The sequence below is a fragment of the Pelodiscus sinensis genome, chromosome 1 (genome assembly GCF_052426305.1).
Source record: "Pelodiscus sinensis isolate ZL-2025 chromosome 1, ASM5242630v1, whole genome shotgun sequence".
In the NCBI taxonomy this organism is placed as follows: domain Eukaryota; kingdom Metazoa; phylum Chordata; order Testudines; family Trionychidae; genus Pelodiscus; species Pelodiscus sinensis.
Window position 1 is genome coordinate 156360639 of NC_143052.1, and position 576716 is coordinate 156937354.

The 576716-nt window shown below is 45.6% G+C and overlaps 11 protein-coding genes and 1 long non-coding RNA gene across 28 annotated transcripts; 7 read left to right on the forward strand and 5 right to left on the reverse strand.

The window, feature by feature from the left end:
- The first annotated feature begins 977 nt into the window (after window positions 1-977).
- LOC112547035 (uncharacterized) lies at window positions 978-65058 on the forward strand. The gene is made up of 4 exons (XR_003090779.3): window positions 978-1145; window positions 21643-21716; window positions 63396-63540; window positions 64923-65058. It is a non-coding gene; the product is annotated as an uncharacterized LOC112547035 (long non-coding RNA).
- IMPG2 (interphotoreceptor matrix proteoglycan 2) lies at window positions 64031-148575 on the reverse strand. The gene is made up of 20 exons (XM_075907641.2): window positions 148006-148575; window positions 145687-145947; window positions 126773-126939; window positions 111436-111467; window positions 111323-111346; window positions 105027-105076; window positions 104431-104522; window positions 99899-100060; window positions 95827-95885; window positions 93524-93541; window positions 89850-90094; window positions 88941-89026; window positions 81731-82049; window positions 79540-81266; window positions 77524-77743; window positions 75648-75858; window positions 73460-73648; window positions 71948-72146; window positions 69360-69439; window positions 64031-66979 (listed from the first exon to the last, which is right to left on the reverse strand). The coding sequence occupies exons 1-20, from the start codon at window positions 148094-148096 to the stop codon at window positions 66967-66969; spliced, it is 4245 nt and encodes a 1414-aa protein (XP_075763756.2). The 5' UTR covers window positions 148097-148575; the 3' UTR covers window positions 64031-66966.
- Window positions 148576-155342: 6767 nt separating this feature from the next.
- SENP7 (SUMO specific peptidase 7) lies at window positions 155343-244223 on the reverse strand. 6 transcript variants are annotated; one of them, XR_012897467.2, is made up of 25 exons: window positions 243147-243281; window positions 240848-240900; window positions 237241-237348; window positions 234436-234533; window positions 223837-224034; window positions 222194-222388; window positions 213638-213756; window positions 211665-211834; window positions 208365-208686; window positions 205025-205197; window positions 188826-188972; window positions 186948-186981; window positions 185892-186074; window positions 180059-180321; window positions 178162-178295; window positions 175547-175663; window positions 171232-171351; window positions 167854-167946; window positions 165379-165596; window positions 164806-164855; window positions 162103-162143; window positions 161795-161863; window positions 158621-158771; window positions 156263-157584; window positions 155343-156169 (listed from the first exon to the last, which is right to left on the reverse strand). XR_012897467.2 is itself a non-coding variant. In XM_075907664.2 (24 exons), exons 2-24 carry the CDS (start codon window positions 240887-240889, stop codon window positions 157447-157449), a joined length of 3183 nt encoding a protein of 1060 aa, XP_075763779.2. In that variant the 5' UTR covers window positions 240890-240900; window positions 244127-244223; the 3' UTR covers window positions 155343-157446. The 6 variants fall into 6 exon arrangements, 5 of the variants coding, with proteins under 5 accessions (XP_075763779.2, XP_075763766.2, XP_006130775.3 ...); XM_075907664.2 differs by lacking the exon at window positions 243147-243281 and adding an exon at window positions 244127-244223 and having other exon boundaries at window positions 155343-157584; XM_075907651.2 differs by having other exon boundaries at window positions 155343-157584.
- A 39-nt stretch (window positions 244224-244262) lies between these two features.
- On the forward strand, window positions 244263-249382 carry LOC102450897 (putative protein ARB2BP). Of its 2 annotated transcripts, none has more exons than XM_014577303.4 (3): window positions 244263-244863; window positions 245453-245518; window positions 247786-249382. In XM_014577303.4, the coding sequence occupies exons 1-3, from the start codon at window positions 244858-244860 to the stop codon at window positions 248842-248844; spliced, it is 1131 nt and encodes a 376-aa protein (XP_014432789.2). In that variant the 5' UTR covers window positions 244263-244857; the 3' UTR covers window positions 248845-249382. The 2 variants fall into 2 exon arrangements, with proteins under 2 accessions (XP_014432789.2, XP_089629052.1); XM_089772926.1 differs by lacking the exon at window positions 244263-244863 and adding an exon at window positions 245250-245292 and having other exon boundaries at window positions 247786-249375.
- A 661-nt stretch (window positions 249383-250043) lies between these two features.
- TXNL4B (thioredoxin like 4B) lies at window positions 250044-253043 on the reverse strand. 5 transcript variants are annotated; one of them, XM_006130719.5, is made up of 4 exons: window positions 252926-253043; window positions 251554-251722; window positions 250924-251075; window positions 250044-250436 (listed from the first exon to the last, which is right to left on the reverse strand). In XM_006130719.5, exons 2-4 carry the CDS (start codon window positions 251683-251685, stop codon window positions 250271-250273), a joined length of 450 nt encoding a protein of 149 aa, XP_006130781.1. In that variant the 5' UTR covers window positions 251686-251722; window positions 252926-253043; the 3' UTR covers window positions 250044-250270. The 5 variants fall into 5 exon arrangements, with proteins under 5 accessions (XP_006130781.1, XP_006130780.1, XP_006130783.1 ...); XM_006130718.5 differs by having other exon boundaries at window positions 252816-252952; XM_006130721.5 differs by lacking the exon at window positions 252926-253043 and adding an exon at window positions 252314-252757.
- A 10-nt stretch (window positions 253044-253053) lies between these two features.
- On the forward strand, window positions 253054-257727 carry TRMT10C (tRNA methyltransferase 10C, mitochondrial RNase P subunit). Its single transcript, XM_006130723.5, is given in 3 exon segments — window positions 253054-253196; window positions 254888-256192; window positions 256194-257727. Coding segments are annotated over 3 exon segments (1332 nt in total). The 5' UTR covers window positions 253054-253193; the 3' UTR covers window positions 256218-257727.
- A 3928-nt stretch (window positions 257728-261655) lies between these two features.
- On the forward strand, window positions 261656-275540 carry PCNP (PEST proteolytic signal containing nuclear protein). Of its 2 annotated transcripts, none has more exons than XM_075907785.2 (5): window positions 261656-261815; window positions 267261-267481; window positions 270527-270601; window positions 273904-273959; window positions 275170-275540. In XM_075907785.2, exons 1-5 carry the CDS (start codon window positions 261761-261763, stop codon window positions 275294-275296), a joined length of 534 nt encoding a protein of 177 aa, XP_075763900.2. In that variant the 5' UTR covers window positions 261656-261760; the 3' UTR covers window positions 275297-275540. The 2 variants fall into 2 exon arrangements, with proteins under 2 accessions (XP_075763900.2, XP_075763909.2); XM_075907794.2 differs by lacking the exon at window positions 261656-261815 and adding an exon at window positions 267182-267237 and having other exon boundaries at window positions 267313-267481.
- Window positions 275541-275855: 315 nt separating this feature from the next.
- Window positions 275856-305303, reverse strand: ZBTB11 (zinc finger and BTB domain containing 11). The gene is made up of 11 exons (XM_075907696.2): window positions 304246-305303; window positions 300310-300545; window positions 299583-299814; window positions 297637-298451; window positions 296638-296814; window positions 295990-296226; window positions 294637-294781; window positions 292373-292490; window positions 289722-289880; window positions 285887-286062; window positions 275856-284531 (listed from the first exon to the last, which is right to left on the reverse strand). The coding sequence occupies exons 1-11, from the start codon at window positions 304553-304555 to the stop codon at window positions 284014-284016; spliced, it is 3123 nt and encodes a 1040-aa protein (XP_075763811.2). The 5' UTR covers window positions 304556-305303; the 3' UTR covers window positions 275856-284013.
- A 2738-nt stretch (window positions 305304-308041) lies between these two features.
- RPL24 (ribosomal protein L24) lies at window positions 308042-314403 on the reverse strand. Its single transcript, XM_075907873.2, has 6 exons — window positions 314262-314403; window positions 314062-314137; window positions 312684-312794; window positions 309618-309754; window positions 309093-309156; window positions 308042-308171 (listed from the first exon to the last, which is right to left on the reverse strand). The coding sequence occupies exons 1-6, from the start codon at window positions 314264-314266 to the stop codon at window positions 308091-308093; spliced, it is 474 nt and encodes a 157-aa protein (XP_075763988.1). The 5' UTR covers window positions 314267-314403; the 3' UTR covers window positions 308042-308090.
- A 116-nt stretch (window positions 314404-314519) lies between these two features.
- CEP97 (centrosomal protein 97) lies at window positions 314520-338412 on the forward strand. 3 transcript variants are annotated; one of them, XM_075907845.2, is made up of 11 exons: window positions 314520-314659; window positions 318847-318989; window positions 322992-323150; window positions 323603-323704; window positions 324275-324388; window positions 325735-325901; window positions 326367-326531; window positions 326806-326939; window positions 328989-329766; window positions 332106-332181; window positions 333001-338412. In XM_075907845.2, the coding sequence occupies exons 1-11, from the start codon at window positions 314596-314598 to the stop codon at window positions 333724-333726; spliced, it is 2628 nt and encodes an 875-aa protein (XP_075763960.2). In that variant the 5' UTR covers window positions 314520-314595; the 3' UTR covers window positions 333727-338412. The 3 variants fall into 3 exon arrangements, with proteins under 3 accessions (XP_075763960.2, XP_006130794.3, XP_075763966.2); XM_006130732.5 differs by lacking the exon at window positions 314520-314659 and adding an exon at window positions 320328-320383 and having other exon boundaries at window positions 318852-318989; XM_075907851.2 differs by lacking the exon at window positions 314520-314659 and adding an exon at window positions 320328-320365 and having other exon boundaries at window positions 318852-318989.
- A 95706-nt stretch (window positions 338413-434118) lies between these two features.
- NXPE3 (neurexophilin and PC-esterase domain family member 3) lies at window positions 434119-466569 on the forward strand. Of its 2 annotated transcripts, XM_075907893.2 has the most exons (7): window positions 434310-434567; window positions 437140-437268; window positions 440282-440502; window positions 453861-454621; window positions 454936-455009; window positions 459456-459662; window positions 460664-466569. In XM_075907893.2, exons 3-7 carry the CDS (start codon window positions 440410-440412, stop codon window positions 461212-461214), a joined length of 1686 nt encoding a protein of 561 aa, XP_075764008.1. In that variant the 5' UTR covers window positions 434310-434567; window positions 437140-437268; window positions 440282-440409; the 3' UTR covers window positions 461215-466569. The 2 variants fall into 2 exon arrangements, with proteins under 2 accessions (XP_075763999.2, XP_075764008.1); XM_075907884.2 differs by lacking the exons at window positions 437140-437268; window positions 440282-440502 and having other exon boundaries at window positions 434119-434567.
- A 12473-nt stretch (window positions 466570-479042) lies between these two features.
- NFKBIZ (NFKB inhibitor zeta) lies at window positions 479043-505276 on the forward strand. 3 transcript variants are annotated; one of them, XM_006116792.5, is made up of 12 exons: window positions 479043-479263; window positions 496999-497138; window positions 498172-498205; window positions 498327-498430; window positions 498537-499300; window positions 499608-499713; window positions 500010-500156; window positions 500520-500583; window positions 501195-501364; window positions 502337-502447; window positions 502567-502734; window positions 503822-505276. In XM_006116792.5, the coding sequence occupies exons 2-12, from the start codon at window positions 497010-497012 to the stop codon at window positions 503873-503875; spliced, it is 1851 nt and encodes a 616-aa protein (XP_006116854.2). In that variant the 5' UTR covers window positions 479043-479263; window positions 496999-497009; the 3' UTR covers window positions 503876-505276. The 3 variants fall into 3 exon arrangements, with proteins under 3 accessions (XP_006116854.2, XP_025037314.3, XP_006116852.3); XM_025181529.3 differs by lacking the exon at window positions 479043-479263 and adding an exon at window positions 493865-494501 and having other exon boundaries at window positions 496999-497048; XM_006116790.5 differs by lacking the exon at window positions 479043-479263 and adding an exon at window positions 493869-494501.
- Window positions 505277-576716: the final 71440 nt, after the last annotated feature.

Genomic DNA, 576716 nt, shown 5'->3' on the forward strand with positions numbered 1-576716 from the left:
CTCAGGCTGCTCAGAGCCACAGGCACGTGAGGGGGGGAGGGGAGAGAGATTTTGCACATGCCTCAACCAAACTTTCTTGCTCCCCACCCTGGTCATCTGGGGCCTAGAGGGAATTGCCAGCCATTTAAAACAGCCTCAAGGGTCTCAGCCCACCCCTTTTCTAGACGGTTCCTGCCCTCCCCCTTGCCATCAGATCCAACCTCTCTTCATGTTCTTCTCCACGCCCACACTCAGATGACAGCTCTGGCTGCTTCATTTCCCCATGAACGCTCCCCCCAGCAAGCAGACAGTGCTAAACTCCACACTGAGAAAACACCTCTCAACTGCTGCTGCAAACTCCCCACCCCCAGACTCTTGCCTGCATGAAAGAGGGGCTGGGCTGCCTCTGCTTGGAGTCCAAAACCAGTCCTTCTTCTCCATGTCCACAATCTCCCCCCTTGCTGTCCCTCATTAGAAGCTTTTCCTTTAGGCCTTTATATAATCCCCAAAATGTTGGGTCCCTTTAGAGCCTTCTTTTTAAAAGAAAGGCAACACAGACGTCTAACACACAGGAGCTATAGCAGAGTGCAGGAGCTAGTCCTGTATTTCCAGAAACTGAAAATAACTAAATTCAATGCATAGCCCTGCATTGCCTAGGACATGAAGGCACCACTCCAGTAGCACCTCCTTTGCCAAACAGGGTGTTCCAGTGGGTTATATTAGCACCCTGGACATTCCCAGACCAAGCCCTCATGCAGCTTTGTTACTGAATAGTCTGCTGAAAAACTGCTTTAACAAACGAACCAAAAAAACCCACATTAGAAATATATGTATGTTACAGTAATTCAGCATTTCCACCCCTCTCTTTGTGAGCTACTCAGTGCACACATTAAAGGTGAACATATATAATTCCCTCCAAGAACGAGAAAAGAACTAGTAACAAACCCAAAAGGTGTAGAACACTCACCAGCAGGCTAGAGAACAAGCACTTACAACATGGCTGCTGTAGGATTGCAGCTGTATGCTGGTTCTAACCGATTAAAGGAGCCAGCTGCAGAAAGGCATGTAGGGGGAACAATATGTTTTGAGGAAACAGTAGCACCTAGGTAGTAAGGAGAACTGGTAGTTTTTACCAGGAAAGTGTTGCTGAAGTTTGTGGTAACTTAGTAAGTAACTTCTGTTGTTCTATTTGCCCTGAAGTATTTTTTAATATTTATATGCCTTGTACAGTCCTGGGGTGAAGTGAAATTCACCTAAGGTGGTGATGATCTGCTTTTGTACCTTGTATGGCAGAAATGGGAGATAAGGAAAATAACTTTTTTTCCCTTCTCCTTTTATACTGGGGATTGGAAAATTGCTAAGGGACGTGTTATAATATATTTTAAGCCTACATGGAAAATAAGAAAGATGTTAGCAATGTTGCCAGTTTTTGTGCTTTATTGCTTCTTAAGATTTCTTGATTCATGTATTCAAACTTTTGGATTTTCTCTTATGCACACTGGCTGCCATTTCCAGGGTACGGAAGCTAAATGATTGCTCTTTTCTGTAGTCTTGCCTACCCCTACTGAACATAACTGCAAACTCCCATTATTTACATTGTGATTGAAGCCAGGTGGTAGTTGAGCTGTTGTTTATTGCTTAGTGTCTAATGGGCTGGACAGGAGCCTGTGAGTGTGGGGAAAACAGAACAGTATTGAAAGTAAGTAGTAGAAGGAAGTGGGTGCATGAGCAAACATAATATAGGACAGTGTTTCCCAACCAGTGGTACGAGTACCCTTAGGGGTACTTGAGAGAAGTCGGGGGGGGGGGGGAATGCCAACACAACTGAAATTTGGAGAAAACTGAATTTTTGTTTTAAATTTTACAGCGCTTTATTATTTTTGTACTTTTTACACCCAAAACTTTAATTGCCCACCTGGCTATGATTAAGTTGTTTAAACAAATGAGTTGCAATGGTAGGAAAAAAATTGTCTCTGTTGCATAAATTGCTGGTTTCGTCCCCTTGGAGGCTAGTCTGATTTACCCCAAGAAGAGAGTCACACTTTCAGGCTGGGTCCAACTCAAGTTTATTGGTTGCAACCAAGGTACGGCTAAGGAACTCAATGTTCAAAGCAGAGCCGACCCCCAACATCTCATAGGCAGGGGTTTTTATAGGGTTAACATCCTTCCTGGTTTAGGTGCCTTAACATGATAGGTTACTTCATCTTTGACATTTAGCATTCCTATAGGTCAGGTTAATTTTCCAAATGAGGTTAAATACAGTGCCTACTTGCTGACTTTGCGGTTACAACTGTGTTACATTCATTCACTTTTGCTGAACAATGGGCAAGCCATACTTCCCTTTTTCCTTTCCTGCTTGAGCCGGTCACAAGTTTAAAGGATGTGGAATCTATCCATATCTCCACTTAACAGAAGACTGGTTTCACTTCCCCTCGTCTCCTTATTATAAGTTATTACCTGTGACAGGCCTTGACCTTTGTCATGTCTTACTCCTATACAAATAGCAAATATATCTAAGCATTAGCAATGTATGTATATTGTACGTGCCCCTCATAGGGGAATCAATAGCTCCGGGGGATTTGACTTCCCTTTTACACATCATCTCTGAAAACTGTAGGTACTAGGGGTACTTAGTTTTTTTTTTTTTTTTTTAAAGGGTTACTTATTAAAAAAGGTTGAGGAAAAACTGGTATTGGATACTGGGGAAAGGCGAAAAAATGGTGAATGTTTTTCAAAAGGAAATGAGTTAGAAGAAGAATTTAGAAGTAGACTAGGAAGAGAAATAAGAAAGCAAAGGGGGATAGTGATAGATGGGGAGCTTTCACAGAACAGGATAAGAGGAGTGTCTTTCTGAGTACCTAGTAGGGATGGGAAGCCTCTGTTTTGCCTGTGCATTTCAAGTTTCATTTTGAGCCTCAAATGCTCTTGTACAAGTCAAGATTTGTCAGCTTCTAACCCTAAAACGCTAATATACCTAGCTCAAATGTGTTTTAATTATGTTAAAATGGAGATACGCCCTAAAAGAGTCACTGAAAATAGATGACCCAATATATAAATGGTGCTGTCTATTTATTTAGTAGATTGTAACCGCTCCTACTAGAAGGGAAACAAACTCATTAGATACATAAAACTGGACTTTTAAAAATCAAACTAAAAGACTTACCTGGTATGGCTCAGGTCATTCAGGGCAGGGGGTTGGAAGTGTGAGGGGGCAAGAGTTAAGGTCGCAGGGGTGAGGAGAGGCTTGGGGTGAGGACAGGGGTTGGGAGGTGTAGGGGAGGCTTGGATAAGGCAGTGGAGGGTTTAGAGGATGGGGAGAAGCAGCCACCAGTTTCTGCCTGGGGTGGGGGAGAGTGTCAGCATATTGGCCCTCCACCAGCTTCTCCCCGGGGATGGGACCCTCACAGGCCACCTACCAGAGTCTCAGAAGGGAGTGGGGGTGGGGCTCAAGCAGGCCACTCTCTAGCTTCTCCCTGAGGGCAGGGAGCCATCTGGCACATTTGGTGGCTGCTTCCTGGAGGTAGCCCCAGTGTGGTGTGGGACTGTCACCTGGGTACAGCAAAGAGGGGTGGGGGATGCGCAGTGGCCAACAGCTGCTACCTGAAGCAGGTTGCAGTGGCAAGGACCATTCTGCCAGCCAGCGGCTGCTCCCAGGGTTGGGGTGCTTGCTGTCCTCCTGTGGTCATTTGCGAGTATGATTGTCCCTGCTATCACACCCTTCCCTTTTGACGTGAAACAATTGAATTCCATGCATGTGCCATTCTCCTGGCACAACCAAAACCTTATCTTGCTTTAAATTATGATAAGAAGAAGATACATATCAAGTATGGTGGTCCTAGATCTTACTGTTTAGGAGGAGTTCTTGAACAAATGGACTCTCACATAGATACACAAATTTCTAAAATATGTACAGGTTGAACCTCCCAAATCCGGGACTCTCAGGTCCAGCAACATCCATGGTCTGGCAGGGCCATGGATGGTGCTGGATCAAAGAGACCCGAGGTGGGAGCAGAAGCCAGATGAGAGAACATGGAGGAAGGGGGGAGAGAGCTGCAACTGGGACAGCAGTAGCTGGGTCAGGGGGCAGCTCCCAGTATCAATGAGGCTAGGCAGGGACCAAGAACCCACTGCCCTAGTCAGGGAACCCCCAGGTGTAATGGGATTGCTGGCTGCAGGCAGCCTGGCTGGAGGCAGCAAGGCTGGCAGTGGCTGGATGGCCATGGCTGGGAACTCCAGAAAAGCCCAGTGGCAGTGAGGCCAGGGTGACTGGGCAGCCCCAGTGGGGAATCCCCCTTCTGAAATTGGGGATGGCAATGGTGGGCATCCCCATCAGGGGAAACTCAGGGAATCTCCAGCAGCAGCAGGGCTGGCCCTAGCAGCAGGGCAGAGTGGCCACGTGGCCCCTACCAGGAAACCCCCAGAGGCAGCAGGGCCAACAGCAGCCAAGCAGTCCTGGCCAGGCACCTTGGGGCAGTGTGCTGGCATCAGGGTGGGGAGCCCATGCTGGGTCAGCATTAGTGGGGCCTGCAGGAGGGCAAGGAGCCCCAAGAGAGCAGCCCAGGAGCAGGGCAGACAAGGGAGCATTGACCTCCTCTGGTCTGGCAAACTCCCTGGTTTGGGACAGCTCAGGTCCTGAGGGTGCTGGTCCAGGGAGGTTCAACCTGGAGTAAGATTATTCCGAATAATACATATGCTGTGGGAAAAGTAAGTGCCACAACACAGTAAATTATGTTGTGCATTGTATATTTCAAAGGGTATGTATTTATTTTAAAACCTTCCTCTCTAAAAATTAGTTTGGTGTAATTTCCTTTGTGAGGAAAAATCTTTTCTTCTTTCCAATAAAATTATTGTTACTAGGCAAAAGATTTAAAAAAAAAAAGGCAAGGAAATTAAAATATTGCTGTAACCAATCTTGTGGTCCTGTCAAGGCTTTACTTGGCTGCTGAGGAGGGAAGATAAAAGTCTTGTATTTCTCTGCAGCAATTCGTGTTTGCAATTTATAAACTCCACTGACAGTCTGTGAAGATAGCCCAGTACAGTTGTTAACTTAAAGTTACAAGCTGCAGTACAAACCAAGGGCCTCTTAAGATAAAGCTATAAATAGTTGTAATGGTGAAGGTTGGCAAGCCAAGTGGTCTTCCTTCTCGGAATAATCTCATTGGGAATTATTTTTGTCAGAACAAATGCAGACACAAATTAGGGGCCCTCTTCTATGTTGATGAGATATTTAAAAGGCCTCGGATCAGTGGGTTCAGCTTTTGTACAGAAAGCCTTGGATTATCTGGTATAAAACTGAAATGCTGAATTTCCTGGCTTTTGTCGTAACCTTACTGTAATGTAATCTTCAAAAAGGAATGCATGTGAAAGTTGCCATGCTGAAGAGATTAATGCTGGAGTTGGGAAGAATTTCAACCAGTATTCTTGGGAAATGTCCATTCTCTTCAAGAAATCTAAGTAAAGTTAACACTTCTTCTCCATTAAAAGGTGTTGTTGGAATTTTAAGAATAGTAATTGAAATCTCTCCGTTGTTTCTCTGAAAATGTGTTCAGAATTTAACTTCTTTTGTGCCTGCTCCTCTTTCACTTTCCCTAGCAGTGGTCTATATTTAGCACTGCATCATCATTATAGTTGTCTTTGTACAAACCATTTGGAAGAGTGGCACTCAGTTTCATAAGCTGTCTTCAGGGGTGGCATAAAACAACTTACTTGAAGAGGGCTAGGATTTGCTTTGCCTACCAAACATTTTCACTTTTGACATGGATACACATAGCAGCAGCAAAGAACTATTTTTCCTAGGACTGTTTTTTTGTTTTTTTGTTTTTATCGTGAAAAATGTAAAAAACAACTAATAGTCTAGTAGCACCTTAAATACTAATAAAACATGTAGCTGGTATCATGAGCTTTCATGGGCACAAGGAGAACGCGCGGGGGGGCTGGCAGGTGGGGGCAGGGCCCACTCTAGGCAGAGCCGGGGGAGAAACCCAGCTCCAAATATTGCTGGAGCAGGACCCCGACTCTAAATAGTAACTCATCGCCCATGGCACCCGGCACACTTCTGGGTTCAGGGCGCGGGGAATCGGTCGAATCGGCCTAAAGCCGGCCCTGGGCGCAACCCCCTTCTTCAGATGACAGGTGTATTAGAAGTCCAGATCCAAGAATAAATAAGGGGAGGAGAGAAAAAAGGCAGGGGGGGAAGGAGGGGAAAAAATAGAGAGAGTGAGTAGATGGTTCAAATAGTTGCAAGAGGATGATAACAATTAGCACCTCCATTGTTTGGTTGATAGTTTAAGTCATAGGGTGTGGAAGGTAGTGTGAAGCAAAATGCAGGACAATGTAGCACTTTAGCCAACTGATGTCCTTGTTCATACTATTTGCATAAGAATTAAACTTGTAAATGAAGTAAGTTCCAGTCCTTCTCTGTGTATTTGCCTTGTGGATTTGGCCTGAAACAAACCGGTGACTTGTTTTTATCATGTTATAGCAGAGAGACTGCTGTCAGAGGAGATCTGCATAGAGTAGCCTTTTTGATACCAGTTGTTTTGGTGATACCTTGAAACCTAAGTTTTAGTGGAGGCTACAGAGTTGCCTTCAGTCTGCCAATTCTCATTATAGAATTTAAGGAGTGGCAATACTAAAAACACACACAAATCTACAAACTGCAAATAATTCATTCCACCCATGCATAGTGAATAAACTATCAAATGTTACAGCTAATAAAGTCAATATTGTGGTTTTGTACATCAGTGAATAGCTAGCATCTGTAGCACAGCTGGACATACTTGATCTGTTACACTTTTGATTTACAGTTTTAAGAAAAGCTATGTGCAGTAATGTCTTTTACTTGCAAATACACACCTAGGGAACAGATTAATTATATGCACAAATGGCCAGCTTTGTGTCTGCCCATTTTTTAATCTACTTCTGCCTGCACAAAACCAACTGGATGCCCAAATGTGTGCACATAGTTCTAAAAACCATACCAAAATATAATAAGGTAGATTTAACTATTCTAAGAACACAGCAAGATACCAAGTGAACTCTGCTAAAATTTCATGTTTGATCAAGCTAACAGATTCAGACCAGTTTTTGTGTGGCTTAATACCTTGCATAAATGGCATACGCTTTCAGACACAAAGTACCTAACCAAATGTCATTTTACAGCTGCATTTTGATAAATTATTTTTCCATCTTGAGGGCAAAAGCACCAGAGAAGGCAGTGGGAGACCTGGGTTTTTGTGTCACCTTTCTATGGTTTTGGGCCAGGTCCACCAACGGTAGGGATGTAAAATCATGTTTAATTGGTTTACTGGTTTAATTGGTTTACTGGTTTAATTGATTAACCAATTAAAGGGTGAGCAAGCTGGAGAGGAGGAGAAGCCCCCCCCCCCCCCAAAGTAGTCTCTGCCTGAGGCCAGTGGGGAGCTGCTCTATCACCCACCATTTAACCAGTTAATCTTTAATATCCCTCGCTGATGAGGGAGGGCAAATAGGGCAATTGACCTAGAAATTCAAAGGGACCTCGAGCTCCCTTGTGGGCCCTTTTGAATTGCTGTGGGAATGCTGCTCTGTGCAGCTCTGAGGGCTGCAGGGATCACGCCGCAGTCTGGGTGATGTTAAGGGCTGACTGCCCTTGGCCTAGACCCTTCTGGGGGTATGGTGTGAAGGAGCCCACACACACCTTGCCCCAGGGCCCACAGTGGCTGTCAGCCACGCTGTTTTGTGCATGTAATTTGTACTTGCTGTTCCTCAGTTCTTCCATCTGTATGTAAAATGTGAATATTAATACTATATACCTTGTAAAAATGATTTAATAACTTACTACTAAATAAATGTTATGGTTCGTCCCCTGTTTCATTATGGCAGCTACACTACTGGACTTCATCTTAGTTTCTGAAATGTGTGCTTCATGCTATATTTAAAGTTCTACATGGAGTAAAGCTTATTCCTCCCAACACATTACATTTTAAGGTGACCCCAGTAGTTCAGGTGGCTGCTTAAATGTGCACACTTTGGTTTTCATCAGGGCTGTACTACTGAACAGTAAAATACTGTAGTTGATTTGAGAGATACTGAAATTTTGGATTGAAGTAATTACAGCATTTGACCACCTTTCCATTTATTAAAGCCATCAAGGATTCCCATCAAATGCCTTAGGAAAAATTTGCCCCTCTCATAACATTTTACAACCATTTTTCTATTATCCACATGGGGATAAAGTATTTGAAGAAAGTAAAAAAAAATCATATATGTTTGAATTATATTCTGAGATATTTTATTAGATCCCTTCTTGTAATCTAGGAGGCAGGCTCAGCTGTACTAACCAGAGATGGGCATTCCTGTGACAGGTGAAACCTCTCAAAATTAGAACTCTGTGGTCTGGTAAGATCAGTGGCCCAGCAAGACCACAGATGTTCCCGGACCAGAGAACTCTAGCAATCAGGTGGCAAGAGGGACAGGAGCTGGGAGCCCTGCCAGGCTGGCAACAATAGAGCTGGCAGCCCTGGCCAGGAGTCCAACTAAGTTGGGTGGCAGAGGGGCCCCCAATGACCTTCCTGGTCTAGCAAACACTCTCATTTGGGGCCGGTGAAGTCCCGAGTATGCCATGCCAGTGAAGTCCAACCGGTACTCAGATCATCATAATAGTACAGCGGTTCTCAAACTGTGGGTGGTGACCCTGTTTAGATGAGGTCACCAGGGCTGGCTTAGACTTCCTGGGCAATGTTCGCTCTAAGTTGCATGACAGCACAGTCCTGCAACAGCTTAATGAACCCTGCTCAGCCAGGGCATTCCTACTCATTGGGAGAGACTCGTTGCTCTGCCCTCAGCAGGGAGTTACTGCTGTAGCTTAGGGAGAAGTGCCCTTTCTCCATCCAGGCAGCTCCATGTGTTGCAACCCTGAGCCCAAGGACTGGGCTCATTAAGCATCTGTGGGGCCATGTTACCATCCAGCTTAGAGGGAACCTGGGTCCCAGGGACAAAGCCAAGACAATTCAGCCCTGGGCAGTGAGGCTTGAGTTGAACTTCAGGTTAGGTGTCCCTGCATAATGTGGTGGGTCTCAGTCTTTGGTTTTGGCCTCACCACCTGGGGCAGCAGGACCATGGCAGTCTTAGGCTTTGGTCCCACCCCTCCTAGTGTCGTAATTTGTATTGTCAAAAGGTGGTCATTGTGCAATGAAGTTTGAGAACCTCTGCTCTAGACATTTGCTTACTGTACCATATCGTGTCTTTACCTTTCAAAAGGAAAATGTTTTGGTGGCCTCAGTACATTTACTGGGCAGTGGAGCTGGAAGCCAAGGCCCTATGTAAAATGTGGAGGTGTTGCAACACCCCTTGTTCCCCAGTTAAACATTTAACCAGTGGAATTTTAATCAGTTACATGGCTAGGCTATTAACGTCCCTAATTTATATCATTTGTATTCAATAACATCATACAACATAACTTCCAATTAAGTCCATGGAAAATACATGGATGTAATGAAGCAGAATGTGGCCCATTTGCTTAAACTCAATCACCATATAATTAATTTGTCTACTATCCTCAGCATAATGCTATTCATTTAATAGCTTCCTTTTCACGTGATCAGTTCAATGGAACAATGCAGTATTCCCAGCATAATGTTATATTATTGTCAGAGGTCTTAAAGCTTCATCAGATCTAGAGTACAAAACAGAAAGATGAAGGCTACTTGAAGAGTTGTAAGGTTTGTCTTTCTTTCTTCCCCACCCCCTCTCCTTAACTTCTTGACTGCATGTGTCTGGAGGCAGTTGGGATCTGAGAAGAAAGAAAGACTTACTTAAAGACTTTTGAGTCCAGCCTGTATCCCAAAACCTACTTGGCCAGAAACTCTCAAACATAGATTCTAAGATCTATTATAAAACACAGGATGGTTAAAAATCTTTCATTCATCCATTATCACCAAGATGTTTCTCACTGTTCTTTGAATTTCTGTCCCTTAGCCGGAATAAAGACTAGAGGATTATTTTTAAATGATTTGATTAAGCAATATAGTATGTAAAACCTAACAAAATGAAGATAGCTAAATGATCATGTTTGCAATGTTTAATAGAATTAATTCAACATTGGAGGTTCCATTTCATCAAGAGACATTACTTTAATTCGGGCAAAACAAAAGCAGTGGCTATGACAAACATGGCTTAAAAATTGTATTTCATCAGGGGTTTTTTTTTTAATGAAATAGGGTTGTAGCACTGTACACATGAGCCAATATGTGATACTATTTTGTATGTCATCAGCATTGCAAATGTTTAGATCAAGAGTGGAGAACCTTTTTTGGCATAGGGCGGGCCACTGAGTCGGGTGCCACACGCAAGAAACAAAAAGCAAAAGCCCTCATGAATGTGACACCTGTCTAATAAGCAGAGAGGGGAAAAGAGACACTCACCTCACTTATGCAATTTGGGGTGCCAGGCTTCTTCTCGCACTCTAGCCCTGTGTGGGGGGCATCAAGGCTTAGGGCTGGATTAATTTTTCTGGGTGCCCAGGGTAATAGATTTTCTTGCTGGGGGGAGGCTCTGGGTGGGGCCAAAAATGTGGGATTCAGTGTGTTGGAAGGAGGGGCTGGGTGTGAGAGTGCAGGCTTTGGGCAGGAGGGGGAGGTGCAGGAACAGGCAGAGGGTGGTGTCTGGGCAGGAGGGGGCAGTGGAGAGAGGGTGCCTATCTGGTGCAGCTCCTGGTGGGATCCAAGTGGCTCTGCATGGGTAGGCACCGCCCCCTGCCTCTTCCATTGTCTGGGATTCCCAGCCAATGGGAGCAAGGGGGTGGAGCATGCAAGCAGTGCAGGAGACAGAGCTTCCCTGCACTGTCATTCTGAGTGCAGAGTTGCTTCCTCCCCCTACCAAGCAGAGCCTGCAGCTAAGATGCCAACCATAACTTGTAAAAAAATCATGTCAGTGCATTGGGTAAATCAACAAATTAATTACTGTTCCTCAGTACCTATTGCATTCAACGTATGCCTTTTCCAAGTACAGTGAAGTCTTGGTTATCCAACCTAAATGGGACCGGAGGATGGTCGGATAATCGGAAATGTCAAATAATAGGGACAGCAGCAGCAGCTGGGGGGGAACCTCCCAAGTGGGCTACGCTCTTTGTCTCGGGGGCAGTTGGTGCATGCGCTGCCCCCTCCCCGGCGGATTCCAGATGCCACGTCCTCCCCCTTCTTCTTCCTCCCTCCTCCCCTGGGCCGCCCGGACATACCCAAGGCCCTGGCGCTCCTGCCTCCCCTCACGACACACCCCCCTCCCCTCCCCTCCCCTTCCCGCCTCTGCCCAGACTCCCTGCTTGCTCCAGCCAGGAGCCGGGCTTGCTCCACGGGGGGGCAGCTCCTTCCCTCCCCCCTCCCTCCAGGCTCCCTCTTCCTCTTCCTCCCCCAGGCCGCCCGGATGAGCCCAAGGCCCCGGAGCTCCTGCCTCCCCTCACCAGCCCCCCCTTCCTGTCTCGGCCCGGACTCCCTGCTTGCTCCAGCCAGTTCCAGGCCCGCTCCTAAAAGCGGAGCTGCTAATGCGGCGGGACGGCCAGGATTGGGCCCCGAGCGGGACACGGGCCCAGCATACCTGAGCGCCAGGTGAATCCACAGCACGGGCGTGAGCTGCCCCAGGCGTGGGGTGGGGAGGTAGGGTTGCCGAGCCCGCGCTGCATGCCATTGTGGTATGAAGTGTCTCTGGAGTCCCGTGCCGTCACATGACAGGCTGCACCGTCGGATAAAACGGAAGGTCAGATATTGAAAGTCGGATAACCGAGACTTTACTGTAAGTCAGGCACTGAAAGTGGGAACAATAGAACAACCTGTGTGGACAATTTAATCATTCCTGCACAAAACTATATTTGTAGTTGCCAAACACTACTGGAAAATCCTGATGGAACCCACTCAATTGTTGTCATCTGTATGTGGCTTGGGAATGTATATCTTCTGAGCAGGAGACTAATGGCAGGTAAGTGGGAAGGGAGAGAATTGGCAGGAAAAGAACTCCCGTCTGGGTAGTAGAGAATAGAGAGCTCTGTGGCACATAAATTTTTATTAAGAAACTATCCAACACATGGCTTCTGCACACAGAAATGTGCTCTTGGTTGCTGTAGTAGTGTAAGTAATAAAACAACATTTTTGTGGGTTTGGTTATGACAGCTTCAACTGGAGAGTGAAGGTGACACATTCAAGCAACGTCGTGCTATTTCAGGATACCGGAGGTATCCCAAAATAGCTAGTCTCCATTTTTTGAGCTCACCTGTTATTTCGAAATATAACAGGCTTACTAGTCTGATGTCCCTGTAAACATGATTGTTTCTTCTTAAGTGGAAAACTTTATATTTGTCCTTACTGAATTTAATCCTATTCACGTTAGACCATTTCTCCTGATAGTCAAGATCATGTTGACATTTAATCTTATCATCCAAAGCACTTTCAAATCCTCCAGCTTGGTATCATATGCAAATTTTATAAGTGTACTCTCTTTATCGTTATCTAAATCATTGTTGAAAATATGGAACAGAACTTTGACACTATTTGTTCTTGACAAATTCATGCTGATGGTTACTTATCACCTTATTATATTACAGATGTTTATAAACTGATTGCTTAATTACATGCTCCATTATCTTTTCTGGTAGAAAAGTTGTTGATTAGTTTGTAATACCATGGGTTGTTCTTTCCCTTTTTATAGATAGGACAAATATAGTACCATTCTCAGACTTCTGGACTCTCTCCCATCTTCCATGACATTTTAGAGAGATTAATATAATAAACAACAAATAGTCCTACAGCACCTTAGAGACTAACAAAAAATGTAGATGACTATCCCTCTGAAACATGTCTACCCCTCTGATACTAATATAATTAGCTCAGATTATTTCCTCAGTCAGCTCTTTGAGTATTCTAAAATACATTTCATTAGGCCCTGGTAACTTGAAGACATTTAATTTGTCAAGTAATTTGTAACTTCTTAGCTTAGCCTCTGATCCTACCTCAGAAGTCATTAAACACTTTTACCATTTCCACATTTTCTGTTAGCATTTTTTTTCCTCTTCATTGAGTAATGGTTCTACCCCATCCTTTGTCTTCCTCCTTCTTCTGTATTTGGAGAATATTTTCTTTGTTAACCTTTGTCTTTAGCAAGTTTGACCTCATTTTGTGCCTGGGCTTTTCTAATTTTGCCCCTATATACTTGTGTTATTTGTTTATATTCGTCTCTAGGATGGCTGTCTTAGTCCTGGGCCCCAGACCTGTGCTACACCTGTAAATAAATGCCCAGTGGTCCCCTTTAAGCCCCTGTCCTGGAGTACAGGATGGGCCCAGCAAATAAATAATAGTTCAACAGCTGGTAAGCCTAGGCCCTGGTTCAGGGCAGGACAGCACACCAAACGCAGTTCCCTAGGCAAAAGAGGGGAGGGGGCAGACTGCTACCTGGCATGTGGGGTGGCAGGGGAGACACAGGCCCTCCATACTTCACCACGTCCCATCCCAGGCCCTAGCAGTGGCAGCCCTGGCTGCCACTGGGGTCAGCGGGGATCTGGCTTGCAACATGCTGACACACTCTAAAGTTTTATAAGATCATCCTGACAGTTGTTGGCTTCCTGTGGGCCACTTCCTGAGTCCCGCTTGGCATCTACCTGGCCTCACATGGGCGGCCGGTTCTCAGGGTCGTTGTAGTCTGCACCCTCTGGCAGGGTAAAGAAGGTCTCCTCTTTAGAGGAGGAGACCAGCGGTGTGGGCCAGTCCTCAGCCTCTGTACAGTCCTCAGGGCCCTTCTGGCTTGGGAGTTCAGGGCAGGCCTCCACTTGCTCCTGTGGCTGAGGCCTTACTGAGCTCCTGGGCTGGGTTTTTCTCCTAGCTGACCTGCCCCTTGGCTTCTGAGGAGTTAAAGGGGCAGGACCCAGCTCAGCCCACCTGGGCTCAGAGAGGACCCCTCGGGGGTCAGTGAGCGGCCACCCCTGCTCACTACATCATTCTTTGTAATTTGACCTGGTTTCTACTTTTTGAAGGACTCACTTTTGATTTTTAGATCTCCTAGTTAAGACAGGGTGGTCCTTTACCATATTCACTATCTTTCCTATGCAGTCAGATCATTTTCCTTTTGTGCCCATAATAGTGTCTCTCTGAAAAACTGCCATCTCTCTTGAAGTATTTTCCCCTTAGGCTTGCTTCCTATCGGATGTTACCTTCCAGCTCCCTGCGTTTCCTAAAGTCTGCCTTCTTGAAAGCAAAATAAAGACAATAGATGTTCTTCCTCCCACCATTCCTTAGAATCATAAACTGTTATCATTTAATGATCACTTTAACCCAAGCCGCTCTCCACTTTCAAATTCTCAACCCGTTTCTCCCTATTTGTCAAAATCAAATCTAGAACAGCTTTCCCCCAGTAGCTTTCTTCACCTTCTGAAATAAAAGTTGGTCTCTAGTATATGCCAAGAATTTGTTGGATAATCTGTGCCCTACTGTATTATTTTCCCAAATGTCTGGGTAGCTGAAGTCCCCTCCCCCCCATCACCACCAAATCTTGTCTTTGGGATGATTTTGTTAGCCTGATCCACTTCAACTTCCTGATAGGGGTCTATTACTGGCCCCCCAATCAGAAGAATTCTGGCGATGTGGTCTTCAAGTTCAAGAAAAGCGAGTTAACTGTCTCATCTGTTTATAATTTTTGTTTTGTGTAAATTGTGATTCTATTGGATTCCTGCGTAGCAGCATTCTAGGGTTCTTGCTTTTATATATACCACAGTCATCTACAAGACTGAATAAGATTTGCTCAAAAACTTAGCTCTCCCACTAGTGACTGACGTACAGATTTATAACTAATAAATATTGTAGGTTGGCTCCAGCAGCAGAAACTTGGTCATGAACCTGAAGGATTTTAGTGCGAGTCTCCATTCTGCTTTACTTGAAACTTAATAGACTGTGTTAATATGCGTGTGTATGGAGGTCACAGATCAATTATAGGATGCCAGTCTGATGCCTTGTGAGTAAACCTGCAAATGTTCATTTGACTTAATAGCGTTGGTTCATTTTTGTACAGTGACCCAAACCTTGGCAAAGGATTGCATGTACTTTGCAAGTAGTTGAGTAAAAGACTTGAGAAATATTTTGGGTCTACAAAGCATGGAATTCTCACCCTGTATAAATGTTTAACAGGATAATTATAATATTTCTAATGGACAAGTGCACATTCATAGAATGTTGAACTCTATAGTACCTAGATCTGTAATTCTCTACAATGACACATAATTAGTTTCTCAGGAAATGAAAGCTGAACTAAATGCCCTGCAGCCAGTTGATGAATTTCCCCATGTCTGTATTCCAAAAATGGTTTAGCAATCAACGGCTTGTATAAAATTGGACTATAAAGCATTTATAAATAAGAGAGGAAAATTGGCCATCCCAATACTATTTGGAAAACTGTTTTACAGTAAATGAACATCCCAGCTGGTATGATACTAAACAAAAGCAGCACATTGTGGTGTCCCCCCACTTAATTGTAGTTCTTGATACTAAATGTCAGGCAAAACAAACAATCAAAACAAATGAGCTCTAGTGAAGGTTTGCAGTTATGCAGTACTTTTGGGGTGCAAAATATGATGGATTTATTCTACTATCAGGAATGCCATTGTAGATTCAGAAACTTATATGATCCTGTTGCTGTTCCTCCACTTTTTTCCTCCCATTACATTATATTCTGTATCAGAAACTTATATTTGAATAATACAGTACCCAGATATAGGAGCATGGTAGCTTTAACTCTCTCATAAGTGGCTGTGAATATTTAAACCAGTAAACCTTATACAATGGTAACTCTTTAAAGCTTTCTTTGAAAGCCATCTGAAGTTGGTAACAGATAAGACCTTTCTTGGAGACTAGCAGGCTCCAGGCCCTTTAAATTGTGGGTGGCTAGAAATGGAGTGCACTGAGGGCTGTCAGGAGGAGGCGCAGCACAATCCAAAGAGCACTCTAACCCCGCTCCTTCTGCTGGAAGCCCTGCTCCTTTTGGAAGGTCCCAAGCCAAACCCCCACCAAATTACCCGGACCTGGTGAAGTCTGCCACAAGCTCCATTAAACATTCATTGTATATAATGCTGTAAAGTATTGTCAACAATTTGCAGAGACCTCAAACGTTCAAATCTATATTTGAAGTCTGGAGAATTTGTAAATATGTATGGAATGCTAGGGATGTCAACATGTAGCTAACTAAATGATTAACCGATAAGCCTAGGCTTATCGGTTAATCCTATTGCCTGCATGTATTTCCCCCTCCCGCCTCCCCCTGCTGCCTCTGATACAGAAGCAGCAAGGGGGAGGGCACCAGATCCTGCAAAGCTGCCTGCCCCCACTCCCTGCCCTGCTGCCTCTGATACAGAGGCAGCAGCATGGAGGGTGAGGAGGGCAGGTGGGAGCATGTACACATGAGAAGCCAGCTTTAAAGCTGGCTGCCTAAATGTATCAACTCCAGTGGAGCTGGTTCTCACCCGCCCTCCCCCCTCCCGCCACACACCACTGCTGCCTCTTTATCAGAGGCACTAGTGGGGGGAACAGGTGAGAGCTGATATGCATGATGGCTCCATAGAGCCACCTGCCCCTCCCCCCAACTAATACAGAGGGAGCAGCGCAGGGTGGGGGACAGGAGAGGCTGACACAGAACAGCTTTTCTCCACAGTGGGCCCAGGCTTGCCGCAGACAAATACTGCTCTGTGGGTTGCCGGACAGCCTCTGTCCACAGGGAGCTGGAGCCCCCTGTCAACAGGGGCTACTGCCACCCAGCGCTGTGGCAGTAACCTCTGTCAGAGGCAGCTGTGTGGGGTGGCTGGCAAGATCCAGTCCGCAAGGGGAAGCAATTTAAAAACCATCTCCCTGAGCAGACCGACTCCTGCCTGCTGCCTCTGTATCAAAGGCAGAAGGGAGGAGTGACGGGGGGCTCCCTGGGAATGGGGCTGGGAGTGCTAAAATTTTATACAGTTTCACCATTATTCAATTAATCAACATCTAATATCCCTATGGAATTCAGTATCAAGCGCAGGTGTAATTTTCTAAACAAATAATAGGTCCCTGTGGGGGCTTCAGAGCATATGCTTGCTTGTGCTGTTAAAAGATGATTGTGCATGGTTGTCAGGAAATGTCAGCGCAAACGCACATCTGTGAGTGCACAGACTTATTAGAATGGCCTTCAATTACATCGTAAAATATTTTTCAAGATTGTCATCTTGTAACTTTTTTCCCCCGTTTTTGTATGCATGGGAGTACAGTCTGCTTTAGTCAGCCATCATGTCTTGAGTTGTCTCTTAGCTGAAAACAGGATACATGGCAGTTAACTATACAGCTAATTTATAGTAGCTGCAACTACATGCCGTAAACTTTCACTGTTACTTTTTTATGCAGCAATATTGTAGCCATGTTGGTCCCAGGATATTAGAGAATCTAGGCGGGGAAGGTAATATCTTTTATTGGACTTTTTGTGTGTGTGTGTGTGTGTATGTGTGTGTGTGTGAGAGAGAGAGAGAGAGAGAGAGAGAGAGAGAATGTGTGAGAGACATTTGCCAGACACTAAAAATAATGAACTGAATATAGAGGCATTGCTTTCATGGCTCATTACAACAATCTGCAGCCTGCTAACATCTTCTCCACAGCTGATCCCACCTCACCCGCCGTTTCTTTCCTCTCTCTCATTGACTGGAGAGGTGCCAACAGGCCATTTCACCTTCAATGGTCTTTTTAAATATGTCTTAGCTGCTTCTGCTAAACAGTCTATTCATATCTTGTATTTAGTAGTGACACTTTGAGCACCTTTCCCTGCCCTGAAGAAGAGTCAAGCAGTGAGTGGCAATCTAAGCTGAGTGGTTTTTACCCAGGAAAGCTTATGCCCAAATAAATCTGTGTCTTTAAGGTGCTACAGGACTCCTCTTTCTCTCTCTTTTTTTTTTTTAAAGGTACAGATGGACGTCATACCCAATGGCCTGAGGGTGAAAAATCCATTACAGTCAACATACTACGCAAACTGTAGTGAGAGATTGTGCCATATTCTCCAAGAAACTAAGGAACCACCTAATCAGTATCCTGTATAGCAAATAGGACATCAAGAATGAGCTCTCAAAAATTGAGACTTTTTTCATAAAAAAAAATAACCTTCCACGCAAACTTCCACATGACTGGACTTTACAAAATAAGACAAGCCATTTACAATGCATACTGTACTACCATGCAGAAGGGAAGAAAGGACAACAAACTATCACGCCAAGCATCTGACGAAGTGCTTTTTACCCATGAAAGCCTATGCCCAAATAAATCTGTTATTCTTTTAAGATGGCACAAGACTCGTTTTAACCTTACCTGAGCCATTTTGGATAAAGCACATAACATATTTGTATCATAAGCACATTTTCATAAAGTATATGGAATGCTCCATCACGGGTTTCATGCCTTCTCCTTTCTCAGGGAGGAATCATGTGATTTCTCCCACTCTTAGCCAGAGTCCTAGCCAGGTTCTGTCCTTCATCCTTTTCGGGAGCTGGTGAGCAGAAATTGATCCAGGAATGCCAAAATCTCAATGTGGAAGTGGAGGGGGGCTGCTGGTGCTAGGACCATGAGTCCACCCCCAGCTCCTATTCTTCCCCTAAGGCCCCATCCCCTCTCCAGGCCAGAAACCAAAACCAGGCAGTGGCAGGAGCTGCCAAAGGATCCCACCTGGGCCACTGAGAAGAGCCCCAGACCCTCCAACTACCCTGGGCTGTGTATCTCAGGGAGGCAAGGACATGGGCTGGGGAATGCTCTCGGGCACTGTGGCCCTCTACCCAGGGCAGGTGGAGGTTCAGAGGTCCAGGCTCCCTGAAGGCTTTTACTGTGGCCTGGATCCAGCTCCCATTCTGGCCAGAAGATGGGGTCTCAGGAGGTGAAGAGGAGGATCAGAGGCAGGGCCCCATGGTGAGGAAGGATCAAGGGGCCCACCTCAGTCCAACACTGGGAAGCTTCCCAGCAAGAGAGCCAATCACATTATCACCTCCCCTGCCACAAAGCACAGTGCCTGCTGCACCTCTCCACGGCTTCTATGCTTATGTTAAACATTTTGGAGGAAGGGGGTGACCCCTTTGCTATTTTCTGCTTTTGGTACCCCTGCAGTGACCAAGCAGCCTTCTCAAATCAAAGTATACTTTTAATCTTACCAGTAAGAGCAACGCAAACTATACACAAAAGGGTTTGTTTTTTAAATGCCCTTTTGTTTAACCTAAATACTTCCACACTTGAGGGCGTAGGAAGAGGGAGTAGGAGGCTGCCTAGCTTCCTCTGACACATCAGAGGGTATCTATAAGTGTTGGACTCCTGCTTCCTCTGAACAGTTCCCCAACATCTGCCTGCCTCCGAGGGAGAGTGTATTTCAAATGTAATCAAACATGTTTCCCCTGTAATTTCTTACATGTGCCCAGTTCTGCTTATGCTGTTAACATTATCAAAACGGATTGTTAAAATTCACAGCAGACTTCTGTCAGGCCTAAATATGCCTTTTCTCCCAATAGTATCCAAGACCAAACTCCTTACTTCTACATCACAATCTTTGAGAGAATTAATTAAAAAAAAAAAACCCTACTGGATTTGGAGCAAGGTGCTCCAAAAGAGTACTCACGCCTATTGAGACATATTTCAGTGTTCTAGGAAAATACTGTATCATCTCTCTTTCCCTGCCGTGCTTCAGATTTCTACCCCAGAAGTGGACCTGTTTGAAGAAAGGTCTCAGAGGGGCAGCCGTGTTAGCCTATACCTGTGAAAAGGAGGAGTCTGTGGCAATTTAAGAGATTTATTTGAGCATGAGCATTCATGGGTAAAAATCATTTTGTAAAGGTGCCTCTTTACCGCCACAGCAGGGATGGGGCTGAGGCTGGGAAAGAGAGCTGTCTCTCCCTGCCAGCTGGAGCAGTTCTCCCCCCCCCCTTCCCCCACCTGTTCTTCTGGACCCAGTGCCCTCTAGCTGCCATCTCATCTTACATGTACATTTTCTCCAAGGTCCAGGCACCTGTTAAATGGAGCCAGGCCTATGAGCCACTAATTTGGTGGTGAGCACTTCATTCTCTAATGTGCAGCTGCTCAGGTGTGCACCGTAGAGGGAACTATCCACAGACAACCTGAATAGAGCTGCTGGATTGCTAGTGGTCCACAAACCACAGTGTAAGAACCTGTATTCTAATCAGAAAGAGCCTTCAACCAGTGGGGACTGCTGGGGAGGAAAGAGGAGATAGCGGGACCTGCCATGTGACCCTCACCCTACATGACTCCTCCCTGCTCCACCCCTAGCCCAGTCTTGTCTCCCCCCCTCATACTCCACCCACCCCTGCAAGTCCCCCCCTCTGCTCTGAGCCCTCCCCTGAGCAACACAGCATGGGGAATTAGTTGGGGGTCTGGGGCTGGCAGCAGGGGTCAAGCTCCCCCACACTCACTGGTGGTGCGGGAAGCGGAGTGACCCAGACCCAGCATCCTCCACTCTGCCAGCTCCCAGCCATGTCGCTCCATTTCCCACTGTTGGTGAATGCGGGCTGGTTCCATCCCTTTCCCCAAGCAGAGTGGGCTGGGGCTGGGTCACGCTGCTTCCTGTCAGCAGTGAGTGCAGGCAGGTGGGCCTGACCCCTTCTGCACGTGCCATGTTCCCCAGTCTGCCCTGGGCGCTGCAGGGCCTCCCCAAACTGCAGAGCCCAGGACAGTTGCCTTGAATTGTATGTGGTTCCTGGCCTCTCACTTCTCTCTCTTTCCTCGCCCTCCCTCCCCCCATGGCATTGGGGGGCATATGACCCTTTGTGTCCCCTAGGGTTACCAGATGATTTCAAAAAAATAGCGGACACACGCAATTTCAGATGGGGGTGGGGAACGGCTGAGAGGGGAGCATGGTTGGCCAGGGGAGTTTGGGTGGGACGGGGGGAGGGAGGGATGGCTGGCAGGAAGCAGGGCTGGCCAGGAGGGGATTGAGGGGATCGGGGCTGGTCGTGGGGGAAACGGCCAGAAGAGCGGGGCTGGCTGGGAGAGGGTCGGGGGGGAGTGGGGCTGGCCAGAGGAGATCAGGGGAGGGGGGAAGAACCAGATGGCAGGAAGCAGGGTTGGCCACCAGGGGGTCGGGAGGAGTAGGGGGGAACCAGCTGGTGGGAAGCTGATGCCGGGGTCCTGCCTGTCCTGTGCACGGTCCTGACAGAGTCCAGCCCTGAGGATTCCATGGGCGAGTCCAGCCCTGAGGATTCCATCCCAGCCCCCTTCTTTCTACTGCATAGACATACGCAACTACTTACTGATATTCATGATAATAATAAAACTTACTTAATTAGAAAATACCAGACATTTATATGTCCAGTATTTTCTAAATATGTTTCCCGGCCAGAAAGCTCAAATAGTGGACTGTTCGGTTCAAAACTGGACACCTGGCAACCTTAGTATTCCCACACACGTCACTCCTGCCTTCAACCATGCTTGTTGCTGTGTCCATCACTTTACGTTCATCCAGCAGATATTCTAGACTTCAGAGTGACACAGAGAGGATGGACATTCTGGAATCTTATATAGATTACAAATATTGATGCTGACACACAGTCGGTAAACATGTTGGAATCTTTGTTACACGGGCACAGTTATACATTGTAGATAGTAAAATTGTAATAATTGTCTTATGGCTAACATTTTGGATTTTCATTTCTTTCAGATGCAGACTTCTAATGGCCAATGTTATCTAATGTTAAACAAAGAAGACTGGTCCCTGACAAGCTATCTGAAAAGGTAACTCATTGCATATTTACCAGTGTTCTTTATGAGCTGATAAGGACTCAACCTTTTAAAATTTACAAAATGTGTAGGATATACTCTAGTACTAGATTTAAATAGCATATGCATAATAGTAGAATACATTTGGATTGCTTTTGCTGTGGTAGCTGATGTCTGTGTTCTTGAAAATACTAAAAGTAAGGCAAATTTTTCTATGTCTGACCACAGTCACTCAAACTCTACAATATTCACATACAAAAGCTTAGAAGCTACATTCACAGTCAGTGTCATGTAGAAAAATGCTCCTCTATGAGCCCATAAAAAAGTCCAAAATTATCCTAATTTCTCTAACACAGTGGTTCTCGAACACCCTAGGGGTGCGAGACATGCCAGATTTTTATAATATATCTTAGATTTAAAGAACTGACCTACTTCAACGATTTTTAATAAGGGGTGTGAGAACATATTTTGAGAATCAAAGGGGAGCAGGCTGCAGTAAGGTTAAGAACCACTGCTCTAACAGTTCCGTAATAAGTATTTTGGCAAGGCTGGTGGTAATAAGCACTAGCAGGGAGTTCAGTCAAACATGAGGCCTTCTTTAGTGAGAATTGTCAGATGCCCATCTCTGTTAACAGGGATACTAATGTTAGCAGCAACTGCCAGGCTATTGACTCTAAGGGTACATCTAGACTACATTCTTCTTTCAAAAGGAAATATGCAAATTTGGTACTAATTTGTATATTTTCTTCTGATTGCTTTTTCAAAGCAGTTTTTTCAAAAAAGAAAACAGCTTAGATGTGGTTCTTTTGAAAAAAAAAACCACCCTTTTTTGAAAGAACCCTGCACACTTCATTTTTTATCTTGTCCGGTTCATAACCGAATACCTGGCAACCCTAGTCACACTGAGAGAGGAAATTTGTTTTTTAATTTCCTCTGAGATTATGATTTTACTCTTCTGGATAACTATATGATGAATTCAACTCAGATTTTACTTTTCAATGGACATTTAGAATTTAGATAAAACCTGAAGGCAGACAGGCAAATTACAAGTCCAAAATACTGAACCTGAATGTTCTAAGCAAATATTGTTTTCAAAACAATAGAATACTTTATATTATCTTCCCATTTTGATTCATTGTCTTGATCGGATTTCTGTAGACAACTGCTCCACTACTTGTTGGGTCTGAAAGAATCTTTATTAAAATTTGCAGATTTAGCAGTGGTAGAAAGTGTTGGCGTTATAGCAGGGAAGACTGAATTGCATGTGCTACAAAATAGAGCGGTGACAATGCAACCGGACTTATATTGCTCAGTTAGTGACTACAGTCTTAACTGAACTGGTTTTTTTTCATTTCTACAACTGGTACCTCTGTCTCTATGCCTATGCTTTCCTCTGCCACCGTGAAAGAGTTTCAGAAGGGGCAATTCGTGTTAGCAATTTCTGAAGTGAATCACTGCCTGCTTAGGTCTGCTGTAAAAAGAAACTGTAGGGTCTCAGATAAGGGACTGAATAGCCAATATAACAACCTGGTTGCTGTTAATCTGGATCAGTGGTGCTCTGTATTGCAACCCCCAAATCCATATGTTATCTAGTTTCTGCTTCTGAAAGTTTTAATAGATTAGTTCATTTTCTGATTGATACAATCTTACTGTCTGAGGTACATGGATACAGTGAAATGGCAACAGAATGAAACAGTCCATTTCTGTGGTGGTGATCCTGTGCATTAGGGAAATAGAAGTGATTGATTTGTTAGTCAGAGCTGAAACCTTCTGGGAACTTCTGGAAAACATTCTGCTTTTTCTCTCTTCTTTGTCATTAAGTTCTGTGAAATGTGAGGGTTTTGTGTTAAAATACTTAGCAACGCCCTGGGATTTACTGCATTCCCCCTCTTGATGGTTTTTGTAATAAACTAGATCCGTTTACAAGTTGGGGTGTTTTTATTAAGCCAGCCTCTGAATATTACAGCCTAGAACCTTGAAAATCAATCTCTGTTTCTTCTGGCTCTCACACAGTGATTGTTTAAGCTTCAGTTGCGAAATTGTCATCTGTTGGGGTTTTTTTATGATTAATCAAAGGTTGGAATAAAATCAATCCCCAGAAACTGTAATCTGTGCTATCAGAAGTTACTTAGGGAATGAACAAGGCTTTGCCATGCCTGCCTACCATGTTTCCCAGAATGGCTACCTCGTTGTCTTTAAGTAACTGTTGCATTACAAGGATAGATTGTTGGCCTATCACTCAAACCCCCGGCTCAGAGCATCAGAAGCATGAGCGGTGGGTGAAGTTCCAGCTGGGGAAGGCAAGCCCCAGCCAAGTCCCTTCCCCCCACCCCTCCAAAAAAATTTCCTCCCCACATGGAGCCAAGCCCCTCCCATCCCAAGCTCGATCCTTCCTGGCCACCCAGAGGGTCGGGGTGACTGCACCATAGCCCCAGCTCTGTCCAGCAGCCCGGATGTATAGACAGTGCCTTCCCTTGCTACATTATCTGCTGCCCTCTTCAGCTTTGGGTGGCCCTATTAATATAGCTCACAGGGGTCACTGGAAGGCACACCCAGTCCATCAAATGGAAGAGCAGTCTACAAAGCAACAGTAAATGTATTGGCAAATAGTAATCGGAAACTTTATTTTTGTCAATTTAGTAAACATAAAACCAAGGCAGACAGGGTTTTTAAGATAATGTACGTACCTTCATGGAAAGTTGTGCCAAAATGGGTGTTTGTAGGCATATGTTAGCTGAGTGTGACTGAACAGATCATACATGCACGTGAACAATTAGCATTAATTAATAAATCTTGCACATGCAGATTTGTGCATAGTTATGTAACCCACTTTCAGATATGTTTATAAGTCTCCTTCTGTGCCTTGTAAAGGGAAGAATAAAGGTCTGGTACAGCCCAGCTATGGAGCCTTGGCTCTCGCTCAACCCATAGCAAATCACATTATGTCTCCAGTTCAGCCAACAGCTGTGTAGTCCAAGATGATGGCCATCACAGTTACATGCACTGCCTTTTTGTGAAGCACACTGTTGGTTACATGGATTACTTTTAAGATGCCTTTGTAAAAATGTAAAAATATGGATAACTGACAACAGCTTGACTTTGAACTACAGCTTAAGTCTTTCTATTGCATATATACAGGCAATTCCCATTCCTACCAGCCAATGGCAAAATACCAGAACTGGTAAGGCATCCAGTATTTGAGCAGAATTTTGTCCTGTTCCTGAATCCTCATCTTGTTTTTTAGGAAATCTTATTCTTTATTTTTAGACAGCCTTGTTGGGAGTTCACAGAGAGATGATGATTAAGTAGCAAGAGGAGCTCAGATCTTAAAAAATAAAGATCCTTTCCCCATCTAAATGTTCTGAGCAATAAAAAATGGAAAGGGGTCTATAGGAGTTGTAGAATAAACAGTGCAGATATGTGTTTAACTTTTCATTACTATAAAGTGAGACAAACTGTCACACACCCCTTCCCATGCTTTATGAAAATTGGCTTCTGGATATAAATGTGAATAACTTGAAGTTACAGTCTGCTGAATCTGTATAATTTATTTTTGTGCATGTATCATTCCGGTATCTAAAGTTAGAAATATGAAGTGCACATATGATTATAGTTCTAAAGTTGCTCTGGTGCTCCAGTACTTAATGACTCAGTACTAAAACCAATGATTTGTAAATGGCCATGCTTATAAGCCCAAACTATGGTTGGTCCTAGAACAGGAGTGGTCAACCTGCGGCTTGTGAAGAAAAAAATTGCAGCTCTTGATGGAACACGGAACCACTCAAGTCAGCCGCTCTCACAGCTGGGCCGCTGTGAGCCACATGTGCGCTCACGGCCCATGCCATTCCACTCACAGCCCCCAGTGCACTATGTCCTATCTGGGACCTGGGCATAAGATTAGTGGGGGAGGGGGATTGGGTTAGAGCGGGAAGGGGAGGTATCTGGCTCTGGGGGAGGGGAGGGGAGGAGGTTGGGGTGGGCATGCGCATGGCATGCCAGCCACTCAGCGCAAGCACCCCAGAGCCTGGAGGGAGATGCATGTGGCTGTTGTGGGCCTCCAGAATCCGAGAATTAGGTTAAAGCAGAGCGGGGGTGGGGATTAGTATAGAGAGGGGGCTGGTGCCTGGCTCGGGGGGGGGAGGGAATTGGGTTGTGAGTGTGTGCCTGGCTCTGGGGAAGGGAAAGGGGATTGGGTTAAAGCAGAAGGGGTACCTGGGGGTGGGGAGGTGAAGAGCAGCCAGCACACTTCCTGAGACCCGGGATCCCCAGGTACCGGCCCCAGCTGTCTCTGTTCCCTCCTCCTGGCCAGACCCTCCCCCCCCATGAGTACCCTGCCCCAGCACCCACCAACACCCTGCCCCAGCACCCTGTCCCCTGCCCCCACCAGCACAGTTGGGGCCACATTAGTGAGACTTGGGGGTTTTAGAGCAGTTGTGTTTTTGCATCTTACTTGTGTGGCCCCGATTGACTTTTTTGTGGGTCAGTGACCCCTGACCCCAACCCTCTCATAAATAAAGACAACGCTGAAACATTTTGTGCTTGACATAATGTTTTATTTACAAATGAATTCTGGCCAACAAGCCCTCAATTGGGGCCAAGCCCCCATCTGGCCGCAGCATCATAACACTCCTGCACACACCCCGCAGACCCAACACTCTCTAGCCTGGAGCCTCCTTCCTGAGCCAGCATCGTCTTCTCTACTTCCTCCTGCACCCAAATTCCCTCCCAGAGCTTGCACCTCTCACCCCTTCCAAGTGCTTTTTTTGTGAGCCACAGTAGCAGTGGAGACCCTGTGAAGAGCTCGAGCCCCCCCCCCCCCCCAAAAAAAGGGCAGGGCTACAAATACCAAGGGAAAAGTTGTTAAGAAAAAAAGAGAAAAAAGGCGCTTTTTTTTCTTCTCAACAGCTTTGCTGTCTCCACTGCTGTTGTGGCTCTTCATCTGAAATGGGGTGGCCACCCTTGTCCTAGAAAGTCATGTGACCATGCCACTTGGTACTAGAATGCATCTTGAAACTGGTATTTTTCCATGGGGATTAGGGATGCCACACAAAGGGTTCCTTCCCTGAGCGAAAGTCTATTTAAGCAATGAGAAGCCATCAGTCTTTTGTCTTCAGCTGGCTTTTGAAACTGCCTGTAACACCCTAAGAAGGTACTTGAAGAATTCTGAAAAGCTATAGACCCAAGTAAGAGTAAAAGATCAACTCTGACTTGAAGCTTGGGTAAGAATTTGCATGTAACAAGTTTCTTAGTGGATTAGAAATAGTTAAGTGTGTTTTGTTCATTTTAGTTTACTAACTTTGATCTGACTATTTTCACTTTAACCACTTAAATCATTTTATATGTAATAAAAACACTTTTGATAATCATCAAGCCCAATGTAAATAATTGTTAGTTGGTGGAGAGCAACCATTGTGCATCTCTCTCTCTCTCTCTCTCTCTCTCTCTCTGATAAAGTGGGCCGACCTTATAAGCTTTCTCTGTGTAAAACTTTGAGCTCTATGGTAAATTCAGATTTAGATTTTACCTTTGCACTTTGGTGGTATTTCTGTATGTTCAAACTAGAATGAACACAGATGTGTCTAGGTTCAGGCCTTGAACCCTGTCTTCTGGAGCCTACTATGATGGCATCAGAATCAAGACTTTATTATTTTTTTAAGTATTTTTTAGGTGTCATAGCTACAAACTAACGCTTGAAAACATGACTCAAGTGCAACTGATTCAAATTTGTGTTTTAAGCTGTCTGTGGAATCAGACTCAGTCACCCTGGGAGGTGTACAATGTCTCATGTTAGTGGGTTAATGCTGAAATGTGATTCTCAGAAGGGTGTTGCTAATACGGTCCCAGCAGGGAACTGTTTGTGGAAGTTCTTGCTGCCATCATTTCATCAGAGCTCTGCTGTCTGGGTGTTGAAAGGTACTACACAGAAAGGGGCAGATCTTAAGCCACTTGAAAACCAGAAACCATTGTCTGTGGAAAAAGGGTGGAGGTGTCCCAGTCTGTCAAAAAAGTGAAGGGATTGGCCATCAGCTCAGCAAGTGATTATTTTGAAGTTGGCTCCTGTGTCTGCCCTTAATGCTCATGAGGAGGCAAGGGAGGGTTCCCCATTTGGAAGTGTGCCTATGAAGCTGAGTTGCCATAGTCCTTGAAAGATAAAGATAGCAATGAACTACAATACAGCTAGTTCCAAGAAATAACATCTGTACTACACGAAGGCAAGTGTGAAATACACTCTGGTTACAGAATCCAATCTTTTATCCTTGTGTCTCAGTACTTCAGAACATAAACACACAACATTGTTTTAGTCTTTTTTTCCTTCATAATCTGTCACATAAATTAAGCAAACATGAATTTACAATAGTATCATCTTTTCAACTGTTTCTTTAGAACACGCATATTTAGATTACGTGGGAGCGATGACATATTGAGCTGCTGTTAATACTTTTTTGGAATTGCCTTTGTAAAATGTATTATAAAGTGCCACCTGTTTAAAAAGGAAACAAAACTTGTTTACACTTCACACCAGTGTGTGTTTTTCTCAGGGTATAAAACCTAACATGAGAATACCAAAGAAAAAAAACAGTACTGGTAAATTCAGGAGTAATGCCATTTTTGGTAATCAATGTCTGGATCATTCATTACTTAGCATGTAGCATTAAATCCACGTTCATACTTACATATAGGCCAATATTGACACTGTGGGGTTTGTTTGTTTGTTTGTTTTTTTGAAAGGGCACTAGGTGGAATGTAGAATTGCATATCACTCAGTCACGCCCCCAAGTATTGGCTTTTCTTTTGCCAGTCCCATGCTTCTATTAACTCGCTCTCTCTACAAAGAATTAACCTGATGCCTATTCACTGTCATTCTGAATTTGGTACATCTTCCCTCCCCTCCCCACTATTTTATCTATTAGGGTCTGCCCTGAAGAGTTTACAGTCTCCCCCCATATTTTTTTACAGTGCCTAGTACAGTTGGGCCTGGTATCTGATTTTGGTGCTTTATGCATACAAGAACATTTTTTAAATGCAAAACATAGCATTTGTGACATTTTAGTTTGTCCATAGGTATGTCTATAGCTTAAAGGACATATTCTTAATCTGATGATCAAAGTGCTATTTAATAAGCAAAGAGTATTTAAATCCTATTCAGAGAGGTTTGGGACTACCTTAAGTTTTTCTTATTGAGCAGGTTTAACCAAAAAGACATTAGCATCTTTTGTTATCTGCCAGTATTGCGTGTGGGGGAGGTTGTTTTTATTTTTGAACTTTTTAGATTCCCAATATGTTTGTGCACTTAATCTTATAAATGATATTCGGGAATGATTACAGACTATTATTACATTTTTTCCTTTTGTACTTTTAGGCCCATTACACTGTGAACAGAATGCAAAAGTATACCACTTTTGATTGAGAAATTTCCTATCATTTCATTCCTCTGCTTCTAAACTCCTCTGTCCTGATTTATTGCATGGGAACAAATAGATTTTTATCTCCCATGCTTTTTCCTTCCTTATCACAATTTGTTTTCCTGAGCTCACCTTCTAATATGTCAATACTTCAGTTTAAATGCCTGTGATGAAAAAACATAATTTAACCAGACTTGGTTGAATTAAGGAATAAGTGGCTTATCTAAATTCCAGTTAGGGCTGATCAGTAATCTTAAATCAAAACTGGTTTTTGGTGGAAAATTGGGTTTTCATCTAACAATTTTTTTTCCTGCTGTCCATGGAAAAATTACTTTTGTTTTAAAAAAATCATATTTCCAACCCAAATCTTTTCATTTAGAAACTTCAGACTAATGGGTATGTATTTGTGCTTGCACAGAATCTATAATTGTAAACTATCAATACTTTAAGTATTAAGCTTGAAATAGGGACCACCCCTGAATAGGAATGTACTGACTACATGGTAGACACTACTAGGAAGGAGGGAATAGCATTTATTCATTCTAGTACTGTTGGATTTCTTAAGGACAACAACTTAAGTCCTGATGAAAATATTTATTTCTATTGCAGTAGCACTTAGGAACTTCCATCGTGGACCTGAACTGAATTGTGCTGGGCACTGTACAAATATATGTACGCTTTTGTCTACGGGATAGGTGTATAGTTATGCTGGTTTAGCTATGGGCATGTCTACATCTAAAACCGTATAGCTGCACTACTTCAGTATAGATACTATCTATGGTGACGGGAGGGATTCATCTGTCAATGTAGGTAACCTACCTCTCTGAGAGATAATAGCTTGTTTGATGGATGAATGCTTCTGCACAAGGACTTAAGTATTTTTGACAATACTGCTCAGGGGAGTGAATTTTTCACACACTTGAGCAAAATAGTGCAGCTGGGATCTGAAGGAGTTTTTCCCTGACAGCTGGCTGGGTGAGGGGGAGACTTCAGGAGCAAACTTTATTTACAGGAGCACACCTCATCAACCAAGATATATTCGGAAATAGAGTGATGTTGCTTAAAGTGATCACATTTGGCTGGTGTTGAATTACAAATCATATTAACATTGAAGGCAGAGGTAGTGAAATGCTGTTGTCTTTACTGTATGCATAAAGGGGGGCAGAACTCTGCTTAACCTGTCCCAAATGAGGGGGTTACCCTCAATGAAAGGACCTCATTAAGCCAGGGGCTCAAATAACAGACCCCTCTGAAAGTGAGAGGTGTGAGGACTGTGAGTGTCCCAGCCAGGAGCTAGGGACTCTTCTTAAGGGTCCCCCGTCTGGGTTAAGCAGTTCCTCCCCACTATTCAAAGAGAAAACTAAATAAGCTTCATTAGAAGCCTTTTGTTATTTTAAAGACTGCATAAGAGATGAAATCGTGTGTGGTGGGGCAGTGTTTCTGCCCACCCTGCAGAAAGCTAAAAATCACTAAGAGGTGACCTACAGAGGTCACAGCAGACAGGCAGGTAGCAGCGGAACATATCTGATGGGTGTCAGGTGGGGTGGTTAGGCAGTGGGGAACCACAGATAACTAGGAAGGGGGCCAGAGCAAATTCTCCGATAACAGAGCAAACAAGCTGCTACCATCCCCTCACAATTGCACCTCTGAACTCTGGCTCCTCACTGACTAGGACAGCCACTTTGAGGGCGGTCTGATGAGAAAACAGAGGGAGCACAGTAATTTTTGGTTGTAGAACTCACAAACATGAAGCTGAGGAGCCCTCCCCTTGCACTCTGGGGTGGGTGTCCTTTATGTTTATGAATCCTGCTTGTGGCATTTTCCCTAATGAATGTTGGGTGGATTTTTTTCTCCTTTCTTTAAAAGTTTCTTTTTCTACATTCAGACTGTGTGATTGCGAGAGGGGAAGCATTGCCTCTGAAAAGTGCACCGGGGTGGTGCGTAATTTCCCCAGGTTACTGGGTAGAGGCTCAAACCAGTTCTGAAACAGAGCTGCTGTATATTGAAACCAGCCTTTGTTGCAGCTGGCTCCACCTGCCAGATGGGTTACAGTAATTATGCCAGCCTCGTTTTCTAATGTGTAGACTAGGTCTACACATAGAGCCCCCGCACGCCGCAGTGAAAGTAACTTAAAATTTCTTATATAGCTCCCTGCTGGCTCTTGTCAGAGCCGTGCGCCAGGGCACACTTGCTTACATTCATCTCTGCCAGCACAGATACAAAATCTGTATCCACATCTATGTGCAAAAATGAACCGCGAATATCTGCAACCTTGTCCGCAGATGCGGGTATCTATGGATATAAAGCAGACATCCATGGCTTTGCAGGGCTCTACCTAGACTAGCAAAATGAGGTTTTGTGGAAGCAGTTTGATGTCCATATAAGTTCTTATCTTGGTGCAAGCAAGATGAGAACATAGTTATAGCAGTATATGGTAGAGCTTCGAATGGCATAGCTACCTGAGTAAAAATCACATCCCTTAGTGATACAGCTTTTAATTGTCAGTCAGGCCCAATACAGGAGACGATAAGTAGGTTTGGGCAGACAGGGAGCATAAGGAAGAAAACTGGATGCAGTTGGTCAACATGACAAACAGGGATCACAGGATGCTAGCTGCCTAACTTCAGGTGTGTAGTATGGGCAAAGGCTTCATAGCAAAGAACTTCAGAAGGCGTGTTGGTTTCTTAGCAACCTTAAATACTAGCCATATCATAAATATTTGTGTAGGTATTGTTGCAGGAATAAATATTTTCTAAAAAAAAAAAACCCTTCCTAGATGTTGGTTTTTATGTTGTCGATATTGAAAACGGGCTTGATATTTTTTATATGAGCTTACTGTATTTATGAGCTTGATCTGAAATTGCAGACATCTGAACAGGATTGGACACATTCCTTATTGGAACAGCAACACTAGCAGATGTTTTCCCTTGTGTAATTTCCAAAGACAACCCTGCTGTTTGACACTTGCAAATAATATAAACAAAACCATTGATGCTGAGACATTGGACATGAGATAGTGTTAAACATGCATTTTCCTGGCATCCTTTTATTTTTTAAACTGAACCCTTGTGGTAACTAATGGCAAATCAATAAAGTGATAAGCAGCATTGGTGCAATAATGTTTATTTTTCAGACATATTATCTGATGTAAATGGAGAAGTTTCTTCTAGTTAGCCATTTATACTTTATTTTCCTGAAAAAAATGCAGTAGAGTTTTATTATACGGCACGGTGACCTCACCCTTAGAGAGCAGTGAATTTGAATTAAGATAAACTTTTCCTTATCGTTTATTTTCAGTGAGGTGATAGTACCCCAGAGACAGAGTTGCCAGTGATCTAAATGTTTTTCCTCCTTTTTTTTTCTAAAGATTAAGAGCCAAATTCTTCTTACATGTGCTGTGAGCTGATGATCCCATATCTGCCTAATTGGAGTTTCTTACATCTTTCTCTTAAGCATCTGGAGTAGGCCACTCTCAAACAAGAGACTGGACAGATGTACCATGGGTCTGATCGTGTGTGTGTGTGTGTGTGTGTGTGTGTGTGTGTGCACGCGCGTGCGCAGGCAAAATTTGATCACATATTTTTCTCTTTGGTAGTGAGTTGCTGTAGCTCTAATGTTGCCAACTAAAGTCACCACCTCAAGAATTTTCATGTGAATTAAATTCCAGTTTACACCTTTCTACATTTACAAAAGTGATTTCCTACCTAGAGAGGGAAATACAGGCCACTAAATGCCAATGCCAGAGATTTCAATCTTATCCCAGTTCTCAATACAGACACTTTGTTATTTGTATCCCAGGACCACTGAAACTTAATTTGAGGCGCAGTATACAGAATGAGATTTGCAGGGAATGTGATATGTACCTCATAGAACATCAGAGTTCTGCTGGATTGCACCACATTCAGACTGAGACTAAGGAAATCTCTCTGCAGTAGCTTTCTCGTTGTCTGGGGTAGGAGAATGGGTTAGGAAGCAGTGCGTCCAAATGGCATATGCCAGGGAGGAGTGTAATATCAGCGTTTCTCCTTTTTTGCTTTTAAAGCTTGTCTGCTAAATAGCATTCAGATCCTTCTGCAATGGGTGTAGTATAAGTTAGCTAGACTGTTCTTTTTTAAATAAGTTTAGATAAAATATACAATGTCCTGATTTGACCTTTCCAAATATATACAAACACTACCCTATTGCACAAGAGCAAAAATCAGACTCACCAGATAGAGACTTGGCAACTTCATGAGCTTCACAAATTCTAGTCATAAAGGAAAAGGTTGACCTAAAATACTTAAAGCAGTTTCATCTTTTATGACAGTGACGGATATGTGGGCTGATTGAAACAGCAGGTACACAACACAAAACTAAAATTCACTATCCACCATCTGGCAGCAAATAGGCCCTTAATCTGAATTAGTATTTTTCAATCTTCCTAGTCTAAGTAAGATGGATGGATAATAAAAGCTTACACAATACCTGTACCAAATACAATTGTGGATTTTTGCTAGTTGTTATAGTCAGATGAGACTTATCATCTAGACTTGCTAACGATTCTTCTGAGATTACCAAGAAATATTTCTTGTTTGACACTGACTAAATCTTTTCACCTTTATTTCCATTTGCCAATAATTGGTATTGTTTTATGCCTGAGTTTTTTAGAGCTCTGTATGGTCTGTATTCCTGCAGCAAAGACATTTTAATATTTGATACTGAGGTTTTTTTTCTTCCTCATTATAATGGTATAATTTAAATTGATACGCCTCCATCCCTACCAAACCCAGGTGTGGATGCAGTTATTCTCTTATAGAGTACCTTTATACCAGTATAACTTATTTCTGTATGGGAAGAGGAATAAGAGTGGAAGGCATCTGTCAAAAGGTGACTGACCTCTGTAAGGGGAGATGGGCCCAGCCCCACCTGAGACGATGTTGCTTCCCAGGTGTGGCTCTGAAGTTAAGGGTCAAGCGATAGTCTGTAGAGCACTTAAATTGACTTTCTGTGGTAGCATAGACATAATCTAAGGTATGCAATTTCAGCTTTGTGAATAACGTAGCTGAAGTTAACGTATCTTAGGTTGAGATACCGGGGAGGGTCAAGAAGAGAAACTCTCCTGTCAACATCCGTTATTCTTCTTGTCTGGGGTAGAGTAACAGGGTTGACTGGAGAGTGATATGCAGTTGATTTGTCAGGTCTTTACTCAGGATGTTAAAGACTAGTCGACTAGCCGATAAGCATTTGCTTATCAGATATTCTTTTGACTAGTTGATATTCCCCTCCCCCCTTTCTGCCTCTGAGCTAGAGGCAGCAAAGTGGGGGGGGGGGGGAAAGGGGTACTTCAAAGTGGCAGCGTCTCAGTGACGCTGTCACTTTGAAACCCCAAGGCAGCCACTGCACAGCTGATTCGCGGATCAGCTGTGCAGTGGGCTGCCCCTGTAAAATGCCGCTACTGTGATATTTAAAGGGGCAGCCACAGAGCCAGGGGGCAGCTGATCCCAGCTCCTAGCGGCATGCAGCATGGCATGGAGTCCAGAGTCAGCGGGGCACTGTGAGTCCCCCACTGACCCCAGGCTCCATGGCTTTGAAATGCACAAGAACCCCCGCTGGGGACTCTTATGCATTTCAAAGCAGGCACCCGTGTGTGGTCCGGAGTCAGTGGGACTTCCCGCTGGCCCCGGGCTATACGAGGAACTTCCGCATTCCTCCTTTGAAATGAACAAGAGCCCCAACTGTGCCTATCAACTAGTCTACGGAAATTCCATTGACTCCAGTAGTCAGTTAACCACATTTTAACATCCTTAGTCTTCACTAGACCCACTAAATCAACCACTGGTTGAGCCATCTCCCACTCTCCCAATTTCCCTGCAGTTGTGTAGATGTAGCCTTAGTCTGAATAAAGGCCAACAAGAACTCACTTGGAACTAGAGAAGAGTAGGGTGGCACCTGACAGTTAATTGGCTAAAAGATAGGAAACAAAGGCTCGATTTAAAACAAACAAAACAAAATGCACAGTCAACCTTTGGAGCTCCTTGCCAAAGGATGTTCTGAAGGTCAACATTATAACAGAGTTCAAAAAAGAGCTAGATAAATTCATGGGAGATATTTCCATCAATGGCTATTAGCCAGGATGGGTAGGAATGGTGTCCCTAGACTGTGTTAGTCAGCAGCTGGGAATGGGTGGGATCACTGAATGATGACTTGTTCTGCTCATTTCCTCTGACGCACTTGGCAGTGGCCACTGCAAGAAGACCGAATACTGAGCTAAATAAACCTTTGCTCTGACCCAGTATGGCCATTCTTATGTTCTTCAGGAACCCCTGGGTCAGGGTAAGGACCAGGAGAGTCAGAGAGGAGAAAAGCCTCTGGGAAGTCCAATCTGCTTTGGTCAGAATCAGAACTTAGTTTTTATTATTTAATTAGTTTATGCAGTTAGTTGTGCCCTGAAACAGTCTCTGGCATGGCATTGCTCCCTCCTGGTTTGGTGAAATACTTCAGCCCTTCTCAGCACCTTCCTGCTGGTATAAATGTGCCCATGCTAGGAATGGTACCAATATATTTATCATCAGGGTATGGGGGGTTTGTTTATAAACTAACTAAAATAGCTAAGCCAAAACAAAATCTCTGTGCTGGCCGACCCTTAGAGAACATAGGGAGAAGAAAGAACAGAAGTACAATATGGAAGATTCTGTTGGAACCTTCATTGGTTCCTCAAGTCAACCCAAAAATGCTGTCCAGTCTGGATAACACTGCTTCCCTCGCCTATGTTCTGTTATTGCTCTCTCCTTCTAAAAAAATAATTTGAAGAGCTGGATTCAGTTTCTGGTGCTGCTGCAGGATTGGGCTGTATGACATTAAGAAAATAGAGACACTGAGGATAAATGAGATGCCCGATTTTAAATGGGGTGCTGTTGCCACTTGTTGCAAGGTCTTAGCTGAAAGGAGCCTTAAAGTGTATAATTTTTCTCACAGCAGTTTAAGTTAACATCCTGGGCAGCAATTAGACATGTCAGGGGTTAGTAATATATAGATAGGTGAAATGCAGTATGTTAAAGTGAATTCTGGAGCAATTAAGTTTTATCTTTTGCTCTTAGATTGTATGCAACTGATGACATTAAAGTGTTTACATCTGAAGTTTAACTGTATGGACAGTAGTGAAGTTGAGATGTTCCATTGTGTACAATATGCCAGCCAAATTCCAACTGCCTGTCAGGTTGTTCTACAAATACACTGCTTTAATTAGCTCTTAAACACCCTTGTTCATTGCTTAAACATCCAACTTTGTGAAAGTTAGTCAGCCACAGCTGCCTCTGGGTAGTTTCTTCAGTGGTTATGTATCAGCTTAACAGCTGTTTTGTGAGAAGGGTTTTCTATAAATCTTCCTTAAAATCATGCACGATCTACTAATAAAATATGTACTGTTATCTGTGATCCTTTCGAAGACTGTCAGCATTAGAATCCAGTTCAGCTGAAATGTAACATCTGGCAGTCTTTTGTAACCTTAATATATGTTCTTAATAAAAAAAATCAGTATGGTTTGTTACTATTCTGTCATAGGGTGCAGTGCTTTTCATTCCCGGGTTGCAATGCATAACGTGTGGGCTAGTGTGTGCATACAGCTGCTTTCTGCTGGATATAATATCAAACCTTCAAGAGTCTGCTGCCTTCTAAGGCCAGAATTCTCAAAACAGCTCAGTACCTTGGGTGTGGAAAGCACTTGAAAGTCTAGCCCCACAGTGCTGATTTGCTCCACTGCCCAACTGGACAATGAAGTGAGAGAAACCTCTGGCTTGGAAGCTAACAGTCTGCAAAGCCAGGGGTATGTGGTTCAGTGACCCCATCGTTAAACCTTTTGTTGTTAGGTTTTTTTTTAACCTGATTTGTTATTAATCTGCTGTGTTTTGACTTGTTCCTCTTTAAACTAGGGATGTGAAGGACTAGTCAACGATCCGATAAGCATTTGCTTATCAGATAGTTGACTAGTCGCTTTCCCATCCCCCCTTGCTGCCTCTATAAGATAGAGGCAGTAAAGGAGGGGGAAGGAGAGAGGGGTATTTCAAAGTGGCAGCTGCTCCTCGTGGCATTTCAAAGCGGCAGGACTGCGGGGAGCCCGGGGTCAGCTGGGGGCTCCCACACTGATCCCGGGCTCTGTGCAGCACTGCCACTTTGAAATGCCACGGTTCATTTGACGCTTTGGCGCTTACGCATTTGAAGTGCTCTGGGCTTTTGCCACACTTCAACTATCAACTAATCGAAAAGCCAATGCAAAAATGCATTGACTATTCGATTGGTCAATTACCTGATACTTAACATCTTTACTTTAAACTTACAAAAGGAATTTCAATACTGCCTGTAATCTCTCCCTATAGAGAGCTTTGCTAATAAAAGAATGACTATCTTAAATATTAAACTTAGATTACAAAGTGGTACCTATGAAACTAACAAAATGCAGCCTTACTTTATTCATTCTTACTGCTACCCATTCCTTGTTTCAGGTATCTTCTATTTAGAGGGCATGTAGAGAGGAATGATTGGTTTCACACATACAAAATGGGAAGGAACTGTCTAGGAAGGAATACCGCAGAAAGGGATCTAGGGGTCATAGCGAACCACAAGTTAAATATGAGTGATACTATTGCAAAAAAAATCAAACATGATTCTGGGATGCATTAACAGGAGTGTTGTGAGCAAGACACGAGAAGTCATTCTTCTGCTCTACTCTGTGCTGATTAGGCCTCAGCTGGTGTATTGTGTCCATTCTGGGCACCGTATTTCAGGAAGGATGTGGAGAAATTGGAGAAGGTGCAGAGAAGAGCAATAAAAATGATTAAAGGTCTAGAAAACATGACCCTTGAGGAAAGACTGAAAGAAAATTGGGTTCATTTATATTGGAAAAGAGGAGACTGAGAAGGGGACTTGATAGCAGTTTTCAAGTACCTAAAAGGGTGATACAAGGAGGAAGGAGAAAAATTGTTCTCCTTAACCTCTGATGATAGGACAAGAAGCAGTGGGCTTAACTTGCAGCAAGGGAAGTTTAGATTGGACATAAGGGAAAAACTGCCTGTCACGGTGGTTAAGCTCTGGAATAAATTGCTTACGGAGGTTGTGGAATCTCCATCATTGAAGATATTTAAGAGCAGGTTAGATAAACACATGTCTGGGATGCTCAGATAGTACTTGGTCCTTCTGTGAGGGCAAGGGACTGGACTTGATGACTTCTGGATGTCCCTTCCAGTTCTAGTATTCTACGTTCTACGATTTTTACTAACTGCACAATATCCTTTGAGGCAGACAAATTATCTTCATATCACAAAGGATAAACAGAGGCACAGGAGTTTTTTAAATTGCTGAGTGTCATACCACAGCTTGGGGTTGAGAATACAACTGTGATGTTCCAATTCTAAGTTACCGTCAAAGATTCCTGCTTACCATGGCTTAGAGGGCAAAGAGACAGCAGCAGAACTTAGTTTCTTATACACGCTATTTCTACATAGTGTCACTCACCACTACAAAACAGTTCGGTTAACTGGGAAGCTTATTGGTTAACTGGTTAACTTTTTTATGTCCCTAATGCGAGGTTACTCGTGTTTAGCTACTAATATTAAGTTTGGCTTGGCCTTATGCTTTGATTTGGCTAAACTGTTCTCTTAACCTGCTAGTGTAGACATAGCTTATTTTGAAATAATAATTTCCAAAATAATTATTTCAAAATAATCTTATTCTTCTTCATAAGCAGGAGTTATTTCAAAATAACAGGCTTGATAGTGTGGATGCTCCCATGTATAGACATGCCCTTATAGACTAGAGGTCTTTCAGCTCACTGTGTTACTACGTTCGATTATACCTTATGCCATGGGTTCCCAACTGGGGGGCATGAAGAAATTCCGGGGGGGGGGGGTGCATGAGGCGACCCAGCCTTCCCCCCACCGCACAATCAAGTTTTTCTGCCCTGTTCAGTTGCCTTTCCCACCCCCCTCCTCAAGTTTTGCTGTTATTTGGGGGGGGAGCAGTGAGGGTTTTTCAAAAATCAAAATGGGGGTGTGATGCCAAAAAGTTTGGTAACTAGTGCCCTATGCATCCCTAGCAAATACAAGTAGGTTCAAGAAAAAGACAGAATATGCAATGGGCTAGCTCAGTAGGACCCTGCCAACTCCAGTGCAGATTTAGGGTGGATTGGATTAACAACTGGCCTGGCTCTCTGGTGGCAAATGTAAGCAGATTTGATGGTTTGTCCGTTTCCCAACAAACACGTCATGCAACAATAGTAAATCATTAACTCTTTGTTCAGTGTTAGAAGTGAGTTAAATAAGAAAAGTGGGATCCTTAAAGTCATAAGTCATTCTCTCTCCCTGTTGTACTACAAAAGGAAAAACTATGCAGCACTTTAAAGACCAACAAGATGGCTTAATAGATGATGAGCTTTCGTGGGCCAGACCCACTTCCTCAGATTATATTGGAAGTAGATCTGGCCCACGAAAGCTCATCACCTATTAAACCATCTTGTTAGTCTTTAAAGTGCTACATAGTTTTTCCTTTTGTTTTAGCAAGATCAGACTAACACGGCTACACCTCTCTTACTGTTGTACTACAGTGACATTACCTATGGCTTTCTTTGGCCACCTCCTGCTTTTTCTGCTATAGTTTTAAACGGGCCCTATACATTCTTACTAGATATAAATATAGTCACAACTGCCACTCTTAACCCTCTTGAAGGATGGAGATTGATTTTATATCGTCATTCCTCAGGGCCAAGACAATAGGTCTGGGAGAAGAGCCAGAATGACAGGAGAAAAAGGGAAGCCAGTCAATGCAGAAAGTGGAATACTCATGAAACACCTCTATTCAGCATTCAGCAGTGGAGAGGAGAATGACCTTTGCCAAACTTCTGAAAGCTGAGTTCTCTCCACATCCCCTTCAGGAAAATGAGAACCAGTTGCAAGCTTGACATGGGTCTTAAATGCTTACTTATTTTACCTTATCTCCTTTCTGTGTTCTGCCCTAGCTGGCTTCAAAGACTGTAGAAATGCATAAAGAGGAATGAAAAGTTATTGGAAGTATGGAAAATCTCCATATGAAGAATGTGGGGGCATTAAGCCTGTTTTAAAAGAAAACAAAATAAGATAGGATGAGGTAGAAGTATGCACAATTAATGAGCAGTAGAAAGAAGGATAAGAAGTGGGCCTGCCTGACCCTATATGTGCAAGTTAAAGCCCTTTCAGTCCAACATAGTCAGAAAGTTTTAAAACTGTGTGTTGTTTTTTTACCCACCCCCCGCTAACCTATGGAACTCACTGCTAACATTAAGGCCAAAAGCTTAATGGAATTCTTAGAAGAATTGAAGTCATGCATGCATAGGTACGTCTAGTTAACTAGAAAGGAAAGATTGAAATCTTTAGGCTTTGGCCAGCTTCTAACTGAGGTTAGGACAAACCCTCCTTCCCTATGGAATATATTACTGTTCACTGTAGGGTTTCTTGAACCTTCCTCTCAAATGGATAGCACTTGCCATTGTCAAATGGGATACAGAGTTCTATGGCTCACTGGTGTAATATGGGCAATGGCAGCACAAACTTCAATAGGAATTGCCATACCAACCCTGTAACATACAAAAAGTACTAATGCTAAGCACATGGATGGTAGCTTTAGAATTCAGAATAAAGTAGTGACGTTAGTTGCTGGGCAAGCACTCCAGTTGATCTATTTCATTCATTCTCTTTAAGTTTGATGATCATAGTATTTAATTTTCTGACTGCCTGTCTGTTGAGGAAGTTCTACAAAATACCTAGCAGTTGTGAACCTCTGCTGCTCTCTGGTGGTATAAGGCATAGATAGGTCACAGAAACATAAGTGCTCAAAGTGTACAAAATTTTGATTTGTGTTGTGAACATGCCCATACTCAGTCATCTTAGGCTGTGTCAAGACTGTAAATCTCTATCAAAAGAGGCTTTTTCGAAAGAGACTTTCAAAAAAGCCTCTTTTGAAAAAGAGCGTCTAGACTACAACTAGTACTTTCGAAAAAGCAAGCCGCTTTTTCGAAAGAGAGCACTCAGGCAGTCTGGATGCTCTCTTTTGAAAAAGCACAGTTTGCATTATAAACCTCCTTTTTTCAAAAGAGCACTTTCAAAAAAAGGCGTTATTCCTGTTTTCTGCGGTCAAAAAAACTGCCGCGTTCTTTCAATTTACTTTCAAAAGAATGCAGCAGCAGTGTAAATGCACAGGAAGTTTTTTTTTTTTAAAGGCCACTTTTTTTTTTTTTTTTCCGAAAAAACCCTGTAGTCTAGACACACCCTTGGTGGTGTGGACACTCCACTTATTATTTTGAAATAAGGGGGGGAGCCTTTATTTTGAAATAACTCCCTAGTGTGGACCAGGGCTCAGGTATTCACAGACTTACAGAAGACTTATTCAGCCAAAAAGAGTGGGCAGAGAGTGCAAATCATAACCCCACTAGTGTGATATGCTGCTATCAAGACATATGTGTGCTAAAGGCAGCTGCAGAAAGCTTGAATACATACTGCAACTCTGCACTCTGAGGGACCTGACCACCTTGGACTACTTCTGCGTATCACATAGAGTAGCTCATATTCCTATTTCTTAGATGTGTATTTTAAGCTGAATTAAATATCTATAGTAAAACACACAAGATGTGCAGTTTTGAGTGGGGAGGTTGAGGCGTGAGGAAGAAGACTATTGCGAGAGACATTTTATGGTAGGTTTGAGGCAAAATGTTTCATAACCTATCAAAAAACCTGAGGTTGGCCAGCAGTGAGTGCATTGCTAAAAGCTAAGGGAACACGAGATATCATGCTAGAGGACATGATAAAACTATTCTAAAACAGTGAAGTGATCGAGAAGAACAAGGATTGAGTAAAGACTAAGAAATAGGTGCAGGAAAATTGTTAGCCCTGGGTGACAGCAGGTTGAGTGTGGCCTGTTCATGCAGTGAACTTGCCGATAAAAAGGGAAGTGGGACTGAGTCTGACTTCTGGGTATGTGGAGATGTGATTGCGTTGTAATGTGAGGAGAGCGATTAGGTAGGCGGAGCTGTGGAGGGCAAGTGAGAAAATAAAATCACTAGAGCAGGTAGAAGGATTGGGATTGAGGATGAGTTTCCTTGCTTGTTGGGCATCCCTCCTTCATCCAAAAATACAGATTTTTTTTTTCAAAAGCATTTGTTCTTAATTCCTTATGTTATCTAGTAAAATAGCTGGAATTGCACCCGTGCTCAGTTGGGTTCCATCTTTGAAGAGATGGAATGTAGGAGATCACCAAACTGGATTAGACATGTGGTGGTTCTAGTCCAGTGTCATGTCTCTGATACCAGTACCACATGCTTCAAACAAAGATGGAAGTAGCCCACAGGGTGCAGAAAGGGGAGGAGAGCATAATCTGCTCTCCCTCCAAAGGCTGCATTCTAATCCCTGGTAGGTGGGGATTGAGTTAAAGCAAGACCATGAGGTTTTTCTCCTTTTCCCCCCATCAACAACCTGTTGACTCTGAATGTCTTTTTTCCATATAAATGCCAGATCCTCTTTGACTCTTGCCAAATTCCTGGACTTAGTGATAATTTTGTGATATGGAGTTCTACTGTCTAATTAGTCATTTATCAGTTTTTAATTTGCTGCTGTTTAAATTTCATCAGATGCTCCCTGTTTTGTGTCGCAATGTGAGAACAACAGCTCTCAATCTGCCTTCTCCAGACTATTCATTATTTTATACATTATGATGTCTTCTGTTAATAATTTCCTTTGTAAAATAAACAATCACACTCTTCATGTGAGGGTTTTTCCATAGCCCCAATCGTTCTCTGACCCTTCTCTAAGCCTGCAATGTCTTTTTTGAAATGGGGTGACCCAGTACTTCGTATACTACTCTAGATCAGGGTTTATTATTATTGATTTATTCAACACCCTTTATAGCTGTTATGCATTTATTGTAGCTAAATGACAGGCTCTAGTATAGTTTTGTATAACTGTTCTACAATCCTGAAAACTGGATTCAGTAAGTTTTGAATATCAATCCAGTTTAACTCTTTTGCTGCTGTGAGGCTATGGTATGTTTAAAGTGGGTTATAACATATTCAGTGTAGGCAAGGCTAGGTAAAGCCCTCTCCTTTGTCTCCACCTGGTAATGTAGTCTGATTAAGCTCCCTCTTTTCCCCACTTCACTCACACTGGTCTGGATATGAGTGCCCCAAAGCCTATTAGTGCTGCTCAAACAGTTGCTCAGAAGGTAGAATGAGGTTACTCAAAAGCATTGTGAGCTGCTCTTCCCCTTGCTATTGCGGCTGGGCGTTCTCTTAGCAGCTCATTCATCCCTCTCCTAGCCCAGCCTGGTAGGACTTTTAAGACCCAAATTCTGATCCCAGCATTGCATTGCCAATTGGGCTTTCCCTGTGGAGCTCTTATAACCAGCAGCAGTATCGGTGGCCCTTGAGATCAATAGCAGCTGTATTTCAGCTTTACTTTTTTCCCTCTACCTAAAATGGGTCTTATGTTCCACAGTTGTCTGGCCAGGACTAGGCTACATGTTCATTTGAGCCTCATCAGCACAGATATAGTAATCTAGTTTGATTGCATGCAACTCCACAAATAGGATCAGCAGGTCCTTATTGTGCTTAATAGGAGGAGTAACATATGGACAAACAACAGGTCTCAGGCTAGTGGGAAGTATGTACTACAGATGCCCTAAACTGTTGTTCTTCCTAACACATGTGAATTACGGCATCAGACTGGGAAGCTGGCAGTTCGTGTTTTCACTTTGTCATCTTTCATCGACAGATCCGGTTTTTTTTTATTTGTACACGTTTGTCATTACGAGCAGCAAAATTGATATTTCAGAGGGAAATGAAAAAAAGTCTCCTAAATAGTGTTGAAAATCCCAGTTAACAAAATGCCTGTTAAGCAGTTCATTGTCCACACAATTTTAAAAGTAAAGTGCATCCTTCACCTTGATGCTTAAAACCTGAGTTTCAGGTTTTATGTTTACTCTGTGCGATTTGATAGTGTCACTGTCATGTAAAGCAGGTCTGGGAATGCATTGTCATAAATTGTGCCTCTGCAGCTTTCTGCAAGGGGTTGTTGCAGCATCAGAGATTTAGTCCATTCCATAGGCCAGTTCCTAACGGGGAGGATATGCTGGTTAATTTACAACACAAGTACCTTTCTATAGGGTAGCAAAGAGGAAATGTAAAGTAGTGCAGCTCCTCTCCAGGACAAAATGGAAAACAATTCCATTTCCCCACTACAAGAAGCTGAAGACTCACCTGGTGCCTCTCAGTCCAATCCAAGGTCCTCTTATCTGGTACTTTGGTGAAAAAGCAACTTCCCAAAACCTCACAGTGGTTATTCCTTTCAGCAGCTACTGTTACCTGGAGTCTGCCATCCCTTCAGAGACTGTAGTAAAGGACTGAGGCAGACACCTGGGGACTTTCCCTTGTCTCTGAAGAGGGATTTGACTTTCACCTCCCACTGTAGGGAGGGGCCTAAACTTTGTTGCACTCTTGCAGAATGGCTGCATAGTCTATACTTTGACAAAGAACACTCCGTTTGGAGTCCTAGTGCCAGAGTGTTCTCCCATTAGCAGTGGAATTACTTCCAATTTACTTTCATACGGGATGAAAATCTGTCCCTTAATGTACCAGTTTTGGTAAATTACTGATAGAAGAAAGAGAATACATTCCTAGTAATTTTGAATTGTTTGGGATGTCTGGAGGAGCTACAGCTGTAACTAGCTTTGATGCTTCTGCTCTATATCTCCACATGCACTGGACTTTATATGAAACTAGGGTGGTTCTCAGTAGCCAGCTCTTGCTGATGTCATCAATCTAGCATAAGTAGAGGAAGGGTGCTAGGAAGCAGGAGCTGAGGGAATGTTCTAGGTCAGCCATAAAGATTTGGCATATTGTGGGGCCATGCGAGTGCCTGTAACTGTGCCGCTGACTTGAAGGTACAAATTGTCCCCAAATTGGAAATAGTTGTGGGTGAGGACAAAGTCACAGAGCTCAGCCACCAGGTGTGCTGTGATATGATCAAGGATAGTGTTCCCGACAACTTGTCCTTCCTCGTTTGTCATGTTGGTGTAAAGAGTTTCTACATTCAGGATGGCCAGAAAGGTGTTTTCAGGAAATCTGCAGTTTTCCTCAGGAAATCTGTGGTGTCTTGAAGATCGCTAGAAGTGCTGGTAGTGGAGGGTCTGAGGAGAGTGTCAACATAGTTGGATAATCCTACTGTAAGGGTGCCAACACCTGAGATGATGGGATGTCTAGTATTTCCGAGTTTATAGATCATGGGTAGCAGATAGAATACACTGCATTCCCCTTTATGAGGATTTCTGTAACAGGTTCAGTGCTTACAGTAAAAGCAACAATAAAAAACTCTTGTGTCCATTTAAAAGGTAGGGTGAGTGGGACCACAGAGGAAGCATGGAAGGCAGGAGGGAGCCTTGGGGTTTAGCTTGGGCAGTGTTGTGCCTGGATGTTTGGGGAAGGGTCTGCAATATCCACTACTCATGTACCTAATGTGCATGTGTTTTGTCTGCCCACTCAGTCTGGGTTGTATCTACTGATTGCCCGCTTTCCTCTTCCGTGAGCACTGTGTTCCTGATGTTAAACTGGTGATCCTCTCTAGGAAAGGAACTTACCTTCAGTGATGCAAATATCTGCCTTGACACATTTGTGATAATTGGCGAGGGCCTGTCTGCCAAAGATAGGCTTACAGGATGTGTGGGGCTTGTGTCAATGTTTTGGGAGTAAAAAAAAAAAGAAATTTTAAATTTTTCAATAAAGTCAGAAGTGTGTGAAAAATGGGGGCAAGTTAGTTTAAAAATATTTCCTTGACAGAAGGGATATTTGTAGTATCAGTGGAGTTTTTCTTGTTGTTGCTGTTGTTTTTCAAGGAGCCGAGGTAAAGACAAATCTCCCATTTATTTTCTATGCTGTTGAAAGTATACTCCCATCTCTTCTTCAGCAGTGTCCTGCTGAAAAGTCACCAGGTGATTAACTGACATTGAGATCAGTCCTTTCTGGCACATGTCTCTCTGTCTCACGCTTGCTTTGTCAGATGGCTGCTTCCCCTCAGATTGTCTATATTTAACAAAGGCTTGTCTGCCAAATGGGATCAAGAGGCTGATCTGACGGGAAAGCTTAAACTTTTCCAGGGCTTTTGGAGAAGTGTTCCTGTAAGAAGGGGGAACCTTGCAAAAGTCTATTTCTCGATCACAAGGCAGAGACGTGGAGTAGAAATAAGGCTCTTAGATTAATGGATTAGTTTTGTCTACTCAGCAGTTATATGGGAATGTCACATCATACCATCTGTTCTGCTGTCTGTCTTTAGAGTACATGAAAACTGAAGTGAGGATTGGCCAGTTTTGTCATGTATCCCATCTAGCTCCACTCATTTGCTAGCACTGGATAGTAGATGCATGTGTAGGTGGAGCTTCAGGTTTAAACCAAAGATCATTATTGACCCTCCTCTCCAGGACACTAAGCGCTGAGATCACAGCTAAGAAGGTAGAATTACAAGGTTAAATGTCTGGGCAGAAGAGAGAACAGCAAAGGTGAAAAGCATGCACTATAGTGTTTTTCTAAGCAATGTAGCATAAGAGTAAATAACATACGTATTCTGGGACTGACAAGATTTTTCATATATTCCCTGCCTCTTCACATTTTAATACATGCATCTGACGAAGTGGGTCTTTGCCCACGAAAGCTTATGCTCCTACACTTCAGTTAGTCTATAAGGTGCCACAGGACTCCTCGCCGCTAATACTTTAGAGTATCATATTGACTCATTATATTTTATATATAGTCATTTTACAGCACTTGTGTAAGCGCCTCTCAAATTTTAATTCCTTTTCAATAGTTATTCTCATCCCCATACTATAGATGGAGCAGTTGAAGAACGCAGAGGGTAAATCTGCTTTTTCAAGAATGTTGAGTATTTATAGTTCCCAGTCATTTTAATTTGGAATTGCACATACTAGGGCTGTTGAAAGTGTAACCATGCACTTGGTTAACTGATGAGCCTGGGCTCATTGGTCAAACTTACAGATACACATGAGCTCCCAGTACGTGCGGGGAATGGGCTTAAAAGCTAGCTCCTTGCATGCACCAGATCCCATGGAGCCAACTCCCGCCCTCCCTTGCTGCATTTTAACATCCCTAGCACCCACTCAGAATTCCAAAAAATCAGGAACCAATTAACTTGTGCAGGATAACACAAGAAACCTGTGGCAAAACTGGAAATAGAGTCGGGATCTTTTGAATCACAATCTGATTCCTTAACTTCAAGCATGCCCTTTATTCCCTATTTTGAAGAACAAGGATTTAAACTGGGTGGCAAAACAATTTGTACAACACCAAGATCAACTTCAAAAATATGCTAAAATGAGGAATCGTTGTATTTCTCAGTACTTTATCATGGGAAAGTTTTAAAAATTTATTTCCATTCCTTCCCTACCACCTCTGCCTGCATTTCTCTAGAGCTGGCAAATTTAATCTGGATAAATTGGCGAGATGGTCTGTAGTGAATAGATGAAATTCAATAAGAACAAATGCAAAGTACTCCATTTAGGAAGGAACGCTGACACAATGGGAAATGTCTTTCTAGGAAGGAGTATTTCGGAAGGAGATCTGAGGGTCATAACGAACCATAAGCTAAATATGACTCAACGGTGTAATACTGTTGCCTCAAAAAAAAAAAAAAGAAGAAGAAGAGAGAGAGAGAGAGAGCGCAAACATCCTCCCAGGATATATTAGCAGGCATGACTGAAGAGTATTGTGTATTAATGAATTGGCAGTCACTGAAGTTCTTGTGGAGAGGTGAGAAAAGTCCACATGGGCAACACTGAAAGAGATGAGGTAACAACCATAGGGTATATCTAGACTACAGGCTTTTGTTGACAGAGGCTGTGTTGACAGATACTGTCGACAAAGCTTTTGTCAACAAAGAGAATCTAGACTACATCCAGTTCTGTCGACAAAGCAAGCCACTTTGTCAACATAACAGTGTAGACACAAAGGACAGTGTAGATGCAATAACACCTTCTGTCAACAGAACTCTGTCAACAAAAGGCATTATTCCTTGTAGAATGAGGTTTACCGCTGTTGACGAAACTGCTGTGTTCTGTCGACATTATGTCAACAGAACTCGTCAGAAGTGTAGACGCAGGTATAGTTTGGTTGACAAAAGGCCACTTTTGTCGATAAAACCCCTGTAGTCTAGACACACCCATAGAGTGGGAGATCTGCAATTGAAGTATCAGAGGAGAGATCAGGATAGATGAGGCTGAGTGAGTGACCATCGTGGTAAGTGGGAAATATGTGATCTGGAACTCCAAGGTCAAACAAAGATGTTAGGGAAAGAACGGAGGGTGCATGAAGGTGACTGACATGGAAATTGATGTCCCCAAAAAGATGAGGGAAGGGACTCAAAGAAAGAGGAAACCGAGTGAATCAACCCCATATAGCTTCTTAGTCCTCACTGAGCCCTACTGATTTCATTGGGAAATATGTATATTTCCTAATATAACTCCTAATAAACTGTATTGCACTAAAGCCACCAAATTTTCTTCCTCTAAAGTGTCCATCCAATTAAGCCATGTTTGTGTGTTTTTTAGATAAAGATGTGGTTCTGTGACTTAGTTATCATCCCCTTCGCTACCAGACTAGACTCACTTATTCCAGGTCTGGCTTTTTGGTGCTCATATCAGATATGAGCCATTGTTGCACACACACGGGATAATAAGAAAAAACTGAAATATAATGATAAAAACACATTGGAGACAAACTATTTAAGGGAGTTTTATATGTCAGAAAAACAGATGGCGGAAAGGCTATGACCTCTTTAATTTTATAACTGAAGTGACAGTTATTTAAACTGATTATCCAAAATGATGTTAAGTTTGGCTTGACTTACTTTACAGTTCTCTGTCACCCCAATCAAAGAATGCTGGGAATATTTAAAATTAAAAACAACAACCCTGGATTCCCAACACCTGGTATCCATCTGCTTTCAGTCTTGGAAATCAGCTTTTGAGTAGAACCCAAACATCTTTCCAGTAAGGCTGAGATCCTCGTTAGTGTTAATTATCTTACCGATTTATGTTTGATAGTCTGTTTAAGAATGGATTAAGAATTGCAACCATAAGTAATTAGAGCAGTTTTCAGAGCTTCTCACTCCAAGCAGTTTGGGAAGAAAGGTGGGTTTGGTAGCTGTTTTAGTTTTTCTAACGAGTAATGTCTTAGCATAGGTGATGAACTGGGATGTGTACAGAGGTTGGGAGGCTGTCTGAAATGCTTTTTCATGAGCATGACTATTCCAGCACAGGGCATGGATACTTGGAGGTCACATACAGTTGCCAAGACCAAATAGCTCCCCAGGGTGCTGTTCAGACTATCTTTCAAAACTCAGTAGCTCAGAAATGGAGTAGCAATGGCTAGTGCATATGGAAATACGTTTCAAAACTATGAAACTAGCTCTAGGCCCTGCTGCCACTGAAGGGCAGCTATGGGATGATTAATGCATTATCTTCATTCTTATTCAGGCAAGGAGTTCCAATGGGAAAAGGGAAAAGTGAAATACAGTTGGGAGGGAAAACCGTCATGTTGTCCCTTGGAGGGCGGGAGATGAGGGCGGGGACTAAACTTGAGCCTTGTGCAGATCACGCTGCCCCTTTTGATGGAGTCACAATGAGGACTACTATGTAAGTCAAAGGTGAGGAACCTTTTTTGGGCCGGGTGCTGCTGACCCACAGAAAAATCAGTCGGGGGGCGCACACAAGGAGACAGACACTCCCCACATTCTCCTTGCATACCAGAGCCTAGGGGCTCCTAGGCTAGTAGAGTTTGTGTGCTCTAGCCCTGTGGTGGAGTGGCTGGGGGGAGGGCTGGAGCACCAGCATGGGTTCCCCAATGCTGGGGGGAGGGTCCTGAGCCTTGGGGCTTGGATCCAGGCAAGTTGAGGGCCACATCTGGCCCCTGGGCCTGCGATTCCCTGTCCCTGATGTAAGAGTTCATTAAGTGCCAATCAGAAGCCAGTACTATGGTCTTTTCAACTGCTAGGCCCTTGTTGTGTATGCACCCTGTGGGGACTCGGTAAGCTTGTGGCACTAAAGGGGATCTCCAACAGGCCGTTGGAAGGGATTTAAATATGTTGTGTACAATGTCTTTGTTCTCTATATAACTTAATTTATTTTTTCATGTGTGACCCGCCCCTTTTCTGGGGCGGATAGAGTCAAGTCTGGAAGTTTTTATGCAGCTACTCTGGAGTCATTAGTAAGCAAAACTATTAGTGAGCAAAACTGTATGCTCTTTTGAGTTAAAATGTCTTTCTCTAGCAACTAAATAACTGAGTGAATTATCCTCCCCACTATATGGGCAGTTTGAAACAAAGCATAGAAAAGTTTGAGACAAAGCATAGAAAATTGACTCTTTTTCCCTTTCCCCCTTTCAAAGTGAGAAGTAGAGCTGGGAAGCTGCTTTCCTTGAAAATTGTAGCAAAAGCATTTACTAGAAGGATTTAATTACCAGAGCCAGATGGTTCTAATTGACTATCACAAAACAAGACTGCGAACCTGTAAGGTTAAGTGTTCCTACCAGAAAGCTGATCCTTAGCTAGTCTTCAAGGAAAAAAACATATAGGCTGAAGGACCATACAGGGCTTGTTTAAAGTCTGGAAAAGAGAAGACTGAGAGGGGACATGATAGCGATTTTCAGGTATCTAAAAGATAGGACAAGAAGCAACGGGCTTAAACTGCAGAAAGGGAGGTTTAGGTTGGACATTAGGAAAAACCTCCTAACTGTCAGGGTGGTTAAACACTGGAATAAATAAGTTGTCTACGGAGGTTGTGGAATCTCCATCACTGAAGATATTTAAAAGCAGGTGAGACAGACATCTATCAGGGATGGTCTAGATGGTATTGGGTCCTGCCATGAGGGCAGGGGACTGGACTTGATGATCTCTTGAGGTCCTTTCCAGTTCTCATGTTCTATGATTCTATGTAATGTCCGAAACACCATGGGATTACAAACCATGTACACTTGGAACAGCTTGTGGAAGGCCAGGTTCTGCTACACTTACATAGGCTGAAGTGTATTTTAGTCCATGACCAGTCCCATAGAAATATATATGACTGCAGAGTACCTCATTGCAAAAAGAATGTGAATTAGGGGGGAAGAATTTCTTTCAGGGAATCTACAGACTAAGAATGACTTATAGAAATTGACTAAAACAAAACAAAAAAATTCTCCCCCACATGCTGACAGGGGAGCCTACTCCATGCTACCGGAAGGGGTAGGCCCTCGGATGGAAGGGGCAAGGCTGGGGCAGTACAATGTCACCCCAGCCCTCAGAGCTGCACAGAGTATGTCACACACTGCTCTGAATCGCCAGATCCCAGGGCAACTGCCCCTTTTCCTCCCTCCCTTTCAACATTTGAGCATTTTGAACAGTAAGCAAATATGGCAAGAAGTTAAATGAAATAATGAATGATTTTTCCAACTTTTATTTGTCTCTTAGTTGTATTTTATAAGGGGATTATAATGGAAGCCCGAGTATAACCTTAATTAAAGCTTTCACAATAGCAAAAGCGATTATAAATATTGTTGTGCTTTTATAAAATACAACTTACTTTTCCATTTGTTCTATGGTACAGAGGTAGGGCCATTTCCCTCAGGGACTGTTTACATTGCAGAGGTAACTTGGGTGATTTGGTGCCTGCGTGTGTGTGAACAGCCACAGAACTCAGGTAGGACTTGGCAATGGATCCTCAATGGGTATGTCTACGATGCAGCAGGGAGCCTCCTCATGTGGGTAGATAGCTTTGTGCCAGCTGCGCTCAGGCTAGCACTCTAAAAATAGAAGTTGGGATGTTACTGGGTGGGGAACTCCACAGTCACTTGAGGGGCCATCTGAGTCTTACCTCAGGAGGTTAGCTGAAGTCTTCTCCAGAGCCACAGTGACCACACTGCTAATTTAGGGCATTCGCTTGAGCCCTGCCCACGTGAATTTGCTGACCAGGCTGAAAGGCGTGCTTAGTTCCAGCCGCAGTGCAGACACAGCTGCACTGCCCTGCATACTATCACTTTGGAAGACGTATCACACGGTACTTTGTGCTGCAGTAAACTGAGACACACTGATTCCTTCCCAGTGACTTGTGAGAGAATTTCTGTCCTCTTAGGCACATGGGGGAATTGTGAGCGCATTGAACATCTATCAGCAGTTGAGTTGTTTAGCTGTGCCCTCACTGTAGAGTGGATGGATTGTCAGCTCAAGTAAAAGCCTCGTTTGGGCTTTAGTCTATAGTTCTAGATGAGTCAACTCATCTGCATTGAAAGCTTCACTTAACTGTATTTGTGTGGGAGAGGGGTAGACATAGCCCCAGACTGAGGCTAATTATAAAAATATATAGAGATAGATAGTATGAACTTTTGTGAGCACAACCCACTTTTTCTGAAGTGGGTTGTGCCCACGGAAGTTCATGATACTATCTATATATAATTTTTTTGTTAGTCTCTAAGGTGGTACAGCACAATTGGTTGTTTTGTAAGGTGGTTTTTTTTTTAAGTTGCAGACTAATATGGCCACCCTTCTGAGACTTTTAAGCATGGGTACTGGGATGCCAAGTTCATTTTTTTTCTCTCATTTCTGATGTAGAGAGACTAGTTAGGGATGCAACAGAGGCAGGATTTCAGCATATGGGGCTCATTTGGTCCTTGACCTCTACTGAGAGTGCCAACAAAATTTCCAACTATGATGATTTGTTATGGGTAGTTTTTGTGATGTGAACAGGTGTTCACAATAAATTGGACTGTGGCTACTGATTTATTCCATATTAACTAGTAAATCACCAGATGGCAAAGACTTTCAGTCATGCTGCTCAAGCTGGATTTGAACCAGTAATCAGGAGGTGAAAGGCACCATATGCTAATAATCCTCTGAAGCATTCAGTACCCCTTAAAATAATTAAGCTTGTGGATAGGAGTCCACCAACAAATTGTACCTTGATTGGCAATTTCAGCGCAGAGAAAAAACAATGAGTAGGCATAGTGGTCCAGAAGTGATGCTTCCAGAAAAGAACTGAGTTGTGTTAGAGCGACAGTGTAAGGGAAGCTTCAGGAGGTAGCCGAGTTAGTCTGTTACAGAAAAAAACAACAAATGGTCTGGAAGGTTACATTGAAGCTGCCTGTGTTGTATTTGTTCTTGTGTGACTCTTAGTACTGATTCAGTGGTGCTGGATGAAGTCTTCCATTTATCTGTAGAAATAATTGTTCTTTTAAAAAAAAACCAGTCTGTCATCAAAAGACTGCTCCAGAAGAAAAGCAGATAGATGTATTTGTATCTCCAAAACATTTCTGTGACTGTCCTTCTCTTGGAAGGATGCCAAAATTATAGTCAGCGTCCAAGTTTCAGGTTTTCAAATAAGCAGTCAAAGAAAATTCTTTAGAATAAAAGCAAGAAATGTGTAATCTATGGAAAAACTTCCCAAGCCCATACTGATGAATAGGAGGCATTTATAATCATGACCATATGTTGTTTTGTGTGAAATATTTTTCTTTTGAATGAGGAAAAGATCATATGAGCTGTAAACATCTTATGAAGTTGGCTCAGGCTCTGGAACTAGAGAAAATGCTTTAAGAGAACTATTTTCTAATGAGAAAGAGACATTAAACAGAGCATTCGTTTGGTCTTTCTCACTGAATTTGGCTGTAAGGGGGTGCCCACATGAGGGACACATTTCACAGCATTGCAAAGACTGGTTCTGCCCTTGGGAGACCTACAGTATGCAACCCACCACAGCCACCACTGTTCTGAGCATCATCACAGAGCTGCTGCAAGCAGGTGCTCCAAGTAGCAGCTCGTCTATGCTAGGGCACCCAAGCTCAACACTGATGGAGCTGAACCAATGTTAACAACAAGGTGGGAAAGTACAGCACAGAGTCCCTTTGAACTCTGCAGTCTTACCCGTCACTTATCTATTTAACAGGTGCCTCCGTCAGGAGTTTGCCATTTTTTGCAATGTGGAAGCTAAAACACACTGCAACGTAAGGCGCTTAAGGCAGATGTGCACACATGCATTAGAAAATTCTGCCTGCCCTAGATTAAGAACTATGATAGCTCCTTATATGTAGCCTACAATACACTGCCCCTGAACCTGAAGTCTACCCCAAGACCAGTGAGAGCTATACCAGAATAAGGACTCAATCACTTAGCTCATGTTCAGAATTTCAGTGTGTGGAACCTGGGAAGAACGTCAGATATGTATACCTTGGCGCTAATTGCCTGGATTGGGGGATTTTTCTAATAGGATACAATGACCAAGTGGCATGAATCCAAACCACATTGATAGTGACAGGCATTTACTTTTGCCTTTTATTTCTGGCCTATGTAAAATAAATTGGTCTTGCTCCATTCTAAACTGGAAGGGCATCTGTCTCACTGGATGCCATTACAGTTGGTTCTGAGTAGAAACAAGGAGTGACTGAGCCTAGACATTGAACCTGACTCACAGAGGTGGGTCCCTTCAAAACACAGTTGAACCATGTAAGGTGCAATGTCACTGCCTTGTGCTGCATCTGCAGATAAGCACATCAATTAGCTCAAAGACAATCAATATAAAAGTACAGGAGGCTCATTAGTTTAATGAGAAATGTATTCATTCCCCCCTCCAACAAAGACCTCCCTCTGTACTCATCTGTTTTCTAAAATCCTATCAAAATGATTAGGAGAACAATCCTATATTGTCGAGATACTTAACTGTGCTTCTGATACAATGCAGCTTTGAACAAAGCTCTCCAAACAAGCTCTCGTAATATTTTATGAAAGGAAAAATAGATAAGATGATTAGACAGATGAGAGGGAGACAGCTATTTTCTCAGTCTTTGAGTAAAGGAAGGGTAGAGACAGAGCAATAGCAGGAAGATTTCTCACGACAAAGGACTGGTCAGGATGACTTGATTTTGTGTTTCTATTTCAAGAGATAGAGTTTTACATACCAGTACAGTGGCATAGTCTTGTATAGTCTTGTCTGTGGGTGTATAGTCTTGTCTGTGGGTGGTGCCAATAAATAGAAAGGCTTACTTAGGAGAGGGAGTTAAGAAGGTGGAGACAACTAAGATTATTAAACTGAAGAAATTTATGCTATTTATTTATTTATTTTTTTAGTAGCAAAAAGCCCAAATGGTGGGAGGGAAAAGACTTTCCAAAGTGTTAAATTTTGAAATCAATATGAACCTGAATTCCTCCTTTTCTCTTTCCAATGAAGCCCTAAGTTCTGACTCTACGCTGGTTCGACTCTTCATAGAGAGATTTGGTTTTAACGTCTTCTCTATTACAATGAATTGTGCACAGAATAGTAGAACAGATGTTTTTAATGCAAAGGTTTGCTCATATGGATCTGAAATACTATGGACCAATTTGGTCTTAAAATACTACGGACCAATTTGTAATTATACAGCCAGCTCTGGGACAGCCCTGAATTAGACACAATGTTCACTAATGGAGGAAAGCAGTATTCCTCGCAGCTTTTGCGATGACACGCACACTGCTCAGCTGTGCTGTCTGACACGTTCCATGAATGGATAGCAAAATCCCCCTCTGGGTTTACTGAACTTCCAAAATGGATAATTGTATAATGTTAAAAGCAAGAGTGCAATGGCAGTCAACGTGAAACACTAACATAATATTTAACACTGTAATGTTTAGCCAAAGAAAATTCCCATCATAAAATAATTTGCATTTACACATCCTCTTTCACATTGAATTTTCACAACTTCTGATAAATAATAAGTAATCAATTAACTACGCCTCACAACACTGTTGAGGTAGGCATGCAGACTACCCATTGTGCAGATAGGTAAACAAAGGCACAGAAGACTTATCCAGTCATACAGTAAGTATCTCAGGCAAAGATAGAACTCAAGAGTCCTGTTTACCTCTTGAGTTTTCAATATGGGAGTGGATTGTTGCCTTCCTGGAAAATATGTAAACCCCTCTAAAGAAATAGAGTTAGTACGCAAGCAATGCTTGCTTTTACTTTTCAAGAGGATTGCTTCAGTTCTTAGACTTTCTTCCCACCTTACTAGGGTCACTTAGGAGGCACATGGCATCAGTTCATCTGCATTAGGACTTATCTCATAACCCCACCACTTTGAACTTTCTCCCCTCTTATTAGGGAAACTATATTAAGAGGGGTTTAACTTTAAAGCCCCTAATGTAGAACTCAATTCAATTTAAAAAAGGCTCATCCCTCTCTGCTGGCAGTCATACAAGCAGAGATAGGAGGGGGCTAACTGGTCTGGATCAACAACAGATACAGCGTCTGTCCCACTTTGATAAAAAGCTCTGTACAAGGGGAAATGACATCAGCCAGAAACTTGGCTGGAGTTTGTGTCTGTGATGGCAACCAGGAACTTAGTATTGGGTTAGGCCGGAAGCCACTGTTCCCAGAAACTGAGTTGTCCATTTCAGAACAGACAGAGCCTAGATCAGTTTGCTGCCCTAAATTCAGCACTATTTTCTCAGTCCTTGCTGAGTGAAAGTCAAAAGGCGTATGTGTCCATGAACCAGAAACACTGGACCCCATACTCCTCTGAACTTTAAGGGGAGTTCAGCTCCATATCTAACTTGCATGACAGATCATCAAATCCAAATCATTTATCTAGAACCCTATACATTTGCAGATATCTGCTTTATATCTGCTGGTATCCACACCCGCAGATGTTAGTGTGGATATCCGGAACTCATTTTTTCATCTGCAGGCATGGAGACAGATTTTGTGTCCGCTCAGGCTTTATGGATCGGTGACACCCGATAAAGGGTATTGTATCTAGACCATCCTGCTCACTCAAGGCACATTTCTCATTATGGTATAACATTTGTAACTCACTCGCGAGTTACAAACAGGATCCTAGGGAAGCTCTGGGTATAGGCTGAAACACATAGGCTATGTCTAGACTGGCATGATTTTCCGGAAATGCTTTTAACGGAGAAGTTTTCCGTTAAAAGCATTTTCAGAAAAGTGCGTCTAGATTGGCAGGACGCTTTTGCGCAAAAGCGTCCGTGGCCAATCTAGACGCGCTTTTCCGCAAAAAAGCCCAGATCGCCATTTTCGCGATCGGGGCTTTTTTGCGGAAAAACGAATCTCTGCTGTGCACACTGGCCCTTTTGTGCAAAAGTTTTTCGGAAAAAGACTTTTGCCCGAACGGGAGCAGCATAGTATTTCCGCAAAAGCACTGACAATCTTACATGAGATTGTCATTGCTTTTGCGGAAATTCAAGCGGCCAGTGTAGACAGCTGGCAAGTTTTTCCGGAAAAAGTGGCCAGTCTAGACACAGCCATAGACTGCTGGTGGAACTGAAATTACCTGCTGGCTGTACACTCATCTGGTTGTGTGTACTAAGTATTAAATTTAGTGTCTTTCCATTAACTACTTCCACTTGTGATGTAAGTACACCAGAACAGAATCTCTAAAGGCCAAACTTTACCTTTAGATTACAAACATGATTATGCTGGGGGGAGGTGAGAAAGTATGGGTGATAATCAAATTGTTCTTTGTGCCAGTATTCATAAGGTGAAAGAGCTCTATAGGAACCCCATAATCTATTGTTCCGCAGCAGGTACTCATGGCAAACTTCTTAAAGGTACACACAGAAGATGAAGTCAAAAAAACGAATAAGCTGCAGCTATGTTCTGCTGAACTTTTAAGGAACCTTAATCAACCCCCAACCAGTCCTTTGTCTCTCTACAGCAGTTTTAAAAAATAGAGTGCTGCTTTCGGGATGGCTTTTTTTTGAAGCTACAGCAAACATTCCCGTTAATCGTAAACTTCTTATCTTTATGTCTCTCTTCCCTTCGACAGGAATAGAAGTAAATAATGAAGCTGCTCACTTTCTGAACAAACTATTAGAAACGTTAAACAATACTTCACAACTAAGGAACTCATTCATTAGCCCTTTGCAAGGCTTGAGCCCCTTCCTTTCCTGTGAGAGGCCATTAATCTGCTGCAATATGCTTTCCAGTAATCCTCTTTAAGCAAAGCTGTGTATGTTTCCTTGTAGCTGCTTCTGCAGGTTTGCACAGAGAGAGAGATGTCCCTTTGACTGGATGCGACATATGTTCTTTGCTGAGGCCTCCCTTTTCCTTTATCCTCTCTTTTTTACCTATCCTTGTCCTTACCTCTCTGCTTCATCTTTTCATTATTGTTTAAATGCTGGACCTGATTTTCAATGTGTTGATATTCCTTCCACTGGTGCTTCAGTGGAAAACTGTCGACCTTCACAAAGGGACAGTGTTTTCCCCTTGTGTGCTTGGGGTAACCAGCTGCTGCTGTTTAAAGATGAAAATTAAAGTCAGTTTATTTAACTGAAGAGAAGGGGCCCTGTTTTAAATAGCTAGTGGCTATTGTGGCCTGCAAGCATCATAACCAGCTGCTGGAAGATTTACCTGTGTGGATCATTGCCATTATTCTAGAGACAGGCTGGCCCTGGACCATGGAGAAAGAACACTGTTGCTCAGGCTGTTAACCACACAGAGTAAAGCAGGGGGACCCCATCTCAAAAAAGTTGTATTGGAATACGAAAAGGTGTCAAAAGGACAAACTGTTAGGGTATGGAACAGTTTCCATATGAGGAGAGATTAAGAAGACTTGGGCTTTTCAGTTGGAAAAAGAAATGACTAAGATGAAATATGATGGAGGTCTATAAAATCATGGCTGGTGTGGAGAAAGTAAATGGGGAAGTTTTATTTACTCCTTCCCCTAACACAAGAATTAGGGGTCACCAAATGAAATTAATAGTTTGCAGGTTTAAAACAAATACAAGGAAGTATTTCTTCACACAGCACACAGTCAACCTGGGGAACTCTGTCCGAGGATGTTGTGAAGGCATAATAGGGTTCAGAAAAGAACTAGATGCATTCATGGACAGGGCTCGACAAACTATAGAATCTATTTGCCCGTGGCGAGTAGATTTCAGCTGCGCGCCCCGTTTACTGGCAGCGCGCGCATGTGCAATGGAGCTCTGGCGCATGCACAGTGCGGGGCTGGCGAGTGGCTTTCGCCGCCGTTTGTCAAGCCCTGTTCATGGAGGATAGGTCCCTCAATTGTTTTTGGCTAGGATGGGGTCTCTAGCTCCTATTTGCCAGAAACTGCAAGTGGACGACAGATCATTTGATCACCTGTTCTTTTCATTGCTTCTGGGGCACTGGCCACTGTTGCAGGACAGTAGACGGCCATTTGGTCTGACTCAGTATGGCCGTTCTTATGCAATGTTTAGTAGGGCGCTGTTTGGATTCTACAAAATGCAGCTATGGCTTTTTAGAATGTCTATTTTCCCTTTAAACTTGGCAGTAAGCAAGGTCCTTTTGCCTTAGAGGCTAAAAGCATCTGGAAGGAAATAGCTCTTAACTAGGAAGGGCAAATGGTTGGTGTAGAATCCCAATGTGAGTGCAGGAGGTCCGTTTTTGACTGAGGGTGGAGAGGAGGGGGAATCTGGTCTGGATTCCTTGGGGTTGAGGGGAATGGACTAGTACTTAGGGACACACTTTGCAGCGTGGCTAGGAAGTGCTTTTTCAGATGGCCACCTGTGATAACCATCATAGCAACATTAGGGTTGCCAAGAGTATTGAAAAATGGTGGCATGTGTAATCCACCATTTTGTAATCCCTGAGAGCAATCCTCTTTAGTTCATGTTTAATGCAAGTTATTTGGATTAAAAACTTCATTCATCATCTGGTAAAGCCTCTGACTTGGCTTTTATAAAGCAGGCCTAGCTATGTAGCACTGCAGGACAGGTTTTACTGTGACCTCAATGCAACATGAAACAAAGGAACATTGCAATCGTTTATGGCTGTTTTTTCACAGTAGAGCTGGTCAAGCATTGGAAAATCTCAATATACCTTTGTCCAAAATCATCACACAAAAGTATTTCAACTTTTTGTTTGGCTGAATGAAAAATTTTTTGGAAACTTTGTTTTGGCTCAGTCTAATGTTAAACTGTGTCTGCATGAACTCCTACAGTGCCTCAGGGTCGCTTGTGTCTTGTACTTCACTCTCTTCTATGGGCTTAAGGCCCCACCAGGCTAAATCTCTCATGGTGCACTGAATCATTTCACTCAGAGGGGAGACTGGGTTTTGAAGGATATAATCTGGCCAGGGAGTCCAACCTATGGAGGAGAACAAAGATGTAAGGGACTCAAACGACAGCTCCCATCAGGTATCAAAGTATCACTGGCTAAGGCAAATTAATGTTGAATGCACTTAAATTAATTTTGCTTTGACAAACAAGGATGTTTTATTTGGGGCTAATCCAATGTAAAAAAAATACTTTATTTAGATTTTTGCAGTGGAAAAGTTTGATTTTTGAAGATGGAGCATTTTCTATTGAAAAAAATAACAGAAAATTCCTCATTAATATGAGACTTACATATTATTTAAATGTACATATTCCCTGTTTTAAAACTAGGTCAGATAGCATAATCCACTAGATAAGTACATTTTAACTAATAAGTCATCATAGGAGCCTCCAATTGTTATAGGTACTAGACAAACAGTTTCTATCCTAAAAGGTGGGGCTATGGTCTCACCACAGTCATAAATTTGTGTTACTTCCCCAAGTATATATCTTGATGCAATCCCAAGGTGATATCTGAAATTTTTAGAGTTGGAGGAATAGGAGGGTCTATTTGAATATGCATGCACAGCTGTGATGGTTTAGTGTTCATAGAATCTCAACCAAGGGGCAGGAGTAGCTCAGTGGTTTGAGCATTGCCCTGCTAAATTCTGGGTTGTGAGTTCAATGCCTGAACACTAAACCATTACTGTGAGATGTAATACTGGGGATCTAGTGAGGCCACTGCTGATCCCAAACTAAGGTCCCATTGAACTTAACTTACACCCTTCAGTTTGTTGTGTCTGTACTTCCGTTACATAGTTCTTTGGGTATATCTATCGGGGGGGAACTGGTGCCTGGGAGAAGCTGTCTTCTGTCAGAGATGCAGCAGCATGGTGCGTCCCAAGAATAGGAACAGCAGCACACTGGATGCCAGTCCTTGGGGGCCTATCAAATAGTCATGTAATTGCTAAGATTTAGTGCGGTTACATGACTCTTCAGTTTCACAATATCTAACATCCCTAATCTGTTGTGCTAGCTCAATTAGCACTAACGGTATGGCTGCATGAGCTAGATGCGGTAACCCAGGACCCCTACTCAAACTAGCTTTGATCTATCTATTTAAGTGTCACAGGCTGCAGTGTGGACCTACCACCTGTCTTTTTAAATTTCTATTAGTCTGATGGTTGCAGAAAAAATTGACATTTTGTAAGACAGAATTGTATAGTGAAGCGCACACTTTCTTTAATGGACAACCTGATTCTGATCTGACTTATGAGTGTAAGTCAGGAGAAACTCCACAGAAGTATCTGGAATCGTAAGTACATAAAAGTAACTCTTAATTTACACTATTGTGAGAACAGAATGAGGCCCAGACAGCTGCTTTTTTTGTAGTGTCTGTGTTAAATTAAATCTCAGAGGATTAGCTGTTAGCTTGTAATTTTAAAAATGAGTAGTCTTGTGGCACCTTACAGATTTTTTTATTTATTTATATACACACACACACACGAGTTTTCATGGGTTTTGCCTACAAAAGCTCATGATATATAGTGTATTTGTTAATGTCTAGGGCGATGTTGACTGCCAAATTTCAAAATAAGCTACGCAATTTACGGAGCACAAATTGTGTAGCTTATTTCAAGGTAAGAGGGCTGTGTAGACGCATCCTAAGAGGCCACAGAACTACTCATTGGCTACGTCTAGACTGGCATGATTTTCCAGAAATGCTATTAACTGAAAAGTTTTCCGTTAAAAGCATTTTCGGAACAGAGCGTCTAGATTGGCACGGCCGCTTTTCCTCAGAAAGTGCTTTTGCAGAAACGCGTCTGTACCAATCTAGATGCTCTCTTCCGCAAAAAAGCCCTGATTGCCATTTTCGCGATCGGGGCTTTTTTGCGGAAAACAAATCTGAGCTGTCTACACTAACCCTTTTGCGCAAAAGCTTTGCACAAAAAGGACTTTTGCCTGAACGGGAGCAGAACAGTATTTCCGCAAGAAGCACTGATTTCTTACAGTAGGAAGTCAGTGCTTTTGTGGAAATTCAAGAGGCCAGTGTAGACAGCAGGCAAGCTTTTCTGGAAAAGCGGCTGATTTTCCGGAAAAACTGGCCAGTCTAGACACAGCCATTGTGTTTGAACTAAAATAGTCATGCAGACTTGGAAAAAAACTAGTGTGTGTGTGTGAAACACAATACAGCAGTTAGATTTCTAAAAGTGAATTGAGGCCTGGGCTTTGGGGCTTTAGTAAACAAACAATATTTTGCTACTAAATTTGTACATTGTTGCATACTCCTCTCTACTGGTTAACATGGAGAATGGTTTTCTAGTAAGCCAGGGTATTTTTTGACTGGGTTTCAGAGTCACAACTGCAGAACTTTGAACCCTGCCTCCTAGCCTTTTCTTTGACAGCCAATTAATGATTGCATTAAAAAAGAGGCATAAACTACTTACGTTAAGTGAACTTTCTGCCGATGAAGCTACAATAGAAGCACTGGAAATTTTTTAATGCAAGAGTTTTGTCAGAAAGTGAGTTTGTCAAAACTGAATTGTCTGTGAAACCAGGTTGGGTTTTGATGAACTTACATTAAATCACAAAGGGTTCAGAGGGAAATCTGTCTGGCAGGCTGCTAGCACACCTTTACAAGCTCAGGTTTTCAGGCTCCATAGGCAGCAATGCCAACATTCCTGTTTGAGCCAGGGCTCTTGGGGATACAGGCTCCTTGCTGCTGAGCCAGGAAATGAAGGTAGTCAACTGGGAGCATGAATATCCTGAGATGAGCTTGTAGGCTGCATGGCTTGGGGACAGGCCTATCATATGTATTGCTGTGAGTATGAACTTCAGAGCTTCCATGCATCTGGGCCAACTGGCAGTGCCTGACTTCTGAAAAGGGGAGCCTGAAGTCCCCATGGAGGGGCTACCCCAGAGATTCAGACCTTAACAGCTCTGGCTCCTGCTGCTGAATGGAATGGAATAGCTGTGTGGAATCGATGAGCAGGTTAATTGCAGTCAGCCCCTGCCTGTCTTGGCCACATATTTTCTCACAGAATCACTAGGCATGGGTATTGCTCAGAGAAACTCTTTTGGGGATTTCTGGTCAGAGGCATTTCAACAATGTTTCAATCTGACTAATTTTGAAATTTCTCATGTATTGGAAATAGTGAGTCTCAGTTGTGCTGACTTGTTTTCTCCCTTCCCCCATCAAGCTGCTCACAGCTGCAGGCGCAACAGGGGCATAAGCAGCTTTCTATGGCTGGATTAAAGATCTTGTCTACACACCCTCTCCTCATGTTTGCACAGAGGAGTAGGAGGCTGAAGAGCAGACTCTGAACTCCCTGCAGACTGAAATCGGTGAGTTTTTATTTCATAGCAACACGTTATAATGGTGTCTGACACCTGTAAATGATAGGATAAATAAAAGCTAGTGAGGCTATTCATTATGCCTTTTTTTACAAGCTGGCAAATGGTATGAATTCATCTGACTTATTTTAATGACTCACGGTCACCTAAGAAACACTTTTGCCCTGATTTCTCACAAATCAGAAATCCCTAAAGGGTTTTGTTTGCTATTCTTCTGGTTCAAAGAACAAAATCGGAAAGAACTGTACACTTCCCAGATGTCAGGCTAATATAGTGCCACAAATCACTGTGAACTATACTTGGCATTTTTATTAACAAATGAGTTTAACAGTTCAACTAGATTTATTAAAAACCTGTTCCAAGTAGTGCAAATGTTCAGTTACATCTTCATAATATTAAATGTCCTTGCCATTCCATCCCATTATGTCATCTTAGTCTCCACATCAATTTTAAAAACTAGTCAAGATTGTGATGGGGGGGAGAGAAATAAACAGACACCTTCTTGAAACAAAAACATTTATTGCAGTGAAAATAAGACACGATTACATACAAAAAGAAAAATATACCCTGTATGTACAATGAAATGGCTCTTCTAGGCTAGGGCAAAATAGGACGAGATAGGACTACTAGGCAGCTTTAACTAAAGATGGGCTTTGACTGCAAGATTCAGTTCCTAATCTCAACCCCTAACGATGCAATTTTGTTTCAGATGGCTATATGACAGGGATTTTCCACCACGACATTTAGATCCAGCTTTAGGTTCAAATTTCAAAAACACGCCCGCCTCCCATTGAATACTTTTTAATACTGAACAGATCTGGACTTGACAGCAATCTCTTATTTTACCTGAAGCATAGATTGTCAGTACAGCACACAGGAAGGCATGAAGCCCTGAGGTTGAGGGGAGTGGTTTATTCTCAGAGCACCATATTGAAAATGCACTTTATATCAGAATAATTTTGGAGTCATATTCTTCTTTATAACCCAAGGGCAGGGTACTATGCCAAGGTAATGTAAAAATTTAACTTTGTAGACAGCTGACTCTACTGTTCTCCTCAACTAGACTGGATTACAAGGGCCCAAAACAGAAGATGAAGATTGGTGTAACATAAGGGCATCCCAGCTGTGCCCCCTTGGCCTGCTTCACCAATTGCAGGGGCAGGGGGAATCTTCCCACTGTTTCTACAGTGCCAAAGAATCATGTTTGCAATAGGTCCATGCAAGTTATCTTTGAGAGGCTGATTGCACAGACAGGGCAGTACTCAATGATCACACTACTTCATAAGATCTGGTTTGTTGATTATAGCATTTTGAAGCCGCACCCAATTATTGATCATTGGCTCATAAGAGTTGATTTCCTGCTTGACACTTAGGCCATGAATCTTTACCCCTGGTATTGAAATGGAGAAGAATAACCCACCAACCTGGTGAAGTATCCTCCCAGACCAGCTGAGGATTGCTGAAAGAACATGTGGAAGAAGCGTTTTTCTTTCATAGGAATCTCTCCCATCTTAGACAGCTGGACTGAACAAATTTGGGAAGTAAGTAGTCTTGCCTTGATTAAATCAATGTGCATTGGAAAAGTGGTGATGAGAGGTTTGTTGGCACTAGTTGACCATCTTGGTTAAATTAGCTTCATTGCTCAGGCGGAAAAAATGTTCCTGATCAGCATTAAATATAAAAGATCTAAACATCTCGGGCTATGTCTAGACTATAGGACTTTATCACAAAAAGGTACACAAATTGTGCTCTGCAATTTGCGTACCTTTTCCCAATATTTTTTTCAGAAGTGGCTTTTCCAAAATTTGGCCTGTTTATACTGAACCAAATGTTGGAAAAAAACCCTCTTTCATGGGAGGAGTAAGACAGGGCTTCTGAAAGAGCGCATTTGCTCTTCCACTTTTTTTTTTTTTTGGCAGAAGAGCAGACACGTTCCCCTAGACCCCATAGTTTAGACATGCCTCCAACTCAGAGCCTTACAGATCTAGATACAAATTTCATGCTGGCTCCCTTGATTTGAATAGACCATGCCAAACCTGCACAAGCTTTGACAGTTCAAAATACAGGTCCAAATCTGCATCGGAAGCACATCTTTTCACATACTTGTTCTTATTAACAATTTTTTTATTTCTAAGTAATTAAATCTGGAAAGTAGGTAAAAATCTTAACATTTGGTTTCCACTAAGCCAGAAGTGGGGTTCCCTTTTTCCCCATTAGAGATTGCAGAGATCAGAAACTGGGTAAGCAAAATGAGGACAGGTAAATGGTATACTATCTTACTCAAATAGGGAGGTAAAGGGGGCCTGATTTGGAAATAGAGCTTGTGGTTGACTAGTACATTATTCAAGTGATAGTATTCTAATATGTCAGCTGGATTTTATCTGATGGGGGCATACAATGCTAAGAAGAGAAAATCAGTGCTGAAGGAATAAACAATGGTGTGAAATTAAGTACAATAAGTAGTACAATTAAGCCCTTATGAAAATAACCAAACATAGGGAATACAATAACTGTACAGTAAATAACACATTCATTATTCTACAGAAGCACAAATAAAAAGTAACTATATTTAAAATGTTAAGAGGATAAAAATAGCTGCTGTTCTATAAAAATTTGAGGGTAGGGGTTAGCCTTTGTTTGTCCCAGATTACCAGTTGTACAGGAGAACACACACTCATTCTAATATTTCTTGTGTTAGCAACCCCTAAGCCCTGCACCATCTCCCTCAAGGATTGCCTTGCAAAGAGACATGAGCTTTGCCATGAGAGCTGCAAGCTGAACATTATGCTGTATGTGACTGCTTATTTATTTTAATCAATAAGCAACAAAAAGGGGTAAGTCATCCAGCCATACATAACGAACTTCTCTATCTAGATAACAAAACATTTTCTCTGGGATCATTATTGGGCCATATCAAAATAATGCTGCTATCACTTGAGCAGAGCCAGTCTCGTCCTACAAACCTCTCACCAGGAACCCAAATATTCTCCCCTCCTCCACTAATACTTTACTTTTGAAACCTCTAAACAGTGGGGAGGGGGGAGGGGAGAGAAATACCAGAGTAACATTAAAAATCTGTATTTTATTTCTTTGTATACCGAGCAAAAAAATCTTCATGCAATGAGAAAATACATGCACAAACTTTCAAAGTCCAGGGCAGGAAATGCTTTTTCCCTTATTAAAAGTAAGTGAACTTTCATGACCTCTGGTCACTCTCATAACTGCATTGAGAAAAGCCAAAGATAGTAAGAAACATTCCTACAGTTAACCATTCATTTAGAAAATATCCAACCAGCAACGTTTTAAGATCCATATAGTGTAAATACTGTAAGTAATTGCAGTTATGTCTGTGCCCTGTTTACTTGAGCAACAAGGTCATCTTCCTCTTCTTCCATAAAACTGGTTTCAGATTTTTTTTTAAAGCAGTTTCCTGAAATGAGAAAAATAGGCAGGTAGAGACTACATTCTTCTGTGGGCTTTGTTTTAAAGCTTGTAAAAAGGGTTGCCCAATTACTTTCCAGTTGAGGGAAATTTAAGATGTTCATTTTAAATAAGTGCCACCGTTATTCTCATTTAAACAAATTACTGCATTTGAAATGCCTGACTTGTTAAGTCTCACAACATTTTACAGTGGACAGATCTTTAATCTATTCCCCTGAAACATTTTATTCCAATCTTCTTGAATAACAAGCAGCTATAGAAATTCCTAGGAGTATAACTGCTTAAATAATTTTTCATTATAAGCCCACTTATGTGTTTAACTACACAAATTAGAAATCTGTTGTAGATTAAGGATTTCTGGACATGTATTGCAGGTGAAAAATTCATGTAGAACTAAGTTCCATTGCAAGTTTAAGGGTAGTAGTAGATTATCAGTGTATCACTTGTCCTCCTAGAATTTCCACAGTTGTAGCATGTGTTACCTACTAGGGGTATTAAATTTAGTTTAATCAAGTAGTCAATGTGTTTTCCAGATGATTCCTGTCTCCCCTTCCGCCTCCAGAGGCAGTACTGGGGGGAACCAGCTTTTAAGCCAGCTCCCCTCCGTGCCAGCGCCTGTTCCCCCACTTGCTGCTGCCGATAGAGGCAGCAAGTGGTGGGGGAGCAACTAGTTGAGGGACTAGTGGACTAATTGCTTACATCCCTATTATCTACTAGTTTTTGTTATGGGCAGAAATATTATTTAGAACACCATTTATAAAAACTTTAAAATACATTTAGCATGAGTTAAAGATAGGAATCGGGAGGCTGTTTGCTTTCAGCTGATTCTAGCAAATAGAATTTCCACAGGCAAGCTTTGATGGATGCTTTGAGTCTTATGTCTGGGAAGCTGTAGCAACTGAGCTTATCCATTAATATGGCAGGCTTGTAATTTTATTGCACCCACAATTATAGATAACACTCTTTGCCAGTGACTATTGGCTTGGTTCATTACAGTGTTGAATGTGAAGAATTCAAAGAGGACAAACTGGTAAGATTTGCTTGTCTGACAGTTTTCAAATACCAATTTTGAAGAGAAACCTACTGAATATTAACAAATTTTGAACAGATACTGAAAAGGCTCTGTTAACCTGTGTTTTATGAAACAGGCTATTTCATGTCCAATACCTCTCTGCTAACAATTCACTTCTGTTGTTTGATCTACCTTTTTTCCCCCCCGAGGTGACTAAAGCTTTTGGGTGCCGTGCTCCCAAAATCACTACCCAAACTAAAAAAATTTGACTTTGTGCAGTTACAGGCAAGAAGTTTTGACTTTGCCATTCCCTTTCCATGAAGAATTTCTGCCTCCAACAGTTGTTTTTCTAGGAGTCTCAACCTTTGACATCTCAGGAAATTGCTGTTCAAAGTATGCTGCTGAACTATAAGGAAATTCTTTCCTGATCCACATACACAGATCAAATCACTGTTGTACAGTTGCTGCAAACCAGTTCAACGGGTATTATGCATAATGTGATCTGTAGTGTAGGTCAATAATTAGTATTTTACCCTGAAACAGCAAGTATATTGTTAATCTCATCATTTCTTCTTAGGAATAAAAACAAACTTTTGAAGCTATTTGTTTGTCGAGGACTATTCCCCGACAGAGTACACTATATTCATTACTTTAGACACAAGGTTTCACATACTCTGTTGACCCATTCCCCCCCACAAGTAGCCATGGTTAACAAATCAATAAAGCATGCTCTATTCATAAATAATAAATTGCTGGTTACTGAAAGATGCTTCGGTGAAACATTATGAACATAGAAAAGAACTAGTTGTGCCTAATTTAAAGATGGCTTTTGAATTACAGTATTAGTATCACTTTTAGTGTCATCTATTTGTACCTTATAAGATGATTGATTAGAGTAATTCAAGTAGATACTAGCAAAACATTACAATAGTTCAATGCCAATACTTATTTACTAAATCTAAGAAAAATAAAATAGGAACACTTAGTCCTTTTGTACAGTGTTAACATGTTTAATAGCATGTATGGACATTAAATCTTCATCTTGCCAACCTTATTCAGGCAAGATTCTCACTGCAATCAATGGGAATGTAGCTTGAAAAGGGAGAGTGGGTCAAGTGTAACGAGCTACACCACTTGGAGGTGAATGGATCTTCATCATCATCCCCAGCTTTGAGAAGAGGAAACTGGGCCACGTGTGTAGTGACATGTCTAAAGTCCCCAGGAAACCAAACTAATTCCCATTTCTCTACCCCACTGAGCAGCCTGCCTTGCTTTAAAAGGAGACAGTCACAGGAAATATAACAAAAAACACATGGAAACCTGCTAAGATGTTACTGCGAGAACACATTTTACTTACATTTGATGTTGTCTGACAAACTCTGCAAATTGCCGATCTTTGGCGTAAAGCTCTATAATCCGTATTCTGTCCTGGATTTCCTGTAATACAAAATATGCAATAATAGTAGAAGAACCAAAATAAATACTGTGAAGTATTATACAGAAAACTGAGTTTTACTCCACCTTACAAGTGGCTGAGCACATTTTTATAAATTGAGCATGTGTAGAATTCAGTATAATTTGCAGAACACTGTAAAAAGGAGTCTAGTAATTCTTGTTATCATTGGACCAACTCTTCAAAATTAGTGCATGTTTGCTAATATGTACAGAAGCTATCCATACAGTTTTAGTAAAATCAAGAGATTATGAATGGACAAAATGACATAGCAAAATCTTTTATCCTCAAAAGAGGGCACCTGTATATGTTCACACAAAGAAAATGTCCAATAATTGGGATCTGAGTCTAATCTTTACCTCAAGCTGAACCTCTCTAGTATCGGACCCTCACCCTCTGCAGAGAATTTCCTGATCCATGGGTGGTCAATATTGTCTATCAACATTATCAACACTTCCACTACTTACTTGGCTCTTAGAGAACATTTAGGAGTAAATTAGAGCTAAATAACAGCATGGAACACGGAAGACTTAGTGGCTATAAACAAACTTTTTGGGACTGCAGAAAACTTGGCCACACCTATGATAAGTGGACATCTGGCTAACTGAAATCATACCAGACCAGAGAGGTTCAATCTGTAAAACAATGTAGATTTCAGTGTAGTGACAGTGAGAGAACAATCATGTCCTACAGTGATAGAGACTACAGGAATGACAACTATAGTTTATACAAAGCACTGAGGTACTATTAAAAATACAGCTAAAAAAACCTTCACGACTATTGGTCACTGAAAGAATATTCCATTAGATATGCTACTTTAGACAAGACACAAACAGCTCTTTTTGTGGTATATATTTGCTTATAGTTGGTCAACACAACTGGTAAGCCAAGATGATGCTAAAAATGGCTGTAGCATTATAATTTAAGTCATCTATAGATTTAAAAACTGGTGGAAATTAACATTAATTTTACTCATTTAAACATTGAATAGCTAAAGGCCTCAACCATGACATAGGCCTCCAGAATAACATCCTTCCTGGGGCCTGCTCTCTCCCACATTTAAGATCTATTACTGTTCTGGAGCACCTTTTGAGATGAACATTTGACACAGGGGAGTCAGTATCATTTCCATCTTAGACCTCATTTCCTGATCTGTACAATAGCAACAGTGTGGTTTGCTCAAGGCTTCATCACTAGATTGTTGACACAAATTAGACTAAAAGCCTCATTTGCAGACCCCCAGACTAGCATCCTAGCTGTGGGATACATTTTGCCGTCTACACACTGATGTGGAAATAGGACAATGCTCCCAAACTCGGCAGCAGATTCTAGTAAGAAATAAAGATTTAGAAGAATGTGTGTACCCTTGGAGGAGATATTCTAGCTATACAAATATAATATATGGAGATATACCTATCTCATAGAGATGGAAGGGACCTTGCGAGATCATTCAGTCAAGTCCCCTGCCCTCATGGCAGGACCAAGTACCATCCTTATCAGATTTGCCCTAGATCCCTAAATGGCCCCCTCAAGGATTGAGCGCTCAACCCTGGGTTTAGCAGGCCAATGCTCAAACCACTGAGCTATCCCTCCCCCTATAGGACAACTCTTAAAAGGGGCACTGCTTCCTCCAGGGATAAAAACAAATGGCTTTTTGGGAGGACACCAACTTGCAGAGCTGTCCTGTTCACAGGACAGTTTGGGGTGACTGCCACAAGTGCTGCATTCTGGGGGGCCCTGTGGCAGCTGCCTCAAATGTCCTATGAATGGGGTCCTGTGTGGTCCGGGGGATCACCTGGGGGCCTGGTGTGGGGAAGCATAGGGGTGGCCCCTCTCCCACGCTCACTGAGGTGGTAGGAGCCTGAGCAACTTGGCAGACTTCTCCACCATCTCCTTCCAGCCTTCTGAGCTCTGTTTCAACCTGGCAGCAGGAAGCAGAGCACGGCAGGCTGCTGGGCCACTCCCGCCACTCCAGTGAGTGCAGGGGGGCAGGGGCAACCCCTGCTGCTCCCTCACGCTGGCCCTTCTAGTAATTCCCCTGCTCATGTTGCTCAGAGAGAGGGGATTTGGGACAAGGGGCAAAGAAGAGGTAGGACAAGGGGCAGGGCTTAGGGGAAGGAGTGGAGCAGAGGTGGGGAAGGGCCTGCAGCAGGGGGCTGCCCTAGGGCCTGTGCCCCCCGAGGGACAGCCCTGTCAACTTGACAATTTTTTTTTAAGTTGTGTGCCTCTGGTAGGACAGGAGTATCTTTAGCTGTAAAAATACCCAAATATGTAAACATGCAGCTTCTTAACCATGTGAAATCTAGCTGTCTGTCTGTCTGTAGGCAAGAAGTCATCTCCTACATCCAGACAGGGTGCAGCCACAAGCCCCATACTTGTATTTTGAACACAAGTGCTCAGGGAGTTTTACGACACCCAACAGGGTTTGGTTTTAGTCCCATGCCTGTGCTCACTACCTGGCACTGTGGGGAGCAAACTTCAAAGTCACCCACCTCCTTTGTGAGCTCACTATGCTCATAAATGTGCCTGATCTCTTCACTGCTGTAGTCCGTGGACGTCTCTGCACTGGTAGAGCTGTAGGAGGTGAGCTGTGGGTATCTCCGATAGTAGTGGCTGTATCCGGTAGTATCACTCTCATACATTGGGTTGTACTTCACTGCATTCTCAATGGAGGAGAGGCTATCCCCCTGCCTGTGAAAGAGGAAAACAAAGTACAGGTCAAGTATTGCAGTCTTTCAGTGCGCTCTTCAAAACCTGGATCAATAGATCGTCAGAGTATTTTAGGCAACAGCAGTAGAGTTCCATTCACGTTCCTCAGGATTATTGAGGCCAGAGGGGAAGTGAGCTTGTTGTCTTTGTAAACTACCAGTGCCTCCTTTTGGGGTAGACTGCTAGCTATGCTTAAAGCCATTGTATGGCCTCTGCTCACAAAAGAACGTTCTGACAGTCTGTTAGCTCATGACCAACATTCAGTTTCCAATTGTGAAGGGAACTTCAAAAAACTGTGATGAAGCAATTTTGAAGTCCTGGGATTTCTTTGACCATGTTCAATCTAGCTTCAGCCCTGAAAGTCAAAAAATCTAGGCAGGAGGTGATGATTGTTTCTCATATTGTTTCATGCAGTCTTGTATGCTGTTGGCACGTGCACTCCCTGGCAGGACAGAGTGTCTTGAGTGTTTCCATTACCTTCTCTAGAAGAAATCCCACAAAGTAGCTTTTGAGTAGTTGCTCACATGATCTTTGCTCATACAGATTCAGGGCAAACCCACCTCTCTTGTGCAGATGAAGCACTTAGTGAGGCAATATGGACTTGTGTCTCCGCACTATACTGATGACGTTCAGCACCATAGCCTCTGCTGCATCTGATCTGACTGGTGCGTTGGACATACTGACCCAGTGTTTTCCAACAAACTGGGCTTGGAGGAAAGCTAGCAGGATGAAGTTAAATCCTCACTTGTTAGCAGGTTAGAAATAGGGATGTAAAATTCCATGTAATTGGTTAATTGGTTAAACATTATATTTAACCAGTTAACCAATTAAAAAGGAGGGGAGGGTGCTGTGACCAGGCTGGAACAGTCTTCCCTGCCCCATCTTGCTGAGGACAAGGGCTGCACCAGCCAGCCGGTTAGAGCAGCCCCTGTTGTAACATGCTGCTTTGGCCAGGCCCATCATGGAAAAGGGCTTCTCCAGCCAACCAGTGGCAGCAGACCCTGCCTGCAGTGGTGTGAGGCAGGGCTGAGCCTGCTACTGACAGGGTCTGCCCTGGTCGGCCTGTTGGAACAGCTTTCTGCCTGCTGTGGGCCCCGCAGGGTTTGAGCAAGTGGGGAGCTGCTGCAGTCCCTACATCCCGAATTAGAAAATCAATTGGAAGAAGTGGTGGAGATTATACCTTCAATCCTTGAGGGCATTCACCTTTTGTTACTCAAGTTTGTAATTTGGGAGTCATATTAGAGCCGTAGGCGGTGGGGTCAATAGTGCTCTAGAATATTAGATGGTCTACATACCCTAATGAGTCCTCAGAATCACTTTTGGAGTACTGGTCTCGCAGGGTCCTGGCCAGGAAGAAAATTACAGCAGATGCCACAAGAAGGAAGCCAGCCACTGAAGCAATTGCAATACCCACAACCAATGGCTCTGAGACATACTCTTCACAGTGCTCTCCTCTGTACCACCAGTTCTCACCTACACGACATCTGTAATCCCACATACCCGGGGAAAAAACCCACCAAGGAAACCGTTAAATACTAATACCAAGAGATTAATGGAAAAATAAGACATCTTTCTTCAGTATTTACTAAGCATTATACTTTTTGTTTCTCACATACCAGTTAAGGTTGTTTAAGAATTTTAATAGACCACAATTTAGCTAATATATTGGGATATCTTTTGTAGGAATTTTTAAATGCTGTTTATTATTGACAAAAGTGTGTGTTACAGATGATCTTACCTACACTTAAATTAAATTAAATGTGTAATGCAAATCTATGATTGAAAGATTAAGAACTGTTAATTTATAAGACATCTTTAAAATATATTTTAAATATTTTAAAGCTATAAGGGGGATATTTAATTTCTCTAATGTTGTTGGCTATTGTAACTCTTATTTGAGTAAAGCATGGATCCTAATTGCTGAGACCAAAATGCCTATTTGAAGGAGATTTTTTTTCTAGCTTAATTATTAGTGTGTTAATTTCCTTTTTCTTTCTTCTGCTACCCAATCCCTTTTGTTGAAATTCATGGCTTGTTTTTTAAAATACTGTAGTGGTTCCCCCAAAGACAATTAAATATTTTGAATATGTAGCTAATACAGAGCAACCCCACTAAAATAGTTAAGAGTTATACCAGTGTGAGATCAGAATCAGGCCTCAAGCCTCTGGTACCAAAAATGTATTAAATGTCCAGCCTTCATTGTCCTATTATTCATTTTGCTAGTCATTCTCAGTTCCCTGTATAATGGTGTAGGGTATCATGCCAGAATAGACTGCCTCTCAAAATAGACCAGTGTCTTTCAAAAATTGAAAAAAGAGCTGTTTATATTCTAGTATGTCTTTGTTTTGGTCTTTCATAATTTGGACCATTTTGATATTTGTTCATATTGGTTTCCTTTAAATTGGGAGTACCATTTTTAACTCTAGTATATTTAATCTGCCTTACAAATTAAGGATGTAAAGGACTTGTCGACTATCACATAAGCAAATGCTTATCGGATAGTCAGTCAATTCATCGACTCCCCCCCCCACCAACTTGCTGCCTCTATCATATGGAAGCAGCAAAGAGGGGAAGGGGAAGAGAGGGTACTTCAAAGCGGCAGTACCGCCCAGCTGAGCCAGGAATCAGCTGTGCAGTGCTGCCCCTTTAAAACCTCCTAGGCATTTCAAAAGGGCAGCCACCGTACAGCCAAGCCCCAGATCAGCTGTGTGGTGCTACCCCTTTAAAACACTGCTTCGGTGTTTCAGAGAGGCAGCGCCGCACAGCTGAACCCCGGATCAGCTATATACGCTGCCCCTTTGAAACGCAGAATTGAAATTCAAAGGGAAGTGCCGTGGAGCCTGGGGTCAGCTGGGGACTCCCAGCTCACCCTGGGTACCGCGCGGCATTTCCGCAGAACCCGGGGTCAGCTGGGCTCTGCACGACATGCAGCACAGCATGCAACCCTGGGTCAGCAAGGGACTCTGAGTCCCCTGCTGACCCCGGGCTCCATGAGGGCGCTGTGGCTTTGAAATGCACAAGAGCTCCTGCTGGGGACTCTTGTACATTTCAAAGCTGGCCCCTGTGCAGCCCGACTCAGCAGGACTTCCCCCTGGCTGCAAGCGGAGTTCCACATTCCTCCTTTGAAATGTACAAGAGCCCCCACTGGGGCTCTTAGGCACTTCCACATTCCTCCTTTGAAATGTACATCAACTACTCGACTAGTCAATTAACCGCAATTTAACATCCTTATTACAAATCTGAAGTTTGTAAAAGAATCAAGGAACTGAACTTTCTTGATAATGTGTTTTACCACATGAATACATCAAATAATGTCTTGAGTGTTATTATTAGGAACCTCTATCATTACACTCAACACAATGCCTTGTGGGTGTAGAGTTTTGTTTCTTGTTTTGGGATTTTTGGGGAAGGGGCTATAGAATAGGTAAAGCAAAAGTTTGTACTTCCTGTTTGTGAAAGATACGAAGACAAAGGATAACATACCTACATATGGCCCCTTGTCCTGGGATTATGTCGCACTTCCCATCATTTTGGCAAAAATCTGGTTGTAGGTCACATATGCTATTACAAGGCAATCCTTCAATGCTTAGATAGCCAGGATAACACACACACTCAGCCTCACCACTCCAGCGATTTACTAAGCATTCAGAGAACTCATTGCAGGCCTGGAACTTGCAAGGATCGGCTTGATCTCCTGACAACAGAGACATGCAGAGAGTGGAGGTAAGAGAGTGAATAGTTTTAGCTACCTGCTCTGCTCTAGGTCAATGCGCATTACCACCTACCGTGGTGAAAACTAACCCAGGAGATCATTTAAGACTCCCAGTCATTGTTAGTACAACTATAGCTCTTCTAATGCATAGATTTCTAAGAGCTCTGCAAAAGAAAGTCAGTGGTGTCAACCTCTTTGTACCCTATTTTCCCATCTGTACTACAGGGATAATAAGTGACTTACTTAAGGCCATACAGTCAATCAGTGGGACAGCAGAGCATAGAATGTAGGTCTCCTGTCCCTTATTTTTGGTTCTCTACCCACAGGCCTATGCTGCTTCTTTCATGCTTTCTATCATTAAAACTTTTGCCATTTCTCCAAGTTACTTTTTATTTAAAATATGGCTGATCTCCAGCCCTATCCACAATAGAAGAGCCACACTACAGGCCCTGAGGAGAGCACAGTGAGGTTTGCCTGCATTCATGCAGTACACACAGTGTGCTAGCTAATGTGTGCACACAGATGTAAAATGACATGATTTAATTTGGTTAGAAAACTTCAGTATTGATTTTTAAACTGCCCTTTTCTAATCATCTCTCCCACTTTCTGTTGGAGGACAAGCTACATCAACGCAGGAGTCACCATTTGCCAACACATCTCACAGTTATTTCCTGTTTTTTTAAGTATAAGGAAAATATTTCTCAGTTGCCAATCTATGCTAATTGTTGGCAAATGCTGCCTCTTTAATTGCAAGGGGGGATCTTGTTTTCCTACAAATCTCTCTGGAAATGGAGGAATAGAAAAATACAAAACAGATTCCTCTCCTCCCTTCCTTAACCAGAGGAATTAATTACAGAAAGGTCTCTTCCATGATTACTGAGATCAGAACTGGAATTCTAGAGTAAAGATGCATCCTCTTTTGGGCATTAAAGACTCAAGAATGACCAGAACATAAGAGTCCAGTTTGGAGTCCGTTTTTAGCTTATGTAATATTAGGTGACCTAAGGAGTCAGGCTAATTAACACGTTTGGTACAGTGAACTTGGAGCAGCTGCCAGGATATTAACCCTAGCTATACTGAGCACTTAGCAGTAAGTTGTTCCCATGACTCAACATCATATTCTAACATGAAGCAATTTCCCAGTATACTTATGTCCTTAAATGGGTTGTTTCTGGGAGGAAGGATTTTCCTGTCAACAAAGAGCTGCATGGAAGAGTCCAGCCAAATGGGGGAGCCAGGAACATGAGTATGCTGGAGCGGGTGAGGGAGTAGAGAGACAGTCAGGGTGGGAAGGTATCTGGGAAAACAAGAGCCAAATTCTATGTTCTAACCTTCCCTCTGTCTGCAACCCAGTGTGAAGTTGGTGGAGTTACACAGGATGTAGGTCAGCACCAAACGTGACCCCAAATTTCTCTAGGAGGCTGTAAAGTTTTGGTGAATCTTGGTTCCAACTTTGCCTTAATCTGCCCCTCTAAACAGATTGGTTTTCCCAGTTTTTAAAAAACTCTTAAGATGGAGCAGAATGGTGGGTGCACTTCTCTAAGGATCTGAGACACTGAGAAAGTCAGCTCAGTTTCTCAACCCTGAGCTTATTTGATATGGCAGGTGCTACTTAATGAACTGGCAGCATCCTCATAGTGTCATTACCTGATTCCACATCCAGGGAGTACTTGTCAATGGCCAAGTTCATGGTCTGGTAGGCAGTGTTGCAGAAGTCTTCCAGAATTATATAGACAGCATTAGTGACATTGCGAGGCACAGGTTTTTGAAACTTCATTCGGCTGTTTACCACAATGCTGCCATTCCTGAAGTTCAGGATTTCAAGATTCTGGAAACCTGTTAGATTGGACTGGAGGTAGGGAACCAGCTGCAGTGTGGGAAACACAATGATATCTGTGCTGAGAGATAAATCCAGTGATGGAAGATCTATTGCTGAATTGACGGTCCAGGTCAACTCTGCAGCTATTACATCAAACTGACTAGCTATTTTGTACAAATTAAATTTTAAAAAGGTGTCAAAACTGTATCCGGCTGAAGCCCATACAGCCCATATGCAGCTTGTCTGAGAGATTCACATAATTTCCATAAAAGAGAGCAAATCACAGCAGGCTTCTTGTTCTAAAACAGAAGCATAGCCCACTGGATGCAGTGTTCTATCTTAATGCAAGCAAGGCGCATACTGAAAGAGCAGGACTTATCTCATTGAATGTCAGCTTTTATACATTTGGCTACTCCAGCCAAACTAATTGATGTAATATACAAAGGAAGATGTTTCAGCTTAAAATCTGATCATTACTCTGGCGGCCTTCTGCCACCCATAGGCTATTTAAGAGATAAGTAGATCTAGAGGCAATTTAACTCACTCAACTAGAGATTTAATAGAGTAGACATTTTCAGAATAAAATATTTTAAAACAGGTGAGATCATTCAGTAACATATCACTCTACACTCCAAATTACATTCCCAATTATTTTACCTTTCACCTATGGACAGAGCAAATAAAGACTCTGTTCAGAAATTAACACAAGAATCCCATGGAGCCAATTAAACTACAGCCAATTAAACTCTCTGGTCCAGCAACATCCATGGAACGGAGCAAATTTAGTTAGCCAGGTGTCCACTTATCATGGATGTGACCAAGTTTCCCACAGTTCCATAAAGTTTGTTTTCAGCCACCAGTCCTGGCTCTCAATGATCTGTGCTGTTTTTTTAACCTTAATTGACCCCTAATGTCTTCTAAGAGCCCAGTAAGCAGTGGAAATGTTGTTAATGCTTCTAGACAATATTGACCTCCCATGGTTTGACAAATTCTATGGTTCGGCACCCGTCATGTCCCCAGGGTACTGGACTAAAGAAGTTCAACCTATATATGATCTATAGCGGCCAACTATCTGTCCCAGTATTATTAAATATTTAAGGAGGGTATGTCTACACTAGCCCCCTAGTTTGAACTAGGGAGGCTAATGTAGGCATTCGAAGTTGCAAATGAAGCCCGGAATTTAAATATCCCGCGCTTGATTTGCATGTTCCCGTCCGGTCGCCATTTTTTAATTCCACTAGTCTGAAGTAACTGCCCGCGACTACACGCGGTAGTGAAAAGGTAATTCGAACCAAGTCCTCATGGAATGAGGTGTAAACTGTTACACCTCATTCCATGAGGACTTGGTTCGAATTACCGTTTCACTGCCGCATGTAGTCGCGGGCAGTTACTTCAGACTAGTGGAATTTAAAAATGGCAACCGGATGGGAACATGCAAATAAAGCCCAGGATATTTAAATCCCGGGCTTCATTTGCAACGTTGAATGCCTACATTAGCTTCCCTAGTTCGAACTAGGGGGCTAGTGTAGACATACCCTAAGAAACTTACTTTTGCCTTGGTAGATCTGTCCCACACCAATTAAATGTCAAAATTTAACATCCTAATATTAAAATAAAAGCTTTACATTTTTCAACCAAATTCTCTTACTACAAAATAAAAGTAACATCTACTAACATCAATGAGTTATTCTCAACCTGTGGGATCCACTAGGCCAATATAGTTTATTTGCAAACAAAATCTCTCTCTCTCTCCCTCCCTCTTTGCTCATATGCATTATAGGAAATGTTTTTAATTTAGGGCTTATGGTAGATGCTAGTAATATTTATCATAAAGTGACTCTTACCAGTTCTAAGAATCGTTGCTCCAGTGCCTTATATTCAGGGGAATTTTTATTGAATAGGTCCTCTGAGAACAGCATGTTGGTAACACGGAGACTAAAGAATACCACTAAAGCTCGTGAGGACACGGTAGTATTGCGATTTGCGTGCGTTGGCCAAGCTATGCTGGCCATCTCTGTGGAGTGGGCATTAGTCGATAGCTCCATGCGACTCTCTGTCATACTTCTTTCTTCCAGGTTCATTTCAGGAGGATAAAACATTGTGCCTGTGTGATCCAGCTCCACTGAAGTATCCTGTACTTCTGTTGTCGTGTCCTGCCCCAATTTTGTTGAGCTAACAGTAGTCTGAGATACTGTATAATGTAGAGTAGGTGAACTGGACAGAGGACCAATAGCACTTTTTGTTATAGTCACTGTTGCAAAAGAATCCACTGCCATATTTAAGTTATCCAGGGTACTAATGTCATGGTCTGTACTAGACTGTCCAGTGAAATCTTCTGGATCAGTGGCCAGCTCCAAGATATAAGGACCTATGGTTGAAACATCAACCATATTTGGTGCTTCAGATTGCAGGTATTGATCAGTAGGTTTCTCAGATGCCCTTTCTGTGTTGTGAGTTGGCCGACTGTTCAAGGGTTTCACAGCAATTGATCCAGCAATGTCTTCAGTTATCAAATGCAAATCTGGAGTTTGCTGCTCCTCTATGAAAATACCTGTGACTGCTGAGTCTATTGTAGGAGTCGCTGTAAGCGCTATTTCTGGCTTGAGGAGCCCAGTCCATGAAGAATCCATGTCTTGGTGCCCTATTGTAGTAGCTACATCTGATTGGCTTATTGTGGACAGTACTTCTGGCTTTGCCTCTTCCTCATTTTGGGTTCCTGCTTCTTCATATATGATTTGATAATCCTCACTGGACACCTCAGCTTGTTTAATGCTGTATGTCCCTATAGATGTAAAGAGATGACGTTCTGTAAAGAGATCGTTTTCATGTGGCGAGGTGGTGGTCTGTTCTGTCATATCTAAAGGAGGATAGTCCACTGCGGGCTCATATGAAAAGGATGAAGAATAACCATACATGCCTGATGCCTCTGCTGTTTGCATGGATAGTTCCATATTCAAGTTTTCTTGTGTCCACACCACAGATACTTGCTGCGTTGTGGCTTCTGAAAGTCCAGGTCCATGTGACTGAAGGTCATCAGGGAATTCCCTTCTTGTGTTGGTCACATCACCATCCTCAGGATTATCATTTAATTTCTCTATAGAATCAATGATATAATCTAGGATCTGTTCCTCAGGAATATCCTGTTCTCTGATCAACAGAGACTCATTTTTATCATTCAGTCCATTTTCAGGAAGAGGATGGAAAACTGGCTCTAATGTCACTATGCCCCATGGCCATGCCTCTTGTCCTGAAGCATCAAATCCTGAGCCAGATCCATCTTCAGATATAATTTCTCCTCCTGGATATAGATCAGGCTTCACAGGGTTCACCTCTAGATACAAGTCTGCTTCCTCCAGACTGTTGTGAAATTTGGAGTCAATGTCAATGAGCATGGTGTCTCCTGCAGTCTCTGTAGAGATCTTTCCATTATTAGGTTCTGATACTGAGGTAGAGGCTTTTGTTGTCATAGAAGTCATAGGAACCACAGAAGTAGCTATGGATGGCATTTCTTTTGGTACAATATGAGGGCGTAGACTATAAGGCAGAAGAAAGCCTTCTGACACTCCTCCATCTGCAAACACAGTCAACATTTTTCATTTAGTTATAGTTTATAATTGTAATTTTAGCTTGTCAGATTCTATTTCTCTTTTCTCCCCAAGAACCAGTAACTGTGTTTTTCTCTATTAAGTACCGTGATCTCCTTACGTGCCAAAGTTAAAAGCGACTGTCGTGGATTTATCTATCATCATATCTAACAAACTACTTGGCACAGTTTTTGTAAACTGGAATGGGCAAGGGGAGATGTGTATATACCATTAATCTTTTCAGAGCGAACAGGCCTTATTTGTTGCTATAATCATTTAGATTCAGAAGTTGGTTTTTCTACTCTGAAAGTGAAACTGACTAAATACATAGGTATTGGATAGAACTTCTAGGATTTTCTAAAAAGTTCTTTGAGGGGGCCCGGACTCTTGAGCACAAGGTATACATTGCTATCCAGACTTTAACTTTAGTAAATGAAGTGAAGTAACTTACCATCTTCTAAAGAAGCAGGGATAGACAGCCATTCCTGAGAATCCACAGGAGAGCCCCTGTCTAGCTGTGGTGTGGTGACAGAATGAAGAGTCTGGCTCCCTTCCTTTAGATTCATCCCAGCAGGGGAAGAAGTGAGGACAGCCTCCGGTGTTCCATTAAAGTTGTTCTCCGAATCCAGATTCTCTGACCTTAACCAGAACTCATTGCCATTGGCTTGTTCTCTATCCAAAGTGAAACCTGGTTTGGTGAAATCAAGTGGCAAGATATTGCTTGCAGTTGTTGCGTCTGCGGAGGGCCGCTCAGCTAAAAGGGCATTATCCTGAGAGACAAACCCATAACAATCTATTATTGGGTGACTTGTGTCTGCATAGGGACTGCACACATTATGCTAAGTGGTACAGTAACTGTGAACTAGCATCAGGTTCTGCTTGGTGGGCTTCTGTTTCCCTGGTTGAGGGTAAAATGCAATAGCAAGGGACTCTGAACTAGGAGCATTAGCAATGGGTGCTGATGGTTAAGTTACAGGGGCAGGACTGCATGTACCTGATCATGCCTGTGACCTACATTTTAAGTCAGCCCATGTTCATTCCAAAAGGATAGGGTCCAATAAAGATTCTTTAGAGAACAGCAGCATTCCTTTGAAAATACTATTCCACAGCAGTGGGATACTGTGGATGGGAATATGACCCACCTATGCACAGCTGTTTTCCTTCAACCAACTGAAAGAATTTACTGGTGCATTGTAAATAAGATTAAGACTGTGTCCAAGTTATTTTTAGTGAAGTCAGGAACAGTTCACGGGCACTAAATGAAAATCCACAGAAGCCTGTGACCTCTCCCTGACTTTTACTAAAAATAACTAACCAAATGGGCCTGAGGTGGGATGAGAGCCTGAGCCCTACAGCGAGAAGGGTGAGGGCCCAGCTTCACCTGCAGCAGCTGGGATCTCTAGCCTCTGCACCCCAGGGCTGAAGTGGAAAATGTCACAGACGTCTCTGGAAGTCACAGAATCAGTGACTTCCATGACACATTTTTATACTTCGTTATACACCAGTACTATTCAATTTCATGTTTTCACAGGCTGGATAAGGCACCCTGCGTATCTTGGCAGGCTAAAAAGCTCTCTCTAGGGCAGAAGTGGGCAATAATTTTTGATGGGGGGTCACTCCAAGAATTTAGAAAGTGGTCAAGGGCCACGCTCTTCCATATAAATGGAGGTGGTGTGGAGTCTGGGATGGAGATTGGGTGCAGAAGGGAGCTTGCAGTAAGGGATTAGAGTGCAGGAGTGAGTGTGGGGCCGGGAGGCAGTTTGGGTGAAGGAAGCAGCTGTAACCTGGTACTAGGGTGTAGAGGTCTGGATTGTGACCTGGGGAAGAGGAGTAGGGTTTAGGAGAGGGAGAAGAGGTTTGGGTTGGGGCCTAGGGCAGGACAGGTTGTGACTTGGGGCAGGGGACTGGAGTGCAGGATCTGTCAGGGAACATGGGTGTAGGAGGGGGGCAGAGGGTTTGAGGTATGTGGGGTGGAGGGCAGAGGGTTGGAGTGCCAGAGGTAGTCTCTGGCCCAGAGACTTACCTGCTTGATTCCCAGCCAACAGCCTTGTCAAACAGACTCCCTGTCTGCCCCGTTCCACCTCCACACTGGCTGCAAGGGCCATGTGGTTTTTGAACAGCTGTGGGCCTGAGGGGAGGGGAGAAGCTGTCTGCTAACAACAAGCAGCACCCATTGACCAAAAACCAGCCAATAAGATTGTGCTGGGGACGGGAGCAGCACATGAAGCCTCTCCTCCCTCAGCCTCCGCCTCACAGCTGTTCAAACAGACTCCCGCAGCAGCTTTTCTCAGCAGTATGTGGGGGTGGGAGAGGCAGGGAGTCAGCCTGAGGCTCCCTGCTGTGTCCATGAGCCAGATCTGGTGGCTTAGTGGGCAGAATCCAGCCCACGAAGGGTGTTTTGCCCAGGCCTGCTCTAGCGTAACAGGGCTCTCCAGATGTTTACTCTCTAAGGAGCCTGCCAGGGATCACAAGCGGTGTGCTGGATTGCATTTACTAATCTTGCGTGACAGTGACAATACTCAATGAAATCTTGTAAACACATAGTTTTACAAATGCACCGCAATGCTATTAGAACAGCATACTATTCATATTAATTCTATTAAAACTATGACATTTAAACAGGAAATTAAACTCATAAGAAACTAAATGATTGGACATCTAATTTCCTTTTTTATAAGCCTGATATTTTGACTGTTGCTTTTTGGGCTTTTTCTTTTATTGAAAAACTACTGTGCGGGACACAATCACATGAACTGCTAAAAGCACGTCAATTACTGAATGCTTTACATTGCATAAGCACCCGATTAAAGGCCTATCACTAAGTCAAAATTTATCAACACAATCTAGCTCTAGTGTGTTTAAATATACATTAAAAGTTTAGAAGTTAAATACATGGCATGATGAGAGAGGGAAAATAAATGCAAGTGCATATGCCCAGTCCCCATCAGTGTTCTCCTCCAGTTCCCCCAATCTGCTCAGAACCCCTCCCCCATTAGTTCTTGCCTCTAGCCCATCCTGCTCCCAAGCCCCTGCATCATTCCCACACTCATCTCTGCTCTTATGGGAATTCTTCAACCAATTCTTCCAGCCTAGGGTGGAGGGAAGCTACAGCAGAGTCCCCCTTCCTGCCTTTCAGGGTATAGGGGCTAGGCTCCTTCACCTCTCTCCCCTTTCTCAGATGGGATGTTACAGGGAGAGAACAAGGAGTGAAGCCACTCTGAACTGAATTACACTTTTGGCTCTCTCCTTCCCCTGCCCCTGCTGGGAGGGTTCCTCTGCTCCCCCCTTCCTACAGGAATAGGTTCGACTCGGGAAGAGGAAGAAATCTGTACTGCTGTTTCCCAAGCAGGCATGAAGGAGCAGCTGATGCTCAGTGGTGGGCCAAATGGGGGAGACTCATGGGTTGGATGTGGCCCAAAGGCAGCCAAGTAAAGAACAAGTTTATGATCTACCCACTAGCTGCAAGTCCATCTGGCTACTACAGAAACCCATCCATCTCCTTACAGTTCATAAGCATATTTGGGTAACACCACACAGTTTCTATAAAGCCTGTTAAGACAGTGGAAACTATAGTAAGAGGCAGAACACTTAGAACTTACATAGGGCTTTTCATCTCCATGCTGAGGGAAATGCAGAAAGTAAACAAACAGCATACATGGTGAAAAGCACATTTGATTTCAAAACTATTCTCTGTTCTTTCCTACACTATGCTAGGATGTGGACATCTTAATAGTCATAATGCTTAGCACTTTTCATCTTCAAATGTTAATCTATTCACACAGTACCTCTGGGAAGTAGGGGTAGGTACTGCCCCCTTTTTGAACACTGAGGAAAGATCAAGTAACTTAACCAAGACCAAAGAGGGGTCAGTATGTCATAACGGATTAGAATGGAAGAGCCTGGCTTCCAGTCTTCGGCACAGAAAGCTAGAGCAATGTCCACCCCAGTGCGTCTTTCTCAGACTGAGGGAATAAGGTGAGAAAAGTGGGGGCATGAAAAAAATGTCAACAATTTAAGAAAAAGAATAATTTTTGTAACAGTTAATCAATTCCTGATGGTGACCAATGCAGCTAAGTGAACAGTGGGCATTTTTTTTAAAGTAAATATTCATTTTAATTCCAAAACAAATATTGATTTAACCATTTCTTCTTTCACTTGGCCTCAACCATTTGCTTTACTAGCATGAATATCTGTCAAAAACTCATTTAAGATCAACTTGTCAATTTCAGATGGCATCTTTGGTTGTAAAACTTGCAATCTGTGCTGTGTAAGGTCTCTATCCTGCAGTGAGATTTAGTAATGTAGACACCTGGCTCCACCCAAGACAGGGGTCCATGCTAGTGAATCATACTGCAAGACAAGTTAGATACATACCGTATATACTCGAACATAAACCCATTTGTTCATAAGCTGACCCCCCCCAAGTTACAGGAAAAAAAAGTAAAAAAAAAATCAATGACCTGTTTATAAACGAACTCTATATCTGTATCTACATGTTTTGTTAGTCTATGTGCTACCAGACCATTTGTTGTTTTTTAAGTTTATCCTGTACAGACTAACTCAGCTACCCCCTGAAGCTTCTATATCAGTGGTTTACAAACTTCTGGTCCCACCTCGTCAGCGTAAGCTGTCGGAATGTTTTGTTTATCTGAAGCATCTGCAGACTCCCAGAGTCTGTGATTCACTGTTTCTGGCCAACACAAGTGGCAAGAAGTGGCAGCCAGCACGTCCCAGGCAATGGAAGCTGCGCGAAGCAGCACAGGCTGAGGGACATAACTGGCTGTAGGCATGGAGCCTCTCAGCTCCCACTGGCTGCCATTTGCCGTTCCCAGCCAATGGGAACTGAGGGAAGCAGCGTGAGCCAAGGAACCTGCTGGATGCCACTTCCTGCTGCTCCCATTGACCTGGAATGGCAAACTGTTCTAAGAACATAAAACGTTCCAGCACACCAGCATTTTGTCCTACTGGGCTGGGAACTGATGATTGCCAACTCCTCACCAGCAGAAAAAAAATGTGAAGCACAATGACCTGATCATAAGCCCCCACTCTTTACCATGTGCTTTAAAAAACATCGGCTTATGATCGAGTATACACGGTAATTCATCCAATAAGGGAGTAGAAAAATATTGTATTTATGTAATGAATCTGTAAAAGCAAGAATTGTGAACACTCGCAATGGATTCTTCAAAGTCTACATCTAAGAATTATTCTCAAGTAACTTGAAAATTATTTTGAATACATAATTAAATTATCTGATTTATTCATGTGAACAATTTGTGAATAAGAAAAAATGTGAATTTCACACAAAATAAGCTGTTTTCTTGTGAATTATTTGTTCTGCTCTATTTAGCAAGTATTTGAGTAGCTGTTATTGCACTCCTGATATCTTTGTAGATGGTTTTAATTTTACCAATTGCAAGTTATTATATTTTAATATTATAATATTTATAATAAAATAAAAAATAATACATAGCAGTTTTATGCTTCAGAAACGATCTTAAGGAAAAAAAAATCACCAGCGTGGTGTAAAACTCTCTTTTTTGCAAGATTAGTGAAATAAGTATTAAAAAAAAATTAAAACTCGTGTCAATAACTTTTCAATGAAAATGTTTTAGATGTTAGCATGCAGGTGCCAAGAATTGCACTTCATCATTTATTTAATGTGTATTGGTGTTCCTATGACAACTAATACATTTCAAAGATTATTGTTATAGTATAATGTTATATTAACAAGTTTAATATTATAGTGGCATGATCTGTTTTTTGCCAATATCATTTGAACAATTTACTAATATGAAATATCACTGTAAAAACCAAAAAACCCCACAATTTTCCAGGGCTTGCTGCCCGAAAGACATCACATTCAATAACCCAGGCTCTTAAAATAATAAAGTCTGGTTTAAATCCTATCTCTGGGATTTGAGCAAGCTACCATGATTATGATGTGAGTGGTGGCTCTAGAGTTAATTGATCACTGATATCTCATCAGTTTGTGAAATTAGGATAGTCCCACACAAATATTACGACATTAAAATAGTGTCCTAAAATTTAAACTATTACTATAAAATAAAGGTATTTTCTCTTACTGGTGCTATTATTACCTACTTAGCTGTAAAGTATTGATATTGCCTATAAGGAATTTTAAAAGTTCAGCCTGTTTGTAAACTGTCCATAAGCAATTTGATTTTCTTATTTAAATTGTTTCCCAAATAATTTCTGCATTGTTGATTGCACAGGGCAGCTTGCTGCAAGTATTGAAGATCTAAAATTGAAGCTCTTAGTTGGAAAAGTAGGCCATATGCTATTGTTTCTATTCCTTGACTAGATAAACAGAACTACTAGAATCAGGTTTCTGTTGCACATAATTGCTTTTACATGTTCATAATTCACTTCCAGAAAATATTTTTAAAAATCCAGTTAAAATGTATTATTATTGCAAACTTTCATTTGCTAAAATATCTGCAGCAAGTGAACATAGAAGCAATATACGAACAGCTAAAATTATTTATTAATGCATGTGTAGAAACTATTAAGAATTCACTCAACTCTCAAATATACAATATAGAAAACCAATCTCTACAAATTAGTCAATATATTCATGCTGTTCACCACAATCAACTCCATGCAAATTTCTAGATTGCACAGGTTTATTTCCGAAGCTTTTCATCAGCCAAAGATTCCCACTGAAGTTATTGATACTACACATATTAATTACTATAGCGTACGTTAATATAGCGTATACATCACAACATACTCATATGAAGTCAATGGAATTTACTTAATGAAGACTTCGAAGATTTGAACTGAAATTAAGTGTGTCCAGGGTCACAAAACTATCTGCATAATAGGCCTGATCAAACTTTAGACTGGATCACCACCAAATCTAAGGATGTTCAGAAGCTGGGTCTCAATGTTGTGGCTTAATTGAGTTTATCACTAGAGCTATATAGACAAAGGTTGCCTTAAATGCTTTCAACTTTGGAGAAAACATGGACATAAAAAAAAGGATACTTCTTGTACTGGCCAAGACTTTTCTAGATTTCCTTTGCTGTTATGGAGATGAACGGTTGGGGGGGGGGGGGTTGTTTATTTGTTTTGTTTTTGTAAGAACTGAGCACTACACTTCTCAGTAAGAACAATGCTGTTGCAAAATTCTTTTTTAATCCAGTCTCTTCCATGGGCAAAATTTCCTCTCACATCTACGACTACTGTTCCAAGCAAAGGCCCTAATGATACTCTTCAGTTGTGAGGACCACCATTTCCCCATGAAGCCATATATACTCACAACATTGCAAGAAACCAAAAGGGAATCCTACAATGAAGGCTCAGCTAGATAAGTTGTAAGTAGTACACAGTATTGGCTTATACTGAAAAGAACAGGTCAGGCTCTGTTGTAGAAGGTGTGCCACTAACTCAAAGACCAAATATTTCACAAAAGGAGGAACTTTCAAAACGGAGTTCTTTCATGAGACTGTGTATCTCTATATTGTGTGTTTCTGAGCATTTGTTCTGTATTTCAAACATGGACGGGAGCTGCGTTTCTGGATTCTGACTAGACTTCCACCTTGTAGAATTAAACTATTCAGATGTGTTGGTAAGTAGGAGACTGGAGGACAAATCAGAGTTACTAGAATCAGAATGCAGTTAAAAAATGTACTTACATCATCAACTTCTGGAGATACAAGAACAATTGGATTTTCAGTAATCCTAGATGTATCTTCAGGTATGGGGGAGAGAACTTCTTTTACTGGAGAAATAAAAGAAATGTTGCTAAATCACAGTTCATACACAATGTTTATTGTAGTTTATTGGATGCCAAGTGTGGTTTTTTAAATGCTGTCACAGCTGAGGAGTGCGTGAAAATAATTAAAAGCACAGGATAAGTAAACATTCAGCATTTGAATTGGTCTACGGCCCAATTTATCACTCAATATGCATTTAGAGAATGCAAGGAAGCTGATTGTACAAGTATCAGGGTACTGTGGACTAAAACCCTCCTTCATTTTCCCTCTCCCATCTTATATTTCCTTCCAGGATCTTCTCAAAGTGCTCACCAGAATGATTCTGAATCTGGAATTCCCTTTGTCAGTCACATTTGAAACAAAGAGAGAGCAAGTTTAACAACTGTAGACAGATCATTTCCATTGGCAACAAGAAGGTTGGAAAAGCCAGCACTTATCAGGCTTTAGTCTGTGTTGCCATGGTCCAATTCAGTGCTACTAGGGTGAAATTCACACAATATCATACAAAGTATACATTTTGGGTAGAAATTATATTTCAGTTGCTGATACATGATTTAAACAATCAATGCATACCTTAAAAGTTAAACATCGCAGTATTAAAGTCATGTAAGAGAGGCTAATAGAGTGGTTCAGTGATGGGTTCCTACCACTAGTGCTTCACATTGAATTTGATAAAACCAGGAGAAAAAAAGAGCCCTATGCACCATATTAGTGCAAATAACTTTCTCCTTTTCAGAGAACTTTCCTAATCCACTGCACCACATCCTTCCTCTTCTCTAAACACAAGTTCTAATATCCATAGCACAGCATTTTTTAAGGACTACACACCATTAATGAGCTGGAGAGAGTCAGGGTCCAAGGTCAAAGAAACATTTTCAAGGAAAGAGTTCTTCTGAAGGATTTCAGCAATGTAAGTTCTGAAGTCACTGACTGTGTAGACAACAGTTGGGTTATCCTCAAGTTCCATAAAGGAGTTGTCCTCCACTTTGTTGGAATGAAGGTTAATAAGGTCCCAGGTGGCATTGCTGAGGGCTTCCCCAACAAACGTGACAGAATAGTGAACCTCCACGCCACTGTGGTTTTATAAAGAAAAAACAACAACTATAGATCAGAGCTAAACAGTTTGCAACTCTAGCAGACAATCTAGTTGTTTGAGAGCCAGGTCTCACGCTTGGAAAAGATGCAATAGTTGAAAAGGGTGTTTGATAAAATGTATTTAATTGTTTTCATGTTTGTCTATGCCTTTTTCCCATCTCTGCAAAATATTTCATTGTTGTAGCAAAAGTTTCAGACCACGCTACCCACACTCAAAATCTCAAAATCTGTCTTTATGTCATAGTGATAGAAATGTAGCCGTGTTAGTCTGGGGTAGCTGAAGCAAAATGCAGGACAATGTAGCACTTTAAAGACTAACAAGATGGTTTATTAGATGATGAGCTTTTGTGGGCCAGACCCACTTCCTCAGATCAAATAGTGGAAGAAAATGGTTGTGACTATTTTCTTCCACTATTTGATCTGAGAAAGTGGGTCTGGCCCATGAAAGCTCATCATCTAATAAACCATCTTGTTAGTCTTTAAAGTGCTACATTGTCTTTATGTCATAGTGATTAATAAGGCCAACCTACATCCAGAAGTGGGAGTGGAAACATTATAAGCAAGGAGAGCAGGTTTTTACTAGATCTTGTCAACCCCACGAATGGCTGAGATATTAAATCAGACTGGGAAAATGTAAACAAACACAAATATAAACTTTTGAGAGTCCTTGATCATTCATAGTAGACAGGTTACACAATTTAAGTCTTCTTTATATGGTTCTCTTGATAGATCTGAAGATGTATTCATATTATCTCTAAGGCCTGGAAAAGTACCTATTTATAAGAATATAGTTTCATTAATTTTTATTAAAAGTTTGTTTTGTAAATTTGTACATCTGAATTATTTGTACTAATCCTACTCTGTTTTCTGAATTTTCTTCTCATGAGCACACATGGAATTATTTTCCCACAAGACAGTGTGCTAATCAGATTTACCACACAGACCATGGGCACTAGGGTGCTTTAGATACTGGTTCACACTTTGGTGCTACAACATACACAGTGAGAAAATAGGGTTGTCTATGAAGTACCAGGAAACCCTGCTCTAAATATAGGTTTTCCTCTCGCCATAAAGCTGGCATGCATTGCTAAGTAATGTCTGGGCTTAAGAGTCCGGCAGGGCTAAACTCAGTTCAGCTGTAAGCAGCAAATGCAGCTGCACTAAACTCACAACTCTGCTGCAGTTTCACGGTTGCCGCCTTCATTGAATTTCATCTATTGTAGACACATTGCAGACACTATGTATGGCTATGGGGAATGGAAACAGAGCACAACAATGAAATAGTAGGCCAAAAAATCAGAACCCAATATGCTGGATGAGAATAATACCTGGATTTAATAAAGACATGCTGTCACTTGTGGTTAACTGCAATTAAAAACTATTCTGTCATCCACCTGAAACCAGTCCAAACATCTGCTCCTTGGAGCAGTGTTTCTCTGACTAGAGTCTTGGGCATCCTTTCTTGCAGAAGCACATGGTAACAAGGGGATGGCTTTAATACTCTACTTTAAAAAAAAAACCAGAAATTTGTTTCTTTCAATCCATTCTTCAAAGATCAAATGCTGCTTTTCTATTGGATTTGTTTATGGAAACCAATTTTTATGTTAAGATGTAAACTAGATGGAATTTATATTTGACCTTTAATGTATTAGGAACCCACAGTTCATTGACTTTTTTGTCAAGTAAGTTCCTAAAAAAGGAATCAAAGAAGCTTGTATTAACTGGAAATTACTTCAAAATTATTTAACGGAATAGGGGCTTCAAAGAGTTCTCTCTCTGATTGCATTTTAGAAAATCTCTAACAAAAAGTCAATAAACTGTGGGTTCCTAATCCATTAAAGTTCAAGTATTAATTCCCTGTAATATGCATGCATAATTTTTTTATATACAGGCAGTACCTGGATTAAGTACAAGATAGGGACTGTAGGTTTGTTCTTAAGTTGAATCTGTATGTAAGTCGGAACTGGCGTCAGCCACTGCTGAAACTGATCAGTTTCAACAGCGGCTGAATCTGGACGCCAGTTCTGACTTACATACGGATTCAACTTAAGAAACCCAGGCGTCCCCAAGTCAGCCGCTGCTGAAACTGATCAGCGGCTGATTACAGGAAGCCCGGGGCAGAGCAACTCTGCCTCGGGCTTCCTGTAGTCAGCGCTGGTCAGTTTCAGCAGCGGCTGACTTGGGGACGCCTGGGGCAGAGCAGCTGGGGTGCTGCTGGGTTGGTACAGTAGCGCTGAGGAGCGGCGCTGCGGGACCAACCTGGCAGTGCCCCAGCTGCTTTACCCCAGGCGTAGGCAAGAAAAGCCTGGTCTGCTGGGGGGGGGGGGCACTAGCTGCACCCCCCCGCCCCCCCAGCAGACCAGGGAGACGCGGGTGGCAGGACCGCCTGCATCCTCCACGGCTTTGCTCTGTCTCCCTGGTCTGCAGGGAGACAGGGAGCAAAGCCTTGGAGCACGCCCGCAGCGGGACAGCCCAGGCGCGCCCGTGCTGTCCCGCTGCGGGCGTGCTCCGCGGCTTTACTTCCAGTCTCCCTGGTCTGCTGGGGGGGGGGGGAGCCCCCCCCCCCAGCAGACCAGGGAGACGTGGAGCAGCTTTTCTCGCCCCGGAGGACGGGGGCGGCAGGACTGCAGCGCATCTGGGCATCCCGCCGCTCCAGTCCTCTGGGGCGAGAAAAGGACTTGCCTGTATACACACACACACAAAATACTATCTATAAGGATACATAGAGTATACACACATACACACGTCCCTTTCCCTAAACAGGTCCATGCTGATCCCCCCTTCCATCAAAGAAGGGTGATTACAACTTCTATGGGGAGTTTTCAACCACACTAGCCTTAAAACAACTAAATAGGGTTTGTAGGGATATACCATTTTCCCTGTTATACCATCCCACGAGGCATACCGGGGAGGTCGACAAATGCCTTTGATGTCGACTGCGGACCGTCCAGACTACAGCGCTCAGCTGACAAACAGCTGATCAGCACAGTGCAGCAGCCATTTTAATTTAAATGAAGTGGCGATTATTTAAATCGCGGCTTCATCTGGCGACAGAGCCACGTAGTCTAGACACACCCTATGATCTCTCGAGGTCCCTTCCAGTTCTAGTGTTCCATGATTCCTACAAAAATCATAGCTCACCTCACTGATTCACGTTTAGGCAGAGTTTCCTACTTAACTCTGTTACCAGTTAAACAAGAAAATTAGATTTAGACAATTGGTAGCATAAAACAGATCGGCTCCTTGTAGTTTTAAGTTAGTCTACAACAAGGGATATCATTTTACTGGAGATACTCTTAATTCTGGAGACATACACACACAGTCAGAACAATTAATAGTCTCCTGCAACTAGCAGATAGGTCTCAATCTACACTATATGACGATACATATGCAAATGTTGCCTTTACCTGTCGTCGTCAGGAGACCTAAACATTAAAAAAAGAAATAAATACGTTAGATGAGAATGTTGTCATTCAATTCTTCTAGTTTATGCCTTACTGGGGCAGCTCTGACATGCAACAGATGTGGCAAATTTGGAAATAAATTCAAACAACATACAAAAAAAATGTTATTCTGCTATCCAAGGGGTCAAATTCTAGTTTCACTCAATTTAATTAGAAATTCACTACGGGCTTCCATGGGACCAAGAAGCATTCTAGTAAGTCAGTGCAGTTGTGCTACCATAAATCAGAAAAAAAAAAACCACAGGCACAATAATGTTACTCAGGGCAAGTTCACAAACATGTTTACTTATCAGAATTTCTTAACGCAGGAATACAGTAGAGCATCCTTTCTGGAATATTCCACCAGACCCAACAGTCTTGTCACAGCCTTGTCCACAGGCTCAGCGACATGCAGCATACACGTAGCTACATGTCACGGTGAAAGACAGGCTGTGTCTACAGTGCAGTGGTTAGCTGCATGCGGCAGTGAATGTCTCCAAAAAGGGAAAGGCCCTGGCAGACCCAAGCTTTTCTCTGCTGCCTCCCCACTGCCAGAGCCTTTCACTCTGATGGGGAAAGGCTCCAACTACAAGGAGGCAGAGGAACAGTATAGACAAGCACTGTTTGGGCATGAAGACAAGCAGCTGTGTAGGTGGGGTATATAATCTAAGCTTCTGGCATGTCTTTACATGCCTAAGGAATACCTCACCATCTACATTGCTTGTTGTACCTGTGCTAGGGGTATATGCAGTGTACCTAATCTACATGCTGCTGGAGCTGATAGGAAGTATTTCAATGGCATTGATGGAGATTTATACACAGAACTAGTATTACATATGCTGGGACCATGTAGGCTTTTCAACGCTGCCACATCCAGGTGCTTGAATTCTGACTTCTGCTAAAAGTGAGAACTGAAAGGCTAGACCTGTTCCCATGCTCCTGCAATGTTTGGTTTTCCTTGGAGAGACTGAAAACAAGGATAAATATTAGAGAGAATGTGATGTGACCAGTTAACTATGAACCATGCAACGAGACCACCACTTCATTTTACACACCTAAAGAGCAACTAATAGTTGCCAATTGCACAATGAGCTAAATTTGAATTTGTTATTATACAAAATGGGCAAATCTTAGCCAAAATAGGCCCACAAATAACCTTTTGAATGTTTTATTATTTCATTCTGCATCAGCTTGTCTATGGCACTCAGAGCCATGGCCTCTGAACACCATCACAATCCCTCCGTAAAGCAAAGAAGTATTATCCTTGTAAATGTGGAGAACAGGTGCACCGAGAGGCTGAGTGACACGGCTCAAGATAATCAGAGCAAGTCTGTGGCAGTGCTGAGAATTGAACCCAGATTTCCTAACTCCCAATCTGGTGCCCCGACCACAAAAGCATCTTTCTTCCCTTGCCATTTTTGCTTCCACTGACAATTGTAGCAACAGAGTTTACTGGCGGGAATACTCAGAAAAATAAAATAGTGCAAAATTTCATATTCAGCCTCCCGAGTATTCACATCAGAAACCTAATCCTAAAAGTTATACTAAATCTAAATCAGTAAACAGAAACATATCATGTGGTGTGTGTAGCCAAAAAGCAGCTCACGTCTCAATTTCAAGTACTTTGCTAAAAAGCACTTGAAAACCATCTTTACAAAAATGATTTAGTGAATAATTTTGAAAAATAAATTGGAGAAACTCAGTCTTTTCACAGACTATTTACGTGCCAAAAGACAAGCAAGATACATAAAATAAACAACTTGTTAAAAATTATTCATCTTGTTCTCTTTGTGACTTAGAGGTGAAAGGTTATAGATTTCATCATTAACCTACTGAGTCAGTCTTCCCTAGTAGACTGGATAATAAGTTAAATACTCTCTCAGTTTTCCCAAGAGTGTTTGTGTTCACTGCATTTAACACTAAGCTGGGTCAAATTATGAACATTTGAGAACCTTGGACAATAATCAAATACATAACTTAAATGGCAGAAGAAACATTTTTATTGAATTTAAATCCCTAGAACAAAGAATCTTGAAACTATCCAGGGTCTAGAAACAGGCTCAGACACATCATGAAACCATAAGAATAGCCATAGTGGGTCACACCAAAGATCCATCTAGCCCAGTATTCTGTGGTCTGACAGTGCTCAGTGCTAGGTGCTTCAGAGAGAATGGAACAGATTGGTTTCGGCTGACTTCAGTGGCAGAAGAAAGAAAATTAATTACTCGAGCACTAGCGTTAGGATTTTATGCCTTAAATCTATTTACCTGAATTCTAGCACATGGATATTACTGTATCCAGGTAATTCTTCAAAGGCATTTTTTACCTATTTGGGAAATAGAGAGAGATAAATGTGATTTATGAAAAATAATACAATTGATGTTTCCTATTGATTTATAGCATTAAGTGGAAATGGAAAAAATAGGCAATATCTACAGTATTGCATAAAAAGAAGAGTTATTTATAATAGAAAAGGACATAGACCTAATATATGGGAGGGCATCCCTTTGCTACCAAAACAGAAGGAAATAGACTACACATAGCACTTATCAGAGATCTACAGACATTTGACTGTACACAGAGAAGGGATCTATAAATCTGAATGATCACAACAGAGCTCTTTGCCAACTTAATTCAGTAGAGGCCTTTCAACACATATTGCCTGACATTAAAACACAATCAGATTCCATCTGAGTCCATTTAACTGAAGTTATCCCTGTCTCAACATGACGTACACTATTTCCCTGCTCATCCACCCAAACCCCTTTTCCCCCCAAAGGCTATGACTAACTCTAATTTTTCGGATTAAATGTAGAACAGATTAAGACAAAAGCTTTAGAATCTAGGCAACATAACAGCAGAATGCAAAGCACAGAGATGCATCAGAGGACCAGGTGCTAGAGAGGAACAGCCCATTGCTGCTTAAGTAGCAAGGTTGCTTTAAGTGGGTGGAATTCCGAAGGGTTCAGGGGTGAGAGAACAATCCATTGCAGGAGGGTGCAGATAGGAGAGAAAATCTGCGGGTGGTAAAGTGCTGATGTATCCAGGCCTAATTAAATAGGGGCTTGTGCTGCAACAGCAGGCCACAAATAGGAAACATCATCGGTAATTGTTTGCAGGCTGGAAGAGAAAAATCCCTGTGATCTGTCATCCCAAGATTTTTCTGCTCCTCAGATTCCACCCCCACCCCCCAGCCTGTTTTTATATGGTGTCTGGTGTGACCCAAATGCTGCTGATTTTCAAGGGCTTCTTTGTCCAAGCACGGAAAGAACTAGGCAGGGGATCAAAGAAATGGAATATCCAGATGCCAGGTGGCCCCCTCCCATCTGACATTTCTTCCACACACACTATGGCACTACTACTGTATTTGGCCACACAGCTAGGAAAATTAAGTTGTCTGACGTAAACTGGCCATATGAGGGAGTTGTGGACACACCCTTTGGCTTAAGGATAGAGTACATCTATTTCCCACCTAATTCATAATCTGGCATACAGTTAGCCCCCCATATAATGGATTCAGCAGACTTTGCCAAGAAGAGCTCCAACTAATAAGACTGAGATGGGAATAAAGCTAGAGAAAATAATGTAATTATTGTTTGTTATTTTACAGCACCCAAAGTCATGCTGGAGGTCTTACCTAATACAAAAGGAAGACATGGTCTGTGCTCCAAAGAGCTTATGGTCCAAATGTGGACGTGTCATTGAGTATGGGGGGAAGGGAAAGGTCCAGAGTTACAACAATATGGTCACACAAATGCTCAGTTGCGGTGCACACACATGTATAAGTGGCCCAATAACTATTTTTTCCTTTTTTTAAAAAATGGATAAAAATACAGCAAATATTATGGACTCACTAGTTCTGGGACCTGTAGAAGTGGTTCATTTTCAGGAGGAGTCCAGGCCCTGAGTCAGCAGCCTTTCCTTATTCAGCAGAACACTTTTGTGCTTAATTTCCATTTACTTCAATGACAGTTAGGCATGTGCTTGAGTATGTCCATGAATAGGGATGAATTTAAGCAGGTTGTTAAATGCTCTGCTGAGCTAAAGCCTGAAAGAGCAGTGAGAATGGGCTGGGTGGCCAGCCTACGTTATGGATGGCGTATTGCATGTAAGGGGCGGCCACTCATTCAGAAAATGTTGCTGCCTACAGATGGTACTCGCTTGGTTTTGTGATCTTCATAAACTTGTCTTCTGTCTCTTCAGGAGGATTCACTCTACTGAAGCTAGTTGCTGTTAGTCATCTGCAGGTTTATTCCGCTCATTAAAATTGAAACAATTCAGCTGGGAACTCTTTTTGTTTTGGCAGTTGGGGACTCAGCGTTGTCCTCACTGGGACTTAAAATGGCCTAGGTTGCACAAGAACACAAATCTGGCCAGTCACGAATAAGGAAACACTAACATTTTGAACAGCCTTTGAAGCTCTGAAGTTTTATTTACATCAAATGGAATTCCATTCTGAGAAATGGGAAACTTGACACTTCTTAAAGCCCAGCATCAACAGCCCTATGAGTGACTCATGGAAATATTCAGGAAGAATAGGGCAAAATTTAATCCTGGGATAAGCAGGTGTGTAAAACTGGCAGAATAAGGCAACAGAACAAAATACAGATGCTATCAGCCAAGTCCTTTCCTCCCAGCAATGATGTTATCTACTATATATTTGAGAGCCTCTGTTTCAAGAACTCCTCCTAAACAGTAAGAGCTAGGACCATCAAATTCAGTATACTGCTTCCTCTTATCCTAACTTAAAGCAAGGTCAGGTTTGGATGTGCCTGGAATGGGATTGCTTCTCATAAAACCACACAGAAAAGAGACAGGATCACCAGCCAGGTGAAAGGGACTGGCTGGGGGCACACACCTTTACCCCCATCTGGGACTGGCCCAAGCCTCCCACCCCTCAGGCGCCCTTTAGGGAAGGTGGCACAGGGCTGAAGCTCCCCTTCCCCCATCACTGGTACGGGAACATTGCTGGACATTCCTCTCCATCAGAAAGTGAAGGGAAAATGCACAGTTCACTATATTCCTCACTCTGGCTGGCAGGGAGGAGCCACAGGGTGCAAATGTTACAGAGGCAGCAGCCTGTCCCAGCTGGGGAACATGCATCCCTCCCCTGACATGACCCCAAGCTGCTGTGGTGAGAGGGGGCTGGTGTAGTCCTCTCTCCCCAGGGCAGCCTTCACACTGATCTCCTCCCCTCCTCACCCCCCCGCCCCTGGGCAATGATTTAAATGAAGCACGTACATTTTCAGTTTATTTTCCAAAAACTAAAAATTAATTAAGGACCCAAGCAACACCTGGTAAATCTTCTAGTAATAAATAAAGCAAAATACATTTGTATAAACAGAAAAGGAAACCGAGAACTTCCCAACTAAGGGTTCAACTGAGTCCCTTTGCACCTAGTTTTGGAGCCCAACCTTCCCAAATGTACTCTCCCATGTCTACCTGCAGAAGAACCAAATGAACAAGGACATGGATAGAATCCTGTGCTAGGGATGTTAGATGCTGATTAACTGGATAGTCGATTAACCTCATGAATTCTTATCACTTTACTTAACTATTCTGTAGTCCCTGGGTGTGGGGCTGGCATCCAGTGTGCTCTGGCTCCACTCCTAAGGAACTGCCTGCCACTCTGTGCTGCTGTCTCTGGATCAGAGGCAGCAGGACAGGGGGCCAGGCAGACGCTGGTTCGCAAGAGGAGTCAGTTTAAAAACCAGCTCCCCACGTGGATCGGCTGATACAGAGGCAGCAGTATGAGGTAGCAGCAGACCCTCCCGGGGGGTGAGGGCTGAGCCGAGTGCAAGCTGGAACTGAGCTGGGCTGCCTGGCTCCTAATACACTTTAAATGCAGAGCTGCAGTGGGGATAAGTCCTGGACCTGATGCGAGCCAGGACTGAGCCAGGCTGCTAAAAAATGTACTGGCGGCGGAGGGGGGGGGGGGGAAGGGGAAATGTGTGTAGTCTATAACGTTAATCAATAAGCTTTTACTTATCAGTAAATCGGTTTATCGGCTACACTATTAAATCCCTACCCTGTATGTATACAAAATTTGATTCCGCATCTGCAAAAATGACCTGTGAATATCCACATCTGATATAAAGCAGATATCCACAAATTTGCAGAGTTCTAAATATCAAATTTGAATCTGCATCCGCATCCGTATTTACAAAAATGACCCACAGATATCCACATCCACGGATGCAAGTATCCCCAGATTTGCAGGACTCCAGAGGTGGAGAAGCTCAGCTAGATAAAGACAGCGAGGTGATGGGCATTTTCCAGCATGCCTCAGACAGTGAAATCCCTAGCTAGCTGAGGAGAACCACAGAGAAGGTAAAATACCTGGGAAATAAACTGTTCTGCAAGGAGCTGATGCTGCATGGTGGATGGGTCATTCAATTCCTCCGTGTACTTCTCTCCCAAAACAAGGATGCTGAACTCAACCATTTGGTCAGGCACAGGTTTCACCAGCTTCTCATCCTCTTTCTTTATCTCATTGTTAATCTATGGGAAAAGAAAAGAGTGACATTTAGTGACCTATATGCTTTGCCCTTTGGTTATCTTTTATATGGAGGAACAATGCTTGGGCTATTTTATAACTAATGGGTTCAATCCACATACCAAGCAAGAAACGCACAAGTTTCCTATTTGGAGGTTTTCGTTTATTGTGCCATTTTGGAGGCAAGTATCTCCCCACCTTTTCCCTCAGAGAAATAGGATGGGGTTCAGCTTGTGTAACCAAAGGATCTCATGAGACATACATGAGACCTGAAGTGGCCTCTGTAGAACTACCCAGCTGGATCCCTGGCAGTCTGATTTCTGAAGCAACCCTGGAGCCAACGACTGATACCCCCCCCCAAAGCTGTGCTGGAGGAGAACTTGTGAGCATTACTGCTGATTCAGGCAGTAAGCAACAGCCAACCAAGCTTCCACCTAAAATATCTAAGAGCAGCAGGGCTGCGTATCAGGAAGAGAAATTGCTGCTTAGCTCTGCCTCACTGTGATCCTACCTACCAGCCCCAGCAAACACATTTTTGGTGTTCTTACATTAGACGTCCCACAGAGCCCCCGGGGAACATGCCACACAATCAGCGTGCCCTCCATTTGAAGTTCCCTGGCCAAGGTCAACATAGACTTTAAAACCAGAAGGGGCCATCACGATCATCTAGTTTGCTCTCCTGCACGTTGCAAGCCACAGAACCCTCACCCACCCACACCTGTAATGGACTCCTAACCTCTGGCTGAGTTACTAAAATCCTCAAATCATGATGGAAAGATGACAAGTTGCAGAGAATCCACCGCTCATTCTGGTTTAAACCAGCAAGTGACCTGTGCCCCGTGCTGCGGAGGAAGGTGCAAATTCCCCAGGGTCTCTGCCAATTTGACCCAGGGGAAAATTCCTCCCTGACCCCAACTATAATGATCAGACAGACATTAGAACGTAGACAAGACACCTGGAAAAGAATTCTCTGTAGAAAGGGGAAGACTCTGAGTTTCTACAGAGAATTCTTTTCCGGGTGTCTTGTCTACGTTCTAATGTCTGTCTGATCATTATAGTTGGGGTCAGGGAGGAATTTTCACTGCTGGCAGTGAAAGATCAACAACATGGTAGGGATGTTAGATATAGTGTAATTGAATAGTCATGTAACAGCATGAAATCTTAGTGGTTACACAACTAAGTTATTTATTAGTTCCCATAATAGAAGGACTAGAGGACACCAAATGAAATTAATGGGTAGCAGGTTTAAAACTAATAAAAGAAAAGTTCTTCTTCACACAGCGCGTAGTCAACCTGTGGAACTCCTTGCCAGAGGAGGTTGTGAAGGCTAGGACTATAATAGAGTTTAAAGAGAAGCTAGATAATTTCATGGAGGTTAGGTCCATAAAAGGCTATTAGCCAGGGGATAGAAATGGTGTCCCTGGCCTCTGTTTGTCAGAGGCTGGAGAGGGATGGCAGGAGACAAATCGCTTGATCATTGTCTTCGGTCCACCCCCTCTGGGGCACCTGGTGCTGGCCACTGTAGACCTTTGGTCTGACCCAGTATGGCCGTTCTTATGTTCTTATTCTCTAGTCCCTAAGGCTGGGGTCAGCAGTCATTAAACTCCCAGTCCCACTCCCAGGGAGCCCCCTGTTACCGCGTAGTGCTGCCTTTGTCTATCAGGAGGCAGCAGTGCTGAGTGGCAGGCGGGAACCAGTCCACAAGGGGAGCCAGTTTTAAAACCAGCTCCCCACACAGAGACAGCAGCATAGGGTGCTGGCAACAGCCTGTGTCCATGGGGGGTCCGAGCTCCCCATGGACAGAGGCTGCTGTGGAGAGAGGAGGAAGGAACAGTCTCCCCCACCCCTCCCACACTGCTGCCTCTATTGAAGTGGGAGCAGGTACCATCACAGAGCTGGTGCTGGGGGGAACTGGCTTTTAAGCTAGCTCCCACCAGCACTGGTTCCTACCTGCTCCTCCTCATTGCCTCTGTAGGAAGCAGCAAGGAATGAGGGAGCAGGCGGGTCTGCAGAGCCGGTATGAGCAGGGAGCCTGCTTGAAATCCAGCTCCCCCCGCCTATCAGTTCCGGCCTCCTCCCCTGCAACGCTGCTGCCTCTTTATCTAATACAGAGGCAGCAAAGCATACACGTTGACATCCCTATTACATGCCATTGTAGACAGTCTCATCATCTGCACTTGAAAGGGAATCCTCTGAACTGTCATTCATGTTAAAATTCGACACTTACCACCAGGGACTTAACAAGTCTTTGAACTTTCTCACCCATTATCAAGACAGTTTCCCCAATTATCACCTGTAATACCATTAACTCACAAACATCCCACTCTCCCTACCTTTAATATCAGCAATTCACAGACACTTACCTTCCTTCCTCCCCCTTCCCACCCCCCCGCATCCTCCTTCTGTTCTGCAATGTGATTTGTCCTTTTCATATTTGTTCATTTTTTTAAATTGTATCCTTTGGTATATATGGTTGTGACTACTTTCTTCCACTATTTGATCTGAGGAAGTGGGTCTGGCCCACGAAAGCTCATCATCTAATAAACCATCTTGTTAGTCTTTAAAGTGCTACATTGTCCTGCATTTTGCTTCAACTACCCCAGACTAACACGGCTACATTTCTATCACTATTCATCATACCAGTCACTCTATGAATGTATCAAGTTCAGTCTTGAAGCCAGGTCAATTTTTTGCCCCCACTGCTCATCTTAGAAGGTGGTTCCAGAACTTCTTCACTCCTTTGCTGGTTAGAAACTTTCCTCTAATTTCAAGCCTAAACTTGCTAGTAACCAATTTATATCCATTTGTTCCTGTGTCCACAATGGTGTTCAATTTAAATAACTCCTCTTCCTCTCTGGTATTTATCCCTTTGATGTATTTATAGAGAGCAATCCTACCTCCACTCAGCCTTTGTTTGGTTAGGCTAACCAAGTCAGGCTCTTTGAGTCTACTCTCAAAGGTAGATTTTACATTCTTCTGATTCGCCAAAGAATCAATGCACACAAAACAGACATAAGACTCTCTCACAGAGAGAAAGCTATTGCCTGCCATTTCAGCCAGACTGATCATTCACTTAATGACCTTAAAACATGCATATTGTTTCAAAGAGACTTTAACTCCAGACTTCAACAAGAAGCTTCAGAATTGTCATTCATGCTTAAATTTGACACTTTATGTATGGGTTTAAACAAAGACTCTAATTATCTCACCCATTACAAAGATAGCTTCCCTAATTATCACCCCAATGTCATTACCTCACAGAAACTTACCTTTCCCCCTCACCCTCACTCTGTTCTAAAATTTGATCTGTCAATTTCACATGCGTTCCTTTTTTTTTTTAATTGTATCACTTTGGTATATATGGTTGTGCCGATTTGCTTCCACATATTGATCTGAGGAAGTGGGTCTGACCCACGAAAGCTCATCACCTAATAAACCATCTTGTTAGTCTTTAAAGTGCTACATAGTTCTGTCTTTTGTGTCAGCTACACCAGACTAACACAGCTGCATCTCTATCACTACAGTTATATAGTTACTCCAGAGGAAACTCTGCACCAAAAAAGTTAAAAAATTTTAGAATTCCACATGTGTTGACAAGAAAACAATATAATCACACCATTTTCAACTATTTGCTCACAACAATTTTGAAATAAATTATCAAAATAATTGAAAATTGTGTGTTTACATTGTTACTGTGTTATTTTGACAAATAAAGTACAGCCTCTTCCCGACTTACGAACTTGCTGGGTGCAGGGGAAATCTGGGTGCAGGGGAAACATAACTTCAGGAATGCAAGTTTGGAGAGTTTTCCCTCAGCTAGATACCAAGATGATGGATGCTTATACTTTAAATGAAATCCCTCTATATAGAGAGGGGGTAGGATTTTCCTAATTATCAGAGTGACTTTGGAGCACAAGTCATATTGCCTTCCAATAGGAACTGTGCTCCTAAGTCATACAGATACTTTTGGAAAATCTCACCCATTGTCTAATCCTGCAGTACTATCAAAACACACACTGACTTGTGGGCTGAGCCCATGTTTAAGGAAGCTTTGCTATGAACCCTCTGTGACTGAGAGAACTAACTCTGTAGAGAACTAATTAAACACTTAGCATAAAACTCTTCCCATCACTTAAGCTGCTCCTCTCATCAAGGTAGTGCTTTATCAACTCCCTCCAGTAAATTCCTTAAATCCTGCTGACCTTCAGGAATTACTGTATTTTTGTTTGAAACTATTAAAAAGCCTATGGCAGGATCAGAAAAAAAAAGAGGAGAAAGCAAGAGACAGGCTAGATTAAAAAGCAATGCAAATCAAGGTAGAAGACAGCAGTTAAGAAGGCGAAAACAATACCAGATCCAATGAAGCACTACTTACACTAGCATCTGAGTCTTCATTCATGTTGAAGGTATTATCTGAGGGACTCTCAATGGAGATCTCATGAGGAGGTGGAACATTCGCAGCTGCATCTAAGAAAGAAACACATTTTTTTTAAATAATACAAACACCAGAGCATGCTTCCTGGTAGACCGTTCAACCAACATCAAATTATTCCCGATCCCAGCATCCCGAGGAGAACAAAGTACATAAGGCATTGATCAGGTAGAGAGAAAATAAATGACATCTATTATTTAGGAGTACACAAAAATTTCATCTGCCAAACAAGGGTGTAATACTTTTGAGAGTATAAATCCAAGATATGAAAAAGTGCCCCAAGATCATTTTAAAATTAGGATCTTTCAAGCTGCATGCAACTGTGCCTTAGACACTGACAGCATTACTTTCTGTATGACAGCAGCATCTACAGGACAAAATCAGGATCAGCAGTGAGCTAAAGACTGAATGATCCCTGTCTAATGACTAATCCCAAGCCATCAAGTTTCCCACAGGTGAATGTTGCAATACATTTAAAACAGCAGTTTATAGTAACACTGAGATGGATAAAGACAAATATAAGCAGATGAAAACAAGACCTCTGAATGTGGCAGTATCACCAGCTGGAGCAGGTGTTGGAATTCCAGAGCTGAAAAATAAAAAGAGAAACTGAATTAAATATGAAATTAAGAATGAGATAAGGTGAGAGTTTTTTAATCCAGTTAAGGTTCTAATACCCAATGCTACCTGGGTGTCTACTATGAAATCAAAAGGCATACAGGCAGTCCCCGAGTTACGCGGATCCGACTTATGTCGGATCCGCAGTTACGAACGGGGCCGTTCCTCTCCCTGGTCTCCAGCAGACCAGGGAGAGGAAGCAAAGTGGCGGAACACGTGGGCAGCGGACAGGGCTGTCCGCTGCCCAAGCGCTCCGCGGTTTGGCTCTGCTTTGCTCTGCTTTGCCCCCTTCTCCCCCTGGTCTGCAGACCAGGGGGACGGGGAGCAAAGCAGAGCAAAGCCACGGAGCCCGAGGGCAGCAGGACAGCCCCCGTGCTCCGTGGCTTTGCTCCGGACACCTGTGGTACAGCAGCTGGGGCGCTGCCAGTTGGTCCCGTAGCGCCGCTCTGGGCGCTACTGGACCAACCGGGCAGCACACCAGCTGTTCTGCCCCAGGCGTCCTGATTCAGCTACTGCTGGTCAGATTCATCAGCGGCTGAATCAGGACGCCTGGGGCAGAGCAGCTTGGGTGCTGCTGGGTTGGTCCAGTAGCGCCGAGGAGCGGCGGCGCTACTGGACCAACCCAGCAGCACCCCAGCTGCTCTGCCCCAGGCGTCCCCAAGTCAGCCGCTGCTGAAACTGACCAGTGGCTGACTACAGGAAGCCCCTGCCCCGGGCTTCCTGGAATCAGCCGCTGATCAGTTTCAGCAGCAGCTGACTTGGGGATGCCTGGGGTTCTTAAGTTGAATCTGTATGTAAGTCGGAACTGGCGTCCAGATTCAGCCGCTGTTGAAGCTGATCAGTTTCAACAGCGGCTGAATCTGGACGCCAGTTCCGACTTACATACAGATTCAACTTAAGAACAAACCTACAGTCCCTATCTTGTACGTAACCCGGGGACTGCCTGTATTTGCAAAATAAATGCACCATATATTACTTTTACTAACAACTTCATAAAAAGCAGATTTTACCTATTATAATTAATAGCAGCAATTTGATAATGAATCAGTTGCATCTTCCCAATCACATCTTAGATGGCTTTCCACTATAAACCTCGCTTTATACTGTGGGCTAATCCTCTTTGCCTTACTCAAAGTCTTGTTGGGTATATTTACTCTGCACCTAGGAGCAGTGAGTCCCAACACTTGAGATAGTGTGCTAGAGATAGCAGAAAAGACATTTTAACTAGACCTGCTAAATCGAATGCTAGAAGATTGATATCTGACACACTAAGTCCAGATGTAGCCTTAGCATGTAAGGTCCAAGCTTGAAAGGTGCAGCACTTCATTGATGTCAGTGGGATTTCAGGTATAGGCATTAGAGCCCAAAAAGAGGCCAAAACCCAAGAGGTGCTGAGCATATGCTACCCCCACTAAAAGTCAATGGGAACAAGAACAAGCCACATAGCACCTCTCCGGTTTGCTCTATTTCATAAATCCATAAGCATAAGAGTCACAGAAGATCAAACTGTAGACAATTCCTGGCAGCTGGGGAGCTAGTATGGTGAGGGTCTGATTTACTTAATCAACAGGTAAGTTAGGCAATTCAGCCAAAGACAGGAATTCTGCTGGAGAGACTACATTTAATTTAACACACACTAAAGATTATAACAGATATTTTTTACACACACACACACACACACACACACACACACACACACACACACACACACGATTATAAGAAATATTTTACACACACGATTATAACAGATATTTTTTACACACACACACACACACACTACATGTAATTGTGAGGTTCAAAAAGTGTAAGCAAGTTTTTGATCATTCTAGTAAGATTTGCTGATTTAAACAGCAAACAAGCTGAACAAACTACTAAAAATAAAAATACTTGAGCATAAAAAAGAAGACAAACGTGTCTGAAAAGAAGAACAAAAGTTCTCCCTTCTGAGTTTCAGTTTGGAAGGGTTGTATATTTTTGTAACAGTGCATGGGGTTTTACCATGGGACTCCCCATTAATAAATGTAGGAGTCATGCAGCCAGCCACAGGGAAACAGCAAAGTTGGTGAGTTCGTTTAGAAAGGACATGAGTATTTTTACCTTCTCAGAGAAGGATTATATATGATAAGGTGGGAAAATACTCAAGTTCTATTTATTCTACAGTCTTAACCATTGCTACTGCCACTGACTGTTAATCTTACATGACAGCAAGCCGTAGTTTTCTGGAACATAATTGTGAGAAATACCAGACTGCAAGCTATTCCTGGAAATCAGTTATGCAACCATAAATCATCTTTTCTGTTGGCTCCACTACCCAAGCACTTAATTTGCTGAAACTAGCTTTTTTTTCCACCCATAAACACTCGCTTTTTTTGTGTTTACATGAGATTATACAAGCTGTCTTAAGAAATGCAGTCTACTTCAATTTTACAACTTTGTTTAAAATTTTCTATGAAAGTGCACCTGTGTGTGTTTTATTATTGAACACATTTGTAGTTAAACTGATAGAAAACATCACTGTTGTATTAACAAGGTCCTGATTTTAGCTCTAGTTTTTCCCCTGAAACAAATATGAATGTAATGCCAAAAACCACAATAGCTGTTGTATTCAATTCATGATTTAAAAACTTTAAGTTGTAGAGAATTCACCGCTTATATTCATTTAAACCTGTAAACGGTAGCTTCCCAGCAGAGGGAAGACTTGTCAAAATTCACAAAAATAAAGCACTGTTTTAATTTCTTGTCCCTAAAACAATGCTTTGGAAATTGCACTCTGAAGAATGGAAACCAGTAGAAAACCTCCTTGCATTCTTCATCATGAGTAAAAAAGACCAGACTGCAAAATCGATGTAGTATCAGGTCTCTCAACTTGTGTTAAGTGACAATATATGACCGAAACAAAGAACAATGGCCCAGTGATTAGAGCACTGACACAGGATTCAAAAGACCCAGGTTCAATTCCCTACTCTGCTTCAGATTACACCTGTGAACACAGGCAACCTGCTTAGTGTCTCATCTTTCCATCTACAAAATAAAATTAATAGTATTTCCAAAGCTCAGACAGGTGGTCTGAGTATAAATACTGCAAGGCGATGTGCTACAACAGTAAGAAACACCATTAAAGTATCAAGACAGATAGATCTGGGGTCCGAAAGGAATGTTCCCCCTAGGTCAGATTAGCATAGACCACATGGGGAGTGGGGAGATTCACCTTCCTCTGCAGCATGGGGGCATTAGTGACTTCAGGGTTAAACTTAATATAAAAACAGTGGATTCTCTACAACTTGAAGTCTTTCAATCATTAATTGAGGACAACGGTAACTCAGTTAGGGGTCTGTTACATGTAGGGATATAAAATGCTGTTTAATTGGTTAACTGATTCAAGGGGGCTTGGGTCCAGCCAGATTGTTGTTAGGATTGAAAATTTGATCCTTTTTATATTTGTATTTTTAGGTTTAATAATGTAGCCATGTAAGGTAACACATTATTGCATTTAAATTAAGCCCTTTAGTAAGATATATATTTTAAAGTTTAGTAAGTAAAGAGACATGATCTCATATTGTGTCTATGTCAATGAGATTAGAGGAATGTTGAAGGCCCGAGCCTTCAGTGTGAATTGTTTTAATTACAAAATTTAGTAAGGCAATTTACAATGCTGTTTGCTTTTGTTTAATATAAAACTTTGCTGTTTGTAACTCTGTGAAAAACTTTATGAATGAGATATGGTGTGAAGGTCATCATTAGAGCCAGATGGTCAAGAGAGAAGGGGAAGAATGCGGGGTGAAAAACTGTAAAAGACAGACTGCAAAGAGACATATCGGCGTCAGAAGAACCATCAGTGCGTACCCACGGTCAAGAATTGATCAGATTGGCAGATTGATGGCTGTAAAGGTGAAGGCATCCCTAAAAACAACTGATTAACAATCCAATACAGGATGAGCCTGTGACGGCACGTTGGGGGTTCCCCGTCTCCTGCACCCCGAAATGGCACAAACAGACTGTACCAGCCAGTGGAATTGAGGGTGGTTTATTGCTCCTCCAGCACAGCGCAGCACAGATGTAATCTGGTTACAGGAACTGGGCTAGGATGCCTCAGGCCCCCTTGAGATGGGGGAGACTGGGCCCCTAAACTCCAGCTCCTCTCCCTAGGCTGTCTCATCCATCCTCACAGACAGCCACCAACCGAACAACCCCCTTCCAGCCCTGCCCCCCAGCCAGGGCAGCATTCACCTTCCTTTGTTCCTCTCCATGGGGGGTGTCTGGCCACTGGTTCAACAAGTTTGGCATTACCTTGGCCTAGTGAGGTTTTCCCTGCTGGGTCTTGCTCCAGACAGCAGAGGTCACCACATCCCAGCAAGTACCCCCACTACGTCACAGAGCCTCTTGGAGATGTTTTGGGAATGATTAACATCAACAAGATAACAGTAACTGGTCACAGACTGACACAGTAAAATCCATAGACTTCAACGGAGAAAAGGATTATAAAAAGCAGGGTGCCTTGCTATGGAACTTTGGGTTCATCTTGCCACTAACTCCAGGAACATCAGATCGATCGACCGACAGAGCCCGGCTCCTCCTTTGTGATCAATCTGGCTGGCCACTAGATTGATACAGACTCTGGACTGGTAACTATGACATCATCTGGCAGGACTGTGTATGCATGGTGTTTGTGTGTGTGTGTGTGATTGAAAAGCATATGCAACTGTTGTATTCTCAATAAATGCGGTGTACTGCCTTTTCTCCCATAAAAGATCATGTCTACTTCATTTAAGCATAACATTGGAGCATCCCTGCAGTGGGCAAGGAACTTTTCCAGCCCCCACCGATTAAGTGGAACTGGTAAAACTCACCCATTAAGGGTGAGGCTTACAGGTCAAGCATTCACATGCCTAGTTATAGGGTGGGTGAAGTTCTGTGGCCTGAAACATGAACGAGATCAGACTAGGTGACCTTGATGGTCCCTTCTGGTCTTTAAAAACTATGAGAACCTGAAGAAAATTGAGCCACGCACACTGGACTGTTTATTAAAACACAGGATACTTGCTACTTGATAGTTCTTCCACCTACATTACCCAAAGCCTGGTCCTGTACCAAAGATGACATACACGCGGATAGAGGAAACATACAGGTTACAAAGGATGTCAGCCTGTCTGCTAGCCTTCCCTGCCCTCAACCGAGAACAAAGCCCTAACTGTCAAAATATATAGGGAAAATACTACCACTTATTTTTCTAATAGAGAGGCAGCAGCGTGGAAGGCAGGTGGTTCTGCTGGAGCCGTATGCACAGCAAGCAGGCTTGAAAGCCGGCTTCCCGCACGTACCGGCTCTCACCTGTCCCCCTATGCCTCATGCTGTTGCCTCTCTAGGAGAGGCAGCAATGCAGGGGGCAGGCAACTTCACAGGAGCCAGTGCTTGGGGGCTAAAAAGCTGGCTCCCCCTGAGCACTGGCTCCCAACTTTCTTCCCCTGTACTGCTGCCTCTGTGGGAGGGCGAGGGGAAAGAGAGGGGACTTACAAGCTGGCTCCCCATGGGCACCAGTTAATGCCTTTCCTCCTCTCCCTTGCTGCCACTGATAAGAGGCAGCAAAGGGGTGGGGTACATGTAACTGTTAGGATTAACCGATAAGCTTGGACTTATCGGTTAATGGCATGAACAATTGCACATTAACATCCCTAGTGCACATCCCCCGCAATATTCTCTTCACCTCTCGGGTAAAGACTGTATTTTTGCATGGCTGGCCACAACTAAGCATTGTGCTGAGATGCTCTGAGCAGGCCAAACATTCTAGGACACTCTGCCCTGTATCTTGCACAAGCGCTCTCCATCCCACTGAAGTCTCTCTGAGCCCACCCCACCTTCCTCCCGTCAGGATGTCCTTTATCCTGTGTTGGTGGTCTGGTCACTCCCACGGTGGGCAGAGAGGGGCAAGACTCAAACTGCCACCCTGCGCTCCCAAGGTGAATTCCCTATTCCCTAAGCCACTCCAGAACCCACCCCTCCCTACCTTCAGAGGATCCCTTATCCTGTGTTGGCTGTTTGTTCGCTCCCAGGATAGGTGAGGAGGGAGGACTTGAGCTACCAAGGGAGTGGGTGGGACTCGAATTTCAGCACTAGGGTCAATTTCAATCTTTATCACTTCAGACTAACAGCAAAATCTGCAACATGTAAACTAAATTAAGTAGGGACTTGCCACAAGCTTTAAAAAGTAAAAATGACTTACCCACAGGACCAGTCGCTGCAGGCACTGAGGGAAACCAGAACAAGAGAAAGATTTACAAAACACCTCGATTCAGCTTCATCGCTCTTACCGGGCAGGGCAATATAAATACTCACCCATCCATTGCTTCTTTTGTATAGGAGAGTTTCTGAAAAAATAAGAACAAATATTCCAAGTAAGTTTTGGAGCAGAGGGGAATATCCAAAATTTCTCACACAGAAATATTTTAATGTTTATAACATAGATAGCAAGCTGTATATTTATTATTTAAGCAACTGATTAAAATAAACTGGCCAACATTTTCAAGAGGGAATAGTGATTTTCGGGGCCCAACTTGAAACTCCTTACTGGGCACTAGTTTTTAAATAGACATTCAGCACTTTCTGAAAATCAAGACCTTTTAAGGTCTCTCAGGGCCTGAAAATTGTTAAGCACTTGTAAAAATCTTGACTGGTATCTCTTCTGCAATGGTGTAGAGATTTGATAGGTGAATACATAGATAAACATACACACAAATGCACAAAGAACATGACAGAAGTGAACCCCCAAAAGCACACATTAAATTCAATCTCCGCTATCCTACAGAGTCCATGCTAGTGATCAGATGAGGATTTTCCTTTTCACTCTCACATTTCAGAAAATAAATGTTAATTCTGCTGTGTTTGTGAATTCAGAAGCACAGCAGGTGTCTTAAATACAATTTAAAAATTTAGATTGCCTTGGTACTGATTCAATTGCAATTCTTGGCTGGTTTGTATGAGTGACTGATGGGAGAAGAAATCTTCAACTTGTATCATAGTTGTGACAAGGGAGTATCTGCACCCCACCAGCAGCCCTCCTGAGGATTTCTCAGTTTTTTTGAGTGAAAAATCCACATGGCACTAGCAACGTTAGCTTCTACTATGAAGTCACAGGATTTTCTTCAAAGAATTCTGCAGGTTTGTAGAAAAAGAGAGCACGCCATTCTGCTAGCATGGAAGGATTCTCACACAGAAGTTCAAACAAGCAACATCAGGCAGCAGTTTCAGAACAATGTTGTAACCCAGTGGACCTGCGTGGTATGGGAGTTAGGTGGGCAGATTATAGTATAATTACCTAGAAGAGCATCACTTGGAAACATGAAGTTTCTTCTTTCACAATCAGTGTAAATACAATTATACTTTTCAATTAAAAAGTTATCACATTAATTCTTTGTTGTCAAATTAAAACATATTTAATGTGGTCCAAAAACTACATGTGCACAAAATCCATTCTGTTTAATAACCTAATGTCCAAGTATCCCCTGGAGGTCAAATCTTTTTAAAATGGGAATGAAAGGACATAACGCAAGGCATGTGACCCAGGAGCCATAAGTGTGTCCATAAGGTAGTTAAACATGTCTTGGGGCAAATGAGAGCTCTGCCACCAACAGCTTTATTTTTGACCACTGGAAATAAGTGGCCACTATAGAGATAGGGTCAAAACAGATGGCGTGGCACTGAAGAGCTAGCTAAATCGGATGCCCAATTCATTTTTGTATATTGGTTCTTCAATTAGTCTTAGTTACTGATTCCAGTTAAATACATGCTCTTATATACTTTCCTGTGAAGTTTTAGGATAGCAGGAGACTTGTTAAGCAACCATCCTAGAGACAAGCAAAAATAGATTGCCTAGTACAAATGGACCTAATTTAAGATAAAAAATGTACTGGGAACCATAGAGATTCTTTAAGATTGGTTCATAAGAGAAAGAGGTGGCAGTCAGTGTAAGTTACATTATTCAGCGTACTAAGATGTGCAGGAGTTTCTGAGGTTGATTGTACTTAAATTGTGAGTACCTAGAAATTTTATATTACAAAAATAGTTCATTTTAGTATTAAAATGTATTAGCAAACATAGTCATGGTAGTAGTTGGCCGTATTACTTAGTGTGCGGCCCATTGTCTGTTTATTTTGTACGGCGGGGGGACTATCTTCTCTCATACTTAGAAATGTCTAACAGCTAGTGAATACAGCTGAAACCAAATACACCAATAACAATGATGTTCTATTGATTTTGGTGTTGTATTAATAAACAGCAGCACCATCGGAAGAGTAATGGAAAGCCAGCAAAGTGTTAAAACATAATGCACAATAAAGCACATTTATGATACATAATGATACTGGAATTCATACAAAATACTGTACTCCTTCCACAAAACGAGAGAGGTTTCCTGACACCACATTTAGTATGACTTCACCAATGCTGTAGCATGACTACATAGCTCTAACCAGTTCATCTAATCTTAGCTTTAGTGCAAATAAGCAGAACTTAACATGGTGGATACCAGAAATAATATTTTCTAGGTCTTCACTTCACATTTGCAGGATATTTTTACTCAATTACTCATTAAAATATTAGGCAGACCAAATCCTTTCTGGTCTCTCTCACTTAGTTTTACCATCTTAGCCATTTTTTGTATTACAATGTGTTTATGGCATGTTTTAAAATATCTTTCCAATCTTATACCATGCAAACATGGACATCAATAGTATTTTAAATGTATAGAGAGCACTTTAAAGATTCAAAATTTGCTATTCTGCAGTGCCTGAACCTTGTGCAAAGAAAATTCAATTTTTACTAATATCACTATGTACTGATCCAGTACATTTGTTTAATTCTTTTTTTTCCCCAAAAAACCTGGCTCCTCTTATAGTTCAGCCACACAGAGAAGAGAAAGCTCTAGAAACAGATAAGTTTGAGAAGGGTTACCTAGCTGTTTAAAAAGTCAAGTTGCATGAGACCTTTGGGACTATTTTGTTCTTGACTCCCATCTTGCCCTCTATTTCTTCCTAGTCTTCAGAAGTGCTTGAGTGACATGTACATTTTTTGATCTCGTGCAGAGGAAGAATCAGGATCACAGCTCCCAGCTTCTCTTCCTGTACCCTTTGCAGCACTATGGAATCCCAAGTATATACTGAGAAAGTAGTGCATGGAAGAAGCACAGCAGCTGCTAGCAAGGACACTTGATACACATCCTTCCCCATCACACCTACATAACTCTCATGCCAACTTCCCATTCCTATGTGGACCGTTTGTACACAGTGTGATGTGGGGAGATGGTCTGACATCAGATAACTTAACACAATCATATTTCATAAATTCACAAATAATTTTCAATAGCCTATTAATAATGCCTCTTCCCATCCCCCAATTTAATAGTTTAGTCCAGTGTGACACATGAATGCTGCATCACAAAAATGTACATTACCAAAATGTTTCTCTTTAGGTCACTTGAACAGCTGACCCAATCTAGGCCAGCAGGGCTTAAAGTAACACCTACTAGCAATATTTTTATTTGAAGGCACATGACCTATATGCTCTTGCTCTAGATATAGCAGCTTATGCTCTCTCTGGGATACATGACTATGAGCTTTCACAACCTGTTCTAAAACATATGTTGAATCAAAAACCACCCCTTTTTTGGTTTTGGGGTATTTCTTTAAGAATAAAGAAATTAGGAATAAGATAATGAAGTTCAATGCAAGCCCTCTCCCCAGAATGTAGCTGTTTAGAGCAATGGTTTTCAACCAGGGTCATAAGAACATAAGAACGGCCGTATTGGGTCACACCAAAGCTCCATCTAGCCCAGTATCCTGTCTGCCGACAGTGGCCAATACCAGATGCCCCACAGGGAGGGATCACAACAGGTGATCCTCACGTGATCCCTCCCCTGTCACCCACCTCCAGAGTAACAGAGGCTGGGGACACCATTCCTACCCATCCTGGCTAATTGCCATTGATGGACCTAACCTCCATGAATCTATCTAGCTCTTTTTTGAACCCTGTTCAAGTTCTAGCCTCTGTGGACCATGCCTAAGGGGTCTGCAAAAGCTTATTACCATAGAATAGTGGCTTTCAATCTGTGGTTCAGAGACTATGTCTAAGATCTCCAAAAGGGTCCACATGTCCATTTGAAATGTTTTAGAGGTCCACAAGTGAAAAAAGGTTGAAAGCCTGTAGTGTAAAGAGTTACTAGTATAAAAATACCCAGCCCACAACTTATTCTCTTGCTCTTTTAATTTCCTCATGAAAACTTCTCTCACTCCCCCCTTTTATCCAGGTGGGGGAAAAAATCCACCTGTCTCAGTGAGTCAACGGAACCCTCTTAACTCTTTCCCAGCAAGATTAACAGGTGCTTTAAAAAAAAAAGCACAATGCATTTCAGGAAACCACTACCAGCATAGTCAACATCCATTCCAATTGTACAGCTAACACATTGTTGTCTAAGATGCTCAGTTCCTCAGTTTAGAACACCAAATAACTGCAGCATGTCAAATACCACCGTGCTGTAAATACTGGCAAATGCTGACTTTTTAAATAGTAACCTCTCAGTAATATTCCTGGGCTTGCCATTAAAAAAAGTTTTTTCCCTTACAAAATATAATCATCTTCAAAACCTAAAATCAGAAGCATACCATACCCTGCATTATATTTTAAAATGCAGTTTAAAGCCATAAACCTCTCTCTCAATTTTGCAGAAAACTTGTGGTGCCTAATACTGCATGATTGGCTTTAAACTGGAGTCTCAGCATGGAGCAGATGGATTATCCCTTAATCCACACTTGGTTAGAAGACCCACAGTAATGCATACTGGAGTATCTGCATCTCATTACAAAGATATGTACATATACACATTTTTATTATGGAAAACATGCATTAAAGGATTATTTAGGATCTGATCTTACAGTCATTATTCGGGAAAACCTTCTATTAGCAACCACTCCAGCATTCCCCCTTCCCCAGACCCTAAATCTGAGCCTATCATACACTGGAATCCCTGCCCTGAGCCCCTCACATACCCCAACCCAAATTCCTGCACCCTTACATCCACAAGCCTGTGGCTTGCTTAGTACCCCAACACTGCCCAGCCTGAAGCCCCCTCCCCGAGCCAGTATCCCCTTCACGTCCTCCTGCATCCAGATTTCCTCCCAGAGCTTGCACCTCTCATCCCTTCCCACACCCATATCCCTCATTCCCACCCCAGAGACTACACATCCTATCTCAATCCAGCAAGGTTCCGGCTAGACTGCAGGAGTTTTTCAGGATTCTGGAGATATCCCAGAAAAACTCTTCTGCATCCAAGGTTGCGTTTGTTCTTCTGCTTTTTTTAGTGGAAAAGCAAACAGGCTCTTTTGGTCACCCCTGTATTCCTCTTTCCACAAGGAATTGGTGGTTTGTTGGCCAGGCTTCATTTTTAAATAAAATACTATGTTAAACACAAAAAGTTTCTGCATTGTCTTTATTTATGAGAATGGCAGGAAACCTGCCTTGAGTCAGGGGTCACTGACCCATAGAAAAGTCATCCGGGAGCAGGGGACACAGTACTGGGGAGGGGTGCTAGTGGGTTCTGGGCCAGGGAACAGGGTGCCAGTGGGGGCAGGGGAGAGGGAACAGGGGACAGGGTGCTGGGTGGGACAGGTTTCTGTAGTGGAGAAGGTAGGGGGACAGGTTTCTGCAGTAGGGGACAGGGTGACAGAGGGAACCGGTTTTTGCAGGGGGGGCAAGGTGCCAGGGGGCAGGTTTCTGCAGAAGGGGGGCAGGTTTCTGCAGTGGGGCGGGAGGGGCAAGGGAGAGGGAACAGAGGGGCAGGAGGGCGGGCGACAGGTTTGGGGTAGGGGAGAGGGAACAAGGTTCGGGAGCAGGAAGTCCCCTACACCAGCCACGGAGGGAAGCCTCCATCCCATGCTCCCTCTGGGCTGAGCGCAGGGCAGCCGGGCTGGAGTGAAGAGAAGCAGCTTCTCTTCGCTCCTGCCCAGCTGCCCTGCGCTCAACCCAGGGAGGCTGCGCCTAGCTCCAGCTGTGCTGGAGCAAGCTTCCCAGGCTGAGCACAGGGCAGCCGGGCGGGAGCAAAGAGAAGTAGCTGCCCGGCCAGCTGGCCATGGAGCTCAGCCAGGGTGCCCCACGCTCCACGTGGGCAGGCACAGAGGAGAAGCTGCCCGATTAGCTGGAGCGCGGGGGCAGCCTCTTTCAGCTGAAAGCCACAGCCAGCTGGCCGGGGTGTTTCAGCCCTCGTGACCTCCCAGCTCCCACCATTCTGTGCAGCTACTCACCTGTGTTGTTGTTCGGTGAGTAGCTGCTCCTCAAATGAGGAAATCAAATGTAAATGTACTGCGCGGTCCCGCCCGCATCCTCCCCAGCTTTGCTCTGTGTCTTCTTGGTCTGCTGGGGGGGTCTCCAGGAAGACAAGGAGCAAAGCCACAGAGGGGCTCGGGCAGCGGGGCAGCCCAGGTGCTTCTGGGCTGTCCCGCTGCCGGCTTCCGCCGAGGCTCTGCAAAGCCGCGGAGGGGCTCGGGCAGCCGGGCAGCCCAGGTGCGCCTGGGCTGCCCCGCAGGCCCAGCCCCTCCGCGGCTTTGCAAAGCCTTGGGGGAAGCTGGCAGCGGGACAGCCCAGAAGCACCTGGGCTGCCCCGCTGCCCGAGCCCCTCTGCGGCTTTGCTCCTCGTCTTCCTGGTCTGCAGACCAGGGAGACGCGGAGCAGCTTTTCTCGCCCCAGAGTACACGGGCGGCGGGACTGCGAGGTCCCGCAGTCCGTGTCCTCCGGGGCGAGAAAAGCCCTGTTCGTAACTGCGGATCCGAAGTAAGTCGGATCCGCATAAGTCAGGGACTGCCTGTACTATCAGTGGGTGTGATCAAAAGCCCATTGGAAGGTTTTAAACATTGACCCCAATCCTAGAACAGGCTCTCTCTACTGAGATGGTGACAGCTCAGATGACAATCTGAAAAATTAGGACTCTCTCAGTTAGGGTTTAAAATGAACAAGTCTTAAGTACTAACCAGAACTTAATACTTAGTCCCACCACAGTGCAAGGAACTGGACAAGATTGCAATTCAAAGTCCCTTCCAATCCTACACTTCTGTGGTGCTATGGCTGCTGAATCAAATGTTCTGAAGTACACGATGCAATTTTCCTGACCCCTTGAAGTCTATGGGATGACCATAAACATGCTATGACAGCCTGTGCTGTACTACTTTAAAATTCCTGTCAGCTACCCATTAGGTGGCAATTAACAGAGTGTACTGTTTATTTATTTTTAATTGCACATTAGCACATTCCTAAATTGTTGTTCATCATTAGCAGAGGCTCCACACAGATGTGAGTACAGTGAAGTGTTAGGCTCTGCACTTGCTGAAAATCAGACTCGCGCCTCCTATCCCTCCATGTTTCTTATCTTGAAAAGATCAGGGCCAGGCATAGACAGTTAATGATCGTAGCTGAGAAGTCAAGGTCTTAAGAGAGCCTTAGTATGCTACTGAGGCATACCCTGTCCAACTATTCTATCCCATTCTCCTTGTCTCCCTTGCAAATCTCATCTTGCAAATATCCCTTTTGGCCTGCTTTCTGCCCCAGGGCAGCAGTATTTTAGCAGCTGCACAGTAGTATTCATTAATGCAGGATCAATCTCCCCCATGCTCTGTGTCCTGCTCATCAGTCTGCTTTATCCTAGGTTTATACGTGCAACTCTCCACAGCTGTGCTTGTTGCATCAAACCTATTGTGCGTAACTGCATGTCTGGCTGGGCGGGCAGGGTTGGGCGATGAATTACAGATGAGAGAGGTAAGAGAGAGACAGACTGGTTACCTGATCAAAGTGTACACACAACAAAATCCACGCCTCACGATCCAAATGCCATTTCCAATTTCTGATAAATGAATATCCTCTGGATGTTACAGGAACAAGTCTGGTGCACATTTCATTATTCCTGCATTTATCCACAGTAGTCACACATCTACCCCTTCCATACTTGCCATGAGACAATGTTGGACCAATGAAAAAACAGCAACAACAAAGATTACTTACTGGTCACTGGAGTTCTCAGAGATGCATTCTACATATTCACATTCTCAATCCACCTCCCTGTCTTTTACAGGATCGAAACAGAGATACACTAGACTCCGCATTAGCGGTGGAAGGACTTGAGGCAGCAACCAGCATTTTACAGACTCTCGACTTTTACAGACACCCCTCCAGCACATGCTTGAATGAGGGATGTTAAATATCAGTTAACTGAATATTCGAGTAACCTCGTGAATTATCGGTTACTCAACTATTCTATATTCCCCAGAGGTGAGGCTAAGCAGCCAGTGTGCTCCAGCCCCATTCCTGAGGAGCCCCCTGCCACCTTTCGCTGCTGCTTCTGTATCAGAGGCAGCAGCTCAGGGTGTCAGGCGGGAGCTGGTCCACGATGGGAGCCAGTTTAAAAACCAGCTCCCGTCATGGACTGGCTGCGTGTTGCCTCACACTGCTGCCTCCGATACAGAGGCAGCAGTGCAGGGTGGCAGCAGCTTCTTTCTGGGGAGGGGTCTGAGCTTCCGGTGCAAATCAGAACTGAGCTGGACTGCTTGCCGGCCCAGCTCCTAATATACTTTAAATGCAAAGCTGCAGCAAGGATAGGCCCTGGACCCAGTGCAAGCCGGGACTGAGCCAGGCTGCTGGCCAGCCTATTAAAAAATTTACTCGGGGAAAAGGGGGAATACTCAAAACCCTATCCATATTGCTTATCTGAACCTCTCCACATCTTTTAAATAAGCCAACGTTGGTTAGATATCTGGCCTATGTTGCAGTATTTCCAGTTCCAACTATCTCTGGAGCCTGGAAAAACAGAGGCTTCATGAAGCTAAAAATAAGAGGATAATAGTTAACAGGATATTTCAGAACCTTCAAAAGAAGTTGTCCTTAAAGCTGGTGGGAGATGAGACATTTGGAAAGAAGAAAATGACAGAAAGAAAATAAGAGGAAGCTAGAACATGGGAACTGCCACATTGAATCAGACCACTGACTGGTTCACCTAGTCCAGTGGTTCTCAGCCAGTGGTCCTAGGGGGCTACAATCAAGTTGCAGGGGGTCCTCCGAGCATGGACAGGACCCGCTGGGGCCCTGGACAGAAACCCTAAGGCCTGCAGCATGTAACCCTGGGCTGAAGACAAAGTCTAAGCAAGTTAGCATTGGGCCCCCAAGCAAGTGCCCTGCTTGCTACCTCCTAACACCAGCCCTAGATTTTACCTGCAGAAAACCAGATGTGGGCTATGGCAAGAGTTCCCAAACTTTTTGACACAGGGACCAGTAAATCCATGCACAAACCTTTGGAGGACTGGTAACGTTCATTTGCATATTCATTCATCAAATGATGAATATTCAAATAAGTTGTTTCTGGGTCCTCCCCAAACCCCCAGTGCCAGCTTTAGCAAAGCTTTTGATATGGTCACCCACAATATACTTGCCAGCAAGTTAAGGAATATGGTTGGATAAATGGACTGTAAGACCAACAGAAAGCTGGTTAGACCAGGGTTTCCCAAACTTTTTACTCAAGTTGGAACCCTTTTTTTTCAGTACTGTTTTTTTCAGCCCAAAAATATAAACACACAAAAAACAAACTGAGAAAATACCAGACATATAGCATGTCTGGTATTCTCTCATTAGGTAAGTTGTATTATTACTAGATGTATCAGTTTGTTGTTTCGAACTGCCTGGCTGGTAAATGTGCTCAGGCTGCATGAGTGTGTCTACCTGCCAGACAGTTCGCAAATACTTGAGGGTGTGTGTGGGCGGGGAACAATAGAATCCCCAGGCTGGACTAACTTTTGCTTTGCGGGGACGGGAGGAAGCAGGGCAGCGCCCCGAGATCTGCATATGGCCAGGTCAGTCCCGCTCCCCGCCGGCCAATTCACTCCTCCCTTCTGCTCCCCCCCCCCCCCCACTGCGCCTCTGGCCAGCCCCACTTCCCCCAACCCCCTCCTGGACAGCCAGTTCCTCCCCCGCTTCTCCTCCCAATCTCCCTTGGCCAGCCCTGCTGCCCGCATCCAGCCCTGCTTCCAACGGCCGCTTCTCTCCTCCCTCCCCCCCGCATCTTCCCCAGCCAGCTCCCTGCCCCCGACCTCGTGCCTCCCGGCAGCCCTGCTTCCACTGGCCCCCCAATCTCTCCAGCCCGCCCCGCCCCGCCCCGATTCCCCCGTCCAGTGCTGCTTCCAGTGGCCAGCTCTCCCTGCCTCCTCTCCCCGCCTCCCTCCCCTAGCTAGAACTCTGCCGGGAGCCGGAACATCCGGCTGCAGACTCCGCCCAGGCCGGCGGAGGGCTTGGGGGACCCAGTGCCACACAGGCACTCTGGGAGCGCAGAACACCCCGGCAACTACGCTGAGTCCCGGTGATTTTCTCCTGAGGCCCAGTACCGGGCCGCAGCCCATAGTTTGGGAAACGCTGGGCTATGGAATTTTCATAGCAGGTTTGGGAGAACCTCAGAAAGAGAAAGGTTGAGAACTCTGATCTAGTCCACTTTCTCTTCTCTGTCAATAACTGCCAGTGGCTTCAGAGGAAGGAGCAAGATTTTCAATCAAGGACATTTACTGTAACTAGTCCACAATCGAAGTGCCTTCCTAACTTTTAGCCAGTACTGTCAAACCTCAAAGTTACAAACACCAGAGTTAGGAAGTGACGGATCAAACAGACGTCATTTGGAACTGGAAGTACGCAATCAGGCAGCAGCAGAGACATCAGGAGCAACAAGCAGGACAGTTCTGTATTAAATGTAAACTACTAATAAAGATTTTTTTTAAAGATCTAACAAGTTAAGGAAACTGGTTTTCTGTTTGTATCAGTTAAATTAAGATGGTTAAAAGCAGCATTTTTCAAAGACTTGTTAAGTCAACATTCAGCTGTAAAGTAACCACAATGTTTTGTTCAGAGTTACCAGCATTTCTAAGTTATTAACAAACACCATTACTAAGGTGTTTGTTACTCTGAGGTCCTACTGTAATTAGCTTCTGGCCTGAAACATGGGGATTTCTAGGTCCTATAAATGTTTTATAACACAAGCAAGGAGAGAAGGAGAGGGAAGTATGTCATTTTTTCTGACCCAGCTCATTCAATCCTATACTTATACAATAACTAATGCTGTGAATCTTATAAGTGTTGAGTGGCATCAATGCAACTAGGGCTTTGAACAGTCCTTTATTACAAAGGACATTCCTTGTTTTTTCACCTCTGTACAAGATCAGGAGCTGCTGAGTGCTGCAAAAAAGCATGAGATACTAGCCTACGATAATCCAGGATATTTAAACAAACAACATTTAGTATTATGGATAAATGGAATGGGGAAGGATGAAGGCTATTAATAAATAAAATAGTAATCACCATAATATCAGGAGGAGGAATGGGTCAAGGGTGCTAAAATCCAGTCCTTTATTTTTTAAATACAGTGCTGACAACTCTAATCTAGAACCTAAATAGAAGCTAGTTCCAAATCAGACCGTGTATCTTCTATCTCCTAGCTGCATGCCTTATAAGCATGCTCCAACAGTTAAAAGGAGAAACTAGCAATTAGCTCATCTCTAATCTTCTTAGTATAGAACTAGACTAGAAAGAAATCTGATGCTAATTCAGACATCCAGTTTCTTTTGGATATGCTTAGCAAATTATAGAGAACTGAGGAATAAATGTAGAAGAGACACCACATTATCTTTTTAGAATAAAAAGCAATGCTCTGAAGATTCCACATTGCAGAGTTATGTGGAATAAGAAATGTCACTTTTAATGAAGAAAAAAAATGATCCAGAAAGTGATGAATGATCACAAACAAATGGCTAAACTAACAGTTCATGCTTTGTTGCTTTGGCCATTTAAATAGCTAAAACAAGAGTCCAGAGTAGTGTCAACTGCATAGTTACAACAGAAATCACAAAAAGTTTAAGCAATTAACTTTAAAGGTACAGTTGGACAGCAACAAAGACAATTCTGGCTTATTATCAGTGGTGGAATGTTGTTGTAAAAGTGTAATCCTTCTGTGGAAAATTTAGGTGACCTAAGTTATATTTCTTCTCTCTGATTCACTGCAGAAATGATTTGGCAAGAGTGTCAAAAGTGCAATGAACACATGTAGTGGCAAATTCTGGCAATCCAGGAGCTCTAGGCCTCTCTACTTTAAAATCAGTATTTAAAATAAGAGCTTGTGGGGATATGGAGTGGTGTATAGAGAGTGCAATGCAATTCAACTCGGAAAGGCTGCAAGGACATAACAGCAGGTAATTTATTTGGAACACAGTGTAGCTGGAATAGAGTTTTAGAAATTATATTGTAGGAAACTCTTGCTTTGGCAGAGGTACAGACTAGATGAAATCTATTCCATTTCCAGTGTTTGTAATTCTATGAAAATTTGGAGGATGAAAGGAAAGACATTTAACATTTTGCAGGCTCTGTAAGTGGGAACTCTAGAGAAAACAAATTTGATTGGAATCCACGTAGTTCAATTAGTCTTGTCCTTTTGGTAAACTGAGACCATTGCAGCCAAACTGAACTTGACATTAACAAAAAGAAAGGAAAAATATCAGACACACTGCTAAGAGGATCTGAGATCACATTGGCTGATGTGTGTCAAGGTTGTCAAACAGCACAATTCCATATAATAAATATCAGTGCTGGAACACACACTGCAACATTTGTGGGTGAACGTGCAATATGTAAAAGGACACCTAGACGTTAGATGAAAGGGTAAGAAATAAAACCAGGACAGAAGAATATTCAAGTAGCAAATAATTTTGCAGGACTGCTCAAAACAGGAGCTAACACCAGGGAAAATTGGTATAAACTGCATCAGGAACAGTCTCAGAGGGGTAGCTGTGTTAGTCTGTATCTGCAAAAACAAGGAGCCCTGTGGTACTTTAGAAACTAACACATTTATTAGGGCATAAGCTTTCATGGGTAAAACCCACTTCATCAGATGAATTGTAGTGGAAACTACAGAGGCAGGGATATATATAAAAGTACAACAAAAGAAAAGTTATTTATCAAGAGTAGGACCAGTGTTAATGAGGCTACACAAGTCAGGGTGGATGTGGCTCATTCACAGCAGCTAATGGGGAGATGGGAATATCAAGAGAGGGGAAATTGCTTTTGTACTGTGTTAACCAGTTTAATTCTTTATTCAGGCATAATTTGATTGAATTGAATTTGCAAATGAATTGGAGGTCAGCTGTTTCCCTTTGTAATTGGATTTTGAAGGTTGTTTTTTTTTTTTTAAATGGCATTTTGCTAAACTGTAATTAGTTGAAAACAAATCCCAGATCTTTATTGGTCTGATTTACAGAGCTGTTGAGGACCAAAAGTTCCCTCTAGTTTTTAAGGGTAGTTGCTAGTCCTCAACAATTTGAAAATTGGATCATATGGCCACACACTATAGTGGATATGAAGAGCCAATCTTAATCAGAACTATTTGCTGTGAAGGAACAGTACAAAAAGCACTTTAAAGTGCATTAGGAGAATGGTACCCCAGTGGTAGCAAATGCTGGAGAGACTACGCAAAAATAACGTGTGATTCAGAGACATTTAACTAGAGGTCAAGCACAAATTCACACTATAGAGCTTAACCCTGGCTGACTCAAATAGACTGATGATCAGATTGAAGTCAGAAAGGAATGTTATTTAATTAGTGAGGACCTTCCAAATTCAACATCTATTATGGCTGATTTTACAGCGTACGATTTGAAAATTGGTAAATTTCACATTTTCAGATGTTTAAACCTCATATTCTATGGTACTGTAACCATAGGATCCTGATCCAAAAGGATATGGGGGGGGGGGGGTAAATCGCAAACTTCATGGGATTGCCACCCTTACTTCTATGCTGCCTTCAGAGCTTGACTCTGAAGGCAGCAAGTCCCAAGAAGTAGAAGAGGCAATCCCATCCCATCCCATCCCACCACCTGAGCAGTTTTCAGGGGAGGGACAGATCTTGTTCTTTCCCTGCTCAGTCGGGGGTAGGACACCCCCTTTAATGGGGCCCTTCCAGCAGCACAGGAAAGATAGGATCCAAATCCACAAGTCTCTTCCAGGTGCAGGAACCACAGGCTTCTGCTCAGTCTCAGACAGTGCCCAGCAGCAGGTGGAGGCAGGGAGAGGGGGGTCTGGCCTAGTCCCCCACTCCCACCACCAGAGCAGTTTGCAGAAGAGGGACAAGGTGAGGGGTGGGGGAATGGAAAACAATTAAATCTAAATAAATCACTGGATTTAAAGCACTTCATTTTTTTAACGATTTCACATAGAATATTAAATGCTTCAGTCAAAACATTGAGACAACAGTGGGCACTAATATCCCTGCCTTTATATTGATGGCTAGAAGATGATAACCTTCAGTGCTACACCACCACAATATTTCAGGTAGCTCAACTACACAGTGATAATGTGCATAAAAAACTAACTCCCTTAAACTTCATTTACCAACACATAATCACAGGCAGAAGCACCATTAGCTGTAGAGGTGTTCAGACTTATAGCCTCTGTGGGCCGGTCACTAATAAGTGACCATGACAAATAGCTGAGCTGGTTTTATATTCCGAGGAACATGTACATATTAGCCAGTACATTGCACTTCCTGTAGGCTTATGTTCCTAAGATTCCTCAAACGTTCACCCAACCATTAACTTACTCACTAGCACACAAAAATCTCCAGTTTTCAATAGTAAAGGAGATTTTTGGTTGTAAAATGATCGTAGAATCCACAATTCTTCTTAGCACGATTCTTCTGAAAAATTGCTCTGTATCAAAGAAAAATGGCCAATCACACTCCTCTATCAAATCCTCTCAAAGAATAAATATGTACCTGGACTGCAAAACAAATATTGCAAGAGAGGGATGATGTACGTGCACAAACTTGTAATGGTTTAACTAAGCCAGTGCAAACCCCTGGGATGACATGCCAATTTGGTTTAGGAGAGGCTTATTTCAGTGTAGTTTAAAGCTATGCCAAATTGATTTAAGTTAATATACGCCTGCTTTAAACAAAATACTACGAGTCTTCACACAGGGGTTTAGCTAAGTGGCTTACATTCATACCCTTGTGTAAATTCTCCCTGCAGACAAGGACACGGACTTTCTTGGCAGGATATTGAGTTTAAGGTCTACAGACAAACAAGCATACATGTGTGTCTGTGTAGCAAATATGTAATGGCCCAAATGTCAGGACTGTCATTGTGCTGTTTCAGTTGGTAAGAGCAAGAATTCAACTGAGGCTCCTGTTTTGAAGTCTCACGTGCCAACCATGTGAGCTGAAAGTAAACCTCTATTATTTGTAGACAGCCTATGATAGATAGCTGATCAAGTCTGATTCCACCCAGTAGAAGGCAATGGACCCAAATATATGCTAGCCAGTTCATTGTGGTTAATGGCACTGGGGTACTCATTAAAGCAACATCCTCTGCATCACCACATTTTGCTCTCCCTCAAGTTAGCATAGTGCCTTATTTTTATAACATGTTATCCCAAAATTAATAATCCAGACACTAGAAAAATCATGTACTTTTTGCAAAATAAATAAATAAAACAAAATAAAATAAAATAAAAATCCATTTTCTTCATTGTCATTCAAAGTTGCACATTGGATGAAGCATAACATTCCATGCTGGTTTCCTGAAAATTATTTGGGCTTCTTACCCCCTCCTGCTACACTTACCTTCTTAATCAGTCTCTGATGTTCTTCAGACTGACTGAAGTTTGTGCCCATTTCAAAGATGCTCATAGTTCCTTCCTCACACAAATTCATCCAGTAGTGATATTCTTCACGCCCTGGAAGTCTATCCCAGAATGTCTTGAAGACCTCCCAAACTGCTTCCTGGCACACTGGAGAAGCAGAAACATAAGTACAAGGTGGAGGGTTTTTGTGGGCACAGGCAGCTATAATTCTGTTTTCAGAATATTGCACTCTTTAATATATATGAAGTTTGCCTCTGTAAGTGGGCAATGCTTTGAGGGGGATTCGGAACGGAAGATCTTACATATTAGAAAACATGCATTGTTGCCTTCTGGCTCCTTAATCTAAACTAAAAATCACATTGAAAAGCTGGATCCTGGAAAATGTAACATCTCCAGTACTGCCAAATCCAAGTATTCAAAAATCAAGAGTTAAAACCCATGTAACTGACTTAAAAATAATTTATTTGCCTTATGGCTTGAAACGGAAATGTTCACATTTGCAAGCATTCACCGCAACTAGAAACTTTAAGGTAAGATTTGCACGTATTCAGGTGACTCCAGGAGCAGGAATTTTGAAAAAAACCATTAAGTAGTACAGTAATTCCTTATTTTACACGTGCCCACTTAACACGTTTTCACGATAGCACGATTTTTTTTTAGGGAATGTTTTTTGAATTACACAATCATCTCCAGAATAACACAATTTCCCCAGCCAGCCCATTGCCGGCAGCTGCGCGGGGCTTCCCCCACCCCTCCCTGCAAAGTGGCGGAGGGTTCGCCGCTCGCTGTGCCGTACCCCGCTGACTCCCCCCTCACCGGACGCCTTGCCCTCTCTTCTCTACTCCTGCTTGCAGGCCAGCAGCTGGGTTTCCCCAGCTGGCCTGTTGCCAGTGGCTGCAAAGAGGCGGAGGGTTCGCCACTCACCACGACATTCCCTGGAAACCTCCCCTCGCTGGACACAGTGATGGTCCCAGCAGACCCGTCACAGGGGCATACTCCGAACCCAATCCCCCTCTCCTCTCCTCCCCTTCCGTTCTCCAGAGCCAAATACCTCCCCTCCCTGCTGTAACCCAGTGCCCTTTCTCCCCCAACCTTATGTTCCGGTCCCGACAGACACCACTGCTTGAAACGCAACCTCCACCCCCACCTTTTCCATTATTTTCAATGGGAAAATTGACCCCACATAACACGTTTTCACTTAACACGATCATTTTCTGAAACATATCGATAGTGTTAAATGAGGAATTACTGCACAGGAATAGGCAACACAATCTCACAAGCTTCAAGGCTCCTTTGGTAAAGAGGCAGAAAGTGAAATATTCCCAAAATACGCACAGCCAGTCACTCCCATGATGTGGTTTCCTCTCCAAGGGTTCAAAAAGAATACTTTTTCCGAAAAGTTGATGGACATTTCCCTCTGAAAACAAACCTACCAAAAACACAGTTTCACACAAAAAAAATGCCCATATTTTATTTAAAAAAAAAAAAGAATAAGTCAAATTAACGATGAAAAAGTTAGCTTGGTAAATTATTTTGCATTTTTGCCTTTCAGCATTTGCAATAGCAATTATGATGAATAGTTTAGTGCTGTGGCAGGATTTTCCCAAAAAACTTTGAAATTACAATAACAATTGCAAATTTCAAAATGGAAAAAAAAACTTTCTATAGAAAAAATTCTGCAGAAAATTAAAACGTGGTCCATTTGTAAATAGAACCAGCAGGCATGGTGTCAGGGAGTGACTTTTTTTTGTCGGAGGCAATGCATACTGGTATGAGATGGGAAGGAGAATGATCCAGTGGTTGGGTGCTAATTTGGAACTCAGGGAACCCAGACTCAATTCCTTGGTCTCAACAGACTCCCTGTTTGACTTGGGCAAGTTACTCTCTGTCCCCCTGTGAAATGGACATAATGGCACTTCTCTACTTCAGAGGTGCTGTGAGTCTCATACATTAGAGATGTGAAGCTCTCAGACACTATGGTAATATTGGCCATCTAAGTACTTATTTCAAGAATATGTTAACCCATGTATCCTACCCAAACTCCAACTGGGATAATTATTATAATCTTTCTTTGGCTACGTCTACATTGCAGAGCTTTTCCGGGACACCAGAGGTATCCCAGAAAAGCTATGCTGCATCCAAAGAACACGTCCGTTTTTTCGGAACTGTTTCTGAAAAAGTGTACATGTTCCTTCAGCATCCCTGTATTCCTCATTGTATGAGGAAGAAGGGATGTTCCGCAGGAGGAGGTTTTTCTGAAATTTGGCCCTGTGTAGATGGGCCAAATTTCAGAAAAGCCTCTTTAAAAAAAGGCAGAAAAAGATACGCAAATTGCAATTTGCGTATCTTTTTCCAACTTTTCTTTGCAGTCTAGACATTGCCTTTGTCTTTCCCCCTTGAAATTTCATTTGATATAATCAATCTGCAGTTACACTCCCTTAAACTATTCTTCTGCCTAACAGCTGCCATGTCGCGCCCCAGAAGTAGCTCTATTTCAACTATTGGTGAAGTTATCCTTTGTACACTGAACGCTAAATTTGAAAAAAGTGGGCACCTACACAGGACATATGCATTAACCTCAGTATTGTGGTACCAAAGCTAAGGTGCAGCCAGCATTTAAATTTACTACTACAGAATGAACCTCTCTAGTCCAGCAACATCCGTGGTCTGGCATTTCAGTTAGCCAGATGTCCATCTTTCATTGGTGTGGCCTAGTTTCCTGAGGTTCCATAAAGTTTTATAGCCACCAGTTCTGGCTCTTGGTGTTCTGTGCTGCTATTTAGCTCTAATTTACCCCTAAATGTCTTTGAAGAACCCAGTAAGCAGTGGAAGTGTTGGTAATGCTGTGAGGCAATATTAACCTCTTATGATCCCGGAATGGTCAGGTCCCAAGGGTGCCAGACTAGAAAGGTTCAGCCTGTATTTCAGTTTCCACTGAAAAAGCTTTCAGAGGTTCAATCCTCAATACAATTCCTTTGAAGTCAACTGTGTGACAACTTAAAATAGTATGTGAATATTCTGAAAAGCAGGGCTAGAATCATGGAATGAAAATTCAATGTACTTTTTTTTTCTTTTTTAAAGAGCTAATCTAACATTACTGTATATATGTATTTCCAAAGCGCTGACTGAGCAGTAAACTGAGAAGATTTGTGACTGCAAGGTTAAACTCTCTCTTCCTGTACCATACGTGCTCTAATCTCTGCTGGCAGTCAGAGCAGTTGGTCACATAATGCTCATGCAAGAACCTTTCTTTGACCTAGGATAAATGGAGGAGAGAGATTTATGGGATTTTCCTCTATTAGTTATATACAGTAGTTTGGCAGAGGAATGCTTTGGTTTCAGGAAAAGTCTGACATCCTCAGCCAGACCCTATAGGGAACTGACCTTGAATCTTTCTTAGGAAAGTCTTTTCTTCAGGCGGATTTATAAAAAACAAATACACACACACACACACCTCAAGGCTGCCAAAATCCAGAACTTGATTACAATCTAGGCATCAGATACTTTTTAGGTTAAACACTTGCGCTGGCTTAACTAAGAATTTAAGAGGGCTGACATCTTTCAGAGATTTTGTTCTGAAATATTTATATGCATGCTATGTCTCTCCATATGTGCAAGGAACAGGCATTTCCTGGATGTAAAGGACTTATAAGCTTACGAAATGGTTTTACAATGCAGTGGTGCTTTTAGACATCTACTGATCTTGGAAACCCAGATGACATTGGTAGACAAAAGAACCTTTTTCTATTGTTGTCTGTAAGGCATTTTATAATATTTCTCTCTGTTATGGATCTGGTCAGTTATCCACATCTTCGTGACTTCCTCATGGGATTGTTGCAATATACTCTGCAGAGGAGTGGTTTTAAAGATGACTCAAACTACAGCGGGTGCAAAATGCAGTACTGTATATACTTTGTTAGTTGCACAAAGTATAGACCAGTTTTCTGGTAGTGGCACTAAAATCTTCTCCAAATTTTTTTAGATTACTTTGGTCCATATAGCACTATAAAAAGTGGGTAATAACTACTGAAGACTATTTCATATTTGTTGTGGTGCCTATGCAAAAAAAATCAGACAATTTTTGCTATGCTGAAAGGCAAATTGAGATGAGGCACTTAATTCAGTCTATTTGTAAGTAAAAATGGCAAATGCACACACAAATATTTTGAAAAACGTATATATTTAATTTTGTGTATCACTTGCCTTCTTAGATAAATTCTTTGGTGGGCAAAGATCATATCTCTGAATGTTTTTGACATAACTACCACAATGGGACCTGGATACTGACTCAGACCTCTAGGCACTAACATAGCTTAAACCATCACCATTAGCCTCCTTCATGTTTCCTTACATCCTCCCGCAGATGGGTGAGTTTAGATCAGCCTCAGAAACCAGAACCCTATGCTAACACTAGAGGATAGAAGTAACTCTTGTTGCTTTCACAGAAAGTTGTTTCTCTCATGGGGTGGAACGGAGGGCCTTCCCAGGTACCCAGTGCTGTGTAGTATCTATCCTACATTGATTCCAAACTACTTAGATGAGTTTTCAAACAGGCTGCGATTGTGACACAACACAAATTCAAGTTACAGTCCAATGACAAATTTTTGCAGAGGCTCTGTCTGCCCCCACAAGATTTTCAAACAGCACCAGACCAGAGACTGCTGCCAACATGAAACTAATAGCAAGCAGTAAGGAACCCAGGCACTTTTCTTTAACCGTCTTAAATATGTTTAATCTCATTTTTAAAATTAATTTGATCAACAGCATTTCCCTAAGCACAAGCTGCTGCTGTATGCACATTTGCTCCCCGTCAGCCCGTTAGATTAGGGATTTGTTGTGTGTCCTTTCAATTAGAATTAGTCACACCCGCCACCGTGAATCCCAATCTCACAGTTGTTGTGCCATCTGTGGGTTCTGATGCCATTAACCAAACTTAGCTGGAAAAATATGGTCACATTTTTGCAGGAGAGAAAGGCCTGGGGAGTCAAATTCTGCCCTCAAATACACCTAGTAACCACCAGTGAAATCAATGATACATGGAGGTAACTGTGTGGGAAGGAATTTAACTTCTTCTTTAAAAACACTATTGTATATCTTGATTTTTTTTTATACATTAACTAATACTCAGCTAACAAAATGGAGAGGAGCCTTGCTTTCCTGATAATATTTAGAAGCCAGAGGCCTGTTGACAAAAAATTATTTCTGGCTCTTAAATAGTCTGGTGAGAATTAACTTGCGAGCCTAAGGATTTGGGTAGGAATAAAAGTCTTGGACAAATTTGAATTGAGATTTCTATTGTTGGTCACTCCAACACTACTAGCATTCACCTAGAGACTGCCCCATGAAGAACAGCATGTGCTGACTGCCAACCTAAGCAAACTACTAACTCTATCACCGTTGTTCCCACTCAATCATACCTTATTCTGAAAAGTACCTTACTTATTTCAATGAGTCACCTTGCCACACACACACACACACACACACACACACCCCATCTCTTCTCCTATGGCCCTGTCCTTATCACTTGCCCCTCTCTTTCCCTGTCACTTGATAGACCATTTCTAGAAGCCTGCCTGCTAGCATGGTTTAATGACCTGGGGCACTTCAGCTTTTGATTCAGGTGCCATGTATATTTGCTAGGTCCCCAAAAATCAGGTACCTGGCAAACCAAAATGGCACTCAGACCCTAGCAGGGGGAGTTTTAACTTATGAGAGGGGGAGTAGCAATTTATATGAAAAAATAAATGTACAATCGAAGTAAAAATCTTAAATGAATCACACAGTTCCATAGAATCTCTATGGACAGTAATTCCATGCTCTAACAATAGCAGAAGGGATATTTTACTAGCCTCCTGTAGTAATAGTGATAGTGACTGTGAAATGCTCAGGGAAATTAGAGAGGCTATAAATTTTTTTAAGTATAATTATCTTTCAGTTTTGCCTTTTCTTCACCCCATCCTCACTACATATAGCTAGGTATTCTATATGCTGTACAACTTAATAAATTAAAATATAATAAAAACTTAAAAAAAACCCTCTTTGCAGTCAAAGGAGACAAAAGCAAATTACGTAGGCGGACCAAAAGAAGGAAAGCAGGGTTCTAGGGAAAAGATAAAGATATGGCCTGACCAACAGTCTTCCTGATGAATAACCCACCTTTAAAAGAAAACACTTGATGTTTTCCTAGACATGTGGAAAATGGACAACACGATAAGACAAACATTAAGGGTGCATAGTAAACCAACAAGAACCAGATAGTTCAGAATTAAAACTGAAGCTCCATCTTTATTCTGCCACATTGTGCTGAAATATTTCAGGGGTTGGAAACAGGAGATTATTTTGCGTACCAAATGCTTGGCTATTTGCTACTTAGGCAAGCACCACATGCAGCTTAAGGACATACTGTAGATCTTTGCATGGTGTTTTTTATGCCTTTTGACTCCAACTCAGACCATCCATGCCAGCATGGGCAAATGATAGTGACCATTGGGGGTGGGGGGAGGGGACAGAAAAAAATGGATTTTCTTCTTGTGCTCAGTCTGCCCCATGGAACTTCACTTTGGGGTTCTTTTAATGGTACTGAATGCATTGGGCAAGGATTGGTTTTTTTTTCAGGGATGAATTGAAAAAATGGTTAATATTTTGGCAAAAAATATAGACCTATCACTCAACAGTCATATGTGGGAGTGTAAACCAGGCCCTTGTTATTTTACACAGTTGTTAATGCATATGGCTTATTTTCATAGACTAAAAGGAAATCAGAACCTTTTTAGGAGTGTATGCAAGATGATGGCATGAGCGAGTCACAAGCTTTTAGAGGCTTTACATGCTGTTAGACCAGCCCATGCCTTTTTCTGAGGAAGACAGCTTCTGGTTCCAAAGGCAGCATTGACTCCGCAGAGGCATTCTAGCTAATACCTGGGGCTATGGGAGGAGAATACACCAGGACACCAATACTTCCATCCTTATTTGTAGCCCATGCTGGAGGGAGGGCAGAGAGGCTCTTCTCTCACCTTCTTTTGGGTAGGTTAATTCTCCACCTCAGCTGTGACTGGCCCCCCTGCATAGGGATGTATGACAGAGGCTCCTTGTTCCTCGTTATTCTTGTGCTTGGTCCGACCCCTGGGACTCCACCTTGGGGTCCTTCAAAGTGATCAAGACAAAAGTCATCCTGAGCTACATTTTCAAAGCCCCACACAGCAATTCCTTTCCACCACTAGTAACATAATGCCATGCTATTCAGCGTTCAGCCACAAGGTGGCCTTGAAGACACACACCTTAGTCAACAAGCACCATACCAGCAGTTCCCCGACTTCATCTTGCTTCCTGAGCCTCGTGGTCCCTTAAGTGTGCTACCAAATTCCTATCAAACCATTTAACTCACTTAAGCCATCTCTACACTAGGGACCTTACAGTGGCACAGCTGTACTAATGTAGCTGTGCCGCTGCAAGGTCACCCTGTAGTCACTCTATGCCAATGGAAGATAACTCTCCTGCTGGCATGGTAGCTGTGTTGGCAGGAGAGCATCTCCCATTGACATAGTGCTGGCCATACCTGTGCTTCTGTTGGTATAACTTATGACAATCGGGAGTGTGTTTTTTCACATCCTAACCACCACAAGTTTTACTGACAAAGCCCTTCCAAAGGTTGTTTCACTTATCGCTCTCTACCAAAGGCCACATTGTGCCCTCATGCACACTCCACTTCAGATGGCTTCCATGTGAGTTGCCCATGCAAAACCTAGGGAAGACTATGGCACAAAGTTAATAGGGGGAGCGATCAAGTAACTGAATTAATTCAGAGTTTCGCCAGGGAGGTGTTAACTGCCACTCATTAAACTGTTACCTGAACAGAGGAACATAATGAAAGAAGACAAGCGCAGTCAGTGTCTCATTCTTTTTGATACTAGAGATCAGCTTGCTGAACTGTGTCAGGGTATGTCTACTCTACAGCACTAATTCGAACTAACTTAATTCGAACTAAGCTAATTCGAACTAGTGCATCTAGACCTTAAAACTAGTTCGAATTAGCATTTTGCTAATTCGAACTAGCATGTCCACATTGAGTGGACCCTGAACCGAGGTTAAGGCTGGCCGGAAGCAGTGCTGGCAGGGCATCAGGTTAGGACTTAGAGTGTGGCGCTGCTGCCTCAGGCTAGCCGAGGGCTGTGCTTAAAGGGACCCGACCCCCACCCCGGACAGACAGTTCTCAGGGGTTCCCCACTCGCATGTCTAACTCGATGAGGGACAGCAAAGCAGTCCTGGCTTGCAGTGCCCTGAATGCCCACACTTGGCACATCATAGCACTCGGCCATCAGCCCGGCTGCACTTGTTGCAGGCTGCCATCCGGGGGGGGGGGGGTCAATTGGGGGGCTGCAGGAGAGCTTCCACCCCGAGGAGCCTGCAGAGCCACCCCAGTCCTCCCCATCGGGGGTTCGTACCCCATTCCTCCCTTACCTCCTTCCACTTACTCCTCCCTAGCCCCCCTTCCTGATGTACAAAATAAAGGTCACGTGTGTTCAAAAATAGAAACTCTCTTTATTGAACAAAACTCGGGGAGACTGGGAAAAGGAGGTGGGAGAGGGGAAGGCAATTAAAATGATCAGGGGTTTGGAACAGGTCCCATATGAAGAGAGGCTAAAGAGACTGGGACTTTTCAGCTTGGAAAAGAGGAGACTGAGGGGGGATATGATAGAGGTCTATAAAAGCATGAGTGGTGTGGAGAGGGTGCATAAAGAAAAGTTCATTAGTTCCCATAATAGAAGGACTAGAGGACACCAAATGAAATGAATGGGTAGCAGGCTTCAAACTAATAACAGAAAGTTCTTCTTCACAAAGCAAATAGTCAACCTGTGGAACTCCTTGCTGCAGGAGGCTGTGAAGGCTAGAACTATAATAGAATTTAAAGAGAAGTTAGATCAATTCATGGAGGTTGGGTCCATGGAGTGGTATTAGCCAGGAGGTAGAAATGGTGTCCCTGGCCTCTGGAGATGGATGGCACAAGACAAATGGCTTGGTCATTGTCTTCAATCCATTCCCTTCAGGGTACCTAGTGTGGGCCGCTGTCGGCAGACAGGCTACTGGGCTAGATGGATCTTTGGTCTGACCCAGTACGGCCGTTCTTATGTTTTTATGTTCTAAGCTCAGGGCTCAGGGTCGGGGGTCTCACTGGACCACCTTGATTTTCATGCAAACCTGCTCCTGGGTGGCCAGACTGGCAGCTCTCCTGCCCAAGATGGCCACTTTTCTGTACCTAGTGCGGAGGTCATGGACGTTGGAGGCTTCCCCCCAAACCTGGATGAGGTCCCCGATCTCCGCACTAGACCAAGCGGGCGCCCGCCTCCTGCAGCCCCGGGCAGGCTCCTGGGAGCCGCCAGCCTGGTCCCAGGAAGAGGCAGAGGGCTGGGGGGCAGCGTGTGTCTGGCTCATCCCATGCCAGGTGTAGGGTCTGCTGGCTGGGTGCTGGCAGGCTTGCACCTGGCATGGGCACCGTAGCCAGCCTGTGCCCCTTTAAGGGCTCTGGGGCCGGGAGGGGGGCAGACGAGTTTCTCTGGTGTTGGCCAGAGTGGCCACCAGGGCAAGCTGGGGAGGGCTAGCCTCCCACTAGTTCGAATTAAGTGGCTACACAGCCCTTAATTCGAATTAGTTAATTCGAACTAGGCTTAGTCCTCGTATAATGAGGTTTACCTAGTTCGAATTAAGCGCTCCGCTAGTTGAACTAACGTCTGTTAGTTCGAATTAACTTTGTAGTGTAGACATACCCTCAGGGTGATATCTAGGATGGGCACCTGCCCATAGATCAGGGCCTCCCTGCTGGCTGGATCTGGCCTGCCAGGTGAGTTGATGCAGCCCACAGAGGCCCTGCCATGTTTCCCCCACCCCCAGGCCAATCAGGGCCTCGGGGTGACGGGAAGCACACAAAGTCTCCTCCAACCTGCCCCTGCCCTGCAAAGAGAGCATGGTGTTGAGAAGTGCCACATACTCTTGCCAGGACAGGAGGAGACTTCATGCGCTCCCATGGCCCCAAGCCCTAATTGGCCGGGGGAAGCACGTGGAGCATCTACGTGCCACGCACTCCTTGCAGGGTGGGGGCACGCTGGAGGAGACTCCGTGCGCTACCTCCACCCCCAGGCCAATCAGCGCTTGGGGGCGGAGGGACCATGCGAAGTCTCCTCCCACCCTACCAGGGGCTCGGTACTTAAAGTCAACTGCCAGCTGCTGCTCAGCTGGTGGTTGATTCAAAGCATGGTGCTCCTTTGCAGGGCAGGGAGCGAGCAACTTCACATGCTTCACCCCTCCCCCCCCAGGTCCTGACTGACCTGAGGGTAGCAGGGGGAAAACACGTGACGTCTCCTCCCACTGCCAGAAGCATGGGTCCCTGGAGGGAACCGCCAGCTGTTCAGGGCTGGTGGGTGGGTGGGCGGGAGTGGGGAAGTATGTTAGTGATCTGGCTCCACCCCTTCCAGAGCAGCCCGGGGCACTTAAAAGATGTCTGAAGTGGCCTGTTACGGGGTCCGTGAGCCCACCCCGTCCTGGGCAGTCACACTCCCACGGTTGCCGCCCCGGAAGGTCCCAGTCTCGGTGCCGCGGCGCCGGGTCGGCCCTCCCGGTGGTTGCCCCGAGGATCCCGCGAGCGAGGAGGTGAGGGGGGTCCGGGCCCTCCCTCTCTCCAGACCCCAGCCCAGGGCCCTAAGGCGGGGGAGATGTTCTTCTCTCCCCCGACCTGGCTGATGGGGCACAGAGCCGCAACGCATCAACCCTCGGGCTCCAGTACACCCGCCCTGGGCTGCTTCCTCACGCCCTCGCTCGTCCGCTCACCAGCTGGCTGGTCTCGCTGCCTCCTCGGTGTCTCTCAGTCTCTGCCTCCAGCGTCCTCCTTCTCCTCCTTCCCCCTGCTTCTGCCTCTCCTGACTTTATACCTGGGGAAGGTGCCGCCCCGCCCCTCCAGAGCACTCACACCTGTGCTCATCCACGGCTCCAGCTTCTCCTCCCCAGCTGTTTCCCCTCACCCCCAGCGTTCTCTCCCTCTCCTGCAGCTGTGGGGCATAGGGCCGGCTGGGGCGCCCGCGGGGCTGCCCGCCCCGAGGCTGGTGGGGTGCCGTCCCTGCCCGGTTGTCCCCACTAACCTTGCCGGGGGGGGGTTCTTCCCCCGCGCTGTCTCGGGCTGCGTCCCTGGAGCCGCCAGCCTGGCGGCATGTCCCGGCTGCCCTGCTGCCTGCGTCCCCGGCGGCAGCAGGTCCCGCCGTGGCGTCTCTTCCTGCCCCGCTGGGGGGGCCCTCCTCGGTGCGGGGTTGCCTCACCCCGTCACCGCCCTCCCCTGTGTTGCTCGGGGTCCCGCCCGCTCGCCCGCCTGCCGAGCGGCGCGTCCCGGTTACCCCACCGGACGCGTCCTCGGCGGCGGCGAGACAAGCCGCGCCGCTTTCCCCTGCCTCGCTGGGGGGGCCCTTCTAGTGCGGGGTTGCCTCACCCCGTCACATGGCCCCTTGTCAAAAATTATTGCCCACCCACATGGGTAGAAAAATTATCAACCTAGTGCACAATAGCAGAACATTCTGTTTTAATTTCTTTACATTTACCACAGGGCTTTGGACACTGCATAGCCCATGCAAATCTTGAACTGAACCCTGACAAGTGTCATGCATCTTCAAATTCCCAGGGCTCTCAATGGAAGCACCTTTCAGAATTTAATCCTTTTTAAAAAACAGTCACTGTGCATGCATTGCAACCATTCTGCAAAATGCCACATCAGAGCCATTTGATATTGCCCTCTGCCTGTACCTTCCATTTAACTAAGATACTGTGTGGCCTACATTATCACATTACCTGAGCATCTCACATACGTATTTATCCTCACAGCACCACTGTGACATAGCAAACTGCTATCATCCCCATTTTACAGAAGGGCAACTATGGCCCAGAGAGATTTAGTGGCTTGCCCAAGGTCCCACATGAAGTCTGTGGCAGAGCTAGGTACTGAATGGCCTGCCAAGTCCCCATCCTGTGCCTAAGCCCTAAAATTCCTCCCTTCCATCCATATTCTCAATTCCTACCGATGTAAATGGGACCCTTCTGCATGGATCTAGAGCTATGTCGACCCACAAGACTTTCTGGGACAGTGCTATGCCACCATTCATTTCAGAGTTCATTACTGAAATCAAAGCCTTTTTAGAAATTAGAATGCAAAAAGCAGCTCGAATAGTTAAAATGTGAAGAAGGAAAGAGCAGCCTGCTCATACTCCCTGGCAGTGGATGAAAAGCTTAGTCAGGAACGAAGTTCTGCAGACAAGTTGTAAATCCCTGAAAAAACCACGGCATCACAACAGAAATGCTGACACAGCTTCTGGCAGCATCACTGTATCTGAAGACATTCAAGTTCACGTGCTAGCCCATCAACATAAATGCAAAAGCTCATCTGTCTGGCTAGATCCTGCAGTCTGTCCTTGCTCTGGAAAAAATATTCACAGGGCCTTGTGTAGGGCTAGTCACAGTAGTTAGCTTTATGCCTGGTGGTGTTTGCCAGACTGGTCCCTAGGGCAGACAGGATTTCTAATCAACCCCCCTTAATCCCTAGCAGATGATACTGATTAAAAACCATCCCTAAATCAAGATCAGTTTACCAAGGCAGTTAAAAAAAAGAGACTAGAGGTTGCATGTGGCTGGAAAGAAAAGCTTCTACTAGAAATGGTTTCCATCCACACCAGGTGGTGATAATTCAGAACTCAAGACACAAAAATGTTATTATAATAATACTTTACACTTCTATTGAACCTTTCATCCAAATAACTCAAAGCACTTTACAAACCGTAACGACTAAAGCCTTATAGCACTTCTGCTAATGAAATATTGGTCTCCCTATTTTATAGATGGGTAAATTGAGACACTAAGAGGTTGTATGATTCTGGTAAATCAAATAGCAAAATCAGTGGCAGAGCCAGGAATGGAAATCAGGTATCCTGTCCCAGACTCTCCCTGAAAACGGAGGTCTTATGTTTCTATACCATCTTTCATTTAGAAGGTGTGCTTCAGAATCATTTAATGCACCACTGAACTGCAGCCCAGCTAGAAGGGGAACATAGCATAGCCAGCAAAAGCAGGAATTTTTCCTCAGGATATTGGGGCAAACTCACACTCTTATGAAAGGTCCTGCTACAATGGCAAGGGACTGGACTTGATGACCTCCTAAGGTCCCTTCCAGTTCTAGGATTCTATGAAAAAAGGTTCTGTGGGCTCTTAATGTCCATGCAGAGTTAACAGGGCCTTGGTTTTAAAGCTAGGCTCTGTAAGCCCGATACACAATACAGCCACGTGAAACTCAATTGATCTATTGTCGGAGGAAGAAGCTGAAACTGCCAGGATTCTAACCTGGGGTGAAGAAGTCCAGGTGTTTCAAACCTCATGCTAACACCAGTGTGGTAAGTGAATAATACTTAGCATTTTTAGAGCATTTCCCCTGTAGAATTCAAAGCCCCTAACAAAGACAGTTAAATCTTGTTTCCAGTTCAGAGAAAACCATGGCACATAATGATGTGGTATGTCAGTGGTAGAACCAGAAAGCCTGAGTTTCAGCCACCGCCCTAGTCATCAAAACAGATTACATGTTAGTCCACTAGACTGCATTACTGTCAAGCAGTATCCACAAGAAAAAGATATTTACAACAAATAAAGAGGAAACCACTTCCTAATCTTCCTCCCTTCAGTTTCTCTGATGAAAAAGAATATTTTTCCAGAGACGTTTTACATCCAGTTGCACACACATACCCCTTTCAGAGGGGAAAAAAAGTCTTTGTTTACAATTCTCTTCCCTGAAGATTGACACTGTTCTTTTGAACATAACCATCGAAAACTTCCATGTGAGGCTGTCTGAAATCCTATGTTAAAACTTTGCCCATAACATGCCCCTCACCCATCCATATGGGATGCACTAATTCCCCAAGGAACTGTGTCTTTGCTTTTAGCATTTATCTTTCTGAAGAGAAAGAGTCACTTAGCCTATTACATCTCACTTGATATGCAGGGATTTGTGAGGTTAACAGGAGGGACAACATGACAGTATGTTGGACACCTAGTAGGGGGTGGGGCAGCTTGCTGGTCATTTGTGTAAGTGGGCAGTGCTGAAGTTTTATCCCCGTTTAATCCCATTAGTGCTTCTTAAGAGTTGAATTGTGCTAGGGTGGCTAGGAGTACTGAATAAGTAGGAGAGTCTATTCTAAAGCAACAGGATGACAATATCTTCTCTTGTTGCTTCCGCGAAACTGCATGGGTCAGAGTGTAATATGATGAGACTCAGGATCACAGTAGTAAAAAGAATGACTGACACTTCTAAAGTACTTCTCATCCAAAGGTTTCATTAACCTTTGCCAAAGTATAATATAAATGCATATACACACAGATCCCACCCTCTGCTGTTGAAATGCATGTGGGGTTGAACACAACAACCTTTAAATAGCACACAGCAACAATTACAAACAATACCAGCAGCTCTAAGTCTTTAAACAGCACACATCACTTCCGTACAGACAGAGCAATCTCCCTGTAGGAAAAATGGAGCTTTATAGCTGCACACGCCTAACACCTTACAATCTCAGATAAAGAAGAGGGTAAACTCGTGCTTCCATCACAAACCCCAGAACATGTTGTCCCTGTATTAAATCTGGCATGAAAATGTGCTTGGTTGGAAACAATGAAGAAAAGGGCCATACAGAGAATGAATGATGCACTGATTTACTACATTAGCCCCTTTATTTAATTAAAATGCCTGCATTTTTCAGTCCATTTTTTCAGGTGGATTTGTGTGGTTTTGTTTTTAAAGCTACTTCTTGTATACCTTTACCTAAGGTTACCCATCAAATTCCAACTTCAGTTTTTCTGTTAGGATGCCTCGATCAAAATCATTTTATATTCCTGTGATTCAATAATTATTACTGAAATCATATAATTAAAATCCTTTTTTTTTTTTAAATGGGAGAGAGTCATGAACCAAAACTTCCTCATTCCAAACTTTGAGGGGAGGAAGATTTTTCAAAATCCAAACTGTGATCCAAATTTTATAACACGAATCCCTAATACCTTTGGGTCAGAACCAACTCAAATTTAGGAAGAAGAGAGGCATAATCTTGATCCCCATCTAAATGTTGATGGCTCAGTCCTACCTCTGGAATAACCAAAGCCATTGGATAAAATATAGATAAATATGAATTTAAAAACCCATGATTCATTCCCTTAAGAAACACTTTTCTTAAGTACAGCATTGAAAATCACCTCTTTTTTCTTCATTAACTCTTGTGCACAAAATATTCACTAATTCCTTCTTCTGTAATTAGTATTTTCAAGTTTCATTGTGTATTTTTAGCACATCTTCTGTTATTCACTATGTGAATTACAGGAATCTAACATCAGGACCACATCATGCATTCGATTTCCATGTACAATATTCCCACAAAAGAAAGACTCTCATTGAATTTGATGGGCTTTAGATCAGGATCCAGGTCTCTCTAAAAATCAAGGTCTTGTCTTTAGTTGATTTTTGAGTATCATAGAATACTATTACTGGAAGGGACCTCAAGAGATCAAGTCCAGTCCCCTGCCCTCATGACAGGACCAAGCACCATCTCTAGACCATTTTTAATAGATGTCTGACTATCTAATCTGCTCTTAAATATCTCCAGAGATGAAGATTCCACAACCTCCCTAGGAAATTTATTCCCATGTTTAACCACCCTGACAGGAAGTTTTTCCTAATGACCAACCTAGACCTCCCTTGCTGCAGTTTAAGCCCATTGCTTTTTATCCTATCCTCAGAGGCCAAGGGGAACAATTTGTCTCCCTCCTCCTTATGACACCCTTTTAGATAACTGAAAACCTCTACCTTGTCCCCTCTCAGTCTTCTCCTTTTCAAACCAAACAAGCTCAATTCTCTCTCATAGCTCATGTTCTCTAGACCTTGAATCATTCTTGTTGCTCTTCTCTGAACTTTCTCCAATTTTTCCTCATTTTTCATGAAATGTGGTGCCCATAACTGGACACAATACTCCAATTGAGGCTTAATCAGCGCAGAGTAGAGCGGAAGAATGACTTCTCGTGGCTTGCTCACAACACTCCTGTTAATGCATCCTAGAATCATGTTTACTTTTTTTGCAACAGCGTCACATTGACTCCTCATATTTAGCCTGTGATCCACTATGACCCCTAGATCCTTTTCTGCAGTATTCCTTCCTAGACAGTCACTTCACATTTTGTATGTGTGAAACTGATAGTTCCTTCCTAAGTGGAGTACTTTGCATTTGTCCTTATTAAACTTCATCCCTATTTACCTCAGACAATTTCTCCAGTTTGTCCAGATCATTTTGAATTATGACCCTATCCTCCAAAGCAGTTGCAGCTTTGTATCATCTGCAAATGTAATAAGCATATGCTCTATGTCAATATCTAAATAGGCTGAACAGAACTAGTCCCAAAACATCCCTGCGGAACCCCACTTATGCGCTTCCAGCATGATTGTGAACCGTTAACTCCTCTCTTGAGAACAGTTATCCAGCCAGTTATGCATCCACCTTATAGTAGCCCCATCTAAGTTGTATTTGACTAGTTTATTGTTAAGAAGGTCATGCAAAACTGTATTAAATGACTTATCAAAGTTAGGTATACCTCATTCACCATTTATCCCTTATCTACAAGACTTGTTATCCTACCAAAGAAAGCTATCAGATTGGTTTGACATTATTTGTTCTTTACAAATTAATGCTGGCTGTTACCTATCACCCTATTATCTACCAGGTGCTTGCAGATGATTTCCTTAATTACTTGCTCCATTATCTTTCCTGGTACAGAAATTAAACTGACTAATCTGTAGTTTCCTGGGTTGTTCTTATTTCCCTTTTTATAGATGGGCACTATATTTACCCTTTTCCAGGCTTCTGGAATCTCTCGTCTTCCATGATTTTTCCCAAAGATGATAGCTAAAGGCTCAGATACCTCTTCTATCAGCTGCCTGAGTATTCTAGGATGCATGTCATCAAGCCTTGGTGACTTGCAGACATCTAACTTTTCTAAGTAATTGTTAACTTGTTCTTTTTTTATATTTTATCTTCTAAACCTGCCCTATTCTTACTAGCATTCACTATGTTAGGCATTCCTTCATCATCAGACTTCTTGGTGAAGACCATAACAAAGAAGTCATTTAGCATCTGTGCCATTTCCAAGTTCCCTGTTATTGTTTCTCCCTCCCCACTGAGAAATGGGCCCATCTTGTCCTTGGTCTTCCTCTTATTTTAATATATTTATAGAACGTCTTCTTGTTACCCTTTATGTCTGTAAGCTAGTTTGAACTCATTTTGTGCCTTTGCTTTTCTAATCTTGCCACTGCATATCTGTATTTGCTTATATTCATCCTTTGTAATTTTGTCCTAGTTTCCACTTTTTATATGACTCCTTTCTGAGCTCTTGTTGGGCTCAGATGAACTTAGCTATAAAAGAAAATGTGAAGAACCCAGTGGCTATGGCATAAGTGAACTGATGATGAACTATTAAGTTTCCCAGCTGCATACATAGCAACTGAATAGAGAATGCTGTGCACACAGAAAATCAAGGTATCAGATGGCAGCAATGCAAGAGTAGAGGGAGCTAGAGTGAAAAGAGAATTTCCTAGAGAGCCTTCATATACCTCCCAATGGTACCTTCTTAAAGGAGGACAACAATAATTTTAGACCTAGATTTAAACAACAGGAACGGGACAAGATCCAACTTAATTTATTTAAGTTGGCAATGCTGTATCATGAAGAAGAATGGGTAGAGTATTTCATTTGTGCTGCAGGAGTCATCCCATCATTATTCAGTGCTTCCAATGCTATTTTAGCACCTCCTATGCTGGACGTTTGACACACATCAAGGCCTTGGGAATTTTATTATGAAAGTGTTTATGTTACATACCAGCACTGCCTACTGACTCTTTGTGAGATTCTGATTCAAACAGGTCTACGCTATAGAAATCCCTCACCTAGCTACTATTTCAGAAGTTGAGAGGGAGAGGCATGTGAGACTCCTGAGCATAGAAAAAAGAATGGTCTGGTGGTTAGGGAGCAAAGGCTGGGACTGGGAAATTCCAAGGTTCCAATGCCTCTCTGGCCACAGACTGTGCATGACTCAGCCACATAGTTTAGCATAGAAACAGTGATGTGCAGCTATGCAGCATTTTAAGTCAAGACACTATCTACACAGACAGAAGGCCAGTCAGCCTGAGTACTCCACTTCCTGAGAGGCAATAGCTAGGTTGATGGGAGAATTCTCCCATGGATCTAGCACAGTCCACACTGGAGATCAGGTCCATTTAACTGAGTCGATTAAAGGAATGGATTTTTCACACCCTGAGTGACAGAGAGATATACTAACCTAATTTTCCGGAGTGTTGACCATGTCTGTGTAACTTAGGAACCTAACTTTCCTTACATGGGAAAGTTATGCCAGTTATAACTTCACATATGAATCCTTATCCAGAAAAAGGGTTTTGCTTTCTTCCCAGTTAAGTTTAAACCCCTTACAAAGCAAGACATATTTAATTCATAAAGCCCCTCATATTCTGGAATAAGGATGTTCCCATAGGAAGTCATATTGGTACAGTAGTATTGGTTATTGGGTAGGAGCTTGATCACAGGGACTGAGACATATCTAGGACACAAGTGGCTACTAGGGATTGTTAGCTCATATGTAATTATTATGTGATACCAAGAAACAAAAGCAAAATTTCTTAGGCCTTATTTCACCTAAGGCCTCTTTGCATGATCAGTATTAATGTTTGTAACTTTTAAAAATGAATTTTTAACATCCATTAAGCATTCAATGGTTGTGTCCCTACTTACCAAAACACTGCTAGAGCCTACAGAGCCTACTGCACCTACTTACCTCTGAGTTTGAAGAATTTCAGATGGTTGGCCAGAGCTTGCTCACTAGTCTCATCTGGGCAAATTTTAACTCCACTAGAGAACAGGATAGATCTCTTTCTTCGAAGCAACACACGCCGGTTGTGTTGTGCCTTTTCCATGAATTCAGTACGTTGTGTGGATTCAGGAGACAGGGAAGGGTTTACTAATCGCCAACCATTGGGTTGAGTTGTTGGTGTAGTATCTTTAGCCTTGATTTCTTCTGCAGCTGAGTAAGGTTCTGCTGTAAAATCAAACCACACAAAAGTCTCAGATGATGCAGTTACATCATTCTCTGTACCCCAACACTACTGCCCTGGCTCTCTGGGCAGTACAGTGATAGTTGACAACCTGCAGTCCTTGAGTTGGACAAACTTTGAATTGACTTCAGTGGGAGTTTTAACTAAGAACCATAGAATTTGACCAAAAGGGATTAGGTTTTTCATTACTGTCATTTTAAAAGGGCCCAGTTCTTCTCTCAGATGCACTGGTGCAAGTGGGCAGGGTAGCAAAGATCTATTTATCATAAGAAAGGTGTTGGGATTTCCCCTGCTCCTCTGAATTTACCTTACTGTGTGTTATCAAGGGAATGTATGCCTTCCAGCTACATTTTCATTGGTCTGGTTCATCATGCAATTATTTTCACATGATCACTTGGCTAAAGTTTAAATCAATGAGCTCAATGGTTTTACCTCCAGAGGGAGTGGACTCAAAAAAAATAGCTTATGAATTTGTATTTAAATGTGACCAAGTACTCCATTTATACACAATACAAGCAGCAGCGTAAGTCCATAGCAGCTAAAAGTTCCCCCGCATTGCTGCTCCAACATACCTCAATCCTCACCTGGAGAGACCACTTCTAGAGATATGGAGGGAGTTTTGTCTTTACGGCCCATTCAGGGCTTTGGCCTCTTTTATGTCATTGCCAGTTAAGGTCTACATCTAGTTCCAAATAGGTAGGTATCCTTTAAAAAGCTACCACTAGAGTTGGCAAGCTTTTTGTGCTGCGTGGTTTTCTAACATGCTGCAAGTCATCTACCCCCAAAATTCTGTCCTGGTGACGGCTGATTGAATCAGTCTTTATTTTACATAATTTTAACTTCCTTACAAAATCCTGATAATGAACTATCAGCATTATCGCCCTGATCCTGCAAACATCATGTACATGTTTAACCTTATCTGAGTTAGCCCGACGAAGTCAGCAGAATGATCCCAAGACAACTGACATGCACGTAAGGACTTGCTGAATCAGGACCTAAATAAGGGAAGAGTACAATTAAGGTAAGGGATGGAGATGTTCCCTGTATTGCATGCTTCCTTTCTAAGCAACTCTTGTTTCATTTTCATTTCTCTGAACTGAATTGTGAAGTCTGCCAACAATCAGCTATTATATCGCCTTCCCTTAAGTAGTCCGCCAGCACATGGCACAGTAAAGAAAGAAAAAGATGATTCTAAAGGCATTAACTTGTTTTATTTTTATCTTCAATTAGTCCCCCACACACTCCATCAAAAATACCACAACTTCCTGCATGCTGGGAGAGACCCATCTAGCAGTAAACATAGTCAGCATAGTCAGTCTCTGTCATACAGTCAGATAACCCCAAAACATCAAATTCTATCATTTCAAGGGAATATCATTAGCAAACAAAATGAGATGGAGGAAGAATAGTACGGGATCAGAAGTATTCACCACAGCAACAGTGGTGATAGAGATACAGAACCTTTCATGCCCAAGTGCAGTGAACTCTGCCCCATTGAAATGAACAGGAACGTTGTTTAATTCAATGAACCTAGGTGTAAACCCTATGTACTGTACATACCTACCAAAATTCAGCCTCCTCTGGGGTGGAAACCAAAAGCCAGATTGTGCACAACCATCAGAAGAAAAATAAAATGTTGGCTAGCTTTCCTGGGTAAACCCCTATTCTTTCTAAAGTACAATCTCTTATAATTCATACAATGCTGCAGGATCTCTGATATTAAGACTTTTCACTGTTAAGTAATCAAGAAAAAGCAACATAAAAAATGCTTTTATTGGTATTGCATTCTGGTCAAAACTTGGAAAGGGTCACATATCAAAATTCAACAACCTGTAACTATATCTACTTAACTTACCACAATGTAAATCTAGAGTAACTGCATGGAAACCAGTGAAATTACTTCTGATTTACCCAAGTATTACAGAGCAGACCTGGTCAATATTATAGTACTTCCATTCATCTTACTTAAACTAAAGTTCATATAGTGTTATCATTAAGGCATTAAAACAAGGACATGAGAAAGAAGATAAGAGTTGCATTACCTGTAAATACTTGAAGATCACCTTCAATCAACACAAAAATGAAGATACCCAGATGGATTTTCCAGGGAAAATTCAGCATATTTATTATCATTAAAAAACAAAGACAAGGGGGCGAAAAAATCCCTTTTTAGCAGTCAGTTGCTTTAAATGTGTTACTGAAACACCCAAGAGCATTCCCTTCTCAAAAATGTACTGACGTCACAGGTAATTGTCTTTGATAAAAGGATTAGTATTATTAAACCGCAATAGAAATCAGTCAAAATGTCTCAGATGATTTTCTTTCCAAAGCTAGTGTAGTATTCCACTTCATTGCAGAAATAACAAACTGTGTTGAAAGCAAGCTCCTTGGAGTTAGCAGATGGATTGAGGAGACAATTTTTTAGTTTTAATCTGGCCAGCTAAGCTCTTTACCGGAGCTCGTCATGTGGTTAGCAAGGACAGTACCTTTCACACTTAATTAAGCACATTTTTCATTGGCTCTTCAATTTCCTTTTTTTTTTTCCCCACATGCTAGCCAAACATCATCCATTCATATTAAGATCAGTTCCTCAGTGGAAGGTCTTCATCATCAACACCTTTGCTCCTTTGCCATATGTATTAGTTACAAATATTTGGGAAGATTTAAAAGAACGTGCTGATTGACTTAGATCTTGACTCTTCCCCCTTCCCATAGGTAGCAATGTCTCTACTCACTTGTTTCTTCAGGTGACAGAGCTGGCAAAGTACTGCTACATCAGATAATCACAATGTACAGACCTTACTCTATAATACCCCTGTCCTTAGCATAACAGAAAGGCTGCTCACTCCCAGATTATCCCATCCATTTTTAAATATTAACAAATGCATACTATAAACAAGGCATCGTACTGACACCAATTCTTAACAACTCTTTGCTTAAAAAGTAAGCAACTTTAAAATGTAACAAGGAGAGAGTACAGTAAACTGGAGTGCTGTTGCAGCATGCTGTGATGGGAGAGGAGTCCTGCAACAGAAGCCACCTTATTTTCTGGGAGAAATTTGTCATGGAGTGTGAGGACTTACTAAATGGGCAAGACATCATCACCAATCCAAGTGTCCTGACCACAACATCAATTATTCCTAACACATAAGCTCTCAATCTGTGGTCTGTGGAGCACTTGCTCATGGTCCAGAGAGAATTGGCTGGTCCCACTGTGCTGATTTTCCTTGTTTACAGCATCTCACCTGCATTCAAGACACTAAAAAGACATTACACGGGTTCCAAATGTTATTTTTTCATATAAGGAAATGGCTGCGATTTGTCACAAGGATGTTACACAATCCTGAATGGAAGATCATCTGCATAATCACAAATGGGAAGAGAATTGGCCATAAGAGAATCTCACTGATATGACAGTCCACATTATGACCAAATTTTGAGAAACTATATCCTAAAACCATATTATAAAAGGCAAAAAGGGCCCAAGAACCTGCATATGGGGAGGGGAAAAATCAATAATTTAAGGGTTTGACCACCAAAGAAAATCAGTGACAAAGATGTTTAGAAAAGTAAGTTTATGAGGGGAAAAAATTCCACACCCTAAACATGTACTGGTGGACCAAATAACTGAATAACAGCAGGATGCTGGTTTCCCTCCTATGAGTATTTATGTACAGGCAATCCCCGGGTTACATGGATCCGACTTACATCGGATCCCTACTTACAAACGGGGTGAGGCAATCCCGCACTAGCTGCTTCCCCCCAGCAGACCAGGGAGACGCGAAGCTAGCGCTCCTCCCCCCCCCAGCAGACCAGGGGGACGCGGAGCGGCTTTTCTCAGCAGACACCTCAGCTTGAGAATAAAGGACTGAGGGAAGTGAGGTGTGGGAGAATAAAACTGAGCTCTGGAGAAATGTTTAGCTAGAGTTTCCCCTACAATATGTACCAGTTCCGACTTACATACAAATTCAACTTAAGAACAAACCTACAGTCCCTATCTTGTACGTAAACCAGGGACTGCCTGTACTTCAAGAAAAAGGAACAATTGCTTTGAGCAGTAGAAGGAGTTATTTCTAGAAGCAATAGGGTTAAAATCAAGTGAAGGAAAATGTAGGCTAAACATAAGAAACATTTCCCAATACAGAGATTTGTTCAGCTGTGGAACGGTCTTCCAAAGACCTGGAAACCCTGGACAAAAATGAGATGGGACAGAGTATCTGGTACAGGCCATTGTCAAGAATATAGCAGACTAAATGGACCGTTGATCTGACTGGGTATGTCAATCTTAGGTTCTGTGATAGCTTCTTGCACAGTTGCCAATTTAGCTGAACTGAGGACAGAGATCTGTATTTCCCAAAAATTACTTTCCGTTCCAACATTTCTTGGGCTTCCACTAGCATTGGTGTGGTTATTAAACTTGGCCAAAGATGGGGAGACATTACCACACTGGGTTAATTAAATGGTGCCTACTAGGGATATGTTATTTTTAATCAGCATAGAGTGATTTTTGACCCATGTGAAAGTTAGGCTATTGTACAGTGAGTTCTTATAGGTCAAAACATCACTTTTGCTTTTAAGTAGGCTGTGCACATGAAAGCTCATGATACCATCTACATGTTTTGTTAGTCTATAAAGTGCTACCAGACCATTTATTGTTTTGTTCTACTAAGTAACAAATATCATGATATTACAAAGCAGTGATTTTCTTTGAATCTTCCTTTAAAATCTCATTGATTTGAAAATTTCCAACTATAGATTCTTGAGGATTTTAGACATTTTGTCTTTTCTGACAACACTGCTGTTTGTTGGCGCCCATAAAAATCTCATCTATATAAAAAATGTTCCCACTATCTACCATTGTGCAGTTGGCCCTAGACTACAAATGCTAACAGACACAGGCTCAGGTATTTATCGCCACAAAACCTTGTCCGAACACATTTTTACGACAACAGAAAAATGTGCCCACATTAGAGCTTGCACTCTTGCTGGAAAACAAGTACAATATTTTCTAGCAGAAATACAACAGTGAAGACTAATCCTGAGTGATGTTGAGCAGGTACTCGGGAGTTGGATAGTATGAAGCTTGACTACCTTTTGCTATCACCTACCTTCACATTTCTGATGGCCATTTCTGTGTCTACGCTACAGAGAAGTCAGGAAAAGATATGCAAATTGCAATTTTTTCCCCCATGAAAGAGGCTTTTCCAAAATTTGGCCCGTCTACACAAATTTTGGAAAAAAATCCTCCTCTTTCGGAACATCTCTTATTCCTCTCACTGAGAGGAATACAGGGATGCCGAAAGAACATGTCTGCTTTTTCGGAAACTGTTCCGAAAAAGTGGACTCATTCCTTGGATACAGCAGATATCTCCGGTAACCTGGAAAAACTGCAGTCTAGACATAGCCACTTTTCTAATGTGGGCAGTATAGACATAGCCACTTTTCTAACGTGGGCACAAAAGCCTTTCAAACATGACTATCGTAACACTAGCTCATGTCAGCAACTTCATCAGGGATACGTTGAGGATTTGCCCTTAAGCAGTTATGACAGTAAAATGCACTATTTAGAATGTACTGTACCATACATCGTTTTAAAATATCTTAAAAAATGCAAACCAACTAAAAAGTTGTCAAAAAACTCTTGTGATAAAAAAACTTGCCGTCTCTTGATTCAAATGAACACATGCCTCCAGTACCTACAACTTAAAGTAAATTTCTGCATTTTAAAACAAGCTACAGGCAGTCCCCGGGTTACGTACAAGATAGGGACTGTAGGTTTGTTCTTAAGTTGAATCTGTATGTAAGTCGGAACTGGCGTCCAGATTCAGCCGCTGCTGAAACTGACCGCCAGTTCTGACTTACATACAGATTCAACTTAAGAACCCCAAGCTTCCCCAAGTCAGCTGCTGCTGAAACTGATCAGCACTGATTCCAGGAAGCCTGGGGCAGAGCAACTCTGCCTCGGGCTTCCTGTAGTCAGCGCTGGTCAGTTTCAGCAGCGGCTGACTTGGGGACGCCTGGGGCAGAGCAGCTGGGGTGCTGCTGGGTTGCTCCAGTAGCACCGCTCCTCGGCGCTACTGGACCAACCCAGCAGCACCCCAGCTGCTCTGCCCAGGCGTCCTGATTCAGCCACTGCTGAAACTGACCAGCAGCGGCTGAATCAGGACCTGGGGCAGAGCAGCTGGGGTGCTGCCGGGTTGGTCCAGTAGTGCCCAGAGCGGGCGCTGCAGGACCAATCCGCAGCGCCCCAGCTGCTCTGCTCCAGGGTCCAAAACAAAAGCCTGGTCTGCTGGGGGGGGCACACTAGCTGCGCGCCCCCCCCCAGCAGACCAGGGACACGGGGAGCAGAGCCGCAGAGGCAGCGGGGTGCCGCGCCTCTGAAGCTTTGCTCTGGCAAAGTCTCAGAGGCGCGGGACCCCCCCGCGGCTGCGGCTTGAGTCCCGGTGCCTGTGGTCTGCTGGGGACGGTCCCCAGCAGACCACAGGCACCGGGACTCAAGCGGCAGCAGCGGGCAGGTTCCCACGCTTCTGAGGCTTTGCCAGTAAGTCGGATCCGCGTAAGTCGGGGACTGCCTGTACTTTAGAACTCTGATGGCTAAACCAAATATTTTTACATTTGATCCTAAAAATTCATACTTGCTGAAAAACACATATGCCAAATTTAAGACCAAAAGAAATTAGAAGCCAAGATTCAGGTGGCACTTCAAATAAAAAAATCTTGATTATCATTACATTTCTCATGTGTATCAGCAAATATATCTATCACCTTGATAGCTCTAACACTTAGTTTTGCTTTTAATTGTCTTTGAGTGACTGCTAAGACGCAAGTATATTATTTTTGTTACAATTTTCCTGTAGTGAAACTGAAACCTGTTGAATGCATAATACTGTGCAGAGTTTTAAAATAATTTCTTTATTGCTATTTGTTGTTCATGAAGAAAACAAATATATTTTTCAAATTAACACATCACAAAAATATAGAAATGTTTCAACTACAATTTCTGCTGAGCATGAAAAGGAAGATGCTTTATCAGAAAATAAACACTGTGAATTAAAGATATGGCCAAGGGAACATGTCACTGATTAACATGTCTAAGACAGACTTAGGTCTCTGTAGAATCCTCCTTTTCCCCCTCTTTCATGGTTCAAGTACTGAACTTCTGAACTGTCTCATGTGATTGGATTCCTAGGAATCTGATTACGCTTTAATCAATATCTGAATCATACTCCAACCTCCTCAGAAACATATTGTGTGTTATCTGAGTAAACAGCAGCAACTTAGATTAATTTAGTAAACTATTTCATTTCTAACACTTCTACATTTAATCTGCCCTTTAAACGTTTAAGTCTTCGGGTGTGTTTAGATGACAGGGTTTCGTCAAAACTATACCTGCATCTACACTGCCGCTGAGTTCTGTGGACATGTCGACAGAATTCAGCAGTTTTGTCGACGGCGGTAAACCTCATTCTACGAGGAATAACTCCTTTTGTCGACAGAAGGCGTTATTGCGTCTACACTGTCACATCGACAAAGCGGCTTGCTTTGTCGACAGAACTGGATGTAGTCTAGACGCTCTTTGTCGACAGAAGCATGTCGACAGTATCTGTCGACAAAACTTCTGTCGACAAAAGTCTGTAGTCTAGACGCACCCTATGTCTTTCTCCTCTTTGGAGCTGATGATCTGGACCACACATTTCACCTTGCTCAGTAATTTGAATGAAATCATGGCAGACTGCCTGCACTTACCTTGTCACAATATTTTTAGCACCAATATGGCTATTTTCTGTAAGAAAATTTTTTCAGTCCCTGCGAAGCCTTTTCTTTCTGACTAGTTTGCTGATCTTAAATCTGCAAACAGAGGCCCAGACCTGCTGACAGGAGTGGGGTGGGGAAGTAAAGGGGTCAACTGATCTAGGGCCCCGGGATTCAAAAAAACCTGGTGGCAGCTGCTGGAGCTCCAGAACCTTTAGAATTGCCTCCAAAGTGCCATACAGTATGCTGAGGGCCAGCTGGGGTGAGGGGGGAGGAGAAAAGGGGGCATGCTGCAACGTCTGGGCAGCACTGGGGGCTGGTTGAACCCCACCTATTCTGAGGCCCCATCCCTTTTGGGAGCCCGGAGCTGCCACCCCCCCCCCCCCCACACACACACATTGCTCATGTGTCTGACGATCCTTTTGGCTCCCCTGCAGATGCCTAATGCAGTACAGCCCTCTCTGCCACTATCAAGGTAAGAGTGCTGTCTGTGATTTTTCCCCATTTTTTTCACTTGTGGGGTATAACAAGGATCTGCTAAAAAAGTTAATTTCAGAGTTTAGATCTAGAACTTCGGTCTTAGGTAAGATGGGTGATTTACAAGAGGTCTATGCCTTCCATTCCAATGGACAAATCCAGCAACCCACAAACACTTTTTAAAAACACACACCTGAGGTATGACTACCTCAGACCTTTGATGCTTGCTGATGATTAGTTATTTACACATTTTAACCAAGGATTTATTTCTTGAAGCTTCATATCTTCACCTGTTTCTGCTGGGTTACTCTTGTGGTGATTTGCTGGACGTGACTTGATGCCAAAGCTTTTCCCATCTTCTGAAACCCGCTTTCACTGCTGGTGTGGCACTCCAGAATCTGCTGACCTTCCATTTAAATAGACCAATATTTTGTAAACTATAGGTTTTTAAAAAGAGAAAAGCATGCTAGTGCCAAAGTTAGATATGCAGAATACAGATATTTGCTATGAACTGTAGTTTTTTTAACTTGTATCCCCTGGATCTACTATACTGTGCTTGACACAAGACCTGGAGGGGTAAGGAATATGTGGGCTAAGGTGGTTGCGTTAGTTCAGTCCCTGATGCAAGTCACAGCAGAGTGGTTCTAATTAATGTTATCTTCAATGGTTCCCAAAATGCCACTGGATAATCAGGGATCTCTAGAGCTCAATGCTATCAGCCACGCTCCCTCTCACTCACAGCACATCCGTTATGCGAGCAAGACTGAGAGGGGGAGGCAGTATGGCTGGCTGAACCAGAGGACTCCTAGCTGACTACATATAAATAGGTTTGAGGCTTCACTCCATTACAGGGGTGGCAGAAAACTGACCTGTTGGGTCAACAATCTGAACAAAAATAATCCAATGTTTTTCACTAAAGTTGTGAATTATCAAAACATCCTCTTAATAGCTCAATAGCAACAACTCGAATAGCCATGCCCAAAATTAGAGATGTCAAATTAAAAAAAAAAAAACCAAAACCACCAAACCCCAAGGCAAACCAAAAAACACCACATGAGCTAACAGATATGGTAGTAGGTGACAAACTGTTAGATAACCAGTGAGTTAATATAAGCTTGGGTATTTAAAAAAGAGAACAATCAAGTCCAACAACATTTAAAGATTTTTATTATCAAACACTGGCATTCTCAAAACACATTTCCATCAATTCGAAATGAAGATTTTAATGTCATAAAAATTATTTTAAAAGACTGTTCCTTTTATTTTAAAAAATGTACGAACAAGCCCATTTAGAAGAGCACTAGTACTATTTTATGATGAAAAGCAATTTTACTGAAGTAAAAAAAACCCCAATTTATTATACTACTTTAACAGGCTCACAAGAAAAAAGTACCCATCAACTGAAAAAGTTTAATGAGAGCATATATACTTACTTACTCTTTTATCCATGTTTACAATAAATACAAAAATGTAAAAGTTTTTAATCATTCTGATGCTGTGGTTAAGGTAAGGAAAACCACATTTGTTCACAGAAACTAAGACTCGTGCTCTTAACCCATACAAATCAGAAATGACATTTAAGTTCGAAGGGGCTAGTGAAAACTAAAATGGAAATGAAGTTAAGCCCGCTCACTGCTCTTACGAAGATGGCTGAAAACAGGCAAAGATAATGGCACTCAAAGAAACATGGTTTAAAAATATTTTTCCTCAGTCCATAAAATCCATCTTGTACTTCCTGGTTTGAGGCAGAATGCATTTCTCAGCTGAATTCACTCCAACAATGAAGACCAGATCTTCTCAGTGACATACATTAAGTCGATGGAATTGCAGTGCTTTATACCAGCTGAGGATCTGGCCCTGAACATTGGTTTTAGGGGAATTCAACACGCTTCTGGGCTTTCCTCCATCTTCATTTTAGCTCTGGAGTTCACTCTCAGCTTTGAAGGCTCCAACTTTTTCTGGCTCTTAGCTGCAATGCTGCTTTAATACACAGGTAGGGGAGGTGGTGTTGGTGATTAATTGAAATACAATTTTTTTTCAAATGCAGCTCTGAAACATGCACTGACTTACCACAGAGAACAGAAGAAAGCTCCTTCTCATCACAGCTACCTAACTCCTATTAGTGACCATGGGAGAAATACACATATATTACAAGCTCATTAAACCTTTCTTTGATGTACTACTACTTGAAAAACTGGCTACATAGATATACTAATACTTGTTCTAGCTTATCAAATAAAGGTCCAGTTCAAACACAAACATCTAAGGGCCTTACTTAGTAGGATTCAATAGGACTAACTCCCATCAGTAAAGTTGCAGGAGTGGACCCTGAATACGTATGCAGTCACATTAAAGCCATTCAAATAAACAAACATTGTGGGCCAAACCTTGCTTGTCTTAGTCACATGTAAGTCATCCTGTCAGAGTCAATAGGACAACCCACAAGTGCAAGGTGAGAAAGATTTAATTTAGTGTCCTTGCAACCAGCATGTATTTATATTTTAAAATCAAGGCCATGTTATACAATTCTGGTTAAAGAAAAAAAAGGATCTAAAAATATAGAGGAAAGTCTACTTTTCAGCTTGCAAGTCTTCTAGCTTCATCCTGGAACATATGTTTTCAACTCCTTTGAAAGTCAGTTTTATGATGGAAACACTTAAACATCAATTTCAACTCAACAGGCTGGTCTGTTGGATGCAGGTTACTCCTGACTCAGTTTATTAAAAAGTACAGTATACCACAAAATGCATCTCTAAAGAGATTCAGTACTGTATTCTCAAACTAAAAAATACATAGTATTCATACTATACACGAGAATTGCAAAGTAGGAAAAGTTACAATACAGGTCTGAGATCATCACATTAAACAAGGAGGCATCACAAATGACACCTATACGCTCACTCAGTTCCCAGAGTTACATGAATGTAACAAACGGAGAAGAACTCACTCCTTAGAATTAAAATATTTTCAAATCTTTGCAGCACATACCTGTATGCTGCTTGCAGATTCCAAGTGAAAATTCAGTTAGCCAACAAATATTAACTTTAAATTACATATTTACTTTTTATCTACACCCTGCCCCCAGCCCCATATGATTCAAAAATAAAGCCTCAGAATAAACTTACAACAACCAACCAAATAAAAATACTATGTGGCATTTTTTTCCGGTCTCACGAGGGAGAGTCTAAATGCTTCTAAGCAGCTTTCCAGTATTTTATTCAGTAATGTTTGCCAGGTTTGGCTGAACAGATTCATTAGCTGCTGCTGCCACTTTGCTGTTGCAAGTGCAGTTGCAAGATGAGGTCTCGAATTTCTTCCCGTTTGCTCCTCACCACACGACGAGGGAACCACCGCTCCAAGTGCATCGGCAGCTCAAAATTAACAACAGGATCCTGGTGGCAAAAGACTTAGCTTTAAAAGGTATCTTTGCACTACCAGCTTTTTCACTAGAATTCCATGCACAGTACTGCTGAGGCAGGACAGTGTTATCATAGCTTACTTGCCTTACAGTGTTAAGATTTGAAACATATAATAAGGCATAATAAACTACTCAACATAGCAGCCATTTGCCTCGGGAAACTGTGTAAGAGTATTTAAAGTGCCAGTTTTGGGAGATATATTATGACATAGCTTGTGCCCAGCATTCACATAGGCAAGAAACAGAAGACACCCTACCTGAAAGGAGAGCATCAGCAGTACTATGGCCCTTTGGGAATGTATCATAGTGAGGGAGCAATTAATATTAATTAACATTAACATTCTGCAGTTAGCAAAGAGGGGGAAGATGGCAGGATAGGAGAGAAAAAAAGGTGGCAGTAGGGTAGAGGGAAGAGGGACAGCACATATGCACACACATTATGCCCACTAACTAGCTAGTCACACATGGTCCTGAAAATTATGTTGCAGGATGACATTTGCTAACAGTCCCTCATGTCTCCCCTGCCAGATTATTTGCTGGTGAAGAAATGACAAGCCAAAGAATTCCTCTGTAGGGTTCAGCAGGACACCAGAGTGGAAGCCAATAAGATGGCTGGGAGAGAGTACTTGCTCTGGCACTAGGATCACTATTCTACATTGAACAGGTGGAGAAGGCTAATGGATGTGGGGGCAGAGAATGTACTTGTCCTAACTAAACCAGATGCTTAGATGCCACAAATTAGCTTCCATAAAAGCCCAGCCTGTGGGTAGATACAATATTCAAGAAGGGCAGCCATGTTAGTCTGGAACTTGTATATTAAATAATAATAATAATAAAACACACACACACACACCCACCCATCCCTGAAGCCCTGCCTCCAGGCTAAGAGTAGATCTCTCCCCCTCCTCCAGTGGAACAACATATTATGCCCCACCATTGGGCACTCAGAAGAATTTGAGGATTTCATTTAGAAGGAGGATATAAACTGACATAATATGTCTACACGCTACCTGGAAGAAGGTTTCCACATACTGCAGTAAGTACACCCCACAATCACTGCTGTTATCCTGTTTCGGGACTCTGGGACAGAAATCCAGCATCGTTGATTTGCTGAATTCCCGGTGTGTTTTTCGTTTAGCTTCCCACTCTATTTCCAAGTACCTGAAAGAGAGTAAGTTAAACACTCACATGGTGGATACCTAAATTCTGACCTTTTTGGGACACTGCCTGTTCTAAACAGTTTGGAGTAAATGCCACAATTTTCTAACCAGCTTCCTTATGCAACCTGTCAAAAACTCACTTGAAAGAGTACAGATAATTCCATGGTTCAGCATCATGTTATATTTACATGTGTCCGTACCAAATCATGAATATCATGCAGGAGATAGCCATAGTATAGTTTAATGGGAAAGTAATTGTGGCCATCTCTCTGTGTAGTGTTTCCTCAAGTCATTAGAAAGACATAACATTTCTTAAACTTGAAGGAAATCATCATACAGATTATAAAGTGTTCAAATCACACACACACACGCATCTTGTTTGCGCTAAGCAAATCATAAAACTAATGTCATAATTTAAATGAGGAACAAGTTAAATGTCAGCAATTTGAACTCTCCAGCATACCCTATCCATGTTAAAGACTAAATGAGTGTCTTCAGGAACCACCTTTATAACATGAGGATGCCAGACATTCATTGGACTTCAGACTATTCTTACCATTCACTGCAATTCACAGCTGTTCCATTAACCACCAGAAGGCTCCCCTATTGCCCTCTGACTGCAACAACTACATATTGAGCCAAATGTTCAAAATTGCCCACTAATTTTGGATTCCTTGGGACATGTTGGATCTGATTTTCAGAAGTACTACCCGCCCCGCCTTCTACTAACTTCAGCTAGAGCTACAAGCATCTAGCGCTTCTGAGGCCTCTCAGAAATGAGCACCCTAAAGTCACCCCATTCCTGAAAATATGGGCCACTGAGAAATGCAACGTACACACCAGATTGAATGTAAGGGTTTCAGAGTTCAATCAAAGATCTGTGTGCTTATTTCATAGAGTTTAGAGTTAATTTACCATGGGCCCGACTGCTCTCTCCTACAGAAAACCCACAGAAACGTGTATGGAGAGGGGGGAAATCTGTAGAAAGAAGGATCCCCACACTGGGTATGGATGCTTTGCCTCCCCTAACTAGAAACAGCTTGGGAGCTGCATCCATAGCCTCACAGATGCCGCAATTTCCATTCCCTGATCCCCCGCAGTCCTCCTTTGGCTTACTATCGCTATGCTCCAGCAGACTCATACTTAAAGATCTGTCCATTCAGGAGCAAGTAACCCTTAATGTCCGTGACCGGAAAAATTCCACGCACAGAGGGAATTATACTGCTGGGCTTATTCCTTAGCAGGACTCTGACAGAGTTGTGGGAGGATGTGTGCTGCATCCCTTCTCCCTCCACGCACCCACAAATCCTTGAACTGAGGCAGAACTCTTTGTGGAGCCCTCTACAAGTCCTACCTAGGATGTGGAGAAGACAAAGAAGATCATCCTGCAGACTTTACTGAGCCTGGGCTGCTCCCAATTCACTGGGAGACTGAAGACACATTTATACATGGAAGAGATCCTCTCTCTGTTATTCACAGATTTGTATATTCTGAGGCTGGAAGGACCATTGTGATCATCTAGTCTGACCTCCTATGTAAGGCAAGCTATGGAAATACCCCCAAAGTAATGTCTAAAGCAGATCTTAGAAAACATCTCATCTTGATTTATAAAGAGTCAGTGATGAAGAATGGACCACAACTCTTTGCAAATTGTTGCAATGGTTAATTACAGTACTCTGTTTTGAACCACGGTAACAATCTACCAAGGGTCATGGTGGAGACTCCATCACTGACCATTTTTATTAGGTCTTTCACATTTTGCTCTTTTCATTATATACAACAAACAATAAGAACTACATTTCAGTTCAGTCCTAAGTACCTAATACTGTCAATAGGGTACTGATTCAAAACAGACTTTTTTGTATGCTACGTTAAAGTCATTTGCTCTGTACAGAACTACTGAAAGAATGACGTTCCAATGCTTGGCGTTCAAAGTGTAACACAAAATACTTCCTATCAACTCCCCTTCCACACATGTACTTAAAATAGCGCTTTTGTTCTAATTTAGCCCAAGTTACTACTCCAACTCAAGACATTAACTTCAGGATACGATCGTTTTAAAAATATATACATTTATATTTCCCCTAACTACTTTTATGTTAGGACACAGATTGCAGACATTTCAGGTCTGTTCTTATTCTTCCCTTTCAAGACAGCTACTAATATTTTAATCTGACTAAAGCAGCATGACCAAATTTTTAGCCACTTTCAAACAGGTATCATGTTTTATTTGTGTGCAAAAATGCAGTAACTGCACACAACATTGAACTGCTGCGATTGTACACTCAGAAAACTAAGGGCTCCTCCAAAAATTGGTAATTTAAAAACAACACATTAGGTTTAAAAGAATTACATAACATTCTTGACCTGTATTATCATAACACCTTGGATTATTGAAATGGAGATATATTTTAAAAATTCTAATGTGCTTCTCTCGCTCTTCCTTTAAGGCACTATATTTACCTAGGATAATTAAGTGGGATTCTAATTATAGTCAACCCTACAAAAAGATGTTTACAAACAAACAACAGAAATTGGTATTGTAGGCTGTTGCTTAAACTTCTCTATTGTTCCTAGGTTTTATACTAGGGATGTTAAATTGTGTTTAATCAGCTAATCGAGTAGTCAATGGAATTTCCATCGACTACTCGATTGCTGATAACGGGAAACTGCAGAGCCGCAGTGCTGGGAGCTAACCCCATTGCGGCTCTGCATTTTAAACGTATTGAGAGCCCCACTAGCCTCTGCTTCCCCGCAGAGATGGTGCAGGGGGAAACCGGCTTTTAAGCTGTCGCACCCTGGCACCAACTCCTGCTCCCCTACCCTTCTTGCTTCCTCTCTCTGATAGAGGCAGTGGTGGGTGGGAGGAAGCGACTAGTCGAGTCGCTACTCAACTAGTTGCTTACATACCGATTTTGTACAACTTTTTAAAAGAATATAACTCATACATTTTGGGTTTAAAATCTGCCATGATAATGTACCTTTCTATTCCTTGAGAATAAAACCAAAGCTGCTGTTACTTACTCTCTCAAGATCTGAACTGTGTTCTGCACAGAACTTGCTTTCAAGGAATCCAAGATGAGTATACACGGCCTGTTGACAGCAAAACCAAAAATTAGTTTAATCTTTTGTTAGGCTGATTAGTTGAGTGGAAAAAGTGTTTTTTATTTAAGTGGAAATGAGTAGAAAGGTCAAGTAATTAACCAGGAAACCTGAACATAGCATCTTTAAAGATATATTATAGGTCAAGCTGAATTAAGTGGTCAGTGTCACTGCCACATTACTGAATACTGACACTTCAATTTTGTTACATTATAAAAGTATAAACTTACCTTCTACAAACTTTCTTTAAAATGGAATTATTTAAAGTGCTCTGAAAAACACAAAATAATTGTAAAATTGTACAAACTGTATCCCGAAAAAGCACAAAAATCACATCATATTTTTATATCTTTAGTATAACATGTAACAAAATGATCAAGAAACTGAAATACCTATTGTATATTCAAAACAACCAAACACGACTATTTTACTGAAAGCTAAAGCATGTTGGACTTCAACATGAATTCTGAAATTATAAAATTCTAACAGAAGACTCATTAAATAGTATTTTTTTGTTTTTAAAAATCCTTTAAAAACAGCCAATGGATTTGTTGTTCGCATGTTAAAGTTTATAGTTATCATTTTAAAAAGACAGAAACTGACTAAAGAGGTATACAGGGAAATCAATAGAAACCACACAAAGTACTATCAAATGCGCAAAGTAAACACTGATTAAAATAGAGAAATGTTCCCCCCATAACATCTTTCAGTTCTACTAATTTTAAGTGCTATAATAAAAACTTTTTTCATATAAGTGAGATTTTCCTGTAACTGGAGAGTCTTGGAAATGTGTGGTCCCTAACTATATTCTACACCCGTGGTCCCCAACACGGTGCCCGCGGGTGCCATGGCGCCCGCAGGGGCATTTGCATGCGCCCGCCAGGTGCTCGGGGCTGGTCTGGCCCCGGACACATGGCGCGGTGCTTGCGGGGGGGAAGCACCGGGCGCGCGGTGCTTGCGGGGGAGGGGGGGAGCGCCGGCCCCCCGGGCACGTGGCTGCGGGGGGGGGGGGGGACGCCCGGTGGGCGCGCAAGTGTCCCCACCCCCTGGCGCCCGGCGGGCGAACGGCCACGCCCCCTGGCGCCCGACAACCTCAAAAGGTTGGGGACCACTGTTCTACACAATGAAATGCATGCATTCTGTGCAACTGCCTCTGGAAACTTTTAATAAGTGTTGGCCTTCAGTCTGCACTTATGCAGGCAAACTGGGGGCATAAAGGGCAGTGTGGACTGATGACACTCAAACTCCTTTTCTTACCTTGAATCTAGAGATGATCTGCAGCAGTAGGGATGGAGGGCAGTAATGGAATACAGATAGGAACCACACAACTCAAAGAACCTTCAACAATAGGTAGCTACCTCCATAAACAGCACATTCATTCTTCCCCAGTTGAGGGAGGGAAAGAGAGGCAGATGCTGCATCGGTGGTGACATGATGCAGAGCTATTGGCTGTACATAGGGGAGACAATTCTTGAATGCAGAAAGTCTTGGCATAGTCCCTCTTTGGAGGAACAAGCTGCCTGAATTCTGAGTCAAGCCATGCAGTAGTAAGAAGGAATGGGAGCTGCATCAGTCCTTCTGCCCTTGGTTCGGAGCATGAGGAATTCCACTGCATGCGTGCAGACTAATAGACATCGCTTACTAAAAATGTCCAGTCTCAGGCACATGGTACACATGGACACTCACATGTGGAATACACACAGGGACCATAAAGAAGTACTGAGGGCCAGATGGAGAGTTTTGTTCTCAAAGAGGGAGCAAATAGCCCAGAAGCATCTGTGGAAAGGAACTGTGACTCAGACGTGCATCTCTGGGTCATGATTTCTCCACAGCTCCTGTTTCAGATTAGGGAAATATACTCCATCATATGCCCCTTTCTTTGCGGCCCACACTTCTAATGACTGGTGCCTGGGGGAGGAGCACAAATATGACTTACTCATATCGCCTTCTCATACTCATACTTTCATCGAGGGAGTATGAGGCACTCAGCCTCTATTTTCCATCTTTTGCCCAAACTCTAGTTCTGACCAGTCACATGGAGATTGAGTGGGAGGAGCTCACACCTTTTTAATCCTTTCTGTAGCTGCATTAGATTGAGTTACAATCTATCCCATACCTAAAAATCAAACAAACATCTGCCTGTTTGCATTTTTCCTCCCTCAGTGTTTGCTCTCCTTGCCAGTCATAAAGGAAATTTCTGCAGAACCCAACCATCCTAAAAACCACTTCTGTTTGATAAAGAAACTCGTCTTCTATTATCACTCCATTAAAAAAAACCCAAGCAGATATCATCAGCTCAAGATTAGGGTCAAAAGATGCAGGATCAAGAAGCTATAGTGAAATGTGTCTCAGATACTATGACAATAACTCAGCCTAAAAACAATACTGGTTAAGATACAGATAGTAAACTTTGCAGAACAGTCATGCAAATTTATGAGCCCAGATATAAAAAATACTCACCTGTTCTTCACTAGACATTAATAATGAAATAAATCATACTTTATTTAATTTTTAAAAAACTTGCTCGGAGTGCAATTTTACAAGTTTGAGCTGTTAAAAACAGTAATACAAATTACTACCTTCCCTCATTAGATTTAATTTTCTTTTCTTGGAAGTCAACCTATTTTGCTAATCAAGAGCCTGATGACAAATATCAAGTGTGATCACATGGGTCAAGTCAATTTTACAACAGTGTAATTTTATTTTGAAGTAATGACATTCAAGTAATCTAGTTATGACAAGCTAAAATAAAAACCAACCATGTGCTTATCTAATACAGTCAAATATACACTGCTACTTGTCATTGTTTACCTAAAAGGGACATCAGTAGATAGTTTAGTCCTAGAGTTTATTTTTAAAATGCAATATGACAGTGTCAGATGGTCACTAAATACTTCACTGTTTTTCCTTTGTCCGTACAGAAAAATACTTACTGCAAAATCCTCTGACTCCAAGTTTGGAGATGAAGTATGGCAATCTTTACCTAGTGTAAGACAGTAAATTGAAAATAAATATGATTATTTTCTTTTTTGGCTGAAACATTTGCATTTCTTGGCAAATGACTCTATCCCCATTGGAAAGAAGATGGCATGAGCATAAACTAGCCTTACTTTCCCACCTTTGGTAAAAGCATGTCTCAATTGCTGAATATTGTTGAAAGACCTCACTAGGGTCCTGATCCAATTTCCACTGAAACCAATGTGAGATATTTCATTGACTTTAATGGGAGTTCAACTAGCTTCCTAGTACAGAAATCTAATTTAGGATCTAATATTATGCCCTGGATTTGCATATGCAACTTCATGTCTAACAAGCTGCATGAGGAGATCAAGAACACAATATGCCCCTAATATATCAGGACATTTTACTATATATAGTAATCTGCAAAATCCACTATACACGTCTTGAAAAGAGCTGAGTTTCCTTTGATAAGTGTTTCATTAAAGCATTCTGGAATTACTGAAGCAAATAGTTTTTCATCATTTTCTCTTAAAGTCACTCACTACCTTCTGAATGACAACTACTCTTTACATCCAGTTCTTCTTCATCCTTCCAATTATCATTGAAGACCAGCACTGTGTTGGTTCTAACAGTTTCTCTCTTTTTTTCAGACTGAAGAAAGGATTGCTGAGTCTGAGACTTCAGTGAACCCTGATCTGGAAAGTCCTCATATACTGCTTCTTCTAACCAAGGAAAGCAGATAACTGCAATGTACCAATGAGACCTGCCATGGGGACGGGAGGAGAAGGGGGGGGGGGGGGGGGGGAAGAGAGGAAAAAAATAAAAAGGTTAGCATTCAATATTCAAATCCTTTGAAAGCTGTGGTACGCCTTTGGTACTAACGAGTTAAGGGAGCTAATGCCTTGTTACTCCACTGTCAGTTCTAACCTTTTGCACGCTCATTTAGAAGAGCACAATGATACATATATCCTTCTATTCAATTTCACCTCTACAGCATGATAATGTTGCAAAGATAAATCTCGCCTTACTGTTTCTCAAGTACTTCTCCTACTTGGTTCTCAACACACACTTCCTGAAAATGAACAAAACACATGCCTCAAGACATCCTAATCACATGACCTGTGCCAGCTATGAAACTATGGGTATAGTACACTATATATTCCACTGACCTCAACACATTTACACGATCTCACTCGGCAGCAGCTCTTTTGTATAGACAACTTCCATTGAAGTTACTTACCAATTTTAATGGGACTTCAACATGTGATGCAATGTAGAATAAAACCCATATATTGATACTGCTACTGCAGTACTATATATTGTTCTACAGGAAACTGCTTATAGGAAAATATCCAAGCTCACAAGAGAATATAATGACAGCTAACTTCCTGCCCTTCTCCCCAAATAAAACCATTTCTGCAGTAGAGACTCACAAAACTAAGCTTACTGGAAGTCTTCAAACCAGGCCCATATGAAATGCAAAATTTGAATGAGCTGTAAATCAGTATATCTGTCACACAATGAATACGATTTTTCTTTATTTCCCTTTTAATTCAGAGTCTAGGAAATTATTTTCTTGGTGACCAGAAATAGAATGTGGAAAAGATGAATAGTGGAGTGTTTGTACTGATCAACCAATGGGAGTGTTTCTAAACCTGGTATATAATGCGAACACATCCTGGAAAAATAGAGGCAGTCCCCGACTTACGCCGGATCTGTACTTACGAACGGGGCTTTCTCGCCCCGGAGGTCGAGGTGGCGGATTGCTACCTGCGAGCTCCGGGGCGAGAAAGCCACGTTGTAAGCTGCTCCAGTGCCCCTGGTCTGCTGGAGACCGTCTCCAGCAGACCAGGGGCACCGGGAGGGTTCCCGCGCTTCTGAGGCTTTGCCAGAGCAAAGCCTCAGAAGCGCGGGAACCCGCCGCGGCTGCGGCTTCAGTCCCGGTGCCTGTGGTCTGCTGGGGACGGTCCCCAGCAGACCACAGGCACCGGGACTGAAGCGGCAGCCGCGGCGGGTCCCGCACCTCTGAGACTTTGCCAGAGCAAAGCCTCAGAGGCGTGGCACCCCGCTGCCGCTGCTGCTCTGCTCCCCGTGTCCCTGGTCTGCTGGGGAGGGGCGCGCAGCTAGTGTGCCCCCCCCCCCCAGCAGACCAGGCTTTTGTTTTGGACCCTGGGGCAGAGCAGCTGGGGCGCTGCCGATTGGTCCTGCAGCGCCGCTCTGGGCACTACTGGACCAACCCGGCAGCACCCCAGCTGCTCTGCCCCAGGTCCTGATTCAGCCGCTGCTGGTCAGTTTCAGCAGCAGCTGAATCAGGACGCCTGGGGCAGAGCAGATGGGGTACTGCTGGGTTGGTCCAGTAGCACCAAGGAGCGGCGCTACTGGAGCAACCCAGCAGCACCCCAGCTGCTCTGCCCCAGGCGTCCCCGAGTCAGCTTCTGCTGAAACTGACCAGCGCTGACTACAGGAAGCCCGAGGCAGAGTTGCTCTGCCCCGGGCTTCCTGGAATCAGCTGCTGATCAGTTTCAGCAGCAGCTGACTTGGGGACCCTGGGGTTCTTAAGTTGATTCTGTATGTAAGTCAGAACTGGCGGTCAGTTTCAGCAGCCGCTGAATCTGGATGCCAGTTCCGACTTCCATACAGATTCAACTTAAGAACAAACCTACAGTCCCTATCTTGTACGTAACCCGGGGACTGCCTGTAACTATTTAGTTTTAATTCCCCACTTCATATCTGGCATTTTAATCAAGCTCCCAAATTGCTAGAATTAGAGACTAATCTGATTCACAACTGGAATCAAAGGCTCTTCATCCAAATCAATAGGATGGTATTTAGTGCTTTAAAACTAGAAACAGGAATAGTCTTCAAGTGGCACTTATTTCTATTACCAATGAATCGTAAAAAAATTTAGCCATAGATATTTCACTGGTTCCTTCAAAAGTAAATTTCAAATCTATAAAATTTAAAATTTAAGAAAATGGTGCCATAAAATACTGTTGGAAAAGTGAGTGTGTCATACTTACTCCTCATTAACAGGCACAAAGATGTAATCTTTATTAAAGATGTTTATATGCCGAGTCCATGTCCTTACTCTTTTGTGCCTTCTTTGTGCCACACTGGGAACACAAAAGCAACAATCACAGTTGTGGGAGGAAAGAGGGATTGGGAGGAGAGAAGAGATGATGTTGCCGAAGGACCATGTCAGTGTTCCCAACACAGGAACAATTCACTATTGGACACATGGTGTTTCTCTTCAAGCCACAGCCACAGGAATCATGCAATTATACAAGACTCTAAGTTGACATTGGAAAAAGGTTCCCAGACATCCCTGTTGTAAAGACATTTTTGAACATGAGACACTCTCCAGATTTCCCTTCTCGCCTCCCCCTGTTTGTTGAAGGTAAAAAAAATAAAAAATAAAATAAAAAAACAAACACACCAGAAGATAAATAAAATGAACTTGTAATATATTATAAGTGTCAAAATAAGATATCGGGGTCCAGCCTCCTGATTTTTGAACACTTAGGGCTGGCAATACAGCTGTATTAAAACTTAAAAACAAATCAAAGCAAATATTTTGGCATTTCTTTTCTGTGCCCAAAAAGAAAGGTTTTGCTAATTTAAACATCTTTAAAAGGAATGTATTTAAATACACTGAATATTTGCATGCTCATGAAAGTGGCAGGCAGGAAATTAGCTCCCCAATAACTACTGCTTCCTACCCCAAATAAATCCTTTAAAAAAATACAACAGTTAGAAAGGAAAGATGCAGAAGCTGGCAAAACACCTAAGAGTCTATGAAGTCACTTACTGAATAGGTTCCCTGATCAGTGTACTGAATAATTTTCTGAGTCTTTTCAGTTAAACTTTTTTGGGATGGGTTATCTATAGATTGTACGGCCAGAAAAGATCATTGTCATCTTCTTATCTGATCTCCTGCATAACACAGGCAATAGAACTTCATCTGCTAATACCTGAACCAAGAAACTGACCATGAAAGATTGTGCTACTATGGGTTTCTGTAACAATTTCAAGCCAAGGATCTTTAATGATTTAATAACATTCACGAACTAAATCATACAAAACCTCTTTTGAAGACTAGTATTGTTAATTAAACCCATTTTATAGATGCAAAAATCTAAGGAACAAAATTTAAGTGCCTTAGCCCAAGATGACACATTGTATCAGAGCCAAGAACAGAACACAGTTTTCTCCTGGTTCTGTGCTTGAACTACCTGACCAAGCTTCCTCTCCAATTTACAAAGATGTATCATTCCATGTGAAAAAATTTTCAGGAATTCTAAACTTATTTTTCAGGTTTTCTAATTTAGCACAGGATGTTGTGAAAACTACTGAATGATTTATGAGGTTCTACATTTCTGTCAACTTTGGGTAAAACTCATCCTGTTCCAGAAGCCATCTGCTTTACCTACAATCTGATTTATGGCAGTGCCTATGCAAAGGTATGGACGAAGTGCTGCAGAAAGGGATGGAACAACTCTCCAGTCCTGGCATGTTGCTGTTTTGGCTCTGCAAAGACCAAAATAAAGAGAAGTTGTGGGGTGAGATCTACTACTTGTAGCTCAAACCGACCATAATCAGTGTGTAGCAGAAGGGGGTCTTATTCAAATTCATAGGCAGAAACAGTACCTGTGAAGGGACTACACTCCAGCCTTCAGTTCAGTTCCTAGATCTGAGATCTACACACCAAAACACTAAGATGCTGTGTGTTAGGAGAGGTTACTTTCACCCTCAATGAGCCAAAGGAAAAATTTCTCAGCCAAGCCAAACAAATTGCATACAACTTGACTTTTTGGGAAAGAATCTGCCTCCATATCAGATAACTGCCCTCACACAATATGAAATTGTGACTACATGTAAACATAATACAGACAGTCCCCGGGTTACGTACAAGATAGGGACTGTAGGTTTGTTCTTAAGTTGAATCTGTATGTAAGTCGGAACTGGCGTCCAGATTCAGCCGCTGCTGAAACTGACCGCCAGTTCTGACTTACATACAGATTGAACTTAAGAACCCCAAGCTTCCCCAAGTCAGCTGCTGCTGAAACTGATCAGCAGCTGATTCCAGGAAGCCTGGGGCAGAGCAACTCTGCCTCGGGCTTCCTGTAGTCAGCGCTGGTCAGTTTCAGCAGCGGCTGACTTGGGGACGCCTGGGGCAGAGCAGCTGGGGTGCTGCTGGGTTGCTCCAGTAGCACCGCTCCTCGGCGCTACTGGACCAACCCAGAAGCACCCCAGCTGCTCTGTCCCAGGCGTCCTGATTTAGCCACTGCTGAAACTGACCGGCAGCGGCTGAATCAGGACCTGGGGCAGAGCAGCTGCGGTGCTGCCGGGTTGGTCCAGTAGTGCCCAGAGCGGGCGCTGCAGGACCAATCCGCAGCGCCCCAGCTGCTCTGCTCCAGGGTCCAAAACAAAAGCCTGGTCTGCTGGGGGGCGGGGGGGCACACTACCCACGCCCCCTCCCCCCCAGCAGACCAGGGACATGGGGAGCAGAGCCGCAGCGGCAGCGGGGTGCAGCGCCTCTGAGGCTTTGCTCTGGCAGAGTCTCAGAGGCGCGGGACCCCCCCGCGGCTGCGGCTTAAGTCCCGGTACCTGTGGTCTGCTGGGGACGGTCCCCAGCAGACCACAGGCACCGGAACTCAAGCGGCAGCAGCGGGCTGGTTCCCGCGCTTCTGAGGCTTTGCCAGAGCAAAGCCTCAGAAGCGCGGGAACCCGCCCGGTGCCTCTGGTCTGCTGGAACCCGCCCGGTGCCTCTGGTCTGCTGGAGACGGTCTCCAGCAGACCAGGGGCACCGGAGCAGCTTACGAACGGGGCTTTCTTGCCCCGGAGCTCGCAGGTAGCAATCCGCTACCTCGACCTCTGGGGCGAGAAAGCCCCGTTCGTAAGTGCGGATCCAACATAAGTCGGATCCGCGTAAGTCGGGGACTGCCTGTACATAAAGGGAGTAGCAATATGTGCTCAGCTTAAAAAGAAAAAACTGGTCCTTCCAGCAAAATTGTATGAAACTTCACAGAGGTAATCAAACTAAGTGAAGAAATTTTACATTCTAGACTAAGAAAAAGAATCTGGAGAAAAGCAAAAAACACTGTTTGTATTTATAATCAAATACTCATCACAAACTTTAATAAAATCCACCATTACCATCCTATGACTGCCAACCTTAACAGTGAGTTGCAGCATATCTAGAAGGCCTGAGAACAATCAGAATGCTACATGACAAAGTAGACTTTACTGAAGAACCTGAGTGATCCATGAAGAACATTCATCACTGGAGAACATTGCATATTACTAATTTCTTTTTTCTTGCTTCATGACAATCAGTACTTGTCTGTTAAAATAACAAATCCTTTAGTTCTAAATATGGCCTCTGGAAGTGGACTTACGAAAGTTTGGGATCTTCTTCAGAGTTTTTTTCTGTCCTGGTCAGGCACTTATAGAAGAAGCTGCTAAAAACGTGTGACCGCTCTGCAAGCTGCTTTGGTGCTTTCTCCAACAGAAGATATCTACCAAAAAGATACAATTGCATCTTTTTACTACTTATGTGGAAATTAGCTTCCTCTTCAACGTAATTTCCATTAAAATATTAAGATATATCAAGGTTATTTTATATTTTGCAATCACTTATTTTCACAGCTCCTATCCAGGCCAAATTTTTTAACTTATTTTAATTGAGTATATATGGTTAATCGCTTTACTATCAAGTGAGAAACACAGTTATTTATGGCACAACCCAATTGAATCTACCCTCTACCAGAGATTTGTCCTCCAAAATCAAAGCTTTTGTACTTAAATAGTTGTGTCTAGCCTCTACTTCTAAAAGAAGCTTGAAAACAGGAACCATCAACAAAACAAGCCTGCAAAAAGTATAACAAAGCAAGTTACAGGTGTTTTTGTTTCATTCATTACAATTGTATTATTCAATGTCATAGTTTATTCATGAAATAAAACCCTTCCATTTTTAAATCTGAACTGCTTCAGAATCCAAGTACCCTACTGCAAGTTTTATTTTCAGTTCATCACAGAACACTACTCTACAGCAAAGCCCTATGTATCAAAATATTTAAGTGGATGCACCACTTTGTTTCCCTCTAGGTTTCAAGTTTTTGCTTGCTATGCTCTGAAGCTGACCAGGAGGAGGGAGAGCAGTGCCAGTAATATGGAGACTGACATTGATCTCAGAGGGTACATCTAGACTACATGCCTCTGGCGACAGAGACATGTAGATTAGACTACCAGGCATAGGAAAATGAAGCGGCGATTTAAATAATCGTCGCTTCATTTACATTTACATGGCTGCCGCACTGAGCCGATCAGCTGTTTGTCGGCTCAACGCGGTAGTCTGGATGCGCGGGGGTCGACATCAAAAGCATTTGTCGACCACCCAGGTATGCCTCATCCCAGGAGGCATCCCAGGAGGCATACCTGGGTGGTCGACAAATGCCTTTGATGTCGACCCCCGCGCATCCAGACTACCGCGTTGAGCCGACAAACAGCTGATCGGCTCAGCGCGGCAGCCATGTAAATGTAAATGAAGCGACGATTATTTAAATCGCCGCTTCATTTTCCTATGCCTGGTAGTCTAATCTACATGCCTCTGTCGCCAGAGGCATGTAGTCTAGACATACGCAAAGTGAACTGTGCCTGATCGCAGTGCTGGTGAGCCCTAGGGGATCTGTGTTGCCGTGATGGGAAGCACAATTTCATTTCAGAAGATCATGAGCACGCCAATGTCACTCCAGAAGTCAGAGTGGCTTGCTTGTCCTCATAGGGAACCTTTGCTTTATCCTGCTGTCCTGCTAAGACGACGGAGGCCTCTACTCTCTGTGCACCAGGGAAGCCTACACAGGTGACAGCATCTATAGGAACTTGGGTCCCATACATCTCCCCTGAGTCAGTGGGACAAACCTTCCAAGGGGCTCAAAGTTCCAACCAAAGAGGTGCACACACACTGCTCCAGTGCAGCTGAACTAGGTCCCTTGCCCAAATGCACTTCAGCATTTTTGCCTGGTGCTGGGGAGCTGTACTTTCAAGTCTTCTTAGGCGCCAGGAATTGATGCCGATTCTTGGCAGGAGGGCTCAGATGCCAGGTGAAAGGCTAACTTCATGAGGAAAGTTTGCAGTTTGATATCCTGCTCCTTCTGAGTTTGTGGACATAGGTTCTGTCAAATGTGGCACTTCTTGATGGGTGATTCACCCAAGCACTTGAAACAACTGCCATGGGGATTGCTAACATGAATAGACCTGTTACACTCTGTGCAAGATTTGAACCCAGTGGACTGGGGCAAAGTCCCACTGGGGACTATTATCTAATGACAACTATTTAACTATAAACAATAAACTATTTACACAAAGCCCTAAGACTGAAAGCAATAAAAACCGCTTGCAAAGCCACAGAACTAGGTGCTCCAACTAACCACTAAGATGGTAAAAAGGAACTGAGAGGGCATAGGGCCGGCAGTACCAGATATAACATGATGGGAACATGGCACTCCACAGGACACCAGAGCTGACCTTAGGCATGCACACACCTACCTACAAGGGAATCAACATGAGCAAGCACAAAGCAGAGATGAACTATCAGTACAAACTTTCTACTTGTTAAACTGATCACTTGCAATTGTGACAGGCTGAAAGATCCCAGAGTGCTGTACCTGTAAGTTTCTTAAGGCATAAAGGGGAGTTAGATGACTTAACTTTCTACTGCCTTTCAATGGGATCTGTTTACTTTAATTCCCCTCTGTGACTCTGAAGAATCTTACTCACCAGTCATCTTCCTTATTTGCACAACACCGAGAGCTCTGAGCTCAATAAATATCCAGATATCACTTCACTCTAGGGTTGCCAACTTCATAATATTTTAAAAACCAACACTCCAGCTGGAGTCCTGGAACCTCACCCCACTCACTCCTCCTTGCTGAGGTCCTGCCCTGACCCAAAACCCCACCTCCCATTTGATTCTCTTCCCCCATCTCTGCCTACCTTGATTGGAAAGGACTCATTTACAGAGCTGAGGCTGGGAGGAGGGAAAGACCTGGCATCTCGCTTGCCCACAGGAACTAGACTTTGGGTGTCCAGTCAGTAGATCGACTGGATACTGACAGGTCCCCTTTTCAACTGGATTTTCTGGTAGAAATCAGGCACCTGGCAACCCTACTTCACTCAAATGAATTTCTGCAGTAGAACATAAGAACGGCCATGCAGGGTCAGACCAAAGGTCCATCTAAACCAGGATACTGTCTTCTGAAAGTAGCCAATGCCAGATGCCCCAGGGGGAGTGAGCAGAACAGGGAATCATCAAGTAATCACTCTTCTGTCATCCATTTCCAGTCTCTGACAAAAGCTAGGAACACCATTCCTACCCATCCTGGCTAACTGATGGACCTCACCTCCATGAATTTATCTAGTTGTTTCTTGAACCCTGTTCATGTCCTGGTCTTCACAACCTCCTCTGGCAAGGAGTTCTACAGGCTGACCATGTGATGTGTGAAGAAAAACTTCCTTTTTTATTTTAAACCTCCTGCCTATTAATTTCTTTGGTGACCCCTAGTTCTTATGTTATGGGAACAAGTAAATAACATTACCTTATTCTTTTCCACACCAGTCATGATTTTATATACCTCAATCATATCCCTCCTTTAATCACCTCTCTTCTAAAATGAAGAGTCCCAGTCTTTTTAATCTCTCTTCATGAGACCCGTTCCAAACCCCTAATCATTTGTGTTGTCCTTTTCTGAACCTTTTCCAATGCCAATATATCTTTTTTGAGATGAGGCAACCACATCTGTATGCAGTATTCAAGATGTGGGCCTACCATGTTTTTATAGAGAGAGAATAAGCATGAATGCCATCTAGTCCTGGTGACTTGTTACTGTTAAATTTATCAATTTGTACCAAAACCTCCTCTAATGAAACCTCAATCTGAGACAATTCCTCAGATGTGTCACCTAAAAAGAATGGCTCAGGTTTGGGAACCTCCTTAATATCCTCAGCCGTGAAGACTGAAGCAAAGAATTCATTTAGTTTCTTCACAATGACCTTATCATTTCTGAGTGCTCCTTTGGCATCTCGATCATCCAAGGGCCCCACAAGTTGCTTAGCCGGCTTCCTGCTTCTGATGTACTTAAACATTTTGCTATTACTTTTTGAGTTTTTGGCTAGCTGTTCTTCAAACTCCTTTTTAGCTTTTCTTATTATATTTTTACACTTAGTTTGACAGTTTATGTTCCTATTTTTCTCACTAAGATTTAACTTTCACTTTTTAAATGATGCCTTTTTATCTCTTGCTGCCCCCAAACCTTCCTTTTACTTGGTTAAGCCAGGGAGGCACTTTTTTGTTTCTCTTACTGTGTTTTTTAATTTGGCGTATACATTTAAGTTGGGCCTCTATTACGGAATCTTTGAAAAGTTTCCAAGCAGCTTGCAGGGATTTTAATTTTGTTACTGTACATTACAGCTGGGCTGCTCTACCTAGAGTATGCAGCAATACCTTTGGCGAGATGTGAAGAATGAAATCCAACCATCTGAAGCTGTAAGGGATTATAGATAACTTAAAAACAACAGCCAAAATTGGAACTATACCAAATTTTTGCTGTACTGTAATCAGAATGTTTGGAGATGACTGTTTGGAGATGACTATTTTAGACTTCATTCAAAAAAGATTAACATCAACATGACACTCACTCTCTTTTTATTACTTACTTAAGATAGAAGTCGATGATGACATCATTGAGGAATTCTCCATACTCTAAACACTCTAGATCTTCTCTTGTTACACCCAGTCCTCCTTTTGTAGGTGGGGGAGGATAAACTATCAAGCTAGAGCAAAAGTGATATTAAAACAAATTGAGCAATAGTTTAACTAGCCAATTACAAAAAAAAAATCCTAATGCCCATTATCTAGGAGAAAATCAGACTGAAAGGAACCTTGAGAGGTCATCAAGTCCAGTCCCCTGAAGTCATAGCGCTAGATCAACCACCAATCTTTATAGACTGTATTTTATGCTAGTTCAAGCAGACGTATTGACATGCTCCTAAGATATAAACAATTCTATATCTCTAGTTATCCTCAATCCCATCTCTTCACACAGCTACCATGAAGTTCCCACTTCATGAAGACCTGAAAAACCACCAGCTTTTCTTTACAGTTTGAGCAGATACATTAACCATTGTAGCTACAGATTCTCATATATATACATCCAAGATTTTTGAGATCAATACAAAGTATGCAACATTTGACAGTAAATTACAAAGAAGTTAAACTAATACATATCTTGAAAAGGAATGTTGAAATAATAGGAACAGGAAACGTGATTAGAATGACCACATCCATGTAAATTTTCTAAAAACGAGAGCACTTTTTCTCATTCTATGTATTTTCACAGCGACTCTAAACACATATCAGTACTCAACTAACATTATAATGTGTGTGTAAAACTGAGTTTTTGCACTACTATGGTAATATTGCAAATAACGTAACACTGCAAAACCCAAGTCAATAATTCATTAAAATGACAAACTGACAGTTTCCAAAATTGGGGAGGAGGGCTGTAACTATCAGTAATCTGGTTTTGTATGCAACTAACGCCATATCTAAAAATCTTGTCTCTTATTTATCCTATGTAAAAACATATGTCAGGCAGACATGTGTCTCAGATTTCAGCAGCTTTCTATAAAAACTATTGACAGAGTGGCTTTCTAAACTCTTCACACCAGATGTACAATTTATGGGAAGTAACTTAGCATAGCTCTGAACTTGAAACATTTTGCCATTATTCTTTAAAAGAATAATAGTTAGAGGATCTGGATTTCTTCCAAATATGAACATGGCACACGGAGTCTAAGGAAGTTATTTTTAAATAAATATTCTGCCCCCACCCATTTTTTGACTATGTTAAGCAGATAGACGAGATTCTCAGAAGATGTAATCAGCACTAGTTTCATTTACACCATCATTTATACCATCATTTACACCATCATTTATGAAGGTTTATCTTTGCAGTTAACATTTGCAATGTAAAAACATCGAGGCCAATATTCATGCTAGCTGATTTGAACCGTGAATTGAGCATTTCCACTTCTAATCTCTCATACACAAAATAGCATTAAACTTTCAGCTAAAATGGATTTTAAGTAGGAATACATGGCCACGTTAAATGCTGGTGAACTATGGTTTTAAATTTAATTGGGATATTAGCACGAATCAGACGCTGAAAGCATGTGAATACAAAAGATGAAATCCATAAAAGAAGAGCAGATGTGTTAAGACTAATAGTGACCCTTTGAAATACCAGTGTTATTTTATTTAAGGCTTGGAATAAAGAAATCAAAATAAAAAATAAAATATTAACTTGGTACCATATGCTGCAAATCGAGTATGTAAGAAACACCTGCATGTGACCTTACCTAAGGTCCAATAATTGCCAGTGACATCACTTATTACCTAAGGGTACAAACAAACTCTTCAAGGTTCATTGATAATACCTGCCTGACCTAAGAGGACCTAACCATTATGGGTTAAGCACTCCGAGTTTAGCCCACGTTAAAGTATTTCAGTTAAACTCTTGTAAATGTTTTGTTACTGCTCGAATGTAATAAACTGCTTACTATTTAGGGTTTTTTAGGCATGTTTAAAGAAAATGTATAAATACTATTTGACCTTTGGATTTAATAACAATATTTATGGTTGAATTAGTGTCATAGCAATAATCTGCATAAATAATAATTTCAACAGTGTGTAAAACATAAAGCCTTAAACACAATTAACAAGACCTGCCATGTAGTATGAGAACAGATTAGATATAGCAGGAGCTTGGTGCTAGTTATATTATATACATTGCTACATATTGTTGTAGAATTGCTGTATTAACTGACAAAAACAAGCTTGTGACAAATAATGTGGGTTAAGAAACAGAACTCAGAGAGCTAAATGGCACAAACATGACAGAAAGAAAAACACTTTACTGTGATGCAGAACATTATTTGGAGCCAAATCTTGGCTGCATTGAAATCATTGGGCGTTTTACTGGGAAAGGATTCAGCCCTTACTTCAAGTATTTTTTAATTTTTAGTGAGATGATCTTAACATTAATACATTGAGCTTAAGCCCCCTTTTTGCCCATTGACAATGAGAACTGAGACACTAAAGCAAAGTGCAGAGCTTAGAGTAGAAACATGTTCACATGTAACATAGCACCATTCACCCAAAAAACTGAAAGTAATTTACGAACATTAAGTCATTACTTTATTCTAGCTATTTACTTATGCAATTTACATCCATGTGCTTTTTCTTGCTCATTTAAATAAAGCATACATACTTCTGAACTGGTCCTGTTTCTTTTATTTCTTTCCATTCATCGTCTGATTTAGATGAGAGCGAAATGGAATAGCTACCACGATTTTGCTTCTGCAACAGAGCATAACTCGGCCTGGTGACATTTACTTTTGGTTCCTGATGGCAGAGAGAAAAAAATTCTAACCAAAAAAATCATCTTTATTCATAAGTGAACACACAGCAGACTGGAAGTAAAAAAAAAAAACCCATAAGTACATTTTGCAGTCTACAATAACTCTTCATTTAATATTCAATTCATCCATTATACCTTCATATTTTGTTCTTCTCCTTTTGCCAAAAACAGAATATAACACTAGCATGCAACATACGCATTTCAGTGATAAATGCACCTTTGAGCCAAAGCGCGCACACACCAAAGGCAGAAGTTGCCACCTATAAAGCAGCTCTCTCTTCAAAATGGTTTACAAACATTAGTCAGCCATGTGAGTTGGGCAGTACTATCCCCTCTTTTTTGAAAAGGTAACAGAAGCAAAAAAGATACGGCTAGAACAGTACTCCCAAACTTTTCAATGCCCAAGATCACTTTATTAATTTAAAAGCGACCCAAGATCTACCCTGCCCCTTACCTGAAGTGCTGCCCCTTCCCCAAAGCCCTGCACTGCCCACTTCATTCCCCCGCTCTTCACAACTTGCTCCCCCACACACGCTTTAACCAGCCTAGGGCAGGGGCTGGAGTGCAGCCTCGGTGAGTGTGGGAGCAAGGTCAGTGCTAGGACAGTTGTGCAGGAGACATGGGGATGCCAACTTAGAGTGGGCTCAAAGCTGGGGTGCTGGCTATAGGAAGGGGCTGTACACTGGTGTACAGCCTCTCACCAGGTGGGCATGTGCCACCGGCAGTTCATGACTGATGGTGCAGCGAGGCTGGGGCAGGCTCCCTGCTGGTGTCCCGCACCACTCCAGAAGAGGGGACAATGTGGTTCTGTGGCCCCAGGGATGAGGGGCTTGAGGCATGTGTTGCCCCTTTTTCCCCAACAGCTCCCACTCACCACAGTTCCCTGTTTCTGGCCAACGGGAGCTTAAGGGGATTATGCTTGCAGGCAGGAGCAGTGTGCCAAGACTTCTACACTCCCCCCTCCACATGAGGCCACAAAGACATACTCTGTGTCCACTCCTGGGAATGGTTCAGTGGCATGGAGCAAGCGGGGAGCATACTGATCACAACAGACTGGGAGACTCTCCAGGATCAAGCAGCCAATCACAATTACTGGCGACCACTGGGCTAAAATGTCAGCGGTGCTGAGTATCCCGCAGGCTTCAATGGGAGCAGCAGTCACTGGACCCATCAAGACTAAGTCACCAAAGGCTACCGAGCCATCACAAAAGCAAAGAGCAAAACAGATGAATTCTAGGCTTCTAGTTTTGTACTCAAACCAACCTACCCTTCCTTTATCCCTATTGCTACTGTATAGAATGTGTCTATTAGGGAACTGACCAAGCCCCAAATGTCAAAAATTTCAACTTCAAAATTTTCCCTCAAAGAGATGCATATTAGGGCCAGACTCCCCAATAAATAGTGGCCTACAATGGCTTGCATACCTAGAAGCAGAAGGCAGGAATGGGATCTTTGTATTTACTTCTCTGAATGCAAGAACCATGATTCTGATTAGCTCTTGCATAGGTTTTGTATCACGGGAGAAAGCCCCTTGAATTCTCCTCCTCTGCACCCTAATGGGACAATCTATCAATTATGTAGACTGTAAATATTGCCTTATTATGAAGTATAAATTAACAAATGTTATCAATTCTTAAGTATGCATACAGATATTTTTATCTTCTGTGTGTAACTGAAAATGGCTTGATTTCTCTAATGGCACTAGGTGACTTCACTTCAATAAATCATTTGAGAATCATGTATATACCTGAGGTAGGGGGTCCATGAGAACCGAAATGCTGTCCTTCTGCAGCTGCTGCTGAAACGAAGCCTGGCAACAATTCATAAAGGAGCTCTCTTCAGGCGACAAGTCCTTAAACAAAGGTAATGCATGCTTCCAAGACAAGAAGTCAGACAGATCTGGTGACCTGTTTTTCCTGCTCACTTCCGCAATCACCTCATTCAGCTTAATCTGTTCTCTTTCCGTGAGCGGTTGGAAGAGTTCAAGGAAAATGAATTCATTAGATTTGGCTGTAAGAAGAAAAAACATTAACTGATCATTAACTGAGACTGACAAGACATGGCAGAAGTTAACAACAATTTCACAGAATATAACTGTCAGACCTGAGCGCTCATTTGCTGAAACAAGTTAGTATTTACATTTCAAAAATTTTAAATTACCAAATACAGTAAAAACTTTTATTCAATCCTGTACTAACTGGAAAGCTCTATAAACTGGTATTTGTAATCTTCATATAAGATTATTGTGAGGTTGGCATGGCGCTGGCAGGCTCCCTATCTGGCTCTGTGTAACTTCCCAGAGGTGGTGACATGTTCCTCCACCTAGAAGCAACAGGAATTGCCACAATGAGTGCCAAGTGCAGGAGGGAGTGCGGGGGGTAGGCTCTGAAAGGAAGGTTAGGTATGTGACGGGTTTTGGGGTGCTGGATCCTGGAGACACTGACCTTGGGCAGCTCCCTGCAAGCAACAGCCAGTCCCTGCTTCTCCTAGGCAGAGGTGTGGCCTGGCAACTCTATGCGCTGCTCCACCCACGGGCGCTATCTCTGCACTTTCTACCAGAGGCAGTTACCAGCTGATAGGAGCTGCAGAGTAAGTACTTGTGGCAGAGCAGGGGCAGCACACCTAGGAGCAAGCTTCAAAGGTCGCTACTTGCAAGGAGCTGCCCAAAATGAGCACCCCTCAGATGCAGCACCCCCCAACTCTCCTGCACCTAAACTCCCTCCCAGAGCACATGAAACAAACTCCCTTCCTCACTTCAATTCTCTCCCTCTTAATTAAGCAGATTTTTTCCACTTACCAGCACCTCCCATTTCCCCAATATGCCAGATAAAAAAAGCTTTTACTGCAAATATACTTTAAATAGATACAAAACAGCCAAGCATAAAAAAAAATCTTAATAGTTCCTCCTTAAGGCTTCTTGTTAAATGATAATGCCTCACAATAATCCAGGCTGATATTCATAACTGCCTACTGGCTTCTTAAACTTACAATTACCATTAGTTTCAATGCATATAAATTCCCTAAGCAATTTAGCCTTAATTACTAAGTCTGGTCATCACTAATGCCTAGCTCAATGGAACCCATTCAGGGTATCATTAAGCAATTACAACCTGTACTTGAAGGGGACTGCATCCTAAAAGAAATCCTTCCCGAGTCCCCTTTTCTGGCCTTCAAACAATCCTCCACCCTTATCATAAGAATTAAGCATGCCGCCGAACAGACACACCAACTCCAAGTAGCACCAGACCATGCCAGAACAAGAAAAGCAAAACATGTAGGCATATCTACACAGAAACAACGATCCACATCCTCCACAACACATCTTTCAAGATCAGTGGGTCTTAAACACACCTATTACAACATATGGCATACACCTCATCCAGTGCACTAAATGTTCCAACAACACTTATGTGGGTGAAACCAGACAATCTCTATGCTCTGAAATGAACTCACATAGGAAAATGATACAGACAAAAATACCATATCACCTGCTAGTAAGCAATCACTCTATATCTGAGACCTCTCAATCTTCAATCTCAAAGGAAACCTGCACACTACTTTCTGAAGAAGAACCTGAGAGCATAAGCTCACATTTGTGCTGGACAGTAAAAATCATGAACGGAAGGGAGACAATGGATTTATTGTTTATTACAGCAATTTATCCCACTAACAACCTGTACCTACCCATGCTGCTTTTCTCCCCCTTTCCCTTCCCCCTTCCCATTACAGGATGAATGTTATCAAGGGATTCACCTTGAATGGCCCCTTCAAATATGCGTTAATGATTTACACTAAACAATCTGTTCCACCTTTTATTAGCTGTGAAACTGTGTTTCCTGGAAAAGCTCTGTGTAGCTCAAAAGCTGGTTTCTCATCGAGACATTGGTCCAGTGAAAGACACTACCTCACCCACCTTGTCCCTGTCTATACTGTGATTAAAAACCTGTCACTGGCTTGGGCCAACTGATTCTGGCTCAGAGTGCTTGGGCAGCAGAGCTGTTTTAACTGTAGTGTAGGCATCCAGAATTGGGCTGGAACCTGAACTCTGGGACACTTCCCCCTTGTAGGTCCAAGAAGTCCTCTGGGTACCTCTCTATACATCAACTACTATAGCAACACAATGGCACCGCTCCAGCTGCGCTGCTGTAGCACTTGAGTGAACGTCTCCCATCAGCGTAAGTAATACATCTCCCTAAGGTCAACAGGCGAATTCCAATGCTGTCAAGGGCAGTGGTTAGGTCAGTTTAAAAAATACATCTCTCACAAGTATGGATCTCTCTCTCCCTCACACCTCCCCCCCCAAACCAGATAGCTAAACAGACCGAATTTCCTGATGGGGAGGCGTCACTCAGTCTCTAACTTTACAAAATTACTATTCCAAGCACAAAAGCTAATGCTTACTCTAAATTCTCTTTCTATGTAGAAGGAAAAACATTTATGGATTAGAAGTATTACCAAAATTCAGGGAACACTTATACACTACAGTTTCAACAATGATCACACAGGAGCAGGGTAAATTTGATTTAAATCACTTGTCAGGAAGACTATTTAGTCATGGTTTTCTACATAAGAGTGCATTTTTGTTGATGGTCATAACTTTAATCCATATTCTTCACAACTCAAAGATAGATGGAGGTTTCATTTTTAGAAGGTACACACTATACATTTTTAAACAGTGATTTATTTTGAAAAAACTTTTCACATTAGTTATGCAACTACATCATAAAGTGAATGATTGTTTGGTTATTTCATTTACCAAAGATAACTGAAGCAGATATTTATGAAGTCACGGGAAGGTGAACTATCTCCAAATCAACGGGTTAATCATTAATATTTGGAGGATCTTCTTGCTATGCCTTAGTAAGAGGAGAACATCACCATTCAGACATTTAAATTGCTTTAACTAAAACAACATAGTTATGTATTCTGGATTTTTTTTTCTTCAACAGCAAACAAAATATATTAACAAAACAAGCATATGAATTTTTGGGGAGAATCCAAACATTCACGTTTTTTAAAATCAAGTTTGTTTTTATTAAAATTGTTTTTAACTAAATAGCTATATGACTTTTTAAAAAAACAAAAATTAAATTGATGTATCAGCCAGGTCAACGTAAGAAATGTAAAGTATTAACTTGTATTCATTGAACTGACTGAAACTGCACTTTTAGAGAGAGGTAAGGGCTTGACTCTGTGTACACAAATATGCAGAAGGTCAATAGGGCTGCAGTCTGTTATTTCTCATCTCTACATATTATTCATTTCTTTATAAACATTTTTGCTGTTAACAAGCATGTTCTCTCTGGAGACACAAATTCATAGTATGAGGACTGAAAAACTAGGCATTTCTAACGGTATCTCCTAAACTAAGCATTGAGTCCCATTGGGTAGATAAAAAGATTAACCTAAACAATCTATACTGATGCTTCTGCAACCCCATAACTTTGGATCCCTAATCCAAGTACTATTGGAACTCATTTAAAAGACTTCTAAACATTACAAGAATTAGAATTTATAATTCCTATTCCATGATAAGGTATCTTTGAGCTGTGACGTATCTTAATTAAAATGGTCTTTATATATGTTTGTCCATCACAAAGCATTTTATCCACAAAAAAAAAAGGGAGGGGGGATTTCTTTTAAAAACATTGATTTTTATCCACCCTGGTCAGTAGCTTGTTGTTTATGAGTCAAAATATTGTGGATTTGGACCAGACTTGAAAGATTAGCTGTGTCACTTCAGCTATTGACTTTTACCCTATTTCCTTTCTTGTAGCAAAGAGCGATATGGTTCATCATCTCCAAGGCAGGAGTTGATAAATGAAACAAATTATTCTCTCATTCCTGCATTATAAACTCTCTGAATATATGAAGGAGAATTATATTCCCACATTACCTCTTACATAGCATTATAGAGGTGTTCTATAACAAAGACAATCCCAGCCCAAAAGATCATTTAAACAAGTGAAGTCATCTATGTGCATTTGACCTCGTCAGATTTTTCTCTTTTTGTCCAGCAAGATTGCACCACAGTGTTACATCATCATTAGAAGAATCAATATAGCTCCCGCTATCTTCCAAGATATTCTTCTTACACATTCACCACCAGAAGACAGAATCCCTAGAGAACACCATACCTACTCTCAGGGTACGTCTAGACTACCGCGTTTTGTCGACGGAAGTTTTGTCAACAGATACTGTCAACAAAACTTCCGTCGACAATTTGCGTCCAGACACATGGAGTTCTGTCGACAAAGCAAGTCGCTTTGTCGACAGAACTCCGTAGTCTGGATGCAGTGTTACAGGCAATAACACCTTCTGTCGACAGAGTTCTGTCGACAGAAAGTGTTATGCCTCGTAAAATGAGGTATACCAGCGTCGACAAATCCGCGGAGTTCTGTCGACATTATGTCGACAGAACTCCGCGGTAGTGTAGACGCTGGTATTGTTTTGTCGACAAAAGTCCACTTTTGTCGACAAAACTAGGTAGTCTAGACACACCCTCACAGAGATACTTATGATAGTCAGCATGACTCAAAGCCATCTGTGATGGAGCAGAGAAACCTCCAGCAGAAAAGGGATTAAAAAGAGAGTTTATGGGTCCAACTAGCCCTGCCCTGCTATACCTACAGCGAACGACAGGCCTGCAGCAGGAAGGAGAGACACACTCAGTCTCAGTTTAGAGCTGACCAGCAAAGAGAGGCAGGAGGTAGCTCTACCTCTCTACATGAGGGGTGATTCAATACAAGCTTAGCAAGCGCAACAATCATTGGGAGAGAAACCACATGTCCCTGAGCAAGAAAGAATGTTGAAAAGACTGGGGAGCATCCAGCAGTGAGTGAAATGTGATAATTTGACTGTAAAAGACACTGAAGAGCTGGGACATTCCAGCCTTACGTCTTCACCCAGACAGAGGAGCCTGAGTTTGTGGCATGATGCCACAAAAGTTCCACTAAGGGGTGATACTACAGATGAACCACAGCAAATTATTTGGACTACTGGAGCAAGTCCCAAACTGAAGGGACATAAGTAAGAAGTATCTTAGAACAGCAGACTTGGACCCTGCCAAAGTTGCTTTACATACAGCCCAAGACCCCCTACTACACTCCCTTACAAGCTGAGACCCAGATGCAAGTGGAGGACAGACATTTTGCAGCCTAAAATGAGAACCAGGCACTTCTGCTGCCTGCTCAGAGAGCAAAGGGACCAGAAGAAGTTGGATTGCTAACCAGTTGGTTGTTAGGCATTCTGAGCACACTATCACACCATCCATATGCAGAATACAATGTTGCACAGTTCAAAGATTTATTTCTGTATTTTTACATGATTTTTCACTAATTCCAATGAGCTTGGTCTATCCCATTAATTTGTTGAAAATTTTCATTATGTTTACTTCCCCTTTTAAGGAAAGCTAACTAAACAAAATTTTGAGAAAGCAAAACTGACCATTTTTTCCCTTTAAATAATTAATCATCTCCTGTTTCTCAGACATTTAAATCTGAAATAGCCACCTGATTGCTTATACATAGCAATTTTTTTCATCATGTCTTCAAGGGGCCAGTTAATCCCATCATACTCACATGGTTTGCTTAAAACTGACTTTTCTAATTGGGCTTCGATCTTTTTTACGTAGTCTGCAGACAGCCAAAGGAAAATGAAAGTGTTACTCCTTGAAGAGTGACAGTCTTCATTACTCCTCCACAGGCCAAACTTTCTTAGGTGTACAGTATCCACTGACAACTCTATATTCTTATTAAGAGCCACTGTAGGAAACAGGATTTAAGAGAAGCAGATCTTACCATGGAGATACATGCACAAATACATTACATATTAAAATGTACAAAACAGAAGTCAAGTGCCATCGTATCAAACTTGTGCAGCATGAGTAGTATGTGAAGACACCTACTTTTCCAAGACCTGCACCCTAAACAGAAGGTTACAGAGATTACAAAGGTTACACAAAGTTAATACAAAGGCACAAATATAGAAAAGTGAGATTGTTTATAGAAGTTCTAACATTTTCCCTAAAAAAAGGTCTAGTTATATTAATTCTCTAGCTATTACATTTCAATTCCATTGTATCAGAAACTCCATTCTCCTATTTTCAGTCATTGTATCTGTCAATTAAGAATGGCACAGTAACATATCCTACAAACAATTATTATACCTGCCACATCATAACACTCTGAACAATCGACTTAACATTAAAATACTGGTTTATACTATTCTATCTTTAGTTGATTAAATAATTTCCTTTAACTTAATATGTAACATTTCTCGGGCTGCAAAAAGTTTGCCTCTGCTTAACTTCGTACCATTTACTTGAATGAATCTACTTGCGTTTAAAATTAAGCATATGCTGCTTAAGTCTCTGAAAGATCAAGACTCAAGACAGAATGATGATGGACACGTTATAAATATCACAGATGTTACTGAAATAGTTGAAAGCTACTAAGCTATTATTTACTGTATCATAAAAACTCTCTCACTTTGGTCTAAATGTTATATTACAAATAATGAAAGAGGGAAAGTGCTTGGCAGAATAGGAAGTTATTCAAAATGTTTTCACAGAAATGTGTTAGTATTTTGCAAATGGTTTTGTTAAGAAGAGACCATGACACAATACAGTATCTTACCTTCAAATGGGATATTAATATATCTTGTAGTAAACTAAAAAGAAAAAAGAAAACAAAAAATAGTTTATTTTTCAACATTTTTCCTTACAATTAAAATATTTTTATTTCTGTACATTCCTCTTTCTGCTTAGCTGAATAAGCTAAAAGAATAAATGTTTGATTTAAGAATATTTAAGAACTTCTTGTCAAAAACATTTTGCCTGGTGTCTAGGATTAGTCTGGGGGGCAGTCTAGGGTTAGACTCTGAAAACCGTACTAAGGAATCTAAACACCAGTAAACCCATATTCAGATATCTCAGCATCTCAAATCTCTATGGAGTAAATGGTAGCAAGCAAGGTGGCCAACTCTCCTAAGAACCTGGTCACTTTTAAGTACATGCCTAAATATGAATATTGGAGCCTAATCCTAGCACTAAAACATAACGTTTTTTGTAGTTGTCTTATACAAGTAATTTTAGAACTTTTGTATTACCAATCACATGGTGATACAGTTCTGCAAGTTACACATCTTAAGACTTTTTCCCCTAAATCTACTCAGAATATGTAGAAGCTCGATAGATTGCCATACTGTAATGTATTGTAGAAGTCTAATGAAATAAAGCCTTGCCACAAAAATCTGAACCATAATTTGTGACTTTCCCTAGAAACAGTATACATAGCCAGAATTTAACATTTGTATCTTAACAGTTTAATTCTTAGCATTTAGATTGGGAAGGAGAAGAAAACTGAGGGGTAAGTTTATAGGATAAGAGTATTATTATTTCAACAAGATTTTTTTAATCTGCTTCACAGGGCACTTTAGCAATGGGAACAGATGAAATTATTACTAAGGAATGCCCTGCATTTATAACCGGAATTGAAAACTGAGATGTTTTTAAAATTGCAGTATATACACTGAATCTGGTCTTGGAGTTGCAGAAATCCAACTATCTTGTAACATGCCTGGGGTATGGATTAATCTGTTTCTTGGTTTATACTTTCTATAACATTATAACCCTTTCTCTCGCTCTATTAAGATGTGGGTGCTGTTTTAATGCTCTGTGCTTTGAAACTACCTTTTAAAGAGATGCACTCTATATCTTAAGTTTTAGAGCACATGGTCTATCTGGGATACAAACATTAAGAGTTCATGTGTTGTAAGATCTGCAGTATTCCAGGAAAACACGATCGCTTTTGGTTTCAATAGACACTATGGCTACATCTACACTGCCGGTTTTGCAGGCAGAGTATGCAAATGAGATCAGTGCAGATTAGCATATTGCTGCACCTCATTTGCATAATTTATGTACACCATTTTGCTGAAAAAAAGAAGGTTGGACTTTTTGTTTTTGTGCAAAAACCCTGTTTTCCGCAAGATTCTTATGCCTTTCCACACTACTATTTTTTTGGCGCAAAAATGGTGTGAATAAATTATGCAAATGGAGTATGGTGATATGCTAATCTATGCCTCATTTGCATAGTCACTGCTGGCAAAACTGGCAGTGTAGACAAAACCTGTGTGTGACCAGGTCAGTTTTTGCTTTCCTGCTATGATTTTAAAAAACTGTCTCGGCCTGATTTGTAATAGAATGCAAGTACTTTGTCTATTCATATGCGTCTTGCTGTCTGAAAACTTCAGAGCATGGATTCCTTGGAAAACATTAATAGTGCTCCAGTTCACTGAATGGAACACATCAGTACAACAGATAGGAAGCAATAAGTTACACGGATATCTCTTGATCAAAACCACTGGTTGGAGAGAAAGGTAGGTCTAATTTCAGAATTACCAGTCATCTTTATGGATCTTTCATCCTCTGAAGTCCATTCATAATATGCAGAACTTGACAGGTTTTATTTTTAAAGCCAAAGACTCATTACAGTAATAAGATGACAACTTACCGTAACATAACCTGTTGATGTTCCTTTTATATTTCCTATATACAGTGTAGCAAGCTTAATATCTAATGCTGGCCCTATCTGTTTACTGCATGCGTCACAGGAAGGTAAGTCTGTGGAAGAGTCATCTTCAAGTGGTACAGCTGGAACCTATACAATAAGAAATATTTTAATATAATGCTTGAAATGTGTTCTTAGCCCTAACCTCAAGGTATTATCCCCCTGCAGATGAGAGAGTTGTTTATACGAGTTATGTATCTTGTAATAAGGAAAAGCTGTATGGAAAAATAAGTTATTATAAGGAACCAGTTCTGGAGTTTATGTTCTCAATGGGTGAGAGGCAGCTTACTTTTCCTAGTTTGTGCCACTTTGTCAATATGTAGTAGTGCTCTTTCAACGCCATCTCTTTATAAACTAATCTAACCCAAAATAAGACCCGTAAATCACAGTAATAGCTAATATCCCTTTTTCCACATCAAACCCACAGAATCCATCTTAAGGCCGACATTCAAGACATGATGCAATTAGGGCACTTGCACAATTTAAAAAATCAATCACTATTAATTTCACTATTAAACAACAGAATACCATTAATTTAATTTTTTGGTATCTTCTACATTTTCAAATATATTGATTTCTAATAAAATACAGATTAAAGTGTAAAGTGATCACTTTATTTTTATTACAAATATTTGCACTATAAAAAATGCGAAATATTTTCAATTCACCTAATGTAAGTACTGCAGTGCAATCTCTTTATCATGAAAGAACCATGTACAAACATTTGAGTGCAATGTAAAACAAAGCCTACAAGTCCATTTGTTCCTACTTTTTCGTTCAGCCAATTGCTCATACAACTGTGTTTACATTTCCAGGGTACAATTCTGCCTGGTTCTTGATTACAGTGTTTACACCAGAAAGGGAGAACAAGAATTTGTGTGGCACTGTTGTAGCTAGGGACTAGGGATGCAATGCTTACCAGTTATAGTTAACCAGCAGCCACATGGGCAGGGGACTGCTCCACTCTGACTGAGCTGGACCTCTTGTGCCGCATGCGGGGGGCACTCCAGTCCTACCAGACTGGAGCAGCTCTCTGCCCACCCACGGTGTGGCATGGTAGGCATGGCTGGGCTGGATCACCCCCTGGCTGCAGTGGGGGCGGGAGGGGCCACTCCAGTCCAGCCAGCCTACCAAGCCATGCCACAGGTGGGGGGGGCACTCTAGCCCAGCTGGAGCTGTCCCTACCCCCACCTGTCCCCATTTAAGCAGTTAACCGGTTAAACATTATGTTACAGGTTACCTCATTACATGGGATTTTACATCCTTACTGGGGACACAAGATATTTACATATCAGATGTGTTAAGATTCACGTGTCCCTTCATGCTTCAACCTGCATTCCAGAGGACATGCATCCATGCTGATGATGGGTTCGGTTAGATAACAATCCAAAGCAGGGCACTCTGATGTGTGTTTATTTTCATCATCTGAGTCAGATGCCACCAGAGTGAAAATGATTCTCTTTTTTGGTGCTGTAGTTTCCATATTGGAGTGTTGCTTTTTAGATTTCAAATAGCATGCTCCACACCTCAACCCCCTCAGATTTTGGAGGATTGGGCCACTAGAAATCTCATGAGATTCAACAAAGACAAGTGTAGAGTCCTGCACTTGGGACTGAAGAATCCCAAGCATAGTTACAGGCTGGGGACCAACCAGTTAAGTAGTAGTTCTGCAGAAAAGGACCTGGGGATTACAGTAGATGAGAAGCTAGATATGAGTCAACAGTGTGCCCTTGTAGCCAAGAAGGCTAATGGCATATTAGGATGCATTAAGAGAAGCATTGCCAGCAGATCCAGAGATGTCATTATTCCCCTTTATTCGGCTTTGGTGAGGCCACATCTGGAGTATTGTGTCCAGTTCTGGGCCCCCCACTACAAAAAGGATGTGGACGCATTGGAGAGGGTCCAGCGGAGGGCAACCAAAATGATTAGGGGGCTGGAGCATATGACCTACAAGGAGAGGCTGAGGGACTTGGGTCTGTTTAGTCTTCAGAAGTGAAGAGTGAGGGGGGATTTGATAGCAGCCTTCAACTTCCTGAAGGGAGGTTCCAAAGAGGATGGAGAGAGGCTGTTCTCAGTAGTGACAGATGGCAGAACAAGGAGCAATGGTCTCAAGTTGTGGTGGGAGAGGTCCAGATTGGATATTAGGAAAAACTATTTTACTAGAAGGGTAGTGAAGCATTGGAATGGGTTACCTAGGGAAGTAGTGGAGTCTCCATCCCTAGAGGTATTTAAGTCTCGGCTTGACATAGCCCTGGCCGGGTTGATTTAGATGGGATTGGTCCTTCCTAGAGCGGGGGGCTGGACTTGATGACCTTCTGGGGTCTCTTCCAGTTCTATGATTATATGATAAGGGGATGGTTGGATGAAATAACATGATCTTGGTAACTAATTGACCATTCATTATCAGTTGGAAATAGGTCAATGGAGGGATGATAGGAGTTGCTATAGGGAACTTTCTGGGTGTCTGGCTGGTGAGTCTTGCCCACATGCTCAGGGTTTAGCTGATCGCCATATTTGGGGTCGGGAAGGAATTTTCCTCCAGGGTAGATTGGCAGAGGCCCTGGAGGTTTTTCGCCTTCCTCTGTAGCATGGGGTACAGATCACAGCTGAAGGACTCTCTGCATGTTGGGTCCTTCAAAGTATTTGAATGCTTCAATATCTTTGATATAGGTGAGAGGATTATTCTAAGAGGGGTGGTTGAGATTCTGTGGCCTGCACTGTGCAGGGGGTCAGACTAGATGATCATAATGGTCCCTTCTGACCTTAAAGTCTATGAATCTTAAACCTGGGGTAAAGTGCTGAAGTTTTCTTTGAGACAGAATACAGGTAAAACAGAGCAGGAGACATACAGTCACAAATTTAATTAACACTTTGTATTTTTTAATGCGCATCATCAGCATGGAACCATGTTCTCTGGAATGGGGGCCGAAGGGGACATATGAAAGTTTAGCATATCTGTCATGTAAATACCTTGCAATGCTGGCTACAAAAATGCCATACGAAGAGGAAGTTACCTTGGTGCAGTAACGACAGTTCTTCGAGAAGTGTGTCTCCATGGGTGCTCCACTGTTGGTGTTGGGTCGTTCCGGTGCTGCAAATCTGAGTTTTCATGAGCAGCAGTCAGTTGGACCGCATGTGTCTTTTGATGTCTTTCATGGTCTGGCTCCCTCCAGTTCCTCAAGTGCACCCCAGTATCTGTAAAATATAGTTAAGAGACTCCAAAGCTGGGAGGACGACGGGTAGTGGAGTACCCACAGGGACACACATCTCGAAGAACCATTGTTACTGCACCAAGGTGAGTAACTTCCTCCTCTTCGAGTGACGTCACAGTGGGTTTTCCACTGATGGTGACTGTGTAGCAGCAGTACCCGAGTATAAGACAGGTAACAGAGTCACTGATTACTCACAGTCGAGAGCACTGCAGACGCTACCGCAGAGTCAGCAGATCACTTATGAGAAAATGCATAATGTTTCATAAAGGTATTGTTGGTGGACCATGTGGCCGCTCAACAAATATCTTTAAGACGAACTCCATGAAGGAAGGCTGTAGAGGTTGCCAAAGCTCTCGTAGAATAAGTTCTCAGTTTCTTTGGCAGTGGTGTATACCGTATAGCATAGCACTTTTTAATGCAAGTAACAATAATGTTTGAGATTTGTTGTGATGAAAGGAATTAGCCTCTACAGCATTCTGCTACTGAAATTATTAGGCTGTCTGTTTTGGAAAGGTTCAAATTGTCTAAACAGAAGGCAAGTGATCTACGCAAGTCTAGGGAATGAAGCAGGGCCTTTCGACCACTCACATGTGGCTTGGAATAGAAAGGTGGAAGTACAATTGGCTCGTTTATATGGAAATCTGAGCAAGCCTTTCAGATAAAGGATGGGTGTGGATGCAGTGTGATTTTTGTCCTTGATGAAGATGGTGTTTGGTGGCACTGCCATTAGGGCTGCTATTTCTCCAACTCTGCGGGCAGAGGTGATAGCTAGTAGAAATGTAACTGAGTATCATCATTGTAAGTGGAGCAGTTGCCATTGGCTTGAAGGGAGCACAAGTAAGAGTGTCAAGAACCAGCCCTGAGTTCCACACAGGTTGTGGTAGTCTACCTGGAAAATATAGATTGGAGAGGCCTTTGAGGAACCTCCTGGTGGTACGATGGGCAAACACAGAAGAAACATCAACTGAGCTGTGGAATGCAGTGATTGCTGCTAGATGTACTTTCAAGGATGGTAGGGCTAACCCTGTTTCTTTTCATTGAAGGATATAGTCTAAAATGAGGTGTAAAGGTGCCGTATGTGGATCCAGTTTCTTAGCAGTGCACCAAGATAGGAATCTGCACCACTTTTGAAGGTAAGTACATCAAGTGGTTTGTTTCCTACTATGCAATACAATCTCTCTCACTTTGCCCGAACAGTGGAGTTCATCTTCTTGGAACCAACAATGAGCCAGGCTGTCAACTGCAGCGTATGGGGTTGAGGATGAATTAAGAGTCTCGTTGTTCTGGGTTAGGAGATTGGGATATATGGGAAGGTGATAAAGTGGTTGAGGAGACATCTGAAGATAGGGAAACCACGTTTGTTGTGCCCATAATGGGGTTATGAGAATCACTGTTGCACCCTGTCTGTTGATTTTCTCAAGAACTCTTGGTATGAGTGGTGTGGGACAAAAGGCATATAGGAGAGGGCCCCTCCAATGGAGAAGAAAGGCATCCCCTAGAGATCCATGTCCTATGCTGGCTCTGGAACAGTATTGCTGGCATTTTGTATTCTCGTGTGAGGCGAAGAGGTCTATCTGTGGATGACCCCCAGTGACTGCAAATGGGCTGGAAAATGTGCCAGTGAAGCTCTTATACGTGGTCTGGGGCAAAATGTCTGCTGAAGGAATCTGCTAACTCACTGTTAACCCCCGGTAAGTAGGAGGCTGTCAGTGTAACTGCATTGCGGATGCACCAGTTCCATAACCGGATTGCCTTGGCGCACAAGGAGTGAGAACGAACACCACCCTGTCGATTTATGTAATACATTGTGGAAACATTGTCGGTAAGTATCTTCACTGTGGTTCCTCGGATGTGCGGCAGAAAATGCCTGAATGCATTTGCAATTGCCCTAAGTTCCAATAAGTTGATGTGCAAAGTAGGTTCCTTGGTCATCCATAGACCTTGGATGGACATGTCTCCCATATGAGATCCTTATCCTATGAGGGAGGCATCAGTAGTAGGTAGGGTGTGTGGTAGGTTGATCCCAAATGAAATGAGATTCCTGCAAGTAAGTTGTGTTGCTCAGTCCATCACTTCAGAGATGCTATAATGTTGGTAGTTACGGACACTTGTCTGAGTACATCTCGCTTCCAGTGGGTGTAAACGGAAGCAAGCCAGAGTTGAAGACAGCGAAAGTGAAAACTTGTATGAGCAACCACGTAAGTTATAGCTGCCATATGACCCATGAGCTGAAGACAGGGTAAGTATTGTGATAGAAATGTAGCCGAGTTAGTCTGGGGTAGTTGAAGCAAAATGCAGGACAATGTAGCACTTTAAAGACTAACAAGATGGTTTATTAGATGATGAGCTTTCGTGGGCCAGACCCACTTCCTCAGATCAAATAGTGGAAGTGGTAAGTATTGACGCTCTAGGGCTGTTTGTGAGAGTAAATATGAGGTCTTGGATTGCTCAGAATCATCACTGTGGTAGGTACACTCTTGCCATGGTGGAGTCCAGGTGGGCTCCAATGAACTCTAAGGTTTGTGTAGGTAGAAGCTACAAAAAGGTCCCTGACGAGGAAAGGGAACGGTGGGGAGTAGTGCTACAAAGGGCATGGTGTAGTCTGATGACACCATCTCTTGGACCCAGCAATCTGATGTGATGGCAGCCCAGCAGTGGTAAAATGGCCTCAGCTGATGATGGAAGGTTGGGGTAGATTGATTGTGGAGACTCAGTAAGGGGAGGTCTTGCAAGCCCTCGACCTGGAATTCAAGCCTGCTGTTTGCTTGTCTGCTGGCCCTAGTTACAGTTGTTCTGAGGTTGTTGCCTCAGTCTGGGTTGATCAGACCCCTGTTGTTGGTATCTAGGGTATGAGAAGTCTCAGTTCCACTGGTATGGCACATATTGCCTATATCGGCACGGTGGGCTGTACACACCCAAGGTACGAATGGTGTTTTTTGAATCCTTGCTGGAATGTAAGACCTCGTCTGTCTTCCCTGAAAATAATTTTTCTTTATCAAAGAGGAGGTCTTTCACTTTTGTTTGCAGTTCTCGAGGAACTGCAGGGGTCTGAAGCCAGAAGGGCCACAGAGGCTGCCGTGGCCCGAGCTGCTGTGTCGGCTATATCCAAGGCTATCTGGTGAGAGGTTCTTGACGAAGCATACCCTTCTTGCACAAATGAATTCAGTATAGCTCTTTGAGTCAAGTAAACGCTCAATAAAGGAAGTAAGTTTAATATAGTTATCAAAATTATGGTTAGAAAGCAATGCCACATAATTAGCCATTCTAAGGAGAAGGGTTGATGACAAGTACATCTTATGGCCAAAGATGTCAAGGCACTTGCTCTCCTTATCCACAGAATTATTCTTGTATTGCATGAGTTTTGATCTCAACTGTGCTGCATCCACCACTAAAGAATTAGGCTGCAGGTGGGGAAAAAAAAAGAAATTCTGCGCCTTTGGGCAGGACAAAGTACTTTTTATCCACCCGCTTGTTATTTGGGGTTTTGGTGCCGGAGTCTGCCAAGTCTTGTCAGCGGCCTCCATAATAGCCTCTCTATAGGATAGCTATATTTGCGTGCTGAGATGGTTGGAGATTTTTAAGGAGTCTGTGCTGTTTCTCTTGGCTAGTAGCCACTCTATTAAAAAGGTCCTGAGACTGTTTCAGGTCGTCAACTGGTGATTGGTCACTGGGAATAACAGCCTCATCAGGAGATGAGGATGACTGATCTGCTGGTGAGACATCAGGCTGCTGCTACTCTGTCTCAGAAATCTGCCCCTCCTTGGGCTCAGAGTGCTGGTGTATTGGTTTGGGGTTCAAAGAGGACGTTGTAGGCTCCGGTCCATGCAGTGCGGGAGAAGGTGAATAACTGCATGTATACAGTTGTTCCAAGCAGCAGGATGGATATTGATATCGTGGCGACCAATGAGAGGAGTAGTCATAGCAATATGAATGTCTGTGTTGTCAGTATTCCCATCTGTTGGGAGAGTGGTACTGTGGTGATCAGACTCTCAATCCGCGTTCATGATGGTATATATGAGGAGAAAGAGTTGGAGAGTGAAATGATCTGAGAGAACCCCTTGAGGATGGAGGGACAAGGAACTGTATCTCTGGTACGGTTGTTGTGGCATAGGAGAGAGATTGCTTGTTGGTCTGTAATGCACCTAAGACTGGATTTTGGCATCAACAGTGAATGTAGTGAAGGTGACAATGAGGATAGATCAGGTGAAAAAGTAAGCAGCTCCAGGCTAGGATCCCGTGTTCTGTGGGATGAAGAAGTTATTCACCTTCATGCAGTAACGATGGTTCTTCAAGGTGTGTCCCTGTAGGTGCGCCATGTCTGGTGTCGGGCTCGCCCCGGTGCCATGAATCGGAGGCTTCCCAAAGCTGTGTTCGGACGGACCGTGCGTGCGCGAGCGCTCAAGGCCGTTTGCACCTTTCCTCTCTGAGATCGGTCCGGCCCCCGCCTCAGTTCCTCTCACCGCCTCATCTGAAACGAGAGAAACAGACGAGATTCTTTAGCAGGGAGGAGGGCGGGTGGTGGAGCACCCACGGGGACACACCTTGAAGAACCATCATTACTACATGAAGGTGAGTAACTTCTTCTTCTTCAGGTAGTACCCGTGGGTGCTCCACATGTGGTGACTCCAGAGCAGTGGTCCGAGCTAAGGTTGCGCTATGGAATCCGTGTTGCGGCAGCGTTGGAGTACTGCTGAGGCTACAGCGGAGTCTGAGGTGGAGTGTTGCAGAATTGCGTAATGTTTCATGAAAGTGACATTTGACGACCAAGTAGCTGCCCGGCAGATGTCACGCATAGGGACTCCTTTCAGGAAGGCCATCGAGGTAGCTACTGCACAGGTGGAGTGTGCTCTAGGTTGTGATGGGAGCGACTTGTTACACAAATAACAGGTGGTAATGCAAGCGACAATCAACTTCGAAATGTGCTGCGTAGAGAGTGGACGACATCTAAATTGGTTTGCAACGGATATAAAAAGATGGTCTGTCTTTCAGATATCACGAGTTCTATCAATATAAAATGCGAGGGCTCGGCGAGCGTCCAGCGTATGCAAAAGAGCCTCTTAAGGAGAAGTATGAGGTTTAGGACAGAAAGAAGGCAAGACAATTTAATGTGGAAGTCCGAGCAGACTTTTGGCAGAAAGGCTGGGTGCGACCTCAATATCACTGAGTTCTTATTAAAGATTGTATATGGGGGAGATGCCATAAGGGCTGCAATCTCACTCACCCTGCGTGCCGATGTTATAGCAATAAGAAAAAGAACCTTGGTCATAAGTAGTTGGAGAGACGTAGTAGTGAATGGCTCAAATGATGGCCGTGTCAACGCATCTAGCACGAGGTCGAGATTCCACGCAGGAGGTGGAGGTCTACGTGGAGGGTTGAGATTAACGAGGCTCTTGAGAAACCTCTTCGTAATGGGGTGAGCAAAAACCGACCAGCCATCGATTGGGCGGTGGAATGCCGTGATCGCTGCTAGATTAACTTTAAGTGATGGCATGGAGATACCTGACGTGTGCAGGTGCAAAACATAATCCAGGACAGCATGCAACGGTGAGGCGGAGGGGTTTAACCTTTTAGAGTCACACCATTGCATAAACCGAGACCACTTCGCGAGATATGTTTTCCTCGTGGAATCTTTTCTACTATTGAGCAGAACACGCCTCTCTTGATGTGAGCAAAGGGTCTCCGACGTGTTGAACCATCTAACATCTACACAGTCAGCTGGAGGGTGAGTAATTTCGGACGGTGAAGGGACCCGTTCTGCTGTGTTAAGAGGTCCGGGAGAAGAGGGAGCCGGTAAGGCGTTCGAATTGACAGCTGTAGGAGCATAGAGTACCAGACCTGCCGGGGCCAGGCCAGTGCTATTAGCAAGATTTGGGCTCTGTCCAGGACAATTTTCTCCAGTACTATTGGAATTAGAGCCACAGGGGGAAACGCATACAGTAGTATCATACCCCAATGCAAAAGGAACGCGTCCCCCAGGGAGTGGGTGGCAATCCCTGCTCTGGAACAATAAACCTTGCATTTCGCGTTGGCAGAAGTAGCGAAGAGATCTATGGCAGGTCGACCCCAGCAGTGGAAGATAGATAGGAGTACGGCCGTGCGGATCTCCCATTCGTGGTCGTGTGGGAAGTATCTGCTCAGGGAGTCCGCGAAGGAATTGCTCACTCCTGGCAGGTACGACACTACGATAGTAATGTCGTTGCGGTTGCACCAGGACCACAGGCGAACTGCCTCTGCACAGAGGGAGCGGGATCTGGCACCGCCCTCCCTGTTGACATAGTACTTTGCAGCGATGTTGTCCGTAAAGACCCTAGTGACCGCGCCTTGTATGTGAGGTTTGAAGTGCCTGCAGGCGTGAAAAATTGCCCTGAGCTCCAGTAAGTTGATGCGGAGCATCATTTCTGTATCGGACCATCGACCCTGGATAGTATACATGCCCATGTGCGCACCCCAGCCAGTAAGTGAGGCATCTGTTATCTGCCTCGAAGGCTGAGGTTGGTGAAAGGGAATGCCCACCAACATGTTGGATTTCAAACATGGATAGGCAACGCCACACGCTTTTGGATGCTGTGTTTGGTGGGTACACCAAGGTCAGCCACTGTTAGAGACATCAGAAATGTAATCGTGCGTGACGGACCACCATCATGGTGGCTGCCATATGACCCAACAACTGAAGGTGAGTACGTATGGGGAGTGTCGGAGAGAGCGATACTGTGTGAACTAGATCGCATATGACTTGGAAGCGGTCTTCAGATAAGTAGACTCAAGCTGACCGTGAGTCGAGGCGAGCTCCTATAAATTTGAGAGTCTGGGTTGGCTCTAGATGTGATTTTTCCGTATTTACAATTAAGCCGAGGGAGCTGAAGAGATTTCTTGTTACTGTGAGCATGTTGAGAGCTTCTGACTGAGTGCAGCCTTTGAGTAAGCATTCGTCTAGGTAGGGGAAGATGGAGACCCCTATTTTGCAAAGCTGTGCAGGAACTACTGCCAGGGTTTTGGAGAAAGCTCTGGGAGCCGAGCTGAGGCCAAAAGGCAGCACTCTGTTTTGATAGTGCTCCTGCCCGACTATGAAACAGAGGAAGCGCCTGTGTGCTATGTGTATGGTGATATGAAAATACGCGTCCTGCAAATCGAGGACTCCGAACCAATTTTCCTTGCTCAGTGACAGTATAATTTTGCTTAGCGTGACCATTTTGAAACATTGCTTCTTGATGTATCGGTTTAAGCGCCTCAGATCGAGAATAGGTCTCCACCCCCCGGATTTTTTGGGAACGAGGAAGTATCGAGAGTAAAACCCTCTGCCCCTGAATCTTGTGGGAACTACTTCTATGGCTCCTATAGCAAGAAGATGACATACCTCTTGCTGGAGCTGAGTCTTATGTGATGGGTCTCTGAAGAGGGACGGGGTGGGTGGAGTAGTGGGAGGTATGGAGACGAAAGGTATCGTGAGACCTGAATTTATTACTTCCAAGACCCAGTGGTCCGAGGTGATGTCGCGCCACTGGTGATAATATGGCTTGATGCGGTGGTGGAAGAGAAGGGTGGTGGTGGGTTCTTCTACCGTGAGCACTGAAGATGTGTTCTTGTCCTCGACACACGAGTTAAATTTGCTGTTTGGCGTTCGCCCGGGCTGGCGCATGATTGGACTGCTGGCGCTTGCGCTGCGGACGCTGTCAGAATCGAGATTGGTCAGGAGCACGCTGCTGACGTTTCTGGAATGGATAGTCATATCTCCTTTGGAATGGATAGTAGCGCCTACGCTTAAAGGGGAGGAGGGTAAATACATCCCCAGCGTCCGCAGAGTGGTGCGTGAGTCCTTATCGGAATGTAGGACGTTGTCAGTTGAAGTAGCAAACAATTTCTTACGAACAAATGGGAGATCTTCAACTTTGTTTTGGAGCTCCTTAGGTGCTCCTGCTGCCATCAACCAAGAGGCTCTGCGCGTGGCGATACCCGTTGCCATGGCCCAAATTGCCGTATCTGTGACATCGAGGGCGATTTGGAGCGATGTCCTACATGCAGAATATCCCTCTTGGACAATTGCCTTCAGCAGTGGTCTCTTAGTCTCGGGAAGGTGCTGCATCAGCTCCGGTAATTTGGCATAATTATCGAAATTGTGGTTCGAGAGAAGGGCAGCGTAATTTGCGATCCTGAGCATTAGGGTCGATGGTGAATAAATCTTGCGTCCAAACAAGTCAAGCTTTTTTGTGTCCTTATTTGGGAGCAAGATTCTGAACTGAGAGGCCTTGTTCTTATGGTGGACTGCATCCACTATTAAGGAGTTGGGCTGAGGATGATTGAAGAGAAAATCCATGTCTTTAGATGGGACAAAATACCTCGTCTGCTCTTTTGCTAGTAGGCGGGATCGTTGTGGGAGTCTGCTAGATCTTGAGCGCCACATCCAAAATTGCCTCATCGATTGGGAGTGTGATCTTGCATCGTTGCTGGGGATGCAGATTTTTTGGTAGCTTATGCTGCTTCACCTGTGGTTCAGACAGCTGAACCTCCTGGTCTTGTGCCACCTGCTTAAAAAGGTCCTGGAATTCCTTGAGGTCATCAGGTGGCGAGATGAAGAGCGCACATTCGCAGACATGTCTGTTTCTGCATCCGAAATCTGTCCCTCCTCAGGGTGCGAATGGTCTTGCTGCAGATCCGGACTTCTTGGAGGGGGTGGTACATGAGCTGGTGTTCGCGGCCTTGACTCATCATGATGAGAAGGCGGACTGAGTGACAGGAGAACGGTGACCTCCGATGGGAGCGGGAGTGGCTGTGACGAGTTAACACATAGTACAGTAAAACTCCATTGGTCCGGTATCCAATGCTCCGGCACTCCTGATGGCCCGGCACCATCGGGAACCCGGAAGTGCTCCAGGCAGCCAGACAATTGGAGCTGCTCTGTGCCTGGCTTCGTCGATTCAGCCACTGCTGAAACTGACCAGCAGCTGAATCGGGAAAGCTGGGGGCAGAGCAGCTGGGGTGCTGCCAGGTTGGTCCCATAGCGCTGCCCCTCGGGGCTGCGGGACCAACCCGGCAGCATCCCAGCTGCTCTTGGGGACGCCTGGGGCAGAGCAGCTGGAGTGCTGCCGGGTTGGTCCTGCAGCGCCGAGGGGCAGTGCTACGGGACCAACCCGGCAGCACCCCAGTTGCTCTGCCGCAGACGTCCCGATTCAGCTGCTGCTGAAACTGACCAGCTGCGGCTGAATCAGGGACACCTGGGACAGAGCCAGACTATCGGAAGGAGAGGCTAAGAGGGGCCAGAAGTGGCACCCCCCCACCCCAGACCTCTCATAGCCCCGCCCTCCGATAGTCTGGCATATTTGATAATCCGGCACCCCCTGGGTCCTAAAGGTAATAGGGTCTGTCATAATGCATATAGTGACGGTCCAAGTACCCCTGGGACGAGTGTCATGAAGAAATGACACTAGCGTGCCTAACATAATATGCATGGCGTGGCGAGTGCACAGGAGAGCGTGGGTATTGCGAAGGAGACCGTGATCAAGAATCCCTGATGTAGGTAACGGGCTCCCTGTGATGGTTATAATAGGGCAACAGACTTGTGCAGACTGGAGTGCCTTGATCTCTGGTGGAGTGAGGTGCAAGAGAACGGTGCTGCAGAGATGGTCCGGGTGAAGTTGTAGGAGAAGGTAGAGGAGAAGGCGCATGCCTGTGGGATTTTGAGGTTGCCTTCCTCGGTACCGGAGCAGACAGCTCTGAACACGCTGAAGGGACAGCAGCCTGCTGAAGGGACAGCAGCCTGCAGACCAGGGGGAACTGCTGAGTTAGGCTGAAGATCTGCCAGTGCCGAAGCAGTGGACAGCTCCTGAGGTGGGAGGGGAGGAAGCTGCAGCTGAGCGCGGTGAGGACAGCAGTACAGCTGTCGGTGTTGGCAGGGCAGAGTCTTTCAAATGGCGTTCTGGTGCGGTGCCGGTCGGCTTCTTAGAGCCAGAGACCGGTGCAGAGCCTGTAGAGGAGCCGGACTTGCCCGGCTTGTGTCCTGCGCTTATCCGCTTCTGCGGAACAACAGGCAGGGACCCGACTGGCAAAGGTTTCTCCCTCAGAGGAGAGGTACTTTCAGGGGAGGGAGCCCGCCTCCTCCCTGCATCAGCAGTGGGATTAGTGGTGCCGGCATTCTGAGGCACAAGCGCCTTGTCAAAGAGTATCATTTTCAGGCGTCTCTTGTGATTCTTACGGGTTCTCGAGGTTAGGTTGGCACAGTGGGTACACTGTTGTGGCAAGTGTGCCTCCCCAGGCACCTAATACAGGAGGCATGGGTGTCAGAAACCGGCATAGTCTCATGACAGAGCGAGCACTTTTAAAAACTGGGAGAACTTGGCATTTTGTCGCTTGAGTGCTCTTGCCCCGCATACCACTCAAGTTTGTGGTATATGTGCTCCTTTCTGTTCGTTGGTATCTTTATTTCTTGTATTGCCTTATTTCGCTTATCCTTTTCTCTTATTCTTTGTTTGGTTTCTTTCTTTCTTTCTTGAGAGAGAGGTGGCTATGCGCCAACTGAGAACAACAGGAATGATAGAGACGGAGATAATAACTATTAAAGCATCTCTATTTCTACTTTTTTTTTTTTTTTTACTTTAGAGTGGAGATAAGGAAAGGAAGGCAGATAAGATCAAAGAGTAAATTTAACTATTAACAGGATGCTGAGGTACTCTGAGGAGAGGGGAGAGAGCTCCGTCCCTCCATGGCCAGAGGCAGTTGAGAGGAACTGAGGCAGGGGCCGGACCACAGTCGGAGAGGAAAGGTGCAAACGGCCTTGAGCGCTCACGCACGCGCGGTCTGGCCGAACACAGCTTTGGGAAGCCCCCGATTCACAGCACTGGGGCAAGCCCGACACCAGACGTGGAGCACCCATGGGGACTACCCGAAGAAGAATTATGAGTTGCCTTCTTCGGTGCTGGGGGGGCTAATAGCCTCTTCTGGTGCCAGGTGTTCTGTGGCATGCCTCAGTGCCAGTGCCTGCACCGTTTGGGCCAGTGCCATTGGATTTGCTATATGCAGCACCAGTGTTGTCGATGAAGATAGTGCTTCAACTCGCGGTGTCAAGGTTGGTGGTGCTGAGCGCCTTGCCGGTGCCATAGCTACCGGTACCGCAGATGTTCCATGTCGAATCTTTGGTTCTGAGGCCGTTTTGAGCCACAGTTTCACGGCATCATGTTCCTGGCTTCTTCCCACTATTTATTCTACTTGTGGAGGCCAGTGGAAAAGAACACGCTGGTGAAAAGCTCTTTTATGGGCAGAAGCCACTGTAGGAGAAGCAGCTCTCCGTTTTTCTTCTCAGCAAGTCTGATTCTGAGGGCTGCAGGGCTTTATCAAATAAAAACATCCTGAGCCTCCTCTCTATCATGCCTTGCTCTCACTGCGAGTTTTGCACAGTGCATGCACTTTTGAGGCACGTGGGATTCACCCAAACATTTTATGCCATCTGCGTGGCCATCGGAAACTGGCATGGGTTCCTGACACGTGACGCACTTCTTAAACCCCGGCGAACCCGGCATGACTAAAGGGCCTGTCGCAGTGCTGATAAACAGATAAACAGTCTCTGACTTACTTTCCTTCTGTTCTCTTTGCTTTTTCTCTCTCTTTCCTGTTGTTATTGTTATTTTCTTCTCTCTCTCTTTTTTTGTTGTCGGATGGGGAAAAAAGTTTAACAGAGAACCCCAGCCCCTTTTTTTTAAATGAAGCAACTACAACTATACAGCCACTCCCCGACTTACAACAACACTGACTTATGACCATCTGTACTTACGGCCAACCTCCCATTAACTCCATTATAATATTTTCGAGTTAAGAACCATGTACGTCAAGTTTTTTGAACAGCGCAGGCAGTGTGTTTAAGGGTATTTCCGACTTCTGACCAAATCGAGTGACGACTGGGTGTTCGGAACATAACCCATTCGTAAGTCAGGGACTGCCTGTATGATGAACAATTGAAAAACTGACTGTACTGTGAAGAAAAAACTTATCGTAAAACAAAATTCCTTCTCTGACTAGAGCTGTTGAGGAGAGAGGTCTCGCTCCATCTGTGACCTGGGGCGGCGAAGAAGGAACAGGCAAGAGCTGGACCGCACAAGAGATCAAAACGTGTGGATGGCAGCTGACCACTGCTCATGAAAACTCAGCTCTGTGGCGCCACGATGACCCAACACCAACAGTGGAGCACCCACAGGGACATCACTGGAAGAAGAATGCCTGTTCTCACTTTCAGGCGACAATGTAAATAAGCAACAGGCAGCATTATCTCCTGTAAATATAAACAAACTTGTTTGTCTTAGCAACTGGTTGAATAAGTAGTAGTACTGAATGGACTTATAGGCGCTAAAGTTTTACATTATTTTGTATTGGAGATATGTAAAAACAAAATACATATATGAAAATTGCACTTTCACAAAAAGCAGCTGCACTACAGGACTTGTATGAGAAACTGAAAAAATATCATTGTCATATTTGCAGTGCAAATATGTTTAAAAAAGAAAGCACTGTACATTTTTGTATTGTGTTGTAACTGGTATCAATATATTTGAAAATGCAGAAAAAATAAAAATATTTAATACATTTCAATTAGTATTCTGTTTAACAGTGTTATTGCATCAACAATTATTGTGATGAATTTTTATTGAAATTAATTTTTTGAATTAGTGTGAGTTAACTGGTCAATCAACAGCCCTATTTGCAATACTTCATCTATAGGAAATGACACCAATGCGACTTCTAACTCAGAACGGGACTAAATGCAGTAAGCTCCTGAGTTAGGCTGAATACACAAAGTCCAAAGGTACAAGATTGAGTGAGTTTTAGGTTCAAACCCCATTTTTAAGCACAAGGGAAATGAGCAGTTTTAACCTGTTATTATTGCTGTGTTGGTCCTAGGGTAATATCTTTTATTAAACCATTTTGTGCTGGTGAGAGACACAAACTTACACAAGGCTGTTCTTCATCTTCGATTTCATCTTGCAATAGCTCTTCTGCCAAAGGTAACTTAGGCTCTTGCTCTATTTTTTTATTGTCAGATGTGCCATCATGCACATGCTGCAGATCCAGCTCTTCTGGGTGTTTTGGTTCAGAAGATCCTTCATCATCACTGGAAAGAACAACTAAAGAGGAAAATACATTTTTTTTATAAACTCAGATTTAAGAATAAATTGCAACTCCTAACAAATTATAGATTTCTGGTAAGAAAAAAAAATTGACTTTGGGGTTTCCACACCTTTTAATAGAACCATTAAACAGGTGTTATGTGGACTTTATAGAGGTAGAGTTAAACTATGCACTACCATGTAAGCGATTCAAGTTACATATATTCATACACACAAACTTATTTATGTATCTGTCTCTCTCATGGGTTTGGCAGGGGCAGAGAAGGCTATGAAGAAATACTATAATGCAGAGGGACCTCCACTGCTCTGCACGACCCATTCTGGTTAATTTAAGAGAGAGCCATTTACAGGATCCTATGAGTTCCACCAAGTCTTCAGCTAAAAAGATGTTAAAGTACAGCTGTAGAGATACTATGGAGGCAGGACAGGGAAACACCTAAATGGACACTAAATAAAACAAGCTTAGGTTTAAAGTACCATTATGGTTTTGACTTAAATGATCATAAAATGAGGGAAGATTCAAAATGAGGGTTGACACTATATCCTTTACTCACACCCATATGATGTTTATATATTATTTCTACAAGATTACTGGCCCTAGTAGATGGGAGAAAACTGCAGGTGAGAGATCTTCATTTTAGTAAGTAAGGTTTCTGATACGGTTTCACATGACACTCTCATAAGCTGATGAAATGTGATTGAAAGTAACCTACGGTGGGTGCATAACTACTCTGAGCATGGTTTTTCAACCAGTTATTAATGGGTCACTGTCAAGATGATATTGGAAATTTTTTTTGAAACTAAAAGGGTAGTTAAGCATTAGAAGAGACTTTCAAGGGGCACTGAGGAATATTCATCATTGGAGGTTTAAGTTTAGACAAACACCTGCCAGGTCTGGTCTAAATATATTTGATCTCACGTCTGCACAGGGTGCTAGACTAGATGATCTCTCAATGTCCTTTTCAGCCCTATATTTATATGATTTTATATAGAATCTTTTACCCAAGGACCTCAAAACACTTTTCAGGCAATAATGAAGTAAACCACAACACACCTCCCTAAATTAGGTAAATATTTCTCTCATTTTAAAGATCAGAAACAAGGAGAGTAACTTGCCTAAGGTCACACAATGAGTCAGATGCAGAACAAGGAACAGAACCCAGAACTTCTGTCTTCCCAATGCTGTTCCAGTGTGTAGTAGGGTGGACTGGCTGCCCACTGAGCCGGAGGCAGAGGATCCCCTCCAGGAGCCAGTTTGGGCACAGTCTAGAACCTCCCTATCACCGGACCGGAAGTCAGTGGGCGGGGCTGGGACTATAAAGAGCCCCAAGGACTCACCTGAGACCTGGCTTGGGCCTTCCACAGCCTCAGAGGCTGAGGCTAACACTGACCTCTCTAACTCAGAGGCTTAGGCCTGGCTCGGGCTTCCAACAACCTCTGACCCAGAGGCCTACCCCCAACTCCCTGACTGGGATCCAGAGACCTGGCCGAGCCTGCCCTCCGACCCAAGGCCTGCCCAGTGCTTCCGGTGACTGGCCCCAAGGACCCACCTGAGCTCCAGCGCCCCCCTGTACCCCGGGTCCGTGAGCGCCTGCCGACCCGGCAGGCCCCATTGGCTGTACCCGGGAACCTAGTTGACCTGAGGGACCTGCCTGAACCCTGGTGCCAGCCTATACCCTGGGACCTGGATACCCTGCCAGTGCTGCTGGACGAGCCAGACCCCGAGGACCAGCCCAGCCACCACTGCCCGCTGCAACCTGCTTACCAGCTAGAGCCTGAGGACCTGGAAGCTGCTGAGGCCTGGATCGGGCCCCCGGGACTCCTTCCCGAGGAGACTCTCCTCAACTCCCCGAGGGACCTGTGACAGACTCAGGTACCTGCTGAGGGGGAGAAAGGTAGTGGCCCAGGTATAGCTTGGGCTGCTAAAAGCCCTAGGCCAGCTCATTTCAGGCTGGAGCCCCCACTGTACCAGCAGCAGCGGCTCTACTGCCTCTAGGGTCCTGGGCCGGGGCACAGTGGAGTGGGTGGGCCTGCGCCCCCCTGCCACCCACCTATTGGGTGGCAGCCTCCTCCCTCACCACCACTGCAGGTGAACTACCTGCCCTCATCCTGAACAAGGAGCTTCCCCAAACTTGTGTGGTTGCGGCCACGCCCTGAACCAGGGCCTGGCCCCCTCTTTGAACTGCTACTGTGTTTGCTGTTGCCCAGCCTGGGACTAAAACTGCGTTTGGTGCCCCGCCCCAGGGCCAGGGCTCATTTACTGTGGTGGTTGCCCCCGCCTGTGACAGGCCTGGGGACTCTGAACTCACTTACGGTGTTTGGTTATTGCCCAGCCTGGAACCAGGACTGGGCCTCTTAAAGGGGCAGGACTATTGCTGTTGCCCTGCGTGGAACGGGGCTAGGGCCCTATTAAAAGGGCCTTACGGCCCCGATCTGACGGAAGGTCGGGAATTGAACTGTGGGCCTAGAGACTTGGGACTATATTGAACTTCTTCCCCAGTGCCCCGGACCTGAAGCAAGGCCAGGCTATGGACCGTTAGTTTGAGAACTATTTTAAAAGGTTGTACAGTGGGGCGAATAGGCCGCCCACTGAGCTGGAGGAACCCCTCCGGGAGGCTGACCAGCCTATACAGTGCTGTTCCTTAACTATAAGATGACCCATTCCAATAGTATATCTCATACACTGTTCTGAGGTGCATGCAATGCTTTTAGTGATATTGTGATCTTTGATCCCTAATTTCTACGGTGGATGTAAAAGATTAACCAGTTATCTGGTAAGCATGAGGCTTACCAGAATGATTACTGGGTAATTGGTTGGACCGCCAACTCTGCCAAGCTGGAGCAGCCCCATCTGCGTCGGGCCAGCTGGCTGGACCCCAGTCATGTCGCAGAAGCAGGCAGGGCTGTGTCCAGTTTGGGGTGGCAGGATCCCCTGGCCCTGCATCAGGATGGCAGGTGAGACCCCAGGCCCAGTGGGGCCCAGGCCCTGGTTGCGCCACAGCAGCTCACCAGAAGTTAACTGGTATAATTTTAGTTATTTAACCAGTTAACTATTTAACAGATATTTACATCCCTATCCTCTACCTCAAGTATTTACACCAGTACGCCATGCCTGCCTCTAAGTTTCTACATGTAAATATTGCCTACACAGATACGTTACATACTTGGCTCAGCTGAAACAAATGACTGACTGTCATCGCGAACTCTGCTGCGCAACTTGCTCAGATATTCTGACATGTCCATCTTCTTTTTACCAGAAGTGCCAACTAGAGGGGAAATCCTGACATCCTCACTGGTGGCAGAATACTGCTTCTGCAACAAACTCCTGGGAGCAGCCTCTAGGCAGTGTTCCTTTGCACAGCTGAGAGCTGGTTCCAACTGGTCATGGATGGATGATTCTTTACATTCTGCCTCTACAACCAGGGAAATATTTTTCTGAATCAGGTTAGATCTGCAGACCTGAGTTGAAACTATCCTTTCTTCTTTCTGGAAAAGAAAACCCAAAGATTTAATCTTTTCGGGATTCAAAATATACATCTATATCCTGGCCTTGCTGAGATGACTGAGTTCTGTGACCACTGACTTACCCGACTAGCAAGGTAAAAGAGACATTGCTTAATATTTTACATGGAGCTAAGTTTAGGACTCAGCCTGGTGTTACTTCTTCCCCAATTGTATGACAATGCAGTATGTTTACTTGACACACAGTAAGCAGAGAACAACATTTCTAACCACAACTATTTTCAAACTGAACAAAAAAAAGGGGGGGGGGTAATCTTGTGGCAACTACCCCATGGACTGCAACAGATAGCACTTCTAACTCCCAAAAAGGCAGAGTTGGGGATACTGAACAGCTCTTTGATTCAGCCGATTGGGAACTCCTAGCCTGATCCAAAGACCTCTATTCATTGACTGTAGGGGCTTTGGGCTAAGTGCTTACAGGGCACCTGTTATTGGAGCATTCAGGTGCTTGAACACCGATGCCTTGTACCGGACTCTGCTGTTACTTTCCACAAGCTAAATTTTTCAAAGTCCCTTTACCTCTTTTTACCATTGCTTAACAATTGATCAGAATAAACTATTTCTCTCCAGGATGCCAATAACTGACAGTTCATAATTTTAAAATACTTAAAAGTTATGGTCAATTCTGAAATGAGCAGAAAAGTAATTTTGTAAATGAAATACACAGTGAAAGAGAAAAATAGCACACCTACATTCTGATACTTAGGCACCAATCCTGGAAAAACTTATAGAAGTAACTCTGCATACCTCAGTAGTCCCACAAGTTCAAAATGTACTGTAAGGCGATGGAATTTTAATGTACATACTAAGAGTACTGGCCCACCATGAGACAAAAAATGGGGGAAATTAATAATAATGCAGAAAAAGCAAAAGTATTCAATAAATATTTCTGCCCTGTCTTTAGGAAAAAACAGATGATGTAATCACATCATAACACTCTTTTCATTTCACCAATATCTAGTTAAACATAGGCTCCTAAAACTTAAGATTACTATGGATAAGTCGCATCTAAGAATTTTAAAAGAGATGGCTGAAGAGCTCACTGAAAGATTTATGCTGATTTTCAATTCATCTTGAACATGAGGGAAGTCTGAGTGGAACAGAAAAAAAAAACTAAGATTGTGCCAATGTTGAAAAAAACAAGATCTAGGTAATTACTGGCCTGCCAATGAGACACTGATCCTACACAAAATAATGGAATGACTGATACAGGACTCAATTAATAAAGAATTCAGGGTAATATAATTAATACCAATCACATGGATTATGGAACACAGACCCTGTCAAAACAACTTGATAGCTCTGACTGAGAAAGATAGTAATACTGATATAATATATTTGGATTCCAATAAGATATTTGACTTAGTACCATGACGCTGATTAAAACACTAGAATAATATAAAATCAACATGGCCCAGAAAGGGCTAATTAGCCTACCCAATTGCATGTCTCAGGGGGTCCAGGGATTTATAAAAAGTCCTTGATGAAGCTCAGTGGAGAAGCTGGGAAAGACTCATTTAGACAATAAGTTTGTGATAGCAGGAAGACTGCAGGAAGATAGTCTGTAATTATGCTCCAGCAGCAGAGAGGTAAAGAAGAGGAAATCCATGGTGGAGAATAAAGTACAGCCTGTGCAAAAACTGGGGGAGTGGTAAACAATAAAAAGGACAGGTCGCTGATAGAGTGATCTGAATCGCTTGGTAAGCTGGGTTCAAGCAAACAACATGCATATTAGTAAAGCTAAATGTCAATTCATACATGATGAGACCAACAATACAGGCCAAAAATACAGGATGAGTGACTATCCTGGAAAGCAGATGTGTGTGTCCTAGATAATCAACTACGTGAGCTCCCAGTGCAACAATGTGGCAAAAAGAGCTCATGAAATCCTTGTATGCATAAACAGGTGAGTCAAGTAGGGGAACAAAGATAACTGTACCACTGTATATGGCACAGGCGCAACCTTTGCTGGAATACTGTGTCCTGTATTGTGGCATTCATGCTTCGAGACAGATATGGATGAATTGGAGAGTTCAGAGAAGAGCAACCAGAATGATGAAAAGACTGGAAAGCATATCTTATAGCAATAGAAAAAAAATCTATCTTTTTAGTTAAACAAATAGAACATTAAGGGGGACTTGATCACTGTTCATTAATATCTGCACAGGGAACAAATATTTGGTAGTGGTAGTCAATCTAGCAGACAAAGTTATAATACAATCCAATGAGTCAGGCTCAGACTGGCAATAAGGCATACATTTTTAACAGTGAGAGAAATTAATCATTGAACCTATTTAGAAAGGGTTGTGATAAATTCTTCATCAGCACTTTTTAAATCAAGAGAGGATTTTTTTAAAGACATGCTCTAAGAATTTTTGTGGAGGAAATTGTATGGCCTGTGCTTACAGAAAATCAGATTATATAACCCCAATTGTTCCTGGCAGTCCTAAAATCTACTTACATATAGAGACTTACTCATATAAATGTTGCAGGGTCAAAGTCTTAGGATAGGTCTACACTGCACGAGTATTTTGGGATCGTCTTAACAAGCAGTCCATTATCTTGAAATATTTTTCGAAATAATGGGCATGCTATTTCGGCATCTCAGTAACCCTCGTTCCATGAGCGTTAAGAGATGTATTATTTCGAAATTTCGAAATTAGCCTATTTTGAAATGCAATCAAAATAAGATACACAATTTGCACTATGCAAATTGTGTATCTTATTTCAAGTTTAGGGTGCTTTGTATACTCACCCTTAGTGTATTGCTATCTGGGAACAGAAGGAAAGATTTCAAGATTTGATACATCAATACTTACCCAACAGATGATAAACATAATGTCTTTTAAAAAAAATGTACTAGCTACCATTACAATGTTGGGGTTTAGTTGCTGCTATTTAAGTGAGAGAATACTATGCATATGGATGAAATTGTTACTTACATAAGATGATGGTAATTTTCCTGGGGAACATGCATTACTCTCATCAGAAAAATAGCCACTAAGTCTTCTTTTCCTCTTCTCGGAATTCAGACAACTTGGTTCTCTCAAACCAAGAGAGGTATAGTTCGAGATTTTGGTTTCCTTATCTTGCGGATCACTTTCCTTATTTTCTATAGCAAATAATTTAATAAAAGCAAAAACAAAAAGACAGAAAGGCTTAATAGGGCATAACACAGTAACATTTCTACAAAAATTGATGGTAGTCATCCTTAAACATCTTAAGCGTTCTTAAATTGCGGTCACAGTGACAAAAATTTAAAAAGTGTATTGACTACCATATTTGCATCCACACGTGATTTTTCTCTGTCTTTCTTGTATGTGTTTACTAGATAATTCCCCGCTCCCCAGGTAAAATGGAGATACACAATAAAAAAATATTTTAAATTCAAAACAATTTGAACTTTGAACAAATTTGAAAACTACAGGAACAAGAAAAGAATGCAACTGAATTTATAGCGCAACTCAAAGTAGGAGTGTTGTCCTCAGTGCCTAAGCCAATTCTAGTTTGCGTGATTAACATTCTGCCTTCCCAAGTTCCTCCTGCACTTTCAGCTTTCTATACTATTCTGCCTCTCTTTGGCATATATTGTTAAGTGATGTTAAAATCTTGCGCATTCCACACATACTTGTCTGTCTTGCAGTAGTCAGCAAAATCATTGTATAACATTTGTACATCAGTTAAATTCATGTAACATTTTAATATTCAAGACAAAAGGCCTTTTATAAAGATGATATCAGCATTTTCGATGAAACAGTTAACTTATTTGATTAACAAAGACAAATGAATTAGGAACTAGTTTTTAAAAATAGTTGCAATTAATTGCAGTTTTAATCGTACCATTAAACTATAGAATACCAATTCACATTTATTGTAAATATTTGTGTAAGTTTTTCTTCATTTTCAAATATATTGATGTATTTTACAATATAAAATAGAAAATATATAGTGCTCACTTGATAGTTTATTACAAATATGTGCACTGTAAAAATAATAAACTTTTTTCAATTTGCCTCATACAAAGCCACTTAGTTCAACATCTTGATCAGCCAATTGCTATGACATTTACAGGAGATAATGCTTCCCACTTCTTATTTACAATTTTACCTGAAAGTCGAAACATGCTTTCGCCTGGCACTATTGTAACTGGAGTTGCAAAGTATTTACATGCAAGATATGCTACATGTTCATATGCCCCTTCACACTTCCACCTGTGGGCTCTAAAGTTTCACACTGTTTTGTTTTTGAGGGCAGTTATGGAACAAACAAACAAACAAAACTTCTACATTTGTAAACTGCATTTTCACAATAAAGAAACTGCACTACAGCACTTGTATGAAGTAAACTGAAAAATACAATTTCTATTATCTTTTTTACAGTGCAAATATTTGCAATCAAAATAATAAAAAACACTGTATGCTTTCTGTTCTGTTTTGTAACTGACATCAATGTATTTGAAAAGGTAAAAAATCCAAAATAATTATAATAAATTTAAATTGGTATTCTATAAACAGTTCAATTAGAACTGTGATTGTGACTTTTTGCTCTCACAATTAACTGTAATTTTTAATTGACAGGTCTAATTAAAACCAAAGTGTCCAACTAGTTCTGAAGCAGTAGCCATTATAGTGGCTAGTATGTTGGACATCATGGCACTGAAAGAAGAGACTGAAGTTTCTCTCTCAATTTTCTTCTGTTTATGGGCTTAAATTATTACCTTAACAATATTTAGCTTTGTATATTTGATAGTGTACGGATATTTTATCCCACAGTTTTGCATACATATTGTTTACAAAGCAAAACCTTTGTATTACCTTCTTTTTTCTACACTCTCCTGGTAAATCTAAGGCAAATATCCAGTTATTGTAAAATCCAAATATTTAAATGTAAAACGGAACTGCTCATCATCACCAACCTTTCTTCTGCTGGTTATATCTTCTTACAGTAAAGAGAGCATTATTGCTTTCTGCTTCTTTAGAAGGTTCAGCCAATTTCATAAGACTGTCATCTGTCTTCTTCCTGTGCCATTCATACCTATAAAAATGAGTATTACTTCTCATTAATCCTGCAAAAGTACCAACGAATCCTCTCTCCATGTATATCAGGGTAGGCTCAGACTACAGAAACCTGTTTCACTGATAAATGCTGTGAAGCAAAACAAAATTTGCAGACTAATTCAGTTAAGGCAATACACTGTTAAGGCTCATGGACGCTAGCAGCGTAGATTGCTAGTGAAAAGAATGCTTCTAAGAAGGTGCACAACATGAGAATCTGACTCACTGGTAAGGGTTAGTCATTTAAATATTGTTCTGTCAGTGCAATCTGTAAAGTACTGCTGAGACATGGATCAGCAGCACAGACTGCAAAAAGAAAAGCCACAGTCAATTGAACACCTCCTTCCCTCTGTCATTAACATCGCATATAGGGGGCAAAATACTACATTTCCAATTATTTGAGACTTTAAATGGGAACAAGATTCTAAAGTATGAGTTGGTCCAAAGAGAAGGTTTTGAACAGAGAATTCCAGCTACAAGGATCTTGAAAAGGACATGCTTTGCACATATGGGGACCTGAAAAGAGACCTTTTCTTTTAAAAGCATTTTAGAGCAGTGGCTTGAAATTTGGCAGAAAGAGTTGCTTTTGGGTCAGGTAAATGCCTTGTGCTGTCCTTATGAAAATCCATCCAAAATCTAGCCAATTTATAATCCCATGAAGAATTATAGTTGGTGCATGCTCAGAAGACATATTAGATTCTAGCAGCTGAATTCCTCAAATTCCCTCTGTACTGAGCATGCTGCAGTCTAAGGCTGAGCAGGCCTGCCCCTGCAATTACAGCCCTGGGGACTAGAAACCTGAACTGAGACCAAGGAAGCCATCTTGCTGGATACATCTACACTGCACAACACTGGCAACGATGTGTAGGGTATGTGTAAGTACATGCTGGACTGTGCCCACTGCAAGGATCAGATAAAAGTATCAGATCCAGCAAGGGGAAGACAACAGGAAAACTCTTTGGCAATGGGGAACTGCCAGTGACTTTTCCTCCTGCCTCCTTGCTACTAAAGTTTTCCTCTGTGGCAAGAAAAGGCATAAATCAGCAAGGAGCTGCTGAACACTTTCCTCACTGCCTCCTCTCTGCCAGAACTTTTCCCTACATTGGAGAAATGCTCTGACAGTAGGACATGACACTGCTAAAAACAGCACGGTAGACAGAGGCAGGATTGAATGGGTGTGCAGAAAGCTCCATAGGGTACATATTCCCCCTTTTAGGCATGTCTTTAATCACTTAAGCAGTGCCTCACTGCCAACACTTCTATTTATACCTGTGCACGGAGGAAAGCAGTATATGGTCTCTACATGCTGCTATAAGAAGCGAGCAGTGTAGTCACACCATCTCTGCTCTTAGAGACCTTCCTGCTGGAATGCAGCATCGAGAAGGATGCTCCAATATGAATGTAGAAAGGATATAATGTAGACACAAAAACAGGGCAACGCATTGGATGAAGAACTGAAGGGTACTGGAGAATTGGGCATTGCTGAAGAGACTGGAATAAGAAGTCAGGGGAGAAACTGGATGGTGAGCCGAGAGAGGGTGACCGGGCCTGGGAGCCAGTGAAAACAAGAAACAACAAAGACACAGGGGGAGGGAGTCATGACTAGAGCAAAAGGAGAAAGCAGCATGGGATGAGGAGCCATGAAAGTGGAGAGAACTGGTTTTGGGAATCCAGAGAAGCAGGATGTACTTGCTGGGCAAGAAGACTGAATCTGACAAACTGAGTAGAACAGATCTTGATCAAAGAGTCAGGGTGAGGATCAGACAGGACTAGTACAAGGATATGTTGAAGGAGATGGGGCAAGAGAGTCACTTCTGTGGAATGGGTACAAGAATCTATGCTCAATGAAAAACACTGACTTTCAAAGCCTAGAATGGAACCCCAGATTCCTGAGCCTGACCAATCCTCTTCTATGAGCAAATACCTGATACCCACAGGCAAAGTGTGTCTCACCCTCTCTAGTGCTATGCTGCAAAGAGGGTAACAATTTTCTACTGCTATTAGTTATTCCATCAGCTCAAGTGGCAGAGGTATGCATGGTAGATCTAATGGTTCTGCCCTGCTGATGAACCATGCCGGTGTCAACAGGACATCCTGGGAGAATTTTTGTCTTTTCAGTTGACTAAAGATCTTCGGGTCTGATTTGCAGAACTGCTGACACAACTGCAACAAAAGTCAACGGGAGCTGTGCTTCAAACATATAAATTGCTCTATCATGCTAAGTACTCTAAAAAAAATGTTTCATCCCAATTGTCTCAAACTGGGCACCAGAATTAGTGAATACTTTTGACCTTAATCTCCCTATGCCTCTTCCCCATCTGTAAAATGGGGATACCACACCCTCATCTCACATAGGGATGTTAGTTTAATCAACTAGTCAGTGGATTTTCGATCAATCAATAGGTTGGTTCTTAATACATTTAAAAAGCAAAGCTGCAGCAGGGTTAACCTGTCGGCAGCAAGTACTCAGTGCAAGCCAGGACAGCTGGTTCTGATTAAGAGCCAGTAGGCTCTTCATATATTTAAAATATATTTAAAAAGCAGAGGCGCAGCATCTGGGACTGGGTGCAAGTTGGGAATCAGCTGATTCCCGGCTTGCACCCAGTCCCTACTACTCCCCTGCAGAGACAGTTCTGGGGAAACTGGTTTTTAAGCTGTCTCCTGCTCTCCACACTTACTGCCTGTGATAGACATAGGAAGGGGGGGGGGGGGGTAGGGGAAAGGAGAACAGCACTTTCATCCCTAATCTCAGAGGTGTGTTGTGAAGACAAAGTAATGTTTGTGAGGCATTTGCACATTATATCAATGACTGCCATAAAAATCCCATGGAGAAAATAATTCTGTCTTCAGAACAGAATAGGAATAGCATACAGTAAGGCAGACATGTGAGGACTATACATTGAACTACCAGATAAAAACAAATTATTGAATTGCTATTTACTAAGTACTATAAATTGAATGAAGCCCAGGGCCTGTGGGAAAAAATAGTATATGATCATACAATTAAAAACTATCATAATGCATACACACAAAGGGGCCAAATTAAAGTTGCACAGGCAACTTTAATTCTGGCATTTTCTAACTTTTGAGTGCTTGACTTTCACACCTTTAATAATGTTAATTTGATCTCTGTGTGTAGGTGTAATCTGTCAGTTTGTCAACCATATAGTTTCCCCATTTTAAGAAACCTAACAGAAGTCAGCATGAGTTTCTGACATTTAGTATCACTAATTAATCCTTTCCATTCATTCAACACACACCATAAATGAAACAGTTCTTCATGAATATGTCAACAAATGTATATCTGAACACAAACATATTTCCCCTAAACACACAAAGAAACTCAGCTCATGTTGTTTTCACCCTCTAGTACAGATGGTGAATTTTACTTTAAAAGATGACATGCATGTGGATATATGAATAATCAAACTGCTGAAAAAACATGCTGAATCTTTCAAATAGCCAGGGAGCTGGTCTCCAACACACACAACTTACTTTCCCCAGGTTCCCATACAGCTATGATCTACCCACAATCACCATGGTGATGTGTCACCTCTGGAGATTGTTTCAAGGTGTATGGTAATTCAAAGGGGAGGATTCGTGGCTTTGTTTTTTTAATACACTGCAAACTAGAGTATGTAAAATCCTGTTTAATTAGTTAACTCATTAAATGTTAAGTTTAACCAGTTAACTGATTAAATAGGACAGCAGGGGAGCCATTTCAGTCCACTAGAGTCAGCAGCTTCACACAAGGGGTCTGTGAGTGGGAGTATTGACAGCTCTCAGCCCAGCAGTCAGCAGGCTTGCACTAGGAGGAAGTGGCAGGGAGGGAGGATTGCCATTAAGCTCTACTGTACTCGCACTGACTGATTAAAGCTAGCTTGGTTGGGTATGTATTCAGAAGCTGCAATCACAACTCTGACTGCAGTCTAGACGTACTCTGAAGCAATGAAAAAGGCTCAACATCTAGTGCTATTTTACTCATGTTTTCGTCCTCTAATCTCATGTTACAACATTTAAAATCCCAACCAAGTTTTTTAGCTTACTGAAATGGGAATAAGACAAAAACAAACTGCTGAGACCAGCCGGTGATTAAATAAAACTGGTTTTTATGGAATGATGGGCATGTCTATGTAATACTATTGTAGACTAGTTTTAAATTCAGGTATTGTAAAATACAAGTTTTGAATTATTTCCTTTTACATTTTCATCTGCATCTTCCTGCTGCGGTTACCTGCACATTTATAAACAGTTTATTTTGTTACTGTAAATATTCTATGAATAAATTTCCCATTCTGCATAAGCATGTCAAATCTGTTTTTAGAATGGCGAGATGCATGTGTTAATATCTACAGCAATGACACACTGACTGATAAAAATTCTGACATGCATTTTAGTAATGAAGCACCGTACTGATATGAAAAGATTCCACGTGGAACCTTAAAGAGAGAGGAAGACCATCCATTGTGGTGGGCAAATAGGTCAAATCAGAAAAATCCAATTAAAAATACAGTACTGTATCATGAATGTAAATAGACACACAAGAAAGAATGGGGGTGGGGGGATTCTGTATTCAAATTTACTCCAAAATGTTCCTTGTTATATTCATGCAGAGTCACAATACATCTATTTAGAGATCTTTTTTCTATTTTAAAACTTCACACATGCACACCCCCAATGTGTTCTGCTAATAAGCCACTCTGGGTTTGCTCGTCACCATGCAATAAAATTTCCACATGGGAACAGGCCACTGAAGCCGTGTGCTGGGAGTAGGTATAGAGGTTGTTGTGGGGAGCTCTGCCTAATGCTCTCATCTCTCTTCACAGAAAGACTATCCACTCAGAAGGATTCCTAAGAGCAGAGCAAACCACTGATTCCATCTCTCAAAAATGGGTTGAGACACTATTTTTATCACGGATAGTATTACGAACCAAACCTAAGCTCCCCTATAATGTACACACACACACAGTTCAGTTACCTATGCAGTATACTGTACATACAATTGAAAAGAAGCTGCAGTTTAAACTACGTCCAAACTGGAGTGAAAAGCAGCACTAATCTGAGCACCAAAACCACTACACTACAAAGCTACTATACACACTGGAATTAATTCTACATTGCTTTGTACCTTAATACCAGTTCAGGGTGAATGTTTTAAGACAACTAAGTTAGTTATATAGTATCAGTATGGGAAAATCTGTTTATTCAGAAGGTAAGAAATGTCAGAGGAGTACCTCGGTTTCTGCTTTTCTCCCCTCCTTGCTACCAACAGTTCTCTAATCCCAACCATTTGGAAAAAGTACTGATACATTTTTCATCAAATGGGGTATGATCCTGCATCACTTAGTCACATGAGAAATCCCATTAACTTCTCATGGGGTGCAGGATCAGGCTCTAGCACCATATGCATTGGACAACTATAGCCTTTCTACCTTTAATGGACTAAAACACACTAAAAATTACTTTTCCCTGCTGCAGACATTGAGGCCAGATTTTCAGGAAATGGTATCAATTTCTACACCCACAATTTTAAGTCATCTGGACAAGTATATGCCAAATTATACTCACCAATCAGTTATTTACATGTTCAAGTAAATTAAATGGCAGGCATAAATAACTGACTGCCCTGTGGAGAAGCAAGATTGAAAAAGTCCAGCTAAGACTTCCAACATGTATTATTTCTATTATCAGCTTACTATATATTTTAGAAATGTGAGTTTGTCTGAGTCCCTTTGTTCCAGGACTCTTCTTACATGATAAGAACTAAGACCACCAATTTGATATGCAGCTTCCTCTTATCATAACTTAAAGCAATGTCAGGGTTTAGTTGTGCCAGGGCAATGAGATGTGCCTGGAATGTAGCTGTTTCTCATAAAATGGAAAGGGAAGGACAGTTGTACTGTAAAATGACCACAGAGAAGCAGTAAGGGGACAGAGATGGGGGCCCAGACAGCTCTAACCCCATTGGGCCAGCAGGGAGCAGGAATGAAGAAAGGGACTTACTATTTCAGAGAGTGAGTTTGTGTGTCTATCTGTCCCACACCCCAGCTGTGCCCGCTGCTGCTGCAGTGGTCAGGGACAGGTGCTCTCACCTGGCCTCAAGCTACTGCAATGAGGATGGCTGGGATTGTTCTCTCCCCCTGGGGCAGCCTTCATACTGAACTCCTCATTCCCACACCTACTCATTAACAATAATTTAAATGAAGAAAAACAAGACTTATTTGAGTTAAGGACCTTAGCAACACCGAGTAAATCTTCTAGTGTATTATAAATTAAAATATATATTCATCCACAGTACAAAACGGGATACTTTTTCTATACCAAAGGCATGATTTTCATTTATACCGAGGCCCTTATTCACTGCTCTGTTCATTCCAAGGGACCTTAACGTGGATATACATATATTTGAACTCACTATAAAGGCCTTGCTATTCTGCCAGATCCAGAGCTGGCCTTACCATGAGGCAAACTGAGGCAGCCATCTCAGGAGCCAGACTGTGTGTGGGGGGAAGAGGGGAGTAAGGGAGGGCACCACTAGGACCCAGAGTATAGAAAATTGTGTCTGCTGCTGGTGCAGCGAGGGGACATGGGGGCGTCATTTGAGCTCCCCGCCTCAGATGTCAAAATGTTGTGGGTCAGCCCTGGCAAAATGGGCCTTTGTGTAAAGGAAAATCAGGTCCCAAAGGTATCCTATACAAAACTAAGGAAGAGTTTGAAGACAAGAATCAAACTGAATGTGTCTATAATAGTCAGTTCACTACAGTTTGAACCTCTCTGGTCTGGGACTCTCTGGTCTGCCAACGCTCAGGGACCAGCAGGACTGTGGATGTTGTTGGAGCAGAAAGCTATTGGACTAGAGAGCCCAGTGACTGGAAGCAGAAGCCATCCGGGAGTCCTGTTGTAGAGCGGACAGTGGCTAGGAATACAGATGGAAGTAGAGCCAGTCCAGTGGCCAAGGCACCAGCGGTCTAGAACCCAGCCAGGGGGCCAGGAGCAGAGCCACTCCAGCAACAGGGGGCAGGAAGCAAGGCCAGAGTAAGCGCAGCAGGGTCAGTGGCTCTGAGGAGTAGCTTGGTCAGGTGCCCGGCAGCCCCTGAGGAGAGCCCAGATGCTGGCAGCAGAGGGACTGGAATTGACCATCCCTGGTCCGGCACACTCCCTTGCTTGGGACTGGTCAGGTCCCAAGGAATCCAGACTAGGGAGGTCCAACCTGTAGTAAGATGTGTAAGCAGTCCTGTCTGCACTTACTTATCATTAAAAGTAATATAAATATGAGAAATGAATTCCTCAAACAAAGAAACCTTGCTACAAGAAGCAATCAGAGAAACAGTTTGTAACTGGAGAAGATACAGAAAAACATGTTCATACTTGACTTGAATAAACTTATTTTTAACATACAGCTACCTCCATTCTCCTCTAAAAACTTGTTCTGAAGTTCTTTCATCTCAGTTTAATACACTTCACCTGTCATTTTGCATTGCCTTTACAAAGCATCAACTTGTTTATGCTAATTGTGACTGATACGACAAAATTCCTGCTCAATCCTATGAAAACCTTATAAATTTAAGTATCTTGGAGTCTAATCCATTAAAAATGCACATATGATACTGATGGCTAATCTGAGCTGCCATCGTCATGTTGCTATTTTCAGACACTAACTTTTGCATAACTAATGGATCTAGGTCTATCTGAGCTGGGAATCATACCTCCCAGCTGCTGTGTAGTTATAACCTTTATCTATTTCTCTCTCTTCTTCCCCCACCACTTTGTTCCTGACACTGTTTTACTTTTACAGCAGAGACATCAACATACAGGGGGAGAGACCAAGTAATTCACTTCGCAAATTCAGAATGAAACTTACATTATGTAATCCTTGTCAGCTTTATTTCTACAGCTAATTCTACACACAAAGCATTTTTGTACTTCTAAAGTCTATGTAAACATGAAAATAAGAAGAATAAAGATGTAAAGCAATGAGAGAGGTAGTCATGAGATTGCTACAAGCTGGTGAAGGGGTTGAAACCAGATGTGGATTTAGGAAGAGCAATAGGACATGCATATACAAGTGCTTTGAGCAACTGGTCAAAGAAAACCTAGAACCAAGCAAGCACATCACAGGAAAGTTCAAACCAATATAATCATATTAGAAACTTGTAATCATATCTACAAACAGAACATTGTTCTATTTCAAATCTAACTTCTTAGCCACAAAAGGTGTCCAATTAATGTCAGATGCAGAAAGAATCAGTGTAATTTAATGTTAAAAATGATGGGTTGTTGAAAGTATGTTTGCACTGAGGTAATTCAACCATTGCTTCACGTCAGATTCTCATGAAAACAGTTTCACAGAAGTTATTTTTCCATGTCATGTTGTTTCAGAAAGAACAAGGCTAACAAATCAATACTGAAGAACATACCTTTTAGATATAAAAGGGCTTTGATGAGGAGGACTTAATATATGACATGTCTGCAGGTTGGCAATAGATGAAGTTGGTTGACCTGATAGCAACTTGTCAGCATCAGATAAATTAGCATCTGTTATAAGCTGTTTCTTTATGTATTTTCTTCCAATTTTCGTCCTCAGGACATTCTTCAAAATAACTTTGGGTTGCCTGCCATACATATAACAATAAATGGTAAATGCTGCACTGAAATCTAGATAAGAAATTTTTGGCTGAATTCATGTAACTAAGTAAGTGACTTGGTAAACCAAATCATTACCAATAACTGTTCATGGTCTTTTACAGACATAAGTTCTCTCCATCAAGACTCTTAAAATTTAGGTCAGGTAGCTAACACAAAGAACAATGACAACAGACCACGGGTGGAAAGTTGGGTAGTCAAGAGGAGACAAGGGTGAAAACGATGTAACTTTAGTTCAGCTACAGTATATTAGCATATTGTTTCATGTAGCCTGTCTTTGCCATCTCAGAGGATTTAACATTTTCTATTCACATGAAATTTATCCCAGAATAACTTCCATGCAAAATTTCAGTACCAATAGAATTACAGAATGATCTTAAAAATTCTCCTAGAATTAGGATGTCTGCAATAAAACAAATCTTATTGTCAATCAGTGTCGTTCACTTACACCTCTAGCCATGACTATACGTTTAAGCATGTAATGAACTATGTAATTAATTCTGATCCTTCATCACAACTCCCAGGCATTACTCTGTCACAGATCAGGTGATTGTAAGACTGAGAAGAACATGTGTCAGGAGAGATGAGCACCAAAATTAAGTCAATCAAAAACATCAAGAGATGACAACATACATTTTACCAATGGTTCAAATGTACAAGACTATCCAGGTACTTAACATGTGCAATCAGTCAATTTGTTGTCTTGCATGGCTAATGGCTTCTTCCCTCAAACTCTGATGAGCACACGCCACAGTTCCCATTTCTTTCAGATGATGTACAGCCACAACCTTTTCTGAATTAGGTATAAATGATGCTGTATTCTACATAAGCCTTGAAAGCATCTCCCTCTGTCTTATTGAATTGAATCATATTAGTCACTTTCCAGCATAGCATATGGTGTCTGATGTCTTTCTTTCTCCTTTGTTATGCTGAGAGGTACAAAGTTCTTTCAAGGGAGCCTTTCTGTTTGCAGAGCAGTTATCAAGTTGCCCAAGTTAGCCCATGAGTAATCTGCGATGAGTATAACTTGGAAGAGTGTCAAAAATCCAATAAAGAACAGTAGATTTCTTTTTCTAGAGGGACAGTTAGACGTCAATGTATTTCACAGGGGTGATGAAAAACATCCATCTAAGAGAGCCCAATAAGCTGGACCAGAATTAATCATGCTTGTCCATTCAGGACCAGTTAAACACCAGCTCATTAGAAATCCAAGACAGCGGTTGGTACAGGCACTCAAGCAATATGATCCAAAGTGACAGTCACAAGAAAAAGGCTTGTGATCAAGACAACAAGTAACACCTATAATGTAACAAGAAATACTTCCACAAAAAACAATTAAAAATAAATTATTATTAGTTTTAGTCACATGAAGCTAAGGTCCAGGATGTTAAGACTTAATTAGAATTGAACAACATACCTTTTGGATATAAAAAGGCTTTGGAGAGGAGGACTTAATATTTGCAATATCTCTAGGCTGGCAACGGATGATGAGGTTGGTCGATCTGTTTGCAACTTGTCAACAGCAGATAAATTAGCATCAGTTTTAAGCAGGCTCTGTGTATATTTTCTTCCTATTTCTGTCCTCAGGATATTCGTCAACATAACTTTGGGTTGCCTGCCATTCAGATGATAAGACATAATAAATATAACGCTGAAGTCTAGAGAAGGTACATGAACTCAACGAAGTTTCTTTAAGGACTTGGCAGTCCCTGAAATAGAACTTTTCATCTTGGCTAGAGGTATATCTGCTCAGCTGATAACTTGCAAAGCTTCTCTTTGTATCGATGGAGAGTCAAGACTGGTTCTCTTTGATCAATGCATCCTTTTCAGGATTTTTCATTCCGGCATTAGTGACTAGTATTATATATGGATGGAAAGGGGTAAATTTTCAGTGCAGCAAAATCACTACACATGCTGTATTGCCCCTTCACAGAACTGGTGCTACCAGACCCTCAAACTGCACTGAATCTGTAAGCTATGAGCATCAAGATAGGCAATACCAAAGAATGAAAGCAGGGGGTCATGGTATGGCAACACTTTAAGGACAATAAAGCATTTAGTGACTCGTGCACAAATTCAAATTGAGAAATTGCTAGAAAATTATGCTATTATAATAACCAAATGTTTTGTCAGATTTTCATCTTGATTTTTATGTCCCAATATTAAAAACATGTCACCTATGTTTGAAAAATTACATGTAATTATAAATTACAAGGACAGCTCAAGTTACAGTAAAAGTTGCTTACATGAGTTGGGCTACATGACAGTTTCTTGACATCATAAATTACTTTCTTGGAGTAGCTAGTGCTGGAAACCACAAGAGAAGAGGCAATTCTTGATTTTGTCCTAAGTGGAGCACAAGATCTGAATATGGATGAATATAGCTGACCATTTTATAAGAGCAACCATAACATAATTGAATTTAAGTATCTTGTTGGGGGGAGAGGGGATGGAGAGAAACACCACAGCAGCCCACCTCAGTAGCATTTAATTTAAACAAGGGGAACTATACAAAAGTGTGGAAGCTAGCTGAACAGAAATTTAAAAAGGTACAGACCCAAAAGTGAAATGCCTACAAGCTACATGGAAAAATACCCTAATAGAAGCTCAAAATTAAATGTATGTCCCAAATCAAAATACATACTGTAGTAAGAGGACTAAAAAGTGCCACCATGGCTATACAAATTAAAAGAAGCTGTCCGAGACCAAAAGCATCCTTTAAAAACCGGAGATTAAATGCTATTGAGGAAAACAGCAAGCTACATAAACTTTGGCAAAAGTCAAGCGTAAAAGATATAATTAGACAGCCCAAAAAAGAATCTGAAAAGCAACAAGCTATAAAGACTCAAAAAGTAACAGACATTTTTTTTTTTTTGAAAAATGCATTCAGAAGCAGAAAGACCCCAAAACCACCGGGGGAGGGGCGGGGGCACTGGATTTTAGCACTGAATGCTAAAGAAGCACTCAAGGTATCACAGAGAAATTACATTCATTCTTTGGATAAGCCTTCACTGCAGAGAGATTCCCAAACCTGAGCCATTCTTTTTAGGTGACAAATCTGAGGAACTGTCCCAGATTGAGGTGTCATTAGAGGTGGTTTTGGAACAAACAAATACATTTAACAATAAGTCTCCAGGAACAGATGGTTTTCATCTCAGAGTTCTGAAGCAACTGAAATATGAATTTACAGAGATAACAACTGAGGTATGTAACCTATTATTTAATCAACTACTGACAGATGATTAGCCAACACCTAATGCCACACCAAGGTTTTTTTTTAAAAAAAAAAGGCTCCAGAAGAAATCATGACAATTACAGGCCAGTGAGACTAAATTCAGTACTAGGCAAACTGGTGGAGACTAAAGAAAGGGATCATCCAGACACATAGATGAACATGATATGTTGGGGAAAAGTGTCAAGATGGCTTTTGTAAAGGGAAATCATGCCTCACCAATCTACTAGACCAGGGGTGGCCAACCCATTTAACAAAGACAGCCAAAACAGCAGTGGAAAAAATGCGAAGAGTTGCACCAGAATTGTCAAGCTTTAAAAAACAACAACAATCCCCTTCTCCCCAGAAGAGAACTGTTGAGCAAAACCAAAAAAAGTTAAATATATATATATATATATATATATATATATTTTATTTTGAAAGGAGGCTGTCCCTTTAAGATGGCCTCCATCTTGGGCACCATTTTTAAAACCCCGCAGCTCCAAACTGGTAAGCACAGGGAAGCCAGGGGATAGGGGAGAGCCAGCAGGGGGCGGGACACGCAGGAGTGGCTTTGCGAGCCTCACTTTTGGGGGGCAAGAGCCACATGCAGCGTGCAAGCCACGAGTTGGCCACGGCTGTCTAGACTCTTTGAGGAAAGCCAAGAAACAAATGGACAAGGGTGATCTAGTGACACTGTAACTCAGAGAGTCTACGACAACATCCCTAACATCATGAGATAACAGGGAAATTTCATGGATCAGTAACTGTTTAAATGATAGGAAACAAAGAACAGGAAAAAGTAGGAATAAAAATGGACAGCTTCCACAAGAGAGAGAAGTAAATAGTGGTGTCCTCTTAGGGTCTGTATTTGGATCATTACTGTTCAACATATTCATAAATGATCTGGAAAAAGGGGTAAACAATGAAGTGGCAAAATTTGCAGATGGCAAAATGACTCAAGATAATTAAATTCAAAGCAGACTGCAAAGAGTTACAAATGAGATTTCACAAAACAGTGCAACTGAGCAACAAAATGGCAGATGAAATTCAATGCTGATAAATGCAACATAATGCATGTTGGAAAACATAATCCAAACAATACATACAAAATGATGGAGTCTAAATTACCTGTTATCTCTCAAGAAAGATCTTGGAGTCATTGTGGACAGTTCCACTCAATGTGCAGCAGCAGTGAAAAAGCTAACAATGTTAGGTGCCATTAGAAAAGGGATAAGAGAAAATACCATATTGCCTCTATATAAATCTATGGTATGCTCACATCTGGAATACTGCCGATTCAATAGCTCCAGTTTCCATGAAAACAGTGGGACTGAGTGCTCCTTGACAAATGAAGCCAAAGACTGAGCACACAATTATAGGCAGGTGCAGTACCCTTTTTGTCAGGCTCCCCTTATTAACTGTGGGCTTTGGAGCAAAAATCTTTAGTTACCCAATAAGTTATACAAGCTTAAAAACACTGCTCCAATATGCAAGTCTCTGAGAAAACAATTAAAACCAGATTGCTGACTTGTCGGAAGGCAGAATGACAGCTACGTCAAAGGTAAGTCCATGAGACAGACAATAAGGAAGCTGTGAGAGAGTAAGTCTGTAGACTTCTTAGGAAAGGAAAGCCAAGTCCAAACATTTTTTGTTACAACCCCAAAGCTCCTTAGCATCTTGCTACCATCCCAAAAAACAGACGTCCCCATTTACAAAAGAAAATAACCCAGAATAAACCAAAGGTGATGACTAGTTCCACAGCGTAAACCAACAAATGACATAAGAATAATATATCACCATTTGCCCAAGAATCTCAAAATTCTTTACAAATACAGAGTAGGATTATTTCTACTTTATAGAGGATGGGACTCAAAAGAGAAGTGACTGTTAGCTCTTTTGTATGACCACGAGCAAGACTCCTGATCCCGATTTTACTACTTAAATCATTAGTCAAAGTTGCTTCCCCAAAAACTACACCCACTGGTATCTCTACAGTTCCTGCCTCAGGAGCCAATTCTCCTCTCACTTATACTATTTATATACATTATTGTCAAAATCATTGAACTGAGTATGTTCTCATTTACATTGGTGTAAACATCATCAGAATCAGCCCAAAGTTTTACCAGAAAGTATAGCTCTACCACTAGCTCCTTCAAGTCCACCCTCCTGGCAGTAAACCAAACTTCTGTACAAGATACACAGGATGCAAAGTCCAGGATTTCCATGCCCCTGCAATGCCATATTAGAGAACAGAATAGCTATCAATTACAGCAGCACTTCAGAGAAAAGAGTCACCAGCCAGTTTTCTTATCTCCTGTGCTCTTCAACATGATGCAAGGTCAGACAGCCCCTTGCATCCTTAAGATGAAAGGACTGAGACTTAATGTACTTTTCATAATTAATGGGAAACCCACTGGCCATGTAAAATGTGAGCACTGCTGATATAAAAAGAACCTATGTATTTCCTCCCCCCGCTCCAAGATAGATGCCCTATAACATCAGTTGAGGTTACAGATAACCAAGACTGCATTCTTAAACTTTATCAGAAAACAAGTATCCACTCATATCTTGCAGAGCAGGTGCAAGGAACCATTTCCAAAATAAGCTTGTTAGCAACAGATAGTAAGGGTTACATCTTTACGATAGCAGTGTTACTATTTCACCCAACCCTGACTAATATGTCAGTGAATGCTCACAATATCAGGCTAACAAAAAACATTGACACCTTTTTCAAGAAATCCAGGTGTTTTGACAAAATTTTCTCCAAAAGGAAAAACTACGCAGACAAGAATCAAAAGCTTAAACAATAAATGTTCCTTTCCTATGTACTCTACAGCAAGTGCTGGTAATTAGATGCCAATAAGGCATAGTCCCAGGTTCCAATAGCTGCCACTGAAAGAGCTGTATCTCTTCCATTAAAAACATTAAAAACCTCGTGTGTGTGTGTATACACACACACACACACACACACACACACACACACAAAATTAAAGTTCATTGATCAGATATATAAATAGTATAGTGTATTTTACAGCATAGGTAGTAACAATAAGCTGCTATTTCATCATAGGAACTTTAAGTGGTTTATGGCCATTAATAAATAAAGAGTGGTAAGTGATTTGAAAATAGGTTTAGAAATCAAAACTCTCTCTGTGGCCTTTGGCAAGTTTTTTCACCACACTAAGTCTTATTCTACCCCTAAGTAAAATGGGAAAACAATGTACTTGCTTCACTGGGGTATTGTGAAGATTTCTTAGTAGTTGTAGTGCATTCTAAATACTAAACCACAGCACTCTTATTAAGTAGTTATTACCCCATTTTATAAATGAATAAATTGAGGTACAGGGAGGTTAAGTGAATTACTGAAGATCACACACCTTTACTGGGAAGAAAAGCTAGGCATCTTTGTTCCATCCTGTTGCTCACACCTCTAAACCACAGTCCTTTCTGAATAATGTGAATGCAACAATACTAATAACAATACTCAAAACCAAATATATGTCTCAACAATTCAACAGCAAAATCTTATGTTGAATAAATTAAAATCAAATTCTCAAGTTTCAGTTGAAGATTATACATCCCTAAAATAAAACAACAAATTACCTCCCCTCAAAAGCCGTGTTTTAAGATTTTTCATTTGTCTAATAAAAGTCAGACATTCACAGTTGGGAGGGAGGGAGGGAAAGGGAAATGTTCATATCAGAAAGATGCACAACACTGCATTTTGTATTTTTAGTCTCTACTACTAGCTCTCAGACTGCTGATTAAAAATGTACCATCTCTTTCAGAGTTCATGTGCCCCTCCATTTGATTCTGCAATAAAGTTATAACGCTGATCAGATCCATTGAAAGAAAGTTAGTATTCTACAGGAATATTTGTTTCCAGTAAACCTGCTCTAATGAGTGTAATGGATATTCTAGGAAAGGGCAGAATTAGTTTTTTCACCTACATCAGTGATTCTCAACTAGGGGTACATGTAGCCCTGGGGCTACCTAGAGGTTTTCCTGGGTGTACATCAATTCATCAAGGTATTTGTCTAGTTATGCAAAAGGCTACATAAAAATCACTAATAAAGTCAGTAAAAACTAAAATTTCATGACTTGTTTATACCCCTCTACAAACCATACAATTAAATGAAAGTACAATATTTACATTCCAGTAGATTTTATAATTATATGGCCTAAATAATGTCAGCCATTTTTCAGTAAGAGTGTGCTGTGACTCTTCTGTATCTGATTTTGTAATCAAATAGTTTTTAAATGAGGTGAAACACGGGGTATACAAGACAAATAAGACTTCTGGAAAGGGTACAGTAATCTGGAAAAGTTGAGAGCCACGGATTTATACGATATAATTCCAAGATTGTCACTCTCTGGCTATATCTACACTATGAGCTAGGAGCATCAGAGAACTAGCACAAGTATAAATGCACCACAGGCAGCAGCGACATGGCTGCGCCATGCCACATACATACCCACTGGTTTCAGCTGAGTTTGTACTCAGCACAGCTAAACCATGCTTCCCGAAAATAGACAGGATATATGTCCCATAAGCCCATGGTAATTGGTGTTAATTATATTACCATCTTGAATTCTTTATTAATGGAGTCCCATATCAACTTTCCATTATTTTGTCTTGGATTGATGGCAGGCTGATAAGCCTATAATTACCCAAGTCAACCCGCTTACTCTTTTTAAACACTGGTACAATAGTAGCTTTCTTCCAGGCTACTGGAATTCTCTCACTGTTCTAAGGCTTATTGAAAAAAAAAAACCAACATTAACAGCCCCAAAAGCTCCTTAGTCAGCTTTTAAAAACTTTGGGTGCAAGATATTTGGATCAGATGATTTTAAAATGTCTTACATAAATAGCTACTATTTAACATCCTTCTGAGTTATCACTAGAACAGAAAGCATAAGACAGGACACCGTTTTCTGTCCCCCCCAAATCCAATACAGAAATATTTATTGCACACTTCTGCCTTTTCCACATTATTACAATTCTGTCATTTCCATTTAACAATTGACTATACCATGGTTTTCTGCACATAACATACTTTTAAACTGCTTTCTGTTTTCCACTCTGCTAGACAGAGCTTTCTTCCTGTGTCTTGTTGCCTCCCTTAGCAAATTTCTACATGGCTAGCTTCCAATTAATATTCACTTCTATAAACTTTCCCTTTCTTCCATTTGTTTTATATAAAAACGGCTTTGATTTTCTGTTATGGATTGTACCTCAAGGGCTCACCTGTGAAGAGAGGAAGGGCACCTCTCTCATCCCAGACATCCTTCTCTGGCTATAGATATTATTGTAGCACCAGTCTGGAGTGACAGATGCATTCTGTCAGCTGTAAGAGTTAGTGAGATAGCTCCCCACCTTCTGGGCACAACCACAGTCCAAAACAAAAGGAAAGCCAAACAAAATAATCTTGCAACCTACACAACAGTCTGGGATTACCCTACTGTTCCTTGCAGGGAAAAAGGCAAATAGTCTATATGAAGGCAGCCAGGTTCCCAACTCCTTTGAGTATCTGAGGAGCCCAGGCTTAGCTTCCCAGGCTCAAATGAAAAGAAAAGCAAGATTAAGTCTTTACCTCTCCAGAGTATCCAAGCAGCAGAGGATTATCAACAGCTTTCTGGGTAAGCAGTTCTTACTCTATGGGGCTAGGGAAAGCTATTCTTTAGCTCCACTTCTTCTTGAGTGCCACACTCGACTGGGGCTGGATCCTTCCTTTTAAGGAGCCACTAGTCTCCATGTGCAGCAGGTTGGGGGCTGACTAAGCCCAGAGAAGCTCTTTATCCCCTTTTAAACAGAATTGGAACACGTCCCACCAAACTTCTCCTGTAAGCTGGGGGGATGGTTGTGGTTTTGTTTATACCCTTTTCACTCAGTTATGGCATTTTGGACAGCTGGTAAAATACTCTTATACAGTTCCCAATTGACATTTATGACTTTATTTACTTTCTCCAGCTGATTTGGCCCATAATTATTATTAGGTTTGTGAAACTAGCCCTTTAAAGAACACCAGACTTTATTCTGTTTGTACATCAGTGTAATTAAGTCATAAATCACTTGCATCACTAAGCAACCAACAATTTACAGTTCTGTGATCAATGTCTGTCTATCAAGATGAAATATAATACCCATTTTCCCTGGGTTGGAGCAACTTATGAACTTAGGAAATGGTCCTCTATCATTTTTTTAAAACATCAATTATGTTTTAGTATTGCCAGCATGCTGAAGGTCTGATGTGTCACTCAGACTCAAGTCCACCGTGATATTTTTTTCAGCAGTTCTGAAACTGTGGGTTAGGACCCCAAAGTGGGCAAAGATCCAATTTTAATGGGGTCTCCAGGGCTGGCACTAGACTTGCTGGGGCCTATGGCTGGCTGATCCAAAGACTGAGGCACATAGCCCAGGGATGAAGCCCTAAAGCTTTGGCAGGATAAGCAGGGTTTTGGGCCCAGTGTCTGAAGTGGTGTGATTGGGCTTCAATCTCCCTTCCCAGAGTTGTGTAGCAATTTTGATTGTCAGAAGGGGGTTGGAGTGAAATAAATTCAGATTTCTCAAACGTTATTGTATCTCTTGTACATTAATTACAGGTGTTTAAGGAGATGGTCCTGTTCTCTATTTTGTGGCCTATAGCAGATAAACCATAACATGGGCCATTGTTTATTTCCATTAAGATGTTGACCCATAAATGTTCAAGTTGATTTACGTTCAAGCTGTCAGTGACATGAAAACAGATCATGACTTTTTTTTTTATACCATGGAGTACTATTTCGCCTGCATTTTTGCCCACTTCATTCTTCCTAAATGCCATTTATTATTTCAATTATATTATCTTTCCAACAGGTTTCAATAATACCAACTAAATCAAGGTAATACTCAAATAAGCAGTAATTCCTCTCATTTATTACCCAGCCTCTTAACCCTGGTAAATATGCAATTAAAGAATTATTTATCATCATATCCCTCGATTAATTTTGTTCTCAACATCTCATTTATCTGTACAAACCCTTCTTTAAAAAAAGATTCTGGAAAAAAACAAATTAACATCTGAAAAATTGCTGCCTAACTATATTACCCATTGTTTTTTACTAGTGTGTCTCCAATGAGTTATTTAACCCTATGACTATGCACCTCTCTCAAATATCAAGTGAAAGTAATTTGTGTAATAGATTCCAAAAGTATCTGTTTTAAGTGTCCTAAAGTTATAAATGGCAGTTGAAGGTCTACTTCAGCACCCCAAGAATGCTATTTGGCGTCACAGAGAGAAACAAGCAGCCCCCACTAGAATACGATGTCACAACACAAGGGTTCCAATAACTCCAATTTTTAAGTTGGATAGAGTGGAACAGAAAAGCTTCATTGTTTGCAGCTAATGTTAGAAAGCCAGAGCAGACAGTTGTGCCTTTGAAGAAGCAGGAAAATTAGAATTTCTGTTAAACAGATCTGTTAAACAGAGTCTGGGTGCACTTTAAAGACTAACAAATGTATTAGGGTATATTAAGTAGCTCCTTAAACTGAGCTGCTTCTTCAAAAATGTGCACTTCTAGATTCTTTTTGTTTCAATAAACCACTCTATAAATGCATTTATTTAAAATACTAGCCCTAAGACAGAATTATCCTGATTCTGTAATTCACAAACTAGAAACATCTGGAATAATCTAATTGTTTAAATTATGTAGATGCAATCCTACCATTAAATCAAAATACTTAACTTCTGTCACTAAGATTGACTCTAAGAACTCTAACATTTTGTTTAGTCAAATACTAATTCCTTTCCTTCTGCATGTTGACTTCCCAAATATGTTCTTTAACATATATAACCATCTGACTGCTGTGGAGTACATCTTCTATGTAATTCACAATTAACATCAAGTGCAAATCACAATAAGCCTGTGCCAAAAAAAGGTCATTAATAAAAATGATTCACCACTTCAAACCACCTCAGTTAGAGATCCTGCTTGTTTCTAATTTTGCAGTTCTTACTGCTAATCATGTTGGTTGGCTTTGTTTTCCTCTGACAGCTGACAAAGCCAACTTATTTATTATCTGTCCGAGATCTCATAGTGATGTGCGTATTCAAAAGTGATCTGAAGATGGATTTGGAAAAACCCCCACAAGAGCAGCAGCTGCTGGAAAAATAATCTGTGCCTCAAGAGTAACCGTCTTTATCTAAGAATCTTAAAGATTTTAACTGGCATAGATTACAAAAACTTGAAAAAACCTCTGTGATCCGCTCATCGAACCTCTTATATAACACAGAACATCCAAATTCCTGACTTAACTACAGCTTCTCTCCAACTTACAAACTGGTTATGGACCAAGCAATTGGTCGTAACTCGGTTTGTTCGTGGACCCCATTGAGTTACACGTGACCACGCTGTTCGTAAGCGCGGATCGCGTTCGTAACTCAGCGTCTGCCATTTACGACAGTTTTGATCATAACTGTGAACAGTCGTAAGTCGACCATTCGCAACTCGGGGACCCACTGTACCTGTTAGATTTGTATTCTTAGTTTGATGCTGCCATCCAACCTTATGAGAAATCTTACAACAAAATAAAGCTTGCAATCAATTTGTAAATTTATACTAGCATATGATTACTAAATAAATATATCTCTAGCCATTAATCTCAATTTGGGCTTTCTATACTGCTATGAAAGTAGCATTTGTATGACCCTAATAAATTGTGTGGCAGTTAAAGATACCTGTTCTCAAGAAAGGTTTAAAACACCCAGAATATGTAAAACACTATAATGTAAAATGAGCTAGTTTTGATGCGAGACATCTTACCCAATTGTTGATCCTTCACCAATGAAGCGGGGTCTATCGAAGTCCCTTTGTCTTTTCCATTTTAGAGAAGACTCTTGATTCCGTGTCCTTAATTTCCACTGGAATTAAAAAAAAGTGTAATAATGAAGAAGTTTTTAGACATAATTTATTATTAATCTATCAGGAAGAAGTAAGGATAGGCGGAGGAGTGAGAAGGACAGAACATAAAACAACTGCTCATGTAAAACAGGTGATGAGCAGCAAAGAAAGCTAAACATTTGGCTCAAAGATAAAATATTGAAATCAGTATGATTTTCATCACCTCTATCCATGCCACAATCTTGTCTTGAAGAAAACCTGCCCTATATCTAAGAAATTTGACTTTGTCCAAGATAAGTAAAAATTCACAATCTGTTTTAAGACAAGAATGCTCAAACCATGTGCTTGTGTAGTGGGTTTGTTCAATATTAATCATGAAACAGTAAGGCACCTGCCTACATTAATTCCCTTAACAAATTACTTAATTTGAGCTAAGTCATAGACACAGACTATGGGGCCTGGAGCTGCAAGTGGCTTTTTAATCCATCTCCTGCTGCTCTTTGCTACACATTGTATGGAGCCTTTTTACAAGCCTTTTTACAAACATGTCTTTGTTTCTATCTGTAGAATGGGGTTGTATTTACCCATCTTTGTAAAACATTTTGAAGTAATCTTGTGCGTTACACTTCCTTAAGATTAAACAGCATTATTATTAAAAGGAACATAAACTGAGGTGACTGCGAGGCCCAGAATGAAGCTCTCAGATGTATAGGCTGAAAAGAGCATGGGGAAGCTGCAGAAAGCTAAAAGCTGTCCATAATAGAAGCCGAAGTGTTTCTTAAAGGTGGACCAAGATGAACAACCAGGAGGAGATAATCCTACACCTGAATTGCAATGAGACAACAAGTCCTGCTACAACTACTTTCCAGAATAACTGTGAGAGTTCATTGAGAAGTGAAGCCTTGAAAGGAGGAAGTAGTTGGTGAGACTCATATGCCTTATTCCTAACTTTTGGGCAATTCTGAATCTCTTCTGAAAGTACAGAACACTGGTATGCACAGGGTAGCAAAGATGTTAAAACCTAGGAGCAACTGAATGCAGAAACTGTGCTTGCAGCAAAGCCAAAGATAACAGAGATACAGAAACTGTAAATACACACAAGAACAAGAAACTAACAGATCAGTGATGTTTAAAAATAAGAACAGCCCTTGAGAAGTCTGTAAGTGCAACTTCAGACTTGGTAGCATGCAAAGTTACATGGCAAGTATAGAGAGCCAGGAGCCAAGGACACTGACAAGTCTATGCATATGACCTTTATATCCACAGATATGAGTACAGATATTCACAACTCAGTTTTGTGGATGCAGATACAAATTTTGTATTAAAAACTCTGCAAATGTGCTGATATTAGCTTTATATGTGCAGGTATCTGCAATCACAGATGCGGATGAAGATATCCATGGCTCAGTTTTTCAGATACAAATTTTTGTATCCCTGCAAGGCTCTAGAGTATACCAAAGAATGACAAGGCAGTTAACTAGTGAGAATTCTGTTGCTTCCAAGCACTCTGATACTAGTTACCTGCAGGAACACAGACCAAAAAGGGAGGAGAGGCTCTCAGAGTTTTATTTTTAACTACCTAGATAAGTATGTTAGCAATAAAGCGGTGGCTAGTTTTAGTATTCCCTGCTTTACATATTCAGTAACTGGGCTAAGAAATATCCTTATGAATCTGGTCCACAGGTCACCAGCCACTTGATAGACATCTCTCTCCTGAATATACTTTTTTATAAGCTTCATGTCAGCAAAGTAAGCCACTGGTTCTACAAGATTGTGAGTCACTTGAAGACAATCAGTATGTTTTACCAATCAAAAAACCCACACCACTTTGTTAGGAAATAGACAATCAACACATGACCACCTAAACAGCATGTTCCCCTGTGCCTTCCCCTATATGTGTTATGGTAAAAGCATATCAAGGACAGTTTTAAAAGCACCTACAGATCTAGGAGCCAAGACTTTCAAAGGGACTTGTACTCAAAGGTCCTTTATGTTCATCTGAAAGCTCCACAACTAAGCTATTTGGGGCAGGGCCTGTACCATTGTTTCTATTTGCACAGTGGCTAGCATGCTGTGGGCATTATCAGAAATAAAAGTTTCAGTGCTGAGTTTAAATTCTACTTAATAGCACTGTAATCCCCACATAATAGAGTATCTTTATATCTCATTTAATGGCTTCTGAAAGTAAATTACTTGGTAATTATTTGTTTCTATAAATGAATGAGAAGATTAAGACAGATTTTCTTTAAGTCCCATCTCTCAGACTCCAGGATCACAGTTTTAATTTTTTTTTAAAGTTTCTACCACAAATGATTCCAGAGAAAAGCTTGACCACGTGACATAATATAACCTGAAAACTCAAATCAGAACACAAAATTAATCGCAAAAGTAGTTTTAAATCATTATTTTAAATATAACCTCATGAGAAGTATTTTGGATTTGGGTGGTTTTTTGTTTTTGGAGACTAAGCTCATGGTTTTCAAACAGCTGGCCTGCCAATACTACAATCAGGCTCTGATACTGTAATCAACCATATGTATGTGCATAGACCTGAGCCTCTGTTAAGTCAGTAACAGCCCCACCCACATTCCTGCAATTGAGACTTTTTTTCTCTATATGAAAGATAATACTCAATTTCAGAACAAACAAGTAATATATAATGTGTTCCTAATACATCTCATTTTAAAAAGTTTCAAATAGAACAGACTGTAAGAAGCTTCTATTTACCTCTTGTAAAGGGCAATCCCATTGGTGGGAGTCTGTCAGCCTTGACAAAGGGGACTGAAGATGGACATCCTCTGACTTCGAGTTAGGTTTCTTCTTTGGTATGCGAAACTGGGAAATAGAGCATGTTACTTTCATATTCATTATGTATACAGGTCAAACCTGTCTAGTCTGGAACCCTTGGGACTGGACCAGTTCCAAATAAGAGAATTATCTGGTCCACAGTAGGTCAATATTGTAAGCAACATTACTAACACATTCACTGCTAACTGTACTGTTAGAGGACATTTGGGGGTAAATTAGAGTTAAGTAACAGCACAGAACACTGAGAGCTAGGACTGGTGGCTATAAACAAACTTTATGGGACCCACAGAAAACTTGGCCACACCCATAAAAAGTCAACATCTGGCTAACTAAAAATCATTCTGGACGACAGATGTTTCTGGATGAGAATGTTCTGGATTAGAGAAGTTCAACCTGTATTAAAATCAAATGATTCAACTCTCTACTGGTGCTGTGAATTCATGCATTCACACCCTTCAAGCCAAATTAAGAACATGGTGAGAAATACTGACTAACTTGAATTCGAACATAGTACTCTTTATGGTCCTCTATTCCTGGTTTATCCTTCTAATCACATTGGGCACTGGAAACTTGGTTTTAAATCTCAATAGACTAGAGAATGCGGAGCATAGGAATAAAGGAACTCCTGAATTAAGTTTATTAACTACTCCATGAATGTGCCTTTAGGACAGGGGTCTCCAAACTACGGCCCGCGAGGCCCTCTCATCCGGCCCGTGGAGACCTTTTTGTCTGGCCCCGCCTTCCGCATGCCGGTGTGACGAGGCGACCCCCGCCCGTCCCTGGGGCGCCGCCGAACGGGCCCTTCTTGCCGCGGGGGGGGGCCCTGTCAGGGGTGTGCGGCGTGTACTCACGCCGCGCCAGGGCAGGAGAAGCGGGCCGCTCCGCTGACAAGCAGCCGCGCGGCGGCAAACGGCGCAGGGGGCGGGGGTTAGCACGGGCGGCGTTCCCCCGCCCAGACTGACAGGGCAGCCGGCCAATCAGGGGGCAGGATGGGCGGTGGTGGTAACGCCCGCCCGGCGACATGCGGGGGAACGTGAACCCCGGCAGGAACTTTAAAAAGGTGACCCCTTCCGCCCGGGGGGGGGGGGGGAAGGAGTGAGCGGTGGCAAGCAGGAGGGGAGGACAGCGTGCAGAGGAAGGGGAGAGCAGGGGGAAAAGCCCCCCCCTTCTCAGGAGTCCAGACCCGACGGCCACCCAGACGGCAGGACCAGCCCCGGCGGGAGGGGTGGGCGTCTGGATATACGACCGTCAGCCTGACGGACGAATCAAAGGTGACCGCCCCACGGTGGGGGGAGGTAGAGGGTCACACGAGGAGGGAAAGGAAGCAGCCCAGGGCAGAACTCGTTAGAGTTGGCGGGCTGACGAGTGACGGCAGGAGCCCGGTCAGCCGGACCGGAGCCAGCTGGTTCCGTGTCCTTAGGGCCCTGGGCTGGGGCCCGTGAGTGAGGGTGGGCCCGGGCCCCCCTTTCTCTCCCCTTCAGCACTGGAGGGAGTGCATGGTCAGAGTACCGGCCGCGCTGCGACAGAGGGCGCAATAGGCAACTGAAATTCCCTGTCGTGAAAGCGGCCCCCGAACTGCTGTTTGATAGTTAATGCGGCCCTCGGGCTGAAAAGTTTGGAGACCCCTGCTTTAGGATAAAAACAGATGCACTCTCCACTTATAATTTCCTTAGGTCCTTTCTGATTCACTGACATCCAATTTCATCTTTCCATTAAGCTGGCATGCTAGGATTAACAGAAAGAAAACTACAATCTTCTAAGAAATCAACCTACATTCTCTAAAAAGAAAGGTTTAAAAACCCCCTCAAGAACAATTAAATCCCAAAACAATATTTCCGAGTTGACAATCAACATCTACATATCAAAAAGTACTCAGATAATACATGCTGGCATGTATTAACATTCTCAGCTTTAACAGAATGAAAACATCCTCTCACACATTAAAAAAAAATGCATGAGCTCCAAACATTCACAATTAAGCTTCTAAGATGAACATGAAAAAGGAAAATGAGCAAAGTTTAAAATCATCCATTATTTAACAAAAATGAAATTCAAAGTCCCATATCAGCTTCCTACTGAAATAAGCTTTTTGGACCTTGATATGCATGGTAAAATACTCATTTTAGATTTGTCTCCATTAGCCTAAAATTTGCCACTTATGGCAGCAATGGTGGAAACATTAGTGTAATCAAGTGGTGGCAGGAGCTATATTTTTAATCACTGTACTACCTAGCCCAGCTCTACACAGGGTTAGACAAAGTAGTTAAAAAGCTGAGTGCTATGGGTTCTTTGTCTCCAGCAGTGTATCCAGTGTTGCTGTCAGTAGTTGACTTGTGCTAGTGGGGGTAATACAGAAAAATTAAGGAGTAATAAAGGTTAACAGACAATTTCTGGTGTATTTTTGTGGACCATTACTCTGAATATAGATCTGTTCTTTGGCATAACAAGAATGTTCTTCTTTAGGACAAGAAGCAATGGACTTAAATTACAGCAAGGGAGGTTTAGGTTGGACATTAAGAAAAACTTCCTAACTGCCAGGGTGGTAAAACACTGGAATAAATTTCCTAGGGAGGTTGTGGAATCTCCATCACTGGAGATATTTAAAAGCAAGTTGCACATCTATCAGGGATGATCTAGAGCAGAGCTACTCCACTTTTGAAGTCCCCGAGGCCACAATGATACTCACAGCACATGTTGAGGGCCACAACTTAAGTGCAAATATATAAATGCAAATATATATGCAAATATATGAAAATAGCTTCTTTTACACCAACCAGCATGAATACAAAGCATTTCCCACAATACCCTGGCACTCTTGGCACCTCCTCCCTGAGGGCTAGAAATGCCGACACACTATACCAGTCTGTTCCATACAGCCCATCTGCTTGTGTCTTTCAGTGCTCACCCCAGCTGGGAGACGCCTCGCCATTGTGGAGCATGTTCCCAGTGGAGGCCATGTTGAAAGGATCCTACGCGTACGCCACATATTGAGCCCCGCGTAAACTCAAACTGCACCACCAGCTGCAAAAAAATGCAGCCCGGGTGTTGAGTAGCCCTGATATAGATGGTGCTTGGTCCTGCCCTGAAGGCAAGGGACTGGACTGGATGGCCTCTTGAGGTCTCTTCCAGTTCTCGTATTCTATTATTCTATAATAGTTGCAGAATCCAGCCCTAAAAAGAAGCCATGTGTAGTCTCAATGCCTTACAAAAGAGTGTATTGAATACAAAATAAAAAGTACTTTAATCTGTACTTAATTATTGTGTCTATATACTAACGTCTATATTAGCCTTGCACTTTGAATTTACCACTTCGCTATACATCACCTCTCCCTACCCAAATATGCCTCCATCGAGTAACGTATATTTATGCACATGAACATGCATAAATGAAGACTTAAATTGGCTCTCTGGGGATGGCAACCCAATAAAATGAACCTTGCAGGATTCATGATTGCAGTTTCTGGAATTTTTGCAAGAACATAATGCCAGGGATGAAGAATTTTCTTATAAACAATACAAAACTTACATTCAGATGACCTGACGTAGGAGTTTTTCCATTTCCTTCCATAACTGTCACTTCTGTAAATGGATATGGATACAAAATCAATTTAGTAATTTGTACTTCATTTGTTCAGAGTTTACAAACATTAGCCAATTAATTTTCTCAATACTCTTGGGACAGTTGGAGGTAAGCATCCCCAGGACTTAAAATAATTTACTTGCCTCTAACAAGGACAAAGCTTTTCCTGACCAATAGGGTTGGGTGGGGAGGTGGGAGACAAGACAATATTAACTACCCCAGAAGCTGAGTTTTCATTAAATAAAAGCTTTAGTCCAGAAAGGGCAAACTACAGCTGACCATCTATATCTAACTCATCAGACTCTTCAGTCTGGATCCTGAGCTCCCAGTAGGGAGTAGGGTCAGGATAGTTTTGTAGGAGGAGCCAATCAAACTTGTGAGCAGCACATCAAGCAGAGATTGCTAGTCCTTGGGCCTGTCCCCCTCCACTTCTCCTCCACTGTCCAGGAACCTAATCTCTCCCAGCTCCCTGGACGGCACAGTAAGTGCACTGCAAGCCACAATGCTCCAGGCGATGCAGCAGCAATTCTGGCCAAGCAGCTCCGCTGCAGCGTCGCTAACCCAGGCGCTCTAGATGGCACAGTCAGAGGGTAGCGAAGGTTCCTGGGAGGAAGGGAGCAGGGAGGTAGGATAAGAGGTGGGAATTTCCAGAAGGGGTGGTTATAGGCCAGGGCAGAGAAGGTTGGAGAGGGGGCAGCGGCCAGGCCACATCTGGCTGTTCGGGGAGACACAACTTCCCCTAGCCTTCCCTACCAGGCCCTCCATACAAGTTCCCTATCAGATGTGGCCCTCAGTCCTGAAGAATTCTTCCATCAACCCAGTGCTGTCTACACAAAGGGTTAAATCGGCTTGTCTAAGATGCTCAGCATAGTGGATTTTTCACATCCCTGAAAAATGTAGATGGGCCAACCTTTTTAGACGACCTTTTCACAGAGCCAGAGATAGAATCCAGTTTCCTAAGGCAGCATCCAATGGCCTTTAACATTAAATCATTGGGAACCAGCAACCTCCTAGTGCCAACTGTCTGATAAGAACCGAATATCTTCTTACTCATTTGTCAAGGTTTGTCACATAAGGTCTCTACTGACAGCCAGTGTCATTCTGGTCATCATAATCCTTGCAAAATGTATGTATGGATAATATGTAAGGAATTATTTATATATATTGAAAATTATGTTCTTGAGAATTGACTTGTCACCAGATAAACAAGTTTGTCTGCCTGGCTACATGTAAACTGAATACTGTATGAATTGGAAAGGATGTCTGACAATTTCATTTTCCAGTCCTCAAGTTTGTAGTTTCAGTGAAAGTTTCCTTGAACAGCCCAGCCCAGCCCAGTCCAGCCTCCTTTCCTGTCTCATCTGTCTCTCTCCCTCCCCTCTGCCCATCATGCTCTCCCACCCTACAGAGTCCCAATCCCAAGACTTGGTCTAGTCTTACTGCTGCCCCTGAGCCAGCTCTTTGTCCCAGTCTCTTGCCCAAACACTCCAAGTTCTTGCCCTGCACCATGGCTCCTCGTCAGATGTCTTACCTTCCTTTTCCTGCTACCCTTACTGGTTCCCCAGTCCCAGCTGTCAAATGGGGATAATACAATTTCCACTTCTCATCGGGGCATCGCACGGATTAATTCACACATGTACCAGGCACTCCGACTGGAGGGCAGCACCACAGGAAAGCTTGCACCAGACGGGAGCCCTGGCTCCAAGTGGTTCCGTGAGTCTCTAAGGCTTGGCTTTTGCCTCTCAGAGGCGCGATCTGTTTCTCAACTGGCTCGCCTCTCTCAGCGCCACCCTTCACCCGGACGGGACGCAGTTATCCCGGGATAGGCTTAGGCACCTTATACCAGAACCGCTCGCCCCTGCCGCCGGCACGCTGCTGCGTCCACACTGGCCAGGCGGGCTACCTCCCTGGCCCGACAGCAGACCCCCACCCCGCCGCGGCACAGGAAAGCCCGAGTCCCGGGGGGGGGGGTCGCCTCCAGCCCCGAACAGCCTGTGGAGGCTGCAGGGGACAGAGAGGGTCTCACAGGGCCCCTGCGCCACGGCCCTGCCGACGCCCCGCTCCCCTCCCGGGGCCGCGTCTCTGCCCCAGAGCCCGTGCACTGGCGCCAGGCTCCTCAGCGCAGGAGCCCCGGCGGGGCGCGGGCGCAGGGGGCCAATGGCCGGGGCCGGGCTGCACCCGCCGAGACCGGCACCGGGCCCCGCGCTGCTGCCTCCCGAGTGTCTCCCCCCCGCCGCTCGCTCACCCGGCCCGGCCCCGCCACCTCCTAGCTCCGCTCGCCGCCGCCGCCGCCGCCGCTCGCCCGGGTCCCCTGCCGGCCGCCAGCGCCTGCGCAGCTTCCCCGGCTACATCCGGGCCGGGCCCGGGCACCACCCCCAACAGCCCGGGACTTGCCGCGGCTGCCCCCTCCCGTCTCGGGGAGCGCAGAGTCCGCACAGAGACCTGCCCCCCCCCCCCCAGCCCCACAAGCACTGGCCCCAGCTACCTACCCCATAGCATAACCCCCCCTTCCCGCCCAAGCCTCCTCCCACTCCTAGCTAGCCCCACCGAACACCAGCCTCTTGCTCTTCACACCCCCCACCCCAAAGCGCCAGCGCATACCGCCCCCTCCCCGCTCCCATATAGCTCCAAAATGCTGGGTCTCACAGTGTGCCATAGCGTCACTGGCCCCACCAGATCTGGCCCCCCAAAGCCTCTCACACCACCCACGAGCTCTGCTGAATACCATCTTCTCACACTACCCCGCCTGCTCCCACCAGTTCCTGAGTTTACCCCCCTCAAAACTGGGTTTACTCATATCTTGCTGCTCTTTCTTTCAGTGTCACACGAATGCCCACATACTGTGTTCCTGTCCCCTTCAACAATTAAATACCCTACTTCCCTCAGAATGTAACCATCTTTTAATTTTAACTCTCATTATTGCAACACAGAGAAGAAATAAATTCTTGTTTTGCCTGGATTTCTAGTAAATCACCCCAAAGACACAGCACTCATAACTTAAGGAAACAGAGCAAATTAAAGGATGAGAGTTGGGCCTGCAACTTAAATACAAGTTCCCTAAAAAGCAATCTATCATTTAATTTTACTGAAATGTGGACCTAAGAAGCACATGGCATCAATAACAAGTCCTTCCCTATAGGAATTGAAACTCCTTGGGGAATTGATCAAGAAAACACACTCCAAATATATAACTGCTATCAAAAGTTCTCATATCTTGTCACTTACAATCAAGATCAAGAGAGAATATAAAGAGGCTGGAATTCAACCTTAACTGTACTTGAATTCATGAAGCTTTATTTTTCTGGGCCTCCTGTAGGGTCAGAAACTGCAAGTATCTTCTTCTGAATGTAGATCTATTGAAGTCACTGGGACACAGGTGTCCCTCCTTATGGCTCAGTGTCCATGGCTGGGATCTAATAAATTGCATTTCTGATTATAGCTTTCAGCAATTACTCACCCTATGAACTTTATGTTAGTACAGATGAGATATAAATGTTTTCAATGTTGTTTCTGAAAGCAAAATTACACACAGCCTTTGATGTGGTATTGAAAACAATATTTTCCTTCCTTCAGTAGAACTTAAACCATTTTTGTTTCAGGTCAGGGAAAGTACTTGCTGAAAACCAGTGCTGGCAACTGTTCAACTCAATATTGTACAAAAGGTTTTAATTTTTAGGCTAGCAGGGGGTCCATTCAAAGTCTTAGAATGATATTTTAGATCATAAATTGCAGACCTTTAACCCCCAGATATGTGACCTAACAGAACAGTTTTTGATACCTTTTACAGGCCCCAGTGGAAGTACATAACAAATAAGTGAAGTTAAAAGATTGAAATAACATAGGCGTCTGTTCTTTAAAAGAATTAAGTTTTCTCCAACCTCAGACTCAAGGTTTTGCTTTTCTAGTGACAACGAAATTTACAAGAAAAAGTGGTGAGACAAGTGGGGTTTGCTGAGATGGAGGTAAACTTGCATTTTAAACCTTGTAAAGGACAGTGTTGTTTATTTTGTTTTGCAGTAGTGCTCCAAACATGCTAGGTGCTGTACATAATATCACCAGAGATCTTACAGCTGACACTTATGTACTTTTGGGGGAAAGTGTAATTTTTCATTTGAATATATATCTTGACATCATTTAGTGTTTGTAAAAGATACATATTGACAGCACTGAATACTGCACTCCTATTTGTTTATATCCACAAAACATTGAAGCACAGACTGGAGCCCTTCATCACTATAAAGTTTTATTCTAGCACGCAGTGGTTATTGTAGTGAGACTACATTGATAGCCATCTAAAGTCACTGTTTTTTAAATCTATAGATGTTACAACAAAATCTTTTTTTCCAACTAACAGGTTTATAATTTTCAATTTGTTTTTCATCAAAGAAGTTGTAAGTATAAATGACTGTAAATTGCTTCAAAACTTTATAGTTAGCATCCTGGCTGCATTTTGGGGGGAAGCGAGTTGGGGAGGGCTGTGGAGAAATGTCACCACCGCCACCACAACAACAAAAAAAGACTCATTAATATGTTATCATTTCATAAAAACAGAATCCCAACACAGAGCTGAATGAAATCACCGGTAGCACTTCCCAGTGCCCTAAAGTAAATGTGGATGTAAGTATATGTTTCAAGTTACAGTTACAGGATTTAATGTGGTATCCTATAAATCTCTTTTTTGGAGGGGGGGTTGAAATTTAAAGAATAATAATGTAGTCTGGAATAGGGGAGGGGGAAGTGCTGTGTACCACTAGGCTTTGATCCTGGGGTTATTTTGGATAGATGGCAGTCTGCTAGCTAGCAGTTAGGGCTGGCACTAGGGGGCTTAGGGAGCCAGGATGTACCCTGGCCCCAGTCTCCATAGCCACTGTGAACAACTGAAACAGCCGCCTGCCACATAGTGACTGCTGGAGCTGAAGCCAGATATTTGTGGAGGCCTGGTAATATTATATTTACATATTCATTATCTGCATAATAAATATTCAAATATGCAGATAAAATGTTGCTACTCCACCAAAAGTTTGTGAATGAGTTTTCTGGTCTGCGATATAAAAAAGGTTGGGAACCACTGTGCTAGGGAACAGTTTTCTCCTAGTTCGAGACTCTGCCATCACTTTATTCTGTGTAGTCTCTTACCCTGACACCTACCTTCAACTACCTCCCACTGTATCCTGTTAAGGAACAGACATCCATGTATTCAGCTCCTCCTATAGAAAACTTAGGGCTTGTCTCCATTTATGCTGTGGAGATCGATCTCTCGGGGTTTGATTTAGCAAGTCTAGTAAGGGCCCACTAAACTGCCTGGCCCTGCACTTCAGAAGGATGTGCAGTTTAGGGCAGCTTGGAAGAGTAGCTAGAGGACTAACACCAGCAGCAGTGAGTGACCCAGCCCGCCCCATTTGGCCTTTCCCCTCTGGTGTCATGCAAGGGATGGGGCAGAACCTGGAAAGAGGTTGGGTGGACCTGGGATTTGGTGGGGGAGGAGGTAAAATGGGGGCAGAGCAGGGATAGAAATAAGTACAGCAGGTGCAGAGTCTTGTAAGAAGCGGTGAAGTACAGGTGCATTGGGGATGGGTCACTAACTGCTCCCAGTGCCAGGCCCCCTGGTAATCCATAGACTCCTCAGAACCCCACATTCCCCTGAAGTGCGGGGCTGGGCGGTTGCCTGGTCTGTCCTATGGACAGGATGGCTCTGAAAATATAAACCAAGCACTGATGGAGCTTGGCCCATGTTCCTGAATATTGGTGGAGCACAGGCACCACAGGCCCATATAATTAGTCTCCTGTGCTCAGTGGTGCAGGAGCCAAATTAGCAATCAGCATCACCCAAAAGTGCCACAGTAGTGTAACTTCATTGTTTCATTTACTATTTTTATAGGTGTATATATTAGTCACACAGAACATATTATTATTTTACCAACTACAACTGATTAATAATATATTAAAAGCATCCTGACTGATTAATGACTTAAGACTGGTTAATAATTAAATTGCAGAGTGTTTTAATACTATATGCTGCAAAGAGCTGCAGGGGAGACATTAAAGAGCCACTTGTAGCCACTCTGGCTACATCTACATTGGCATGATCTTGCGCAAATACTCTTTAACGCAAGAGGGGACTGGACAAGATGACCTCTCGAGGTCCCTTCCAGTCCTAGTATCTTATGATTCTGACCTAGGCCATTTTGACAGGCTCTTGTCTAACCTGTTCTTTAAAACTTCTCACTTGTATTTAAATCAGTTCTCCGTGCACAGTTTTATTCAAATCATTTATCAAAGTTAAAATTAGTGTACAGAGACAGAAAACAAAAAAAGAAATTGTTTAATGGCCATGGAAGTTCTGGGTCAGCAGCTCTTTTTGCTGCTAGCACAGAATTGTCAAAGTACTATTGCAGCTGTATTGAAGGGCTAGATTGCACTCATCCACTTATACAAAAGGGAGGAGACAGACAGAAAAATGGAAAACAGTATAGAGCTTAAAAACATTAAGCTGTACACAAAGCCTAAAAGTACATCAAACTCTTTATGTTGCAATTGAGTCATTACTGTAAAAGGCAATAAAAAGTACACTACCTAAAAAAGAGGTTCTCAATTTTTTTTCAGTCTTAAAATAGATTTTCTTGTGGACTTTCTCCCATTCCATTAATGACTTGTGTATTACTTTGTCTATTCTTGATCCAGTAAACTCTTTTTGGCAATTATCACAATTGTCTGTGGCAAAATAGATAATGTGATTTAGAAACTAGAAGTCAGGGAGTAGCCAGTTCATTGAAAACTAGCAAATGACCTGTGTGTAGTACATCTGCCACAATTTGAGTATCAGTGGCCTAAGAAATTATGTTTAAAAAATAAAGTCTAGTTGATTTCATCTGTTTTATTTGTAGAAATTGCAAATGGAGCAGGAGTTAAGCTTCAGGAAGCTAGTAGAGAGTTCAGAGTGTCCAGAGCAACTGAAATATGACTTCAACAAAAATGGGGAACTGAAGCATCTAGATACCAATGAACCCTTTGTCTTTAATTATTATAAAAATGCACATGAGCGAAATCATAAACGCTATCAAATTCTGGGGCATCTCATTACACGGTATGTTTATGAACTCCTGGAAAGAGTCTGCAAGCTGCAGAAAGTCAACATCCCAACCGATGCTTCAGAAGATGAACCTAGAAGTTTTTTTTTCATGAGCGAAAAAGCATTAACTAATTCCACGAGCCTAATTGTGCTCCTACAAGACCGTGGAGTCTTTCGGGCTGGTCAGTGGGGGCAGAAGACCATAATCCATGAGGGCCTGGACCAAGGAACTCAACTACCATTCATTAAAGTGGCCCTTCAGTGCTATGGAGGAGTTATTGTTTTAAATCCCAATGACAATTTCATTGATCTGAAGATAGAAGAGGAGTGGTTAAGCTTATCCATCAAGGAAGAATCTTCCTCTGTAAAGTCCTCCTGGTGGATCCCGAAGAGGTGCAGCAGTAGCCCCGAAGAGCACACCATTTACGTTTGGGATCATTTTATTTCAAAGAGTGCAGCCAAGAATGTGGCCTTTATTGCCCATGGATATGGAGGCTTGGTTTTCATCAACCTGCTCATGCAAAGAACATGGGAAGTGATGAGTAAAGTGTATTCTGTAGCATTTATTGACTCCATGCACCACACATTACACCAGGCAAGAGATAATCCACAAGTGCAAGAATGGATACAGAAACATTGCCGTGAATGGATAACAAACAGTAAACCTCTAGATAGGCCCACAGGTTGCCTTGTAAAAGTGGACTGTCCTACAGTCTCTGCTGGGACTGAAAAATACATTTTAGCACCATCCTCTGCCTTACAGGCCATTTTCAAGTACCTGAAGAGCATGCTGAAAGCTAAGAATGCAATAGCTTTTTCTCGTTCTCCTATTATAACAAGAAGCAGCACAAATAAGAAGAATGGCAATACATAAAAATGCTGAAGTATTTTTTAGGACTGTTTTCCCTCTTCAAAACCACTACCTGGAAGCTTGAAACTGAAGCAGCTATGTTATTTTCCTTGCATTGCTCAATTATTTATGGCCATAAGGCTGGTTTTGGGTTTCCAATTTTTATTGCTGTTGACAAACCAATCAGGAGAACACAAAGTTATCACTAAACATTAGAAAAGTTTTCATTTTGAAAGCTAATTCTTGCAGTTTAAAAAAAACGCATGTGAGCTTTAAAACTGAGCTCATGTTATTCCTGCAGTTTAAAATGGTACATAGTCAAAGTGTTAAGTCACAAATTACAATCTATGCTAGGGATGTAAATGAGTAGTTGAGTATACGATTAACCAATAAGTCTACACTTATCAGTTAATCTTCTTAATTACTTGCATTTCTCCCACTCCCTGCTGTATCAGAGGCAGCAAGTGGGGGGGAGGGGAGCAGGAGTCAGTGCTCCCCCCAGCACCAGCTATGTGGTGTCACCTCCCCTTCATCTCCCCCCCACCCACCCCTGAGACACCAGCGCAGGAGGGGGTACCAAGGGAGGCTCCCATAAAGTATGTGCTTCGCAGCAGCAGCAGCAGCCGCCCCTATCCATGGGAGTGCAAGGTTGGACGTGCCATGGACAGAGGCTGGGGTCCCTAGCAGCGGTCCATGGCCAGGCCGGATTGCTGCAGGCAGAGACTGCTTTGAGGCAGCCTTCTCCTGCTCTCCTCCCCTGTGCAGCAGCCTCTGTCCATGGCAAGCTCAGGCAGCCTGAGAACAGGAGTTGCTGCCATTGTATCAGAAGCAGCAGTGCAGGATGGAAGGGGACTTCCTGGGAGTGGGGCTGGGTTGAACTGGCTGTGGGCCCTGTACCTGGGGACTTCAGAATTGTCAAGAAACAGCCAAGATTTCATGCCATTACTCAACTATACAGTTGCTTGATAGGATAAATTTGATCCTCTGTATTATACATAGACTAGAAATGTTACCTAAGTGTCACTTCATTGAAACCAGAGAGACTATTCTAGTAATTAATTTGGCCTTATTTAACAACTTTTCAGACTGAATGATTGCTGTGAAAATAGTGTGGTGTAGTTACCTCAATTAACTCAAATTTTAAAAAAACAACACTTTACCTAGAAAGCAAACTGATCAATTGTTTGCATTCTGTTCCTATTAAGAATAATATTAAGTGATCAGAAAGCAGAACACATCCATGCTTTAATGTAATTTGTTCAGTCACCAATGCCACTTGGAAAGCACCATATTATAACCATCAGGTATACTGTGCATTTCAAAAATCACTTGTGTTGAATACAAATAAATGTTCTATTTACAAGAACATGACAAAATGTCTGTCTTCTAAGGATGACCAATATGATCTTAAAGATGAATTCACTAGTTTTGCTCATATCAAATCAATATTTTAAATTCCTTGGTAGAGAAGGTCGTATTTGGGAACATTCTTGGGATCAATAGGACTTCGTACTATGAGCTTTCCACGCATTGCTCCACGGTAAAGCACTTCAATCAAATCTATGAAGTCTTGCTTTGTTTTAAAGCTTCCCACAAATTTAGTGTGATCTGGAGACCTATGTAATAGATAAAGACAGTATTACTGTAAATGCTCATTAAACTTTTTAAAGACACAAATCTTATACAACACAAAGAAGATTTTGATTTACTCCTTATTGCAAGAACCACTTTGGTATGGTATATGAAAAGTCAAAAGAAAAGGCAATATAGGAGTTACTGAGACCAGGCCCCTAAAACCTAGAAAAATGCTATGTGACCAAAAATTTAACATGGAGAACAGATTCTAGCATGACATTATACTGCATATAATCTGTGAAATGTATCAAACAGGTTTTTTTACACAGTACAAAATGAGAGGGTATTTCAAAATGAAAGGCACAGTTCAGCATCTTGACTCATTTATTACTTGGTATTCTCTCTTTTAATATTCATGCAATCACTGGCAAAGGAAAATATAATTTTCTCAAGCCAGCTCATAAGTATACACAGGTAGAGACTATGCTAATGATGGCAAACAAGAGAATGTCAGGTAAAGTCACGTACCCATAATCCACTTTCATGTGTTGTCCATTGAAGAAAAAGACAGTTGATGGAATATAACTGATGTCAAAATACTGGGTGTACACTGGCACCTTGTTCACATCCACCAAGTAAATGGCTGCCATTTTACTTAGGTCATGAGATGTCTTTGCAAGCTTTAGAAATTAAGAAAAACATGATAAATCAGATTTTAACATGAGTAGGAAAAATATGCCAAGTATAAAAGCACAGCTGTAATTGCTAACCTTTTTTTTAATTAAGGGAAGAGTCAGAATTAGTGAAAGACAGATCTTTATCTTTAAATTTTTTATTTTATAACTAATTCATAATTGGGTTACTGCTTTTATTTTTTTCCCCAATATCCTGTTTTGGTCACTGAAAGGAAGCAAAGACCTCTGTCATGGCAATTAATTATCAGTTGGAAAAATGCTTGTCATGCAAAAACATCATGGATATTTTAACATTACTGAGTTTTAAATATAATTATTAGTCCATCTTTTTTCAAATGTAAGCAGCATTGACTACTGTTCTTAACATGAGACCTACTGTATATGTAATTTAATTCTATGGCACCAAATGTGTATGTAAAGAATAGCATAGCATCAATGAAAGGTTTTTAAAAATTGCTCTTACAATATCATCCAGTTGCAGGCAAACAGGATCATCATTTTTCCCGAATCGAAGAACCAAAACTTTCTCAGCTACATTTTTTATTGCCTGATCCACTTCCTTTTTACTGGTTAGACTGGGCAGCAGGAAGCTCATCTTGATAGAAAATGACTCCAGACATCAAAAACTGTATCTAATTATTAAAAGAAATACTGTCAATATTGGTAAATCTGCCCCCATACCACACATGCAAAAAATAGTTGATTTGATAATGACCCCCAACTGTTTGTTTAAGCCAATCTAATCTACTAGGATATCTTTTTGTAAGGGCCAATGGAGAAACATACCACTCCAAAATACTAAAACTTAAATTTTAATACACAGCGCAGCTTTCTGCAAAAGAGAACAGCTTACTTACATACGTGTCTACTACTATATCATGGGCCTAGAGAATTGCACATAGTCTTAAAGATAATCAATTTTTAAAATATCATAAAAAGTTGTATGCACTAACATGCAACTGTTTGAGATTTAAGACCTATTAGATCAGTCAGTACAGCTCCTTACCAACGAAGAAGTGCCTTCTTCAGCACATTTTCTAGCTCTTTGTCTAGCCTAAAATAACTTATGTACAGGAGTAGCAATCATTTCCTTTACAGTACATCTTACTCAGAAAAAAAGTTATTTCCCCCGATAATCAGCCTGAAGGGTCTTTTTCCTTAATCTCATTATTATATCCCCATGTACACCACGTACATAATCTCTCTACTTCACTGAAGCTTACACCAGTCAATATTTCTTGACTCTTCTCTAACGACCTCTCCCACTAGCCAGGCTTTGCTGTTCTGCTCCTTTAAATGCTTCCTCATGTCAGGCTTTCCAGATAATTTCTGCATCTGACGAAGTGGGTCTTTGCCCACGAAAGCTTATGCTCCTACACTTCAGTTAGTCTACAAGGTGCCGCAGGACTCCTCGCTGCTTTTGCAGATTCAGACTAACACGGCTCCACCCTCTGACAGATAATTTCTGTTGCTCTGCTCAGAAGGCCTCCCAAGCTGCCTGTGCGGATCTGGTGCCCAACAAAGGGAGGAATGAGATTCCGGCTGCAAGCACCGCAGAGAAAGGGGGTTTCACTGTCCCGTGGGCTTGAAGCCTTTTCAGGAGGGGTAGGAGGGATATTGACACCTGCTTCTTCCCCACTTGAGCCCCTGCACCAGCAGCCTCCCTCCACCACGACCCACTGCTGCCACCCCGGCACCTGCCCCGACCCCCAGCAGCCTCCTTGCCTTGCGGCAGAAGCTCGGACTCGGGCAGCGCTGTGGGACCCGGGGGAAGGTAGGAACCTAGATGTGCAGCCGCAGAACCCTGAGGAGCTGGACGGGAAAACACCGCGCACCTGGTGGAGAAACGGACGCATCCGACGCTTCCAGGATGGAACCGCGCACGCGCAAATCCCACCCTCTGATTGGCCACAAGCCGCGGCGCGTCATAGCGGCGAGAAATCAGGCGCGGCCGCTTGGATGAGTTTTTTTTAATCTTTTCCGCGTGAGCTGGCGGTGCGGCCGACACGGAGAATCCTCCGGCTGGAAGCGGAAGCGCGGCGCGTCGGCGGGTTCTCGAGGTGGGACTAGGACGGAGGAAAGGGCGCGAGGGACGTTTGACGCATGGTGCGTAGAGCCCAGCAGAACCGACGAGAGGCTCCCCCAGGGCCTGCAGCGACGTTGGGCTCGCGGGGCGGGGGGTGGGGCAGACACCGAACCGGCCGCTCGTTTGCTTTCTGAGTGGGGGGAGGGGAGCGTATAAAGCGGCTGCGGCCTAGTCCTGAGACCGACCCTGGGGGCTTTAGGGGAAATCATCTGCACTGAGGAATTTCCGGCAATGCCAGAGACGTGCTGTGAGATGTAAGGGTTCTATGTAATGGCTAAGCGTGGTGGGTTAAAAAGCATTTTTCCTGCGTTTTTCCAGGAGAATGGACAGTAAGTTGTTCATTTCAAACGGTCACTTTATTGCAGAGCTGCCTACAACTTGAGTTTCTGTACCTGTGTTAAACACGACATTCCGGAATTATTTGTACAAGTAAGACAGTTTTGCTTCTGAGAGACCTAGCACTGTTGAAAAGTGGTGGGTGTTTCCCGTCTTTTAAAAATAATAAAAATAATGTTTCTGTGTTCTTTAACGAGGCTCTTCTAAAAGGATTTGTGGAGCTTTCAGCAAAAGCGAGCCAGTAGCAGATACGCACAATATTGAACAAGCATAGAGGTAATGTGTCTTTCTTGGGGGGAAAAACGTGGGTCAAATCTTTGCTTGATTTAAATCACTGGAGCCATGTCACATTAGATTACTTGAAGCTGGGTCCCATATATTTTTTCTTAATGTATGTTCTCTCTTGTGCATTTTGAATTTTTGTACCTTAATGTCATATTTAACATATATAACTTGTTAAAGTCTCAGTTGGTTTTTTAATGTTCTGTGAATGAAATCTTTTTATTTTACTGTTCTGTAAACTGGCTTATGTCCTTTGCTTCAGTGTTATAAAATATTAACAGATTTATTGTGAGTTGTCCAACTTCCTCCTCTCTGTCTTTTTATAAACTTGAACTTCTGCTGCAGTCAGTCACAATATCTCAGAACAATGGCACATTTACAGAATATTTTGTTTTGTTAATTTGTTGCCTGTTTGGGTTGGTACTTTTGTTGTTTTGAGAAACTAGGTTTAATTTTGTTTCTTTTCAGATAGGGTCACGTAAATTCCAGGTAGTATAGTAAATAAAGATTATAGCAAGTTTGGTTTTTTTTAGTGTGTAACTTATTTTGGTTTGTAATTTGTTCAATTATTTTACATTTAACTCTGTAATATGTTAATTGGGTTTACTTAAGAGAGTGGTCATGGGGAAAAAAGATAAAAAGAGCTTAGTTTTTGCTTCCCTGATTTTGTTATATTTTAAAATTATAAGCATTAGTGATATCAGATTTCTAGAAAGACTACTAAAAAAGCAGAATGTGTTGTGCTTCTGTGCATGTATCTGTAAAAGCATCATGTGTGGTGACTTGCATGCTTCCATCACAAAGCTTCCTAGTTATTAATTGCATATAAGAAGGATTGCAGTAAGAGGATTAGAACATATTTAAGTAGTTTAACATGGAATTATACATACCGCTGATTTACTACTGTTTCCTCTAGTAGCAACATCAACTTTATTTTCCTTTAGAGACATCAAAATTCTGATTTGATTTTTACTATCATATAAAGTTCTAAGAGGTAACTTCATGTTAGTCTAAAGATAAAAGATGGGAAGCATTTTGAGTTTCTCACATCTGTGCCTAATGATTTTGTTTTGTCTTGTTACCATTTTTGCAGATAACTGTTTGGACACACCACCTGAAGATGATGTTTTTTAATATGCTTCTGAGAAACATTGTGAGACATTCTGTTTTTCCGGTTGCTATGCAGAAGGGGACAAAAAAAGATTTGTTTTTAACAACTCCTCAGAAGCCTTTTCCGTGTAGAACACTGATTTTATCTCCTACCCCAAAGAAGCAGTTTTCATCCAACCCCACTGAGAAGCTAGATTTGGATGGGTGGAAAAATGTCATGAAATCTGGAATGCAAGAGGAAGTTAGTGAGACATCTGAGAGTGAGAAGGATTCCACTTTAGCTGCTACAAGGGAACTTGTGGAGATGTGGAGGCTAGCTGGAGTATTTGTTCCAGAAAATATCAGTGAAGAGGAGTTAAAGACCCTTATGGAATGTTCCACTAAATCATCCAAAAAGAAGTATTTAAAATTCTTAGCTTGCAAAGAAAAACTGAAGAAAGCTAGTAAAGCAAAGCAGGAAAAGCGAAGGGAAGCAAAGATGGAAAGGCTGGAAAAGGCTAAAGAAAATGGTACTAGTGAGATGAAGAATACTTTCTTATTGAAGTTTTGGTCCAGGAGTTTTGATAAGGTATATAACTGGAGGACTGCTCAGGCTATGATCTTTGGCCAGCCTTTAGTATTTGATATGGCTTATGAAAATTATATGTCACGTAGAGAAATGGAGAACACAGTAAATCAGCTAATGGAGACTGAAGGGTGGAATCGAAGAGCTGTAGATCCATTCCATTTACATTACTGTAATCTCAAAGTAGATAGCCCGTATCATAAAGAATTTGTCAAGAGGTATGGAGAGGCATGGGACAATCTACTTGTGACTGTTACAGAACAGTCCCACACAGATGTCTTTCCAAGAGACAAGCTCATCTACTTAACTGCTGACTCGCCTAATGTAATGAAGACATTTGAACATGATAAAATTTATATAGTTGGATCAATGGTTGACAGGAGTATACAGACTGGACTCTCTCTTGCCCATGCAAAACGCTTGAAATTAACAACTCAACGTCTTCCACTCGAGAGGTACTTGCAGTGGGAAATGGGTGCCAAAAATCTCACAATAGATCAAATGATTCGTATTTTATTAACTTTGAAAGACACTGGAGATTGGATGGAGGCTCTGAAATTTGTTCCAAAAAGAAAATACAAAGCTTTTTCAGATGAATCTGTATATTCAAAGTATAAAACTAACACACAGAGTAGAACAAAGATTTTTGAATTTAACGGTAGTCAGGAAAGGGTAAAGAATCCCTTTGCATCCTCCAGGAATTCTCTGCAAAGGCAGAAAAAATTGGTGGGTAACTGAAGAATCTTAAGGGAAAATTATGCTGCTAATAGACTGAAGCTTCCATTGACTTAAGTGCAAATTAGATGTGTAACTGAAGAGCAGAAGAGTAACTAGAAAGAACTGCTACCTGATAAAAGCTTTTGATGACCTTGGTATTGTAGCTATTTAAACAGAGGCTTAAAAAGACTGAGGGGGGAAGTGGAAATCCATGTAAGGAAAATCTATGATACTTAAATCTACAAATTGCACCATCAGAAAGTGTAATTAAATTTAATACTGTGGTGGTGGATACAACTTATTTTAAAGCCTTACTTGTTCAACACCAAATGCTGTAGTGTGCTTCATTAGTGGCAATGACTGTTAAAGCTACAGATTAACATATTTCCCACCTTTAAAAAGTCTTTAAATATTGAAGTTCTAGTTATCCATTGCCCGAGAGCAGTGAGAATGGGACAAACTTCCTACCTTGCCTACAACTGTTTAAACAGAAGTGTTATGACTTGAATGAGGGGACGAGTATACTTTTTACACTGCAATGAGGTCAAAAGTTAAATGTGAGGCCTGTTTACCTCCATATTTTAAACTGGATATCTTGATAGATGTGACTGAAGAAGATAATACTGATCAAAAGAATATAACTGTCTTATTGGTTCCTGCATCTTTAAAAATACAAATTAGAATCTATCTTAAAAAGCTACTGAGAGTAGAATCTATGAAGGACTATAAATGTTGGAATAATGAACATCATTGTCCCTATTTTAGGGTAAATCTGTACTGTGGAGCTATTTTGGGATACTGGAAGTAGCTATTTTGATGTAGCCTGTTATTTTGAAATAGATTTCAAAATAATGGACAGCTTATTCTGACATCCCGGTAACCCTCATTTCATGAGGGTTAAGGGGAATTTCGGAATAGAGAGTAATTTCAAAATTTGGCACTGTGTACACAATGCAAAATTACAAAATAAGCTATTTCAAAATGATCTCAAAATAAACTATGGAATTTGCATAGTGCAAATTGTGTAGCTTATTTTGAACTAAGGATGCTGTGTAGATGCACCCTTAGAGACTTAGAAAATCATGAGCAACACTGTAATTCCCAAAGCTATATGATGCACCTAAGAGAGATAAGGAGAGCAAGACCTAAAACAAACCTTCAGCAGGGTAAGGAAGAGCCACCTAATCCAGCCAAGAGTTGCTGACTAAACTAGTATATGATAAGCCCCACTCCTGTCTCCGAGAGATGCCTGGGTCAATTGAGCAATCCATAAACCAGGAGCTCAGATGGGGGAGAGGGCTGGAGGTGTAGTGATCCTGTAGTTAGATCACTCAGTTGAGATGGGAGGGAAATTAACTTAGGTTCCACACATTTCCTCCCCCCCTCGCAAGGAGAAAGTACTTGTACAGGAATGTACTCTAACCCAGGGGTTCTCAAACTTTTTGATACCGTGACTCCCTAAAATGCTCATTGAATTTTTGTGACTCCCCCCTCCACCAAAGTCATTAAGAAAAAAAAGGGGGGGGAGCCAAAGTTAAGCCCCCCCCCCCAAAAAATCCCCACTCACGATTGACTCACCCCTCCTGCAGTCACTGTGCTGCAGGAAAACTGCCGGTGCCACGCTCTGCAGCTGTGGGAGGGAAGTGCACTTCTGTAATTACTGGAAGTGGCATGAAGAACACCAGGAAAGCCGGCAGCTGCAACCCCCTGTAAGTTGGTCGCAACCCCCACTTTGAGAAACACTGCTCTAACCATTGAGCTGTAGGATAATCATATATGGGGTGCCCTCAATCTTCTGTACTCTGTATTAGGGATGTGAATGAGTAATTGGTTACACATAATCATCACCCTTACTGGATGATGCTTACCAGTAACCAGTTACCCAGTGCTCCGTGGCTATTCCAGCCCTGCCCCCAGGCATCCCCACGAGCAGGCAGGCATGGGGACTGAACTGAGCATGTCCCTCGGTGTGGCAAACACTGTGCTACAGAGACAGTTCTATTTTTCTCAGACCCAAAAATTATTCAATTATTTATCCACTGCAGAACAGTTAGAGGGCCAGAGAGCAGTGGGACATCATTTTCAAATCTTATCGAAACTATTGCTGCTTCAGACCTGTGTGTAAGCTTTGAAATCTTGCCTCTTTTTCATCAAGAAGCTGGTCCAATGAAAGAGCTCACCCTTCTTGTCTTTAATGTTGTCACCAACACAGGTACAATATCGCAACAGTCAACTTAAATGTACTTGTATATTTTTATAAGTAATGTAAAATTATTTGATCTTTTTCAGTTAGTGGATCTCTGGTTTTCAGAGATTTTTACTGTGTTCAGGAGAGCATATGATGTACAATCAATGTCACCATTACTGTATCTGTTCCCTTATCTTTTACCTGGTAGAGGAAAGAGACACTTATCAACTGACTGACTATCAACATCAGTTTAATCAGTTTTAAGAAATTTGTGGTTCTACAATTAGCTTAATTATCCACTGGTGTTTATGGTTTTAAATAATGTTTTCTTACTTCTAATATTTAAAACTGACTAGATTTGATGTTGATGGTCCTTTTTGTTTTACTCTGTATTTAAAAAAATGAAAAAGAATAGAATACAGGCAGTCCCCGAGTTACGTGGATCCGACTTATGTCCTCCCGGGGCGAGAAAAGCTGCTCTGCGTCTCCCTGGTCTGCTGGGGGGGGGGGGGGGGTGTGCAGCTAGTGCCCCCTCCCCCCCCAGCAGACCAGGCTTTTCTGCACACGACGCCTGGGGTAGAGCAGCTGGGGCGCTGCTCCTCGGCACTACTGGACCAACCCGGCAGCACCCCCGCTGCTCTGCCCCAGGCGTCCCCAAGTCAGCCGCTGGTCAGCTTCAGCAGCGGCTGACTACAGGAAGCCTGAGGCAGAGTTGCTCTGCCCCCGGCTTCCTGGAATCAGCCGCTGATCAGTTTCAGCAGCAGCTGACTTGGGGATGCCTGGGATTCTTAAGTTGAATCTGTATGTAAGTCAGAACTGGCATCCAGATTCAGCCGCTGTTGAAACTGATCAGTTTCAGCAGCGGCTGAATCTGGACGCCAGTTCCGACTTACATACAGATTCAACTTAAGAACAAACCTACAGTCCCTATCTTGTACGTAATCCGGGGACTGCCTGTATATGCAAGCAGAAATGCTTCACCTGGTAAAAGAACAGGAGCAGGGATCAAACTGAGGCCTTTTACATCAGATCTGGCCTGCCTAACACTTCCATCCATTGCATGGACTGCATCTGGCCATTTTCTATTTGTCCTGCTGCCTATGCCATCAAATTTTTAGGTAGTGAGTCAGGTAGCAGGTAATATGAAGACTGTCTCTGTAATATCCTGATACCATTGTAGCTACAACATTCAATGATAGTTCAGGACCTGTGTGCCATCCCTTGTAACAGCATGCTTCTGGCTCTGTTGTTAATAGGGTTGCCCGGTATCCGGTATTCAACTGGACAGTCTGTTTTTTGTGCCCCCTGTCCAGTAAAAAATAAATAAATCAGAAAATATTGGAAATGTGCAATGTCTGGTATTTTCTGCTTTTCTGGCTGGGTGCCTGATGGAAGCCTGGCAACAGCGGTGGAGGGAGTGGCTGGGGAGGCAGGGCCATGAGCGGTGCTGGGAGCCCTCAGCTCATCTAGTTGTGTGAGGAAGCCTGGTGGGGGTGGGGGCAGTGCTCCTATTCTTTAACACAACTTAAGCCTAGCTCTCCTGCCCATTATTGTATTCACCTTCTGCTCTGTGGCATTCAGTAGGGAAATTATTTATTTTATTCTGATGAAAAGAATAAACCCAAATAGCTTTTTGGACAAATTTAATTACTAGATTTGAGAGTAGATATAATCTACATCAAATTAAACAATTTCATGGCCTTTAACATTTGGTTTGGAAGTTTCAAGACAACTGCAGCACTTATTTTTCAGCAAACCTGAGAGCATTTTAAAAGCACTTAAAATGGTAAGAGTATTCCCTAAAGAAACACCAGCTCAAAGTATAATTATGCATAAAAAGAAAGGTGATAAGGTTTTAGCTTATGAACATGAGGGAGAGTTTTAATGTTGACCCAGCTATAGAAGGAAAAATAATGATCAATATTAATCCAACAACAACTGTTATAACTATATTTTACAGTGTACAAATAGGGTTGCCAGCTGTCTGGTTTTCGCTTGGACAGTTCAGTATTTTGGCCTTCCGTCTGGTTTAAAAAAAAACCCCAGAACACGGGACATGTACAATGTACGTTATTTTCTGTTTTCCTTGGATGAATGGCCAATTTTTTTTTTCAACCAATTTTTTCCTGTCTGGCATTTTTTGTGAAGGTATCTGGTAACCCTCGTCATTAATAAGGAGGAATTCAATTTGGACACTTTCATTTTAAAGCTGTGAGCCATTTCTGACTGTCTAGCTCAGTGTTTCTCAACTAGTGGTAGGAGTACCCTTAGGGATACTCTTGAGAGAAGTCTGGGGTGTGTGTCAACACAACTGAAAGCTGGAAAAAACAATTTTTGTTTTAAGTTTACAGGGCTTTATTTTTGTACTCTTCACACCCAAAAATTTCATTGCTTGGCTATGATTAAATTGTTTAAACAAAAGTGTTGCTACGGAAGAAAAAAAAGTCTGAAAACTGTAGGTAGTGGGGGTACTTACACTTTTTTTAAAGCGATGTTACAAAAAAAAAAAAAAAGTTGACAAACAGTGGTCTTGCTAAAGGATTCCTCTCCTTTGGGGCTCAGAGCTTCATCAGCAGATAATGAGTGTCTTCTCAAATCCATGGTCTGTCCGGGGACCTGCTCAGCTTTTGGGTCAGTTGGCTCTGTAGTAGTGTCTGGCCAAGCCTGGCTCGTCTGGGCTCATTGCTGGCTGCCTTGTGGTTTCAGAACCCAACTCCTGGGCTGCCTTAGGATTTGTAAGCTTCAGGGGGTAGCTGAGTTAGTCCGTAGAGGATAAACTTAAAAAACAACAAATGGTCTGGTAGCACTGGACAGTCTAACAAAACATGTAGCTGGTAGCAGGAGCTCTTGTGGGCACAGCCCCCTTCTTCAGAGGAGCGGGGTTGGCTTAATTGTGTGTAACGCACAAGGGGCAAGGGAGGCTAGCTGGGACAGTGCAGCAGGCTCTCCCGTCTGCTGCCAGGAGCGGGAGGCACCGCGTGTGTCGCTCTGGCTGTCTCCCCCTTACGAGCCGAGCGTGGCACAAAAACCTGTGCGGTACTCTACCGCCTGTAGGACTGGCCCTTTACATGTCCAGGGCCAAGCACCTTTCCCAAGTGGAACTCTGATTGGTTAGGAGGCGGCCATTCCTCGTAACCAATCAGGGAGCTGATTATTACACTCCTTGGCCCTCAGCAGCAGCGTGGCGCACACCGGAAGTCAGTTTGCCCTGAGTTTAGACGCACCGGGGTGTGTAATCAGAAGCGCCGCTGCCCTGAGACACGTGACGCGCTGACCGCTTCCGCCTTGGGCACGCGCCGCTGCAGGGGCACGTTCTGCCTAGCGGGAGGAAGCGGCAGGCCTAAAGGAGGTTACTGCGCAGGCTCGGGGGGAGGCGGCGGGGGAAAATGGCGGACAGCAAAGCGGGAGAGGAGGCGCTGAAGCAGCCGCAGGCGGAAGGAGGTGAACACACAGCGCCGCTCGCCCCGTCCCACCCCCTCCCCCGCGGGGGGGGGAGACCCCAGATCGGGCAGGGGAGGGGGCCGAGTGGGGGCAGGGGAGGGTGGAGGCCGCGGTCTTGGGCTGCTCAGAGCCCGGCCTGCTGCTCCGCTCTCGGGCGCGCAGCCAGGGAGCAGCGTCGGGCTCCCGGTAGCGGCCCGCGCGTGACCGGCCGCGTGGGGTGAGTCACGGACCGGCCCTGGCTGGCGGGTTTTTTCCCCTAGCGAGGGAGGCGCGCGGGGGCCGGGGCGTGGCAGGTCCTTGGGCTGCGGCAGCGGCGTGGGGGTGTCACCTGCGCTGATTGGGACCGACCCGCTGGGGCCCGGGACTGTCTGGCTGGGGAGGGACAGCAGGGGCTGGGTCATCCGCCTTTGATGCGGTAAGGCCGCTAGGCCACCTGATCTCAATTAATGTAGTACCCGCATCTTCGAAATGATGTCTCGTGGCGTACCTCGTCATAGGCTTTTGGTTTTATTTTGCTACTCGAATTGAGGGAAAATGGCCCCTGTGTGCTCTGCTCATACTGGATTGCACCTGGTAGTTAAACTTCATCTTTAAAGTCAGTGGATCTGCTCCTCCATTACTTAACTAGGTAAAGTTTCTGTCCTTCAGTGGGAATCTTGCCTGGATGAATATGGCAGGATTTGGTTTAGTAGTGTCAAGGAATGTCAGTATTTGTCACGTTTCCTGACGCTTTAAGTTTTACATAAAGTGTCCCGTAGATTAACTTGCGTAAACAAACACGCATAATTTTTAACCAAACTGCCTGATGAGCCTCTGTAACGTATATTGAGAGAAATCGTGTATATTGAAATTCCAAAGGCTCTATAATACCTCTAGCTCTTAAGGATCAGGTGGTTTTTTGGTTTTTTTTTTTAATATTTTGATAGTACCTCTACAGTTCTTGGTAAACTAACATATTCCTTACATGCTGCTTCAGATGTTATACTTCTTTTTTGGTAGCAGCTTGTAAAATTTCAGATAGGCACATAAGCATTGTGATTTTAGTCCTTTTTACAGATTATCTGTACACAAACATTTGTTTTTGGGTAGTTCCTTAAACCTCAGTGATTTAGGAAACAGTAAATTAGATGCTAGTAATTCAGTGACTAACTAGTTTTGTAGATATGTAGTTTTCAATGGGCCACATGTAACCAGGGTCAGAAGAATATTATTTTAATTAGAAATGAAAAGTTGGCCAACACTCTGGAGTTATTCCTTATTCCTTACTCTTTGGAAACTGATATGAAATCCTTTTTTCCCCTGAGTTACTGAAAGCCTCCCAAAATGAACTTAGGTGGGAAGTGCTTTTGTAAAAATTTGACTCTTAATAGTCCTACACTGAAGTCCAGAATTCACAACTTTGCCCACAAATTGCTCATTTACATGTCCTTGTCGACTTGCAATTGAGTTTTCTTCTTCAACACTCCTCTAGCTAGCTATGACCTAAAAACCAAGCACAGGTCTGAGAAACTATCAAAATACAGTAAAACTCCAATTGTCCGGCATCCAGTGGTCCTGCACTCCTGTTTAAAGTAGCCCAGTGGAGGTTTCCCTCCAGTACTTTATTTCTGTAGGTAACAAATAAGAAAGCCAGAAGCTAGTCTTCTCATTGCAAAGCTTTTCTGGGTGTCCTCAAGTGAAATTTTTTAGCTTCTCTAAATTTCACTATACATTCGAGTTTTTGTGCTGTCATTTTTTCTAATATAATTCTACCTCTCTTTCTACCTCCCACAATGATCACAGCTACAGTAAACTTCTGATAATCAAGCACCTTTAGGACCCAGGGGGTGCTGGATTATCAGATATGCCTGCGTACCAGAAGGGGGGCTATGAGGGGTCTGGGGTGGGGTCGGTGGGGAACTGCGCAGACAGAGAGAGGGCAACCCTTGCATACAGCTGAAGTTGATTTCAGCTTCAGGTTATCAGTATTCCAGGTTGGCCATTAATTTAATAATTTTTAAATATAATGATTTAGTTGTTCTGGGCAGAGCTTCTTTTTTGCCCTTTCTGAATGAGTAAGCTGTTCTCCTTTGTAAAAAATCACACTCTTGAAAGGCAAAACGGACATGTTTTATGATACATGCTCCTACTAGTGTTTTCCCCCGTATCTATACTATGCTTTCTTATAGTGTTTGGGGCCCTAGAAGGGTTTAAATAACGTTAAAATACATAGTTTGGCTTTCTGTGGCTTTATAGGAAGGTGCTCAGAGGTCCTTACAAAAAGACTTAAAGTGGGGGGGGGGGGTTAGGGTTGAGAGAATAGGAGAATGTGTAGGGGACACACAGGAGGTTTTAGAGACCAGAAAATCATCATCATACACCTTTTCCTATTCTGTACTAATGTTGTCCCATGTATAATGGTATTGTGGTTCTAAGATCTGGCGGCACCAAAATTCTATATGTAGTGACAATGAAGGGCTCTATCTTGTTGCAGTGATATTCAGTGCATATTGCTGCATTTTTATTTTTATTTTTTTTTAGAAAACTGATTGGCATGATTATGCAAGCCCATCTGCTGATTTCTGCAAGATTTTTCAGTAGAATCAAGTCCTACATTCTTAAGAGGGAGATGCACACAATTTCAGAACAGGACCTAAGTACTTGCCATATTTATCAGTTACCTGAAATATTACATATGGGCACTTGCAAGAAGATCTCTTGAAATAGCTAAGATTCAAATGCAATTGTAATTTTCTTGTTTGTGAAAAAGATGTACTTTTTCATGAATAAATTCAGAGAAGACTCATCAATTTTGGTTAAACTTCCAATTCAGGTAACTTCTGCCAATCCTGAAATACTAATAAAACTATAATCCAACCTCAGCCAACACTGAAACACTGCATAGTCAACTTGCCAGACTTGAATTCTTGAATAAGTGCCATTAAAATGGCAATTTCTTGAATAATTGCCAGAAATTGAATTCTCAAACAGAGTTCAGGCATGTTGTAATCACTGATGAATAATTGCATGCTTTTTTTCTTAGTTGTGTCAGATCTGAATAATCATTTTTCAGTTATTCCTCATAGACTCTTACAGGAATACACATCACTTTGTTTTGCTCTTGTAAACAACATTTACATGTTGCTTGTCAGCAATAAACCCACTGCCTTAGCTTCTATTCCTTCCGATAAAGCAAGAAAAATTCCAGAATGAGGAATGAAAGAGAAGAGAATAACACAATAAAGAGAATTAGCCTGCCAGACTGTTGACTGAGAAAATGCTTTTTTAAAAAAGCAATAATATAAAATCCTGCTGGCTCTTCATCCTTCCTTCCTTTTGTTTGTGATCCATAGCCTGCAAACCAGCAAGGGTTTTCTCCCCAGAGTAATCCTATATTTGAGTTTGTTGTGAGATTCCCGGGTCTTCCTTTCCTTCCAGTTAATTTGGACAGCTGAGTGTAGTAGCTAAAACTGACTTCTGCCTTCCACGCTTTACTGATTTGGACTTCAGCTTAATTATCTGGACATTGGCTGTCTATAGTAAGCTTTGTGACAGTGTTAGAGACCAATATTTCTTTCAGCATTTTTAGAAAGTCTTTTATGGTCTATTGGCAAGACAGTGTATTCCAAGTGCAGTGGTGTTTTTGTGACTGAAAGATTTTTAGTTAATATAGCGTTCTATATCCCAAGCTATCATTTTCTGAATTTTAGAAATGAAAACTTTGGTTAATTACACAAAAAACTTCTTTGCACATAGGGCTGCTTTAAGGCACACTTGGAAAAATTATCCCGTAATGTATATTTAAAAATGTCAAATGGAATAGCATTAGAACTCTGAACATTGCTATTCTTAAGTAATTTTTTCATTGTCTCCTCCTGGATTCTGTGTGTCTTGTCTGTAAGTTTATCCTTTTCTTCCCCCCTCCCTTCCCCCTTGCTTTTACTTCTCTCTTCCTAGGTGGAGTTGAGTAGCAGCACAGGCTAGTATTACTCATGCATAGTGAAACTAATTAGCATTGAGCTCCTAGTCAGTTTCACTATTATCGTCTCAAGGGTAAATAACTATTGTTAGCATCTGGTTATTGTTTTGCTGAGTGATACAGTGAGATAAAGATATGTCTTGCTGCCCAGGCAAGAAATATGATGGATGTGCAGTTTGTATGACTTGGGAAGCATGGCAGGGAAATTTATACATAGATGAAGGATACGGATGGGCAACATGCATCAGCATTTAAGAAAAATAGTAGGGCTGTATTGTGGAAGTATCATGTTTAAGATCTAAGATGAATGTCATTTAAAGACTTCTTTTATGCTAGAACAGCATGATGTCCCCTTTTGTAGATTTCTCTGTTTCTTTATTCCCTCTGTTTCTCTGGATTTTTGTTTCTTTCCCCTGAGTCTGCAACCTTGGAATCACCCCTAGTTTTGAACTGCTGTTTTTTTCCACATGGTTGCTGATAATTGTAGTGAGCAGTGTAAGGCAATCCCTTCGCTCGGGGTCTGAATTTGATGCCTGTGTGGTGCTCCCATCACCTGCTTTCCTTTGTGGCAAGGGACCTAGTTCAGTACCAACTTGGTTATATAGTTCTCCGGCCACTAATGTGAAATGCCTTTTCTGTTCATTCTTCATCAATTGTTCTCTTCCTCCTGCTCTTGCGGCAGGTAACAGGCTGTGCCCTTGTGTGTACTGTTTCACCAGCTCCAGGAGCACAGTAAAATTTCCAAAGACCATTGGTGTAGTGGAGAGAGTTCTGTATATGAGCACAAGTGTGATGTCCGTTCTTTGCTTCATGGGTCACTTATGCAGGAAAAGGGCATTTCCTATGACTTGGTGCAAACCCAGGGATAATATAAACTTTTCAAAAGCACTTCACTTCAATTAGCTCTTCTGGTGCTGATTCCCCTTCTCAGATGGACTTCCCAGTTGTATGGAATTGAGGGAGGTGGACTAATAGTGATTAGAAATAATTAGGTTGAAGCTTCAAGTCTCAGATACTTGTATGCTTTTAATGATCTGCTAAAGGATCCTGTAGACAGATGTGGGCATCCTTATGTAAAGAAATCTAATATATTATCTAAAATTAAATTGTGTATACTAGATTTGAAACTGGAACCTCCAGATGTGAAATGTTAACTTGTGCAACTGCAACCTAGACCTCAGATGATTGTTTATAAAATTAAATGCAGCTCTCTAGATAATCTTTCAGACCCATATTAATTATGAGCTGATGCTTTGTTGCTTTTTCAGACTTGTGTAATGTAGAGATTTTTTTGTACTGCTTTAGTTAAGTGCTTGCAGTTTCTTTCACTGTTTGTATTTATGTGCTGTCTGCTGTATATGCAGCAGTGGAAGAGACTGCTGGCACTGTAATAACCCTCCCCATAACAATGCTTTATGAGGTTGCTGCACCCAACAATCTGCTCAGCAAAAATAGCTCATCTTGGTAAGTTGTTTCGACTTCACCAGGACCTGAAGAAGAGGCAGAAAAACCTGTGAAAACTAAGACTGTTTCTTCCAGTAATGGAGGGGAAAGTTCGAGTCGCAGCGCAGAGAAACGGGTAGCTGATGAAGAAGCTGAAGATTTCACCACAAAGCCCGCTCCTGCCAAAATGTCCAAATTTGGATTTGCCATAGGCAGTCAGACAGCAAAGAAGGCACCTGCAATATCCATCAAACTTGGAGCAAATGTAAGATGTTTGATTTATTTTTAAGTGAAACGTAAGACCATGGGAGTATGTTTGAGGGACTGACTTTTAGAGAAAGCTAATGAAATATCATGCAGTGAGATTAACTAAAAATATTGATGTTGACATATGGGGAAGAATTGTAGAGCCTATCCTTTTGTTCTAGTAAGTGTTTGAAGGGTGTAATGCCAACAAGAATTGTGTAGAATTGTCTGAGAGCAAGAATAATTGGAGAAAATGAACCCTTGATTGTCCGTGAATATCTGACATAATGGTCTAACAATATCCAAGCCTAGAATAGTTTCCCATGGGCAGTGTAGAAACTTCAGTGCTCAGGACACTTATAACTAGACTGGACTAAGCGCTACATCTTTCACTGACACCTGTGAGAGGACTGGTAATTCTTTGCCATCTTTAACTTCAAGGATATTATTTTTGCTTTGGAAAAAATATTTTCTCTCTTGCTGCTTCTTTCATAAGTCCAGTTAGTTTAACTTATACAAATGCCTCTTTGGCGGATTGATTTAAAGATCCTGGAATGTTGTCATTGCTGCTGAGATCAGTATCCACATGTACAGGAAGAGGGACTCATTACCATACCGCATTTCAAAGAATCCTAATCTTCCTGCTGTCCACGACAGATTTGATAATTCTTGCCTGTTTATATGGACATATTAAATTAAATTGAAGAAGTTTCCAGTTGCCAATCAAATGGATATTTACTTTCCTCATTGACTAATGTGCTTCACTGTTCACTATTCTGGGACAGGCAAGCATTGGCGTCTTTACTTTTTTTTATACAGTTCTCTGATATCATAATGAAGTGTACGTTGTAGGTTAAGTTCAATCTCTCTCCTCAAGACTTCTATAATTGTCTGCATTTTACAAACCAGCAGAAGGTAAAAGATTGCTCAGTAGTATGTTTTTCCAAAGGCATGTTGCTTTCAAATCAGAAAAACGAAACAAAATTTTAGAACATACACAATAAAGTAAACCCAGTCCTTGAGAAATTGACACAGATGCCTTTTGAGTAAACTAAGCAAGTTCAAAAGGCTCATAATATTTCCAGCTGGCTTATTTTAGTGACTAAGGGCTTGTCTTCACTTCTGGAAGATCAGAACTCTCGAGAGTGATCTTCCAGTGTTCGATTTAATGGGTCTAGTAAGGATCCACTAAATTGAATGCTCAGGGTGTACCTGTCGACCCTGGAACTCCTTGCAGTTACAAGGATTAACAGAAGTTGACTGTTTCTCCTGTCAACCTTCCATTCTGGCACCACCTCAGAAAATCAATGCAAGGTATGTTGACTCCAGCTACGCAGCTCTTGTAACTAGAGTTGCATATCTTGCATCAGTTTTCTCCATCTGTGTCGACCTGGCCTCAGCGTACTAAGGCTTGCAACTATATTTGCATCTGTATTTGATCCCTGGCTTTTCCTACTGGTCTGTGCTGATAGCTCTGGGCAAGGTAAACTTTTTAGAGTAATTGTTCTTTCCAGGCAAGATAATGCATAGATGTGGATGCATCTACATACTGAACCTAATCCTGTCGCTCCCCAATACCTAATATTATATGTAACCAGTGTTAATGTATGTTGAATTTCACCATCAGACTACAGAAGTGGGGAAACATTGTACCCTAAAGCAGGATGGTGCTATATAAATCAGTAATGATCAGCAGTTTAACTTTTTCATCTTATTTTCCTTTGGAGTCATAAATTGTGATTCCTCTTGCATTATAGAGTTCATCAACTTAGGTTTTGATGGCTTCATATACTTTGAATAGAGGAAGTGTGTCTGCTGGGAAGCATAATCATCTTTATATTAAAACTGAGCTTTTTGTCAACAAAGACCTCCTGTGTGAAACAGTCTGTTGCTACCTTATGCTTTTGAATTGGAAATGTTAGTTAAAAAGCACTTGATTATTCAATCAATAAAAATATTAAGAGCTATTAAAGTACAAAGACAAACATACTCGACCTCCCAGTGTTACCACACAGGAGTATTTTCATCTGTCATCGGGAATAAAGAACACATGTCACATGGTCAAATCTTGTGTTCTTTTACATACAGGCAGTCCCCGGGTTACATACAAGATAGGGACTATAGGTTTGTTCTTATGTTGAATTTGTATGTAAGTCGGAACTGGCTCCAGATTCAGCCGCTGCTGCTGAAACTGACCAGGGGCTGACTACAGGAAGCTGGAGGCAGAATTGCTCTGCCCCCAGCTTCCTGGAATCAGCCACTGATCAGTTTCAACAGCGGCTGAATCTCGAGCCTGGGACAGAACAGCTGGGCTGCCAGGTAGGTCCGTGCAGGACCAACCCAGCAGCACCCCAGCTGCTCTACCCCAGGGTCCACAACAAAAGCCTGGTCTGCTGGGGGGGGGGGGGCGCACTAGCTGCGCCCCAGCAGACCAGGGACACGGGGAGTAAAGCCGCAGCGGCGGCAGGGTGCCGCACCTCTGAGGCTTTGCCAGAGCAAAGCCTCAGAGGCACGGGACCCCTCCTCCTCCCCGGCTTTGCTCCAGGTGTCCCTGGTCTGCTGGAGACGGTCCCCAGCAGACTAGGGGAACCCGGAGCAGCTTTTCTCGCCCCGGAGGTTGAGGTGGCGGGACTGCTGCGCTCTGGGCGGTCCCGCTGCCTGCGAGCTCCGGGGCGAGAGAGCCCCGTTCGTAAGTGCGGATCCGACATAAGTCGGATCCGCGTAACTCGGGGACTGCCTGTAGTTGCCATAAACTGCTGAAATGTGGATTTAATTTCCCATTTTGTGCATAAGTGTCTAGGTGCATTATTGCATTATGTTTGCAAAAAACTATGCTCCCTTGAATCTTCTATTAGAAAACTGCTTTCTGCCAGATTTAAAGAATTGTCTTGACTTTTAGCTTATCCAGTTAGAAATCAATGTATGAATGTGTTTAAAAATTACTTCAGTTTCAGTGAAGATCTTTAATGAATTCCATTTTTAAAAGTCTTTTGAAAGGTTAAATGGATGCTAGTCAAGTAAACAGACTTGTCTGATTTTATTTGGTGTATTTTCTATCTTTTAGAAACCTAAAGAGCCTGCTCCTACCCTTGCTCCAAAAACACTTTCTGTAGCAGCAGTGTTCAATGAAGATGATGATGTAAGTAAATGCCACATGATGGCTTCATTCACTAAAGAGGGAAGTTGAGCAGTATGAGTAAAGTACTCTGTAAGCTTCTCCACAAAAAAGGCCAATGTACTACAGTTTAGAACTGATCCAGTGTTTCCCTTAAACAGATGGTTGGAATTTATTATTTCATTATTTAATAGTAATAACAAAAACAAAACCAATTCAACCATAAATTTCTTTATTAAATCTAAAGGTTGAATGATACTTATAGGGACTCTTCCAAATGTGCCTTAAATGCCTAAACAATCATCGCACCCAGATAGTAATGCACAGTTATAAGCACTGTTCAGATGATTACAACAGGACTATACCTGGGGTGCTCAAACCTACAGTGGCTGGCTCCAACACTGGACAGCAGGTACTAGCAATGAACTTAAGAGTTTATCCTTTTAATGATCAGAACCTATATGACTTCAGCCACTGCTTTAAGCTATTCTTGATCATTAGTGTTCTGATAATTCCAGTTAGCGCCATTCCTGATAATTATGGTCTTTTTTTTTTTTTTTTTCAAAGACGACTTTTAGAAGTTACCTTCCAGAACTGTTCTTTCCAGTTAAACCACATTCGTTCAAGGCTTTGTCACAGCTACTAAGCACCCATACTTTACACTAATTGCAGAGCTTAGATATAAAAATAAATGGTCAGTTAACTGACAGGTCAGTATGTGTGATGACTAGAAATGTTAATAAAATTTCACTAGAAAAAGAGGCTAGTAATGTCATTTTCACTTACGGAATTTGAGCCCAGATCTTCAAAATGACCTGCAGGAAACCAGTTCAAAGTCTCAATGCTGCTTTTTATAAAAACTGGTATCTAATTATTTTCCAGTGAGTTAGTACAGAAGCTGATGTAAATGATAGGTTCCTAACAACAGTTAGTAGTTCTGTTACCACTTAAAGAGATCTTGGTGTCATTGTGGGAAATTCTCTGGAAACATCCACCAGTATGAAGCAGCACTCAAAAAAGCAAACAGTGTTTGGAAGTGTTAAGAAAAGAATAAAGTATAAGACAGAAAACATCTTTTTTGCCCCCTCTAAATCCATGGCATGCCCACATCTTAAATACTGCATGCAGATGTGGAATCCTCAAAAAATATGCATTTGAATTGGAAAGCGTTCAGAAGAGGGCAACAAAAAGGATTAGGGATGTGAAGGAGTATTTATAAGACTAAGACTTTTGAGCTTGGAAAAGGGGAGTCGTAGCGGAGATCTGATTAGTGTGAAGAAAGAAAATAAGGAAGTGTGTTATAATAAGGAATATATAACAAGAACTAAGGCTCACCAAATGAAATTGATAAGCAGCAGGTTTAAAACAATCTAAAGGAAGTATTTTTTTCACAACACATGGTAGCTGTTGTGAAGGCCAAGACTAGAACAGGATTTCTAAAGAGAACTAGATGAGTTCATGGAGAATAGCTCTGTCAGTGGCTGTTAGCTGGGATGGGCAGGTATGGTGCCCCCTAGCCTCTGTTTGCCAGAAGCTGCGAATGAACAACACCGGGTAAGGGTTTTAAAATGTGATTATCTGATAGGCAGCAAGGGAGGGTGGGGGAAGCAACTAGTCACGTCTCTACTAAAGATGTTAAATATTGGTTAATTGACTAGTTGATAGGCACTTCTGCATTCCTCCTTTGAAATGAACAAGAGCCTCCACTGGGGACTCTTGTACATTTCAAAGGAGGAATGCGGAACTCCTTGTGCGGCCTGGGGTCAGCAGGAAGTCCCGCTGACTTTGGGCTGCACGCGGGCACGCCAGTCTTTAAATGTACAAGAGTCCCCAGCAGGGGCTCTGGTGCATTTCAAAGCCGCAACGCAGCATGGAGCCTGGGGTCAGCGAAGGATTCAGTCCTCCACTGACCCCGGGGCTCCATGCTGCGCTGCCAATTTGAAATGCCACACGGAGCTGGGGTCAACAGGGGACTCCCCAGCTGACCCCAGGTTCCATGTGGTATTTCCCCCAGAACCTGCGGTCAGCTGGGGATTCCCAGCTGATCCTGGGCTCCAAAGGGTCATTTTGAAATGCCACCTTGGAGTTTCAAATGAGCAACGCCACACAGCTGCGCCTAGGCTCAGCTGTGCAGAGCTGCCTCTTTGAAACACGGAAGGGAAGTTAGATAGTTGACTAGTCCTTAAAATCCTTAGTCACTACTTGACTGTCAGATAAGCATTTGCTTATTGGATAGTCGGCTAGTTGCTTACATCCCTAATGGAGTGGATCACTTATGCACATATTGCAAAAGTGCTTTTCAGTTGTCAGTCCATTTCCCATCTGGCCCTCTTTCTTGTGAAATGCTATATTATCTGTTTTAGGGATGTTAAAGACTAGTCAACAATCCGATAAGCATTACTTTGAAACCCCAAGGCAGCTGCTGCACAGCTGATAGGTGGATCTGCTGTGCAGTCGCTGCTTCTTTAAAATGCAGCCTCTGTGCGATTCAAAGGGGCAGCTGCAATGGAGCCAGGGATCAATTGGGAACTCCCCAGCTGATTCCAGGCTCCCTGTGGCACTACTCCTGGAATCCAGGGTCAGCTGGGGAGTCCGCGCTTTTCAAAGGGGCAGCTGCTATGGAGCCCAGGTTCCAGGGGAGTGCCATGTGGACTCCCCAGCTGACCCCAGGTTCCATGTGGTATTTCCCCCAGAACCTGTGGTCAGCTGGGGACTCCCCAGTTGACTCTGTGTCCCACTGCCCCTTTGAAATGTGTGGAGGTGGCAGTTTCAAAGGGGCAGCTGCCACACAGCTGATCCATGTACATAGGAAAAGAAAAGAAAATTGATAGGTGGATAGAAGAGGAGATGCAGGAAAGAAATCTTTTAAGGGTGACATCAGTGTTATTCCTCTTCTAAGATTTTCCTGATGTTTGAGTGTCATTGCCACTTCTTGGACCCTATGATTACAGAATGTTAAATGGTCATGAGAGCACTTTCAGGTGTTTACATGGTGGTGATATAACATATGCTAATTTAATGGGCATATTTGCTCTGGGGACAAATGGTGAAAGGTGATAACTAACAAAATGTAGCTGTTGATAAGAGTTGTACTGCATATTTGGCATCTTATTGGATATGAATAAGCGTCCTTCATAGTATGAATCAACTTATCAGAGGCAACCTCCTTCATTGCTGTTCATGACTTTACAGACTAGAGCCACTGTGTTTTAACACATTTTTCTGATGGGTAGTTAGCTCCGTTTCATGCTAGGCTTCTGAATGTTCAACATTGAAGAATAAAAATTGAAAATATGCCCTAACATTCATGCTCTTTTTGTAACTAGAGTGAACCAGAAGAAATGCCTCCAGAAGCAAAGATGCGCATGAAGAATATTGGAAGGTAGATCAGCTTTAACCTCATTTTTCCAAAGAAGGTGGGAGACGAGTTGATTGTGTGGGGAAGGATAGTCCTACATATGGTTCAGAAATGTATGGAGGGCGAACAAATTAGTGTAGCTGTAGTGTCAGTTTTTGCAGAAATGAGACAGTGTAAACTTGAATTCCTTTTATGTTTCACTTGTGGCTAAATGCTGGCCTGCAGTTATGCACCCATTTAAATACCATCTTAGGTTTGCTAGAATGAAATGAGAGAGATCCTACCTCTTCCTCCCACAGGATAGAAATTTGGATGCAGCTAATTTGAAATCTGGGTTGTTACTAAAACAAGAAGCAAATTACATCTGTTCTTCCTCATTTTTTTGTCTAACTATTTAACTCAGATTTTTCCTAGCCCCAGTCTGGTTTTACCCTTCACAATATAAATATTCCCAGACTAGGGTAGTCTGTTCAGAACTTGAACTCCCTCTACATACGGAAAAAGGGGCTTGGGTTGAACCTGAAGGTGTTTTAAGGATTTAACCTCATAAGAATTAGTTTGGTATGACTCCACCGTAACACACTCTCCTTATGGGGATTTAACTCTTACAGATAATAATTTGAGTATAGGTTACATTCTTTATACCTATATGTATTTTTCTGTATTTACTGCATCGTTCAGAGTCAGTCAGGGCCAAATTAGGCTCTGATGTAAGCAGGACATCTTGAAAGGCATTGCACCCACAGATGAGGGCTGAGTTTGGGCCTCACAACCTAAGTCATTTAACATTTTATTTTTTAAAAATTCCTTTCTGGAAGCTTACTATTGAAAGATGCAAAATTGACAGGCCCATCCTGTGTGGTTTTTTTTTTTTTTTTTTTTAAATCCATAGAGCTGGTATTTCACAGGCAGCAACAGTGCAGCTTGCCTCTCGTGTTGTCCCCCTCTTTTCTCTGCCATGAGTCTCAGGCTGATTTTGGAGGGATAAGTTCTGGGGACAGCTGACAACACTGCTACTTGTGGTGACTTGACAGACACCTGTTCACTGGACACCAACTGAGGGAACTAAACTCATTTCACTTAAGAAGCCCCCGAAAAGACTTATCAACAGTTGTAATTTTTGGTCACTCCTGAAAAGCTGGCTGTGAAACAGCAAAGTGAAGCTGAAATGCCTGAATCACATATCCAGTTCTCCCAACTATTAAACTAATTTCCACATCTCACTTTTTTTCAGAGATACACCAACCTCAGCAGGACCAAATTCTTTCAACAAAGGAAAACATGGATTTTCTGATAACCAGAAGCTATGGGAACGGAACATAAAATCTCATCTTGGAAATGTCCCTGAGGAGGATGACTAAATATCTGTTGATATATTGGTGGAGGGGGGAGGGCAGGGTGTGACATTAAAGGAACAGTTTCCTTTTTTAAGAATGGTCTGAGATTTACATTTGGAACCACTTTTTCTAAGGAATGAGTGGTACAATAACTGAGTTTGAAATTAGAGGTAATTTATGTTTTGTATACAGATTTCAAGGCATTTGCTAATTTTGTAGTTATGTGATTAGTTTCAAAAGGTTACAAATAAAGAAATTGGAAGTGGTACTTTTTAAATTTTTTGTGGGTCATAGCAACTAATATGGTAAGATGGACAAAAAAGGTTACTGTCTCTTTAAGATTGTTGTTGGATGCTACTGCACTCTGGCTTCTAGCTCCCTCTTTCATCAGATAAATATGTGGATCCTAAGATGGCTGTTAGAGAGGGAGCAGTGCCTTGTGCTAGAAGTATTACTGGGGTATTAATTTGAGCATAAATTTAGACAGAGTAGAAATCTTAATTCCTCCCAGTCACTTTTTGTTCTTCACAACCTAGGGATGGTGTTGCTCTGACTAGCCATGGTAGCGGCATTAGCTCTAATCTTCCTTTGAAACCTTATGTAAAGTGTGTAATAGTCTCTGTGGTCTAGTTCATCCTAAGGAAGGCATCTTAGCAGTATACTAGGTCCAGTCTCTAAAGAATATTCACTACAAAGGTAAATCAGTAGTTTCAGTGTGCTCCTCAGTTAGTAGTATAAATAGTGCTTGTTAGCATTTCCTTCTGAATTAGATAAGTAGCTACTAAAGCAATTATCAATATAGAAAAGCCGCCACCACCAAAAACATATGTAACTTATTTGGATTAAATAGCTTCCTTATGCCCAAAGGGAATAAAAGCCACACCAAAAAATTCAATAACTTTGTTTTTGTACTTTTATGCAGTAAGAAGCCCTTCCGTTAAACACTCTTCTAGATGCTAAAATAGGTTTGTGGCTTCAAAGGATAGTATCAGATTTAAGATATTTGTTACTGAATTACTAGTATCTTTAACAGTTCTTAAACTTTCAGTAGGCTGTTAATTTTTGCACCTGGTTTGAACAATGACAGTCATGGGTGAGCTTCATTTTTAGGATCTCTCACTAGTAGTACTGTGCTCTGTTAGGATTTCAAACCCTGAGGGCTGTCTAAATTCTGTTAAGCTATTTTCATTTAGATTTAAAAAATTGAGTCTGTGTGTTTAAAAAAAAAAAAATCTAACTACATGTGTTTTTTAGAGCCCAAGGTACCTGATACTGTCTGCTAGTACAGTCATCCTTCAAGTTTGCAATTGCTTGTAAAACGTACTTGTTCTTGAATATTCATGAACAGAATCCATCTTAACTGCTTCCTCCTCCCCTTAATTTCTTTCCATATGTTAAGTTGAGTATAAGTGGAGGAGAGACGAAAGTGCATTTTTATAGGATTAGAAAAGCACTGATTACTTGGACTCTTGAGTTTGTAAGTTCTAAAATTTTTGTATTGTGTAGTCTTTTCATTTGAAGTCTTATGCAATTGAATACATGTATCTATTTTCTTTAAAAGCTTTGTTATAAATGTAACATAAAATATACTTTTTTCATAGCAAATTGTTTTATAAAACTCTTTGAAGGCTGAATGTAAAGACTTCAAACAAAAAAACCCCACCCAAACCTGTGCTTCTAAACTACTCCTGTCTCATACCCCTCATTGAAGCTAGTGACAAATGCTTGTTGACTATAATGGAGACTGAGTGGGACACTAATTAAACCCACCTACTTTATCCTTTAATGCAGTTACACTTGTCTAAAGTAATGCCCCTGCTAAAGCAATGGAAATGTATGTAGAATTGCTACTTGACCTAACTGATTAGCCAGTAGTTGGGGGTCTTTGTGTGGTGCCTGTTAGGAGAAAATGGAGTCAGCTTTTTGGTACAATCCTTTGTATACAAAGACTGTACATAAACAAGGGGGTGTGCACTTCATAGCTTCTGCTTATTGCACACATCAGGATTTTGTTGCATCCCTCTATTCCCCTCTTCTTCCTGGCAAAAGCTTCTTCCCACCATGTGCCTTCTGTCTGTTTCATTCACTCTGTTTTATTTGCCTGCCCCACAGTGCCTTTCTGCCCTTGAGCTCTAATTTGAAAGGTTGGATGGCTAGTGCCCTATCTTTCCCCAGCTAGACCAGAATTTGAGGAAGTAGGACATTAGACAGGAAGGAAACAATCTTTTTGCTCCTCCACTCCCAGCAAGAAAATAGTTTTTTCTTCTTTGATTTAAGGTATCCACTAGCTGACTACCCCATAAGCAGAAACTTACTGGATAGTCAGTCGAGTAGTCACTTGATCAGTTGCCCCCAGAGCTGTCTCCATGAGGGGCAGGGGAGTTCATACTGCGGCTCTTTGAAACATACAGGAGCTACCCCCAGCTCTCATACATTGCTATGGGAGCGGTGCAATGGTATGAGTGCCCCTCCCTTGACTAATTGAAATTGAACATCCTTAGTATCAATATCTTGCACAGTGTTAATAGGTGCCATCAGCAGATGACATGTGATCTCCATTTGTTCCCCATTTATAGCTTGAGGGTGCAGTTGTCCCCAAAAATCAACAGGGTTATGATCACAAACATAGTACATTTTAGAACATTAGAATTAATGAGATGATGGTAAAATTTGTTAAACAGAAAACTAGCATAGAATAGAAGGGTAGGCTTTGCAAGAACTAAAAACATTTAAAGAAAATAGGCTGGCCCTAGCCTGCAGATTTTCATTGGAGTCAGCTGACTTGAGGGACAACCCTTCAATAAAAGGGTTACTAGTGAATATACCACCTCTAGTACTGAATCCCATCTTTTCTGCCAAATAGCTTCCTCCGCTTGTGTAATATCTTAGCTTCCATCCTAAAGAAAACTGATGTTATGCTAACTTAGTTGGAAGTCTGGACTTAATTATGGAGTTTCATCCTCCTACTGGAGCTTGAATTGTTGCTTAACAAATCTTCTATGGAGATTATACAATCTCACTCCAGAAAAGGGTCAAAAGTTAAACACTTGTTTTGTTAGGTAAGAGATCCATGTTGAAATATAGCAGATAAGCAGAGTCCAATGCAAAATTTTATTAAAGGAAAATTAGTTGGTTAGTAACATCATGTTGGGTACAACAGGTGATCTTCCCTTAAACTAAATGTGGAGAGAATGGAGCTCTTTCATGGACATACTAGCTGTTCCTATTTCAGTCACTCCAAAGAGAGAAAGTGATGAGGTGCACCTTTATAACATGCCAGAGGCACTTGGCTAAAATTTTTCCTCTTCAAGCAATCCACAAAGCCTCTCAGATTCAGAAAGATGTTGATATCCACCAGAAGGGAAACAGTGAGATTAGAGTGCAGTAGCACCTAAAAGACTAACAGATGTATTTGGGCATTAACTTTCATGGCCTGGACTCTGTCAGATGTATGCATCCAGCCCATGGAAGCTTATACCCAAATAAACTTGTTAGTCTTGCTGTTTCTGCTGAACCAAATTAAGATGATTGTCCCTTTGAAATGTGACATTAAGATTTTTAAAGTGTTATGACTTTGTACCAAAATGGACCATAATTTGGTAGTTACAACCCTTCTCCAACTAGGAACAAAATTATCTAATGCAGGGGTTCAACTTTTGAGTTATATCACCTAGGTTTTTTTTTTTAAAGCCTGACCTCTCTGTTTAAAGTAGTGTCAAATTGCAATGCCACTTTCACTCAAATTTGGCCTGGTTTGTACTGCCTTCCTAGGAAGACTCCCTGTTGAGAGTCCCTCGTCTAGCAGATTTCCTCACACAGTAGTTAGCCAACCATGAATGAAGAACTCTATTCTCCTGCCTAAATTCTGCAGATGGGTTACCCCATGATGCATGTGTCCATTAATTCTTTCCCATAGAGACTGTCCAGTTTGGCCAATATACATGGGTATTCTGTTAATGAGCCATTGATGTGGTTGGGGCCAATGATGAAATCACTATTGTAGATGGGTGGGTAGAGTGCAGGCTTGATTATGATAGATGTGTTGCATGGTTACAGGAAAGAATGTTTCAAGTTAGGGGGCTAGCTGTAGGCAAAGATTGGCCTTTATATAATTTTTAAAATTTATTTTGGGTGGATTTGCTTATGAAATAAGCAGCTAAATTGATAAGGGAAAAGAGGGGATTTTGCAAAAAAGCCTCTATCTTTTGGGCAGAACATGTCTTGAATAGGAACTTAATATCCACATGGTTAATTCCACTATAGAAAAAGTCTATTGGCATCCTACTGCTAAGGTAATTGTAAAACTAGCAACTATGGTGGACTGACGTAATGTGTAATTCCATAATCTGTTAACTAAAACTATGCATTGATTTCTAAACACTACTGCAGTATGTTAATGGGCAAAACATGAAAGAACAAGTCTATTGCAATGCTGAATGCAAAGATTAGCAAAATATGAATGGCATAAACTGATTCAGCAGTGTCAGAGTGCAGGAAAACAAATACTGCAAGTGAAAAATTGAATCTCACCTGTGTTTTCTGTAAATGAGTGCTCTGGCAGCCACCCAGAAGAGTCACAGCCAGCAACATATTTCTACCAGGGGTGCACAGCCACCCATTTATTCCTCGCATGCATAGAAAAAAGTTAAGGGAATAGTGGATCTTACTGAAGTGTCAATTTTAACAAAAGGATACGATTATTCACAATTGTTGAACATACTGGTACATAGGGATGAGATAGTGTGTAGCTAATTGGCTTTAACATTTAGCAGGCTAGGGCACAAAAGATTCAAACCCCCATTTACTATTGCTCACTCCCTGCCTATTCCAAATCAGAAGTAATTTCTACTGCTGTCTAAAAATTGCTACTCTCCTCCTCACAACCAAATCCCTGAGTGCTTGTTGATAGGAAAATTCACTGCCCTTACTGTGTCTTTTCTGGGGAACTAGAGTTTCAGTTACCGGTCAAAACAAAAATTTGCAACATATTGAACATTTTAGTGTGAAGCGCACTGAATACATCTCAATTGGGTGAGACAGAACAGGCAGTAGAGTCCTACCTCAAATTATATAGCAGAAAGCCTGGGAATTAGAAAAAACTTCCTGTCAGGAAGGTTAAGCACAGGAATAAATAGTCTAGGGGGCTTGTACAACCTTCATCACTGAAGATTAAGAGCAGGTTAAACAAAGACCTGTCAGGGATCATTTAGATGGCGCTTGGCCTGCCATGAGTGCTGGGGAACTGGATTCAGGTTTTGAATATAAAGCAGTTCCCCTACTCTCCTTTCATTTGAAAGGAACCAGCACATCATAGTAAAAAGCTAGTGACCTCAAGGTTTCATGAGACTTTAATAAAAATGTGTAAAATTGCTATAATTCATTTTATTCACATCTAACTCCTAGAAGGAGTTCATCTGGTCATCCAAAATCATCCACTGTACAACTGGAGCTGTTCACTGCAATCCAGTAACTGAGTCCCTTCAGTAGTTTGCAATTAAACATGATTCAGGAATTCCCTCTTTCTGAAAAGAAAGTTGCTTAAAAGTATTAATGGCAAAGATCAGTTTATTTAATGACAGAAATAACTTTATACATCTAATACCATACAAAACAACAATGTACAAACCAAAGATATTGAATTTACTATGTTCAGGAATTTACTATGTTCAAGAATACCTCAGACATTGACTGAGTTTCTCTCAAGTTTTTATAAACAAAAAATCTAGCTTCAGCAATCTTAAATGCTCATGGTTGTGGCCTGACTTCACAAATTGTGGTAACTTAGTAACCTCTCAAAACGAGTAATTTAAGGGGTTATTTAAAAAAAAAATACAGGCAACCTCACAAATCCAGGAACTGCAAGTCTAAATGATACTCTATTTACCATATGCCATTCTGAAAAAAATTAAGGCACAACTGTACATGTTAAGGAAAAGGTACCATAGCCTCTAACTTGAATATTCCTAGCTTGATTTTTTGTTTGTTACAACCTTCTTTGTAATTTTATTGAGTGGCAGGTCATAAAGCCAATTAAAACACTTTTGTTCTTACAAAAAGCATTATCCTTTTTACCCCCTTCTAAATTCAGACTCCTTTGTTTCCAGCGAGATGGATAAATACAGTTATTCAAGAATTAAAGTGCTAACAAATATTGTGTTGTAAGGTAGCACGCTGAATATAAAATTGATGTTCTAAACAGTATTTACAAATAGGTGTCTGGAACATGTTTCCTCACAACATTACCAATATATACTTATGCATAAATTACTAGTACTGAAAATTTACCTATTAAAATCATTTCACCTTATAATGGCTATAAGAACTGTTACACTTACCTCAGTTTTTCATTTATATTATGATGGACAACTCTCTCCAGGGTGCTTGTCTATGGCATTTTTGAGTATACAGGTGTTAGGGAAATACAACTAGCAGTATTTTTTCAAGTGTAGGCTTTGTGCAATTTTACACCATTGCAATATTTAGGAAATAGCACAATTATAAGAGGTTGCAAGGTGTAGGTGAATATTATGACATCGTCATCATGTCTGGTTCTGCCAGAAGACATCTTAGAAATACAGTAAACCTACAGCATAGCTCAGACTCAAGGCAGAAATTCAATGTAATTACATAAGTTATTGCTCTTAAAAAGGTAATGATTTTTAACAGTAGCTTAGCTACATGCACGCAAAACACACAACAAGTCTGTTTTAGAGTCTACTAAATTGAGATCTTTTAACTAAGTGATGATACATTTACAAAAATATTAACTCAAATGATTTAGATGCCTTGTCAGGGATTTTGCCCCATATTTTGTTAATGTGTATGAGGCAAGCCAGTTTCAAAGACTGCACAAGAAAACTGTAATATAACCATTTTTGTTGGGTTTATCTAGCAGGAACCAGTGATCTAACCCCGTCAAATACTTTTGCAGTGCAACATTTTATGCTATGTCATTTCAGAACATGAACTTAAACTACATCTACATGTTGTGTTTTAGTTCTTAAATTAAACACTCAATGCATATTACAGAATGAGAATAGATTATATCATCACACAGGCTGAAATTAATGTAAGAATACTAGCTCTAAAATGGGCTCAGCTATCCTCATGTACTTTAAGTAATTTGTTTTCCTCCTGTTGTGCATATTGGATTAGAGGACACTGGTTCTCACTTATTGCTTTAGTTCAATTCATTTCGAGCTAGAGCTGAATCTTACCAAAAGATAATTTCAAATATACCAAATATATATGTTTCTTTAATACACATTAGCAGGACTTCAGTTCACACAGAACAATATGGCCATAATGCAATGATTTTATCAAGTATGAGAGCTTGTGGCAGAGTTGGGAGAAGAGATAGGGCTTCTGCTTCTATCAAAAGCAAGGGATACATTCACAGGGTTAAAAGATGCTAGCAACTTCATTGCATAGATTTTCTTTAATAAATTAGGGCAAATATTTCCACTTTATTTTATTTTAACAACCTACAGAAACAGATTTTTTCCAACAAAGAGGAGGATTAATAGCCTGCCTTCAATGTGTTTTCGTGTAGTTGTCATGTAATACGCCTTTGGAGATTTCCAGCATGTTTGTCACTAACCTAGTTTTTAACATGATACTATGACATTCATATTATTCAATGCTACTGTCTGTCTCACTTTGAAATTACTAACTCCCACCATATCACCCCTTCTCCCAATTACAATTCTCCGTGATTCAGTAGATTGGAAAACCAGATGATTTCTATAGTATCTCATTCCCAAAGAACTGCATCCTATTACAACTTATCTTTTTTCATGTGGAAATTTCCACAAATTTAATACAAAATTAGAAAAGTTCTACATCATTTGTTTTCCTGCCTTGGGTAAATACAACGAAGCAGTGTAAATCTTTTGTTTACACAACTGAACAATTAGCAAAATAAATTAAACAGCATTGCACACACATGGTCAGACTTAACCCCTTTGTTTATACTGAAGAGCAGACACTTATATGAGTAGCCCTGTTGATCCCGTTGAACTATGCAAGTAGCTTCTCACCAGTGACAGATTTTTTTCCCAAACTCCAACAGACCTCACTGAGTAAATCTGGTTATAGTTACATGGTTATCCAAGTCATTGTATAATGATTATATTTACTGACCTGCCACACAGTCCTGAGGAGTTAATTTTGCAAATTTCCTGGAGCACACTTTGAAGATTTATACACAGCTAGCGAGTCTACTTAAAAGCAAAAGATCTCATACCACAGGTTTGCAACCCCTCACAAGGCAACACACTCCACAGCGGTCCATTCCCCGATTTGGGGAGCAAAAGAAAAGAGGACAGAACCCATCACTTGAATTTCATTCACTGACCCTGATAATATACATATTAAAACAAAGGCAAAATGCTGCTGAAACAGCTGTACAATTATAGCACAACTTCCTTGTAAAAGTCCATAAAAATTTACAACATGACACTTACTGCCATTACACAGGAAATATTTTATTTTAGACCTTTCTCTACTAATTGATTATGACTGGTGCAGAAATCAGTCTTCCAACTCTTACTCTGCACTGAAGTATCTGAAATTTTACATTTTTCTCTCAGTGCATTGTGCGATATTCTGCGACCAAGAAACTCAATGTATAAGAGATTCAGTATCTCAAAGTCAGTATTACTGTAAGCCTCAAATACTCACAGTTAGTACTTAGCTTGACTTGTACTTAACACTGCACCCTTCTTGCTCTGTCAGGATATTCACTCAGTTTCTGAAATATGGGCCACTTCTACTTTTACAGTTTCAATAGCTTGTGTAACTTCAGCTATTTTCTGTCCTTGCTGTTGTGCCAATACGTAATTCACCACCTGCATGATGCTTTGGTCAGAAAGAGTGGATACTGATGTACATTCCTCAGTAGCTGCAAGAGCTTCAATTGTTTCTCCAGTCACTACCACAGTCTCAATCTCTTCACTGCCAATGCTAATCTCAGTTTCTTGTTCTTGCATGTCTGCTGTTAAAATACTGATGGCATGTTCCACCTGTGTCCCCTGGTTATGAAACTGAAGTGTGTCCTTTTCAAGCATAATTTTGCAAGGTACATAATCCCTGTGGAACTTGGTCATATGCTTCCGTAGTGTCCGGGCATCTATGTAAGCTTCATTGCATACTGGACAGACATATGGTCGTTCTCCAGTATGTGTCCTCACATGACGCTTCAAGGAACGTGCATCAGCCCAGGCTACTCCACAAGTTAGACATTCAAAAGGCTTAACACCTGATTATCAAAATAAGAGAATGAAGATTATTTTTCATAAATCTGTGTAAATGAAAATGAGAAATTCCGTGCAGGAAAGACAACATTCTAATACAGTGGTTTTCAAACCACCTTCCGCAGACTATGTCTAGTTAACATGGATCTGTGAGGGCACAGAAGAAGCCCTGGAACTTTATATTGCCACTTATATACTCTGTGTGTGGCCTTAGGAGTGCTGACACACACAGTATCACTGATACATCCATGTGTCTCATTCTGCCTTTCTGTTGGATACCATTTCTCTTCCAAATGTATTGCCTGGCACCTTATTACACCAAATCCTACTCCACTGATTTTTGTTAATTTCTGCAAACCTGTGTGTCCATCTTCTACTGTGCCTGAAATCCCTAGTTTGATATTGGCCACAAATTATTTCCTCTAGACAGCATATTTCAAAATTATGTTTAGTGTAGGCAGATCACTGTTTGCATTGTTCCTTACCCATTCTGTTGTACATCAATCTCAACACTAACTTCCTATATCACTCAGCTACAGATTTATGGTACACAATTATGGGATATTATAAGGGCTTCTTTTTTTAATATAAGCAAATATGTAAATGTCTACCCCCGCGGTGAATGAGATTTTAGACTTACTATCACCAGTCCTTTATGGGTAAGATGTTTAAGAAAAGGTAGTTTTTGCCATAATATAGCAATTTATATGTAGAAGTACATAGACTATTCAATTATTCAAAGTAAGGAGCTAATCTTACTTATGAAATGCTTATGCATACATTTAGCACACTGCAAATTTGCAGCTATCCATTTTATATTCACAGGTATCCTCATCCGCAGATGTCTGTTTTTCTGGATATAGATGTAGATCCAGATACAAATTTTGTTATCTGCTCAGGGGTCTACATATACTGGCAACTTTTTAATTACAACTGTTCTGTTATTGTCCCCAAAATGCTTAAAGATCTGTCTCTACTGTAAACTACTGTACTAACAAATTTGCATGACCAGTGCTGTAAGGATTCAGAAGGATTCTAATGGCAAGTTTTGGAAGTCATGTTAAACAATGGGATGAATGCTTCAGAGCGGTAGCCAAGTTAGTCTGTAACAGGAAAAACTTAAACAACAAATAGACTAGTAGCACCTTAAAGACTAACAAAACATGTATGGTATCATGAGCTTTCATGGGCAAAACCAATGACTGTAGGAAAGTAGGATGAATGTGAACCTACTTTCCATTGACTAGATAATCTAGCATAGTTTCCTCATGGCTCACCACTCATGGGGACCCTAAACATATTATTTCTTAGAATACTAATATTTTTACAGAAAGGACAAAATAATATATATTCTGTGTACCCTCGTGATTGTTCATGTGTCGTCTATATTCTCGCAGCTGGGTGAATTTCCTCCCACAGTGCTCACACACACGTTCCAGATTTTGCTTTGCTCTCCCTTTCTTCCCATGAGTGGCTTTCTTTACATGTCTTCTATACAAAGCTTTCTCATAGAATTCTTTGCCACACACATTACATCTAAAATATAAAAAGAATACCTGTTAGATACAGAAAACTTGCTTCAAGCCGTTATCCCATGCCTACGTTATCTTATGGTTTTAAAATGCCCTTTAATTTTTAAATAGGGAAAGTTTAAAGGAATGCCATTTTTATGTTTAAAGGTGTTAGATTTTGATGCGCCCATGTAAGAAAAAAGGTTTCAGATTTTAAAATATTATTGTGCCATGAGACTTCAATCACAGGTTTTCTTAATCATGGACACAAGCTTCCACTCACCATTCCACCAAAGCAAAACCACGCAGATTAACAACCAAAAATTTCTAACTTTGACCAACATATACTTAAGCCCCCCTTCAGTTTCACATGCATTACTACTGATAGTTCATTTTGTTATCTTTGAGATGCATACTATTTAGGCATGGGTGGAGGTGTGCAGTCGGAATGTAAAAGTGTAACCGTTTAAACAATTAGCTGATATGAGCCTTAGCTTATCCGTTTCAGTTATGGTTACCTGCCAGTTCCCTGGGATCAGGGCCAGCAGGGACCCCGCTTCGCGGTATCCAGCTCCCCCGAGTGGGGCCTCACTCCAGGGGAGCCAGCTGCCACTCCATGACCTGCAATGACTTTTAAAAGTTACACTACAGAACCTGCAGTGGCATGAAACCACTAGGATTTTTGGCTCTAACACAGTTACATTTTACACGACTTCTTACAACTCTAGTGTTAGCAGAAGTACGGTACCCCACATAACTATGTTTGCTGTATTACCCATCTTCCCCTCACACATCTTTCACCTATAAAATCCTCCCAATGCCATTTTCTACATTATATTTGAATTTGGAAGTATTGGCTAAGTAAAATGGTTTTATTTGTACATTGTTAATATATATATATATATATATAAAGGAAATGTTTTGACAGAATAGCATTTCTTTGCTGTACTAATAAAGTTGCTTCTGGTCTCAGTGACTTAGACTGTGCTATTTGCATGTTAATAGAAAAAATGTTTTAAGAAATACAAGTATTCAACCAATTAATGTAACTAACTCCTCCAAGTACAATTATTAATCTGTCACCTACAGGAAAGGCCTCATGGACAAAGACTAAATTGCTAACCACGTGTTGGATCTTTTATAAAACCTAAACAAGGTTGACTCATGAACAGATGGGACTCAAAATCCTGAAGTGTATGCTAATGATGCCCAGTAATTGTGATATATCCACACTTTTTCCTGGAAGCATTCCATGGGGAGCTTTATCAGCCTTCAGTTTTCCCTGGATTTATTGAAAGGAACTACATATAGTGTCAGAGCCATCTGGGCCAGTGATCCAGCCTTTTACTTACCTCTCTCTGAATTTCTGTTTGCAAACACATCAGCTCAATGATGATTTGCCATTTACAATTGCATTTTTAAATGTTAGCACATTTAATGTGCCATGTTAATTTTGTATAGTTCTAGTTTCTTAATCAAAATGTTGTGCAGCAATGTGCCAAATTCCTTACAAAAGTTTAAATAGATTGTATCAACATTAGTATCTTCATAAATCAAAACTCACAGGAATAAAGAGGTTATTTTACCCCTGGATTTAGCACTGTTGTGACCACCGCTAGAATACTATGTCCAGTTCTGTTGTCCACAGTTTAAAAAGAAAGTTGATAAATTGGAAAGGGATTGGGAGAGCCATGAGAATGATTCGACAGTATGGTTTAAAGCAGGCCTTCTCAACTTGGGAAGCCCAATGATACTCACAGCATATGCAGAGGGCTGCAACTTAAGTGTGGTTGCATATACATACAAATATATATGCATATAGCTTCTTTCACACTGATGGGCATGAATACAAAGCACTCCCACAATGCTCCAGTGCTCCCAGCACCTCCTCTCTGTACGTGTGTTCCAGCCAGTCTGTCCGCTTTCATCTTTCAGTGCTCACCCCACTTGGGAGATGCCTCACCATTGTGGTTCGTGTTCCCAATGGAGGCCATGTTCATAGGATCCCACCCGCAGGCCGCATGTTGAGCCTCACGTAAACTCAAACCACACCGCGGGCCGCAAACAAACAGGCCACAGGCTGCATGTTGAGTAGCTCTGATTTAAAGCGACAGTCTATGTTTACCCTACAAGGGCAATAGTAGAACAGCTACAGACACTTCTCCACTGACAGAAGGGGAATTTCCATCAATCTAAGAGGTGAAAGCTAGGTTGACAATTCTTCCATCTACCTAGCTGAATCTGCAGTGGGGATTAAGTCAACCCAACTACTGTGCTCAGGCAACAAACTTTTTCAACAGCACTGGGCAACATAGCTTTATTGATCTAACCTTTTCACAGACTTGATAAGCTTGCTCTATTAACTTACAGTGATGGTTGAGAGGTGACTTGATCACAGCCTGCAAGTTCTTAACATGGGAATAAATATTTGATAACGAGCTCTTATCTAGCAGAGAAAGGAACAACAAAGGTCCAACGGTTGGAAGTTTAAGCTAGGCAATTTCTGATGAGATATAAGGCATTCATTTTTACCAATTAGGGTTATCAACAATTGGAACAATTTGGCAAAGACTGTGGTGGATTTCTAAATCAAAAATGGATTTTTTTCAAGAAGAGATGCTTTAGTTCAAACATGAATTTATGGCCTGTGTTATGCAGGCGGTCAAGGTAGATGATCACAGTGGTCTCCTCTGGCCTTAGAATCTAATCCTATCAGGAAAAAAAGGATGTTATTTTGACCATATCTATTTTCTATAAATCCCACCTGATAAGTCTAGTCACTTACATCGCTACATTTGTTGTATGCAAATAGAATAAAATTCAAGCACTCAAGTGTACTTTAAAGGAGACATTTTCACAAAGCTGAAAACAGTAAATCAAATCATCTGGGGAAAGTTATTCTGTCCAAAAAGCAACAATCCCATAACAGAAAGAAAGCTAGCTTTCCTACGAGAGACCATGCACACACAGGCTGCTTACGCTTACCTACTAAGGCACAATAGGTTTTTCGAAACACACACAGCTATTTCCCTGGACTCCGGAATTGCTGCTTTGGGGACAAAAACTCTGTTTTCTGAATGCACTGAATTATCATTTTCAGGTTTGAGAAATTAAAGCAGAATGAGTGTGTGTATGTGTGTGTTTGTATGTAAATATGACTGGGTTGGACTTCATTCTACAGTATTTGCACACAACAAATGTAATCAAGTCACGATCACTTAGCAACCACGAACTTTCAGTTTTGTGATCAGTACCGTTATTTGTCAAGATGAGATCTAATACAGAATTCCACCCATGTTAGAAGCTACACTTATTGCATTGAGAAGTTGTCCTTGACCAGTTTTAGAAATTCCAAGGACATCTTAGGACTGGCAGCATGGGAGCTCCAGCATGTCACTCAGATTGAAGCCCCCACCCCTCACAGATCACACACAACTTTCCCTCCCACAACTATCCTTTACTCTAGTGTAATTTGATGGTCTAAATATTCAAGATCCTTTTCTTTAATTGAGATGCTCATATGAAGTTATTCTTTTATATCTGTTGCTGAAAGCTACATACCTGTAACTATGGATAGCTCTTGGAAATGTCACTCAGAAGCAAATCCACACTGGTCTAATTAGAGTTGTGGGTCTACAACACCTTAGTGTGCTCAGTTTACATCAGTTGCAAACTATCACTCACCTATAAGGATCTGTGACAGAATGGGACTTCACATGAGAATACCAATCTTTCTTCCAACTGTAACACTTCCCACAGAACTCACATTGGAACGGCTTCACACCAAGATGCTTGTTCATATGCTGCCGGAGATCCCGAGCTTCATAGAAACTTTTTTCACACCTGAAACAATACAATTTTCAGACTCCCACATAAGACAAGATCATAATGAAATGAAAATAACTATGAAGGTAAAATGTTAAAACAGGAGGACCCTTTGGACTTAGATGACAGAAAACCACTGTTCTTTATCATTTACATGTTGCCTAAAGCCCAATATATATTAGTAATTTTAAAAGACTGGTAGATTTCATGAAGTAGACAGGGTTTACAGTATCAACAACTGTATTAACATTGTAATCCTCTTCTACAGTAAGAAAGATTAATAGGAGTAACAGCTAATTTCAAGATTTGCAATGTTTCTTATGAGTGTCATATATTTTCCCTTTATCTGCTATGGAAAGCTGATTTCCTTTAATTGCTCTAATATAGGAGAAAAAAAAAGCGTAAAAACTCCTATCCAGTAACAAAGAGCTTCAGGAGGTAGCCAAGTTAGTATAACTAGAAAAACTTAAACAACTAATAGTCTTGTAGTTCCTTAGAGACTAACAAAACATGTAGATGGTGATATGCGCTTTCGTGGGCACAACCCACTTGAATGGAGTCCATCTAAAGAAGTGGCTTGTGCCCACGAAAGCTCATGATACCAACATGCTTTGTTAGTCTTGCAGCACCTTAGAGACTATTTGTTGTTTTTTAAGTTTTTCCAGTAACCAAGAGTTAGGGAGAGCTAGGACATCACATATTATGGTACGCAAAGTGGTGTTCTATAAACTACAAGATCTATGCTTATGAAGGAACTGGAATCAAATTCTGGAACTATCGAGGATTAACTAGTAAAGCAGACAAAATTGCTTTGTTGTTCAGCTTGCCCAAGCACATTCAACACAACCTCTAGCTCTGCTTTTCAAAGCGACTCCCTAGGCAATCCCTCACCCCAAACTGTCCCCCACCCCCAACAGTTCCACAGGAAGCCAAAGTTCACCAGCTCCTGTTTAGCCAGCCACAAGAAAATGTATGATCAAGAAGATGCTCCAGACACAAGGCGGGTGAAGTAGTATCTTTCACAGGACTAATGGTCTGTTGGCAAGAGACACAAGCTTTGGGGATTACACATCTCTTAGTCACCGCCATCTTTACAAAGTACAATGATTATCCACACTCCAATTATGGGGGGGGGAGGGGAAGAAGGAGCAATGACAAATCACACAGCAACCGGAAGACTTAATGGAAAGACCACTGGCCTAGGACTATTTTTTACTCTGCCATGGGTAAGTAACTTCACTCTGGGTCAGTTTTCTCTCTATAAAATGGGGATATTGATGTAAAAGTTACTTGAAATCAACTGATGAAAAGCACTATTATACAAGCTAGGTCTTTAGATTATTTTCTTACTACAATCAGTATATCAAGTCTACTGAGAACTAGAACAATTTAAATAATCACTAACTCCTAAGTAACATTCATCTTTGTTTAAAAACCTTGCTAATTAAATGGCAAAGAACTGCTAACACAGAGTTATGGTTGCCCACTGATAGTTTGTGTCCTGCCAGAACACTGAGCTCAGTAAAATGGAAACTTCTGAAACCCCAGGAAATACAGGGTATGACACATTGCCAAAAAGGGTCAAGCAAGCAGCTTGCAGGATAAATGACCCAAATTCAACCATTAGGGACATTTGGTAGATAATGCTTGTGTCTTTAGTAGTTCACCTCTATTGTTAGAGGTTAGCAATGTAACCGAAGGGTTCCTGTGTATTAGGGTTGTGAAAGATTATCCAGTATCACCCTTAATGGGTGACTGTTACCAGTTCCAGTTAACCATCAATTGATGGAGGCTGCAGCAGCTCCCTGCCGGCCATGGCAGGACCTCATGGCAGGACTAAGTATTATCTAGGTCACCCTCGCAGGCATGTGTCTAACCTGCTCTTAAAAAGTCTTCAAAAAAGGAGATCCCACTATCTCTTTATGCACTGTATTTCAATGCTTAATCACCCTGAAATTTTTCCTTATGTCCAACCTAAACTGTCCTTGCAGCAATTTAAGCTCTTTGCTCTCTCCTCCTTGTAACTTTTGTCGGCAAATTGAATATTTCTTCCTAAAAGGAGTACTTTGCATTTGTCCTTATGCCAACTGCACAAGTGCATTTTCTTAATCTACCGCAGTGCTTAACGTATTGTATTCTGAAGCTTCAGGGAGTAGCCAAGTTAGTCTCTACAGGAAAAAACAATGAATGGTCTGGTAGCACTTTACAGACTAACAAAACATGTAGATGGGATCATGAGCTTTCATGGGAACAGCCCATTTCTTCAGATGACCAAAGTTTTGAGATTAGGATGTGCAGACTTCAGGTGCTTACTGATTTCCAGCTCTGCCTTCCTGTTTTTCCCTTTGATTTTTCCATACCCTCTGCTCCATGTCTCCCCGCCCCCTTCCTTCTTCCCCTCCCCCCGCTCCTATTATTCTAACCATTTTATGTGACGAACAACAACATGAAAGGCAAGTAAAACTGTCTTAAATAATCCAAGGGACTTAAAAGGTCAATTTAATACTCACTGAGTACACTGATATCCACGAATTTCAGGTTTTGGCTGGTGTTTCTTTATGTGCTTACTAAGTCCTGAGGCTCTGTGAAAAGACTTCCCACAAATGGAGCAAAGATACTTGGATTCTCCTGTAAACAAAACAACAACACTTTAGAAGGTCTTATCTCCCATTTGAGCCCCAACTCCCTGCAGTGTTTTAAAAGGAGTATATAATTTGTACAGAATTCATCTGAAGTTCTCAGAGCTTTATTACTGAAATAAGAGGGAAGTTTGATTTTATATACCCTAACACTTGGAATCTAGTTGGTATTTTCAAGAATATTCTTTACATCAGATATAATCTTGGATAATATTGCTATACATATTTGACGAAGCTGAGTCACTACTTTAAACTACTGTATAAATTACTTTAAAAGGTTTACACAACAATCTCAAAGCCTTTAATTACAATTTGTTTTTAACTCTCAACAATTTTAAATAAAAAAAAATTTACTGCTGAAGAAACAGACTGCAGTCAGAGCACAGCATCTGCAACAATTTTAGTAGTAATTTAGCATACATGAATGGGGGCGGTGGGAAGAGAAATCAGACCCTGAATTTATCAGAGACCACCTTATGAAATTTCCACATCCTTTCAAGCTGATCTTGAATATTAGACAACCAAAAGGATATTTGTAAGAGTACAGTAAAACTCCATTGGTCCGGCATCCAATGCTCCGGCACTCCTGATGGTCTGGCACCATCAGGAACCCGGAAGTGCTCCAGGCAGCCAGACAATTGGAGTTGCTCTGCCCCAGGCTTCCCGGAATCAGCCGCTGGTCAGTTTCAGCAGCAGCTGAATCGGGGATGCCTAGGGCAGAGCAGCTGGGGTGCTGCCAGGTTGGTCCCATAGCGCCATCCCTCAACCCGGCAGCACCCCAGCTGCTCTGCCGCAGGCGTCCCCGATTTAGCCTCTGCTGAAACTGACCAGCAGCAGCTGAATCGGGGACGCCTGGGGTAGAACCAGACTATCAGAAGGGGGGGGCTATGAAGGGTCTGGAGTGGCATTCCGCCACCCCACCTAGACCCCTCATAGCCCCCCCTTCCAATAGTCTGGCATATCTGATAATCCAGCATCCCCTGGGTCCTAAAGGTGCCGGATTATCGGAAGTTTACTGTACATAGAAATCCTTCTATTTTCTGGACCATAAAACTGCATTGTCAAGGAAAATAATCTATTGTATCCCATTATTGATATACCACACTCCAGGAAATAAAAATTCACAGTACTTCAATATACAAAGTACCTTAAAATGCCTAAAGTTCACACTAACCTATTACATTGTCATATATCATTCTCTTCTCACCCTCAAGCTTCCTACCAGTTTCTAATATCTGAGAACTTATTAATTTCACAAGATACATTATTATACAAGTCCAGTATACATCAGTTAAGGAGATGACTATTGCAAGGTGATGGCTCCCTGGGGATTGAGACTGGAAAAAACATTTAAATTGGGGCAAAGGTCTCAGAACTCCAGTGGAATGAAAATGGCTTTTTCTGAAAAGCCACACAAGTCCCAGATCATAAGCATAAAGCCACATGCAGACTGACACACAGAACCCTTGGCAAACTAGTGTACATCACAACAAGAGTGATGTGCTAGAAAGTAATGAGTATTTCACTTAAGCAACTGAATCACATCAAATGGATGAATATAAGAAAAACAAAATACCTTCCTAAACAAATACAAAGCTAGCTAGTGCTATTTATCTTAGCGTTTTACAATTTATTTTAATGCAACAAATTTAAGAAAATATTAATTCTAGGAGGATGCTTGAAATCCAAGAGGCAGGAGATTCAACTTAAGTTTTCTCCCTCAAAAGGAAAAATAGTGAAAAACCTCTTCCATCTTCTTCCCTGGGATTTCCAGAAACTTCCCATTTTTGATATGCAAATGCTACAGATATAAATAAAAAAAGGGTATTGTCTCTCTATATTGAGATGTAGAATTTAAGGCAAGGACTTGTTTTATTCTATGAAGAGCCTAACATATTTAGGGCATAAATAATAAAACAAATCTGAAAATTTAATATTCTGTCTTAAAGTGCAAATAGAAATTTAAAATTAATTAATCTTTCTTGAATGGGTGTCCAATGAAAATAAAAACATTTCTACAAATTTCTTAGATCCTATCTACAGAAGTCCACAGTTAATGAGTTAACTTTTATATTCTCCAAAGTATTTATTAATATACCATGGTTCATACTACTTGTATTCTTGACCTCTTTTACCTGTGTGAATGCTCATATGTTCCTGAAGACTCCGTTTTGTGACAAAAGACTTTTCACATAAGTCACATTTGAACTGCTTCTGCGTTTCATGGAGAGCCAGATGCATTTTTAATCCATGTTTGTAAGTAAATGCCTTTCCACAGACCTATGAAGAAAAAACTCAATGTGCTAACGTATACAAGATAAACTCAACCAAAAAATTTTAAGACAGTATTGTATCTCATCAATTTTTTTCAGAGCGTAAATATTAACTCTCTCTTCAAATGTAATATAAAAGTAGTACACTACCTAGCTGATCATGTTTGGGCTTCTTGTCAGCTTAAAACCACTGAACAAACTGCAAAACTTACTCTGTCCTTAACATTGTGGTTATTTTTACTTTATTTCTTGTTGCAGAGGTAGCAACAGACTTATTTGGACAACGGACACTTTTCCAGATAATTATGTAACACTGATTTTCAAACCACCATCAAACCATCTGACATGTTTGTAACCATGGGCACTGTTCCATCTAAGCCAGGAGTGGGCAAGAGGCTGCCAAGCAGGCCGCATCCAGCCCATGGCTGCCTCCCTGGGACCTTTAAGCAGCGCAGCTGCTGCCGCATTAAATATGGCTGCTCTATGCTGGGGAGCGACGAGGGAGGCTTTGTGCTCTGTCCGGCCCCTCAGCAAAATCTCTCAGTTTCCATTGGCCAGTTTCTGTCCAATAGGAGCTGAGAATTTTTGCTGGAGGCAGAGGCAGCCAATGAAGCCTCCTCCCTTCCTGCCTCTCCACCCACACAGGAACAGAGCCACCCTGAAGTAGCTTACCATTGCAGCTCAGGTCCCTGCAAGGCTGCTGGCTGGAAGCCACCTAGGTAAGTGCCTCCCAGCCAGAGCCTTTACCACCCAAACCCTCTGTACTCCTTTCCCCCAGGTCACAACTCCCTCCCAGACCCTGAACCCCTCCTACACCTCTCTCCCAGGCCAAAATCTTTTCCTGCACCCATACCCCTCCCTGATCCCGCACTTCATTCTCCTGCTCCAAGTCACCACACAAACCCTTTACACCCCATCATAAACACAGAAATTTTGACAGTAATAAAAAAAAACCCCAAGACATCTTCTTATGAGAAGGGGCATTAATTCTAGTGATCTGCCCCAGTTCAACCTTAGGAAATTACATTCCCTCTAATTCCTCTTCAATCTCAAATTATATTTAAAGCTAAATTCTTACATTAGCTACTGTTCACACAAGCACTATGAAGTAATTGAGATTAACCTAAATTGTTAAATGAAGGGTAGTTACTAACTAGTGTGTCAACAAGTCAGTACAAACTTCTAAGAAATCAGGAAAGGATGTACATTCTTTACCTTGCATGCATGAGGCTTTACACCTGTATGTTTGAGCATGTGTATTCTGAGAGCGTACAGCTTGGGTAGAGTTCTTCCACATATATCACATATAAACTCCCGCTTAGTTCTGCCTTTCACTGCTGATGCTCCCGTCTCTTCTATACTAGCAGTTGCAGAACTCACTTCATTTTTTCGAGTATGTCGAACAAGGTGGGCACGTAGCGAGGCACCATACTGGAACTCTTTTTTACATAGCTAGGAAAGAAAATACACTGTGCTCTAATGTGTATTTTCTGAAATTATTTCAAAACTGTTGAATTATCTTGTTTCAAGAAACCTTTGCACAAAAACTTCACATTTGTAAACAAACATGATATCATGGTAATATGATTAGCTAGTCTATAAATCCAGTTACTAAAACTATAAATATGCATTACATCTCAGTGTACTTTCAATGTAAGGCTCCTTATTAGCTGTAAATATTAAAATAGTGGCAGAGGCAATTGTTGTCAGAAGCAGCTTTATACTGGTTCAGTTCCCAATAACATTCACTTCCAAACTTTTCTAAATCTGTAAGACAAAAATAAATGCACGTGCTAACAGCAACATTAAGAGCAATTACCAACCAAGAGGAATTTTTGAAAAATGTAAATAAGACAAACTTACTGGGCATTTGTAATCTTTAGCTCTTTCATGTTTCAGTGTATGCATTATAAGCGAATAACGCCTCTGAAAAACCATCCCACATTCATTGCATTTGATCTGAGCTTCTGCCTCATTCTCTGCAGTATCTCTTTTGGGTTGCTTCATCTTCTTCCCTCTTTGCACTAATTTCATGGCAACCTAATTTGGGAAAAAAACCTTTGAATGATAGTTTTTAATAAAAAGTACTATATTCTGTCTTATGCTTGGTTTTAAGCATCAACCTTCATTACTATATCACTTTTAATATTAATATAATATGTAGCTCTTGTATAGTATCAGCAATGACTGTAATGTTAACAAATTTCACTAAATTTATAGTAACTGTTTAAAAGAAAAATGAACCCACAATGATACTGCAGATCATATGTTTAAAACGCTGTTTTACCATGAAGTGGGTAGTATCTTAGTAGAATCGAGATTGGCTGGTCTTTAGCCCCACTGAAGCTGCCCGCCCTCCCCATGGCTCCAGGAAAAGCTGGGGCCACCTGCCACTCACCCTCTTACCCCACGCTGGGGAATGCTGGAGCCACCTTCCATTTACCCGCCCTCTCTCCCCCATGCTCCTGGGGAAGGCTGGGAGCTGTGCACAGCCTGCCCTCCCCCCCCCCCAATATGATGAAGGAAGGGTCAAAACCTGGAGGCCACCCACCTCCTAGTGAGGAAGGGGTGTTCTGCTCCTACAGTGGGGGGGGGGGGGAGGGGGGGCCTTGGATAGCAGGGGAAAGGCCTCAGGCAGAAGGCCAGGCTTGGGACTAGCCTCACCCAACTCAAGGTTCACCCCCTGCCTATGCGAAAAATACCTATCACCTGTATAAGCAATTATGTTGTATTAACATTCATATTTCTATCCAAGGCATTGCTTAGTAGTGAAATGATGTGTTTTTACTCTACTTTGAAAACAAATGATATTTTCTTCCACTGAAAACTAGACTTTGATACTAAATAGTATATTTCTTATACCTGCTGTATTGCTGATTTTGGGTTTGTCTTCCTGTTCTGTAGCTTTTTCTCTATTCCTCTGTGCAATCTGATATATCCACCCTCACTAACAGAACGTTGACGAAGTTTGCTTTTATAAGTATCATCTTGGCTGCTCACGATGCTCTCAGATGGTGATACCAGAGTGCTGTCTGCCTTACATGGCCTGCTACATTTTTGCTTGAGTGCTTCTAAAGACTCTTCTGAAGTGATTTCTACATTTTCTGTGCTGCTCTCATTTTGATCAGCCTCAGTGTCTTCTGTTGGAGAGCATGTTTCCATGTCCTCTGTCACTGGAGGCTCAGACTGTATGACAGAAACAATGTTATTTGCAATGCTCTGTACCATTTCTATTTTTATTTCATTTCCACTTGTTTCAGTATAAACAGACTGTACTGTAGGCTCTGTTATAGCCTCTGAAGTCTGAGAGTCAGACTGTGGTGCTGTTGTCTCCTCTTGTCCAGTGCTGGGAGATGCTCCATTCACAGTTGCCACTACTTCACTGTTTACCACTTCTGTAGGCAGAGGCTGTTCAACACTATCCACAGGCTGCGTCTCAACTGCATTCTGCTCTGGCAAACTCTGTGTTGACTCTACAGTGTGAATATCTCCCTTTTGGTAGACTGTAATTTGTTTGTCTTCCATCTGTTTGTGCACATTTTCACAGATTTCCAAAACCTCTGACATGAAGAGATGCCTGGCTAGCATGGCAACTTCTGCCATGCTACAGAAGTCAAAAGTTAACACTGAGGTATAAGCAAATTCCAGTAAAGGGAGGAAACTTGTCTTGCAAAAACCTGCATGGAATATACAAGAAGTGTGAGATTATAGAAAACACAGTGATCACCAAATTGTTTCAAGCTAATCCATAATGAACATCCCTTAATTTGGATGGGCTTTTGTGTTAGAGTAATGTCTATAATCTAGCTGTTTCAGCAACTATATATTATTTCAGTTAGCATCTCATTCGTGAGCAGAAGTGTTCTCCCAGCATGGACGCCTGCCTAAGTCAAACACACTAGGATCACAATATTAAATACAACTGAAGCAGTTTTGAATTTTTTAACTGCTTCTAAATAAAGTATGGTACTGCTCCCCTCTCTGAAATAGAAATCCTGGCCCTATTTGTATCTTCTTGCACCTTTTGCATTAAGGATAAAGTGCAGGAGGATAAGATAAAAAATGACATGGTGGAGGAAAAAGATACAAAAGAGAAAAAGTGACAACAGTTCAAGAAATGTATATGAAATCACTTTTAAAATACATATCTTCCACCCACAATTATGAGAACCACTGAAACTTACCTTTGAGCAGCTTCTGGACTGTCATGCTAAAAGTCAATTTGTTCATCCATCTTAACTACAGGAGGATAGGAATTGGGAGAGGAAACAAGAAGAAAGGCCAGTACTAGGCCAACATACCAAGCATTCACCCATGTGCTATGTATAGTAACTTCTGTCACGAAAGTACAGTTTTTGAAGCTTTATTAATATCTTCTTGACTTCAAGAGACTTGAATGGTCAATTTTTTGTGCTGCCTGTGTCTGTATAACATTACCACTTGACCAAAAGTGTTTGCTCTGGCAAAAAAAACTCTTCAAGAAGATAATGAACAGTCCTTTATATATTCAGGCATTGGCCTGCTTCTAAACTCAATGAACTAATATGAAGCACAAACACAACTAAGCCAATTATAAACAGTTATTCAAAGGCTACATAAGAATTACTGGGTGATAGTCTATGGTCTGTGTTATGCATGAGGCAAGATTATATGATGGTTTCTTCCAACATAAAATCCAAAAAACTCACAATATTTCTAAATCAAGAAGTAAGCTCATTTCTTAAATATTCAGGTGCCATTATGCCACATTTATTAAACTTTACTTAACATTTTCTGCTTAAATTCTTTTGAAGTTACAGCTTATTTACCTGAAAGATCCACTACCGCTTCATGACTGGAGACAGCTCCCTTTTCGATGAAAAGCTCCCGGAAGTACTCACTGTTAGCTGCCAAGACAGATTTGTGTGCTTTGTACTCTTCTCCTTCAATCAACAGAGTAACATCACAGAACTGATTGGAAAGTCTCTGTTGGTTCAGTTGGTTTAAAACTGACAGAGAATGTTTTGAAGAAGACTGCTTCACAAGGCCTTTACTATCAACCTACCAAAAACAAATCCATTACAAAAAGGTGCTTTACATTTATCTTTTTCAGCTTTCATACTGAGCACTATACATTTCTTCTTTTCTAGAAAAAAAAATCAGCACATCTTATTAAAAGCAGGGATTTTAATTAATTGTTTCAATTTCTAATACTCTCCCTTTTAGGCATTTATTTAAACTTATATTTGCACAATATAAAAACAGACAAAACAATAGAAAAAATTATAAAATCTGTGAAACTTAAAAATATCCTATACACAAGCAGTCATTTGAGAAAAAAAAAATTAAGAGAAGGATGACCAAAAAAATAGATACTGGTGACCCATTTGATCCAGTTTCTCAACACTGCAATACACTCGGTGTTAGTTGAACATTCAGTGCACTTTAATATCAAATCACATGGTAAGAATGACAGCTATGATAAATATTAATTTGTCTAAGACACTAAAATTTAACATTTTTGTAATTTTACAAATATATAAAATGGCTACTTACAAATACAAGCTCATGTTTTGCTATTGGCTTCTTTTTCACAGATTTCGGTGATGCAGCTGGGACAGATGCAGTGTTACTTAATTCATCATCTGTTTCATTACTATCTTCGTGAGATCTTGTGTCCAGTCCTAGTTCCTCTAGCATTTCAGAAGGATCTGACAGAGATCTAGAACGATCTAGCTTTTCTTGGCATTTACTACATTCTTTAATGTAATCTTTAACTTGTTTAAGAATACCTAAAGAAAAGCATCAACAAAAGCCTCATGAGTTTATGTTAATCATCTATTTTACATTATGTGCACGAGAAAAGGAAATCTGTCATGTTACTGATATATTATATCTATACGCTTGTGTATTTATTGGGAGAAATAAGGCAAATTGTTTTTCTATGCTTTCGTTCTCTGGCTCCCATGTGTTCTTAAGAATACAGGACAACCATTACTGTATCCCAGCTGTTATCAGGAGATTGAGATGTACAACGTCCTACAGATTGCCTGTATTACTAGCTACTCAATAGATGAATAATTTTAAAAATATACCTCATCGCCATATTTAATCTCCTCTTCACAAAGCTAAATTCCATTAAACTAGGAAGATGAAAAAATCACCAAGGTCATTCCCAAACTAGAGATATTAGCAATAACATATATCGGTTAATCTTTTAAACAGCTAAGCCTAGGATTATCAATTAATCCAAACTACTACATGGAACTCCTGCCCCTTACTACTTCTGTATCAGAGGCAGCAAAGGGGGGGCAGGTGGGAGCCAGTGCTAGGGGTCAGGGGAACTTGCTTAAAAGCTGTGTGATGCTGGAGCAGCCTCTGTCTGCAGGGAGTTTGGGCCCCTCGAAGGGCTGCTCCAGCACATGGTTTCTGTAAAGGGAAATCAGCCTCTCTAATCTGCTAGAGTTCTTTGACGGGGTCAACAAATATGTGAACAAGGGGGATCCAACGGATGTAGTATACTTAGATTTCCAGAAAGCCTGTGACAAGGTCCCTCACCAAATGCTCTTGAGTAAAGTAAATTGTCATGGGATAAGAGAGAAAGTCCTTTCGTGGATTAATAACTCGTTAAACGACAGGAAACAAATGGCAGGAATAAATGGAAAGCTTTCCAAGTGGAGAGGAGTAACTCGTGGTGCCCCGCAAGGATCTGTCCTGGGACCCATCCTATTCAACTTATTTATAAATGATCTAGACTAGAGAAACGGGTAAACAGTGAGGTGGCAAAAATTGCAGATACCAAACTGCTCAAGACAGTTAAGACCAAACCAGACTGTGAAGAGTTTCAAAAAGATCTCACCAAACTAAGTGATTGGGCAACAAAATGGCAAATGAAATTTAATGTTGATAAAGCACATCAGAAAACATAATCCCAACTACACATACAATATGATGGGAACTAATTTGGCTACAACTATTCAAGAGAGAGATCTTGGAGTCATTGTGAATAGTTCTCTGAAAACTTCCACTCAGTGTGCAGCAGCAGTGAAAAAAGCAAATAGAATGTTAGGTGTCATTAAAAAAGGAATATAAAAAATAAGACAGAAAATATTTTCTTGACTCTATATAAAACCATGGTACACCCACATCTTGAATACGGCATTTAAATGTGATCACCTTATCTCAAAAAAGATATACTGGTATCAGAAAAGGGCAGCAAAAATGATTAGGGGTTTAGAACAGGTCCCATATGAAGAGAAATTAAAAAGACTTGGCATTTTCAGCTTAGAAAAGAGAAGACTAAGGGGGTATACGATAGAGGTCTATAAAATCATGACTCATGGAAAAAGCGAATAAGGAAAAGTTATTTACTTATTCCCACAATATAAGAACTAGGGGTCACCAAAGGAAATTAACAGGCAGCAGGTTTAAAACAAACAAAAGGAAGTTTTTCTTCACGCAGAGCAGAGTCTACCTGTGCAACTCCTTGCCAGAGGATGCAGTGCAGGCTAACACTTTAACAGGGTTCAAAAAAGAGCTAGATAGATTCATGGATGTTAGGTCCATCAATGGCTATTAGCCAGGATGGGTAGGAATGGTCTCCCTAGTCTCTGTTTCTCTGGAAGTGGGAGACAAGGGAGGCATCATGTGAGGATCACCTGTTGTGATCCCTCCCTGTGGGGCATCTGGTATCGGCCACTGTTGGCAGACAGGATATTGGGCTAGATGGACCTTTGATCTGACCCAGTATGGCCATTCTTATGATCATACCACCAGGCTAGTTCAACCCACAATTTGTAAAGCCATAAACAGAGTAATTAAAAAAAACCAATTATCTTGGTCATCTACAAGTCATTAAAGGAAATCTTTCATCAAGTGAAAATATTTAAATCTAACCTAAAAATTGAAAGAGGTGGGGATGAAGATTCATGAGCATTTTGTCAATTTTTGGTTGCCATTTTTATATCAGAATTGAAACTGCAAAATTTCAGTTAGCTCTAGAAATACGTCACAAACTGTGTGTCACGTTTATTCCTTACCTTACATAGTTTTTGTTAAGACAAGAACAGTCTTAGACACTTCTTCAGAACTCTAGCTTTTGTAGCCTTTATATCAGATTAATTCAAAGAAAGAATGCCCGTTGCTTAGAACTAGGGATGTGAAGCTATAACCACATACACGGTTAACCAATGAACCTGGGCTCATCAGTTAACCTTCTCTGTTACATGCAGGTCCCTGGTACATGGCTTAAGGGAGGCATCAGGTAGCCGCCTACCATCCCACACTTCTACCGCTGTATCACAGGCAACATCGGGGAAGGGTGGGCGGGGACAAGCTGGTACACAGGGGGAGCCAGCTTTTAAGCTGGTTGTCTATGTGCACTAGTTCCAAGGGAGCCGTCTGCCTCCCACATAAAACCCTTCAAATTTTCAGCGGTTACATGGTTACTCAAATGCATTTAACATCCCTAGTTTGAACTAAGGATGTTAAAGACTAGTCTTTTGACTAGTTGATATCCCCCTCCCTTGCTGTCTCTATGAAATAGAGGCAGCAAAGGGGGATATCAACTAGTCAAAAGACTAGTCAAAAGACCAGGAAGCCCGGAATCTTTTGACTCTTCCCTAGCATAGCACATTAGATGTGTGTCTGATAATTCTATTCCTTCTTATAGTGTCAACCAACTAGCCTTGAAGTTGAGGTTCAGCTTACTGGATAGTAATGTCCAAGATCACTTTTAGAACATTTAAAAAAATTGGTTCCATTAACTAGTTTCTGGCCATCTGGTACAGAGGCTAATTTAACTAACAGTTTATATACCACAATTCATTTTTCTGCAATTTCATGTGTGAATTTCTTCAGAGGCCTTCGCTAAATCCAATTCAGGCCCTTTTACTAATTTGTTTTAAAACTTTCTGTGTTGATTCCTCAATGTAGATTACTTCCTCTGATAAGTCACCTAAAAAGAATGTCTGAGCCTGAGAATCACCCTCACAGCCTCAGGAGAGGCTAGATCCAATGCAAAGAGGGCATTTCTCAGCAATGACCTTATCTTCCTTCCTGGATAATCCAGTGGTCCTACTGACTGACAAGCATCCTGCTTCTAATATTCTTCAGGTATCAGCAATTGGTAAACTGTAGCCCCCGACTGACACGCGCCCCAGACTCTGACACACACAGTGCACCAGACCTCTCCGCTAACGGGGCTCGGGAAAGCCACTGAGGTCCGTACAGCCTCCAGGAGGGTGTGGCCGGAACCCCGCCCACACACGCTGGCTGCCGCATGTGGCGTCCCACCTACCCCACCGGGGCTCCATGTGCAGCGGCCGCTAGAGCCGCTCAGGACAATCCCCCGGCGCTCTTCTCCCCTCCCTGTTTTGCCCGAGCGGGCACAGCGCGCTGCTGCGAGACCGGCCCCGCCGTGGTGCCTCCCGTCCGGCCGCGTGGGGCTGAGCCACGCCGCGCACCCTCTCCCGGCCTCGGTCCCCGCCTCACCTCTCCACCAGTAGCGCTGCGAGAGCCCCTGCCAGGTCTGCAGGCGGGTGCGATGGGCGCCCTCGGGGCCGAGGTGGGCGGCGCGGATGAGGCGGGCGCGGCGCTCGGCCTGCAGCACCACCTCGAGCTCGGCGAAGCGCTGCTGGTCCCGCTGCCGCCGCTGGTAGTAGAGGGTCCCGTCGCGCACCACGTAGCAGGCGGCCGCCTTGCGGATCTTGCGCTTGGCGTTGCCCTCGGTGCCGGGCGCGTAGGGCTCCCGCTCGTTGGTCAGGTAGCGCAGGATGGCCAGGTAGCTCTCCTCGCTGGACATGGCGCCGCCGGGCTGGGCCCGCTCCTGCCCCGGCTGCCTCCCGCGGGGCGTCTCGGCCGCTGCCCGCCTAGGGGCCGCCCTCAGCCCCGAGGGAGCGTCTCAGGCCCTCGGCCTAGGGGAGGCCCCTGGGGCGTCTCCCCAAGAGCGCGGTGGGGGCCCCTTAGGCGGGGGGGGGGGGGCGCCGGGGTGTCCGCGCGGCCCGGGGCCCGGCAGAGCATGCGCCGCTGGGGGGCGGGAGGGGAGCCGCCGAGCCGCGGGTACGAGGGAGCCTGAGCAGCCCTGGGGCAGAAGGAGGGAGGCTGAAGGCAGCGGCCCCCCGGGCAGCGGGTCCGGAGGGAGCCGGGCCCGGGGGGGGAACTGGAGTTTCCCAGCCAGCGGCGGCGGGAGGGAGAAGCTCGGGCAGCAGCAACGGAAAGACAAAATGGCTGCTGCACAAGCGGAAGTGAGGTCAGAAGCCCCAGCACAGGGGAGGGGCTCCGGGAGTAGCAGAAGAGGGGGGGGAGCAGCATCGAGAGCGCAACGTGTATGGCCGGGGGGCGCTCTCTTGGAAACGGACGAAAGCGTAAAAGGGCTGAGGTCGGAACGACGCCATCTTAGAACCGGGCACGGAGTGCGCCCGAGCGCTGTCTTGGCACATGGCCAAAAGCGCGGAAGTGAGGTCAGCTCACCTCACCTCCATCTTTAATTGGGGTAAGACGTCCCTTAGCGAGCTTCACATAAAGGCAGCAGCCATGTTGAAATAGGGCAAAGCTTGCGCCAAAACAATGACACGCCCTTTGTAGACTTGAGTCCATCACTGACTTCTAGCGGGGAAGGGAGGGGAGGAGAGAGGGTGGATGCACTTCGCGGGTGGCTGCCTGCTAGTTTCAGAGCAGTTGAAATCATATCGCCTGGCAATATTTTGGAAGATGCACCGTCCCTGTAGGATTCATTTTGCCTTTCCAGGAAATAAAGATTAATCTTTAATTAAGCGTTGTCATGTAATGAACTCTGCAACCAGAATTGGTAACCCTAATATAAAAGCACTCTCCTTTCCATTCAAGCAGCATGAGCATATGGAAATCAAATCAATGTTGCCGTTGCCAACCCCAAGCATGAGTTAGGCCCCAAAATCATGAAAATGACAAATTATGAGAATTTTGAAAATGTGGGATTCTCCACATTCATTTTTTGGTTGTTGAGCCTTTGTAATCGCAAGGGCTAAATTTTTTTTCAAAAGGAAAGCTACAGTTTTGTGCAGTCTCAATTCCACAAGAAGAGTAAGAGTCGTTAAGAAAGCACCATATATAAAGTTACATTAGACAATAAGATAAAAGAAATTGCATATACCACCCTAACACATCAGTATGTCCTGCTGCCCATTATACCAGACCCTTCCCTCCCTCCTCCTTCTTGTGAAAGTGATTTTAGGATTGGTAACTATCCCACATAAGAGCAGATGTTAGCTGTAGGATCCTGTTAGTATCTACACCAGGAATTAAAGGCAGAGGGGTAGTCCTTGATCAGAGTGAAGGGTTTTATATTATCAAATTATATAACAAAACTAGTTTTTGTGATGCAGGGATGAGGAACCTTTTTTCTATTGGGGGCCATTCACACATACACACAAAAAAGGCACAAGCCGCACACAGCCCCATGGGGGAGCATGGAGGCTCAGGGCTTCCCACATGCTTCAGTGTGGGACCAAAAATGAGGGGTTCAGGGTACAGGAGAGGATTCTGAATTACAGGAGCAGGCTATTGGGTGGGTCACAGGGGTGAAGGTGCAGCCTCTGGGAGGGAGTTACAGTGCAGTAGGGGGTTTTGACCTTGGGCAGGGTTTTGGGGTGAAACTGTGGGGAACTTAGGGGTGGTGTGTGTGGGGCTAGGGTTGAGTTGAGTCAGTACTGTTTCAGTCCTGCAGGGGGCACCATGGCACTCAGGCAAGTCTCAGTGCCATGGGTCCGCTCCAGTTAAGGAAGGGGCAGAGGTTCCCTGCTCCTATTGTAGTGCAATTATAGTAGATTCCATTACTTGTCTATGGGTTTTTGTTGATTTCACCTGGATAACTAGTACCTGCAGCAAGGGACGAACTAATCTTGCTTTTTTCCAAACCAATTTTCAGAAGTCAGAACCAAATTTTAACTGGATTTACTTATCTGAAGTTACCCATTCTGTGTCTAGAAATTAAAACGGGAGAGAAGTGCCCAGTTTCTTAAAATCATTTGTATTGATCAAATGCAAAATATACAGCCAACATATAAGGTCCTATCTTTCAATTGGATCTGCATGAATTGACCTTTGCTGCAATCCACACAAACTAAAGGATCAGGACCTTTGTAAGCAACTTATTAAGTTAATATATTTTAATAAGTCTAAATCCTTTCAAGTGTTCCCAGCACTGGATATGAAAGAGAAGTTATTTGCTGAGTGCAAGTTACAATCAAACTATTATCTGCATTCTGAAACAAGAAGAGCCTCAATCCCCAGCCAGTACTGCCTTCAAGTGCACTGGTGGGGTGGTCCTCTTGTAATGCCTTAGCTCTGGGTTCACATTTCCCCCATATGGAGTTAAATAGGATGCTTGAAGGAGATACATCAGAGTGCCCACTATATTACCTTTTTAGATCCAAAAGCCTCGATCAGTGTGCTTGCACTGGGAACCTACCAACTGTGGCAGCTAAATGATTTTCTCAAAGGTCCACTTGTGTCCTATGGGAGAAGGAAAATTCTAGCTAGCTGTTTAGTTGACCAAAACTTAGGTTTTGCTGCAAGAAGGGGAGAGGGGGGGAGCCCTAACCAGCCACTGCCAATCTGAGGGCATAAGAAAAAAATTACATCCTAGCCTCATAGTGGGAAGTAACATAACCTGCTGCAACCTATATAGGGAAGGGTGTGGTTGGTTGACTGGTAGTAAATAGCACTGTGCATCTAAGCACAGCTCTACATAGCAATTAAACGGCCCTTGAGCCCAAGCTCTATTAAGAAAGAGGCAGCAAAGGGGCAGGGGAGAGGGTGCTTCAAAGCAGCAGCACCCTGTTGTTGGGGACTCCCCCGCTGACTCTAGGCAGCGCTGCTGCTTTGAAACATGGGAGGAGAAGCTTGGAGCTAGGAGAGCACTTTCCTGCAGCACTTCTACCTTTGAAGTGTAGCAACAGCCCTGTACCTGTTGCTATACTTCAAAGACAGAAGCACCCTTATCAATTAAACAGTCAATGCAAATTCTATGGACTATTCAATTAGCCAGTTAAATCAATCTAATCTAATCCTGACAGCACCTTACTGGAATCCTGTATGTTTAACAATTTACAGTCTGAACTAAGCTAGTTACTACTGTATGTAATTGGCTACATTTCATTCTATTGCTCTCCAATAGTTAAGGTAAATTTTGGTACAAATACACGATTTGTTTCATTATCCACATTAGTCAGATAAAGCAGTCTTCAACAGTGTTTAAATAAGCCTTTAGCCTGTAGATTTAAACCTAATAAAAAAAACTCAGCACAAGTTATGAAAGTCAGATGTTTATTTATCACAACCAACTACTGTCTGATAGGTTAGCGCTTTCCACCAACACGAGGAGCAGAAACTTTCACTGGCTTCACAATCTTTTGTTTAGGTGCAGCCTTTGTGGGAGCCTGTAAAGAGACATTAAACATGATTTGAGAGGTATGGAATTTAGCTCTCCAAACAAATGTTTTCATTTTTGCCTTTACGCAATTTGACCAAGTTTTTCATTTAGAACATTCATGTCAAATCTACTACAGATAAGACACCAAAAAATTGACGCAACATAAGACTGCAAACAGTTATACTTGTGCTGCATTACCTTTACTCACTTCAGCATGACATCATCATAGTTTAAGTTCAAATAGTCACGTAATACAGAGACTATAACGCTGCTCGTTACATGGAGGACAAAGTAGATGCCATTACATCCCAAAACAGGCATAAAATCAATACATTACTATAGCTTCACTTATGGGGCTATTGCACTAATTGATCGGTGTTTCTCAACCACTGATCAATTACGAGTACCCTTGGGGTACTCAAGAGAAGTCGGGGGAGAGGGGTACTGCAACACCTGAAATTTGGAGAAAACTGAATTTGTTTTAAGTTTTATAGCATTTTATGATTTTTGTACTTTTTACACCCAAAAATTTCACCACTCACCCAGCTACGATTAAGTTGTTTAAACATGTGTTGCAACAGTAGAAAAAAATGATGTGACTGAAAATTGTAAGTACTGGGGGTACTTACACAATTTTTTTTTAAAGGGGTGCTTTATAAAAAAAAGACTGAGAAACACTGAGCTAGTCAGTCTTCTCAAAAGAGTCAGTTCACAAATAACACACTTCTGATGAAAGAGACTAATCTCATGCTAAAATACTGTTCTTTCAGATACTGTTCACCCTGGATAACTTGTGCTATGTAATCTCCATATCAGAGAATGCTAAAGCTGAAATTTTTGCTAAAGGAAATCACAAGTTTCCAGTTAAAATGTTTTGCTCTACAGTATTTCAGGATGCATTCAAAAAGCATCTACATATTACCATTACCTTTGTTGTAGAAGGAGTAGTCTTCTTGGTTGCCTGTTTAGCCTTCTTGGCTTCCTTGGCAGCCCTGTTAATTATATTTATAGGAAGAACTATAATCAACAAATTAACAGCTATTATTTTCCCCCTTTAATACTGGTTATTCCCTTCCAAAAGGGAAACAAGCTCTATTAAAAAAAGATAAATAAAAAGTTCCCATTAAACTAAAACTGTACTGTAGTTCCTCAGTATTTCAGGAAGACCCAATAAAAATATGACCTCACCCACCTTATGTCTCAATATTAAAATTTGTGAGGAAATGTAAAATAAAATGGCAAGTCTCTTGAGATATCCTGACATCATACTGTACACATTGTACTGGGACAATGCTAATGCTCAAGAAATATTAACACAATTTTATATGATTTAGCATTTTACAGTCTCTTTTCAAAAGACTGCAACATGCAAAGCACAGAGCTCTCCCATAGTTTAGGGACTTAAGAAAATCATAATCCTTAATTCTGGAAATAGTAAGGAGATTGCTCTCACCTAATGGCTTGTTCCCGCTGAGCCTTTCGCACTTCAGGCTTCTGATTTCTCTTGGCCATTATTTCAGCCAAAGATGCACCAGTAATAGCCCTCTGGAACTTGACAGCACGGCGTGTGCGCTTCTTTTGTATTTCTTCCTAAAATAGGAGAGCTTTAAAATCAATTAGTGCTACCAAAACCAAAAACTACTACTCTACCCCCTGCAAAAAACCCACAAAGGATAATTAGGAAAGTGGTTACTGTGAAGTCAAAATTTATCTGCAGTTATCAAACAGTAGTATACAGAATTGCTGTTGGATCTTAAAAAATTACTCTATCTTGGAAAATGCTGATTAATGGCAACTCCCATATCCACTTTTTGTGCAGACATATGAATCCAACAGCTTAATAGTGGCTGATTTCACAAGCCATTATAAATGTATGGAAAAGAGCTAAAAACTGCAAAAACTTTTTAATCAATCAGAAATTCCTTAGGACTGACTAGGAACAGAATGCCAGTATCAAGCTATTATTTGTTCCAATGGCCATGGAATTACCTTCCAGGAACATTAGACGAATCAAGAGTTCTCTCAACATTAGGAACACTACAAAACCTCTCTGACCAAAAACAAAACCAACCCCACACCCACCCACCCACCCACCATAACCAGCGTATCAGCATCACTTCTCTCCAGACCCCTTTCCAAAAGCACTACATTTAAGAACAGCTTTCTAGAACCACAAAAGAGAAGAATCAGAGGCTGCTTGGATTCTACAAGGGGTTTCAACACTACCAGCATTTTGGAAGTGGCAGATTCTTGGTTATCATACTAAAGAGTAGCTGTACAAAATCATAAAACTGTTTTCTTTTCCCTACCTGACAATCAGTTTTAAAAAAAACTGAAATCAAAGTGTGTCTTGTTACATCTCAATTTTTGTAACACGTTTAATTAGCAATCCTGCAAGCAGGTTTCAAAGGGTCTATCAAGTAAGGATGTCAAGGACTAGTAGACTAGCAAATGCGTCTCGGTCATCTGAAGAAGTGGGCAGTGCCCACAAAAGCTCACAATATCATCGACTTGTTTTGTTAGTCTATAAAGTGCTACCAGACCTTTTGTTGTTTTTTAAGTTTTTCCTGTACAGACTAACTTGGCTACCCCCTGAAGCTTCTCAGATAGTGAGTTGACTACAGGCAGTCCCCGGGTTACATGGATCCGACTTACATCGGATCCCTACTTACAAATGGGGTGAGGCAACCCCGCACTAGCTGCTTCCCCCCAGCAGACCAGGGAGACGTGAAGCTAGTGCTGCCCCCCCCCCCAGCAGACCAGGGAGACGCGGAGCAGCTTTTCTCAGCAGACACCTAAGCTTGAGAATAAAGGACTGAGGGAAGTGAGGTGTGGGAGAATAAAACTGAGCTCTGGAGAAATGTTTGGCTAGAGTTTCCCCTACAATATGTACCAGTTCCAACTTACATACAAATTCAACTTAAGAACAAACCTACAGTACCTATCTTGTACGTAACCCGGGGAATGCCTGTAGTCGATTTCTCCCCTCCCATCCCACCTCCCCGCGCCTCTATCACACAGAGGCAGCAAAGAGTATGCATGAAGAGGGGGTATTCCAAAGCAGCAGCACCACCGCACAGCTGTTCCCAGGCTCAGCTGTGTGGCGCTGCCGCTTTGAAACAGAGGCGGCGTTTCAAGGTGGCAGCGCTGCTGCTTTCCCCCAGGTTCTGGGGAAACGCCACACAGAATCCAGTCAGCTGGGGAGCCCCCCGCTGACAACAGGCTCCATGCTTCACTTCTGCTTAGAAATGCACAAGAGTCCCCACTGGTGACTCTTGTGCACTTCAAAGCTGGCACACCCGCATGCAGCCTGGAGTCAACGCAATTTCCCGCTGGCCCTTAGCTGCAAGCAGAGTTCCGCATGCCTCCTTTAAAATGTACAAGAGCCCCAGCGGGAAGTTCTACAGAACTCAATGGTTTAGGCTTCTTAGGCTATACAGAGAAACCTTACCATTATATGACAAAGACTTTTAAAAGAACATGTACTTTAATGCCTCTGGATACGTATACAGAAGGAATTCCATATGTGCCCCTGATGAAAACACATTTCTATCTCCAAAGATTTCAACTTCACAGCCAAAATTTTCAGACAGATGGGAGCATTTTTTTTATACCAGCTGTTTGCAAAGTTACATTCTAAAACTGTTTTATCAAACCAACACAAACAGTGCATTTAGAAAATCTCAGTTTAGAAAAAATAATCCCAGTTACTACCTGTGGATTAAGAAGCACTTTTTTCATTTACAGATCAATTTTTTAAATCAGGAACTCTGAATCTGTGTATTCAGTCTCAAGCGCAGAATGGCCTTGTTTGAGATCTCATATTGAAATACACAATTATAATTTGTGTTTAACAAATGACCACCTTTCAAATGTAAACCAACAAAATACCATCTTCACAAACCTGCAGCTGTGGGGAGAGATTAACCAGATTGTCTTTCAACAAGCTCTTGATTGGCAAAGCCATGATATTCACATGTGAGAAAGTCTTCACAATCACGAAGAGGGCTTGGAAAAAAAGCCTCTTTACAAACATAAAGATTTACATTCTACAGCAGTGGTTCTCAACTGCTGGGCCACGGACCAGTGTCAGGCCCATAAATTGCAGGCTGCAGTGGCTGAGAGTCAGGGCTAGAGTACGCCCTGGCCTGGCCTCATGAGCTGCTGCACAGCAGCCGGCTTCAGCTCCAGCAGCCACTACCGAAGCTGAGGCCATTCACCGTAGCCCCTCTAACATTTTATTTGCATATCTGTGCATTCATTATTTGCATAATAAGTATGTAAATAAAATATTACCAGTCCACCAAAAGTTTGTGAAGGAGTTTGCTGATCCGCAATACAAAAAAGATTGAGAACCACTGTCCTACAGAACTCGATGGTTTAGGCTTCTTAGGCTATCCAGAGAAACCTTTCATTTCCCTGATAGTCAGAGACAGCTAGAATTGTTCTGATACACCCAGGAAACCATTCTTCATTTGAAAATTTAAAGCAGTATTTATCACATGTGAAGTATACTTACAGACTGTCCTTTTTTGTGTTTGCGCCTATACAGAACAGTCCAGTTGATCTGACGGGGGTTTCTCTTGGAAAGAAATGCAGATTCGCATTTTGCATTCAAGAACTGGAAAACCTAGGGAAGCAAATTTATTTTAAGGCAACACTGTTATGTTTTCTGTAAGGTATCCAGGCCTGTATGTAAGAATTTCTGTGTGTGTAGGGTGTGTGCGCTCTTTTTTTTGTAAATGTGGACCTCAAGGGTGGAGACTGTGGAAAGATGCTTTCGCACCCCCTGCATATGGGTCTGATAATCTTTTGATCTCACTAATGCATTTAAGTGACATCTGTAGCTTTTTTATTTTTAAATATGGCCTCAGCTAAAACTTCAACTTGCATCCCTGCTTTCCATCTAATCTTCTGAATGGCCAATGAAAGCATAAACATTAAATACAAATTTCAAGACCATGTTGGTTATGGGGTGTGTCAGGTTAAATATATGTCCGACTCCTCAGCTATGTACAATGATTTTCCTGTACAGAAGAACTGGGAAGCAAGTAGTTCTTTCATAAACTTCATGATTCATGCTTTAAAATCCATCCCTGACATAGCAACAAGGAATGCTTAACATAAAAATGTCACCAAAATGTTTCCCCTCATAACATTCATTATGTAAAGGAGATGTGGAGAACCATTTTTGTTTCAGCACCATGGGGAGACCCACCCCGCGCAAGCCTGAGGGGCCAGATCCAGGCAAGCCAGGGGTCGCATGGAGCCTCTGTGCCTGAGGTTCCTCACCCAGATGTAAAGCTACACTCTCAAAGAGTAGACAAACCACTTAGGTTGTACTACACAACTGATGCTATGTCCTAAAAAAGCCATCTCCACCTCGGAAGATGAAAACCATCAGTTGTATCTTTTAGGCTAGTATTTGCAGTGAAACTCATTTAGCACTACTCCAGGAGGAAGTGGAGGGAGGGGTTAAATTTTATCATCACAGAGGGAACAGGAGAGCGGCTATCTGCAAACAATGAGCATATCTGAAGTGTCATGTTAACAATCTGGACCCCGCAAACGCCTTCCCACTCAGCATACTATCCTTGTCAGCACAAACCGGTGAATCAACCTAACCGGGATTGAAAACTTTCTTGGTTTCAGACCCCATTCTTAAAACCACCGCTTCCCAAACCACGAGTCCCCTAAGACTATTCTTTGCCCGGGACACCTAAGTACAGATGCTACCTGCTCCCGCAGCGCGCAAGCTTTTATACACGACAGACCCCCCCCCCCCCTCGCCAGGGCCTCCAGGGCGAGCCCGTGGCTTCCATTCAGCAGCCAGGAGGGCGCCACTCAGAAACTGCCGCCATTTGGCCCCGACCCGTAGGCTCCGCGCCGGGCCTCACCTTGCCGTCCGTGCGGGCGTAGCGGCGGCCGTGGCCCGGGTAGATCTTGTAGCCGCTGAAGCTGCATAGCTCGACCCTGCGGGGAGGGGGGGCAAGAGGAAGCAGAGCGGGTTAGAGGGGCGGGGCGGGCGGGCCCCGAGGGGCGCTCGGCTCGGAGGATGGAGCCGGATGGTGGAGCCGGTCGGGCCGGCGACACTTACTTCATGATGGCGGCGGCAGCTCCAACTCTAGCGAGCCCGGCAGCCAAGAGGAAGAGAGGATCATGGGAAACCGCCTTCTAGACGCGGCGCGGGGCACCATGGGAAACGCGCACCGCGCAGAGCATCACGGGAGGAAGCGCCCCCGTTTCCACCCTGAGGGATTTCTTCCCCCGTCTCTCAAATTCGCTTTAAAATGGCCGCTGGCGACGCCGCGGGGCCCCTCGTCAGGGGGTTGCGCAGCTAAAACGCCCAGAAATTATTTTTTCTCCGCGCATTAAAGCAGCCAATCAGCGCGCGGCGCCTCGTTGCCTGGCGTCGTTAGCAAGCGGGAAGTATGGCGGCGGCGGCGGCGGCGGCGCGGAGCGAGGCGCCCACGTTGGCTCTGGGAGCCAGCGAAGGTAACGGGGCGGCGGGGACCGGACCGGGTCGGCTATGGGCTTGCTGGGGGACTCTCGGTGGCAGGACGGCGGGGCCTATTGATTTATCTTCGGGCCCAACGTTTGTTAGGCTGCTCGCGCGGTGCATCGTGGGATTTGTAGTCCACCCGCAACATAGTCTGGCCGTGAGCTCGGGGAGTGGACGACAAATCCCAGAGGGCTTTGCGCTCTCACAACACCGCTCCTGGTGAATAGGTGCCGAGGCAGCATCTGCTAATTGGAAGGGGAACGGTCCGCTAGCGGCCACGCCTGGAGCCTGCTGCTCCCAGCCCGTTAACGGGGCGGCAGCAGCAGGCGTGTAAGGGCAGGCTGGGCGAATCGGTCCCTTGCCCACTCGTGGCATGTCGGTGTATTTGTGCGGGTCTTCTCTCTCCTTTTCCCCATTCCCCCAGCATGTGGGGGGGGGGGGTACTAATGGGGGTCTGACAAAGCAGTGAGACCACGAGACAATATCACTAGTGTCATCCACTTTCCTGCTGCCCGGGCAGCCCTTGCCCAGTGGTGCTGAAATTAGGGCTGTTAGTGTGTAGCTCTTACATGATTAACTGATAAGCCTAGGCTCTCCAGTTAATTCTAAAGTTTACACACTCCCCACCCCCTGCTGCCTCTGTATCAGAGGTAGCAAGGGTGAGGGGAGGGTTTTTTTTTTAAACCAGCGTCCTGCTCCTGCACAGCTGCCTCCAATGGAGGCAGCTGGCAGGAACCAGTGCTTGAGAGGAGCTGGGTCCCTTTGAACACCAGCTCCTGTCTTCCCCCCACCTCCCTCCCATGTGTAAACATGTATCTGGTAATAAATCCAGTGGTTACATATTTACACAAACATCCCTAGCTTAAACTGCCTGCTGCAATTGGTTGGGTTTAGGATGTAAGGGAGGTGCTGTTGTGAGACGGCAGCTAACATCCGGTCCTATAAATGATACAATTATTTGCTCTTGTGAATGGCTGTGCAATGCACAACTTGCAGATGCTTGAGTGCCACCTATCATCTTTCGGGCAAGTGTGGATGCTCCTCTGAAGATAGCAGTTCTTCTCAATGTGTAGTTCTCCGATCCCTGTCGTCATCGATAGAAAATGAGTATGTAATAATGAAGTAGCTGCAAAGATCTAACTCCCAGTATGCACTGTCTTCATTTACATTGTGAGCTCTTCAAGGCAAGAACCTTGTCTTATATCTGTAAAGTGCCATTCATATTTATAGATGAACAATAAACATTTCCTAACATACACTGTTCACTGATGAAAGGGAGCTTTCCTTTGTGAGTGGAAGAGGTTAGGCAGAGAGAATCTTATAAATAAGAAATATCCTGTACTGTCTCCCTGAATTTCCAGACAGCTTCCATGTCTCCATTGCTGATTATAACTTTTCTAAGTAGTTTTAGCACAGCTGCTTTTCAGAATTCTGTGGAGAACAGTGAGCTCAACAAGTAATGTGTGTTTAACATTGATTCTTTTGGGAAAGTAAATAGCAGACATACTTGCTAGTTTTGTAGTTATCCAATCAGTTCAGTGATTGAAGACTGTTCTTTGCCAATAGTGTCTCTTTTTAACTTTACCATGGGTACAGCAATAGTATAAGAATATAGTCATATAAAACCCATATTGATAGAGCCCTGCAAATCTGTGACTATCCATGGCTCATTTTGATGGATGCAGATAGAAAAAATTGTATCTAGAATCCTGCAAATTTACAGATAGCTCAGCCGAGCCACCACAGAGGGAGGGGAATGGGGTGAGGCGGTGATGTACACAGCCAGGGGGCGGGGCTGTGTACGTCACCGCCCCCTTCCCCTTCGGCTGTGGCACTTGGCTGAGTGCTGCGCCCCTCAGCCGGGCCGCCGGAGGAGCCAGCAGTGCAAGGGGCTGTTTGGACTCCCCTGGGGTAGGAGGGGAAGGTAGGGCAGTGATAAAATAAAATAAAAAAATATAATGGAGATTACCTATCTCCTAGAACTGGAAGGGACCTTGAAAGGTAATCGAGTCCAGTCCCCTGCCTTCACAGTAGGACCAAGTACCACCCCTGACAAATTTTTGCCCCAAATGGCCTCTGCAAGGATTGAACTCATAACCCTGGGTTTAGTAGGCCAATGCTCAAACCACTGAGCTATCCCTCCCACATGGCCCTGGTCCCAGTCGCATAAGTCACTGCCCCCCCCCCCCCTCGTGGCAGCCCAGCTGAGCAGGCAGCACTCAGCCAAGGGCCACGGCGGGAGGGAAGGGGAAAGGGGGGCGGGGAGAGAGAGGCAGGAGGAGGACGAGAAGAGAAAGGGAGAGTGAGAGGCAGGAGGGGGAGGATAGCTGGGGGGGCGGGGGGAGGCAGTAGGAAGAGAGAGAGAGAGAGACAGAGCAAGAGAGCTCAGGAGAGAAGACCTGAAAATCCCGTCTTATGACGGGCTAATTAGCTAGTAGTAGATAAGAATGGGAGAGTGGTTTAAGTCTGCTGTATATACAGTATCTCCTAAACTGAGCTAATGTCTGAAAGAGATAATTGGAAACCATAGATCCTGAAAATCATTAGTGATCTAAATTTCACTTATCTTGGAAACTGCATCGTTTCTCAGCTCTGTTATAATGACTGCCTTTGGCTGGAATGTGTTCACTTTGTCCAAAGAGTTAAATGGTGGTCTCAACTTCAGAATTTTGTCTTGTCCAAAACATATTTGGACTCAAGTGTTGAATACTTTTAGCGTGTACTATCAAATGCATCTATTTGCTCAGGCTTTCCACTAGAGGCACTGCTGGAATTTAGAACATTGCATATTCCATCACTTAGAATTTTCCCATTTTTGGTCCTTATGGGAAAGTTAGTTTGATGCTGTAGAGCTGTTCATACATTAAAGTTAGCTGGAGAACAACTGTTCTCTTATGCAACAACTTTTCAGGTTTTGAAATTTGCTTTTGTTTCACATTGGAATGAAAAAATGAGCATTTTTTGGACATTTTTGTGAAACAGAATTATGTCTAAAAATTAGGTTTCCACCAGAAAGTCCACTCTAACGCTCAGAAATCTTCCCATCAGAAACTTTGTTGAAACCTGTGCCTCCTCAAAACATTTCAACTTTGAAGAAACAACATTTTTCAAAAACAACAATAAAAAAATTGTCAAAAAAATTCCAACCAGTCTAATATAAATGCTCCCAATTTTGGAATTTAATATATAGGAAATGGGAAAAATTTTCTGTATTGGGAGGTAAGCCATTTAAAAGAAAAAACTCCTTCCCCTTAAGCAGGTGTAAATTGACAAAATTCCAAATAAAATAACAATGCATAACATTGTCCTGAATGTTTGGACAGTGTCAGTACTTCTGCTTCTTGTAGCTTTCCCAAGCAACAGCAGAATTAAATTAATAAGACTCTGGTCTGTTACATTAATGCTATTCAGAGTAGTGTCATGAATCTCGTCGACATCCTATAAATGGGATTGCTCACGGAGAAAATTTTTGGTTGCTTCTATTCCCACTAAATAGTGATCTCTTTTTCTAGTATTTCTCTTATGACTACTACAACAAAGGTGACAAACTTTTTTGAAAAGTGAGGGATATATTACACTTTTCATTACCAGTATCATGGTAAAAAACGAGTAAAAATTTTTAAGAGCATTTTTTCAAGCCTAAAGCGTTGTAATATTGTTTATAAAACTATTTTATCTGCCTGTCAGTGTGAGGTACTTTTGTGGCACCCATTACTTTATTATCACAATCTTTAATGGTTTACCTCCCCCTACACATCGATGAGGTAAAGAATTATTGCTGTTTTAGAAGGCACACTGAGAAACAGAGTACCTGGCAAGCAGTGAAGCTTTTCTGTTCCACCCTATCCAACTTAAAAATTGGTGTTATGGGAATCTTTGTGTTGTGGCTTTATATTCCAGTGGGGAATACTTGCTTCTCTCTATGATACCGAAGATCACACAGGAAAGTCTGTGGTAGAATATGGACGGTCAAGTTTAACACATCTTAAGCTAATGTCATAAGCACTGGGTCATCGTTCCTCTCATTTATTTGGTCTGAGATATTCATTTGACATAGTCTCAGAGATGCAAATGATGGAATTCAGTTATTTCTATCTAGGTGTGAATTCAAGTCTGTTAGTATTGTCTGCGACTTGGCAGTAAAAGTGCTCATAATTTATCTTTTTCTCCCTTCACCAAGGTTCCATAGTAAATTGGTCAGGCCAGGGGTTGCAAAAGTTGGGTCCAACATTACCCTGTGATGCTGACATTCATACTCTAATTCTGGATAAAAACCAAATCATTAAACTGGAACACCTGGAGAAATGCAGGAACTTAACACAGGTCAGTTTTACATGATTCGAGTTGGCCATAAAGGCCATTTGTTAATATTTCTGCCACAGCAATTAATTGTTAAAAATTTCCTTGTTAATAGTAAATTAACTGTGGAACTTCCTATTTTTATGAATGGGAGAGGTAACATCTAAAAAATAAAGACTAGTTTTCAGTTGAGTCCAGTGCAGGTCTACAGCTGACAGGACAATTTTTTCTACCTGATTACCTATATAATATAGAGAACATTTACTTCATTATTTAAAAAAAAAAGTTGGTGGCTAGTACTGTGAGGTATTAATTGAACTCAGTTTCTAAAGAAATGAAAAAAATCTTAATTCTGTTGTTTGCATACTTTTGGGTGCTTGAGTCTTTAACCATAATGACATTCGTTTAACACAGTGTTTCCTTCTATTACAGTAAGTGTGTATATAGCACTTTGCAAACATCTCCGAAATCTGAGGTTGGAAAGAGAGTACAGGCAGTCCCCGGGTTACGTACAAGATAGGGACTGTACGTTTGTTCTTAAGTTGAATTTGTATGTAAGTCGGAACTGGCGTCCAGATTCAGCCTCTGCTGAAGCTGACCAGCGGCTGACTACAGGAAGCCAGAGGCAGAGTTGCTTTGTCCTGGGCTTACTGGAATCAGCTGCTGATCAGTTTCAACAGCGGCTGAATTTGGACGCCTGGGACAGAGCAGCTGGGGCACTGCCGGGTAGATCCCTGCAGCGCCGCACCTCAGCGCTGCGGGGACCAACCCGGCAGCACCCCAGCTGCTCTACCCCAGGTCTCCCCAAGTAGGTGTCCTGTAGTCAGCCGCTGGTCAGTTTCAGCAGTGGCTGACTTGGGGACGCCTGGGGCAGAGCAGCTGGGGTGCTGCCGGGTTGGTCCAGTAGCGCCGAGGAGCGGCGCTGTGGGACCAACCTGGCAGCGCCCCAGCTGCTCTACCCCAGGCGTAGTCGGCGAGAAAAGCCTGGTCTGCTGGAGGGGCGGGGGCGCACGTAAGTCGGATCCGCGTAACTTGGGGACTGCCTGTATATTATTATCAATATTTTACATGTGGTAAAAGTGAAGTCATAAGAGAGTGACTCAAAAGGTCTTACTCAGTGGCACGACCAGATAAATATGCCTGTTGCATAAGTGGTAGTGCTATGTACTCTATCGCTGGACCAAACTGTCCTCGTTTTATTTGCACCCTCTTAAGTGGGCTCCTTTTCAATTTGACCCGTAGTTCATCTTTGTTATACCATTTTGTCAAATAACTTTTTATTGGTGCTTAAATAGAAGATTACTTTGCAATAATTTATTTTCATGTCTCTATAATTAACACAAATTCCAATATCACTTTCAGGGCAGTCCATCCAGTAACAGTGCCTGTGAACATAAAATGTAAGGCCATAGTCAGAAGTGAGTCCTGTACTAATGTATGTCAATTTGCAAGTTACAAAATATACAGTTGCTAAAATGAAATGAACTCCTGGCATATGGTATAAAATACTAACATAAATAGAGATAAAGAAAAAATGTAAAACAGGGTGTGACAGTTCATACCCCTCCCGTGCTTTATGAAATTGACTTATAGGCACAAGTATGCATAATTGGAAGATGCTTTGGACAAAATATCTCATGTAATCTTATCAATTTTAATGTCACAGTCTGCTGGATCTGTGTCTTATTTTGGTGTATGTATCTCTCTTGTATATAAAGTTAGAGAGATAGATTATGGAATGGTTTATGGTTTTAAATGTGCAAATGAAAACCACCACGGATGTTTCTCCTGTAAACAGCATCCTTTATCCGTTAAATCTAAGCTGTGGTTGGTCTTAGGAAGTCATGTAACACCACCTCCCTTCAACTGGTAGGGTCTGACCAGGTACTTTTCCAAGGAAGGGTGAAATATAGAGACAAAAAATACCCACCCAAAAAGGAGGCTATTTTGGGATGCAAAGTTTTCAGGCCCTTAGTGTTTGGCTGGCATGTCACTCCCAAGAGAATGAACCAGAGACCCCAGGGGAGAAAAGATCAAATTACAATTAAATGAATGGAGATGCCCATCTCCTAGAACTGGACAGAACCTTGAAAGGTCATTGAGTCCAGGCCCCTGCCTTTGCAGCAGGACCAAGTACCATCCCTGACCTATTTTGCCCCAGATCTCTAAATGGTCTCCTCAAGGATTGAGCTCGCAACCCTGGATTTAGCAGACCAATGCTCAAACCACTGAGCTATCCTTCTTCCCTGGCTTTGAGGGTTAGCTGAAATAAGAGCAGTTTTAGGGAAAGTTTGTAATGAACTTTCAGTGTGAGGACTAGCTATGTATTTTCTGTTACTTTAAATTGGTAATCTGCTTTGCTTTACCAGTTCATACTTGCAACCACTTAAATCGTACTGTTTGTACTGAATAAAATCACTTTATTTACACTGGGCTTAATAGTAAATAAATTGTTACCTGGGGGAGCAATCAATGTGTACATCCTCCTTTCATTGTTAAAGGAGGCTGACCTGAATGATTTATATGGAGTTCTGATGCCATTTGGGGGTTGGGTTCCTGGAAACTGGGTGCAAAACTACTTTTTCCTCAGACCTGAAAAGATTCAGTATCGGTGTTGCTTTTTGGCGGTGGGGCGGGTAGACGGTAATTTCAGCCCTGTGCCTTGGCTGGGGGAAACCAGGACATCTGGCCCAGCGTATAGGGTGCTGGATCAAAAGACTTGGTAGGCTGGATTCAGTCTGTGGGCCAGATTTTGCCCATCCCTGCCATAAATACTAGTAGCCATGCTTAACTTTAGTACCAATAATAGTCCATTGAAATGAATTGGGCTGTTCATGGTAGTAAAGTTAAGCACATGTATGTATGTTTGTAAGATCGTAGGGTGTGGGCTCTGGAGAGAGTTTGGGTACAGGAGGGAGTTTGATGGTAGGTAGTTGGGGTATGGGAGAGGATTTTAGGGTGCTAAATCTGGGAGGCACTCCCTTGGTAGGTTCCCTGCAAATGGCAACCTGTCCCTGCCTCTCCAGCAGAGATGTGACCATTCTTAAGCACTGGTTCTGCAGCTTCTATAGGATGAGGACAGTGGTCAATGGGAGCTGTGGGGGGTAGCACCTGCAGGCAGAGGCAGTGTGCAGAGCTGGCTAGCTGCACCTCCACCAGGAGCAGCAGGAGCATAGTGCCACTTGTGGGGAGCTGCCCAAAGTGAATTCAACCCAGTACCCTGCCATGAGTCCTTTCTTGCACCCCATCCCAGAGCCTGTGCTCTGCATCTCCTGTACCCCAACCCTACACTCCCCCTCCACACTCTGAACTCCTTGTGGCTGTTCCTCTACTTAGGAGTACCAGAGACATATCACCACCTCCTGGAAGCTGCGTGGAGTCAGGTTAGGAGCCTGCCAGACTTGATAGCTTACCATAGTATAAATCATATTTTCTATGAATATTATAAATGCTGGTTTATAGAGCTCTCTGGTTGGTATAGGGCTGACTAACACAGCTTTTACTGTATATGAAAGGAGTCTTTCAAGTCCAATACTCGTACTATTGGCTTAAGACGATTGTTTTAATTTGTGCTTTGTGTTCCAAAAGCCCATATGTTACATTTGGGATGGACTTTAATAAATACATATTTTTTTTATTATATTTCATATTTTTATCAGGTTGTGGTTACTTGAAGGCATCTAACTTGTCTAAGTCATTTTAACTTGTTTTTCCCCTTTTTTCATCTTCATTACCAGTTGCTAAATTCATTCCAGGTTTCAAATGCTTTGGTTTCTGCAGGTAGCAGCCCAGGTGAATTTGTCCTAGTTTGTTGTATAAGATTTTAAAAGAGTTTGATGAAGAATCCGTATGATCCTGCAGTGTGTCTTGTCCATGTTATCTTTCATGTGAAAATGGAAAATATATATTGGTGTTTTTGTTAGATTGGCTATTTAACTGTTAAATCAGATCATGATTTCTGAGTTGTTCGTACACATTAGTAGTAAAAACAAAAAAATTCTTATATTTCTTATATTTATTCTACAGCTGTCAGTAGCCAACAATCGACTTGTAAGGATGATGGGTGTAGCAAAACTGACTCAACTCCGGGTACTAAACTTGCCTCACAACAGTATTGGTTATATGGAAGGCCTTAAGGATTTGGTGCACTTGGAATGGCTAAACCTGGCAGGAAATAACCTTAAGGTGAACTATTTATTCTTTTTAAATTTTCTGAAACCTGGAGTTCAGAATGTGGTGGGTAAATTGGAAAACACTGAAAACAACATCCATACATAGTCTAATTCAGTTTCCATTAAAATGAATGGGAATTTAATGGGAACAAAAATGGATTATTTGTATCTTTCTAGTCTCTGAATTGAAGAAAGGCAGTATTTATGTAAGGGATATCTTAGGAACACTGACATAAATAATTGAATCCCAAAATATAAAGGGATTTGGATACTCTTGTGAAATGCAGGCCATATGCAAAACTTAAGGATTTTGTTTTTATAGCTATATTAATGCTATAGATTTGAAATGATAGTTTGTCTGATCTTTTTAGCTTCATAAAAGATTGTAGAATGTTATCAACTTTATTTTTCCATCATTAAATAAAAGTCTTGGAGTAACTATTACAATTATTTCCATTGCTGTAGACGATGGATCAGCTCAATACCTGCACTTCTCTTCAACACCTTGATTTGTCAGACAACAATATACCTCAAATAGGTGATCTTTCCATGCTTTTATGTCTAAAGGTAAATGGATCTTTACCTTCCTGTCTTTGGAATATTCATTGAAAAAAATCAGTTGTGATAACTTGAAGCAAATAGCACTTTTCATTATCCAATTACTTGTAAAAACATTTTAATTAATCACTGTACTACAGAGGTACATAAGAATTTATTATCTCCATTTTAAAGAGGAGGAGATGAATCACAAATTCTCTGCCTCAATCTGTAATTTTGTCCTAGGTCACATAGTGAATTGATAGAGTAGTGAGGAGAATGTAAATTGTTGGCTCCTAGTTCTTTTCTCAGAATAAATTTCTCCTTCTCTTAAGTACTGGATCAGGACAAAGCAAATTCCACTACCTGTTTTGCACTGGATTATTGGCATAGGAAAAAGATGTTTCAAAATGAACTTTTAAAAGATCAGCAATTTGAAACTTTAAAACCCTACATTTTATAAAGAGAAATTTTGCTTTTAAGTGTGAGATTATTTCAGGGTAAACCAATCCGTTTACAAAGACTGGCAAATCTTGGTATTTTAATTTTTCTGTGAGTGTGTGTGTTGATACATTTCATAGCAATATTTTTGTTTCATAGACTCTGCTGCTGCATGGAAATATTATAACCTCACTACGCGTGGCACCTGTTTGCCTACCTCAAAGTCTGACTATTCTTTCCTTGGCAGAAAATGAAATCAGAGACTTAAATGAGGTATGAAATGTGGAATATGTATCCTCAAAATCTCTTACAGTTAAAAAAAAAAAAAAAAAAAAAAAGATATTTGAGTAGTTTTGTGAACGAATTGTCAAAAATGTAAGTAAAACCAACTTTGCTTTCTCCAAACATGCTAGACTACTAAGGTTTGTACTAATTTGTTTCTGTAGCAAAGAATTATACAGTTAATAACTACACAAACCAGTTGATGTTCTGATTTGGACATTTGCCGTAAAACCAAAAAGAAATGCGTTGGGGTGGAAGTTTTAATGTTTAGCTGTCAATTTCCCCCTCCCTTGTTTAATTGCTTAGAGATGCTCAAAGTCCAGTCCAAGAGTCAGATGTTGCCTGTATATTGATATATTTCTCATGGCTTTTTTCCTGTATCTATAGAGTGAGAATAAATGTGATTAGTTGATGGCTTTGATGGTTAAGGAATCCAATAAACAACTTCTGTTCTCAAAATATAAGTATGAAGTGCTCACTATGGACCAAACTTGCCTAAAGTTTGCATTCATAGTTTTGGTTTGGGCCTATTCTGTTTGGTTCTGTTCCTTTACCGAGAAACAGAGAGCAGATATTCTGGAGATAAAAAAATATTTATTTATTTACAATTTACATAAATGAATAGTTGCTCCTACCAAATTGTCAGTGTAGCCTTCATGTTGGCTGGACCCCTTAATTGGATCAGATGTACCTCCTTTTCCTTAGAATCACATGGTCATAGTCCATCTTTTCTACTGATTGTCTTACCATTGTCAAGCTATTCTTCTCTCCTGTGCTGATGTAGAATAATACAAGCATCTAAGGCCACGTCTAGACTACAGATAAGATCAAAACAGCCACAGTCAATCATCTACAGTTTGAATTAGTGAGTCTAGTGCTTCCGGGGATACTGATAGTCCTGCTCCTATAAGGAGTAAGGGAAGTTGAAGGGAAAGTGTGCTCCTGTCGACCTCCCACAGTGTGGACAGTACCAAAATGTATTTAAGATACTTTCACTCCAACTATGCAATTAACATAGCTGGAGTTGCGTATCTTAATTTAAATTTATCCCCTAGCGTAGACCTAGCTTAATAGTTCTATACATACCCAGGCATTGAAATAAGGTGATTCTTTCCTAAGGCCATAGGGGCTACTGTGTTAAAGGAAGGTGGATGGTTAGACTGCTGTAGTCTTCACAGTATTGTTCATACTTTTTTTTTTTGTAGTGTATGTGTTGCAAGCAAAAGTTAATACATTTATAATGCTATTACTCTGTCCAAATGTCTAACCAATGGAAATATATTATATTTTGTAAACATAGGTAGTTCTACTGTTAACAAAGACATCTTTCGTTACAGATTTCTTTCTTGGCTTCCTTTTCTGAGTTGGAGCAGTTGTCAGTTATGAACAATCCTTGTGTGATGGCCACACCTTCTATTCCTGGATTTGACTATCGGCCATATATTGTCAGCTGGTGCTTGAATCTTAAAGTTCTGGATGGTTATGTGATTTCTCAGAAAGAGAGGTGAAATAATTTTTAAATTTGTTAATATGTTTGGATAAAGAGAAGTAGAATTTTATTTTCATTTGAGTAGAAACGAATAAGTCCAGTTGATCTGGAAATACAGTAGCAAACAAAGACAGAATGTATGTTTCAGTGTAGAGAAAAAACTACTCAAGTCTCTGCTTTATAATCCATTTAATTGTGATTAGAGAGTGCTCAAAATGAGCTGTTCTGGACATATGTATCTTCTCGGTATATTACTGCTCTTTGACTGGATGAACATAACTCTTAGGAGGTTTACAGTGTGAATATTCTGAAATATTTGCTAAAACTTTGTTTTAATGAATCTTCCAGCTAATAAACTCATTCATCCAAATGACTATAGAATACAAAAAAGTTACAAAGAGTTCAGAAATGAGAAAATCATTTGTATAAAACTATGATTTTATGCCAAGACAACAATTGTTCGTTTTCTGTTCCTCCCAGTTTGAAAGCAGAATGGCTTTATAGTCAAGGTAAAGGACGATCATATCGACTTGGCCAGCATGTTCAGTTAGTCCAGTATCTGGCCACTGTTTGTCCTCTTACCTCTTCATTTGATCTCCTGACTGAAGAGGATGCCAAACTGGAAAAAATACTCAGTAAGCAGAGGTGAGAACTTTTTAGCTTTAACTAAGCTATTTAATAAGTACTATTCAGTTTAAGGATAAACTGATGAATGTTGACAGTTTAGGATCAGGTCCTGCAAGCCCAAACTGTAAGGTAGTTTGAGTGACATTTCGTGTGTGTGTGGATTTGCAGTCAGCCCCCTTGTTTTAGAATTTTTTCCCCCACAGAATAATTGGTAATTATAGTTCTCTTGCACACCAATATTTTTATTTTCAAAATGAGATATTAAAATTACTTGGATTTTGTGTGTGTTTAGGCTCCACCAGAAGCAGCTGATGTACCAAAGCCAAAATGAAGGGCCACCGACATCTTCTACTCCCAAAAAAATGGTACTGGTTACATATGAGCACAACAGCTCAACCCAGGGGCCCGAGATAATTCTTCAAAGTGGTAAGATCCAAATCTCTCACTGTGATGTAGTCTGAGGTTGGTGAAGGTAGTTCACTGTGGAAATGATTGTGAAGGGAAAATTAACAATTAAAGTACTACTCTGGAACAGATCCTTACGATCTTTATTGTATTTGTTAGGATTGTTTTAAATGTAAGGAATATAATACAGGGATGTCAAAGTGCAGTCAAGTACATGATCAACTGATAATCTTATCAACTACACATGTTCCCTCCCTCCCTCCTTTGCTGCTTCTGTATCAAAGGTGGCAAGGGAGGTGCAGGAGCTGGCTTTTAAGTTGGCTTCCCACAAGCATCGGATCCATTTAGCCATGTGCCACCCCACCCCAGCACTGCTGCCTCTGATAGAGAGGCAGCTGTGCAAAGGTTGAGTGGGGGCAGGCAGGAGCCAATATACATGAGAAATGATTTCAATCCAGCTCCCTGCAAGTATCGGCTCCCATGGAGCCGCTTCCCCACCACTACCACTGTGCTGCTGCCTCTCTTAGAGACAGCAGCGGTGGGGTTTGGGACACCAGGGAGATGATATGCGCGGCTCTCCTCGTGTGCTGACTCCATGGACCTGTCTGCTGCCCCTCCCCTCCCCCATACACACACTGCCTTATCAGGCAGCAGCATGGGGAGGGACGGGGACAGGGGAGACTCCATGGAATGCAATTGCAGCCTCTGTATCAAAGGCAGCAGCGCGGGGCAGCAGGTGGGAACTGGTCTGCACAGGGAACTAGTTTTTAAACTGGCTCCCCTCACAGACTGGCTCCTGCCTGTCACGCTGTGCTGCTGATACTGAGGCAGCAGCGCAGGGTGTTCCCTGGGAGTGGAACCAGGAGTGCAGTTGCTGCCAGCCCTGCTTTGGGGACTGTCTAATAGTTGTATAACTGATAATATTTTGTGAGGTTACATGACTATTCAATTAGTTGCTACCTAACACCCCTAATATAATACAGGTATCATTCTCCTTAATTTTCTAACACTACTTTCATCACTTATTCAGATCTTGAAAACAGGAACTAATGAGAATAATAATACAGATGGAACCTCTTAAAGCCAGGGCTCTCTGGTTCGGCAACATTCATGGGCCTGCCGGATCAGAGAGCCCTAGTAGAGTGCAAGCTGGTCAGGAGTCCAGCAGTGGGGAACCCCACTATTGGGACTCGTGAGCCCCGGCCAAATGGAGCAGCAGCAGCACTGGCAAGCCCTGTCCCCAGGTAACCCCAACCCAGGTGGAGCAGCCATCGGACGAGTGAGCCCTGTCCCTGGGAGTCTTGGCCAGGCAGGACAGCGTTGAGACTGGGGAGCCCTGTTGCTGGGGAGTTCTGGAGCCAGGCAGGGCAGCAGCAAGGTCAGCAAGCCCAGTCCCGGGGAGCCCCAATGGGGGCATGTCAGAAGCAGAACAGCTGGGGAGGCCCACCCGGGAGAGGCAGAAGCAGGGCTGCCACGGAGTCCTGTCCCCAGGAACCAAAAGCAGGCAGGACAGAGCAGCAGTGGGGCAGCGGGGGAGACCTGTCCCTAGGAAACCCCAGCTGGACGAGGCAGAAACAGGGCCAAAGTGGCTGGGAGCTCCATCCATGGAGAGCCCTAGCCAGCTGAAACCCAACCCCTGTAGCACCAGGGCTGAGGCCCAATGGCACTGGGGTTGGAGTAGAGCCAGCCAGATGGAGGAGGAGAGACCTGGGAAGCCAGTGGCAGGGGATTTCCCATGATCCAGCAAATTCCCTCATTTGGGACGATCCGGTCCTGATTGTGCCAGACCAGGGAAGTCCAACTGTACCTTCTTAATAATATATTCCATTAGCACATTACTGGTATGTGCCTACAACTGTCTGTTTAGTCTGTACAGTATACAGCAGCCTTCTGTATAATAGGGATTCCTGGGGGCCACTGCAGTATCTATATTCAATAATCGTATGATTGCTGTTGTTGGCATTTCAGATCCTATTACTACTCAGCAAGTACAGTAATTGGGTTGATTTAAATAAACAAATAATTTATTTAACTACTGTGTTGTCTAAATTTGGTTTTCTGCTCATCTAGAACCCGTTCTCCATAAGAATTCTTGGGTTGGGCTAAGCTCCATTGATGACCATTCCTATGCAGTTAAGAATGTCTTTCCAGCTGCAGTACAAGCTGAAAGAAACTGTCCCAAGGAGCTGTACCTGGAGGATATACAGACTGATGAGGAGGACAAACTGAACTGCAGCCTTCTGTCCTCAGAGTCTACTTTTATGCCAGTTGCTTTAGGACTGTCTCCAGTATCTCCCACTACAGAATTAAGGCTACATGGAATCAATTTGAAGCTAGAAGATTATGATGATAATACAGTTATTGAATTTGTGAAAGAGATCCATCAAGATGATAACAATCAGGAAAAGACTTCTTGGGTTACAAAAGATTGTTCCTTCAAAGCAGTAGAAACTGTGGAAACTCAAGAGGAAGATGATGATGGAATATTGCCTTCATCAAGTACAGCAACAGTCACAGCTAACCCAATTGCTAGTATTAATGACTATCTAGCATTTTCTGTTGACCAAGTTCTGCGCAGCCACCTCAAGCCACCATTAACTGATGATGGACCATTAATTACAACTCTTTATAATGACCAAACTATGGAAAGAGATTCTATTGTTACATCAGTTGCTGTTGACCAACATGCTGAACTTCAAAGAATGAACAAAGCAGCCACCAAGCTTCAGGCCTGCTGGAGGGGATTCCACACAAGAAACTACCATCCCAAAGCCAAGGAAGTGCGTTACGAAATTCGGCTACGCAGAATGCAAGAGCATATTGTTTGTTTAACTGATGAAGTACAAAAGTAAGTTGGAAGTCTCATTTTTTGTTCTTATTTTTTTAAACTGAATTAATGTAATCAGAACAGAAAAAAGAAATTTGTTGTAATGTATTTCAGAATGTATAAATACTTATCTTGACTTATGGAACTATTTCTATGATTATGACTCTGTGCACGGTAACTCGTGATATGCTAACAACTATTCTGATCACAGCAGGAGACCATCTTCTCTTCTATTTCCCTTATCACATGTATGTAACTCCCCTTTCTTCACTATAGCTCTGTCTACATGTTTGGTTAAAGGGAAAATTTTTCTCCTTTTCATCTTCCCATGCACAAGACAATAGACTAATAAATAAGCAAAATGAGGAAGCAAAAATTAACAGTAATTTATGGCATTCATCTAGAGTTCAGCAAGAGCATGACCCTGATCTACTAATGTCAGAATCCTTTCTGAAATCACAGTAAATCAGAGTGTTGGGTTGAGGCTTCTCATTTTTAATATGAGCTTTTAACAGGGCATCATAAGATTTCACATGTATGATTTCATCTCAAAGTTGCTCAGTTTACAAGATGGATTTTTTTGTCAGCCATGTAAACTCAAGCTGGGATTTGAGTTGAGAGTGGAACTTCAATCATTCCTTCTCAGCACATGTGATAAAGGTTCTGAGTCAAATTAGTTATTCAGTGACTCAGTCTCTCACTCCACCCCTGCTGCCACTTCTGGTTCCACACAAGGCTGCCAACTCCCAGCCCAGTGGAGGGTTAGAAGCTGCCAGGCTGGAGAGGCCCCTGTATGCAGGCAGAGAACACTCCAGCCCAGCTGTGGTGGGCAGGTTGGGGTGGGAAGGTTAATTAATCAACTGGTTAATTAATTTAAAAACTGGAATTTTACATTCCCAGTTTAAACAGGTGTGGCATAATTTGGCATGCAGAACCTTTATTACTGATACTGATGGATGAGAAGGGAAACATCTCAGCTTGGCTCTTGGAGCTCAGTTTGAGTTGCGCAGCTAGAGGTTACAAAAGTATTGGATAAAGTGAGCAAATTATAATACAAACCCAGTGAGACAATACAGTAGGAAAGAGGGAGGGGGGAATCTTTTTTATGAGTCAGGGGCCACTGATGCACAGAAAAATCAGCCAGAGGCCACATGCAAGTGAGAACCACACTGATGTGGCTCCTGACTGAGAAGGGGAAAGACACTCTCCACATTCCCCTCCAACACCAGAGCTTGGGGGCCCAGCCTAGGGATGTAACTGACTAGTCCCCAAGGAGGGGGAGCAAGAGCCAGTGCTGCAGGGAGCTGTCTTAAAAGCTGGTTCCCTCCAGCACTGTCTCCACTGTAGGCAGAGGAGGCAGGGAGATAGCGGGGACTGGGTATGAGCCAGGAATCATCTGATTCCTGGCTTGTGCTTAGTCCCAGATGTGCCTCTGCTTTTTAAATGTATTAAGAGCCCACAGGCTCTTAATACATTTAAAAGGCTAAAGCGCAGCAGGGAAGATCCAGTGTGAGCCGGGACAGCTGATTCCTGGCTTGCGCAGAGCCCCCTGCTACGCTCCAGCCTTTTAAATGGATTAAGAGCCTCTTGCATCCAAGCAAAACAGGGTTCGCATCAAGTCTTTGGGCCTTAAGTTCCCCACCCTTGCAATAGAAACTAATCATGCCACTTCCACAGTGTTACTTTATGGACTTCACAGTCGTATAAAAGTCTGAGGGATAGTCATGTTAGTCTGTAACTTTAAAAACAGTAAGTAATCCTCTGGCACCTTAAATACTAACATACACTCTCTCTCTCAGGCAAAACCTACCTCTTCACATGAGATGATTTTGCCCAGGAAAGTTCAGTCCTATGTTTGTACTTACCCACATCTTAAAGCTGATATGACTGCCCAGGTCACTGTGAGCAGGAGCTGCTGGACCCAGAGTAATCCAGGACTCAACAGTCCTGGTTCGCATCAGTCTGGCATGCTGCACTTCTGCATTTTAAATGTAATAAGAGTCTGACAGATGCCAGGCTCTTACTACATTTAAAATGCAGCACCACAGCTGTCCAGAGTTGACACAGCTCCTGCTGCAGCTCTGTAGAGGGTCCCCTTGTTAACTAATCATGTAGTATCAACTAGGTGATTAGCCAGATAATCACAATTTAACATCCTTAAAGTGACCCAGTGCCTGACATTCCACTGACATCCCAGTACTAGGTTACCACCCATAGTTTGAAAACCACTGCTCTGTAGTACCTTTCAAAAATAGCTTCATATAAAAATGTGCTTACATACAAATGAACTGATGTTATCAACCAAAAAACCACTGCTTTATATTTCAATATTTAAAATGAAGTATTTTGGGTGTCTGTAGATTAAGAAAAGAAAGAGAAGAAGAGAGGATTCAGAAACTTGTACAGGAGGAGGCTGTCAGATATCTTTGGGATCAGGTAAGCCTCTCTCTCTCTCTCTCATTTTCCTATTTACAGATGACCTAAAAAGCATGCTTCCAAATATATATTCTTAAGTATGCAAAGTGTAGCTCATCTTTGCATGCAAGGTCAGTTTTGCTAGACATATTACTAGAAGATTATCTACTAATTGGCTATACTGCCTGCCACTGGCACTCTAGAAAATCTATATAGAATTGCTTGCAAAATAAGAAACTTAAATATTAATAACTAAAAATAAAATTTAATTTGGTCTAGAGTTAAGGAGGCAATACAGAAGAAGGTAAATGAGTCAAATGGAAGCAAGTGGGAAGCAACTGATTTTGTATGGTGGATCCCTTACTAGAAATTTGTTATTGGCTATATTGTCTGCCACCAGCAATTTGAAAATGTTTGTAGAAACCTACAGTGGGTTTAGTGAAAGAATAACTGGCTATTGCCACAGTATTCTGAGTGACTTGAGAAGACTATGTAACCATACTAATTCTAGAAATGACACATTCTTTAACTAAATTCTAATTGATGCTACAATTTAGATGGACTTCTTTCAGAGTTTGATATTTCTGTAGTTGTAGTAACAAAATAGTGAAACCTTGATATTCTTAAAATCTTCCTTAGTTGTTTGGATTCTTTTTCTCACCTTCTCTCCATTTCCCTCTTCTATTTAACAGTGGGAAGTACACATTTCCCCTGCCTTATTTTTTTTAAGTCCTTGTATCTTACATTGTATATTACTGTCAATTTACAAAAAATTCCTACGAAACAAATTGCCTTTATTTTCCATACTTCATCATGAAATCTTTTTTCTATTATTTACAGGTTAGATCCCTTCAGCAGTGGCAACTTTCGGTGAACCAAAACCTTAGTATTTGGCAACATGCTGTTTCTGAATCGAGTACTTTATGTCCACCCAAAGTATCTGGTCAGTCATCTGAGCTCAATCAAGAAACCTCTCCTGTTGGTAGTTTCACCAGGTTGGTTTCAGCTGATGAAGCTCTTCATGAGAGAACTTTACCTGAGTTTCCAGACTCTGGCTTTCACTCCTCCATTACTGACCAAACTAATGTTTATGACTCTCATAGCTCTGTAAAGAGTTCCACAGAAGAAAGTGAGAGCTCTCTGATGGGAAATTCTATAGAAACAGTTAAACACTACGGAGACTCTATCTCAGAATGTATTTCAGATATGGAGGATGTCCAGGCAGCCCATGAGGAGTGGAGTAAAGAGAGTTCAAATAGTGAGGAGGACAGTAGTCTTTTCCAGCAATACTTGAAGTCAGTTCAGCAGCTAGAAGAGGCTGATGACAGGACAAGTTGCAGTAATGGGACAGAAGGGAGTAGGCCACAGACAGCTGCATCAGCAGAAAAGCAGGATTCTTTGTCTGAAGCTGTTTCTATAAATGTCTCTCAAGACATACCTTCCCCTGCACAAAATGAAATTAATCAGTCACCAGAAAGTTGCAAATTGAATTCAGTAGTGGAAGGAGGGAAGCAAACAGAATGTGATCCTTCATTTCAGGTGCTGCATGTTGGCATAACTGTCTAGTAAGCTTAGCTCCATGGAAAATTAGGGAATACAAGTTTAACTTTTTTGCCATTTATAAAGAGTTTGTATTTTTTTCATGTGTTCTGTTCTGGATTCCTAGCCCACTGTTACTGGAAAGGCTTAACTTTTAATAGCATCTTGCTAATAATCTAATTGAATGTTGATGCTAATTATACTAAACTGAAATGAGTAAACTTCTCTGTGGTGGACATTATGCACTTTATTTTGTAACGACTCTTGTTTCTTAACTGGTTTTTATAAAACAGTATTCAATTGATTTTTTCCAGTTGGCTCAATTTAGCCAAAGTAGATAAGCTTTAGTAAGTTTTTATTTTTCCCAAAAGTCAGAGCTTGAGTTCATGCTGTGTTAAAATAAAGAAACAGCACGTGGAAAGACAGAAATAGAGGAAGAATGAAGACTGTGCATGTATAGGTATAAACTGATAAAAAAAGGACAATAGAAATCACTTAATAGAGTTTCTGGAGACCCAAACTTAGGTGTCTGTCAAATTCTTGCTATAAAACTGGAATCCCAAGTCACTGACAGGACAAGTTGCAAGTGATGGGGCAGTCGACACAGACAGCTCCATCAGTAGAAAAACAGGATTTTTTTTTAAGACAGTTGAAGGTGCTGAGTGCTCTGCATCTTTACAAATAGGCCTTTTATTTAGAAGCCTACATATGAACTTAGAATCAAACTTTGAGGATACATTTTTAAAACAAGTCTTTATCCATGTCTCCCATATGTCCCAATCATGCTGTTCTCTCTCAGGTAAGACTCATGCTAGAGTCCAATGGCAGAGTCCAACAGGACCTAGTGACAGAGGCATATGCAGCATTCCTCTTCTCCAAGTGAACCATAACATGCATGGTAGGAACAAGATGAAAGCCTAGCTTTGGAGGGAGCCATGTTGGTATGGTTAAAATTGGGAGGCTGGATGACCTGTGTAAAAGTATTGTGCCTCTACAAGTATAGCCCTGTTATCGGCTGGTATCTCAAGTGTAAACATTACCAAGAAAGTCTTTGAGTTAAAACTTTTTCCTGCCCTTTGTTGTGTTTCTCATGTAAAGGAACATTAAACATTTAACAGTAATTGGTTTTGAATATTAATTTTAAAACTGTATGTCTCTGAAAGTACTGATTTAGTTTTGCTACACTTTACTATTAAAACTGAGGAAGCAGTGGCAGCAGATAAATAAGAAGTGGCAATTAGGCATAATGCAGATGCTAGTTTTTCCTACTATGCCTACTGTTCCATACTGAAGATTAATTTGATAAAAGTAGCAATAAAAATTGCCACGTAATTGGGAAAAGTCATCAATAAAATGAAAAAATCAGCAAACCCACTAATTGTATGTACAAAGGGCTTGAAAAACTGGGCTTTTTTTTTTTTTAAATCTGAGATTTAACTTTTGGTACTAGCTTTCATGGGGTCAGCTATTTCCTCTTTACATTTAAAGTGATTTTTCCAAATATGTCACAGTTAAATTATGGGGATTATCATCTTTTAAAAGCCATGATTCCTGTGTACTATTAGGTCCTACAGATGGATTTCACCCCTTGCAGACAGCTGGCAGAAGGCTATTGAATGAACCACTTGAGTACCCAAAATAGAGCTGAAGTGAAACTTAAATAATGTATGGGCCTTTTATCACGGCTGCAGACAATTGTGAAGTTCACCCTGAAAGAATGAAGCTTATGTATTGTATACTGTGCAACCTTCTTTATTTTCCCCAAAAAGTCATGGTTAATATAGGTATTGGTTAATCCAGGAATTCTTGTAATTAAGAAGCTAGGGCACTTGACTCTGTTTTGAATGAGAATATTTAGATGTATAATTAACATACTACAGCCTTATTTATCTTACCACCTTGTTAGTTCAAACATAGCTGTAGTGTAATTGGGTTAACATTTAGATTATCTAAAAAAGAGGTGTGGTCTCTACTTCCTTTGAAGTCAATAGGGGTTGGGGATCTCTGCATCTCGCAGGATTGAGCCCTTAAGGGGTTGGTGACTTTTTTTTTTAAACAATCTAGTATGGAACTCATACTTCTTTAAAGACATTTGGAACGTACCATTAACAGTGAGAAGATTTCTCGACAATACACAAAACACTTGCCAAATCTTGAAAGGAATCATGTGGTGATTTGATAGAAGATACAACTTCTCTCTCTAATGACAATGTCAGTTTAATAGACCAGAAGTTGAAAAGTAGTTAGAGCTTTCTTAATTTCTTTGGGAAAAACAGTATATCATACTGAAGACTTTAATTTTGGTATTTTATATAAAAATGCCTCATTTGCTGCCAGGAATTAAACTGAGAAGAGTCAACATATGTTGTGTAGATGCCAAAAACGTAATACCTCCATCAAAAACTAATTTTCCATGGAAGCTCTATAAATTGTATTCCCTGTTGTAGTGGCACTTGCAAACACAAATGCATAAAGACTTATTTTATCCAATACTGCATCAGCATTTCTGTGTAACCTGTACATCCCGCTCTCTATAGAACATCCAAACATTTTTCATTTTATGAATACAGCAAAATATGCACCAATTTGTAATTCAGCTGTATCTTGTTACTTTTTCAAAAGCTTTGAAGCACAAAATCTCTCTTTATTGTGCAGTGATCTTGCATGAGTAGAAAATATATTGCTTAAATTTAGCATATATATTATAGAGATACAGAGATTTGGATTAATAGCTTTGCAGGGTTTAAAGTAATTAGTTGTATATAAGCAAAAAAGTATTGTTTTGAGCAGCATGAAATAAAAAGCTAAAGATGATAAATATGGTAAGAAAAATGATTAAGAATAAAGATGAAAAATAGCAAATAATGATATGTACTAAACAGGCTTCTGGAAACAGACTATAAAATTAGTGATTTTTGTAGTGTAGATGTTTGTCATACTTTAATTTATGGCTTAATTACTTTTTCTTGGAGGGAATAATACTCTGAGTAACGAAGTGAATTCGGGGACGTGTATACTGGTCCTAATTGTGGTCCATGGTTTGGTTTCCTTTAAATATTTCTACATTTTTGACTGAAGAATTCAGTTTATTTTAATTTCCATTCCATGTAATAAGTGATAAACAATGTTCACAGGGCAGTGTTTGGAGAAAGGGAATTGAAAGAATCTTAAAGTGCAGACTACTTAACATCTATTTAAAGAATAATGGATCCCATGTATTAATCTTTAGTTCTTTTGAAAGAAAAGTTGGGAAATCCCCTCTTGGAGAAGACAGATGAATCATCATTTGTTTTCTTGTAAGACAACTATGTGATAACTAATGTATTTGTCATGTATCTAGAATTGTCATTGAAGTCAAGGGGGAGTTCTGAGTACATAAGGAATTTTGAATCTATTGCTCTAGATACACAAGTGATAACTAATTCTCTTGACGCTTCCTTACACTGAAGAACACATTTTGTTTGGCAACACGGAGACCTTTTCAAAAACATGAAGTGGTCTAACGCTGTTCTCATTCACTTTAGAGGAAACAGAGTTAAACTTCTAGGGTGAACAGCATTCACAAAGTCTATCATCTTTATAGAAATGCTTTTTCCATCATGAAGGGAAAACACTGTTACAAGTTTGTTGATCATTCTAAAACAAGTATCATTGAACAAATAGCTTTGTAAGCGCTTGACAATTTACATAGTGCATGGATAGCAACCTTTATAGATTTGTCAGACCCATATAACACATGCTACAGCTAGAAAGAAAATGTAATTATCAGCCCATCTATATCTATTTATGTAAATAAGCTAGTTTTTCTAAAGTAGGAGGCCATGGAGCTTCCAAATTGTTTTTGATTATATTTTAAAACTATTGACATTGACTTTTTTGTACAGCATATCTATAGAACTCTGTCTTATTTCCACTTGTGGCGAATTGTTTGGGGAACTGGCAGATTCAAGAAAGGGAAGATGTATTCCTGTTTATTTTAGTTCATTTTATTTGTGTCTAATTTGAAATGGAGATGCCTTGACTAAAAATGCAGTATAAAGCTGCTAAGTTCCTCTGCTTTTAGCTAGTGCAAAGACTACATTTTTCTATTTTCAGGTTTTTTTCCCCTTCAGAATTGTGCTACTCAATTATGTAAACTTTAAAGTAGGGTGAAGCCTTGCAAAAAGTTTACCAGACCATTTTCCTACTGTAACTTTCTAGGGAGTGTTTCGCACACAGCATTTTCTTTCTGGGCCCATGCTTTGCCTTGATGACCAAGACTTGTGCTATCTTAAATCTTCATGTCTCTTGAACAAAAAGTAAAACTCAAGACACTTAACTTTTTTATAAAGTATAATAGTATTTACAAGGAGAGGTGCTTTAACTGTGACCAAGTGCTATGCCAAATCTTAACCTACAGGACTAATAGTGATATAGGAGACCACTTTGACTTCTTCACACTATAAATACAGTGGGCTAAATTCACCTTAAGTATAACTTCACTGAAGCTAATTTTAAGTTTGAATCTTTCAGTGTAATATTCTACTGCTAAACTACAGTCTTCAACAATTATGCTTTGATTTGTCTATTTTTTGCTATTTTCTGAGAAGAATTTTGAGTAGTTAAACTAGTACAAGTCATCTTTTCTATGATGGTTAAGACTTATGAATGTATTGGTTCTCAGTTTGTACCTTTTGAGTTCTGATTTTTAAATAAATTTGTATACTGATTGGATGTTTGTTTGAGGCTGGTGCTAAGTGTATAGAAATGTGTTGCTGTCAGTTAAGTTTTTAGTGTCTTAATCTGAAACTAAGTAATATACAAGTATGAAAATTTTAAAAATCATAATAGTAAGGAAGGTATTGGTTTGTTTGGATGCCAAGAGATGAGGAGGCTAAGGGCCCACCTTACCACTGGTGACAATTAAGTGACTTTCCTGAAGTTGTCAGATTGCTAAGAATCATTATTTTGCAAATGCTAACGCCCAGTCCCCTACTTCAAACTTTTTGCTTTTTAGATTAGAAGGGTTGGGCACAAAACCATGATTGCTACTCCACTTTTAGAACTTCTTTTGCCTCACACATTGTTGGATGTCCCTGCACAGTCCTCTTTCCTTACAAAGGAGTAAAGCAATGGATGACACATGGAGCAGAGAAGAGGTATGCAAAAAGTTTCAACAGCTGAAGCAAATATTGGTTAAAGTAATTTAGGGCAGAGAACCAAAAAAAAAAAAAAAAAGCAACATAAAGCTTTGAAAAAAGCAAAGTGAATATAGAGCATGAAAGAGCCATTGCACAGAGGGAAGGAACCATCTTTGAGGGGGAAATCTCGCTGCCCTGGGGTACAGAGCCCCCAGAAGGGTCCGAGGCCGGAGGTCAAATCAGTGAGGCAGGAGAGAAACCTAGAAGGGAAAACTTTGATGCATGCATGCAGGCTGTCACTTCCAAGAGTGAAGCAGCAGCCCTGACAGACAGATTCAGGTATCCTATATACAGAATGCTTAGACAGTTCAGTTGTGGATTGTTCTTCTTTAACATATCAAAGTCTCAGCAGAAGTACTCTGAGACTTCTGTTCCCCCCAGGAGTGCTAGAAGTAAGTTTTACAGAACAAAGCCATATGAGAATGTGGAGTGGAGAAGTCTACAAGGCAAACTGACAAAGATAAGGGTTTACATGACAAATTTGTGACAGACTAGGAGTATCCATGAATTTGAGATAGTCATTTGTAAGGGTCTTTGATTAGAGTTAATTTGATTTCACTCTGATACAGGGAGAGAGATCTGGAAAACTTTAACCCTTACAGCAGTTTTCTTTCAGAGAGTTTTGATTTCTGCACAGTCCCCCCTTCAGACACAATTGGAGTTATTTGATTTTTCTCCCACATCTTCCAACAATGCTGTACTGGGGGCACATGAGCATTAACAGAGAAGTGGTTCTTGCTTCACTACTGTTGCCTTTAATGATCCAGTCCTTTCAGAGCAGTGGACTGAAATCCCCTGGAACTAGGCAACACAAGGTCCAGGAATGAGAATCCTGCCAGGAAATTAAGACATACAGAATTACTAAATAAAGGAATCCCTCTTCTAATACTGTAAAGCTGACAGGTGCTGCCATGCAATTAGAAAAAAAATCTAAAGGTTATTGGGATTTCACTCAACCAGCCAACCTACCTCCTGCAAAAGATTCTAGCACCTGAGGACTGTGAAGAACCATATAGAATTGCAGGAGGTTATAAAACCTAAGACAAAAAATTATTAAAATATTTGTGAAAACGCAGTTTGTTTTGTTTGCAAATGTGGGGGGAAATGGAAAAATAGTTCAGTCCTAACATCTTAGCCTTTTTCTTAGGGCATAAGAGCCATACAGTGAAATGGATTAGAAACTAAAAGTTACACCTGGTTGGTTTAATTTGTTTCTTGGTCAGCCCGAGATGTACAAAATAAAGAGCATTTAGTGATAAACATTTAGATCTTTGGATTAGAGAGAGAATTTAACATTTTGTAAGGAAATTAGTTTATTTTTAAAATAAGATTATGTAGAAAGCATTCCAACAAAAGTATTGGGGGATGTGTATCAGAGGAATTAGGCCAGATCTTTATCCAATGTAATCAGGCACAGATGTTTGAAGCCCATTATGAATTGCAGAGTTTTTAAACAGTGGACCTTTGCTGACTTACACCAGCCAACCAGCTGGCTAGCCCTTTTCTCAATCCTTATACTGAAAAATGATTATTACTGAAGCCTTTGCTGGGGGTTCTGTTGGTTCTTCTCATGTATGAGCTGAGTTTGAAAGCAATCTCTAATACAGGCAATGCTGTGGCTTTAATAATGCAGGTGCTCAGTTACAAGATCCATCATGTCCATATTTTGACTTTCATATGTATTCAAGTGTATGGCATTGAAACTTAAGACAATGATGCTTACATTTTCCTGCCATTTCAGACAGTCTATAACACAAGAAAATAACTACTATAATCTTCATGGATAGCAATTATCTCTTCAGACTCACTAAGAGCAGTAGATTGAGACTATGAAGAAAAAACCTTTTAGAACAAAGGAAAGATCAGGTAAATCTGTATTCAATAAGAGAGGTTGCTGATTTCCTTGTAGGCCTTCCGTTGAAGGAAAACTCACAGTAGTGTTATCTAAACAGCTCTAACTACTTGTGCACAGCTCTAATGTCCTTAGTATTTTATTTGTTCCTTTATTTTAGTAATGTTACTTTTCTGAAGATACTAGAGATCTGCAAACTGCAGCTACATAAATTTATGTACAGCAGCCATTAGGGCTCTGAATTACTTTCATATAAGGACACTACACCTTTTGTTCTGCCTTTGACTTTCTACTGTGCAGACAGCACCAAATACCAAATTAAGCAACTGACAGTGAAAATTACTTAGCTTAGCTCAATTTTAGCCTTCCTGTGTAGACATTCTGGTTGTAGTTATAGAGCAGTTTTATTGTTGAAAGGAAAAACCCTGGATCTACCAAAAAAACCCAGAGAACTTGATTAATAAAACAGTGAGTTGTGATGTTCTAATAATGGAAGATACTTTTTTCGACCTTACATTCAGACACACACCTGCATGGTGATATGGAGTTACATTGTCTTATAACTGGTGTTTAGTGTTGTCCTAGATTGCATTACAGGACACATTACAGAATGCAGAGGTGAAGTATCTCCATCCACCCACCCACATGTCCCATACCCCCCCGCATGTGAACTAAGGAGTATAAAGGAGTATAAATAGGACCCATTCTGACAACTGAGGAGAACTTGAGACCCAAGGCAAATGAATACTTTGCTTTCATCTTCACAGCTGACAATGGCATCAGGGAGATTACCCAACCCCGAGCAATTCTTTGTAGCTGACAAAGCTGAGGAATCGTCCCAGACTGAGGTGTCCCTAGAGGAGGTTTGGGAGCAAAGCGAGAAAACTTCACAGTACCAAGTCAGCGGGACCGGACGCCATTCGCCAGCCAAGAGTTCTCAAAGAAGTCAGATGTGAAACTGCGCAAGTAATAAACTGGGTTTCGTAACCTAGCCTTTAAATCAAGCTTCCCTAGCTAGTGACCGGAAAGACAGCAAAGGGGACGCCAAGATTTTTCAAAAGGGCTCTAGAGGCCATCCTCCCTCCTGGCAATTACAGACCGGTAAGTCCAACGGCAGCACCGGCCAAGTTACTTGGAACGATGGTCAAGCCTAAAATTGTCCGACACACAGATGAACATAATTTGTTGGGTGTGGGGGAAGCCAACAAACATGGCTTCTCTAAAGGGAAGTCACGTCTTACTGCTAGGGAGTTCTGTGACGGGGACAACAGACATGCATGCGGCCAAGGGGGGAGCCAGTGGCTACAGCGTACTTAGATTTCCAGAAAGACTTTGACAAGCTCCCTCACCAAAGGCTCTCACGTCAAGTACGTTGTCGTCAAGGGAGAAGAGGGAAGGAGGAGAAGAGAGAACTGGCTAGAGAGAGACGGGAAACTAAGGGTAGGAATACATGGTCAGTTTTCAGAACGGACAGAGGGGCCACCCCAAAGGGTCCGTCCTGGGACCCATCCTATTCATAAGTCATCTGGAGAAAGGGGGAAAACCGTCAGGTGGCAAAATGTGCAGGTGACGCTCGAGATGGTCTGCTTTGTTCTTAACTGCGAAGCCCTTCCAAGAGATCTCACAAAACTAAGCCAGTGGGCAACAAAATGGCAAACGAAAGCGAACGATGTCGATGAATGGAAAGGAACGTACGTGGGAACGGGGGGGGGGGGAGAAGAGGGGAGAAAAATCATCCCCGACTCTACATACTAAACGATGGGGACTAATTTAAGCTCTAACCACTCAGGAGAGAGATCTTGGAGGCCCTGGGGAGCGTTCCCTGAAAACATCCACTCAATGTGCAGCAGCAGCAGCAGCAGCCGCCAAAAAAGCGCGCATAACGTCAAGAATCCTTTAAAAACGGGACAGAGGAGAAGACAGAGAATCTCTCATCACCTCTATAAAGCCGCGGTACATCCACCTCTTGCCTCCGCGCCAGAGAGACTAACTGGCTTTGGAAGAGCTTCAGAAGAGGGCAGCAGAAACGATGAGGGGTTTGGAGCCGGTCCCATAGGAAGAGAGATTAAAAAGACTGGGACTTTTCAAGCTTAGAAAAAAAAAAGAGGAGACTCAGGGGCGATAGGATAGAGGTCTATAAAATCATGACTGGGGTGGAAAAGGCGAACAAGGAAACAAAAAGTTATTTACACGTTCCCTTAAGAACTACTAAGGGCCGCCACATGAAATGAACAGGTAGCAGGCTGAACACAAAAAGGCAGTTTCTCCTTCACGCAGCGTGCACTCAACCCGCGGAACTCCTTGCTACAGGAGGCTGAGAAGACCAAGACTCTACATGGGTTCAAAAACAGAACTAGATACATTCACGGAGGTCAGGGCCATCAGCGGCGTCCCTAGCCTCTGGTTTGTCAGTCAGAGCCTGGAAACGGACGACAGGAGAGGGATCGCTCGAGTCCCGTCTGTTGGCTCCCTCTGGGGCATCAGGCACCGGCCGCTGCGGGAAGACGGGAGACTGGGCTAGATGGACCCATGGCCGTTCTTACAATCTTAACACAGCCCCCCCCAAAAGCCACGCTTACCCGATCTCCACTTGGACGTTTCCCAGGGCAAGTCCCCTGTTGGCTGCTCACTCAGTTCGCTCTGGCTGCCTCCGGGAGAAGGCTGCTGGCTCCAAGCGCCTTGCTTCCAACCCAGTCAGCCCCTGAAGGCCCCCACCTGCATCAAAGCCCTCTCGACGGCCAAACACACGGTCTCTCAGTCCCCGCAACTAGCACCAGTCAGACAAATCCTCAGACAGACACACACTTGGACGCACAGCCCCCTCACCCCAACACCACCTCCCCCCCACAAAGAGCCACACTTACCCGAGAGCTCCTCTCGGACGTTTCCCAGGCGAACGCCAAAACGCTTCCAGTTCCACGTGCAGGGCCAGGTAAGCAGGCAGCCCTTCAGAGTCTCCATGCACGGAGGACACGATGGAGGGGAGAGGAGGGATTTAAGCTGTGAAAGCAACTGGGGGAAACTTTAGAGGAAGGGGGAGCCTGTACGGGAAGGATGGGCTCCGCCTAAACCAAAAAGGGAACCCGGCTGCCGGCACTTAGCATTAAAAAGGGCAGAGAGCAGTTTTTAAACTGGAGGCTAAAGGAAAGCCGACGGAAAGGGTGCGGAGGGGCACCTGCATCGGACAGAGACATCTCTTAGGGGACATCTCTATTAAGGGAGAGGCTGGGTACGAGCAGACGAGAAACAGTCACATGAAAAAGGGTCTAACACGGCTGGAAACGGCAGACGGACAAAGAGGGACATTTTGCAAGGGCTTCTAGACAAACGCTAGACCTCTAAATATTAAGTGGGTGAACCAGAACGCCTCGTATCAAAGGAGGCTACCGATACAATAGGCACCACGGAAACTTGGCCGAAGGAGGACGACCCATGGGACAGCGTCATGCCAGGGTACTGTCAAAGTCAGACACACAGGACTCAGATTTCTCACAGCGGTGCACGGTGCAACACACAAAAGAAGGCCACAGGCTACTGCGTCAATCGCCCTTGCGTTCGCTCCAAGGATTTTATCCAAGGCGCGGTGCGGCTGCGATTGGGCAGATTCCAGTCACACAGGCCGCGGGGACTCGAGCCCCTTGGTCAGCCAGTCCCCAGACAGCGACGGCTCCCATACTCTCACGGCACAGGAAAGACGGATACACACGGAGACAAGAGAGTCCGAGAGGAAGGAGGCCTCTAGAAGGAGAACGACCAATGGGACAGTGTCTTACCAGGGTACGTCTCGGAAGGACACAACAGGTAGTGCTGGTGGGGGAGCGGCGGCACTAGCCGCGAAAGAAAATGCAGAGTCAAGTGAAGTTTAAAAAAAAAAAAAAAGGAATCTTAAACGAACCAAAAGGTTCCCCAGAATCTCAGTGGGGGGGAGAGGAGTGGGAGCGGGCAGGGTAGTAAATCCATGCAAGAAGAAGAAGAAAAACCGTAGGGAACTATTACCGACCACCTGACCAGGACAGCGATAGTGACTATGAAATGCTAAGGGAGATTAGCGAGGCCATCAAAATTAAAGCCTCAGTAATAATAGCGGGGGATTTCAACTATCCCCATATTGACTGGGTAACACCTCACCTCAGGACGGGACGCACAGGTAACATTTCTTGAGACTTTAAAATGATTGCTTCTTGGAGCAAGGGGTTCTGGAACCCGCAACGGGAGAGGCAATTCTTGACTTAGTCCTAAGCCGAGCACAGGATCTGGTGGTCCGAGAGATAAATACAACCGGAGCGCTGGGAAACGGCGACCATAAGGCCATAACATTTAACATTTCCCTGTGGTGGGAAAAGGCGCCTCAGCCGCCCAACGCTGTGGCACTCACTCCCAATTTCAGAAAGGGGAACTAGACAAAAAAGCGAGGAGGTTGGTCAAAAAGGTACAGGGCCAAAAGGAAAATCCCTGCCAGCTGCATGGACTCTTTTCCAAGACACCGTAAGACAGGCCCAACTGAAATGTAGGCCCCCAAATTCTCTCTCACACACACACACACAGTGAGAGAACCCCCAAGTAACCGAAGCAGCGAGACAGAGAGAAGAGAGGCGCACCGTTTAAAAAGAAGTGGAAGTTTAATCCTAGTGAGGAAGACAGAAAGGAGCAGAAACGGTCCAATTCCGTGTAAAAATAGAAGCAGCAGCCACCGCCGCCAAAAGGAGTTTGAAGAACAACTAGCCAAACAGTCAAAAAAGTAATAAAAAAAGCCATTCGGCTAAGTACATCAGAAGCAGGAAGCCCGCTAAACCACCAGCGGGGCCGCTTGACCATCGAAATGCTAAAGGAGCACTCCAAGGCGATTAGGTCGTTGTTGCACAAACCACATGAATTCTTTGCTTTCGTCTTCACGGCTGACGATGGCGTTCGGGAGATTCCCAAACCCGAGCAATTCTTTGTAGCTGACAAAGCTGAGGAATCGTCCCAGACTGAGGTGTCCCTAGAGGAGGTTTGGGAGCAAAGCGAGAAAACTTCACAGTACCAAGTCAGCGGGACCGGACGCCATTCGCCAGCCAAGAGTTCTCAAAGAAGTCAGATGTGAAACTGCGCAAGTAATAAACTGGGTTTCGTAACCTGGCCTTTAAATCAAGCTTCCCTAGCTAGTGACCGGAAAGACAGCTAACGGGACGCCAAGATTTTTCAAAAGGGCTCTAGAGGCCATCCTCCCTCCTGGCAATTACAGACCGGTAAGTCCAACGGCAGCACCGGCCAAGTTACTTGGAACGATGGTCAAGCCTAAAATTGTCCGACACACAGATGAACATAATTTGTTGGGTGTGGGGGAAGCCAACAAACATGGCTTCTCTAAAGGGAAGTCACGTCTTACTGCTAGAGAGTTCTGACACGGGGACAACAGACATGCATGCGGCCAAGGGGGGAGCCAGTGGCTACAGCGTACTTAGATTTCCAGAAAGACTTTGACAAGCTCCCTCACCAAAGGCTCTCACGTCAAGTACGTTGTCGTCAAGGGAGAAGAGGGAAGGAGGAGAAGAGAGAACTGGCTAGAGAGAGACGGGAAACTAAGGGTAGGAATACATGGTCAGTTTTCAGAACGGACAGAGGGGCCACCCCAAAGGGTCCGTCCTGGGACCCATCCTATTCATAAGTCATCTGGAGAAAGGGGGAAAACAGTCAGGTGGCAAAATGTGCAGGTGACGCTCGAGATGGTCTGCTTTGTTCTTAACTGCGAAGCCCTTCCAAGAGATCTCACAAAACTAAGCCAGTGGGCAACAAAATGGCAAACGAAAGCGAACGATGTCGATGAATGGAAAGGAACGTACGTGGGAACGGGGGGGGGAGAGAAGAGGGGAGAAAAATCATCCCCGACTCTACATACTAAACGATGGGGACTAATTTAAGCTCTAACCACTCAGGAGAGAGATCTTGGAGGCCCTGGGGAGCGTTCCCTGAAAACATCCACTCAATGTGCAGCAGCAGCAGCCGCCAAAAAAGCGCGCATAATGTCAAGAATCCTTTAAAAACGGGACAGAGGAGAAGAGAGAGAATCTCTCATCACCTCTATAAAGCCGCGGTACATCCACCTCTTGCCTCCGCGCCAGAGAGACTAACTGGCTTTGGAAGAGCTTCAGAAGAGGGCAGCAGAAACGATGAGGGGTTTGGAGCGGGTCCCATAGGAAGAGAGATTAAAAAGACTGGGACTTTTCAAGCTTAGAAAAAAAAAAAAAAGAGGAGACTCAGGGGCGATAGGCTAGACGTCTATAAAATCATGACTGGGGTGGAAAAGGCGAACAAGGAAACAAAAAGTTATTTACACGTTCCCTTAAGAACTACTAAGGGCCGCCACATGAAATGAACAGGTAGCAGGCTGAACACAAAAAGGCAGTTTCTCCTTCACGCAGCGTGCACTCAACCCGCGGAACTCCTTGCTACAGGAGGCTGAGAAGACCAAGACTCTACATGGGTTCAAAAACAGAACTAGATACATTCACGGAGGTCAGGGCCATCAGCGGCGTCCCTAGCCTCTGGTTTGTCAGTCAGAGCCTGGAAACGGACGACAGGAGAGGGATCGCTCGAGTCCCGTCTGTTGGCTCCCTCTGGGGCATCAGGCACCGGCCGCTGCGGGAAGACGGGAGACTGGGCTAGATGGACCCATGGCCGTTCTTACAATCTTAACACAGCCCCCCCCAAAAGCCACGCTTACCCGATCTCCACTTGGACGTTTCCCAGGGCAAGTCCCCTGTTGGCTGCTCACTCAGTTCGCTCTGGCTGCCTCCGGGAGAAGGCTGCTGGCTCCAAGCGCCTTGCTTCCAACCCAGTCAGCCCCTGAAGGCCCCCACCTGCATCAAAGCCCTCTCGACGGCCAAACACACGGTCTCTCAGTCCCCGCAACTAGCACCAGTCAGACAAATCCTCAGACAGACACACACTTGGACGCACAGCCCCCTCACCCCAACACCACCTCCCCCCCACAAAGAGCCACACTTACCCGAGAGCTCCTCTCGGACGTTTCCCAGGCGAACGCCAAAACGCTTCCAGTTCCACGTGCAGGGCCAGGTAAGCAGGCAGCCCTTCAGAGTCTCCATGCACGGAGGACACGATGGAGGGGAGAGGAGGGATTTAAGCTGTGAAAGCAACTGGGGGAAACTTTAGAGGAAGGGGGAGCCTGTACGGGAAGGATGGGCTCCGCCTAAACCAAAAAGGGAACCCGGCTGCCGGCACTTAGCATTAAAAAGGGCAGAGAGCAGTTTTTAAACTGGAGGCTAAAGGAAAGCCGACGGAAAGGGTGCGGAGGGGCACCTGCATCGGACAGAGACATCTCTTAGGGGACATCTCTATTAAGGGAGAGGCTGGGTACGAGCAGACGAGAAACAGTCACATGAAAAAGGGTCTAACACGGCTGGAAACGGCAGACGGACAAAGAGGGACATTTTGCAAGGGCTTCTAGACAAACGCTAGACCTCTAAATATTAAGTGGGTGAACCAGAACGCCTCGTATCAAAGGAGGCTACCGATACAATAGGCACCACGGAAACTTGGCCGAAGGAGGACGACCCATGGGACAGCGTCATGCCAGGGTACTGTCAAAGTCAGACACACAGGACTCAGATTTCTCACAGCGGTGCACGGTGCAACACACAAAAGAAGGCCACAGGCTACTGCGTCAATCGCCCTTGCGTTCGCTCCAAGGATTTTATCCAAGGCGCGGTGCGGCTGCGATTGGGCAGATTCCAGTCACACAGGCCGCGGGGACTCGAGCCCCTTGGTCAGCCAGTCCCCAGACAGCGACGGCTCCCATACTCTCACGGCACAGGAAAGACGGATACACACGGAGACAAGAGAGTCCGAGAGGAAGGAGGCCTCTAGAAGGAGAACGACCAATGGGACAGTGTCTTACCAGGGTACGTCTCGGAAGGACACAACAGGTAGTGCTGGTGGGGGAGCGGCGGCACTAGCCGCGAAAGAAAATGCAGAGTCAAGTGAAGTTTAAAAAAAAAAAAAAAGGAATCTTAAACGAACCAAAAGGTTCCCCAGAATCTCAGTGGGGGGGAGAGGAGTGGGAGCGGGCAGGGTAGTAAATCCATGCAAGAAGAAGAAGAAAAACCGTAGGGAACTATTACCGACCACCTGACCAGGACAGCGATAGTGACTATGAAATGCTAAGGGAGATTAGCGAGGCCATCAAAATTAAAGCCTCAGTAATAATAGCGGGGGATTTCAACTATCCCCATATTGACTGGGTAACACCTCACCTCAGGACGGGACGCACAGGTAACATTTCTTGAGACTTTAAAATGATTGCTTCTTGGAGCAAGGGGTTCTGGAACCCGCAACGGGAGAGGCAATTCTTGACTTAGTCCTAAGCCGAGCACAGGATCTGGTGGTCCGAGAGATAAATACAACCGGAGCGCTGGGAAACGGCGACCATAAGGCCATAACATTTAACATTTCCCTGTGGTGGGAAAAGGCGCCTCAGCCGCCCAACGCTGTGGCACTCACTCCCAATTTCAGAAAGGGGAACTAGACAAAAAAGCGAGGAGGTTGGTCAAAAAGGTACAGGGCCAAAAGGAAAATCCCTGCCAGCTGCATGGACTCTTTTCCAAGACACCGTAAGACAGGCCCAACTGAAATGTAGGCCCCCAAATTCTCTCACACACACACACACAGTGAGAGAACCCCCAAGTAACCGAAGCAGCGAGACAGAGAGAAGAGAGGCGCACCGTTTAAAAAGAAGTGGAAGTTTAATCCTAGTGAGGAAGACAGAAAGGAGCAGAAACGGTCCAATTCCGTGTAAAAATAGAAGCAGCAGCCACCGCCGCCAAAAGGAGTTTGAAGAACAACTAGCCAAACAGTCAAAAAAGTAATAAAAAAAGCCATTCGGCTAAGTACATCAGAAGCAGGAAGCCCGCTAAACCACCAGCGGGGCCGCTTGACCATCGAAATGCTAAAGGAGCACTCCAAGGCGATTAGGTCGTTGTTGCACAAACCACATGAATTCTTTGCTTTCGTCTTCACGGCTGACGATGGCGTTCGGGAGATTCCCAAACCCGAGCAATTCTTTGTAGCTGACAAAGCTGAGGAATCGTCCCAGACTGAGGTGTCCCTAGAGGAGGTTTGGGAGCAAAGCGAGAAAACTTCACAGTACCAAGTCAGCGGGACCGGACGCCATTCGCCAGCCAAGAGTTCTCAAAGAAGTCAGATGTGAAACTGCGCAAGTAATAAACTGGGTTTCGTAACCTGGCCTTTAAATCAAGCTTCCCTAGCTAGTGACCGGAAAGACAGCTAACGGGACGCCAAGATTTTTCAAAAGGGCTCTAGAGGCCATCCTCCCTCCTGGCAATTACAGACCGGTAAGTCCAACGGCAGCACCGGCCAAGTTACTTGGAACGATGGTCAAGCCTAAAATTGTCCGACACACAGATGAACATAATTTGTTGGGTGTGGGGGAAGCCAACAAACATGGCTTCTCTAAAGGGAAGTCACGTCTTACTGCTAGAGAGTTCTGACACGGGGACAACAGACATGCATGCGGCCAAGGGGGGAGCCAGTGGCTACAGCGTACTTAGATTTCCAGAAAGACTTTGACAAGCTCCCTCACCAAAGGCTCTCACGTCAAGTACGTTGTCGTCAAGGGAGAAGAGGGAAGGAGGAGAAGAGAGAACTGGCTAGAGAGAGACGGGAAACTAAGGGTAGGAATACATGGTCAGTTTTCAGAACGGACAGAGGGGCCACCCCAAAGGGTCCGTCCTGGGACCCATCCTATTCATAAGTCATCTGGAGAAAGGGGGAAAACAGTCAGGTGGCAAAATGTGCAGGTGACGCTCGAGATGGTCTGCTTTGTTCTTAACTGCGAAGCCCTTCCAAGAGATCTCACAAAACTAAGCCAGTGGGCAACAAAATGGCAAACGAAAGCGAACGATGTCGATGAATGGAAAGGAACGTACGTGGGAACGGGGGGGGGAGAGAAGAGGGGAGAAAAATCATCCCCGACTCTACATACTAAACGATGGGGACTAATTTAAGCTCTAACCACTCAGGAGAGAGATCTTGGAGGCCCTGGGGAGCGTTCCCTGAAAACATCCACTCAATGTGCAGCAGCAGCAGCCGCCAAAAAAGCGCGCATAATGTCAAGAATCCTTTAAAAACGGGACAGAGGAGAAGAGAGAGAATCTCTCATCACCTCTATAAAGCCGCGGTACATCCACCTCTTGCCTCCGCGCCAGAGAGACTAACTGGCTTTGGAAGAGCTTCAGAAGAGGGCAGCAGAAACGATGAGGGGTTTGGAGCGGGTCCCATAGGAAGAGAGATTAAAAAGACTGGGACTTTTCAAGCTTAGAAAAAAAAAAAAAAAAGAGGAGACTCAGGGGCGATAGGCTAGACGTCTATAAAATCATGACTGGGGTGGAAAAGGCGAACAAGGAAACAAAAAGTTATTTACACGTTCCCTTAAGAACTACTAAGGGCCGCCACATGAAATGAACAGGTAGCAGGCTGAACACAAAAAGGCAGTTTCTCCTTCACGCAGCGTGCACTCAACCCGCGGAACTCCTTGCTACAGGAGGCTGAGAAGACCAAGACTCTACATGGGTTCAAAAACAGAACTAGATACATTCACGGAGGTCAGGGCCATCAGCGGCGTCCCTAGCCTCTGGTTTGTCAGTCAGAGCCTGGAAACGGACGACAGGAGAGGGATCGCTCGAGTCCCGTCTGTTGGCTCCCTCTGGGGCATCAGGCACCGGCCGCTGCGGGAAGACGGGAGACTGGGCTAGATGGACCCATGGCCGTTCTTACAATCTTAACACAGCCCCCCCCAAAAGCCACGCTTACCCGATCTCCACTTGGACGTTTCCCAGGGCAAGTCCCCTGTTGGCTGCTCACTCAGTTCGCTCTGGCTGCCTCCGGGAGAAGGCTGCTGGCTCCAAGCGCCTTGCTTCCAACCCAGTCAGCCCCTGAAGGCCCCCACCTGCATCAAAGCCCTCTCGACGGCCAAACACACGGTCTCTCAGTCCCCGCAACTAGCACCAGTCAGACAAATCCTCAGACAGACACACACTTGGACGCACAGCCCCCTCACCCCAACACCACCTCCCCCCCACAAAGAGCCACACTTACCCGAGAGCTCCTCTCGGACGTTTCCCAGGCGAACGCCAAAACGCTTCCAGTTCCACGTGCAGGGCCAGGTAAGCAGGCAGCCCTTCAGAGTCTCCATGCACGGAGGACACGATGGAGGGGAGAGGAGGGATTTAAGCTGTGAAAGCAACTGGGGGAAACTTTAGAGGAAGGGGGAGCCTGTACGGGAAGGATGGGCTCCGCCTAAACCAAAAAGGGAACCCGGCTGCCGGCACTTAGCATTAAAAAGGGCAGAGAGCAGTTTTTAAACTGGAGGCTAAAGGAAAGCCGACGGAAAGGGTGCGGAGGGGCACCTGCATCGGACAGAGACATCTCTTAGGGGACATCTCTATTAAGGGAGAGGCTGGGTACGAGCAGACGAGAAACAGTCACATGAAAAAGGGTCTAACACGGCTGGAAACGGCAGACGGACAAAGAGGGACATTTTGCAAGGGCTTCTAGACAAACGCTAGACCTCTAAATATTAAGTGGGTGAACCAGAACGCCTCGTATCAAAGGAGGCTACCGATACAATAGGCACCACGGAAACTTGGCCGAAGGAGGACGACCCATGGGACAGCGTCATGCCAGGGTACTGTCAAAGTCAGACACACAGGACTCAGATTTCTCACAGCGGTGCACGGTGCAACACACAAAAGAAGGCCACAGGCTACTGCGTCAATCGCCCTTGCGTTCGCTCCAAGGATTTTATCCAAGGCGTGGTGCGGCTGCGATTGGGCAGATTCCAGTCACACAGGCCGCGGGGACTCGAGCCCCTTGGTCAGCCAGTCCCCAGACAGCGACGGCTCCCATACTCTCACGGCACAGGAAAGACGGATACACACGGAGACAAGAGAGTCCGAGAGGAAGGAGGCCTCTAGAAGGAGAACGACCAATGGGACAGTGTCTTACCAGGGTACGTCTCGGAAGGACACAACAGGTAGTGCTGGTGGGGGAGCGGCGGCACTAGCCGCGAAAGAAAATGCAGAGTCAAGTGAAGTTTAAAAAAAAAAAAAAAGGAATCTTAAACGAACCAAAAGGTTCCCCAGAATCTCAGTGGGGGGGAGAGGAGTGGGAGCGGGCAGGGTAGTAAATCCATGCAAGAAGAAGAAGAAAAACCGTAGGGAACTATTACCGACCACCTGACCAGGACAGCGATAGTGACTATGAAATGCTAAGGGAGATTAGCGAGGCCATCAAAATTAAAGCCTCAGTAATAATAGCGGGGGATTTCAACTATCCCCATATTGACTGGGTAACACCTCACCTCAGGACGGGACGCACAGGTAACATTTCTTGAGACTTTAAAATGATTGCTTCTTGGAGCAAGGGGTTCTGGAACCCGCAACGGGAGAGGCAATTCTTGACTTAGTCCTAAGCCGAGCACAGGATCTGGTGGTCCGAGAGATAAATACAACCGGAGCGCTGGGAAACGGCGACCATAAGGCCATAACATTTAACATTTCCCTGTGGTGGGAAAAGGCGCCTCAGCCGCCCAACGCTGTGGCACTCACTCCCAATTTCAGAAAGGGGAACTAGACAAAAAAGCGAGGAGGTTGGTCAAAAAGGTACAGGGCCAAAAGGAAAATCCCTGCCAGCTGCATGGACTCTTTTCCAAGACACCGTAAGACAGGCCCAACTGAAATGTAGGCCCCCAAATTCACACACACACACACACACACACACACACACACACCCCGCCCCCCCCCCCCCCCCCGCAGGCGTGGTGCGGCTGCGATTGGGCAGATTCCAGTCAGACAGGCTGCGGGGACACGAGCCCCTTGGTCAGCCAGTCCCGAGAGGGATGGCTCCCATACTCACTCACGCCACAGGGAAGACTGATACACACTGCGACAAGCCAGTGCTCAGTCCCAAGAAAACAGAAATAATTACCCAACCAGAGTCCTGATTTTATGTACCGTGATATCTACCAGAACAGAGCGGGAATTAACAGGTTTGATGGCGTAGAGTTCGCTGTTGTCAAAACAGAAGGCGCACGGAGGACCGCTCGGGCTGTATCGTCAGGTGCTGGCTGCCACCGTCCTCCTGCAAGACCGTCAGGTATCATACAGCCTCAACCAAGACCGTTGCCATCTCAGTGGGACCTCCCCCTTGTCATTGTCAGACACACAAGCCTCACAGATTTGTCAGACTGCTCTGCAGTCAACTCAGAGAATGTGAGTACCATATAAGGCTCAAACCCCTTAGATTTGTACCGTAAAAAGAAAACCAAATTAACAAGGTTAAAAGGTAGCGAAACTTCACATGGTTAGTATGAGACTAGTCAATTATCTTCATTTCCACATCAAGCACGCAGTAATCTCCTTCGTATAATTCATCTCACAACATAATTCTACTTTCACAGTAGGTATCCGAAGGACAGACCAGGTTGTGATGCAGGGGGAAGGAAGATATTACTACAGAAACTTAGTGTAATGAGGACCATCAACCAGAAAGCATTCTTGCAACCAGCACCAGTGAACGAAGTTAGACAGACTCTTGCATGCTTACCCATGCCATCTCAACATTGGCACCTCTTCTTGTCCAGAAGCAAAGACTTACCCAGGTCTTCGGAGACCTTTCGAAGGAAGCTCCCTCAGTTTGCCTTCTGGGAAGCTTTCAGGGAAGCCTGGTGGCTCTAGGAAGGAGGCCCAGCTCAGAGCCTTGCCTCCCACCCTAGGGCTCCTTGAAGACACACCTGTAACAAAGCAATCTCAGGACACACAATTCCAACTGCTATGCACATGGGAAAACTGTCCCTGTAACCAGCACCAGTGAAACCAATCACCATACACAGAGACTGTGGGATACTCACACCCAGCTGGCTCAGGGCACAGCCTCCCCCACCAAAGGCAACACTTACCCAGGTCCTAGTGGAGCTCTCCTCAGGGCTGCTCCTCAGTTTCCCCTCTGCTAGGCTGCAGTGTAAGGCGGCCGGGCTCTAGGAAGGAGGCCCAGCTCAGAGCCTTGCCTCCCACCCTAGAGCTCTTTTAAGACACACCTGTAACAAAGCAATCTCAGAACACACAATTCCAACTGCTATGCACATGGGAAAACCGTCCCTGTAACCAGCACTAGTGAAACCAACCAGCACCAGTTAAAGGGAACACTTACCCCAGCTCCTAGTGGACCTTTCCAAGACAAGCTCTGCTAAGGGCTGCGCCTCAGTTTCCCCTTTGCCAGACTGTGGTGTAAGGCGGCTGTGCTCTAGGAAGTGGGCCCAGCTCAGAGCCTTGCCTTCCACCCTAGAGCTCCTCGAAGACACCTGTAACAAAGCAATCTCAGGACACACAATTCCAACTGCTATGCACACGGGAAAACCGTCCCTGTAACCAGCACCAGTGAAGGAAACCACCACGCACAGACTGTGGGATACTCACACCCAGCTGGCTCAGGGCACAGCCTCCCCCACCAAAGGCAACACTTACCCAGCTCCTAGTGGAGCTCTCCTCAGGGCCAATCACGAAACACAGACTGTGGGATACCCACACCCAGCTGGCTCAGGGCACAGCCTCCCCCCCAAAGGCAACACTTACCCCAGCTCCTAGTGGACTTTTCCAAGACAAGCTCTGCTAAGGGCTGCTCCTCAGTTTCCCCTTTGCCAGGCTGCAGTTTAAGGCCACCGGGCTCTAGGAAGGAGGCCCAGCTCAGAGCCTTGCCTCCAACCCTAGAGCTCTTTTAAGACACACCTGTAACAAAGAAATCTCAGGACACACAATTGCAACTGCTATGCACATGGGAAAACCGTCCCTGTAACCAGCACCAGTGAAACCAATCACCATACACAGAGACTGTGGGATACTCACACCCAGCTGGCTCAGGGTACAGCTTCCCCGACCAAAGGCAACACTTACCTAGGTCCTAGTGGAGCTCTCCTCAGGGCTGCTCCTCAGTTTCCCCTCTGCTAGGCTACAGTGTAAGGCTGACAGGCTCTAGGACAGAGGCCCAGCTCAGAGCCTTGCCTCCAACCGTAGAGCTCCTCCAAGAAACCTGTAACAAAGCAATCTCAGGACACACAATTCCAACTGCTATGCACATGGGAAAACGGTCCCTGTAACCAGCACCAGTGAAACCAACCGGCACCAATGAAACCAATCACCACGCACAGAGACTGTGGGATACTCACACCTGGCTGGCTCAGGGCACAGCCTCCCCCCCAAAGGCAACACTTACCCAGGTCCTAGTGGAGCTTTCCATGGCAAGCTCTGCTAAGGGCTGCTCCTCAGTTTCCCCTCTGCCAGGCTGTGGCGTAAAGCGGCTGTGCTCTAGGAAGGGGGCCCAGCTCAGAGCCTTGCCTCCAACCCTAGAGCTCCTCGAAGACACCTGTAACGAAGCAAACTCAGGACACACAATTCCAACTGCTATGCACATGGGAAAACCGTCCCTGTAACCAGCACCAGTGAAACCAACCAATACCAGTTAAAGGCAACACTTACCCCAGCTCCTAGTGAACCTTTCCAAGACAAGCTCTGCTAAGGGCTGCTCCTCAGTTTCCCCTTTGCCAGACTGTGGTGTAAGGCGGCTGTGCTCTAGGAAGGAGGCCCAACTCAGAGCCTTGCCTCCCACCCTAGAGCTCTTTTAAGACACACCTGTAACAAAGCAAACTCAGGACACACAATACAAACTGCTACGCACATGGGAAAACCGTCCCTGTAACCAGCACCAGTGAAACCAACCAACACCAGTGAAACCAACCAACACACAGAAACCAACCAACACACAGCCTCCCCCCCCAAAGGCAACACTTACCCCAGCTCCTAGTGGAGCTTTCCAAGGAAAGCTCTGCTAAGGGCTGCTCCTCAGTTTCCCCTCTGCCAGCCTGCAGTGTAAGGCTGCCAGGCTCTAGGACAGAGGCCCAGCTCAGAGCCTTGCCTTCCATCCTAGGGCTCCTTGAAGACACACCTGTAACAAAGCAATCTCAGGACACACAATTCCAACTGCTATGTACATGGGAAAACCGTAACTGTAACCAGCACCAGTGAAACCGACCAGCACCAATGAAACCAATCACCACGCACAGAGACTGTGGGATACTCACACCTGGCTGGCTCAGGGCACAGCCTCCCCCCCAAAGGCAACACTTACCCAGGTCCTAGTGGAGCTTTCCAAGGCAAGCTCTGCTAAGGGCTGCTCCTCAGTTTCCCCTCTGCCAGGCTGCAGTGTAAGGCCACCGGGGTCTAGGAAGGAGGCCCAGCTCAGAGCCTTGCCTCCAACCCTAGAGCTCTTTTCAGACACACCTGTAACAAAGCAATCTCAGGACACACAATTCCAACTGCTATGCACACGGGAAAACCGTCCCTGTAACCAGCACCAGTGAAACCAACCAATACCAGTGAAACCAATCACACAGAGACTGTGGGATACTCACACCTAGCTGGCTCAGGGCATAGCCTCTCCCAGCAAAGGCAACACTTACCCCAGCTCCTAGTGGAGCTTTCCAAGACAAGCTCTGCCAGGCTGTAGTGTAAGGGCCACCAGGCTCTAGGAAGGAGGCCCAGCTCAGAGCCTTGCCTTCCACCCTAGAGCTCTATTAAGACACACCTGTAACAAAGAAATCTCAGGACACACAATTGCAACTGCTAGGCACATGGGAAAACCGTCCCTGTAACCAGCACCAGTGAAACCAATCACGAAACACAGAGACTGTGGGATACCCACACCCAGCTGGCTCAGGGCACAGCCTCCCCCCCAAAGGCAACACTTACCCCAGCTCCTAGTGGAGCTTTCCAAGGCAAGCTCTGCTAAGGGCTGCTCCTCAGTTTCCCCTTTGCAGTGTAAGGCTACCGGGGTCTAGGAAGGGGGCCCAGCTCAGAGCCTTGCCTCCAACCCTAGAGCTCTTTTCAGACACACCTGTAACAAAGCAAACTCAGGACACACAATTCCAACTGCTATGCACACGGGAAAACCGTCCCTGTAACCAGCACCAGTGAAACCAACCAATACCAGTGAAACCAATCACACAGAGACTGTGGGATACTCACACCTAGCTGGCTCAGGGCATAGCCTCTCCCAGCAAAGGCAACGCTTACCCCAGCTCCTAGTGGAGCTTTCCAAGACAAGCTCTGCCAGGCTGTAGTGTAAGGCCACCGGGCTCTAGGAAGGAGGCCCAGCTCAGAGCCTTGCCTTCCACCCTAGAGCTCTATTAAGACACCTGTAACAAAGAAATCTCAGGACACACAATTTCAACTGCTAGGCACATGGGAAAACCGTCCCTGTAACCAGCACCAGTGAAACCAATCACGAAACACAGAGACTGTGGGATACCCACACCCAGCTGGCTCAGGGCACAGCCTCCCCCCCCAAAGGCAACACTTACCCCAGCTCCTAGTGGAGCTTTCCAAGGAAAGCTCTGCTAAGGGCTGCTCCTCAGTTTCCCCTCTGCCAGCCTGCAGTGTAAGGCTGCCAGGCTCTAGGACAGAGGCCCAGCTCAGAGCCTTGCCTTCCATCCTAGGGCTCCTTGAAGACACACCTGTAACAAAGCAATCTCAGGACACACAATTCCAACTGCTATGTACATGGGAAAACCGTAACTGTAACCAGCACCAGTGAAACCGACCAGCACCAATGAAACCAATCACCACGCACAGAGACTGTGGGATACTCACACCTGGCTGGCTCAGGGCACAGCCTCCCCCCCAAAGGCAACACTTACCCAGGTCCTAGTGGAGCTTTCCAAGGCAAGCTCTGCTAAGGGCTGCTCCTCAGTTTCCCCTCTGCCAGGCTGTGGCGTAAAGCAGCTGTGCTCTAGGAAGGGGGCCCAGCTCAGAGCCTTGCCTCCAACCCTAGAGCTCCTCGAAGACACCTGTAACAAAGCAAACTCAGGACACACAATTCCAACTGCTATGCACACGGGAAAACCGTCCCTGTAACCAACACCAGTGAAACCAACCAACACACAGAGACTGTGGGATACTCACACCTGGCTGGCTCAGGGCACAGCCTCTCCCAGCAAAGGCAACACTTACCCCAGCTCCTAGTGGAGCTTTCCAAGACAAGCTCTGCCAGGCTGTAGTGTAAGGCCACCGGGCTCTAGGAAGGGGGCCCAGCTCAGAGCCTTGCCTTCCACCCTAGAGCTCTATTAAGACACACCTGTAACAAAGAAATCTCAGGACACACAATTGCAACTGCTAGGCACATGGGAAAACCGTCCCTGTAACCAGCACCAGTGAAACCAATCACGAAACACAGAGACTGTGGGATACTCACACCCAGCTGGCTCAGGGCACAGCCTCCCCCCCCCAAAGGCAACACTTACCCAGGTCCTAGTGGAGCTTTCCAGGACAAGCCCTGCTAAGGGCTGCGCCTCAGTTTCCCCTCTGCCAGAGCACTGTGTAAGGCGGCCGGGCTCTAGGACAGATGCCCAGCTCAGAGCCTTGCCTCCCACCTGTAAGGCAGCTCTCCCCCGGGGCGCGGGGCTCCTTCCCCCGCTCCCGGCTGCGGGCTCAGGGCTCCTGCAGCGGAGCAGCCCCCATGGCCGGGCTGGCCCCGCGTCTCGGAGCCTGCCCAGGGGCGCTCGCGGGGGGGGGGGGGGCGCTGCTGCTGCTGCTGCTGCGGGCGCGGGGCGGCTCCGACACTCCCCTCGCCCGGCCGCTCCCGGGAGGAGGCTCCGAGGCGTCTCCTGGCTCCGCGCCGCCGCTGCACGAGTCCGCTGGAGAAACGCTCCCCCGGCCGGCGAGGGGGCGTGGCCGAGTAGGAGTGAAAGGGGTGTGGCCAAAAGAGGCCTTTTTATACCCTCCGGACTGGGCGATACCATGTGCCTGCAAGGTGGAGCGGGGGGGGGAACGCGCTGGGCCCCTCCGCTTTTTTGGTTCCGTCCACTTTTGGCGGGAAAATCGGCGCCTGCGCAGTCCGTGAACGCTATTGTGCGTCGCAAGGCGGGCGTTGGATTGTGGGCGGGGCAAAGGTGTAGGGGGCGGGGCGAGGGGATCCGAGGCCAAGGCGGTTCGGGGACAGGGGGCGGCACCAGTGTCTGTGGGGCTCGTGCTGCGGCTGCAGGAACTGGGCCGCGCTAACCCCGCCCCTCCCAGGGGGAGTCCCCAGCCCGCCGCTTGCGGTTGCCTCCGTCTGGCGCTGCCCTCGGCACGTGCGGGGAAGAGCCTCAGCCAATAGCGGAGCCGCGGCAGTGAGGCGGGGTCGGGTCTGCGCCCCTGAATGGAAACGCGAACGGGGGCTCGGCCTGGGCTGCTTAGCTCGGCTGGTTAGCGCGCGGTGTTCGAGACACCAAGGTCGCGGGTTCGAGCCCCGCGCTGCCCCGGCTCCTTTCGCTCTGACCCGCGGCATGTGCCCTTTCAGTGCGAAGCGCAGGGAACCAAACGGACCCTCCGTAAAGTCTCCGGTGCTAAGCTCCTATTAACAGACGTTTAACGTTTCCTTTCTATTTAAAAATACTGTCGGGTTGTGTTCTGAAAATGGCCTGGTCACTTGTTCTTCCATAAGCTCCATTAGCATGTTGCTGGCTGGCTACTCTATGAAATTGCCCAAACCAATCTGACCCTGCTCTTGGCCCAGGACCACTAACTCCTGACAGGCATGCAATCCACAGATGGCAAAGGTTTCCTAAAACCAGACCACCGCTCTTCTGCCTTTCCTTCCCTGAGGCAGCCAGGGCCCCTTCAAATCCAGCAATGGCAAGGAGCCACTAAACTCAAGGGGTATGTCTACACTCGCGGCTTCTTGCACAAGAACATCTTGCGCGAGGGTTCTTGTGCAAGAAGTCTTGCTCAAGAAAATGTCCACGCGGCCATGTGCGCACCATGCTTTTGCGCAAGAGCTCCCATGGCAGCGTGGACGCTCTCTAGAGCAAGAAAGCGCCGACGGCCATTTTAGCCATAGGGCTTTCTTACGCAAGAAATCCCTGCCGAGCGTCCACGATGCCCTCTTGCGCAAGAGGACTTACACCTGTTAAAAAAGAGCGTAGCTCTTGTGCCAGAAGACCTCTCTTACCACGCCGTACTGTAAATTTCCTTGCGCAAGAGCAGGCGGGCAGTGTAGACGCTCTGCAGATTCTTGCGCAAGAACGGCCATACTTGCACAAGAAGCCGCGAGTGTAGACATAGCCAAGGTATCTTCTTACACTGAGCCATCGATCGAGGGATCTCATCTTCTTTGAAGCTGTTGATGAGCGACTAAACCAATTCTTGATCCGCAGAGCCGATTACATGTCACATAAAACCCGCCAACTGCAGGCATTGTACATTCTTTTCAGATCCAACACTTTTCCTGTAATGTCTGCATTGCTTTCTTTCCCTCTCTATTCATGGACAAGGTCGGCTCCTGGACTAATGCGCTAAGTGACGCAAGATGGGATGAAGATGGACAGCCCTTGGTGGGTAAAGAACAGGTTAGGAGCTATTTAGAAAAGCTAAACGTACACAAATCTATACATCCGGACTTAATGCATCCGAGGATACTGAGGGAGTTAGCAAATGTCATTGAGGAGCCTTTGGCCGTTATCTTTGGAAAGTTCTGGAGATCGGGAGAGATCCTGAATGATTGGAAAAAGGCAAATATAGGAAGAAGGACGATCCAAAGAACTATAGGTCGGTCACTCTTACCTCAGTTCCTAGAAAAATCATGGAAGGGATCCTCAAGGAATCCATTTTGAGGCACGTGGAAAAGAGGAAAGTGATCAGGAATAGTCAGCATGGCTTCACACAGACCAAGTCATGCCTCACCAATCTGATTAGCTTCTATAATGAGGTAACTGACTCTGTGGACATGTGAAAGTCAGTGGATGTGCTATACCTTGACTTTAACAAGGCTTTTGACACGGTCTTCCACAATATACTTGCCAGCAACTAAAGGGACTGTGGATTGGACATATGGACGGTAAGATGGATAGAAAGCTAGCTTGAAGGCCGGGCCCAGAGGGTAGGGATCAAACGCTTGAGTCCAGGATTGCGGGGAAGATACTGTACAGCTATGTGGCGTGGCACAAAGCGTCAAAGCAAAAGTCCCACTGCCTTTCCTTGTTAATATAGTAGTCAGTATCCCCTCCTGTCACATGGGAGACCGGAGGTCAATTCCCTACACAGGGGAGTGCTGGCGGTGGTGGTGAGGAGCTGCAGCCCCGCCCGAGGAAGGGCTTGGAACGGCAAGGGCTCCCGTGGCCGAGTGTGGGACGGCGTGAGTTTGAGGAGCGTGGGATGTGAGGAAGGGGGAGGGCAGAAAGCAAGGCTTGGGCGAGGAGGAGGAAGGTGCTGATGAGGCTTGGCGGGAGGAGCGGAGTCCCCCTCGAATGGCCTTCCCCACAGAGCGAGCGTGCGAGAAGACGGAGAGGGCTATTGGTGCGTGCAGCCAAGGTGTTTTGGAAGTCAAAGTGAAGAAGCGCTGGTGTTGCCCAGCGCGGCCGGTGCTGTGGGCGGCTGTGACGGACCGGGCCGTGTCTGGGCACAGCTGAGGGCGTCCGCTCAGGGCGAATTGCTCAAATCCGGGGCTCCTTACAGTCCCCCTGACTGGCGACCTCTCCAAACAGGCCACAAACCAGTCTCACAGAGCGCTTCAGCAGCCTGCCTGAAGCCTCCCGAGCAAAACCCCTCCGAAACCCCATCAATATCCGTGCCCCAGATGGCCCCGGGCCTATACACAGGTGGGGGGGTCCTAGCACCCAATCCCACCTACCCCGAACAAGTTCTGTCCGGTTCCAAGAAACCAGCCACAGATCCCTGGTCAATTTACCCTCTGGACCTTACCCACAAATCACGCTGGGCCAATCCTTTAGAATCTATATCTAAAGGTTTATTATTACAAGAAAGAAAAGCCTGAGAGTAAGGTTATTAAAGTACAGTACGTTACATGCACCGAATCTCCCAGTTCTCGATGCAGACTCTAGCAGAGGTGTTGCAGCTGCTGGTTTAAAAGTTCTTATTGCACATCCTACGATCAGGATGGGTTCACAGGTCTTCCGGGCTCTTCAATCCCTGCAGTGCTGCCTCTGGGATGAAGTGCTGAGCTGAGAACAAAATGGCCTCTTTATACTCCTTCCTGGCCTCTTCTAGTATGTAGCAGGTCACCTGGTCCTCAGCCTCTCTCTGCTGGCAGCTCTTGGGTCTCCTCCCTCCTGCTTTAGGTGTGTCTTTGGGCCATCAAGGGCCATTGTTCCACAGGGCTTCACTACTCAGGCTGTCCATAGCAATGCTCAACCACATTCACAGAAATATTCAGCTTCCACACAGATTACAGATTCCTACCTACACACGTAGACATTATACACTCACATAAATAGCGTACATAAGATCAACAAACAATAATCTCCCATTCAATACCCCACATGGCTCCCCCCATACCAATTTCTGGGGCCAACACCCCCACCTAGGGGTGCAGCAGCGATCTGGCTGCTTCCCTCCAATTCAGCAACGTGACAGCGGTGGGGCGGGGCGGGGCGGAGTGGCGGGTAGAGAGTAGATATCTGGTGTGAGGGAAGACGCCGGAGCAGGAGGCCCTGTTCCTTTCCTCGTTAGTATAGTGGTGAGTATCCCCGCCTGTCATGCAGGAGACCGGGGTTCAATTCCCTGACAGGGAGGCTGCTGCTGGTGGTGGTGCCGTCAGCCTTTTGCAGGGAGAGAGACAGCAATGCAACCTGCCTGGCAAGCAGACTCTGGCCTGGGCCCTTCTCCTCCCAGTACGGCAAGCAGCACTCCCGCCCCGGCCGGGTAATTACTACCGTCAGAGACGAGCACCCTGCAAAGGAACCGGCTCCGGATCGCCCTCGGGAAAGCCTCACTGCGAGACCTGGCGGTGAAGGGCAGAGGGAAAGACTCTGGCCCAGGGCATGAGGACAACGGCCCAGCCGAAGGGGGTGGCGAGGGAGAGAGATACGCGGAGCGGCAGCAGGCCGGCCTCCGCTCTTTTTTCCTTTGAGAATGATGTTGAGGGGGAGCGTCACGGGAAGGCCTGCGAACTCTTCCCCCGGGCTGGGTGAGGGAGGCGGCCTTTGTGTGAGCGCAGAGCTGAGGCTCTCTCGCTCAGCTGCCGGGGGGGTGCGCAGGCGAGGGCCGTGATGGTACGCCGGTTAGTACTTTGCGCTGTGGCCGCGGCTGGACTGCGAGTCACGGCAGGGGCTTTTTTGGCGAGGGATCGTGAGTGCGGCGGGCCCCGGCTCGGCCTGCTGGCCCCGGTGTGCACGGCGAGCCAGCAGCTGTCCCTGTCTCGGGCGTGGGAAGGGACAGGGAGTGGAGTAGATCCTCGGGAAGGAGAGCCAGGGGCCTTCTGGCTGTTGCCAGAGTCCGTGAGCAGCTCCTTCCCTCCCGGAAAGCGCTGTGCTTGGACTGGGCGTCCAGCGGGCGCGGCAGGGAAGGCCGTGCGGGCCTGAGGGGCTGCAGCCCCGCCCGAGGAAGGGTTTGGAACGGCAAGGGCTCCCGTGGCCGAGTGTGGGACGGCGTGAGTTTGAGGAGCGTGGGATGTGAGGAAGGGGGAGGGCAGAAAGCAGGGCTTGGGCGAGGAGGAGGAAGGTGCCGATGAGGCTTGGCGGGAGGAGCGGAGTCCCCCTCGAATGGCCTTCCCCACAGAGCGAGCGTGCGAGAAGACGGAGAGGGCTATTGGTGCGTGCAGCCAAGGTGTTTTGGAAGTCAAAGTGAAGAAGCGCTGGTGTTGCCCAGCGCGGCCGGTGCTGTGGGCGGCGGGGCGGGGCGGAGTGGCGGGTAGAGAGTAGATATCTGGTGTGAGGGAAGAGGCCGGAGCAGGAGGCCCCGTTCCTTTCCTTGTTAGTATAGTGGTGAGTATCCCCGCCTGTCACGCGGGAGACCGGGGTTCAATTCCCCGACGGGGAGGCCGCTGCTGGTGGTGGTGCCGCCGTCAGCCTTTTGCAGGGAGAGAGACAGCAATGCAACCGGCCTGGCAAGCAGACTCTGGCCTGGGCCCTTCTCCTCCCAGTACGGCAAGCAGCACTCCCGCCCCGGCCGGGTGATTTCTACCGTCAGAGAGACGAGCACCCTGCAAAGGCACCGGCTCCGGCTTGCCCTCGGGAAAGCCTCACTGCGAGACCTGGCGGTGAAGCGCAGAGGGAAAGACTCTGGCCCAGGGCATGAGGACAACGGCCCAGCCGAAGGGGGTGGCGAGGGAGAGAGAAACGCGGAGCGGCAGCAGGCCGGCCTCCGCTCTTTTTTCCTTTGAGAATGATGTTGAGGGGGAGCGTCACGGGAAGGCCTGCGAACTCTTCCCCCGGGCTGGGTGAGGGAGGCGGCCTTTGTGTGAGCGCAGAGCTGAGGCTCTCTCGCTCAGCTGCCGGGGGGGTGCGCAGGCGAGGGCCGTGATGGTACGCCGGTTAGTACTTTGCGCTGTGGCCGCGGCTGGACTGCGAGTCACGGCAGGGGCTTTTTTGGCGAGGGATCTTGAGTGCGGCGGGCCCCGGCTCGGCCTGCTGGCCCCGGTGTGCACGGCGAGCCAGCAGCTGTCCCTGTCTCGGGCGTGGGAAGGGACAGGGAGTGGAGTAGATCCTCGGGAAGGAGAGCCAGGGGCCTTCTGGCTGTTGCCAGAGTCCGTGAGCAGCTCCTTCCCTCCCGGAAAGCGCTGTGCTTGGACTGGGCGTCCAGCGGGCGCGGCAGGGAAGGCCGTGCGGGCCTGAGGGGCTGCAGCCCCGCCCGAGGAAGGGCTTGGAACGGCAAGGGCTCCCATGGCCGAGTGTGGGACGGCGTGAGTTTGAGGAGCGTGGGATGTGAGGAAGGGGGAGGGCAGAAAGCAGGGCTTGGGCGTGGAGGAGGAAGGTGCCGATGAGGCTTGGCGGGAGGAGCGGAGTCCCCCTCGAATGGCCTTCCCCACAGAGCGAGCGTGCGAGAAGACGGAGAGGGCTATTGGTGCGTGCAGCCAAGGTGTTTTGGAAGTCAAAGTGAAGCAGCGCTGGTGTTGCCCAGCGCGGCCGGTGCTGTGGGCGGCGGGGCGGGGCGGGGCGGGGCGGAGTGGCGGGTAGAGAGTAGATATCTGGTGTGAGGGAAGAGGCCGGAGCAGGAGGCCCCGTTCGTTTCCTCGTTAGTGTAGTGGTGAGTATCCCCGCCTGTCACGCGGGAGACCGGGGTTCAATTCCCCGACGGGGAGGCCGCTGCTGGTGGTGGTGCCGCCGTCAGCCTTTTGCAGGGAGAGAGACAGCAATGCAACCGGCCTGGCAAGCAGACTCTGGCCTGGGCCCTTCTCCTCCCAGTACGGCAAGCAGCACTCCCGCCCCGGCCGGGTGATTTCTACCGTCAGAGAGACGAGCACCCTGCAAAGGCACCGGCTCCGGCTTGCCCTCGGGAAAGCCTCACTGCGAGACCTGGCGGTGAAGCGCAGAGGGAAAGACTCTGGCCCAGGGCATGAGGACAACGGCCCAGCCGAAGGGGGTGGCGAGGGAGAGAGAAACGCGGAGCGGCAGCAGGCCGGCCTCCGCTCTTTTTTCCTTTGAGAATGATGTTGAGGGGGAGCGTCACGGGAAGGCCTGCGAACTCTTCCCCCGGGCTGGGTGAGGGAGGCGGCCTTTGTGTGAGCGCAGAGCTGAGGCTCTCTCGCTCAGCTGCCGGGGGGGTGCGCAGGCGAGGGCCGTGATGGTACGCCGGTTAGTACTTTGCGCTGTGGCCGCGGCTGGACTGCGAGTCACGGCAGGGGCTTTTTTGGCGAGGGATCTTGAGTGCGGCGGGCCCCGGCTCGGCCTGCTGGCCCCGGTGTGCACGGCGAGCCAGCAGCTGTCCCTGTCTCGGGCGTGGGAAGGGACAGGGAGTGGAGTAGATCCTCGGGAAGGAGAGCCAGGGGCCTTCTGGCTGTTGCCAGAGTCCGTGAGCAGCTCCTTCCCTCCCGGAAAGCGCTGTGCTTGGACTGGGCGTCCAGCGGGCGCGGCAGGGAAGGCCGTGCGGGCCTGAGGGGCTGCAGCCCCGCCCGAGGAAGGGCTTGGAACGGCAAGGGCTCCCGTGGCCGAGTGTGGGACGGCGTGAGTTTGAGGAGCGTGGGATGTGAGGAAGGGGGAGGGCAGAAAGCAGGGCTTGGGCGAGGAGGAGGAAGGTGCCGATGAGGCTTGGCGGGAGGAGCGGAGTCCCCCTCGAATGGCCTTCCCCACAGAGCGAGCGTGCGAGAAGACGGAGAGGGCTATTGGTGCGTGCAGCCAAGGTGTTTTGGAAGTCAAAGTGAAGAAGCGCTGGTGTTGCCCAGCGTGGCCGGTGCTGTGGGCGGCGGGGCGGGGCGGGGCGGGGCGGAGTGGCGGGTAGAGAGTAGATATCTGGTGTGAGGGAAGAGGCCGGAGCAGGAGGCCCCGTTCCTTTCCTCGTTAGTATAGTGGTGAGTATCCCCGCCTGTCACGCGGGAGACCGGGGTTCAATTCCCCGACGGGGAGGCCGCTGCTGGTGGTGGTGGTGCCGCCGTCAGCCTTTTGCAGGGAGAGAGACAGCAATGCAACCGGCCTGGCAAGCAGACTCTGGCCTGGGCCCTTCTCCTCCCAGTACGGCAAGCAGCACTCCCGCCCCGGCCGGGTGATTTCTACCGTCAGAGAGACGAGCACCCTGCAAAGGCACCGGCTCCGGCTTGCCCTCGGGAAAGCCTCACTGCGAGACCTGGCGGTGAAGCGCAGAGGGAAAGACTCTGGCCCAGGGCATGAGGACAACGGCCCAGCCGAAGGGGGTGGCGAGGGAGAGAGAAACGCGGAGCGGCAGCAGGCCGGCCTCCGCTCTTTCTTCCTTTGAGAATGATGTTGAGGGGGAGCGTCACGGGAAGGCCTGCGAACTCTTCCCCCGGGCTGGGTGAGGGAGGCGGCCTTTGTGTGAGCGCAGAGCTGAGGCTCTCTCGCTCAGCTGCCGGGGGGGTGCGCAGGCGAGGGCCGTGATGGTACGCCGGTTAGTACTTTGCGCTGTGGCCGCGGCTGGACTGCGAGTCACGGCAGGGGCTTTTTTGGCGAGGGATCTTGAGTGCGGCGGGCCCCGGCTCGGCCTGCTGGCCCCGGTGTGCACGGCGAGCCAGCAGCTGTCCCTGTCTCGGGCGTGGGAAGGGACAGGGAGTGGAGTAGATCCTCGGGAAGGAGAGCCAGGGGCCTTCTGGCTGTTGCCAGAGTCCGTGAGCAGCTCCTTCCCTCCCGGAAAGCGCTGTGCTTGGACTGGGCGTCCAGCGGGCGCGGCAGGGAAGGCCGTGCGGGCCTGAGGGGCTGCAGCCCCGCCCGAGGAAGGGCTTGGAACGGCAAGGGCTCCCGTGGCCGAGTGTGGGACGGCGTGAGTTTGAGGAGCGTGGGATGTGAGGAAGGGGGAGGGCAGAAAGCAGGGCTTGGGCGAGGAGGAGGAAGGTGCCGATGAGGCTTGGCGGGAGGAGCGGAGTCCCCCTCGAATGGCCTTCCCCACAGAGCGAGCGTGCGAGAAGACGGAGAGGGCTATTGGTGCGTGCAGCCAAGGTGTTTTGGAAGTCAAAGTGAAGAAGCGCTGGTGTTGCCCAGCGCGGCCGGTGCTGTGGGCGGCGGGGCGGGGCGGGGCGGGGCGGAGTGGCGGGTAGAGAGTAGATATCTGGTGTGAGGGAAGAGGCCGGAGCAGGAGGCCCCGTTCCTTTCCTCGTTAGTATAGTGGTGAGTATCCCCGCCTGTCACGCGGGAGACCGGGGTTCAATTCCCCGACGGGGAGGCCGCTGCTGGTGGTGGTGGTGCCGCCGTCAGCCTTTTGCAGGGAGAGAGACAGCAATGCAACCGGCCTGGCAAGCAGACTCTGGCCTGGGCCCTTCTCCTCCCAGTACGGCAAGCAGCACTCCCGCCCCGGCCGGGTGATTTCTACCGTCAGAGAGACGAGCACCCTGCAAAGGCACCGGCTCCGGCTTGCCCTCGGGAAAGCCTCACTGCGAGACCTGGCGGTGAAGCGCAGAGGGAAAGACTCTGGCCCAGGGCATGAGGACAACGGCCCAGCCGAAGGGGGTGGCGAGGGAGAGAGAAACGCGGAGCGGCAGCAGGCCGGCCTCCGCTCTTTTTTCCTTTGAGAATGATGTTGAGGGGGAGCGTCACGGGAAGGCCTGCGAACTCTTCCCCCGGGCTGGGTGAGGGAGGCGGCCTTTGTGTGAGCGCAGAGCTGAGGCTCTCTCGCTCAGCTGCCGGGGGGGTGCGCAGGCGAGGGCCGTGATGGTACGCCGGTTAGTACTTTGCGCTGTGGCCGCGGCTGGACTGCGAGTCACGGCAGGGGCTTTTTTGGCGAGGGATCTTGAGTGCGGCGGGCCCCGGCTCGGCCTGCTGGCCCCGGTGTGCACGGCGAGCCAGCAGCTGTCCCTGTCTCGGGCGTGGGAAGGGACAGGGAGTGGAGTAGATCCTCGGGAAGGAGAGCCAGGGGCCTTCTGGCTGTTGCCAGAGTCCGTGAGCAGCTCCTTCCCTCCCGGAAAGCGCTGTGCTTGGACTGGGCGTCCAGCGGGCGCGGCAGGGAAGGCCGTGCGGGCCTGAGGGGCTGCAGCCCCGCCCGAGGAAGGGCTTGGAACGGCAAGGGCTCCCGTGGCCGAGTGTGGGACGGCGTGAGTTTGAGGAGCGTGGGATGTGAGGAAGGGGGAGGGCAGAAAGCAGGGCTTGGGCGAGGAGGAGGAAGGTGCCGATGAGGCTTGGCGGGAGGAGCGGAGTCCCCCTCGAATGGCCTTCCCCACAGAGCGAGCGTGCGAGAAGACGGAGAGGGCTATTGGTGCGTGCAGCCAAGGTGTTTTGGAAGTCAAAGTGAAGAAGCGCTGGTGTTGCCCAGCGCGGCCGGTGCTGTGGGCGGCGGGGCGGGGCGGGGCGGAGTGGCGGGTAGAGAGTAGATATCTGGTGTGAGGGAAGAGGCCGGAGCAGGAGGCCCCGTTCCTTTCCTCGTTAGTATAGTGGTGAGTATCCCCGCCTGTCACGCGGGAGACCGGGGTTCAATTCCCCGACGGGGAGGCCGCTGCTGGTGGTGGTGGTGCCGCCGTCAGCCTTTTGCAGGGAGAGAGACAGCAATGCAACCGGCCTGGCAAGCAGACTCTGGCCTGGGCCCTTCTCCTCCCAGTACGGCAAGCAGCACTCCCGCCCCGGCCGGGTGATTTCTACCGTCAGAGAGACGAGCACCCTGCAAAGGCACCGGCTCCGGCTTGCCCTCGGGAAAGCCTCACTGCGAGACCTGGCGGTGAAGCGCAGAGGGAAAGACTCTGGCCCAGGGCATGAGGACAACGGCCCAGCCGAAGGGGGTGGCGAGGGAGAGAGAAACGCGGAGCGGCAGCAGGCCGGCCTCCGCTCTTTTTTCCTTTGAGAATGATGTTGAGGGGGAGCGTCACGGGAAGGCCTGCGAACTCTTCCCCCGGGCTGGGTGAGGGAGGCGGCCTTTGTGTGAGCGCAGAGCTGAGGCTCTCTCGCTCAGCTGCCGGGGGGGTGCGCAGGCGAGGGCCGTGATGGTACGCCGGTTAGTACTTTGCGCTGTGGCCGCGGCTGGACTGCGAGTCACGGCAGGGGCTTTTTTGGCGAGGGATCTTGAGTGCGGCGGGCCCCGGCTCGGCCTGCTGGCCCCGGTGTGCACGGCGAGCCAGCAGCTGTCCCTGTCTCGGGCGTGGGAAGGGACAGGGAGTGGAGTAGATCCTCGGGAAGGAGAGCCAGGGGCCTTCTGGCTGTTGCCAGAGTCCGTGAGCAGCTCCTTCCCTCCCGGAAAGCGCTGTGCTTGGACTGGGCGTCCAGCGGGCGCGGCAGGGAAGGCCGTGCGGGCCTGAGGGGCTGCAGCCCCGCCCGAGGAAGGGCTTGGAACGGCAAGGGCTCCCGTGGCCGAGTGTGGGACGGCGTGAGTTTGAGGAGCGTGGGATGTGAGGAAGGGGGAGGGCAGAAAGCAGGGCTTGGGCGAGGAGGAGGAAGGTGCCGATGAGGCTTGGCGGGAGGAGCGGAGTCCCCCTCGAATGGCCTTCCCCACAGAGCGAGCGTGCGAGAAGACGGAGAGGGCTATTGGTGCGTGCAGCCAAGGTGTTTTGGAAGTCAAAGTGAAGAAGCGCTGGTGTTGCCCAGCGCGGCCGGTGCTGTGGGCGGCGGGGCGGGGCGGGGCGGAGTGGCGGGTAGAGAGTAGATATCTGGTGTGAGGGAAGAGGCCGGAGCAGGAGGCCCCGTTCCTTTCCTCGTTAGTATAGTGGTGAGTATCCCCGCCTGTCACGCGGGAGACCGGGGTTCAATTCCCCGACGGGGAGGCCGCTGCTGGTGGTGGTGGTGCCGCCGTCAGCCTTTTGCAGGGAGAGAGACAGCAATGCAACCGGCCTGGCAAGCAGACTCTGGCCTGGGCCCTTCTCCTCCCAGTACGGCAAGCAGCACTCCCGCCCCGGCCGGGTGATTTCTACCGTCAGAGAGACGAGCACCCTGCAAAGGCACCGGCTCCGGCTTGCCCTCGGGAAAGCCTCACTGCGAGACCTGGCGGTGAAGCGCAGAGGGAAAGACTCTGGCCCAGGGCATGAGGACAACGGCCCAGCCGAAGGGGGTGGCGAGGGAGAGAGAAACGCGGAGCGGCAGCAGGCCGGCCTCCGCTCTTTCTTCCTTTGAGAATGATGTTGAGGGGGAGCGTCACGGGAAGGCCTGCGAACTCTTCCCCCGGGCTGGGTGAGGGAGGCGGCCTTTGTGTGAGCGCAGAGCTGAGGCTCTCTCGCTCAGCTGCCGGGGGGGTGCGCAGGCGAGGGCCGTGATGGTACGCCGGTTAGTACTTTGCGCTGTGGCCGCGGCTGGACTGCGAGTCACGGCAGGGGCTTTTTTGGCGAGGGATCTTGAGTGCGGCGGGCCCCGGCTCGGCCTGCTGGCCCCGGTGTGCACGGCGAGCCAGCAGCTGTCCCTGTCTCGGGCGTGGGAAGGGACAGGGAGTGGAGTAGATCCTCGGGAAGGAGAGCCAGGGGCCTTCTGGCTGTTGCCAGAGTCCGTGAGCAGCTCCTTCCCTCCCGGAAAGCGCTGTGCTTGGACTGGGCGTCCAGCGGGCGCGGCAGGGAAGGCCGTGCGGGCCTGAGGGGCTGCAGCCCCGCCCGAGGAAGGGCTTGGAACGGCAAGGGCTCCCGTGGCCGAGTGTGGGACGGCGTGAGTTTGAGGAGCGTGGGATGTGAGGAAGGGGGAGGGCAGAAAGCAGGGCTTGGGCGAGGAGGAGGAAGGTGCCGATGAGGCTTGGCGGGAGGAGCGGAGTCCCCCTCGAATGGCCTTCCCCACAGAGCGAGCGTGCGAGAAGACGGAGAGGGCTATTGGTGCGTGCAGCCAAGGTGTTTTGGAAGTCAAAGTGAAGAAGCGCTGGTGTTGCCCAGCGCGGCCGGTGCTGTGGGCGGCGGGGCGGGGCGGGGCGGAGTGGCGGGTAGAGAGTAGATATCTGGTGTGAGGGAAGAGGCCGGAGCAGGAGGCCCCGTTCCTTTCCTCGTTAGTATAGTGGTGAGTATCCCCGCCTGTCACGCGGGAGACCGGGGTTCAATTCCCCGACGGGGAGGCCGCTGCTGGTGGTGGTGGTGGTGCCGCCGTCAGCCTTTTGCAGGGAGAGAGACAGCAATGCAACCGGCCTGGCAAGCAGACTCTGGCCTGGGCCCTTCTCCTCCCAGTACGGCAAGCAGCACTCCCGCCCCGGCCGGGTGATTTCTACCGTCAGAGAGACGAGCACCCTGCAAAGGCACCGGCTCCGGCTTGCCCTCGGGAAAGCCTCACTGCGAGACCTGGCGGTGAAGCGCAGAGGGAAAGACTCTGGCCCAGGGCATGAGGACAACGGCCCAGCCGAAGGGGGTGGCGAGGGAGAGAGAAACGCGGAGCGGCAGCAGGCCGGCCTCCGCTCTTTTTTCCTTTGAGAATGATGTTGAGGGGGAGCGTCACGGGAAGGCCTGCGAACTCTTCCCCCGGGCTGGGTGAGGGAGGCGGCCTTTGTGTGAGCGCAGAGCTGAGGCTCTCTCGCTCAGCTGCCGGGGGGGTGCGCAGGCGAGGGCCATGATGGTACGCCGGTTAGTACTTTGCGCTGTGGCCGCGGCTGGACTGCGAGTCACAGCAGGGGCTTTTTTGGCGAGGGATCTTGAGTGCGGCGGGCCCCGGCTCGGCCTGCTGGCCCCGGTGTGCACGGCGAGCCAGCAGCTGTCCCTGTCTCGGGCGTGGGAAGGGACAGGGAGTGGAGTAGATCCTCGGGAAGGAGAGCCAGGGGCCTTCTGGCTGTTGCCAGAGTCCGTGAGCAGCTCCTTCCCTCCCGGAAAGCGCTGTGCTTGGACTGGGCGTCCAGCGGGCGCGGCAGGGAAGGCCGTGCGGGCCTGAGGGGCTGCAGCCCCGCCCGAGGAAGGGCTTGGAACGGCAAGGGCTCCCGTGGCCGAGTGTGGGACGGCGTGAGTTTGAGGAGCGTGGGATGTGAGGAAGGGGGAGGGCAGAAAGCAGGGCTTGGGCGAGGAGGAGGAAGGTGCCGATGAGGCTTGGCGGGAGGAGCGGAGTCCCCCTCGAATGGCCTTCCCCACAGAGCGAGCGTGCGAGAAGACGGAGAGGGCTATTGGTGCGTGCAGCCAAGGTGTTTTGGAAGTCAAAGTGAAGAAGCGCTGGTGTTGCCCAGCGCGGCCGGTGCTGTGGGCGGCGGGGCGGGGCGGGGCGGAGTGGCGGGTAGAGAGTAGATATCTGGTGTGAGGGAAGAGGCCGGAGCAGGAGGCCCCATTCCTTTCCTCGTTAGTATAGTGGTGAGTATCCCCGCCTGTCACGCGGGAGACCGGGGTTCAATTCCCCGACGGGGAGGCCGCTGCTGGTGGTGGTGGTGCCGCCGTCAGCCTTTTGCAGGGAGAGAGACAGCAATGCAACCGGCCTGGCAAGCAGACTCTGGCCTGGGCCCTTCTCCTCCCAGTACGGCAAGCAGCACTCCCGCCCCGGCCGGGTGATTTCTACCGTCAGAGAGACGAGCACCCTGCAAAGGCACCGGCTCCGGCTTGCCCTCGGGAAAGCCTCACTGCGAGACCTGGCGGTGAAGCGCAGAGGGAAAGACTCTGGCCCAGGGCATGAGGACAACGGCCCAGCCGAAGGGGGTGGCGAGGGAGAGAGAAACGCGGAGCGGCAGCAGGCCGGCCTCCGCTCTTTCTTCCTTTGAGAATGATGTTGAGGGGGAGCGTCACGGGAAGGCCTGCGAACTCTTCCCCCGGGCTGGGTGAGGGAGGCGGCCTTTGTGTGAGCGCAGAGCTGAGGCTCTCTCGCTCAGCTGCCGGGGGGGTGCGCAGGCGAGGGCCGTGATGGTACGCCGGTTAGTACTTTGCGCTGTGGCCGCGGCTGGACTGCGAGTCACGGCAGGGGCTTTTTTGGCGAGGGATCTTGAGTGCGGCGGGCCCCGGCTCGGCCTGCTGGCCCCGGTGTGCACGGCGAGCCAGCAGCTGTCCCTGTCTCGGGCGTGGGAAGGGACAGGGAGTGGAGTAGATCCTCGGGAAGGAGAGCCAGGGGCCTTCTGGCTGTTGCCAGAGTCCGTGAGCAGCTCCTTCCCTCCCGGAAAGCGCTGTGCTTGGACTGGGCGTCCAGCGGGCGCGGCAGGGAAGGCCGTGCGGGCCTGAGGGGCTGCAGCCCCGCCCGAGGAAGGGCTTGGAACGGCAAGGGCTCCCGTGGCCGAGTGTGGGACGGCGTGAGTTTGAGGAGCGTGGGATGTGAGGAAGGGGGAGGGCAGAAAGCAGGGCTTGGGCGAGGAGGAGGAAGGTGCCGATGAGGCTTGGCGGGAGGAGCGGAGTCCCCCTCGAATGGCCTTCCCCACAGAGCGAGCGTGCGAGAAGACGGAGAGGGCTATTGGTGCGTGCAGCCAAGGTGTTTTGGAAGTCAAAGTGAAGAAGCGCTGGTGTTGCCCAGCGCGGCCGGTGCTGTGGGCGGCGGGGCGGGGCGGGGCGGAGTGGCGGGTAGAGAGTAGATATCTGGTGTGAGGGAAGAGGCCGGAGCAGGAGGCCCCGTTCCTTTCCTCGTTAGTATAGTGGTGAGTATCCCCGCCTGTCACGCGGGAGACCGGGGTTCAATTCCCCGACGGGGAGGCCGCTGCTGGTGGTGGTGGTGCCGCCGTCAGCCTTTTGCAGGGAGAGAGACAGCAATGCAACCGGCCTGGCAAGCAGACTCTGGCCTGGGCCCTTCTCCTCCCAGTACGGCAAGCAGCACTCCCGCCCCGGCCGGGTGATTTCTACCGTCAGAGAGACGAGCACCCTGCAAAGGCACCGGCTCCGGCTTGCCCTCGGGAAAGCCTCACTGCGAGACCTGGCGGTGAAGCGCAGAGGGAAAGACTCTGGCCCAGGGCATGAGGACAACGGCCCAGCCGAAGGGGGTGGCGAGGGAGAGAGAAACGCGGAGCGGCAGCAGGCCGGCCTCCGCTCTTTTTTCCTTTGAGAATGATGTTGAGGGGGAGCGTCACGGGAAGGCCTGCGAACTCTTCCCCCGGGCTGGGTGAGGGAGGCGGCCTTTGTGTGAGCGCAGAGCTGAGGCTCTCTCGCTCAGCTGCCGGGGGGGTGCGCAGGCGAGGGCCGTGATGGTACGCCGGTTAGTACTTTGCGCTGTGGCCGCGGCTGGACTGCGAGTCACGGCAGGGGCTTTTTTGGCGAGGGATCTTGAGTGCGGCGGGCCCCGGCTCGGCCTGCTGGCCCCGGTGTGCACGGCGAGCCAGCAGCTGTCCCTGTCTCGGGCGTGGGAAGGGACAGGGAGTGGAGTAGATCCTCGGGAAGGAGAGCCAGGGGCCTTCTGGCTGTTGCCAGAGTCCGTGAGCAGCTCCTTCCCTCCCGGAAAGCGCTGTGCTTGGACTGGGCGTCCAGCGGGCGCGGCAGGGAAGGCCGTGCGGGCCTGAGGGGCTGCAGCCCCGCCCGAGGAAGGGCTTGGAACGGCAAGGGCTCCCGTGGCCGAGTGTGGGACGGCGTGAGTTTGAGGAGCGTGGGATGTGAGGAAGGGGGAGGGCAGAAAGCAGGGCTTGGGCGAGGAGGAGGAAGGTGCCGATGAGGCTTGGCGGGAGGAGCGGAGTCCCCCTCGAATGGCCTTCCCCACAGAGCGAGCGTGCGAGAAGACGGAGAGGGCTATTGGTGCGTGCAGCCAAGGTGTTTTGGAAGTCAAAGTGAAGAAGCGCTGGTGTTGCCCAGCGCGGCCGGTGCTGTGGGCGGCGGGGCGGGGCGGGGCGGAGTGGCGGGTAGAGAGTAGATATCTGGTGTGAGGGAAGAGGCCGGAGCAGGAGGCCCCGTTCCTTTCCTCGTTAGTATAGTGGTGAGTATCCCCGCCTGTCACGCGGGAGACCGGGGTTCAATTCCCCGACGGGGAGGCCGCTGCTGGTGGTGGTGGTGCCGCCGTCAGCCTTTTGCAGGGAGAGAGACAGCAATGCAACCGGCCTGGCAAGCAGACTCTGGCCTGGGCCCTTCTCCTCCCAGTACGGCAAGCAGCACTCCCGCCCCGGCCGGGTGATTTCTACCGTCAGAGAGACGAGCACCCTGCAAAGGCACCGGCTCCGGCTTGCCCTCGGGAAAGCCTCACTGCGAGACCTGGCGGTGAAGCGCAGAGGGAAAGACTCTGGCCCAGGGCATGAGGACAACGGCCCAGCCGAAGGGGGTGGCGAGGGAGAGAGAAACGCGGAGCGGCAGCAGGCCGGCCTCCGCTCTTTTTTCCTTTGAGAATGATGTTGAGGGGGAGCGTCACGGGAAGGCCTGCGAACTCTTCCCCCGGGCTGGGTGAGGGAGGCGGCCTTTGTGTGAGCGCAGAGCTGAGGCTCTCTCGCTCAGCTGCCGGGGGGGTGCGCAGGCGAGGGCCGTGATGGTACGCCGGTTAGTACTTTGCGCTGTGGCCGCGGCTGGACTGCGAGTCACGGCAGGGGCTTTTTTGGCGAGGGATCTTGAGTGCGGCGGGCCCCGGCTCGGCCTGCTGGCCCCGGTGTGCACGGCGAGCCAGCAGCTGTCCCTGTCTCGGGCGTGGGAAGGGACAGGGAGTGGAGTAGATCCTCGGGAAGGAGAGCCAGGGGCCTTCTGGCTGTTGCCAGAGTCCGTGAGCAGCTCCTTCCCTCCCGGAAAGCGCTGTGCTTGGACTGGGCGTCCAGCGGGCGCGGCAGGGAAGGCCGTGCGGGCCTGAGGGGCTGCAGCCCCGCCCGAGGAAGGGCTTGGAACGGCAAGGGCTCCCGTGGCCGAGTGTGGGACGGCGTGAGTTTGAGGAGCGTGGGATGTGAGGAAGGGGGAGGGCAGAAAGCAGGGCTTGGGCGAGGAGGAGGAAGGTGCCGATGAGGCTTGGCGGGAGGAGCGGAGTCCCCCTCGAATGGCCTTCCCCACAGAGCGAGCGTGCGAGAAGACGGAGAGGGCTATTGGTGCGTGCAGCCAAGGTGTTTTGGAAGTCAAAGTGAAGAAGCGCTGGTGTTGCCCAGCGCGGCCGGTGCTGTGGGCGGCGGGGCGGGGCGGGGCGGAGTGGCGGGTAGAGAGTAGATATCTGGTGTGAGGGAAGAGGCCGGAGCAGGAGGCCCCGTTCCTTTCCTCGTTAGTATAGTGGTGAGTATCCCCGCCTGTCACGCGGGAGACCGGGGTTCAATTCCCCGACGGGGAGGCCGCTGCTGGTGGTGGTGGTGCCGCCGTCAGCCTTTTGCAGGGAGAGAGACAGCAATGCAACCGGCCTGGCAAGCAGACTCTGGCCTGGGCCCTTCTCCTCCCAGTACGGCAAGCAGCACTCCCGCCCCGGCCGGGTGATTTCTACCGTCAGAGAGACGAGCACCCTGCAAAGGCACCGGCTCCGGCTTGCCCTCGGGAAAGCCTCACTGCGAGACCTGGCGGTGAAGCGCAGAGGGAAAGACTCTGGCCCAGGGCATGAGGACAACGGCCCAGCCGAAGGGGGTGGCGAGGGAGAGAGAAACGCGGAGCGGCAGCAGGCCGGCCTCCGCTCTTTTTTCCTTTGAGAATGATGTTGAGGGGGAGCGTCACGGGAAGGCCTGCGAACTCTTCCCCCGGGCTGGGTGAGGGAGGCGGCCTTTGTGTGAGCGCAGAGCTGAGGCTCTCTCGCTCAGCTGCCGGGGGGGTGCGCAGGCGAGGGCCGTGATGGTACGCCGGTTAGTACTTTGCGCTGTGGCCGCGGCTGGACTGCGAGTCACGGCAGGGGCTTTTTTGGCGAGGGATCTTGAGTGCGGCGGGCCCCGGCTCGGCCTGCTGGCCCCGGTGTGCACGGCGAGCCAGCAGCTGTCCCTGTCTCGGGCGTGGGAAGGGACAGGGAGTGGAGTAGATCCTCGGGAAGGAGAGCCAGGGGCCTTCTGGCTGTTGCCAGAGTCCGTGAGCAGCTCCTTCCCTCCCGGAAAGCGCTGTGCTTGGACTGGGCGTCCAGCGGGCGCGGCAGGGAAGGCCGTGCGGGCCTGAGGGGCTGCAGCCCCGCCCGAGGAAGGGCTTGGAACGGCAAGGGCTCCCGTGGCCGAGTGTGGGACGGCGTGAGTTTGAGGAGCGTGGGATGTGAGGAAGGGGGAGGGCAGAAAGCAGGGCTTGGGCGAGGAGGAGGAAGGTGCCGATGAGGCTTGGCGGGAGGAGCGGAGTCCCCCTCGAATGGCCTTCCCCACAGAGCGAGCGTGCGAGAAGACGGAGAGGGCTATTGGTGCGTGCAGCCAAGGTGTTTTGGAAGTCAAAGTGAAGAAGCGCTGGTGTTGCCCAGCGCGGCCGGTGCTGTGGGCGGCGGGGCGGGGCGGGGCGGAGTGGCGGGTAGAGAGTAGATATCTGGTGTGAGGGAAGAGGCCGGAGCAGGAGGCCCCGTTCCTTTCCTCGTTAGTATAGTGGTGAGTATCCCCGCCTGTCACGCGGGAGACCGGGGTTCAATTCCCCGACGGGGAGGCCGCTGCTGGTGGTGGTGGTGCCGCCGTCAGCCTTTTGCAGGGAGAGAGACAGCAATGCAACCGGCCTGGCAAGCAGACTCTGGCCTGGGCCCTTCTCCTCCCAGTACGGCAAGCAGCACTCCCGCCCCGGCCGGGTGATTTCTACCGTCAGAGAGACGAGCACCCTGCAAAGGCACCGGCTCCGGCTTGCCCTCGGGAAAGCCTCACTGCGAGACCTGGCGGTGAAGCGCAGAGGGAAAGACTCTGGCCCAGGGCATGAGGACAACGGCCCAGCCGAAGGGGGTGGCGAGGGAGAGAGAAACGCGGAGCGGCAGCAGGCCGGCCTCCGCTCTTTTTTCCTTTGAGAATGATGTTGAGGGGGAGCGTCACGGGAAGGCCTGCGAACTCTTCCCCCGGGCTGGGTGAGGGAGGCGGCCTTTGTGTGAGCGCAGAGCTGAGGCTCTCTCGCTCAGCTGCCGGGGGGGTGCGCAGGCGAGGGCCGTGATGGTACGCCGGTTAGTACTTTGCGCTGTGGCCGCGGCTGGACTGCGAGTCACGGCAGGGGCTTTTTTGGCGAGGGATCTTGAGTGCGGCGGGCCCCGGCTCGGCCTGCTGGCCCCGGTGTGCACGGCGAGCCAGCAGCTGTCCCTGTCTCGGGCGTGGGAAGGGACAGGGAGTGGAGTAGATCCTCGGGAAGGAGAGCCAGGGGCCTTCTGGCTGTTGCCAGAGTCCGTGAGCAGCTCCTTCCCTCCCGGAAAGCGCTGTGCTTGGACTGGGCGTCCAGCGGGCGCGGCAGGGAAGGCCGTGCGGGCCTGAGGGGCTGCAGCCCCGCCCGAGGAAGGGCTTGGAACGGCAAGGGCTCCCGTGGCCGAGTGTGGGACGGCGTGAGTTTGAGGAGCGTGGGATGTGAGGAAGGGGGAGGGCAGAAAGCAGGGCTTGGGCGAGGAGGAGGAAGGTGCCGATGAGGCTTGGCGGGAGGAGCGGAGTCCCCCTCGAATGGCCTTCCCCACAGAGCGAGCGTGCGAGAAGACGGAGAGGGCTATTGGTGCGTGCAGCCAAGGTGTTTTGGAAGTCAAAGTGAAGAAGCGCTGGTGTTGCCCAGCGCGGCCGGTGCTGTGGGCGGCGGGGCGGGGCGGGGCGGAGTGGCGGGTAGAGAGTAGATATCTGGTGTGAGGGAAGAGGCCGGAGCAGGAGGCCCCGTTCCTTTCCTCGTTAGTATAGTGGTGAGTATCCCCGCCTGTCACGCGGGAGACCGGGGTTCAATTCCCCGACGGGGAGGCCGCTGCTGGTGGTGGTGGTGCCGCCGTCAGCCTTTTGCAGGGAGAGAGACAGCAATGCAACCGGCCTGGCAAGCAGACTCTGGCCTGGGCCCTTCTCCTCCCAGTACGGCAAGCAGCACTCCCGCCCCGGCCGGGTGATTTCTACCGTCAGAGAGACGAGCACCCTGCAAAGGCACCGGCTCCGGCTTGCCCTCGGGAAAGCCTCACTGCGAGACCTGGCGGTGAAGCGCAGAGGGAAAGACTCTGGCCCAGGGCATGAGGACAACGGCCCAGCCGAAGGGGGTGGCGAGGGAGAGAGAAACGCGGAGCGGCAGCAGGCCGGCCTCCGCTCTTTTTTCCTTTGAGAATGATGTTGAGGGGGAGCGTCACGGGAAGGCCTGCGAACTCTTCCCCCGGGCTGGGTGAGGGAGGCGGCCTTTGTGTGAGCGCAGAGCTGAGGCTCTCTCGCTCAGCTGCCGGGGGGGTGCGCAGGCGAGGGCCGTGATGGTACGCCGGTTAGTACTTTGCGCTGTGGCCGCGGCTGGACTGCGAGTCACGGCAGGGGCTTTTTTGGCGAGGGATCTTGAGTGCGGCGGGCCCCGGCTCGGCCTGCTGGCCCCGGTGTGCACGGCGAGCCAGCAGCTGTCCCTGTCTCGGGCGTGGGAAGGGACAGGGAGTGGAGTAGATCCTCGGGAAGGAGAGCCAGGGGCCTTCTGGCTGTTGCCAGAGTCCGTGAGCAGCTCCTTCCCTCCCGGAAAGCGCTGTGCTTGGACTGGGCGTCCAGCGGGCGCGGCAGGGAAGGCCGTGCGGGCCTGAGGGGCTGCAGCCCCGCCCGAGGAAGGGCTTGGAACGGCAAGGGCTCCCGTGGCCGAGTGTGGGACGGCGTGAGTTTGAGGAGCGTGGGATGTGAGGAAGGGGGAGGGCAGAAAGCAGGGCTTGGGCGAGGAGGAGGAAGGTGCCGATGAGGCTTGGCGGGAGGAGCGGAGTCCCCCTCGAATGGCCTTCCCCACAGAGCGAGCGTGCGAGAAGACGGAGAGGGCTATTGGTGCGTGCAGCCAAGGTGTTTTGGAAGTCAAAGTGAAGAAGCGCTGGTGTTGCCCAGCGTGGCCGGTGCTGTGGGCGGCGGGGCGGGGCGGGGCGGGGCGGAGTGGCGGGTAGAGAGTAGATATCTGGTGTGAGGGAAGAGGCCGGAGCAGGAGGCCCCGTTCCTTTCCTCGTTAGTATAGTGGTGAGTATCCCCGCCTGTCACGCGGGAGACCGGGGTTCAATTCCCCGACGGGGAGGCCGCTGCTGGTGGTGGTGGTGCCGCCGTCAGCCTTTTGCAGGGAGAGAGACAGCAATGCAACCGGCCTGGCAAGCAGACTCTGGCCTGGGCCCTTCTCCTCCCAGTACGGCAAGCAGCACTCCCGCCCCGGCCGGGTGATTTCTACCGTCAGAGAGACGAGCACCCTGCAAAGGCACCGGCTCCGGCTTGCCCTCGGGAAAGCCTCACTGCGAGACCTGGCGGTGAAGCGCAGAGGGAAAGACTCTGGCCCAGGGCATGAGGACAACGGCCCAGCCGAAGGGGGTGGCGAGGGAGAGAGAAACGCGGAGCGGCAGCAGGCCGGCCTCCGCTCTTTTTTCCTTTGAGAATGATGTTGAGGGGGAGCGTCACGGGAAGGCCTGCGAACTCTTCCCCCGGGCTGGGTGAGGGAGGCGGCCTTTGTGTGAGCGCAGAGCTGAGGCTCTCTCGCTCAGCTGCCGGGGGGGTGCGCAGGCGAGGGCCGTGATGGTACGCCGGTTAGTACTTTGCGCTGTGGCCGCGGCTGGACTGCGAGTCACGGCAGGGGCTTTTTTGGCGAGGGATCTTGAGTGCGGCGGGCCCCGGCTCGGCCTGCTGGCCCCGGTGTGCACGGCGAGCCAGCAGCTGTCCCTGTCTCGGGCGTGGGAAGGGACAGGGAGTGGAGTAGATCCTCGGGAAGGAGAGCCAGGGGCCTTCTGGCTGTTGCCAGAGTCCGTGAGCAGCTCCTTCCCTCCCGGAAAGCGCTGTGCTTGGACTGGGCGTCCAGCGGGCGCGGCAGGGAAGGCCGTGCGGGCCTGAGGGGCTGCAGCCCCGCCCGAGGAAGGGCTTGGAACGGCAAGGGCTCCCGTGGCCGAGTGTGGGACGGCGTGAGTTTGAGGAGCGTGGGATGTGAGGAAGGGGGAGGGCAGAAAGCAGGGCTTGGGCGAGGAGGAGGAAGGTGCCGATGAGGCTTGGCGGGAGGAGCGGAGTCCCCCTCGAATGGCCTTCCCCACAGAGCGAGCGTGCGAGAAGACGGAGAGGGCTATTGGTGCGTGCAGCCAAGGTGTTTTGGAAGTCAAAGTGAAGAAGCGCTGGTGTTGCCCAGCGCGGCCGGTGCTGTGGGCGGCGGGGCGGGGCGGGGCGGAGTGGCGGGTAGAGAGTAGATATCTGGTGTGAGGGAAGAGGCCGGAGCAGGAGGCCCCGTTCCTTTCCTCGTTAGTATAGTGGTGAGTATCCCCGCCTGTCACGCGGGAGACCGGGGTTCAATTCCCCGACGGGGAGGCCGCTGCTGGTGGTGGTGGTGCCGCCGTCAGCCTTTTGCAGGGAGAGAGACAGCAATGCAACCGGCCTGGCAAGCAGACTCTGGCCTGGGCCCTTCTCCTCCCAGTACGGCAAGCAGCACTCCCGCCCCGGCCGGGTGATTTCTACCGTCAGAGAGACGAGCACCCTGCAAAGGCACCGGCTCCGGCTTGCCCTCGGGAAAGCCTCACTGCGAGACCTGGCGGTGAAGCGCAGAGGGAAAGACTCTGGCCCAGGGCATGAGGACAACGGCCCAGCCGAAGGGGGTGGCGAGGGAGAGAGAAACGCGGAGCGGCAGCAGGCCGGCCTCCGCTCTTTTTTCCTTTGAGAATGATGTTGAGGGGGAGCGTCACGGGAAGGCCTGCGAACTCTTCCCCCGGGCTGGGTGAGGGAGGCGGCCTTTGTGTGAGCGCAGAGCTGAGGCTCTCTCGCTCAGCTGCCGGGGGGGTGCGCAGGCGAGGGCCGTGATGGTACGCCGGTTAGTACTTTGCGCTGTGGCCGCGGCTGGACTGCGAGTCACGGCAGGGGCTTTTTTGGCGAGGGATCTTGAGTGCGGCGGGCCCCGGCTCGGCCTGCTGGCCCCGGTGTGCACGGCGAGCCAGCAGCTGTCCCTGTCTCGGGCGTGGGAAGGGACAGGGAGTGGAGTAGATCCTCGGGAAGGAGAGCCAGGGGCCTTCTGGCTGTTGCCAGAGTCCGTGAGCAGCTCCTTCCCTCCCGGAAAGCGCTGTGCTTGGACTGGGCGTCCAGCGGGCGCGGCAGGGAAGGCCGTGCGGGCCTGAGGGGCTGCAGCCCCGCCCGAGGAAGGGCTTGGAACGGCAAGGGCTCCCGTGGCCGAGTGTGGGACGGCGTGAGTTTGAGGAGCGTGGGATGTGAGGAAGGGGGAGGGCAGAAAGCAGGGCTTGGGCGAGGAGGAGGAAGGTGCCGATGAGGCTTGGCGGGAGGAGCGGAGTCCCCCTCGAATGGCCTTCCCCACAGAGCGAGCGTGCGAGAAGACGGAGAGGGCTATTGGTGCGTGCAGCCAAGGTGTTTTGGAAGTCAAAGTGAAGAAGCGCTGGTGTTGCCCAGCGTGGCCGGTGCTGTGGGCGGCGGGGCGGGGCGGGGCGGGGCGGAGTGGCGGGTAGAGAGTAGATATCTGGTGTGAGGGAAGAGGCCGGAGCAGGAGGCCCCGTTCCTTTCCTCGTTAGTATAGTGGTGAGTATCCCCGCCTGTCACGCGGGAGACCGGGGTTCAATTCCCCGACGGGGAGGCCGCTGCTGGTGGTGGTGGTGCCGCCGTCAGCCTTTTGCAGGGAGAGAGACAGCAATGCAACCGGCCTGGCAAGCAGACTCTGGCCTGGGCCCTTCTCCTCCCAGTACGGCAAGCAGCACTCCCGCCCCGGCCGGGTGATTTCTACCGTCAGAGAGACGAGCACCCTGCAAAGGCACCGGCTCCGGCTTGCCCTCGGGAAAGCCTCACTGCGAGACCTGGCGGTGAAGCGCAGAGGGAAAGACTCTGGCCCAGGGCATGAGGACAACGGCCCAGCCGAAGGGGGTGGCGAGGGAGAGAGAAACGCGGAGCGGCAGCAGGCCGGCCTCCGCTCTTTCTTCCTTTGAGAATGATGTTGAGGGGGAGCGTCACGGGAAGGCCTGCGAACTCTTCCCCCGGGCTGGGTGAGGGAGGCGGCCTTTGTGTGAGCGCAGAGCTGAGGCTCTCTCGCTCAGCTGCCGGGGGGGTGCGCAGGCGAGGGCCGTGATGGTACGCCGGTTAGTACTTTGCGCTGTGGCCGCGGCTGGACTGCGAGTCACGGCAGGGGCTTTTTTGGCGAGGGATCTTGAGTGCGGCGGGCCCCGGCTCGGCCTGCTGGCCCCGGTGTGCACGGCGAGCCAGCAGCTGTCCCTGTCTCGGGCGTGGGAAGGGACAGGGAGTGGAGTAGATCCTCGGGAAGGAGAGCCAGGGGCCTTCTGGCTGTTGCCAGAGTCCGTGAGCAGCTCCTTCCCTCCCGGAAAGCGCTGTGCTTGGACTGGGCGTCCAGCGGGCGCGGCAGGGAAGGCCGTGCGGGCCTGAGGGGCTGCAGCCCCGCCCGAGGAAGGGCTTGGAACGGCAAGGGCTCCCGTGGCCGAGTGTGGGACGGCGTGAGTTTGAGGAGCGTGGGATGTGAGGAAGGGGGAGGGCAGAAAGCAGGGCTTGGGCGAGGAGGAGGAAGGTGCCGATGAGGCTTGGCGGGAGGAGCGGAGTCCCCCTCGAATGGCCTTCCCCACAGAGCGAGCGTGCGAGAAGACGGAGAGGGCTATTGGTGCGTGCAGCCAAGGTGTTTTGGAAGTCAAAGTGAAGAAGCGCTGGTGTTGCCCAGCGCGGCCGGTGCTGTGGGCGGCGGGGCGGGGCGGGGCGGAGTGGCGGGTAGAGAGTAGATATCTGGTGTGAGGGAAGAGGCCGGAGCAGGAGGCCCCGTTCCTTTCCTCGTTAGTATAGTGGTGAGTATCCCCGCCTGTCACGCGGGAGACCGGGGTTCAATTCCCCGACGGGGAGGCCGCTGCTGGTGGTGGTGGTGGTGCTGCCGTCAGCCTTTTGCAGGGAGAGAGACAGCAATGCAACCGGCCTGGCAAGCAGACTCTGGCCTGGGCCCTTCTCCTCCCAGTACGGCAAGCAGCACTCCCGCCCCGGCCGGGTGATTTCTACCGTCAGAGAGACGAGCACCCTGCAAAGGCACCGGCTCCGGCTTGCCCTCGGGAAAGCCTCACTGCGAGACCTGGCGGTGAAGCGCAGAGGGAAAGACTCTGGCCCAGGGCATGAGGACAACGGCCCAGCCGAAGGGGGTGGCGAGGGAGAGAGAAACGCGGAGCGGCAGCAGGCCGGCCTCCGCTCTTTTTTCCTTTGAGAATGATGTTGAGGGGGAGCGTCACGGGAAGGCCTGCGAACTCTTCCCCCGGGCTGGGTGAGGGAGGCGGCCTTTGTGTGAGCGCAGAGCTGAGGCTCTCTCGCTCAGCTGCCGGGGGGGTGCGCAGGCGAGGGCCGTGATGGTACGCCGGTTAGTACTTTGCGCTGTGGCCGCGGCTGGACTGCGAGTCACGGCAGGGGCTTTTTTGGCGAGGGATCTTGAGTGCGGCGGGCCCCGGCTCGGCCTGCTGGCCCCGGTGTGCACGGCGAGCCAGCAGCTGTCCCTGTCTCGGGCGTGGGAAGGGACAGGGAGTGGAGTAGATCCTCGGGAAGGAGAGCCAGGGGCCTTCTGGCTGTTGCCAGAGTCCGTGAGCAGCTCCTTCCCTCCCGGAAAGCGCTGTGCTTGGACTGGGCGTCCAGCGGGCGCGGCAGGGAAGGCCGTGCGGGCCTGAGGGGCTGCAGCCCCGCCCGAGGAAGGGCTTGGAACGGCAAGGGCTCCCGTGGCCGAGTGTGGGACGGCGTGAGTTTGAGGAGCGTGGGATGTGAGGAAGGGGGAGGGCAGAAAGCAGGGCTTGGGCGAGGAGGAGGAAGGTGCCGATGAGGCTTGGCGGGAGGAGCGGAGTCCCCCTCGAATGGCCTTCCCCACAGAGCGAGCGTGCGAGAAGACGGAGAGGGCTATTGGTGCGTGCAGCCAAGGTGTTTTGGAAGTCAAAGTGAAGAAGCGCTGGTGTTGCCCAGCGCGGCCGGTGCTGTGGGCGGCGGGGCGGGGCGGGGCGGAGTGGCGGGTAGAGAGTAGATATCTGGTGTGAGGGAAGAGGCCGGAGCAGGAGGCCCCGTTCCTTTCCTCGTTAGTATAGTGGTGAGTATCCCCGCCTGTCACGCGGGAGACCGGGGTTCAATTCCCCGACGGGGAGGCCGCTGCTGGTGGTGGTGGTGCCGCCGTCAGCCTTTTGCAGGGAGAGAGACAGCAATGCAACCGGCCTGGCAAGCAGACTCTGGCCTGGGCCCTTCTCCTCCCAGTACGGCAAGCAGCACTCCCGCCCCGGCCGGGTGATTTCTACCGTCAGAGAGACGAGCACCCTGCAAAGGCACCGGCTCCGGCTTGCCCTCGGGAAAGCCTCACTGCGAGACCTGGCGGTGAAGCGCAGAGGGAAAGACTCTGGCCCAGGGCATGAGGACAACGGCCCAGCCGAAGGGGGTGGCGAGGGAGAGAGAAACGCGGAGCGGCAGCAGGCCGGCCTCCGCTCTTTTTTCCTTTGAGAATGATGTTGAGGGGAAGCGTCACGGGAAGGCCTGCGAACTCTTCCCCCGGGCTGGGTGAGGGAGGCGGCCTTTGTGTGAGCGCAGAGCTGAGGCTCTCTCGCTCAGCTGCCGGGGGGGTGCGCAGGCGAGGGCCGTGATGGTACGCCGGTTAGTACTTTGCGCTGTGGCCGCGGCTGGACTGCGAGTCACGGCAGGGGCTTTTTTGGCGAGGGATCTTGAGTGCGGCGGGCCCCGGCTCGGCCTGCTGGCCCCGGTGTGCACGGCGAGCCAGCAGCTGTCCCTGTCTCGGGCGTGGGAAGGGACAGGGAGTGGAGTAGATCCTCGGGAAGGAGAGCCAGGGGCCTTCTGGCTGTTGCCAGAGTCCGTGAGCAGCTCCTTCCCTCCCGGAAAGCGCTGTGCTTGGACTGGGCGTCCAGCGGGCGCGGCAGGGAAGGCCGTGCGGGCCTGAGGGGCTGCAGCCCCGCCCGAGGAAGGGCTTGGAACGGCAAGGGCTCCCGTGGCCGAGTGTGGGACGGCGTGAGTTTGAGGAGCGTGGGATGTGAGGAAGGGGGAGGGCAGAAAGCAGGGCTTGGGCGAGGAGGAGGAAGGTGCCGATGAGGCTTGGCGGGAGGAGCGGAGTCCCCCTCGAATGGCCTTCCCCACAGAGCGAGCGTGCGAGAAGACGGAGAGGGCTATTGGTGCGTGCAGCCAAGGTGTTTTGGAAGTCAAAGTGAAGAAGCGCTGGTGTTGCCCAGCGCGGCCGGTGCTGTGGGCGGCGGGGCAGGGCGGAGTGGCGGGTAGAGAGTAGATATCTGGTGTGAGGGAAGAGGCCGGAGCAGGAGGCCCCGTTCCTTTCCTCGTTAGTATAGTGGTGAGTATCCCCGCCTGTCACACGGGAGACCGGGGTTCAATTCCCCGACGGGGAGGCCGCTGCTGGTGGTGGTGCCGCCGTCAGCCTTTTGCAGGGAGAGAGACAGCAATGCAACCGGCCTGGCAAGCAGACTCTGGCCTGGGCCCTTCTCCTCCCAGTACGGCAAGCAGCACTCCCGCCCCGGCCGGGTGATTTCTACCGTCAGAGAGACGAGCACCCTGCAAAGGCTCCGGCTTGCCCTCGGGAAAGCCTCACTGCGAGACCTGGCGGTGAAGCGCAGAGGGAAAGACTCTGGCCCAGGGCATGAGGACAACGGCCCAGCCGAAGGGGGTGGCGAGGGAGAGAGAAACGCGGAGCGGCAGCAGGCCGGCCTCCGCTCTTTTTTCCTTTGAGAATGATGTTGAGGGGGAGCGTCACGGGAAGGCCTGCGAACTCTTCCCCCGGGCTGGGTGAGGGAGGCGGCCTTTGTGTGAGCGCAGAGCTGAGGCTCTCTCGCTCAGCTGCCGGGGGGGTGCGCAGGCGAGGGCCGTGATGGTACGCCGGTTAGTACTTTGCGCTGTGGCCGCGGCTGGACTGCGAGTCACGGCAGGGGCTTTTTTGGCGAGGGATCTTGAGTGCGGCGGGCCCCGGCTCGGCCTGCTGGCCCCGGTGTGCACGGCGAGCCAGCAGCTGTCCCTGTCTCGGGCGTGGGAAGGGACAGGGAGTGGAGTAGATCCTCGGGAAGGAGAGCCAGGGGCCTTCTGGCTGTTGCCAGAGTCCGTGAGCAGCTCCTTCCCTCCCGGAAAGCGCTGTGCTTGGACTGGGCGTCCAGCGGGCGCGGCAGGGAAGGCCGTGCGGGCCTGAGGGGCTGCAGCCCCGCCCGAGGAAGGGCTTGGAACGGCAAGGGCTCCCGTGGCCGAGTGTGGGACGGCGTGAGTTTGAGGAGCGTGGGATGTGAGGAAGGGGGAGGGCAGAAAGCAGGGCTTGGGCGAGGAGGAGGAAGGTGCCGATGAGGCTTGGCGGGAGGAGCGGAGTCCCCCTCGAATGGCCTTCCCCACAGAGCGAGCGTGCGAGAAGACGGAGAGGGCTATTGGTGCGTGCAGCCAAGGTGTTTTGGAAGTCAAAGTGAAGAAGCGCTGGTGTTGCCCAGCGCGGCCGGTGCTGTGGGCGGCGGGGCGGGGCGGGGCGGAGTGGCGGGTAGAGAGTAGATATCTGGTGTGAGGGAAGAGGCCGGAGCAGGAGGCCCCGTTCCTTTCCTCGTTAGTATAGTGGTGAGTATCCCCGCCTGTCACGCGGGAGACCGGGGTTCAATTCCCCGACGGGGAGGCCGCTGCTGGTGGTGGTGGTGGTGGTGCCGCCGTCAGCCTTTTGCAGGGAGAGAGACAGCAATGCAACCGGCCTGGCAAGCAGACTCTGGCCTGGGCCCTTCTCCTCCCAGTACGGCAAGCAGCACTCCCGCCCCGGCCGGGTGATTTCTACCGTCAGAGAGACGAGCACCCTGCAAAGGCACCGGCTCCGGCTTGCCCTCGGGAAAGCCTCACTGCGAGACCTGGCGGTGAAGCGCAGAGGGAAAGACTCTGGCCCAGGGCATGAGGACAACGGCCCAGCCGAAGGGGGTGGCGAGGGAGAGAGAAACGCGGAGCGGCAGCAGGCCGGCCTCCGCTCTTTTTTCCTTTGAGAATGATGTTGAGGGGGAGCGTCACGGGAAGGCCTGCGAACTCTTCCCCCGGGCTGGGTGAGGGAGGCGGCCTTTGTGTGAGCGCAGAGCTGAGGCTCTCTCGCTCAGCTGCCGGGGGGGTGCGCAGGCGAGGGCCGTGATGGTACGCCGGTTAGTACTTTGCGCTGTGGCCGCGGCTGGACTGCGAGTCACGGCAGGGGCTTTTTTGGCGAGGGATCTTGAGTGCGGCGGGCCCCGGCTCGGCCTGCTGGCCCCGGTGTGCACGGCGAGCCAGCAGCTGTCCCTGTCTCGGGCGTGGGAAGGGACAGGGAGTGGAGTAGATCCTCGGGAAGGAGAGCCAGGGGCCTTCTGGCTGTTGCCAGAGTCCGTGAGCAGCTCCTTCCCTCCCGGAAAGCGCTGTGCTTGGACTGGGCGTCCAGCGGGCGCGGCAGGGAAGGCCGTGCGGGCCTGAGGGGCTGCAGCCCCGCCCGAGGAAGGGCTTGGAACGGCAAGGGCTCCCGTGGCCGAGTGTGGGACGGCGTGAGTTTGAGGAGCGTGGGATGTGAGGAAGGGGGAGGGCAGAAAGCAGGGCTTGGGCGAGGAGGAGGAAGGTGCCGATGAGGCTTGGCGGGAGGAGCGGAGTCCCCCTCGAATGGCCTTCCCCACAGAGCGAGCGTGCGAGAAGACGGAGAGGGCTATTGGTGCGTGCAGCCAAGGTGTTTTGGAAGTCAAAGTGAAGAAGCGCTGGTGTTGCCCAGCGCGGCCGGTGCTGTGGGCGGCGGGGCGGGGCGGGGCGGAGTGGCGGGTAGAGAGTAGATATCTGGTGTGAGGGAAGAGGCCGGAGCAGGAGGCCCCGTTCCTTTCCTCGTTAGTATAGTGGTGAGTATCCCCGCCTGTCACGCGGGAGACCGGGGTTCAATTCCCCGACGGGGAGGCCGCTGCTGGTGGTGGTGGTGCCGCCGTCAGCCTTTTGCAGGGAGAGAGACAGCAATGCAACCGGCCTGGCAAGCAGACTCTGGCCTGGGCCCTTCTCCTCCCAGTACGGCAAGCAGCACTCCCGCCCCGGCCGGGTGATTTCTACCGTCAGAGAGACGAGCACCCTGCAAAGGCACCGGCTCCGGCTTGCCCTCGGGAAAGCCTCACTGCGAGACCTGGCGGTGAAGCGCAGAGGGAAAGACTCTGGCCCAGGGCATGAGGACAACGGCCCAGCCGAAGGGGGTGGCGAGGGAGAGAGAAACGCGGAGCGGCAGCAGGCCGGCCTCCGCTCTTTTTTCCTTTGAGAATGATGTTGAGGGGGAGCGTCACGGGAAGGCCTGCGAACTCTTCCCCCGGGCTGGGTGAGGGAGGCGGCCTTTGTGTGAGCGCAGAGCTGAGGCTCTCTCGCTCAGCTGCCGGGGGGGTGCGCAGGCGAGGGCCGTGATGGTACGCCGGTTAGTACTTTGCGCTGTGGCCGCGGCTGGACTGCGAGTCACGGCAGGGGCTTTTTTGGCGAGGGATCTTGAGTGCGGCGGGCCCCGGCTCGGCCTGCTGGCCCCGGTGTGCACGGCGAGCCAGCAGCTGTCCCTGTCTCGGGCGTGGGAAGGGACAGGGAGTGGAGTAGATCCTCGGGAAGGAGAGCCAGGGGCCTTCTGGCTGTTGCCAGAGTCCGTGAGCAGCTCCTTCCCTCCCGGAAAGCGCTGTGCTTGGACTGGGCGTCCAGCGGGCGCGGCAGGGAAGGCCGTGCGGGCCTGAGGGGCTGCAGCCCCGCCCGAGGAAGGGCTTGGAACGGCAAGGGCTCCCGTGGCCGAGTGTGGGACGGCGTGAGTTTGAGGAGCGTGGGATGTGAGGAAGGGGGAGGGCAGAAAGCAGGGCTTGGGCGAGGAGGAGGAAGGTGCCGATGAGGCTTGGCGGGAGGAGCGGAGTCCCCCTCGAATGGCCTTCCCCACAGAGCGAGCGTGCGAGAAGACGGAGAGGGCTATTGGTGCGTGCAGCCAAGGTGTTTTGGAAGTCAAAGTGAAGAAGCGCTGGTGTTGCCCAGCGCGGCCGGTGCTGTGGGCGGCGGGGCGGGGCGGGGCGGAGTGGCGGGTAGAGAGTAGATATCTGGTGTGAGGGAAGAGGCCGGAGCAGGAGGCCCCGTTCCTTTCCTCGTTAGTATAGTGGTGAGTATCCCCGCCTGTCACGCGGGAGACCGGGGTTCAATTCCCCGACGGGGAGGCCGCTGCTGGTGGTGGTGGTGCCGCCGTCAGCCTTTTGCAGGGAGAGAGACAGCAATGCAACCGGCCTGGCAAGCAGACTCTGGCCTGGGCCCTTCTCCTCCCAGTACGGCAAGCAGCACTCCCGCCCCGGCCGGGTGATTTCTACCGTCAGAGAGACGAGCACCCTGCAAAGGCACCGGCTCCGGCTTGCCCTCGGGAAAGCCTCACTGCGAGACCTGGCGGTGAAGCGCAGAGGGAAAGACTCTGGCCCAGGGCATGAGGACAACGGCCCAGCCGAAGGGGGTGGCGAGGGAGAGAGAAACGCGGAGCGGCAGCAGGCCGGCCTCCGCTCTTTTTTCCTTTGAGAATGATGTTGAGGGGGAGCGTCACGGGAAGGCCTGCGAACTCTTCCCCCGGGCTGGGTGAGGGAGGCGGCCTTTGTGTGAGCGCAGAGCTGAGGCTCTCTCGCTCAGCTGCCGGGGGGGTGCGCAGGCGAGGGCCGTGATGGTACGCCGGTTAGTACTTTGCGCTGTGGCCGCGGCTGGACTGCGAGTCACGGCAGGGGCTTTTTTGGCGAGGGATCTTGAGTGCGGCGGGCCCCGGCTCGGCCTGCTGGCCCCGGTGTGCACGGCGAGCCAGCAGCTGTCCCTGTCTCGGGCGTGGGAAGGGACAGGGAGTGGAGTAGATCCTCGGGAAGGAGAGCCAGGGGCCTTCTGGCTGTTGCCAGAGTCCGTGAGCAGCTCCTTCCCTCCCGGAAAGCGCTGTGCTTGGACTGGGCGTCCAGCGGGCGCGGCAGGGAAGGCCGTGCGGGCCTGAGGGGCTGCAGCCCCGCCCGAGGAAGGGCTTGGAACGGCAAGGGCTCCCGTGGCCGAGTGTGGGACGGCGTGAGTTTGAGGAGCGTGGGATGTGAGGAAGGGGGAGGGCAGAAAGCAGGGCTTGGGCGAGGAGGAGGAAGGTGCCGATGAGGCTTGGCGGGAGGAGCGGAGTCCCCCTCGAATGGCCTTCCCCACAGAGCGAGCGTGCGAGAAGACGGAGAGGGCTATTGGTGCGTGCAGCCAAGGTGTTTTGGAAGTCAAAGTGAAGAAGCGCTGGTGTTGCCCAGCGTGGCCGGTGCTGTGGGCGGCGGGGCGGGGCGGGGCGGGGCGGAGTGGCGGGTAGAGAGTAGATATCTGGTGTGAGGGAAGAGGCCGGAGCAGGAGGCCCCGTTCCTTTCCTCGTTAGTATAGTGGTGAGTATCCCCGCCTGTCACGCGGGAGACCGGGGTTCAATTCCCCGACGGGGAGGCCGCTGCTGGTGGTGGTGGTGCCGCCGTCAGCCTTTTGCAGGGAGAGAGACAGCAATGCAACCGGCCTGGCAAGCAGACTCTGGCCTGGGCCCTTCTCCTCCCAGTACGGCAAGCAGCACTCCCGCCCCGGCCGGGTGATTTCTACCGTCAGAGAGACGAGCACCCTGCAAAGGCACCGGCTCCGGCTTGCCCTCGGGAAAGCCTCACTGCGAGACCTGGCGGTGAAGCGCAGAGGGAAAGACTCTGGCCCAGGGCATGAGGACAACGGCCCAGCCGAAGGGGGTGGCGAGGGAGAGAGAAACGCGGAGCGGCAGCAGGCCGGCCTCCGCTCTTTTTTCCTTTGAGAATGATGTTGAGGGGGAGCGTCACGGGAAGGCCTGCGAACTCTTCCCCCGGGCTGGGTGAGGGAGGCGGCCTTTGTGTGAGCGCAGAGCTGAGGCTCTCTCGCTCAGCTGCCGGGGGGGTGCGCAGGCGAGGGCCGTGATGGTACGCCGGTTAGTACTTTGCGCTGTGGCCGCGGCTGGACTGCGAGTCACGGCAGGGGCTTTTTTGGCGAGGGATCTTGAGTGCGGCGGGCCCCGGCTCGGCCTGCTGGCCCCGGTGTGCACGGCGAGCCAGCAGCTGTCCCTGTCTCGGGCGTGGGAAGGGACAGGGAGTGGAGTAGATCCTCGGGAAGGAGAGCCAGGGGCCTTCTGGCTGTTGCCAGAGTCCGTGAGCAGCTCCTTCCCTCCCGGAAAGCGCTGTGCTTGGACTGGGCGTCCAGCGGGCGCGGCAGGGAAGGCCGTGCGGGCCTGAGGGGCTGCAGCCCCGCCCGAGGAAGGGCTTGGAACGGCAAGGGCTCCCGTGGCCGAGTGTGGGACGGCGTGAGTTTGAGGAGCGTGGGATGTGAGGAAGGGGGAGGGCAGAAAGCAGGGCTTGGGCGAGGAGGAGGAAGGTGCCGATGAGGCTTGGCGGGAGGAGCGGAGTCCCCCTCGAATGGCCTTCCCCACAGAGCGAGCGTGCGAGAAGACGGAGAGGGCTATTGGTGCGTGCAGCCAAGGTGTTTTGGAAGTCAAAGTGAAGAAGCGCTGGTGTTGCCCAGCGCGGCCGGTGCTGTGGGCGGCGGGGCGGGGCGGGGCGGAGTGGCGGGTAGAGAGTAGATATCTGGTGTGAGGGAAGAGGCCGGAGCAGGAGGCCCCGTTCCTTTCCTCGTTAGTATAGTGGTGAGTATCCCCGCCTGTCACGCGGGAGACCGGGGTTCAATTCCCCGACGGGGAGGCCGCTGCTGGTGGTGGTGGTGCCGCCGTCAGCCTTTTGCAGGGAGAGAGACAGCAATGCAACCGGCCTGGCAAGCAGACTCTGGCCTGGGCCCTTCTCCTCCCAGTACGGCAAGCAGCACTCCCGCCCCGGCCGGGTGATTTCTACCGTCAGAGAGACGAGCACCCTGCAAAGGCACCGGCTCCGGCTTGCCCTCGGGAAAGCCTCACTGCGAGACCTGGCGGTGAAGCGCAGAGGGAAAGACTCTGGCCCAGGGCATGAGGACAACGGCCCAGCCGAAGGGGGTGGCGAGGGAGAGAGAAACGCGGAGCGGCAGCAGGCCGGCCTCCGCTCTTTTTTCCTTTGAGAATGATGTTGAGGGGGAGCGTCACGGGAAGGCCTGCGAACTCTTCCCCCGGGCTGGGTGAGGGAGGCGGCCTTTGTGTGAGCGCAGAGCTGAGGCTCTCTCGCTCAGCTGCCGGGGGGGTGCGCAGGCGAGGGCCGTGATGGTACGCCGGTTAGTACTTTGCGCTGTGGCCGCGGCTGGACTGCGAGTCACGGCAGGGGCTTTTTTGGCGAGGGATCTTGAGTGCGGCGGGCCCCGGCTCGGCCTGCTGGCCCCGGTGTGCACGGCGAGCCAGCAGCTGTCCCTGTCTCGGGCGTGGGAAGGGACAGGGAGTGGAGTAGATCCTCGGGAAGGAGAGCCAGGGGCCTTCTGGCTGTTGCCAGAGTCCGTGAGCAGCTCCTTCCCTCCCGGAAAGCGCTGTGCTTGGACTGGGCGTCCAGCGGGCGCGGCAGGGAAGGCCGTGCGGGCCTGAGGGGCTGCAGCCCCGCCCGAGGAAGGGCTTGGAACGGCAAGGGCTCCCGTGGCCGAGTGTGGGACGGCGTGAGTTTGAGGAGCGTGGGATGTGAGGAAGGGGGAGGGCAGAAAGCAGGGCTTGGGCGAGGAGGAGGAAGGTGCCGATGAGGCTTGGCGGGAGGAGCGGAGTCCCCCTCGAATGGCCTTCCCCACAGAGCGAGCGTGCGAGAAGACGGAGAGGGCTATTGGTGCGTGCAGCCAAGGTGTTTTGGAAGTCAAAGTGAAGAAGCGCTGGTGTTGCCCAGCGTGGCCGGTGCTGTGGGCGGCGGGGCGGGGCGGGGCGGGGCGGAGTGGCGGGTAGAGAGTAGATATCTGGTGTGAGGGAAGAGGCCGGAGCAGGAGGCCCCGTTCCTTTCCTCGTTAGTATAGTGGTGAGTATCCCCGCCTGTCACGCGGGAGACCGGGGTTCAATTCCCCGACGGGGAGGCCGCTGCTGGTGGTGGTGGTGCCGCCGTCAGCCTTTTGCAGGGAGAGAGACAGCAATGCAACCGGCCTGGCAAGCAGACTCTGGCCTGGGCCCTTCTCCTCCCAGTACGGCAAGCAGCACTCCCGCCCCGGCCGGGTGATTTCTACCGTCAGAGAGACGAGCACCCTGCAAAGGCACCGGCTCCGGCTTGCCCTCGGGAAAGCCTCACTGCGAGACCTGGCGGTGAAGCGCAGAGGGAAAGACTCTGGCCCAGGGCATGAGGACAACGGCCCAGCCGAAGGGGGTGGCGAGGGAGAGAGAAACGCGGAGCGGCAGCAGGCCGGCCTCCGCTCTTTCTTCCTTTGAGAATGATGTTGAGGGGGAGCGTCACGGGAAGGCCTGCGAACTCTTCCCCCGGGCTGGGTGAGGGAGGCGGCCTTTGTGTGAGCGCAGAGCTGAGGCTCTCTCGCTCAGCTGCCGGGGGGGTGCGCAGGCGAGGGCCGTGATGGTACGCCGGTTAGTACTTTGCGCTGTGGCCGCGGCTGGACTGCGAGTCACGGCAGGGGCTTTTTTGGCGAGGGATCTTGAGTGCGGCGGGCCCCGGCTCGGCCTGCTGGCCCCGGTGTGCACGGCGAGCCAGCAGCTGTCCCTGTCTCGGGCGTGGGAAGGGACAGGGAGTGGAGTAGATCCTCGGGAAGGAGAGCCAGGGGCCTTCTGGCTGTTGCCAGAGTCCGTGAGCAGCTCCTTCCCTCCCGGAAAGCGCTGTGCTTGGACTGGGCGTCCAGCGGGCGCGGCAGGGAAGGCCGTGCGGGCCTGAGGGGCTGCAGCCCCGCCCGAGGAAGGGCTTGGAACGGCAAGGGCTCCCGTGGCCGAGTGTGGGACGGCGTGAGTTTGAGGAGCGTGGGATGTGAGGAAGGGGGAGGGCAGAAAGCAGGGCTTGGGCGAGGAGGAGGAAGGTGCCGATGAGGCTTGGCGGGAGGAGCGGAGTCCCCCTCGAATGGCCTTCCCCACAGAGCGAGCGTGCGAGAAGACGGAGAGGGCTATTGGTGCGTGCAGCCAAGGTGTTTTGGAAGTCAAAGTGAAGAAGCGCTGGTGTTGCCCAGCGCGGCCGGTGCTGTGGGCGGCGGGGCGGGGCGGGGCGGAGTGGCGGGTAGAGAGTAGATATCTGGTGTGAGGGAAGAGGCCGGAGCAGGAGGCCCCGTTCCTTTCCTCGTTAGTATAGTGGTGAGTATCCCCGCCTGTCACGCGGGAGACCGGGGTTCAATTCCCCGACGGGGAGGCCGCTGCTGGTGGTGGTGGTGGTGCTGCCGTCAGCCTTTTGCAGGGAGAGAGACAGCAATGCAACCGGCCTGGCAAGCAGACTCTGGCCTGGGCCCTTCTCCTCCCAGTACGGCAAGCAGCACTCCCGCCCCGGCCGGGTGATTTCTACCGTCAGAGAGACGAGCACCCTGCAAAGGCACCGGCTCCGGCTTGCCCTCGGGAAAGCCTCACTGCGAGACCTGGCGGTGAAGCGCAGAGGGAAAGACTCTGGCCCAGGGCATGAGGACAACGGCCCAGCCGAAGGGGGTGGCGAGGGAGAGAGAAACGCGGAGCGGCAGCAGGCCGGCCTCCGCTCTTTTTTCCTTTGAGAATGATGTTGAGGGGGAGCGTCACGGGAAGGCCTGCGAACTCTTCCCCCGGGCTGGGTGAGGGAGGCGGCCTTTGTGTGAGCGCAGAGCTGAGGCTCTCTCGCTCAGCTGCCGGGGGGGTGCGCAGGCGAGGGCCGTGATGGTACGCCGGTTAGTACTTTGCGCTGTGGCCGCGGCTGGACTGCGAGTCACGGCAGGGGCTTTTTTGGCGAGGGATCTTGAGTGCGGCGGGCCCCGGCTCGGCCTGCTGGCCCCGGTGTGCACGGCGAGCCAGCAGCTGTCCCTGTCTCGGGCGTGGGAAGGGACAGGGAGTGGAGTAGATCCTCGGGAAGGAGAGCCAGGGGCCTTCTGGCTGTTGCCAGAGTCCGTGAGCAGCTCCTTCCCTCCCGGAAAGCGCTGTGCTTGGACTGGGCGTCCAGCGGGCGCGGCAGGGAAGGCCGTGCGGGCCTGAGGGGCTGCAGCCCCGCCCGAGGAAGGGCTTGGAACGGCAAGGGCTCCCGTGGCCGAGTGTGGGACGGCGTGAGTTTGAGGAGCGTGGGATGTGAGGAAGGGGGAGGGCAGAAAGCAGGGCTTGGGCGAGGAGGAGGAAGGTGCCGATGAGGCTTGGCGGGAGGAGCGGAGTCCCCCTCGAATGGCCTTCCCCACAGAGCGAGCGTGCGAGAAGACGGAGAGGGCTATTGGTGCGTGCAGCCAAGGTGTTTTGGAAGTCAAAGTGAAGAAGCGCTGGTGTTGCCCAGCGCGGCCGGTGCTGTGGGCGGCGGGGCGGGGCGGGGCGGGGCGGGGCGGGGCGGAGTGGCGGGTAGAGAGTAGATATCTGGTGTGAGGGAAGAGGCCGGAGCAGGAGGCCCTGTTCCTTTCCTCGTTAGTATAGTGGTGAGTATCCCCGCCTGTCACGCGGGAGACCGGGGTTCAATTCCCCGACGGGGAGGCCGCTGCTGGTGGTGGTGGTGCCGCCGTCAGCCTTTTGCAGGGAGAGAGACAGCAATGCAACCGGCCTGGCAAGCAGACTCTGGCCTGGGCCCTTCTCCTCCCAGTACGGCAAGCAGCACTCCCGCCCCGGCCGGGTGATTTCTACCGTCAGAGAGACGAGCACCCTGCAAAGGCACCGGCTCCGGCTTGCCCTCGGGAAAGCCTCACTGCGAGACCTGGCGGTGAAGCGCAGAGGGAAAGACTCTGGCCCAGGGCATGAGGACAACGGCCCAGCCGAAGGGGGTGGCGAGGGAGAGAGAAACGCGGAGCGGCAGCAGGCCGGCCTCCGCTCTTTTTTCCTTTGAGAATGATGTTGAGGGGGAGCGTCACGGGAAGGCCTGCGAACTCTTCCCCCGGGCTGGGTGAGGGAGGCGGCCTTTGTGTGAGCGCAGAGCTGAGGCTCTCTCGCTCAGCTGCCGGGGGGGTGCGCAGGCGAGGGCCGTGATGGTACGCCGGTTAGTACTTTGCGCTGTGGCCGCGGCTGGACTGCGAGTCACGGCAGGGGCTTTTTTGGCGAGGGATCTTGAGTGCGGCGGGCCCCGGCTCGGCCTGCTGGCCCCGGTGTGCACGGCGAGCCAGCAGCTGTCCCTGTCTCGGGCGTGGGAAGGGACAGGGAGTGGAGTAGATCCTCGGGAAGGAGAGCCAGGGGCCTTCTGGCTGTTGCCAGAGTCCGTGAGCAGCTCCTTCCCTCCCGGAAAGCGCTGTGCTTGGACTGGGCGTCCAGCGGGCGCGGCAGGGAAGGCCGTGCGGGCCTGAGGGGCTGCAGCCCCGCCCGAGGAAGGGCTTGGAACGGCAAGGGCTCCCGTGGCCGAGTGTGGGACGGCGTGAGTTTGAGGAGCGTGGGATGTGAGGAAGGGGGAGGGCAGAAAGCAGGGCTTGGGCGAGGAGGAGGAAGGTGCCGATGAGGCTTGGCGGGAGGAGCGGAGTCCCCCTCGAATGGCCTTCCCCACAGAGCGAGCGTGCGAGAAGACGGAGAGGGCTATTGGTGCGTACAGCCAAGGTGTTTTGGAAGTCAAAGTGAAGAAGCGCTGGTGTTGCCCAGCGCGGCCGGTGCTGTGGGCGGCGGGGCGGGGCGGGGCGGAGTGGCGGGTAGAGAGTAGATATCTGGTGTGAGGGAAGAGGCCGGAGCAGGAGGCCCCGTTCCTTTCCTCGTTAGTATAGTGGTGAGTATCCCCGCCTGTCACGCGGGAGACCGGGGTTCAATTCCCCGACGGGGAGGCCGCTGCTGGTGGTGGTGGTGCCGCCGTCAGCCTTTTGCAGGGAGAGAGACAGCAATGCAACCGGCCTGGCAAGCAGACTCTGGCCTGGGCCCTTCTCCTCCCAGTACGGCAAGCAGCACTCCCGCCCCGGCCGGGTGATTTCTACCGTCAGAGAGACGAGCACCCTGCAAAGGCACCGGCTCCGGCTTGCCCTCGGGAAAGCCTCACTGCGAGACCTGGCGGTGAAGCGCAGAGGGAAAGACTCTGGCCCAGGGCATGAGGACAACGGCCCAGCCGAAGGGGGTGGCGAGGGAGAGAGAAACGCGGAGCGGCAGCAGGCCGGCCTCCGCTCTTTTTTCCTTTGAGAATGATGTTGAGGGGAAGCGTCACGGGAAGGCCTGCGAACTCTTCCCCCGGGCTGGGTGAGGGAGGCGGCCTTTGTGTGAGCGCAGAGCTGAGGCTCTCTCGCTCAGCTGCCGGGGGGGTGCGCAGGCGAGGGCCGTGATGGTACGCCGGTTAGTACTTTGCGCTGTGGCCGCGGCTGGACTGCGAGTCACGGCAGGGGCTTTTTTGGCGAGGGATCTTGAGTGCGGCGGGCCCCGGCTCGGCCTGCTGGCCCCGGTGTGCACGGCGAGCCAGCAGCTGTCCCTGTCTCGGGCGTGGGAAGGGACAGGGAGTGGAGTAGATCCTCGGGAAGGAGAGCCAGGGGCCTTCTGGCTGTTGCCAGAGTCCGTGAGCAGCTCCTTCCCTCCCGGAAAGCGCTGTGCTTGGACTGGGCGTCCAGCGGGCGCGGCAGGGAAGGCCGTGCGGGCCTGAGGGGCTGCAGCCCCGCCCGAGGAAGGGCTTGGAACGGCAAGGGCTCCCGTGGCCGAGTGTGGGACGGCGTGAGTTTGAGGAGCGTGGGATGTGAGGAAGGGGGAGGGCAGAAAGCAGGGCTTGGGCGAGGAGGAGGAAGGTGCCGATGAGGCTTGGCGGGAGGAGCGGAGTCCCCCTCGAATGGCCTTCCCCACAGAGCGAGCGTGCGAGAAGACGGAGAGGGCTATTGGTGCGTGCAGCCAAGGTGTTTTGGAAGTCAAAGTGAAGAAGCGCTGGTGTTGCCCAGCGCGGCCGGTGCTGTGGGCGGCGGGGCAGGGCGGAGTGGCGGGTAGAGAGTAGATATCTGGTGTGAGGGAAGAGGCCGGAGCAGGAGGCCCCGTTCCTTTCCTCGTTAGTATAGTGGTGAGTATCCCCGCCTGTCACACGGGAGACCGGGGTTCAATTCCCCGACGGGGAGGCCGCTGCTGGTGGTGGTGCCGCCGTCAGCCTTTTGCAGGGAGAGAGACAGCAATGCAACCGGCCTGGCAAGCAGACTCTGGCCTGGGCCCTTCTCCTCCCAGTACGGCAAGCAGCACTCCCGCCCCGGCCGGGTGATTTCTACCGTCAGAGAGACGAGCACCCTGCAAAGGCTCCGGCTTGCCCTCGGGAAAGCCTCACTGCGAGACCTGGCGGTGAAGCGCAGAGGGAAAGACTCTGGCCCAGGGCATGAGGACAACGGCCCAGCCGAAGGGGGTGGCGAGGGAGAGAGAAACGCGGAGCGGCAGCAGGCCGGCCTCCGCTCTTTTTTCCTTTGAGAATGATGTTGAGGGGGAGCGTCACGGGAAGGCCTGCGAACTCTTCCCCCGGGCTGGGTGAGGGAGGCGGCCTTTGTGTGAGCGCAGAGCTGAGGCTCTCTCGCTCAGCTGCCGGGGGGGTGCGCAGGCGAGGGCCGTGATGGTACGCCGGTTAGTACTTTGCGCTGTGGCCGCGGCTGGACTGCGAGTCACGGCAGGGGCTTTTTTGGCGAGGGATCTTGAGTGCGGCGGGCCCCGGCTCGGCCTGCTGGCCCCGGTGTGCACGGCGAGCCAGCAGCTGTCCCTGTCTCGGGCGTGGGAAGGGACAGGGAGTGGAGTAGATCCTCGGGAAGGAGAGCCAGGGGCCTTCTGGCTGTTGCCAGAGTCCGTGAGCAGCTCCTTCCCTCCCGGAAAGCGCTGTGCTTGGACTGGGCGTCCAGCGGGCGCGGCAGGGAAGGCCGTGCGGGCCTGAGGGGCTGCAGCCCCGCCCGAGGAAGGGCTTGGAACGGCAAGGGCTCCCGTGGCCGAGTGTGGGACGGCGTGAGTTTGAGGAGCGTGGGATGTGAGGAAGGGGGAGGGCAGAAAGCAGGGCTTGGGCGAGGAGGAGGAAGGTGCCGATGAGGCTTGGCGGGAGGAGCGGAGTCCCCCTCGAATGGCCTTCCCCACAGAGCGAGCGTGCGAGAAGACGGAGAGGGCTATTGGTGCGTGCAGCCAAGGTGTTTTGGAAGTCAAAGTGAAGAAGCGCTGGTGTTGCCCAGCGCGGCCGGTGCTGTGGGCGGCGGGGCGGGGCGGGGCGGAGTGGCGGGTAGAGAGTAGATATCTGGTGTGAGGGAAGAGGCCGGAGCAGGAGGCCCCGTTCCTTTCCTCGTTAGTATAGTGGTGAGTATCCCCGCCTGTCACGCGGGAGACCGGGGTTCAATTCCCCGACGGGGAGGCCGCTGCTGGTGGTGGTGGTGGTGGTGCCGCCGTCAGCCTTTTGCAGGGAGAGAGACAGCAATGCAACCGGCCTGGCAAGCAGACTCTGGCCTGGGCCCTTCTCCTCCCAGTACGGCAAGCAGCACTCCCGCCCCGGCCGGGTGATTTCTACCGTCAGAGAGACGAGCACCCTGCAAAGGCACCGGCTCCGGCTTGCCCTCGGGAAAGCCTCACTGCGAGACCTGGCGGTGAAGCGCAGAGGGAAAGACTCTGGCCCAGGGCATGAGGACAACGGCCCAGCCGAAGGGGGTGGCGAGGGAGAGAGAAACGCGGAGCGGCAGCAGGCCGGCCTCCGCTCTTTTTTCCTTTGAGAATGATGTTGAGGGGGAGCGTCACGGGAAGGCCTGCGAACTCTTCCCCCGGGCTGGGTGAGGGAGGCGGCCTTTGTGTGAGCGCAGAGCTGAGGCTCTCTCGCTCAGCTGCCGGGGGGGTGCGCAGGCGAGGGCCGTGATGGTACGCCGGTTAGTACTTTGCGCTGTGGCCGCGGCTGGACTGCGAGTCACGGCAGGGGCTTTTTTGGCGAGGGATCTTGAGTGCGGCGGGCCCCGGCTCGGCCTGCTGGCCCCGGTGTGCACGGCGAGCCAGCAGCTGTCCCTGTCTCGGGCGTGGGAAGGGACAGGGAGTGGAGTAGATCCTCGGGAAGGAGAGCCAGGGGCCTTCTGGCTGTTGCCAGAGTCCGTGAGCAGCTCCTTCCCTCCCGGAAAGCGCTGTGCTTGGACTGGGCGTCCAGCGGGCGCGGCAGGGAAGGCCGTGCGGGCCTGAGGGGCTGCAGCCCCGCCCGAGGAAGGGCTTGGAACGGCAAGGGCTCCCGTGGCCGAGTGTGGGACGGCGTGAGTTTGAGGAGCGTGGGATGTGAGGAAGGGGGAGGGCAGAAAGCAGGGCTTGGGCGAGGAGGAGGAAGGTGCCGATGAGGCTTGGCGGGAGGAGCGGAGTCCCCCTCGAATGGCCTTCCCCACAGAGCGAGCGTGCGAGAAGACGGAGAGGGCTATTGGTGCGTGCAGCCAAGGTGTTTTGGAAGTCAAAGTGAAGAAGCGCTGGTGTTGCCCAGCGCGGCCGGTGCTGTGGGCGGCGGGGCGGGGCGGGGCGGAGTGGCGGGTAGAGAGTAGATATCTGGTGTGAGGGAAGAGGCCGGAGCAGGAGGCCCCGTTCCTTTCCTCGTTAGTATAGTGGTGAGTATCCCCGCCTGTCACGCGGGAGACCGGGGTTCAATTCCCCGACGGGGAGGCCGCTGCTGGTGGTGGTGGTGCCGCCGTCAGCCTTTTGCAGGGAGAGAGACAGCAATGCAACCGGCCTGGCAAGCAGACTCTGGCCTGGGCCCTTCTCCTCCCAGTACGGCAAGCAGCACTCCCGCCCCGGCCGGGTGATTTCTACCGTCAGAGAGACGAGCACCCTGCAAAGGCACCGGCTCCGGCTTGCCCTCGGGAAAGCCTCACTGCGAGACCTGGCGGTGAAGCGCAGAGGGAAAGACTCTGGCCCAGGGCATGAGGACAACGGCCCAGCCGAAGGGGGTGGCGAGGGAGAGAGAAACGCGGAGCGGCAGCAGGCCGGCCTCCGCTCTTTTTTCCTTTGAGAATGATGTTGAGGGGGAGCGTCACGGGAAGGCCTGCGAACTCTTCCCCCGGGCTGGGTGAGGGAGGCGGCCTTTGTGTGAGCGCAGAGCTGAGGCTCTCTCGCTCAGCTGCCGGGGGGGTGCGCAGGCGAGGGCCGTGATGGTACGCCGGTTAGTACTTTGCGCTGTGGCCGCGGCTGGACTGCGAGTCACGGCAGGGGCTTTTTTGGCGAGGGATCTTGAGTGCGGCGGGCCCCGGCTCGGCCTGCTGGCCCCGGTGTGCACGGCGAGCCAGCAGCTGTCCCTGTCTCGGGCGTGGGAAGGGACAGGGAGTGGAGTAGATCCTCGGGAAGGAGAGCCAGGGGCCTTCTGGCTGTTGCCAGAGTCCGTGAGCAGCTCCTTCCCTCCCGGAAAGCGCTGTGCTTGGACTGGGCGTCCAGCGGGCGCGGCAGGGAAGGCCGTGCGGGCCTGAGGGGCTGCAGCCCCGCCCGAGGAAGGGCTTGGAACGGCAAGGGCTCCCGTGGCCGAGTGTGGGACGGCGTGAGTTTGAGGAGCGTGGGATGTGAGGAAGGGGGAGGGCAGAAAGCAGGGCTTGGGCGAGGAGGAGGAAGGTGCCGATGAGGCTTGGCGGGAGGAGCGGAGTCCCCCTCGAATGGCCTTCCCCACAGAGCGAGCGTGCGAGAAGACGGAGAGGGCTATTGGTGCGTGCAGCCAAGGTGTTTTGGAAGTCAAAGTGAAGAAGCGCTGGTGTTGCCCAGCGCGGCCGGTGCTGTGGGCGGCGGGGCGGGGCGGGGCGGAGTGGCGGGTAGAGAGTAGATATCTGGTGTGAGGGAAGAGGCCGGAGCAGGAGGCCCCGTTCCTTTCCTCGTTAGTATAGTGGTGAGTATCCCCGCCTGTCACGCGGGAGACCGGGGTTCAATTCCCCGACGGGGAGGCCGCTGCTGGTGGTGGTGGTGGTGCCGCCGTCAGCCTTTTGCAGGGAGAGAGACAGCAATGCAACCGGCCTGGCAAGCAGACTCTGGCCTGGGCCCTTCTCCTCCCAGTACGGCAAGCAGCACTCCCGCCCCGGCCGGGTGATTTCTACCGTCAGAGAGACGAGCACCCTGCAAAGGCACCGGCTCCGGCTTGCCCTCGGGAAAGCCTCACTGCGAGACCTGGCGGTGAAGCGCAGAGGGAAAGACTCTGGCCCAGGGCATGAGGACAACGGCCCAGCCGAAGGGGGTGGCGAGGGAGAGAGAAACGCGGAGCGGCAGCAGGCCGGCCTCCGCTCTTTTTTCCTTTGAGAATGATGTTGAGGGGGAGCGTCACGGGAAGGCCTGCGAACTCTTCCCCCGGGCTGGGTGAGGGAGGCGGCCTTTGTGTGAGCGCAGAGCTGAGGCTCTCTCGCTCAGCTGCCGGGGGGGTGCGCAGGCGAGGGCCGTGATGGTACGCCGGTTAGTACTTTGCGCTGTGGCCGCGGCTGGACTGCGAGTCACGGCAGGGGCTTTTTTGGCGAGGGATCTTGAGTGCGGCGGGCCCCGGCTCGGCCTGCTGGCCCCGGTGTGCACGGCGAGCCAGCAGCTGTCCCTGTCTCGGGCGTGGGAAGGGACAGGGAGTGGAGTAGATCCTCGGGAAGGAGAGCCAGGGGCCTTCTGGCTGTTGCCAGAGTCCGTGAGCAGCTCCTTCCCTCCCGGAAAGCGCTGTGCTTGGACTGGGCGTCCAGCGGGCGCGGCAGGGAAGGCCGTGCGGGCCTGAGGGGCTGCAGCCCCGCCCGAGGAAGGGCTTGGAACGGCAAGGGCTCCCGTGGCCGAGTGTGGGACGGCGTGAGTTTGAGGAGCGTGGGATGTGAGGAAGGGGGAGGGCAGAAAGCAGGGCTTGGGCGAGGAGGAGGAAGGTGCCGATGAGGCTTGGCGGGAGGAGCGGAGTCCCCCTCGAATGGCCTTCCCCACAGAGCGAGCGTGCGAGAAGACGGAGAGGGCTATTGGTGCGTGCAGCCAAGGTGTTTTGGAAGTCAAAGTGAAGAAGCGCTGGTGTTGCCCAGCGCGGCCGGTGCTGTGGGCGGCGGGGCGGGGCGGAGTGGCGGGTAGAGAGTAGATATCTGGGGTGAGGGAAGAGGCCGGAGCAGGAGGCCCCGTTCCTTTCCTCGTTAGTATAGTGGTGAGTATCCCCGCCTGTCACGCGGGAGACCGGGGTTCAATTCCCCGACGGGGAGGCCGCTGCTGGTGGTGGTGCCGCCGTCAGCCTTTTGCAGGGAGAGAGACAGCAATGCAACCGGCCTGGCAAGCAGACTCTGGCCTGGGCCCTTCTCCTCCCAGTACGGCAAGCAGCACTCCCGCCCCGGCCGGGTGATTTCTACCGTCAGAGAGACGAGCACCCTGCAAAGGCACCGGCTCCGGCTTGCCCTCGGGAAAGCCTCACTGCGAGACCTGGCGGTGAAGCGCAGAGGGAAAGACTCTGGCCCAGGGCATGAGGACAACGGCCCAGCCGAAGGGGGTGGCGAGGGAGAGAGAAACGCGGAGCGGCAGCAGGCCGGCCTCCGCTCTTTTTTCCTTTGAGAATGATGTTGAGGGGGAGCGTCACGGGAAGGCCTGCGAACTCTTCCCCCGGGCTGGGTGAGGGAGGCGGCCTTTGTGTGAGCGCAGAGCTGAGGCTCTCTCGCTCAGCTGCCGGGGGGGTGCGCAGGCGAGGGCCGTGATGGTACGCCGGTTAGTACTTTGCGCTGTGGCCGCGGCTGGACTGCGAGTCACGGCAGGGGCTTTTTTGGCGAGGGATCTTGAGTGCGGCGGGCCCCGGCTCGGCCTGCTGGCCCCGGTGTGCACGGCGAGCCAGCAGCTGTCCCTGTCTCGGGCGTGGGAAGGGACAGGGAGTGGAGTAGATCCTCGGGAAGGAGAGCCAGGGGCCTTCTGGCTGTTGCCAGAGTCCGTGAGCAGCTCCTTCCCTCCCGGAAAGCGCTGTGCTTGGACTGGGCGTCCAGCGGGCGCGGCAGGGAAGGCCGTGCGGGCCTGAGGGGCTGCAGCCCCGCCCGAGGAAGGGCTTGGAACGGCAAGGGCTCCCGTGGCCGAGTGTGGGACGGCGTGAGTTTGAGGAGCGTGGGATGTGAGGAAGGGGGAGGGCAGAAAGCAGGGCTTGGGCGAGGAGGAGGAAGGTGCCGATGAGGCTTGGCGGGAGGAGCGGAGTCCCCCTCGAATGGCCTTCCCCACAGAGCGAGCGTGCGAGAAGACGGAGAGGGCTATTGGTGCGTGCAGCCAAGGTGTTTTGGAAGTCAAAGTGAAGAAGCGCTGGTGTTGCCCAGCGCGGCCGGTGCTGTGGGCGGCGGGGCGGGGCGGGGCGGAGTGGCGGGTAGAGAGTAGATATCTGGTGTGAGGGAAGAGGCCGGAGCAGGAGGCCCCGTTCCTTTCCTCGTTAGTATAGTGGTGAGTATCCCCGCCTGTCACGCGGGAGACCGGGGTTCAATTCCCCGACGGGGAGGCCGCTGCTGGTGGTGGTGGTGCCGCCGTCAGCCTTTGGCAGGGAGAGAGACAGCAATGCAACCGGCCTGGCAAGCAGACTCTGGCCTGGGCCCTTCTCCTCCCAGTACGGCAAGCAGCACTCCCGCCCCGGCCGGGTGATTTCTACCGTCAGAGAGACGAGCACCCTGCAAAGGCACCGGCTCCGGCTTGCCCTCGGGAAAGCCTCACTGCGAGACCTGGCGGTGAAGCGCAGAGGGAAAGACTCTGGCCCAGGGCATGAGGACAACGGCCCAGCCGAAGGGGGTGGCGAGGGAGAGAGAAACGCGGAGCGGCAGCAGGCCGGCCTCCGCTCTTTTTTCCTTTGAGAATGATGTTGAGGGGAAGCGTCACGGGAAGGCCTGCGAACTCTTCCCCCGGGCTGGGTGAGGGAGGCGGCCTTTGTGTGAGCGCAGAGCTGAGGCTCTCTCGCTCAGCTGCCGGGGGGGTGCGCAGGCGAGGGCCGTGATGGTACGCCGGTTAGTACTTTGCGCTGTGGCCGCGGCTGGACTGCGAGTCACGGCAGGGGCTTTTTTGGCGAGGGATCTTGAGTGCGGCGGGCCCCGGCTCGGCCTGCTGGCCCCGGTGTGCACGGCGAGCCAGCAGCTGTCCCTGTCTCGGGCGTGGGAAGGGACAGGGAGTGGAGTAGATCCTCGGGAAGGAGAGCCAGGGGCCTTCTGGCTGTTGCCAGAGTCCGTGAGCAGCTCCTTCCCTCCCGGAAAGCGCTGTGCTTGGACTGGGCGTCCAGCGGGCGCGGCAGGGAAGGCCGTGCGGGCCTGAGGGGCTGCAGCCCCGCCCGAGGAAGGGCTTGGAACGGCAAGGGCTCCCGTGGCCGAGTGTGGGACGGCGTGAGTTTGAGGAGCGTGGGATGTGAGGAAGGGGGAGGGCAGAAAGCAGGGCTTGGGCGAGGAGGAGGAAGGTGCCGATGAGGCTTGGCGGGAGGAGCGGAGTCCCCCTCGAATGGCCTTCCCCACAGAGCGAGCGTGCGAGAAGACGGAGAGGGCTATTGGTGCGTGCAGCCAAGGTGTTTTGGAAGTCAAAGTGAAGAAGCGCTGGTGTTGCCCAGCGCGGCCGGTGCTGTGGGCGGCGGGGCGGGGCGGAGTGGCGGGTAGAGAGTAGATATCTGGTGTGAGGGAAGAGGCCGGAGCAGGAGGCCCCGTTCCTTTCCTCGTTAGTATAGTGGTGAGTATCCCCGCCTGTCACGCGGGAGACCGGGGTTCAATTCCCCGACGGGGAGGCCGCTGCTGGTGGTGGTGGTGCCGCCGTCAGCCTTTTGCAGGGAGAGAGACAGCAATGCAACCGGCCTGGCAAGCAGACTCTGGCCTGGGCCCTTCTCCTCCCAGTACGGCAAGCAGCACTCCCGCCCCGGCCGGGTGATTTCTACCGTCAGAGAGACGAGCACCCTGCAAAGGCACCGGCTCCGGCTTGCCCTCGGGAAAGCCTCACTGCGAGACCTGGCGGTGAAGCGCAGAGGGAAAGACTCTGGCCCAGGGCATGAGGACAACGGCCCAGCCGAAGGGGGTGGCGAGGGAGAGAGAAACGCGGAGCGGCAGCAGGCCGGCCTCCGCTCTTTTTTCCTTTGAGAATGATGTTGAGGGGGAGCGTCACGGGAAGGCCTGCGAACTCTTCCCCCGGGCTGGGTGAGGGAGGCGGCCTTTGTGTGAGCGCAGAGCTGAGGCTCTCTCGCTCAGCTGCCGGGGGGGTGCGCAGGCGAGGGCCGTGATGGTACGCCGGTTAGTACTTTGCGCTGTGGCCGCGGCTGGACTGCGAGTCACGGCAGGGGCTTTTTTGGCGAGGGATCTTGAGTGCGGCGGGCCCCGGCTCGGCCTGCTGGCCCCGGTGTGCACGGCGAGCCAGCAGCTGTCCCTGTCTCGGGCGTGGGAAGGGACAGGGAGTGGAGTAGATCCTCGGGAAGGAGAGCCAGGGGCCTTCTGGCTGTTGCCAGAGTCCGTGAGCAGCTCCTTCCCTCCCGGAAAGCGCTGTGCTTGGACTGGGCGTCCAGCGGGCGCGGCAGGGAAGGCCGTGCGGGCCTGAGGGGCTGCAGCCCCGCCCGAGGAAGGGCTTGGAACGGCAAGGGCTCCCGTGGCCGAGTGTGGGACGGCGTGAGTTTGAGGAGCGTGGGATGTGAGGAAGGGGGAGGGCAGAAAGCAGGGCTTGGGCGAGGAGGAGGAAGGTGCCGATGAGGCTTGGCGGGAGGAGCGGAGTCCCCCTCGAATGGCCTTCCCCACAGAGCGAGCGTGCGAGAAGACGGAGAGGGCTATTGGTGCGTGCAGCCAAGGTGTTTTGGAAGTCAAAGTGAAGAAGCGCTGGTGTTGCCCAGCGCGGCCGGTGCTGTGGGCGGCGGGGCGGGGCGGGGCGGAGTGGCGGGTAGAGAGTAGATATCTGGTGTGAGGGAAGAGGCCGGAGCAGGAGGCTCCGTTCCTTTCCTCGTTAGTATAGTGGTGAGTATCCCCGCCTGTCACGCGGGAGACCGGGGTTCAATTCCCCGACGGGGAGGCCGCTGCTGGTGGTGGTGGTGCCGCCGTCAGCCTTTTGCAGGGAGAGAGACAGCAATGCAACCGGCCTGGCAAGCAGACTCTGGCCTGGGCCCTTCTCCTCCCAGTACGGCAAGCAGCACTCCCGCCCCGGCCGGGTGATTTCTACCGTCAGAGAGACGAGCACCCTGCAAAGGCACCGGCTCCGGCTTGCCCTCGGGAAAGCCTCACTGCGAGACCTGGCGGTGAAGCGCAGAGGGAAAGACTCTGGCCCAGGGCATGAGGACAACGGCCCAGCCGAAGGGGGTGGCGAGGGAGAGAGAAACGCGGAGCGGCAGCAGGCCGGCCTCCGCTCTTTTTTCCTTTGAGAATGATGTTGAGGGGGAGCGTCACGGGAAGGCCTGCGAACTCTTCCCCCGGGCTGGGTGAGGGAGGCGGCCTTTGTGTGAGCGCAGAGCTGAGGCTCTCTCGCTCAGCTGCCGGGGGGGTGCGCAGGCGAGGGCCGTGATGGTACGCCGGTTAGTACTTTGCGCTGTGGCCGCGGCTGGACTGCGAGTCACGGCAGGGGCTTTTTTGGCGAGGGATCTTGAGTGCGGCGGGCCCCGGCTCGGCCTGCTGGCCCCGGTGTGCACGGCGAGCCAGCAGCTGTCCCTGTCTCGGGCGTGGGAAGGGACAGGGAGTGGAGTAGATCCTCGGGAAGGAGAGCCAGGGGCCTTCTGGCTGTTGCCAGAGTCCGTGAGCAGCTCCTTCCCTCCCGGAAAGCGCTGTGCTTGGACTGGGCGTCCAGCGGGCGCGGCAGGGAAGGCCGTGCGGGCCTGAGGGGCTGCAGCCCCGCCCGAGGAAGGGCTTGGAACGGCAAGGGCTCCCGTGGCCGAGTGTGGGACGGCGTGAGTTTGAGGAGCGTGGGATGTGAGGAAGGGGGAGGGCAGAAAGCAGGGCTTGGGCGAGGAGGAGGAAGGTGCCGATGAGGCTTGGCGGGAGGAGCGGAGTCCCCCTCGAATGGCCTTCCCCACAGAGCGAGCGTGCGAGAAGACGGAGAGGGCTATTGGTGCGTGCAGCCAAGGTGTTTTGGAAGTCAAAGTGAAGAAGCGCTGGTGTTGCCCAGCGCGGCCGGTGCTGTGGGCGGCGGGGCGGGGCGGAGTGGCGGGTAGAGAGTAGATATCTGGTGTGAGGGAAGAGGCCGGAGCAGGAGGCCCCGTTCCTTTCCTCGTTAGTATAGTGGTGAGTATCCCCGCCTGTCACGCGGGAGACCGGGGTTCAATTCCCCGACGGGGAGGCCGCTGCTGGTGGTGGTGGTGCCGCCGTCAGCCTTTTGCAGGGAGAGAGACAGCAATGCAACCGGCCTGGCAAGCAGACTCTGGCCTGGGCCCTTCTCCTCCCAGTACGGCAAGCAGCACTCCCGCCCCGGCCGGGTGATTTCTACCGTCAGAGAGACGAGCACCCTGCAAAGGCACCGGCTCCGGCTTGCCCTCGGGAAAGCCTCACTGCGAGACCTGGCGGTGAAGCGCAGAGGGAAAGACTCTGGCCCAGGGCATGAGGACAACGGCCCAGCCGAAGGGGGTGGCGAGGGAGAGAGAAACGCGGAGCGGCAGCAGGCCGGCCTCCGCTCTTTTTTCCTTTGAGAATGATGTTGAGGGGGAGCGTCACGGGAAGGCCTGCGAACTCTTCCCCCGGGCTGGGTGAGGGAGGCGGCCTTTGTGTGAGCGCAGAGCTGAGGCTCTCTCGCTCAGCTGCCGGGGGGGTGCGCAGGCGAGGGCCGTGATGGTACGCCGGTTAGTACTTTGCGCTGTGGCCGCGGCTGGACTGCGAGTCACGGCAGGGGCTTTTTTGGCGAGGGATCTTGAGTGCGGCGGGCCCCGGCTCGGCCTGCTGGCCCCGGTGTGCACGGCGAGCCAGCAGCTGTCCCTGTCTCGGGCGTGGGAAGGGACAGGGAGTGGAGTAGATCCTCGGGAAGGAGAGCCAGGGGCCTTCTGGCTGTTGCCAGAGTCCGTGAGCAGCTCCTTCCCTCCCGGAAAGCGCTGTGCTTGGACTGGGCGTCCAGCGGGCGCGGCAGGGAAGGCCGTGCGGGCCTGAGGGGCTGCAGCCCCGCCCGAGGAAGGGCTTGGAACGGCAAGGGCTCCCGTGGCCGAGTGTGGGACGGCGTGAGTTTGAGGAGCGTGGGATGTGAGGAAGGGGGAGGGCAGAAAGCAGGGCTTGGGCGAGGAGGAGGAAGGTGCCGATGAGGCTTGGCGGGAGGAGCGGAGTCCCCCTCGAATGGCCTTCCCCACAGAGCGAGCGTGCGAGAAGACGGAGAGGGCTATTGGTGCGTACAGCCAAGGTGTTTTGGAAGTCAAAGTGAAGAAGCGCTGGTGTTGCCCAGCGCGGCCGGTGCTGTGGGCGGCGGGGCGGGGCGGGGCGGAGTGGCGGGTAGAGAGTAGATATCTGGTGTGAGGGAAGAGGCCGGAGCAGGAGGCCCCGTTCCTTTCCTCGTTAGTATAGTGGTGAGTATCCCCGCCTGTCACGCGGGAGACCGGGGTTCAATTCCCCGACGGGGAGGCCGCTGCTGGTGGTGGTGGTGCCGCCGTCAGCCTTTGGCAGGGAGAGAGACAGCAATGCAACCGGCCTGGCAAGCAGACTCTGGCCTGGGCCCTTCTCCTCCCAGTACGGCAAGCAGCACTCCCGCCCCGGCCGGGTGATTTCTACCGTCAGAGAGACGAGCACCCTGCAAAGGCACCGGCTCCGGCTTGCCCTCGGGAAAGCCTCACTGCGAGACCTGGCGGTGAAGCGCAGAGGGAAAGACTCTGGCCCAGGGCATGAGGACAACGGCCCAGCCGAAGGGGGTGGCGAGGGAGAGAGAAACGCGGAGCGGCAGCAGGCCGGCCTCCGCTCTTTTTTCCTTTGAGAATGATGTTGAGGGGAAGCGTCACGGGAAGGCCTGCGAACTCTTCCCCCGGGCTGGGTGAGGGAGGCGGCCTTTGTGTGAGCGCAGAGCTGAGGCTCTCTCGCTCAGCTGCCGGGGGGGTGCGCAGGCGAGGGCCGTGATGGTACGCCGGTTAGTACTTTGCGCTGTGGCCGCGGCTGGACTGCGAGTCACGGCAGGGGCTTTTTTGGCGAGGGATCTTGAGTGCGGCGGGCCCCGGCTCGGCCTGCTGGCCCCGGTGTGCACGGCGAGCCAGCAGCTGTCCCTGTCTCGGGCGTGGGAAGGGACAGGGAGTGGAGTAGATCCTCGGGAAGGAGAGCCAGGGGCCTTCTGGCTGTTGCCAGAGTCCGTGAGCAGCTCCTTCCCTCCCGGAAAGCGCTGTGCTTGGACTGGGCGTCCAGCGGGCGCGGCAGGGAAGGCCGTGCGGGCCTGAGGGGCTGCAGCCCCGCCCGAGGAAGGGCTTGGAACGGCAAGGGCTCCCGTGGCCGAGTGTGGGACGGCGTGAGTTTGAGGAGCGTGGGATGTGAGGAAGGGGGAGGGCAGAAAGCAGGGCTTGGGCGAGGAGGAGGAAGGTGCCGATGAGGCTTGGCGGGAGGAGCGGAGTCCCCCTCGAATGGCCTTCCCCACAGAGCGAGCGTGCGAGAAGACGGAGAGGGCTATTGGTGCGTGCAGCCAAGGTGTTTTGGAAGTCAAAGTGAAGAAGCGCTGGTGTTGCCCAGCGCGGCCGGTGCTGTGGGCGGCGGGGCGGGGCGGGGCGGAGTGGCGGGTAGAGAGTAGATATCTGGTGTGAGGGAAGAGGCCGGAGCAGGAGGCCCCGTTCCTTTCCTCGTTAGTATAGTGGTGAGTATCCCCGCCTGTCACGCGGGAGACCGGGGTTCAATTCCCCGACGGGGAGGCCGCTGCTGGTGGTGGTGCCGCCGTCAGCCTTTTGCAGGGAGAGAGACAGCAATGCAACCGGCCTGGCAAGCAGACTCTGGCCTGGGCCCTTCTCCTCCCAGTACGGCAAGCAGCACTCCCGCCCCGGCCGGGTGATTTCTACCGTCAGAGAGACGAGCACCCTGCAAAGGCACCGGCTCCGGCTTGCCCTCGGGAAAGCCTCACTGCGAGACCTGGCGGTGAAGCGCAGAGGGAAAGACTCTGGCCCAGGGCATGAGGACAACGGCCCAGCCGAAGGGGGTGGCGAGGGAGAGAGAAACGCGGAGCGGCAGCAGGCCGGCCTCCGCTCTTTTTTCCTTTGAGAATGATGTTGAGGGGGAGCGTCACGGGAAGGCCTGCGAACTCTTCCCCCGGGCTGGGTGAGGGAGGCGGCCTTTGTGTGAGCGCAGAGCTGAGGCTCTCTCGCTCAGCTGCCGGGGGGGTGCGCAGGCGAGGGCCGTGATGGTACGCCGGTTAGTACTTTGCGCTGTGGCCGCGGCTGGACTGCGAGTCACGGCAGGGGCTTTTTTGGCGAGGGATCTTGAGTGCGGCGGGCCCCGGCTCGGCCTGCTGGCCCCGGTGTGCACGGCGAGCCAGCAGCTGTCCCTGTCTCGGGCGTGGGAAGGGACAGGGAGTGGAGTAGATCCTCGGGAAGGAGAGCCAGGGGCCTTCTGGCTGTTGCCAGAGTCCGTGAGCAGCTCCTTCCCTCCCGGAAAGCGCTGTGCTTGGACTGGGCATCCAGCGGGCGCGGCAGGGAAGGCCGTGCGGGCCTGAGGGGCTGCAGCCCCGCCCGAGGAAGGGCTTGGAACGGCAAGGGCTCCCGTGGCCGAGTGTGGGACGGCGTGAGTTTGAGGAGCGTGGGATGTGAGGAAGGGGGAGGGCAGAAAGCAGGGCTTGGGCGAGGAGGAGGAAGGTGCCGATGAGGCTTGGCGGGAGGAGCGGAGTCCCCCTCGAATGGCCTTCCCCACAGAGCGAGCGTGCGAGAAGACGGAGAGGGCTATTGGTGCGTGCAGCCAAGGTGTTTTGGAAGTCAAAGTGAAGAAGCGCTGGTGTTGCCCAGCGCGGCCGGTGCTGTGGGCGGCGGGGCGGGGCGGAGTGGCGGGTAGAGAGTAGATATCTGGGGTGAGGGAAGAGGCCGGAGCAGGAGGCCCCGTTCCTTTCCTCGTTAGTATAGTGGTGAGTATCCCCGCCTGTCACGCGGGAGACCGGGGTTCAATTCCCCGACGGGGAGGCCGCTGCTGGTGGTGGTGCCGCCGTCAGCCTTTTGCAGGGAGAGAGACAGCAATGCAACCGGCCTGGCAAGCAGACTCTGGCCTGGGCCCTTCTCCTCCCAGTACGGCAAGCAGCACTCCCGCCCCGGCCGGGTGATTTCTACCGTCAGAGAGACGAGCACCCTGCAAAGGCACCGGCTCCGGCTTGCCCTCGGGAAAGCCTCACTGCGAGACCTGGCGGTGAAGCGCAGAGGGAAAGACTCTGGCCCAGGGCATGAGGACAACGGCCCAGCCGAAGGGGGTGGCGAGGGAGAGAGAAACGCGGAGCGGCAGCAGGCCGGCCTCCGCTCTTTTTTCCTTTGAGAATGATGTTGAGGGGGAGCGTCACGGGAAGGCCTGCGAACTCTTCCCCCGGGCTGGGTGAGGGAGGCGGCCTTTGTGTGAGCGCAGAGCTGAGGCTCTCTCGCTCAGCTGCCGGGGGGGTGCGCAGGCGAGGGCCGTGATGGTACGCCGGTTAGTACTTTGCGCTGTGGCCGCGGCTGGACTGCGAGTCACGGCAGGGGCTTTTTTGGCGAGGGATCTTGAGTGCGGCGGGCCCCGGCTCGGCCTGCTGGCCCCGGTGTGCACGGCGAGCCAGCAGCTGTCCCTGTCTCGTGCGTGGGAAGGGACAGGGAGTGGAGTAGATCCTCGGGAAGGAGAGCCAGGGGCCTTCTGGCTGTTGCCAGAGTCCGTGAGCAGCTCCTTCCCTCCCGGAAAGCGCTGTGCTTGGACTGGGCGTCCAGCGGGCGCGGCAGGGAAGGCCGTGCGGGCCTGAGGGGCTGCAGCCCCGCCCGAGGAAGGGCTTGGAACGGCAAGGGCTCCCGTGGCCGAGTGTGGGACGGCGTGAGTTTGAGGAGCGTGGGATGTGAGGAAGGGGGAGGGCAGAAAGCAGGGCTTGGGCGAGGAGGAGGAAGGTGCCGATGAGGCTTGGCGGGAGGAGCGGAGTCCCCCTCGAATGGCCTTCCCCACAGAGCGAGCGTGCGAGAAGACGGAGAGGGCTATTGGTGCGTGCAGCCAAGGTGTTTTGGAAGTCAAAGTGAAGAAGCGCTGGTGTTGCCCAGCGCGGCCGGTGCTGTGGGCGGCGGGGCGGGGCGGGGCGGAGTGGCGGGTAGAGAGTAGATATCTGGTGTGAGGGAAGAGGCCGGAGCAGGAGGCCCCGTTCCTTTCCTCGTTAGTATAGTGGTGAGTATCCCCGCCTGTCACGCGGGAGACCGGGGTTCAATTCCCCGACGGGGAGGCCGCTGCTGGTGGTGGTGGTGCCGCCGTCAGCCTTTTGCAGGGAGAGAGACAGCAATGCAACCGGCCTGGCAAGCAGACTCTGGCCTGGGCCCTTCTCCTCCCAGTACGGCAAGCAGCACTCCCGCCCCGGCCGGGTGATTTCTACCGTCAGAGAGACGAGCACCCTGCAAAGGCACCGGCTCCGGCTTGCCCTCGGGAAAGCCTCACTGCGAGACCTGGCGGTGAAGCGCAGAGGGAAAGACTCTGGCCCAGGGCATGAGGACAACGGCCCAGCCGAAGGGGGTGGCGAGGGAGAGAGAAACGCGGAGCGGCAGCAGGCCGGCCTCCGCTCTTTTTTCCTTTGAGAATGATGTTGAGGGGGAGCGTCACGGGAAGGCCTGCGAACTCTTCCCCCGGGCTGGGTGAGGGAGGCGGCCTTTGTGTGAGCGCAGAGCTGAGGCTCTCTCGCTCAGCTGCCGGGGGGGTGCGCAGGCGAGGGCCGTGATGGTACGCCGGTTAGTACTTTGCGCTGTGGCCGCGGCTGGACTGCGAGTCACGGCAGGGGCTTTTTTGGCGAGGGATCTTGAGTGCGGCGGGCCCCGGCTCGGCCTGCTGGCCCCGGTGTGCACGGCGAGCCAGCAGCTGTCCCTGTCTCGGGCGTGGGAAGGGACAGGGAGTGGAGTAGATCCTCGGGAAGGAGAGCCAGGGGCCTTCTGGCTGTTGCCAGAGTCCGTGAGCAGCTCCTTCCCTCCCGGAAAGCGCTGTGCTTGGACTGGGCGTCCAGCGGGCGCGGCAGGGAAGGCCGTGCGGGCCTGAGGGGCTGCAGCCCCGCCCGAGGAAGGGCTTGGAACGGCAAGGGCTCCCGTGGCCGAGTGTGGGACGGCGTGAGTTTGAGGAGCGTGGGATGTGAGGAAGGGGGAGGGCAGAAAGCAGGGCTTGGGCGAGGAGGAGGAAGGTGCCGATGAGGCTTGGCGGGAGGAGCGGAGTCCCCCTCGAATGGCCTTCCCCACAGAGCGAGCGTGCGAGAAGACGGAGAGGGCTATTGGTGCGTGCAGCCAAGGTGTTTTGGAAGTCAAAGTGAAGAAGCGCTGGTGTTGCCCAGCGCGGCCGGTGCTGTGGGCGGCGGGGCGGGGCGGGGCGGAGTGGCGGGTAGAGAGTAGATATCTGGTGTGAGGGAAGAGGCCGGAGCAGGAGGCCCCGTTCCTTTCCTCGTTAGTATAGTGGTGAGTATCCCCGCCTGTCACGCGGGAGACCGGGGTTCAATTCCCCGACGGGGAGGCCGCTGCTGGTGGTGGTGGTGCCGCCGTCAGCCTTTTGCAGGGAGAGAGACAGCAATGCAACCGGCCTGGCAAGCAGACTCTGGCCTGGGCCCTTCTCCTCCCAGTACGGCAAGCAGCACTCCCGCCCCGGCCGGGTGATTTCTACCGTCAGAGAGACGAGCACCCTGCAAAGGCACCGGCTCCGGCTTGCCCTCGGGAAAGCCTCACTGCGAGACCTGGCGGTGAAGCGCAGAGGGAAAGACTCTGGCCCAGGGCATGAGGACAACGGCCCAGCCGAAGGGGGTGGCGAGGGAGAGAGAAACGCGGAGCGGCAGCAGGCCGGCCTCCGCTCTTTTTTCCTTTGAGAATGATGTTGAGGGGGAGCGTCACGGGAAGGCCTGCGAACTCTTCCCCCGGGCTGGGTGAGGGAGGCGGCCTTTGTGTGAGCGCAGAGCTGAGGCTCTCTCGCTCAGCTGCCGGGGGGGTGCGCAGGCGAGGGCCGTGATGGTACGCCGGTTAGTACTTTGCGCTGTGGCCGCGGCTGGACTGCGAGTCACGGCAGGGGCTTTTTTGGCGAGGGATCTTGAGTGCGGCGGGCCCCGGCTCGGCCTGCTGGCCCCGGTGTGCACGGCGAGCCAGCAGCTGTCCCTGTCTCGGGCGTGGGAAGGGACAGGGAGTGGAGTAGATCCTCGGGAAGGAGAGCCAGGGGCCTTCTGGCTGTTGCCAGAGTCCGTGAGCAGCTCCTTCCCTCCCGGAAAGCGCTGTGCTTGGACTGGGCGTCCAGCGGGCGCGGCAGGGAAGGCCGTGCGGGCCTGAGGGGCTGCAGCCCCGCCCGAGGAAGGGCTTGGAACGGCAAGGGCTCCCGTGGCCGAGTGTGGGACGGCGTGAGTTTGAGGAGCGTGGGATGTGAGGAAGGGGGAGGGCAGAAAGCAGGGCTTGGGCGAGGAGGAGGAAGGTGCCGATGAGGCTTGGCGGGAGGAGCGGAGTCCCCCTCGAATGGCCTTCCCCACAGAGCGAGCGTGCGAGAAGACGGAGAGGGCTATTGGTGCGTGCAGCCAAGGTGTTTTGGAAGTCAAAGTGAAGAAGCGCTGGTGTTGCCCAGCGCGGCCGGTGCTGTGGGCGGCGGGGCGGGGCGGGGCGGAGTGGCGGGTAGAGAGTAGATATCTGGTGTGAGGGAAGAGGCCGGAGCAGGAGGCCCCGTTCCTTTCCTCGTTAGTATAGTGGTGAGTATCCCCGCCTGTCACGCGGGAGACCGGGGTTCAATTCCCCGACGGGGAGGCCGCTGCTGGTGGTGGTGGTGCCGCCGTCAGCCTTTTGCAGGGAGAGAGACAGCAATGCAACCGGCCTGGCAAGCAGACTCTGGCCTGGGCCCTTCTCCTCCCAGTACGGCAAGCAGCACTCCCGCCCCGGCCGGGTGATTTCTACCGTCAGAGAGACGAGCACCCTGCAAAGGCACCGGCTCCGGCTTGCCCTCGGGAAAGCCTCACTGCGAGACCTGGCGGTGAAGCGCAGAGGGAAAGACTCTGGCCCAGGGCATGAGGACAACGGCCCAGCCGAAGGGGGTGGCGAGGGAGAGAGAAACGCGGAGCGGCAGCAGGCCGGCCTCCGCTCTTTTTTCCTTTGAGAATGATGTTGAGGGGGAGCGTCACGGGAAGGCCTGCGAACTCTTCCCCCGGGCTGGGTGAGGGAGGCGGCCTTTGTGTGAGCGCAGAGCTGAGGCTCTCTCGCTCAGCTGCCGGGGGGGTGCGCAGGCGAGGGCCGTGATGGTACGCCGGTTAGTACTTTGCGCTGTGGCCGCGGCTGGACTGCGAGTCACGGCAGGGGCTTTTTTGGCGAGGGATCTTGAGTGCGGCGGGCCCCGGCTCGGCCTGCTGGCCCCGGTGTGCACGGCGAGCCAGCAGCTGTCCCTGTCTCGGGCGTGGGAAGGGACAGGGAGTGGAGTAGATCCTCGGGAAGGAGAGCCAGGGGCCTTCTGGCTGTTGCCAGAGTCCGTGAGCAGCTCCTTCCCTCCCGGAAAGCGCTGTGCTTGGACTGGGCGTCCAGCGGGCGCGGCAGGGAAGGCCGTGCGGGCCTGAGGGGCTGCAGCCCCGCCCGAGGAAGGGCTTGGAACGGCAAGGGCTCCCGTGGCCGAGTGTGGGACGGCGTGAGTTTGAGGAGCGTGGGATGTGAGGAAGGGGGAGGGCAGAAAGCAGGGCTTGGGCGAGGAGGAGGAAGGTGCCGATGAGGCTTGGCGGGAGGAGCGGAGTCCCCCTCGAATGGCCTTCCCCACAGAGCGAGCGTGCGAGAAGACGGAGAGGGCTATTGGTGCGTGCAGCCAAGGTGTTTTGGAAGTCAAAGTGAAGAAGCGCTGGTGTTGCCCAGCGCGGCCGGTGCTGTGGGCGGCGGGGCGGGGCGGGGCGGAGTGGCGGGTAGAGAGTAGATATCTGGTGTGAGGGAAGAGGCCGGAGCAGGAGGCCCCGTTCCTTTCCTCGTTAGTATAGTGGTGAGTATCCCCGCCTGTCACGCGGGAGACCGGGGTTCAATTCCCCGACGGGGAGGCCGCTGCTGGTGGTGGTGGTGCCGCCGTCAGCCTTTTGCAGGGAGAGAGACAGCAATGCAACCGGCCTGGCAAGCAGACTCTGGCCTGGGCCCTTCTCCTCCCAGTACGGCAAGCAGCACTCCCGCCCCGGCCGGGTGATTTCTACCGTCAGAGAGACGAGCACCCTGCAAAGGCACCGGCTCCGGCTTGCCCTCGGGAAAGCCTCACTGCGAGACCTGGCGGTGAAGCGCAGAGGGAAAGACTCTGGCCCAGGGCATGAGGACAACGGCCCAGCCGAAGGGGGTGGCGAGGGAGAGAGAAACGCGGAGCGGCAGCAGGCCGGCCTCCGCTCTTTTTTCCTTTGAGAATGATGTTGAGGGGGAGCGTCACGGGAAGGCCTGCGAACTCTTCCCCCGGGCTGGGTGAGGGAGGCGGCCTTTGTGTGAGCGCAGAGCTGAGGCTCTCTCGCTCAGCTGCCGGGGGGGTGCGCAGGCGAGGGCCGTGATGGTACGCCGGTTAGTACTTTGCGCTGTGGCCGCGGCTGGACTGCGAGTCACGGCAGGGGCTTTTTTGGCGAGGGATCTTGAGTGCGGCGGGCCCCGGCTCGGCCTGCTGGCCCCGGTGTGCACGGCGAGCCAGCAGCTGTCCCTGTCTCGGGCGTGGGAAGGGACAGGGAGTGGAGTAGATCCTCGGGAAGGAGAGCCAGGGGCCTTCTGGCTGTTGCCAGAGTCCGTGAGCAGCTCCTTCCCTCCCGGAAAGCGCTGTGCTTGGACTGGGCGTCCAGCGGGCGCGGCAGGGAAGGCCGTGCGGGCCTGAGGGGCTGCAGCCCCGCCCGAGGAAGGGCTTGGAACGGCAAGGGCTCCCGTGGCCGAGTGTGGGACGGCGTGAGTTTGAGGAGCGTGGGATGTGAGGAAGGGGGAGGGCAGAAAGCAGGGCTTGGGCGAGGAGGAGGAAGGTGCCGATGAGGCTTGGCGGGAGGAGCGGAGTCCCCCTCGAATGGCCTTCCCCACAGAGCGAGCGTGCGAGAAGACGGAGAGGGCTATTGGTGCGTGCAGCCAAGGTGTTTTGGAAGTCAAAGTGAAGAAGCGCTGGTGTTGCCCAGCGCGGCCGGTGCTGTGGGCGGCGGGGCGGGGCGGGGCGGAGTGGCGGGTAGAGAGTAGATATCTGGTGTGAGGGAAGAGGCCGGAGCAGGAGGCCCCGTTCCTTTCCTCGTTAGTATAGTGGTGAGTATCCCCGCCTGTCACGCGGGAGACCGGGGTTCAATTCCCCGACGGGGAGGCCGCTGCTGGTGGTGGTGGTGCCGCCGTCAGCCTTTTGCAGGGAGAGAGACAGCAATGCAACCGGCCTGGCAAGCAGACTCTGGCCTGGGCCCTTCTCCTCCCAGTACGGCAAGCAGCACTCCCGCCCCGGCCGGGTGATTTCTACCGTCAGAGAGACGAGCACCCTGCAAAGGCACCGGCTCCGGCTTGCCCTCGGGAAAGCCTCACTGCGAGACCTGGCGGTGAAGCGCAGAGGGAAAGACTCTGGCCCAGGGCATGAGGACAACGGCCCAGCCGAAGGGGGTGGCGAGGGAGAGAGAAACGCGGAGCGGCAGCAGGCCGGCCTCCGCTCTTTTTTCCTTTGAGAATGATGTTGAGGGGGAGCGTCACGGGAAGGCCTGCGAACTCTTCCCCCGGGCTGGGTGAGGGAGGCGGCCTTTGTGTGAGCGCAGAGCTGAGGCTCTCTCGCTCAGCTGCCGGGGGGGTGCGCAGGCGAGGGCCGTGATGGTACGCCGGTTAGTACTTTGCGCTGTGGCCGCGGCTGGACTGCGAGTCACGGCAGGGGCTTTTTTGGCGAGGGATCTTGAGTGCGGCGGGCCCCGGCTCGGCCTGCTGGCCCCGGTGTGCACGGCGAGCCAGCAGCTGTCCCTGTCTCGGGCGTGGGAAGGGACAGGGAGTGGAGTAGATCCTCGGGAAGGAGAGCCAGGGGCCTTCTGGCTGTTGCCAGAGTCCGTGAGCAGCTCCTTCCCTCCCGGAAAGCGCTGTGCTTGGACTGGGCGTCCAGCGGGCGCGGCAGGGAAGGCCGTGCGGGCCTGAGGGGCTGCAGCCCCGCCCGAGGAAGGGCTTGGAACGGCAAGGGCTCCCGTGGCCGAGTGTGGGACGGCGTGAGTTTGAGGAGCGTGGGATGTGAGGAAGGGGGAGGGCAGAAAGCAGGGCTTGGGCGAGGAGGAGGAAGGTGCCGATGAGGCTTGGCGGGAGGAGCGGAGTCCCCCTCGAATGGCCTTCCCCACAGAGCGAGCGTGCGAGAAGACGGAGAGGGCTATTGGTGCGTGCAGCCAAGGTGTTTTGGAAGTCAAAGTGAAGAAGCGCTGGTGTTGCCCAGCGCGGCCGGTGCTGTGGGCGGCGGGGCGGGGCGGGGCGGAGTGGCGGGTAGAGAGTAGATATCTGGTGTGAGGGAAGAGGCCGGAGCAGGAGGCCCCGTTCCTTTCCTCGTTAGTATAGTGGTGAGTATCCCCGCCTGTCACGCGGGAGACCGGGGTTCAATTCCCCGACGGGGAGGCCGCTGCTGGTGGTGGTGGTGCCGCCGTCAGCCTTTTGCAGGGAGAGAGACAGCAATGCAACCGGCCTGGCAAGCAGACTCTGGCCTGGGCCCTTCTCCTCCCAGTACGGCAAGCAGCACTCCCGCCCCGGCCGGGTGATTTCTACCGTCAGAGAGACGAGCACCCTGCAAAGGCACCGGCTCCGGCTTGCCCTCGGGAAAGCCTCACTGCGAGACCTGGCGGTGAAGCGCAGAGGGAAAGACTCTGGCCCAGGGCATGAGGACAACGGCCCAGCCGAAGGGGGTGGCGAGGGAGAGAGAAACGCGGAGCGGCAGCAGGCCGGCCTCCGCTCTTTTTTCCTTTGAGAATGATGTTGAGGGGGAGCGTCACGGGAAGGCCTGCGAACTCTTCCCCCGGGCTGGGTGAGGGAGGCGGCCTTTGTGTGAGCGCAGAGCTGAGGCTCTCTCGCTCAGCTGCCGGGGGGGTGCGCAGGCGAGGGCCGTGATGGTACGCCGGTTAGTACTTTGCGCTGTGGCCGCGGCTGGACTGCGAGTCACGGCAGGGGCTTTTTTGGCGAGGGATCTTGAGTGCGGCGGGCCCCGGCTCGGCCTGCTGGCCCCGGTGTGCACGGCGAGCCAGCAGCTGTCCCTGTCTCGGGCGTGGGAAGGGACAGGGAGTGGAGTAGATCCTCGGGAAGGAGAGCCAGGGGCCTTCTGGCTGTTGCCAGAGTCCGTGAGCAGCTCCTTCCCTCCCGGAAAGCGCTGTGCTTGGACTGGGCGTCCAGCGGGCGCGGCAGGGAAGGCCGTGCGGGCCTGAGGGGCTGCAGCCCCGCCCGAGGAAGGGCTTGGAACGGCAAGGGCTCCCGTGGCCGAGTGTGGGACGGCGTGAGTTTGAGGAGCCTGGGATCTAGATGTGGTCCAAAGCCACTGTTGTGAAGATGTGAGATTCTCCAATTTGGACTTTTGTTATGCTGGGAGAAAGTAAACCAAATTCTCATGGCGTGTCTTATGGATTGAGTTGCCATTTCGCAAAAGGCTGGCTGTCCTATTCCGAAGAGAGTTGCTGAAGAAATGCACCCAATGCACTGGGGCTGAATGGGTGGATGGCCATGCCAGCACTTACATACAGAAAGAAAATGGCGTCTTTCATGTACATACAAGGCCATACCAGGAGATGTGGGGCAAGCTGGCAGGGTCAGGAAAACCATTACTTGAGAAAATCAGAACTGTACCCAGGTGTTGACACCACCAGTAAGCTCAGCCGGCTATCACACGTATCCTTTACATAGATCAACCTCTGTCCATGAAAAAGCGTGCCGGGAGAGAGTTACTACTTCCTTGGTGGCGAGGAGTCCTGTGGCACCTTATAGACTAACTGAAGTGTTGGAGCATAAGCTTTCGTGGGCAAAGACCCACTTTGTCAGATGCATGCTCCAACACTTCAGTTAGTCTATAAGGTGCAACAGGACTCCTCGCCGCTTTTGCAGATTCAGGCTAACACGGCTACCCCTGATACTTCCTTGGTGTCCTGCGCAAAGCCAGGATCTGTGCAAGGAAAGAGGAACATGTGTGGATGTGTGTGGAAGGGGAAGGTTGGAAATGTGGCTCTCTCCAACCTGCATGAGTAGTCCTAATTTATTTGTTCTGAAGCAACATTAAAACCACTATTTAGGATCAAGACCCTGTTGAGTTAACCTGTGTAAATATATAAAACACTGATCTTATCCTAACATGTCCACAATCTAATGTAGGCCTGCACAATTCAGAAAGCAGCAGGGGCCATATTACTCAAAATAAAACAGCTGCGGGCCGCAAGCAGGGTTGCCAGATGCTCTCCCAAAAAATACTGAACACGCAGGCTAAAAATGTTTATTGAAAAAAAAAAAAAAAAAGCACGTGTGTTGGGCATACAAAAAAACCACGCACCGCCTGGTTTCAGCACGGAATCACAGATTTTGTTGAATAAATTCACACATAAGGAAAAGACTCTCAGTCACACACAGAGAGAAGAACTCTCTCACGGCACAATGTCTGTTCCCCTCTGATACAAGGTATATCATCGACGGGGTGTACATTTTACCAGCTGGCGAGCTGGGACGGGGTGGGGCCGCCCCACACTTCCACCAGTGCCGATGCTCGTGGCACGTGGCATCCTGACAGCGGTCTGCGCCGCGCAAGCAGCTGGCCAGCCGAGCGGCATGGAGGGGGGCTGAGTCCCGAGACGGGAGCGGGGGCCAGAACGCGTGTCTCCCCCTGATGTCAGGGAGAGAGGTGCAGGTGCAAGAGAGTGCCACATTCAAAAGGGGAGGAGAGGACAGCAAAAGAGAGGAGGGAGGAAATATTTCCGAAAGTCGTTGCGGGCCGCATGCAGCCCCCGGATTGTATGCTGTGCAAGCCTGATCTAGTGACTAGTTGCATATGGACATTTTGAATTTATCAATTTATTCTAAAGTGTATAAATACATTCTTATGCATCTAATTTTAGACAGTTTAGAATAAATTAATAAATATTACTTGAATGGTATTGGGTAGTGAGATGTAAGAGCAGAAAACGGTGTGCTTTAGTGGCATTATATACTTTAATAGGTCATAAGAACGCCATTATGGCTATACTGCATCAGACCAAGGGTCTATTCTGCTCAGTATCACATTCTTTGACAGTGATCAGTGTAGTATCTAAAAACGGAATGACCAAAGCAAATTACAAAAGCAACATGGCTTGAAAGATGCTTAATACTGATCCTCTGTGTGTCTCCATGTTGAATCATCGATGACCTATCACATTGCCCCATCTGATTTATTCTTCCTCACCTCAAAGACTGTGATAGAAATGTAGCTACAGGACCATGTAGCACTTTAAAGACTAACAAGATGGTTAATTAGATGATGAGCTTTCGTGGGCCAGACCCACTTCCTCGGATCAAATAGTGGAAGAAAATAGTCACAACCCTATATGCCAAAGGTCCTTTTCATATGTGTTCTTTTTTTTAATTGTATCCTTTGGCATATAGGGTTGTGACTATTTCGGTTCATCATCTAATAAACCATCTTGTTAGTCTTTAAAGTGCTACATGGTCCTGTATTTTGTCTCAAAGACTGCGAAATCTGTCAAATCTTCCCCTAAACTCTAAATCTCTAAAACCGAGCCTAAAGAGAACCTAACAAGATTTAACCAGAGTAAGTTTCTCTAATACTGTGTAAAATACTATTTACAACTCCATTGTTATTAATAAGATCTTCTGATTAGGGGTATTAGTGGGTAATAGTTAAGTAAGCACTTGAATTTCTTAGGGGTTAGTGTCGACCATTCTAAAGTGGCAGCTAGTGCAATCTGGCCCCACTCCCAGGGAGCCCTCTGCACCCCATGTGCTACGTCTTTATCTGATACAGGCAGCAGTGCAGGGGGGTATAAACAGCATTGCAGAGCTGGTGCTGTGGGGAACCAGCTTTTAAGATGGCTCCACCCCAGCATTGGTTCTTGCTTTTCCCATATTGGAAAGTCGGGGTGGGGGTGGGGGTGGAGAGATGGGAGCAGAGGCAGCAAGGGGGGAAAATACGAGTAGTTGATTAGATAAGCCTATAACCCTAACCCTAGGCTTATTGGTTAATCTAGTCAACTCTTAGGAAACATTAGGGGTAAATTAGAGCTAAATAGCAGCATAGAATACTGAGAGCCAGGACTGGTAGCTGTAAACAAACTTTATGGGACAGCAGAAAACTTGATCACACCCATGACAAGTGGACAGCCAGCTAACAAAAATCATACCGAATCATGGATGTTGCTAGGCTAGAGCATGCTGGACTGTTACCTGGGGTTCTTTCAACCCAAACCTCTATGAAAGTAAAAACAATTACATTGTAAGAGAAAGATAAATTATACTGTAATAATTGAATAAGTTGAAGGAACACAGTTTGTCTCTGAACAGGAAAGAGGAAATTATGTTAATGTTGTTTGTAGGTATGCAGATCACAGTGCTAGCCAGGTATACCTGGGATAACAGGAAAAGGAAACATTAGGTGTTAGGCAGAAAACAATTGAGATAACCAGGGAGATATGGACAGGAGAGTGCTTTGTGCTTGATGTGGAAATGAAGTTACTGACTAGCCTCTCACTAATCATGTGAAGTTTTGCCTCTCTCTTAATCCTGTTAACTTGGCTTTCTTTTGACTGTATAAATCAAGGAGTTTGAACCTTGGGTGGCACTCACATTTTCTGGGTGCACTTGGCAGAGCGGCTTTGCTAATAAACAGAGCGGTCTGACAAATCTGTGAGTCCTGTCTGACTTTGACACCTCCCGGTAACTTTTACTCTCTGCGAGGTGGTGTCAGGAAATAATTCAGGGGAAACACGGTCGTCCAACTGATGGATGGAAGGTACAAACAGGACAACACAACAGTGCTTTCACTTAAAGCTAAACTTTACTTCGTCTCAAGCACTTACACATGCCCGCAACAGGTTAGTAAAACACCCCCATCCTCACTAATTACTGAAGTTGAGAGTGGCTCTCAAGTGACACCGAGCAGGCTACCGATGACCAGTCTTCCAGCTGCCGATGGAGACAAAGATGCATCCAGAAGTGAAGAGTCTTCATGGAGTCCTCGAGGCATCCCTGCAAGTGTTCCCAAAATTGTCCCCTCAATTGAAACTTTCCTTCCCTGTTTATCCATTAATATTACAACAACATGTCACTCAAAAACTTGTTAGGCAAGCACTTTTGAAAGGTTAGGCAAGAGGTTTTCTTCTGATCACTTTTGCCAGATGCGTTTTTTTTTTCCTCAGAGACTTCATGCTTGGGGGCCCTGATAGATATATGTCTTAAGGCAGTGGTCTCCAACCTTTTTACACCCAAGATCACTTTTTAATCTCAGAAGAGGTGAAGATCTACCGCCCCACCCCTTCCCTTCCTTGAAGCCCTGCCCTCTCTATTCTACTCCTGTCCATCACTTGCTATCCCCAGCCCTTACTTACACACACTGATAAACAGTTTATTTTTAAATTATGCGATATATATAATTAAAATCACATGTTTATAGTTATGAAATAAATGGTCTGTTTTTTATTCATGCTATTTAAATCTATAATGAAGCATTTAGAATTATACGTTTTGTGGGGACAGAGTTTTGCGGCTGGGGGCAGGGAAGAGGGAAAAGGGTGCCAAGAGGGCAGAGGACAGGGTTCTGCAGCAGGGGACAGATTGCCACGGGGGACTGAGTTTGAGGAGTGGGGACGGGCATAGGGACAGAGTTCTGTAGCTGGGAACAGGGGAGTGGGGACCGAATTCTGTGGCTGGGGCCAAGAGAGTGGGGATAGAGTTCGGAGAGTGGGGACAGGAGTGGGGACAGCGTTCTGTAGCTGGGGCAGGGCAGTGGGGGCAGGGGAGCGGGGTGACAGTGGAGGCAAAGAGTCCCCTGCATCTGCCTCCTACCAGGATTCCCCCCCCCCCCCCCCCGAGGGAAACCAGTGCATGCCTGCCCCAGGGCCAACCCCACCGCAGTGCAGGGAAGCTCCGTGCACACCTGCCCCGGAGCAAACCCCCCCCCCCCGCAGGGAAGCCCCACACGCGCGCCTACCTCGGGGCCGACCCCACACAGGGAAGCCCCACACACGCGCACCTGCCCAGGGGGCCGACCTCCCCCGCTGGCGCAGGTAAGCCCCTTGCATGCTTGCTCCAGCACCAACCCCCAGCGCAGGGAAGTCCCATGCGCACCTGCCCTGGGGCCGACCCCCCCGCGTGCACCAGGAAACCCCGTGTGCGCCTCCCCTGGGGCTGACTCACCCCTCCTGTGTGGTGCAGGGAGCCAATGCTCCCTCCTGCAGTACACCTGGCAGAGCAGCTAGCGCACTTCCGGAATCGCTGGAAGTGGGGCTAAGCTGCGGGACTTCTGTCCATTCCCAGGAAGCTGACACTACCTCCATTTTCACTTTAGATAGGTAGGGGGGCTTCTCGGGGGTGGGAGGGAAATGGGGGTGGGGCAGACAGGAGGCCTCGCGATCCACCAGTCCATCGCAATCGACCTGTTGGTGACCACGCTCTTAAGGCATGTAGACAAACTTCTTGTTTTTCTTAATGGATAGCTCAGCGATTTCACTAGAGATTTGGGCCTCAGGAAGGACACAAGGTCAAGCTGCCCTCTCTGTGGCACCCAAACTCTCCCTTCTTCCCCCTCCCTGACTAGTTCATGCTGTCTAGGCCTATTTTGAGCCTGTTACCTTTGTTTCTAAAATTTAAGCAGTAAGCAAGAGTGGTTCAGGCACATGACTGGATTTGCTGAAATCTCCCCGTACAGGACTAGAGAAGTTCAATCTGTATGGACATCTTACCAATTCTCCCTTTCAAAATTTAATCTATTCTTTATTGTCTAATGTTTTCTTATGATTTAACTTCATGAAGGGTGTTGCATTTCAGTCAGCGTGTCTGCCAAAATGGTACTGCACTGTCACCAAAACAGATGTTAATGCTTTCCTGAGTTTATTTTAGTGTGGTTATATTGTAAGATGAATGAACTTTTACAGGGGGTGGGGAAGTGCGGAAATAAATAATCAAAATGCTTTCCTGGGGGAGAAAGAAGTGATTATTTACATTGTCTCATACTCATAGACTCATAGACTTTAAGGTCAGAAGGGACCATTATGATCATCTAGTCTGACCCCCTGCACAGCGCAGGCCACAGAATCTCGTCCTCCCCTCTTAGAATAATCCTCACCTATGTCTCAGATATTGAAGCCTTCAAATACTTTGAAGGCCCCAACATGCAGAGAGTCCTTCAGCTGTGATCTGTGCCCAATGCTACAGAGGAAGGCGAAAAACCTCCAGGGCCTCTGCCAATCTACCCTGGAGGAAAATTCCTTCCTGACCCCAAATATGGCGATCAGCTAAACCCTGAGCATGTGAGTAAGACTCACCAGCCAGACACCCAGAAAGTTCCCTATAATGAATGGTCAATTAGTTACCAAGATCATGTTATTTCATCCAACCATCCCCTTATCATAGAATCATAGAACTGGAAGAGACCTCAGAAGGTCGTCAAGTCCAGCCCTCCGCTCTAGGCAGGACCAATCCCATCTAAATCAACCCGGCCAGGGTTTTGTCAAGCCGAGACTTAAACACCTCTAGGGATGGAGACTCCACTACTTCCCTAGGTAACCCATTCCAATGCTTCACTACCCTCCTAGTAAAATAGTTTTTCCTCATATCCAATCTGGACCTCTCCCACCACAACTTGAGACCATTGCTCCTTGTTCTGCCATCTGTCACTACTGAGAACAGCCTCTCTCCATCCTCTTTGGAACATCCCTTCAGGAAGTTGAAGGCTGCTATCAAGTCCCCCCTTACTCTTCGCTTCTTCAGACTAAACAGACCCAAGTCCCTCAGCCTCTCCTCGTAGGTCATATGCTCCAGACCCCTAATCATTTTGGTTGCCCTCCGCTGGACCCTCTCCAATGCGTCCGCATCCTTTTTGTAGTGGGGGGCCCAGAACGGGACACAGTACTCCAGATGTGGCCTCACCAAAGCCGAATAAAGGGGAATAATGACATCTCTGGATCTGCTGGCAATGCTCCTCTTAATGCATCCTAATATGCCATTAGCCTTCTTGGCTACAAGGGCACACTGTTGACTCATATCTAGCTTCTCATCCACTGTAACCCCCAGGTCCTTTTCTGCAGAACTACTACTTAACTGGTTGGTCCCCAGCCTGTAACTATGCTTGGGATTCTTCCATCCCAAGTGCAGGACTCTACACTTGTCTTTGTTGAATCTCATGAGATTTCTAGTGGCCCAATCCTCCAATTTGTCTAAGTCACTCTGGACCCTATCTCTGCCCTTAAGCGTATCTACCTCTCCCCCTAGCTTAGTGTCATCTGCAAACTTGCTGAGGGTGCAATCTATCCCCTCATCCAGGTCATTAATAAAGATATTGAACAAAACCGGTCCTAGAACTGAACCTTGGGGTACTCCACTAGAAACCAACCGCCATCCTGACATCGAGCCATTGATCACTACCCGCTGGGCCCGGCCTTCTAGCCATCTTTCTATCCATCTTACCGTCCATTTATCCAATCCGCATTCCCTTAACTTGCTGGCAAGAATATTGTGGGAGACCGTATCAAAAGCCTTGCTAAAGTCAAGGTATATAACATCCACTGACTTTCCCATGTCCACTGAGCCAGTTACCTCATCATAGAAGCTAATCAGATTGGTCAAGCATGACTTGCCCTTTGTGAATCCATGCTGACTATTCCTGATCACTTTCCTCTCATTCAAGTGTCTCAAAATGGATTCCTTTAGGATCCCTTCCATGATTTTTCCAGGAACCGAGGTAAGACTGACCGGCCTATAGTTCCCTGGATCATCCTTCTTCCCTTTTTTGAAGATGGGCACTACATTTGCCTTTTTCCAATCATCCGGGATTTCGCCCGATCTCCACGACTTTTCAAAGATAATGGCCAAAGGCTCCTCAATGACATTTGCCAACTCCTTCAGTACCCTTGGGTGCATTAAGTCTGGACCCATGGATTTGTGTACATTTAGTTTTTCTAAATATTTCCTAACCTGTTCTTTACCCACCAAGGGCTGTCCATCTTCTTCCCATCTTGCGTCGCTTAGCACAGAAGTCCAGGAGCCGACCTTGTCCGTGAATACAGAGGCAAAGAAAGCATTGAGTACTTCAGCTTTCCCCACATCCTCTGTCACTAGGTTACCTCCTTCATCCATTAGGGACTGCACACCCTCTCTGATCACCTTCTTCTTGTTGACATGCCTGTAGAAACCTCTCGTTATCCTTTACATCCTTAGCTAGTCGCAACTCCATTTGCGCTTTCGCCTTCCTGATAACCCCCCGGCATTCTCGAACTATACATTTAAACTCCTCCCTAGTCATTTGTCCAAGTTTCCACTTTCTGTAAGCTTCCTTTTTGTGCTTAAGTACACCAAGGATTTCCCCTGTAAGCCAATCCGGTCTCCTACCAGGTTTGCCTCTCTTGCTACGCGTCGGGATGGTTTCTTTCTGTGCCTTCAATAAGGCTTCTTTAAAATACTGCCAGCTGTCCTGGACTCCTTTCCCCTTCATGTTAACATCCCAGGGGATTCTTTCCATCAGATCTGAGGGAGTCAAAATCTGCTTTTTTGAAGTCCAAGGTGTGTATTTTACTACTCTTTCCTTCCTTTGGTCAGGATCCTGAAGTCTACCATCTCATGATCACTGCTTCCCAGGTTGTCACCCACCTCTACGTCCCCTATTAGTTCCTCCCTGTTTGTGAGGAGAAGGTCAAGCTGTGCACGGCCCCTGGTCGGATCCTTCAGCACTTGTACCAAGAAGTTATCCCCAACATTCTCCAAAAACTTCCAGGATTGCCTGTGTACTGCCGTATTGGTTTCCCAACAGATGTCAGGGTGATTAAAGTCCCCCATGAGAACCAGGGCCTGTGATCTGGAAGCTTCGCTCAGTTGTTCGAAGAAAGCCTCATCTACCTCATCCACCTGGTTCGGTGGCCTGTAGCAGACACCAACCACAACATCACTGCTGTTTGCTCCTTTAAACCTGACCCATAGACTTTCAACCAGTTTTTCTCCCTCTTTATACTGGAGTTCAGAGCAATCATAGTGCTCTCTTACATATAGTGCAACTCCTCCTTTTCTCCCCTGCCTATTCTTCCTGAACAATCTATACCCTTCCATGACAGCGCTCCAGTCATGCGAGTCATCCCACCAAGTCTCTGTTATCCCAATTAAATCATATTTCTTGGTCTGGGCCAGGGCCTCCAGTTCTTCCTGCTTGTTGCCCAGGCTTCTCGCATTAGTGTACAAACACTTCAGGTAACCAGCTGATTGCACTATCTTCTCCATTCGAAACTGGGGTCCTCCTTTCTCGCTCCTTGCTCTATGCATTTCTTCCCGGTATCCGACTTTCCCACTCCCCTCAGGGTTTTGGTCACCGTCCCCCGACGAACCTAGTTTAAAGCCCTCCTCACTAGGTTCGCAAGCCTGCCCGCGAAGATGCTCCTTCCTCTCTTCGTTAGGTGGATCCCATCTCTTCCTAACAATCCTTGCGCCCGGAACAGAGTCCCATGGTCGAAGAAACAAAAGCCCTCTCTGCGACACCACCTGCGCAACCATGCATTTACGTCCTCAATTAGACGATCCCTGCCCAGTCCTTTCCCTTCAACAGGGAGGATGGACGAGAACACCACTTGCGCTCCAAAGTCTTGGATCCTTCTTCCCAGCGCTACATAATCCGCAGCAACCCGCTCAAGGTCATTCTTGGCCGTATCATTCGTTCCTACATGGAGAAGCAGGAAGGGGTAGCGATCCAAAGGTTTGATCAGCTTGCTAAGCCTCTCAGTGACATCCCGAATGCGAGCTCCCGGTAAGCAGCACACCTCTCGAGATTCCAAGTCCGGACGGCAGAGGGATGGCTCAGTCCCTCTTAGGAGGGAGTCCCCGACCACCACCACCCGTCGTTTCCTTTTGGGGGTGGTGGCCGTGGAACCCCCATCCTTAGGACTACGCATCCCATGCCTTTCAGTAGATGGTGCTCCCTTCTGGTTTCTACCTTGTGAAGTCCCTTCCAGAGCTTTCACTGCAGAGCCTGTGGAGAGAGCTTGAAAGCGATTGCTTACCTCTATAGCATCGGGGGAATCCCGTGCTGGCCTTTTTCCCCTTCTAGAAGTTACATGCTGCCAGTTCTCTTCTTGGTCGCGTACTGCCCTCACTGGCTCCTCTGCCTGCCGTGCTTGAAGGATCAATTGCTGCCTTCTATCGAGGAAGTCTTCATCCTCTCTAATCAAGCGTAAGGTCGACACTTGGGCCTCCAGTCCTCTAATTTTTTCTTCCAAAATCTTGACCAGCTTGCACTTTGTGCAGATGAAATCCGTTCTTTCTTCCGGGAGGAAGACAAACATGGCACATGCCGTGCAGGTAACAGCAGCAGACGCATCAACCATCGCTGCTGTCCTGGAGAAGGGATTTAAAAAGAAAGACAAGAGAACCTCCCGCCCTTCCCTCTCCCCTTCCAAACTCCCTCTCAAAACTCCCTGTTAGCAATCACTTGGTCGCTTGCCCACTGCCTTATAAAGCCCCTCCCCCTACCAAGGCTCAGCCAATCAGCAGAGGCTTCTAGAATTCAACTTTAATTAGAAGCCAACAGTTTCCACCTGCCAAGCACAGCCCCTACCAATCACAGCACAAACTCTATCAAGGGGAGGGGGGGAAGGGAAAAAAAAAACTCACTCTCAAACACAGGGGAAAATAAATAAATAAACAAACAAACAAAAAAGAACACACACAACCCTCACTCACAAACACAAGCTCAGCACACAGCAAGAAAGCCCCAAGCACAACACCCACTTCTCCCAAGACTCCTGTATCTACTTCTCTTCTACCTGGAGAACTCCCCCTCTAAAGCCTCACTCAAACGGGGGGGGGGGGGGGGGAGGAGGGAAAGGAGGAAAAAAAAACCCCACAAACCACCACACACCAAACAAACACAAGCTCTGCACACACTAAGAAAGCCCCAATAACAAAACACACTTCCCTCAAGAGTCCTGTATCTGCTTCTCCTTCACCTGGAGAACTCCCTCTCAAAACTCCCTGTTAGCACTCACCTGTTCGCAAGCTCCTTGGTCACTGCCTTATAAAGCCCCTCCCCCTACCAAGTCTCAGCCAATCAGCAGAGGCTTCTAGAATTCAACTTTAATTAGAAGCCAACAGTTTCCACCTGCCAAGCACAGCCCCTACCAATCACAGCACAAACTCTATCAAGGGGAGGGGGGAAGGAAAAAAAAACTCACTCTCAAACACAGGGGAAAATAAATAAATAAACAAACACACACAACCCTTACTCACAAACACAAGCTCAGCATACAGCAAGAAAGCCCCAAGCACAACACCCACTTCTCCCAAGACTCCTGTATCTACTTCTCCTCTACCTGGAGAACTCCCCCTCTAAAGCCTCACTCAAACAGGGGGGGGAGGAGGGAAAGGAGAAAAAAAAAAAACCACAAACCACCACACACCAAACAAACACAAGCTCTGCACACACTAAGAAAGCCCCAATAACAAAACACACTTCCCTCAAGAGTCCTGTATCTGCTTCTCCTTCACCTGGAGAACTCCCTCTCAAAACTCCCTGTTAGCAATCACCTGTTCACTGTCATCACCTGTCATTTCAACTGGACATGGATATTAAGGATAGCATAATCTGGTCACATTTAAAGGCCAGATTTAAAACAGAAAAAGTTGGCTGTCCCATATTGCAGTCAGATTTTCAGAAGAGCTTGGCTCCCCTTTGGCCACCTAAACAAATGGCTGTTTTCAAAATAGTTCCTCAGCTTGATTCTTATGGCCTAGGTTTTGAATGTCACAATAGGAGAGTGCCTGGATGCTGAACACTCTTGAGATCCTGGCCTGAACTGTGAATGCTGAGTTCACAGCACCTGTACCTAACAATGTGGCTTTGAGCTCTTTTGAAAATCACCCCCTCCTGCTTGGTTATTAAATGAAAAATAATTGAATGAGACTATATTTAAAAAAAGTTAAACTCACCTGGCCCTAAGAGGACGGTTTGAGCTATTTATTTACAATCATCGCCTGCTATCTGTCCGTGTTCCTTGCTAAATGCCATAGGAATATCCAGTTTCGGTTGCATATTTCATTATAGCTGAAATCGCAACACAGAAGTATACGGGGAAAAAATGCATGAAGCCAGGCAGGGTCCAGAGGGGAGCTTTTTTTATTTCTGCATGCAAGCTGCTTGAGATTTAAGGGAGTCCTACAAGACTACCGGGCTATACGTAGCTGCACACGTCAGTCCCTGCTCCAGCCTACGCTATCGGGACAGAAATAGTTGTGGTGGCAGCTGGAGGACCCTAGAAGGAAGGGACGGAGGGAGGGCCGAGCAGTCTGCAGGCAGGAGGCCTGGAAGGCGGAGGCAATGCGGAGTGCAATGCAGCAGCAGGGGCCGTGCTGTGAAGCAGGGGACCGGTGCAAGGAGCGAGGAGGGGCAGAGCTGTCTCGAGGAAGGGGCCGCAGCACCTCGACAGCAGCAGCGTGCGGATGCAACCAGAAACCAATTGCAGCCCGCGCAGGCGGAGCGGTGTGGGCGGGGCGCCGGGGCTGCTGTGCAATAGGGAAGCGCTGGTGTCGGGCGGCGCGTCGCAGCGTAATGTGGGGGCGGGGATCGGGGGATGCTGCTGACGCGCTTTCTGCAGCTCCTGCTTCCCGGGGTCAGTCCCGTTCTGCTCCGGCCGGCGCCAGCCAGCGGCTTTCCCGCGGCTCGCGAGCAGAGGGGCAGGCGCTGGCTGGGGACAGGGAGCAGGTGAGTGAGTGAGCGGGGTAGGGGCCCAGCGCAGCCTCCCTTCGCGGCGGAGAGACGCTAAGAAGCGGCCCCTCGGTTGCACCTGGCAGGGAGCAGAGCCAGTGGGGTGGGGGGAACTGGCAGGGAGGCGAGAGGCGGCGGGGCAGAGTGCGTGGCTGGGAGTGGGGGGTAGGAGAGGCGGGGAGGCGAGGGTTGTGGTTGAGTGGGGCCGTGGGGGAGCTGGTAGGCTCCCGATGAGCTGCAAGGAGGGTAGCAGGGTGCTGGGGTGAGAGGGTTTTGTGGGGTTGGAGGTGCCGTGTTTTCCGTCTTTTGGGGTTTGTAATCTGCTTCTGGTGCTGCGGGCTTGGCATTTAGCAGGTGCACTGGAGTGCCTGGCAGGTTCATCCCAGTCTCTGCTGCAGGGTGCTTCCCGCTGCTGTGAATGTGGAGACTTACTTGCAGCATGTTGCAGGGTTTTATTTAGGCATGTTAGAGTGTAAGTAATTGACGAATGGAATAGTCCATGCGTTTTGCACTGACCATTTGATTAGTTGATAGGGTGCCTCGGCCTTTGAAGTGTAGCAACAGCCCTAGGGCTACACTTCAAAGACAAAAGCACTGGGTGAAGCCTGGGGTCAACTGGACTCCTCAGCTTATCCTGGCCCTCTGCAGCATTTCAAAGCGGCAGCGCCCCATGGAGCTTGGGATCATCTGGGGACTCGCCCGCTGGCCCTGGGCTCCATGCGATGTTGCCACTTTGAAACGCCACGGAGAACCCAGTATCAGGCTCCACGCAGCATTTCAAAGTGGCAGCACCACACGGAGCCCAAGGTCAGCAGGGGAGTTCTAGCTGATCACAGGCTCCACCCGGCAGTGCCTCTTCAAAGCACTGCGTGCAGCCTGGGGACACCCCAGCTTGCCCTTTCAAAGTGGCAGCGCCATGTGGAGCAAGGGGGGTAAGCGACTAGTCGACTAGCCTGTCGACAATTCGATAAGCATTTGGTTGTAAGATAGTCAACTTGTCCTTCACATCCCTAGTTTTATTCAGTGTGCAAATGCCACCTCAGGGGAGGTATGGAAATCTGTCTGTGTCAGGGGCATGGTGGGGGAGGGGAGTTGCCCCCGGGAACCATGCTAGGGGGGGCGCCAATTTAGTCATCCTCTGCTCCCCTTGTCATCGGTCGGCTCTCCTGTTCCTCCTCTGCCCACCTCTGCCAGTTGGAGCCTCTTCCCCACCCCGAGTCCCACCTTCCTCCATCTCTGCTGGAGGGTTAGTGCATGCAGGGGGCCAGCCCCAGACTGGAGAGGGTGGGGGAAGCTGTGGTGTAAGCTCCCCCCTCCTCCCAGGGTGGGGCTCAGCCGTGCACCAGGTTTGGGGCCCTGGAGAGGCAGAGGGGTGTGCAAATTTTGGTTTTCCCTTTAGGTGCATAACGCCCTCGCTACGCCTCTGGTCCATGTGTCCTTACAGCAATGAATGTATATGCCTGCTCAGGGAATAAGTGGGATAGAACAAGCTATATCTGGAAGCCCTAAGTACGTACATTGCTGGCAGCAGTGGCTCCCTCTTCTAATTCACACCTACTGCACATATGGATCTTGTTCTCATAAAATGAGAAACTGTATCTGCTGAGTCATATTTGTGAAAGCCAATATAGGTCCCTGAATAAAAGCTCATTGCAAGAGGCCGCGACCAAAACTTGGGCCGTCCAGTGATGACAAAATATCCTCTTCCTGGGGTGTAATGCTTTTGTTTCTGTCTTGCTAATGGTGAAAGGTATGGCTTTTTTATGGGTAGAAAGCCATCTCTGGCCCAGTGCTGAATGTTAACTGTATGGGCCTCAAATGGGGACAGCTACACTTCAAATCTAGTAGGAATTTGTTGAGGGGGCACGTCTTTAGGAAACTGTTTTTTAAGGCAGCAGCCCTTTGAAGTTTCTCAGGTAGTTGGGATAAAAGAATATATCCAACGTGTATGGAGAGAGGACAAGCACAACAATCAAAGGTGCATGATAAATACATTGAATCATAAATCTCTTATGAATGTATTGCCTAACTTACCAGTTTACTGTGTGACTGTCTCATCTGTGTGCCTTTCTTGTGTGTATATATACTATTTCAATTGTACATGTATGTGTATTGTATAGGGTTGCCAACTTTCTACTCTTACAAAACTGAACACCTTTGCCCTACCCTTGCCCTATCGCTTCTCCAAGGTCCTGTCTCCATTCACTGTATCCTCTCACTCTGTTGCTTGTTCTTTCCACTCTCGCTCATATTCGGTAGGTGTGTATTCCAACAGGGGGTGCAAGCTCTGGGGTGGGGTAATGGATGAGAGACTTGGGGTGTAGGAGGAGGCTTTGATCTGGGGCTGAGAGTTCTAATGCAGGAGAAGGCTCTGGGCTGGGGCAGGGGAATGTGACATGAGGGCTCTGTCTGGGGTGCCTACTCTTGGACTTGGCAGGGAATAAGAGGTTTAGGGTGTAGCAAGTGCACCAGACTGGGTCAGAGGGTGAGAGGAGAATCAGGACTGGGGATTGGGATGCAGGGGTCTCAAGTTGAATTTCAAGAATAACTCCCAACATTGATCCCAAAGGAGGAAGAATGGTGTGAAACTGAGGATGCCTCAGGCTGTGAGCAGTTTGTCGACAATTTTGATAAATCCTTGCCCTTATAACATTTTAAAAAATTAACAATGTTAAGGAAGCTCTATGTTTCATAAAAGGTAAGTGTCTGTTTTTTAACCTTAAAAACTATTATAAAAATTGATTAATATACATGACACTTGTCTAATTTGTGATGGATTTGGTCACTGAGATCCCTTTGAGACTGTTACTTGATGTGCTGAAGTATTACTGAGCCTGCCTACCTGCCCTTTGAGGTGCTCCACCATGCTGTCCTGCTGACCCAGACTCTCTGGTCTCCTCCAGTGATTGCACCGAGTTGGTGGGGTAGTCACAGCTCACAGCAGAGCAACACATACTGAGATCAGCTCAGCTCTGAGAAGGCTCAGTCAAAGGGATTTGGCACAGCAGCCAGATCCCAGCCCCAATGGGACCAGAACCCCAGATCAATTTGTCTTGCTCTGTATAATCTTAATGTAAAGATTATATAGAGCAAGCTCATAACTTTTCACCGCCTTTATCAATGAAAGAGATGCACAGCTGTTTCCCACCCAGGTATCAGTCATTTACACTGGGTCTACTAATAAACAAGTGATTTCATTAAATATAAAATGTATGATTTAAAGTGATAGCAGATAGATCAAAGCACGTTACTAAGCAAAATAAAACAAACATGCCAGTTTATATTCTAATATACTTGTTACTTGTAATTTCTTACCCTAACAACAGTTCTAATAAGCTTTTTCACAAGTTGGGAGGCCTCCCAACTTGGGCCTGATCCTTCTTCTTTTCAGTCTTAGAAGTGTCCAGCAGTCATCTTGGGTGGTAAATCAAGGTGTTCAAGCATCTGGCAATAACCCCTATTGGTCGGTTCCCAGTCTATTTATAGATTTTGCTCAAGGCAGGAATCATTTGTGTTCAGTTCAAACTTTTCTCACCTTCCATGGAAAATTACAGCATTCAAAATGGGTTCCATCCAGCATCGGGTGATCTTGCCATGTGTCTTGGCAGGACCAACCATAGTCCAGACTTCTAGGAAATACAAAATTATTTACAGATCATTGACCCAAGTACTGTGCCATTAAATTCCTTGAGTACTACTAATGGCTTTCACTTAGCATGTCTAGATGTGTAAACAGGTTTATACTTCATATTTCTAATTTCAAATACAGGAATGATGCGTGCACACAAATAAAATGTACATTTTCAGCAGATTACAGACTTTCCAATGATACTTTACAAGAATTATTTTTCATAAAGCGTATTCTAGTTGCTTTTGTTTGTGGAAAAATTAAATTGCATAATTTATGGTGTGTGTGTGTGTGTGTGTGTGTGTGTTTAAAAAATAATAATAATAAAAAAGTAGCTGTAGATCCTGCACTCTGGCTGACTCAAGTTTGAGGGAATTTTGTTTTTGAAGATATTAAAGCAGTGTTTCCCAATTTAATTTGGCCACGGAACTCTTTTCATCTTAAAAGAATTTCAAGGAATCCCTAGAATTTTCAGGGCAATTTGTCAAGCCCCCCCAACCCCCCCAAAAAAGCAAGCTCCGCCGAAATTGGGAGGGGAAGATGCAAAATAGACATAAGAATAAAAAAAGGGTGGGAGTGTGCTGCGTTCTCACGGAACTCTTATTTTCGCTTTGTGGGACCCCAGCGTTCCGTGGAGCACCAATTGAGAAACACTGGATTAAAGATTAGAGTAGGGATGTTAGATAGCATGTAATTGAACAGTCGCATAACCGCATCAAATTAGGTGGTCCCTGTGGGTGAGGCCAACGGTCTTGGGGAGCCCCTAGTAACTCTCTGTATCAGAGGCAGCAGTGCAAGGTGACAGGTGGGAGCCAGTCTTCAAGGGGAGCAGGTTTAGAAATTAGCTCTCCACGCAGACCAGTTCCCGCCTGCTGCCCCGTGCTGCTGCCTCTCATGCAGAGGCAGTAGTGCAGGGTGGCGGCAGCCCCTGTCTGTGGAGGGTACAAGCTCCCTGCAGATGGGGATGCTCCGTCCATGTGACGATCAGACCCCCCATAGACAAAGATGCTGCTTCAGAGCAGCCTCTGTCCATGGCGACCCTCTCCCGCACTGCCACCTCTGATAGAGGCAGCAACACAGGGTGGAGAGGCAGTACTGTGGAGCCAGTGCTGGGGAGAGCAGGCTTTAAAGCTGGCTTCCCCCAGCACCAGCTTCTGCCTGCTCCTCCAGCCTCGCTACCTCTGTAGGAGGCAGTGGGGTTGGCCGCTGGTGGATTCGTGGATCTGGCATGCATGAAGAGCCGGCTTGTTTGCCAATTCCCCGCATGTATCGGCTCCAGTCTACCCCCTCGCTGTCTGCTGCTGCCTCTCTATCAGAGGCAGCAGCGCGGGGATAGGGGTGGCAGGCTGATCCAGTGCTCATGGGGAGCCAACCTAAAGCCAGTTCCTCATGGGCACTGGCTGCCTCTATCACAGGCAGCGAGGGAGAGAGACAGCCGTGGTGGTGGTGGTGGGGGGCCGGCGGAAGGGAATGCATTTAGTCAACAAGTTTAACTCAAGCCTGGGCTTATTGGTTAATTGTGTAGTCATCTACAGGTTGACATATCAAGATTCGAGCAGCAGTCTGTCTTGGTCATACTGGTCCAGTTATGCAGAAGTGATTTTTTTTTTTTTTTTTTAGTGCCCAACTTGAAATACCTTTAAAGGGGCTTCATTTTTCAGAATGTGCTAAACATGTGCCCTGTGCAAATCAGATCCCGGAAAGGTGTCTCAAATTGGGCATCTAGAAATGGAGATAACCCCAGTCACTACTGAAAATCTTAGTACCTTTGGGATGGATTCTAATACTCAATGTGGAGTCATCCTTTCTATTGTTAGTTATAGGCAACCATCTTCCATGAGTAAGTGTAGGTGGCCAAACTTAATTTCGTGGTAAGTTGATGAATCTAAACACTGAAGGCAGTAGCTTAGTAACATAACTTTGTGTACTATCTAGATAAAATAATAACATTTTTATGGCACGATATAGTCATTTTTCCCTTTCTCCTTGGTTCAAAGTTCAGGCATTCCTAACTCAATGTTAAGCCCAACACTCTCTGATACGTGTAGGGATGTATTAAAATCCTTTGCAAATGCATTCACAGGAGAAGACTACTGAAGCAGAAGTCAACTGAAATCTCTTGTGTAATACTGAAATAAAATGACAGTGGTGCCTGTGGGATATGGAAATCATGACAGCATCTAACATGGTTGATAAAGAGATGAGTGGACAATGTGGCCCAGTTTCTGCAGATTACAGGTTTTCTGTATGATCCTGGCAGTGTTGGCAATTTTGGTGTTGGTCCACAACTTTCATCAGTTAGAGGTGAGTCAAGCAGTTTTCTTTAACAGAAGAAGAGGTTGAATGACAGACTTCCTGTTACAGTTTATGCCTGCAACTATGACTTAACAGTAATTGATTCACAATTTCTTTTTGTGTCTACCTTGCCCGTCTGGTCTGTGTTTGGACTAAATAAGAGGCAACCACATTAACCTGCAACACTATAAATAACTGGTTTGTTTAACATTGTTTCATTTAGTTTGCAATACTGAATTACTTACATGTATCACAACAATCTGCTGTGTTGCTTTCCTCTTTAACCCTTTACCACTAAGCACTTTCTTGTCATATCAGCTCCTTTGACCTTCTGGATAATTGGTCTGCACTAAAAGGCAATGTCCACTTCCTGTTGCACAGCACATTTGGCATTCATTATATTTAGGTGTTGTATGTATAATACTTTCCCTAGTTAATGCTTTCTTATCAGTCTTGTCCATCTCTCTTGGGTGTGGTTTTTTTTTTTTTTTTTTTTTTTTTTTTTTTGTTAAGTGTAGCTGATGCCCTAAAAAGGTCTGCAGGTAGCTTATACTAAAATCATAGTACCAGCGCAAATCTTCATTTTGCTTTGCTCTTGCTTAAGGTGTATCTCTTACAGTATGTCTAGACTACATCCCCCTGTCGCCAAAGGGATGTAAATTAGACATACCGACATTGCAAATGAAGTGGGGATTTAAATATCCCATGCATCATTTGAATAAAAATGACTGCCATGTTTTGCCAAGTCAGCAGTTTGTCAGCAAAAAGCATCTGTCAAGACAGGGATTGGGCGACAAAGAAAGCCTTTGTCAGCCGTTCCTGTAAACCTCATTTTACTAGGCACAAGGGACAGCTTGGTGACAGCTGACACTGATCTAGTGCTAAGAAAGGACACTTGTCTTTGAACTTTTACCACTAGCTGTTTTGCTTTAGTTAAGTGATTGAGCTGTCGATCAAGTGTTTTTTGATAGACTGCTTACTGCTGCATGTTTGATGTTTTTTTTTTTTTTTTTTTTTTTAAGGTAGAGCTCCATGGTTGAGGTCCATGGTTGAATGCTGCATTATAGTAACAGATAGAATAAAAGGGAAGGCTATTCTTAATGTTCTCTTGTGGAACATTAGATTGTTTTATCAAAGTGGTGACATGTTTATGGAATGCGAACAAATATATCCATAGCACATTGTACTTGGACCAACAGAGCCACTTCAGAAGCACCTAGGAATGTCAGTTGGTGCCCCAGTATGTGTGAAGAGTTTCCAATGTTTTGTGTGTCAAGGAGAACATCTTTTATAAAGCCTTCCTGTTGTATATACATTTCTTCAATGACTATCTGTGTTTCTCCATCACTTGATCTATTGGAACAAAGTTTGTATTTGTATTAGGAATGTGAATGGGTTACTGGTTAACCAGTAAGCATAACCCTTAACGATGTTTATCAGGCAACAGTTAACCATTATCCAGGAGCAGGTTCCCCTCCCCTTGGCTGTCGCTTCTGGCCTTGTGCAAGGCTGCTGTCTCCCAGCCTGTGCAGGGCTAGAAGCAGCTAGGCCGTTGCCCATGGCATGGAGGCCACTCCAGCCCGGTCACCCCCATTTAATGTTTAACCAGTTAGCTGATTAAATAGGAATCTACATCCCTAATCTGTAGGAATAAGGTTTTGACACAGGGATTCTGCAGTATGTTCAATATTGACACAGGAATTCTGTAGTATGTTCTCTATTAAGTCAAGTGCACCCAGGCACTATGTATATTAATAAAAAACCTTCCTAAACTTGTTGGGAAAGATTTTGTGGAGAGTGGAGTATCTGGGGTGGAGGTGGGCCAGACTTTTCAGCAGGGGGTGAGAAAAGGCTGATACCTTCCAGTAAACCTGATTCTCTGATATGTCAAGTGAGGTATAGCTGCAAACATAACAAGAGAACTAAATTAACGTTCCGTTTTCATAGCTGGTGCAAATACCAACGACTGTCCCTGCTCAGATAATTTATGTTTTGGGGATATCTAATGCTGCTACTTTGTGGTGTAGTGAGGAGAGGAAAATAAAGTATTGAGTAATCAGTGTGGTCAGTTTAGGTTACTTGTTTTTGAAGAGCTCTTGCAGCAGAGGAAGACAATTTTTCTCTGAGGAGACTGATACTCTTAAGCCAGACTGGAGTTTTTATGAAAATAGTATCTAACAAACCTGAAATCTAAAAAGTAGTGATTTAAAACCCATGAGGTTAGGATTTTTCATAATAGAGGTGTGTGGTGGTCCTTGGTGAACAAGGATAATAAGCTTTTCTTCTATGTGCTTCAGCTTTAAAGCATAGTGGAGCAATTGCCACAGACTATTAAGTTTTGCAGACTCATATTGCTGTTAGTCAAATACCTTACTTAGTATTGCTGGCATACAGGAGGCTTAGTTGGCTGTACAAAAGGTGCTTGTGTGTTGCACCTCCTCTTTGTTACTACAGAAATGCCACTTGAGTAGTCACACAGCCACCTTAACAGACAAGCAAGAGTGTAGGTAGGGCTGAGAGCCCGATGTGTAGATCAGGTTCCAGTGTTTCTGGTAGGAATTTCTCTAAGGGGATGCTAAAATAACACTGTAGTAAGTGGCTATACCTAAGCTTAAGGAGTTCTGTCATTTCATTGATTAAGAATACTGAAAGGAACATAAACACTGTCAAATCAAGTGTAAAAATGTAATAAGAAAAGCAAAAAAAGATTTTGAGGAACAGCTAGCCAAAAACTCTCAAAGAAATAACAAAATGTTTAAGTACATTAGAAGCAGGAAGCCTGCTAAAAAAAACCTGTGGGTCCCCTAGACTATCTAGATATACAAGGAGCAATCAAGGACGATAAAGCCATTGCGGATAAACTAAATTATTTCTTTGCTTCAGTCTTCACGGCTGAGGACGTTAGGGAGATTCCCAAATCTGCACTGTCCTTTGTGGGTGATGAATCTGAGGAACTGTCCTGGATTGAGTCATTAGAGGAAGTTTTGGAACAAATAGAAAAACTTAATGTTAACAAATCTCCAGGACTGGACGGCATTCATCCAAGGGTTCTAAAAGAACTCAAATGGGAAATTGCTGAACTGTTATCTGTGGTTTGTAACCTATCCTTTAAATCGGCTTCCGTACCTAATGACTGAAAGGTAGCCAATGTGACACCAATATTTAAAAAGGGCTCTCGAGGCGATCCTGGCAATTACAGACCGGTAAGTCGAACTTCAGTACTGGGCAAATTAGTCGAAACAATAGTAAAGAATAAAATTGTGAGGCATGTAGAAGAACATGATTTGTTGGACAAAAGGCAACATGGTTTCTGTAAAGGGAAATCATGTCTTACTAATCTATTAGAGTTCTTTGAAGGGGTTAACAAACATGCAGACAAGGGGGTTCCAGTAGATATAGTATACTTAGATTTTCAGAAGGCCTTTGACAAGGTCCCTCACCAAAGGCTCTTGTGTAAATTACATGGCCATGGGATAAGAGGGAAGGTCCTTTCTTGGATTGAGAACTGGCTAAAAGACAAAGGGTAGGAATAAATGGTAAATTTTCAGAATGGTAACTAGTGGTGTCCCCCAAGAGTCAGTCCTGGGACCAATCCTTTTCAGCTTATTCATAAATGATCTGGAGAAAGGGGTAAGCAGTGAGGTGGTAAAGTTTGTGGATGATACCAAACTGTTTAGGATAGTCAAGACAGAAGCAAACTGTGAGGGACTCCAACAAGATCTCACCAAACTGAGCGATTGGGCAACAAAATGGCAAATGAAATTTAATGTGGATAAGTGTAAAGTAATGCACATCGGGGAAAAATAACCCCAACTATAGGTACAGTATGATGGGGGCTAATTTGGCTATGATAAATCAGGAAAGATCTTGGCATTATTGTGGATAGTTCTCTGAAAACTTACACAGTGTGCAGCGGTGGTCAAAAAGGCGAATAGGATGCTAGGAATTATTAAGAAGGGGATAGAAAATAAGACAGAACATCTTACTGCCCCTGTATTAAACTATGGTACGCCCACATCTTGAATACTGTGTACAGATGTGGTCTCCTCACCTCAAAAAAGATATTTTGGCCTTGGAAAGGGTTCAGGAAAGGGCAACTAAAATGATTAGGGGTTTGGAACGGGTCCCATATGAGGAGAGGTTAAAACGACTGGAACTTTTCAGTTTAGAAAAGAGGAGACTTGGGGGGGAGGGGGATATGATAGAGGTATATAAAATCATGAGTGGTGTGGAGAGGGCCGATAAAGAAAAGTTATTTATTAGTTCCCATAATAGAACAACTAGAGGACACCAAAATGAAATTAATGGGTAGCAGGTTTAAAACTAATAAGAAAGTTCTTCTTCACACAGCATGTAGTCAACCTGTGGAACTCCTTGCCAGAGGAGGCTGTGAAGGCTAGGACTATAATAGAGTTTAAAGAGAAGCTAGATAATTTCATGGAGGTTAGGTCCATAAAAGGCTATTAGCCAGGGGATAGAAATGGTGTCCTTGGCCTCTGTCTGTCAGAGGCTGGAGAGGGATGGCAGGAGACAAATCGCTTGATCATTGTCTTCGGTCCTCCCTCTCTGGGGCACCTGGTGCTGGCTACTGTTGGCAGACAGGCTACTGGGCTAGATGGACCTTTGTTCTGACCCAGTACGGCTGTTCTTATGTCTGATGTAAAGGCCTGTTTAAAAATGTTGGGAATAATTCTTGGACACGCTGGGTGCAGGTGAAAACAAGCAGAGGATATATTGGTCCACACAGCGCTGGTGGAGTGTGGACTAGGGGGTTAGCCCGGAGTGCACTAACTTAACCAAAACATATATTAGATTATATAGGTAGCAGATGGGCGGAGGAGAAGTGATTTGATAGGTCTAGCAGCAGAAGTGAGATATGCACATAAGCCAATAGTCTATGACAGTTACACAGCATCTCCGCCCATTGCCAATTTAACATGTTATCACTAAGGGTGTGTCTAGACTACATGCCTCCTTCGACGGAGGCATGTAGATTAGCCAGATCGGAAGAGGGAAATGAAGCCGCGATTAAAATAATCGCGGCTTCATTTAAATTTAAATGGCTGCCCCGATCTGCCGATCAGCTGTTTGTCGGCAGATCGGGGGAGTCTGGACGCGATGCCCCGACAAAGAAGCCTTTCTTCATCGACACAGGTAAGCCTCGTGAAACCAGGCTTACCTGTGTCGATGAAGAAAGGCTTCTTTGTCGGGGCATCGCGTCCAGACTCCCCCGATCTGCCGACAAACAGCTGATCGGCAGATCGGGGCAGCCATTTAAATTTAAATGAAGCCGCGATTATTTTAATCGCGGCTTCATTTCCCTCTTCCGATCTGGCTAATCTACATGCCTCCGTCGAAGGAGGCATGTAGTCTAGACACACCCTAATACAGGTAGTTATTCCTAACAAGCTAAATAAGCCAACATAAACAGGATGGCAGCTCCCACAATGAATATATTGCTGTAAGTTTGTTAGCTGAAATTGTGATGTCTAAAGTGGAATGACTCCATCTCGCGCTGGCACAGTCCTTGGGACTTGAGCTCATTAATCTGAAAGCACAAGAGACAGCGAGAACCCGTGCAGCCTGGCTGATACCAGCCACGCCTTATCAGAGTAAGAAAGGCCCCTTGCAATGTAGTTTACCAGAGTCACGGTAACTGTTGAACTGTATACTTCCCAGGCTTGGCCTGCTACTTTCAGACTTGAATTTGTTAGTTCTCCGCAAGATACCAAGATACTCAATTTACCCTACAAAAAAGTTAACTGGTTAGACATTAAGTTTAACCGGTTCACTGAGATCTCCCAGACAAGGGGTTGGGCTAGAGAGGTGATGCAGAACAGCCAATCTATAGCAATACCCCATGATGCAGGTGAGAAGGTGTTCTAGCCTGACGGAGCCCACAGCATAGTGGGCCCATTCAGCCAGATTGGGCTGAGCCCACCACAGACAGGGACTTCTTGGGAAGTGCTCACCATGCTCCCTGCCTGCGGTGTGGTGTGGCGGGCCTGGCCAGGCTGGAGCAGGCCCTACCAGGATGATGTTTACTGGGTAACCTGCTAACCCTTTACATCCCCCCCATTCAGAGCTGAAATTCCTTCGGGGAAAAAAAATCCGAAATAGCTTCTTCAGCCCTATAAGAGGAATATTTGGTGTGGAATCAGGTTTTCTATTTCATGGAGAGAGAAATTGAAACAGAGTTTGTCTTGCCAATTTGGAGATAAATGTGTACTTGGCCTAACTACTTCCAGTGATTTGGAGAATCACATCCAGAGTCTTTATCATGCTGGTCAGGCCATTGTACAGTTAGGGTTAAATATTGCACCAGTGTATTAATGTGGTGTCCCAAAGTGTTTTAGTTTTCAAGAATAAGAATATCTCCTTTGGCAATTGTTTCACTTGCATGTTTTTTTGGTTATCTTTCTGTGTATAGGGAAATAATCATCCGATAGGACTAATATAAGGAAATACGCATTTCTTTATATAACACTGTAACAAGTTCAGTCTTGAGTGCAAGTGCCCCTTGGTGGCTGAAGGGGGTCTCCCAATATTTAACTCGCCTGTCTGCGACCGAGTCAAAATCCAATCCGTGGCTGAGGTTCAGGCCTCCTCTTTTGCCCCCTCACTTGGGTGTGGTTTGCAGGAGGTTTGGCGGGGGGGGGGGGGGGGGAGAGAGACCCAGGCCTGCTCATTCCTCTGGGTTCCAGGGACTCTATATGTAGCAGATACCTGCGAGTTTCAAAGTCCATAGGTATGGTCGCATCCCTGCGCCAGTTCCCTGGGATGCCGCTTCATCCAGCCCTTCTCTAGAGCCTTGCTGTAGAGTTCCCGTTGTCCCGGTTCCGTAGAGTTGTCCCTGGCTAGTCTTTAGCTACAGGATCTAACTCTACAAGAGCTCAGCTCCTACTTAGAGCTGTCCAAGGTTCTGGTTGTCCAAGTCAGCCCAGATGTCTGCTTAGGTTGAGCTGCAGGAAGGAACTGATGGGCCTTAGTTAGTAGCTTCTTATATAGCAGCCTGCCGCATTCTGATTGGCTGCAGTGCAGGCTACCCCCCTACCCTGCTCGGAGGACCTTTCCACTGCTCCTGCTGCTGGCCAGCGTGCTGAAAGACCTCCAGTAGGGAGGTCAGCTTTGTCCACTCCATCACAAACACTTAGCTGTGGTAACTGTTTTAGATATGTGCAAATCCCTGTCCTGGATACGCAAAGTAAAATTTATGGCATAATTAAATTTAACAGTTATTGAGAGAATAAAAATCAAGTACAAAGTTGCTGTTGAGTCATTATACTGAAGTGCAGAGTCTTAAATGGTGCTGCTACTTACTTCATTGCTCCTCTTTTCGACATTGGTCACAGTTCAGGGCAGCTGCACAATACTTCCTACTTTATGCTCCTGCAAGGGCACCCTGCCCAGGCTTCTGTATCTCCAGTTATCAGCTCTCTTGGGCAGAGAAACATTGTCTTCCCCCTCCTCACCAGGATTTTTCCTGGATTGTTCCCTGCCTACACTGTGAATTCCCCTGTAAAGTCAGACTGCCTCAGCAGGCCTGCTTTGCTTTCTCCTCAGAGCCTGTTATAACCCCATTAGTTATGTTATCTCACAGCTCTTTCTAAGCAAGTAAATTATTCTTAAGGTAAAAGCATTACAGGGAAAACACATTAAAACAATGAAAGAACCTACATGCATGTCAAGCTTACCAGATATTACTCACAACTTCAGCAAGGGCTTGTAGCAGGTAATTAGTCCTTCAAACCCCACAGAGGGGATTTTCTGTAGTTATAAGTTCATAACACCTCTTACATAGAGCAAAAACACTCACAAATCTGTGAGTTACTCCTTTATGCAAGATGGGTGTTTTATCTGGGAACAGATAATTTGTAGACAGAGGGTTTCTTCTCAAGTAGTAGCTTGAAAAGGTTGGGTCTGGAGATGGGAATTTGCATTCGGCGCCTCTCAAATATTTCCTAGAAAACTACTAAACTATGTTTATTCCAACCCTTCCTTTATTTGGACCATTATTTAAAAAAGTCTTGTGAACTCATAGCACTTTCCATTGTTGACATTAGTCACATCATGATGTTATAAACTCTCCCACAATAATACATGAATACCTGTATTTTTCATGCATTGAACTCCTAAGATACTTACATCTAATTTGGTAGAGTTTGTCCAGGAAGTGGCCTTATCTGTCCTCACAAATTAGGCAAGTCTTTAGGTGATGTTGTGAAGGCCAACAGTATAACTGGGTTAGGAGAAAAAGTTAGATTTGTCAGTTCAAAGTTAGATTTGAACCATGCTGCAGATTTCCTAAATCTCTTTGACTCCCAGAAGCTGGGACTGGACAACAAGGGTTGGATCACTCCATATTGCCCTGTTCTGAAGCATCTGCCACCGATCACTGTCACAAGACAGGATATTGGGCTAGATGGATCCTTTGTCTAACCCAGTGGAGCTACAGGCCCATACACAGGAATTTCTGTGGGGGTGCTTTTTATGTAAATGTAGGCTCAGGCTTTGATCTTGGGGGGGAGGGTGAATCAGCCCCATCCATCCCCTGGCAGACCAGAGCATGGGGGGAAGGAGGCTCAGGCAGCACACTGCTCCTGCCTTCCCGTAGCTGGCTGGAGCATGCTTACTTGGGGGGACATGTGGGGGAAGGGGGGAGAATTTGCACTCTGTGCACAGACCTGTAAGGAGTTTGTGGAAGTAAATTCCAGGCCTTTGTGTAAGAAAAGAAATAATTAAATAAATTAATATCTTCTATTTGTATAGAACATTTCATCTCAAGACAGCTGAATGCACTATACAGACAGAATATTCTGACCTTGTTCACATCCACGTACATCCCATTAAAGCCAATAAATGTACTGCCAGAAGCCAGACATATTTAAATATTCATACACAGTAGGGATGTCACTGGAGGACACAATTTTTTTGTCTATCCTTCAAGTAAATCTCCAAATAGCTGTATTCTTACAAGAACAAAAAAGACCCCCCCCAAAAAAATCTTGAGGTATGGCTTTATAAATCTGGGCCCGTTTTGAAATTGGCAAACTACCTAGTCAGTGGGCACAGAAACCTTATCACACAAGAGTAAACTAGACAACAAACAAAAACAAAGCAGAATCAAGTGTGTTTCATTGAGATCATAGCTTTCTACCAAGAATCCTGAAGCAGATGGGGATATTCTGCTGCTTCTGCAGTTCAGAGCTGTTTAAGCTGGAAATTAAAACAACACCAACAATTTTTACGGCATATAAAACAGTTTTGGATTATCTATTGAAAATAATTAAAGTTCTGTGGTGGCGGGGAGAAAGATAGATTGTAATTACATCTCTCCTCTCCTCTCCAGTCTCTAGGGAATTGGAAAAGAAATGTTTTTTCTGGGCAGCTGAATTTCTGCTAAAGAAGATCGTTGAGGGAGGAAGCCTTCTTGATAGCTTCATGTAGGTTTGCACATGTGGTAAGGCCAGGGAGCATTTTAAAAAATAAAACTACCTGGGCTCAATCCTGCTGACAATATCCACAACCTGCTGGGCCATGCATGTTTCGTACACTCACTGATTCTGGCTCCTAGGAAACGCCTCCTGGAAGGGAGGCGGGGGATAAGGGGATGGGGGAATCAGCCCCAGCCAAAGCACGGGGGAGCAGCTCATCGCTTTTACCTTCCCCCTGTTGGCGGGAGGAAGGTTTGGGCAGTGCCCCACTGCTGCCTGTCCCCCGGCTGGAATCAGCTACATGGGGATCCATGAGGGGGTGTGTTCATACCCTTTGTAATTCCTGCCTCCTGGCAGGGATGTTAAATATCAGTTAATTTACTGATTGCGTAGTCGATGGGATTTCCATCGACTGTTTGATTAGTTGATAAGGGTTAGCTCATGTTCCACCTTTGAAATGTGCAAGAGCCACAGTGGGAGCTCTTGTACATTTCAAAGTTGGAATGCCATGTGGTGCCTGGGGTCACTGGGGGACTCTCCACTGGCCCCAGGCTCCATGTGGTGTTTCAATCTTTGAAATGTACAAGAGCCCCAGAAGGGACCCTTATCTATTTCAAAGAGGAAGCACCACCACTGTTGCACCCCTGCCCTGTCCCATGGAGCTGGAGCTGGGGGAACCAGATTTTAAGCTGGCTCTCCCCAGCACCCCTCTTTCTGCCCCCCCATTTGCTGCCTCTTTGTGACAGAGGCAGCAAGGGGGGGAAGCAACTAGCTGACTAATGTCAACTATCTTTTGCTTATCAGATAGTCGACTAGTTGCTTACATCCCTGCTGCCTACGGGCCTGGACTATCAGTGGCCAAACCAAGACAGCCAGCCTCAGAATGTTTGTTTTTTAATTGAGTGTTAGCTTTTTAGCATGGCCTTGAACATTTTTAGAAAAACTTATGACAGCACTAGTTGGTACTATGAAAATGTCAGAAATAACCTGTTACTTATCTAAGCAGGTAAGTGAGTGGGCATAAGTTAAAAAGGATATCCTGCTATGAATACAAGATGACTAAGATTTAGGGTTGGGCATACGCAGTTCAATACAGTGTTTTCTATATCTTCAAGGGATAAAATCTCTTGAAAGGAGGAGTAGAGTGTTTATTCTTAACATTTGTTCAAAATTGGTCTCTACCATTTTTGACACCATTTTCATTGCAGTTTGTTCCAGTCAATGTTATAGTGATATATGCAACAATTAGGCTTCCATTTGTTTTAATCCATGCTAAGAATTATAGGTGCTAAGAATTATTAGAGCAGAATTGAAGTTTCATCTCCTTGGAAACATACTGAAATTTAAAGGGATCATTTTCAAACTTTTCTGTTCACTAGCCCTATATTGGGTGCTTGCCTGACTAATCAACTGCAGGTTTTCATTTCTACACTGTACATTCCTCCCCACCAACTCTTCCTCAAAGGCTCTGCAAGAGGTCAACTAATCCTTCCTCGAGTGGCACGATGTCCTAGGGTCTTTTGACGCAGTTTGATTAATTGAAACTGGGAATTAACTCGCTTCCTTCACAGTGCTGTCCTTGTTTTAATTTGGAAATTAACCCTGAGAGTATCCAGAAAGTCACTAACTTTTTTAGATAGCCTCACCTTCGCATGTCTAATTTGAATCCATCTCTGGTCAGCGGATACCATTGCTGCCTGATGGCTTTCTGGTTATGTGGGTGAAAGTTGATCTTAGTCCAACTACCAGTGGAAGGTGTCAGAAAAGACACTAATTCACTTTGCACTAATTGGTACACTTGTTTGTCAGATGTGGCAGAGACTAAACACTGAAAAGATATAGCATTTTCTGACTATGAAAAGTGCACCCTCCAAGATGGACTGTGACATGCATGTAATGCTTGTTGTGTGAATAAGTATAGGACTTCTCAGGGAGACTAAAAAACCCTTCTTAATCCTACATGTATTCTGTGCATCCTTTTTATAAGCAAAAATATCTAGCACTCATCACCAGATTAAGCACCACTAAGAGCATGAAGACACAATCCCTGCCTAGAATAATTCAAAATGTAATGACAGTGTGGGGAGACCAATGGGGAATGGATGAATAAACATAAAAAATGTCATTTGTTGCTATCATGCAGAGAATTGAGTCACATTAGAACCTTACAAGTTCTCATGAATCTTGTGAATTACAGGACAAGCAAACACAGTTTTGATTCGTTTTAATAAAAACAAAATCTACCGTATCTCGTTTTGAATACTCCAGATGTAATTTTTTTGAAACTGTATAATGTAGTGTAATATGTTTTGTAAAGTGTTAGGGTACGTCTACACTGCACGGCTATTTTGGGATAGTTCAGAATTCCTCTGAAGGTATCTACCTCATGTCTTAACAAGCCGCCCATATTTCAAAATATTTTCTAAATAATGGGCGCGCTATTTCAGCATCCCAGTAACCCTCGTTCCACGAGGGTTAAGGGATGTCTCAAAACAGGTTATTTTGAAATTTGTCAGCAGCCTAGACCATGCCAAATTTTGCAATAATGCACTATTTCAAAATAGAATCAAAATAAGATATGCAATTTACATGACGCAAATTGCATATCTTATTTCAAGTTTAGGGTGCTGTGTAGATGCATCCTTAGTAGTATTGTGAGATCTCGGATTGAGTCTTCATTAAGAAGTAAAGAGAATTTCCATTTTTAGTGTATCAATCAGTAAGGTTCCATCAGGTAAAAGAAAATGTCTCCTTAACTCCTGGTTTAATGCAGATTTAAACTGAGGTCTGAAGCTGGAGGGTGTATTTGGCAAGTAGAAGCCACCATGAAGTCACTGATGTCTTAATGTTTTTCCTAAAACTTATATTTGGAACCATTTTGCTGAAATTCCAGCAGTTTTCTTAGGGCATGTCTTCACTACCTAGTCGACTATCTGATAAGTCGGGTATCTGGGTTGATGGGCAGCTATTAATCTAGTGGGGGTTGATTTATTGCAGCTAGCATAGACACAATACATCAACTTCTGAGCACTCTCCATCAACTCTGGTTCTCCATCAAAATGAGAGGAGTAAGTGAAGTCAATGGGAGAGCATCAGTTATCGACTTACTGCAGTGAAGATACGGTCATAAGCAGACCTAAGTACATCAACTTCAGCTACTTTATTCATGTAACTGAAGTTGCATACCTTCGGTCAACGCCCCCCAGTATTATAGACCAGGCCTTAGAATTAACATCTTTTTTTTTTTTTTTTTTTTTTTTTGCCTGACTTAGCACTTACATTTTTCTAACTTTCTTAAATTGCCTTCAATTTTATGGAACACATGATCTGTGCTACTTCCCCCCCCATGTTGTGTTGTTTACTGATTCACATCTTTACCAGCATGTGAAATCATAGTTTATTCTGACGAATGCTTTTTGTGTCTTGTCATTCACTAGTCTACTTACATGACCAGCAACTCATTCCTTCAGTCATTCATTTGTTTCTTTAAATATTTTTTTGAATTTCTGCAATTTCTTCTAATTCTTGACCTTAAACAAGGAGACGCATGTTTATATATGAATGCATGTTTACATATGGAAGATGAAAAAGTGATGTGGGGTGATTTGCTTCAAGTTAATGATAAATTTGGCCAATTGGCCAAATAAACTCCTTTGCCTAGGAAACAAAAACCTTATGATGATTAACTTATTGATACTTAGCGGTTACATGGGTGTTCTAAATGCAACCATAAACTCTTTGGGCCTGATTTTCAGAGCCTTTGTGTAAATGAGAATCAGGCATCTAGTTTCTCAAATCTTAGGGTGAATTTAATCTATTTCGGTGTTCTGGTGAAACTAGGATATTTAATCACCGCCTGCATTATCCAAACAAAACATAGTTTTTATGTTTTTATATCTTTGTAATGTTAACATAAGTCTTTTTCCTTTACAGCAGTTGGATCACAGCACAGTTTCGGTGTTAAATCGAATAATAGAAACTGGTGTCCAGCAGTCTTCATTGCCAATAACTAAAATTACCAGAAGACACTACTGCGATTATGAACATCAAATTTTGTCCAAAAGAGAACAAGCTGAGGAGGAATCCTTATTTGCTGCTATACGGTGGCCAAACCCTCCTGTAGGAAAAATCCCATTTATAAGAAGCACTGACCCTGCCCACAGCAATTTTGTGATCTTGAATTCCCATGTGCACTTCAAGGTGGGAGATCAATTAGAAGTGCTTGTCCACATGAAGGATTTTCAAGGCAAACCAAAACTGTATGGTGGAGACTACATACAGGCAAGAATTCACTCTCCTCTGCTGAAAGCTGGAGCAACTGGAAGGGTTGTAGATGATCAGAATGGGTTTTACAAAGTCTTTTTCACTCTACTTTGGCCAGGGGAGGTCAGAGTATCTGTGTCTCTGGTCCACCCTAGTGAAGGTGTCCAAGTCCTGCAGCGCTTACGGGAAGAAAGGCCTGACAGGGTCTACTTTAAAAGCTTATTCAGGTCTGGAAGCACTTCAGAAACAACTGTGTGCAATGTGTGTTTGCCTGGAGAGCTTCCTGTCTGTAACTTCACAGACCTCCACACTGGTGAGCCGTGGTTCTGTTACAAGCCGAGAAAACTGCCCTGTGCCAGCAGAATCAGTCATGCTAAGGGAGGATATCAAAAGAGCCTTCTGACACCTGATGAGAGTCGTTTCTTCCAAACGTATGTTCTTAAATATCTGTATAAGCACATGCACTGTTTTGTGGTTTTTTTTTAAATGGCTCTTACTTAAATTATATATATGTCTTTATCTTGATGAGAGATCAAGCAACAAAGTTAATTCTAATGTTGATAAAGTTCTAAGGAGCTGGATGGCCAGTCTTGGAGATCCAAAAACTTCTCTTTATCTGCGGAGACAGATACCGCTTAAGCAAGCTGCAATGTACGCACATAAGTTAGGAGAAAGTGATGCTAAAGTTGAACTTGAAATATCCAGTTTTGCTTTGTTACATTTTATATTTTTCTTATTCCTCAAGTGATGTGAATATCAAAGTACCAGTACTTTCCAGTGGCCCTGATACAGTGACTGTAGAGCCCTTAGGATTTACAGGTAAAGTATGTCTCCTGTATCCTGACCTGTCCCTACCCATACTGTGAAGAAGGCAGGCTCTTTCTCCATCCTAGTTGGCTGAGAGTGGCTGCTATGTTATATTGCCACAGTGCCCTCTGGTGGGCAAAAGGCAGAGCTGCAGCAATTTTTCAGCAGAAGCTTTTTTCTGTGCATATTTTTAATTTTTTGCATGGTTAATTAATTATGCATGTGCGCAGTAGTGCAGAATTCCCCCGGGAGTAATCTCTGAAGGTGTGAAATGTTTCCTTATTTGACTGAGAAATGCAGAAATAGCCTATTTTTTAAAATGGTTTTTTTTCATTTCAAAAGGCCTTTGGCATGCTATGTTAATTTTTTTCATTGTGATTTTTTTTTTTAAAAAAAAACTCTTGTTTTAAATTTTCTTCAATTTTTGTCTTTGTGTGGTCATTCTGTTCTGTCACACTCTAATTCTGAAAGGTTTATTCAAGATTTAAACTGGTGTAAAAGCGAAAACAAAATTTGGTCCATGGCATTCGTTTTTTTTTTTCTGTGAGGTATCCAAAATACTTAAAGCATTTATATAAATATTACATGTAACAAATGATATTGGAATAACATTATTAAGGCCGTAAAGTTAAGCCCTCAAAAGTTAGAAAATACCAGAATTAACGTTACCTCTAAAATCTTAATTCAGCTTCCCTTATGTGTTTGCATTGATGTACTATTTAAGAACATGATCACATACTGTTTTTTCCCCACAATATCCCAGATTTACGAAGGGCTCACAGAGTGGTGTTCACTTACTGAGCATATTCAATATTTTGTTTTATCCTCATTCATTGTTTGTCCCGTTTCCTGTCTTATTGACGGCATACTATTCAAACCCAGCTCTGAATACAAAATTATGAATTTCCGTGTATTTTTATAATGCTCATCATGCTAATATCAGAGTACTTCACAAACAGTTTATTTTTAGAAAGTTGCTGGGTGATGAAGCAGGTGGCATTATTCCCATTGTGCAGATAGGGAGGTGAACCACAGAGAGATGAAGATTAAAAAAATGTCTAATTTTGGACACCAAATTGAGTTGGCTGAGGTCTGATTATTTTCAGAATACTTAGCAGTATAGGGAACTTTATATGTTCATTGCACAGCTCCTATTGACTTCACTTGCAGCGGTGAGTGCCGCACATCAGGAAATGCTCAGAGCCATTGTCTCAAGTTGGGCACTAGAGAATACCTGTGAAAAATTTGGTTTGGGACAATATGATGAGCATCTTATCAAACCTCTGTAGCCAAAGCAGGGCAGTGTAAAACTGACTCAGCCATGAGACTATCCTCTTCTTCCTGCAATTCCTTGCTTCATTTGCTATGTGTCTTTCAGCTTCTGCAATGAATGAAGGAAATCTCATTCTGTCCAGAGTAGCCATGTGGCTGGTAGGACAGGCTGTCAAGAAGCAGGGCAAAACTCCCAATCTGGTTATGTGTTTTGTAATTAGATCTCACCAACTCACTAACAAATATGAACTCCTTAAGTTCCAGTCTATCTTGGCACTCGGGCAAGCTAGAATTTTATGATGGTCACTTAAACCAAAGATCGCATCAGTAATCAGATTACTCCCAGTCCAAAAGGACCAGTTGTTTACCCCACGTCTGTTTTATTCATCTTATAAAACAAAGACAACACTTGTAGCCAACCCTGTAATAAACTAAAATGTATCACTAGTGAAAATGACTTATTTACAAGATTAAAGCAGATAAACATGCACACACAAATGATTTCTAAAGATAATAGATACTTCTATACATTTGTCAATGAGGCCTCTGGGGACCTAGGTTTGAGGTGGGACATGTTCGTAGAATCCCTGTGTGATGCTGGCAGGTGAACATCTTCCTCTACTACACCACTTTGATTCATTCTGGAAGCAAAGTTCATCTTGTGTGCTGAGGCAAGGGTCCTGTGAAAGAATACCACGTGATCATGAACTGCAACATAATGCATACCACACATGAGGGCTGAAATAAGGTTTCCCTTGCAACTTTAATGTTACTTGGGCAATCTTACCTTTGGTGTTACCAAACTTTTGAGTGTTTGACTTTGCAACATTAATGTTCTATGAACATTTTTTGTGTGTAACTTCATAGATTTTTTTTGAAAAAATAAATTGAAAAAATAGTTGTCATGTGGCATAATCTTGACATACACATGAGTCTTTAGCAGGGTTGGAACTGAATGTCCTCTGTACAAATGATGTCTGCCACGTAAACTAATGGAGTAACTGACCGTAGTAATAGGTTGTCATCCTTTGAATGGGCCACTGCAAACATGCTTTGTGATCAGAAGCTTCAGGGGATAGCCAAGGTAGTCTGTTACAGGAAAAACAACAACAAATGGTCTGGTAGCACTTTATAGACTAACAAAACATGCAGATGGTATCATGAGCTTTTGTAGTACCCACGTGGTGCCCACGAAAGCTCATGATACCATCTACATGTTTTGTTAGTCTATAAAGTGCTACCAGACCATTTGTTGTTGTTTGTTGTTTGTTTTTTTTTCCCCCCATGCTTTGTGGTGTAAGGCAGTTGGAGTTCATTTTGATCCAGTGTCTATAGCACACTGGGGAAAAATAGTATATGAGTACAACATAATGCAGATATACAAGGGAACTGAATTAAGATTGCAGAAGGAACATTAATTCTGGCAGTGGCAGTTGGCCAGTAATCTGGGTCTTCTCTTTAGCTGTGCCTCTGCTAGCCACTAGAGGGGGCTGAGAGACTTTGCCTATTGGGTTCACAGGTATTTGCTGAAAGGAATCTTCTGTTCTATTCCAATCAGGAAGGGAATGTGCAGACCCACACAGACCTTTCTTGTCCTTGTTCCTGCTTCAACCTTGACTTGGTTTGCTCCTGTTTCCTTCAATCTCTCCTTACCCAACCAGTTCCAGTCTCTGTCTCTCTTTTTAAGGATGTTAAGTATCCAATTCATGACTAATTGTGTACTCAATACTATTTGTATCGAGTACACAATGAGTTAAGTGGCTTCCTGGGTGTGCAGGCAGCCCTGCTCCTACTACATTTAAATTGCTTCAGCCCCAGCTCACACCACATCCGGACAGCTGTGGCTTTGCCTTTTAAAATGTAGCAAGAGCTGCCCATGCTGCACCTCTGCCTTTTTTAAATGTAGTAAGAGCCTTACTACATTTAAAAGGCAATACCACAGCATCACTGTGCCTCTGTCTCCTCTGCCCCGCCCCCCCCAGCACCGGCTCCTACTTATCCCCCCCCAATTGCTGCCTCTGATAGAGAGGCAACGGGAGGGGGGGGGAGAGGGAAATATGAGTAGACGACTTGACTACCCGATAAGCCTAGGTGTACTGGGTAGTGGACTATTCGACGACTATTTTTTTATATCCCTACTCTCTTTTCCCATTCTGGCAGCTTCTTCTCCCAGTCTTCACCCCTTTTCTCCCCCCAGCTTTTTTTGATCTGTCTTCCTCCACTGACTTGCCCAGCCAGTCTGTGTGTCTGCCATTCCCATGACCCCCAGATGTAAGTCCCAGGCTCCTTGTCCCAGTCTACTCTCTTTGTCTTCCCCTGCTTCTCTCCCATCCCCCATCCTTTTTGTATTTGATTCAGGCTACTTCCTTTTCCGTGCTAACAGGGAACCAGCAGGGGAAACTTAGAGAGTGCTGGAGAGTTGGGCTTTCTGCTCTCAGCTCTGATGCTTGGTACCACAGCGACCGATAAAAGTTGGGAAGAGCATCTGCAGCTCCATCCCTGCATCCCCAAGTTGGAGCCTGCTCAGTGAAGAATGGAATCTTGGAAGAAAAGTCTCTATTGCACATGTGAAAATGTTGAGATTGTGTGGTTCTCCCCCCCCCCCCCCCCCAAAGGGTTATCATTTGGCCAATTTTGGTGAAATGATTTTCATGGCACAGTCCTGACAAAAGTAACCCTCACTCTCCAGACAAATTTCAGTTCCTTTCTCTTTTAAAAAAGCATGATGGTTCTAGAATATTTCAACTAAAAAGTTGTAAGGTTTTATTTTTTTAAACATGGAGGGAAAATATTCTTGCCTTATCTTGGTTTCAGAAATAGTTGAACCATTTTTGCTGAAACATTTTTTAAAAAAATCCAGCCTCAGGCAGACACCTTGCATGGGAAGTTTGTCTGAACCTGTAGAGGATGGCAAAATTACAAGCAACTGCCAGTGGGACTTTATAATATCAACTATGCTTAAATATCCTTAACTTTAGGTGAAGCTGGCAGAGATGCCTATAATTGTCTTTTGTTGCAGAATGATGAGAAATGTATTACTTTGCGTTGTGTAATCTATTTCTTTTATCATGCTTCCTTGCTTTATGACAAGGGTTGATGCTTGGCTCATTTGGATATACTTCAGTGAAAATTATGGAGATAATTTTTGTAATTGTTCATTAATCTGGAATCCTTTTTCTCTTCCAGAATCTTCAAGTCTGGACAGATCTCAAGGCCCAGATGTTTTCCCTTTGGGCTACTATTATCAAGACCAGTGGCGGCCAAGAACATACTGGATCCGTCATTTTAACAATTCAGCTGATATTAGTGAATGCTTACAAGGAAAAGTAGTCCACTTGTTTGGAGATTCTACACTAAGACAGTGGTTTGAATATCTGACTGCATTTGTTCCAGGTTATTATTTATTCTGTTTTGTGCAGAATACTTTCAAAAAGTCTTTACTTCTCTCACTCTCTAGTGCTCTTTATGTCCTAATATCAAAATAATGGAAGAAATAAAGAAGATGGAAGTCAAATGGATTTTCAGCAATTAGCCATTGACTGGATGACAGTCATCCAAACTCCTTAAGACTGGAAATGTCGGGGGCCAAATCTCAGTGAACAAAATCACACAATACATGACATCCTCAAAACTGGCAGTATGGGGTGTATTTCTATTACTTTGGATAAGTAATCCATGTTAATATACACTCAATGGGAGGGCATGATGTAGCTTGTATAGACATGGTAGCAATAGCAGTGTCCTAGTAATGTAACTTTGTTTTCAATTATTGTGGGTCGGTATTGGACTTTTTCTTCATTCATTTCACTCACAATTTTGACATTCTTTATTAGATAGCATTATTTAGTAGCCGGTAATTGAATTATCCATCATAACTACAGAAAGGAATACAAACGTATGTAGATAAAGGGTAGAAATCATTTTAATACAATTGATTAACTCTTGATGTGCTAATTAAAGTAAATTAAAAGTTGCCAGAGGGTGTTTGTGGGGTGGTTTGGTTTTTTTAACTGATACTGGATGCAGAGGGATATTTATGGTGGAAAAAATCTCCTCAGAAAATACTTGTATTTATAAGTTTTGGGGTGGAGAAACAATTTATCTGAAGTTAATTAAAGGTGTTGCTTTTTATGGATTGGCATCTCGGTAAACTAAAATGCTATATTGGTGGATGTGTGTTTCAGTGCTTAGGTAGCAAACATCAGAGTTCAAAAAAGCATACCCTGTGTTTATTCATGCGTGGTTTGTTTGTCCCCCCTCGCCCTTCATTTAGTATTTTATTCCAGTACTCCTCTCTTTTCTATCACTAGCACTTGCATGCTGTCCAATTGATTTGTTGATATTAAAAAGATGACATGTAAGGAAATAAATCTTTTATTCTTCTTGTGTTTCAGATCTAGTGGAATTTAACCTTGGGAGCCCTAAAAATGTGGGTCCTTTCATGTCCGTGGACCTGAAGCACAATGTCCTGCTGAAGTTCCGCTGCCATGGACCACCCATTCGCTTTACAACTGTCTTCAGTAGTGAGCTGCGGTACATTGCCAATGAGCTGAATGGCATTGTAGGTGGGCGAAACACTGTAATAGCCATAACCATATGGTCCCACTTCAGCACCTTCCCTGTGGAAGTGTACATCCGTAGGCTGAGGAACATTCGTAGGTCCATCATTCGGCTGCTGGATCGCAGCCCCAAAACTGTGGTGGTCCTCAGAACAGCCAATGTTCAGGCGCTTGGGCCAGAAGTAAGCCTCTTCAACAGTGACTGGTATTCCTTTCAGCTCGACACAATCATGAGGAAGATGTTCTCAGGAATTGCTGTGTTCTTTGTGGAGGCTTGGGAGATGTCTCTGGCACATGACTTGCCACACAACTTGCATCCCCAGGATGTCATTGTTAAGAATCAGATCGATGCATTCCTATCTTTCGTTTGTCCTTCAGAAACTTAATTGGTGGAGAGGAGACCCATGGCGCATATATCATGTTTGCTGTAATGTAACCAGGTCATTCTCTGGCAGAGCTATAAAATGAAGCTACTGACAAACTGCATGGTTACTGTTACCACATGTACTTTCAGTTGCCTGACCATAGAGGCAGATGGCTACAAGTGTCTATAAAGATAACTGACAACATTTATATCTTCTTGAAGGGTTGGTTCTTCTGGACCTTGTAATTTATGTCTCAGACGTCTGTGGTGCTCCTTAAATCAAAATTACACGCCTCACTACAAAAGTAATTCAATTATTAGCTTTAATGATTGTCTGCACTGCATGAATATTAATCCGCATTGATTAGGTTCCCTTTCTCACCATTCAGAGGACTGTGTGAAGCCTGAGAGAGATTGTTTGGGAACAGCCTTCTTGGATTGTATAGGTTGAACCTTTCTAAACTGGGACTCTCTGGTCCAGCAACATCTCTAGTCAGGCAGGCCCATAGATGTCCCTGAAACAGAGAGCCCCAGTAGCTGGAGGGCGGGAGCTGGTTGACCTCTCCTTTGACTTTTTCAGGACAAGTGAGGTCCCAAAGATGCCGGACCAGGGAGGTCCATCCTGTACCAGAGTTTGTACTGGGTGTCTGGAAGAGGTGTCCCCAGATTACTCCAATCAAAGAAGCACAATATGAAACATCTGATTATTCCAAAGTCTTAATCAGGAATCTAAAGGGCATTGTCCTATAACCACTGTGGAGCTGTCCAGGAAGCACAACCTAAAATCCTGCAGAATTATCCAATAAATACTCTGATGTGTTTGCATTGACACAGCATATTAATCAGCCATCTACAATGTTTACAGAATGGCTTCCAAATAATACAAATAGCCCTCACCAGTTGTAGGTTGCTTCTTCAGCAGCAATGATAAAATTGCATTAACTCATTGGAAGTTTCATATTAAAATGTTTCCTTACAAAAATATTTTTTCTCCTCCTATCATGTGCTCACGCTATTTTATGACTTCACTGCTGCTTATGAGGGCCCGGGTCTATGTATATTAAAGAATATATTTGTTTTAAGGGGAAGGAACACATCGAATGACATGGACTTTGCAAACAGATAAGGTAGGGGGAGAGAGTCTAATTGTGAGCCTACAGCTCTCGAGAGTGCCGCTATAAATTGTTGCTCTGACTGATCGTTGATCTTCCACATGTTGGGCATTCTTTGTATGGTCATAAAAATTTGCCAGCTAGAGGGGTAAAATATCTTCAGTGTTCCCTGTGCACAGATATTTGGTAAATCCCTCCTGAATTTCCAGTGTTACAGCTGACAATTTATTGCTAAGTCACACTGTGAGAGAAGGGGTTAATAACTTTGGTGCCTGTTTTGATTGAACCTGGCTTATCGTGTCTAGTTACGTATTGATTTATTAACTCAGTGAGATTCAGTTCCCAGATTAAATGTTAGTGGTGAAATTTCCAGAACTCTGTTCCCCTTGAAGCCAAGGAAATTTTACCACTGACTTCCATGGAAATAGAGGACATGTCTGCACTAGGAAGTTTTTCTACCTGAACTTTTGCTGCCTTATGGCTGCTGACATTGCTGGCATGCATGCCCACTTGGCTGCTTTTGGCAGTACTGTGTGTTGTAACTTGAGAGCTTGTGCTAGCAAAAGATACGCATAGGCACCAAGTCCATGGGTGCGCCAGGCAGGAGCATCAACAGGTTAAAATTAATGGGTGCCAGCAAGCACCCACATGCAGACAAGCTCCTTCTCTGCTTCCCTCCCAACCGCCGCTCTTGCCTGCTAGTGGCCCCACTGGCCATCTCCTCCCTCACCCTCCAGGGCTTCCAGAACACTGAAAATAGCTGATTTGTGGTATTTGGAAGCTCTGGGAGGGTGGGGGATGAGTGGGAACAGGGTGGAATTGGGAGGAGGCAGGGTGGGGCTGGGAGTTTGGGAGAAGGTGGAATGGGGGCAGAGGTAGAGCAAGGGTAGGGAAGAGGCAGGGCAGGGGCATGTCTTGGGGGAAGGACTGGAGTGGGGTGGTGCCTGGGGCAGTGTTGGGATCCAGCACCCCATGGCTAGAGAGGAAGTCAGTGCCCATTGGTGGGAGAGCATCCTGGTCTCCACCCCACTGTTCAAAGCTAATGGCACGTGGAAAACCTTTGCAGTGCATTGTGGAATACCAGCGCTGTGCCCAGAGAATAATGAAAATTCAGGATTGTGTTCCTGCAGTTTCCCTTCATCCATCCTATAATTTTCAGGCTGTTTTAAAAGGGTCATTCAGTTTCTCATGTTTCTCATATCTTGCTCTGCCAAAAAGAATCTGAAAATCCCACCTTTGGATAAACAGAATTTGAAAAATCTGATTTTGGACAAGTTAAGAAGTCTGATATTGATTAGCTCTGTTGGATTCTTGCACGGAAGTGTCTACATGAAGATTCTGTAATTTTTTGCCAAGTCACTGTGCTCTTGGTATACATTTTCTGGAGCATGAAAAGAATTATGCTGCTGCTAAGTGTTCCTGTTTTTAAATAAGATATTACTTGAAAAGTGTTTTTTTTAAAGAATAAAAAGTTTTAAGATTTTAAATCAATAGTATAGCGGTGCAGACCTATGCATTTAATAGTTTAGCTGAGAGCAGATTATTTGACTCGGAGGACATCACTCTCATTGCAATGAATAGGAATTGCAGGCAAACATCATCCAGCAGAGTTTGGCTCTTATCTTCCCAGGTGAAAAAGTCAGGAGTTTATATTTCCCATGTTATTTATTGACTGCATCGTTTGTATCTAACACAGCATGAGAAATGCTGCTGCTTTTCTTGTTCTAAAATGTTAATGGAATTACCAACTGCTGAAGGAAAACTAGAGACCACTCTAGTTTCGAGTCTTAGGCGGTATAAAGCCTTTGTTAATTTTTCATAGGCTAAAACTTTCAGCATGTGAAGATGGTTTTTATATGAGGCGGAGTGTGAATGTTTGAAGTAATTACTCTGCCTGGCTCGATGAATGAGAATGAACAGTAGTCCTTGAGTGTTAAACAGGCTCACAGTCCAGAAGTTGGTAATTGGTGGTTATAAGGACACCATTTGAGTTGTGGACTGAAGCTGCTTTCCTCATAAATCCATGTTGCAGGTGAATGTGTTACTGGACAGCAGGAACCTTTGATTCTTGTTTCTCTTACTGTGACAGCAACTAATGTTGTCTTCAGCAGCATTTCAGAACAGTTCAGAGAGGAAGGGAAAGCAAGCAAGCGAGTGTATCTCTGCCTTGGGTATTCCCTGCCTCCTGTCTTCCAGGATGCTGTAGGATTCAGTAGTATGCTGGACCAGTGTTTCTGAACCTTTTTTTAAAATTAAGTATTCCTTTAAAAAAAAAAAGTACTCCCAGTACCTAGTTTTCAGACGCACACGATTTTTTTTTCTACCATTGCAACACACTTGTTTAAACAACTTAATTGTAGGCGGGCAATGAAATGTTTGGGTATAGAAAGTACAAAAATAATAAAGGGCTGTAAAACTTAAAACAAATTCAGTTTTCTCCAAATTTCAGTTGTTGACGTGTGCCCCAGACTTATCTCGAGTACCCCTAAGGGTACTCGTATCCCTGGTTGAGAAACACTGTGCTGGACCACAAGCTACTGCATTCCTTTCCAGCCAAACAGAGGGTTTCCCTACCTATGCTTCCCTGCCTCCCAAAGCAGCCCAGCCCCACTGAGGATGTGTGATGCAATTGGCGGTCAGCACCTACTTGCATTACAATCTCCCCCACTCATTGAGGAGCCACAGAATACATGGGAATTGGTGCTGCTTGAATCCCTGTTAGAATTTCATCCCAATTGACTGTGGATCTTCTGGGCTTCTTTAGAAGGGTGCTTACTTCATCTCACCCACTAGTAGTGTCTCCTTTTTCAGTGAGATTGTTAGGCTATGGGGATCTAATGTAGAGGAGGAAGGGCATCTGCTTTGAAAGGAAAGTGGGTGACAGGGGAGGAACCCTGTTGCGTTCCCTCCCTCTGGGGCATCTGGTATTGGCCACTGTTGGCAGACAGGATACTGGGCTAGGTGGACCTTTGGTCTGACCCAGTATGGTCATTCTTATGTTAGTGTCCTACATTGCAGTCTTTCTCTCTTTGCATCCCTTCTGCTTCTCTGCAACAGTCTCGCTCCTCTATTCCTGTGCATCAGCTGAGAGCAGAGCTCTAAGTGGCATGTCCCCCTCCATATATGTGCAACATCTCTGCAATGAGAGCATGCCCATGAGTATGGTGGAATGAGTCTCATACACACAGCTGTGTTCTGCTTGCTCCTTTTTAGAAACAGTAGCGAGCTAGGAGAAAATTCAGCTTTAGAACTTACCAGATGTTAAACTAACTTGGAACTCATTGGCTTCCAAGCCTCATAAATTGGATAAAAGCACCAGACTTACAACTGCATGATCAAGCAAGGCAGGCAGTGCTGTGGAAACCTTTCTGGCAGAGGTTGTAGGTTGTCTGATCAGTAGGGGTTTTGCTGCCTTTATTTATGGCAGCACAATGTAAATGTGTGTACTATAACCACGGTACCTTCAGACAACTGGCCTAGGACAGGACTACTTAACCTGGACCTTTTTGTTGGTGTGGTTATTTCTTCATATCAGGTATTAGCATGTGCAAGCCAGCTAAGCTGGATCATCTGCCCTTTGCAAGATGGGCACACATAATTATGACACAATTTTGGGTTTGGAGTTGCTTGAAAAGCTGACTCCTCCCTTTGAAACTTATCTACCCACTGCCTCTTTTTCTCCCCTCCCTATCCCAGCCATTTATTCTTGGTTCTGGACATCCAATACTCTGGTCATCTGAAGAAGTGGGCTGTGCCCACAAAAGCTTATGATGCCATCTACATGTTTTGTTAGTCTATAAAGTGCTACCAGACTATTTGTTGTTGTTTAAGTTTTTCTCTTTATGGGGCCCTTTATGCAAACTGTTACAAATTCAGGATTGTTCCTATCTTAATTTCAAAGGGGGATGACAGGCTGGCAGAATTACTTCTGCTTTTCTTTAATCCATTTGAAATTGGTTTCATTCATAATTTGTACTACTTTTACAACTACTTTTAGGGTATGAATTTTTAAATAAGGCAATTGCCAGTTTACTGGAGGTAAGGGCCAATATTTTATTACTTTGGAAATGGGGATTGACAGGAAAGTAAAAAACAAAACTGGAATTACTGTTGTTAAAAATGCTCAACACTGGAGCCGCTACTTCAAAATCAGTAAAATTTCATTGCAACCCTGTTTTCATCTCTGTCAATGATCTCACCTATGGTATGTTTATAGTAACTATAGAATCGCAACATTAAGTAATAAAATATTTTTAGATCAATTACTTTATGGTTTCTGTATTTATGAGCTAATTAAACTTCTGTAAGCTTTGAGAAGTGATTATATAAACTTCCTGATATGACTGTGGCCATTAAAATGCTATCTTTCTCCCAGTCCCTTAATACTCACCTCTGCCATGCCTACAAAATCCAGCCTGCTGATCATGGCTAGCAAAGTGACAAGCTGTGACTTTTTATGTCCCTTTCTTGCCTACTCCTTGCTCTATCCCCAGCTAAAGGAAGAACAAAATACACCACTGAGAGAGTTCTTCACCCTTCTTGTTTGTTTGTTTGTGTGTGTTATTACCATCCCTATTTATTTACATCTCTTCATTCTAAACCCTTCAAGGCAGGGACTGTTTTTTGTACACACTAGGCCCCAAACCTGAGCTAAATATCTAAAAATAACAACAAGGATTTGTAATAAAAAATACTTCACTCTTTTGTGGTGGCCTTCACCTGAAGATTTCAAATTGCCTTAGAAAAGGTGGGTAAGAATCACTTTCCCCCAAGTTGCAGACCAGGAGATGGAGGCACAGTGACCTGAAGTGATTTGAGGCAGCTCAGGATCATACAGAAAGTCAGTGGCACATGGTTCTAGAACCCTGGTCTCGGCACATTTCAGCTGAGGTGGCTTTTTAGGGTGTGTCTACGCAGCAGGGCTTAACTGGAAATAAGCAATGCAAATTGAGCTACATCAATTGCGGAGCTTATAGTGAAATTGGGAGCATCCACACAGCACTTATATCAAAATAGAGCACTCTTCCTTCTACTTCCCTTACTCCCCATACAATGAGGGTTACAAGAGTCGGAGTTAGCAGTCCTTCAGCTTGACAGTATTTTGATATTATTTTAAAATAACTGCCTGTTAAGTTTCTGTGGGTTTCTGTGAAGACAGACCCTTAGTTAGCAGTTGCAGACTGTCATTCATGAGGGTCAGCTATTAGCTAGCATGTTTCTCTGGATGCAGCTGACACTGGATTGTTCCATTTCTACAGCAGGACTCCTGTGCAGGCCCTCCTGACTTCAAAAGTCTTGGTTCTTGTGGGAGGTCCAAAACACAACCAAGGAGCTTTGTTAGTCTCAAACTTTTCACTGAATTGATTGATGAACCCTTACACACTTTAAATGATTCCAGTGTCACCTGAAGGTCCACTGGGATGTATATACCTGCAAGCAAACAAGTTTAGTGGTATTGGGATGGACATGGCTTATCTTGACATCGTGGGATAATTGCATTTCCGTACCTTGATGACTGACTTCTTGAGGGCTGGTCTTACAAGAAGTTCTCTGCCATGAAGACAGCCACATCTTTGTTTTGCAGGCTAGGACTGCAGCTCTACATCAAGAGACCCACTCTGAGGCTGGTGCAGAGGAGAGAGTCAGTAGACCCTGCTCTTAATGCAGAATCAGTCAGAGCTTTCCTTCCCATGGAAAAGGTTCATGACATTGAGAAACCTTTAGCCTTTGAGTTAACAAAACCTCAGAGCCCACGCTAGGTGGATTTCTGAATGTATTATTTCTTGGTATGAATCTCCAATTTACAATCTCCTAGGGTACTGGCCCACTCCCCAAGGTATCTTTCTACCTGTACAGCATGACTCAAAAATGTCCCATTTGTTGAGATCTGCAGGGCTGCAACTTGGTCTTTAACACACACATTCTCCAAGCACTACATGGGGATTCATTTCTTTTGATCAGATGCTGCTGTTCAAAATGCAGCCTTGTCTGCAAAGTTCCCTCCTTTTGTTGAGTGTTGTCTGCAATGGAACATGCATAGGGACGCTACTTGAGGAAAGAGAGGTTACATACCTTGTGCAATATCAATCTCGTGGAGTATTTCAAAATGTGTTCCCCTAGGGGTGCTCCACTTTCATCCTCCTTCCCCTCTGCTTTGGTGTTTCCTCTGTCCGACTCTACAGTGGAGAAGGGGACAGTTTGCCCACAAAAGCCCTATCTATGCTTAGTGCAGTTCATGAGGCTGTACAGGGCACATGCCTGGGTCAAACAAGCACTGCTACCAAAAATCTCCAATCAAAAGCGTAAGCCTACCAGCAGTGGTGCACCTATGGGGGACACATCTCAAAACTCCAGTTACTGCACAAAGTAACCTCTCTTCCTCCCTCCCACCTCATGTTTTCAGTGTGTTCTAGTTCAAATCCCTCTGCTGTATTGTGATACCCTTCCCTTATTAAAGTAACAATACTGTAGGGGTTTTTTAAAAAAATAAATGTACAGCACTTGTCTTCAACAACAGCATCTTCAAGCATTCAGGGTGATGTATGACTCATCTTCTTTATACAAAATTCTATCAATTATTTGAATCTCCCATTTTATTTATTTTTTTTTGTTGGTTTGGTTTTTCCCCGGGAAAGTGTTTGTCTTGTTTGTTTATAATGTAGGAACTTCATAAACTTGTTTAGAGCAGCAGTCCTCTAACTATGAGTCAGGACTCCAGAGTGGGTCATGACCCCATTGGAATGGAGTCACCAGGTCTGGTGGTAGTGCCAGAGCCTGAACCTCACCACCTGCAGACAAAGCCCAAATGGCTTCTGCCCTAGGAGGAAGAGCTCAGGTTACAGACTCCCCGCCTGGGTCTCAAACCTTTGGGTTTTGATTTTTGGTCCCCCTCCCCTCATCTGGGGCACTGGGGTGCAGGTGCACTCAAGCTTGGTTGCCCCTTTTGTGGTTGTGTAATAATTGTTGTCAGAAGGAGTTTGTGGTTCAGTGAAGCTAGAGATTCCTAGCTTAGAGAAGGAAGTTGTGTTCCTTTTAGCTGAGCCACACTATATGTACTTTAATTTGTTTATAAATAAGGCCACTGTATGCTCTAAAATAAAACCATTAACCTATTGGTTACTTTTTAAAGGGTAGTTCGTATGTATTTGTAGCCTGTTAGGTTACTTCTCAGCATGTTGCCTGTCTGTTGGTAGCAGAGAGGTACTTCCTGGCTGCACATTGGTGGATAAAAGTTATTTGGTGTAAGTTGGTTTAAAATACATGCTATGGAAAAACTCTCAGACTATAAATAAGGGTAGCCCAGCAATTTCCTGCTTGTGAGAGATGAGCAAAAATAATACCTCAGACCACCAAATGATCAGAGAAGTATATATTTTCTTCATGATGACAATCTTGCACATTATTAAAATTTCTACTTTGCTCTTGTTTCCTGTAACCCTGCATATTTTTCTTTTGTGTTTTTATAGCTCCCCTGTAAATGTCATATTCCCTGTATCTGGAAAGTAATTTATTTAAAACACTGTGTAAAGTAGACATTTTGCAGAAGTAACCTGCAGGCTAAAATAGGGGAACAAACAGCTAGGGAAAATTGTTCACAGGTTAGCTTTGATAAAGGGAAAGCTGTCTGAAGGGCCTAAAAAGTTAACACTCACATTCAAGTGCCCAGGCTTTTATATAGTGCCTGGTGTCCACATGGGGAATGCCAATTGGGATGCGTCGTCAGAGGGCTTTGTTGGTCTCTAGTATCAAAGGCTCTAAAGACGTACATGTCCCGTTAAAAACCTGCTGCCTTGCCATATTATAGGCAGCCAGTGAAAAGGAGAGGGGGCAGGCACAATATGGTCCCAGCTGCTCTGCCCTGTAAATAGGTATTTTGCTGTATTCTGCAGTGCTGGGGGGTGCTGTGTGTAAGAGACCCACGAAACTGCTGCTGTCTGCAGTGTCTCCCAGCAGTCAGTAGGTGTCAGGCAGCAGCCAACCTCCACAGTGGGGGACTCCTGCCCAGGAAGCTGAAGGGAGTAGACATCAGCTTCTGCAGAAAGGCACCACTCAGCACCCGCAGTTCCTGACTTCATCTAAAAGGGCTGCAGAGCAAGAAGCCCTTCTCATGTGTTGGAAAGCTTGGGGCTGGGAAAGAAGGGGGAGGAAATTGTAAACGTCTGAGACCAGGCTCTGCACAATGCCATGGGACATAAGGAGGTCTGATTGATCTGGGCAATGCTGTTAGCAACTGGAGGAGATGCCGTCCTTGTGGGAAACAGCACCCTCCCCCTCAAGCATTTTTTTAAAATATCAAATGCCATAAAGTACAAAGCTGTCCTACTCCCCTCCTTCAGCTACGTGTCCCTTGGCAGCAGGGCTGGGATAGCAATATTTCGCAAGGATCACTTACAGAAGTGTTCACATTTAATCTGTGAATCTGGATGTCACGTGTCTGCAGAGGTAAGGGGTGAGTTAGGAGGGGAAGCATTTCTTAAACTACTCCCTCAAACACTTTCTTATAGCCACTAGGGGAGGTAGTGCAACCGTGATGGGTTGGATCACAGAGATCCCTTTGAGACTGCCACCCTACATGTTGATCAAACCATTGAGCCCACCTACCTGCCCACTGGGCGCCTCCCCACCCTGCCCTGCTGAGAGACAGAACTCTGGTCTTCCCCAGCCAGGGCACAGAGTTGGGATCACTGCCCACAGCAAAGAACAGCTCAGTCCTGGGAGGGCTCAGTTACAGGGACTTGACACAGCCCCAAGTAGGACAAAACCCCCAAATAAATCCATTGGACTCTTTATACAAATTGTATACAGAAAAAGCTCAAATTCACTGTCTTTATCAATGAAAGAGAGAGATGCACTCTAGTTGCTCCCCCTCTCCCCAGTAATTATTATTTACACTGGGTTTGATCATAAAGTTATTTTATTAAGTATAAAAAGTAGGATTTAAATGATTGCAAGTTATGACACACAGATCAAAAGTAAGTTAGTAAGATGAAATAAACAAAACATGCCAGCTTAGCCTAATATTCTACAAGAAATTGTTACAAATTTCTCACCCTAGTCCTTATTTCAGGCCAGAGCTGATCTTTTCTCTACCCTAGGTCTAACAGTATCTCTCATTGTAGAGTTCTTTTCTTTCTAGGTCCTTTCATGTTTTTTCTTAAGGTGGGAAGCAGTCGGTGAAGACAGCTGAAGACAATCATTGTTTGCTTCCCATACCTTAAAGAGCATTTCCCAGGGCAGGAATCCTCTGTCCCATTCTCTTCCTCCCCCAAAGAATACCAACTTCAAGGCGGATTCCAACACCAGGTGGCATGGTCATCTGTCTTTATAGGACAAACAACAGGGTAGGCTTACAGGAGAAATAAAACCATTCACAGAACATTGCCTTGAGCACCGGGCCATTATGCTCTTTACGTACCACTAATGTTCACTAAGGGTGCATCTGCACTGCACCTGTAGGTCAAAATAAGATACGCCATTTGCAAATTGTGTATCTTATTTCAAACTAATTTCAAAATAAAAGCACTATTCCAAAACGTCCTTTAATCCTCGTGGAATTAGGGTTACAGGGATGCTGGAATAGTGTGCCCATTATTTAGAAATCTATTTAGAAATAAGTCATGTTTAAAGAGAGAATAGCTTTTTCAGATACTTTTGGTATCCCAAAATAGCGCCAGTGTCTAGATGTAGCCTTGAAGACTTAGATTAATAAGCAGGTTTACACTTCATATTTCTAACGTCTCATATAAGAAAAATACATCCACACAAACAGAATATACACATTTAAGGGACTTACAAGCTCTTGAAGGATAAGTTACTTGCCCCGTTTTGCAAAAAGCATGATTGAATTATGCATGTTCATATTCCAAAACTTACTTCCATAAAAATAGGGGGGCATAGTGTCACAATAATTTGTCTAACTTTTTCAAAGGGATGTGTGTGTGCTTTCAGTGCCACCTGCTGTCAAAGAACTTTTCTTTGGGAATGCTCTTCTATTTCTGGTGCTTATGTGGACCCATCACTGTAGCAGCAGGAGTGCCTGATGTATGTCTCCTCATTACACCCTGAGGGATAGGGAAGAGCTATTATCCCCATTTCACAGAAAGGAAGTGAGGCATAGAGAAGCAAAGTGACTTGCCCATGCTCATACAGTAAGTATGTGGTAGATGAACCCAGGTCATTCAAGTTGTAGATTAGCACTCTAACTACTAGCACATCCTTCCTGTCTCTGCCCTGCCTCTCTCACCCCGGAGCTAACATAGCCTGCCTTTGTCAGCTTTCTGGTCAGATGGATAAGTGTGCAAGCAGGACTTGATGGAGGTGGAATTTCTGTCTGGTGGGAGGCTATGTCTATACTACACTTCTTTTTCAGAAAAAGGTATGCAAATTGCACTTTGCAATTTGCGTACCTTTTTCCGATTGTTTTTTCAGAAGAGGCTTTTCCGAAATTTGGCCCGTCTCCTCTGGGCCAAATTTCAGATTTTATTTTTTCGGAAGAGCCCTTCTTTTTTGTGAAATGAGGTTTACGGGGCTTCTGAAAGAGTGTGTCTGCTCTTCCGCAAAAAAATTCAGAAGAGCAGACGTATTTCCTGGACGCGGTGGAGTTTTTTTGGGATACCTCTGGTATCCCGGAAAAACTCAATAGTGTAGATCTAGCCAGAAAGTGTGATGGGACTTAAATTGTTCTGGTCCCATGAGTAGTGACTAAGGTCCCAATTCAGCAAGGTGTTTTCCTATTTTTGAGCATGTAAGCAGCCCCACTGACTTTGTTGGCGACAAGTCATGGTTTAAATTAGGCATGTGTTTAAGTACCGGTACCTTCCTGAACTGAGATCTCTGTGGCTATATCTTCCCTGCAAAGTTTACGCAGGTGATTGGCACCTGGGTTAGCCTAGCCTAGGTGTGAACAGTCACACTATAAAGCCCTCCTGAGCTAGTTACTGTCTTCTCCCATGTGTGCTGCTGCTTGCCACAACTACTGGGAGCACATCCCATGGTTCTGTGCGCCACAGTGCAGTAAGCTGCTGTGCTCTATGATTCTTTCCCAGTGAATTGTGGGAGAATTTCTCTGATCTTCTGTAGACATCAGAATTTTCCCAGTGAATTATAGGGAAATTGTGGGAAGGCATTCAATCTGCGTTTCTCAAACTGTGGGTCCCGATCCCCTGGAGGGTCGTGAGCAACTTAGAGGGGGGTCGCGGTATCACAAAGTTTGAGAACCCCTGCATTAGAGGATAGACCATGCTCGAGTGAGTCAATCTGCGCCCTCAGTGTGAAGCGGCACCCAAACTCTAACCTGCACCCCCAGTCTGGTCAGCAAGATCAGCTTCAGAGCACGAAAGCTACTGACAGAAATGCTGGGCCCCTAGGCAAGGTGAGGGGGGCTGGCTCTGGGCTGATGGAGTGGGGCCAGGAGAACAAGCCTCCCCTAGCCAGCTCTTCTATGCTACCTATCCCGCGTTGCCTAGGACTCGGGTGGTTATTTAAAGGGCCTGAGACAGTTGCCCCTTTTGAACTCTGTGCTGGCCAGGCATGGCGTTGCCACATTATTGCTACATGGATTTAAAAGCAGCAGGGAGCACCGGGTGGCCCTGGGCTCCCCTGCCATGGCAATACTACCAGGATTTAAATTGTCATGATTTAAGTGTCTGGGAGCCCCGGGATCTTTTTGTCCAGACCCCAAGGCAATTACCCCCTTTGTCTCACAAGCCAGGGTTCTGGGGAATACCATCAAATTCAGGTAAGAAGGCTCTTTGTGGAGATGGGATTGATGTCCAAGACAATGCCTGACATTTGGAAGCCTGTTAGGCTACATCTAGACAGTGGCCCAATTTGGGATACTGGAAGTATCTGAAATAGCTATTCTGTCTCTTTAAACATGCCTGTTATTTCAAAATAGATATCTAAATAATGGGCGCACTATTCCGGCTTCCCTGTAACCCTTGTTTATTTTGAAATTAGACTGAAATATGATACACAATTTGCATCACTCAAATTGTGTATCTTATTTTGACTTACAGGTGCAGTATAGACACATCCTTAGTGAACATTAGTGATACGTAAAGAACGTAATGGCCCGGTGCCATTAAGTTCTTTATGTACTTAATAGCAGGCGTGCTATTCTGGCATCCCTGTAACCCTTGTTCCATTAGGGTTAAGGGATTTGTTGGAATAGTGCCTTATTTTGAATTTTAAATTTCAAAATAAGCTTTTTTGATTTAGACTTGGAATAAGCTATGCCATGTGCGTAATGCAAATTGCATAGCGTATTCCAACAGAAGAGTGCTATAGATGATAAGCCTAACCGATAAGCAAACTGATAAGCCTAAACTGGTGCTGGGAGGGAGCCAGCTTAAAATCTGGCTCCCCAACACTGTGTCTGCAGTGCTGCCTGTCTGTCCCTCCTGCTGCTGCCTCAGATCCAGAGGCAGCAAGGGGTGGGAGAAATGCAAATAGTCGACTTGACTAAATGATAAGGCTAGGCCCAGGCTTGCCATGGGCAGGGGCTGCTCCGCATCCTGCAGAGCAGCCCCAGACCATGAAAGTCCCAGCTTCTTGCTCCTCTGTTTGAGGTCATCGCAGACAAGAGCTGCTTTGCCACAGTAGCCCTGGTCTGTGGGTGGGGTGGGGGTGGGGGTGGGGGTGTCTCAATTCCCCACTGGCACCCCCCATGGACAGTGGCTACTGGACCTGGTGTGAGCTAGGAATGAGGAAGCCTGGCTCAGTCCCTGTTTGCGCTGGGTCTGGGAGCTACTCCTGCTGTGGCTCTGCAGCTTAAATATAGTAAGGGCTGGGATGTGGAGCTTTCATTTTGTGATCACAGCATCTTGAATGCCACATAAGGCTGTCTGCACATAGGTTTTGTGCCAATCTGAATGACTGATTCAGGATGTGCCTTTTATAATAACATTATGCTGTTAGTATATTTAAACTGCAGAGTTTAGTATATTTAGTATATTTAAGAGTATAAAATTATGCTCTTAGTATATTTAAGCTGCAGCAGGGGTAGCTCCCTTACCCGGCACGAACCATGACTGAGGCTTCCTCCCTTGTAGACTAATCATGTAGTCAATAGAATTTCTATTGACTACACGAGTAGCTAATTACTTGCTTCTAACATCCTTAGCCTATAGTAGACATGATAAATGGACTGCCGCTGGACTGAGCACTACCTGTCTTTCCAGCCCATAGTGAAGACATGCCCTCAGTCCTAAAAATATGTCGTCATGTTTCATCCAGCACCTTCACGACTGGGTCCTTCCTGCAGGTCAATCTGCCTGCAGTACTGTCTGATCAGCTTCATGAAATGCTTCTCTGCTATGCCTGATCCTGCACTGCATCTTATCCATCCGTCATTTCCCTACATCTGTACCTGGTAGAATAGGGGGAAGACCAGTTATGGGTGACATGGTCTGGCTGTGGGAAGTGCACAGGCAAAGCTCCAGTACCACAATATGATAGTCTGCTCAAAGTTAACTAGCCAACAAAACAGGGGGAGGGGGGGCAGCAGAAAGTTGAGGACTGGTTCATTGGGCCAAAAACTGAGCAGGTGATTCAGAATTCAACAGGGGAGATGAAGCAACGATGCCAAGGAAAGTAGCTGAATTTGCCAGAAGTGTGGAATGTCGGAACTAGGAGGAGCTCAGGTCTCCTTTCTCCTCCTGCCACTCTGTCATCTTTATCCTTCCCTGTGTCCTTCACTTCCAGTTTTCCGGCCTTCAGCTGGCTGAGTCATACTCCGATTTCTTCTGCCACATTGTCTGCTTGAATCAGCTTGTGACTCTTGCCAGTGTTGAGAGAGGGTTTTTTTTGGTCTTAGTTGTCTCCTAGAATCCATCTTCTCTTCCATTTGTTACCTCCCTTCTCTGGATTCTGTTCCCATTGTGTCTCATTTTTAGTAAAGAACAGTACAAAGTGGCAGCTACTTTACAGACAGAGGAGACTGGCTCAAAATAGATACAGATCTTTTACAAAAAATATCAGCAGTCGGAAACAAGCAGATATTAGGGCTTCATTACTTTCTCACAGAAAAATGCATGTAAAATAGGCATGTAGATTAGCTCTGCACCTCTCACTCTTGATACATGTGTAGCTTCTGTTTGAAATGTGGTCATTCATATGTTCTGTTAGATGCCTCCTATCCTACTGAGTTTCCACCATGTCCTCACTAGACAGTTATTGTTGTTACTCAAATTGTGGTGGACTCTCAGGCAGTGTGGTTCACTGATCTAGAGCTGGAAACACAACAGTTTTATTCTCTGCTCTGCCACTGACCTACTATATGTCTTTTGTCAAGTTATATCACCTGTCTATGCATGTTTCCCCTCCCACTCTTTTCTCCATCATACCAACTTGCATTGCATGCTCTTGGGGAAGGGACTGTCTGTATGTTTGGTGCCCTGTTGCGCTAGGTGCTGCACATTCTCCATTGCAGGCTGCAAATGTTAATTAATTCCTTAGACAGCATGAGGGGTGGGGGAAAATCCCAGTCCCTAAAAACCTTTCACAGAAGAGGTAAGATTTATGATGACTGTTGTTTTCACAGGTTGAGGAAGGTATAGGGCTTTCCGATACAGTATTTACAGGAGTACTTCATATCGTCTCAGGATTGATCCTGGTCTCTCCTCTCTGCCACACCTGGCAATAAGTTGGAGGCAGGCCTGTGGTTGATGTCTGCCCTGTCTCCTCTTACAGGAAGTGTTCGTTTCTGGAATCAAGGCAGAACTTCCCCTTCCTGCTAAGAAACATGGTGTACAACAAAGCCCCATCATCAGGACCCATCACTAAGCTAGGTAGTTGTTCTGGCTGTATGCATTTGGTTCAGAAATGGCACATGCTGTGGAAGAGATTCTAAATTATGTAGGTGGGAGCCAGGGCTAGTGGTAAGATGTCTGGAGGCCAGCAGATCTGAGTGCTGTTCCTGCTGCCATAGACTCCTTACCTGGGAACTTGGGCAAGTCTACTGTGCTCTTTGCTGCAACTGTCTCTGTTTGAAATGAGGGAACATACATACACCATAGGTGGCGAGTTCTCTTGTAATGAATGTTTGGAAAGTGCCTCTAGATCCTCCCTTGAAAGGTATTGTAGGAGTGAAAAAGATTAAAATTTGGGCAGGGATGCATTTTTCTGTGATATATACAGGCGTAAGCCTACCACCGCCCCCATTCAGCTAATAAATACTAATTTCAAAGAAAAATGTTTGCGTACATCAAGATTTATCTGCTGACCATTTTTCAGCGATAGAATATCTCTGAGAACAGCAAAACAGAACCCACGCAGCACTTCCTGGCTGCAGGGGAGGGGAGGAGGTTTCAAAATGACCGCCTTTGGGAAAGGAAGGTAATCTCATGCATCTTTCAGCTTGTTCAGACAGGCGGGGGCGGAGGTTACTGCTGTGTTCTTCACATTCACGTTCCAGTGCAAGAGGCAGCAATGATGCCAAATGCACAGGGAGGGGCTAAGGAAAGGTTGTTCAGTGCATTTACTTTTTTTTTAAAGGTGCTGGCAACCAGCATTAATAGTCATCATAAGCATACTTGGGCGGGATTAGTGATGGGTGCTTAAGGCCGTGGATGCTGCCTCCGTGATGTTTAAGATTCACGTGCCACTGCTTGCCGTAGTTGCTAGATGTAGCAAGTCCTTCCCGGCATATACCACTAGGGAAGGACACTGACTGCTCGTGTCTGTTTATAGACTGAGCTGATCCTCTGTTAGGATATTCCAGAGACCAACAGTGTGCTGAAAATCACAGTCATCTGTTTTGGTGGGTGATATTTTACATTTGATTACAATCATTATGATTAATGATTCTATAGAACATTTGTCAGATTGTCACCATGCAAAGCCTTCATTTGCTGAGAATTACAAGTCTCTGTTAAACCCAAACCACCCTACTGAAGTCAGGGGGTGGATAATTAGAACAGAAGGTGGGCTGTGATGCACTGGGGCAGATTCATCCCTGGTTAATTTCTCTGCCGTCAAAAGAACTGCCATTAGCCAAATTTATCCCTATGGGTCTCACTGCTGGACAGCTTAGTTACTGTCTACAGAGCAATATGGGGTGGCTGCTTCACAAATGTGGAAGTGCTTACTAAGCGTGTCACCAAAAAGCAGGCACCTCTGCAGTAGTAACATGTTTGCAACAGAGACACAAAGTATCTTGTAAGAAAAGGAAAGTAACCTGAAAAGTTTCATGATTACTTGTGGGATAGCATTCAGCAATATACAAAAAAACCCTCAACCAAATGTTGAAGAAGCAACATTTAAAAACAAAGTGTGACCTATGGAGATGACTTCCAGGTAAGAAATTGTACTGTCTGAGTTACAACGTTTTGAATTGATCTTTTTTTGGGTAATGTTTTCCAGTAAAGTGTAATCTGATCCTGCAGCAACAATGAACAACCACATAGACCCGGCTGTGGAGGCTCTCAATCCTCTTCAGCGGCGAGATGCCAGTCCGGGTTTTCCAGCAGGCTCTTCATGCAGCGGAATGTCCCTCAGATGCTGCTCACCCTGCTTGGGAATTTCCACTGTGCAGAAAAAGTCCAAGCAGCTACTCTCGCCCTTCTCCACCCCAGCTTCCTCTCGCATGTCACAACATTCCCCCATTTCCCGCCTCGTGTTAACCATTGCAAAAAGATAACTGGGGGTCTGGTCTGATTCACTGCAACAAAAAGAACCTCGTAGGTTACACCAGATCTGTATGTAAATAGGGTCAGGTCTCTTCTCTTTTGGCTGCACAGTCAATGTGAGTAGGCCTGGCGTGTGTGTGGGGAAAGAAATTTCCTTGCTGCTGCTGCTGCTTCTCAGTTCCTCAGTATTACGTCTTTGGGGGAACTGTTCTCTCGTTTTCTCTCACTCTCTGTCTCTCACAGACTTGGTAATTATTGAGGATCGCTTACCAGTGGGGAACAAACTAATTACATATTTTCTATATATCTAAATCGTGCTACAGACATGAAGGTACAATATTATTTTATTATTTACTTTTATAATTTAAAAATATTAATAGAGGACATATAATTGTATTTTTCTCCCTTTTGACTGCCTTGAAAATTGCTTGTGTACCACGGGCCAGTAATTTGTGTAGCGGTATACCACCAGGCATAATAAAATGTTTGATTTTTGGATATTGTTAATAGATGGCAATTGGGAATGAAGGACCTTAAATGAAAAGTGGGATTTTCAAGAGGACCTAAGTAATTTTGGAGCACAAATCCCATCGATTTTTCACTGGGACTTGTGTTCATAAAATACACAGGCACTTTTGAAAATCCTACCTGAAATCCCCTTTGGTAGCTCTCATGGCTTGTGCAAAATTGGATCATGGAGGAAACAGAGAGGCTTATGGCATTAGGGTGAGTGTGTTTTAGGAAGCAGGTGTTTCCAATTACTTTGGCTACACTACAGTTTGTTTGTTTGTGATTTATCAATGAACTGCAGGAAGACAGAGTGGAAGAGATACAGCAGTAACCTAAAATGAGTGGAAAGTCATAATATATAATACAGAATATAGAAAAAATACTTATTTATTTCTCTTCTTTGTTCCCATTCATGATACATATATATTGATCATCTGGATGATTGAAACGAAGTTTATTGGACAGTAAGAGGCTTCTTCAGTTTATCACTTCTTATAAATGAGTGACTCTTACTTAGCATCCTATTTAATTGTAATCTCATACTCCTCAGAAGGCAAGGGAATGTGTCACAAGGTTGAGCAAAGTGACTCTTGAAAAGGGCAAAATGTGATCTGGATGTTGGAGACAGTTGACATCTCTTTGGACATAGTTCTGCTACCTGGCATAGTTGTTTGGATATTGGATACCTTGGGGATAGGCATGGATAGAATACATTCTACCTGTATGTCAGAGCTTGCTTGTGGTTGTGTGGTAGAGTATTTCATAAAGTTAAATAACAAGGGACAGAAGTCACTTCAGAACACTTAGAATTAGGGCATATTTCTGCTTAAATTGAAACTCATGCAGCCAGCCAGACACCCTTTTCCTTTTTGGTTTCTGGTTTACTGGTTTTCTTTGAAGAAAACGTTGCATTTTGTTTCATGCTTACAGGAAGTGCACAAAAGGAGGAGTGTTACTTTTGATTCTGTGTTGTTGTCAGCCTTTCCCTGAACTCCAGAGACTAACCTTGACACATCGCTGCTGTGTGAGCATGTGTACATGGTAGAAGTTAGAATTGTGTATATCCTGAGCCCTCCTTTTAAGGGGACTTGTAATGAAAAGAGCAATCACAGTGAGCAGAATATATGAATCTGACTTTGTCCATGGTCTGGGTCCTGCAAAGCAAAATTCTGCAGTCATATGTGCATGATATTTTATGTTCCCAGCTGAGTTTTCTTGCCTATAGAAAGAACAGAATGCTGAAACTGAAAGCTCTTTCCCTCCTCTAATTCCCCTCCACCCCAATGATTTGAGAACAACCTGGGTCATGTGGCTTATTTCCAAGAGTCCTGAAATTGAAAGTTGAATTACATAAGGTTGATATATTGCTGTAATTTGTTGGTGGTATGCATGACTCCTTTTAAATACGTAACACTTTTTCTTTTAACATCAGAAAACAATAGAAGCAGAAGAATGCAGAGCTATTGTTAATATCTTTTGAGGGAGTCTGCCTATGAAGTTGACTTACATAGCTGTGTATGAATGGATCAAATTGTGCCCTCAGATAGACTGGTGCTGTTCAATGAATGAGCGTTAAACACATTTAACTGAGGGTAAAATCAGTCCCAAAACCAACAGTTCACTTCAGGATTATGCTATGTCTAATTAACCACTCTGTTAAACACTTTACTTGCTGTGGCAGAACTTTGCTCACTAGCATTGGAGTACTTTTTTATGATAGAATTTCATGCTGATTAATAGATGAAAACTGGAGAACTGAGTCTCAGGACTTCTCTGAATTCAGTAGGCTTTGGATCAGGCCCATAGAAGAAAGACTGCTTCCTTAACTTACCTTTCATCCATTACCCCAAAGCAATGCAAAGGGTTTTGAGACTGGAAACTTAGGCTGTGTCTACACTGCAAAGAAAAGTTGGAAAAAGATACACAAATTGCGAACCGCAATTTGCGTATCTTTTTCTGCTTTTCTTCTGAAAGAGGGTTTTCTGACATTTGGCCCATCTACACTGGGCCAAATGTTGGGGGGAAAAAACCCTCTTTTCAGAACATCCCTTCTTCCTTGTAAATGAGGCTTACAGGGATACCAAAAAATGTGTCTGCTTTTCCAAAATTTTTTTCGAAAAGCAGACACATTCCTTGGACAAGGCAGAGCTTTTCTGGGATACCTCCAGTAGTCTAGATGTACCCTTAGCGTACTATCCATATTCCAGTTTGGGTAGCTCCCCAAAATTCTCCCCGTGACAATCAGCTAATGTTTTTCCCCTTCTTTCAGTTCTAACCAGCTGAACAGTGGTACTGTGCTTTGTCAGACAGCTGTTTCAGCCCACTCCATAAGGTGACTTAATGTTATTGGTGAGTGAAGTTTGTGCATTCCCAAGACACTATGTAGCTGTAACAAATTAACAATGCTCTACTACTGTGTTCTGGAATACTGAGGCAGTGTTTATAAATCCTAGCCATAATATTAATTCCAAGTGGAACACTATAGTAAAAATCAGAGAGCAAAACATTTCTAGTCAGTCACATGTGGTATGTCTCCCACACTTGTGAGCAAGGTATCCATTCCTGATTATGTGACATTGCTCTTTGTCATGGGGAAATCTGTGTTCTGCTTATTAATTATCTATATGTCATGGTGTCACTGCTGTGCGTGATGCTTTGTAGACCAGTCCCTGCCCTGAGGCACTTACAATAAAAATGAGAGTGGGAACCTAATGAAAAATGAGTACCCACCCAGCACTGTATATGTGGAGGATGGTAGCTAACAGCAAATAAGGGGTATGGAGAAATTGCATATGGGAAAGCATTACTTATACAAAATTTAGATTGGTTACATGGCAGTTTCATAATGCACGGAGACCTTGATGTTTTTCCTTCTCCCTATTGATCTTTGCTCTGGTTTGCCCACAGTCTGAGAGAGGCCAGCCTTATTTAATTTTTGCACTTGGTAGGGGCCTGATTGCATGAGTCACTGAACACTTTAACTCCCACTGAAGAAAAAAGGGGAGTTAAGCGCATTCTGTACCTCACAGGCCTAGAATATTTGCGCACTTACAAACACACGCTCTTCTGAATTCAGTGTAGTTCTATCTAAGCTGACTCCCTTGGAAGCCACAATCCACAAAAAAGGGATCTGAACAACTATAATGAAGTCAGAAGTAACAAGGTTCCTTATGCTGGATATTAGAGGCAAAAGGTGTTACACCTCATTTCCAATCCACAGAGCTGTTGAGTCTTCTACTTCAAACTTAAAGCAAATGTATCTACAGCTTCTGAGTAGTCTCTGAAGAGAATATCCTCCTTAAGATTTAGCCTCCAAATCTTGTGATGCTCTTTGAAAGTCAAGTATAGTGTTATGTTTGATTACATTTTGGCGTGCTCTTTACAAATCTTTCCAGCACACAAGGGTGTGGTAGCAGTATTTGTATAAACCGACTCAAGAGCTTAGGGCACCAGGCTAAATATACATATTATAGTGTAGTGAGCATTGACATCATGAGCCTTAGTACAGCAAATATTTGCCTTGATAATGGAATACATTTGTCAATTGTAACATTTTTATTTTTACTTTAATCAACTTACTCAATGTTCTGGTGATCCCATCCCAGAAATATGTTGATAAAGGAAACTTATCACTAATAGGTCAGAGTCTACTGGTATATATGCATCTAAAGTTTATCAACTCTTGGGCGTTAAGCACAAAACATGATGGCCAGGAAGGATAGGGCAAAGGTCCCCTGATTCTGTTTTTACGCCTCTTGGATTCTGGGGTCTGGAGCAGTTCCTAGTGTGAGTTGGAGCAGGCAATTACCCAGAGCTACATGACACAGGGGGCCCTGTAAAGCAAAGTTGCTCAGGTTTCAGCTTCAGTGCTGGGGGGCAGAATGTGGTGCTCTGGGCTTCAGCCTCACATGGTGGGGCTTTGGCTTTCTGCCAAGAAAGTCTAATGCTGGCCCTGAATGGCAGCCCTCCTGAAACCTGCTTGCAGCCCCCAAGGGACCTTGGATCCCTGGCTGAGAACCCCTGAGTTAGAGCAGCCCCAGACATTACTCTAAGTTACAGGAGTCTTGCGCAGCCACTTATGTGCTGCTCCTCATCCCAGATTTGCCAAAGTAAAGAACACGCCCTCTAGCCACTCCCCCATCAATCCATAACATGACCCTTACCATAACTTTCTATACTTCTCCACACGGGGGGCAGCATAGATCCATATACATCAGAGCCATGTCATTCCCCTTGTTGTGGATATTCTGCTAATGGTGGTTGTGGCCTCTTTACATTCCCTTTTTGGGAGCAGGCACAGATTCCAGCTTCATACTGTTGTTGTGTTTTAAAATTAATCTGTATTACAAAGAGTAAATTAACGCTGGTTCAAACTGGCTGGCAAAATGGTGTCTCCTAAACTGGGTACATACTGTCACTCTTAAAGTGTACTGTGGTGCTGAGACAAGTTACTAAGCTAACTGGTCAGTTGTTACATGTCTAAGTAGTTTCAGTGATCAGGAACATATAGTCAAGATAAAACCAGCTTGATAGTTATGCCTACCAATATTTGATTAGGGTAAGACAGCAGTTTAAACAGAGAGAGGAGGGAGGATACATATTTTAAAGGGGGTAATAACTTCTTAATTTTGTATAGTCACCGCATATTATAGAAGTAAGCATAGGTATTTATTGTGAATTTGCTTATGCAAGAAATGTTTCAGTAAAATGTTTCCGACTTTGGCCACTAGTTGGCATGAATGGTACACAGCATAACTGCGTGACTCAGTTTAAAAAAACAACAACATTGACTCTTGGTGTCCTAGGTCAGTGGTACCTTAAATGGCATAGAGGAGGATTTCATGTGTGAAAAAAGAAACCCTGTAGGGCTTTGACCAGCACCTCATATTGACAGCCTATAACTGATGAGTAGGTGAGCCTAGGTGAGGTTCTACAATAGGAAGTTGTTATGCAAACCAACAGTTTGTGGCACAACTCTATGATTGTATATAAGCTAGGTGTAATATTCTGACGCTAATTTACACCTGACTTGTGAAGCTGTGGTCACTGTTGCATTAATGCACAGTTAAGAGCCCCACTAGGGGAGGCTGGCAGTGGCATGTGGTGAATTATTGCATCTAGTGGATGATCCAACATGCTCCTGCCAGTGTCTCTCCTACCAGTGCTTGCTCTGTGTTAGTCTTCCAGGGGAGCGGATATTCCAGCCTCTTTGTGCCACAATCACGTCCCCTATCTGAGAAGGATTTTCCAATACTGGACATATTTTATGGAGGTCAGAGACCATGGGGTGAATGTGGGCCTCAATGCTTGATGTTCAAGACCTTCAGCATTACAGTTTGAATACTTAAATGTGGTGCCATAACAATCACTCTATGTATGTGGAAATTACTGGGAAATGACAGTCCTGTTTGAGGTTGCTATGCCAGCCAGCGAGCAGATCTGCTGCAATAAATGGGTGCATGTGTTGTAGAAAGGGGGTTTGTAACAGAGCTCAGTGGAGTTACAAAGCCCTTAATCTATTTTAACAGAGGATAGGTTTTTATCAGAGGCCCTAATAAAGGAGATGGCCCTGTAGAAATAATTACTAATATACAACATATGGTGCCTTGAATGGATTTGGAATTCTAGGCCAGCAACAAAAATGTAGACCTCAACTACCTTTAAGGGTGAGAAAAAATAGAAAAGAAAAATCAGAAAACCTCTTATTTAAATAAAAACAAAAACCATATTAAGCTGAAGCTACATTTTATGCAGCATTCTTCATGGGGCATACTGCTAATTCTTCACTTAAATTCACCCAAAGATCATCACTCCAAAGCAACGGTTCTTAACCTGTTTACTACTGTGGACTGCATATGCCATAAATATGCATCCACACACCATAAATACTATCTGTATGACCCTGAGAGTGTAACATGGGCCGCAGCTGTGGGCTGATTGGACTGAGGTTTGAGAACCACTGCTTCAAGGTAATATTCAGAGCACTGCTCTTCTCTTCCTGTATCTTTTTAATAGTGCTTAGCAAAATGGGATCCTGCTCTTGACTGGGACCATGGGGAGCTTCCACTATACAAATTATATAACAAATTTATTTGTTGCAAAGGTTTTTTTAGTTAACAAAATTAACTGACATTTTAATGGAAATGTTATTGATAATTGCAACATGCTCTAAGAATTTGGATTATACACCATTCAGTTGTAAACAACTATGTATCTAGTAAAAGAAGGGAAACCCATTTGCAACAACAGTTGAAACACACAGCCACACCCCATCACTGAAGAAATAGGTAATGCTGCAGTAATACATATAATATTACTGGGCTTTTGGTGGTAGGGTAGCTATGGATATGTAAAGTTTGAGAAGTTTTCAGAAAATTAATTTAGGGAGCCATTCCTCAGCTATCAAGTGCACGAAGAGCATTTTCGGGTGAAAGAATCTCAGATAATCACATACTGTTGTAGTAAAGCCATATCTAAGATATGGAAACTATAGAGGCATAGCTGCAGAAATGTACCTATGCTGCCATACCCCTATAGTGCAGATCGGGGTGGGTGATCATTTTTGATGGGGGGGGGGGGGCTCTCCAAGAATTTGGAAAGTGGTCAAGGGTTGCACTCTTCCATATTAATGGAGAAGGTGCGGGGCCTGGGATGGAGGTTGGGAGCTTGAAGTAAGGGATTGGGATGTAGGAGGGGGTATGGGGGTTTGGGTGAAAGAGGTGGTTGTAACCCGGGGCAGGAGTTTGGGTTGTGACCTAAGGCAGGAAGGGGTTGTGACCTGGGGCAGGGGACTAGGGTGCAGGGTCTGGAGATGGAAGAGGGGCAGAAGGGGAGGGCAAAGGGTTTTGGTTATGTGAGGTAGGGGAGCAGGAGTGTGTGTGTGGGGGAGCAGGGGATTGGGGGGTAGAAGGTTCTGGGGTGCCAGAGGCAGGCCTTGGCCAGAGACTTACCTGGGTGAGTCCCAGCCAGCAGCCCAGCACTTTCTCAAGCAGGCTCCCTGCCTGCCTGGCCATGGCAGGAGCCATGCGGGTCTGTGAGCGGATGGGTGCTGCCCAGGGACGGAATAAGACCCTGGTCTAAGGAATATCTTCCTTGAACATAATTTTGGTAATCAACATTATCAAGGCTGTTCCCCACTCTGGCACTTCGAGTGCAGAAGTTGGGGATCTGCAAAAGACTTTTAAATAACCTGCCACTAAAGGCTACTGTTTAAAAAATTCTCAAGGTCACAGATACCCTGACCTTGTGTGGTACATTGCATCCATCCAAATGCACAAACCCCTTTGAAAACCCAGAAAGATGCACTTAGGACTTCCTTCCTGAGGGGTAACCCAAGCTTTTTAACCTTCCTTCTGGGGAGAGCTAGTAAACAAACTGTAATTTCTCAAAAGATGACCTTTCAATTGGAGGCACGTGCCCACAAAGCCTCATGCCTTGTAGGACACAGGAATTAGATTATAGTCTTAAAAAGCTGATTTTGTCAACAAATCAAAGAAAACATACTTGGTTGCCTGGTGTTACAGAGCAACTGAAGAAAAGGTTGATTAACAACACAGAGAATTGCTTCTCTGGGATTCAGTTTAAAAGTTAGTATATGGGAAGTACATGAGCTCAGTAGAGGAGTCTAACAAATTCCAAAATAAAGAAAATAACCTGATCGTGTCTGACTAAACATTCCCTATTCTACTTACGTATCTGTTCCAATGTTTAGTTCTTCGCTGAGCACGGATATCACTGGAAATTCCATGCCTTGTTCCTGGCTCATTCCTCAGATCACACAAAAAACGGCAGCAGGAGAGTCCTGCTTCAATTAAAAACCCACATTCTCTTTTCATTGGCTCTCCTGGTTCCCTGCCAACATTTGCTGGAGACTCTTCAGGACCCATTGTCTCTGGGTTTAACCCTTAAAGGCAATATAGTTAACTGACACTGGGATGTCCAGAAAAGGGTAGTACCCCTCCCATTCATCACCATCTCCACTCCCCAAATCACAGATGGAACCGGGTAGCCTTGTCCACACTGGCTGTGCTTTCTTCCTGGAGGTCTAGGAGAAAACATAGTTAATAAGATACATGCACGTACGAAATTCACTATTGAATATATGAAGAACTAAACAAGATCCCCCACATTCATAGAATAGAATGATTCAGATTACAGGGACAGTTTTAACTGGCTGAATCTGGAATCTCTTGGGAGAGCGCATCGGCCACCTTGTTAGAAGCTCCTGAAATGTGTTGTATTTCAAAATTGAAGTCTTGGAGACTCAAGCTCCATTGAGGGTGTTTCTTGTTAACCTCTTTGACTGTGTGAAGCCACCTTAGTGCAGAATAGTCGGGCTGCAGATGAAAGTGCTGTCATCAAATATATGGGTGTAGCTTCTCCAGAGCGCATATGATGGCATAGCATTCTTTTTCTGAAACACACTTTCCCTCTCAGGATATGTCTACACTATAGAGTTCTGTCAGAAAAGCAGCTGTTTTTCTGAAAAAAACTCCAGTTACGTCCACACTGCAATTGCGTTCTTCCACAAGAAAATTGAAAAACACAGGGTTTTTTCCAGCATTGTTAAGCCTCGTTCTATGAGGAAGAAGCCTTTTTGCAAAACGGCTCTTTGGCATAAAGGCGTGTGTGAACGAGGAAGAGGGAGTTCTTTCAGAAGAAGAGGAAATAGGAAATAGCACAGGTGCCCTGGTGGCCATTCCATCCATAGCAATCACAGCTTAGGGTACGTCTAGACTACCGCGTTTTGTCGACGGAAGTTTTGTCGACAGATACTGTCGACAAAACTTCCGTCGACAAAGAGCGTCCAGACACATTGAGTTCTGTCGACAAAGCGAGCTGCTTTGTCGACAGAACTCCGTAGTCTGGACGCAATGTTACAGGCAATAACACCTTCTGTTGACAGAGTTCTGTCGACAGAAGGTGTTATGCCTCGTAAAATGAGGTTTACCAGCGTCGACAAAACTGCTGAGTTCTGTCGACGTTATGTCGACAGAACTCAGCGGTAGTGTAGACGCTGGTATAGTTTTGTCGACAAAAGTCCACTTTTGTCGACAAAACTAGGTAGTCTAGACACACCCTTACATGCGAGAGAGTGTCCATTCAGTCTGGACGCTTTCTTTTGAAAAAGCAGATTGTTTTTTCAATTCACTTCTGCAGTGTGGACGCTCTCTTTTAGAATAAGTTTTTTGTGGAAGATCTCTTCCAAAAAAAGCTTTTTCCGAAAGAAGCGTGTAGTCTAGATGTAGCCTCAAAGAGCTTTTTAATGAGAAACATGACAGGGTGGAACTGTTAATCTAGCCCTGCTTACATCAAAACTGCTCCCACACCATGCTCTGACACATACATGGTGATGAAGAAAGGTTTATCATAGTTTGGGGCCCTTAGTACAGGGTCAGACGTAAGGGCAGCCTTAAGTTTTGAGAGGCAGCTGTGTGAGAGGGTAGGCAGTTTCCGAAGAGCTGGTGTAAATGGGGAGCTTGCTTAACAGCCAGCTCCCTGCGAGCCCCATCTCCCACTTACCACTTTCCCCCCTCCGTGCTATTGCCTCTGATGCAGAGGCAGCAGTGCATGAGGTGGGAAGTGGCACTTGCTACTATTACATCCCTATTCCCCAGTCCATTTAACTGCATATGGTTGCTTCTTCCTTGTCAGGTCTGTCAGTGGAAAGGTGATCAGACTGTAGTGTGAAACAAATTGCCTGTAATATCCTGTCAAGATTAGGAAATGATTGGACCTGTTTTTTAGACTTAAGGACAGGCCAATTTTGGATAGCCTCTATTTTAGCCTGGAGAGGGTTGATGGTTCCTTCACCTACCTGGTATTGAAGGTAGGTCACCCTGTTTAGGTCTATTTGACACTTTCTAGCCTTAAGTGTCATCCCTGCCTCCCTTATGCACTGAAAAACAGCTCGGAGGTACTCTAGGTGTTCTGCCCATGAATCAGAGAATACGGCCACATTGTCCAGCTAGGCTACTGAAAATTCACCAAATCCAGCTAGCAGATTATCTACAAGTCATTGGAAGATTGCGGGTGCACTGTGCAGCCCAAAAGGGAGAATATTTAATTCATATAGCCCCACATGTGTAATGGAGATTGACTTTTCCTTGGCTGACTCATCCAGAGGTGCTTGCCGGTACCCCTTGCGTAAGTCTAAGGTGGACTTGAACAGGGTGCATTTGTTTCTCCAATAGCTCCTCTGTGCATGATATTTGCTAGGTTTCTGGACAAGTTACAGCCTTTAGCTTACTGTAGTCCACCAAAAGCGATTTCTCCATCCGATTTGGGACCTAGGACTATTGGAGAGGCTCATGCACTGTGAGAGAGACAGATTACACCCATCCCTAGCATGTCCTTCATTTCCTTCTCTAGCAATTTTGGCTGAAGGAGCCAGTTGGTAGGGTAGGGCTCTGTTTAGGTGAGTGTCACATGTGTTAAGGGAGTGGTATGCCCATTCCATCCATCCTAGGATGGCTGAAAAACATCAGTGTGAAGCTGGTGCGCAGCTTCTTGATCAGCTATCACTGCTCATGACCAACGCTCGTGGGGAGGATTATCTCTTTGATGCCATCCTTGCCTTTCCCTTTATAGTAAGCTCCTTCCGGTCTCTCTGCACGATCTTTCTCCTGGGCTGTGAACTGAATAAAAGAGCTCAAAGAATTAACATGATGTACCTTAGGCTTAAGATTAGAATCTGGGAATGCTATGAGGTAATTAACTGTTCCTATGTACTCTCGGATCATGAACGGTGCATCTCACAATGCTTCCATCTTATTGGCCTGGAGCACCTTCAAGACCATGACCTGATCACTTACCTTGAAGGAACGCTCTCCGGCATGTTTATCATTCCAGGCTTTCAGTTCTTGATGAGCATCTTGCAGGTTTTCTTGAGCAAGGGCTAAAGAGTCTCTGCTGGTGTCTTGTAGTTTGTCTACAAAATCCAAAATGTTAGTCCCTGGAGAAGGTGTAATCCTCTCCCATTGCTGCTTCACTAATTGCAGTGGCCCCTTAACTTCTTGGCCATAAACAAGTTCAAAAGGGGAGACTCCCAAACCAGGGTGTGGTACAGTGTTGTAGGCAAACAGTAACTGCCGCCACACTAGGCTCCAATCACTGGAGTGGTTATTCACAAACTTGCATATTATGGCTTCCAAAGTTCCATTGAATTTCTCCACCAGGCCATTCATCTGGTAGTGGTAAGAGGTGGCAACCATTTGTCTGACCTCATGAGCTTCCCAAAGAAGTTTCATAGTTCCTGTCAGGAAATTAGTTCTTGCATCTTTAAGGATGTCTGAGGGCCAACCTACCTTGGCAAAAATATTGTTAGTGCCTAGAACAAGCTTTCGGCCTTTCTGCTTCCTCAAGCTACTGCTTCAGATAATTGAGGTGGCAAAAATCAATGCAAGTCAGTATATATTGTTTTCCTCTGGGTGTCCTTTTAGGGAAAGGACCCAGAATATCCACAGCTATATGTTGGAATAGAACATCTATTATAGGGAGTGGCTGGAGAGGTGCTTTGACCTGGTCTTAGGGCTTTCTCACCTGTTTGCACACCTCCTATGACCGGACAAAGATAGACATGTCTTTGGGAAAGTCATTTCACTGGGACAGGATTGGCAATCAATCTTTGGGCCTCAGGATGGCCACTAGGGTCATCAAGGGCTAAGATCAAGAACTTTACCCTGTACGTAGTTAGAACTACCATCTATCTCTGAGGAGGTCCGTACTCCTTTTGCCCACCAAAAAGAGGATCTTTGTATAAAAGTCCTCTTTCTACCATAAACTTGGACTTGTTACAACTGCTTCTGTCCCCACAAGGTTACTTCCCCTGGCCTCTCAGGACCATTCTTTTGTTCATCATCCCCACTCTGCATGTCTGCCATAGAGATAGACATCTGGGCATGATCTGGGGCTATTTTCACCTTAGTGTGCTGCTTTGGGAAAGTTGGTAGTTCCAGGACTACTGTGCTCCATTGCAAATGCATATACTGGGCTGTTATTCTAGCCTACCTATCCAGTTGCCCTGAAAGCTACACCCCCCACCTCCCAAATAAACTGTTTGGTTTGAACTCTCTGGCTTTGCAGGTTGAACCTTCTGTGTGCCTGCAAACAGGAAAAAAGGTGTTCTTTTAAAATCCCAAGCTTTCTGCTCCTCATTCAAAATTATTCCCTCTCTGCCACCATGTCAAGGCTATTCCCCACTCTGGCACTCTGAGTGCAGAAGGTGGGGCCCCCGCAAAATACTTTTAAATAACCTGCCACTAAAGGCTTCTGTTTAAAAACTCCCCAAGGTCACCTTGGGTGGTACTCTGCCTCCATCCAAATACAAAAATCCCTTTGAGAGGCACTTGGGAATTTCTTCCTGTGGGATATTCCTAAACTCTTTAACCCTCCCTCTGGAGAGAGCTTGTAAACAAACTGAAATTGCTCAATAGTAGATCTTTCAGTCTGAGGCACCTGCACACAGAACCTTCTGACTTGTAGCACACAGGAATCAGATCATAGTCTTAGAAATGTGATTTTAGTAACAAAACAAAGAAGACATACTTGGTAAAATATGCTTGGTTGCTCGGTGTTACAGAGCAACTGAAAAAAGGTAGATTAAAACCCCAGAGAATTAATTGTGTTCCTGGGATTCAGTCTAAAAGTTACAATGTACAGGAGCAGAGGGAACATGAGCTCAGTGCAAAGGAGTCCAACAAACACAAAAATACAGAAAATAACTTGATTGCATCTGACTAAATATTCCCTATTTTACTTACATATCTGTTCTAAGGTTTAGTCCTTCCCTGAGCAAGGATATCACTGGAAATTCCGTGCCTTGTTCTTGGCTCATTCCTCTCTCCCAGCTCACCACAGATCACACCAAAAACTGCAGTAGGAGGGTCCTGCTTCAATTAAAAAAAAAGTCACACACTTTTTTCACTGGTTTTCCTGGTTTCCTGCCAACACTTGCTGGGGACTCTCTATGATCCACTGTCTCTGGGTTTAACCCTTAAAGACAATGTAGTTAACTGAATGGCTGGGATGTCTAGAAAAGGGTAGCACTCATCACAAACATAAACCAACCTGTGCAGCCTAGTGCAAAATAACTTTCACAAGTGCCTTTTCCTATTACAGTGTCATTCAGATAACATGAATAAAATGACTTAAAATCTATGTGGTGAGTAGCCGGTCACATTTCAACCTCATGCTAAAGGTCTGACAGGAAAAACCTAAATGAGTGGTGACTTAACAACAGGGTTGGCCTTTAACAATCTGCAAAGGGGGGAATGGGTTAGCATTGTCTCACTCATGGACAGTTGTGCACATGATGAGAGGGAATGACACAGGATAGGGTATATTTTGACATGCCTGCTGGCAGGGGTGCATCTGAGGATGCAGAATACTCCCTCTCTCCCCCCACATCAGTGATCAGCCCTCTATTTGTTAAGGGGTTGGGGATGAGCCTAATGCCTTACAACATATGTAAGTAAACAACAGAAATGTTAAAAAGCATTTTTTTTTGTAAATGTGTAACAGCTGAAATTTTCAGCCATTACAAGTTTACACTGGGGGTGGCTCTGTGAGAGCTGGTATGTGTGGGGAGCCAGCCTAAAAGCCAGTTCCCTGTGTGTACTGGCTCCTGCCTTCCCCACTGTGCTACTGCTTCTGATACACCAGCAGCAGTGTGGGGAGAGGTGACTCCCCAGGAGCTGGTGCTTGTGGGGAGTCTGCTTAAAATTTTGCTCCCTGTAAGTACCAGCTCCCGCCTGTTCTCCCCATCCCTATGCTACTGCATTTGATACAGTGGCAGCAGGGCAGGGGGAGGGGTCTTGTGTGTAACCATTAAGTAACTGTTTAACTGCGTACACTCTCACATCCCTTGTAAACGAGGGGATGAATTCCTGACTGATTGAAGCCCAGGGGAGTTTGACCATGGCCATCAATGGATCCAGCATTTCTACCCAAAGATGCTTGCCAAAGTAACAACAACCCTAATTCCCACCCTTTTCCCATTGCTCCTCTCTCCTGCTGTTGCTAGAAAAGGGTGGGATTTAAGGCTGTTGCTCCTTTGGCAAGCTGCTTGGGGTCGAAACCCTGGGCGAAATTCTGGCCCCATCGAAGTCCATAGCCAAATTCCAATCAGCAGTGTTCCCTCTAATTTTTTCCCATCCGTGCATGTGGAATACATTTCGTTATGCATTGACGCATGGGCAGATCTGCACTTCTAGTAGAGACACATGCTGTGGGTGCCCTGTCAGCTGAGCAGCACCTTTCCTGGGTGGCTGCCCACGCACTGAGCCTACAGGGAATACTAGCAAGGGAGGCCAACTCTCACCCCTTCTTTACTTCTGTATGTACAACGTAGGGCATTCAGCGCCTGCCCCTGAGCCCAGGCTGGTGCGTGGGGTCGGGTGGAGCATGGTGGGGGAGCCTCGTAGCCCAGGGTGCCTCCGCCCAGCGGGAGACGCGCCAGACGGGACAAAGCCTTGTTGTTGGCTTGGTGGGGGTGGGTTGTGCAGCCTCGGGCTAATGATTCACCGCGCGCTCCGAAACCAGCGAGGCCGCGCTCTCCCAGCCACCGCCTGGCGCCCGCGGGGTGTTGCCCAAGCCCGGGACTTTACGGGAAGGCCAGCCCCCAGCCCGGCAGCATCACCCCGCCCGGGCCAATGGCCTGCGCGCCTGCCGCTTCCCCCGGACCCGCTCCCCGCCGGGGCGGAGCTGCTATAAGAGCCGCCGCCTGCCCCGCCGCCTCCCCACACTCGCCCCCCTCCTGCTGGCGGTTTGCTGCCTTCCCCGCCGTCTCTCCGCTCCCGTCGCCAGGAGCATGATCGTGGACAGCAGCAGCAGCAGCAGCTGGGAGGCGCCGGCCGACGGCGACTCCAGCTCCATGAGCAGCCCCCTCAACCTGGCTTTTTTCTATGGCGCCTCCCCCTACTCCAGCAGCGAAAGCAGCTGCTCGCCCGCTCCCTCCGCCCCGGGCTCGCCCGGCTCCGACTCGGAGCTGTCCGTCAGCAGCTGCGGGGGCGACGGCTGGAGGAGGGACTCCCTGGACAGCCCGCGCCATGCCCCGCAAGGTACGCGCGTCCCCCCCCTCCCCCGGGCGCTGCCTGCTGCAGCCCTCCCCGGCCGCGGCTCTCCCCCTACCGGCTCTGGGAGGCGCGGAGCCTGCCCGCTTGGATAGTTAGCGCCGGCCGTAACGCGGGGCCCTGGCAGGGGCCCTACGGGGAGGCACGTCCACATTAGCCGAGGCAGCGGAGCGGAGCGGAGCGGCGCTGGGCTGCCCTGTGTGCTCGCTGCTCTCCGCATTGCACGGGACGTGGGTGGCTGCAGCGCGCCCTTCCCAGGGAGAAGATGCCGGAGTAATTGTTCTAGAGGGGAAGGGAGCTGAGCGCTCTTCAACCCCACTGGAAACCCTAGACAGGACTATGTAGCACTTTAAAGACCAACAAGATGGTTTATTAGATGATGAGCTTTCGTGGGCCAGACCCACTTCCTCGGATCAAATAGTGGAAGGAAATTGGCAAGACTACATATACTAAAGGATACAATCAAAAAAGTGAACACGTATAAAATTGACAAATCAGATTTTAGAACCAAGGGAGGGCGAGGGGGGAAGGAGGTTAGTGTCTAAGAGATAATGATATTAAGGGTGATAATTGGGGAAGCTGTCTTTGTAATGGGTATTGGTGGAAGGATGTATGATGGAAACGGCTTCCATCCAGGCCGGCGTTGCAGCGCCCCTAGTTCCAGCATCTATGGATTTTGCTCAATGGTCAAATGCTCTGCTCACCCTTGCTTACCTCCCAGGCCTATTCTGCGGCTGGATTTGTCGTCTGATGAAAGTAGCTTATGCTCACTTAAAACCTAGACTCTAGATCTCAAAAGATTCAAATAGTTATGATTTGTGTGAGACCATGTGTAAATAGTGTCTTGTGGTGGTGCTCCCTTTTTTTCCTTCTGCTACTCCTTATTTTTGAAAAAAATTTGAAGTGAGGAGGGGAGAGAGGTGCTGGCACCGTCACTGCATAAAGCAAGCTGGTTACCACAAGGGATAGTTTGAAAAAGAATGCCTGGGAATTAATAACTGTTTTGAGAATTAAATATAGGCTAGGAAGAAAGTTTATTTAGAAAGACTGTGTCATATTTTGAAATTCACTTTCGAATGGGGGGGAAAGAACTATATTTTGCATTGGATGATTCATTTTCTAGTCTAGTGCATCTTTTATAGGAAAAAAATCCTGTGAGCTCAGCAGAGCATCCTCAGAAGCCTTTGCTTAATAGGGGATGAGGTCTTAGGGCTGCATTCTAATACCCTTTATCCATGGCAAGCAGCACCTTACTTAACAAATAATCCCATTGATTTCAGTGCAGAGTAAGGGTATCAAAAGCTAGCCCTAGGAGATTTGTGTATGTATCATCTGTATGTATTAGGATGTCAGCACAATCTGCCAACAGCCTTTTATGTACAGTGGCTTATTTAAATATAAGTCCTTTGAACATCTTTGCTCCACCATTGTAAGGTAGTACTCTATAATTATCTGCTATATTTGTATAGGTTCTTCTTCTCTCTCCCCCCTCCCTTCCCACCATGCAATAAACAATAGACTTTCCCCTCTGATTTGATTTGTATGTGGTTCAATTTAGTTTCCATGTAATTTCTGTTGAAAACATTTTAATCATATATGCATGACCATAAATATCTTGTCTTGTTGGTAATACCTTTTTTAAAAAGTAAAAATGTTATTTGTAGTTAGGGTTGACCTGTAAGCCTGTTTCCACTTCATATCTCCACTCAAAGGCTGTGTTTCTGGCTAGTCCTCTGGGGAAGGAAAGCTGGGGCTGCTGGACTGTGCTGGGATGAAGTGCTTTGAAGCCCACAGACTCATACTGGACCTCAGTAGTCCTGAGCCCTTTATTTCCTCTTCTGCTAGCCAGAGAAATTTGATCGCCCTTTAGACTTCAGTATATAGATTTTTATGTTAGACTGACTACGTAGTTTCCTTATCAGGTCACATAACTTCCTTTTGCAAGTCTGGATGCCTTAGGTCATCATTTCCTTTCCCACTTCTGTTTTTGTAGCTTCAAAACTGATTTAATTTTAAAGAGGATATGAGACTGAAGAGGTTAGGCAGGGACTGTCACAGTTGTATTGTACTTCTAACAAAGCAAGTCTTTTTTCCTTTTTAAAGCAGTAGTTTCAGCCAGTATGGAGATAACAAACACAAGTAATTCTCAAAATTGTTAGAGACAGTCCTACAGCATTTTGACATTGAATATATTTTTAATATGTAATGGATTGGGGCAAGGAGCTGTCTTTTTGTTCCTTGATTACGATGTGTTTTACTGGTTAACAAGCTGGAAATAATATAAGTGGGGTGTGTGGAAGACTCCAGATAAATAAAATTCAAACTGTTTATATTCTTCAGAATACATTGTCAGCCACTAAAGCATTTCAGAAATCAAAAGACGCTCTACATTTTCAGTTGAAAACAGTTTCGGCTTATTTTCCATTTGCTTCCTTGCATCAGATTGTGCTAGTGCATTAATTTTGTTTGCTTTGTGTCTCAACAGCCGAACACCACATGGGGGGAGGAAAGCAGCACAGAGGACCTTTCCAAGGGGTACGTGTGAAAAATTCAGTCAAGGAGCTCCTATTGCACATTAGAAGCAGCAAACAGATGTCCTCAGGCCATGTTGCTGATGAATTCAAGGTAATTCAGTATTTTTGATGGGATGGGTCAAAATTTGCTCTCGTGTAAGTGAATTTAGCTCTGACTGAGGAAGTACACTTGATAACACCAAATCAAATTTGTCTCCTTGCTGATGTCTATATGAGTGAAGGTATTTTTCTGTCCCAAAATAGGACAAGGGAAGAAATTGTGGTTGGAAGGGAATTGGGAACAAGCTGGAAGATGGTTTCGCTGTCTTGATAACTGAGACACATTTTGAAACTTCTTTCCTTAGAAATTCACCTAAATACCCACATTTGAAACTATGAAAACTCATTGTGCAGTCTGATACAGAATTCAGAAAGGGTTGAGGGAAAGCAGCAGTCTGAGAAACCAACTATTATTTAATTGCTTGTAAGAGCACACAACCTGCTCAATGCTATACAGGACTCAAAAGTGATGGTTTTGTGTTCCATGATGTATCTGCAATCTAACAGACAGAAACTGAGGATAGGGGACATGCAGGGAAGCCCTGATAGAAGACTACCATATGAAGTGCCTTGATTTTTGTTTGATATGCCATAAGAAGTGAGTTTTGAGGAGCGATTCTCTTATGGAAAAGTCCTAAAGAATTTAATAGGGATGAAGCTGATAGAATTTTCTCTATGGAAACCTAACAGCTCGTATGGGAATTTAATAGATTTTTTTGAACCATCCCATCAGATTTTATGGCCTGGATATAATTCTCTGTGTTCTATAAGAAGGTTTGAAAAGTCTATGGAAAGGTTATAATTTTCTCTAGATATTTGGTAGAATCCTTTTAAGAGTTGGCTTAAAAATAAAAGATTTTATTCCTTCATTCACCTAATCTAATGGAGATTAGAAAATGAAAATATAGTTGGGACATCGCCTTTTAGAGCTGTTTTGAGAGATGGGGGGATAGTTAGTGTTTTCAGCTCTCTCTCTCTCTCTCTCTTTCTCTCTCTCTCTCTCTCTCTCTTTTATTTGTTTTTTTTTAAAAAGAGCAGCTTTTAAATTGGCTTTGGTTTTTTTAATGTATTTATTTCCTATATAGGCACAACCAAGGCTGAACTACGAACAGTTTACAGGTACTAGTTCTTCTTTCATATGATTCTGTGAAATACTTGTATAAATATTTTAAAATATCTGTGAGGTAGATTACAAGAGTAACCTAAGCACTGACTGTAAAATGCATTTTTTTTTTAACAGAGTTGAAGAACATACTTGCTCATAGTGGTAAAAGAAAGGCTCATGAGCCTTTCTCTGATGGACCCAGCTACAAAAGACCAGCTACTTTCCACTCTCACTTCTTGGTAAGTACTTTTATACTGTATTTAAGAATTTAATTGTGTTTTCACTTGGCTTGTGTAACAAATAGTCAGCTAAATAAATATTTTACATGTTTTAATTTTTCTCCAGACACCACCACAAACACCAACCTCTATGGATAACATGGAGGATGCTCATAAAAATGAACCAAAACATGATAACTCTTCTGACATGCTTCAAAACATTATGAATATTAAGAATGAGTCGAATCCTGTTTCTCTGCACACAGTGCAGGTCAGCTGGCTGAACACCATACCTAACCATAGCTCACCAAGGGAACAATATCAGGATATCCAAGGAGCACAGGCTTTCTCTCCGTCTGAGAAGTACCAAGCTTTCCCAGCCAATAGCCCCCAACAAATGTTGGATTCACCCCAGAATTATCAATTTTCTTCCTCACAGACACAGGATTTATCACAGAACTGTAATCAGGATTCATTACTGGAATACAGGCCATTTTCTGGAAATGACCAGTCCCCTACCTACCAACAGAATAATCTTGAAATCCACGAACTGCAGTATTGCCCAACCCAAAGTTTCGCATCTCTCTTGAATGATTCTGAAGGCTCAGAGAATATACTCAACTGTCTCCAGCCTCTGTCCACTGCCCATCAGCAATCTGATATCAACACCCACACTCAGAACTTTAGCCTAGCACCAAATAACAGCTGTAGTTCGCTTGGACACAGTTCATCTCTGGCTACTCTGAATGTTTCTCTACAACACCAGGGAATTGTCAGAAGCACGGCACAGCTGGGCAAGTCGTTCTTTCAGTGGCAAGTGGAACAGGAAGAAAACAAGCTGGCCAACATCTCTCAAGAGCAGATACTCACAAAAGACTGCGATGGTGATACGTGAGTACTGTTTATTTTACCACTGTAAATTAGAAATGTCTGGGTTGTTTATATTGACTGGTGCATGCTAAGAATGTGATGGCTTCTCCTAGCAAAATATAGGTGGTACAGTAATATTGCTGGTACCCAGTATTCCACGTGACTTTGAGTTTGTAATAGATCAGCCCTTATGAGAATTAAAACAAGCACAAATTGCATGCAGAATGGGGAATGCTTGCATCTTATATATCTTGCACTTGTATTTCTCTAATGCTATGTCCCCCATTTGTATAATTTTAATTCCCTGTATTTGTGCCCCTCCATGCAGATTCCTTCACATTGCTGTTGCCCAGGGCCGACGGGCTCTTTCCTATGTTCTTGCCAGAAAGATGGTTGCTCTGCAGATGTTGGATATTAAAGAACACAATGGCCAGGTGAGTTTCTCTGTCCAGCCTCTCATGAGTGCATCCAAATACTGAACATGTCCAAACTCTGAGCCAAGTGTGGTGTACTACTTGTTTAACCTTGAGGTCGAGCCTGTGTACCACCTTGGACAGTCACTAATCAGTGGACAACTCGGAGACAGTCGTGTTCTTGTAGCTGTTTGTCCTAGCTTTCCAGTGTCCACTAGTATTGCTTCATTAATTTTCTGTTGAGGATATTTTTAGTCCCCATTTCCTGGTAGGTAACACCTGACTAGTATGTTAACTTTATTTCTCAATATTTGCAGAGTGCCTTTCAGGTGGCTGTGGCGGCCAATCAGCATCTGATTGTCCAGGATCTGGTTAGCCTGGGAGCCCAAGTGAACACAACAGACTGCTGGGGTAGAACGCCATTGCATGTTTGTGCTGAGAAGGGTCATTCCCAAGTCCTCCAGGTAAGGGTCAGAAAGACTGAAGTTTTTCCCCTTTGCCGTCCTCCTAAAGCCTACTGGCTTTACAGTCTTGTATAAGCCTTCCCAGAAGATTCTGAAAACAGCCTGCCAAAGTATTATCAACACACTCCCAGAAATATTTCCCTTACATGAATGGCTGCTCCATGATTATCTAGAGTATGTTAGACCATTACTATAGAATCCTGCAGGTTCTTTATTTTAAAATAAAGGGAATGTTCTTCTTTTAATAAAACTTTTTTTTTCTTATTCCCAACACTCTTCCAACATTTATGTTTCTATAAATAATTTAGTTACCAGTATATCTTTGGGATTGAACTAATAAGTACTTCCTTCCCACTTTTTCAGGCAATCCAGAAAGGAGCTATTGGAAGTAGTCAGTATGTGGACTTGGAGGCGACCAACTATGATGGTGAGTAGCTACAAGTTTTTAATCCAGAATTGCTGGGTATGTTGTTGTGATTTGTAGCCACTGATACAAACGCTTTACTGGGCAAAAAGCAAATAAAGTTTGGAATGTCAATTTTTTTCTTTCCCAACTGAAGATTGGTTTTGCTAAGAAAGGAGAACCTAGGCTGGTTTTCATCAAGAACTTGTTTTCTTACGTTATGCAGGACTTCCACATTTTGTAGGAAAAGAATGAACTTCTGGTGGATGAATGCTTAAAATGTACATCTGTCTAGTTTGAACATAATCACTCTGTCTGAGCACTGAGGAAAGAATAAAGAGCAAAGGCATTACCATTAACTCATCTGAACGCCTTTTAGATTGAAACGTGTCCTGTTAACAGTTTAGACTAGAGGATATTTTATAAGTCATTTGAAAATCAGTTCATCCATTACTCACTTGTTGAGAACATGTTAGTGTTTAACCTCTTCAGGGTCTGACCTCACTCAGAGCAGCACAGGGACAATGCCAACCCTGGTTTTAGTCAGGAAAGTGAAACTACAGCAGGGATCCATAAGTAGCCTGTCCAGTGGTACGTTACAGTTGGCTCATCTGATTTTATTTTTTAATCTTAAGGGTTGACAGCCTTGCACTGTGCAGTGCTGGCCCACAATGCCGTGGTGCATGAACTCCGGAACAGTCAGCCACCTCACTCACCTGAAGTTCAGGAGCTTCTGTTGAAAAACAAGAGCCTGGTAGACACCATCAAGACACTGATCCAAATGGGAACCTCTGTTGAAGCAAAAGTAAGTGCAAGAATTCCTTAACTATGGACTGACTGGTCTCTGAGGGTATGTCTCCACTATGGGATAAGGTTGAATTAAGATATGCAAATTCAACTTCAGCTATGCAATTAATGTAGCTGAAGTTGAAGTACCTTAACTTGACTTTTGGTGCTGTCCACACTGCAGAAAGTCAAAGGGAGAGAACGCTCCCTTTGACTTCCCTTACTCCTTGTGGAAGTGGGACTACTCTCAGTTGGAATTAGCGTGTCTTCACTAGACCCGCTCATTTGAACCATGGAAGATTGACAGCGGCAGCTTCAATCTTCTCTGCAGTGTAGGCATTCACTTGGAGAGTTCTCTCAGGGTAAAGAATTACTTGCCACATACTAAGTAGAGCTAATAATAATAATAACGAAAGGAATCAAAGCACAGAAGAACCTAATTTATGTGATTGGAATAAGAATATTACATTTATTCAGGTCAGAAAACACAAAGGATGCATGTTAGGAGAGGGGAGTGATAATTTACACTTTAGATGAACTAATTTTTTCTTGTGTTGGTAATTGTTTTTATGAAAAGGGAAAGCCCTAGCACGCAATCTCATATATCCATAATAACTAGGTACTAATTTTGCACCGACTATTAAAATTTGGATTTGAGTTAAATGCTGATCCTGTGTCCATTTCAAGTGTGTAGTGGGCCAATTTGAGAAGTTGGATCTCTCAGGAAAACTGTCAGTGTTAACACCAGTTCATGGTCTGACCCATTGTGTGTGCAAGTAGAATATTTACTTTAAAAATTAACTGTTTTCACTGGGATTAATTTTCAGTGTGTGCATGGAATTACAATACCGGGGTGGGAGGGGGTGGGGGGTGAGATAGGCAGGTATTTTTTCCCTCCATTAATGTCTGTAATTTCCCATTTTTTAAAAATGTCCATCTATGTTATAGGCAATACTGATTTTTTTTTTTTTTCCCCTTTCTTTTTGGATAGGATCGTAAAAGTGGCCGCTCAGCTTTGCATTTGGCAGCAGAAGAAGCCAACCTGGAGCTTATTCGTTTATTTTTGGATCAACCCAATTGCCTGTCTTTCGTTAATGCAAAGGTATAGTATCTATCTTGTATACAGCAGCAGAGTATGTTGTTGTATGTCAATGGTATTGTGTGTGCACCCTAGTCCATAAACTTCCCTGTCCTTATTGCTATTACTTTTGCCTTTTCTAGGCATACAATGGCAACACAGCATTACATGTGGCTGCCAGCCTGCAGTATCGGGTGACTCAGTTGGATGCAGTTCGTCTGTTGATGCGGAAGGGAGCTGATCCTAGTGCTAGAAACTTGGAGAACGAGCAACCAGTTCACCTGGTTCCTGATGGCCCTGTAGGAGAACAGGTAAAAAACTCCAAAAATCATTCCATCCTTTTCCTGAGAATTGAACAGATACAAATCAATGACTGGTCCTTAAAAGCCTTCATACTCTTAAGTTCCAGGATGGGAGACCCAGCTATCAACACGTTTCTGAGTTGACATAAGGAGGAGACTGTCCCTGATCTGTTTCCTAAAAGTTCAGAATAGTTTTCCCATTCTGAATGGGGCATTTGACTAATCCAATAGCTGTCCCCCCTCCCCCCCCATTAGAGCACTTTAATTGCTACATATTAAATAGAAAGCTTGAAGCAATTAGAAGTTAATTGCTCAGGGAGTCACAAAGCTAGTTGTGTAGATAGATAGTAATAGTTTGATCTTTGTTTCAGGAATGGTCATTGAATCTTCAGAAAGGTGACCTGTAACTTTTGTGTGTGTGTCTAGCAGTTTAGCTTCTCTCTGAATCACATAGGAATTTTTTTGCGTCCAATTTGTACCACTCTTAGGTTCTTATATACAACCGTCAATGGTTTCAGTAGGACCAAGATTTAGCCCAATTGATTACCCTGAACATTACCTTAAGAGTAATCTTTAGGAAATAAATTTAAAATACCATTTTCTTTAAAAATCTAAATTTTGAGGTTCAGAATCATGTATGTTCAACATGTCAGATGCACAGAATTTTAGAAGTTACTTGTAGCATGTATTTTACCCTTCTATTGTAGAACAAATTTTTCACATCTTTTTTTTTTCCCTCCCAGTGTCAAACTTTTAATAGCACATAATGCCCAATCGTGCTTAAGTGAATATGGATTGGATCTTGATTTATTATTTGTATTATGGTAACGTCATGAAACCCCAGTCAGGATTAGTACCCCACAGTGCTAGATGCTCATACCTGCTTAAACTGCAAGTTCTTATTTAAGTAATTCTGACCTCATTTACAGTAATCATTTAACTTCGGAAACTTCACTGAAGTGAATGGGCTCAGACAGACTCTAGGTTGTAGACAAGAAAAAGGGATACTGGTTTAGGTTTGCTAGATCTTGTTTCTGATCTTAGTAGAATTCAGTATGGGAGGATGCATATTAATCTTGGTGTGTTTCTCTTTCAGATACGACGTATCCTGAAGGGCAAGGCGGTTCAGCAAAGAGCTTCACCATATTAAACTCCATGTGTCTTGGAGTTCAGTACACTCACTGTCAGTTAGGCAGTCCTAATGAATCTGTAAATAGACCATTTGCCCAGTATAGGCAAATGTGAGTTGTTTCTATGAAACAAAAGTATTTAGTTCACTATCATATAGTGGGTTATGTTAACAAAATTCAAATTCCTTTGAACAGATGGGAATGTTCTATACCAGGTGTCTGGATACCTGGGTTTAATAGCTATGATAAGCTGACTTATTTAAACAGTTTAACTAGTTCTGGGGCAAGGATGATTGTATTGAAGGTTTATTTTTGTATTTAGATAGGCATGAGATCAATGGCAACAATATTAAGTTTTGTTTTTTAATCAAAATATTAACTTACAGAAAAAATTAATTAACTGTAGAATCCAAAAGAATATTTATATTCCTCAGTATCTTTTTTCCAGTGTCTTAAGCAGTGCTGTATATAAATCAGTAGCATTATCCTGCTGCGCCATATTTTTAATAAATTAACTGAAAAGGGACAAGTGTTTCAAATGTTGAACTTTGTGTTGTAGATTGCACACTGAATTCTAATACTATGTTTGTACAAATCAGATGAATATAATTGTGTATGACTTTGGGGACAAAGGCTGCAGTGAAACTGAATTGTCACTGACGCTTATTTGTATATATCCATTGTAGTTATTAACAGAAAATGAAATTCAATAATTAAATTATAAGCTTGATCCTACTTCAATGAAATCAGTTGGGACCATTTCAGACCCTGTTGCATGCACCAGCACAAGGACTTTTTTCCCATCTTATCAGTGGATTAAGTGGGAGAAATCTACTCCTGTTTTCCTCAACATTCTTTTGTGAATATGGCTGTGATTCAGCCATGTACATAGGCTTAACACTCTCCCTGGTGAGTGAAGTACTTACATATTATCATACACCCCTCACTGATTTCAATTTATGTATTTTGCTGAATCAAGCCCTATATATTGACATAGAATAGAAAACGCTTTCCACACTTTCAACTGTTAGTCCCATGTTTTTTACCTTTTGTAAGCATAATGGGTAGTCAAGTTATATTTGAAGCTGACATTGTTTTATTTAAGAATAATGACTATTTTATTACTAATGTTGTATAGACATGGCCTGTTGAAGAGCATTTCATGTTTCCAAAGTGATCCAGTGTGCATAATAATCTAGTTTATTCTGATATTCTGTTTTGTAACTGTTCTTGCATCATATGAAATTCTCCTCTTCCAGAGCCATGTAACTAATCTAGGATAATCTGATCACATTGTTTGTCTGACACAGTATGTCTTGTAGACAAGTTAATTGGATAAATCTGATATCCTCAAATGTAGCTGAGATGCATATTCACTAAATTCTCATGTACAGTTTCAAATAAATCTGTTAATCCAAAAATCTTGGGTCTGGTGTATTTGTTACAAATAACTTTTTGTCTTGATTAAAATATTTTGATTTCTTCCTGGTACACTCTACTGTTAGTGATGGGATCTAGGAGGGCTATTCATTTAACAGATTGTTTTAACACAATACTTCAACTGTCACTCAAGTGACCAATCCTTCCTATCATGCAAGTAGCTCTTCTACATTTACACTCCATTAAGCTATGGCACCTTAGCCAGCCTCCTGCCTCCTCTGGACCTTTCTACCTGATGCTCCATCTTCTTTCTTCCCCATGGCTCCTGTTTGGATCAAAAGTTGGATTTGATTCCACTCATACCAGCTGCATTGTCCATACTGAGAAGTTCTAGCAGATTTGTCCCAGTTACATCAGATTGCTGTTTAGGGCAAAGTGCTTTTGCCTGCATCAGGAAGTGGGGCCTCTTGCAAGGCAGATGCTGCTCCACTTGATGGGATTGAGGATGTAGGAGGAGGCAAAGTATGAAGCAGTGGGAAAGCAAATCTGTCAGCTGTTGAGATTTCTAGTGGGGTCAAATTCACAGCTGATACCAGTCTGCTGAACTCAATGAAGTTGCACCTGGTTAAGCTGATGAACTTAGCCTAGAATTTCCTAGTCACAAGTGTTTTTGTAGGGGAAGTGTGTGTGCTTAGTCTGATCTATGTACATATTGGCATAATGGCTGTGTCTAGACTGGCAAGTTTTTCTGCAAAATCATCTTGCTTTTGCGGAAAAACTTGCCAGCTGTCTACACTGGCTGCTTGAATTTCCGCAAGAACACTGACAATCTCACGTAAGATCATCAGTGTTCTTGTGGAAATACTGTGCTGCTCCCGTTCGGACAAAAGCCCTCTTGCGCAAATCATTTGTGCAAGAGGGCTAGTGTAGACTGCACAGCACTGTTTTCCGCAAAAAAGCCCCGATGACTAAAATGGCGATCAGGGCTTTTTTGCGCAAAAGCGTGTCTAGATTGGCACGGACGCTTTTCCACAAAGTGCTTTTCCGGAAAATCATGCCAGTGTAGATGTAGCCAGTGTGTATTCAGATCTTCCAGTGGAATATATAGGTTTCACAGCTGATAACTTGATTTGGGAGAGAGAGATGACTTATCTGTGAAGATAACTGCTCCTATTCAGTCCCACTTCAGTGCCACTTAATACAGATATTCTGTAGGTTAAGACCATATATCTGAATTGGGGGAAGCTCTTTGAGGACATATTAGCTGCCTCACCCAGCAAGGGAACAAAGCACTTTGAACTTTAGAAGAGGATACTATGTAGGTATAGTAAGTGCTTGAGTAAAAGGCCAGTGCTGCAGATGGCCCATCAAAAACCTTGGTCAGAAAACCTTCAAGTTCAGTTTCTGATACAACTTTACACTGTACCTAAAACAACTTTACACTGTACCTAAAACAATGTCATTTTCTCCTAAGGCTTAATATATAATTTAACTAAGTCCCAAATACTATTTTTTTTTCTTGATAAAGATTTTAATGCATCAGACATACTATGTGGTGGATGAATATTAAGAGTTTCTCCTTTTTATTGAAGTAAGGAACTTTAGGAATTGACTTAGATAGCAGGTGGGCAACTGTCAGGGTGTGCACTCCCCACTGTGCCTCAGTGACCCACTGACTGGCTTCTTCTAGCCCATCTCCAGGCAAGCTACAGTCTATACAGGCTGCTCATCACTGGCACTGGGGTATATCTGCTACCCCGCTTACCTTGGCTGTGTTGCTACCACCCTCCAAGCCCAGGCCTTGCCTCAAGCCCCCAGCCAGGGAGGGCCTTAGCTATCACTCGCCTAACCACCCCAATACTGTTCTCCCTCCTGGGAGCCTCCTGCTTCCTCTGCTGCCAGCTCTTCACTGCTCTTCCCCCCCCCCCAAAGCAAACTGTGCTTCTTTATATATCCCTCAGCTGGGCTCTCATTAGCCCTAACAGCCTCAGCTGGGTCTTTGCTTTCAGCCCCTGCTCCAGGCCTGAGTTTTGCCCTTAAAGGGCCAGTGCAGGGCAGGCACCCTGTCACAGCAATATTTGCCTGAAATCCTATACTCTGTGGCTACGTCTAGACTGGCATGATTTTCTGGAAATGCTTTTAATGGAAAAGTTTTCTGTTAAAAGCATTTTCGGAAAAGAGCGTCTAGATTGGCACAGATGCTTTTCCACAAAAGCACTTTTTGCGGAAAAGCTTCCGTGGCCAATCTAGACGCGCTTTTGCGCAAAAAAGCCCCAATCACTATTTTCGTGATCGGGGCACTTTTGCACAAAACAAATCTCAGCTGTCTATACTGGCCCTTTTGCGCAAAAGTTTTGTGCAAAAGGGACTTTTGCCTGAACGGGAGCAGCATAGTATTTCCGCAAGAACACTGACAATCTTACATGAGATGGTCAGTGCTTTTGCAGAAATTCAAGTGGCCAGTGTAGACAGCTGGGAAGTTTTTCTGGAAAAGTGGCTGATTTTTCTGGAAAAACTGGCCAGTCTAGACACAGCCTGTTAGCGGATGTTGATGTTGCTAGTAAAGGGTTAAGGTAGGGTTTGACTCATTCACTGGTACAGGTGCCGTATCTCACATGGATAATAATGAAGGTAAGAGAGAGGCTTTAGGATGGGGCTTGAACACTGCTAGGAAAGAAATGCTAGCAAATTTGGAGAGAAGGATGGATCTAAACTGTATCCCTATATTGTTGGTTTCTTTTGGCTAACAAAGCAAAATGCCAGGAAAGGAGTGAATTTGGACTCGTGGGCTATCCGGTAAGCACAAGTTTGGGAAACTTGGTTGCTCATAATGTTCTAGAAGTAGGATGCTTTTAAGCATTGGAAGAGAAGCATTTCCCACCTAGACTGGTTATGTATCCACTATACAGCAGTGGTAACTTCAAAATGGATGTTTTATTCCTTTGGCATAGACAACACACTAATCTGGTTGCCTATGTTTATGCTAACCAACAAAATCTTGGAGAAAGGAAGAGCTAGCTGATGATGGGCAGAACAGTACTGAAAACAAGGTGTATGAGCGGAGACAATTCCTGCATTTAAATATCTAGTGAATTGACTTGGCCTGTCAGGTTATTCAAGCAATCCCTTTTCACCTCAGACCAAGTATGCCTAAAGGTAGTATTAAACCTTTCCCACTTGGTCAGACATTGGTGCCTTTATAAACTATTTCCAGTACCTCAAACACTCATTTTTTACTTTGACTTGAGTAAATATCCTGAAAGATATATATCCTCTATTTAGAGAGCGTGGTATGGTTTGTTTCTGAGCCTAGTTTGAGCAGGTATGTTTACCCATGAGGTTAATCATGTGGCTTGTTTTAGGACTCTTTCTTCATCCTCAATTACTAAGAGGCACCAATGGCCAGAAGCAGTATAAGTGTGTGTGTGTGTGTGTGTATATATATATATATATATAAAAAATTTAATTTGCATATTATCAAGTGGTAATGGTTTGTCATCTTGGGTGGAGAATTCATCATTACAAGGGAGCTGGAACAATTGCTGAGAGCCATTGAACCAAGTTGTCAGCCCTATATGATGGAAACCATTATTTGCCAAAGGGTGTGGCAGCTCTCCTAGTTCCAGCACCTACACACAGTTATCCAGGCTTTCGTCACTTTTGTGATGTTAGTCATCTGCAGTACTGTAGTTTCTGCTGGTTCAAAACATGACTGTCCACTTACTGAGCAGTATTACCTATAAATAATACTGCTTCTGATCTCCGTACTGGCTCCCATTTCCTTTCTGGGAACAACGGAAGTTGGTGACTGTAATATGCATTTAGTTTGAGCCGCTGCTACTTTCCAAAATGACACTCCACACTGGCAGTTAATTAGATGTGGTGGCCCTTTTAAAAATTGGATTAGCACTCTTGTCCTGTGTTCTGCTGCCAAGTCTCACATGAGGGCCTTCCTCTCTGGAATTCACCCTTTTCTTTGTCCTGAGACAGCCATGGTTTGCTGACTGATTCTGAGACTCATTAACTTACTCAGGCTTTTTTGCCCACAAAGCTTGTAATGCATAGTGTGAAGCTGGTGTTTTTGGAAGGGTTTGTGTTGTCTGTTGTTGGACAATCTGCTGTGTTATAACTGCCTTGAGACTTGGGAAAGGCTGAATATTAATTTAAAAATAGAGTGTTTTTCAGTATTTCACTTCTTAGGCTCTCAAATGAGTTAGTTTTATTACTTCGAGGCTTATTATGGAGTGGCAATGCAACATACCTCTCTTCATATAGTCTGCAGAACAGTCTTTAAGAGCCAGCTCTGGTGTTTGGGGAACAGAGACTTTAGGGCTAAATACTTCCTTTCCAGATAGATTTCCCCTCTTCCCCTCTCTCCCAATGCTGACAACTTGCAGCACTTCTGACTTTCATAGTATTATGGATTATCAAATGTTTATTAATATTGAACATTTGTAGTAGCTCTGAGATGCTGGTCAATTCAAGGTCCCATTGTGCAAGGACCTGAGCACACTTGGGTACATCTACACTGCAACACTATTTCGAAATAACTAGCGCTATTCCAAAATAACTTAGTCTGCATCTATACAGCAGGCAGTTATTTTGAAATAGTGTCAAAATACTGTCAAGCTGGAAGACTTCTTACTCTGACTTCTGTAACCCTCATTGTACAAAGAGTAAGGAAGTTGGCAGAAGCGTGCTCTCTTTCGAAATAAGTGCTGTGTGGATGCTTCCTATTTTGAAATAAGTTACACAATTGACGTAGCTCAATTTATGTAGCGTATTTTGAGTTAAGCCCTGCTATATAGATGTACCCCTTGAATAAACATGGAGTTGCTTTTATGAGATGTCTTTCACCAACCTGGATGCTGGCCTTTGATTTGTTTGCTTCCCTGTTTGTCATCCGCTTATTCCAGCCCTACAAGAGGAGAATAACCTTGTTTTGGATGGGGCGAGTAAATTGTCACTTGTTTCTTTTTTGCTATAATAAATTGATAAGGTGTGTCCGAGTAGCTTTGTTTTGTTTTAGTGTGTCAGGGCTGGTAAATTTTCATGGCTGTCTTGTAAGGCTGCTCCTTGAAGTTTGCCTTTCAAGAAGGTGGGTGTTGCATTACTCCATTCTTCACACTTGGCTTCCCTTTTAGTTTCTGGTGGTTTTCTTTGCTTCCCTTTGCTCATTGCATAGCCTGAGGACGGATGAGTAAGATGGTGCTGTTGAAACATTTGATTTAGGAGTATGTGGTTAATTGAAGTTGGCTTGTTGCTATTATAGCTTTGCTTTGGCTGCAATTCTAACCTATTCTTGAGTGTCTGAGTGAAGTGGTCTTTCACCTGAGTACAGTGGTGGGATGTTTTTAAGGAGTGGAACAGGAAAGCGTGTTTTGATGCAAATACTATGTGACTGTTTGCTCATCCTGCCATACCTGGTTGTTAGAGGTTTGGTTTGTTTGGCTTCTTCTGAAACATACTTTTTTTTTCTTTTTCTATTCTATTTTCTGGAGTACCAACACCCTACTACCGTGGTCACCAACAGGTCGATCGCGAGCTACTGGTTGATCGCGAGGCCTTGACCAGTCGCTCGCGAGGCGTCCTGTTTGCCCCGCCCCCATTTCCCTCCCACCCCGAGAAGCCCCACTACTTACCTCAAGGAGGGGTGAGTCAGCCCCGCGGGAGGCACGCAGGGGGTTTCCCAGCGCACGTGCGTGTGGGGGGGGGATTGGCCCCGGGGCAGGCGTGCGCGTGAGGTTTCTCTGTGCTGGGGGGTTGGCCACCTGGGTAGGCGCGCGCATGGGGCTTCCCTGCACTGGTTGACCCTGGGCAGGCATGGGCTGGTTTCCCTGGGGGGAGGGGAGAATCCTGGGAGGAGGGAGATACAGGGGACTCTCCGCCTCCACTGGCACCCCACTCCCCAGCCCCCACTCCCCAGCCACAGAACGCTGTCCCCACTCCCCTGGCCCCAGCCACAGAACTCTGTCCCTATTCCCATCTCCACTCCCCGAACTCTGTCCCCACTGGCACCCTGTCCCCAGATGCAGAACCCTGTCCCCACTGGCACTCTGTCCCCTGCTGCAGAGCCCTGTCCTCTGCCCTCCCAGCACCCTGTTCCCTCTCCCCTGCCCCCGCCGCAGAACTCTGTCCCCACAAAATGTATAATTATAAAGGCTTCATTTTACATTTAAATAGCACGAATAAAACAGACCATTTATTTCATAACTATAAACACCTAATTTTAATTTTATGTATCACATAATTTAAAAATAAGCTGTTTATCAGAGTGTGTAAGTAAGGGCTGGGGATAGCAAGTGATGGACAGGAGGAGAATAGAGAGGGCGGGGCTTCAAGGAAGGGGCGGGGTGGTAGATCTTCGCCTGTTCTGAGATTTAAAAAGTGATCTTGGGTGTAAAAAGGTTGGAGACCACTGCCCTACTAAGTAAAACAGGAGAAGGTGTAAAGTTGTGCACTCTAAATTTAAACTCAGATTCACAGTAGAAATAATAGTGAGGTGTACACTGTTTCAACTTGTACAGGATAGTAAGCAATCAGGGAGAGAAATTTAAAGCTTAAAGATAAAACTCCCTGCCCCCAAAGAGTTTCCAGTCTAAACTGAAGGAAACCTAACAAGTGACCCCAGTAACCTAAAGAGGGTGTATGGAGAACGTAGGTTACAACAGTGAAAGATTGTAAGAGATGCTAATCATTGCTTATTATTCCTCTGTACTGTTAAAATGTAGGCAAAGTGTCTAGAATGAAGATCTGGGTGGATATTACTAATAGCAGGGTGGCTGAAAGGCATGACTCTGAGGATAGATGGGGTTGGGGAGGAAACTCCAAATACAGATGATCGCATCCTACTTATACTAGCTCTCCATCAGTAGTTGTCAAAGCTTCTTACAAAGGAGGTCAGTATCACTATTTCTATTTTGTAGATTAGGAAACTGAGGCAAAGAGGTGAAGTGACTTGCCCGAGATCATCCAGTAGGTCAGTAGTGGAGCTGATAACAGAACTTATGTCTTTTGAGCCCCACACCAAGGTTCTATCCACTAGATCACACTGCCTCCTTCCTAGGTCTTGTCAGAAAAACCACTTTTCAAAAAGAAAAGGCAAGAGAGTTCAATTTCTGTGGTTCCCCCACTCCCCAATCCTGGGTTACTACAATAGCAGAAAAACAAACATGGAATGGGCTCAAATGTAGACAAATGAATTCAATTTATTATTCAGGTGATTATTTATGTGAAAACTCTTCGAAGTATTGTCCATCTCTAACAGGAACAATTCATAAACACAGCAAAGCAGTAGAAGCCTGTTTTGTCCATTTCTGAGGAGTATTAGAGTAGTAAGCAAGCAACCTGAAGCTGTAAAAACAAACATTTCCAAGGCTCTGGTGCAGAGAAACTTACATTATATGACTTCCTAATAATTTTGGGGATGTACTGTGTATGGATATCGCAGGCAGCTTAGTTTTTAATAAATATTTTGACTGTTTGTGGGCTGGGACACAACGTTTGCATGTGTCTTTGATTACTTTAATGCAGTGAAATTAATTTTATTGTCCAATGTGGAAATGTATGAAATTCCCACCTTGTAGCAAAATATAAGACAGAGGGAGAAACTCCGTGAAGGCCCAGGTTCAACATGTTAAAATTAAGCTTTATGCTTTATGAAACTCACACCCAGTTTAGTAAAGAAGACAAAGGGATTCCAAAATACCTTTTGCATGCAAAAGCTCTTTTTATAAAAACATGATTGGTAATTGAGTTTCTAGTTCTTCTTTAAACCACCAAATTAAGTTTCATTACCGAAGTGTTTCTATATTTATATTGTGAACTAGACAAGACTTTCTTCTTCTTTCTCAAGTTCTTCTCTGTGATTTCCATGTTTCTCAAGACCACCACCATGCCACTGTTGGCTTTATGCAATCCATTGCTTTTAACATCTGCCATCTGTGCTTGTAAATTCTGTCACATTGCTCTGAGACAGCTTGGGGAGTGCTCCGTACCTAGTAGTCGACACAGAGAGCACTTGCAGTGGGGAGTGTAAGGGGGATCTTCTATGTGCTTCTTGACTTAATTAGCTACTTAAATGGGAACAGCGCTCTCTCGAAAATCTGGCCTTAGGCTAACATCTCTCTAAGCTTGGATACAGGCTTCATAGGCGATGGGATCCATGGAATACAATAGTTCTCCTAGTTGCTGCAAGGCTGTCTTGAATCTTTTCATTTTCCATGATTTCCTTGGTTCATCAGCACTAGGTACAGCAGTAATGATCTCTCTGAGTATTGTACAAATAAGTTGCACTCATACTCCAGTGACCATTAAAGTTAACTACAGGTTGAACCTCTCTAGTCTGGCACTCTGTGGTCTAGCATGATTTTAGTTAGCCAGATATCATCTTATGTGGCTAAGTTTCCCACCATCTTATAAAATTTGTTTGCAGCCACCAGTCCAGGCTCTAAGTGTTCTGTGCTGCCATTAGCTCTAATTTATCCCTAAATGTCTTTTAAGAGCCCAAAAAGCAAAGGAAGTGTTGCTAATGCTGCTAGACAATACTGACTTCCAAATGTTCTGATTTGGCACCACTCAGCTCCCAAGGGTGCTGGACTAGACAGGTTCAACCTATACATATAAATTGGAATGCAATTTGGTAAAGAGCTATTCATATATTTCCCCCTTCCCATTTTAAACCTCTCCTTATAGTCTGCAGTTGAACCCTCTAGACCTGTCTGTCTGAAACTACTGGGAGTCTTCTTGCTCTCAGTTTCTATGCCTCTTCTGGACAGATCATGCCTCTCCAAATGCCTATTTTCAAATGGCCAGAGCTGTGGGTGAAAGGCAAGTGCCAATGCTGCTCTGAGATCATCCAGTATGTATTAAGATGTGAACCTTGACCCCTGGTCATAGCCCAGACATCCCATGCTGCATCTGAGTTTTTTACCAAGTTTTCCAGGTAGGGAAGGGAGTGGTCCAAAAACAACAGTAACACGTCAGCATTACTTCCAAGATGCCCAAAGGCATGTTCTAAGTGGCACAATCTTTAGTAGGGGCAGTGGAAAATTTGAAGAAAAGAGCCCTATTTGACTTTTGGCTCTTGGGAGCATAGTCGGAGCTGGCAATCCCCTCTCCTCAGATTTTTAAACTGAGCTCATTTGCCCTGAAATCAGAGGGAATAAATGTGATTTCTACAGCATCACTTGTCAGAGTGGAAACATTCTGTCTGTGTAAATTCTCAAATCATAGTCTCAGGAAGTCCCTTAAAGGCAGTGCATCTAAGGGTAGGCCTATACTGCAATGACCCCACCCACCACTTGCCTATATCAGCTAGTTTGGACTTGGCGGAGGGAGGGTGTTGGGCTTGTGGGGCTGTAGAATAAAATTGTGGTGTCAATATTTGGGCTCAGGCTGGACCTGAGCTTCTGAGACTCTGGGGGGCGGGAGGGGGATGGGTTGCAGAACCAGGTTCCAGCCTGAGCCTGAAAATCTGCAGTATTTTCTGTATTTCTGTATTTTATAGCCCTGCAGACTGAGGCCTCTGAGCCTGAGTCTGCTGCTGACCCAGTCCAAGTGTGTGTGTCATGGTGGTATAGACCTATGAGTCACTCTGCTAGTATGTTGCTAACTTACTGGAAAAACAGTATTACAGAAGTAGCGTTACTTTGCTGGGTGTTTCCTAAGACTCCTACCTTCTCAAAAGGGGGAGAAGGGAAATTTAACCTCAGAAAGAATCACTAAGTTTCTTGATGGTTGACCAACCAACAAAAATTGCCCCCTTTTGGCTTTTAAACAAACTTTTCACGAACTGCAAACAGCAGAGCTGCTACTGTTCCCCCTCTAGGCTCTAAGGTTGAGTGTTTGCCCCCTTCCACATCCTGCTGTCTTCTGCCTGTACTAGTGTTGTGTTCACAGCATACTCTGAGGCGTTAGATAAAATACTTTCTGGAAGGGTACAAGGCCTTGTTGCTTTTTTTAAAAACCCAGAACCTTACCACTCAAGAGCCAAATGCAGAGAGCCACAGCTGTAGACAGTGTAGACAGCGGCTAGTTTTTCTGGAAAAGCGGCTGATTTTCGGGAAAAAGTGGCCAGTCTAGACACAGCCAGGTAGTCTGTCTCTTTGCAGACAGCCTGCTGAGGACACAGATGTTGAATTTCTTGATGACTAGACTCTCAGTATGGAAGTGGCAGAGAGGAGCCAAATAGACAAGTTCAGGATGGTCGGGGAAGCAACAAAGGTGAGAAGCCACAAAGGTGGGAAGCCAGAGCAGGGAAAGGCGGAGGCACCAGTGGAACTAAAATGAGGTTGGCAACAGAACAGATAATAGAAGTGGCATTGGGCCTGGGAGATGGGGAGATGAGAGTGGAAATGGCCAAGAAGCAGCATCAGTGTAAGAGCATATTTGAGAGGGGAAGTGTTGAGTGCTGGGGGCAGGGCGGGAGAGAGAGTGTGTGTGGCTACACTGAGTAAAAAGGGGAGGTAAATGCAATAACACTGGAATTAACAAAGGTGGAGAGGAGGTTGCAGCCCTGTGGGAGTGCTAATTAAGAGGCATGGTACCAAATGGCAGCCAGGAATTAAAGGTCTATAAGAGGCAGGGGTTAATCAGGAGCTAGATGGGTGAAAGTGGCTTACTTGGCACTAAAGAGAGAGGTCGAAACCAGAAAAGAGCCCAGGAGCAATAAATGAAACAATACGACAGCAATAAATACAGCAGGAGCGCCGGTGTGTGATAACAGGGAGAACAATGCTGCAGTGTGCACTGCATATGCAGGCTTAGCAAGAGGCCAAGCTGTAATCCTAGTTGACCAGGCCTCACCCCCACCCTTTTATCCAAGTCCTTCCTAAAGGTTCTGCTTTCTCAAGGCCCTTGCATGCAATACATACATTTAAAAAATCACCAGATTAAATGGACAATTCAGTGGCACAGAGGATAGTTTGTTCATTTTTCAAGTGGCTCCCCCTTGTCCTGATTTCCCTGTGCAGCGGCTGTTTAGACTGTAAACTCCTGAGGCAGGGACCGTCTGGGTGTGTGTCCTGTGAAGGGCTCGGTGTGTAGTTGCTAGTTGACAGCAGCAAGAGAGGCTGGGAGACATAGGATACAGAGCTATGGGACCCTGGGCAAAGGGCAAAAATGGCTGGCAGGGGCTTCAGCTTCCTGAAGCGTTAGGGGCTGTCACAACCCCCTTTCTCCTCCCTCCCGTGGAAGCAATTGCCACATGGTGTACCTGTTGGGAGCAAGAGGAGGGCACAGCAGGCCCAGATGTGCTCCCTCTGAACCCTTGGTAGGAGTGACAGCTAGTGGCTTTCTGAAGAGCTGGGATAGCTGGTAGCCCTGTACAGTCCAGATGTTTGGAGTAGGGGAGGGAAGTCAAAGGCAACAGGTGCAGAAACTCTCCTCCAGAGTTCTGACTGGGGAGGAGCTGGGGTTTTCCACAGAGCTGGGGGCTTCTACCACATCATCCCGCACAGCAGGGGCTCTGCTGTGTGACACAGTGACTTGTGTGATGCACTGGAACCTGTTAAAGTTACAAGCTGTGACTTCACACTGGTCCTGCTGGCAGGCAAGGGGGCTCAGAAGGAACAGTCTGTTCTGCTCTCTACTCTGAGACCCGAGTTTCTCCCTGGCTGTGTCTAGACTGCATCCCTTTTCCGTAAAAGGGATGCGAATTAGGCACATCGCAATTGCAAATGAAGCGGGGATTTAAATCCCCCTGCTTCATTTGCATAAAAATGGCTGCCGCTTTTTTCCGGCTCGGAGCTTTGCCGGAAAAAAGCGCCAGTCTAGATGCGGATCTTTCTGAAAATAAAGCCTTTTCTGAAAGATGGACTTAATAAAAGATGGACTCTTAAAATAAGGAATAAGGGATCTTTCGGAAAAGGCTTTATTTTCAGAAAGATCCGCGTCTAGACTGGCGCTTTTTTCTGGCAAACCTCCGAGCCGGAAAAAAGCGGCAGCCATTTTTATGCAAATGAAGTGGGGGGGATTTAAATCTCCGCTTCATTTGCAATTGCGATGTGTCTAATTAATTTGCATCCCTTTTACGGAAAAGGGATGCAGTCTAGACACAACCCCTCTGTTTGTATCCTCTCCCACAATGGCTTGTCCTTTGCTCACTCTCTTCACCATGAAGACCATCCTTGGGCTTTTCCCATGTCCCCTCCTGCCCAGTCTAGTCCAGCCTAATTTCCCTTCCCACATCATCTTTAGAAATCTACTCCTCCTATTGCTTCTTTCCCTGTTTGCTCTAACTGCTTTTGACCTCCACTCATTCCCTCATCATAAGTGATTTCAAACCAAGGCCTTTCCTCTCCTTCACAGGCATACTACCTCTGTTCAGAATCATTTCAGACTATGGGCTATCTAAATTGCCTTCCCTGTGACTTGATTTCTCTCACTCTGTGTCCTTTTTCATGTAGCTTTTTTAGTACTTTCTGCTCATCATTTTTAAAGCTGCCCATTCCCGCCCTCATTTGCCTCGTTACCTGGTCTTACTAAAACTTCCAATCTATGAACATCTGATCCTCCAAAGATTTTTTTTAAATGGGGGAGGGGGAGAGAAGAGGGGAAACCACAGGAGGGGACAATTAGGAATTCTTCTCCTCTGGTCCCTTTCCTGTTTCTTTCATGCATGTTCTATTCCAATTTCCTTGTTTTTTTCCAATCCCCTGTGGCACTCCCTTTCTGAGGGTTTCCAACTTTTTGTCCTCAAAGCTTAACTTTCTGACCAGTTCTTCCAATCAAGGGTGACTGTTTTTACCAAGAGTCACCTACCGTGAGCCCCTCTTGGCAAATGAGAGAGCTTCTTCTCTGCTATGTTCAATGTAGCACATTTGAGTCTCTCTAATCCTTTGTCTCTCAAACTTCGTCTCCCTCTGCACTTCCATAGCTCTATACTCTAATGATTCTACTCTTACAGCTCTGTCAGTATTTCCCTTGATGGCATCACCTCCTTCCCGGTCTCTGTTGGCATCCCTCAGGGATATTCCTTTGTTACCTAGTTTTCCTGTACACCCACTCCTTGAGTACCTCCCTCGTGGCTTCTAGTTTCCCCCTCAATGCTGAACAAACTTCTCTCTCAACACCTGACTTCGAACAAACTTCTCTCTCAACACCTGACTTCTTCCTTTTTATGCATCTGTGCCTCTCTGTGTAACATTGCACCTTGGGTACTTCCAGTGCTTTTTTTGTTTAAAAAAAAAAAGAAAAAAAAAGAAGGTATCAGTACTCCAGGGGAAAAGTTGTTGAGCTCTGACTGGAGGTGCCGGTACTGCGTCTGGAGGTGCCGGTACTGCATACCAGGCAGTACCATCACAAAAAAAGCACTGGTCATACTTCATGATCAGTTCAAGCTTAATATGTTGATGCAGCAGTTTTCTATCTCTTCTCTCCCTTGTGTTGACACCACTTTGACAGGATCCTCTGCTCCCCTCCCCACTCTGTCCAAGTCCTGACACTGATGTGTTTTTCCTTTCTAGCATTTCTAAGACATTCCCTTTCCTTGTCATCTCTGCTGATGAAACATTTGTCCAAATCTTGATCATTCCCAGCCTCGCTTACTGCTGCATCTTCTTTTCCACTCTCCCTGATTCTCTCCTTGCCCTCTCCTTCCTGCACCATTCTGCTCAGAATTCACCTTTTTTTCCCTCTCCTGCTCAGACCATATTACTCTCCTCTTCAAATCCCTTAACTGGCTGCCCATCATTAAAATTCAAGTACCTGGTTCTCAGAGGCTGGAGAAGGATGGCAGGAGACAAATCGCTTGATCATTGTCTTTGGTCCGCCCTCTCTGGGGTACCTGGTGCTGGCCACTGTCAGCAGACAGGATCCTGGGCTAGATGGACCTTTGGTCTGACCCAGTACGGCCGTTCTTATGTTTTTATGTTCTTATTTTCAGTGCCATGCACAACTCTGCACCTCACTGGAGCTAGCTCACTTATTTTACTGCCCTTGTGCATTTTGTTCCACCCACACCTCTCTAACCACATCTTTTGGTATATCCTTCTCATTCTTGCCTTCTCACCCTCTTCTATCAGTGTCTAGTATAGCCTCTCTGAGCTGGACTGCATGCCTGTTCACCCACATCTCCTCAAAACTTGCTTTCCCCATGCAGCCCGTCATCACCTGGCCTTGCTGGAGTCTACCTACAGACAGGGGTGTTCTCTTTAATCTACAAAATCTTCATTGTTTGTGTCCTGTGTCATTTAGGGGCCACCTCTACACTTTTGTTTTCAGCCAGCAGTTGAGGTACACTTGTGGGACACTTAAGTTAACAATACCTGTGTGTACCTTTGGTGTTACAGCATTCTGGGGGGAGGGGAAAGTTGCCTCTGGAATCTGCTTCTCCCCTTGCTCCAACTGGAGCAAAGTTCTTTTGTCCTTCAGGGTGTCTACAAGGCCTATCTGTTTACCCAACCCTTTTATGAAGGGCTTGAGGGAGTTTCTGTTTGTGTTAGTTATTGCTGGTTTAGGTGACACAGTGCCTCACCTCTTATTATTTATTGAAAATATGCCTTGAGGCTGGTTAGTCATTGTCATAAATTAGGGAGGGGCTATGCCATATGCTCTTTCCACAGCTGAAACACGCTTCAGTGATTTATAACAAAATACTTTCACTTAAAAGAAAACCCCACACCACCACAAGAGCCACTTATAATTAATCTGTACTGTTAATGGTGAGAAATTTTATGCCAGGGAAAGGCCTGTATTTTCCCCTCCTTCTTCATCATGTCTTTCCCTAACCCTTTATCTGTCTGAGACTGATAGCTTTGAATGGTCTACAGTCTTCTTGACTCTTTTAATGGCATGCCTGCTGTAAAACTTGTTTCTCTCATGACACATCACAGCATCTCTTGCATGACACATTATTTTTATTGTAGATGTTCAGTGTTTAGGGAGTCCTATAAGTACTGGTATGGAAGTGTCTGCCTCTGTAAGAAGTGCAGTTAAAAATGAAGGCAGTAGGGGATGGTTGGGGCACTTGTGGGATTCATTATGCAGTTGCCCATCAGTCGGTAAGTTGGCTTACTTCTGCCCAGGCTGAGAGAAGCATCAGAGGGTTTGCTCTGAAATGGTCTTGGTTCAGTTCCTATTATGGGTGGCTATAGCCCAAATGGCACCCTCATTGGCAGTGTTGGCAGACAGTTCAAAGACTGACTAAGGGTGGAGGGATAGCTCGGTGGTTTGAGTATTGGCCAGCTAAACCCAAGGTTATGAGTTCAATCCTTGCAGAGGCTATTTGGGGCAAAAATTTGTCAGGGATGGTACTTGGTCCTGCTGTGAAGTTAGGGGACTGGACTCAATGACCTTTCAAAGTACCTTCCGGTTCTAGGAGATAGGCAATCTCCATTATTTAAAAAGAAAGTACAAAAGCCATCTCTCCTGGATATGATTCTTGAAGGTCAGGCCCTTATCAGAATCTCATGGGGAAATCTATATAGACCCTCTTCTCCTGATAAATAGTCCTGGACAATGATGTCCTGTCCAGTCAGAATATTCCTTTTTTGGCCCTTTCACCCCCAGAAAAGAAAAGGTATTACGACCCAAGTCCTCAGAGGTCCTAGCTCCCAGTGGAAGTTAGGAGCCTAAAGCCCCTTTGTCACTGCAATCCTTACAATTAGTTCCTGTCAGCAATAATGTGCTCTGGTCATGGATTGCTTCCTGGTAATGTGTTGACAATACACTTGGTGGCTGTAGCAGAGATTTCTTACATTCAATCCTTTTAATGTAGCTTGCACCCCTTCTGCACCTCAGTATGCACCAATCAGAAACTTGAGGGCTCTGAAGTATTTTTGGAGACATCTTTTCACATTCCTCTGTAAGAGGACACCGCATTTGATTAAAAAACCTGGCATTCAGTGCAACCCAGGGTGCCTGAGAATCACCAGTTAATCCTTTTGTGGGATGCGGAAGAGGAAGAGAGAGAATTTAGTGTGATTCAGAGACCCAACAACATTAATCAGTGAGGTGGAGTGCTGGCTGCAGATGAAAAGATAGGTGAGCCAGGTAAGAAGTCTGTATTTGGCTTGAGCCCGATGCCTGTTTGCCTTGGCATGCACTGAGTGCAGGTAGGCCAAACACAAGAAGAGTAGAGGGAATCGTGTTCCCATGGGCGTAGAACCCTTGTGGCATATGTTCTGTCAGCAGAGTCATGTGACAGTCGATCTAATCCCCAACAGTTCTGCACAGTAAGGACGGGGAACCTTTTTTGGGTTGGGGGGCTGCTGACCCACAGAAAAATCAGTTGGGAATTGCACACAAGTGAGAAGCCACAAGTGTGTACCACCCCTGCTCTATTGTGCGGCTCAACTTGTTTTTTTCCCAAGTCCCTGGCTTTTCAAAATGCAGGCCTACCCCCTCCCCTGCCCAGTGACTAGCTCCATACAAAGCATTTAGTTTTTCAGAGGCAAAATGGTGCCAACCAGGGCTTGAAAAATCAGTCCAAGTGAAACGAATGGGGTGCTATGGGGAGTGAGGGTGGGAAATTGTCCTAAAAGCACTGGCCTCAGTTCACCCATTCCAGCACTTGGAGATGGAGGAACGACAGTGGGCTTTCTGCCACTTGCATGCTGGTGCTGTTCAGGGACTTGCCAATGTACGTTGAGAGGCTGCTTTAACACATTGCCCTGGCCTCCCTTTGGCAAACGTGAGAATAGCTAGAATGCAGGTGCCATCTGGCCTTGCCTCTGGAAAACCTTCTGTGCCAGGGAGTGTGAGGTGAGTCAGGCTTGGAGCCAGCATTCTGCCAACTCAGTGGCCTTTGGGGGAACCCTTCGTGCCAGGGTTGGGGAAGCTCTGCTCCTTGGTGATGCCCTTTTGTGCTGGCAGCATAATGGAGCTAGCGGCAAGTAATGGACAACCAGGCTGACCAAACTGGAGATAACGTGGGTTATTTATGCATGACTGATGTCATTGAGAGTTCTGCCCTTAGCCACAATGGTAAAGGATCGGGCCCTTAAATGCATCTCCTCTGCAAATGTTTGGGAACCTTAATCCCTATAATTACAACAAGACATGCAAAGGCATGCTGATTCAGCTCAGAGAGATGGTAGAGAACAAGTATTCCCTAAAGGTAGGATTGGGAGGACCCATGAAATGCCTGGGTCTGAGCTAGGAAACATCCCCAAAGCCCTACTGACTCAAGATCATACAATAGAAGTTATTCACTGGGGAAAGCGTGGAAGGGACTTTGACAGCCCCAAACACACTCCTGCTCTCTTGGAAGGAACATAAAATCTTTCTACCCCAAATCAGGGCAGGAAATAATGTGAAGGCAGCTTAATGGAACACAGGGAGTTCACTTGACCTGTGTTGAGAATGATCTTTCATTAGCGAGTAAGGCAGTGCTAGGCCTGGCCCAGTCATCCACTAGCAGCAGGTCGCATTGCCCCTGGTAGGGTCAGAGACCGAGGGTCCCATGGCCCAACTCCTTTTGTGACCATGAGGTGTTGCTGAGACAAGAACTCCTGGAGAGCATCTCTGTTACCCTCTGGCCATACGGTCTGGCTGCTCTAACGCTGTTGGCATTACTCCACTTGGCCCTGGGCCCATGGACTTTCCAGGCTCCAAATGCCTGTCCGGTGACACTGCCTAAGCAATTTTTTTTTCTTCAGAGGTGAGGAATGGAAAAGCACTGTGGCAGTTTTTCAGCCCTGTTGTTTACATAAAGAAGTAGAGAAAGCTGGCATTGGATCAAACGTTCTGTGGACTACTAACATCAGCGCCTGCATTTCAGAGGTGAAGAGATCTGAGAAGGTGGGCTAAATTCTTCTCTGTGGGTATGTCTACACTACAGCACTAATTCGAACTAAGCTAATTCGAATTAGCGCATCCAGACTAAAAAACTAGTTCGAATTAGTGTTTTGCTAATTCGAACTAGCATGTCCACACAGAGTGGACCCTGAACCGGGCTTAAGGATGGCCGGAAGCAGTGCTGGCAGGGCATCAGATGAGGACTTAGAGCGTGGAGCTGCTGTCTCAGGCTAGCCGAGGGCTGTGCTTAAAGGGACCCGACCCCCACCCCGGACAGACAGTTCTCAGGGGTGCCCCGCTTGCAAAGCAGTCCTGGCTTGGATTGCCTGGAGTACCCACACTGGGCACATCACAGCACTCGGCCATCAGACCGGCTGCACTTGCCGCAGGCTGCCATCTGGGGAGAGGGGGCAATTGGGGGGCAGGAGAGGTTCCACCCCCAGAAGCCCGCAGAGCCAGCCCAGTCCTCCCCATCGGGGGCTCGTACCCCATTCCTCCCTCACTTCCTTCCACTTACCCCTCCCTAGCCCCCCTTCCTGATGTACAAAATAAAGGACAATTGTGTTCAAAAATAGAATCTCTCTTTATTGAACAAAACTGGGGGAGACTGGGAAAAGGAGGTGGGAGAGGGGAAGAGAGAGGGTGGGAGAGGGGAGGGCAACTACAATGATGAGGAGTTTGGAACAGGTCCCATATGAAGAGAGGCTAAAGAGACTGGGACTTTTCAGCTTAGAAAAGAGGAGATGGAGGGGGGATATGATAGAGGTCTATAAAAGCATGAGTGATTTGGAGAGGGTGCATACAGAAAAGTTCTTCATTAGTTCCCATAATAGAAGGACTAGAGGACACCAAAGGAAAGGAATGGGTAGCAGGCTTCAAACTAACAACAGAAAGTTGTTCTTCACAAAGCAAAGAGTCAACCTGTGGAACTCCTTGCTGCAGGAGGCTGTGAAGACTAGAACTAGAACAGAGTTTAAAGAGAAGTGAGATCAGTTCATGGAGGTTGGGTCCATGGAGTGGTATTAGCCAGGGGGTAGGAGTGGTGTCCCTGCCCGAAGTTTGTGGAAGGCTGGAGAGGGATGGCACGAGACAAATGGCTTGGTCACTGTCTTTGGTCCATCCCCTCCAGGGTCCCTAGGGTTGGCTGCTGTCGGCAGACAGGCTACTGGACTAGATAGACCTTTAGACTGACCCAGTACAGCCATTCTAAGCTCAGGGCTCAGGGTCGGGGGTCTCAGTGGACCACCTTGATTTTCATGCACACCTGCTCCTGGGTGGCCAGGCTGGCAGCTCTCCTGCCCTAGACGGCCACTTTCCTGTGCCTAGTGCGGAGGTCGGGGACGAGGTCCACGATGTCTGCACTGGACCAGGCGGGTGCCCGCCTCTTGCGGTCCCGGGCAAGCTCCCGGGAGCCGCCAGCCTGGTCCCGGGAAGAGGGGGAGGGCTGGGGGGCATCGGGTGGCTGGCTCGAGCCGTGCCAGGTGCAGGGTCTGCTGGCTGGGTGCTGGCAGGCTTGCACCTGGCACGGGCATCGTAGCCAGCCCGTGCCCCTTTAAGGAGTCCGGGGCTGGGAGGGGGGCAATAGAGTTTCCCTGGTGTTGGCCAGAGTGGCCACCAGGGAAAGCTGGGGAGGGCTAGCCTCCCACTAGTTCGAATTAAGGGGCTACACAGCCCTTAATTCGAACTAGTAATTCGAACTAGGCTTAGTCCTCGTACAATGAGATTTACCTAGTTCGAACTAAGCGCTCCGCTAGTTAGAATTAAGTTTGAACTAGCGGAGCGCTAGTGTAGCGCCTATGAAAGTTAATTCGAACTAACGTCCGTTAGTTCAAATTATCTTTGTAGTGTAGACATACCCTGTGGTAACTCAAGTCACTGCCCACTAAATGAAATTTACCCAAGGCACCATGGCTTACTGGATTATGTAGGCAATTTATTTAGGCAGTCTCTGTTTTGATACTGACCTTGGACAAGTCACATATCTCCTGCATGTAGAACAGGAGTGGAGAACCTAATGCCCAGGGGCCAGATGTAGTCCCTAGCTTGCCTGGATCCATCCCTTGGGGTTTAAGGCTCCCCTCCCCAGCATTGGGGAGTCTGCGTTGGCACGCCAGCCCCCGCTGCTCCCCGTCTGACTGATTTTTCTGTGAGTCTGAGGCCCCCAAACCAAAAAATGTCCCCCACCCTTGATGTAGAATGAGGGATTTGACTATTTACCTGCTGTAGAGGAAGTGACGAGGGGAGGTCTTAGCTAGTTTTTAAAGCGCTGTGCAAGTTCACGCTGTTAATAAAGCCAGTCTGTTGGAGCAATGTGTTCTCAAAGCTAATTTCTGCAAACCTATACAAGAACCAACTTTCCTTTTGCTCTCACTAGTGTAAATCAGCAGTAGTGCTCCTAAACTCTGGGATTCATGGGTGTAAAAACAGTGGGAGACCAGAGCTGGACACCTGGTCACACAATTTTTTTTAATGGAAAGCCTCAATATTTGGTGCTTTGTCTTATACCCCTTCACCCCTGTTCTGATTTTTCATGCCTGCTGTCTGCTTGCCCTGCATAGAGTCAAGGAAGTTGAAGGCAAAGTCTGAATTGTCAAGCAAAAGGGGCTTTTCCTTGTGCTTCACTGCCAAAAATATTTCAGGGAAATTCAACTTTTGCCTGTTAAGAACTGTGTGGGATACAAAAATTGCACAAGACTGAAGTGGAGAATTCTCCACCAGTTTAACTCCACTCTACTAATGCTCCATAGAATGGTCTTATATGGTACCTGGGTTGCTTACTCAGATTTTCTAACAGAAATTCTTGCTCTACTTATGCCAGATGCACCTGTTCCTCATTCCTCTCCCTTGGTCTCTTTCCCCTGTTCTGAAAAAAAAAAAAAAGAAACGCAAACCCAAGCAGCTATGCGCATTCAGGTTCCTTTTTGGGGGAAATCAGAACCAGTGCTTGCCCTGAGACACTGTTACTTATATTTGTACAATACTAGGTACAGGGGGCCCCAATCCTGTTGTGGCATTTAGGTGCAGCCACAACATAATATTTTAACCATCAATAAGCTGTGGGGGTTGCCTATGATTTCTCAGTGTGCTGTTTGCTGTGGGAACCTTTGGTGACAGCTTCTTCTGCAGACCTGGCTAGATTTGAATAGCAGGAGCAATAATAGTGTTGATAGTTCTATAAACAGCATGAAGGTCAGGCCAAATAAGTGATGACACAAAACTAACAAGTTCAGTAAAGTGACAGAGCGTGTAATCCAAAGTTCACTTTGCTTAGGATTTTATTACTCTTTCAAAGCAACCATTCCGGTAACTTGCTGCTGTTTCAATACTGGAAATATTGTTTTAAAATGGGTAATAAAATGTCCACAGCTGGACTTTGGATTACTGTGTGTGTGTGTGTGTGTGTGTATGTGTGTGTGTGTGAGAGTGAGAGAGAGAGAGAGAGAGAGAGAGAGAGAGAGAGAGAGAGAATATTAAATTAAAAGTTCAGTACAATATATATATATGTATGGTTACAGCAACTTTAAATTTCCACATTATTCCTTAGAGCTATTTAAGTGGTGTGCTTTGCATATGATTATACTGAAGTAATTTATTAAAAGTTTAAAGGGAACCAATTAGCACAGTTGTGAGGCAGGTAAATGAAGCACAGAACAGTTACATGATTTGCTCAAGGTCAGAGACAGACAGAGAGGATGGGGTGGGTAGACAGCACCAGGGAACATGAGACCTATATCACATAGAGCAATACTTTCTTCTCAGACAGAATGCAAGCTGTAATCAAACCTTAACTATAGCCCTCAATACCTCTGAGTGGTAGAACCTTCTTCATTTTTCCATGTCTTCATATTTTCTCTGCTCTACCTAAACTTCTCTCGTTCACTCACTCCTAACTAGCCCTTCTCTCATTTTGCCTGTTATGCTTGGAAAACCTTCTCAGTTCATTTTTGCCAAGTACTTTCCAAACGTTGAGAACAAGCCTATTCTGTAAAGTGTTCCAGCCACCCACACCATTCCCTGCTCTGGTTATTTTTCGGGTGTTGTCTGATAAACTCGGGGGGCGGGGCAGGGCAGGTATTTGTTGTGTAGCCTTGGCTGGCATTCAGGGGACAGTGGGCCAAACTTCCCAATCCAGCCTGCAACACAGTCCTTTGCTTTTGGGGGTGTACTATTACACTGATATATTTTACACTTTTCAGTGATGTGTCTATTACTTACATTCAGAATGCATGGTGAACTTCAGTGTTTGTAAGCACAAAATTGCATCCACTAAAATGGATGCAGCTACTGAAAATCTGGCCTTGAAATTAAGCTTTAATAGTGAGGAGAGTGACTTTCCCAACACTGTGTATGGTACAAACAAGCACTGGACAGATATTCTCATCTTCACAAACATCCAAATGATCTGGTTTCAAGTACTCAAGGTTTTTTGTTAATCATTTCTAGTAAGATATTTGAAAATGGACTTGTTTTCCCAGGTGCCTATGCACAGTGTAATAGCCATAAAACTGTGATTTTATTTTGGCACTAGCCCATGGTACATAACAAGCTGTCACATTTAATTAGGCAATTCTAATCTATCACTTTTAATAACTGAATGTTTGTCTCCCAGCTGTTCAGGCAGGCTATTACTGATATTAAATGTTGCTGGCAATATTGTCTTTCATCTTCCTTTACCTTTCCCATTTTGTGCTAGAACACAGTAGCACTAGATGCAGTGGCCAACTGCCAGCTGATACAACTGCAAAAGAGTTCCGGAGCAACATCAGAACGTGCATCCCTAAGAACATCTGCCACAGGTGATCTTGCCAAGATCACCAGCACATATGCCTTGATGGTTTTCTCTTTCATCTTACAATAAGCCCTTGTCTTCCATTAGGAATTTGACAGCACCATCAGTAAACTAACAGCAGACGAGTGAGTCTCTCTACCCAGATTTTTCTGGGCTAGTTTTGGCTCATTTCTCAACCACGGGGAGAAAGAAGGGAGGAATGAAAGACAATGGGCAAAAACAACTGGTGCGCTGCACCCAGACTTTCTGGTACTCTGGGCAACATGGGTGGGGACAGGTCTGCACTCCTGGAAGAAGTACAGGCAGTCCCCGGGTTACGTACAAGATAGGGACTGTAGGTTTGTTCTTAAGTTGAATCTGTATGTAAGTCGGAACTGGCGTCCAGATTCAGCCGCTGCTGAAACTGATCAGTTTCAACAGCGGCTGAATCTGGAGGCCAGTTCTGACTTACATACAGATTCAACTTAAGAACCCCAGGCATCCCCAAGTCAGCTGCTGCTGAAACTGATCAGCAGCTGATTCCAGGAAGCCCGGGGCAGGGGCTTCCTGTAGTCAGCCACTGGTCAGTTTCAGCAGCGGCTGACTTGGGGACACCTGGGGCAGAGCAGCTGGGGTGCTGCTGGGTTCGTCCAGTGGCGCCCAGAGCGGGGCTACGGGACCAACCGGCAGCGCCCCAGCTGCTGTACCACAGGCGTCCGGAGCAAAGCCGCGGACCACGGGGGCAGCGGGTCAGCCCAGACACGCCGTGGCTATCCTGCTGCCCTCGGGCTCCGTGGCTTTGCTCTGCTTTGCTCCCCGTCCCCCTAGTCTGCAGACCAGGGGGACAGGGAGCAAAGCGGCGGAACACGTGGGCAGCGGACAGCCCAGATGAGACTGGGCTGTCAGCTGGCCGCGTGCTCCTCTGCTCTGCTCTGCTCTGCTCTGCTCCCCGTCCCCCTGGTCTGCAGACCAGGGGGACGGGGAGCAGAGCAGAGCAGAGCAAAGCGGCGGAACACGCGGCCAGCTGACAGCCCAGACGCGTCTGGGCTGTCCGCTGCTCGCGTGTTCCGCCGCTTTGCTTCCTTTCCCTGGTCTGCTGGAGACCAGGGAGAGGGAGGGCCCCGTTCGTAACTGCGGATCCGACGTAGCCAGCCCTCAGCGCCACCTTGAGTGCCTTGGGTCCCCTTAGGCAGTCCTCAGAGCCACCAAGAGCACACCTCCCAGCAGGCCCTATCAGAGGGGGTCAGGAGGGCCATTTGGCCTGGGCCTCAGGGAGACAAAGAAGCCTCAAATTTTGACATTTTTTCTACCGAGTCATTTCCATGTATTATACACCTTGCAGTTATAACAGAGACAATGAAAGAAGCTCTTTATACCCGCAAAAAAACGACTTAAATCATTGTGGGACCTCAGGCCTTCGCCCATATGTCGGTCACATCTGAGTTTTCATCTTCGTGACTGGAGTAGCTTCTGTGATTAGTGACTCTATGTTATGAAATGCTTCTTTACAGTCTTTGCATAGTTCAGCGGTTTTGAAAGTCGTTATTAATTCTGTTACTGCAAAGTGATTTTGCTTGCTCTGAGGGTGAGTTTAGCCTTTAAATTAGATGTTTATCTCTGCGTAGGAGATTTTTGTATTCTTGTTTTTTGTGTCTTCGTATCATATTAGGCTCAGCTTAAGCTACCGCTTCATCCAGTTTTAGTTTTACCTTTAAAGGCTTTTTTTTGTGATGACAAACTCTAATTCTAGTTGTTTAATAAACTTTTTATCTAATCTGGCAATCGCTCTGTGTTCATATTTATAATAATGCACCAGTTATTAGAGGAATTTAAGAACAGGAACATGTTGGAAGACGAAATTTCAAGATTTTGAAAAAAGGGCCATGGTAAATAACACCCCCAAATGGTTATTATGTAATATTCATTGAGAAGTATATACAATTAACATTTTGTATAACCAATAGCCTTTAGTGAATTAATTTACTGTGTGTTACTGTGTTTTAAAAGAACCCCTTTATAAAAATGAAGTGAAGATTTGAAAGCGATCCAAGTAAGGGATGGCAAAAGCAACTGAGTAAAGCAGCAGTTAAGAGTTTAAAGCCAATAACATCATTTCTTGTAGAAAAGATGTCTCAGTCATTAGATAGTGACCATACTGGCAGTGACACTTCCAGTTCTGACGATGAAAACATTTTACCCACAAATGACATTTCAATGCCACTGACTCAAAATGAGGAGGTAATTTATCAAGACACAGAAATGCCAACAGCAGTGACAGATACAGAATCTACACTCAATTTAGAGACAGTGCAGGCAGCAAATGAGGCCCTCGGAGATACGGCACAACAAGAAAAGTATCTTATGACTGGCACAGGACACAGTGTAATAACAGTGGCATCAGAACCTGATATTGAACTTCTTGATAAGAATAGTGTTGCTCAAATATAGCCATTTCTCAAAGCTAGTTGTTTTCGGATTCCAAGTAATTCAGTAGACTTCTGATAATCTGTCACCCTTGGGACTCAGGGGGTGCTGAATTATTGGATATGCTGGAGTATCGGGAGGTACTCCGGTGGGGTGCTGTGATGGGTCTGCCAGGACCCGCACTGCGTGGGGGGAAGGGGTCAGCAGGGAATGGCGTGGCGAGGGGCAAACCCTTTGTCGTGTTGCGGGGAGGCGGTGAAATCCCCACGTAGCCAGCTTGCAAGCAGCGGCGGCGGAGAGGGGGCGAGAGGCAGGCAGCTGTTTAAGGCAGGCATGTCTCTCACCCCCTCGCCGCTGCTGCTGCTTACAAGCAGGCGGCTGGGTTTCTTGCTTGCAAGCTGGCTGTGCGGGGCTTCCACCACCTCCCCACAACATGGCGGAGGGTTCGCCCCTTGCCGTGCTGTTCCCCACCAACGCATGCCTGCCTGCCTGCCTGCCTGCCTTAAACAGCTGCCTGCCTCTCACCCCCTGTCCTCTGCCACTGCTGCTTGCAAGCCGGTGGCTGGGCAGCTCCAATTGTCCGGCTGGCCGGAGCACTTCCGGGTTCCAGTTGGTGCCGGACTATCAGGAGTGCCGGACCACTGAATGCCAAACAACTGGACTTCTACTGTATACTGAAAGATGCTGAAGAAATGCTTCCAATTATGGGAGCAAAATGCCCAGTGTATCTCTGCCACAACATAAACACCTCTCCCACGATGTGGGTTAACCTCAGAGCAGCCAAGAGTGCATTGCATCAAACATTAAGGTCATGTGCTCAGTCATACTGGCTTGATAAGTGAAACAATAGAAACGTCCTTTGAGGATGGGTAGGATTGACAGGATTTGGTTTAAATCAGTTAACACTAAGGCTACGTCTACACTGGCCCCTTCTTCGGAAGGGGCATGCTAATTTTGAACTTGGGAATAGGGAAATCCGCAGGGGATTTAAATATCCCCCGCGGGATTTAAATAAACATGGCCGCCGCTTTTTTTCCGGCTTGGGGAAAAGCCGGAAAAAAGCATCTAGACTGGCGCGATCCTCCGGAATAAAGCCCTTCCTACTTCGACCATGTTTATTTAAATCCCGCGGGGGATATTTAAATCCCCCACGGATTTCCCTATTCCCAAGTTCAAAATTAGCATGCCCCTTCCGAAGAAGGGGCCAGTGTAGACGTAGCCTAAGTATTTGTCCTCACACACAAAACTTACCAATAGATTACAGTGGGCAAGCGCAGTCTCTTCTGCATCTGCTGCCTGCAAGGATCCATTATTGCAAGGATGTGCTCTGCAGCCTCACTCACTCCTGGCCAACAGAGCAGGGGCCATCCCCAGGCAGGAGCTGTTCAGCATTAGATGGCTTCCCCTGCAGCCCTGTTCTCATCTTCCTCCTTGTGCCTCTGAGTGGGGTAGTCTCTGTTCCAGGCCAGGACCACAGCCTCCTCTGTACCTGGTGCCCTCTTGGCAGGGCAGGGAGCCCCTGCAGGCCCACTGTCAGCATTGCCCTAACCCTCGCTTCCCCCCTGAAGTTCCTGTGAAAGTTTAAAATGTTGCTGCACCTAAGAATGGAGAGTGAAGAAGTCTGTGTGGTGGAGTCAAGAAAGACCGTCCAGCCCAAATCTCTAAATGGAGATATTGTCACTGACCGAAGCACACAGAATTTGAACACTATTCCAAATTCCAGTCATGCAAAACCCATGTCTCTGGAGAAGTGCTAAATATGACCCCCAGGCTCCCGATTACCAAAGAGCTTGATATAGGACCCTATGTAAACGAGCTTGAAAAGACAATCGCCTTTCTAGCACCAGGAAATGCTACAGGACAAGGCTGAATTCTAGCAAAAGCACCAAATGCAGGAAACCACTTAGATTGCTAGAGCCATATGCTCCATCTGCATCTAATGGAAGCTCTGCTGTGGTTCAATTGGCACATCTGAGAAATTCTAGGTGTGCAAGTGCGGTTAGCAAAACTATCCTATCTCCAGAGACCATAGGATACTAGAACTGGAAGGGACATTGAGAGGGCATCAAGTCCAGTCCCCTGCCCTCACAGCAGGACCAACCACTGTCTAGGTCATCCCTGATAGATGTCTATCCAAACGGCTCTTAAATCTCTCCAGTGATGGAGATTCCACAACCTCCCTAGGCAATTTATTCTACTGTTTAAACACCCTGACACTTAGGAAGTTTTTCCTAATGTCCAAACTAAGCCTTCCTTGCTGCAGTTTAGGCCCATTGCTTCATGTCCTATCCTCAGAGGCCAAGGAGAACAATTAGTCTCCCTCCTCCTTGTAACACCCTTTTAGATACTTGAAAACTGCTATCATATCCCCTCTCAGTCTTCTCTTTTTTAGATTAAACAAGCCCAATTCTTTCAGTCTTCCCCCATAGCTCATGTTTTCTAGACCTTGAATCATTCTTGTTGCTCTTCTCTGGACCTTCTCCAATTTCTCCACATCTTTCTTGAAATGTGGTGCCTGGAACTGGACATAATACTCCAATTGAGGCCTAATGAGTAGAGCAGAAGAATGACTTCTCGTGTCTTGCTCACAACACTCCTACCAAGCATCCCAGGATCATGTCTGCTTTTTTTTGTCAGTGTCACACTGTTGACTCATATTTACTTTGTGGTTCAGTATGACTCCTAAATCCCTTTTTGCAGTATTCCTTCCTAGACAGTCGCTTCCTATTCTGTATGGCTGTGTCTACACTGGCACCCTTTTCCGTAAAAGGGATGCTAATGAGACACTTCGGAATTGCAAATGCCGTGGGGGATTTAAATATCCCCTGCGGCATTTGCATGAACATGGCTGCTGCTTTTTTCCGGCTCGGGGTTTTGCCGGAGAAAAGCGCCAGTCTAGACGGGATCTTGCAGAAAATAAACCCTTTTCCGGAAGATCCCTTATTCCTACTTGAAAGTTCAGATTTAAAATAAGGCACTATTCCGACAAATCCCTTAACCCTCAAGGGTTACAGGGATGCCGGATTAGTGCGCCTGCTGTTCTGGGAAATAGTGGGCACTTTTAAAGACTTGTGGTATCAAAAAAGAGCAGTGCAGTCTTGACGTACCCTTAGAAAGTTTATCCTACTCTCTCACCTAAATTTCTCTTGCTGAAGATTAAAGCAAGAGAGTTTTCTGAGATGGACAGTTGTTGTCATTATCATTTTCTGGTAACCTCTTGATTATGACCCTGAGCTTCAAAAGTGTAACAATGCAGCACTTAACAATTACTGTTCAGCAGTAAAGCCCACCCAATGTCCAGGGTGCCACTAGTATTCTAGGGCTACATCTACACTGCAGGCTTCTTGCTCAAGAAGCTTTTTGCCAACGAGATCTTCCGCAAAAACTGCTTGCGCAGCAGCGTGTCCACACTACAAAAGCGCATTGCAAAAGCGATGCGCTTTTGTGCAAGAGAGCTTCCAAACTGCCTGGCTACTCTCTTGCAAGAAAGCTCTGATTGATTGCTATTCACAGAATAGCAACCAGAGCACCTGTGCTTTTTTTCGATTGGCTCTTTTTGTGCAAAACCCCCCTGTTGCCCGTTCATACACGCAAGAGCTCTTGCGCAAAAAGGAGTTATTCCTCATAGAAAGAGGAATACCGACACCGCAATAACCGCCCTGTTCTTTTGATTTACTGTAAACTTACTTGCGCAAAAATGTGCTTGACGTGTGGACGCTCTGTGGGTTTTTGCACAAAACCGGCTGTTTTTGCGCAAAGCTCCTGTAGTGTAGACATAGCCTAGGTGTGCCACGACTGGAAAGCAAGCACCATAGGAGCTTCAGCAGCCTGCACTTACAGGTGATAACCCTGGTGGGTCCTAACAGCCAAACAGACTCATGGCTAAGGGAAAGGCTATTGCAGGAAAGGTTGCAAATACCTTTGGTACAGAGGCTTAAATGATTACTATTCAAAGTGAACAATAACAATACTTCTTTGGTCCTTGGAGCAGTCCAGTTGAGAGTCAAGGATATTCAGGCCTAGCATCCGGGATGCCTTCTCCTATCCAGCTTCTATAAAAGTAAGGGCCCCTCTGCATTGCCTCCCCATCCACCTGCCTGTTGCTGCTTTCCCTGTAAGTCCCACCCATACCCAGCTGTGACACATGGCAGTCATTTTCCCTTTGGTTCCATTCACAGATTTGTATACTATTTCTGCCTCCTGTTTGCCTCCAGCTCCATACTTGGAATGCAGTTGCTGCTTCAGTCGCCCTGCAGGGCCTGGCTCTCCATGCAGTTGCTAGTCCCAATTCCCAAACCGAACCCAGCCCGTTTTCTGGTTCAGGAGAGAAATGGCCAGGAGATTGATGGGAATTGTAGTTCACTGCTCAGCAGATCCCTCACAACTGTACAATTAAATGTTCTAGGTGCTGAAAAAAATCGGATTCTGAAAGATGACTACTAGTAGAGCTGTGTCAACTAGTCTCTGAAAATAATTCTTCTATTAATTTTGCCCTTTTTTGTGTTGTCCAATTTTTGAAGAAACTTTTGATTTGTATACCTCTTGTTAACTGGTCAAAATTGTCTGAGTGATTTTGAATTTTATGAATGTTTTTTTTCTAAACCATATTTCAATTTATGGATTTCAAATGAACTACTTATGACTGATTCAAATATTGACTCTTTGTGGTTCACTGTTTACACTGTGTGACTGGTCCCTGGGCCTTATGCTATTGTTTCCCTCAGCCCAGATTGGTGACTATGAAACCACAGAGAACTTTCAAAATGAGTGTGCAAATATGCCTCATGTAAACACATTTCAATGAATAGCCATAATATTTCCTTTGTCCAATCGCTATTTTTCTTCATTTAGGATAGTAAACAAGAGGACTGTGAATACTTTGAAGGTGAATTAATGGAAACCCGCTCTGATAATCAGGAAGAAAGATTTTGTTTTGCAAGTTTGATTTAGATCATTCTAAGTCAATAATGTGTTTTTTATGAACACTCTGCACAACAATAACCAGTCAGATGGGAACTATTTATTTGATATTTGTAGTGCTAGTCTTTGATAATACTGACCTTTTAGGAGGAGAACAATAGACACTGTTTGATCTTGCATTCAATCAAATTTTAACTTCTGTATTCCACAGGACTGGTTGGAAAGCACCCAATTTTTTTCCAATGAGGGAAAATCCCATAGAGATGAAAAGTGCCAGGCTATCTGCAGAAACATTTCTCCAAGCACAAAATGGAATTTTTTTCACGTTTTTGTTTTGGTTTGAAACAAACATAAATGTTGAGAGAACTTTTGTTTGGTATTGATGTAAAATATTTTGTTTTAGAAACAAAATAAGGTATTTTTTATTTTTGGAGTTCCCATCCCATTTTTTACTCGCTTTCTTTTCCCACTAGACACTGGTTTAATTTAGAAAGTAGCATATAAACCTACATTTTTATGCTATTTTTTATTGTTCTTCAGATGGAAAAACTTAGTGTTTTTTCCAAGACAGTTCTAGTTGGGTAAAAGTCCATGAGAGAGAGATGTAGAAGAAAAAGAAAAGAAACACACCAAACATCCAAAAACTGAAAAGTTTTAGTTTCCAAAAACCAATATAAACGATGCTTTCTTCAAACATTTTAATTTAGTTTTAAACAGTCTCATTTTCTGATAAACATGTTTTTGAAATTTCCTAAACCAAAATTTTTCATGAGAGAACATCAATTTGGACAAAACCACCTTTTTTGAGAGAGAGACAAAGAAGTAAAACTACATGCAGGTGAGACTCCAAAGGCCTGGTCTACACTAGGACATTAGTCTGAAATTAGCCCCCCAAGGTCAAACTTGTAAGTGATGCAACCATACTACCACGCCCATGATTCTGGAATAAGGGGCTGCAGAATTCAAACTCTGTAGTCCTGCTTTCCGTGAGGAATAATGTTATTCCCAAACTTGTAAGTCCAAAATAATGTTGTTGTGATTGCTCTGGTGCCACTAATTCAAACTAATTGGCCTGTGGGAGGCCTCCTGCAGCTCCCCAGAGTGGTCCTTGGAGCTCTGAGTCTGAGGTAGCTCATCCACATAACGGAGCCTGCCTCAGGCTACACCCGATTCTTCCCCATAGTGAGGACACGGAACTTCGACTTTGTAAAATGGGGTGCCTAGAAGTCGAACTTAAAAATTTGAAATAGTTTACTAGTGTAGACATGGCCAAAAAGATGGAGCACTGTGTTGAAGTTTATTTGACATGTTAGATGTTGTGGAGGAGGAGACTTCTACAACAAGATTGGGGGGAGATCAGGGCTCAGATGGGCAAGGAGGGGAAGAGAATAATATGAGGCTTGCTATTCAAATTCATGGAAAATTTTAAGGTGAAAGAGCAAGTTGAACCTGGATTCTGAAGTGAGGCCCCACATAATATGCGTATGCAAAGTATGCATATTAGACCCAGAGAGGCCTGATCTACATTGGGGGGAGAAAGTTGACCTAAGATATGCAACTCCAGCTATGAGAATAATGTAGCTGGAGTCGATGTACCTTAAGTTGAATTTTTGCAGTATCTGCACTGTGGAAGGTTGAGGGGAGAAACTCCCCCTGTCAACTTCCCTTGCTCCTCATCACACCGTGGAGTACTGGGATCTATGGGAGGTGCCATCAACAGTCAATTTAGTGTGTTCTTATTGATCTCTGGAGCAGCAGTCTCCGGGTAAATGTAGACCCGGCCTAACTCTGAATGAGGCCCTGAACAGGATTATGTCCCACTGAAGTTAAGCATATGCCTAAATAATGTCCTGCATGGGTATTTTTCCTTAAATCAGGCCCTTGGTGTGGGGAGAGTGGAAGACATCTGAGGATGCTGTAGTTGTGCTTTTTGACAATGATGGCTGTCCTCAGTCTAGCAAGTACAGAGACCTTGTGGTCTACTTAGTAAATGCTACAATCAAACTTTTTCTTGCCAAAATACCAAATTGTAATAATGTCAACGTCCCTTGTGTGGGAAAGGTATAAATGAGAGATGCTATTAGAGATGCAAATTTCCAGAGAAGCCCTAGGGAAAGCACAGTTCATGATTCACTCGGGTTTCCCCATGACTGCAACACAAAAAATATGAATGAGCCAAATGCAGAAACTTCTTGTTCTTGCTGTGGTGTAAATGCGTTCTGACTGCAATCTGTATGTACAATGGCCTTGTCTGGCTCTGATGCTGAGCCTGTTTTACTCTGATTCACACATAATATGGATATAGAAAATAATGTCCTATCAAGAGTCAGAGGTGTGGATGATGCAGCCGCACCCACCCCTCCCAAAGAAAAACAGGAAGATACACCCCACATGAAAATGATGTAGAACTAATTTTTTTTTTAAAAGTGACCTGGGAAATAGTTTCCTTTTGTCTCTTTCTGCTGCCTAAACAGAGTCTGAAAAGTATCTTTTTAAAAAAGTTGTTTACTTAACCAGAGAGATATTGGCAGAAAAGTGAAACCCAAGGCTTCAAAAATAATGATGTTTAAAAGACAAAGCAAGCAACAAATATGAGGTTCTTTTTATTTTCCTTCTGGTATTGGAACTTGCAGGATTCACATGTTTGATGCCTTTATTTTTCATGAGAACTATATATATATTTTTTGACTTGGAAGCTGAGATTTTTCAAACCACTTGATTTCAGCAGCTGGATCTTTAACCAAGCAATATGAGAACTGTAATAAAATAGAGAGAATTATTAATGGGTTATGAGGGATATCAAGTATCAGAGGGGTAGCCATGTTAGTCTGAATCGGCAAAAGCGGCGAGGAGTTCTGTGGCACCTTATAGTCTAACCAAAGTGTTGGAGCATAAGCTTTCGTGGGCAAAGACCTACTTCGTCAGATGCATGTAGTGGAAATTTCCAGAGGCAAGTATAAATATGCAGGCCAGGATCAGGCTAGAGATGATGAGGTGGATCCAATCAGGGAGGACGAGGCCCATTTCTAGTAGCTGATCTGGAGGTGTGAATATCAGGAGAGGAGAAGCTGCTTTTGTAGTTAGCAAAACATTCACAGCCTTTGTTTAATCCTGAGTTGATTGTGTCAAATTTGAAGATGAACTGTAGCTCAGCAGTTTCTCTTTGAAGTCTGGTCCTGAAGTTTTTTTGCTGCAGGATGGCTACTTTTAGATCTGCAATTGTGTGTCCAGGGAGATTGAAGTGTTCCCCTACAGGTTTTTGTATGTTGCCATTCCTAATATCTAATTTGTGTCCATTGATTCTTTTACATAGGGACTGTCCAGTTTGGCCAATGTATATAGCAGTGGGGCATTGGCACATGATGGCATATATTACATTAGTAGATGAGCAGGAGAATGAACCAGTGACAGTATGGCTGATCTGGTTAGGTCCTGTGATGGTGTTGCTGGTGTTTATATGTGGGCAGAGTTGGCACCGAGGTTTGTTGCATGGATTGGTTCCTGAGTTCGAGTTATTATGGTGCGGTGTATAGTTGCTGGTGAGAATATGCTTCAGGTTGGCGGGTTGTCTGTGGGCAAGGACTGGCCTACCTCCCAAGGCCTGTGAAAGTGAGGGATCATTGTCCAGGATGGGTTGTAGATCACTAATGATGCGTTGGAGAGGTTTTAGCTGGGGACTGTAGGTGATGGCCAGTGGTGTTCTGTTGGTTTCTTTCTTGGGCTTGTCCCATAGCAGGAGGCTTCTGGGTACACATCTGGCTCTGTCGATCTGTCTCCTCACTTCCTCGTGTGTGTATCATAATTTACAGAATGCTTGTTGAAGGTCTTGTAGGTGTAGGTCTCTGTCTGAGGGAGTGGAGCATATGTGGTTGTACCTCAGTGCTTGGCTGTAAACAATAGATTGTATGGTGTATCTGGGATGGAAGGAGGAGGCATGAAGGTAAGCATAGCGGTCAGTAGGCTTTCGGTATAGGGTGGTATTTATGTGACCATCAGTTATTTGCACCGTGGTGTCCAGGAAATGGATCTCCCTTGTAGACTGGTCCATGCTGAGGTTGATGGTGGGGTGGAAGCTGTTGAAATGGTGGTGAAATTCTTCCAGAGTCTCCTTCCCATGGGTCCAGATGATGAAGATGTCATCGATGTAGCATAGGTAGAGAAGGGGAGTAAGTGGATGAGGGCTGAAGAAGCATTGTTCCAGGTCAGCTATAAAATTGTTGGCGTATTGTGGGGCCATGCGGGTGCCCATAGCAGTGCCACTGGTCTGGAGGTATATATTGTCACTAAATCTGAAACAGAAAGGGATATCAAGTTAATCTTGCCAGATTCTGCTCCAAGACTTCTTGGAGACCTGAGACAAATGCTGAGCTTTCCCAGAGCTTTGGTGACAGAGAGATTTTCCAGGGCTTTGAATAGTAAAGAGTAAGATCTTCCATGGCCTGAATCAACATCGCCTTTCCTCTCAGTTGATCGGGTTCCATTTGCATGATATTTTTGAAACTTATTAATTCTCCAGTCACATGGAGCTTTTTCAGAGAAAGCAGGGCAAACAACAGCCGAGTTTTTAATACAAAAAAGAAGCTAAGACAATAACTTCTGTTTCGGGAAGAGAAGAAAAATCTTTCAGCTCACCTTCATAGAGGAATAAAAAAGGGATACAAACCTGTAAAATCATTAGGCAGATGATTTTTAGTATGTAGTAATTTTTATAGGAATACACTGTGTCAAACTCTGGTCACCTTATTAATTATTATTTATAATTTATTTATATTACAATAGTGCCTACGACTGAACATCATGGATTAAGACTCACCCATGCTAGATACTATACATATGCAGAACAACAAGCAGTCCTTGCTCCAAAGAGCGAACAGTGGCTAAATCTGTTCCTTCAGAAGAAAGTATGTGCCTCACAACAGCCTAACTTATACATGCAGGGGCAGGAGATGGGAAAACTTCCTTCCAAGCCCACCAGGAAATAATTGTTTGATGTCTCTAGTTGGAGGATTTACCAAGGTGATGTCAGTAAATACTGGTAACAAAAATCACTGTTTACTATTAGCGCTGTGTGGATTGAAAAGGAGGGCCTAGAATGGGTGACACCATCTAGAGGTTTTGGCATGGTGTATGGGAAGTTGTTCAAATGGAAAAAGTATATTTTTAAATGAATTTGCTTTTGCGTGAATTGATAATTCCAGTGCCATTGAGTAATGTAAATGCAATGAATGGACCAAACAGAAAGGCGACTTAAAATGGATGGATCCTTATGTGATATAACATCTTGACTTTCAGCTTGGAAGATGATAGAGCATTAACGTATGTGAGAGGTGTTCTAATGAATAGGGCACTGGATTGGGACTTGGGAGATTGGAGTGTCATTTCTCTGCTCTACCTGTGATCGTAGAAAAGTCACCTCCTTTTGTTTCCACCCCAACGCCCTCCCCTCAGTCCACTTTTGTCTGCCCCTCTCCTTAGACTGTGAGATTTTTTTCAGGGCTGGAAATGGTTCTTACTACTGTGCCTAGCACAATCAGGGGCCGAGCTTGCATGTGGCCTGTAAGTGCTGCTGCAATATAAAATAACAGAGGTGAACTTCTTGTTCTCTGCTTCGGAAAAGGCAGTTTAATTGGGTTAGTCAGTCTGCAGAGGTACTTGCGCACGCCATAATGTTTACTGCTGTCAAAGTTTCCATTTCTGGGCAGTGTCTGCTTCTCGCTTGCTTGACAGGTAGTGCACTTATTTGTAGGCTGTATTCAGCAAAAATGACTCAAGATTTTCAGATGCGTCTGTGGAAATAACTTTAAAAAAAAAGGGAAATTGCCTTCAACTTCTAAATACTATTAGTACAAACATTTTTCCCCCACCTCCTAGAAGCACAGGGTTAGACATAATTTTGTTACTGCTATACTTGATGTAACTAATTTTGAGAGTGTGTTTGAAGGTAATCTACATTTCCAACTGTAGTTGTATTTTTTTCCAATTCTGATCTGCTACAGAGAATGTGATAATTGATCCAGTCACTGAAGAAATGGTAAAATATCTGTTCTCTTTTTATTTGATTCTACCTCTCATTACTCTGCCACATCCTCTTTAACAGTGTCTCCCCACCCACCCCCTCACGTGCCTTCTTTCCAGTCATTTCCTATGACTGCAGCCTTCTATGAACTGTAGATGGTGTTCTCTTTCAGAGACTTCCTTAATGGAAGGGCCTACTCTGAAAAGAGACCATGGAGGAATATAAGGTACTGTAGGGTCCCTTATTTTTTGGTTTCTGTTTGTTTGGGTCAAAAGAGCACTCTTTAGAAGTAGGAAAGTGTTCTCAAACTGCCAGCCCTGCAAACTCTGCCAGAGCTCTGAGGGTCAAGCTGGCTTCCTTACGCTCAGGCATCATGTAATAAAGGATGTTTGAGACAAAATTATATCCTCAGGGGCACCTGTGAAGTCAGAGGATCTTGAAGAGATTTGCAGAGGCATCTGGCCAGTGGCAGATTACTATATGGGTGGTCAGGTCCTGCGCCCAGGGGCCCTGGCCAATTTAAAGGCCTCCGCAGGGGCACTAGCATTTTGGGCCTAGTCCCTGCTCCTCCTTTCTTTCCCACTTCTTGGTCCCCCCCTCCTCTGCCCTGTTCCTCCTCTTCTCCCTGAGGCCCTTCCCCTGGCCAGGACAGAAAATGGAATGGGAGTGAATTCCCTCCACCTTCCACTGTGCAGAGGTAGGTAAGCTGCTCTCCCAATCCGGATTAGGAAGCCTAATCCGAACTATCTAGTCCGTGCCGCGTGTAGCCGCGCGGCATGGGGTTCGCACTAGCCGGCTTTTAAAAATGGCGGCGCCGGCTTTATGCTAATGAAGCCCGGGAAATTCAAATCCCGGGCTTCATTAGCAAGTTCGGTATGCATACATTACCCCCCTAGTTCGAACTAGGGGGGTAGTGTAGACATACCCTTACTGTCGTGACGATAAGAAAGGCACCGTTTCACCCAACCAATGTGCTCCCTGTGATTATTCTGAGTATCACTGCTGGGCTTCAGAGATTGGGACAAGTGTTTCCTGCTTTTTATGCCTCTAAGCCTTGTAGAGCCAGCACAGATCGCAGAAAGTGAGCTAGTATATTAGCAACATCCTCTCACACTCCTTACGTTTTGGCCATTAGTCTTCTTGCATGTGAGGTCTCTCTTTGGTCCCCACAATCTCCTGTTTAGTACGTTGTAGGAAGCTGGGATGTCTTAAATGACAGCAACATGGGATCTGGAATAGTCATGGGGAGCAACTCCTCACTGATGTTTTTGTTACTTTAGGTGTTCGTGTGTGTGTAAAAGCCTTCAGCATTACTTCCTCTCCTCTCCTCTCTTCCAAAGGGCTGCTGCCAGGTAAGGTTCTCCAAACAATGTGTCAGAAATAACAAGCCTATCAAAAATGACTAAACATTTTATCACGTTGCAAAGTTGGCTTTGCCAGTAAATGTGCTTCATGGTTTCGTTCGCTGCCTTGAAATAGCATGGGAAGGAAACAAAGATCTGAATAGCTGGACTGATTCATGGATGCGAAAGGCTGCCCTGAAGGCTAATCTATGTTTTGAACCTGTTGAGCATGCTAACAATCCGTATTCCTCGATCCACTATTAAAATCAAAGATGTTGGACAATCAGGAGAAGGTTGGCTGAGAGGAAGTGCAAAAGTTATAGCACTGGCAAAACCCTGTCCCCATTTGAAACCAATGCCTTACCTGACATGGGCTTCAGCCAGAGTGGGAGCAAAATTAGGCTGATGACTTTTGATCATCCAGCCATAATGTCTGCCTTGGTTTTGTAGCTTTCTACCCACTCACTAAACCCCTGCACAAGATTCAGGAGTCTACTTGAACAGTATTTGTTGCACATCTACTTGCAAAATTAATATCCTGTGGCTCTAGGGCAGTGTCTTAATACTGAGTGGGATTCCTGCTAGGAAAGACCTGGCTATGGAGTATGGCTGAATGTCCATATAGACATTTCTAACTGTCAGTATGGAATGCAGTGCAACCACTGAAATATCTGCATTACACCACCAGGTCATGCCACAACTCCAAGATCATGAAATGGCCACCTTCTATGAACCTTCTATGTGACCCTTGTCAGCTCTTGACTGATAGCAGCTGTTCACAAGCAGCCCTTAGTGACCTGTGAAGCAAGGGGAAGCAAAACGATCCCTTCATTACTTGGGTAGAAGAATGGCCGTAAGGTTTGTTAAATGATTCCTGTCTGGTAGTTTTTTCAAGGGCTTAATTCCCATGTTTTTGCTAAAGGATGGGGTAGGACTTGTGACATTCTAAGAGGCTGCACTCAGAGATTCATTTTTCCCAGCTTTCAGTAGAGAGGAAGTGGGCTAGTCAAACAGTTCAAAGCTCTTGTAGAAACCTTCTTAAACTGAGCAAATCACTGGGCAAAAATCTTTTTTTTTTAAAGTCTCTCTGCATGTTGATCACCAAACCCCCTTTCCATTCACCGGAGGGTTGAGAGAACTTCAGTTCAAGATACCACCTTATCAGCTCTCTGTATTTCCTTTCCTTCGCCCCTCTCTCCATTGCCACCGTATCTCTGGTCTTCCCTTAAATAATTTGGAATTGCAACATGGATTTCTGTATGCATCGTAACAAAGCAAGGAAAAGGACATGATAGTTTCCCCCCCGCCCCCACACTTTTTCTTTATAGTTCACCTTTTAACAACAGCTGCTAGACACCAATAATCTGTGGCAAATGCCAGCAGACATGACTTTCACTCAGCGGTGTTCCAATATAAGAGTAAAATGTCAAGTTCTGCCTTCCCTAAATTCTCGCCTACATTCAAAAACGTTTCTATTTTCGTTGGGAGGATGTATACTAATAGAACTGAGCGAGTTCGATAGGTACAAGCCCAAGCATAGACACCATTACATTTATATAATGGTGACATTCAAGGCTAGTATTCCTCATTCAATGTGGGTACAGATATATTGACATAAAGTCCCTTTATACTGAAATAAGAGTGACCACACGAGGGGGCCTTGTACCACTGTAACTATATGAGTTTAGTTAGAACACAAAAACTTCTAGAGTAGATCAGGAACTTAATTTGAGACATGGAAGTGGACAAAAACCTTGCTTTCTATTGTTAAAATGGTGGAAGAACCTCTCAGAGATGACAGATTTGGTCCAGATAAAGTATTAAGAAAATACAGCCTTTTACAGGAGTCTAAGCACTTTTTTCCATTCTGTGACTCTTCTAGTGATGGATGGAGTAGTGGCAAATAGCATTTGGGAGGGAAGGGGAATTTGTTAGGAAAGATGGATCACCACTGGATGTTTGAGACTTGGTGAAAAAGTAGCTAGAAGGGAGGCAGATGGAAAGCTGGTAGGCATGGAGAGGGAAGGATTACATCTGATGCTGTATTTTATCTAAATACTTACACATCTTTGAAGTTCTGCTCCCCCCCAAAGAGTATTCCAAACATAAAAGTTTTTTTTGCCAATTTAAAAAGTGTACCAGTCTGCCCATCTCCAAGTAAAAAAAAACAGAAACCAAATTTCCCTGTTAAAAGAGGTCACAGGTCCAGACAGAATTTTTTTGCAATATTTGGTGACTTGCATAGTTTAGCACTATCTGTGATCTGCAATCCTAAGTTTTGGAAATTCAAGATTAGAGGGTCATGAAGAAAGCAAGTGATGACAAGCTGGGAAAGACCAGGAACACTAGCTTCTGAAGCTTCTGCTTATCAGTTTCTGGAGAGCTTGGTTAAATGCTGAAAGGGGTCATGACAAAGGCAAGAACTAAAGTGTCTCCACTCAAAATTTAGTCTCTGTTGTCTAGTGTTATGTGACGTGATGTAAACAAGAATGGAAGTGAATCAAGCCTATAAGCTGAGTGAACGTTAAGCACAACTTTCAACTGTAAACTAGTAGTTAAAAATCAGCTTCTGACAGTGATAATTATTTAGGTTCGTGCTAGAGATGGGAAAGAATCAGAACCATGGAGTCAAATAACCCTATTTTCAGAAAGCTTATATTTGGCTCTAGATCTGGAGTCCATTTTCTCTTTCCCCTTTCACCAGACTTGGGAATGCAGGTTTTTTATAGAATACATAAATCACACATGGAACTCATTGCCTCAAGATATTGCTAAGACTAAGAATTTATCAGGATCTTTAAAAAGGAGTAGACCTTTATATAGCTGTTGAGGATATCCCCGCTTACATGAGAGAGAAAATTAATATTTTAGAAGGAATGTAAATCTCCATGCTTCATTAAATAAGGACACCACAAGCTGCCTAGAGTTAGGAAGAAACTTTTCACATAAAACTTTCCATTACATGGTTTCTTCTACCTTCCTCAGAAGTATGTGTTGTGGACCACCATTTAGAACCTGTAAAGGAACCATAGGTCTGATCTAGTGTGGCAATTTTTCTCCCTTTCATAAATAATGAGTATAAATTTGGGCCTTTAGCACTTGAAATACAATGATAAATAACACATTTTATTGACACATAGTAGGAGGGTGGTTTGTGATGTGCTAGAGGGGACTAACAAAGCATCCAGCTCAACAACTACGTTGTCTAGACAATCACACAGTTTTGGTTAACTTGGCCTTAATGGGGACCATGACAGTGTACCTCCATACTTTTTATGGAAATATAATTTTGAATATGAATATGCCTCACTCAAGCTTTATGCAAAATGTGGCAGGTAACTACCACTGGAGAGCTTAGAATCCCCCGAATGTGTATATTCTATTTGTTCATATGTATCATTCCTGTATTTGAAATTATAGGAAGTATAAACCTTTTAATTGATCTAGATATGCTAATGATGGCCCTTAGTAGTAATGAAGGAAATTAACAGCGCAGTACTCATAACAATGACTGTGAATAGTCTTGTTTTTTCTTTATGCTTGAACTATGGTTGGTCCAGCCAAGACACGTGGTCAGGTTATCTGATGCTAGAACCCATTTTGGATGTGGTACTTTTCCATGGCAATTAGAGAGGGTTTAAACTGAAAACAAGAGTTCTGCCTTGGGCAAAATCCATTTATAGCCAGGAAACCAAACAATGGGGCAATTGCCAGACACCATGACACTCCCCCCTTCCCGTTTACCATCCAGATGACGGCTAGAATCATCTGAACTGGGGGAAGGATTGTGCCCAAACTAGGAGGCTGCCTATCTTATATAAGAACTTAATTAAAACTACTCTAGGGGTAAGAAATTGCATGTAACAAGTTTCTTAGAGTATTGAGCTTAGCTGGGATGTTTTGGTGTATTTTGCTTTGTAACTTACTTTGATCTGTCTGCCATTACTTGCAACCAACTTAAATCCCACTTTTTATATTTCATACAATTACTTTTGTTTATTATTAAACCTAGTGTAGATGCTTGTTACCTTGGGGAGACAAGAGTTGTGCATCTCTCATTGATAAAGGGAGCAAACAATTTATGAACTTGCTTTGTATAAAACTTTTATGCAGAATAAGACTGATTTATCTGGGGTTTTAGTCTCGTTGGGGCTGTGCACCTGGGTGCTGTGTCAAGTGCCTATGACTGAGCCTTCCCAGAGATGAACTGCTCTCAGTGCCTCTGTTACACAGCTATAGGCTGTGACTCCAGTTCTGTGCCTTTGCTGGGGGAGACCAAAGGTTATATCTACACAGGATAGGATGATAGGGCACCCCAGAGGGCAGATAGGAGGCCTCAGTGGTATAATCAGCCCACCAGGTAATGGTTGCATGGAGGTCTCTAAGGGTATGTCTACACTACCACCCTAGTTCGAACTAGGGTGGTAATGTAGGCAACCGGAGCTGCAAATGAAGCCCGGGATTTGAATTTCCCGGGCTTCATTTGCATAAAGCCGGGCGCTGCCATTTTTAAATGTCCGCTAGTGCGGACTCCGTGCCGCGCAGCTACACGCGGCATGGACTAGGTAGTTCGGACTAGGAAGCCTAGTCCGAACTACCTAGTCCGTGCCACGTGTAGCAGCGCGGCACGGAGTCCGCACTAGCGGACATTTAAAAATGGCAGCGCCCGGCTTTATGCAAATGAAGCCCGGGAAATTCAAATCCCGGGCTTCAGTTGCAACTCCGGTTGCCTACATTACCACCCTAGTTCAAACTAGGGTGGTAGTGTAGACATACCCTAAGACCAGACTCATCACAGGGCCCATGAATGTGGCAGCAGAGTGAAGTGAGAAATGGTGCATTAGAGAAGTCGAAAGCATGACGTAAAGTCTTTTTCTCTCTCCTCCCCTATCCTTTTTTCACTTCCACCTTCTCTAGAACAGATGTTAAATTGTCAAAAATGTTCCTAACCAACTTTTACATGTCTACTACTCTGCTAACAGTATCTTGTGACAAATTTGCCCTCATTTGCTTTTTACAGAGGGTGAACTGGACACACGGTACTTTCTGATGTGTCTTGCTTCCTCCTCCCCCAGGATGAAACTTTTTTTGGGGTCTAACCTGTTGCTCATTCTTTGCTTTTAATTCTTTTTGGGAACTTTTCTTCTCGTGTCACTTCCCTTTACCACAGTTCCCCGACTCTCCCCTTCAGCAGCTCCACCATGCACTTCACTCTCAATTAGGAAAAGGACCACCACCAAAAATTGCATTGCCCAGCATTATCTTAACCTTATACTGAGACCAGAGAAAAGAAAAAAGCAAAAGCCTTGTGAAAGAGCACAGGGGGATATCCCTGGTCTGTTCTGGTAACTCGAGCAAAAAAATGTCTATTTGTCTTTGGGGACTCAGGAGGCCTGGGAAACTTTGAGCTGCAATACACAGACAGGACTATGCCATGCCGTCATGTGTAGGGAAAAATAAGATAAGAATAATCAATAATGCTGAACACCTCTTCTGTGAACGTGTGTGGGGATAGGAAGAGGTCAAAATGCCTTTTCCTGTTTTGAAATGTTAGGCAATGCCTGTTTAATATTTTCCTACGGGGCATTATTGTTTACACCTGCAAGATTTGGATTGGATTATCCAATACTATGTCTCCCATTTCTAAGTACAGTGCTATGCCTCTCTTCCTGACTAGCCCAATTTAAATGCAACAGCTTCAATCTTTCCAATTTATCTACAGTCCCGTTACTGTTCTGAGAGCTGTAGTCATCTGCTTACTTTACATGCCTTGGCATTTCTTTCCCATCTATGGATTATAATGGGAGTTTTGGTTTCTCTGTACCTCATGAGATTTTGCCCGGAAATTGGTAGCAGGCAGAATTCAAATAATTGCAGCAAATCAGCTATTAGGCCAGAAGTCTCAAATTCTAGGCCCATGGGCCATCCCCTGCTGGAGCGATAGTACAATCCAGCCTGAGTCTCCTGGTGGGTTAGGGGGAGGGGCCTGTTAAACACTGTCCCCTCCTTCCAACACCCTGCTGTCTCCCACCCATGGCACCCATCCCTGAAGCTGTAGTTGGTGAGGGAAAAGGGTGGACCACTGCTGCTGTGCTATGCCAGGCTCCTCCCTCCCCTGGTGATCCCCAAAACCATGTCCTCTGGAGATGGGGTGCCATGGGGGGAGATGTTGGGAAGGGGCAGGGCTCGGAGGTTGGTAACAGACAGGTCACCCAACCTGTCGGGAGACCCATGCCAGAATGTGCAATTGTGTTGTCTGGTGGTGGCTGTGGGCCAGGAATTTGAGACCTCTGTGGGTATGTCTACACTAGCTCGTTAGTTCGAGTTAAGTAGGCAAATGAGGGCAACCGGAGTTGCAAATGAAGCCCGGGATTTAAATATCCCAGGCTTCATTTGCATGTTCCCGGGCACCGCCATTTTTAAATCCCCCTTAGTCCGAACTAACTGCTGATAAAGTACTGGAATAAATTGCGTAAGGAGTGTGGGGAATCTCCATCACTGGCGATATTAAAGAGCCATCTAGATGAACATCTGTCAGGGATGATCTAAATCAAGAGTAGCCAACCCATTTAACAAAAGGAACCGAAACAGCGGTGGAAAAAGTGCAAAGAGCCACACCAGAATTGTTGAGCAAAGAAGAAAAAAAAAAAAAGGCTGCCCCTTGAAGAAAGGCTTTTTGGCCATATCAGCCATCTTGGGTGCCATTTTGAATCACTGCCCCGGTGAGCACAGGAGGGGCGGGGGCCGTTTGGGGGAATGCAGGAGCTGTTTCGCAAGCCGCACTTTTGGGGGAGAAGAGCTGCATGTGGCTCGCAAGGTGTGGGTTGGCCACCCCTGATCTAAATGGTGTTTGGTCCTGTGATGAGTGCAGGGGACTGGACTGGATGATCTCTCTCTATCCCTTCCAGTTCTATGGTTCCATAAATTCTATATTATGGATGAATTTGTCTCATGGAAAAGTGTGGATTATACTGAGGGATTTGGAAATAAAATCTTCACATTATTAATACAGTACGTCTGCTTTTCCTGGTTTGATCTTTACACAGGCATACAGGCAGTCCCCGGGTTACATGGATCCGACTTACATCGGATCCCTACTTACAAACGGGGTGAGGCAACCCCGCACTAGCTGCTTCCCCCCAGCAGACCAGGGAGACGTGGAGAGGCTTTTCTCAGCAGATACCTCAGCTTGAGAATAAAGGACTGAGGGAAGTGAGGTGTGGGAGAATAAAACTGAGCTCTGGAGAAATGTTTGGCTAGAGTTTCCCCTACAATATGTACCAGTTCCGACTTACATACAAATTCAACTTAAGAACAAACCTACAGTCCCTATCTTGTACGTAACCCGGGGACTGCCTGAATTCCCTTCAAGTCATGACATTTTTCAGTGTTTTTCAATGTGTTGAGTTTTTTGCTGGTTTATGAAGCCTTTTTTTAAAATGGTGGGAGGCAGATGGAAGGTCTAAGAAAATAATTATGAATCTGGTCCAAAGTCCACTCAAGTTGGGGGAATTTTCCCCTTGATTTCAATGGATTCTTGAATCAAGCCCTCTACAAATCTTTCTTTTATCTCTATGCTCCATCAGCCTGATTCTCATCTTATTCCTGATTCATACTACTGTAACACCATTGAACTCACTGATGGGGGCCAGAAATAAGCCCTATTTTTATTAAAATTTGGGATTGGAACATGAGCATTGCCAGATGGAATGAAACTTATGGTTTATGTTGCCAGTAGCCTGCTAGGAGAGTGCTCAGTGTAAGAAGCCTCCAAAAAAGATGCAAGGAACGACCTAATACGTAGTTGGTTATGATTGGCCTAAACTTTGAAGTATGAAGATTAATATCTCTTCCAATATTTATTTGAATGAACTATAAGTAGGGCCTTTTTTAGTTTTTATTTTTAACCATTTCCCAGGAGTTTACTGGTGCTTATTACTACAACAATAAAACAGGTGAAAATAATATTTTTTTCTTGCTAAATATCAGGGTTTATTCTGTTGAACAGAAGGGCCAGAGGAAAAAAGTATTCAATAGATTAAAGCTTTGGTGAATGGAATTTAATGTGGTTTGATACACATTTTTGTGTTGTTCCCATTTCAGTGTGTCAGATCTTCAAACTATTATCTGCTAACATCTTGAAATATGTATGTGGTGGGTGTGAGATTCATTGGTACATTCAGAAGTGCATGCACTTCAAAGCTTGCATACATGCCTGTTTATTGTGTATATCTTCTAAACTAATACTTATACTCTTATTTCAACAGAAAGCTTTGCATATATACACAGACTAATGCATTATTGTAATACATATATCTTATGCAATGAATTGTACTCTCCTAATAAAACATGCTATTTTTATATATTTGGATGATACAAAGTTAGGGTGAAAATCAGGGGAAAAGTTCTTTTTGTAAAGCCTGGCTTTGTTTTGGTTTAAAAAATGAGTAGTCCTATGGCACCTTAGAGATTAATAAAAAGGTATATGGTATCATGAGCTTCCTCAGATGAGCTGGCAGCTAGACTGCTTTGTGGTTTGGAAGAAGCTGGAGACCTCATGAGAAGAAAGTGTGGCAAGGATGTCAAACTTTAGAAAGATTCCTGTAATAGGGATGTGAAGGACTAGTTGACTATCCGATGAGCAAATGCTTATCAGATAGTCGACAGATAGTCGATGACTAGTTGCTTCCCCCCACCGCTATCAGAAAGAGGCAGCAAGGGGGGGAGGGAAGAGCAAGGGGTGCTTCAAAGCAGCAGCACTGCTTGGAACCTGGGGCCAGACCCTGGGCTCCACGTGGCGCTGCTGCTTTGAAACACTACATGCAGCCCGGGTTTCAAAGTGGCAGCTCTGCGTGGAAACTGGGATCAGCGGGGGAGTCCCCAGCTGACCTGGGCTCCATGTGGCACTTTTGCCTTTGAAGTGTAGCAACAGCCTTAGGGCTTCAAAGGTAGAGGTGCCCTATCGACTAATCAAATAGTTGATGCAAAATGCACCAACTATTCGATTAGTCAGTCAGTTAATATTTAACATCTCTATCCTGTAACCCTTGCTAATGTGTGTAATCACATTTTGAGCAGCCTAAACTGAGTAACTCCTCTCCAGTGGGATGTTATCTGGAGCTGTCTCCATCTCTTGAGTAGGAGACAGTGGTGAGATCTTTCGGTTTCAGTGATGAGGATCCCATGATCCCATATAGAATGACCATGGTTAAAGAGGAGTTTTGTGTAGCTCAAAAGGCTCTCTTGCATCCAAAGAAGTTGGCCCCATAAAAGGTATTTCCTCCTTCACCTTGTCTCTGTCATGACTGAATTTTGATTCACTTGCTTGGAAGAATTGAGGAAATACTAATCCAATCCCCCCTTCTCCCCCGTGAAGAAACTGTCTGAATCAGTCCATCTGTACAAGGCCCATGGATGAGGAGGCCAGGGGGCAGGTGCCCAGAAGTCCAGTGTGGCTGTTGGCTCCCCAGTCTGCACTATATAAGAATGTGTACCACTCTGAATTCTGGGTGATCAATTCTCCTTTACTTCTGGAGCCACATCAATCATGTGATTTTTCTCTTTAAACTTCCTGATTCAGGAAGTTAAAATTTTTATAGAGGCTATAAAATCATGACAGGTATGGAGAAAGTGAAAGTAAGGAAAAGTTGTTTACTTGTATTCCTAGTTCTTATGTTATGGGAACCAAATGAAATTAATAGGTAGTGAGTTTAAAAAAAAACAGTATTTCTTAATGTAGTACATAGTCAACCTGTGGAACTCCTTGCCAGAGGATGTTGTGAAGACCAGGACTTTAACAGGGTTAAAAAAAGAACTAGATAAATTCATGGAGGGTATGTCCATCAATACTTATTAGCCAGGATGGGTAGAAATAGTATCCCTAGCCTTTGTTTATGAGAGGCCAGAAGTGGGTGATAGGAGAGGGATCATTTGTTCTGTTCACTCCCTGTGGGGCATCTAGCATTGGCCACTGTCGGAAGACAAGATACTGGATAGGTGGATCTTGAGTTTGAGCCAGTATGTTCTCTTTAGTCTATAGAAGAGATGGCAGCAGAACAGTTAGATTTGCTTTCAGCCAGTTTAATCTATAAGGTTCTGAAAACAAACTGCACTGCACCCACTGACCCTTACGGTGCAACAGTGAGGTCGTGTTCTCTCTCTGTGGGTATGTCTAGACTACATGGCTCCGTCAACGGAGCCATCTAAACTAGTTTACCCAGCATAGCCAAAGAAGCAGGGATTTAAATAATTCCTGCTTCATTAAAATAAACATGGCTGCTGCGCTGTGCTGATGATCAGCTGATCCAGCAGAGTGTGGTAGTCTAGACGTGGATCGGTAGGCTGGGGAAGCCTTTGCCGATCGATCCCGTAAACCTCGTTTCATGAGGCATAAGAGATTGGTCGGCAAAGGCTTCCCCAGCCGACCGATCTGCGTCTAGACTACCGTGCTCTGCCGGATCAGCTGATCGTCGGCACAGCGTGGTGGCCATGTTTAATTTAATGAAGCGGGGATTATTTAAATCTCCGTTTCTTTGCCTATGCCAGGTAAACTAGTTTCCGTGGCTCCGTCGATGAAGCCATGTAGTCTAGACATACCCTGTATGTGCGTGTGTGTGTGTGTGTGTGTGTGTGTGTGTGGCTGTAAATTTCCCAAATGTGTGTGTTAAAAAAAATCCAATTCAATCTAATCTATGCACTTATGAACTATGTGACTAACCCTCCATGTTCTGTCGTCCAATCAAGTGACAATCCTTTTATGGATCCCATAAACTATATGTATTTTATAAACTTTTTCTTTATCAGTCCTGCTTCTGGCATCTCTTGCGAGCTCTCTGAAGAGGTCACTGAGAGGGCTGAGTGTTGCCATCAGGCACGTGACAGACACTTTCATGATAGGATCAGTCTCAAACACGCTGGCCTGTGGGCTGAACGGATGTGTTTATTAATTGTTTAATGATGACGTAAATAGTGGAGTGCAATTTCATTCCTGCGTGTCAGCTCTGGAGGAAGAATGACTTGCTTTTATTTTTTCTTTATATATCCTTGAAGCAGAAGGGACTGAGCATTCCCAGAGCTCTGATGATGCCCATGCTGGAAATGGGGGTGGTTATTGAGCTGCTGTATTATACACATTCTCCCCTATTCTTCCTGTTGAAGTGGATTTGCTCTTCCCTTGCATTATGATTCTGTTTAAGGGGGCCCACAGAATTGTTGGGCACCGGCACAAGGAGCAGCCCCTGGGGGCAGGACTAGGAGCTGTGGGCCAGGGCAGCCAGTCCTCAGCGCTGCCTGGAGTGTGTTGCATCGCACCCAACCCCCAGCCATCCCTCAGAGTTGCCCAGAGCACACTGTGTGGCACTCTAATAGCAATTTTAAAGCATCTGGGGCTCTGGCAGTAGCAGCAGTGGCAGTGGGGAGCCCTGCACTCTTTGGGATCACCAGGTCCAAGGGAAACTGTTACCTTTGACTGCCCATTGGCAAGCCTGGCTACGTCTAGACTGCAAGTCTCTTTCAAAAGAGGTTTTATCAAAAGTATCTTTCGAAAAAGCCTCTTTCGAAAAAGAGTGTCTACACAACAAGAAGATATTTCGAAAAAGCAGCTCGCTTTGTGTTTGTGACAATGCCTCCAGCCCTTGAAATGAGGTGGGGTGTAGGCGGGGTGTGACAACAAAATAAATGACTGCTGTAGAAGAAGGAACGTGCAGCATAATGACTGCAGTCGTTTTGAGGTGCTCGCTACAATGGCTTGGCCACGTGGCTAGAATGACCTCCTACTGACTACCTGAAACTGTTCTTTGTGGAGGAGCGCATGGAGAGAGAGGCAGTGGCATAACATGGTATGTTAAACCATCCAGGCAATGTCCCAAGAGCCTCCAAACAGATAGCAATGGAATCTGCTGATAACCTTTGTCCTACCCTGTCTTGATGTTGAGTAGAAGAGGAAGAGATGATGAATGTTCTGAGTCCTAATGTGATCCCTGCTGTAGGCATGTATCGGAGCCTCCTTGCTGGCATTAACATTGCCCTTTCTGCTAAGTGCTTACAGGCACGGAGATATTTAATTCCCATTTCTCTCTGGCTGCTGCAGTGAATCTGGCTCCAATTCAGAAAAACTAAGTATGTGAGTGTCCTATTGACATTAATGAGGCTATTTTATGCAATTCGTTAGGCACATACTTAAGTGCTTTGCTGAATTGGAGCTTCCATCTCTACGGCTGCCATAGCCTCTGTTGTTGCAGTTGGAACACGAATGACTTCTGCCATTCCTAGCCCGACAAACTTAACCTCTGTTCTACCAGAAAACTAGAATAGGCCGATCTGCAGCAAGTTGTTGTTGAAACATAGAAAGAATGCAGACCAGCTTGATCTGAATGTCAGCCGTCCTGTCAGTCACCCCAGCCTGCGTGTGTTTGGGAATGCCGCATTTTTTGCTCTGTTTTGCAATACTCCTTGTATCCCCGTTGCTGGACCAACCAGCCTGTAAGATCATAACCTGGTGTCAAAAGAACAAACACCAAGATAATTTAAGGGTAGCCAGATCGATTCAAAATACAGTCTTTCTCCATTTCTGCTTTCTAGAAGAATGAGCAGTGAAAACAAATATTGAAATACACCTGAACCTCTTTAATCCGGCAATCTTGGGAAACAAGATATGCTGGGTTTAAGGAAGAGTGCTCTGGGGTCTGGACATGAGTGGTAGAGGTGGGGCCCCTATTCTGGGGGCACACATGGCTCCATGCCGCTCCTAGGAACTGCCCCCCACCATTATGGGAGTGATGGGGAAAAGCTTCAGGGGGAAGTGGCTCTGTGCACTGCCATTGGCCTAGCTGGGGAGAAGGGGGAGCAGCAGCATGCAAAGCCACGGGTATTCCTGGATTAGGAGTACGGAGGTTTAAATGTAATTGACCGACCATACTATGGAACTCAACCCTTCCATTCGCCAACCCTCCAGAATAGCACAAAATATTTCAGACTTGATCTTGCTGAGCACTCTGGCTCTCAGTGGCAGGACATGTCAGCACATGGTTAAAGTTAAGCACATGAATAATCCCATCTGATGTCAGGGAGACTGCTCACAGGTTTAAATGCTTTGCTGGTTTGTGTCTAGAGATACCATTTGACAGGGCTCCATTAGGGCTGCTCTGCATGAATGTGTTACACAGCAAAAAAATGCAAGTAGCTCTTCCCAGTGCTTGTGCTCCTGAAGTGTGGTATCCAGAGGATGGGGTGCAGTGCCGCTCCTAAACCATGGTGTAAACAGCACTCATTCTCTGTGGGTTCTCATCTATTGTTCTTTTACTCTGTCATAATTGCCTACTCTTCCCCGATTGGGCGCTTAGGCCATGTCTACACTAAGAGATTATTTTAAATTTACTACGTTTTGACTTTTGGGCACCTGATTTTACCAATTTGAAGTGTTCTCACTAGGGGGAAGAATCGAATGTAGTCCAAGGTAGCGCATCCACATGAAGGGAACCTACCTCGGACTCAGAGCCCCAGGGAGCACTGGAGGCTAGTTAGTTCAAATTAGCAGCACTGTAGTGCCTACTCTACACTAACGTTATTTCGGACTTACAAGTTCGGGAGTAGCAGTATTCCTTGTTGAAAGCAGGACTACAGCATTTGAATTCCACGGCCCCTTATTCTGGAATAACAGGCTTGGTAGTGTGGATGCATCATTTAGAAAACTGACCTTGGGGGACTAATTTCAGATGAAGGTCCTAGTATAGAAAGGCCTAAAATACTTTTCTTCCCTCCACTCTGTACTTCACTGCCTCTCATTGCTTTAGCTTGCCCAGTCATCCAGGTTCCTGTCACTCTACTCTGGTCTCAGAGGTAGTCATGTTAGTCTGTAACTTTTAAAAAACTGAGTAGTCCTGTAGCACATCCAAAACCCACTTCCCCAGATGAGCAGAGAGTTGGCCAATAATGTTGTGTCTTCTGTGTATTTTGCAGCGTAGAATGCCTGGTTGTGGGACTCGTTCGCCAATCTCCCGCATGTCTTAAACGTAAAAGGTATCTCAGAGTAATGTCCCAAGCCTTGTTTCACATGAGACGCTTTGTCATAGCTACATGCATTCCTAACAGGATGGGTTTTATCTTGGAAGAGCAAAACATTTAGTAAATGGACAGGGCAATAGTTGTACACTTAGCTAACACTGCGGTGCCTCTTCTCAGTTGTGTGATGCAATATAGCAGGGGTGGGGAACCCCAGGCCCAGGGACTGGGTGTGGCTTCCCAGCTTGACTGGATCAGACTCCTCAGGCTCAGGGCCCCCCCCCCCCAAGCATTAGGGTGCTGGTACTGGCACTTCAGCCCCGCCATAGGGCTGGAGCACACACAAACTACTTGTCTGGGCCCCCCTAGGCTCTGGTGTGTGACGGGAAAGTCTTTCGCTTTCTCGGTCAGGGGCCACATCACTGAGGGTTTCCTCCTCCCCATTTGTATGCAGCCCTCAACTGATTTTTCTGTGGGTCAGTGGCCCCCTACCCCAAAAAAGGTCTCCCACCCCTGTGATAGACAGAGGTTTGGATGATCTTAGCTTGTAAACTCTTGGGGGTAAGGACCATCTCTTTGGTTCTGTTTGTACAGCACATAGCACAGCATGGCCTGGGTCCATGGCTGGGGTTACTAGCTGCTGCAGCAATATAAATAATTGTTTTTCCATCTCTAACTTTTAACTCTTCTTAGAGACATCAGACCACCGAGTGCTTCTGCAGCTTCTTGTCCTTTCTTTTATGACAGGGTCACATTCCCTATGGTATCTGCTGACCATTAACAGCCTCTTAACTCATTTGCCTGTCAACCCAGGAGCTTGTCTTTGCAGTTGTTGACACTGTAATCATTTACTTTGGAATGGAGGGGTTGTAGGATTGGTTTTTGAGACTGTGTTGTGTGGGCACACAAGATTTGAGGTGCACACGTTTCTTCACTTGAATGGCCTGATCAAAAGCCCATTCCCGGCAATAGGAATGTTGCCTTTGAGGGGGGCTTTGGAGTAGGCACAAAGGGTATGTCTACACTACCCCACTAGTTCGAACTAGCGGGGGTAATGTAGTCATCTGCACTTGCAAATGAAGCCCGGGATTTGAATTTCCAGGGCTTCATTTGCATGAAGCCGGCCGGCGCCATTTTTAAATGCCGGCTAGTTTGGACTCTGTGCCGCGCGGCTACACATGGCACGGACTAGCTAGTTTGGATTAGGCTTCTAATCCGAACTAGCTAGTCCGTGCCACGTGTAGCCGCGCGGCACGGAGTCCGAACTAGCCGGCATTTAAAAATGGCGCCGGCCGGCCTCATGCAAATGAAGCCCGGGAAATTCAAATCCCGGGCTTCATTTGCAAGTGCGGATGACTACATTACCCCCGCTAGTTCGAACTAGCGGGGTAGTGTAGACATACCCAAAGAGAATTTCCGCTGTCTGGCGCCTAGTCTGCCCATGCTCACAAATGCACATCTAAGCCGAACCAGTGGATGAGAGGAAAGGGTCTGCAACTGAAACAGAGAAGCCAGTGAAATGGGGACAGTGCCGGATTAAAGAATTCTGGGACTTAGTACATTATGGCAGTTGGGAGGAGCCCACCTTCCCTGCCCCTGAGGTGTGGGAAATCTCAGATGGGGCTGTTTGGAGTGTGAGCCCCACCCAGTGCTTCCCCTTATGCTCCCAGAAGCTCCTATCTGCTCTGGAGCTGACCTGACTCCCTGCTCTGGCTCTTTGGTTCTGTTACATTCTTCGCCTTGAGTTGGCTTTTGGTGTGTGTGGTGGTGGTGGTGGTGGGGGAGGGGGAAAAGGGGGGGAACTCCACACCTCCGACAACCAGCCACAATACTGTAGTTGGAGACTCATTAAAGTTCAGTTTAATCTGGGCCTGAACAGGGGATTGTGAAAGAGAAATTGGAGATGATGCTAGTGTTCCTAGTTATCTCTATCCGGTTTAGTTGCCTAGATAAGCAATGTGGTGTTATTCAAAGAACAACTGTGTCAGAAAGAGTGGAAGAAAATGTGCCAGTATACCTGTGCTACAGTTATTAATAGTAAACAGTTTTATTATAGCACCCCAAAACTCCAGTTGGAATTGGGGACCCTATTGTGCTAAGGGCTATACAAACACAAGTCTCTGTCCTTGGGGCTTACCGTCTAGATTAGACCTGAATGCACAGTAGGATAAACATTTCAGAATTCATAACAGTTCTGAGCAGGCTGGTAGTGGTTGTTAACACTACTTTTTTAGTAAAGTAAAACATTGCTTTTTTGTGTTTGTTTCCCTCCCCCCCAATAGTCTTTTGAACAATGTGGTATTCACTATGCAAATACCTGTGTGTGTGTGCGCATGCGTGCGTGCGTGCGTGCACAGAAACATGGACATTCCAACATCAGGATGGGTACCTGCTGTTTCTGACTCATTGGCCTCCTGTTTATTAAGTTTCAGTCAAACATAAGAATGGTCATAATGTCAGACCAAGGTCCATCTAGACCAGTATCCTGTCTTCTGACAGTGGCCAACGCCAAGTGCCCCAGAGGGAGTGAACAGAACAGATAATCATTAAGTGATCCATCCCTGCCCATTCCCAGCTTCTGACAAACAGGCAAGGGACACCATTTCTGACCATCCAGGCGGATAGCCATTGATGGACCTATGCTCCATGAACTTATCTATCTCTTTTTTGAACCTTGTTATATTTCTGGCCTTCACAGCATCCTCTTGCAAGCAGTACCACAGGTTGAATGTGCGTTGTGTGAAGATCAGAAACTCTGCTGTACTAGTGGTTACCTCAGAGAGCAAGCAGCAGAAAACATAGTTAAAGTGAACAGTTCATGACCAATCAAGTTTTTCTTTAACAAGTTCTTTCACCATGGGTATGTCTAGACTACATGACTCTGTTGACGGAGCCATGTAAACTAGTTTACCTGGCACAGGCAAAGAAGTGGGGATTTAAATAATCCCCACTTCATTAAAATAAACATGGCCGCTGCACTGCACCGATGATCAGCAGATCCGGCACAGCACGGCAGTCTAGACATTGATCTGTTGGCTGGGGAAGCCTTTGCTGACCGATCCCTTATGTCTCGTGAAACGAGGTTTACAGGATTTCTGATTCTCTCTCTCTCTCCTTTTAATTGTGCTGGAAATTTGACAGCAGCACTCCTGCTATCTTATTGTGTCTGGTCTGGTTGACACCAGATGTGGAGTGTTTGAAAATAAAAGAGAAGAAAAAATTATCCTCTCTTTTTATAATGAGCCTTGACGTGATGGCTAAGTTATAAGCAAATGATTACAGGGTCTTATTACAGGAAGCACTGGGCAACCTTAACTATATTGGTGATGTGGGTTACAATGCCTATAATGAAGCATAGGCAATATTTATGTACTGTTAGTTTTGTTTGCCTTGGGATTTTATTGCCTATTTTGCACTTGAACATACAAGTTAAGAAAAGCAGACGCACAAAACTGTTTGAAATCTACGCAAGCTCTTCCTTTCAGTGTGGCATCCGGCACCAGCCTCGCGAAAACAAACACATTCTTTGCTTCCTTATTTGTGAATCAGGTTTTATCACTTTAAATGATCTGTGTCTCACTGCTGATGGTATATTGGTCCAACTGATGCAAACCAGGTTTTGGACACTTTCTTGTTGTGCCACTAATGAAAGAGCACTGCCATCTTGTAGCCAGGCCTGGGTGAACTGGCCATCCAGTTAATTTACCCCCTTCTTCCTCCTCGTGAGTTACCCCAGAGCAGATGGGTGGTGCCTCATAGCATCTTATGGTGGCTTCAGGGAACCCTAAGCCCCCCACATCCCATCCTCTTAGGTTGGTTAATACGTTAAAGCCCTTCAGTGAGAGAAGTAGATGTCTGTGTATTTATGGAAAACTCACATTTGTCGTCTTGACTAGTTCTGCATCTCCCTGTTCTCATCCTCGGCTGGAGGGAAGCTTTTTGTTACCCCATAGCCTGTGGGTAACAAAAAGCTGAATATCTGGAAACACTCTACAGAAGTGTTTCTCAACCAGTGGTACGAGTACCCTTAGGGGTACTCGAGAGAAGTCTGGGAGGTACTTCAACACAACTGAAATTTGGAGAAAATGGAATTGTTGTTGTTTTACAGCACTGTATTATTCTTGTACTTTATACATCCAAAAATTTCATCGCTTGCCTGGCTACGATTAAGTTGTTTAAACAAATGTATTGCAATGGTAGAAAAAAATTGTGTGTGTCTGAAAAATGTAGGTACTGGGGGTACTTCTAATTTTTTTAAAGGGGGTACTTGTACCCCCTTTTCAAAAAACATTATTTTATAAAAAAAGGTTGAGAAACATTGCTCTACGGTGAGGGGTGTCAGGTGAAAGTTGGCAGGGAGAAGATGGGCTGCAACTTCTAAACACTTTGCACTAAGATGGCTTTGCAGAGGGACTGTGTGTGTGTGTGCATGGGGGGAAACAGGGACCACTCTACTGTGGCATGTGTGACTGAGTAAAAGGAGTCTCAGAGGTGTAGCTCTAGTTAGAATCTCTCATCTAGTATAGATGCTGTCTCTCCTTGCTAGTCTGGTGGCAGCCCTTGTTCCCTATAAGGTGTGTGCTTTACGGCCACTCAGGAGAGCTTCAAATGCTGCCTAGCTGATCAGCAGAGCGCCCATGGCAGGTGGTGCACATTCACACAGAGATTATTCTGAATGTAGAAAAAAATCTGTACCTGGATGGAAAAGATTAAAGGGAACATTGGTGGCAGCAGGCCCAAAGGCTGGTGAACCTCAGGATGTCATACGGCAAGACCTGCCCTATGGTCTTTTGCTTCAATGTAGAGACATTTCATAGCACTTTCCTATATACTGGAGCACATGGTGCTTGATAGGAAGCTGGCAATGGACATGGTCATTTCTAGATAGGTTTCTCTTCTGTCACTGGACATCTTGCTTGTGACATTAAGTCAAGGACCATAATTGAGGAGGGAGGAAAACAAACAAAAGAGATAGCTTTTAGGTGGGCTCACTCGTGTACGCTGTGGAAAGAATAAAAATAAGGCTGAAAAACATGATAATTTATTAAATATTGACATAAATGCAAGTGTTCAGTAAATGTTTGGTGTGTAGATAACATAGTTATGGAGCCAGCCGAAGTAACTAAAGTAGATAGAAAACTGAAATAAAACAAACGTGTGAGAGATTTGGGAGATATTCTGCATGTAACATCCCTCTGAGAGAATGACAGCAAACGTATATTTTGCACCATCACCGGCTGTTTCATGGGAGCAAAAAAAAAAAAAAAAATTTTTGTCCATGGGGTTATTCATGTACGTGGCATAGCATATTGTTGTAGAATTGAAAATGTTAGTAATGAGACAATACTGGTTAGGCATGCCTAAAGCATGCACTAGCTTTCTCATGCAGCAAACAGCTTTATCTCCTGGGAGTCAACAGACTCCAGCCAACTTGGCATGAGAACAATACAGGATCAAACTTGATGAGGAATCTGGAATGTAGAAATGCTAAACCGTGGAGTTATATTTTCAGTTTTTGTACTGATCTCATTTCAGATTTGAGTATGCGTGTTGTTCATGAAGACATTTATGGCTAAAATTCTATTGTTTTTAATTCTCCCTGTCATATTGAAGAAATTAAATGCAAAGTTGACTTATTAAGACTTCTAGAAGTGACTAGAAATTTGGGTTCCCAAACTTTAAAGACATTTCAGAAAGGACTGAGCACCTTATTTTTGAAATTCAGGCTCCTTTTAGACTATCTAGACTGGGCACCCCAAAATGGAGGCATCCAAAACCTCTCTTGAATTATCTTGATATTGAACAACTGGAATGTTGTATTGGTATTTCTGCATTAGGTAGAGTTCTGGTTTATATTTGCCCGATACAGTTATAGTGATGCCAACTTTAGCATAGATGTCTAAAGGTTATGTAGACCTTTATAGTTCTTCCCATTTGGGAAATGGAATGACTGTACCAGTATAACCCCTTTTATGCTGCTTTAATTGCATCGCCTCTAGAATTTTGATCCTCAGGAACTATACTCTTATAGTTAAAGCAATATAATTTTTGTTGGGTATCCAAGTTCCTGTTAAATTCAGGGATCATAGTAAAGCCCTCTTATTCCTTACTGCACTCTTGCAAATTGTGAACCTTACTATTAAAGGGAATGTACCACATTGCAGAGGTAACTAGTTCAACTTTTAGGGAGGTGGCATTTATTATTATTAATTCTTCATGAGCTTTATTCTGGAAGAGAATTACTTCAGTGGGCTTTCAAAATGTCTTTTGATTGAAAACAACATAGGAAACTAAGTAAGTGCAAAACCTCCATGTCCAACCGCCCCAAATGTATCACATTTTCCTTGCACGTGGTTCATAAAGAAAGTATTTGAGGATCATCTATGTGCTTGGCACTGTGTGTGATACCTGAGTTTGAGCCTGTTGAGTCATCCCTGAACCACAGTGTAATGAGTCATTGGAAGTAATTGCTTGCCGGTGTTGTGATAGGCCCCACACCATTCAATCAGGGGTCAGCCAGTCTACAGGGAGGACCCACCCAAGTGATCCCAAGGTGTATATAGAAGCTCCTAAGGGAAGTAACCTCTTTATTCTACTCAGTATGACTACCTGACAGGGAACACTCCCATTTCCAGTAGTTTCAACTGATTGCCTTTGCTCCTGCGCTAGCTGTGCCTATTTCCATGCTAGCCAGCCTTCATCTGCTCCTGCCTCTTCTGGCCAGCTGGTAACTCTAAGGGTACATCTACATTACTGAAGACAGCTACGTGAATAATGTAGCTGGAGTCAATGTACCTTTAGGTCGAGTTACCATGGGCCAGCACCATGGAGGGTAGATGGGACAAACTCTCCTATCAACTTCCCTTACTCTTCTTGTCCAGGGTAGAGTAACTGGGTTGGCCAGAGAGCAATCTGTGATGGATTTGGCAGGTCTTCACTAGACCCACTAAATTGACTGCCGATGGATTGATCTCAGAGCATCGATCTCTGTGGTAGTGTAGATGTAGTCTGATACTGTGCAGTCATAGAAGGGAACTTGTACCTTGTCATATGAGAATTAGTTTAAATTGGGCAGGAGACAGCATTTCAGTGATTAGACAGCAACCTCAGTTCATATTGAGAAGTCCGTCTTTACAACTATGAAGGCTAGTGTTTTTTGAAATTCAATATTTAGCTTACATTCTGCCAAACTACAATCTGTTAGGAGAGCCAGGCATATTGAGCAGACAAGATCTCCTCCTTTAAGTCTGATTTATTTAAAATTACCTGAAAAGCTTTTCAGATGCCTGTCTGATGGCTATTTTCTCAGACGCCATTTTCCCCAGTGTCGTTTCTTCTTCTTCGCTTAGTAGCTGAACTTTTATTGTGCTTGCAGACTAAGGGAAATAAAAATAGTGGGGGAGAGAAAGCTATAATTGTGTTTCTGTTGGTTATGACCAGATGAACTGTCCTCATCTGTCCTAAACCCAGACATCATTAATGACTGATTTCTTATGGGTGTGGCAATAGATGTAGTTTTTGTGGAGAGAATGAAGGAGCATGTAACGAACTGATGGAACACAAATGATTGGACACAAATGATGTTGTTATGACACAAGCAAAGTGGTTTTGGCAGGTGATAACTGTGTTAAACATCATTTCCCCTATGTGCTTGTCCACAAGAGAGATTTCCTTGTACCCTCACCTTGTTTATTTCCACCACAAAGTTGTCCAGAATTTTTAGCTATCATCTTGTTCTTTCTTATAGATCTTATTCATTTGTTTTAAAGGATTCAGTCTATCATGTTTGCTATGTAACTTATTAGCAGCTTTATCATGCATCACAATCATGTCAGAACAACATTCTAGTATCTCAGCCAGAGTCTCAACATGGGTACATCAGCAGAACTCCATTGACTTGAACGGAGTTGTCTTTGTTTTATACCATTGGAGGATCCGGACCCTTTCCGAAACACTTCAAACACATTGCCTGAATTACCGTATTGATTTAGAGCAGGGGTGGTGAGGGAATGATGCAGACTCATTGGTATTCTGTTGGTTACAATTTATGTGTGACTGAAGGATTGGCTCTTGGGAATGGCAAGTGTCAGTCTTGTGCATAATCCAGATGGCATGACTGCTCACTGTGGGGAGTTTCCAGCTCTTTATGGAAGCCAGGGGTAGTGTGCTTTTTGCCTTCATGTACACAACACACAGACTAAAATGCAACGCATGCCAAGTTGTATAACTTGGACAAGTAGTGATAAATCTTTTACCTGTAGGTAGCTTACCCTAATCCAGTCCAGGTCCATACTGGATAATACTTGATGGCTATTCACCACAGCTTGTGAAATGGTTCATTGGGTTCAGTCTAGTTTACAATGGACAAGGCTCTATCTCACACAATTATAATTGTCACTTCCTACACTAAGGGTATGCCTACACTGCACACTTATTTAGAAATAAGATATTCCAGAAGAAATACTCCAAAATACTTATTTCAAAATAGCACATCTACACTACAGTAAGCCTCAAAATTAGTCTAAGGCAGGCTTCCCTAATGTGAATATGCTACCTTGATTTAGAGCCCCAGAAGGCACTAAGGAGAAATCAGTTTGAATGGCCCCGGGGGGGGGGGGGGGGGGGGGCTATTTTGAAACAGCAGCAGTGGAGCATCCGCACTACGGCTATTTTGAAATAGCTATTTCGGAATAGGCATTATTCCTCGTGGAATGAGGTTTACAGACATTGGAATAAGTCAGCCGTTATTTTGAATTTATTTCAAAATAATGGAATTGCTGTGTAGACGCTCGCATTGTTATTTTGAAATAACTGGGCTATGTGGATGCACCCTAAGAGACAAAGAGACTGAATGACCATGGAGTATTATCTACTCTCCCGATACCTGCAGGTGGTTCCAATAGTAATGATACATGTTGTGTCTGCTTTGTGGCTAGAGTCTTTAGGGCTGTCAAGTTGGAAATAAAAAATCCAGGAATTGGAATGTGAATGTGCTACAGATCCTGTCAGATACTTGATAGTACATCACATGCTCTGGAGCAAAGATTGAGCATTTCAGACACCAGTCACTATAGGGTATGATTCTCAAAGAACAGCTATAACCTCAACTACTGTTTTGTGATGTGGATACCTGTCTCTTCAGGAGGGAGTGAAATTCAGCAAACTCATATGGGCTTCTGCAGAGTTGTAAAGATGGTGACAACTTTGTCATTAGCAATCTGATTCTGAATCAGTAGAGCTGGAGGTGAAATGCTTCAGGCTCCATTACCCTAGAACTGGCCAAGATTTTTGAGACAAAATGGCTTTTTGATCAAAGTGAAAAATTCCATTTAATATCTGGATTTCTGACAAAACCTCCAGAAACTGCAAAGTTCAGTAACTTTCAGTTTCCATGTTATGTTTGTATTAAAAAAAAAAAAAAAAAAGGAAATTTTCCAAATTTTAAAACTTGTTATAGGGAAAATAATTGCCATTTTTTGACCTAGCTTTACATATCTAAGCCTGAGATTTCCAATCGTAACTCATATCAGTTTGGTTCACAAAGTGATGAGCATCACTTGTAAACATTAATTGTGAACCACTCTTCAGCAAGGACCACCCAAATGCTCTTCAATGGATTTTATGAAATCTATTGGAGAGTGAAGAGACTACAAGATGGTACAAACTGTGCCAAGCTTGTAGAGCAGTAATGCTAATGGTGGGGGTACAACGTGGTCCAAGCTCTGTTGCAGACCTGTGAACCATTCCCTCAGCCCTTTGTGCTTTTACACCCCCTCCCATCATGTATTAATCTAAACTATAAGCTCTTTGGTGCAAGGTCATATAGTCTCTTATTTTAGCACAATGGGGCTGCGACCTTGTTGGGGGGGGGGGGGGCTTCTTAGATGTAGCTTACATCTGTAATATAGACCCTTTACATAATAAAAGTGGTATAAGAAACCTTGGCATAAAATGAGAACTGGGCCTTAATTGGACTACAATTCCCCACTTGTGGAAAATATTTCAAGAGTGTCTCTTAGTTCTAGCAGTAATACATAACATGCAGTGTGGATTTTTGTTATGCATTGCATGCCCACAGATTGTTTCATGATGACCTGCTTGTCTGACTCAACGAACTTCAGAGTTCATTTAAAAAAATTGTGGGCATTTAAAACAATGTTCCTATGGCATCAGCGGAAAAAATATATAAAACATTTTGTAGTATTACAAAAAACCTCTCAAAATCACTCCCAGATATGTCAAAACCTTGCATGACTTAAAGTGCCTGCTTCATAGTTCAAAGGTTTCGTTGTGTTAGAACTGAACTTCCCAATCTGAATCTCATATGAGTCAAGTTCCTGGTGCTGCAAAGTTAATATCAAATTAGCCTTAATGGTGTGTTCACCTTGTTATATCTGCTAACTCTTTTTAAGTTACGCTATTTTACAGCTATAGCACATATTTTAAGTGGCTGAACTGGGTATTTAACTTACTTGAATTTAGAAACTCATGAAATAAATTGAAACAAGATCAGTAATATACATCCATAAGCACTAAAATAAAGCCAGGGTTCCTTGGACAGGAGGTACATAACAAGAGACCATCATAAAGGTCAGCTGAGAAGTGTTAAGCAAGAAGGATTACCCCTAAATTAGTTGGAATAAAAAGACTGACAAAGATTGGTGTGTGTGCTCTGCCTGACCTAGGCCCTGGGTCTCTTCTAGTGATAAGCCATCACGGGAGCAAAAAAAAAACCAAGTTGACGTTGCACATTGTGATAGACATGGCTAGATGTTAGGCATATATTGGCCTTGTGATAAGGGTAGGTTTGAAAGTACAACAAAACACTTTGAAATGCTCGATAAAGATCAAAGAGATATAATTCATGTGAAAGTCAGTTTGCCTCATTAAAGGAGGAGAGAGATCCTTTCACCTTGAGATCCTTAATATAAACCTGGCCTGCATCATCTTAGATGAATTGCTCTGCTTTTCCTTAAGAGAAAAGAGAATTAAGTCTAACTTTAGATATATGCCAATGTAAATCAGAAGAGATTTGAGCCACTTTTTTGTTGGGTTTCTTTCCTTGTTCTTTGAGTTTCATTTTGTGTATGTACAACACCTACCACACTTTGGGGAACTACAGCCCTGGATTAAAAATCATTTCAACTTTTGTGGGTGAAACAGCTACACCTTCCATTAACTGTGATCGTGACTGAGCAACGAATTACCAGAATAAATGGGCTGCAGTTGCAAAACTAGGTAAGATTTATTATGAGAGTAACACTTGCCCCAGATATATAGGCCAGAAGATCGGGTCCTATGTAACATGAACGTATTTTTCCTAGCAAAATGTACCAGGAAAGCAATATAGAAAAATGGGCCCTGCTCCCGCTTTTACTGTGAGAGGCTGAACAAACATCAGCTTGTAGCTCACAGTCCATTATTTATTCTAGCATCTCCTTGTTCTTGAGCCATACGAAATATTCCAATGACCAGACAACATTCTTTAGCTGTTCACATGGGAATAGAAGTTGTTTAGGAGAAACTGGAAAGCAGCCACTCTGCATCTGAAGATGGGACTAGTGTTAGTTCCTCTTTTTTTTAACATATTTTTTGGCTGCTCTTTGAACCTGGATTCAAGTAGACTGAGAAACTCCATGATCCTAAAGAGCCCAGGAGCTGCTGAAACATAACAAAGCTAGCATTTTTCCATGGTAACTGATTTCTTATATTGGCTTCCTATCTTGTCAGACACACTTAGTGGGGAAACATCTGGGATTTCCCTCTGCAAGTAACAGCTGTGCCCCCTCCTATTCGTTGTCAAACAATCTTCAGGTGGGAGGCTCCAGGGCCCCTTTACACAGTAGTGGAAGATAACTGATGCTGAAGTCTGTGACTATCTATTTTAAATGTCACATGCTTTGGGGTTTTCCCCTCTAATGGCCTTGGAGCAGGCACAAAATCGATGATGCTTTTGAAGCATTCTGTACTGCTGCTTGGAATGTCTCAAAGTCCTTGCAGAAAAATATTCTGCCAGTGAGACTAACATGAACATTTTTCAGGTTCAGCTCTGTTCATTGAGTAGGCTAAGGTGCAGGCTGACTTTTCTGGTGAAAACAGTTTTCCTACACATAACACAAATTAAGTTGGTCCAGTAATAGGCCTAAGCACAGGCATTGGAGGAGTAGAAGGTGCATTAGATCCTTCAGTTTTGGGTCAAGTCAGCAGATCTTGAACATCATACTGTCCTCACATCACTTTTATATTGGTTTTAAGTCTTGCTGCTCAGTGGGGAAAGTCAGAGAAAAATCAGGCTGTAAGTGAGGAGAGGCAGGCCAGGAGCACGGCTAGATGAGAAAAAAACTGGTCTGCCCAGTCCTAATAGGGAAGATGCCATTGATGTAAAAGGAACCTACCTCTCTGTACAATAGAGGGAGCAGAATATGAGGTACAAGAGTGCAAATGTGAGATAAGATTTTATCCCTCAATCAGGAATTAATGACAGGTACTATAACTTTCTACTGCTCCCATAATTAGACCAATATTCTTTCTTTAGGTCAATGGGAACAGGGTTACATTTTTCAAGCTACTTCCTTTCATATGTGATCAAAGAGACAAGTTAATAGACCAGCTGTTTTTATGATCTGAGTTGAGTTGGTTATGTGATTATAAAGAGCAAAAGAAATACAAAGAAGAAGTTTGAAACTAGATGTCCCTGAAAGAATGAAAGGAGACCACTGAAAGCAAATATGGCTCTTAGCTGTGCAGATACACCATGCTTGTGAAATATGAAACAAAAGTACCACAAGTAGTTGATGTAATTTCCTCTCTCTAATTTATTTTTGAAGCAGACAAGGGGGTTCTGCATTTCTTCCCTAAATGGCTCACCCAGGAATGTGTGTAGTAGCATAACAAATCCATCCTAGAAATTACAGAGGGAAGGAGTGGGAGGGGGCGGGGGGAGACGGACTGTTTTGCTTGTTGTCAGCTAGTCTAGCCACTGGTTTGTGGAAGGACTGAAGTTGGAACTTCTTGGGGAAGGGAATTTTTGGGGGTTTGCTGAGAGTCTTGGCTTCATTCCTTTGTTCAGGTAGACCTGACTGGGATTCCTTTCCTTGTCAAAGTCAGGAAGGATTTCTCCTTTCCCTCCACATTTGGTAAACAACTTTGGCCACATGCATTGTGGGAAGTTTATCTTCCTTTGAGACTTTGGGTATTAGCCATTTCTGGAGACAAAACACTAAATAATGGTCTGATCAGTTATGGCAAATCCAATTTTACTATACTAACTCACAGCCCCTGTTCTAAAACTGGGTTTGGAGAGTACTGATGCTGAAAAATAAGAGGTGTTACCTTACTCACCTGATGCATAAGCTGCCTATGTGAGTAGAGAGACACTGGACATGGCAATAGAGGGTCTGTTTTCATGTGAGTCCCAATTCTGGTTTCATATGTCCTGCAGAGCTCCTTCAGCAGTAGGGCTGGTGTCTTGAAGGTAAAATGAATATTTTCTCATGCCATCCTGGCCTTCCTTGGAGAATGAAGTGAATATAAACCCAAGTCATGCTGGAGTGTAGATTTTTTTTTTAAAGTTTCATAGCTCCACCTCCGGAGAGGTTGCCTGGATTCTAAATGAAAACAGCATTCAGTGGTTCTCTAGGAAGCTACAAACCACTAATAATACAGACAGATTTTGTGGCTGGGTTATCATTGTGTCTATGCTCTCAGCACCCTCTTATCCCGACTTTTCATCTCTGAACCTTGCCCCAACACAACCTTAAACTTGCTACATTCAAAATTCTGGGCTCTGAAATCATCGGCAGTTTTGTCACTTGACCAGGGAAGGTACGTTGTTAGGGCAGCCTTTTGTGTTGATCCCACCTTTTTGTTTGTCTGATTTCTGAGATCCACTTTCACTACTACAGTAATAATTTGTAAGACAAGAACGGCTAGTAGTAGCATGTCTGAGGCGAATAGTGTCCCTGTTGTTAGAAACAGTCCAAACCACGACTACTTACAGGAATACCTTCCCATGCCAGGGAGTGGAAGAGAAATAAGGGAAACACCTGTGCAAGTGTCTGTGCGGTGGGTAGACACATGGCTCTGCCTCCTAGCAACTGAGGCTACTGGAGCATCCCTTATTTGTTGCAAGATGGTGCCTATGCTGTACATCACATGCAGTGTCAGGTAGCATATGTGTAGCTGTGCACTGAAGAAAAGCTGTCCCCACACTGCCAAATATAGCTACATGCATCAGTGAAATATTATGGCAGGGAAAGGCAGCAGGAAGCTGCTGAAGCCTTTTCCTGCTGCCAGGACCTTTCCCTGCAGTAGAGAGCGACTCCAGGAGTAGGGTGATAACACAATGCTATCCTGTTAAAAATAGCAGTGTAGATGGGGCAAAATGCTGCTTGCATATGTGGGTACATATGTCCACAGGGTTTAGGTGTGTCTTTACTTGCCTAAGCCCTGCCCCTTCCCCTCCCACCCCCATGCTGCTCTATATACCCATGCTAAAGGGGCTTGATGTGTAAGTATTCTATGCCCTGCTGAAAGAAACGTGCAGTATACACACCCCTAAAGTGGAGAAATCTTTGCTTCTCTGCTGAGTTGCATTAGGATAGGGACATGCCTCTGAAAAGTGAGGAAATTCCATTATCCCCATACAAAGCACAGGTTGGCTTTTTTCTTTTCTTTTCTTTTCTTTTCTTTTCTTTTCTTTTCTTTTCTTTTCTTTTCTTTTCTTTTCTTTTCTTTTCTTTTCTTTTCTTTTCTTTTCTTTCAAAAATAACACTCTGGGTTGCAATTTTAGGACAGATAAAAGGTTCACAAATGTTAAAGAATTCTGTAAACCCCTGACTAGTTTTGTAAGGTTCATGGGAGCTTTGATTTCAGTGAGGCCAGATCTTTCCTGCTGATGGATGGGAACTTGTAAGTTCACTATCTGTGGCATTCTCCACGGACACTGATGGGAGTTTCACATGCAGAAAGCCAGAGGGAGCTTCCACAGCTCAGCACATTAACCTCTTGTTGATGTTTCTGTCTGACAGGTTTGTCTATGGTGGGATTTGTTATTTGCTGGCAGCCACTGAGGTTAAACGACAGTGGTTGCAACAAGAAAGAATCTCTGGGCTTTTTTTAAAAAACTAGGTATTGCGCTACATTTAGAAAATTAGATGATGTAGAAAATGTCATCAAAAGAGGAAGTGAGTAGGAGAAAGGGAAGTCAGTGATAACCAAAACACATGGCTCAGCAATCTCACGCAACCTGTCTTTCCAAAGTTAGCTTCCAAATTGCTCATAGCACTTGCAGAAGGAAAAAAAAAAAGAGAGCCTCTGTGTTTTCCCCCCTCCACCGTAAATGGAAAGTGCTCTTACATTTGGGGATATCCTCATATTATGACATAATGAGGCTATTTTACTGTAACCATATCAGCAAAGGAATTTCTCAGCAGAAGCTGAATTCTTAAAATAGACAAATGTGCATGGATATTTAATCTGCTTCCTAAAATTAAAATGTCAACATAATTTTAAAGAAGTTAAATTACTGTACATCTAATATAGTCCTAAGTGTTGACCATTTTGCATCCCAGGGAATTATAACAGAGCATTATTTTGATTTCCTGGATTGTGCCCTGCCTGAACCAGGTTCATTGCCATAGCGCATGAGGGTCATAGCAATGAAGAGTCCTAGTCACAGACTATGCATTATAAGAAACTCTCACCTATGGTGAGCTGTCAGAAATTGCCAGTATCTCTTAAATGGATTGTACTTCCCAGGAAATGGATGTCGTGAGAAGGGTGGAGAAGTCCTTTATGGATAGGCTTGAAAATTTAGCTTTTTATTGGTTAATGTTGATAAATGCTGAACACACACACAAAATATTTTCATTGATAATTGACATCTATGAATAATCCAAGTAAGAATGGACCTTGATAATTTATTAGTTTAATTTAAGGCTTAAGTTTTGATACAAGACATTGACTCTTTCTATTTTGTGGTTTTAAAGCTTTAACTTTATAAATCTCAGCCATATTGTCATTAGCTACTTGTTGTCTGACCCTCTCCCATAATACTGCATAACTGAAAATATAAATAAAGAACATAATTTAAATTATATTGAAAAAATGTAATTCTGCCAGGTCTTTCCAAGTTATGGAAATGTTCTATAGAACTTAAGCAGTATGAAGCCAGCCAGTTTCCATAGAATTATCATCTATACCTAGAGACTTTAATGGAGTGATTGTTTCTGAACAATCCTATGGAATTGTGTAGCAGGGATATAATTCACTATGAAATTCCTCATAAAGTGAAAACACAACGAGGCACCTTACAGGTGAATCTGACAAGGTGGTTCCTAGCCATGAAAGCTTATGCCCAAATAAATCTGTTAGCTTTTCATAGAATCATAGAACACTAGAACTGGAAGGGACCTTGAGAGGTCATCGAGTCCAGTCCCCTGCCCTCACGGCAGGAACAAGCACCGTCTAGACTCTAGACTCTCCCTTACAGGTGTCTGTCTAACCTGTTCTTAAATATCTCCAGTAATGGAGATTCCACAACCTCCCTAGGTGATTTATTCCAGTGTTTAACCTCCCTGACAGTTAGGAAGTTTTTCCTAATGTCCAAACTAAGCCTCACTTGCTGCAGTTTAAGCTTGTTGCTTCTTTAATGTGTCACAGGACTCCTCGTTGTTTTTGCAAATACAGACTAACACAGCTACTCCTCCCAGGCCTTGTCTCCATTTACAGGAGATCAGTGCTACAGAACTCAATCTCCTGGGGGTTGATTTAGCAGGTCTAGTAAGGAGCCACTAAATTGATGGCTGATTGTGCTCCTGTTGACCCAGGACTCCAATGGGTTGCGAGGAGTAAGAGAAGTCAATGGGAGAATTTCTCCCATTACCCTCCCACAGTGGGGCTGCTGTGGAAATTCGAAGTAAGGGTATGTCAACTCCAGTTACACTGTTCACATAGCTGGAGTTGCTCATTAGTTCGACTTTGTCCCTGGTGTAGACCTGAAGCGAGACTCAAAGTGAGACTGCACTGAGTTTTTTTTTCTCCTAACAAAAGCCTGAATTGATTTTAGTTGTGCGTGGTTTTGAGTTTCATTTAGAATATTTTTCACAGCTCTGCTGCTGCTATGAACCCTGAGAAAGTCAGGTAGAAATAAATTGGCGGCTAATTAATATCTTAGTAATAATCTTCCCTTAGTCCTCATTGCAGGAGGAGTAATGGTAGTTCGAATTAAGAGTGTTAATTCAAACTATCTAGTCCATGCCGCATGTAGCCGTGGGCAGGTAGTTCGAGCTACTGGGCATTTAAAAATGGCGGCGCCCGGGAACATGCAAATGAAGCCCGGGATATTTAAATCCCAGGCTTCATTTGCAAGTTCGAATGACTACATTAGCCACTCTAGTTCGAACTAGGGTGGCTAGTGTAGCCATACCTTTACAGAGTGAGTGTAGGGACTGGCCCTATGTAAACTGAATAATTCCACATACTTTTGGTTTGTTATGTAACGTGTATCAGAGCTTTACTGGTACATCCAGTTAACTTGTTTGTGTTCCATGTATCCTTTTCTTTTAATGGCAGTGTAATTTGGTGTGACTCTCTTGGCTTTATAATTAGAGTTGTTGGCAGTGTAATTTTCCTTTCTGAACCAAGCCCCACCCCCACCCCGAAAAGAGGAAACTTTCACAGTTGTTGGTGTCTGTGCAAGAGCATATCTTTAGAAACATGAATGAATCGGCTTCTGAATCACCCTCTACAGAGCTGTATTTCCTCCCAAGCTAAGGAGGTTGTTTCATTTAATTGGTTTCCATCAAAGCAAGAAGTTAACAAGTTAACAATCATTGAATGTGCTGGATGGAGGTGGTGAAAGAAGTGCCTTGCTCCCTTGTAAAATTCAAAACCAAAAAGGCGTTTAAGAGATCAAACAAATTGAAGAGAGCCCTGGACTTAAAAAATATACAGAAAACACTTCTGACTAGGCTTGGAAGGATTAGATTTTCTTTTTTGGGATTTATGTTGGTAAACATTGATTTTTACCATACACCTACACACCCAGAAAAACGTATTTCCATCGAAATGTTCATACAGCCAAACTAAGAAAAATGCTGCTTAAGAACTTATTCGAGTACAAATCCTAGTGTTTTAGACTTAGGCTTGGTACAAATGAGTTAAGGAATGAATAGCATGGGCTGAAGGGAGGTTGATTTAAAGATATTTATTTTGAAGATTTTGACAGTGGTATTGAAAATTTATTTTAAAAGTTTATTAATCTTTAACATTTTAATCTCAGTAGCTACTGTCCTGAACTAATGAGCTGACATGCTTCTAAGTTCCCTCAATTGTGAGAATTGAATTCAATAAAAATAGGAAAAAATGCTTAGATCTCATAATTTTGTGTGACTGTGAAAATGTAAACAGATGGAAATACAGAAAGATCTTAAAAATACATAATTTGTTGAAATTATAAACAAATAAAATGGATTCTCAAGGGATGAACAGAAAAAGAATTTGGGGTTAAATAATCTGAATCACAACAGGGGCTGATTTTCGAAAGTGAAGGAGGATGTTCGACCTCTGGCTCTGCCCCAGGTCCTCCCACCAAAGCCTCATCCACCAAACCCCTTCCACTCCATCCTTTCCACCAAAGCCCCAACCCTGACAGTAGCTGACAACACTTTTTGTTCCAGTGGGTGGGACAGGGAGGTACATCGGATGCTATCAAGCATGGGCGGCTAAACTACTTTGACCTACAGAAGAACTAGGGGAGGTTTCCTTCCCCAGAGCATACCCCACTCTTCCCACCTCCTCCCCAGAATGTGCCATGTCCTTGCTCCATCCCCACCCTCCCACATATCACCAAACAGCTGACTGTGTCAAGTGGGAGGAGTGGGAGGAAGGGGGAGGTGCCGATCTGCAGGGCTCACCAGTGAGTGGGCGGTGCTGGGGGTGGGAGGGGACTGCCGGAGTTGGCGCCTGTGGTCTGAATTAAAGCTGACTCAGGACTTTCTTCCTCATGTAGCAAATGGGCTGGACTCCAGATCCAAAGGGGACCCAATCCTTTGGAAAAGGTTTGAAGGCCTGTGGCCCCTGAGTCCCCAGGAGTCCTCGGGGAGCTGATCTCTGGTCTGCTTCTCTATAACACTTTCACCTTGCACTTGGTTAGAAGAAGCCCTGCGGAAGCATAACCATTCCAGTGTTCTCCCTCTTGGAGGAGGTGAGTCAAACAGGCCAGCTTTGGGTGGTAGGGAGGGATTCACAATACAGACAAGGAGTGCTGCAGTCTGGACAAATCCCAGGTCAGGGACAGGGGCCTGTCTCTGTCCAAGAGAGGTGATGGCTGAAGATCCTAGAGTGGGTACCCTGGCTGGAAGTACAATTGCCCTGGTCTGTAGCAGTTTGTTTAAACCAAAGGAAAATGGACAAAAGCGATCTCGTTTATACGGCTCCCACTATCACTGCCTAGGAGCACCTCACAAACAACGTACTTACCTCACAGCAGCCATGTGACCCAGGGGAGTGCTGTTATTTCCCTTCTTATCAATGGGATATTGAGGCAGCAAGAAAGTAAGGGCCTGCTTTTCAGAGGGACTAAGTACAGGCCACTCTAATGGGTTTCAGTAAGCCTGTGGCCAAGACTTTGAGGACTATGCTAGTGCCCTATCCACTAAACTAGTGTTTCTCAACTTTTTCTGATACCAGGGACTACCTTTCCTATGCTGTGTCAGGGAGATTCAGGGACCAGTGCCAGCCTGCAGCCTGGTTGTTGAGAAACACTGCACTAGATCATCTTTCCTTGGTCTCACTTCCCGTTGCACAGCGTGTTTTCGAAATGTCCCGATTTGTGGCCGCATGAGAACGTTTTGTTCTATATTGAGCTTTAAAATGCCCTTGCGGGTGAGAAGTTGTATACAATAGAAAGTGAGTTCTGACCTAAGTGTAGGAAGTTGTGACCTTTCCCAGATTGATAGACATGTATATGTTGAGTCGAGGGGGAGACATTAGTTGTATCTAAGGGCCTTACTGTTAGGTGTATATTAGGGTTAATACTCCCTGTAATCTTTTCCATCCCTGTGCGGATTTTTTCCCCATCCATGCACAGAATAAATTTTGTTATGTGCACTGAGGCATGTGTGGATGTGCACCACCAGTAGAAACACAAACCTACCTGTGGATGCTCTGTTAATCAGCTGGGTGGCATTGAAATCTCTCCTGAATGGCTGCACAAGTGCTCAGCTTTCAGGGAGCACTGATTAGGGTGTGTCTACACTGCAAAAACTAGA

Coding starts and splice junctions, on each gene's coding strand:
- IMPG2 (XM_075907641.2), bottom strand. CDS start 148,096: ATGATAATAAATATGCTGAATTTTCCCTGGAAAATCCATCTGGGTATC. Junction 100,061..104,430: donor ATGAAGACTCAGATGCTAGT/GTAAGTAGTGCT, acceptor CTTTTCCCATAG/ATTAACAATGAGATAAAGAA. Junction 72,147..73,459: donor GATTCTGAGGACTCATTAGG/GTATGTAGACCA, acceptor CCTCTTTCACAG/GCAGGGGGATAGCCTCTCCT.
- SENP7 (XM_075907664.2), bottom strand. CDS start 240,889: ATGGAAGGAAATGGAAAAACTCCTACGTCAGGTCATCTGAAT. Junction 213,757..222,193: donor AGCCCTTTTATATCTAAAAG/GTATGTTCTTCA, acceptor TCATTTTTATAG/GTATGAATGGCACAGGAAGA. Junction 211,835..213,637: donor ATATAACCAGCAGAAGAAAG/GTTGGTGATGAT, acceptor TATTTGCTATAG/AAAATAAGGAAAGTGATCCG.
- LOC102450897 (XM_014577303.4), top strand. Junction 245,519..247,785: donor GCCCTAAAGTAAATGTGGAT/GTAAGTATATGT, acceptor TTTTATTTGTAG/AAATTGCAAATGGAGCAGGA.
- TXNL4B (XM_006130719.5), bottom strand. CDS start 251,685: ATGAGCTTCCTGCTGCCCAGTCTAACCAGTAAAAAGGAAGTGGATCAG. Junction 251,076..251,553: donor GCCTGCAACTGGATGATATT/GTAAGAGCAATT, acceptor TAATTTCTAAAG/CTTGCAAAGACATCTCATGA. Junction 250,437..250,923: donor CACATGAAAGTGGATTATGG/GTACGTGACTTT, acceptor TCTATTACATAG/GTCTCCAGATCACACTAAAT.
- PCNP (XM_075907785.2), top strand. CDS start 261,761: ATGGCGGACAGCAAAGCGGGAGAGGAGGCGCTGAAGCAGCCGCAGGCG. Junction 267,482..270,526: donor CCATCAAACTTGGAGCAAAT/GTAAGATGTTTG, acceptor TCTATCTTTTAG/AAACCTAAAGAGCCTGCTCC. Junction 270,602..273,903: donor TGTTCAATGAAGATGATGAT/GTAAGTAAATGC, acceptor TTTTGTAACTAG/AGTGAACCAGAAGAAATGCC.
- ZBTB11 (XM_075907696.2), bottom strand. CDS start 304,555: ATGTCCAGCGAGGAGAGCTACCTGGCCATCCTGCGCTACCTGACCAAC. Junction 298,452..299,582: donor AGCGGTAGTGGATCTTTCAG/GTAAATAAGCTG, acceptor TATTCCATGCAG/GTTTTTGCAAGACAAGTTTC. Junction 284,532..285,886: donor ACACATGAACAATCACGAGG/GTACACAGAATA, acceptor TTTGATAATCAG/GTGTTAAGCCTTTTGAATGT.
- RPL24 (XM_075907873.2), bottom strand. Junction 312,795..314,061: donor ACGCCCGCACGGACGGCAAG/GTGAGGCCCGGC, acceptor TTGCTTCCCTAG/GTTTTCCAGTTCTTGAATGC. Junction 308,172..309,092: donor CTACTCCTTCTACAACAAAG/GTAATGGTAATA, acceptor GTCTCTTTACAG/GCTCCCACAAAGGCTGCACC.
- CEP97 (XM_075907845.2), top strand. CDS start 314,596: ATGGCGGCGGCGGCGGCGGCGGCGCGGAGCGAGGCGCCCACGTTGGCT. Junction 318,990..322,991: donor AATGCAGGAACTTAACACAG/GTCAGTTTTACA, acceptor TTTATTCTACAG/CTGTCAGTAGCCAACAATCG. Junction 326,940..328,988: donor CGAGATAATTCTTCAAAGTG/GTAAGATCCAAA, acceptor CTGCTCATCTAG/AACCCGTTCTCCATAAGAAT.
- NXPE3 (XM_075907884.2), top strand. CDS start 434,184: ATGCGGAGTGCAATGCAGCAGCAGGGGCCGTGCTGTGAAGCAGGGGAC. Junction 454,622..454,935: donor GAGAGTCGTTTCTTCCAAAC/GTATGTTCTTAA, acceptor TTATTCCTCAAG/TGATGTGAATATCAAAGTAC. Junction 455,010..459,455: donor AGAGCCCTTAGGATTTACAG/GTAAAGTATGTC, acceptor TTTCTCTTCCAG/AATCTTCAAGTCTGGACAGA.
- NFKBIZ (XM_006116790.5), top strand. CDS start 494,252: ATGATCGTGGACAGCAGCAGCAGCAGCAGCTGGGAGGCGCCGGCCGAC. Junction 494,502..496,998: donor CCCGCGCCATGCCCCGCAAG/GTACGCGCGTCC, acceptor GTGTCTCAACAG/CCGAACACCACATGGGGGGA. Junction 499,301..499,607: donor AAAGACTGCGATGGTGATAC/GTGAGTACTGTT, acceptor CCCTCCATGCAG/ATTCCTTCACATTGCTGTTG.